The sequence below is a fragment of the Pongo abelii genome, chromosome 23, assembly GCF_028885655.2.
Source record: "Pongo abelii isolate AG06213 chromosome 23, NHGRI_mPonAbe1-v2.0_pri, whole genome shotgun sequence".
Taxonomy (NCBI): domain Eukaryota; kingdom Metazoa; phylum Chordata; class Mammalia; order Primates; family Hominidae; genus Pongo; species Pongo abelii.
The window spans coordinates 26,424,351-26,915,108 of NC_085929.1; the positions used below are offsets into that span (position 1 = coordinate 26,424,351).

Here is a 490,758-nt window from a genome sequence, read left to right on the forward strand (position 1 = left end):
ATTTCAGACCAGAAACCAGAATCCTCCTTTTAATCTACAAAAGGTGTCTCCATGATTTCTTCAAGTATTTCTTCTCTGTTTCATTTTCCTGTCCTTCTGGGATCACAATTATCTGGATGTTTGCACTTCTTTTCCTCTATTGCTCCTAGTTTTGCTTTTATATTCTTTATGTCTATTCAAAAGTGACCAGCTGTCCTGGTTTGCCCGGGTCTCTCCTGGTTTTAGCACTGACAGTCCCATGTCTTCAAAACCCCGCAGTCTCAGGCAGACTGGGACAGTTTGTCACCCTGGTTTCCAACGTGTTTACTCAACATCTTCTTCAAATGCACTCATTTGTTCCTTGCTCTATCCATTTTCCCCATAGCAGTGTTTTTTTTTTTTTTTTGATTCAGCTATTCTGTATGGGTATTTCTGCTTAATTCTCTTATTTTCTCATTTTATTTTAAAGCACCCTTTACCCCTGTTAATATGCTTATTTAGGCTAATTTTAAGTTCTGTGTTCCTATTTTCTAATGTATTTGCTTCTGGTGGCATCTTTAATCCTGTATGCTCTTTTGCATTTGAAATGGCTGAGCTTATTTCCCTCTACAGCAGGCTCTTATATAGGGCAAAGAAATGGATAAAGACCAGACACCAAACCCTGTCATCTCCAACTGGCTGAGGGGATATAGAGTGGATGAGCCCTTGGGTGGAAGGCACCAGAAAAAACAGTCATTGCCCACCCTACTAAACACTCAGGACTAGTCTTCAACTTCTGCCTCTTAGGAGAAGCAGTCTTAGGGGAGACTATCAGACTGTAACTGCTCAGTTCTGTGCTTTAGAGGTAAAAGGATGAGAAAGCAACTCCCTTGAGACCATTCTCCACTTTTTCTCAGCTCAGCACAAGCCAGGGCTTAAACTGCATCCCTGGTTTTATACCTGAATACACCTGATTCAGAACACTGAGTTCTGGGGGCACTTTTTGTGCCAAGGCAGTGAAACTCCAGCAGTCCCCCCCACCCCCCGCCACCTATTCTGTCCTCCAATAGGCAGCCTCATGACAAGGTTGAACTTTACCTGAGCCCTGTGCGCTCAGGACACAGTGATGGCTAGGAAGTACCCCCATCCTTTTGTTTTCTAGACCACTCCCTGCCCCCCCTCAAAAAATCCTTTTGTGTTTCTGGAAAGAGTTTATCTCAAAGAACTACTCTTCCCCATATGACTTACATAAGACTCATTATCTGCTTTCTCACAACTTCCATGAGTCAAAGATGACTCCTTTGGCAAAGCCAAACAGTCCCTTTTGCCTGAGCCTGCTCACAAGGTTAGACCCAGATGCTCCAACCTCCTGTTCTTTGATTGATTAGCAGATTAGAAGAGTCTATCCCACTGAAACTAACCGCAGAGAACACATTTGACGTTCAGATAACCAAGACGTCCCCTACTTGGAAAACAACACCATCTGCAACTTGTTTACCCCTCGCTATAAAAGTCTAAGGTAGAACCACTGTGCTGAGACACTTTAGCCATTGGATCTGGGGTGCTCTCTCTACTGCAATAACCTGAATAATATCTTCTCCTTAATTGTCTAATGTATTGTGTCTTTGACACTAGTCTACTTCCTGCTCCAAGCCAAAACTTCCATGCCACACATCCTAGTTCCAAACAGCCCCCCTCACTCCACAGACATGTTTTTCTCCGTTTTCCTTTTCTAATCCTGCCAGAGTTGATTTTGGAGGCTAGAATTTTGATTGGTATCATTGAAAAAAAATCTCATCATAAGACTTGCTATGCCTATCACTTTGAATAAATCCCTTCAGCTTAGAAAAGAACAATCATCATTAAAAATAAATGTAACACCTCTCTCCCACACTCTCTCAAGAAGAAAAAGTTCCAAGAGAAAAATCACTTATGTTAGAAGAGAACACTGATTAAACACATTCTGATTTTTGCCTCCTCCACAGTTTTCTTATAAAGCTGTTATGAAGCTTGTGTTATGATTGGCAGGTAGAGAGACAATACACCAGGCACACAAATATGACAGGTATTAACAAGTCGTGTAAAGGAAAATGAAGAAGAAGGGGAAGAGATGGTATCTGCAGCCAGGTTAGGACTGAATCTAGCCGGGCACGGTGGCTCACGCCTGTAACCTCAGCACTTTGGGAGACCGAGGCAGAAAGATCATGAAGTCGGAAGTTCGAGACCAGCCTGACTAACATGGTGAAACCCCGTCTCTACTAAAAATACAAAAATTAGCCAGGTGTGGTGGCACGCACCTGTAATCCCAGCTACGCAGGAGGCTGAAGCAGGAGAATAACTTGAACCCAGGAGGCGGAGGTTGCAGTGAGCCGAGTTTGTGCCACTACACTCCAGCCTGGGTGACAGAGCGAGACTCCATCTCAAAAAAAAAAAAAAAAAAAAAGACTGAATCTATACATATTAAAATTACAAAATCAATTCAAAAATTGTAAAGATACATCCAATCACAATGTGTTCCTTGTTTTGATCCTGATCTAAATAGACAATTTATGAGATGATTCAAAGTTTGAGCATGGATATTTAATGATACTCAGAAGTATTAAACTTTTTTTTTTTTTTTTTTTGAGAAACGGTCTTGCTCTGTCGGCCAGGCTGGAGTGCAGTGGCATGATCTTGGCTCACTGCAACCTCTGCTTCCTGGGCTCAAGCAATTCTCCTGCCTCAGCCTCCCAAGTAACTAGGGTTACAGGGGTATGCCACCATGCCCGGCTAATTTTTGTATTTTTAGTAGAGACGGGGTTTCACCATGTTGACCAGGCTGGTCTTGAACTCCTGACCTCAGGTAATCCACCTGCCTCAGCCTCCCAAAGTGCTGGGATTACAGGCATGAGCCACTGTGCCCGGCCAGAAGTATTAAAATTTTTTACATGTGATAAGATGAAATATTTGCAAATGGAGCTATATGGAGGAAGGAGGGTGTGGGTGTGGATACAAAGGAATCAGCAAAGAATAATTATTCAAGCTGAATTATGAGTACATGGGATCTGTTGTAATATTTTTTTCCTACTTTTGTGTCTCCATTAAAAGAGGCTTTAAAAAAGAATGCCTTAAAGAAATAAGTTAGAGAATTGAAATTAATGCCAGGAAAGTTTACCAAGTACAGCTTTCTGATTCTATAATATTCACTTTAGCAAAGCTGTAAAATTCTAGTGATCATACGCTTTTAAAAATGTGAAAGATTGGCTGGGCGTGGTGGCTCACGCCTGTAATCCCAGCACTTTGGGAGGCCAAGGCGGGCAGATCACCTGAGGTCAGGAGTTCCAGACCAGCCTGGCCAACATGGTGAAACCCCCAACTCTACTAAAAATATAAAAATTATCCGGGTGTGGTGGCACACACCCGTAATCCCAGCTACTCAGGAGGCTGAGGCCAGAGAATCGCTTGAACCTGGGAGGTGAATGTTGCAGTGAGCTAAGATTGTACCACTGCACTCCAACCTGGGCAACAAAGAAAGACTCTGTCTCAAAAAAAAAAAAAAAGTGAAAGATTAAAAGATGCAAAATACTAATAATCATAATGAATAGGATATATTGAGATCTTACTATGTGCCAGGCATTAGGGTAGGGCTAGCTGTGAAATATCTTACTAACTCCTCTTAACGACTTCATGATCAAGAGACTCCTGTTCCCATTTTATAAATGAGGAAATTAAGGGTCAAATAGGCTGGGCATGGTGGTTCATGCCTGTAATCCTAGCACTTTGGGAGGCCGAGGCAGGCGGATCACGAGGTCAGGAGTTCGAGACCAGCCTGACCAACATGGTGAAACCCCGTCTCTACTAAAAATACAAAAATTAGCCGGGCGTGGTGGTGTGTATCTGTAATCTCAGCTACTTGGGAGGCTGAGGCGGGAGCATTGCTTGAACCCGGGAGGCGGAGGTTGTGGTGAGCTGAGATCGTGCCATTGCACTCCAGCCTGGGCAATAAGAGCGAAACTCCGTCTCAGAAAAAAAAAAAGGGTCAAATAAATTAGGTAACTTACTCAAATAACTTCGTTGGGAGTAAAGTTTCAATCCCAAGCAGCTTGACCCCATGAAAAAAACCCACTCATAACCACTGTGTTTCTGTCTTGTCCATGTGAAATCACAGTGGTTTAGATGCTGCTGCCAATACCTGAAGTAAGATGACAGAAAGGTTCTCTCAGGAAGCAAAATTGTATCTCCCATTCCCTCTCCTTTTCTGTAGTGCAGCATGTGGGATATACATCCTCAAAACTGTTGCTGAATGAGGCTAAATTAGCAATAACAGCTACAAGCCAGATTTTTATCCAGATACCTCTGAGATCCTCTCTAAGGGGACTCCCGAAAAAGCCACAACCAACCACTTAAAGTAGGGCATTTCTTCATGCCACATCATGTATAAAACTGAGATGTCACTTTACCTGGTATTCTATGGAAAGCTGGCCTCATTACCATATGAAGTAGCTGTAATTTGCTAATTCCATGTTGTCTATATTTTAAGACATATTTATTAACCTAATGCATACATTACAACTACATGATCAGGAAGGATAATTTGAATGACAGCTCCTTAACATGACTTACAAGGCCATAGAAGATTTGGCCTGCTTTCCTCTATATCCAGACTTCTCTCCATTCCTTCATTAATAAGTCAGTTCAAACAGGGCTGACTTCAGTTCTCCAAGCCTGCCATGCTCCAGCTCATCTCAGGGCCTTCTCACACATTCCACTTGCCTGCAATGTTTATCCTCTCTTCTTGGGGCTCATTCCTCCTTAGCTCCACTGTTTCATTTTGATGGCTCTTCCCCTGGAAATCCTTTTGTGAACCTAAAGGCCCTAAACTATGGTGACAATCTACCTTACAATGTTATTTTGCCCTTTGTAACACAATGTGAACCAACTTATTTATCCTCTCCTAAAATAAAAGAGTTTTCAGTCTGTGATGAATCTTTCTGCTTTGGCCTAGCTGGTTTGCCAAGAGGGTGCCGTATGCCACTAGGACAAAGATAAAGCAAAGTAGAAAAGAGTTTGCATCAACACACATAATGTTAAAAGCACATGTGTCAACTGAGCACTTGGCACAAGGCTCTGTGCTCTGTGGTGTATGTATTTTGTAACAATAACTCTAAAACAGATACAATTTCTTTCTGCATTTTAGATGTAAAAATAGGAGGTTTACAAAACTTGAGTAACTTACCAAAATCACACATAGCCAGGATTTTAGCACAGATCTGTGTGACTTTATTTTTAGAGAGGGAGTCTTGCTCTGTTGCTCAGGCTGGAGTGCAGTGGTGCGATCTCGGCTCACTGCAACCTCCGCCTCCCAGGTTCAAGAGATTCTCCTGCCTCAGCCCCTCGAGTAGCTGGGATTACAGGTGCACGCCACCACACCAGACTAATTTTTGTATTTTTTGTAGAGACGGGGTTTCACCTTGTTGGCCAGGCTAGTCTCTAACTCCTGACCTCAGGTGATCCACCCGCCTCAGCCTCCCAAAGTGCTGGGGTTACAGGCATGAGCCACCGAGCCTATGACTTTAGATCGCAGCTTGTGTTGCCATATAACTCCTAAGCTGTAAGAAAACCCCCAGAGGAATGGCTGAGGCTGGGCGCAGTGATTCACGCCTGTAATCCTAGCACTCTGGGAGGCCGAGGCGGGTGGATGGCTTGAGCTCAGGAGTTCGAGGCCAACCTGGGCAACATGGTGAAACCTCATCTCTACAAGAAATACAAAGATTATCCAGGCATGGTGTCTCGCGCCTGTAATCCCAGCTACTTGGGGGGCTGAGGTGGGAGAATTGCTTGAACCCAGGAGGCAGAGGTTGCAGTGAGCCAAGATTGTGCCACTGTACTCCAGCCTGAGCAACAGGGTAAGACCCTGTCCCAAAAAAATAAAAAAGAGGAATGGCTGAGACCAAGGCCACGGTGGAGATACCCACTCCCATAGATCCTTTAGGGCTTTCCTTAATTCTTTCCTTTAATTAAGACTCCGGTTAGTGAAGAGCTTTATACAAATTCTCTGCGTCCAGTCCTAGGAGGAGGAAGGGGCACATCTCACCCTGCCACAAGTCCATCATGTCTCTCACTGGCTCTCCCAGCTTCCTGGGCCTTTCAGGGCCAACCTAGCCTAGCCTGCAGAAATGGTTTATGAATACCCAGTACAGGGCTCCATGCCTGGGCCCTGAAGGGCCTCGCCACATTCAATCTCTTTTTTTTTTTTTTTTGAGACGGAGTCTCGCTCCGTTGCCCTGGCTGGAGTGCAGCCCAGGCTGGAGTGCAGTGGCGCGATCTCGGCTCAATGCAAGCTCCGCCTCCCGGGTTCACGCCATTCTCCTGCCTCAGCCTCCCGAGTAGCTGGGGCTACAGGCGCCCGCCACCACGCCCGGCTAATTTTTTACTATTTTTAGTAGAGACGGGGTTTCACCGTTTTAGCCAGGATGGTCTCGATCTCCTGACCTCGTGATCCACCCACCTCGGCCTCCCAAAGTGCTGGGATTACAGGCGTGAGCCACCGCGCCCGGCCACCACATCTAATCTCTGGAAACTAAGCTCGCAGCCCGCAAAGCCCGGCCAGGAACGAACTTCCGGTTCAGCCGGATACGCTGGGCCACGGCATGCAACAGCGGCCAGCCATTTTGGGCTCATCCAAGCGAGCTCCCGGAGGGCACCTCTGTGACCCTGGGTTCCCAGCTGTGACTTGGAAGAGGATCCCACCGGCTCTGAAGTGAGGCTGTCCACGGAGGCTCCGAGAACTCCCTTGCTGATGTAATGTTCATTTAATTGTTTTAGGGCCCTTCTATCCTTCCCTGGAATACTAGGTCAGTTCAAACGATCACCCCCACGGGGGCGCTCCCTTACCGTTGTGTTAGAACATGGTTTCTCCCTTGGAAGGGTTATTATCCTTAACGGTAACCTGTTGCCTCCTTAAAATATCTTTGGGGTTAACATCACGAGATAGGGTTACTTTATTGATTTGTAACAGAAAGAGAATCTCTGAGGCCAGAGGGTTGCAGGAAGATTGCCGAGTTAGAGAATAGGAGTAGGCATCCTGAGGACTTAGTAACAGGAGGAAAGACTCTCTTCTGAACGCCCCCTGAAGGTAGATTCTGTTACTGCCCTCAGTTTATGGATGAGGAAGCTGAAGCTTAGCTTAAGTAAAATGTCCACTGTCATGCAGCCAGTAAGTGTAGAGCCAAAACTCCAATACCAAACTGTTCATCACTAAAGCCTCATCTATTTAACCAGAACCAAACTGCAGAATATAAAACATCCAGGCTGGGCGCAGTGGCTCGCACCTGTAATCCCAGCACTTTGGGAGGCCGAGGTAGGTGGATCACCTGAGGTCAGAAGTTCAAGACCAGCCTGGTCAAGATGGTGAAACCCTGTCTCTACTAAAAATACAAAAAAAAAAAAAAATTAGCCTGGCGTGGTAGCAGGCGCTTGTAATCCCTGCTACTGGGGAGGCTGAGGCAGGAGAATCGCTTGAACCCAGGAGGTGGAGGTTGCAGTGAGCCGAGATCACACCACTGCACTCCAGCCTGGGCAACAAGAGCAAGACTCCATCTAAAAAAATAAACAAATAATAAATAAAAACATCCAGGGCTGATCTGCTTCCCTTCGTAAGGAGTTATGTTTTACATTTTAAAGATATGACTGTAATATACTTTATTGGCTTGTTAATTTAAAATAGGGAATATTGGCCGGGTGCAGTATCTCACCCCCATAATCCCAGCACTTCGAGGGGCTGAAGCAGGTGGATCACCTGAGCCCAGAAGTTCGAGACCAGCCTGGGCAACCCCGTCTCTACCAAAAAAAATAAAAAATTAGGCGTGGCCTGTAGTCATAGCTACTTGGAAGGCTGAGATAGGAGGATCACCTGAGCCCGGGAGGTCCAGGCTGCAGTGAGCCAGGATCACGCCTCTGCACTCCAGACTGGGTGACAGAGCGAGACCCTGTCTCAAAAAAAAAAAAACGGTTCTCACTAGATGGAACTTTTTTCTGAGACGGAGTTTCACTCTTGTCGCCCAGTCTGGGGTGCAGTGGCATGATCTCAGCTCTCTGTAACCTCCACCTCCCGGGTTCAAGAAGTTCTCCTACCTCAGCCTCCTGCGTAGCTGGGATTACAGGTGTGCATCACCACACCCGGCTAATTTTTGTATTTTTAGTAGAGACGGGGTTTCACCACGTTGGTCAGGCTGGTCTCGAACTCCTGACCTGGTGATCCGCCTGCCTTGGCCTCCCAAAGTTCTGGGATTACAGGCGTGAGCCACTTCTTTTAGTTCTTCAGTAAGACCCAACTCTGTCTTGCTCCCGGGTATCCATGCCTGCTCTTTTGTCTGCTTCAAAAATTTGTTCCCCCTCCCCTTCAGGCTTATTCCCACACATCCTTTAGGGCTCACCTTTTGTACTGCTTCCACTGCAAAGCATTCCTGGACTTCCCAAGTCTGAATTAGATGCTCCTTCCACTCCATATGTTCTAAACTGCTTTGTCATTAAGGTAAATTTATTACAGTATAGAGATTTTTTTTTTTCTTTTGACACTGTATGGAGCTATTTTCATTCAAGGGCATTTTCCTTTAGCTGGAAAAACTATTAAAATTTTGCTATTTCATTTTTTAATTAATGAGTAATTACTGAGTAATGAGGCAGCAGAGAGCTCTCTATCCTACACCTAACAAGATGCTAATATGTGATAAAAGGATAAGGAAATGAATGAGTTGCACATCCTGTTCCACAGCTGACCCTCCTATAGCTCATGCTTTCTTTTAATGAATGATTAATGTGGAACCAAAAGTCAAATCAAGTTACTCTATAACTCAGCTTAAGCCTAACAAATTGAGATTTAAGAGGGGATTCCTGAGAGCACAAACTGACTCTCAGAAACAGGTAAAGAAAATCCAATCATAAGAGAACTGTTACCTGTTGAGGAAAATTAGTTTGCATTGACTTCCATATAACTTAGATTTACAACCTCCAGATTACATTCACTTATTCAGTAAACATGTATTGAGTTCCTAGTATGTTTCAGGCTCTGTTCTAGAAGCTGGGGATATGGCAGTGAACAAACATTCAAGAGCCTGGACACTCTAGTGGAAGGAAACAGGCAATCAAGAAGAAAATAAGCTAAGTTCAGATAGTGACGAATGCTGCAGAAAATAAAGCAGATTCAGGGAAGAAGTGCTCTGGTTAGGGAAATGATTTCCAGTGAGCAATGTGGGAGCAATAATGAGTTCTCAAAGCCAGGGCAATAAGGGGATGTAATATCCCACCCTAAGGAAAGGCTTATCTCTATGTATACATACATAATTGACAATATGGTTTAAAGATTAGACTTTTGGTTATTTTGATTCATTTTAATAATCTCTAAGAGCCCAAATAATTATTTGTATACTGACTAAATTTAATTTTTGGACTGCAAATGCTAAGAGCCATTCTTCAGAATGTAGTAGCCATTCCAAAGTATTGCCACTCGTGGACTCACAACTAGAACATTGTTCAGCAACTAGGATGGTCCCATTTCCTCAGTTACTGTCTTACCACATCAACCTGACTTACAGTTTCACCAACTGGTGAGTTATAAATTTTCAACCGTGAGTGTTTCTATTTTCTTGCCTTAATCCTTTATTGACTTACGGAACCATAGATTAGAAGGCATTCCCACTTTCATCTGTGCCCCATACAATATTGAAATACACAGATTGAACAAAATGGTTGGGAAACCTCTACATGGGACCCCAGGCTATGCACAAGTAAATATTAATAATTTAAGAATAATGCTATCATTTAATGACTACTAACTATATGGCAGGCACTGGATGCACATTTAATCTTTATTTTTATTTTTTTGTGGAGACAGGGTTTTGATATGTTGCGCAGGCTGGTCTCAAACCCCTGGCCCCAAGCCATCTATCTCCCTGCCTTGGCTTCCCAGAGCACTGAGAGTATAGGCATCAGCCACTGTGCAGAGCCTCACATTTAGTCTTTAGAACTGCCCTTTGAGTTGAGCACTTTGCACAGGGGAGAGACCAGTGTGTAGTGTTAAGAAATTAGCTCCTTTTGGGAGGCTGAGGCGGGCGGATCACTTGAGATCAGGAATTCGAAACCAGCCTGGCCAACATGGTGAAACCCCGTCTCTACTAAAAATACAAAAAATTAGCTGGGCGTGGTGGCGCACACCTGTAATCCTAGCTACTTGGGAGGCTGAGGCAGGAGAACTGCTTGAACCCAGGAGGCGGAGGTTGCAGTGAGCCGAGATTGGGCCACTGCACTCCAGCCTGGGTGACAGAGCAAGACTCCATTTCAGAAAAAAAAAAAAAAAAGAACTTAGAACAGTTCTTTCCTGCGAACTCAAGCAAAGTGTTCCTCAGTGGTAAAATGGGATTAAGGTACTACGGACATTTTAAATTTTGTGTTGTGTGATGATTAAATAAAGTAGTGGTTGTAAACTGATATTAAACACTTGTTTAATGTTAACTGTTAAGAGTTACTATTGTAATTTTAAAATGTACAGTCCTGGGTAGTGATTCAATGGTCATTTAATTCCATTTTCTTTTTATTTTCCCACGTTTGTATCATTTAATCTGGCTGGAAGGTTTCAGACTTGAAGTAGGCCTACTTAGACTTTACCACAAAAGGAGTCTCAAGTACACTTCCCATAGTCTCCCTCCCCCAGCCCCTAGAGAAATATAAACAAGCCAGTTAAAAGGAATACCTGAGCACTAATAAGAATGTTTACAGCACTTTTTGAAGAGGAGAGTGAAAAATAGCCCCAATAACATCTTGCTGTTTTTACTTTACGACTTACTTGTGGCATGTAAATCTGTTGTTGTTGTTTTGTTGTTGTTGTTGTTGTTACAGGGTCTCACTCCAGTTACCCAGGCTGGAGTGCAGTGGCGCAATCTCGGCTTACTGCAGCCTTTACCTCCCAGGCTCGGGTGATTCTCCCACCTCAGCCTCCCAAGTAGCTGGGACTACAGGTGCATGCCACTATGCCCGGCTAATTTTTTGTATTTTTAGTAGAGATGGAGTTTCTCCACGTTGCCCAGGCTAGACTCAAACTCCTGGGCTCAGGCAATACACCTGCCTCGGCCTCCCAAAGTGCTGGGATTACAGGTATGAGCCACTGCACCCAGCTGTATATCTTAATATAATCAAGCACACTGCACAGTGAACCTGTTTATGCTTTAAAAAAAAATTAAGGCCGGGCGCGGCAGCTCACGTCTGTAATCCTAGCACTTTGGGATGCCGAGGCGGGCAGATCACAAGGTCAAGAGATTGAGACCATCCTGGCCAACATGGTGAAACCCCGTCTCTACTAAAAAAAATACAAAAATTAGCTGGGTGTGGTGGCGCACACCTGTAGTTCCAGCTACTCAGGAGGCTGAGGCAGGAGAATTGCTTGAACCCGGGAGGGGAGGTTGCAGTGAGCCGAGGTCGCGCCACTGCACTCCAGCCTGGAGACAGAGCGAGACTCCATCTCAAAAAACAAAAAAAATTAATAGCCTGTCCAAATTATCTCATTCTACTTGAAATACATTTATTACCATTTAACATAATTACTGATATTCCCTCATATTGTATGTATTATGGTTCATTTAATAATCCCCTTACAGTTATTTTCAATTTCACTAAACTATAAATAAACTAGAAATGAATTGTTTTGTTAAGACATCCTTTTCCAAATTTCAGATTATCGAGGATAGTAATATAATTAAGAATCTTTACTTTTTAAATAAAATATGTAATAATAATCTTTACAATTTTTTTTTTGAGACAGAGTCTCGCTCTGCCACCCAGGCTGGAGTGCAGTGGCACAATCTCGGCTCACTGCAACCTCTGCCTCCCGGGTTCATGCCATTCTCCTGCCTCAGCCTCCCGAGTAGCTGGGACTACAGGCGCCCGCCACCACACCCAGCTAATTTTTTGTATTTTTAGTAGAGACGGCGTTTCACCGCGTTAGCCAGGATGGTCTGGATCTCCTGACCTCGTGATCTGCCCGCCTCGGCCTCCCAAAGAGCTGGGATTACAGGCATGAGCCACCGCGCCTGGCCAAGGTGTTTCTTTTTTCCCTCTTTTGTCCTATTAACTTGGTAAATTTTATTATATATGGTGACTTGATTTGCTCGTATTGGACTCTCTTTGCATTACTAATATTTCTCATTTACTCATACTCCATTATTATTTTCATGTGCTGCTGGATGCTGTTAAAAGATAAATTTAGGCACAATAAAATTTGAATGACTTTATTTTAGCATTCATTGATTCATGAATCAGGCAGCACCAGACCACAAGTAGTTCAGTGCTCCACTGTGGTTGGGTAGGAAAGGGGGCAACAGAGGAAATTTGACAAAGTATTCACAGAAACAATACGAAGAAAACATATTTGATTGGTTAAAGTGGGAAGTCCCTAGTTAGAGGTTATTTGGCAGTTTCTGATTGGTTAAGCTTAAATTTCATTTTACTTTTTACATCGAATTGGGTTTTGGTTTGGCTTAGGTAGGAACTCAAGGTGCTGGAGACATCTTGGCCTCATGACTTCCCAATTAACTGTCTTAACAGTACCATTGCATTGATATTTGTAAGTGAGATTGGTCAGTAGTTTAATTTTTAGAGACATCATTTTCAATTTATGTTTTAGAATTTGGTAATGAAATAGCCCTGTAAATTTTAGTCTGTCTCATGGAACTCAAACTTGGATCTAGTATGGCTTGGGATGAATGAGCTGGCTGAATGATGGATTCTATCCTATCCTAGGTGGATAGGATAGTTTTCCACTGAAGTGGATCACAACCCTTCCAGGTTGTCTCTTGTCTTTCATTATTTTGAGCTACTTTAGAAGACTGGTGATAGCACTGCAACATAATTCTTGTCTCTAGACATGTACATTTTGTCCTATTCAATTGGCTTCTCTCCCTACTGGAAGCCAATTTTACCTCCATTTGCATATTCATTTCAATATTCTGGATCTTATTTTGGATTCTCCCTAGAACTGATTTTAACACCTTCTCAGTTTCCTCACTAACCAGTTAAATAACATCTTTAACATGTGTATATTTATTGATTTTGCCCAGGCTCTGGAGTGGAATGGTGCACTCTGGAGTGGAGTGGTACAATCTTGGCTCACTCTGTTGCCCAGGCTGGAGTGGAGTGGTACAATCTTGGCCCACTGCAACCTTCACCTCCCAGGCTCAAGTGATCCTCACACCTCAGCCTCCCAAGTAGCTGGAGCTATAGACACGTGCCACCAGGCCCGGCTAATTTTTGTATTTTTTATAGAGACGGGGTTTTGCCGTGTTTCCCAGGCTGGTCTCAAACTCTTGACCTCACATGATCCACTCACCTCAGCTTCCCAAAGTGCTGAGATTATAGCTGTGAGCCACTACACCCGGCCCCCTCAGGAAGAAATTTAGAACAAAGAATGGTGGTCAAAGTTCAGTCCTCAACTCTCTTATCAAAGGTCCATGAGCCAACAGTTGCATTTGGTGAGGGTCCAGGCTTCTGAAAGACAACTCAGAGATATATGTTAAGATGTTATTTTTAGTTTTTATAGGAAAATTGAACATCTTTGGATCTAATTTCCTTGGCAATTATTTTAGGCTACTATTATCTTTTTTTAAAATAAGACCCTGCAAAACATGATACCTTTTTGTTTATCAAGTTACTTATTTATTTTTATGTATTTGTTTTTTGAGAGGGAGTTTTGCTCTGTCACCCAGGCTGGAGAGCAGTGGTGCAATCTTGGCTCACTGCAACCTCCACCTCCTGGGTTCCAGCGATTGTCATGCCTCAGCCTCCCGAGTAGCTGGGACTACAGGCATGCACCACTTAGTAGAGACGGGATTTCACCATGTTGGCCAGGCTGGTCTTGAACTCCTGGCCTCAAGTGATCTGCCTGCCTCAGCCTCCCAAAGTGCTAGGATTATAGGCATGAGCAACCACATCCAGCCCTGAGTTACTTATTTATTTTTTAGGACTAGCTAGATATCTAGAATTTCCCTTGGAGGAACTCAAGAGTTTTAAATTTTTTTATGTTTGGGAGCTTCCAGGCCCTAAGAGGGGGTCCCTGTCTTGTGTCATTTCTCCCCCACCCAAGCTCCTGGAAACCTCCATTCTTACTGTCTTTATAAATTTGACTATTGTAGACATCTGATATAACTGTGCTGGGAGGGAAAGCTTTTCCTCTGCCATCTCAGGTCCAGTAGTGTGTGGGAGCTGCAAATGAGCAAATTAACAGATTAACAGTGGGAAAAAAGTAACCAAACAATAGACAGATTAACAGGAGAAAAGACAAGATTTCTTTACGTGTGTGGGGGAGCATTTAAATGAGAAGCTCCCTGAAGAACTAGAGATAGAGATTTATACACCAACTTTGTAGGGGAAAGGATGAAGGGAGAAAGGGTTTCCATGGGAAAGATAAACGGCCTTTTAGGAGAATAAATGGAAGGTATGACACTTGGTGATAATGTTTGCTTACACAGTTTCTCATCCCATTGCAAGTGGCCCTGTCTGGGAGTGAAGCTCTCCTAAAGAGAGGATTTATGACAACTTCATTCTTAGAAGGCTCTGCCTGTAGCCAGATAAGGGAAGCTCTGAAATGGCTTCTTTCTGCATCTGCTGTATCTCAAAATGTCTTCAGTTTAAAATAATCTTCAATCTGGAAATACAAGTGGGGTCATACAGTATTTGTCCTTTGTGACTGGCTTATTTCACTCAGCCTAATGTTCTCAAGGTCCATATGTGTTGTAGCGTGTGTCAGAATTTTCCTCCTTTTTAAGGCTGATTAATATCCCATTGTATTTATATATCATGTTTTGTTTATCCATTCATCTGCTGATGGACATTTGTGTTGCTTCCACCTTTTGGCTGTTATGAATAATGCTGCTGTGAACATGGGTGTACAAATATATCTTCAAGACCTTGCTTTTAGTCTTTTTGGGTATATTCCTAGAATTGAAATTGCTGGATCTAATTTTAGTTTTTTGGGGAACCACCTTACTGTTTTCCCAGCAGTTCGACCATTTTACATTCCCAGCATTGTACAAGGGTTGCAATGTTGCTATATCTTCACCAACACATTTTTTTCTATTTTGTTTTTTTGATAGTAGCCATCCTAATGGATATGAAGTAATAGCTCATTGTATTTTTGATTTGTGTCTCTCTAATTAGTAATATTGAATGCCTTTTTATATGTTTATTGGCCAAAAAATTATCTTCTCACTGTAACACTGTACTCCACCTTTTAGCACTATTCATTCACCAACCAAGGAGTCCCACTCATTGTTCATTATGGATGTGTCAGAGATTGAAATCTCAGAAAAATCAGTATGGGTCTTACCTTCATAGGTATCAGTTTTATTGGCAGGAGTTTTTTTTTCTTTCCTAGGTGGTGCATCTTACAAATCTCTCTCTCTCATAGCCATTTGACATTTGGCAAGAGAAGACAGAGCCAGGGAACCATCCTGGAGGGTTTTTTGCTGCCGGGTTTAGGGCAGAGCTCTAAGGGTAGGGAACAGAGGGTAGACAGGGTCTCCTGCTGCCAAGGCCTTGACTTTGTTAGACAGCTTTCTTCAGTTAGGTAAGCTACAATGGAATCCTCTCCCAGAAAGCTCCTCTTTTTGCCTAAGCTACCTATGGTCAGGCTCTGTGGATAATGAAAATCAGATCCTTCAATAATTCTATGAGCTCTTGGAAGAGCTTGCTCTATGTGTTTTCATGGATTGATTTCTGTTCTCAGGTCAACATAATATTGTTTTATGTAAACATATGGTAATATTAGTGTTAATGTTAAGTAGTGAGATCGGAACACATGATTAAATATAGAGTTTATTTGCGCACAAAGCTTGAGTATAGCCACCCAGGAAACACTAACTCCAGATGAACAGGGTCAGCATTCCAAAGCAGTGAAGTTAAGGCTTCACTTATGTAGGCAGAGACAGAGAAATTTTAGCAGGATTACAGAGTTTTCCATACAAAACCAGTGCATTCATTACAGTGATTTGGTTGGTTATATAATGCTATATTCCAAGAAAGATTACTTTGTTACTCCATGAGAAGAGGTAGTGATCTGAAGGGGTCTTATATCCGGTGCCGTTAGGTCTTCCTAATTTTCTATAGTACAAGAATAAGGAAGAAAGTTGATCTATAATCAGAGAAGTAGAAGTTGCAGCTGCATATTACATGACTCAGGCCACATAGCCACATTTCTCTCAAGGCTCAGAATAATTTCAAGTACCAGTAACTTTAAGTTTGAATTTTTTTTTTTCTTTGAGTCAGGGTCTCACTGTCTCGCCCAGACCGGAATGCAATGGCCGGATCTCGGCTCACTGCAACCTCTGCCTCCCGGGTTCAAGTGATTCTCCTGTCTCAGCCTCTCGAGTAGCTGGGATTACAGGCATGCACCACCACGCCTGGCTAATTTTTTCTTTTTTGTATATTTAGTAGAGACGGGGTTTCACCGTGTTGGCCAGACTGGTCTCAAACTCCTGATCTCAGGTGATCCAGCCGCCTCAGCCTCCCAAAGTGCTGGATTACAGGCGTGAGCCACCATGCCCAGCCAGTTTAAATTAATTTCACATTAGTATCTCTCCAATAGTCTTCTCTTAGTTTTGTTTTTGTTATTTCTTCTAGATTAAAGTCATAATTATACATTATTTAAAATGTCCTAATTATAACAATATTTATATATTTTCAATATTTGCTCTCCTCGTCCATTTACATGTCTTTCAATTTATTAATTTTACTCCGTTACATTAATTTTTTAATTCTTAATACTGTTTTCACATTTATTGTCATCCCTAGATGACAGAAAAAAAGTGAGTGAATGGTTTATTTCATATGTCTACATTACTTCTGCCATTATACATTTACAGCTCAGTTCTTGCTGGAAATACTGGGCACTCTTGTGCAGTCACATCAGCAGAAGTACTCCTATTAATTATATTAACTGTTTCCTATTTTATCCTTTTTAGCTTTCAATTGTTAAAAGATAATTTTCAGAAAAGTAGAATTGTGACTTTTTACAGATATAAAAATGAACATGTATTAAAGAATTTATTTTACTCATATAATATGAAGTACCAGGCAGATGTTAAAGAAGAGTTAAGACAGCACATATTTATATGACATGAAGGGATGTTGAGATGAATTTCAGATGGAGACAAAATTTTCCACAGGTAGAAGTTAGGAGAAAATCATTACCAGACCAGACAGAATTTATATGTCTATCAGTTACCTACAACTTATAAAGTTAAAAAATAGCTTAAAGATAATGAACAGGACTCAAATCTGATAACCCAGACGGGTACATTACAGAGGATCCATTGCTTTCCATTGTAGAGGAGAAAAAAATCATAGCTTTTCCTCACCCATCTCAAGGGTCTTTGCTGATACCCCTACTTTAAAAAGGCAGATTAACAAGAGGACACCATAACAAATGTATCAAAGTTTTGCGTGATACAGGAACCTTCAGAAACGAAGACTCAAAGACCCAGGGAGAACTGTAGTTCTTAATTTAAAATTTTTTTTAGAGACTGGGGTCTTACTGTATTGCCCAGACTGGCCTTGAATTCCTGGGCTCAAGCAGTCCTCCTGCCTCAGCCTCCCAAGTACCTGGGATTACAGGTGCATGCCACTGCACCTGACTATCTGTATACATCTATGCTTAGGTTTGATGAAAGATGAACAGTCATGTACAGGTATGATTGGACAAAAATCCTGTGGTCTAATGGTAATAAGCTGGGGAGAACTTAGCAAGGCCTGTTCGTTCAGATTCTTCTTGGCCGCTCTGTGTAGCATTTCTTTCCTCCTGGTATAGGACGGGACACCTGTCACATGGGGTAGAGGTCTCACTGCCTACTTTCAGGAAAGGAAGGTCAGAGAATTCCTTTATGACTAGCTCTCACACAGAAAGGCAGGGAAAAGTCAGAGAGACACCTTCAAAGTTCCGTATTTAGGGGTGACATTCTGAGCCGCAACACCATTTTTTTCCTACACTACGTACATAATCGTTTGCCTCTTTTTATTGCCCTAGACAACCCTATTGTTATGTGTCTTACTGCACTGGCTGCAACTTTCCCAAACAATGTTGATAGTGTGCATGCTTGTTTCTAATTCAGACATCAACAAAAATACCCATGATACAGCTCCTCTCTTTCTCTCTCTGTCTCTTTCTTTCTCTCTCTCTCTCTCACACACACACACACATATTACATATATATACATATGTTTATATATAGAGAAAAAATTTTGATTAGTCGTGGAGAAATAATGATAAGACAAAAGAAGTATGAAAGTATGAGCCAGATGTAATAAAGTGGCGGAACAGCGGGCCTCTGTGTTCAGATCCCTCTTGGCAAGCCTTTGTCTCTGGAAATAAGGATATGCCTTTCCTTCTGGTATAGGGGGGAGCACCTCGCACAGGAGGGTCTTATACCTACTACAGGGGAAGGTCAGAAAATCCTGCCTGCCCATGCCATTTCTCAAATTCCTTCAGCTTAAAATATTCAGTATGCCAAGTTGCTGTATTTTGGGAAGGCACATCCTGAACTCCATCAAAGTCCTGCTAGAAGCAGGTACCAAGATGGAAAAACATCCAAGGATTTTTACTAGGGGAGCCCCCTATGAGGGGCATTGAGGGGTGAGTGGGAAGGCATGGAGACCCCACAGACCTACATCGCTGTGTTTGGTGAAGCAGAACTGGAGGGAAGGTTGGGTAGAAACGTGTGCACTCAGGAAGATTTAGCAAAGCCATCAGGGAGTCCTCAAGCCAAAGGTGGTTGTCAGAGGAGTGGTGTCTCCCAGGAACTAGTCTGTCACATTGTCTCCCAGGAACTGATCTGTCCCCAGTCATTGTTGGTGAGCAGCATGTGGTGGTGTGACTTGGGCCTTAAGGCTGCCAGGGATTCCTAAGGGCAGCGGGTGGGGCCCTTGGTCAGGTGCATTTCCTGAGTTGAAGGTGCAGGGCACACTCTCATGGTGGCCACACCATCTTCATCTTGTTTCTAACTTTAAAAGCAATGTTGGCCGGGCGCGGTGGCTCACGCCTGTAATCCCAACACTTTGGGAGGCCAAGGCGGGCAGATCACGAGGTCAGGAGATCAAGACCATCCTGGCTAACACGGTGAAACCCCGTCTCTACTAAAAATACAAAAAATTAGCCGGGCGTGGTGGCGGGCACCTGTAGTCCCAGCTACTCGGGAGATTGAGGCAGGAGAATGGCGTGAACCCGGGAGGTGGAGCTTGCAGTGAGCCAAGATTGTGCCACTGCACTCCAGCCTAGGCAACAGGCAAGACTCCGTCTCAAACAAAAAAAGTAATGTTTATAAAACACCACTACTAAATATCAGGTTCAGAACCTTCCCTTCTATTTCTTCTTTGATTTTCTCAAATGCATTGACATTAATAATTAATAAACCTAACATTAACCATTCTTGCTCAATCGTACTTGATCACTATTTGTAAGAGATATTTATAGATTTAGTGTGCCAGGCCTTTGATTTGATTTGCTAGTATTTAAGCCTTTGCTAGATAGCTTCCAATGTATGATTGGCCAATAATTGTCCTTTCTTATACCGTCCTTTGTCCTTGCCCAGTTTGTTGCCAAGGCTGTAGTGGCCTCATACAAATAGATTTCATAGCTTGTGAGACTGTGAATGAATGTTTGTTGTCTCTGACTAGCATAGATTCTAGAACTGTGCCATCCAGAAGTGTAGCATCTGGCTACATGAAGCTATTTAGATTGTAATTAATTAGAATTTAATTTAATTTAAAATTCAGTCCTTTAGTCACGCTAGCCACATTTCAAGTACTCAGTAGCCACATGTGGCTTGGGGCTCCCGCATCAGACAGTGCAGGTTTAGAACATCCCCCTCCTTGCACAAAGCCCTGCTCTGTGGTGGACTGTGGAAAGTGATGGAATGGGGCCACACTCCCGCATTTCACTGGGCAGAAAAAAGGAGGAATTTGGGCAGTTGAAAGAATCCATAACTAACCTGAACCTGATGCTCTGTGAGAGCACAGAAAAAAACCCTCCATTCCACATTACCCTAAACTCCATCAGTGGGATTGTGGTAAGCGTCTATTGTGCAAACTTGCTCTTGAAATGCATTTAAAATATATCCTGCTTGTCTGGTGTATGTCAGGAACTATGTTTATCACTCAGACTACAGCAGTAATGAAAGCAGACACAGCCCCATTTTTCATGGAGCTTATAATTTAGCAGAGGGGAGACAGATAATATACGACTGTGTGCATTTATGTGCACGCGCATGTGTGTGTCTGTGTATGTGTATAAGAGAGACAGAAAAGTGGTGATATAAGAAGTGCTGTAAATCAGGTTAGGAAAGATAAAGCTGTAATTAAGGGATGGGAGTGCTATTCTACTTGGGTGGTCAGGGAAGGCCTCTCATGGTGAAATTTTAACAGAAACCTGAATGAAGTAAGGGGGCCAGCCATGAGGATATTTGGGAGAAGACACTTCTAGGCAGAGGGAACAGGAAGTGCAAAGGCCCTGAAGCAGGGCGTTGCTGGTGTTTGAGGAGAGAAATGGAGTCCAGTGTGGGTTGCTGGTGCAGAGTGAATAGTGAGGGGAGTGACAGGAGGTGGGCCCTGAGACGCTCGGATGCTAGACTCTGAGGGCAGCTGCAGGGTGGATTGTATTCACAGTGAAAATGAAGCCACTAGAGTTTTGAGCAAAGGAATGTCATGATCTGACTTTGACCATAGGGCGCACAAGGACAGAAGCAGAGAGACAAGTTAGAAGGCCACTGCAGTAATGGGGACAAGAGATAATGGCTTGGTAAAACTGGAAGTGATGAGACCTGCTCAGAATCTACATACGCTTTGGGAGAATTGATGTGGAGTTTTGGGACAGTGTCCTTAGTTAGGTGTTCATGATCTTAATGGTGAAGGCAGAAGAGGAAAGCGTGGGTCAATTCCAAGCCTCTACAGCCTAGCAAGGAATCGATCTAAACCCCTAAGGTTCTGGATCCCATGTCCCCAGGGCCTTAGGGCTCCAGGGTCTCAGGCTTACAAGACCTGAATTGTGGGGTTTTGGTCTTGAATGGAGGGAGAAGCCAGCATTTGGTTCTGTGACAGATGCGAAAGGCCTGCATCTCCCACATTGGCCTGGGAGCGATGCTGAGCCATTAGTCTTCTGAGGATTTCTACCTTCTTCTGCTCCAGGTCCATGGAGGTGAACTACCCAGCACCCCTCAGGCTCTTGGAACTTGCAGCCCACAGCCTGCTGAGCAATGAGGCTTCAGTTCTACTGGTGTTGGAACAGCTCACAGTGAACCTTTTCCCGCCACTACTCACTGCTGCATTTGCCAAGGGGCACAGAAAGGCTCTGAAAGCCTTGGTGCAGGCCTGGCCCTTCCCCTTTCTCCGTCTGGGCTCTCTGATAGTGCAGTGGCCCAACCAAGACAGCCTGCAAGCTGTGGTGAATGGGCTGGAGGCCTTTTCTGCCCACAGGGCTTGTCCCAGGTAAGGGGGATGCTGGGAGCAAGACCTCAGTTCAGAGCCGGAGGGAGGGTGAGCTGAGATCCAGGGTTGGGGAGCGTTAAATTGGCTAGAGGGACAAGTGGGGAAACTATATGTTTCTGAGTTAAGTGGTTGATGGTACAGCTACAAGGCTTTAAGGAGAGGGCTTTTTACCTTCTAGGGGTGGTGGTACAAGCTGTATGAGGAATAGGGGCTGGCAAGGAGCCTGAGTGAGGGAGGAAAAGCCTATTGGAGAGGAGAGGCGAGGCGGACTGGTGCTGGGGCCTGGGGAGCAGCCCAGGGCTGCTGCCACTCATCTTACCTGGGCTCCCCAGCATCTCATCACACCCCTTTCCCCGCAGGAAGTCAGAACTGAGGATGCTGGATTTCACCCTGGACTCTGAGCAAGTTCACAGTAAAGGGGCTTCTGAAGCCTTGGCCAAGTTCCCATTTTGGTTACCATCAGCAGTCAAGGCAGAGATGCCCCAGGCCACGGCCAGGCCCAAGCCAGCAGAGAACACGAAAAAAGGACCAAAGCAGCCATGGGAAGCAGTGGAAATACACATTGATCTTTTCCTGCGAGGCCCCTTCAAGTTAGATAAGTTCCTCTCCAGCCTCCTGACGAAAGTGGAACAGAGCCACGGGGCTCTGCATCTCTGCTGTAGGAAGTTGCACATTGAGGAGATGCCCTTCCACAGTCTGCTGGGGATCCTGAAGACACTCAAGCTGGATTTCATCCAGGAGCTGGAGGTGTTTGACTGGTTTGACTGGTTCTGGGCATTGTCAGATCCAAACCTATCTGCCACACAGCTGGGAAGGATCTTCAACCTGCGCAGCCTCAAGCTCATCTACTACAACTGGGCCTTCTCCTCGTGGGGTGAGCGGCCCTCCAGCTACTTCCTCTCCCAGCTCACCAGGCTGGGCCACCTCCAGAAGCTGCACCTGTCTTACTCCTACCTCTCAGGCAACCTACATTACGTGCTCAGGTGAATGGGTGGGCAGGGGCGTCCGAACAGTCCTCTGAATACTCCCAAGTGAGGTCAGGACAGGGGAAGAAGACAGGAAATGGGGCTCATTCTTAGATGCTCATGGAATTGTGGGCACAGCCTGGGAACCCAGGGTTCAGATGCAGCTGATGGCTGGGATCTGCTTTGGAAACATATTTGATGGGGAAAGATGCATGTTGCTATAAAAAATAAAATCCACTTTGGGAGGCTTAAGTGGGAAGCTTGCTTGAGGCCAAATTGGAAACCACCCTGGGCAACGAAGGGAGACCCCATTTCTACAAATAAATATACAAAAATTAAGGCCAAGCACGGTGGCTCATGCCTGTAATCCCAGCACTTTGGGAGGCAGAGGCAGGCGGATCACTTGAGGTTAAGAGTTTGAGACCAGCCTGGCCAACATGGCGAAACCCCATCTCTACTAAAAATACAAAAATTAGCCGGACATGGTGGCATGTGCCTGTAATCCTAGCTGCTCGGGAGGCTAAGGCAGGAGAATCTCTTGAAACCAAAAGGTGGAGGTTATAGTGAGCCAAGATTGTACCACTGCACTCCAGCTTGGGCAATGGAGCAAGACTCCATCTCAAAAACAAAACAAAACAAAAACAAAAATTAGCTGGTCATAGTGCATCTTTAGTCCCAGCTACTCAGGAGGCCGAGGCAGGAGGATTGCCTGAGCCCAGGAGTTTGAGGCTGTAGTGAGCCATGATTGCACCATTGCACTCCAGCATGGGCAACAGAGTGAGACCCTGTCTCAAAAAAAAATTACAACAAATTTAGTTTAAAGATCTAATTGGCTTTTTTTTTTCTCTTTAGAGACAGGGCGTCATTTTGTCACCCAGGCTAGAGTGCAGTGGCACAATTACGTCTCACTGCAGTCTCAAACTCCTGTGCTCAAGCTACCCTCCCACCTCAGCCTCCTAAGCGGCTAAGACTACAGATGTGCACCACTACACCTTGCGAATTTTTTAAAAACTTTTTTGGAGAGACAAGGTCTTGCTTTGCTGCCCAGGCTGGTCTTGAGCTCCTGGCCTCAAGCCATCCTCCCACCTCAGCCTCCCAAAGCACTAAGATTACAGGCATGAGCCACCATGCCTGGTCTTCTAATTGGCTTAGGTTTGTGATTCACAAACTGGGGCAGCCTCCCATTCTATAAAATAGAATAAGAGCTCTGTTGAGCTGAGCAGAAGAGACTGGCTTTATAAGCATAAAAGTGATGAAAAAAGCCAAAACAAAAAGCAGATTGGTCAGTTGGCAGTTACTTTCCTTATGGGGTTAAAACAGAGGGCACTTCCTTATCATCCTGGGCCCCTTCTGACTGGTTGGTGTGAATCTCCTGTTTTTTGGAAAACTGACCAGTTTCAAAGTTCAGTTTGATTACCTGGCACTTAGCACAAGTGACTGCATTCTGGTTTGCTCTGGTCTTTTGAGGTCTAGTGCAGGAGCTTAGTCCAAAACAGTGGCCTTCCATGAATTTAATTTTTTAATTTTTTTTTTTTTTTTTTGAGACAGAATCTCTGTCACCCAGGCTGGAGTGCAGTGGCATGATCTCGGCTCACTGCAGTCTCTGCCTCCCAGGTTCAAGTGATTCTCCTGCCTCAGCCTCCCAAGTAGCTAGGATTACAGGCATGGGCCACCATACCTGGCTAATTTTTGCATTTTTAGTAGAGACGGGGTTTCACCATGTTGGCCAGACTGGTCTTGAACTCCAGACCTCAGGTGATCCACCCACCGCGGCTTCCCAAAGTGCTGGGATTACAGGTGTGAGCCATTGCGCCTGTCCTAATAATATGTTTATTTACTCAACAAACATTTTCAGGCACTGCTGAATGTTATACTGGTCCCCAAGAAAAGATCCTGAGACAGCACACGTTAGGCCTCTTCTTCTGAGCCCATACTGCCCCAGACAGGTGGGTACAGAGCCCTGAAGGACCAGTATCCACTCTGTGCACGTCTCCTAGAAATTTCAAGATAGGGCATTCAGGACCCCCAGCCCTGGCTTAAATGGAAGCCTGAGCAGCAGCTTCCCCAAACCCAAACCTGAGGAATAATGGGCTCAGCCTGTGGTTACTTCTTATCACATAAGCTCTTTCAAGTGGCTCCTCTCAGCGGTCATATTGGGTATGGATAATGTGCGTCTCCCTTTCACCAAAGAGAAACTTAGAGTTGGAGGAGTTCGTGGAGGACCTGGTAGGTCTATTGAGAGAGAGCCAGGCCTTGGGACACCAAAGGACATGCTCCTGACCCTGCTGGTAAATGGCTTCCCTGATGAGGGGGTGGCCATAGGACTAGCCTCCTCCATGGACAAATAGGTGTTCCAGGCGGGGGACCTGGGCCCTCCCCTCACAGAGCCACCCTTCTCTCCTCAGCTCTCTGTGGGTCCCACTGCATTCCCTGGAGATCTGCTACTGCAGGCTTCTAGACACTGACATCACCTACTTGTCCCAGAGCCCTCATACCACCTGCCTGAAGAAGCTGGATCTGAGTGGCAACAACCTGTCCTACATGATCCCTAGGCCCTTGGGGACCCTGCTGAGAGAGGTCTCAGGGACACTGCAGCACCTAGACCTGAACCACTGCCGGCTGAAGGATGCTCACCTCAGTGCCCTCCTGCCCTCCCTGTGCTGCTGCTCCCACCTCAGTTCCCTGAGCCTCTCCGACAACCCCATCTCCAGTGCCTGCCTCCTGAGCCTGCTGGAGCACACGATGGGGCTGATGGAGCTGAAGCAGGTACTCTATCCCATCCCAGTTGACTGCTGCATGTACCTGCATGGCCTCTCCTGGGGTCCTGTGAACAAGGACAAGCTGTGCCAGTTGCAGGCTGAGATACAGAAGCAGCTGCAGGCCATGCAGCGGGCTGACATGCAGTGGAGCCCCCCGCTGCCCTTGCTTATGCAGCTGGTGCAGTTTGAATGAAGAGCAGGAGCCAGGCTCAGGGAACAGAAGTCAGAGAGGGCAGGTGGAATCACAGCTGAGGCCACATGTTGTTTGCAAGGAACATAAAATAAACTTCCATGGGAACTGTCTGGAGCTTTCTTCATTCCCCTTGCTCCCCTTCCCCAGTCCAAAGCCTGGCCTGTTTCACCTATTCGTTCGATCAGCACACGTTATCCAGGTGGCTCTACCGCCAGGTCACCAGAGACCCCAGAGGTCCAGCCCTCCCCGGCAAACACTCCCTCTTCTGGCCACTCACTCAGTTTCTCTTTGTCTTATGCTTCTGGATAGAATGAAGTGGGTCCTTAGCTGACTTCCCCACCTTTGGACATGAGCTGTGCACTGGAGATCTGAACAGCTCTGGGGGCTGTTTGGAGACTGGAAGGAGGCACATGCCTGGCACCAAACCCAGAGCATGCGGCCATCAGTCAGCTGATCACCATCGAGCATGTGCTTGGGCCAGGCACTGCTGTCCTCAGACCGGGCATACATGGAGAGCGTGGGTCACAACCATTTAGGAAGTCCCTACAACAGGGCAAAGTCAGAAGAATCAGGAGTGACTGCCAAAACAGGTCAGGGAAGGCACCTCAGAGAGGAGACCTTTGAGTCCAGTCCTGAATCTGTGGCAGAGATCTGGAGTCAGGCACCCTGGGAGGGGCCCGGCAGCAACAGCAGCTGAGAGCTGGGCCTGTCTGGCAGGAGAGGACAGGTCAGAGGTTCACAGGCCCAGGCCCCTAGCACCATGTGGGTGGAATACAGTCAAGGCTGATGTAGATGTAAACAGAAGGCAGACGCAGGGGAACTTATGAGTGACCAAGATATGTACAGGGGCTGCATAGAAAGGCCTGGACCAAACTGACACACAGGGCCAGAGAAAGCCAGAGTATTACTGCTGGGTGGGAGAGGTTTACAGAGCAGCCTTCAGTCCATTCTGCTAGCCCACTTGTCAGTTTCTGTTTGTTTGCCTGTCCTTGCTGAAGCTCTGTTGTAGGCATCCTGATTCCACCCCATGTAAACCCTGGAACCAGAGATAGGTAAGAAAGCCTCACTTAGTGGAAGGGTCCTCAGTGCCTTGCTTGCTGAGTGCTTCTTCCATCCAGGCGAGGGAGCTTGCCTGCTCTCATGAGCCATCTCGCAGCAGCCTCAGCGCCTCCCGAACTACCTTGACTCCAGGTCGTGATAGTGCCCAGCAGATTCCTCATAGGATTCCTACAGAACAGCACAGTCCTTGTGCACCCACCTTCCTCTGTGTATCGGTCATGCTCAGAGGCCAGCCCAGAGGCCATACAGTCATCTCCAGCAGCCTGGCCTGCGAGTGGAGCATGGTGATTTTTCACATTGTCCATTTAGGTAACAAGTACTTGCTAAGTGCCTCCCAGGTGACAGGTACTTTTGCAAGGGCAGAGGATGCAGCAGAAATAACTCCAAGTCCCTGCTCTAGTGGAGCGTGGGCTCCATGCAGATAAGCAAGCTGGCAGGTAAATGACACGTTTTCAGGTTGGGAAAGGGCGAAACAAAGGGAGTGGGGCCCGCTGCTGAGGGGTAGAAAGGGAACTGTTTGCAATAAAGTACACACAAGGTCTGTGTTAGAGCAGAGACTAGAATGGAGGCAAAACCTCCAGGCAGAGGAACAGAAAAGCACAAGTAGAGGAAGATCGAGATAACAGAGAAATGCACTGGGGGCTCGATGTACTGTGCCGTTCCTTGCTGTGCTGAAAAAATCAGATGCCTCCCCAAACCCTGACTGGCTAATAGCCTCTGATCCACACAATGTGCCTCTCTCCGATGCAGCCATGCAGGCATGTAACTGTGGCCGTTCCACATGTCACTATCAGAGCATAAGATCAGATTGCATGAATGAAATCCCATCGCTTCCTGTAGGTACCTTCTGGTGACACGTCTTTCCAGCAGTGTCAGGGCACAGGTGCTGCCATGACCTCAGACTCGCTTTCCTCCTTACCCTGCCCACTCACTTTCTCCTTGCCTGAATCAGTATTGCTCTTTAGTCAGATATGGGAGGATGCTTGCTCCCGGAAGTATCTGTACCAAATTTCCCCAAGATCGTAAGACCTTCCTCCTGCTGCACCCACTTGAGAGCTTGCTTGAAGGTTTCTTGCAATCCAGGCCAAGGGTCAAAACTCAGCCTCTGGGTCAGGGTTAGCAGAGCTGACTGTGATTTGCATCCACTATTTTGTGCCTCAGTTTCTTCATCTATGAATTTAAGAATTTTGAATCACGAAGTTAATCATAGTCTTTACCTCACACCATTACATGTGTGTTGAATAACTTACTTATTTAGAAGGGTTACATGCTGAGAACGGTGCCTGGCATCTAGTAAAACCTCTTGGAAAAGAAGGGACTCTTCCAAGTTCCCATAGCAAAGTAGAGTGGTCAGAGGAACCGGGCTGGGAGGCTTGGTGGGAGCGTTCAGGGAACTGATCCATGGAAAATCTTCAGGAGAGTGGTGGTCATGTGGGTCTTTTTCAGTAAGTCCTTCCCCATCTTGGTGTTGAGTGGACAGTCCTCTCCAGGGGATCCCTAGGAAGAAGCAGTAGGTGCACAGTGCACCAGCAAGCCCCACGCAGGCCTCAGTCAAGAGAGGAAATCCAGGAAAGAGGAGAGGGAGAGTGGAAAAAGAAGGGAGGGAGGGAGAAAGCCAAACATTTCAGTAGGATTAGAGGAAAATAATGGGTTGTCCGCTGTTGCCCTGTAGAAGCAGGACTGTGGTGGGTAGGGATCTCTGGGCCAGGGCCAGATCAACTGATTTCCGAGATATTCCCTGCTTCCAAAGCATCCTCCTGCCTTGGCCTGCACCACACCCACTTCCACACACAAAGGCAGCATGTGCCAGCTCCCCAGAAACAACCAAGGAAGCAGGTGGCACCAGCACCCCCAGAAACCACTCACACCATCACTATAGAGACACTATGCACCCTGCAGCATTAGGGGTGTTGCTCGTACTATTTGGCAAAGTCAGCTTGGAGCATAGAGAAAGTTATTTAAGTAATGGATACGTGTTTAGGTCTTTCAGTCAGCCCCTGACTCTTGGTCATTGCAAACATGAAACCAACATGATTATCAAAGTAGTGGTGGCCAGCCCTTGATTGTTGACTGTCATATGCTGTGCTGTGTGTTTTATATACATTTTCTGAGATAATTATCACAGATCACTAGAAAGTAAGGCCCAAGACAGCAGACGTTTTTTTCTGTTTCATTCACCATTGTATCCACAATGCCTGGCAATTAGTAGGTACCCAAAAAATACCGGATGAGTGTGAGAATAAAGGAAGATATGAGTGGACAGATGTTTTCCAGCATGGTTATTGTGGCGAGCTCTCAGAGATGTTCCTTCTCTCATTTCCATTTATCTCATGGGCCTATCTTGGGCTCTTGTGGCTTTGTACTAGCTGGTAACATTTTTATCTCCCCATTCTCTCCTCATCCTCCTTGACTTTTTTTTTTTTTTTTTTTTTTTAAGGCAAGGTCTCACTCTGTCATCCACGCTGGAGTGCAGTGGTGCAATCATACTTCACTGCAGCCTCAACATCCTGGGAACAAGCCATCCTCTCGCTTCAGCCTCCTGAGTAGCATGTGCCACCATGCCCAGCTAATTTTTTTTTTTTAGACAGGGTCTCACTATGTTAGGCTGATCTCAAACTCCTGACCTCAAGTGATCCCCTCACCTTGGCCTCCGAAATGCTGGGATTCCAGGCATGAGCCATCATGCCTGGCCCAATATTCTTGTTTGTTTATTCTTCCACATGAAAGGCACATTCATTTAGTCATATCCCAAAATTACCACTACAAGTATTTCTTCTTAAAATAAGAAAATATTATAAAGAATTGAAATCAACACCATTCATCATTCCAACAGTAATCTGACTTGCCTTTTATTTCACTGGGCAAAATAAAATTTATTATGGATATCGGCTTCATGTTTGTCACTATGATATCCTTCGATATTTTAGGAGAGGCAGGGAGGTAGCTTCTCTTGTGTAAAGAATTCGCTTTTGCCACCATTTATTTACGTAGGTTTTTTGCTGGTGTTCACAGAACATACTGGCACCTTCTGGTTGTTCTTCAGTTGTTTCTTTTGTGAAGAAAGGAGTATAAAGACATGGTGATGTCTGGCGTGGTGGCTCACGCCTGTAATCCCAGCACTTTGGGAAGCCAAGGTGCGCAGATCACGAGGTCAGGAGTTCAAGACTAACCTGGCCAACGTGGTGAAACCCCATGTCTACTAAAAATTTAAAAAATTAACTGGGCGTGGTGGCGCACGCCTGTAGTCCCAGCTACTCAGGAGGCTGAGGCAGGAGAATTGCTTGAACCCAGCAGGCAGAGGTTGCAGTGAGCTGAGATTGCGCCATTGCATTCCAGCCTGGGCAACAGAGCAAGACTCCGTCTCAAAGAAAAAAAAAAGACATGTTGAGTTCAGGTCATAGGAGAGGCTGCCAAGAGCTCTTTCTCCACATACCCTGCAAATGACTTGGGCTTCTGTGACTTTTTAAGCTCCACCCACATCTGGGGACAGCAGAGTGACAGAAGTCCCCCTCCCAGACAGGGGAGAAGGATGGCCTCAGCACACAGCCAGTCAGTTTCCTGTTCCTCAGTGCAGGTTTCATTGCCCTTTTATTCAAACTTCAAAAAGTAATCTTGGCCAGGCGTGGTGGCTCACGCCTGTAATCCCAGCGCTTTGGGAGGCCAAGGCAGGTGGATCACAAGGTCAAGAAATCAAGACCATCCTGGCGAACATGGTGAAACCCGTCTCTACTAAAAATACAAAAAAAAAAAAAAATTAGCTGGGCTTGGTGGTGTGCGTCTGTAGTCCCAGCTACTCGGGAGGCTGAGGCAGGAGGATCGCTTGAACCTGGGGGGTGGAGGTTGCAGTGAACCAAGATCATGTCACTGCACTCCAGCCTGGCGACAGAGCAAGACTCCTCTCAAAAAAAAAAAAAAGCAAAGTAATCTTTAAGGCTGTGCACGGTAGCTCATGCCTATAAATCCCAGCACTTTGAGCAACAGAGTAAGACCCTGTCAAAAAAAAAAAAAAAAAAAGTGGCTTCCGGAACTAGGTCGCTCTGCCACTTCCATCATTGTGTCCTGCTGCTTCTTTTTTTTTTTTTTGAGATGGAGTTTTGCTTTTGTTGCCCAGGCTGGAATGCAATGGCACGATCTCAGCTCACCACAACCTCCGCCTCCCGGGTTCAAGCGATTCTCCTGCCTCAGCCTCCCGAGTAGCTGGGACTACAGATGTGCGCCACCATGCCCGGCTAATTTTTTGTAGTTTTGGTAGAGACAGGGTTTCTCCATGTTGGTCAGGCTGGTCTCAAACTTCCGACCTCAGGTGATCTGCCCGCCTCAGCCTCCCAAAGTGCTGGGATTACAGGTGTGAGCCACCGTGCCTGGCCTGTGTGTCCTGCTTCTTTATGTGTAAAATAAGGATCATAATAATATCTAATTACTAGTGTTGTAATGAGGATTAAATGTGTCAGTAACAGAACAGTGCCTAAAACAGAGTAAGTAAGCACTGCGTGATGTTAACTACTAACAGTATTATCAAAATCATAGACCAGCCTATGCCGAACCAGAGAGAAGAGAGGCCCAGGAGCCTCAGTTATCTCATCCACCATAACCAGGCACCTGCCCAGTAAGTGAAAAGGGTGAGGAAGAGGAGAAAAGTCAAGACCATGGTGGAAACACCCCAGGGCTCTGCTTCCTGAAGTCCCACGGTGGGGTCTGGGCGCCCGAGTTTCTCTTATGGCCTCTCCACACTCCTTAGGGGAGGCCTCTGCATGCAAGTCTACTGCTGCTCTTTAGGGGAATCAGTTTCTCCCCAGCCATGGGGAAAGAAGAACGGCCCCTCTCGCTGAGTCGATCCTAGGCCACCACCTCCCTGGTCAGAGTGGAGCTGGGGTTGGGGGGGAGTCCCAATAGGGAGACACCTCCAAGTCGAAGGGTTCCTCTGAATCTGGGTCATTTGTCAACCTAAGGGTCCGTGAGAAAGCCTGACCCAGAGCTCTGGCAGAGGGTCGGCTGCGGGGCTCTCCGGGAAGAAAGCACAAGGCAACTGTAGTTTCTCTGCTCTGACCGAGAACACTTCCCGACACCCTGGCCTTCAGAGCTGACCACTCAGCACCTCCTGCTGGCCCAGGCCTCAGGTCCGTCAATGAACCCTGGAACTGGATTGATAGAATGAGCTGAGGGCCTCTGGGTTTCTCTTTCAGCCAACTGGTAGCACCCAACAGAGCCAATCTTAGCCCTGGCTGGTATGTGGAGAACACACTGCAGGGCGGCAAGGTGGAGACCTAGAGGGAGAGGAGGAGCTCGGATCAGGGTGGTGGCAGGGAGGCAGGGAGACTTGAGGGGATCTCCGATATACAGTCTTCGATTTAGGACAATTTCCACCTACAGGATTTTTCAACTACAAAACCAATATGCATTCTGCACACTTCTTGACTCATGATGAGGCTACATCCGGGTAAGCCCATGGTAAGTTGAAAATACCGTAAGTCAAAAACACACTTTCGAGTCACAATATTTTCAACTTAAGATGGGTTTATGTGGATGTAGTTCCATCTGAAGTTGAGGAGCATCTGTATTGTAAAGACAGCAATGGCAGGATTTGTGGGTGGTCCAGGATGCTCCCAGGCTCTGCCCCTGAGCAACCAGGAAGATGGAGTTGCCATTTTGGAGACGGAGAACCTACCAAGGTCTGGGTTTGGAATCAGGAGTTTTGCTTTGATAGTGAAGTCTCACCGTGACTCACAATTTGTGACATTTCCAAACCTTAATTTGCCTATAGAACTTTTCTTTTTCCAGAGCCTCTATCCAGGCTACTTATTATTTATCAAAATAAATTAAATAAATAAATAACTTAATTTTAGAATTCATCTTCCAGATATACTTTACACAGGTCATTCCAATAAAGGCAGGTTGGGGCCCGGGACGATGGCTCACCCCTGTAATCCTAGCACTTTGGGAGGCCGAGGCAGGAGGATCACTTGAGGCCAGGAGTTTGAGACCAATCTGGGCAACATAGTGAGACCCTCCCCCTAGACCCCATCTCTACCAAAAAAAAAAAAAATTAATTGGCTGGGCTTGGTGGCTGGCACCTGTGGTCCCAGCTACTGGGGAGGCTGAGGTGAGAGCATCGCCTGACCCCAGGAGGTCGAGGCTGCAGCGAGCTGCGATCTCGCTACTGCTCTCCAGCCTGGATGACAGAGTGAAACCCTGTCTTAAAAAAAAAAAAAAAAAAAAAAAAAAAGCAGGTTGGGAAAATCTACAAAGAACAAGGGCAATGTGTGTACGTTATTTAAAATAAGATCATAAAACTTATTTTAAACCTTCCATACTCCTAATGCTCTAACAAATAAATTAGTTGGCCAAGCGCAAAGGGTCACATCTGTAATCCCAGCATTTTGGGAGGCCGAGGGAGGCGGACTACCTAAGGTCAGGAGTTCAAGACTAGCCTGACTAACATGGTGAAACCCCGTCTCTACTAAAAATATAAAAATCTCTGGGAGGCCAAGGCGGGCGGATCACGAGGTCAGGAGATCGAGACCATCCTGGCTGACACGGTGAAGCCCCGTCTCTACTAAAAAAATACAAAAAATTAGCTGGTCGTGGTGGCACACACCTATAGTCCCAGCTACTTGGGAGACTGAGGCGAGATCATCACTTGAACCGGGGAGGTGGAGGTTGCAGTGAGCCGAGATTGCACCACTGCACTTCAGCCTGGGCAACAGAGCGAGACTCTGCCTAAAAAAAAAAAAAAAAAAAAATATATATATATATATATATGTATATATACACACACACATATATATACATATACATATAAATTAGCAGGGCATGGTGCCGCACGCCTGTAATCCCAGCTATTTAGGAGGCGGAGGCAGGCGAATTGCTTGAACCTGGGAGGCGGAGGTTTCAGTGAGCCGAGATCACACCTCTGCACTCCAACCTGGGCGACAAGAGTACAACTCTGTCTCAAAATAAATAAATAAATAAATAACTTAATTTTAGAATTCATCTTCCAGATATATTTTACACAGATCATTCATTCATTCCACAGATTTTTTTTACAGCCTCGAAAGAAGCCTGCTATACACACATCGGTACGTTTTTATTATTTTAATTATTAACAGCATAGATGTTTTCATGCCAGTTTTCATAATCATTGTAATGATAATTGTCATGATTGTCTCTCCGTGGCGGGGAAGAATCTGGGTGCAGGGCTTGGGGATCCCTGCGGTCCGCGGCATGCAAGTGCCACTCCCTGGGGTGCTCCCGGAATCCGCGAGCCACGGAACCTAAGAACGCTGACCCGCCGGAGCCGGAGGGCAGACGCTGGCACACCGGACGCTGGGACGCCAGAAGCGGCTGGACCCGGAAATAGGGGTTGCCGGTGGCCGCCCCGGGAACAAGGACCGGAGCTGGATCCGCGGTGCGGCTGCGGGTGAGCGGCGGGCTGCGGGACCCTCGCCGGGCGGCTCAGAAAGGCGGGAAGCGCAGGCATTTTTCTGACTTGTTTCCTGAACGTTTGCCGGCGGAGGACCCGCGAGCTCGGGAGAGGGCCCGGGCCGGGCTCTGCGTTCTTGTTGCCTCTTCCCTGGCGGGGGTGATCCTCTCCCGCGGGGCTTGCTGTGGGGGTTCAGGGAGGTAGAGATGGGCCTGCCCTGTGCCTGCAGGGAGCAGGTGCTGTGGTTAATACTTTTCTTCTTCGAATCCTCCCACAGCTCTTTAAGGTGAGGTCTGCTGTCCCAGTCTCACAGATAGGGAAACTGAGGCTCAGGGAAGCTGTTCAGCCGCCGGGACCCAGATCGGTGCGGTACACACCCAGGCAGCTTCCACTCGCGGCCCCCTAGGCCCTGGCTGGGTTTTGAGGGCACCCAGGTTCTCTGACTTGTTATCTGTAAATGAAGTAGGGTACTTTTGTGAACAAATTAGCTGGAATCCAGGGGCAATAATTTCTCGCAGAAGTGAAAGGTAAGATGTTCCTGGTCTTGCCTTTTTATCTTCTCACCTTTCGAAACAGGACCTGAGAGGCCAGCCTAACTTGGGTTTGATGGCTAGCCAGTCCTGGGATTCCTTTGCCAAGGTCACCTGACACTAGTATGAATTGTTCTGAACCTCCATTTACTCACAGTTTTAAAAAATTACAACACCTGCCTTATGGGGTTGTTGGCGAGATTGAATAGTGTTCATAGCTATGGTGTGCCTACTACAAAGGAGGAGCTTAAGAAATGGTTGTTTGTTTCCCTCTTTTCCTGATTCTGGAAGCATTTGGTAAAGTTACTGAGGTGGTAAATCCTAGGAATTTTAATGCTATTCAGACCACTGCTAGGCCTACTCCCAAGCCACATCTGCTTGTTTCTTTTTTTGTTTGTTTTGTTGCAGACAGAGTCTCACTCTGTCACCCAGGCTGGAGTGCAGTGGCGCGATCTCGACTCACTGCAACCTCCGCCCCCTGGGTTCAAGTGATTCTCCTGCCTCAGCCTCCTGAGTAGCTGGGATTGCAGGCACGCGCCCCCACGCCCAGCTAATTTTTGTATTTTTAGTAGAGACCAGGCTTCACCATGTTGGCCAGGCTGGTCTTGAACTGCTGACCTCAGGTGATCCACCTGCCTCAGCCTCCCAAAGTATTTGCTCACTGTCTATTTACCATGAGAATGCACAAAGCAAAACCCGTGTTCTCCTGCTGCTTACTTATTTTCTAGGAGCTGTAAGAGAAGAGCTGAATAAGTAGATGGAGGCTCTACCAAGTGTAGTGGTGAGTGCTACAAGGAAGCAAAGCTGGGCTGCTGTTCCATCAGAGTGCTCACAGAGGCAGGACAGGATCAGGCTTGGGGCATGGGTTCTAGAACAACCAAGTCCAGCCACTGGAACTCTGGTCTCTCTGACCCCACAGTCCCAGTCTAGGCCAATAAAATGGCAGCACCCATTAGCATCCCTGCCTAGGATGCTAGCAGGACTGCCTGGTCCCTGGTGTGTCCTCATTATGTCATACATAATTGCTGACTACTCTGTGGCATAGACATGAGAAAATCTGAGGAAACATTTTAGGACAAAACTTCCTACTTTGGAAGAGATGGGAAACTCTGACCCTCACAGAACAATCCCCCTCTGCTGTGAGTTTTCCCTTTTGGCCTCTGGCTTCCCAGGGTGAGAGAAGGGGAGTCCCTAGATCTCTTTTAAACCTCACTTCTGGGCCTCTGATTTTGCTAGAATCAAAACTTCCCCAGAACGGAGAGCGGAGGCCGGTCACAATCACCTTGGTTGTTCATTCATTCACTCAGCAGGCATTTAGTGCATGCTGGGTGCCAGAAATATGGCAATGAACCTGACAATTGTGGGAGAGACAGACTGCTGACGCCAGATGCAGTCTTCAGGAGGGGAGGGGCAGGGGTCAGAGCAAGTAGACTAAGGGGGAAAAGTGGCCTAGGCCGAAGCCTGCCGGCACACGGGGAGGAAAGGTAGGTGCGCAGCAGAGCCTTGGGAGATGCAGCTGGAGCTGTCATGGGCCAGAGAGCTCATCTGCAGACAGTGCCATCATCCCACAGGGCCTCGGCTCTTTCACTGTGGGATGGTTGTATATTTAAGGGAAACATCCACTTACTTATTTTGAGGAAAAAAGCAAATTGTCATTTTATTTGGGGCAGCTTTCTGGTCAAGATTACTGATTTCACTGTGGTCCTGTGATCTCTTAAGTGGGAAACAAGGTTGACAGTCCAAGGCCGACCTTGGACCTCTTCCCCCGCACAGCATGATGAGTGGCAGAAGCCCCTTTAGTGAAGGGGTTCCTTTGGCAACCTTTCTGAACAATGCCCCTTACAACCCTCCTTTATTTTTCTGGTTTTATTGTAAAGTCTCTTGTCTTAGTTCTTGTCCCTCAGTCACCTGTGTCCAGGTGCTAAATGTAAAAGGTACAAAAGGGAATGTGGTGAGGAGGCCCCCCCAGCCGTGACCTCCAGGCCCTAACACCCACTCCAGGTGACTGCTTGGACTGTTTGTTTTGCGTTCTATCCAGACATATCGCCTCTTCATAATCAAGTGCACACGTGTGCACACATATGTGTGATCACAGATGGCAGCACTCTCTACACACCGTTACGTGCCCAGCTTTCTTAGCATGATTTATTTCAGTGAGCTGATCCATGTTAGTATGTACCAATCAGATGCTTTCCTTTCTAATGCTGCCAGGTGCTCTACTGTAGAGAATGCCATGCTTTTTTTTTTTTTTTTTTTTTTTTTTTTTTTGAGGTGGAGTCTCACTCTGTCGCCCAGGCTGGAGTGCAGTGGTGCAATCTCAGCTCACTGCAAGCTCTGCCTCCCGGGTTCACACCATTCTCCTGCCTCAGCCTCCCGAGTAGCTGGGACTATAGGCGCCCGCCACCACGCCCGGCTAATTTTTTGTATTTTTAGTAGAGACGGGGTTTCACTGTGTTAGTCAGGATGGTCTTGATCTCCTGACCTAGTGATCTGCCCACCTCGGCCTCCCAAAGTGCTGAGATTACAGGCGTGAGCCACCACGCCCGGCCAGAGAATGCCATGCTTTTATTTAACCACCTCCCTGTTGACAGACACCAGCTTGTTTCTCATCTTTTCTCATGATTGATAATGCTGCAGAGAACTCCCCAGTGATGTGGTTCATCACAGGCACCACCATGCCCAGCCTGAGGCCACTCCAGCGCTGCCCTGTCCTGCCTCCTGGGGACTCAGAGTCCACATGGACAGTCTTGCCAGGGCCCGCCACTGACTTCTGTGAGTCTCCGCAGGTGACTTCACTCTCTACCTGTCTCATAGCCCTTGCCCTCCCTGGGTCAGCATGCCACCACCCAGGCCCCTCCGTAATTCCTGTTTGAGCCTCCCACCCCCTGGGAGTTGCTTCTTTGACTCTCACTTCCTGCTCTAGTGCCTCGCTTCCTGGACCCCACAGAACACACCCTCTGTGGACCCTCCCCAACCCTCACCTCCCTCTTCACCCAATTCAGAGTCAGGTTCTGTCCTTGTAATCTCTCCCCTCGAACCCTCACCCACTTCCTCTCCCTCCTGCTCTCCTGGACTCTCCCATCTAACTAAATCCAGTGCTTCCTCTGCTGTGGGCCTGCCCGCAGCATCACCACCTGTCCTCCCTCAGTGGGCAGCCATACCATGCTTCCTCCACCAAGACAAGTGCAGCCTTGTGGCATCTCTGCACCGCCTGGATGTTGACTGGCTGCCTCTCTTGCCCCTCACCCTCCCAAGGCCATCACTGCAGCAGTTCCTTCCCCTCCGGCACACAGCTTCTCTTTTCCTTCTCGCTGGAGCAGTCCCATCAGCAGAGAACATGCTGGCACAGCCACCATCCTAAAACAAGAGGGGACAGCGCACCAGCCTTCTCCTATCTCCCAGGTTTTGTTGAGCTCAACCCATGCAGCTTTCACCTGTCACTCACCAGATGGCCCTATCAGGGTTACCCAGGGCTCTGTTTGCCAGACCCTATGGTCAGGTCTCAGCTGCCATCTCGCCTGGCCTGTCAGTGTCCCCCACATGGTGATGACTGCCCTGAAGTGCTCTTTCCTGTGGCTTTGAGGACCTTACCCCTCCTGACTCACCCTGCTAGCTCCTCATCTCCCGACCCCCAGCCTGGGCTCCTTCCACATTGCTGCCACCTCCTCCAGGCCACCCAGGCTGTCCAATGGGCAGGTCACATTTAACACACCTGAAGTCCCACTTCAGACTGCCAGTCCCTTCCTGTCATGCCTAAGCCAAAGCCATGGGTTGTTCCTTTTGCTTTTTTGTAAAGACAAGGTCTCATTGTGTTAATCAGGCTCTTCCCAAACTCCTGGCCTCAAGTGGTCCTCTTGCCTTGGCCTCCCAAAGCACTAGGATTATAGGTGTGAGCCCATGCCCAGCCCCTGCCTCAGGTCATTCTTGACTCACCTTCCCCTCCCCCTCCCATGTGCCACCATCCCAGGTCTGCCCGGACTCTGACTTCCCTCGCATCCTCCACCACTGCTACCCAGGGCCCATTCATCCTCTTCTATGTGGCAGCCAGAGAGGTCCCTTTAACACTTGAAGTCAGATTATCCCACACCTATGCAAACTCTCCGCTGCCTCCCAGCACCCCTAGAGCAGACCCACATTCTACACCCCTGCTCCCTCCCTCAGCCCCATGAGCCCCCCTGCCCAGCCATATCCTCCCCAAGGACCTCACCTTCCCTGCTCCTTCTGCCTGGACTCTTCTCCCAGGTGTCACCCAGCCCTGCCCTGTCCCTCCCCTGCTCCCATACTACAGCATGAGTTCTGGGAGGGCAGGACCTGGTGTTGCTTTGTGCTGTATTCCCTGCCTCCTGGACTAGGCCAAGCATGCAGTAGGTGCTCAATAAATAACTGGACTATTAAGTTCATTCCAAGGAGTGGAATTGCTGGGATGTGCACTCGGACTTTGAGAGGGATCCCTGAATTGCTGCACATAGAGGTTGTTCCCGTTTAACTTCCCCACGCCCCCGTCTGCTGTGTGTGCGACAACTTTAAGTCTCTCCCTAGGTGATAAGCACAAGTTCATTGTAGTTCTGAGTTTCTTCCGTGAGTGTTGTTGGACATGATGTGACACCACAAAGGTACTTACGTGGTTGTTTTTCTTTTTTTTGTTGTTTTTTTGTTTTTTTGAGATGGAGTCTCGCTCTGTTATACAGGCTGGAGTGCAATAGCATGATCTCAGCTCACTGCAACCTCCGCTTCCTGAGGTCAAGCGATTCTCATGCCTCAGCCTCCCAAGTAGCTGTGATTATAGGCACCCACCACCACACCCAGCTAATTTTTGTATTTTTATTAGAGACAGGGTTTTGCCATGTTGGCCAGGCTGGTCTTGAACTCCTGACCTCAAGTGATCCGCCCGCCTCGGCCTCCCAAAGTGCTGGGATTGCAGGCGTGAGCCACCGCGCCCATCTAGGTGGTAGTTTTTCTTTATGCTGAGATTATTTTATTTTGCTTTTACTTTTTTTGAGACAGGGTCTTGCTGTCACCTAGGCTGGAGTGAAGTGGCTGTTCTATCCACAGGTGCAGTCATGGCACACAACAGCCTTGAACTCCTGGCCTCAAGCAAGCGATCTCTTGCCTCAGCCTCCTGAGTGGCTGACACTATAGGCATGTGCTACCACACCCGGCTTGTGAGATTTATTTTAAACGCACACGTTTTTCCTAATATTTTTCTGGTTTCATTGTTTCTCCTCAAACCTTTGCTAGATCTGGAATCGGTTTTAGTGGGAGTTAGGAAGCAGGAGGTTTTATTTTTTTTCACAGCAGGTTTCCTAGTTGTCTCAATACAAGTCTTTTTTTTCTTTTTTTAATACAGTTCTATGTTTATAAACATCAGTGCTACATTTATAATGATTGAAAAAACAAAAGGGGTTCATGTGGTTTTCTTTTACTTGGCTAGCAGGTGTTGAATGTCATGTGTCAGGCACAGAAAGCTGTTGCAAAGACCAACAGTGATTCAGACACAAAGCCCATCGTGTCCTATTTTGGGGGTAAGGTAGTCGCTGATGATGGCATGATGTGAGTGGGTTGGAATGGAGACCTAGCCCAAGAGCTGTGGGCACAGGAGGGCTGACTTATCCTGCCGGTGGTGTTGGGAGACTTGAGCTGGGCCTGTGGGCCATCCAGCTGCATCCTCCAGGCCTGGCGGAGCTTTCTCTCAGTCAGGGGAGCGCAGGCACAGAGGCTTCAAGTGCGTGTTTGCTTAGATGATGATATTTGATTTAATTTGGCCAGAGCATGGCCTGCAAAGCAAAAGGTGGAGTGGAATAGGTGGGAGATAGATGTGACAGAGCCCTGATGTCTGCTTGGGGCTGGACTGACTAGCCAGAGGGTCTCAGGTCCATCATGGATCAGAAGGACCTGGGAAGCCCAGCCTGGGCATCTGCATTTGGTAAAGTGTCCCGGGGCATCCAAGTGCTTAGCTGAGGGGGAGGTGCTGCTCTTGGCCACGATGGTTCCTCTCTCCAGGTGAGTCCACCTGTAGGTGGAAGAGCCAGTCCAGAGAGGAGGGCCAGGCATCCACCTGGCCTGACCCATCACCCCAGATCCCCAGGCCCCAGCATCTTCCTAGCATGGATTTAGGAATAAAATTAACCTGAGATCACTGGGGCCACTTCACCTTCCCCCAAATGGAGCCACATTCCCAGGATCATCTCAGCCACTTCAGCTGACCTGGTAGTTTTTTTTTGTTTGTTTGTTTTTATCTCAGATGTCTTCAAGTTTCCCTAATTCCCTAATTTTTCTTCTTCTTGCCTCAGGTTGGTCTTGCTTTTTCTTTGTTAAAGTGAGTTTCCTTGTAGTGGTATAGTTTCTGTTGACAGCATTGCTATCCTGAGTGTCTTTTCTTGTCTTTAGGAGTCAGCATTGGTAATAGTGCTGTGCTGCGGAAGAGTGGAGTCTAAACTTTTTCATTGCCAGTGCCCCGAAACTGGAGTGTGAAGGACCGAGACAAGATGAAGACTGTGCTCATGGTTGCCGAAAAGCCGTCCTTGGCACAGTCAATTGCCAAAATCCTCTCTAGAGGTAAGAGAGGCCAGCCCTGCTTTGGTCTGTAAGCACGGTCGTTTATGTGTTACAGGACATTTTTTCCTAATGTGATTCCACCCTGGCTGGGGTAGATTTGGTTCGGGTCGGCAGGTGGTAATGAAGCATCTCAGTATGTCACGGTGGGGTGCATTTGATTCCACTCCTGGCAATGTGCCAAAGCTGGGGTTCCCAGAAGGCACAAGGCACAGCTTACAATGAAGTAGAAGGACAGTCATTATCCATATGCTGGGCCTGGTGGGGCTGTTAGGTACAAGTAGCAGAAACCAGCCCTGGAAGGAAGGAGACACAGCCAGGACCACACCCCAGTCAAGGTCTGATGAGGCTATGCCCCAGGCATTGTCACCCCTGGATACTCCCACTGTCCTAGAGGTCCCACTGTCCTGGGGACCTCACGTCACTCCAGATTAGCCAATGGACTGAGCTATGGCCACAGGCACTACTGAGACACCAGGGAGCTGGAGAAGGAATGTCTGCCACTCACCCCCAACCCTGGCCACTGGGGTGGTTGGTAGGGTGCTGTTTCCCCCATCTTTGAATTCCCTCCAAATAGGAAGAGTTTTAGACGCTGGGTACCCAGAAATGACAGGCACCTACCTGGCCTCCCCTTGGTCCAGCAGTTGAGAGGGAAGGAGACCCTCATTCAGCTGAGAAGGCATGGTCCGCAGGGGACAGGGGGCCCCAAAAGTGGTGCCCGATGCCCAGAAGCTGAGAAAGTACAGCTGAGTATGGTCAGTGGAGAGGGTGAGAATTCGATAATTAGAAGGTCCCGGTAACCTAGAGTAGATCTGGAATCTGTTTTAGTAAACGATGAATAACGTTTCAATGAAGTGAGGCAAAAATGGAATTGAAGAGTGAAAACATAAATACAGAGAAAGAGCCCACCCCTGCCTGCTCTTGGCTCCCGGCAGCCTGGGACTCTGCATCGAGAGTGTTCTGTGCTAGGTTGTTGGCAGATGCTGTTTTCCCTGAGCGCCGTCCCATCTTTCAGTGCCCAACTACCCGCAGCAGTCTGTGGAATGTCATCACTCACCACTCTGGGGAAGGAGGACTCTGGCCCTCTGGGAGGTGGCATCCGGGCCGGGGTCTCCACAGGGTCTTCAGCTCAGCTGAAGCAGCCAGTCACTTTGTGCTTCCTCATCCCTAGGGAGCCTGTCCTCACACAAAGGGCTGAACGGGGCCTGCTCAGTCCACGAGTACACTGGGACCTTTGCTGGCCAGCCAGTGCGCTTCAAGATGACGTCTGTCTGTGGTCACGTGATGACCCTGGATTTCCTGGGTAAGCCCCTCTACCCTCCATCCTACTGAAGGGAGTTCTGCATGGCACTGGCCAGGGTCCAGTTGAAGCCAGGAGATGCCTCTAGGCAGGGAAGTTTGTCCCAACTCCGTGAGTCATAAGGCCAGCAGATCATGAAGTGGTGATGAGAGGGTCCCTGGTGTGGTGCCCAGAGCCCAGGCTCTGGAACTCAGCCCTGGGTCCCCATCATAGCGGCACCCCCTAGTCACTGCATTCCCTGTGTGCCTTCCTATGTAGACAAAGTGGCAGCACCTATCTTAGGAAGGGCTTGACCTGTGCAGGCATTTAAGAGAAGGCTGCTGCTGTTGCCAAGTTGACCGTTGTCTGTCGGTCATTTGGTGGCTGTCATTGTCATTCCTATATTGTTACTGTTATCAATTACCTTGGAAGCACCGGTATTAGTGACCTGCTGGGTGTAGGTGTGGGGCCATGTGGTTGGCAAGAGTCTGATCCAGGCTTTTCCCCCTGCTCTGCCAGCTCACTGGCTGGAGATGTGGGCAATGATGGCCTCTGAGTTTACACTTCTCATAGTGAAATGGGTCTCACAGCAATGCCATCTGCTTCCCAAGGCTAAGGATTCAGTGTGACAGTGAGGGCAAAGCACTCAGCACAGGGCCTGGCACACAGCAAAGCTTCAGCCCTTGTTCTTGCTGCTCATTGATGACAGCGATGACAATGATGGTGACTGAGTTGTGTGGCTGAGCATTTGGACCCCAAGTTTTATCTCCAACTGGCAGGTGGGGAGCCAGGATGTGAATTTGGCTCTGTCTGACCCCATTCTCCCAGGATGCAAGAAATGGGGCCTGGGGAGGATCGCTTGAGCCCAGGAGTTCAAGACTAGTCTGGACAACATAGTGAGTCCCCTGTCTCTACAAAAAAAAAAAAAAAATTCTTTTTAAATCAGCCAGCATGGTGGTGCGCACCTGTGGTCTTGGGAGGCTGAGGTAGGAAGATGGATTGAGGCTGGGAGGTCGAGACTGCAGTTAGCCATGATCGTATCACTGTATTTCATCCTGGGTGATAAGAGCGAGACCCCTGTCTCAGAAAAAAAAGAAATGGGGCCTAAAAGAAAGCCAGACAGCTGAGCATGCAAGAACCGGGTCTCTGTAGATGAGTAGGTGAATGTGCTGGGCATGAGGCTCAAAAAGATGGATCCTTTAACGGGAATGACTGCGCACATGTGTGCCCCCACAGAGTGCTGGGTGGAAAGACAAAGTTCCAGAAACTCAGGTTGGAAGTGTCAGTGAAGGCACCATTGTGGGGTCCAGTGCTCAGGCAAAGAGAGCCAGCCCAGGAATGGTGTTCCCAGCCACAGGGAAAGTCCCAGAAGTGATGCCAGAGCGGCAGCCCCCCGAGAGCTTGTTTGGCTCCTGTGGTTGGCCGGGGTGTGGTGGGTCCGCTCAGCAGCCGAGCAGAAAGGAGGCTGGATGGGAGGGGGTTACCAAAGGCCTGAACCCACATCCTGGCTCTGCCTCTGATCATCAGGATGACCCTGGGCAAGTTGTTCTCCAAGCTTTCCCCTCCTCATTTGTGGGATGAGACCAACATCCTCCTGGGGTTATGATGGTCTCGGAGGTTGAGCCCCTGTGAACTGTGAGGTGTGACTCAATGTCACTGTGACTGGTTTGTAGGAAAATACAACAAATGGGACAAAGTGGACCCTGCAGAACTGTTCAGCCAAGCTCCCACGGAGAAGAAAGAAGCTAACCCCAAGCTGAACATGGTGAAGTTCCTGCAGGTGCGTGGGGCTGGCCTGGGCATGAGCACACCAGGGCTCCCCACCCTCCACAGCTGCCATGTCCTTGCCCACCCTTGCTTGAGTCCTAATCCCCCTTGGACAGGGGGGCCTTTGCTAGCTCTTTCTGTGAGTGCCCCCTGCTGGCCCAGGAGGCACTGCAGGCACCCCCCAACACACAAGGCAGTTGCCATTGCCAACCCTCAGTCCTGGAGAGCAGGCCTTCTGCTTTTAAAATAGCTTTTTTGGTCGGGGGTTTTTTCTCCTTAATTTTAAAACAAATGCATACAGATTATGGAAAATTAGAAAGTGCAGATAAGTAGAAAGACAAACAAATTATTCATAATCATATTACCCAAGACAACTGCTGTTATCATTTAGGGTTATTTCATTGTAACCCTTTTTCTGGGCAGTTTTGGGGTTTAAGATCATGTTGCATTTATACTTTTTTTTTTTGGTCCAAAAAACATCAATTATAAACTCAATTCTTTTCTGTTGGCTGAGCCAGCCTCAACACAGCCAGCTCCTTACCTAGCCCAGGTACCAGTCCTCCTAACTGAGGTTCAGGGCCTGGGACCAAGCCCTGTCCTGGATGGGAGCACTGGGGGCGGGTGGCACAGACCGGGTCTGCAGCAGGTGCGTGTGAACCTGTGCTGTGTGGCAGGTGGAGGGAAGAGGCTGCGACTACATCGTGCTGTGGCTGGACTGCGACAAGGAGGGGGAGAACATCTGCTTTGAGGTGAGTATGAGGCTCACTTTGGTCCTCACTTTTGGCCTTTCTGACGCCAGCCCCAAACTGACACCAGCAGTCACATCATTCCTGGGGCCAAAGGAGGGAGTAAACTGTACTGGTTTAAAAACACCTCTTCCCTCCCTTTATTTTGAAACTCCATAGATACTTTTAACTGCATAGGCTCTATTAAAGGTGGTCAGTTGTTCCTCCGCTTGCTGAGGCCTCACGGTATGAGTGAACATAGGAGGGGCCAAATTGTCTGGGTGGATGCAGGTTTCAGAATGGGACTGTCTTGGGGCAGCTTGGTGTTCAGCATCTTGTGCCCAGCGTGACTTCTCAGGGACCTTGGGTTGATGCCGGTTGATTCCCGACCTCAGCACTGAGTTCCTTTTGCAGGCCTCACTCTGCTCATCTCCTGCCCCACCCAGGATGCCTCCTGCCTCCAGCCAACCCTGGGAGCCCTGCAGAGAAGCAGATGGCAGCTCCCTGTGCACACCCCATGCCCCATGCTTGCCCCAGCCATGGTGCCCTCACAGTGGCCATGACTGCTAGTCTCACTTGGTGCCCTACAGACTGTTGTTCCCTATGGGTCATCCCTGTGCTCCTGTACCCCTAGCTCTCAACTGTGGCTCAAGAGCTGGTCAGTGAGACAGAGAGCTCAGGCACCTGGCGTTGCAGTACAGCACCCTCAGCAAATGCGATCACACTCTGTCTCTTCCCAGATACCCTCTCCTCCCCTGCAGGGTAGCTCCTCCCTGGGGACCTTTGCATCTGGGAGTGGAGAATGGGGGCAGCTCATGGGGCTTTCTCCCTTCAGAAATGAAGCCACTTATTCCCAGTAAGGAAGCTGCGTGGCCAGGCTCCGGCGGCGACCCTAGTCCCACTGCACGGCCTTCCTAGTGAGTCTCGGCTCCAGGACCCCTGCTGTGCTTTAGCCCGAGCTGCCCCCACCACAAGCTGGGACCACCCGTGGCCTTCCTGCTCTTGCCCATTTCCTTTCCCCTTCATTCTTTTTTCCTTCCCTGTCTTTTCTTCAGCCTCTTAAAATTTCCACCCACCCCTCCAAACCCTCCCTCCTAGAAGGCAGGGAATCGGGTCACATGGGATGGGTTTGGGGACTAAGAGGTCCCTCATGTACTTGGCAGTAGCATTTCCTGATTTGGTGGGGATGAAAGCAGAGGATTAGAAGAGAGAGGGCGGGAGTAAGAAGGGAGTGTTCGAATATGTTTCTAGATGGGAGTAAAGGAAGCCATGTGATGGGGTGTTGTGGAGTGCCCAGGGCTTCTGGAAAGCCAGGGGGATAGAGGAGGGTCTGGCAGGGGCAGGAGAGGGGGCTGAGCACACGTGTTCTTTCCTGGAAGGAGCCAGACTTCACAGTGGGGTGGGGAGCTGTGGCAGCAATCTGGGAGGTGGGTCATAGCTGGCCACTCCCCACCCCCAGGTTCTTGATGCTGTTCTGCCTGTCATGAACAAGGCCCATGGTGGCGAGAAGACCGTATTCCGGGCCAGGTTTAGCTCCATCACGGACACAGACATCTGTAATGCCATGGCCTGCCTGGGCGAGCCTGACCACAACGAGGCGCTCTCAGTGGATGCTCGCCAGGAGCTGGACCTGCGAATCGGCTGTGCGTTCACCAGGTGCTGGCCACACCCGTGGAGTCCTAGGCACACCCTCACTCTCCCTCAGCCAGAGACCTGCCTCTACTGGTCCCCCTCAGGGGCCCCTAGGCCTCCTCGAGCCAGGATGAGCAACAGGGGATTTCACCAACCCTGAAGAAGGCCGGGCACGGTGGCTCACACCTGTAATCCCTGCACTTTGGGAGACCAGGATGGGAGGATTGCTTGAGGTTGGCAGTTTGAGACCAGCCTGGGCAGCATAACGAGACCCCATCTCTACAAAAAAAAAAAATTATTTTTTGAGACAGAATCTTGTTCTGCTGCCTAGGCTGGAATGCAGTGGTACAATCTCAGCTCACTGCAACCTCTGCCTCCCAGGCTCAAGAGATCCTCCTACCTGAGCCTTCCACTACAGGTGCTACAGGTGTGCACCACTATGCCTGGCTAATTTTTGTGCATTTTGTAGAGACAGGGTTTTACTGTATTGCCCAGGCTGGTCTCAAACTCCTGAGCTCAAGCAATCCGCCCACCTCAGCCTCCCAAAGTGCTGGGATTACACATGTGAGCCACTGCGCCCAGGCTAAACAAAAATTTATTTATTTTTTTGTTTGTTTTTTGAGACAGTCTCACTCTGTCATCCAGGCTGGAGTGCAGTGGTACAATCTCAGCTCACTGCGACTTCTGCCTCCTGGGTTCAAGTGATTCTCATGCCTCAGCCTCCCAACTAGCTGGGATTACAGGCTCCTGCCACCACTCCTGGCTAATTTTTATACTTTTAGTAGAGACGGGGTTTCACCATGTTGGCCAGGCTGGTCTCGAACTCCTGACATCAGGTGATCCACCCGCCTCAGCCTCCCAAAATGCTGGGATTACAGGTATGAACCACTGTGCCTGTCCAAACATTTTGTTTTAATTAGCTGGGTGTGGTGGTGTGAGCCTGTAGTCCCAGTTACTTGGGAGGCTGAGGTGGAAGGATCACTTGAGCCCAGGAGTTCAAGGCTGCAGTGATCTGTGAATCCCCATTAATGCACTCCTGCTGGGCAACACAGCAAGACCCTGTCTCTACAAAAACAAAAAAGACCTAAAGAAAATTGTTTATTTAGCTGACAGAGATCACATATGCCCTGCTTGATAAAGTGTGTTTGTCCGTGCTCTGGGGGTCCTGAGGAGAGTGTGCAGTAGATGGAATAGAATAGAAGGCTCCCTGGCCTGAGACAGTAGAAACCTCTGTCTACTCTCTCACTGGCTCTGTCACCCATGTACACACATGAATCCTCCCTAAGGCTATGCCCACTCTGCTCCCACTGGCTTCTAAGCAGGGACACCACCTGGTGCCACCTCCTTCATGCACCACCCCTGGCCTTGGGCTGGACTCACATGGGTGGCCATAATACTGTCTTGAGTGAATCAGTGACCAAAATATCTTTCCACTCCCTCCAGGTTTCAGACTAAATATTTCCAGGGGAAATACGGTGATTTAGACAGCTCTCTCATCTCCTTTGGGCCGTGTCAGACTCCAACCCTGGGATTCTGCGTGGAGAGACATGATAAAATCCAGTCCTTCAAACCAGAGACGTACTGGGTGCTGCAGGCCAAGGTTCCTTGCCTTTCTCTATTCATGCTGGGGCTTTCTGGGTTTGGGGCATGGATTCTGAGAGTCTTCCATCATCATCAGCCAGCAGGCCCCAGGCTGAGGGCAGAAGTGTGGACGGCTGCACCTGGAAGTGGTCTGTGGTGCCTAGGGCTGAGGGACCCCAGCCTTCATGGGGGCAGTGGGAAGAGACTGGGCCTGTATATGCTGAATATGGATAAGTGGGAATGAGTTCAGCTCTGGCAGTGCAGGGTGAGGTCACCCCACAGGAATCAGTGGCTGCAGTGGTCAGGTCCAAGCACTGGACTGAGACCATTGGCTTTCAAACTTTTTGAAATTCCTAGAACCCTTTCTTCAAATAAAAGCCTCCACAGAAGCTCACTGTAAGACTTAATACAGCTAGGCACAGTCACTGATGTCTGTAATCCCAGCAGTCTGGGAGGCTAAGGCAAAAGGATTGCTTGAGGCCAGGAGTCCAAGGCTACAGTGAGCTACGATTGTGCCACTGCACTCCAGCCTAGCAACACAGTGAGACCCTGTCTTGGAGCTGCTCTGGCTGACACGGGGCTTGGGACCCCGGTGGTGGCCATACCTACCACTGGCCAGGCACTGGGGATAGGCAGGGGTGGTGTGAGAAGTAGGGGCTCAGGTGCTTCTTAAGGACACATCAGCCTCAGCTTTGGGCCACCTTCCTGAGACTGGCTGCCTGGTTTTGGGGCACGGGGTAGAGAGGGCCAGATGTCAGCTTGCGTATCTGCCCACCTGAACAGGTACAGCTGAGAGCCATTAGAGCCAGGGTTATTGTGCTCCCAGACAAGGACCAGCTTCATCTGTCCTGGTTCTTCCTGGCATTGGGCTCACCTGGAGACTTTTTCTTGTGTGTTCACCCTTTATTCTTTTTCCTGCAGGTTAACACTGACAAAGACAGATCTCTCCTTTTGGACTGGGACCGAGTAAGAGTGTTTGACCGGGAGATCGCACAGATGTTTTTAAACATGACAAAGCTGGAGAAGGAAGCCCAGGTGTGCCTGCTCCACCCACACCTATCACAGTTGCCTTGGGTGAGGGTGGCCCTTGGATGCCTCCCGCTGGAGGAACAGCCTGTGATCCTAGGCCATGTCTTTCTCCCCCTTTCTGAAACACAGACATCTTTTTTGGAAAGCTGAATGGTTACTCCCCCATATACTCCTAAGATATTTCTGCCCAATGCAGTAGCCACAGTGTACCGCATGCCCACTCCATACCAGGCACTGTCCACACCTGTGACCTTGTTGGACCTCTTCCACTCTCCCCTTTCCACGTGACCCGCTAGGCATTACCTCTGTGTGGCAGGACTCCATTTCACACGGAGATTCAAGCTAACAACTATAGAGGGACGTTGGTGCACATTCATGAACTTGCCCAAGGTCATAGCTAGCAGGGGAGAGGCTTGGGATTCCAATTTCAATCAGCTTGCGTGCTTTTATGGGATTATGTTTCTTACTCAGGGCTTCTATGAATTGATAGGACATGCTGCTTGGCTGTTAGGAAAAGGGTGAGGTGACCTGGCTGCATGGGCTGGGGACACATCTGTGGCTATTGAAGTAAACATGCTACAGGCGTGACACCTACCAGATCCATCGAGACACAGCCTGGCCTCCTTAGCTGCCTTCTCCTTGTCCTTCCCTGGCCTTCCTTGAGTGCCCTGTTGCCCGCCATGCCATTGTCTCAGGCATCTGAAACTTCTAAAGCTGCTCCAGGCTGTCGGCATTGATTACATTCCTGCAGAGACACTGTTGCCACCTCCAGGCCTCACGCTGGGGAGCCCAGCTTCACATAACAACTGGCCTCTGTGTTAGCACCCACATCTGTCTGTCTGGAATGCAGAAGGCACTGCCCTGACCAGCCTACGTGGGATTGGCAAGGGCAAGGGCCCGGGGTTGAGTTGTTTGGATTGTTTTTGCCATAGGCAAAACAAAGAGTTGTCTCTTCCAACAGGTGTTCAGCAGAGGTAGAGAGTGGTAGGACCCCAACCCAGCACAGCTCACAGATGCATTCCACTAACCTGTATGGTGTTTACACAAATTCCAGAATAGTTACCAGCACTTAAAAATTATGAGATTTCATACTAAAATTCTGCCTTCCAGCTTCTCTTGAAAAATCAGAAGAGGTAGCAATACTAGCAGGTGCAGGCAGCAGCCCTCCCCACAACAAGGAGTGGTACTTCCCCTGGGACGGGCCCCACTTGCCATCCCTGTAGCTTGGCTGATGCTGGCTTCTGTAGGATTTCCATCTGCAGCCCTTCTGACTCCTCCTCAATCTTCCAGGTTTTCTCTTTCCCTAGAAAATTCTCCAGAAAAGAATATTCAATCACTTGAGGTCAGGAGTTTGAGACCAGCCTCGACAACACAGGGAGACCCTGTCTCTAAAAAAAATAATTTAAAAAGTAGACGGGCATGGTGGCACGTGCCTGTAATCCTAGCACTTTGAGAAGCTGAGGCGAGAGGATTACTTGAGGCCAGGAGTTCATTTAAGACTAGCCTGGCCAACATAGCAAGACTCTGTCTGTACAAGAAATTGAAAAAAAAAAATTGGTCAGACATGATGGTGTGTGCCTGTGGTTTCAGCTACACAGGAGGCTGAGGCAAGAGGATCACTTGACCCAAGAGTTCAAGGCTACAGTAAGCTCTGATGGTGTCACTGCACTCCAGCCTGGGCGACAGAGCAGGACCCTGTCTCTTAAAAAAAAAAAATTTGGTTTTTTGTTTGTTTGTTTGTGTTGAGATGGAGTCTTGCTCTGTCACCCAGGCTGGATTACAATGGCGTGGTCTCAGCTCACTGCAACCTTCACCTCCCAGGTTCAAGCAATTCTGCCTCAGCCTCACAAGTAGCTTGGATTACAGGCACATTCCACCATGCCCAGCTAATGTTTGTATTTTTAGTAGAGACAGGGTTTCACCATCTTGGTCAGGCTGGTCTCGAACTCCTGACCTCAGGTGATCCACCTGCCTCAGCGTCCCAAAGTACTGGGATTACAGGCGTGAGCCACCGTGCCCAGCCAAAAAAAATTTTTTTTAAAAGAATTTTCATTCTTTTTCCTTTCCTGGTCCTGAATAAATATTCAATCAAGTCTTTAGACTGTTGGGAAGAATGAATTAGAGAAACAGGGAGACCAGATGAACGAAACCAGACCCTTCGTCCACACATCTTGATTCTCTCTATGGTAGTGCCTTCCTCCTTCCCCAAATCATTGACTGTCCTGTCTTCCAGGTGGAGGCCACAAGCAGGAAAGAAAAGGCCAAGCAGAGACCCCTGGCCCTGAACACCGTGGAGATGCTGCGTGTGGCCAGCTCTTCTCTGGGTATATAGGGACATTTCTCTCAAGTCGCCAGAAGGCTTCCTGAAGCAGGGTCGTGGAGGCAGGTTCAGCCTGGAGCAGCGAGCGCCCAGGGTTGCAGGATGGTGCCCGAGGCTTCAAGGGGATCTGAGCCTCAGGAGGATATCACTAATCCTTAGGTTGTAAAGATGGTAAAGTTGGTCACCACCTGAGGGGACATCCTGAGGTTAGAGTCCCTGAGCAGCTATCCCTGGTGAGGGGAGAGGCCCCAGCCAGATGTCACCTTCAGGGAACCAGTGTGAACGTCACCCCTCAGCCTCGTCTCCTCAGCCTTTTCTCCTTAGTAGCAAGGAGGGGGTTGGGCTGGAAAGCTGGTGGTCTCTGGCAGCTGTCAGCCCCTAGGCATTGGTGCCCCCCACCCCCGCAGGGAACTATGGGCAGTGTCCTCTCAGTGGACACTGAGTGGTGGCTCCAGCGTCCTCAGAGGGCACCAAGGCTGGGAGTGGTTGCTAGCTAAGCGCCAGCCTCTGCTGGTCAGGGAGTAGCAGGACGAGCCCCCCTCGGTGGCCCCAAAGTGCTGTGAGGACAGAAACACCCAAGGGCTCAAAATGGTGCTGCATGCTAACTCTGTCGTCAGCCAACCCCGAGGCGTGGTTATGGCTCCATGGACAATGCGTGGGGAGTGGTGCTCTGAAGGCCATGTCTCATCCCCATGGCCATGAGCCCCATGAGGATGCACCGTGGGGTAGAGTGAGTGGCATTTCCCATCAGGCCCATCCTTGGTGTAGGATTCAGCCTTACAGGTGCAGGATTCAGCCTCATACAAGACTGTGTGGCACAGGTGCCCACCCGGCCAGCAGCTCTGCACTCCAGCTGTTCCTGCTCAGAGCCACCCTCACCCTCCAGGAGGGGCCAGCCACAATGGGGGAGCCTGAGTGCATAGGCCAGGGCAGGCAGCTGGCCGTCCCCACGTACCTGGCCCTCTGAGAACCTCCTGTCTCTCGCAGGCATGGGGCCGCAGCACGCCATGCAGACGGCTGAGCGGCTCTACACGCAAGGCTACATCAGCTACCCACGGACAGAGACCACCCACTACCCTGAGAACTTTGACCTGAAGGGCTCTCTGCGGCAGCAGGCCAACCACCCCTACTGGGCCGACACGGTGAGTGGAGCCGGGCCGGCCTCGGCATGTGTGTGTGTCACTGAGGCCTTAGGACCAGGTCTGGTACGTCAGCCAAACCCAGGCAGGCAGCCGAGCCCAGCCACAGACTCTGCTCTGTCTTCTCTCCCTCAGGTGAAGCAGTTGTTAGCAGAAGGTATCAACCGCCCGCGGAAAGGCCATGACGCCGGCGACCATCCCCCCATCACCCCCATGAAGTCTGCCACAGAGGCCGAATTAGGTACCGCTCTCACCCCATACCCGGCATGCTTCCAGGGAGGGAAGGGCAAGCTGCGACAGTGAAGGTTGCAGGCCCTGTTGGCAATGCGGGGGCTCCTTCAGCCTCTGCCTGCCCTGGCTGTGGGGATGGGGAGCCACCTGGAAGATGAGCTCCATTGCTATGGGACCGGGACAGGAGTGAAGAGGTAGCAGCAGGTGCTGTTGCAGGCAGGCAAGGGGGCAGACGCCACAGGGGACATGAATGAAACCAAGGTAGAGAGTGGCGGCGTGGGGGAGGGGGCGGCACACCTCCTACCTCCCAGCTGGCCTAAGGTGGTACCAGTGGTCCGAGTGCCAGGAGAAGGCAAATGAGGAAGGGAGAGCAGTGCAGGTAGAGACAGGAGCCACTTGTGGACAGTCTGAGTTTGAAGCAATGGTGTCATGTCACCAGACAGTGGAAGGACAGGCCAATGCCTGAAGAGCAGTCCCGCCAGAAGCAGAGACAGGAGGTTGTGCAGGATGGTGGGAGCTGCAGCCAGAAAGGAACCACTGAGGCATGGAGGCTTGTGTTCCCTTCCTCCGCATTTGCTTTTTTTTTTTTTTCTTTTTTTGAGACAGAGTCTTGTTCCATCACCCAGGCTGGAGTGCAGTGGCCCGATCTTGGCTCACTGCAACCTCTGCCTCCCAGGTTCAAGCAGTTCACCCTGCCTCAGCCCCCCGAGTAGCTGGGATTACAGGCTCCCACCACCACACCCAGCTAATTTCTTTGTATTTTTAGTAGAGACGGGGTTTTACCATGTTGGCCAGGCTGGTCTCAAACTCCTGACCTCAAGTGATCCATCCATCTTAGCCTCCCAGAGTGCTGGGATTACAGGCATAAGCCACCACACCCAGCCTTCCTGCGCATTTTCTTTCCTCCTTCCCCAGGATTTGCAGCGTGTCCTGCATAGCGGCTCTGTAAGCAGGACCTTGCTGCTCGAGCGAGAGTACTGGGGGCTCCTCACAGCCAGAGCCCCCAGCTGGCTCCCAACTGACTAGCCCTGGCCTGTTGCAGGGGGTGACGCGTGGCGGCTCTATGAGTACATCACCAGACACTTCATCGCCACGGTCAGCCACGACTGCAAGTACCTGCAGAGCACCATCTCCTTCAGAATCGGGCCCGAGCTCTTCACCTGCTCCGGGAAGACCGTCCTCTCACCAGGTCACGCCGCGGGCCCAGCCTTCCTCCTCTGTGCCTTCATGGGCAGACAAACATTCTACATCGTGTCTGGGGATGGGAGGCCCAGGGTCTGAGGCCCCGGCCACCCAGGCTGGGGACCCTGAGTGGTGGCGCATATCTCTCCAGGCTTCACAGAGATCATGCCCTGGCAGAGCGTGCCGCTGGAGGAGAGCCTGCCCACTTGCCAGCGGGGCGACACCTTCCCTGTGGGTGAGGTTAAGATGCTGGAGAAGCAGACGAACCCGCCCGACTACCTGACGGAGGCCGAGCTCATCACGCTCATGGAGAAGCATGGCATCGGTGGGTGTGCCTGCCCAGGTCCCAGAGCCAGCTCCGTCTCCAGTACTCAGGCTTCAAGTCTACTCACAAAGCTGCCCTGCCAGCTCTGTGTGCCCAGCCCAGCACCCCTCCACGGGCTGGCATCTGGAAACTGGTAACCCAGTGTGTGGCCAGCCAGGCAGGGCCACAGCGGGCATCCCCTCCCGAGGCCTCCATTCAGGACCTGGCCTTCCCTGTGAAGGCCCAGATGCGCCCTCGTGCACTGTGGGGTGTTCACACACCAACTAACGCCCACAAGGCTGAAGATTGGCCCAGATGCCAAGTGACTCATAGAAATCATATTGGCAGTCCCCTGAGTCCACACAGCCAGCCTGGTCTGTCCTGAAATCAGGTGACAGGGAAATGAGATCTCACAGGAGCTGCTTCCCTGGGAGAGAACAGAAATGCCTGTCCCAGGGACAGGGCTCCCCAGAGGGTGACCAGGAAGTTTCCACACAAAAACGGGCAGCCCAGGGGAGTTTATCAAAGCAAAAGTGTAGTCACCAGTGCACACTCCTCACAGGAGTGGTGGCCTCACAAGTCCCCAGGCCTGGAGCTGTGAGTGATGTCTCACATGTTGGGGGCCAGCCTCACTGCCGGAGCCTTCTCCCCAGGTGGTGCTCGTGCCGCTGGGCACTGCCTGTTCCCTGGGGCACTACCCCTGGCTGACAGGCTCTGGAGGCCTGTGGGATGTCACAGCCACTGTGTCCAGGCTCTGCTCCAGCAGTGGTCATATAGGTGGACTCTCAGGGAGTGTCTCTCCCCAGGCTGGGGTCCTGGTGACCATGGCGACCTTGGCAGGAGAGCAGAGCTCGGGGCTTGCTCCTCTCAGGGGTGCAGGGCACCTGCCAGGGTCCTGAAATAGCCCACAGCCCACTGTGGAGTGTGGGCTCTGTTCCCCCTTGTCCTCTGCCCTCTCGCATTGATGGGACATTGGCTCCTGGCAGCCCTGTGCTAGCTGGTGAGCCAGACCCAATCACCAATACAAGTTTGTGACAGTGAAGAGGGCTCTGGTGTTACCTTCTGAACAGGAGAGTGGTCAGGGTGGCCCTGTGACTGAGCCCCCAGGAGTGTGTAAATAGGGCCTGACCAGAGCCTCCGCAGAAGAGCCCACACCACGCGTCATGGCACCCGGCAGACTTGGGGTGGTAGTGGCACACACCACCCACAGCCTGCCACACCGGGTGCAGAGCTGGCCTCGTGCCAAGAGCCATGGGCCCTCGGCAGGCTCCTTAGCCCCCAGAGGCCAGTTTCTTCTCATGTGAGATTCTCTCCAAGCTACTTTGGGAAGGTGTGTGTCACCTGCCCATGCTGGTGAGCATGCAGGGAGCCCGAGCCTCCTTTCTGCCCCTCTGACTGGCACCCGCCATAGTCAGAACGCCTCAGCCTCCGCTGCGCCCCTCTGCCAGGAAAGCTCCTCTGGGTGGGAGAGTGGAATCCTGGGGACTGGGAGCCTGCCCTGGGGATCGTGACGGGCCTTGCAGAGAGGGAGGAGGTGGGAGACAGGAAGTGGACAGAACTGTCCAGGTTTAGGGGAGGGCAGCTCTGCAGTGAGCTTGTAAGCACCTCTGTGTTCTGGTGGAGTGGGGCTCTGGCTCCAGGAGCAGGTGGGTGCCACAGGACCCAGGCAGGAGAAGCCACAGAAGTCACATTTCCCAGGCGCAGAATAAGCACTGTGACCTTGGAGAGTTCCTTAACCTCTGAGCCTGTCGTCTCTGCCGTAAAGCAGGAGTAGGCACCCCGTACAGGGAGGGCTGCCCTTGTGTTCTCAAGGCAGAACATGAAATGCATGCAGTTGGTGCCCAGCACAGTGCAGGGGGAGCTTAGGGCACAGCCCTCCCTCCTGTGGCCAGGAGCAGTGAGAGGGCCTGAGCACCAGGGGCCTCGTGACAGGTGATATAGCACGTAGTTCAGTGGGGCATGTCCAAGGCAGGCCAGGAACCCTGGGGCCTTGTACCTTGCAGGCACGGATGCCAGCATCCCTGTGCATATCAACAACATCTGCCAGCGCAACTATGTCACTGTGGAGAGCGGGCGCCGGCTCAAGCCCACCAACCTCGGCATCGTCCTGGTGCATGGCTACTATAAGATTGGTGAGTTCCTCAGTCCTGCCCCCAGGGTCCACCAAGGCTCCCTGGCTTCTCCCTGGATGTTGGCTCTGCTGCCCGCTCCAGACAGGCCCCTGCCCTGCAGTGATCCCCCAGTCCCACACACACTCCCCCAACTCCCACTGAAGGGGTGCTGCCCCAGGACCCCCAGAACCTGCCCAGAGCAGGAGCTCGGTGTGTTTGAAGGCTGAACAGATGTGTGAGGAACCAAAAGGGGAGGCGAAGATGCCTCAGCCCTGTTCCCTGGAGGTTCCCCAGGGGCCAAGGGGAGAGGGAGGAGCACAAAACTGGCCCAAGGGCGGCCTGGAGCTCATCTGTGATGTGTTTCTAGCCACAGGACATCCCTGGCCACTCTGCCTGACATTTCCAGGTGGGAAATCAGGAAAGGTCTGGGGTCATAAGAGCCAGCCTGGTACCATCTGAGGCTGTGGACTGGTGGGTAGGGCAGAGGCCAGGAGGACGGGCCAGAGCGGGAGGGGTGAACAGGGCAGTATCCCTGCCTGGGAAGGGGTGGCATGGCCCTGGGTGAGAGTGCTCAGGGCAACGTCTGCCCCCTGCCCACTTGCAGATGCAGAGCTGGTGCTCCCCACCATCCGCAGTGCAGTGGAGAAGCAGCTGAACCTGATCGCCCAGGGCAAGGCCGACTACCGCCAGGTCCTGGGCCACACCCTGGACGTGTTCAAGAGGAAGTTCCACTACTTTGTCGACTCCATTGCTGGTAGAGTCTGCCTCTGGCCTGCCCCTCACCAGAGGGGTGTCTCTCTGTCAGCGAGGCCAGTACCTGGGGACCCAGGTCCCCACGTGGGACCAGCTCCCAGATCTGGGCTCCAGACCTCCGTAGGCCAGGGCAGTGACACTTCCTGGCTGGGTTGAAAGAGCAGGTGCATTAACACCACACACGGCCAGGAACATGTGTCTCTGATGCACAGGGCTGCTGCCCTGCCGTGCTGCCAGGGACAGTAGAAACCACCACCTATAGGGACCCTTTCACCCTCAGACCCTTGACCACATGTTGCGGAGCCTTTTGCTGGGGACTGGGAGGGAGATGACTCCTGCACTCTGCTTGCCCGCAGGCATGGATGAGTTGATGGAGGTGTCTTTCTCGCCCCTGGCGGCCACAGGCAAGCCCCTCTCACGCTGTGGGAAGTGCCACCGCTTCATGAAGTACATCCAGGTAGGTGCAGGGAACACTAACTCAGGCAAGCTGCCTCACTCCTGTAGGCCTCAGCTTTATCGTTGATCAGCAGGAATCATGTTCTTTGTCCTGGTTGTCACTGAAGAATGACTGAGCATAAAGAAGCCTTGCCAAAAAATACCCAGTGTCCCCATGTCCCCTAGAACACACAGCCGTTAGGCCACACAAACACACATGGTGCATTTTTCCCTAACACCATGCCACTTGCCATCATGGGCATTAATGTACGCACAGAGATTTTAGAACTGCCTTTCTGCACGCGTGGGGCAAGAGCCAGAGACTCATGCTCCTTGCCTGGCAGTGTGTCATGGGTTCTGCATGACAGATTACATATTCTGTATTATGAGAGGAGTGGGGGTGGGTGCCAAGTCGGTGGCCCCAGTGACCCTCACGCCCCCTGCCTGGCATTGCCTCAGGCCAAGCCAAGCCGCCTGCACTGCTCCCACTGCGATGAGACCTACACGCTCCCCCAGAACGGCACCATCAAGCTCTACAAGGAGCTCCGCTGCCCTCTGGATGACTTCGAGCTGGTCCTGTGGTCATCAGGCTCTCGGGGCAAGAGCTACCCTCTGTGCCCCTACTGCTACAACCACCCACCCTTCCGAGACATGAAGAAAGGTGAGTGCAGCTGCTCCCTCCTGTCCACAGGTAGCTGCAGTCTCTGTTCAGTGCCAACCCCTGCCTTGCACCAGGCTGGACTCTGAGGGGACCCCTCACCCTGCCCTTTCCTGTACTCATTGGCACTGAGACGAGAGACCCTGGATGTAGCTGGGGCACTGCTTAGGCCTCAGCCAGTGGTGCCACTCTCTCTCTGTGTCAGAATTGAGCAGGCAACCCTAGTCCACCCTCAGGACCTGGGCACAGGTGTGCAATGCTCCCTCCGGAGCTCAGTGAGCTAGAGGATGCAGCAGTCAGGGGACCCACCCATTGAGCAGGCACCCCCAGTCAGCATCCACCACTGTCCTCCATCCTCATCCTCGTCCTCATTACTGGAGGAGGGAGCGCATGTCCAGGCAGGCAGGACAGAGCACCCAGCCAGACCAGGAACCAGCGGGAGTGAGGCGTCTGCTCACATTCACTGTGTGCTCTGCAGAAAGCCCTCTCAGGCCTCAGTCTGCACCCAGGCTGCCGGGGTAGTGAGACCCCATCCCTGCCCTCCTGCTGCCTCCAGAGTAGCTGACAGGGTGCTCCCGTGTGGCCCAGTGACATGAGGGTCATGTGGCATTACCAGTAACAAGCTGTGGCAGCAAAGCAAAGAGGGGATGGAGTCGGCTGAAACGCACTGGGATGGCGCCAGCGAGGGGCCTTGAAAGTTGAGGAGGTTTCAGGTAAGCAGAAAACAGGAGTAATGGCAGCCAGGAGCCGAAGCATGAGCAAGGCTGTCCCCAAGAGCAAGGCCAAGAAGAGTTCCTTCTGCTGGGACGAGGGATCCAGGAGCTTGAGGCATTGGGAGCAGGCAGCAGAGGGCAGGTGGGCACAGTGGGCGTGCCTTTACAGGGCTCCCCTCTCCCGCCAGGCATGGGCTGCAACGAGTGTACACACCCCTCCTGCCAGCACTCGCTGAGCATGCTGGGCATCGGCCAGTGCGTGGAATGTGAGAGCGGGGTGCTGGTGCTGGACCCCACCTCGGGCCCCAAGTGGAAGGTGGCCTGCAACAAGTGCAACGTGGTAGCGCACTGCTTCGAGAACGCCCACCGCGTGCGGGTGTCCGCCGACACCTGCAGTGTCTGTGAGGCCGCCTTGCTTGATGTAGACTTCAACAAGGCCAAGTCCCCACTCCCGGGCGATGAGACGCAGCACATGGGCTGCGTCTTTTGTGACCCCGTCTTCCAGGAGCTGGTGGAGCTGAAGCATGCGGCCTCCTGCCACCCCATGCACCGCGGTGGACCAGGGAGAAGGCAGGGTCGAGGACGGGGCCGGGCCAGGAGGCCCCCTGGGAAGCCCAACCCCAGACGGCCCAAGGACAAGATGTCAGCCCTGGCCGCCTACTTCGTATGATGGCCCTGTCCTCCCTTACCCAGGCTGCAGTGCCATGCAGACACCTCATGGCACTTCAAACTATTAAAATGCATTTTATCTTATCCAGAGCTGGGGCCCCTTTGCTGGTGCAGCGATGTCAGAGCATTACCGTGTCCCTGGGCACCTGTGGGGCCCTCTTTCCCTCTCCAAAACTCAATACGTCTCCCTTCAGCCTGCACACATGTGCCCAGAATGCTCCCTGCTATCCCTACACCCTGGCAGTACGAGCAGGGATGCCCCAACCCTGAAGCCCTGGGGAGTAGACCCAGTTTGTACTCACACCCCATCTCAATCCGTGCTGCTGATGGTAGCTGTGTGCACAAGCAGTGGCCCTGATGCCTTAAGGAAGGCGGCCTTGACAGCTGTGGCTCTGGCAGGAGAGGCGTCTAGTGGAGCAGGTGGGGCTGGGAGACCCCCTCCCTGGATCTGGCTCATGAATCCCCTTGGTCTTCGCTGCAGCTCCCTGCTTGGGGCCACCCTTTTGACCCCACACATCTCCGTCCCCTGCTCCCTGCTCCCATCTCTGAGAAGCCCTGTACATGGTGCCTGTGTGCGTCTGGCAGTTTCCTGGGGCCTGCTGCAATTCCTATTCTCACAACAAGCCCTTATTGTCTTAGAGGCAGCTGGGTGCCCCATGGAACCCATTCACATGCCAAGTTTAGAAAATGCCCTGTGGTGCCAGCTGCTGGTGGCAGCCACCCTCTGACCTCAGTGCCTTCTTGTGCTCCCCTCCCCAGCCACCCGAGGAGAGACACCTGTGCAGGATCCACTGTGTGTTGGAAACTCTCTCCACACTCCGCCCGTGCCTCATTGAGTGGTGACATGAGCTCAGCAAAACAGCTTTCCAGACTGTTCAGTGGGACCTTTTTTTGAGGGGCAGGTTAGGAATGTTTCGGACTCAGACCCGCCGCCCCACCCAACTCAGTAGTAGATTCCCAGGCCACACTAGGACGTATATGAGAGCTCCTGTAAGGAAACCCGGAGCCCACCCAGCATACCCCACCTGGACCCCCTTCCTGGAGGCCCTCACAGGTTAACACGGGGGTTCCCTGGAACACAGTTTGGAGAGCTGAATGAAAATACACAGAGACATGGGGAACCACATAGAGGGTCCTGGGATGTCTCAGAAGTACAGGCTTCAGGAAGGAGGGGGTGCTCTCAGAGCTTCTGCCCCCTCCCACCCACTCTGGTCCCATTCTGGGACCCTATCAAGGCCACACCTGTTAGGTCCCCAGTGCAGGGCTGTGACTCTGCTCTTCCACCCACAGGGCCCAGTGGACCTGGAGCCTTCTCCACAGAAGGTTTCAAGACCTCCAGGACCCTTAGGTTATAGGGCTAATTCAGGCTTGGAGGAAACGAGACGGTTCCTAGGTCTTAAACCCAGACCACCCAGTCCTTCCTTACTATGCTTCTGCACTGCGATTTCAGCCACAGGCAGGGCTAATCACAAAGTGTTCCTTTATTTTCCTCTGCAATTGTCCCTTGTGCATGACCCTCCTTCAAGGCCCTTGGCTTCTGCACTCCGAGTCCATTCACCTTCTCCCATCCAACAGCATCCAACCCCGCTGCTACTGCTGCCAACCTGGCCTTGGGAGCAATGAGGACAAGCAAGGGACAAGACCCCCTTTAGGCCAGAACTGCCTTCAGATCAGCCACGCTCCATGGGACCGTACCTGTGCCCTGGAGGCTGGAGAGGTCAGTGGCTGCAGACTGGCTCAAGGAGCCCCTGGCCCTGCCCACCTAGCCAGGGGTGCAGCCTTGCCAGAGAAGCAGAGAAGCATCTGTGGCTGGGTGGGTGATATTGAAAGATTCCTTTCACCAGCGTGGAAGCCAGGAACTGAGGCGTGATGGAATGCGGACAGTGAGGCAGTGACGGCGCCACAAAGCAGGAGTCATCTCCAGGCACGTCCTTGGCCTGGAGCCCACAGGGACAAGCTCCAGGTGGTGCCTCACTTTGCCGTCCTCTCTAAGCCGCAGACCTTGAATGGAATCAGTGCTCAAGAGTCTAACTGGGCCCTCTCTGAGGATGCCTGCAGGAATATCAGCTTTTACCACACCATACTGCACTTTACAGTGTGGGAGGGCCTGCCCCACACACCACCTCACCTGTACTGCGGTTCTCAAACTTCACCCTACAGCCATTCTGTTGTAGGTGATCTCAGGGGCAGTTTGAGAAACAGTGGCTCAGGATTTCACAACAGCCCTCTGAGATAGGTTGGTTGCTATTGTCCCCATTTTTTCTCATCAAGAAACTGAGGCTCAGGTGAGCTAAGGAATGTGCCCAGGGCCACGGTTTATAAGAAGTAGCCTCAAGCCTTGCTCATGGTTACTGCCCTGACAGGGATCTAGGAAGGAGTGAGCAGGAGAATGGGATGAGGCAGGAGCCTCCGCCCCAGCCCTGCTTTCTCTGCCCAGACACCTCCTGCCTTGCAGACCCAACCCCACCCCAGATGGTTTCCTTTCCAATCACCCAGCTGCTAGTTCTCCAGGTTCCTGGTCTCACTCCAGGTTCCTCCTGTTAGAAAAGCATCCCAGAGACATTGATTCCTGGCAAGGACACAGGCCTGCGGACCTGAAGGCCAGGTGGGCAGAGCCACATAAGATCTGGTGCCCCATCCTCCATTTAAAAAATTATACTTTCCAACTGCATTGGTATAAAGATGAATATATTCATATCATATATTAAAACATTTTCTTTGACATACAGGTTTCTTTCTTCTGCCTTTAAAATAAAATATTTTGGCCAGGTGTGATGGTTCACACCTATAATCCCAGCATTTGGGGAGGCTGAGGCAGGAGGATCACTTGAGCCCAAGAGTTCAAGACCAGCCTGGGCAACATAGTGAGACCCTGTCTCTACAAATTTTTTTAATCAGCTGGGCGTGGTGGTGCTTGCCTGTGTTCCCAGACACTAGGAAGGCTGAGGCAGGAGGGGAGGGTCACTTGAGCCCAGGAGTTTGAGGCTGCAGTGAGCTGTGATCATGCCACTGCACTCCAGTGTGGGCACCAGAGAAGGAGCTTGTCTCTAAAAAGAGAGAAAAAGAATATTTTCATGAGCCTCTGTGCTGGCAGAAAAATGGCCCTTCAGAGATGTTCATGTCCTATACCTGTGCCTGTGTTAGATTACATGGCAGACCCGGCATAGTGGCTCACGCCTGTAATCCCAGCACTTTGGGAGGCCGAGGCAGGCAGATCATTTGAGGTCAGGAGTTTGAGACCAGCCTGACCAACATGGTGAAACCCCGTCTCTACTAAAAATACAAAAAAAAATTAGCCGGGCGTGGTGGTGTGTGTCTGCAGTCCCAGCTACTCGGGAGGCTGAGGCAGGAGAATCGCTTGAACCAGGGAGGCAGAGGTTGCAGTGAGTCGAGGTCGTGCCACTGAAGTACAGCCTGGGTGACAGGGTGAGACTCCGTGTCAAAAAAAAAAAAAAAAAATGACGGGGCAAAGGGGAATTAAGGTTGCTAATCAAGTGATTTAGAGAGATGATCCTGGATTATCTGGGTGGGCCCAGTGGCATCAGGAGGGTCTTTAGAAGTAGCAGAAGGAAGCAGAGGAGGGAACCAGAGGTGGCAGTGTGAGAAAGCCTCAACTGGCCATTGCTGGCTTCGAGGCTGGAGGAAGGGACCACGAGCCAAGGTATATGGGGACCCTTAGGAGCTGGAAAAGGCAGGGGAACAGTTTCTCCCCTAGAATCCTCAGAAAGGAACGCATTCTGGCGATCCCTGGATCTTCGCCCACTGAGACTAAGTGGACTTCTGACCTCCAGAACGGAAAGATAACAAAAGCCTCAACGTTTGTGGAAACAACTCATAATGAGCCCGGGACTGTGCCTCCTTCCCCGACGGATGAGCCTGCCTGGGCAGTCTGGGTTTGCATCCCTGCTCTGTCACGTACCAGCTGTTAACGGCACAAGTTGCTTAATTTCTGGGCGCTGTGACCTAGGGATTGCTTTCCCCATCCAGCCGCCCACCCAAAGCTGCAGAAGAGAAGCAAGAGGCTGGTGACTGGGGCGGCTCCGGAGCCCAGGTGGAGCCGCAGTTCGCCTACCACTGAAGGGCTGCAGTCACGGTCCGCGTAGCCGCCAGGGGGCAGCAGAGGTCCGGCCCCGCCAGCCTGGAGGCCCGACTGCGCCTGCGCGGCGCCCGCGGCGGCCAGGGACGGGAAGTGGGCGGGGCCGACCGGCAGCAGCTTGCGGGACGCGGAGCCGCGAGGAGACAGCTGAGGCCCGCGGAGATCTGGGGTGAGGAGGCCGGGGGGGACGGGATTAGAGGGCTGACGGGGCTGGGACGAGAGTCAGGCGCGCGCCCGAGGCGCACAGGGGTGAAATGGGACCGAGGAACCGGAGGGGTGGAACCAGAGGGCTGGGGAGGCAAGGAGGCCGAGACGAGGCTCACATGGGTGCACCCAAAGGGTGCGGGGGTGCAGTGCGGGGGGCCGAGGAGCAAGAGGGGCCGCTGCAGACCTGAGGAACCCGAGGCTGGGAGTTGGGGGGCTGGGGAGCCAAGGGGGCAGAACTAGGGGGCCGGCGGGGGTGTGGCCGAGCCGAGGGCCTGGTAGGGACCGAGGGCTATGAGGCAGAATGGGGTACTGAGGGGGACGCGCCCCATTTTTCGAGATTTGGCCTCTCCCCACCCCCCCAGGAGCCTCTGGGCCGGCACGTTGCCCCATATCCCCCCAGTCAGTGCACCTTCAGGGGCCCAGTCTGCCTGATGGCCCCCGGCTCAGCGGCCTTCCTAGCGTCTGTGAAGCGAGCGTCAGCTGCACAAGTGCTCGGGCTGCAGCTGCTTCAGCCACAGGTCTGTGAGCCAGAGCCTCAGGCGCTGAGGCCGGGCACACTGCCGCCGGGTTCGGTCAGGCAAGCCCCTGAACCTGTCTGTGCAACAGGAAGAACTGGCTCCGGCGCAGGGATTTCAGCACAGGGCTTGACACACAGTGAGGCCCACTGCATGGTGGCGGCCTCCTTCGAAGCCTTCCACCCTGCGAGACCGAGTCACACATGTCGTGGTGGCATTCCCTGGGACAAGTTCCTTGGGCCCAGCTGAGCTCTCACCACGGGGGATAGAAAGTGGGGCCGGCCAGCACTCTGAGGCCATCTCCAGTCTCTTCTGTTGTCAAATTTCGCTCTTTTCCTCCTACACGCAAGGTGGAAGTACCACAGGCACGGGCATCCAGAGACCTTGATTGAGTTCGCTTTGCCCTTTCCACCTGTGTGAGACCTTAAATGGGTGCTTGCCCTCCTAGAACCTATTTCTTCATCTGCAGTGTAGCCTGACAGTATGTACTTCTCAGCGTAGTTGTGAGAGGTAAACAAAACGAATGCATTTCTGAAAGCCATGAACCTCTACACAAGTTCATTTGTGGAATTCCTTTAAGATACTGCCTGAAGGCCGGGCGCGGTGGCTCATACCTGTAATCCCAGCACTTTGGGAGGCCGAGGTAGGCATATCACCTAAGGTCAAGAGTTCCAGACCAGCATGGCAAAACCCCGTCTCTACTAAAAATACAAAAATTAGCCGCGCATGGTGGCAGGTGCCTGTAATCCTAGCTACTCAGGAGGCTGAGGCAGGAGAGTTGCTCGAACCTGGGAGGTGAAGGTTGCAGTGAGCTGAGATCCCACTATTGCACTCCAGCCTGGGCAACAAGAGCGAAACTCCCTCTCAGAAAAAAAAAAAAAAAGGATACCACCTGAAGCCAACCGAGTCTTTTAAGACCTGGCGCTGCTGCCCACTGCACCCTTCAGAGTGGTGTAGCTTCCTCAGCCCACACCACCCGCCAGTCACTCTTCCGTCTGCCATCACACTTACCACCTGCTGTACACAAAGGGCCATTGTGGGCTCCCTGACTACAGGGAGCTTACAGTCTATCAAGAAAGTCAGGCCTGTAGAAAGAAGTGGTCGTTGCACAGCAGTGTGACTGTGCTTAATGCCATGGAACTGTACACTTAGAAATGGTTAAAAGGATACATAGTGTGTATATTTTACAACAAAAAAAAATTTATATATGTAGGAAAAAAATCTAGGATTTACATCTAACTATTATCAGTAGTTATGAATAAAGAAATAAGAATCTCCTTTGGTAGAAAAAAAAGGTTGGCCAGGCATGGTGTCTCATACCTGTAATCACAGCACTTTGGGAGGCTGAGGCGGGCAGATCACCTGAGGTCAGGAGTTCGAGACCAGCCTGGCCAACATGGTGAAACCCCATCTCTACTAAAAATACAAAAAAATTAGCCAGGCGTGGTTGTGGGTGCCTGTAATCCCAGCTACTAGGGAGGCTTAGGCAGGAGAATCACTTGAACCTGAGAGGCGGAGGTTGCAGTGAGCCGAGATTGCGCCACTGCACTCCAGCCTGGGTGACAGAGCAAGACTCTGTCTCAAAAAACAACAACAACAAAAAAAAGTTAACATGAATGATGCTTTTGTTACACTATAGTGGTGCAGTTTCCTTTTCTAAGGATTGCTGGGTTTTTTTCATTACCCTGATTCTGCAGTTAAGCAAGACTCAACAAGTATTTTTTCTATGTCCCCTAAAAAAGTGCGGTTGTTAAACCCTGCATTCATTAAGCTTAGGAGTCAAAACTAATGCACTAGAGGAAAATAAATATTTTAAATTTTTAAAAAAGAAAACTTTTTACAAGTCAGATGTGAGCAAAAGTTCATAGAGACATGAAAGACAGCATGCTGGATCCAAAGATGGGGGGATTTCAGCAAAGCCTGGAAGGATCCGCGAGATCTCGGGAGGCAAAATGGAAGGAGGACACCACAAAACAAGGAGGAGAGGGGCTGCCCTAGGGTGGGGGGTACACAGAAATGGAAGGAGGAGCCATGAGAGAGCCAAAGCCCAGAGTTAGTGGCCAATGAGGGACATGTCAGGGATAGAAGGAGTCAGAATGACTTCCCAGGTGTCATCACAGTTAGGGCCCAGGTTCACCAGCATGAACCCCACCCTGGGACTTTGGGCAAGTTCCTTAGCTCTTCTGCTACAGCCTGCCGTGTGAAGTGGCGATAACCACAAGAGGTTGTTGGGAGGCTAAAAGCCATCCCAGGAAGAGTGCTCAGAGCAGGGGCGGATGGCAGCTGGCAGCACCGTCAGCCACACCCCTGCAGCTGCCCCCCCCCGATGAGTTCGCTTTGCCATTTCCCACCTATGTGGGACCTTAAATAGGTTCTAAGAGGGTGAGCACCCATTTGGTGTGCAGAGGGGCCGTGATCCAGGAGGAACCAGCTGCCAGTCACATTTGGCCAGACTGGTCCAGGCAGGCGGTGCTGGGATGCAGGAGTCCAATGTCCCTCCCATGCCCACCCCAGGTTCTTGGTGATTTGCACAGGCTCATGCACACGTCCCTCTTATTCGGGGTTTTTCACTGGTGTGCCCTGCTCAGGAAAGCCCAGCACCAGGCTCCGCCGCCTCTGGTGCTCTCCCAGCCCTGCCTCCTCCCTGCGGCTTGCCGCTGGCCTCCATGCCATTCCTGATGCTGTCTCCTCCAGTTGATCCCTCAAAGAACCACAGCACTGTCCCCTGCCCCTGCAGGTACTCCCAGGGCTGCCTCTGGTTTCCCTTGGTGAGGAATTTCTCCTTCCTGCCGGGTGTACCATGGTGTACGTCAGATTCAGGAGCTTATTGGGAAAAGGAAGGAAATGATTCCTGTCACTTTTGACTTCTGGGCTCCAGGGAGGGAAAGCTGTGTCCTGGTTTCTCTCCTCACCCCTTGCCTTAGGTTGTTGATGCAGAAACAAGGGTGCTTGGTCCCCAGCAAGTAAGATGGCCCTGGGCACCCTGCCTTTCTAACAAGGGCAGGCAGTTGGCACAGGCCCTGAGAGTAAGCCAGCCTGTCCCCTCTACAGATGCAGACAGAGCTTCGCACACAGACATCACAGCCCCCAGACCTCACTTAGTACACTTGACACAGACACCATTGAAGCCTGTGCAGGTAGTGGGCACAAGACACAGAGCAGGCAGGTGGCCACAGTGAATCAGGGTCTGCAGTGCAGACAGGAGGAGCCACCCTCCCTGAGGGAACAGGCCGATTGTAGGGAGGGGCTCCCGGCACAGGAGAAAGTACCCCAAGGTCAGGAGGCACCTGCATCCCAAAATGTCCAGCAGACGTCACCAGCAAGTGGGGTGGAAGTGAAGAGTCTTGAATTCTGCCCTTGACAGTGGGGCTTTACACTGTGGGCAGGGGTTTCTCCAGGGGGGCCCTCTGTGTGCTCTAGGGGGGAGCATGCTATCCTCTCACTTGGATCCTAATCATAAATTCACATGAGCACATTTTGTGGTGAGACGGTAGAGCCTTCAGATCACTTGGAATTGCAAGGGAGTGGGCGGAGGCCCCAGGCACTGGCAGTTGCTGGGGGCAGCTCTGCATTGTTCACATTCTCCCAGAAGCTCCAGGGGGCCAGGGCAGTCCCAGGCAGAAGAGGGGCCCTTGGCCGCTTTCACTGCTTGAGGGCAGCCAAGCTTGCTGGGAAATTCACACCATCTTCGAATGCCTTACAGCTCTGCTGGGGCATGGCTGGCAGGCCCTGCCGCCTCCTCATTGACCTACTAGGGCTCCCAGCCTCTGCTCATTTCTCCAGCTCACAGTCTTTCCTTTGTGGTTTGAATGTCAGTGTCCCTCCTGCTCTCAGAGTGATTTTTCCTTATTTGTTTTATGTTCTTTTTTTTTCTTTTTTGGTAGAGATGGGGGGTGGGGGGTGGCAGTCTCACTGCCCAGGCTGGTCTTGAACTCCCGGCCTCAAGCACTCCTCCTGTCTCACCCTCCCAAAGCCCTGAGATATAGACCTGAGCCACAGCGCCTTGCCAGTTGTTTTATGTTCTTTATCCTTTTACCTGCTTGCCTTCTGTAACCTGGGCTGCATTAAATTTACTCCTACTTGTGAGTAAATGTGAACCATAGCAATGAATTTAGTCTATCCCCAGAACCTTCAGTAGCAAGCACCCCTATTCCTACATTATTTGTACGTGTCTACTTAAAATAAATTACCTTTCGATTCTGCCTCTAAAAGAAGAGAAGGGTTTTGTGTTTTGTTAATTTACCACCCTTCACCCCTTGCATTCCAAATCCCTCATTGATCAGACATTTAACTTGGTGCTGGGACCTTTCCCTCTGCCCACCCCATTCTCTTTTGTGTTTTTTTATCTTTAGGCTTCCAGAAGGCTTGTTCCAAGTTAGCAGTTCCTAATAAGGACAGCCCTTTTGTGGGCTGTGAGCTCCCTGCATCTCTTACTTCCCACTCTCTTCATCCTGCACCTCAGGCCCCTGCCGCAGCCACCCTTTTAGCAAAGTTTGTAGGCAGAGTCTGTGGCTATTCTAAGACTGATGATTCTAGAAGATTCTCCTTGGCTTCTTCATTCAGTTTTCAGAACCTGGAAGTCCTCATGAAGGTGATGGGCTGTGAAACTGTTCCCCAAATTCTCCACCCTAGAACTTGGGGTGTTCCTCAGAGTGTCATGTCCGTTTGTCACCATAGAAGAACGCAGTTTTTCTCCCCGGCTTAGTAACTGCGTAGGATTTCTTTTTTATTTTTTTCTGGATCCAATCTCATCCACTACTGCGTAGGACTCGCTGAAGAAAGTTTCCCAGCCTGAGTGTTAGACAAAGCCCAAGGTGGAGTCCCCTCTGTGGGAGGGTTTGGAGGGGTCAGGCACCGGAGAGGAAGGGGGCAGGAGAGAGAAGGGTCCATGCTGAGCGGGTGCTGGCAGGGAAGCCCAGGTGTGGGGCCTGGAGGTGAATCCCCGGGGCGATGCAAAGAACATGGAAAGGGGGGCACTGGAGAGCTGTTTGGGCATAGGCAAGGCAGGCAGGCTGGGGAGGCGACTGTGGAGATTCTGAGTTAGGAGAGAAGAGGAGCCAGAGCCACCCTGAGAGGAGGCTGTGAGGCACCATGTGCCTCTTTCCAGTGAGAGAGAAGCAGGTGAGGGAGTGAAGGCACAGGCTTTGCGATCCCTCTTCGGCCCTGTCTTCCTTCCTGACACCTCAGGCGAGGGACTAACCCTCTCCAAACCTTGGGATTCTCATCTGTGAAATGGGGGCTTGTCCTGGCTCCTGGGGTTTTAGGGGCAACTCCCAGGGCTGGTCAGCTCTGGGCATTCCTAAGGACTTAGGGAGGAAGAGCCCACATGCCCCACAGTGGGGTCAGCACCTGGAACTGTCCACAGTGCCCCTCTTCCAGCCAGGGCTTAGCAGGCCTGAGCTGTTCTAGGCTCACAATTCCCTCCTCCTATTAGAGAGCATTGAATAGGCTCAATGATGTCCCAGGGCACCTCCTGTCTGTCCCAGATTAACCCTCCGCTTCTCTCCTGGCCACCCCTTGGGTGGCCCCGGCAGCCTCTGGGGATCCCTTCCTGCTCCCACTCTGGCCTATCTCCAAAACAGCCCTGGGCCAGCCTCCTGCATCTTGGCCCTTCTCTTTCTTCCCCTGAACACCACTAGAGCCCCAACAGGTGTCCCTCCTGCTATCTGGTCACCACGTCCAGGCTCACAGACCTGGTGACTTCACTCCCTCACCTCAGAGCCCTCCTGGCTGCTCGGGACCCATGATCAGGTTGAACCCCCTCACCTGCCTCAGTGCCTGGCCTCAGCATCCCTGTCCTGCTTTTCTCTGGCCACGCTGGCCACCCTCTGCCAGGAACAGTCTTCCTCCTCTGTCACTTCTTGACGATGTCCACCCAGCTGCTGCTCCTGGCACCATCTCCTGAGACTGGGTCTCTGGATGCCCACAAGTCCCCACCTGGACTCATTTCAGGACAGTGGCCAGGGTTGTCCCTCCACTTACTAGTGGCCCTGAACCGTGAGGCCATGCATCTGCCACATGGTGCTAGGTGGGCACCTGCATTGCTGGTGCCGTGGCCCCCCTGATTCTGCTGACTCTGACATTTCTCCCCAGGGTGAAGCCTGGAGACCCTCTTGCCCTGGCCCAGCAGCAGGCCCCCGGGATGCTCTGGGCATGTCCTCTGGAGCCCCACAGAAGAGCAGCCAAATGGCCAGTGGAGCTGAGGAGACCCCAGGCTTCCTGGACATGCTCCTGCAAGACTTCCCAGCCCCGCTGAACCCAGAGGACCCTCTGCCATGGAAGGCCCCGGGGACGGTGCTCAGCCAGGAGGAGGTGGAGGGCGAGCTGGCTGAGCTGGCCATGGGCTTTCTGGGCAGCAGGTAGGCCTGTGCACCCCCAAAGGGGATGGGGAGTAAGGGCAGGGCACCAGGGCCGACCAGGGATGTGGCTGCTGCTCCCCCACACGTCCAGCCCCACACAGGGATCTGCAGCCCCAGATCCCTATGCAACACCATGTGGAACTCCCCTGGCTGCTGTGGCAAAGCACCACACGCTGGGCACTCAACACAGCCGAAGCTCATTCTTTCACAGGGCCGGAGGCCAGGGTCCAAGATCAAGGTGGTGGCTGTGCCATGCTCTCTCAAAGGCTGCAGGGAAGAGTCTGCTCCAGGCCTTTCTGTTAGTGCCTGGCCTTGACTTCCTGGAGGTCCTTGGCTTGTGGACTCATTCCTCCTAGCTGGCCTTGTTGCACGCAGCATCTCCCTGTGTGTGTCTGTGCCTTCACACCTCCCCACCCTGCCTGCTGTGTGTCTGTGGCTCCTTCTCTTGTAAGGACATGGGCATTTTGGACCAGGGGCTGCCCTCCTACAGTGTGACCTCATCTTTATTTATTTTTCTTTTCGTGGAGAATGGGGTCTCGCTATGTTGCCCAGGCTGGTCTCGAATTTCTGGGCTCCATGGATCCTCACGTTTTTGCCTCCCTAAATGCCAGGATTACAGGCATGAGCCACTCCAGCCAATGTGACCTCATATGAACATAACTAATTAGATTTGCAAAGACTTTAACTCCAAATAAGATCATATTCTGAGCCACAGGGGGCTGGGACTTCAACATACCTTTTAGGGAACACAATTTAATGCATAGCAGCTGATAAGCAGTACGTCCTGTTTCCGATCCGTGTGATGGATGAGGAGGCAGAGGTGGGTAGATGAAGAGGCTGGCCTGAGGCCTTACAGTCAAGGAGGGGCAGGGCCACATGGCACCCCGGCCACCACGATCTGAGAGGTAGCTGGCACTGTCCCCCTTCCACAGATGAGGAAGCTGAGGCACAGAGAGGTAGCACAATTAGCTTAGCAGATTTTGGGGAAATCTGGTGGGTGTCCACCAGCAGACAGTGTGTAGCTGTCTCCTAGGCTGACCTCAGAGGTCCCTTCCTTGGAAGACCCTTGCCCTCCCCTTCATTTATTCATTCATTCTGGAAGTATTTGTCCCATGAAAGATGGTGAAGGACAAGGTCTCTTCTCGAACCCTCTCTGCTCAGACAGGGTCTTGGAGTCAGGCTATCTGGCACAGGGGACACCTCATGGAGGTGAGCGGGCTGGTGGGCCACGTGCTGTTTCTGTGAACCTAGTCCCTGGCTGAGGGGATGTGCCCATGGTCCCCAGTGCCAGCATCACCCAAATCCAGCATCACCCAAATCACCTGAAATATCACCTGAAGCCATGACAGGCCCGCAGCCATAGCTCCCTCTGACAGAGCCTCCATCCTCGGTGGCTGCCTCAGTATCCCCCAAGTGTGCACTTCCTTTGCCCCTTGCAGCAAATCAACTCTGTTCTTGACACCCACCAAGGGCCTATTTTCCTTGACCCCAGGCCCCAGCAGAGTCAGTGACTTGTGCTCTCCCTGGGCGGCATGGGCACAGACGTTGCTAAGTGTCAGCCCCATGCAAGGGCCATGCCACCCAGCATCCCCCGCAGCTGCCTAGAACTCAGGAGGAAATGCCCAGTGACCACGCTCCATGAGGTCGTGGCATGCGCAAAGGGTGTTATTGGCTTGTTTTGAGGAAATATTCTAGAGATGTGGCACAAAGTGAATCAGGCCCCAGTGGTGGAGCAGAGTGGGCCCAGCAGGGGTGCCGCGCACGGGAGATGAGGGAAGGCCTCACGTTCTGCCTTCTTGAGAGGAGCAGGTGGCACTCTGCAGGGAGCAGGGGAGTCCAGACCAGGGAGTTCTGCAGCCACTGGGTCTTCGTGGAGGTGGCATGGGGCCATCGCTGCCTTGAGGCAAAAAGCCAGGCCCAGGACAGAAGGGTTGGTGCACTTTGGCCCAAGCATGAGGTGACCGGGCAAAGCCAAGCGGTGCCAGCCCCAAGCTGGGGATCAGATGGAAAAGCCATCCCGGGGAACGACAGAGCCCAGGGGTTTGCTGGGCCTGCGTGGGGCACAAGTGCCGAAGACGGACAGGCCACAGCACCGGGGTGACGACATCAGCCTTCAGTTCCTGGGCAGGGGGAGAAGGGCACAGAGCAGGGCCCCAGGGAAGGATCCAAGGTGGGAGGGCCTGGAGGGCTGAGGAGTGAGTAGGCAGTGCAGGTGACCTGCCCAGGAGGGCCCCGAACCAAAGCTGGGGTCAGTGCTGGCAGCACAGGGGAGGGCAGTGGGTTTTGGTTTTGATGCGAGAGCAGCCAGACTTGTTGAGCGGCTGCTGTGTGAGCCACCTAGTGATGGGTGCGAGCAGGAGGGGCGCAGAGCTCCCGAGCCTCCTCAGCCCCCAGGAATCCACCTTACATGGTGAACTAAAATGGAGTACTTGAAGGTGTTATATGTTCCAGCCATCTTATTGGATTTATTTTGTAAGTTAGTTTTGTTCTTTTCTAGCATCTTCTTTCACACGCAGGTGTAGATGTGCATAGGTGTAGTTAGCACTTGGGGTCTGAGCCTCACACGTTGTCTACACTAAGCCCAGCTGTCTACACACACACACTCACATGTGCCCATACACAGTCACGAGTTCCACCTCCGAGCTCTGCTTCCCGTGTCCCAGCCTGAGGAGGGGCTCTTGGGCATGAAGGGCTTTGAGCATCTTGGTCCCTGAGCTCTTTCACAGACCGTAAAAGGCATCCTTCTGGAGGCCATCCAGGAGTCAGAACATCCGGTCCACAGGGGGCTATTTACGCCTTGTCTCCCCTCTTGTTTGTAGCCTCCTGTCACATATTTGAGTCCCTGAGCAGTGCATACCGTACACTAATGATTTGAGTGTGGTTTTAGTCTCTGCCACTAGACTATAAACCCCTTGTAACAGCCCCTGCCCCAAGGTCGGTGAGACGTGTTTCTCAGGCGCCTGGGCCTTGCACATACCTTGGCTTGTCCCTGGAGCATCTTCTTGCCTTGTGTAGGAGCCTGCTCTGCAGGGACCAGAATCAGGGTGGATCTGCATGGTGCAGTGACTCAGGGCTGAGGGCCTCTAGGGCGTGTCCCAGGCCAGACCCTGGGATGAGGCGTGAGCTGTGTCCAGGAAGAGGACGATGGTGGCCCTTGGCCAGGCATTGTCTGGGTCCCCACAGCCGGAAACTGCCGCCCTGCCCCAGCAGCAGTGGCGGGTGGGCAGGAAGCTGAGGCCTGGCCTCACCGGGACCAAGGGAAACAGGCGTCCTTCCTCCCTGCTGTGCAAAAGGAAAACCCAGCAGTTGGCAGGAAACCCCCAAATGGCAGAGGAACTAATTTCTCATGTCTTGGCTGGTTGTTTTTCAAAGGCAGTTCCAGAGGCTTCTCCCATGAGTCACCCTTTCATTTTAAAAATCAGGAATCCACTGAGCATGGTGGCTCATGCCTGTAATCCCAGCTACTCGGGAGGCTGAGGCAGGAGAATCACTTGAACCCGAGAGGTGGAGGTTGTGGTGAGCTGAGATCACGCCATTGCACTCCAGCCTGGGCAACTAGAGCAAAACTCCGTCTCAGGAAAAAAAAAAAAAAAATCTAGAATCCATCCCAGTAGATTCCTCAGACCATCAGTAGATACCTTGGGTGCCCAGCCCCCATGGAACAAGACCTGTCAGCCTGTGCTATTGGAAGGTCCTCGCCTTCCAGTTAAAGCCGGGAGTGTTGGCCCAGTGCAGAATCACCTCGCCACCCCAGGCATGCTCCCCGACCCCCACTCTCAGGGACAGGCACACGGGTGAATGTGTGTCGCCCAGCTTCCAGGGCCCCTGCTGGGTGAGAAGGCAGATTCCAGAGGTCAAAATGCATGTTAGAGGCCGTAGGGCCACTGAGGGAGCGACCCCTTCTGCCCAGAAGAGCCAGGGATGGCTCAGAATTTTAGACACTCCTCCCCACTGCCTTCCTTCTCAGCCACAGATGGCTTCAGTGTTTCTTTCCCTAATCTGCCCCATGGCTCTCTTCTGCCCTGCCTACCTGCTAAAAGACGCTAACCCTCCTGTCGGTTTGCTTTCAGCCTGCTGCAACCTCCCTTTCTACCCACTACGCCTCCTCGACTGCTCAGCTCTGTTCTGTGACGTTGAAAGCAGTGACCCAGTCTCACTTCTTAAAACGTTTCCTTCGTGGCACCCAGAAGGCCACCCCTGGAGTCATCCCCACTTTGCTAGCCATGCTCTGGCCCTGTGGGACTCAGCCCCCTATCCTCATTCATTCCGCAGCTCCATCTCCTGCCCAGACCATGTTCTTGCAGGCCCTCAGGCCTCTTGACCTCCATGGAACACAAGTCGCTGTGGAAACAGAGCCCATTGCCCATCCCCTGCCTGACCCTGTTTTATCCCCATCAGGGTAATTAACTGTACCATGAGCCTTCTAGTTGCTCAGAAGTGGCTTCTAGAAACTTCAACACTGTCCTGGCCCCTCCATTTATACTGCCCGACTCTGTCCGCTCCTGTTTGTCACCATGGCCCTGCCCAGCCCAGGTCTTGGACTCTGTCCTCTAGACAGTTGTCCCCTCCTTGCCAGCCCACCCTCCACACCAGGGTCAGAGAGGCCTAAAAGCCCCATCTGATCATGCCATGTCTCTCTTCAGACAGACTAAAGGCGGCCAGGTGCGGTGGCTCACACCATTATCCCAGGGCTTTGGGAGGCTGAGATGGGAGGATCACTTGAGGGCAGGAGTTCAAGACCAGCCTGGACAACATAGCGAAACCCCACCTGTACAAAAAATTTACAAATTAGCTGGACATGGTGATGTCTGTAGCCCTAACTACTGCCTGTAGCCCTAACTACTCTGGAGTCTGAGGTGAGAGGATCTCTTGAGCCCAGGGGTTTGAGGCTGCAGCAAGCCATGATTGCACAGCTGCACTCCAGCCTGGGAGACAGAGCAAGACCCTGTCTCTAAAAATAAATAAATAAAACACAGACCAATGGCAGTGCTTCCCTGTTAGCATAAAGTTTGGCCTGCCCTGTTCCCACCGCCCCTCACCCTGGCAGCTCCTATGGCCCCATCCTCCCAGGGACCTCGTGGACCACGCACAGCCACTTCCTCTACTGAGTGTGCCCATGGGTCCCACACCCCAGGATCAGCTTCCTGGAGCTGCTGTACAAATGACCACAGACCCAGCAGCTTAAACAACGGAAGTGTGCCTCATGGTGCTGGAGGCTGTCATCTGAGATCAGGATGTTGACAGAACTGGCTCCTTCTGGTGGTTTGTGGGCAACCCTTGGCATTCCCTGGCTTGTAGGCTCATCCCCCAGGTCTCTGCCTCATGTTCCCATGGCATTCTCCCTGTGTGTGTGTCTGTGTCCAAATTCCTCCCCTAACGTTTTTGGGTTTTTTTTGTTTTTTTTTTTTTTTGAGACAGCATCTCGCTCTGTCACCCAGGCTGGAGTGCAGTGGCACAATCTTGGCTTACTGCAACCTCCACCTCCCAGGTTCAAGCAATTCTTCTGCCTCAGCCTCCTGAGTAGCTGGAACTACAGGCATGCACCACCACACCCGGCTAATTTTTGTATTTTTAGTAGAGATGAGGTTTTACCATGTTGGCCAGGCTGGTCTCAAACTCCTGACTTCGTGATCTACCCGCCTCGGCCTCCCAAAGTACTGGGATTACAGATGTGAGCCACCGCACCCGGCCCAAATTCCCCCTTTTTTATAGAGACATCAGTCATTGGAGTAGGGCCCCAGCCTGCTCCAGCATGACATCATCTTAACTAATTCCATCTGCAATGACTCCGTTTCCAAATGAGCTCCATTCTGAGGTACTGGGGGTTAGGGCCTCAGTGTATGAATTTGGGGGGACACAATTCAATCCAGAACACTCCCCACCCCCCACGGTCCCCAGCTGGCATGGGTGATTCCTCTGCCTTCCTGTGGCCAGGAGCCGTCATCAGCATGGATGTCAGGCAGTTTACTTGCCCATCAACAGCCCCCTCCCCACTAGCCCCAGGCCCAAGTATTATGGCCCAGCTCCCCACCAGATGGTTGTGCGTCTGCCTCTGCTGTCGTGTGACCTTCCTGTCCCAGCTCCCTGAGGACAGGGGCCGCCCTGCTGGCCGTGACCCCTCAGCATGTGGGCTGACGGTTGGGGAAGGGGTGCTAGGTGTGGTCTCCTGCTGGGGGCTGCCCCTCATTTCCCCCTCCTCATCCCTAGGAAGGCCCCGCCACCACTTGCCGCTGCTCTGGCCCACGAAGCAGTTTCACAGCTACTACAGACAGACCTTTCCGAATTCAGGAAGTTGCCCAGGGAGGAGGAAGAAGAGGAGGAGGAGGAGGATGACGAGGAGGAAAAGGCCCCTGTGACCTGTGAGTTCTGTTTCTTCTGAGGTGGCCCCAGGGCTGCTTAGCAGGCAACAAAGGGTGAGGACATTGTGGGAAGCCCATTGATTGGGGTCCCTAAGGATGCTGGGGCCCTCGCTCACAACAGCAGCAGAATCAAGGAGCAGAGAAGGCTTGGGGCCCCAGCGAGGTGGAGGGTGGCGGTCACAGCCCTCCACAGGTCACACGGTTCCCAGTCAGCCCACGAGGCAGGGGTGGGTGGTGCAGACACCCTCCTGTGTCCTGTCTGACTGAAGTTCCAGAACAGCCCAGGAAATTAAAGATGCTTATCCCGTTTCACAGAGGATCTCACAGGTGATCGATCTCTGGTCATGCAGCCAGGTTCAAGTGCCCTCAGTGTTGTAACTCAGCTAACATGCGCCCAGGCAGGCGAAGTCAGGGTCAGCCAGGTGGCATGCCAGCAGGTCTCGGGGCAGCAGCGTGGTCCCCTCAATGCTCAGGCCCCCTGCCTCAGCTGCCCCAAGTCAGGATTCTGTTGGGTGGAGACGCTCTACAGTGTCCATGAGCCCCATGGTTAGATGCTGGTGGAAGCTTGTCTGTCAGCCTGCTCCTAGGACAGCCATAAGCATGGTGTGGCCAGGGGAACCCAGAAATGGAGAGGGCTGCAGAGCCATTTCACAGAGGATATAATCATTAAAAAGCAGGGCTTTTATTTCATGTGACTTTCTTTCATTCTCCTAGTAATTTCATTTTATTATATTTCGCCAAAGTGTTGGTTGATGTTGGACCAGAAATACAGGGAGTAAGAATCGCAGGCTGCGGCAGGGGTGCCACAAGGGGGTAGCAACGTCCCACCCAGCTGAAAACTTGTCCCTGGACAGGCCAGCAGGCAGCAGAGTCGCAGTGGATTTTCCCTTCCTTGCCATTTCCTGTCTGCCATTTCCTTTCCCTTCCTTTACCATTTCCTTTCCTTTCCCTGTTGTTCTAAATTCGGCATTACTAGTGCATGTGTGCATCCGGGGAAAAGGAACAAGGTGGGAGAAGAGCGAGAAAGCGAATACCCGAGGCCTCCAGCATCAGTGGGTGCCCGCGCTCTCCTCCTCGCTCTCGTCCCCTGCCCTCCGCCCTGGCTCCCTGCCCGCATTCCCTGGGAGCGCAGCCTTGCCTTAGCCTGGGAGACAGCTGTCCACAGTGACAGGCGGCCATTGTTCTCGGCCGAGCCAGCAGGCTTCCGGCCGGTGGCAGCTGCTGCGCCTCCGCTCTGCGGCCCCACCAAGGGGGCGCCACCACCGCCCAGCCCCGCCCCGCCTGATGGGTCTCTGTCCGTCCACGCGGGAGACAGCGCCACCTGCCGGTGAGAAGGAGCGTCGCCGCGCCGGCACCAGCCCAGTCCTACGCCCGGGCTCCTGCAGGCCTGGGAAGGAAGGAGGGCGCAGCCAGAAGGAAGTCTCGCCTGCCCTTGCTTCCCTGTCTGTCACAGCGCCTCGCATGCAGGCCTGCCTAGCGGCCTTGATCATGCTCTCCCTGTCACGGACGTAGAATGTAGTCAAGTTTTTGGACTCCAAGCCATTCTTACAAAATTGCGTCAGAGTGGGGATTGTATTATAAGAATTGCCACTGAAGAGCAGCGGGTGGCTGAAACCTCTGTGTGGCTGCCAGTCAGCCCCTCCCCGGTGACTGGATCAGCGAAGAATCCAGAAGTGATTCCCGAGGTTGCGGGGCTTCAGCCCTTGGCATGGGGAGTCTGTGGGCCGGGCAGCACTGCCTCAGCCGCTGGCCTTTCCTGAGCAGAGTCTAGGCTAAGCGGCTGTTGGAAATAGCGGTAGCACCCGGGGCGAGACCGTGAGCCACAGCGGCAGCCGGAGTCTCCCCTCAGCCCAAGCTCAGGCCTGGTAAGCACCAGGAGCCCACAGTTTCCAGAGGGAGTGAGGAAGAGTCCATGGCATTTAGGGGCAGTTTTCTGGGCACAGTGGCCCTCAGACGAGAGGAAAAGGAGGCAGCACTACAAAGACTGGCAGGACGAGGGGGGTTTCCTGCTGGTTTGCAGGGGATCCACCGGCCAAACTTGTGTGGAGCTGCCTTCCCTGAGCTGGGCCTGCCCGAATGAGTTCTCAGGCCCCTCCTTCACCCCACAGCCTTGCCAGTCCCCAGTTCTTGCCAAATGCTTGAATAGGCCCCTGTGTTGGCTATGGCAGCAGCAGCTGGCTCTGGATGCCCCCAACCCTGCCTTGATGCATGGATTCCCAAGGACCTGTCTTTCTGTGACCTCCTGCGTGCATAAGCGCTCATGTTCATGGTTCTTTCTCGGTGGCCCCCTCTGGCCTCAGCCCTTCTCCTTTTCTTCCATAGCCTCCGCCTTTAGGCAGGAGCTCTTTCCTTCTCTCAGTTCCCCATGTCCTTTGGGTGTGGCCTGTGACGCTCAACTCCTGCCCTCGGCTGACTGGCCCTGATTCACCATGCTTGCCACATGCACCTGGGCTGGCAGGAGTTCCAGGAGAGTTTGTGCATTGAGGTGACATGAGTCCCTGAAGCCAGAGCCCCCATGGTTTCCTTTGGGCCTGTTACTGGTTGATCTTTTCTTGAGAAGCCAAGCTTAGGTAGGATTTGGGCATTTTTTCTTTTCAAATGAGTATTGTGGCTTATATTATTTGTTGCTACATAACAAATTGCCCCAAATGTAGTGGCTTAAAACAACAGACATTTATTCTCCCAGTTTCTGTGGGTCTGGAATCTGGGAGCAGCTTAGCTGGTTCTGGTCCAGGGTCTCTCACTGGGTTGTGGTCACATGTTTGCTGGCTGGGCTGGAGGGCCTGCTTTCGAGGTGGTTTCAACACTCGACCACTGACAGGAGGCCCTGGTCCCGTCCCATGTGGGCTCTCCATGGTGCTGCTTGAGCATCCTCACAGCTCAGATTGAGCGATGAGAGGGAGGGAGGAAGAGAGTGAAAACACACAAGGCGGGAGGTGCAGGGCCTCTTTGTTTCGTAGCACCTGAAGCACACACAGTCACTGCCACTCTCTTCATCAGAAGCAGCCAAGTCCCACACTCAGCGGTGGGAAGTGAGCTCCACCTCACGAAAGGGGAAGTCAAAGAATTTGTGGACATGCTTTAAAGCCACTGTCACGCGAGACGAACACTTGTAATGAAAAATTGGGGCAGTATTAAGAAAGTGTACTTCAGGAAAAAGCTGTCCATGGAACTGCCACGTGCAGGTCCACTCTGACACCTTGGTTGTGTGCTGTTCCTGCCTTTTTTTTTTCTGGCCCTGGTGGTTTTTCATGGACTTGTAGTTAAACTGCATATGTAATTTTCCTTCATTTTTCACTTAGTATCATGACATTTTACGTGCTTATAAACTCTATAAAAATCCATTTTTTAGTTTTCTGTTTTAAGAGACCAGGTCTCCCTCTGTCACCCAGACTGGAATGCAGTGGTGTAATCGGAGATCGCCGTAACCTCGACCTCCTTGGCTCAAGGGATCCTCCTGCTCCAGCCTCCCAAATAGCTGGGATTACATATACCACCACATGCAGATAATTTTTTTTGGTTTGGTGTTGTTTGTTTGCGACTGAGTTTCGCTCTGTTGTCCAGGCTGGAGTGTAGTGGCGCAATCTTGGCTCACTGCAACCTCTGCCTCCCGGATTCAAGCGATTTTCCTGCCTCAGCCTCCCAAGTAGCTGGGACTACATGTGCATCCCAACATGCCCAGCTAATTTTTGTATTTTTAGTAGAGACGGGATTTCACTTTGTTGGTCAGGGTGGTCTTGAACGCCGACCTCAAGTGATCTGCCTGCCTTTACCTCCCAAAGTGCTGGGACTACAGGCATGAGCCATGGCGCCCAGCCTGTTTTTAAGAGACAGGGTCTCTTTATGTTATCCAGGCTGGTCTTGAACTCCTGACCTCAAGCAGTCCTCCCACCTCAGCCTCTCAAAGTGCTGGGATTACAGGCATGAGCCACTATGCCTGGGCTAGTTTTTTTAATTAAACTTTTTGTTTTGAGATAATCATAGCTGCACATGCAGTTGTAATAAATAATACAAAGAGATTCCATGTACACTTTACCCAGTTTCCTCCAATGGTAACATTTTGCAAAACTATAATAAAATATCACCATCAGGATCCTAACATGGTCAAAATACAGAGCAGTTCCATCACCAGGATCCCTCCTGTCACCCTTTTAAGGCCACCCTTACACCCCCATCCCTACGGACCCCATCCCTAACCACTGGCAACTACTAATCTTCTCGGCTTCTACCATTTTATTATTTCAAGAACACATATAAATGGAAGCATATGATGTGTAACTTTAGGGGACTGGTTTAATTCTCTGGAGATTAGCCCAGGTTGTTTGATGCATCAGGAGTTCATTCTTTGCCATTCTTGAGTGGTATTCAAAGGTATGGGTCGACCATGGTTTGTTTAACCATTTCCACATTGAAGGACATCTAGGCTGACTCCAGATTTTGGCTGTTCCAGATAAAGCTGCTATGAACATTTGTGTTCATGTGTTCAAGCTTTTATGTGAACAGTCTTCATTGTTCTGGGATAAGTCCGCAGGAGTGCCACGGTGGGGTCGTATGGGAGTTGCATATTTCGTTATGAAAATCATATTTAATAGCAGCTTAATTCTTCATCAAGAGACTAGATCTTTTTTTTTTTTTTTTTTTTTTTTTTTTTTTTTTTTTTTTTTTTGAGACAGAGTCTTGCTCTGTCGCCCAGGCTGGAGCACAATGGCACGATCTCGGCTCACTGCAACCTCCGCCTCCCGGGTTCAAGCAATTCTCCTGCCTCAGCCTCCCGAGTAGCTGGGATTACAGGCACCCGCCACCATGCCCGGCTAATTTGTGTATTTTTAGTAGAGACGGGGTTTCACCATGTTGGCTAGGCTGGTCTCGAACTCCTGACCTTGGGTGATCCCCCCACCTCGGCCTCCCAAAGTGCTGGGATTACAGGTGTGAGCCACCACGCCTGGCCAAGACTAGATCATAATTTAAGTATTATTCCTTTGTCATTGGATATATAGTATTTCTAATTAATGGGCAATTATAAGTGATTCTGTACTTTGTCTTTAAAATTATTTTTGTGTTTCTGATTATTTCTTTAGGATGGGTTCCCATGAGTAGAGTTGCTCCATGGTGGGATGGGAGACTTCAAGGGGCAAGTTGCCAAACTAGACATTTCTAATTCTGGTAACAGGCTGCCATGTGTGCGTTATTGAGTTGATGTGCTCACAATGCCCTGGGCGGTGATGGGGGCTTTGCAGGCCCACGTGGGAGCTGTCAGGGAGCCAGCGAGGCCTCAGCTGGCTTGGTTGGCACTTCCCTGACAATCCTTCCATTGTGCCCATCAGTGCTGGATGCCCAAAGCCTGGCACGGAGTTTCTTTAACCGCCTTTGGGAAGTTGCCGGCCAGTGGCAGAAGCAGGTGCCATTGGCTGCCCGGGCCTCACAGCGGCAGTGGCTGGTCTCCATCCACGCTATCCGGAACACTCGCCGCAAGATGGAGGACCGGCACGTGTCCCTCCCTTCCTTCAACCAGCTCTTCGGCTTGTCTGTGAGTGCTCCCATCCAGACCCTGGGGACAGCTTCGGAGGACCAGGGCGAGGGTGGGGGCCCCCCAGGTACCAAGAAGAGCTGCCCGCCAAGGCTGAGACAGGAGAGACACCCGTCAGCCCCTGTACTTGCCCAGCAAGAGACTAAGAAGGGCAACAGTGTGAGTCTGTTATGAGGGAGGCCTGGATGCCACGTTCCCCTGACTCCTGCACCAGGAGCCACCTGGGGCAGCCCCTCATTTTATGCTTGTAGCAACTCATAACAGATGGTGAAACCAAGGCTGCCGCCAGCTGTCCTTTTCCAAACCTCCCAGCTCATACGCACATAAGCCGGGCGAAGGCCATACTGATTCTCCCAGACTCTACCCCATCAGTGCCTGGCTCCACGCCCCCTGGGAGCACCCTGGGTCCCGCGGGTCTGTGACTCTCACCTCATCCCCACCAGGACCCTGTGGACCGTGCCTACTTTGCTGTGTTTGATGGTCACGGAGGTGTGGATGCTGCGAGGTACGCCGCTGTCCACGTGCACACCAACGCTGCCCGCCAGCCAGAGCTGCTCACAGACCCTGCAGGAGCCCTCAGAGAAGCTTTCCGGCGCACCGACCAGATGTTTCTCAGGAAAGCCAAGCGAGAGGTGAGGACTGGCCGCTGGGCCTCGGGTGCAGTTTGGAGGCCAGTGAGAGTCCCGGCCTCTGCAGTGGGAAAAATGCCAAAGGGGCTGGTGGTGCTGGAAGGTCCTCACTAAACACTGCCGGTGGTCCTGCCATTTTTTCTAAAGGGGCTTGGTTTTCACTTGAACGGAAGCAGCACAAAGCCTGCCCTGACCCAGCATGGTGGGCCTCTCAGCCACACAGACCTGCCTGGCACAGAGGGTCTGCTGGCCTCGGGGAAGGCAGCTGTGGTCAAGCGTTCCTGGGATTTTGTTTTAATGAGATATGGCAAGGCGACAGACACAGACCAGGACCTTAACAAAGAGTCTACTACTCACAGTTCCTGAGAGGAGGGGCCACACCTCACAGGGCCATGCATGGGAAGCACTGAGGTAGTCGGGGCGCAGAGAGAAGAGAGGGAAGCTGGGCCAGAGCCTTCTCTGCATCCTCCCCAGGTGTTTGCTGTCTCGAGGAATCAGCTGGCCTGGGAAGGGGCAGCCCCTCCAGGACCAGCAAGGCCACAAGATGTCAAAGCATCATAAAAGGGGGAATATGTAAAACCTGATTAATCTACTGCCTGCCTCCCCTTCCTCCTCTAGGCAGGGTCTCAGCAGGCTACCGATGTCCTCTGGGAACACTCCTTCGGGAGTTATAGCCACGTGCAGGGATGAGGCATTTGTTTCTGAAAGAAGAAAGAATACAAATGCGTCAGGCCCCTCCTCTGTGAACTTAGCCACTCTGAACCTCACCAGCAGAATTTCACTAGGTCCTTCTTGTAGCCCTCTGAGGTGAATACGAATATTGTACCCATTGTAGACATTGCGAAACTGAGGCTCAGATTGCTTAAAAGACCTGCCCCAGTGAGAAGACACCAGGGGAAAGGTGCACTTTTGTCACATGCTCTGAGTACAGACCTTCATGGAAATTAGCAGAGCCGGGCTTTGTATCTCAATAGAAAACCGTGCAATCTCTGTAGCTGCAAGGACCCCAGTGAAAAGCAGGCAAGCCTCCACTCCTGGCCTCTCACCTCAGCCCCAGGAAGTGACAAAGGCCTCTGAGCTCAAGGCTGCCTCAGAGTAGAAAACGGATTCTCTGAAGCAGGCATAACCGCTTTATTGAGGCTGGGCACAGTGGCTCACACCTGTAATCCCAGCACTTTGGGAGGCAGAGGCCGGCGGATCACTTCAATTTAGGAATTCGAGACCAGCCTGGCCACCATGGTGAAACCTCGTCTCTACTAAAAATACAAAAATTGGCCAGGTGCGGTGGCTCATGCCTGTAATCCCAGCACTTTGGGAGGCTGAGGTAGGCAGATCACTTGAGGTCAGGAGTTTGAGACCAGCCTGGCCAACGTGGTGAAACCCTGCCTCTACTAAAAATTAAAAAAAAAATTAGCCAGGTATGGTGGCACGCGCCTATAGTCCCAGCTACTTGGGAGGCTGAGGCATGAGAATCACTTGAGCCCAGGAGATGGAGGTTGCAGTGAGCTGAGACTGTGCCACTGCACTCCAGCCTGGGTGACAGAGCAAGATTTTGCCTCTAAATAAATAAATAAATAGCCAGGCGCAGTGACTAACGCCTGTAATCCTAGCACTTTGGGAGGCCAAGGCAGGCAGATTGCCTGAGCTCAGGAGTTCAAGACCAGCCTGGGAAGGAAACATGGCAAAACCCCGTCTCTACTAAAAACACAAAAAATTAGCTGGGCGTGGTGCTGTACGCCTGTAATCTCAGCTACTTGGGAGGCTGAGGCAGGAGAATCGCTTGAATCCAGGAGGCGGAGGTTGCAGTGAGCCGAGATTGCGCCATTGCACTCCAGCCTGGGTGACAGAGCAAGATTCTGTCTCAAAATAAATAAATAAATAAATAAATAAACATCTTTATTGAGATACAATTGACACGTAGTAAGTGGTGCATATTTGAAGTCCACAATTTGGCAAGTTTTGGCTTATAGCATATACACCTGTGGATTCCTCACCACAGTAACGGGAGTATTCATCACCCCCGGAAGCTTCATCCTGCCCCGTGTCATCCTCTGCCCTTCCCTACCTCCTCTCAACTCTCATGGGCCCTCTCTCCCTGCAGCGGCTGCAGAGTGGCACCACAGGTGTGTGTGCGCTCATTGCAGGAGCGACCCTGCACGTCGCCTGGCTCGGGGACTCCCAGGTCATTTTGGTACAGCAGGGACAGGTGGTGAAGCTGATGGAGCCACACAGACCAGAACGGCAGGTAAGGGGATCCCTGCGCCCAGGCCCAGGATATTCCTGGCCTCCATCATGCTGGGCCCACAGGGGAACCCCACCCAGCCTGGGAACTTCAGGAAGTATTAATCCTGGCACCTTTCAAGAGGGAGGGCTCCCCACCTGATTTGAGTGGCCAGGGGGTCCCACATGAGCCCTTCCTGAGAGCCCAGAGCCCAGAGCTCCAGGGGAGAGCAGAGCCCTCTGCACTGACAGGCATCCCAGTGCAGTCAGCGCAGCCCAGTGCAGACCAGAGCCTATGATATACACGGACAAGGAGGCCACAGGCTGTGGGTGAGGAGGTGATGCTGCCCCGGGGCTGGAGGGAACCTGGCTTGGGGCTGTACTGAGTAGAGGCTGCCTGGGACCCTGGCACTCAGGTCATCACCTGGATATGAGGATGACAGTCCCACTCAGACCTCTTCTCACAAAACTGTCTCATCCATGTGTCTCCTGAGGTTGGATTGCGAGCATTCAGATATCATGGAATGACTGTTTATCCCTCAAACCCCACTTTTCCCACATGCTGTTCTCCACCAGCTATGTTTGATTAACCACGCACATGGTGGATAATTCTACATCAGCACATAGGAGCACCCATCCTTTCTTGGGGCTGCGGACATTGCGTTCATCATGCAGTCCCCTGTGGGTGAGCATGAAGATCTTTTCAGTCTTTTGGTGCTAAAAACAATGCATCTGTACCTACTTTGTGCAGCATTAATTGCTCAGAGTCAAGTGTACCTATATCTGTAGGACACATCCCCAGAAGTGGGATGGCTAGGTTGGAACTGATGCACGTACAGTCTGGGTAGATTTGCCAAGCTGCCCACCTCAGGCCATGCCAGCCTGGGCTGGCACTACATGCCCAAGAAGGTCCATTTCCCCACAGTCCCACCAGCCTGCAGGATTCTTCCTGTCAGGTAAGAAGGCTGTCTTGGGGCAATTGTTAAGTTTGCTTTTCTGTTACAGAGTGAGTTTGAGCATCTTTTCAAAAGCTGAAGATCATTTACACAACCTTTCCTGCAAACACTGTTTTTTTCCTTTGCCTGTTTTTCTTATCAGTTTATAGATTCCTTGTATATGTGAAGGAGGTTGGCTCCTTGTCTGTGACGATTTGCAAATATTTTTCCATGCATCTTTTCTTTTATTTTTGTTTATGGGCTTTTGCCACATGGAAGCTTTGTGTTTTTCTGTAGTTGAGTAGTCTTCCTTTTTGTGGCTTCTGGGTTTGGAAAACACATAGAGACCACCAGGACTTGATGATTATAACAGTCAGGGGCAGCTATATTCCTTGGCCTTTCACTGTGGCTCACGGCCTGGGATGGGCCCCCGTACGTCCTCTCCCCGTTGTACAGAGGAGAAAACTGAGGCTCAGTCACTTGCCCAGAGCACACCGCCAAAGTCACAGATAGTCTCTGCCACTCCCCTGCCTCCACCACCGTGGGGGAATTTGGCACCTGCTCCCTAGTGGGCTCTCCTCCCCAGGATATGCAGTCAGATGAAATGTGGCCAAGTCAGGATTCGTGCTGGGCCCACTCCCACCTGCTGCCTGCACACCTGCAGGCTCAGCATTCAGCACCCCCTTAAAGCCCAGTGGGGACTCTGTTCAAACACTGCCTGAGCCCTGCAGTATGGTGTCATGGCAGAGGATGGACAGATGGCCTTGCCTGGTCCCGGCTCCACCGCTTCCAAGTCCATCACACAGGGGTCCCTGGAGGTTTGGGCTAAGGATTGGGTGTCCCAGTGCATGTGGAGTGCAGAGATCAGAGCTTGCACAAGAGAAGCACACACAGGTGTCTGTGTTCTTGGCTGCAGCCCGCACGGGCCAAGGAGTTCAGATCCAGTGCCCCCCACCTCCCCTTCCCTGCCGCCATGCTCTGTAGGCTTGGCCCCTCTTGCTGTGATCCTAATCACAGCCTTCCACCCTAAAGAATTAATCACAGATCCAGGCCAAGGTTCTCACACAAAAACAAGCATCATGTCGGTTACAAGAGCAAGAAACTGGCCTCAACCTGGCGAGCTTCAACGGGGGTCCAGCAGTGGCCCAGAGCAGCTTCGAGGAGTACGTGGGGAGTGCGTGGTGCTCTGCCTTGTTCTGCGGCTGTCTGAACAGTCTCCTGCCTCTGCACTCAGTTCACCCTCCAAACACTGAGTGCCCACTCTGCACAGGATACTTTGTTGAGGCAGTGAGATAACACAGGACCCACTTCCTGCCTCTAAGTCTAATGGGGGAGCAGGAGGAAGGCAAGGACCTGGGCAGGATGTGGCAGAGAGATGAAGGGAGCCGCATCTCAGGCAGGTGCAATTCCTGCAGGCCAGGAGAGAGACCAGGAGGAAAGGGCAGGTTATGCCAGAATAAGGGCCAGGGGTGGAGGTGTGCTCCAAGTGATCCTCCCACCTCTCAAGCCTCGGGAGGCAGGAGGATGGCTTGAGCCCTAGAGGTCGAGGCTGCAGTGAGCTATGTTCATGACACTGCACTCGAGCCTTGGCGACAGAGTGAGACCCGGTCTTCAAAAAACAAAAGCCCCAGAATCAGTGGGTAGAAGACTCGGGGTAGGGGAGAGGACCACCCACCTGCTGCTCCTTCAGCTGGAAAAGCTGGACTGCTCCAGGCTGGGAGGAACTCTGTAAGGACTCACTAGAAGCTTCTGAAGTGATCAGGCTACTGGAGGACAAGTTGAGGGCTGGGTCACAAAAGTGAGTCCAGGAGGGCAGTGAGAGTCACTCAAAGTCACAGGTCACGCTGGCACGCCTGGCAGGCAGCCTGGGAGAGATAGGAGTCCCGGCTCTGCAGGTGGAGACGTCGCAGAGGGCCTTGGACATCCAGGAGGATGGCGGTGCCATAGGCAACACTGCTGCGGCCTGGCCAGGTGGAGCTCTGCGCTCCTAGGAGGCAGGAAATGGCTGTTCACAGGAGCCCACAGGCCACCGGCTCCAGCTTTGACCTGGGAAGCTGTTTCAGGCAGGTGGAGAGGATGAGGTTTGAGGAGCAGAGGGAAGAGCTGCTGAGGGTGGGTGCTGGGCAGTCGGGAGGCGAAGGCAGGAGATGGCTTGAGCCCTAGAGGTCAAGGCTGCAGTGAGCTATGTTCATGACACTGCACTCCAGCCTTGGCAACAGAGCAAGACCCTGTCTCCAAAAAAAAAAAAAAAAAAACAGAATCAGTGAGTAGGAGACTCAGGGGGAAGGGGACAAGACCCGTTAGCCTGGGGATATGTTAGTCCCGGACCAGACTGAGCCTGGCTAGTGTGTGACGGAGGTGGGAGCCACTGGAGAGGAGGAGGACCCAGGTTCCCGGCCAGGGTTAGAGGGGCAAGCCGGCGCAGCCTGTCCAGCACAGGGGTGTGGAATGGTAGGAGAGGGGATCACAGGCTGCCGGGGAGCAGTGCGGCCCCTGTGCCCTCCTGCCCTTTGGCTCTACCCTGTCCCACAGCCATCCCTGGTGGTGGGGAGGGGCGTCAGGCAGGAAGGTTCTAAGCTCAGCCTGCATGGCCCCCTGTGGGGAAGAGCCACCTCCAGAGGGCATGGGAAGCAGATTGCCGTTCATCCTCCATCACCTGCCCACATGCCTGCCTCTAGGACATTGAGGGGCTGGAGTGGGCTGGGGTGTGTGGGATACAGAAGCAGAGACAGGCTCCTCATTCTCCCTGGAGCCTCCCACGCTCACAGCCCCTCCCCAGGGAACGCCTCTGAGGCACAGGGGAGGAGGCGCTGCTTCCTCTGCCGCTCCTCGCCGTCTGCAGGCGCCTTCACGCGTGTGTGTGGGCACATGTGTGTGTGAACATTCGTGCGTACTCTGTGTTAATCCACCTGCCTCTCCCCGTGCCCCTTCTCCTGGCCTCTTCTTGGCTGTCTCCTGCTCTTCCCTCCTTCCTGGTCCTCCTTGCCTTTTCCTTGCCCTGCTCAGACCCCAGAGGTGGCAGCTTAGACCCAGAGACAGCCTTGAGCTCCCTGTTCCTGCCCCTTCATGGCTTGATTCTCCAGCTCAGCTGGGACAGGAGCACCCAGCCTACCAGGCACTGGTCCAGTTGCCACACAGGCTCATGGCTGCAGTGCCCAGGAAGGCCAGGACTCCTGCAAATCCATGTCATTCCCACCATGATGCCCTCTGCAGGGGAGCCACATAAGGAGGCCTGGTCCTTGGTACAGGCGTCTGGAGAAGGCTCCCTCCCCCAGGCCTCCCGCAGTGCATGTCCGTCTGCTCCGGGGAGGGAATTGGCTGATACCCCAATCTGTCTAGGAGACGCTATCACCTGGGGCATCAGAGTTCTCATGCCCAGCTGGTGCTGTGCCTGGGGACTAGAAGGGCTGGTGCTGTGTGGGGTCAGGAGGTTTACCTGATAAACCGGTAAGGGATGCCCTCTTTCCCCAGTAGACTTGGGAGGTGCCTCACTCCCAAGGTGCCTCCGTCACTCTGTCAGGGGTGCTGCTGTGCAGCCTTCAGGCAGCAGGCTGTCATCGGGGCAGCCTCTCCTTTGGGCAGAGGCTCTTAGGACCAAAGAGGTTTCTAGAGGACTTGTGGCTGAACCAAGCCTCTGTCCTGTCCCTGGAGGAACCCAGGCCTGGGGTGTTGTGGTCCCCAGGTGAGTGGAGACTGTGCCTGGGCTGAGCTTGGGTAGAGGAGGACAAGAGCTAGGCCAGGCACGGTGGCTCACACCTGTAATCCCAGCACTTTGGGAAGCCGAGGAGGGTGGATCATGAGGTCAGGAGATCGAGACCAGTCTGGCCAACTTGGAGAAACCCCGTCTCCACTAAAAACACAAAAAAATTAGCCGGGCATGGTGGCACGCCCCTGCAGTCCCAGCTACTCAGGAGGCTGAGGCGGGAGAATCACTTGAACCCAGGAGGCAGAGGTTGCAGTGAGCCAAGATCGTGCCACTTCACTCCAGCCAGGTGATAGAGTGAGACTCCGTCTCAAAAAAAAAAAAAAGAACTGGACAGGCACAGGCTGCTGTCAGGGCCTCGCTCAGGCTTCCCTGCTGTGTGACCACTCATGTCACGTGCTCCATCTTGGCCCAGCAGCTTTCAGGGCAGAGATGGTGTCCCGAGCTACAGACAGGGAAGCAGAGGGATCTGCTGTCTGTGTCGGGCTCGTAAGCCTCGTGAGTGCCTCCCTGACCCAGAATGCTACCCAGGGGCGCAGGCACCGCTAGGCGGCCTCAGGTGGTCCGTTCATTTTACCATTCCTGCAACTAAAGGACTTGTGGGTTGTGTATAATTTCTCACTGTTTTTGATGAGCCTCGTTTGGGTGCATCTCTGAGCCTCCTGGCTTTGTTCCAGTGCTGCGGCTTTGAACGCTGCTGTCTTAGAAGCAGCTGTGCCTCTGCTCAGGTGGCAGCAGGGGGCTCCACGCCCCATCCCCCCGGCCCTGCCCCCAACTCTGGCTGTGTTTCTGCAGGATGAGAAGGCGCGCATTGAAGCATTGGGTGGCTTTGTGTCTCACATGGACTGCTGGAGAGTCAACGGGACCCTGGCCGTCTCCAGAGCCATCGGTGAGAGCCAAAGAGGCCGACCCAAGTGGGAGACGGTCTCTCGGAAGCCCAGGCCTCTGGAGTGTGGCCCGTGGCTCACCAGGGGTTCAGGGAGGCAGTGCGATGGGCCGAGGGGGATTTGTCGTGCACTGGGGTGATACCCTCGTAGTGTGAAGGGAACAGGGCAGATTCAGAGACTGCAGCACCAGTGTCTGAGTGTAAGTTACACTGTATGTTATTATCTCACCTAAAACAGCTCCTACAAATCTCATAGAAACCTGTGGCTCGCTACCCTGTGGGCTGGAAGTAGAGCTTCCAATATTCCGGAAATGAGGTTTATCCTCCTCCTGCATTCATGCTGACAATCCTTTTTTCTCTTTTGGGAAAAAAGTGGGTTCACTGGGTGCGGTGGCTCACGCCTGTAATCCCAGCACTTTGGGAGGCCGAGGTGGGTGGATCACCTGAGGTCGGGAGTTCAAGACCAGCCTGGCCGGTATGATGAAACCCCGTCTCTACTAAAAAAAAAATACAAAAAATTAGCCAGGCATGGTAGCGAGCCCCTGTAATCCCAGCTATTCAGAAGGCTGAGGCAGGAGAATCGCTTGAACCCAGAAGGCGGAGGTTGCAGTGAGCTGAGATTGCGCCACTCCACTCCAGCCTGGATAACAAGGAAACTAAAAAATAATAATAATAATAAATAAAAATTTTAAAAAGTAATGGGTCTGGCTGGGCATGCTGGCTCACGCCTGTAATCCCAGCACTTTGGGAGGCCAAGGTGGGCGGATCACCTGAGATCGGGAGTTCGAGACCAGCCTGGCCAACATGGTGAAACTCCTTCTCTACAAAAAATACAAAGTTAGCCGGGTGTGGTGGCACGCGCCCGTAATCTCAGTTACTTGGGAGGCTGAGGGAGGAGAAGCGCTTGAACCCGGAGGCAGAGGTTACAGTGAGCAGAGATCGTGCCACTGCACTCCAGCCTGGGCAACAGAGCCAGACTATGTCTCAAAAAAAAAAAAAAAAAGTATCTGGGCGCGGTGGCTCACGCCTGTAATCCCAGCACTTTGGGAGGCCGAGGCGGGTGGATCACCTGAGGTCAGGAGTTCGAGACCAGCCTGACCAACATGGTGAGACCCCATCTCTACTAAAAATACAAAAAAAATTAGCTGAGCTTGGTGGCGCCTGCCTGTAATCGTAGCTACTTGGGAGGCTGAGGCAGGAGAATCACTTGAACCTGGGAGGCGGAGGTTGCAGTGAGCCGAGATTGCACCATTGCACTCCAGCCTGGGTGACAAGAGTGAAACTCCATCTCAAAAAAAAAAAAAAAAAAAAAAAGTGGGTCCAACCTGCATCTCCTTGTCTCAGCATGCGGCCAGTGCCGGGTGTCAGGCTGTGGGCCCCGTGACCACACCTGCCCCTTCCTGGTACTTAGAAAACTCTCTCTCCCCAGCCGATTGCCAGGGATGTGGCACCTACCCCTCTGAAACATTCTGTCATTTTTGGCAGATGTGGTACCTTCTTGACAGCCCCTCCTCAGGCTGTGTCTTTCCTTCTGTCTCTGGACACTCCAGGAAGTGAGGCCAGGATGGGACAGCTAGGGCAGAGAAAGAGGGAGCTCGGCCGAGGGCGGTGGCTCACACCTGTAATCCCAGCACTTTGGGAGGCTGAGGTGGGCAGATCACAAGGTCAGGAGATCGAGACCATCCTGGCCAACATGGTGAAACCCCATCTCTACTAAAATAAAAAAAAAAAATTAGCTGGGCATGGTGGCGCAAGCCTGTAATCCCAGCTACTCGGGAGGCTGAGGCAGGAGAATCGCTTGAACCCGGGAGGCAGAGGTTGCAGTGAGCTGAGATCGTGCCACTGCACTCCAGCCTGGGCGACAGAGCAAGACTCCGTCTCAAAAAAAAAAGAAAAAAAGGGGGAGCTCACAGGCCAAGGTCAGAGGTTTCCATTCCCAGGCAAGTGGGAAGTACTGGGCAGTTTGCATGAGGGAGCAACAGACCCCAGACCCCATGAGAGCAGGTCGGTCTCTGTCCCTGCAGGATGTGAGGTCTAGGCCTGGGTAGGTGGGGAGGAAGCTGTGGACACCGTGGTCCTCTGACCCAGGCTCTTCTCCGCCTGTCCAGGGGATGTCTTCCAGAAGCCCTACGTGTCTGGGGAGGCCGATGCAGCTTCCCGGGCACTGACAGGCTCCGAGGACTACCTGCTGCTTGCCTGCGATGGCTTCTTTGACGTCGTACCCCACCAGGAAGTTGTTGGCCTCGTCCAGAGCCACCTGACCAGGCAGCAGGGCAGCGGGCTCCATGTCGCCGAGGAGCTGGTGGCTGCAGCCCGGGAGCGGGGCTCCCATGACAACATCACGGTCATGGTGGTCTTCCTCAGGGACCCCTAAGAGCTGCTGGAGGGCGGGAACCAGGGAGAAGAGGACCCCCAGGCAGAAGGGAGGAGGCAGGACTTGCCCTCCAGCCTTCCAGAACCTAAGACCCAGGATCCACCAAGAAGCTAGGTGGTTTCCAGGCCCCTGCCCTCCCCTTCCTCCCGTCCTTGTCCTTCTCTCCCTCAGAAGCCTCAGGACCCAACAGGTGGCAGGCAGTGGACAGGGTGCCCGCCCCACAGTGCTTTCCCTAGCACCCCAGAGCCACTCGGGATGCCCCCCGCAGCCTGTCCTGGTGGCTGTGGAACTGCACTGGGTGGCGGGCAGATGGTGGAAGGCAGCCTAGGAGACCTCACCAAAGAGAAGATGGACTGGCTCTTGCTCCCAGCTCCCATCGGGCCCAGAGTGGGACCAGAGGTCATAGGTGCCCAACGGCAGCCAAACCAAAGACACCGGTGTGCATGGGGCAGCACGGTCATGCATGTGGGACCCTGGGGCGGACCCCGGAGCCAAACTCTTGAAGCACTCCCTGGGTCAGGCCCAGCAGCGGGGTGGCCAGCCCCAGTTTCCCATTGCTCCTCTCTGCAGCCTGGGCCGGGTGGGTTCATATTTACAGATATGCCCAGCCAGTCCTGGTCGGCCACACCGGTGTCCCAAAGAGGAGAGCGCAGCAGAGCCAGGGGTCTGTTCTGTAGCAGCCACCCCCCTGCCCCCACTCCAGGGCAGCCGTGATGTGCTTGGGCCCACCAGGGCCTTCCGGGCTGCTCTCTTCCCTGAGCCCAGAACCAGCGACGCACACGTGTCTTTTGTTGGTGTGTTTGTTTTTTTTTTTTTTCCAGGGAGGTCTAATTCAGAAGCAGTATTCCAGGTTTTCTCTTTGTTTTATCAGTGCCAAGATGACCTGTTGTGTCATATAATTTAAGCAGAGCTTAGCATTTATTTTATTCTTTAGAAAACTTAAGTATTTACTTTTTTAAAGCTATTTTTCAAGGAACCTTTTTTTGCAGTATTATTGAATTTGTTTTCTAAATCAGGATTGAAACAGGAACTTTTCCAGGTGGTGTTAATAAGCCATTCAAGTGCCTTACACAGCTTTGAAGAAACTAGGACTGCAGTGGGCTTGGATAGGCCCATTGAGGTTTTTAGAAAAGCAGGATTTGTTTTGTTAGGGAGGCATGATTTTGGTGAGATCTTTCTGGAAGAGTTTTCCGCCTCTTTGTGATGCTGAGCACCCCCAAGGTTCCCCCCTCCCCCCGCTGCCCAGGTGACTGGCAGGAGCTGCGACTGCCATGTAGTGGTGCCTGGGCCTGACAGCGGGGCTCTGGGCATCCCGGGTGACCTTGGCCCATCTGCCCGAATTCCCACCCCCTTGGGACTGGCTGGATCCCAGGCAGAGGGACCTTGCTGCTGTGTGATTGGAACATTCCCCAATATCTTGTGAATTTGTCATCAAATTGGTCTCACTGGGAAAGATGCTTAATTAAGAGGCTTAGGCAAGCACAGAGGTAGCCTGTGGGTCTGTGTCTCAGTCTGGAGGCAGCGGGGATGCTGCTGGGAGTCCATGGCACAGGCCACAGCCCCTCACCTTGCTGCGGTGGCTGGCAGCACGCCTGCCTTGCTCTGCCCCATGCCCTGAACAGGCATGAGAGCTCCACATCCCCTAGTGTACCCTGAGAGGGGGCTCACAAGCGACTGATTCTGGGTGCCTCAGGATGCTCACTGAGGGCGTGCAAAGTTGAAAGTGGCAAGGCTGGGGGAGGGTGTTGGGTAGAGGGAAGAGGGCAGGGGGCTAGGGGAGGACTCAGATGCCGTCTGCAGGGCCAAGCCGCAGGAAGGGCTGAGCTGGAGGTGGGCAGGGCTGCTCCAGGCAGGTCAGAGCAGGGCAGGGGGAGGAGAGGAGAAAGGGAGGAAGCTGGGCTGTGTGGTCCCCATGAAGGCATTCAGAGTCCACCTGCAGACAGCGGGACCCCTGGGAAGGTCTGCACAGCTGTGCCCCAAGCACCTTGGCCTCCTCTCAGCTCGCCAAGGAGGCACGCTAGAGCCGCCTTCCCAGTGGGAGCCCTCTGTCCCACAGGGAGCGGGGAGCCAGCTTTGCTGGGGCCTTACCTGCACGCTCAGCCTTACCCCTCATTCTCACAGCACAGATGAGGTTGAGACCATGCAGTCTATGCATTGCTTAAGGTCTCTTATTTACAAAAAAAAAAAACCTTAAACATAATCACTGTCATTCAGACATTCAGAAAATGGTTGGCCACCAACAATGACCAAGTATTGCTTGGCTTAACTTGAAGGCCTGCTGTCTCCTTCTGGGGGTCAACAACCAGAGCCCCGGTGCCCTCTCAGCATAGGCCCGGTCAGACACAGGGACGCAGCTCCACCCTCACCACTAGCCCACCCTGCCGGTGGGCATAACCTTGACGAAGGGAGAGAATGATTGGCATCTGCTTTTCTCTTTTCTTTGCTAATAACTCTGTTCCTGGCTGCTGAAAGTGGAGTTTCACCCTGTGGAGGTTTGGCTCATATCACCTGGTGGTCTGATTCATACCCTAGCCTGAGGCTCCACCGGAAGATCTCGAAGCTTCAGTGTATGGGAAACCCTTTCCCCAGGCTTGTCCCAGCACTGCCGCTCCCCACCCCTGAGCCAGGACCCCAGAGGATGGCCATGCCCCATGCCTGGCAGAGCTCTGGTGCCAGCACTGGGAGCTGCTCTGCCCTTGCCTTGGGGCCGAGGGAGCCCTCATCCACCCCTGCACAGCAGCTGGGCACAGAGGAGCACTCTTCCATCTTGACCAGGACTGCACCGAGAAGCACCAGGTGTCTTCAGCCTCCAGCCTCCGGGGCGACCTTCTCTTCCAGCCACAGTCCCATGAGAGCCCCTAGCCAGGGACACTGGTCTGTAAATTGTAATCCTTTCTCCAGCCCAGCTCTCCACTTGTTCCTTGTGTGAGCTAAGCAGGCAGTGCACCTCTGAGTGTCCCTTTTGTAAGGCCCCAGGGTTGCACTGAGTCTGCAGAGGCCGCGACCTCCTGGAACACTGTGGGTGCAGGTGAGCCAGCATGTCCTGGGGAGATGCTGCCAGCACACAGGGGCCCTCCCGCCACCAGCAGGGTGGGGTGGTTAAGTCTTATTAGTGTCTATTCTTAAAATTAAGTGGGCTGGAGAAGAATGGAGCTCCAGATGCCAGCACCGTATATGGAATACAAAAGCTGGGGAAGCAGGGCCTGCCTTACAGGTGTGGCTGACTCAGCCCAGGCCTGCTGGGGTGGAGGGTGGTCCCTCAGAATCCCAGAGGCAGCCCCAGCCTCAGAACCCAGGATAGGAAATGGGTGTGTTTAGTGGGGAAAGGGACAGGGTGCAGATGGCAGGGCCAGCATGCAGCCCCCTCCCTCTCCCCTCCTCTCCCGTGGTGAGCCCAGTGTGGGCACTGGGCCACCTCAGCCGTGTTCCCAGGGCTGGGAGGACAGCTCCGGCCCTTCTTAGGCCTAGCCTCGTCCCAAGCTAAGTGTAAGCCAGTTGGGCTGTGTTAAAGGAAGCAGTGTTTTTGGTTCGATTCTGCCTCTGTAGCTCAAAGGGGGCAGCCCCCAGAGTCCTGTGCGTTCTGCCAAGGCCCCATAGCTTTGCCAAATGCACGGAGCTCTGCCATTCCAGTGCGGTGCAGGCCTTGCCAAGGGTTTATCTGCGTTCATCTCGGTGGGCTTCTCCTGCCTGGGAGTTGTGTTCCTGTGCAAGGGGGAGCCTTGCTCCAGGACAGGATGACTGTCTTCCCTGTTCTTAGGGACAAGTCCCAAGATGCCAGAAAGGCAGTCTCCCAAGGACCCACCGTGCAGAAGTGTCAATAAACCATGAGTTCTGAACTCTGTCGCCCGAGTCCTGCCTTCTTCCTGACTTCTGAGCATCTTGTCCCCTTTGATGTCCAGATGTGTTTGGAAGCTGCTTTAATATTGGGGACCATCTGCAAATCTTGCAAAGCGAGCAGACAAATTCTGGAGAGAGCCCTGGTGGCCTGCACCCCCCTGATCTAGCCAGTAACCTGATTTTCCTCCCTGAGGGGCTCTGAGCCCACCCCCACCAGCAGCAGGAAGGTGACAGGAAAGGGATTAAGCCCCTGGGACCTCACGTGACATTGGGGAGCCACAGGAGCATTGAGGACCCCTCATTTTATCCAGGAGCCTGATGTGCCCTAGGCGGTTCCGTCCTGAGGATGGAGGCCCTCTGACATGACGCTCTTGAGGCCCTTTATACCCTCCTGGCACCTCCTGAGGCGAGGTGCGGTGGCGCACACCTGTAATCCCAGCACTTTGGGAGGCTGAGGTGGGAGGATCTCTTGCGCTCAGGAGTTTGAGACCAGCCTGGGCAACATAGGGAGACCCCCATCTCTACAGATAATCAAAAAATTAGCCCCAGTGTGATGGCACAAGCCTGTAGTCCCAGCTACTTAGGAGGCTGAGGCAGGAGGATCGCTTAAGTTTGAGGAGCCTGAGGCTGCAGTGAGCTAGGATTGCGCCACTGCACTCCATCCTGGGTGACAGAGCGAGACCCTGTGTCAAAAAAAGAACAAAACACTGAGCCTTTCTTCTGCCCCCTGCTCCCGCCACCCCGCTCCACCATCCTCGAAGCCTGCATTGCACTTTTCCCACGTGGGAGCCCGGCTGCCGCCCAGAAGCGAGTCCACTGCAGGTTCACTGCTGGTGCTCCCAGATGGGCAGGGTTACGGGGGTTTTTTCCTCCCCCCTTTAGGTTTTCTTCTAAATCCTAATTTTTTTAGTACAGTGAACATGCTTTAAAAATGCTTTTATGTAATCTGTCATGGGAATTTTAAGAAAAAGATAAAAATGCCTTAACAGAAGACCTGGAGAGATCCACCAGCACAGGGGCAGGCCGTGTTAAGCCCTGGGGTCCTGGTAGAGAACTAGGAATGGCGGTGGTGGCTGCACTAGGTGGGGGAGCGAGGCTGAGGGGGTGGTGGGCAAGCCTCACTGTTGCTGGTGGAAGGGACTGGCCCCTGATGGCTGCTTGGACAGATATCAGGAACTCACCTCAGAACCACCACACCTGATGGACTTCAGGGATCCCCCCAAAAGGCCCGCCCACCTACCTCCCTTTGCTCTAGACCTGTGGCCCCCAACCACAACCTCCAGTCCAGACCTCTGTAGCCTCACCCACCCAAGGACGGCCGGCAGCAAAATGCAGGGCCTTGGCCTGAGCACTGTTGCTGGTCGCTTAGCAGGCTGGAGGGCTGGTTCCCCCGAAGCCCCAGGATAGCACGCACGGGCCCAGTCCCATGTGGCTGTGGCTCCTAGCACACATGAAACTGCTCTTGGAGACGGCTTCAGAGCCTTCTCAGTGCCCTCAGGGGGTCAGTATTGACGCAGCCAGTTGTGGGATTCTGTCGACCAGTCCTTCAGCGCATGTTGGCCAAGTGTTTTCCACGCTGCTGCAGGTGCTGGGACAAGGGATGAGCCAGCTACCAATTCACCACCTGAGACAAAGAGGATTCGGCTTATCACACAGGGGTCAAGTGCCCCTAGGCCGCAAAGCTGCTAAGGGGTCCAAGCCTTGGAAAGTCGCCCTTCTCAGAGTCCCCAATTCTTCACTGCCTTTTGATCTTTGGTTCCTTTCTCAATCAAGAGAAAGCAAGGCAGCAGGGGCCGGGAGACTCGCCCTTGTGCTCCTGGCTGAGCTAAGGCTTCAAGGGCACACAAACATCAGAAATGCCTCCCCGCAGACACTGCCCAGCCACGGCCAAAAGCGCTGCCCTGAACTTCTCTGTAGAATGTGGGGGAGGCCCTCGTGCTTGTGGGCGCATGGGAGCAGCTGGCCCAGGGCTGCCTGAACCCAATGCCTTCCCCATTCCCGCTTTGCCTGCAGGCCTCCTCTCTCCTGTCAGTAGCCTTGTCTGTGCATTTTCTCCTGGTCCTTCCCAAGCCATCTGGGAGAGCTCTCAGTCCCCTCCCCCGACTCCCGGCAGTGCCTGCTGCCCAGGGCTGCAGCCTCCAATTCCAGGACCAGCGCCAGAAAGGCAGCTTTTTTTCTTTTTTTCTTTTTTTTTTTTTTTTGAGAGAAGTCTCGTTCTGTCTCCAGGCTGTAGTGCAGTGGTGCAATCTTGGCTCACTACAACCTCCACCTCCCGGGTTCAAGCGATTACCCTGCCTTAGCCTCCCGAGTAGCTGGGACTACGGGTGCACACCACCACGCCCAGCTAATTTTTGTGTAGAGATAGGGTTTCACCATGTTGGCCAGGATGGTCTTGATTTCTTGACCTTGTGATCCACCCGCCTCAGCCTCCCAAAGTACTGGGATTACAGGCGTGAGCAACCGCACCCGGCCAAAAGACAGCTTTATCTGTATCCACTGTGTCACAGAGGGGGCATCCTTAGGGAAGCAGGGGAACTAGCTCCGGATGCAAGAGCTGGGACCAGGCCCTGGGCCGCCCACCACATGTACTCAACCATCCGTGTCCTCCTCCCCTTACCCCTGCTCCTCTGAAGCTCCCAGCAGGATTTCCTTCCTATCTGCTGTCTTGACTGTTCTCTGGTGAACTGGCTTATGTGTCTGAAACTCGTCTTCACAGCCAGATAGTGGCTCAGTGCTCTCCGTCTGCCCCTCACTTTCACAGAGCTTGGATCCCGGAGAGCACCCTCTCTCAGGACCGCTGGGTGGGGGTGGGGGAGGCCCAAGGGACTGAGGGTGCACAGGCAGGCAGACGGGCTGGAGCTGCCTGGCACCTACAGGGGGTTCACCCATGGGAGCAGGCCACAGTGTGGCAAGTGTGGGGGGAGGGGGGTGGAGGTGAAAGGGGTGTGAGCCAACCCCTCAGTCAGGAGGGGGACAAACCTGGAGCTAAGTCCAGCACAGACAGCTGAGGCCACAGAGTCTGCCTGGGGAAGGGGTGGGGAGCTGGGGGGTTAGGACTGGGCCTCACACCCACCAAGTGGGGGCTTCAGCTGGTGGAAGGGAGCCCAAAACCAAGGTCCCCCAGGCAAGAGGTGACGTGAGGCAGAGCCAGGGAAACAGAGGCAAGCATCCTGGCTGGGAGGGCTGATGACTGGCCTGCCCCAGATTTCCCTCAGAAGGTCCCCGGATCCCAGCTGCCTTCTGGTCCTGCAGATCCCTCCTGTTCTCACCTGGTCTTGAGAACAGGTGGCTGGTTTTGAGTGGAGCCAGGCTCTGAACCAGTTGAGGACAGGACCTCAGCTGGGGGGCTCCATACACAAAGCTGTCTTGGATCTGCTTCCTGGGACTTGGACATCGGCATTCTGGACATCTGGGCCTCCCACAGCCAAGAAGTGGGCACAAGCCCTCGAGAGCCAGCCCTGAGGATTTGTCCTACCCCCATAAAGGTTCCTGGCCAGGTGTGTTAGCTCCAGGAGCAGCACAGGGAGCCGTGGTGGTGCCAAAGCCCCATCACAGGCAGGCCTCTCCTTGGACCACTGTCCTAGGCAGTCACTCTGGCCATAGTCGGGGGACCTCTTCCTCACTCACTGCCCAGCCCCAGGAGGCTCAAAGCCCCGCCTTTGGGGCCCACTCCGTCCCTGTCATCTCAATGCCTGATCCCAACAATGTAGCAGACTTTTCCGAACAGCTTATCATGGTCTGTTTTCTTTCAGTAAGTGAAAGATTTTCACGCTAAGAAAAGTTTGTAGGCAGACATTTAGAAAAAAATAGTGGAAGTTTCTTACACAGTATGTGTCTATACGGACACAGATATCCAGCCCTGACAATCCTATATGAACAGTTCATCAGGTGCTGTTTTATTTCAGTAAATGGAAAACAAAAATCTTTTTTTTTTTTGAGACAGAGTCTCGCTCTGTCACCCAGGCTGGAGTGCAGTGGCGCGGTTGCAGAGCTCACTGCAGCCTCTGCCTCCCAGGTTCAAGTGATTCTGTCGTCTCAGCCTCCCGAGTAGCTGGGACTACAGGCGTGGACCACCATGCCTGGCTAATTTTTTGTATTTTAGTAGAGATGGGGTTTCACCATGTTGCTTAAGCTGGTCTCAAACTCCCTAGCTCAGGCAATCCACCCACCTCGGCCTCCCAAAGTGCTGGGATTACAGGCGTGAGTCACCACGCCTGGCTTTCTTCCATTTTTAAAACACAAAGTCTTTGACATCAACACCTTGAGAACTGATGTCACAGATCAGCTCCAAAGCCTAACAGTGAAACAGACCCACCAGCCAACATCAAAACAACTTTGCCCATAATAAGAAGATCCTTCTAGACTTTGCCCTCGGCCGCCCCCACCACTCGCCCTCTAACCAGTATCCTAAATGTTAGAATCATCCTCATAGATTTACCACTATGTCTATATCCCTACACACTGCTCTATAGTTTTCCTTGTCTTTTAACTTTCTGAAAATGACATTTTACTATCTGCTTTCTTATACTTCATGTTTGTGTCACTTAGCATATGTTTCTTGAATTTATCCATGCTGTGTGGGTTTCTGGCTCTTTGCAGAAACAGAGCTGCCATAAACATTCTTGTTGGGTCTCCTGGTTTCCATGCACAGGAGTTTCTCTAGGGTATACACCAAGAAGTGAAAATGCTGGGCAGAGCAGGCTATGTAATTTGTAAATTAAAATTAAATTAATTGCATTAAAATTAAATTAATTAAATTTTACATTTTTATTCTAATTTTTCCTTTTTGTTTTGTTGGGTTTTTTGTTTGTTTGTTTTTTCGAGATGGTGTCTCACTCTGTCTCCCAGGCTGGAGTGCAATGGCACGTTCTCAGTTTACTGCAACCTCTGCCTCCTGGATTCAAGAGATCCTCTTGCCTCAGCTTCCCAAGTAGCTGGGATTACAGGCGCCTGCCACCATGCCCCACTAATTTTTGTGTTTTTAGTAGAGATGGCATTTTACCACGTTGGCCAGGCTGGTCTCAAACTCCTGACCTCAAGTGATCCATCTGCCTCAGCCTCCCAAAGTGCTGGGATTATAGGCACGAGCCACTGCACCTCTTCTTTTGTTTGTTTTTTGTTTTACAAGTGGGATCTCACTCTCTCACCCAGGTTGGAGTCCAATTGGCTCACTGGAGCCTCAACCTCCTGGGTTCAATCTGTCCTCCCACCTAAACTGCCCAAGTAACTGGGACTACAGGTGCACACCACTATGCATGGCTAATTTTTTTACTTTTTTGTAGAGATGAAGTTTCACCATGTTACCCAAGGTAGTCTTGAACTCCTGGCCTCAAGTGATCCACCTACCTCAGCCTCCCAAAGTGTTGGGATTACAGGCATGAGAGCCACTGCACCTGGCCTAAACATTTTTTAAATTTATTTATTTATTTATTTTGAGACATAGTCTCACTCTCTCACCCAGGCTAGAGTGCAATGGTGCCATCTCAGCTACGTCTCCCAGGTTCAAGCGATTCTCCTGCCTCAGCCTCCCGAGTAGCTGGGATTACAGGCGCCCGCCACCACACCCTCATAATTTTTGTATTTTTAGTAGAGACGGGGTTTCACTATGTTGGCCAGGCTGGTCTTAAACTCCTGACCTCAAGTGATTACAAGAAGATGACAGGAAGATCTTGGCCTTCCAAAGTGCTGGGATTACAGGCGTGAGCCGCCACACCTGGCCTTTTTAAAATTTTTTATATTTTTATTATTTTTAAATAGAGACGGGGTTTCGCCCTGTTGTCTAGACTGGTCTTAAATCCCCGGACTCAAGTAAACCACCTGCCTTAGCCTGACTTTTTTTCTTTTTTTGAGACGGAGTCTTGCTCTGTCACCCAGGCTGCAGTGCAGTGGCGCCATCCTGGCTCACTGCAACCCCTGCCTCCCGGGTTCACGCCATTCTCCTGCCTCAGCCTCCCGAGTAGCTAGGATTACAGGCACATGCCACCAGGCCCGGCTAATTTTTTGTATTTTTAGTAGAAACAGGGTTTCACCGTGTTAGCCAGGATGGTCTTGATCTCCTGACCTCGTGATCCGCCCGCTTCAGCCTCCCGAAGTGCTGGGATTACAGGTGTGAGCCACCGTGCCCAGCCCTGACTTTTATTTTTTAAGACCAGAGGACAGAGTTGTCTCTAGGTCTGTTCTTGCCCCTAAAAAACCACATGGGTAGGGGTGGGTCACCCTCCTCCTGGGGCCTCATTTTTCTAATGTGAACAATACAGATATGCTGTTTTCTTTCTTTCTCTGTCTCTTTCTCTCTCTCTTTCCTTCTTCGTCTTTTTTTGAGACAGAGTCTCAAACTTAATCTTAAATTATCTGTCACCCAGGCTGGAGTGCAGCGGTTCGATCATGGTTCACTGCAGCCTCGACCTTCTGGGCTTAGGTGATCCTCCCACCTCAACCTCCCAGGTAGCTAAGAGTACAGGCGCACACCACCACACCCAGCTAAATTTTTGTATTTTTTTTTAATAGATACAGGGTTTTGCCATGTTGCCCAGGCTGGTCTCGAATTCCTGGTGAAATCGCCTTTACAAAATTATGACTGAGACAGTGAGATAGATCTAACTTAACCGATTCCACCTTGCTTCTAACCTCCAAGCTGTCCTTGATCATTCCTGGGTGTAGGCTGAACTAACTTTGGGAGAAACTTAGTTTATGGTTTATAATTTAAACAAAGATGGTAAGGACAGTAATAGCCCTTTCCCAAAGCAGACCTCCTTCTTGCCTGGGGACTAGATTGCCTTTGTAGGACTCACATTAGCCACAGACTAGAAATTATGGTTTAGGAGTCATGTAGCTGGAGGTTACAAGATTCTGACTCTCCCTAAACTGCTCCTAAAATCAGTGCTTGAGATATTTTGCAGACCGTGCATTTGATGAATCAGCTAGTACCACCCAGATCAATAAACTGGCTCATTTGATCTTGGGGCCCCCACCCAGGAACTGACTCAGCGCAAGAAGACAGCTTCAACTCCCTATGATTTCATCTCTGACCAATCAGCACTCCGGGCTCACTGGCTTCCCCCCACCCACCAAGTTATCCTTAAAAACTCTGCTCCCTGAATACTCAGGGAGGCTGATTTGAGTTATAATAAAACTCCAGTCTCCTGCACAGCCAGCCCTGCATGAATTACCCTTTCTCTATTGCAATTCCCCTGTCTTGATGAATCGGCTCTGTCTAGGCAGTGGGCAAGATGAACCCCTTGGACGGTTACCCAAGGCGATCCTCCTGCCTTAGCCTTGTTTTTTTAATTTCTTTATGTACCTGTTTACCATTGGATTATAACCTCTTCAGGTCAGGGGCAATGTTCTCATCATCTTTGGTATCTTTAGCACAGGGCCGGGTCCCAGAGATGATGTCTACACGACTCTGTTGTGTCTATTGAATGAAGGATGTAATTCACCAAGTTGATCTGTCAGTATCGACAAAGGCAGGATGGGGAGGAAGCTCCCGTGTGGAAGGCAGGGCAGGCAGAGGGGCAGAAAGGAAAGACCTGGCTCAAAGCTCAGCTCTGCCAACTTCGGCAACCTTGGGCAAGGAACCTTCCCCTCATCTGCAGGTAGGGATGCCGACATCGAATACATGCAGACGTGGTGGCTGTTCTTTCCACTTGTTGATGAGAAGAGTTGAACTCTGCAAAATATTTGAAGAGATTTATTGTGAGCCAAATATGAGTGACCTTGGCCCATGACACAGCCCTCAGGAGGTTCTGAGAACATGCGCCCAAGGTGGTCAGGGCGCAGCTTGGTTTTATACATTTTAGAAAGGCATGAGACATCAATCAAATACATTTAGGAAATACATTGGTTTGGTCCAGAAAGGTGGGACAACTCAAAGGTGGGGGGGCACTTCCAGGCAATAGGCAAATTAAAAAAATTTCTGGTTGACAATTGGTTGAGTTTGTCTAAAAACCTGGGATTCATAGAAAGGGAATGTTCAGGTTAAGATAAAGATTGTGGAGACCAAAGTTCTTTTGAAGACTTATAGTTGCTGCCCTTAGAGACAATAAATGACAAATATTTCCCATTCAGATCTTAGTTAATCTCTTTATTTTTTTTTTATTTTTATTTTTTGAGACGAAGTCTCGCTGTTGTCCCCCAGGCTAGAGTGCAGTGGCATGATCTCGGCTCACTGCAACGTCTGCCTCCCCTGTTCAAGCGATTCTCCTGCCTCAGCCTCCCGAGTAGCTGGGATTACAGATGTGTACCACCACGCCCAGCTAATTTTTTTGTATTTTAAGTAGAGACGGGGTTTCACCATGTTGGCCAGGCTGGTCTCAAACTCCTGACCTCAGGTGATCCACCCGCCTCAGCCTCCCAAAGTGCTGGGATTACAGGTGTGAGCCACCACGCCGGACGAAGATTCTTTACAGAGACAAATTTTCTACCACAAAGAACAGCTTTGCAGGGCCATTTCAAAATATGGCAAAGAAACATGTTTTGGGGTAAAATATTTTTATTTTCTTCCTTGTCTCATAATCCTATGCCAGAGTCAGGCTGGAAATAAGTCATGATACAATAGGGTTAAATAAAACCCCTCTGATGAGAATTTATGGTTTGTAGGGCTTGGCTCCCCAGACCCCTTAGATAGGAATTTGGGCAAGATAAAAAATCAGAGTTTAGTCCTCACATTTAGCCTCTGAAGTTCTCAGGTGCATTGCACAGGCCCAACCTTGGGGGGTCACACCTCTCTCTGAGCCCCAGGTCTTTTCTCTGTCAACAAGTCAGGGTGACCCCCAACAAATCCCCACCAATGGGCCGCAGAGCTGCCTGGTGGGAGGGCCACAGGAAGAAAAGGTAAATCCCACCAAGCTAGATCTCTGGCTGAGATGGTCCACATATTCTTCCCTACTTTTTTTCTTTTTTTTAACTAAGATACAATTTACATGACATCGTATTTCAAGGTTGAGCATCTGAGACCTGTGTGTGATAACCTCAGGGGCACGAACATGACAAATGATTAGAAATTGCAATGTTCCTTCCCTTTTCCCTAACTCACCAATGCCCTAACACAGGCATTGCTGAGATACTTGATACTTCAACTGTACTGCTGAGTGACCCTCATAAAGCAAGAGCCGGGGGTTGCCAGCCCCATTGACGTTCGGTGGGCGAGGACCACATCTCCAGCTGCCTCCTGGACAATGTCCCTTGAAAATCACATGGGTAAGGCCAGGTGTGGTGGCTCACCACCCATAATCTCAGCACTTTGGGAGGCCAAGGCAGGAGGATCACGTGAGCCCAGGAGGCTGAGGCTGCAGTAAACTATGATTACAAGACCGTGACTCAAAACAAAACAAAAAGCATTATATAAGTATTTGAGGGCCGGTTGTGGAGGCTCATGCCTGTAATCCCAGGTGGCGATTATATAATCGCAGGTGGATCATCTGAGGTGAGGAGTTTGAGACCAGCCTGGCCAACATGGTGAAACCCCGTCTCTACCAACAAATACAAAAATTAGCTGGACGTGGTGGCGTACGCCTGTAGTCCCAGCCGCTGGGGAGGCTGAGGTGGGAGAAATACTTGAACCTGTGAAGCGGAGGTTGCAGTGAGCCAAAATCGCACCACTGCATTTCAGCCTGGGCAACAGAGCGAGGCCCTGTCTCAATAAATAAATAAATAAAGTAAGTAAGCATTTGTGCATATTCTTTTTTTTTCTTTTTTTTTTTTTTTTTGAGACAGGATCTCTCTCTGTTTCCCAGGCTGGAGTGCAGTGACCCACTCAGCTCAGTGCAGCCTCCAAATCCTAGGCACAAGCAATAGGGGCATTCTTGGGCGCATAGGGAAGAAGTCTGGTTGGCTCTTAGAGGTGGCATGGAGAGGGTGGCTGAGGGCGTTCATGCTGTGCTTTATGTGCCTTACTTTATGTGCTTTATGTGCATTACTGAATTTGTAAAAATGAGCATGAAATGTTTTTGTAGTTAAAAAAAAATTGTAAAGTAGAAAGAAAAGAAACCTTCTTGGAAACCAGATGGAGACAATGAGCTGAGGAACAGGCTGAGAGCTACTTGCCACAGAGAAGCCAGGCGAGCAGCAGTCAGGGCAGAATAAGTGGGGACAGAGTGGAGGGCTGGGTTGCTAAGTGTTTAAGACCCTCCTCGCCTAGCACAGTGGCTCAAACCTGTAATCCCAGCACTTTGGAAGGCCGAGGTGGGCGGATCACCTGCGGTCAGGAGTTCAAGACCAGCCTGGCCAACATGGCAAAACCCTGTCTCTACTAAAAAATACAAAAATTAGTGGCCAGGCGCGGTGGCTCACGCCTGTAATCCTAGCACCTTGGGAGGCCGAGGCGGGCAGATCACGAGGTCAGGAGATCGAGACTATCCTGGCTAACATGGTGAAACCCCGTCTCTACTAAAAATACAAAAAATTAGCCGGGCGCTGTGGCGGGCGCCTATAGTCCCAGCTACTCGGGAGGCTGAGGCGGGAGAATGGTGTGAACCTGGGAGGTGGAGCTTGCAGTGAGCCGAGATGGCGCCACTGCACACCAGCCTGGGGGACAGAGCGAGACTCTATCTCAAAAAAAAAAAAAAAAAAAATTAACCTGGCATGGTGGCAGCCACCTGTAATCCCAGCTACTAGGGAGGTTGAGGCAGGGAGATTGCTTGAACCCAGGAGGCAGAGGTTGCAGTGAGCCGAGATTGCACCACTGCACTCCAGCCTGGGAGAGACAGCAAGACACTATCTCAAAAAAAAAAAAAGACCCTCTTCCTCCACATTTCTCTCCTCTCTTCCTCCCCCTTCCCTTTCCTTGGAGATGGCAACATGGCTGGAAGCCGAGGAGGCAGCTGGTGTGGATAAAAAATCAAGCAAATATATTGAAGATAATGGGAGCCAGGTTTCTCACTGCTGGAGATGAGAATTACATATATGGAAAGAGGAAAGGCTGAAAAGAGTCCTGAGACATTGGAGATGTCAGTGTGGGCTCTTCATACGTGTGTATATAAAGATGTGGGAGCCAGCCTGCAGGGGCTCCCATTGGCCAAGTCTGGGACAATTGGAGCATCCAAATAAAAATGACCAGATGGCCAGGTGCAGTGGCTCACACCTGTGCTCCTAGTATTTTGGGAGGCCAAGACAGGAGGATCGCTTGAGCCAGGAGTTCAAGACCAGCCTGGACAACATAGGGAGATCCTGTCTCTACAAGAAATACTTTTTAAAAAATTAGACGGGTGTGGTGGCAAGTGCTTGTAGTCCCAGTTACTCAGGAGGCTGAGGCACAAAAATCACCTGAGCCCAGGAGATAGAGGTTGCAATAGAGCAAGACTCTGTCTCAAAAAACAAAAAAAAAGAGAGAGAGAGAGACTACAAACTACTGCATAATATAGGCATCCATGAGTCTGTGCTGATTGAAGAGAAGGGAAGGCTCTTCCTTACAGGACAATGCCAACCCATGAATGGAGAGGGGTGATGAAAATAGAGAAAGCACCACTTGGTAAGTATCATTCTGATAGGCTGATTCAAGCAGGAGGATTACAGACCTAGGGAGGCTAAGGCTGGTGGGTGGAGAGTGGATGAGGTACAGAATATTGCAAAATATGGCCGGGCGCAGTGGCTCAGGCCTGTAATCTCAGCACTTTGGGAGGCCGAGGTGGGCGAATCACTTGAGGTTAGGAGTTCGAGATCAGTCTGGCCAACATGGTAAAACCCCGTCTCTACTAAAAACACAAAAATTAGCCAGGTGTGGTGGTAGTTGCCTGTAATCCCAGCTACTTGGTAGGCTGAGGCAGGAGAATCGCTTGAACCCGGAAGGCGGAGGTTGCAGTGAGCCAAGATCGCGCCACCGCACTCCAGCCTGGGTGACAAGAGCGAGACTCTGTCTCAAAAAAAAAAGGAAAAAAAAAAATCTCCCAGCCGGGCGCGGTGGCTCACGCCTGTATTCCCAGCACTTTGGGAGGCTGAGATGGGTTGATCACGAGGGCAGGAGATGGAGACCATCCTGGCCAACATGGTGAAACCCCATCTCTACTAAAAATACAAAAATTAGCTGGGCATGGTGGTGCATGCCTGTAATCCCAGCTACTTGGGAGGCTGAGGCAGGAGAATCGCTTGAACCAGGGAGTCGGAGATTGTGGTGAGCTGAGATTGCGCCACTGTACTCCAGCCTGGCAACAGAGTGAGACTCCGTCTCAAAAAAAAAAAAAAAAATCTCCCACCACACACAGGTCTCCTGCCACACCCCCATCAGGAGGAGAGTCTAGTTTCCCTCACTTTGAATCTGAGCAGATGGCAAGGACTTGGCCATAACCAATACAACATGGCGGGAGTGACACTGTGTGACTTCAAGGCCAGGTCAGAAGACCCTGCAGCTTTGGCCTTTGTCTCTTGGAGCTCTTCTCTCTCGACAGGTTCCCTCTCAGAACCCTGCCACCATGCTGTGCAAATCCCAAGCCACAAGGAGAGGCCACATGATGGTGGCTCCAGCAAATAATCCCTGCTGAGCCTTTCCTTCCACCACCCACCCAGGAGCCATCAGGGAAATGGACGCCCCATCCACCAGCCATGGGAGCCACTTCTGGCAGTTGAAGTCACTTCAGTGGAGGGCCAGGCATCATGGAGCAGAGAGAAGCTGGACCTGCTGTGTCCTGCCTGAAGTCCTAGCCCATAGAGCTCACAGGCACAATAAAATGGTTTTGGTAATGTTGCTAAATTTGGGAGTACTTTATTAGGCAAAAATAGGCAACTGGAGTATTGGTATAGTCTCCAATATCTCTCCACAAAATACTTATCCAATGCAAAGGAGATAAGGAGAGCTGCATGGTGGAGAGACCTGGTGGACACCAACATCGCTGTGTAACCAAGGTCACCATGATGCCCAAGTCATCGTCGTGTGCCTCCTGACACGAATCACTGGGGAAACATGGCATTGTTTCTGCAGGATTACAACCAACAACGTGGGGCCGGGGCGAGTCATGAGGATACACTGAACAGACCCAGACTGAGACAGGGCCGACTAATCCAGGAGATTTTTACAGGCACACAAAAAATGTTTTAGTTGTTTTTGGTTTTGGATTTTTTTTTTTTTTTTTTTTTTTTTGAGATGGAGTCTCGCTCTGTCACCCAGGCTGGAGTGCAGTGGCGCGATCTCAGCTCACTGCAATCTCCGCCTCTGGGGTTCAAGTGATTCTCCTACCTCAGCCTCCCAAGTAGCTGGGATTACAGGCACCCGCCACCGTGCCCAGCTAATTTTTGTATTTTTAGTAGAGATGGGGTTTCACCATATTGGCCAGGCTGGTTTCAAACTCCTAACCTCAAGTGATCCGCCCACCTCGGCCTCCCAGAGTGCTGGGATTACAGGCGTAAGCCACTGCGCCCGGCTGCTTTGGTTTTAATTTATTTTGAAATCAGAAAAAAAAGCGTAACAATAATCAATCCAACTTGATTATATTTATCTTCATACCAATGCAATATGAAACGTATTGAAATTTTCTCTTTTTCGTTTGTGTGTGTGTGTGTGTGTGTGTGTGTGTGTGTGTGTGTGAAAGAAGGGACTGAAAAGTGCAAAAATGCTTACAGCCTACAGCCATAATGCATCCCCGGGTTGGGGACATCCTGCAGAATAAAATATGCCAGGAAAGGTGGAGTCAGCACACTTCCCTGTGTCTCTCCCATTGAATGCAGCTAGAAAACCTGGACAGCTGCAAGGGCATCCTGCTAAGAACTTGAAATGGCAAATGATATGGGCACAGTGAGGAAGAATACTGAATTCTAAGTGCTACTGACCTGGTAGTGAGTTCCCCCTGACTTTTTCCTTCAGTCCAGACTTAGTGCAGCCTGGAACCTGAAGTATGTATCGCTGTGGACCGAGAGAGCTTCAGGAGAAGCCTAGCTCTGGCTAGAGGGGTGAGGAAGGAGCCTCCTAACATTCGGAGCAAATAGGGAAATGGCCCATTTGTCTTTTTTCCTTTTTCCCCCCAGTATTTCTTGTACCATCCTGTAGGCAACTTTGTGTTGGTGGCAGCCACAGTGATAGCAGTGGCACTGCGGGAGTTCGGGAGCCTAAACTTCTGAAAGAAGGAAATCTCATCTTTGATCAGAAGAGATGTGATTCCCAATAGGACGGGGCTTTTTTCTCTGTCCTCCATTGCTTTGCTTCCAGTATGGATCTAGTCATGGGGAGTATGTGGCGAAATTGAGGAAATAAAGCCACACCTTTCTGGACAGAGGACTGGAAGAGGGAACCCCAACAAACTGGAAAGGACTAGGAGGATTGAAAGTTGTTTATGAATTCCTAGACTCACCCCAAAGATGTGTATGTATGGACCTGACTCTAAACCAGGCTGGGCACAGAGGCTCACTCCTGTAATCACAGCACTTTCGGAGGCCGAAATGAGCAGATTGCTTGAGCTCAGGAGTTCAAGACCAGCCTGGGCAACATGGTGAAACCCCATCTCTACAAAAAATAAAAAACTTAGCTGAGCATGATGCACGTGCCTGTAGTTCCAGCTACTCGGGAGGTGAAGGTGGGAGGATCGCTTGAGCCCGGGAGGCGGAGGTTGCAGTGATCTGAGATTGCGCCACTGCACTCCAGCCTGGGTGACAGAGTGAGACACCGTCTCAAATAAACAGCATACCATAGGCTTTGAGAACTGAAGTATGGGACTGACCCCTGGGTGGTGCCCCAGGGGATAGAGCTGAATAGCACAACAAAGGCTTTGAAAACACAACTGATATTGAAACCATAACCCACAGAGAAGTGGTCAAATCTTGCAGCGTGAAACCAACCCAGTCAATTGCCTGCTTAAACAAAAATTTCCACATTCTCATAGGATTTAAACATAACCCAGAATCCCATGATATAATATTTTAAGTGTCCAGGATAAAATCTGCTATAGACTGTTTGTGTCCCCTCAAAATTCATATGTTAGGCCGGGCACAGTGGCTCACGCCTGTAATCCCAGCACTTCGGGAGGCCGAGGCGGGCGGATCACAAAGTCAGGAGATCGAGACCATCCTGGCAAACACGGTGAAACCTTGTCTCTATTAAAATACAAAAAATTAGCCAGGTGTGGTGGCGGGCGCCTGTAGTCCCAGCTACTTGGGAGGCTGAGGCAGGAGAATGGCGTGAACCCAGGAGGCGGAGCTTGCAGTGAGCTGAGATTGCACCACTGCACTCCAGCCTGGGTGACAGAGCAAGACTCTGTCTCAAAAAAAAAAAAAAAAAAAAAAAAAATTTATAGGTTGAAACCTAATCTACAACGTGAGGGTATGGAGGTGGAGCCTTTGGGAAGTGATTAGATCATGAAGATGGATCCCTCATGAATGGGATTAGTGCCCTTATAAAAGACACCCTGGCCGGGCACAGTGGTTCATGCCTGTAATCCCTGCACTTTGGGAGGCTGAGGTGGGCAGATCACCTGAGGTCAGGAGTTTGAGACCAGCCTAGCCAACATAGTGTAACCCTGAATCTACTAAAAATACAAAAAATTAGCTGGGCATGGTGGCATGCACCTATAGTCCCAGCTACTCGGGAGGCTGAGGCAGGAGAATTGCTTGAACCCGGGAGGCGGAGGTTGCAGTGAGCCGAGATTTTACCACTGCTCTCCAGCCTGGGTGACACAGCAAGACTCTGTCTCAATAAATAAATAAATAAATATAAAAAAGACACCCCAGAGAACTACCTCACAATTCCTGCTGTGTGAGGACACAGCAAGAAGACGGCCATCTACAAACCAGGAAACAGGCATGCATCAGACACTAAAGCTTCCAGCACCTTCATCTTGGACTTACAACCTCCAAACTGTGAGAAATAACTTTCTATTGTTTATAAGCCACCCAGCCTATGATATTTTTGTTACAGCAGCCCAAACAGAACAAGACATAATCCAATACATGTGTAACAATGAGAATGTATTCCTTTTTTTTGGAGACGGAGTTTCGCTCTTGTTGCCCAGGCTGGAGTGCAGTGGTGCAATATTGGCTCACCGCAACCTCTGCCTCCCGGGTTCAAGTGAATCTCCTGCCTTAGCCTCCCGAGTAGCTGAGATTACAGGCATGCGCCACCAAGACTGGCTAATTTTGTATTTTTTAGTAGAGACGGGGTTTCACCATGTTGTCCAGGCTGGTCTCAAACTCCTGACCTCTGGTGATCCACCCACCTCGGCCTCCCAAAGTGCTGGGATTACAGGCGTGAGCCACCGTGCCCGGCGGAGAACATATTCTTTAGTTTACAAAAGGCCAGGAAAATCTCAGCTTGCCTGGGAAAAGAAAATCCACAGACATCAGTGCTGACGTGACATAGACAATGGAATTATCTGACAAAGGCTTTAAAGTGGCTGCTATTTTTTTAAATGCTCCAATAAGTAAGGGCAAACATTACTGAAACAACTGGAAAGATGTTTCAGCAAAGAAATAGAAGATATAATGAAGAACTAAGTGAAAACTAGAACTGAAAAAATACAATAACTGAAAAAAAGAACCTCACTGAATGATCTCAGTAATAGAATGGAGATGATAGGGAAAGAGCCAGTGAACTTCAAGATAGACAAAAAGAAATTGTACAATCAGAACAACAGAGAGAAAAATAAACTGAAAAAAATAAGCAGTGTCAGGGACATGGTCAAAGCTGAAAAGTCTAGTATTTGTGTTACCTAAATTACAGAAGGAGAAGAGAAAGCATGTAGTGCAGAAAAAAGAATTTAAAAAATACTGGTTGAAAACTTCCTGAATTTTGCCAGGCACGGTGGCTCACACCTGTAATTCCAGCACTTTGGGAGGCCGAGGCCAACAGATCACCTGAGGTCGGGAGTTTGCGACGAGCCTGGCCAACAAAGTGAAACCCAGTCTCTACTAACAATACAAAAATTAGCCAGGCAGGGTGGCACGCACCTGTAATCCCAGCTACTCAGAAGGCTGAGGTAGGAGAATCACTTGAATCCGGGAGGCAGAGGTTGCAGTGAGTGGAGGTTGCACCACTGCACTCCAGACAGCAAGACTTCATCTCAAAAAAAAAAAAAAAAAAAAAAAACTTCCTGAATTTGGTAAAAGATATAAGCCTAGAAATTAAAAAAGCTCAGTGAACCAAAAATAGAATAATTTCAAATAAACTTATGACCAGACACATAATAATCAAACTTGAAAACTAAAGACAAAGAAATCTTGAAAACAGCAATAAAAAAAATAATGAATTACTTAAATGACAACAGTTCAAGTGACAGCAGATTTCTTATCAGAAGTGCAACAATAGTTACTAAATGCTGAAAGAAAGAAAAAATTATTAACCCAGAATTCTATATGCAGTGAAAATACCCTTAAAGGAATGAAAGTGAAATTAAGAATTTTTGCAACCAGGCACGGTGGCTCACTCCTGTAATCCCAGCACTTTGGGAGGCCGAGGGGGGCGGATCTCCTGAGGCTGGGAGTCCAAGACCAGCCTGACCAACATGGAAAAACCCCGTCTCTACTAAAAATACAAAATTATTTGGCCGTGGTGGCACATGCCTGTAATCCCAGCTACTCGGGAGGCTGAGGCAGAAGAATCACTTGAACCCTGGAGGTGGAGGTTGCAGTGAGCCAAGATCGTGCCATTGCACTTCAGCCTGGGCAACAAGAGTGAAACTTCATCTCAAAAAAAAAAAAAAAAGGAATATTTGAGGCTGAGCGTGGTGACTAACACCTGTAATCCCAGCACTTTGGGAGGCTGAGGCGGGTGGATCACCTGAGGATAGTTCAAGACCAGCTTGGCCAACATGTTAAAACCCTGTCTCTACTAAAAATACAAATATCAGCCAGGCGTGGTGGTGGGTGCCTGTAATCCCAGCTACTCGGGAGGCTGAGGCAGGAGAATCGCTTAAAACCTGGGAGGCGGAGGTAGCAGTGAGCTGAGACCGTGCCACTCCACTCCAGCCTGGGCAACAGAGTAAGACTTCGTAAAAAAAAAAAAAAAAAAAAAAAAAAAAGCCTTAATAAATATGAATAGAAATTATACAAAGTATGTTTCCTGATCATGATAAAATTAGTCTTGATATCAATAAGAGAAACAGAACAAAAAACCTTCCAAACTATTAGAAATTAAACAATATATCACCTAGACTGGAGTGCAGTGGTGTGATCCCGGCTCACTGCAGCCTCAACTTCCCAGGCTCAAGTGATCCTCTCACTTCAGCCTCCCAGGTAGCTGGTACTACAGGTGTGCACCACCATGCCCAGCTTATACTTATTATTAAATAATCCATGAGTAGTCAAAGAGGGAGTCTCAAACAAAATAAATATATCAAACTCAATTAAAAAGTACAGTATATCAAAATGTATGGGAGCTAAAGAGTGCTAAAAAAATTATAGCACTAAATCTTACATTAGAAAAAAAGGAAAAGTCTCAAATCAATAATCTAACTTCCTACTTCAAGAAATGACAAAAGAAGAGCAAAATAAGCCGAAAGCAAGCAGGATGTATGAAATAAAAATAAATCCAAAAATCAATGAAACTGAAAACAGAAAAACAATAAAGAAAAATAAATGAAACCAGAAACTGGTTCTTTGAGGAAATCAATGAATGGTACCTCCAATGAGATGAACCAAAAAAAAAAAAAAAAAAGAAGACACAAAATTACCAATTTCCAATATGAGGAATGAAAGAGAAGATATCACAAACCTTAAAGATATTAAAAGGATAATAAGGGAATACCACAAACAACTCTACACACACAAATAATTCAACAAGTTAAATTAAATGGTTCGATTCCCCAAGGCCCACAAAGTACCAAACTCACCCAAGATGAAATAGATAATCTGAGTAGTTCTAGAGCTATTAAAGAAATTAAATTAACAGTTTAAACCTTCCTGAAAAAGAAATCTCCAGGCCCCAATGGTTTCACTGGAGAATTCTATCAAACTAGGAACTGTTTTTTCTTTAAATGTTTGATAGAGGCCGGTTGCGGTGGCTCACGTCTGTAATCCTAGCACTTTGGGAGGCCAAGGCGGGCAGATCACCTGAGGTCAGGAGTTCAAGACCAGCCTGGCCAACATGGTGAAACCCCGTCTCTACTAAAACACAAAAATTAGCCAGGCGTGGTGGCACATGCCTGTAATCCCAGCTACTCCAGAGGCTGAGGCAGGAGAATCGCTTGAATCTAAGAGACGGAGGTTGCAGTGAGCCAAGATCGCGCCACTGCACTCCAGCCTCCAGCCAGGGTGACAGAGTGAGACTCAGTCTCAAAAAAGAAAAAAAAAAAACAAGGAAAAAATAGCTCCAATTCTATACAATCACTTTCAGAAAACAAATAGGCAGGAACACTCCACAACTCATTTAATGAGACCAGCATTACTCTAATGCCAAATCCAGTCAAAAACAGTACAAGAAAACTACAAACCTATATCCCTCATGAATATAGATACAAAACCCCCCAGCAAAATATTACAAAATCAAATCCAGCAATATGTAAAAAGAATAATATACTATTACTAAGTGGAGTTTATCCTAGGTATGCAAGGTTTGTTTATTATTCAAAAATTAATGTAATTTACCATATTAAAAGCCTAAAGAAAAAAATACACGTGATCATATCCATTGATACAGAAAAAAAATTTGACAAAGTTCAACATCCATTCATGAGAAAAACCTCTCCACAAGCTATGGACAGAAGGGAACTTTCTCAACATTAAAATTAATAGTGAAAGACAAAATACTTTCCCCCTAAGTTTGAGAACAAGCAAGGGATATACACTCTTATGGGTCCTATTCAACATTGTAAGGCAGGGTGCGGTGGCTCACACCTATATTCAGGTGCTTTGAGAGACTGAGGCAGGAGGACTGCTTGAGCCCAGGAGTTTGAAACCAGCCTGGGCAACATAGCAAGACCCTGTCTCTACAAAAAATTTAAAAAATATTAGCTGGACGTGGTGGTGCACTCCTATAGTCCCAGCTATTCTGAGAGGCTGAGGTTGAGGATTGCTTGAGCCCAGGAGTTTGAGGCTGCAGTGAGCTATAATCAGGCCACTGCACTCCAACCTGGACAACAGAGCAAGACCCTGTCTCTAAAAACAAACAAACAAACATTGTAATGGAAGTCCTAGTTAGTGCAATAAGGCAAGAAAAAGAAATAAAGAAATACAGATTGGACAGGAAGAAATAAATTTCTCTCTATTTGCAGATGACATGATTGCTAAAAACCCCAAAACTCTGTGAGCTAGCTAGGTGCCATGGCATGTGAGGTGGAGCCAGGAGGATCACTTGAGCCCAGGAGATCAACACTGCAGTGCACTATGATTGTGCCTGTGAATTTTAGAGCTGGGATTTCCCTGTTGCACAGGCTAGAGTAACATAGGGAGACCCCATCTCTAAAAAACAAACAAAAAAACTAACCAATGAGTTTACCAAGGTTGCAGAATACAAGGCTGATGTAGGAAAATTCAGTGTTTCTATACACTGAAAATTGGAAACAAAAGATGTTTTAAATACCATTTACAATAACTCCAAAACACATGAAACATATCATATAAATCTAACAAAATATGAACAGGCCTGGCCAACATGGTGAAACCCCGTGTCTACAAAAAATACAAAAAATAGCCAGGCATGGTGGCATGTGCCTGTAGTCCCAGGTACTTGGGAGGCTGAATCAGGAGAATCCCTTGAACCTGGGAGGCAGAGATTGCAGTCAGCTGAGATTGCGCCACTGCACTCCAGCCTGGGCAACAGAGCAAGACTCTGTCTCAAAAAAAAAAAAGAAAGAAACCCTGTCTCTATAAAAATTACAAAAATTAGCCCTGGATGGTGGTTCGAGGCTGTAGTCCCAGCCACTTAAAGGGCTGAGGTGGGAGGATCACTTGAGCCCGGGAGGTCGAGGCTGCAGTGAGCCGAGATCGCACCACTGCACCCCAGCCTGGGCTGTAGAGTTAGACACTGTCTCAAAAAAAAAAAAAAAAAAAAAAAAAAAAAAAAAAAAAAAAAAAACCTACAAAATCTTGGTGAAATAAATTAATAAATTAAAGAAGACCTAAATAGATGGATAGACATATTGTTTTCATGGATTGGAATACTCAAATATGTCAATTATCCCCAGACTGACCTACAACTGTAACACAATTCCAATTAGAATCCCAGCAGAATTTTTTGAAGATAGAGACCAGCTGGTTGTCAATTTTTTAAATTAATTAATTTACTTATTTTGAGACAGAGTATCTCTCTGTCGCCCAGGCTAGAGTGCAGTGGTATGATCATGGCTCACTGCAATTCTCCCATCTCAGCCTCCCAAGGAGCTGGGGCTACAGGCACGCACCACCACTCCTGGCTAATTTTTTTGTATTTTGTATTTCGTTGCCCAGGCTGGTCTCGAATTCCTGAGCTCAAGCAATCAGCCCACCTCGGCCTCCCAAAGTGCTGGGATTACAGGCGTGAGCCACTGCTCCTGGCCTGTGACTGGCTTATTTCACTTACCATAATATTATAACAATTTGGCCGGGTGCGGTGGCTCACGCCTGTAATTCCAGCATTTTGGGAGGCCGAGGCAGGCGGATCACAAACTCAGGAGATCGAGACCATCCTGGCTAACACGGTGAAACCCCATCTCTACTAAAAATACGAAAAATTAGCTGGGTGTGGTAGCGGGCGCCTGTGGTCCCAGCTACTCGGAGGCTGAGGCAGGAGAATGGCATGAACCCAGGAGGTGGAGCTTGCAGTGAGCCGAGATCAAGCCACTGCACTCCAGCCTGGGGGACAGTGCAAGACTCCGTCTCAAAAAAAGAATTATAACAATTCATTCCTTTTCTAGATGAATAATATTCCGCTGTATCTGTACGCACATTTTGTTTATCCATTCATCTGTTGATCAGCATTTGGGTTGTTTGCATCTTTTGGCTATTATGAATACTGTGCTATGAACATTGAGTCCCGTTTATCAAATATTTGGGGTATACAAATAGGAGTGAAATTGCTGAGCCATATGGTAATTCTACGTTTAACTTTTTAAGGAACCATTAAACTGTTTTCCACAGTGGCTGCATAATTTTGTATTCCCACCCGCAATGTATCAGGGTTCCAATATATCTCCACATAATTTTGTGTGTTTATTTGCCATTCATATGTCTTCTTTGGAGAAATACCTACTCAAGTCTTTTGTCCATTTTTTTGCTTGTTTTTTGTTTTTGATACAGAATCTCACTCTGTTGCCCAGGCTGGAGTGCAGTAGCATGATCTCGGCTTACTGCAATCTCTGCCTACCCGGTTCAAGCGATTCTCATGCCTCAGCCTCCTGAGTAGCTGGGACTACAGGTGCGCACCACCATGCTGGGAAAATTTTTTGTCCATTTTTAAATTGGGTTGTTTGTTTTGTTGTCGTTCAGTTGTAGGAATTCTCTCTATATATTCTGGACATTAACCCCTTTTCAGATATATGATTCGCAAACATTTTCTCCCATTCTGTGGGTTGCCTTTTTACTATCTTAATAGTATCCTTTGATACACAAAGGATTCTAATTTTGCTCAAGTCCGATCTATTTATTTATTTTGTTGCTTATGCTTTTGTTGTGTCATGAAGCCTCTCTTCTATGCTTTCTCCTAAAAGTTTTATAGTTCTAACTCTTATATTCAGGTTTTTAATTCATTTTGAGCTAATATTTGTACATGCTATGAGGTAGGGGTCCAATCTCATTCTTTTGATTATGGCTATCCAGTTTTCCCAGTGACATTTGTTATAGAGACTGTCCTTTCCACTGAATGGTCTTGTCAAAATCATTTGATCATATATGACAGAGTTTATTTCTAGGCTCTCTATTCAATTCCATTTGTCTATGTCTGCCTTCATGCCACTACCCATGGTTTTGATTACTGTTGTTTTGCAGTAAGTTTTTGTTTGTTTGTTTGTTTTCTGAGATGGAGTTTTGCTCTGTTGCCAGGCTGGAGTGCAGTGGTGCGATCTCGGCTCACTGCAATCTCCGCCTCCCAGGTTGAAGTGATTCTCCTGCCTCAGCCTCCTGAGTAGCTGGGATTACAGGTGCAGGCCACCACACCGAGCTAATTTTTGTATTTTTAGTAGAGATGGTCTCCATCTCCTGACTTCGCGATCCACCCGCCTTGGTCTCCCAAAGTGTAGGGATTACAGGCGTGGGCCCCTACGCCTGGTCTTTTTTTTTCTTCTTTGAGATGGAGTTTCGCTCTTGTTGCCCAGGCTGGAGTGCAATGGCGCAATCTCAGCTCACTGCAACCCCCGCCTCCTGGGTTCAAGTGATTCACCTGCTTCAGGATCCCAAGTAGCTGGGATTACAGGCATGCGCCACCACGCCCAGCTAATTTTTTTGTACTTTTAGTTAGAGATGGGGTTTCTCCATGTTAGTCAAGGCTGGGATTACAGGTGTTAGCCACCGTGCCCGGACTTACAGTAAGTTTTAAAATCAGGGCCAGTGCAGTGGCTCAAGCCTGATTACAGGCTCAGTACTTCGGGAAGCTGAGGTGGGAGGCTCACTTGAGGCCAGGAGTTCAAGACTAGCCTGGGAAACATAGCAAAACCCCATATAGAAAAAGTTTCTAAGGCCAGGCGCGGTGGCTCATGCCTGTAATCCCAAAACTTTGGGAGGCCGAGCGGGTGGATTACCTGAGGTCAGAAGTTTGAGACTAGGCTGACCAACATGGAGAAACCTCATCTACTAAAAATACAAAATTAGTCGGGCGTGGTGGCACATGCCTGTAATCCCAGCTACTCGGGAGGCTGAGGCAGGAGAATCACGTGAACCCGAGAGGCAGAGGTTGCAGTGGGCTGAGATTGTGCCATTGCACTCCAGCCTGGGCAACAAGAGCGAAACTCCATCTCAAAGTCTTGTTCTGTCACCCAGGCTGGTATGCAGTGGTGGGATCACAGCTCCCTGCAACCTCTGCCTCCCAGGGTCAAGCAATCCTCCCACCTCAGCCCCCTGTGTAGCTGGGACTATAGGCATGGGCCACTACACCTGGCTAATTTTTTTTTTTTTTTTGGAGATGAGGTTTCACCATGTTGCCCAGACTAGTCTCAAACTCCTGGGCTCAAGCAGTCTGCCCACCTTGGCCTCCCAAAGTGCTGGCATTACACCATGCCTGGCCTGCATTTACCTTTTAAATCATATGAGAAAAAGAGAGAGGTTACAAACCAAACCAAAAGTACAGTAATATTAGCATTTATTTATTTATTTATTTATTTAGAGACGGAGTCTCGCTCTGTCACCCAGCCTGGAGTGCAGTGGTGCGATCTCAGCTCACTACAAACTCTGCCTCCCGGGTTCACGCCATTCTCCTGCCTCAGCCTCCTGAGTAGCTGGGACTACAGGCACCTGCCACCACGCCTGGCTACTTTTTTTGTATTTTTAGTAGAGACAGGGTTTCACCACATTAGCCAGGATGGTCTCGATCTCCTGACCTCGTGATCCACCTCGGCCTCCCAAAGTGCTAGGGTTACAGACATGAGCCACCGTGCCCGGCCAATATTGGCATTTGTATTTGCATATGAAATTAACTTTACTAGTGTCCTTTTTTTCTTATGTCTTCAAGTAACTATTTAGCATCTTTTTATTTATATTTATGTATTTATTTATTTGGAGACAGAGTCTCACTCTGTCCCCCAGGTTGGAGTGCAGTGGTGTGATTTCGGCTCACTGCAACCTCCAGCCCCCAGGTTCAAGTGATTCTCCTGCCTTAGCCTCCCAAGTAGCTGGGACTACAGGCATGCACTACCACGCCTGGCTACTTTTCGTATTTTTAGTAGAGATGGGGTTTCACCATATTGGCCAGGCTGGTCTCGAACTCCTGACCTCAGATCATCCACCCACCTCGGCCTCCCAAAGTGCTGGGATTAAAGGTGTGAGCCACTGCACCTGGCCATCTTTTTATTTATTTTTATTTCTTTTCTTTTTTTCTTTTTTTTTTTTTTTTTTGAGACAGAGTCTCGCTGTCACCCAGGCTGGAGTGCAGTGGCACGATCTTGGCTCACTACAAGCTCCACCTCGCAGGTTCACGCCATTGTCCTGCTTCAGCCTCTCAAGTAGCTGGGACTACAGGCGCCCGCCACCATGCCCGGCTAATTTTTTGTATTTTTTTTAGTAGAGATGGGGTTTCACCGTGTTGGCCAGGATGGTCTCAATCTCTTGACCTCGTGGTCCACCTGCCTCAGCCTCCCAAAGTGTTGGGATTACAGGCGTGAGCCACCATGCCCAGCAGTTATTTTTTATTATTTATTTATTTTTTTTTTGAGATGGAGTCTAGCTCTGTCTCCCAGGTTGTAGTGCAGTGGTACAATCTTGGCTCACTGCAACCTCCACCTCCGGGGTTCAAGCGATTCTCTTGCCTCAGCCTCCTGAGTAGTTGGGATTATTACAGGCACATGCCACCACACCTGGCTAATTTTTGTATTTTTTTTAGTAGAGACAGGGTTTTGCCATGTTGGCCAGGCTGGTCTTGAACTTCTAACCTCAAGTGATCCACCTGCCTCAGCCTCCCAAAGTGCTGAGATTACAGGTGTGAGCCACCACGCCAGGCCTAGCATCTTTTTATTTTAGCACAAAGAACTACCATTAGCATTTCTTGTAGGGCAGGTCTACTGGTAATAAATTCCCTCAACTTCTGTTTATCTTGAAATATCTTAACTTCTCCCTCATTCCTTAAAAATAATTGTGCTGGGGCCAGGCGCAGTGGCTCACTCCTATAATTCCAGCACTTTGGGAGGCTGAGGTGGGCAGATCGCGAGGTCAGGAGATCAAGACCATCCTGGCTAACACGGTGAAACCCTGTCTCTACCAAAAATACAAAAAATTAGCCGGGCCTGGTGGCGGGCGCCTATAGTCCCAGCTACTTGGGAGGCTGAGGCAGGAGAATGGAGGAAACCCAGGAGGCGGAGCTTGCAGTGAGCTGATTGTGCCACTGCACTCCACCCTGGATGACAGAGCGAGACTCCATCTCAAAAAATAATAATAATAATAATTCTGCTGGAAATCGAATTCTTGGTTGACATTTTTTTTTCAGGACTTTATGCCATTCCCTGCCTTCTGGCCTCCATGCCTTTAACAAGAAATCAGCTGTTCATTTTATTGAGGATCACTTGTACATGATGAGTTGCTTCTCTCTTGCTGCTTTCAAAATTCTCTCTTTGGCCTTCAGTTTCCACAATTTGAACATAATGTTTCAGTGTGGATTTCTCTTGAGATAGCCTGCTTGAAAATCTTTGTGCTTCTTGGGTGCGTGTATCTTCATGTCTGTCATCAGATTATGGAAGTTTTTAGCCATTATTTCCCCAAAATATTTTCTCTGCCCCTTTTTCTCTGTCTCTTCTCCTCCTGGGATGCTTATAAAGCATATGTTTACCCACTTAATGATGTCCCACAGTTCCCTAGGCCTATTTAGTCTTTTTAATTCTTTTTTCTTCTTTCTGTTCCTCTGATTAGATAATTTCAAATGTCTTCACATTCACCATTTCTTTCTTCTGCCTGCTCAAATCTGCTGTTAAATCTCTCCAGTGAGTTTTTCACTTCAGTTTTTACACTTTTCATTTCACAATTTCTTTTTGGTTACTTTTGCTGATTTCTATCTCTTTATTGATATTCTCATTTTGTTCAGACAACAGGTTTTTTTACTTTGGTTCTTTTCCATGTCTTCCTTTAGCTCACTGAACGTACTAAAGACAGTTGGTTTAATGTATTTCACTAATAATTTTGATGTCTAGGCTTTCTCAGGGATGGTTTCCATCAAATTATTTTTTTCCTTTCAATGGGCCATACTTTCATGTTTCTTTGTATATTCTGTAGTTCTTGGTTTTTTTTGTTTTTTTTTTTGAGAAGAAGTCTCGCTCTGTTGCCCAGGCTAGAGTGTAGTGGTGCGATCTCCGCTCACTGCAAGCTCCACCCCCCGGGTTCATGCCATTCTCCTGCCTCAGCCTCCCAAGTAGCTGGGACTACAGGCGCCCGCCACCACGCCTGGCTAATTTTTTTGTATTTTTAGTAGAGATGGGGTTTCACAGTGTTAGCCAGAATGGTCTCGATCTCCTGACCTCGTGATCCGCCCGTCTTGGCCTCCCAAAGTGCTGGATTACAGGCATGGCCACCGCACTGGGCCTATTCTGTACTTTTTTTTACTGTGAACTGGACATTCTGAGCCTTATGTTGTGGTAGTTCTGCAGTCTTAATTCTCTCACTCCTCAGGAATTGCTGGGTTTTGCTTGTTGATGGCTGGAACCATCCTTTTGTGACTTTTCTAAGCTATTTTTGTAAAGCAAGTATTCCTTGTGTGTTTTCACTGAAATTTTTCTTCCATTGTCTCTCGGGTCAGCCAGTGACCTGATGAGAGATTTCTTTAAATGTCTGGCTCTCAAGAGGGAAAAAGTACCTAGGTCCTGTTTCTTTAAATCCCCTCATGTTTGGTAAGTTGCTTCAGCCTGTGGATATAGAAACAATGGCCAACTTCTGTGCTGGCCTCTCAGCAATCAAAAACAACAATCAATAATCAGAACCCACAACTCTGACTTTTGGAAGACAAGGTCCTTATTGCTCACCCCAGGTCCAGCAAGCTGCACCAGGAATGGGGAACTGCAGTCCCCACAGCCACCTGTCATGGGGATGGGGGATAAGAGATGGCAGCCCCTGCTATGTGAAAAAGTAAAATCAAAATTTACCCGCCTCTGCCAGGCGCGGTGGCTCAGGCCTCTAATCCCAGCACTTTGGGAGGCCAAGGCAGGTGGATCACGAGGTCAAGAGATCGAGACCATCCTGGCCAACATGGTGAAACCCGTCTCTATTAAAAATATAAAAATTAGCCGGGCGTAGTGGTGCACGCCTGTAGTCTCAGCCACTTGGGAGGCTGAGGCAGAAGAATTGCTTGAACCCAGGAGGTGGAGGTTGCAGTGAGGCAAGATTGCACCACTGCACTCCAGGCTGGCAACAGAGTGAAACTCTGTCTCAAAAAAAAAAAAAAAAAATTTACCCACCTCGCCGACGCAGTGGCTAACCCCTATAATCTCACCACTTTGGGAGGCTCAGGCAGGCAGATCACTTGAAGCCAAGAGTTCAAGACCAACTTGGCCAATGTGGCGAAAAACCCAGTCTCTACTAAAACTACAACAATTAGCCAGGCATGGTGACTAAGACAGGCCAGGCATGGTGGCTCACGCCTGTAATCCCAGCACTTTGGGAGGCTGAGGCGGGCAGATCACATGAGGTCAGGAGTTCGAGACCAGCCTGACCAACATGGTGAAACCTGTCTCTACTAAAAATACAAAAAATTAGCCAGGCATAGTGGTGGGTGCCTGTAATCCCAGCTACTTGGGATTGCTGAGGCAGGATAATTGCTTGAACCCCGGAGGCAGAGGTTGCAGTGAGCAGAGATCGCGCCATTGCACTCCAGCCTGGGTCACAGAGTAAGACTCTGTCTCAAAAAAAAAAAAAAAAAAAAATTACCCGCCTGTTCATCAAACTTTCTCCTGGTTGATGCAAGTATTCTACTACATCACAGAATTCCAAAATATAGGTAGGTGGAAGAGTAATTGCAGTAATGGCAAAAACCGCAATTACTTTTGCACCAACCTAACAGTTACTTCAGGCAGTTTCTGCCCCTCCAATTATTGTTTCCATGGTCAGAAAGATTCCCATAGATCCCTACTCTACCATGTTCCCTGATGTCGTCTTCTGTCCATTGATTTCTTTTACAAAGCTGCAAAGGCAATTCAATCGACTAATCTTTTCAACATATGGTATTAGAACAATTGGACCTCCATAGGCAGAAAAATGATCCTCAATCTAAAGCCTCACATCTTATGCAAAAATTAACTCAAAATGGATCAGAGACCTATATGTAAAATGTAAAACTGTAAAACCTTCATAATAAGACGTAGACTGGGCATGGTGGCACATGCCTGTAATCCTAGAACTCTGGGAGGCCAAGATTGGAGGATTGCTTGAGTCCAGGAGTTTAAGAACAATCTGGGGAACATAGTGAGACTTCATTTCCACAAAATATACAAAAATTAGCCAGGCATGGTGGTGTACACCTGTAGTCCCAGCTATTCAACAGACTGAGGGGGGAGGATTCCCTTGAACCCAAGAGGTCAAGGCTACAGTGAGCCATGATTGTGCCACTGCACTCCAGCCTGGGTGATGGAGTGAGACCTTGTCTCAAAAAAAAAAAAAAAGAAAGAAAGAAAACATAGGAGATACCACTGCACACACCTACTAGAATAGCTAAAATAAAAAATATTGACAATGCCATAAGTGGGGAATATAAAATATACCATCACTCTGAAAAACAGTTTGGCAAGTTTTTTGTTTTGTTTTGTTGTTTTGAGACGGAGTTTCGCTCGTCATCCAAGCTGGAGTGCAATCGCACGATCTTGGCTAACTGCAACCTCCACCTCCCAGGTTCAAGTGATTCTCCTGCCTCAGCCTCTTGGGGTTACAAGCAACTGCCACCATGCCCAGTTAATTTCTGTATTTTTAGTAGACACGGGACTTCACCACGTTGGCCAGGCTGGTCTCCAACTCCTGACCTCATGATCCACCTGCCTCAGCCTCCCAAAGTGCTGGGATTACAGGCCTGAGCCACCGCGCCTGGCCAAGTTTTTGTTTTGTTTTGTTTTGAGACGGAGTCTCGCTTTGTCACCCAGGCTAGAGTGCAGTGGCGTGATTTTGGCTCACTGCAAGCTCCGCCTCCCAGGTTCACGCCATTCTTCTGCCTCAGCCTCCCAAGTAGCTGGGACTACAGACGCCCACCATCACACCCAGCTAACTTTTTTGTATTTTTAGTAGAGATGGGGTTTCACTGTGTTAGCCAGGATGGTCTCGATCTCCTGACCTCGTGATCCGCCCGCCTCAGCCTCCCAAAGTGCTGGGATTAAAGGCGTGAGCCACCGCGCCCGGCCTTTTTTTTTTTTTCAATAAAGTTACCATATCATCCAGCAATCCCACTCCTGAGTGTTTACTCTAGAGAAATGAAACTTATGATCATATAAAAACCTATACATAAATGTTTAGAGCAGCTCTATTCATAACCGCCCCAAACTGGAAAACAACCAATGTCCTTCCATTGCTGAATGGATACACAAATTGTGTGGCCGACCGCGGTGGTCCATGCCTGTAATCCCAGCACTTTGGGAGGCCAAGGCAGGCAGACCACGAGGTCAGGAGATCAAGACCATCCTGGCCAACATGGTGAAACCCCGTCTCTACTAAAAAATACAAAAATTAGCTGGATGTGGTGGCACACACCTGTAGTCCCAGCTACTCGGGAGGCTGAGGCAAAGGAACTGCTTGAACCTGGGAGGTGGAGGTTGCAGAGCCGAGATTGTGCCACTGCACTCCAGCCTGGGTGACAGAGTGAGACTCTGTCTCAAAAAAAGAAAAAAGAAAGAAAAAAAAGAAAAAAGAAAAAAAAAGAAACAAGAAAAGGAGTAGTGCTCTTAAAGAGGAGACACAAGAGAGATCAGCTGTCTCTTGACCATGTGAGTATATGTGAAAGGGCAGCTGTCTGCAAGCCAGGAGGTGGGCTCTTAAGAGATACCAGATCATCCAGTGCCTTGATCTTGTACTTCTCAGCCTCTAGAACCATGAAAAATCAATGCTTGCTGTCTCAGCCACCAGCGTATAGTATTTTGTGACAGCAGCCCAAACTAAGACACTTTATAATTCCATATATGTATATTACATTCTTGAAAATACAAAACTATAGTGATAGCAAACAGACCAATGGGTTGGTTGCTAGGGTTTCAGGGTAGGGGAGAATATGACTATAAAGGGACAACACAAGGGAGTTTTTTGGGTGGGGGATGGTGATGAAGTCTTCTATAGCTTTATTGTAGGGATAGTTACTAACTCTATACATGTGTTAAGACTCAGAACTTAATCCCAGCACTTTGGGAGGCCAAGGCAAGGCAGATGGATCGCTTGATCCCAGGAGTTTGAGGTCAGCCTGGGCAACATGGTGAAATCTGGTCTCTGCAAAAAAAATAGAAAAATTAGCTGGACATGGTGTTACATGCCTGTAGTCCTAGTTACTAGGGAGGCTGAGGTGGGAGAATCCCTTGAGCCTAGGAGGTCAAGGATGAAGTGAGCCGTGATCACACCACTGCACTCCAGCCTGGGCAACAGAGTGAGACTCTGCCTCAAAAAAAACACAAACCAAAAACCAAAAGACTAATAGAACTACTACTGTGTACATTTAAAAGTCAGTTTTACTGTAAGTTAATTAATTTTTTTAAATTAAAAACAGTTCTCGGCTGGGCACGGTGGCTCACGCCTGTAATCCCAATACTTGGGAGGCTGAGGCAGGCGGATCACCTGAGGTCAGGAGTTCGAGAACAGCCTGGCCAACATGGTGAAACGCTGACTCTACTAAAAGTACAAAAATTAGCCAGACATGGTGGCAGGTGCCTGTAATCCCAGCTACTCGGGAGGCTGAGGCAGGATAATTGCTTGAACCCGGGAGGCACAGGTTGCAGTGAGCCGAGATCATGCCATTGCACTCCAGCCCGGGTGACAGTGCAAGACTCCATCTCAAAAAAAAAAAAAAAAAAAAAAAAAACTAGAAAATACTGTAAGTAGAAATGGTGATTAGATAGGGTGGGCATGCAACCTAGCATGCCAGTGAAGCATGAGGGGAAGACTGCTGCTGCTGGGGGGCTTCTTACTCCTGAGAAGGCTCCCAGAGGGACAGTCCCTTTCTGCCTTTGAATAGTGTGGTACCATGTGTTGTCTGGATCCACTACAGCCACCTCCCTACTTGCTTGAGGATAATGCCAACACAGGGAGGAGGGCAGTGCCTCAAAAAGAGCAGAGAAGAGGAGTCAGAGCCCTATCTGTGTTAGATGAGAAAGCATGTGCCTTTACTGTTTGTGCCAATTGAGTTTGGCCAGAACCAAAGTTGTGTCCTAGTTGAGCACCTAGGACAGAATATTGAAGGAGGTGCTCACTCTCGGATGCTGATGCTACACTTGCCAACCCTGAGAGTGACCATCTCCTTAAATGTACACCCCAGGTGCCTCACTCAGCTCACCCTGGTCCTGTCCATGTTTGACTTAGGGCTTTTTGGACTTACAGCTGAAAGATTCTAACTGGTAAGGGGAGGACACACTAGAATTTAAGGAATGGGCAGATAAGAGGAACCCAGAAAAGGAGATAAAAGGCAGCTGCTCTTATTTGGGCCAAAGCAATGTTATATAATATCAATGCCAGGGGCCACCCCAGCCTAATATTAGAGGAATTGTCTTCCAAGTTTGTAGCAGTAGTTGTATTATTTTCTTGATTTTCCAGAGTGTTACTGCATCTCTCTTTTTTTTTTCTCTCTCTCTCTCTCCCTCCCTCCCTCCCTCCCTCTCTCTCTCTCTCGAGACGGAGTCTCGCTCTGTTGCCCAGGCTGGAGTGCAGTGGCACCATCTCGGCTCACTGCCTCCTGGGTTCATGCCATTCTCCTGCCTCAGCCTCCCGAGTAGCTGGGACTACAGGCGCCCGCCACCATGCCCGGCTAATGTTTCTGTATTTTCAGTAGAGACAAGGTTTCACTGTGTTAGCCAGGATGGTCTTGATCTCCTGACCTCGTGATCCGCCCACGTTGGCCTCCCAAAGTGCTGTGGTTACTGGCGTGAGCCACCATGCCCGGCCTCTCTCTTTTCTTTTCTTTTCTCTTCTCCTCTTTGCTTTTCTCTCTTTCTTCTTCTTTTTTTTAAGTCTTGCTCTGTTGCCCAGGCTGGAGTGCAGTGGCATGATCTCAGCTCACTGCAACCTCTGCCTCCCAGGTTCAGGCGATTCTCCCTGCCTCAGCCTCCCAAGTAGCTGGGATTACAGGTGCCTGCCACCACGCCCAGCTAATTTTTTGTATTTTTAGTAGGGACAGGGTTTCGCCATGTTGGTCAGGCTGGTCTCGAACTCCTGACCTCAGGTGATCTGCCTGCCTCTGCCTCCCAAAGTGCTGGGATTACAGATGTGAACCACTGCGCCTAGCCTTTTTTTTTTTCTTTTCTTTTCTTTTTATGAGACAGGGTCTCGGCTGGGAACAGTGACTCACACCTATAATCCCAGCACTTTGGGAGACCAAGGCAGGATTGCTTGAGCCTAGGAGTTTGAGACCAGCCTGGGCAACATAGCAAGACCTTGTCTCTACAAACAATAAAAAAATGAGCTGGGCATGGTGGCACACACCTGTAGTCCCAGCTACTTGGGAGACTGAGGTAGGAGGATGGCTTGAGCCCAGGAGGTTGAGGCTGCAGTGAGCCTCAATCATAGCTCACTGTAACTTGGAACTCCCAGGCTCCAGGGATCCTCCACCCTCAGCCTCCCGAGCAGCTGGGACTATAGGCATGCACCACCACACTCAGCTAATTTTTTTTTTAATTTTTTCTTTTTTTTTCTTTTTGAGATGGTGTCTCTCTCTGTTGCCAGGCTGGAGTGCAGTGGCATGATCTCGGCTCACTGCAACCTCCGCCTCCTGGCTTCAAGCAATTCTCCTGCCTCAGCCTCCCGAATAGCGGGACTACAGGCGCACGCCACTATGCCCAGCTAATTTTTGTATTTAGAGTAGAGACGGGGTTTCGCCATGTTGGCCAGGATGGTCTCGATCTCTTGACCTCGTGATCTGCCCACCACAGCCTCCCAAAGTGCTGAGATTCCAGGCGTGAGTCACCGTGCCCGGCCTATTTTTTGAATTTTTTTAGAGACAGGGTCTCACTATGTTGTCCAGGCTGGTCTCAAACTCCTGGCCTCAGGCAATCTTCCCACCTCTGCTTCCTAAAGTGCTGAGATTGCAGGTGTTAGCCATCATGCTCCTGGCCTGTTACTGTATTATTTCCTTTCTAGTTGAAACCTTTTTTTTTTTTTTGAGACAGAGTCTTACTCGCCCAAGATGGAGTGCAACGGCCCAATTTCGGCTCACTGCAACCTTCAGCTCCTGGGCTCAAGTGATTCTCCTGCCTCAGCCTTCCAAGTAGCTGGGATTACAGGCACCTGCCACCATGCCTGGCTAATTTGGGTTTCACCATGTTGGCCAGGCTGGTCTTGAACTGCTGACCTCAAGTGATCCACCTGCCTCAGCCTCCCAAAGTGCTGGGATTATACGTGTTAGCCACTGCACCTGGCTAAAAAGGTTCCCAACTGAAACCTTTTTTTTTTTTTTTTAAATGGAGTCTCACTCTTGTCGCCCAGGCTGGAGTGCAATGATGCGATTTCGGCTCACTGCAACCTCTGCCTCCCAGGTTCAAGTGATTCTCTGCGCTCAGCCTCCCCCAAGTAGCTGGGATTACAGGCATGCACCACCACGCCCAGCTAATTTTTGTATTTTTAGTAGAGACAGGGTTTCACCATGTTGGTCAGGCTGGTCTCGAACTCCTGACTTCAGTTAATCCGCCCTCCTCGGCCTCCCAAAGTGCTGGAATTACAGGTGTAAGCCACCGCGTCCGGCCATCTGACTGAAATCTTAGTCAGTAGAATGTCTGCTAATGTTCTAATAAAGCACTTAGTAGGATGTTTGTTACTTTTAAACTTCGTATGATTGTTCATTTGTTAAACCGTGCTGTGATCAGAGGATTTGACCTCAACAATTTTTGCTTATTTGGATTTATTAAAAATTTTTGTGGGCCGGGTGTGGTAGCTCATGCCTATAATCCCAGCACTTTGGGAGGCCGAGGTGGGCAGATCACCTGAGGGCTGAAGTTGAAGATCAGCCTGGCAAACATGGTGAAACCCAGTCTCTACTAAAAATACAAAACTTAGCTAGGCGTGGCAGCGGGAGCCTGTGATCACAGCTACTTGGGAGGCTGAGGCAGGAGAATTGCTTGAACCAGGGAGATGGAGGTTGCAGTGAGCTGAGACCGTGCCACTGCACTCCAGCCTGGGCAACAGAGTGAAACTACATCTCAAAAAAAAAAAAAAAAAAAAAATCAAATTTTGTGGTCCAGTAAAGGATAAGTTGTTGTAAATGTTCCAGAGATACTGGGAGTGGTGGTGATGTATTTTTTGTAGGTGGAGGACACAGCATAAGTTTTTATACCTTACTAATTCTGCTGTTTAGCTCATCTTTATTTTTGTTTATATGTCACAGTCTGATAATGGTATATCATATTTTACTATAATTATAGTTCACTGCAGCCTCAAACTCCTGAGCTCAAGCCAGCCTTCCACGTCAGTCTCCCAAGTAGATAGGACTGCAGATGCATGCCACCACACGTGGCTAATTTTTAAAACTTTTTTGTTTTAGAGAGGGGCTTCGCTATATTTCCCAGGATGATCTGTAACTCCTGGCCTCAAGAAATCCTCCTGCTTTGGCCTCCCAAAGCACTGGGATTACAGGTGTGAGCCTCTGAGCCCAGCCTATAACTGTGTTTCTATTAGTTGTGTTCCTATAGACTTTTTTTTTTTTTAAGAGACAAGATCTTGCTATGTTGCCCAGGCTGGAATGCAGTGCGTATTCACAAGCATGATCATATGGCACTACAGCTTCAAACTTCCAGTCTTAATAGTCTTAAGTGATCCTCCAGCCTCTGTCGCCTGAGTAGCTGGGACGATAGGTATGTGCCACCACACCCGGCTCTGCTTCTTGTTTTGTGTTGTTATGTTATTTGGTGCCTTTAGTTTCACAATGCCTTTTTTTTTTTTTGGAGACAGGATTTTGCTCTGTTGGCCAGGCTCGAGTGCAGTGATGTGATCATAGCTTACTGCAGCCTCTAACTCCTGAGCTTAAGGGATTCTCCTGCCTCAGCCTCCTGGGTAGCTGGAACTACAAGTGTGTACCACCACACTTAGTTAATTTAATTTTTTAATTTTTATTTTTGCAGAGGCAGAGTCTTGCTATGTTGACCTGGCTGGTCTTTAACTCCTGGCCTCAAGTAATCCTCCCACCTCAGCCTCTCAAAGCACTGGGATTACAGGTGTGAGCCACCATGTCCAGTAACAAAGCCTTTTTATATTATATATGTTATTAATATATATACTACTATATAATGTGTATATATATGCATATACATACTATATATATATACACACATAAATAGGCATATCTTTTTAAACAACAGTATATATTCAGTTTGCTTTTTGATGTGATCTGAAGTTTTAATATTTTAAATAGTAATTTTAGAAGTTTACATTTTTACTTGTTTACATTTGGCTTGTTATACGTAATCTAACCTTTGCTCATCTAATTTTCTAATTTTCTGGTGTTTTGATATTCTTGTTTATAATTTCTTGCCATTTCTTTTTTTAATTTACAAATGTGAGGAAAGTATCTAGTATACTTCCTAAGACTCTTGATTTTTGCTGTATGAATTACGTTGTTCCTTTCATCTCATGTAATGAATTATAAGGTATACATAAGGCTTTTTACACTGAAAAATTACATGAACTTATATATTTTTTTAAATAACTTTTATCCTCATGTTACATAAAACAAAGACATAGTCTCTGGCTTTTTTACCCTCTTTCTTCTCCCCTGGTTTCCACTGCATAATCTCAGGTTTAAAACCCTATTTTTAAAGATCTTCGTTCTCAACTTTTTATTTTGCATTTTGTTTGTTACCATAGCAACAATTATTTCAACTTATCAGTATCAGTCTCTACTGAGTGGTGTTTTTATTCCGTTATCTCTCTATCTTTAGCTAGTTTCAAGGCTCATTGCCAGTTCTTTTCTCTCATTTCATCATTCATGAGTTTCTGATTCATGTCTCACAATTTATTGCACAGTTCTGAGCAGTTTCTGCAGAAAAATGAGTTAATTGGGTAACGCATTAGTCAGAACTCTTATGGTTTTAAGTGACAGAAACCTAAAGTTCAGGCTTAGCTATATACAGCCTCAAACTGCAGCACGAAGAAATTGTCTTCATCTCTGTCTTCCTCTCGGAGGGTGTTTCTTGCATCATGGCATGTCTGGCCACAGACTCACATTCACTTCCCACCACCCCAGCAAAAAGGGAACACCTTTTTCCTAATAGTTTCTGCAAAAGTCTGAGCTGAATATCATTGGCTTGAATCAGGTCACATGCCCATCCTTTGAACCAATGTCTGTGATTCTAATTAGGGAGTCCTGGGTCACATGGTTCTCTGGAACTCGGGGATGAGGCCAGCCCTTCAAACTACATGAGTGCAGAAGGGACAGGTCACCAAATAAAAACTGGGTTGGCCGGGCATGGTGGCTCATGCCTGTAATCCCAGCACTTTGGGAGGCCGAGGTGGGGAGCTCAACTGAGGTCAGAAGTTTGAGACCAGCCTGGCCAACGTGGTGAAACCCCATCTCTACTAAAAATACAAAAATTAGCTGGGCATGGTGGTGAGTGCCTGTAATCCCACCTACTCTGGAGGCTGAGGCTGGAGAATCACTTGAACCCAGGAGGCAGAGGTTGCAGTGAGCCAAGATTGTGCCATTGCACTCCAGCGTGGATGACAAGAGCAAGACTCCATCCAAACTAGGTTGCTGCTACCAGAAGGAGGAGTCAATGCTGGGTAGATGTCCACTGTTTTCTAAGATTCTGCAGATCTGTGAATTATTGCCACCGTATTGAGTCAGTAAGAAAGACATTCAGGTAGTTGGCCTTATGCTTAGATGGTAGCTTAGTTATTGTCTTACCATGTTCCAGAGGCTAGTTCTCCACTGTGTTTCCAGAAACTTGTTGTTGTCAGTGGAGCTAGATGATTGTTCCCTCTGGGCCTGGCTCATGCTAACCTGACTCAGTAGAGACCGATGAGACTAAACCCCATCTTAGAATGAACAGTCATTGCCATAGGACCCAAATGGGGTTGTCCTCTGGTCAGGGAACTTTCCCCATCAGAAAACCACAAGTGAACCCAAACTCGAATCATAAGGTTGCTTAGTGCCCATGGAACTAGGCAAGAGGTGCTCTCTGGAGAAAATTAACAGTCAGATGCATCATCCCATAACAGTGTGGTAGTTTTAAATGTCCACCAATGCTGGAATAGTGGAGAGACATGTTACAGGGAGGGAGACTGATACATGCTAAAACCAAAAGACACGAGAGTACTGAGGGTAGATTAGCATGGCTGGTGTGTGGAAAGCAAGGGTCAGGGAGAGAAGAGGAGATTAGGGTGGAAAGGTAGCCAGCAAAGCTCTCACTCTGAGTGTGATGGAGAGCCACTTAGAAGGAGAGGGACAGGCTGGATGCAGTGGCTCACGCCTGTAATCCTAGTACTTTGGGAGGCCGAGGCAGTGGATTGCCTGAGCTCAGGAGTGCGAGACAAGCCTGGGCAACACTTGTCTCTACTAAAATACAAAAAATTAGCTGAGCGTGGCGGCATGCGCCTGAAGTCCCAACTACTTGGGAGGTTGAGGCAGGAGAATTGCTTGAACCTGGGAGGCAGAGGTTGCAGTGAGCCAAGATTGTGCCCCTGCACTCTAGCCTGGGCAACAGAACACAACTCCATCTCAAAAACAAAAAAAAAAAAAAGAAGGGGAGGGACAGCCAGTTGTGGTGGCTTATGCCTGTAAGCCTAGAACTTTGGGAGGCCAGAATGGGAGGATCATTTGAGGCCAGGAGTTTGAAACCAACCTGGGTAACACAGTGAGATCTTGTCTCTACAAAAAAAATTAAAAATTAGCCAGGCATGGTGGTACGTGCCTGTAGTCCTCGCTACTTGGGAGGCTACGGCAGCAGGATGGCTTCAGCCCAGGAGTTCAAGGCTGCAGTGAGCTATGATTATACCACTGCCCTCCAGCCTGGACAACAGAGCAAAACCCTGTCTCCTAAAACATTAAAAAAAAGAAGAAGAAGGAGAAGAGGAGGAGGGACAGTCAGATTTGTTGTGGAAAGACTGATTTGGGTTTAGGAGAAAGAAATGGCCGGGTGCGGTGGCTCATGCCTGTAATCCCAGCACTTTGGGAGGCCGAGGCGGGCGGATCACGAGGTCAGGAGATCGAGACCATCCTGGCTAACACGGTGAAACCCCGTCTCTACTAAAAATACAAAAAATTAGCTGGGCGTGGTGGCAGGCGCCTGTAGTCCCAGCTACTTGGGAGGCTGAGGCAGGAGAATGGCATGAACCCGGGAGGCAGAGCTTGCAGTGAGCCGAGATCACGCCACTGCACTCTAGCTTGGGCGACAGAGCAAGACTCCATCTCAAAAAAAAAAAAAAAAAAGAGAAACAATTGGACCGGGGCACACTGAAAGCAGAAAACTTAATTAAGGATATTGTGGTAGCCTTGGTTAGAGAGTTGACATAACACATGAACCAGTAGAGTGGCACCGGGGATGAAGTGGTGACATTTAAAACAGTGCTTCTCAGCTGGGCATGGTGGCTCATGCCTGTAATCCCAGCACTTTGGAAGGCCGAAGTGGGCAGATCACCTCAGGTCAGGAGTGCAAGAGCAGCCTGGCCAACATGGCAAAACCCTGTCTCTACCAAAAATAACAAAAAATTAGCCGGGTGTGGTGGTGGGCACCTGTAATCCTAGCTACTCAGGAGGCTCAGGCAGGAGAATTGCTTGAACCAGGGAAGCAAAGGTTGTAGTGAGTTGAGATTGTGCCACTGCACTCCAGCTTGGGCGACAGAGCAGAACTTCGTCTCAAAAAAAAAGTAAAATAAATAAAAACAGTGCTTCTCAAAGTTTAACATGCATATCAATCACCTGGGTATCTTATTAAAATCCTGATTTTATTCAGGTTGGGTCTGAGATGCTGCATTTCTAACAAACTTGTGAATAATGCTGATGCTGCTGGTCTGGATACCACTTTTATTGTTTTTTGAGACATACTTTTTTTTGATGTCTGTCGATGTCTTGCTCTGTCACCAAGGCTGGAATGCAGTGGTGTAATCACGGTTCATTGCAATCTCGACCTCCCAGGTAAGTTGATCCTCCCATCTCAGCCTCCTGAGTAGCTGGGACCATGGGTGAGTGCCACTACACCTGGCTAGTTTTTTGTTTGTTTTTTTGAGATGAAGTTTTGCTCTGTTGCCTAGGCTGGAGTGCAGTGGCACGATCTAGGCTCATTGCAACCTCCACTCCTCCTGGGTTCAATCAATTCTTGTGCCTCAGCCTCCTAAGTAGCTGGGATTACAGGTGTCTGCCATCATGCCTGGCTAATTTTTGTATTTGTATTTTTTTTTTTTTTTTTTTTGAGGAGTCTCGCTCTATCACCCAGGCTGGAGTTCAGTGGCGGCACTATCTCGGCTCACTGCAAGCTCTGCCTCCCAGGTTCACGCCATTCTCCTGCCTCAGCCTCCCTAGTAGCTGGGACTACAGGTGCCCGCCACCACGCCCAGCTAATTTTTTGTATTTTTAGCAGAGACAGGGTTTCACCGTGTTAGCCAGGATGGTCTTGATCTCCTGACCTCGTGATCCGCCCGTCTTGGTCTCCCGAAGTGCTGGGATTACAGGTGTATTTGTATTTTTTTTTTTTTGAGACGGAGTTTCACTCTTGTCACCCAGGCTGGGGTGCAATGGCGTGATCTTGGCTCACCAAAACCTCCGCCTCTCAGGTTGAAGCGATTGTCCTGCCTCAGCCTCCTGAGTAGCTGGAATTACAGGTGCCCACCACCACACCCAGCTAATTTTTGTATTTTTAGTACAGGCAGGGTTTCAACCTGTTGGCCAGGCTGGTCTCGAACTCCTGACCTCAAGCGATCCACCCCACCTCGGCCTCCCAAAGTGCTGGGATTATAGATGTGAGCCACCACACCCGGCCACACCTGGCTAGTTGTAAAATTTTATGTAGAGATGGGGTCTCCCTATGTTGCCCAGTCTCAAACTCCTGAGCTCAAACAATCCTCCTGCCTCAGCCTCCCAAAGTGCTGGGATTACACACATGAGCTACCACACCTGGCCTGGAGATCACACTTTAGGTAGCAAAGATTTCTGAACTATTAAAGAAACAGAATTTATAGTTCATAATTGATTGGATGGGGTGCAGGGTAAGGCTTGAGGTAAAATGCATTGTTAAAGATTATAGTGAAATCTCCAACTTAAGTGTCTGGGTGAAGGTGATGCTATCCACAGATACAAGATAAACAACAGGTTTAGGTAAGGTAGATAACAGATAACATTTAGTGGGTACATAACATAATATGTGTCAGGCTCTTCACGTATATGTTGTCTTATGTACTCTGTCCAACAGACTTATGTGAGGTAGGCATTATTGTGATCCCATTTTAAGTCTGAGGAAAATGAGAACAAGGTCACACAGCTGGTAAGCAGAGCAGCCAAGATTCAAACAGTTTCAGCACAGAACTCATGCAGTTAACCAATGGCAGTTTAAATTTGTGGCACTGAAACACCTGTGGGATGTCACATGGAGCCGTCCTGTGTGCAGGTGGACATGCTGACCTGGAATTGAGGAGAGATCTGAGCAATAAAGATCTGGGAGATGCGGGGCATGGTGGCTCACACCTGTATTCTTAGCACTTTGGGAGGCCGAGGCGGGCAGATCACGAGGTCAGGAGTTTGAGACCAGCCTGGCCAATATGGTGAAACCCCGCCTCTACTAAAAATACAAAAAAAAAGTTAGCTGGGCGTGGTGGTGCATGCCTGTAATCCCAGCTACTCGGGAGGCTGAGGCAGAAGAATTGCTTGAACCTGGGAGGTAGAGGTTGCAGTGAGCTGAGATCGCGCCACCGCACTGCAGCCTGGGCAACAGAGTGAGATTCTGTCTCAAAAAAAAAAAAAAAAAGATCTGGGAGGAAGGAGGTGCATACCAATAGTCCCAGTTACTTGGGAGGCTGAAGTAGGAGAATTGTTTGAGGCCAGGAGTTCAAAACCAGCCTGGGCAACAAGTGAGACCCCGTCTCTCTCTTATTTTTTTTTTTTTTGAGATGGAGTCTCACTCTGTTACTCAGGCTGGAGTGCAGTGGTGCGATCTCTGCTCACTGCAACCTCCACCTCCCGAGTTCAAGAGACTTTCCCGCCTCAGCCTCCCAAGTAGCTGGGATTACAGGTATGAGCCACCATGCCCAACTAATTTTTCTGTATTTTTAGTAGAGACAGGGTTTCGTCATGTTGGCCAGGCTGATCTCAAACTCCTGACCTTAGGTGATCCGCCCACCTCGGCTTCCCAAAGTGCTGAATTACGGGCGTGGGCCACCGCGCCCAGCCCCCATCTCCTTATATATAATTTTCCAAAAAGAAAAAAAAAAAGATCTGGGAGGAATTAAGACACTGGAGTGAATGAAATCATCTATGAAGGATCAAAATCTACCCCTTCAAAGTGTTGTCAATCTTGTTCTATTTTCCTTTGTCTTTTAAGTGTTGCAGAGGAGAAATCTGAAGAAAGCCAGTTTTTAGCTTTTTTTTGAGATGGAGTCTCATTCTTGTCACCATCTACGATTCTATGAAGGGTCAAAACCTACCCCTTCAAAGTGTTGTCAATCTTGTTCTATTTTCCTTTGGCTTTTAAGTGTTGCAGCGGAAAAATCTGAATAAAGCCAGTTTTTAGCTTTTTTTTTTTTTTTTTAAATGGAGTCTCGTTCTTGTCACCCAGACTGGAGTGCAATGGTGCAATCTCAGCTCACTGCAACCTGTGCCTCCCGGGTTCAAGCGATTCCCTGCCTTAGCCTCCCAAGTAGCTAGGACTACAGGTGCCAGCCAACATACTCGGCTAATTTTTCTATTTTCAGTAGAAACAGGGTTTTACCATGTTGGCCAGGCTGGTCTCGAACTCCTGACCTCAGGTGATCCACCCGCCTCAGCCTCCCAAAGTGCTGGGATTACAGGTGTGAGCCACCTCGCCCAGCCATCTTTTTTTCCCCCCGGAGATGGAGTGTCACTCTGTTGCCCAGACTGGAGTGCAGTGGCACGATCTCGGCTCACTGCAACCTCCACCTCCTGGATTCAAGCAATTCTCCTGCCTCAGCCTCCCAAGAAGCTGGAATTACAGGCACACACCACCACACCCAGCTAATTTTTGTATTTTTAGAAGAGACGGGGTTTCGCCATGTTGGCCAGGCTGGTCTAGAACTCCTGACCTCATGATCCGCCTGCCTTGGCCTCCCAAAGTGCTGGGATTACAGGCACGAGCCACCATGCCTGTTGGCCAGCTTTTTTATAAATAACATTTTTTCCCTAATTGGGTCTATTAGTGTTTGTTGTTTATCCCTGAAATTTAATGATTTTCCCAGATGTGGTGTTGTTGGTTTCTTATTAATTTTTCTCAATCTCAGTGAACCCACTCTATTTCCCACCTCCACCTCAGACCTTTTTGCAACCTAAGGAAACTTTTCTCCAATTGTAATTTTGATTATTCACTCTAACCAATTTGCTCTGTCTTCCTGTGGGGATGGCTAGAGTTAGAATCCCTAGATGCTATCCATCCCCATTATCTTCTCTTACAGGATTCCATCACTTTGTTCTATATTCTTGAAAATTTTCTCATGTTTCTCTTCTATATTGCTGATGTATTCTTCTGCATCAAGTCTCTTCCTTTTTTTTTTTTTGAGACGGAGTCTCACTCTGTGGCCCAGGCTGGAGTGCAGTGGCGTGATCTCGGCTCACTGTAACCTCTGCCTCCCGAGTTCAAGCAATTCTCCTGCCTCAGCCTCCCGAGTAGCTGGGACTACAGGCACACCGGCAGGCCCAGCTAATTTTTTGGATCTTAGTAGACACGGGGTTTCACCATGTTGCCCAGGCTGGTCCCCAGTTCCTGAGCTCGGGCAATCTGCCCTCCTCGGCCTCCCAAAGTGCTGGGATTACAGGCGTGAGCCACCGCGCCCGGCCGGTTATTGTGGTTTTAATTTCATGGTACTCCATTTATCTTGGCCTGTTTTTTAAAAAAAAATGCAATGTCCTCTTTTGAGAATAAGAATTAGGTATTTTCTAAAATTGGGTCCTGCTTCATGGGCTAAATATATTTTGAAGGAGTAAATTTTGGCTGCAGCAGTTTATTCCTTTTCTCATGTGTCACATCCTTTTTCCCCCCACAGGATTTTTTGTTTGTTTGTTTCTCTGTTTTAGAGACAGGGTATTGCTGTGTTGCCCAGGTTAGTCTTGAATTCTTGGGCCCAAGTTGGGATTACAGGCGTGAGCCACCACACCAGCTTCCACCAGAGAGTTAAACAAACAAACAAAAAACTTTGTCTATTCTCCTTTGAGATTGACTAATTAATCTTTGTTGATGTCTAGAAGTCAAAAGTTGATGGTTTTAAACTTGGAAGTGTTGAACAAAGAGGATATAGGGTCTGTCGCTCTTCCTTCTCCCTCCAAAGATGGCAGGGGAAATGGTTCACAAGCAGTGCCTGGGTCATTGTCCGTCTCGTTGTCTTAGCTTTCCTTGGTATCCACCTGCTTCAGGACTCTAATTTTTATTTTTTCAACCTCTGTTGTTTGTGACTGTTTCTCAGCCTAGTGTGTCTCTTTTTCTCTAAATCTCGATGTTTTGGTTTTAGTGACTCCATCTTTGCATTTCTATTTCAGTACCTGCTCTGTCAGCATTTCTGCCTATCTGTACCAATCTGGGTCTGTCTCTGAACGCAAATGTATCTCTCGTGTTTCGACCCACCACCCCTTAATCCCTTACTCTCTGCTTTGTATTTCTTTTTTTTTTTTTTTTGGAAACGGAGTCTTGCTCTGTTGCCCAGGCTGGAGTGCAGTGGCGTGGCTCACTGCAACCTCCTCCTCCCCAGTTCAAGCGATTCTCCTGCCTCAGCCTCCCGTGTAGCTGGGATTACAGGTGCCCGCCACCACGCCTAGCTAATTTTTGTATTATTATTATTTTTTTTTGAGACGGAGTCTTGCTCTGTCACCCAGGCTGGAGTGCAGTGGGGCGATCTCGGCTCACTGCAACCCCCGCCTCCCGGGTTCAAGCAGTCCTCCTGCCTCAGCCTCCCAAGTAGCTGGGATGACAGGAGCCCGCCACTGCGCCCGGCTAATTTTTGTATTTTTAGTAGAGACAGGGTTTCACCATGTTGGCCAGGCTGGTCTTGAACTCCTGACCTCGTGATCCGCCCGCCTCGGCCTCCCAAAGTGCTGGGATTACAGGCGTGAGCCACCTCGCCCGGACTTAATTTTTGTATTTTTAGTAAAGACCTGGTCTCAAACTCCTGACCTCAGGTGATCCGCCCGCCTCGGCCTCCCAAAGTGCTGGGATGATAGGCGTGAGACACCGCGCCCTTCCTTCTGCTTTGTACTTCTTCATCGTACTTATCACAACTTGAGTATTACACGTATTTGTCTGTCCCCTCTCTCTAAAAAGTAACTTCTATGAGGTTGGATCCCCAGGAACATGGAGTGTGCTCAAGAAACATCTAAACTAACCTGATTCGCGTATCTTCTCAGTGTCTCCTTTTAGTCTCGACAATGTGTTTCACACTTTCTCAGTATGCAAATATCTTTCTCGGTCTGGGTCATGCCTTTCGGTTTCTGCCCCAGTGCCAAGGCCTCTAAATTTATCAGCGTGTGGACCACAGATTCGCAGAGGCCTGAGCTGTGGCGCTGCCGGGCTATGGCGCGTTGTCGGGCCTCAAGCACAGCCCGGGGTCCCTCGCTGGCTCTGTCCGGACCCTGCTCGGGCGCTCGCCCGGGCCCCAGCCATCTCTCACTTCAGCCCATGGGTTCTCCCCCACGTCTGTCTCCCTGGGTGTCTCAAGAGACGCGACCCGCGCCGACGCCCCCGCGAATGCACGTGACCGCGCCTGGTGGCGCCCCCTCAGTAAAAGCCGCCGCAGTGCCCCTCCCGAAACCCGCCGCTTCCTCCGGCCCGCGCGGCCCCGCCCCCAGCCGCGAGGAACCAATCCGCATGCACGCTGCTTGCCCCCGCCCCGGCACCCTCCTCGGCGCGCGCCCCTCCCTCCGCCCGCCCGCCAGCCCGCCGGCCCGCCCGTCAGTCTGGCAGGCAGGCAGGCAATCGGTCCGAGTGGCTGTTGGCTCTTCAGCTCTCCCGCTCGGCGTCTTCCTTCCTCCTCCCGGTCAGCGTCGGGCGGCTGCACCGGCGGCGGCGCAGTCCCTGCGGGAGGGGCGACAAGAGCTGAGCGGCGGCCGCCGAGCGTCGAGCTCAGCGCGGCGGAGGCGGCGGCGGCCCGGCAGCCAACATGGCGGCGGCGGCGGCGGCGGCGGCGGCGGGCGCGGGCCCGGAGATGGTCCGCGGGCAGGTGTTCGACGTGGGGCCGCGCTACACCAACCTCTCGTACATCGGCGAAGGCGCCTACGGCATGGTGTGGTGAGTGTCCGCGACCGGCCACGCCCGCCCCCGCCCCCGCCCCCACCGCCCGGGGCCGCAGCGGACGCAGCCTCGGCCTCGCCCGCGCCTCGGCCTCAGGCGCCGCGGCGACCTCGAACCCGGACTTCACCGCGGTCCGCGCGCCAGGACTCGGGCGCGGCCCCGGGCAGGTTGAGGTTTAGGTGGTGTTGCTCTCGCGCTTCCCGGGCCGGCGATCGCTCGGGAAGAAGCGCAGGGAGTAGTGCGGGGGGCGTAGGCCGGGACTAGTGGACCCTTGGCCCCGGGCGCAGCGCGGCCTTTAAAGTCTGGACCATCGGGAAGGCAACGGAAGCGTCCCCACCCCTCAATTTGCTAGTATCATGGCCTTCTTTTGGACTTTCGATTGTAAAACCGGGAATTCCATCAGATGCTTGTCGGTGTTGGCGGCAGTAGCTGCTGAGGTCCTGAAAGCGGTTCGCCTCCGCGTGTGTGCAGAACACCGAAATAATCGTTTTTCTCTCCTTGCCTCTGTTTGCAGCTAACGGCTTTCATTAAATGTCCTCAGCGGTGCTAATGGTGGTCTCCGCGCAGGCTTTCTAAAATGGATTACTGACGCCAGTGTTGGTGGAATATTTCCGTCTTGAAGTTTTTACTTTTAAGTGGATTTTAATATCGTACTGCTGGCGTTTCAGGAAGGATAAACTAACATTACTCTCTTGATTTATTAAAGATCCGTTTAGAGTTGGGCCTAATTTGACTTTTTTTTTTTGGCCCCCAAGTGAGCTCTTTTACCAGCATAAATGCTCCCAGATGTTTTAGCCCAATTGCTATGGACTCCTGTTAATGATTTAGTGGTCATTATGTATGCAGCCTTAATGGAGTTCTTGCGGAATCACATGTAGGCTCCCTCATCTTGAATCAGGTCCCTTTGAAAAGTGAAATGATAGTGATGGTTTTTTTTTGTTTTGTTTTGTTTTGTTTTGTTTTGTTTTGTTTTTTTCTTGACGGTGTCTCGCTCTGTCTCCAGGCTGAAGTGCAGTGGCGCGACCTTGGTTCACTTCAACCTCCGCCTCCTGGGTTCAAGCGATTCTCCTTCCTCAGCCTCCCCAGTAGCTGGGACTACAGGCGCGCGCCACCACGCCCGGCTCATTTTTGTATTTTTTAGTAGAGACAGGGTTTCACCATGTTGGCCAGGATGGTCTCGATCTATTGACCTCGTGATTCGCCCATCTCGGCCTCCCAAAGTGCTGGGATTACAGGCGTGAGCCACCGCGCCCGGCTGACAGTATTGTTTTTATTAGAGCAAACTAGTGGTAGCATTTTGTGCTGGTGAAGACTTGTGGAGATAGATTTCCTTAAATCTGAATCTGTGAATGTGTCTTTTGTGTTGACTGAAGAAAGTAAACTAATAATTTATTGAGCCCTTCGTGGCAGGTACTGTGCTACATATATTATTTCATTTTATTTGAACAGCCACATTGAGGGAGGAAAAGATGGTGTTATTCCTTTTTTCAGGTGAGAAAGTATTTCGAGGTGAAGCCAATTCTTGAGGTCATAGAACTAGAGCTATTAAGATTGTAGACTGAGATTCTACTAGACACACAGCTCTTTTCAGCTGTTTTTAGGAAAACACTCTGCGTTCCTTAGTGTAATTAATACTTGCAGAGTTTTCTGTGTCTTACTGTTATAAAGTAAATATAAGTCTGTTTTGGAAATGCATTCAAATTGCAATCATCATAATTTTAGAAATGCCATAGAAGGCATGTTTTACCAAGTATTGTAGCTAGATAGAAAGATTAGTTAAAATTCTTTTTAAAGGGACTTTAATTGAATCTTTAATGTTTTCACTTTCTTTAGGAGCAAAATGCTGAATACAACTGTGAAAATTAGTATGAACTCACAGGCTTAGGAGCCAAGACAGAATTTAAATTAGGTCGAGCCTAAAAGAAATAAGGCCCTAAAAAGTAATGGAGAGAAAGTATTGCCAGTAGCATCATTTCTCCACCACACATCTCATTGCTGTTGCACTCACTGGGAAGTGTGCCAGTGAACATGTCTCATTATGAGAGGCTCAGAATTTCCCGTCACATCCTTGGCCCTTTTAACAAGATTAGCTTATCTAAAATGTGGACTGAAAAAAGTGTTTTATGTTTAGGACATGTCAATTGAAAAGCTACCCCCATCTGATAAGATTTCTCCTGTCTGATAAGGTTTTTACTAGTCTGAAGTTGTTTAGATGTGGGAACTACTTCTGTCACTGCTGTAGGCTTGTTTGACCTTCTGACTCTCCATTTGAAATGCTAAGTCCTCTTTTTGTGATTTTCCTTTCCTAAGTGAAATACAAATATAATTGGAATTTGAATCCAAGATCCAGATTATAGCCTTTTATCAGGTTGATGACATATCCTGCTATTAGCCTTCTCCATTGCACATTATTAGCATTTAATAAATATTGGCTAACGGTGCTGGGTTTATGGAGGGCTTGTTGAAATATTCACTAATACTTGAATGGTGATCTTTAAAAAATGCTTCCAGAAGGATTTATGGATTGCTAGCCATTTTTTAGATTTACCCCCCTCTGTTTCCTTATCAGTTCATTAGGAATTGTGACTATTTTGTTTAGAGTCCTTTCCTAATGATTATGTAGAGGATGTAAAGATGAAGAGTGGGGTTTGAGTTGGGCCTTTAAGAGTGGGTGTGATTTTGATATGCAGATAATAGGAGCAAGTGACAGCTTGAGCTGTGGAATCTAATCTTGGAAATGTACTTAGGTGGCAAACTGTAGAGGACTCCAAAGGCAAAACTAAGTGACTGTATATTTGTTCAGTGGAGGAAGCATCTTTTTATTTATTTATTTATATATATATTTTTTTGAGATGGAGTCTCACTCTTGTTGCCTAGGCTGTAGTGCAGTGGCATGATCTCGGCTCACTGCAACCTCTGCCTCCTAGGTTCAAGCGATTCTCCTGCCTCAGCCTCCTGAGTAGCTGGGACTACAGGCGCGTGCCACCATGCTCAGCTAATTTTTTTTGTATTTTTATAGAGACGGGATTTTGCCATGTTGGCCAAGATGGTCTCAAACTCCTGACCTCAGGTGGTCCCCCTGACCTCAACCTCCCAAAGTGCTGTGATTACAGTCTTGAGTCACCGTGCCTGGCCTTTTTTTGAAAGAGGCAGTCATACATGGTCAATTTTGAAATTTTTTGGGAAGACAAATCAACACTAGTGGGAATGAAGGAAGAAGAACTGGAGTGGAGGAATAAATTAGGAAAGCCTAACCACCTAGAGGTGCAGTAATACAGTGGCAGTGGAAGGTAGCAGATGGAGGTGAGGAGTTTTGTATTGACAGAAATAGTAACAGGGACCCTTGTGGGAAGAGTGGTAAAAAGACTTTTAATCATGGCAAGTCTGGGTGGAATCAAAGGATTATGAGACCTTAAAGGGTAAGAGACCAAGAGAGGTGGGATTTGGATTTGGAGGGATTTCTGAGGTAGAACAAGGCTTGCTGGTTGATTGGCCATGGGCGGTTGTTCATTCTGAGGCTTCTAGGTTGGGAGCCTGGGAGATGGTGGTGCCATTATTGAATTAAAGGAATACTGTTAGGCAGAGCAGATTTGTCAGGGGGAAATAGTTCTGGTTTGAACTTGTTTGTAATGCCTGTAGGCCATTCAGGCTATATCCAGAAGCCATCTTAAAATTTGTAAGAGGGGAGCAGGAGCTGGAGATGAAAATTTGTGTAAATGGTAGTTAAAATCTTGAGTGGATGAGCACAGATTCTTATTTGGGTCATTGATTAGGTGAAATTGCAATCATGGCCAGGTGCAGTGGCTCACGCCTGTAATCCCAGCACTTTGGGAGGCCGAGGCGGGCGGATCACGAGGTTAGGAGATCGAGACCATCCTGGCTAACATGGTGAAACCCTATCTCTACTAAAAATACAAAAAAAAAAAAAAAAGTAGCCGGGTGTGGCGGTGTGCGCCTGTAGTCCCAGCTGCTGGGGAGGCTGAGGCAGTAGAATGGCGTGAACCCGGGAGGCGAAGCTTGCAGTGAGCCAAGATCGCGCCACTGTACTCCAGCCTGGGTGACAGAGCAAGACTGGGTCTCAAAAAAAGAAAAAAAAAAGAAATTGCAATCATGTTTTCTATATTTATCTTTTTGGTTAAAAAATACATAGCATTTGATAGATTTTCAAAGGAGTCCATTATCCCGGAAACATTAAGAACCACTGAAGTAGAACAGAGGACCAACCAGGTAACTCTGGCAAAGAAGAGGAAACTGATGACTGGTCAGATGTTTAAGAGAACAGTGTAGATGGGGAGGAAGGAGAGGAGGAGAGATTGAAACACTCTTAGTATGCTTGGTCATCTTAGACTAAGATAGCAAGTGTCTATTTTGGATAAATTGAGTTTGAAATGCTGTTTCTGAATGCAACAAGAGAGCTCATGGGGTCATCTTCATAGAGATATTAATTGAAGCCTTAAGAGTGGATAAGACATCTGAGAACTGAGAACTAAGCCAAAGGAATGCCTGCCTTTACTGTGTCAATAAAGGTCAAGTTATGGAAGAGGACAGAGGAAATGTGGCCAGAGAGACTAAAGAACTGGGAGTGCACATTATCAAAGGAGCCAAGGGAGATGGTACTCCGTAAGGGATTGGTATCGAGTACTATAGAAGGGAAACAGAATGCAGCTGACAAGCCATTATATTTGTTGACTTTCAGCTCTTTTTTTTTTTTGAAACAGAGTCTCGTTCTGTCCCCCAGGCTGGAGTGCAGTTGCACAATCTCGGCTCACTGCAACCTCCGCCTCCTGAGTTCAAGTGATTCTCTTGCCTCAGCCTCCCGAGTAGCTGGGATTACAGGTGTGTGCCACCATACCCGGCTAATTTTTGTATTTTTATTTTATTTATTTATTTATTTATTTATTTATTTTTAGTAGAGACAGGGTATTGCCATGTTGGCCAGGCTGGTCTCAAACCCCTGACCTCAGGTGATCCCCCCGCCTCAGCCTCCCAAAGTGCTGGGATTACAGTGTGAGCCACTGTGCCTGGCCTTTTTTTTTTTTTAAAGCGGGGATGTTCAACTTGGGAAAGCTGAATGAATAAAAGAAAAAAGAGGGGTATGGTTTCAACTAAAATTTCATCGTGATCACATTCCTGATGGTACAATGTCCTGTCTTGTTAAGGTTATTGTGATTATAGCAGACTAGTAGAACTACCACTTTTTCAGCACTCTTGTTTTGTATTTTACGTACATTAATGCTAAGCCATATAACTGTACAGCAAAGTGGTAACTTCTGTTTGTTTTTTACCTCACAAGTGAAGAAACTTGAGGCACACAGAGGTTAGTTAACTTGCCCAATGACACACAGTTAGGAACTGATGAAGCAACCCCAGTTTGTCTGGTTCCTAAATAGTGCTCCACCAAAGATCAGAGTTGAGAAAATAGATTATTTCAGTAACAAGAAATATCTGTTGTCTGCTTTTGCTTGTATCACTTTTTAGCCTTTAAAACCTTTCATGTAGAGTTATTTACTCAGAAAATGTTTATTGAACTCTTCATCCAAATAATGGGATGGAATTGGGGAATAATACAGAGAAGATACCAGTGTTATCCAGGAGTTTGTGAAGTGCTGAGAGAAAGAGAAGAGCTGAGTGACTTGGAGCTGTCTTTCTATGGCTTCCCAGAGTTCTGAGCTAGGTGTTGATGTGTGAGTAGGAGTTTGCCTTGAGAAGTGCCTTCTAGGCAAAGCAAAGTGTGCATGTAATTTGGCACAGAGCATGAACACAGTGCATCAGGACAGGAAAACCACAAATTACTCGGGATGGCTGGAGTATAGGGTGCCTTAGTCAGAAGGTGGGAGTTGAGACAGCTGGGGGTAGGCAGGACCAAATCCTGAAGGGCATTATTGGTAAGGACTTTGGATTTGATCTTGTAGGTGACAGAGTCATTAAAGAATGGCCCTCTTTCTGTCTGCCAGTTCCACCCCCACTTTGTCTCTTACGCTTTCTGCCCATTGTGCCTACTTTCTTTCTTTCTTTTTTTTTTGAGACGGAATTTTGCTTGGAGGCTCACTGCAACCTCGCCTCCTGGGTTCAAGCAATTCTGCCTCAGCCACCTGAGTGGCTGGGATTACAGGTGTGTGCTGCATGCCTGGCTAATTTTTGTATTTTTAGTAGAGACAGGATTTCGCCATGTCGGCCAGGCTGGTCTCAAACTTCTGACCTCAGGTGATCCACCCGCCTCGGCCTCCCAAAGTGCTGGGATTACAGGTGTGAGCCATTGCACCTGGCCGCATTGTGCCTACTTTATCTCGTGGTACTCAGTGGGGGTGATTTTATCTCCCTGCTACAGAGGCATTTGGAAATGTATGGGGGGCAGCTTTTTGTTGTGTTGTCACGTTGATTAGGGGGTGTTATTGGCCGTCAGTAGGCATGTCAAGGGCAGATATGCTAAATGGTCTGGATTGCACGGTACACTCCCTCCACTGGAGAATCATCCTACCAAGATGCCCATAGTACAGCACCCCAGCCCGCCCCAAGAAACAGCAGGCTCTATTTAAGTCCCGCTTTTCTCTAAAGATCATCTCTATGAACTTTGCCCTATTGCTTCCTGTTAATGCGCTCTCTTCATGAATCTCTGCTGGGTGTTTGTACCACCTGTTTGAAAGGCAGGAACGGCAATAACATATCATATATAAAAACTCTAGACCTGGAGACAGAGATCTTGACTGAGATTCTTAATTTTGCTTGCTCATTGTTTACTTAACTTTTAATCAAGAAGTCTCTTGTACACTTTTGGAGCTCAAAGATGCAAGGAGAGCAGCTTACATGAGTAACAGAAGAATCTAGTGTTTCTGAGCAGAGTTTAGAGTAAAAGGATAACTCAAAACAAAATTAATTTTTATATTAATAGCATCCCTAATGATGTATTCCTGGTAGTTAGCTATAACCATTACACCATTCCCATAATTTGATTTGTATAAATTCAAGTTGACTTTTCTCAAAAACTGTATGTAATTTATTCCTCACCTTGCTCACAATTTATATACCTATTAATTGAAAAACACCTGATTCCCCAACAAACATCCAGAGCTCCTTGCCTCCAGCCTACTCCACCCACCCTCTTACCTAATCCTGAGATGCTGTTTTGCTCCCCTTTAGATTTGCTTTTTTTCTTTCACTTCTTGAGGCTCCCACACTGAAAGGTGCCTAGGAGCTCATCCAGTAGCTGCGCTGCCTCTGCTCCCTCTAGGAAAGGCCACCTACCTGAGCTTTGAAATGGCCCACACCGTACCAGAAGGAAGAAGAGAGATTCCAGGAGGATTCAGACGTTACCCAGACTTTTTGGAAACTGAGCAGAACCACAGGAGGAGAAAGCTATAGGCAGCTGAACAAAATTTATGTGTTTCTATTTCCCCTGCTATAAAATGGAAGGATTGGGCTCTGTCTGTGGTTTTCAAATCTCCTCCTCTCTTAGGGGCTTCAGGCCTCACCCCAAATAGGGAAACTTCACATACAGCATTCTCTCCCCAATCCCTGTTTTTTCTGTTCTTTGCTCTTCTCTTATCTACCTCCTTCCCCTCCCCTTTCCCTTTTTCCTCTGCCCTTAGTCTTTTTTCTTTTTCTTAATTTCCTTTTAGTCATTATCATCTTCAGTTCACATAGGTAGTAACTATTAGGGTTAGCAGGGTAAGATTCCATTTGGAAAAAGGATTTGATTGCTTTGAAAATGATGTTGGGCAACTCACAGGATAGATGCTCTCCAAGGTCCCTCCCAGATTCTCAGACTCAAGGCAGGCCCTGGGGTTTGAACCTATGGCCAGTAGGAGCTGGATAGCAGGTGTCTGCATGGGATATGCCATGATCAACTGACTAATGTTAGTTGCAAGCCTGCCTTGCTGGTTTAAGCTTCATTCTCATTCTTTTTTTTTTTTTTTTTTGAGACAGAGTCTCACTCTGTCACCCAGGCTGGAGTACAGTGGCGCAATCTTGGCTCACTGCAACCTCTGCCCCCAGGTTCAAGCAGTTCTCCTGCCTCAGCCTCCTGAGTAGCTGGGATTACAGGCGCCTGCCACTGTGCCCGGCTATTTTTTTTTTTTTTTTTTTGTAGTTTTTAGTAGAGATGGGCTTTCACCGTGTTGCCCAGGCTGGTCTTGAACTCCTGACCTCGTGATCCATTTGCCTTGGCCTCCCAAAATGCTGGGATTACAGGTGTGAGCCACCACACCTGACCGTCATCCTTGTCTTTGAGGTATTATATTTTGCACTTTACACATAAGAGAACTGGGTGTCAGGTAACTCGTTCAGGGTTCACAGCCAGTAAGTATATTGCAGAACTGAGATGTAAATTGAGATTTATGTAGACCCCAAATCCTGTGACCTTTTTTCTTTTAACTACTATAGGCTTTTCTCTGTTATACCGAGTTACCTAGAAACGTTCTTCCTACAGCCTGGATTCCTGAATGGATTAGCCCTAAAGTATAAAATGATTATGCCATTGCAGACAGACCTGAAGAAGAGGCTAGAAAGGATTAGAGTTAAAATAACTTTGTTTTTTGTTTTTGTTTTTTCTTTATCTCCAAAGGCTCTGTCATTAAGCAACTTAATTTTTATCAGGAAGCAGTGTTGATTTCTTCCCATTCCTTCTAGTTACCTCTACCAGTTTCTTGATTTTCATTCATTTAATATTATTAAACACGTACCAGATTATGTGCTAGGCAGTAGGAACAAAGTAGTGAACAAAAGTTGTTCTTACTCTTTGGTGTTTACAGTCCAACAGGGCAGTAATAACATTTACTGAGTGTGGTGAGGTGTGGAGTGCCACTGGATGATATAAGATATTCTGAGTAGTCATAAAGGGTTTCCGGGAGGAAGTGGTGTTTAAGCTGGGACCTGAAGGAAGACTTAGAGCTAGCTGGGTAAAAGGTAGGGTAGAGTGCTGAAATGTTTTAGGCACTACCTTGTAGAGACTGCATTATAGAAAATGAAAAGTTTATGATTAAGATCTGGGGGCCTTTGTCATATTACTGCAAGGATAGAAAGTGCAGTTAAAGCTTTAGGAAAATAGACCAACGTAGCTCCCTCCCTCTTTACAGTTACAAAAGCTTCTTGTGCCCTACATCTCTCAGCAGCTGGGGTTTTTTTCCCCTCTTTTCTCTTTTGTCACTTCCCCATGCACTCAGCAGAGGAGAGCTGACCCTAGCTCCCTGAAGGTGTGTGTCTTCAGGTTTTTTGATGACCAGAGGCTGACAACACTCTGAATCCAATTCCAAGTGAAACAGAATGTGTAAAAAACACTGTTAGGGAGATCATTCTGCACAGAACAGCTAACTCCACCTGTCGTTTCCAGCCTGGGAGAGTGTCTGCCTCTGGTCTAGTCAGCTGAGGCCCAAGGTGGGGTCATTTATTAAATAAAACCGCATATCTCGGAAGGTCTGAAGGGCAAGGTGGGAATTGTCAAAAGGGGTCTCTCATTGATTTCTGACTTGTTAGGTTAAAGTTCTTGGTACTGTTTTCCCTGCCATTCTCCAGGGAGTGTGTATCACTCTCCAGTTTTTACAGACGAGGAAAATGAAACAAAAGTTGGATAACTTGCCAGTCACAAGTAAGGGGTCAAAGGATTGTCATGAGTATTAAATAAAACAGTATAGTTGAAGTCCTGAGCACTTGGTACCTAGTTAATGCTCTGTTATTCCTTTGAAGTAAACAGGGTTGACAAGATGTGAATCCCCCTTTGCCTCAGTCTCTATGTAAAGCAGCATGTGCAGAAGTACAAATATTCGGCTTGGTGGTCAGATGACTTTACAATGGTATGGAAGTGTGATACACATTCAGTAGAAACCTTACTTCCGAGTACCCACGCAACTGTTCTGTTTTTCATTTTCAGTATAGTATTTCATATATCATATGAGTTATTCAACACTTTTATTATAAAATGGGCTTTGCGTTAGATGATTTTGCCCAACTGTAGGCTAATGTAAGTGTTCTGAACATGTTTAAGGTAGGCTAAGCTAAGCTGTGATGTTTGGTAGGTTAGGTGTATTAAATGTATTTTCAGCTAGGCTGGGCGCAGGACTCATGCGTATAATCCCAGGACTTTGGGAGACCGAGGTGTGAGGATTCCTTGAGCTTAGGAGTTTGAGACCAATCTAGGCAACATAGTGAGGCCTTGTCTGTACTAAAGGTACTAAAAATTTAAAAAAAAAAAAAAATTAGCCAGGTGTGGTGGTATGTGCCTATAGTCCCAGCTACTTGGGAGCCTGAGGCTGAGGATCACTTGAACCTGAGTGGTCAAGGCTACAGTGAGCTGTCGTCGTGTCACCGCATTCCCGCCTGGCAACAGAGCAAGAAACTTTCCAAAAAAAAAAAAAAAAGCATTTCACTTTATGAGGTTTTCCATTTATGATGGGTTTATTGGGATGTAAGTCCATAGTAAGTCAAGGAACATCTTTATGTAGTTAGAATAGGGACAGTCAGGTGTTCCGTGCATAATCCAAATCTTCAGGAGGCAACATCAGGGTAACCCAAGTTTAGGAATATTCTGCAAAATAACTGGTCTGTAAACCTCAAAATTAAGTCAAGATCATGGAACCAAGAAAACACTGAGGAATTGTTCCACACTAAAGAAGTGTACAGAAACATGGCAACTCCGTGTGGTTCATGATTCTGAATCGGCATGATTGGCAAAACTAGAATGAGGTCTGAAGATTAGATTGTAGTCGTGTATCTGTGTTAATGATTTTATTTTTATCTTCTTTTTTTTTTTAACTCTTCTTTTTTTTGGTATTTTCTTTTTTATTTTGATTTGTCCTTCCTTTTTTTGTTGTTTTTTGTTTTTTGTTTTTTGTTACAAACCCTTGTGTCGATAGCTGACTGCTCTGCTGTATACAAAACCCTGACCCAGAAACAGGTTGTCTGTGAATGGTTTAGCACAGGTCCCCCGTGAATGTGCATTGTGTGTCGGGCGAAAGTGTGGCCGCCTTTCTACTGTGCCAGGTTTTCCAGCATGAGAGGCTTTCCATAGCTGGTCCTCAGATATGTGATGTGAATGAAGGGGGACCAGCTATCCAAGGCCAACTGAGGCTCCACAGTTGGCTGCCCTATCATTTTGCCTGGGCGGGATTCTGACTTAGAGGCCTTTGGTCATAATCTGACAGATGAGCGTTGATGATTTTGATGGTAGCATTTTGTTTGTATGGGAGAATGGTCTTGTTTTGTTTGTAGGAAATAGTCACTAAAGTATTGGGGGATAATGAGAGAAATACTGGCAAACTTACTCTCACATGCTTCTGAGACTAAAAGTTTGATAAGCTAGATGTAGAACTTTTTCTATGGTTTGAGATATAGTTCCTTTTCCCTAAAGAGTTGTTGGTGAGTCCCTTTCAGAAACGTACTTGAGTGAGGATGTGTTGAAATTTGTGGGAAGCTGTGAAAGGCAGCTTTTAGCCTACCGAAAGAGGACTGGCCTGGAAGGCAAGAGACCTGAGTCTTGGTCCCTGCTTCTGATGACATGTCACATGGGCATGTGCTCGTCACTCTGCTTCTGCAAGTTTTTGTTTTTCTCATCTGTGGAGTTAAGGGATTGGGATGGTCTCTAGGGTCTCGTACAGCTCTAATGTTGTCACCGCCCTCAGGAACATTACATGAAATTAGCATATATACAGTATATTAAGAAGATTCATGTGTGGATTGTTTCCCAGTTACTAGAGCTGTCTTTAATGTAACTTACCTCAGAAATCTCTGGATAATCATTATTGAGATATAATGAAATAGGAAAAAACTTGAGGTTAAAAACTAGTAAATTGATTTACTTCAACATTAAAAGCCCACAGTTAAACCCTTGAGGAAAATGACTTTTTATTTTTTATTTTTTGCTCTGCAAGTAAGGTTGGAACTTCGTAATACTGTATGACAGTAGTCGTTTACCTCACGAATTAGATTATTCATGTGTGTTTGACTGAAGAAAGTTTTTACCTAGTGACTGGAATGAATGTTAATGCTGCTATTTTGGCATTGGAAAAAAAAAGATGTAATGAAAAATGTCAAGTTTGAGAGATAGAGAAATACTTAAATAGAACTGATTTGAAAGCAATTCTGAAAAAGAAAGAACTTCGTACAATCTTTCTATGAAAGAAAGACTTTACTGCACAGCTAAAGAAAATAAAGCAACAACAATACATTGCCCCAATTAATGTTTGAATTCACTGAACACAAGGCAGGCTAGCAAAGTAGAGAGTAATATCTTTGCCTAACCTTGGCCACAAGGATTTATTTTGTCAGTAACCAAGTTCAGTGTACTGCTATTTAGCTTTTTCACTACAGATGTGAAAATGTTTCTTTTTGGGGTTTGTTTGAAATTTTCTTTCCCTTTTCAATTTAGCAGTGTTGAACCTATCCTCAAATTACATTTTTCCCAGTAAATCAACTTTGTTTCTGTTCCATGGTTGAAGCAAATACTTTATAAAGAAAAAAATCAGTGTGGACCTTTCACAAGTTAATTATTACTGCAGGGCTATATAGGCATATAAAAATATTAGATGTTATGTTTTAGACCAGTGAAAAAACAGTTGGTAGTAATGCTAGATTAAGACTTGCCAGAATGTTCATCCCCTTAGTGAGCCATTCTGCTTATGATAACATTTTGTAATGTTTTCAGGCATTCTTTTGGGACAGCCCTGATCACTTATCATTCAAGGGGATGATAAAAGTCACAGTCTTTAGACGTGTTGTAAATTCTTTCTCTCTTTCGTTCAAAGGGAGCTAGAAAGAAAAGACATTTGTGATTCTCTGTCTACTTGAACACAACTGCTAGAAAGAGCTATTTGATTATTGCCAACAAGGCAGTGTGAGAGTTTATAGTAACATTAGGAGTGTTTCCAGTTATCCCAGCAGGGCAGGATTCAGCATTCAAGAACTGGTAAATTTTGGCCGGACGCAGTGGCTCACACCTGTAATCCCAGCACTTTTGGGAGTCCAAGGCAGGCGGATCACCTGAGGTCAGGAGTTCGAGACCAGCCTGACCAACATGGAGAAACCCCGTCTCTACTAAAAATACAAAATTAGCTGGGTGTGGTGGCACATGCCTGTAATCCCAGCTACTTGAGAGGCTGAAGCAGGAGAATTGCTTGAACCTGGGAGGCGGAGCTTGTGGTGAGACGAGATTGCGCGCCATTGCACTCCAGCCTGAGCAATAAGAGTGAAACTCTATCACAAAAAAAAAAAAAAGATCTGGTAAATGTTTGTCTGGCATCATAGAATTTAATGCTTACCTCTAAAAATGTAAATTGGAAAATATTTTAGCCTTATGTGGTGTGTGATGTTAGCAGGGAAGTCTCTAATGTTTTCACGTGAAGTTAGATGCTGGCTTTGGACTGAGGTGTATTTTGTTTACTTAAGGCAGTATCCATCACTTCCTATTTTAGTTTTTTGTTTCTTTTTGTTTATTTGTTTGTTGAGATGGAGTTTTGCTCTGTCTCTCAGGCTGGAGTGCACTGGTGCCATCTCAGCTCACTGCTACCTCCACCTCCTGGTTTCAAGCAATTCTTCTGCCTCAGCCTCCCAAGTAGCTGGGGCTACAAGTGCACATTGCCACCCCCAGGTAATTTTTTGTATTTTAGTAGAGACAGGGTTTCACCCTGTTGCCCATGCTGGTCACGAACTCCTGAGCTCAGGCAGTCCACCTGCCTCGGCCTCCCAAAGTGCTGGGATTACAAGCGTGAGCCACCGCACCCAGCTGTCAAATGTCTTTACTGCCTCCGTGAAGATTATATGATATTGTCACATTTAACATTGTTAATGTGAAGATAATGTCAATAGATTTCCTTATATGGAACCTCTCTCATACCTGGGATAAACTGTGCTTGTTTATTTGTATTCCTTTTTATAATGTGCCATTGGATTCTGTTTGCTAATATTCAGAGATTTTGTGTTGATATGCATAAGTAGTATTCATCTGTAGTATCTTTAGTGCAGTCTTTGTCAGGTTGGGGTTACCATTACACTTGCTTCATAAAATGAGTGTGAAAGTTTTCTTTCCTTTTCTGTGTTCTGAAATAGCATTAGGACTACTTTGTCTTTTTTTTTTTTTTTTTTTTTTTTTTGACACAGAGTCTTACTCTGTCACCCAGGCTGGAATGCAGTGGCATGATCTCGGTTGACTGCAACCTCCTCCTCCCAGGTTCAAGTGATTCTCCTGCCTCAGCCTCCCAAGTAGTTGGGACTACAGGTGCACACCACCACGTGTAACTAATTTTTATATTTTTAGTAGAGATGCAGTTTCACTATGTTGGCCAGACTGGTCTCAAACTCCTGACCTCAGGTGATCTACCCACCTCGGCCTCCCAAAGTGCTGGGATTACAGGCGCCAGCCACCCCTTATCTTAAAAATGGTAGAATTTTCCTTTGAAACTATTTGCCTGGTATTTTTTTGGTTTTCCTTAGACTGGTTTCTGCCACCACTCTTATTCCCCTCCAGTTGTTCTCTGCAACCACCACCGTGACTGCCATTTCCTTGAGCACTTATTATCCATTAAGCACCTTTACATGTGGTAATTAATGACTATTATGTGTTTTGATACAAAGTCTCACTGTCGCCCAGGCTGGACTGCAGTGGCACTGTCACTTGAATCCAACCTCCACCTCCCGGGTTCAAGCAGTTCTCCAGCCTCAGCCTCCCAAGTAGCTGGGATTACAGGCATGTGCCACCACACCTGGCTAATTTTTGTATTTTTAGTAGAGACAGGGTTTCACCACCTTGGCCAGGGTGGTCTCTAAGTCCTGAGCCCCGCCTGTTATGTGTTTTTGTCTTTTGTTTTCTTTAAGACAGGGTGTCAGTCTGTCACTCAGGCTTGAGTGCAGTGGCATGATCACGGCTCGATGTGTTTATTCTTGTTTTTCTGTTTTTTTTTTTTTTTTTTGAGATGAAGTTTCACTCTTGTTGCCCAGGCTGGAGTGCAGTGGTGCGATCTTGACTCACTGCAACCTCCACCTTCCAGATTCAAGCGGTTCTCCTGCCTCAGCCTCCCAAGTAGCTGGAATTACAGGCATGTGCCACTACGCCCAGCTAGTTTTGTATTTTTAGTAGAGATGGGGTTTCTCCATGTTGGTCAGGCTGGTCTCAAACTCCCGACCTCAGGTGATCCGCCCGCCTCAGCCTCCCAAAGTGCTGGGATTACAGGCTTGAGTCACCGCACCCGGGCTGGACTATTATCTTTCTATTAAACAATACAGTACTTAGTATTTCCAGGTTTTGAATTTCATATAAGTGAAATCATACTGTGTGTATTCTTCAACTAGCTTTTTTCATTCATCATTATGTTTTTGAGTATAGTATAGTTACTTGTTTTCACTGCTTTATATACCATTGTATAAATATACCACAATTTATCCATTCTAGTATTAATAACTGTTGTTATTACAGTGTTCCTGCAAGTAACCTTGTACATTTCTCCTGATACACAGGAGTTTCACAGATCTTTAGACAGATCCCCAGTAGTGGAATTGCTGGATGGTAGGGCATATGTACATTCACTGGGTATTCCACATTATTTTCCCAGTAAAGTTTTGTGTTATTATTCTTGCACATCATGTGTTTAATTGATTCCTTGATACTTTATGTTTGTTGTTGCTATTCTAAGTGATATCTTTTTTTTTTTTTTGAGACAGAGTCTCGCCCTGTGGCCCAGGCTGGAGTGCAGTGGCAATCTCAGCTCACTACAAGCTCCGCCTCCTGGGTTCACGCCATTCTCCTGCCTCAGCCTCCCTAGTAGCTGGGATTACAGGTGCCCACCACCACGCCCGGCTATTTTCTAAGTGATATTTGTAGATGGTTTATAGAAATGCATTTGACTTTTGTAAACTGATGAATTACTGGAATAAAAAGATTGTCCAACAAACTCTTATTCCAGTAATCCCTCTTTAAGTTTTTTTTAGGACAAACATATCATCTGAAAATCACCCTATTTTGTTTCTTTTCATGACTTAGATATATTTTATCTTGTCTTAACTGTGCTGGCCGGACTCTCCATTACAAAGTTGAAGAGCAGTGGTGATACAGGGGGCATCCCTGTCTTGTTCTGATGTTAAAAGGAAAGCTTTTATTGAGTGATAGGGGCTGCTGGTTTTTCATAAGGCTTACTTCCCGCCCACCCCCTCCCCGGAAACAGGGTCTTGCTGTGTTGCTCAGACTGGTCTCAAACTCCTGGGCTCAAGTGATCATCCCACCTCAGCCTCCTGAATAGCTGGGATCACAGGCACGTGCCACAGCACCTGGCTTCATAAAGCTTTCTTTGTCAAGATTTTTTAAACTTAAAGAAAAAAAGAATCCTGAATGATTGAATTTCTACAGATGCTTTTTAATTGCATATATAGAAATTTTCTTTTTTTTTTTTTTTTTAAGTTTCATGTTACCCTAATAGATTTTCTAATATTGAACCAATTTTGCATTCCTGGGATTAAACCCAACTTGGTCATGATGTATTATTATTATATATTGCTGGATTTGGCTTGCTAATAAATAATAGGGTTTTTCTCATGTGGTTTGGTATGAAAATTAGACTACCCTTACAAAGTGAATTAGGAAGTGTTTCTTTTCCTATTCTTCTGTTTTTATTTCTGTAAAATTAGAATGATTCCTTCAAAGTTTGGTAGAACTTGCCTGTACAACTCTGGACCTGGGTGGTTTTTTGGTTTTGGTATGTGTTTGGTTTTTTGTTGAAAACATGTTAAGCTGATTCAAAATTATTTTTAAAATGGTTATACTACTGTTCCTACTTTGAATTTCTTCTTGGTAATTATATTTTTCTTGGCATTTATTCTTCTCACTTATTTCTACATTTACTAGAGTATTGTATTTTCTTACCTCTTTTAATCTTATTTTGAAATATCCATTTAAACATACGTAAGATACAAGTACTGTTTGTGGCTGGGCACGGTGGCTCATGCCTGTAATCCTAGCACTTTGGAAGGCCAAGGCGGGCAGATCACTTGAGGTCAGGAGTTCAAGACCAGCCTGGCCAACATGGCAAAATCCTGTCTCTACTAAAAATACAAAAATTAGCTGGGCATGGTGGCGCCTGCCTGTAATCTTAGCTACTCCAGAGGCTGAGGCATGAGAATCACGTCACCCCAGGAGGCAGAGGCTGCAGTGAGCTGAGATCGCGCCACTGTGCTCTAGCCTGGGCGACAGAGCAAGACTCTGTCTCAAAAAAAAAAAAAAAAAGTACTGTTTACAGAATAAGTTAAATACTTGTCATCACTGTGCAAATTGCAAAATGGAACATTGCTAGTACCTTAGAAACACCTTCTCAAATCTCCTTTAAGAGTTGAGTACGTTCCTTAATTTTGTGATAATTGTTCTTTTCAGACTTGTTATTCTTTACTTTTATTGATGTATAATGTACATAAAGAAAAGTGGCCAGATGTGGTGGCTCATGCCTGTAATCCCAACACTTTAGGAGGCCAAGGTGAGAGGATCACTTGAGCTCAGGAGTTCAAGACCAGCCTGGGCTGATTATAGATGTGAGCCACATTGTCCTGCTGGGTATATATTTAGTAGCAGAATGACTGTGTCAGTCTGTGCATAGATTCCACTTTAGTAGATGTGCCAAACAGTTTTCCAAAGTGGTAAAATATTTCCATTAGCAGTGTATTAGAGTTCAGACCAGTGTATATTCTCAACAACACTTGGTATCATTTTTAGCCTCTCTAGTGGGTATGAAGTGGTATGCATTGTGGATTTTGTTTGCATTTCTCTGATATTTTAGCTCTTTTTTGGTGGTTACCTCTTTTTTGTATGTTTATGAGACATTCGGCTATCTCGTGAAGTATTTAAGGGTTATTTTGCAAATTTTTCTGTGGAGATTTTTGTTTCATTAAATTATAGGAGTTCTTTGTAGATTTTGACGAGTCTTTTTTTAGATTCATGTGCTGCAGATATTTTCTCCTTTCCGAGAGTTACCTTTTTTTTTTTTTTTTTTTTGAGACAGTCGCAATTTGTCACCCAGGCTGGAGGGCAATGGTGCGATCTCGGCTCACTGCAACCTCTGCTTCCTAGGTTCAAGTGATTCTCCTGCCTCAGCCTCCCAAGTAGCTGGGATTACAGGCACGCCCCGCCACGCCCAGCTAATTTTTGTATTTTTAGAGACGGGATTTCACCATGTTGGGTAGGCTGGTCTCGAACTCCTGACCTCAGCCTCGGCCTCCCAAAGTGCTGGGATTACAGGCGTGAGCCACTGCCCCCGGCCGAATTACAACTATTTTAAAGACCATCTTTAGTAACTAGTAACTGGGTCACTGTGGATATGTTTTTGTTGTCCCTTTTTTCTGGTTTCTGTTTCCTGTACACTTGGTAACGTTCAAGTGAATGCTGGATGCTGTGTATGAAAATTGTTGATGCTGTAGTTGACAATTTTCTCCAGAGAGAGCTCTCCCTACTCACTGATAGGCAGATACAGTGGTGACAGATAACCGTAATTCAGTCAGAGAATGAGCTGATTTGAGAGTTGGTTGCAGTTTTTATATGGCTTTGTCTACCTCTGATTTTTGCTCCCCTTTACTCCTAGAAGTGTAGCCGTCCATGGATTCTGAGAACCTGAGGTGTTTATGTTTACTAAGGCTCTTAAACCCCTTATTGATCTTAAGTTACTATTTTTGTCTCCTTAGCACTGTGAGACTGCAAGAAATTTATCTTCCTCTTTTCAGTAGCTTTTTGCTTAAAGCCTTGCCTGCAGTTTTTAGGTGTGCTGAATCTGGCAGGGTCTTTCTGAACTTCTAGGTTTCTAAATTACTGGAAACAAGTCAAGAGCATTTTCTTTATATTATTCTTAAACTTATCTTCCTGGCCAGACTTACATTATTTTAGTGATTGTATCCTCTGTAACCTAGAATTTTGCAACTGACTTACAGACTTTCTTCATGTCGTCCAGTGGTTCTCAAACATGGAGATACTGTAGAAACTAGAACATTGGAAGAGAAGTCAGACAGATAACTTATGTTTTTCCTGTATGCCCTCAGAGTCATTTGTATCCACAAATTGCCCATTTCAGGTGATGGTGAATTTTCTCTAGTGCTATTCCTTTTAGATTTGGAATTTCCAAAGGTGAGAGAAAATCAGATTTCCAGGCATGAGTAGATGTCTAGGAAATCGTTTATAGGGATTAATTCAGTGAATGCTTAATGGCCATCACAACATGAAGAACAGATACTGTATTAATGGGGCGGGGGAATGCAAGATTAGTAAGATGTGGTCCTGGTCTGTAGAGTTCTTACATCAGCCCCCTGCATCTGATCAGCAGTGGTCTCTGTAGATACTCTGTGTTCGTCATACATTTAGAGCTGTAGTTGGATGCTCTTCTGCTCTGCTGGGCTTCTCGAAAGCCTGGGTTTCTCTTTCAGGCCCCCCTTCATTGCTGTGGCTTCTTTGATTAGTTTCAGAAGGGCCTCAGATGCCACGGTAGCCCTGAAGTCTACCAGTTCCAGATGAACATGAAATAAGGAAAAAGAAAATGGAGGTGTGTTTGGCGGGGGTGGGGGGACTCTATTTGTGTGGAAGGTGACGGCCTTGCACGTTTGCTTACATATACTAGAGTTAGAACTGTGCTTGGGTAGGTACTTTGAGATCATTGGAATAAAGATAGCATGTGAAAACAGAATAATTATGAAAACGTCTTCTTTTATACAGCACTTTGTACTTTTTAAATTGCTTTCACCGCTGTCACGTCAAACCTCTTCACACTTCTGTAGGATAGATAAAGCACAATTATTTCTCTGTTATGCAGGTGAGGAAACAGACCTAGGCAGGGATATAGTGACCTGCCCACAGGTCTAACAGCATTTGAGTGATAATTAGAACTAAAGTGGAGGAATGTTTATTTGAGAAGTTTAGCAGTGAGTCAAAATCTTCTTAGGAGCTGTAGGTTTTTGTACCAATGGAGAGATCTCTTTTTCTGTTGGATATGATTGACAATGTTAGAAGAGATATTCACTGGAGGAAGGCCCCGGAGAAGGAATGAGGAACAGACCTGTGGCCTGTATTGTGCCTCCATTGTCTCTGGTGTAGTTGTGCATATTGTGAGATTACAGATGGGAAAGAAAGAGGAGATCTTGACCCAGAGCTCAAGAGAAGAAAGTAAGGGTGCTGTAGGAACAGATGTCACAGTAAAAGCATGCCAATCTAAGTGTGCTCAAGGGATTTTATGCCAGGTGGCCTTAGGTTCTGGTAAGAGATAAGGTGGGGCATCTGCCAAGAGTGCATGAGGGATCAGGGGCTGTTGTGTGCTTAAAATTAACTAAGGATGAATAAAAAGACTGGCGCCTTTCATTGAGAGTGGGGACTTTGTTCTCTGCTGTATCCCCAGCACCTAGTATACACATTTCACATAAGGTACTCAGTAAATATTTGTTGAATCAGGCAGATTCCTGCCTAGGTCTGTTTCCCCATCTGCATAACACAGAAATAAGGCTGGCTAACCCTGTGCCATCCCCGTAATAGTCTTCATCTTCTCTTCACTTTTCCATTCATTTCTCTATATTAGTTGAATACATGAAGACAGGAATAAGTTCCTCATTGAAGTTACAAGCCTTTTTAAGAACAGCAAGGTAACATATCTCATTTATCAAAATAGTAACTGCATTTGAAAATTCAGCTCTGGCACTAATGGCTGGGTGACTTGGAGCATGTCCTGTAACTTCTCAGAGTCTCATTTTACTCTGGTCAAACAAGGATCATGTCTTTTGAGTGTTGAAATGACTATATTAACTAAATCACTATGTAATCCTAAGAGCAATCTTTATGCATCCCAGGATGGGGTAGAGAATAAAGTATTGGAGTGAATGACTGTGGGATATAGGCTAGACACCTATGTACATAGATAACTTCATGGAGCCTTTTTAAAAAATTATGGCAATATACACATAACAAAATTTACCATCTTGGCTGGGTGCCCACACCTGTAATCCCAGCACTTTGGGAGGCCGAGGCGGGCGGATCACCTGAGGTCAGGAGTTCAAGACCAGCCTGACCAACGTGGAGAAACCCTGTCTCTACTGAAAATACAAAATTAGCCGGGCGTGGTGGTGCATGCCTGTAATCCCAGCTACTCAGGAGGCTGAGCCAGGAGAATCGCTTGAACCTGGCTGGCAGAGGTTGCGGCGAGCTGAGATCACACCATTGCACTCCAACCTGGGCAACAAGAGCGAAACTTCGTCTCAAAAAAAAAAAAAAAAAAATTTACTATCTTAACTATTTGTAGGTGTACTGTTCAGTAGCGTTAAGTAGATTCACATTGTGCAACCAATTTCCAGAGCTCTTTTTTTTTTTTTTTTTTTTTTTTTTTGAGACGGAGTCTTGCTCTGTTTCCCAGGCTGGAGTGCCATGGTGCGATCTCACCCTCCCAGGTTCACGCCATTCTCCTGCCTCAGCCTCCCGAGTAGCGGGAACTACAGGCTCCCTCCACCACGCCTGGCTAATTTTTTGTGTTGTTAGTAGAGACGGGATTTCACCCTGTTAGCCAGGATGGTCTCCATCTGCTGACCTCGTGATCCACCCGCCTTGGCCTCCCAAAGTGCTGGGATTACAGGCGTGAGCCACCGCGCCTGGCCTCCAGAGCTGTTTACATCATTCAAAGCTGAAACTCTATAGCAATTAAATAACTCTCCATTTTCCTTTCTCCCAAGCCCCTGGCAGCCACCACTCTAGTTTCTGTCTCTATGAAATCTGATTGCTCTAGGTACCTCATGTAAATGGAATCATACAGTGTTTGTCTTTTTATGATTGGCTTATTTTACTTACTATAATGGCCTTAAGGCTCATCCATGTTGTAGCATGTGTCACAATTTCCTTTTTAAGGTGGAACAATACTCCATTGTAAATATACACACCACTTATCTGTTGATGAACACTTGGGTTGCTTTTGCCTCTTGTGAATAAGGCTGCTGTGAATATAAGTGTACAACTATCTCTTTGGGACCCTGCTTTCGATTCTTTTGGGTAGGAACCCAGAAGGGCACTACTGGATCATATGGTAATTCTGTGTTTAATTTTGAAGAACCACAAACTCCTGAGTTAAAGTGATCCTCACACCTCAGCCTCCCATACTGTTTCCAAAGTAGCTGCACCTTTTCACATTCCCACCAACAGGACAAAAGGGTTCCAGTTTCTCCACAACCTTGCCAACACACTGCCCAGGAGGCAGAGGTTGCAGTGAGCCGAGATCGCGCCACTGCACTCCAGCCTGGGTGACAGAGTGAGACTCCATCTCAGAAAAAAAAAAGAAAAAAAAAAAAAGACCTGATTTGGCCATGGGGGTTCTGCCCTCATGAATGGATTTAGGTCATTATCACAGAGTGGGTTGTTATAAAAGTGAGTTGGGCCCTCTCTGTCTCTTATGCTCCTGCCTTTGCTTGCCCTTCTGCCATGGGATGATACAGCAAGAAGGCCTCTGCCAGATGCAGGCCTCTTGACCTTGGACTTCCCAGCTTACGGAACTATAAGAAATACATTTCTTTTCCTATAAATTACCCAGTCTGTGGTATTCTGTTACGGCAACACAAAACAGACTAAGACAGAAGGGATTTTAATGGGATGGTTGGAAACTGAATGTGGACTACCTAGAGTGGATACCACCTTGTTGATTGTAGCAAAGCCATGTTAAAAGGTAAGCCTGTTGCTACAATGTAAGGGTAGGTAATATTTTATTTACATACTGTATCATAAGTATCAACATTATAAAGGGGGTAAGTACACTGGAGCTTAATGTTAAGTGTTCCTGTCTTCTATAACCATTTGATCACTGTCTATTCCTAATAAATCTCACCTGTTCTTTAAAAATATCCTAGTAATTCTTTGGGTTTTGAATCTTTACTCTCCAATATAAGTATGTGTACATCTAAATTTTAAAAATATACATGCAGGCATTCTGACTAGATCTCCAAGGCTTGGCCCACCTGTTAAATGACATAACTCAAGTAAATTACCAGACATATCAGAAGTACAAACTTGATGGGCTTGGTTGAGATATAGTGATCCTCAGAGTGCTGTCTGGTGACCCCTGCACTCTCCCGTCTGACAAGAGAGCTCAGCCTTACCCTTCTCTGAAGAAGTGAGTTCTCTTTACCTGTTCTGCCTCTGATGTCTTCTCATCTCCAAATATGGTCTGTACCCCTCACACCACAAATAAAAGTGTTCTTACTTCAGCAAAACTATAGGGAGGGGCTCGTCACCACTGAAATTGGTTCTAATGGTTGAAACTCATTCCTCATTCAGGATCCTTCCACAGGTCCACAGTGCTTTATTTGCAGCTCAGGGTTTCAGACCTTTCTGGGTATCTTTTGTAAGCTCATTTGGGGCAAAACCTGACCTGGACTGCCCCGAGGCTATTCATAGTCTGTATTTTTCACATCTAGTGTGATTATTTGTATGTTTGCTGCGGAAATATCAGTGCTGGATTCCTGGGTACGCACCAGACCTCGCCAGGGATGTATGCACATATGTATGCACTGTATTACCTTTCTAAAATCTGAAAAACACTGAATTCTGAAACAGCTTTGTTCCAAGGGCTAATGAATCTGTGCTTCTCCTGAACTTGCTACAATTTGTAATCCCCAAATAATATAGTTTGATAATCATCTCAGTTTTTTTTTCTTTAGAGAAAATTTGGAAAATACAGAAAGGCACATTTATGCAAAAAGCATTCACCTGTAATGCTGCTATCCAGGGATATCTGCTGTTAACATCCTGGCACATTTTTTTCCTAGTAAAATTGGGATTACATTTTATATACATCATATCATTTGGTATTCTGAATCTTTGATCCAACACAGTAGTATAAGCATTTTCCAGACCACTAATCAGTCTTTGAAAACAGTAAACATTTTATTTTATTTTTTTGAGACAGGGTCTTACTCTGTCACCCAGGCTGGAGTACAGTGGCGCGATCTTGGCTCACTGCAACCTCTGCCTCACAGGTTCAAGTGATTCTCCCACCTCAGCCTCCTTAGTAGCTGGGACTACAGACGTGTGCCACAGCCAGCTAATTTTTGTAATTTTTATAGACAAGGTTTCACCATGTTGCCCAGGCTGCTCTCATACTCCTGGACTCAAGCGATCCACCCACCTCGGTCTCCCAAAGTGCTAGGATTATAGGCATGAGGCACCACACCTTAAAACCGGCTGGGCGCGGTGGCTCACGCCTGTAATTCTAGCACTTTGGGAGACCGAGGCGGGTGGATCATGAGGTCAAGAGATTGAGACCATCCTGGCCAACATGGTGAAACCCCATCTCTACTAAAAATACAAAAAATTAGCTGGGCGTGGCGGCACATGCCTGTAGTCCCAGCTACTCAGGAGGCTGAGGAAGGAGAATCGCTTGAACTTGGGAGGCGGAGGTTGCGGTGAGCTGAGATCGCACCACTGCACTCCAGCCTGGGCAACAGAGCAAGACTCCATCTCAAAAAAAAAAAAAAAAAATTAAAACCATATCATTATTCGTGCATTTTTTTGCTTGTTAGCAATATATTTAAATACTAAAAAGGGCTTAACTTTTTTAAAATAAATTTTTTATTTTATTTAAAAATTTTATTTTAGAGACAGGGTCTTACTCTGTCGCCCAGGCTGGAGTATAGTGGCATAATTATAGCTCACTGCAGCCTCAAGCTCCTATGCTCAAGTGATCTTCTTGCCTCAGTCTCCCAAGTAGCAGGGATTACAGGCACAATCCACCATGCCCAGCTTTGTTTAATGTTCTTCTCATGATTAAAGTGGGGTTGTGGGTTTGGGGGGGAGGAAGACCACAAAGATAGTGCCATTCTCATCACATCACATCAAGGGCATATAGTATCAACAGAACACTCTTGTTGTTGACCTTGATCACCTGGCAAAAGTGGTGTTTGCCAGGTGTCTCACTGTTTTCTCCTTTTTGCATAATGTACTCAATGGAAGCAAGTCATTAAGTGTACCCCACACTGAAGGAGTAGGGAGTTATCTTCCACCTCCTTGATGGTGTAGTATCAACATAAATTATTTGGTATTCCTTTATTTGGGAGATTGTCTCTTCTCCCCATTTGTATATATCACTATGGACTTGTGAATATTAATTTTACATTTTGGGTTACAATCCCGGTGGCACTTCGATTTTGGTGCTTATGTTTTTCCAGCTTTGGGCATTGGGAGCTCTTTCAGCTTCTGTGTCCTTTTGACATACCTTAATTATTTACATGTAAAAAAAATTTTAGCACCTTACTTCCTGGCACTACAATATGTTCCAAGTTCATCTAGTATATTTCTTGCCCCAGGGACTTAACTTCAAAAGAACCAAGGCTTTATTGAGATGTAATTTATGGCCGGGCGCGGTGGCTCACGCCTGTAATCCTAGCACTTTGGGAGGCCAAGGCAGGCGGATCACAAGGTCAGGAGTTCAAGACCAGTCTGGCCAACATAGTGAAACCCTGTCTCTACTAAAAATACAAAAAAAAAATTAGCCGGGCATGGTGGTGTGTGCCTGTAATCCCAGCTACTCGGGAGGCTGAGGCAGGAGAATTGCGTGAACCCAGGAGGCAGAGGCTGCAGTGAGCCAAGATCGCACCACTGCACTCCAGTCTGGGTGACAGAACGAGACTCCATCTCAAAAAAAAAAAAAAAAAAATATATATATATATATATATATATAAAATTTACAAACATTTCATCCGTTTAAAGTGTACAATTCAGCGTGTTTTTTTGTTTTGTTTTGTTTTTTCTTGAGATGGAGTCTCGCTCTGTCGCCAGGCTGGAGTGCAGTGGCGTGATCTTGGCTCACCGCAACCTCAGCCTCCTGGGTTCAAGCAATTCTCCTGCCTCAGCCTCCTGAGTAGCTGGGATTACAGACGCCTGCCACCACACCCGGCTAATTCTTGTGTTTTTAGTAGAGACAGGGTCTCACCATGTTGGCCAGGATGGTCTCAATCTCGACCTCGTGATCTGCCCGCCTCGGCCTCCCAAGGTAGCTTTTCAAAATATATACACAGATATGTTTAATAACCATCAAAGTCAATTTTTAGAATAATCACCTCAACAAAAAACCCTTGACTGGATACAGTGGCTCACACCTGTAATTTCAGCACTTTGGTAGGTATAGGCAGGAGTATCACTTGAGCCTAGGAGTTTGAGACCAGCCTGGGTAAAATAGTGAAACCCTGTTTCTGCAAAAAATTTAAAAGTTAGCCAGGAATTGTGGCATGGCCCTGAGGTTCCAGCTACTTGGGAGGCGGAGGCAGGAGAATTGCTTGAGCCTAAGGCTATAGTAACCTGTGACCACGCGACTGCACTCTATCCTGGGCAACAAAGCGAGACCCTGTGTCAAAAAAGAAAGAAACCAATCCTGTACCCTTTAGCTATTTACTCTCTCTCTCTCCCCTTCTTTTTCAGTGTAAAGTAACTACCAATCTTAATTTCTATCTGTATAGATTTGCCTACCTGGACATTTTGTATAAATGGCATCACACGTGTGGCTTCTTTCACTTAGCATAATGTTTCAAGGTTCATCCATGTTGTAGCATTTATCAGTACTTCATTCCATTTTTATGGCTGAATAATATTCCATTGTGTGGATACACCACCTTTTGCTTGTCTATCAGTTGATGGAGCTTTGGTTTGTTTCCACCTTTTGATTATTATGAATAATGCTGCTACGAACATTTGTGTACAAGTTTCTATGTGGTCATGGTTTTCATTTGCTAGGTCATATGGTAATTCTGTGTTTAACCATTTAAACATAAATTGAAGTATTGATCTTTTAATTATGTTTTGTTAGAGACAGGGTCTCACTCTGTCATCCAGGCTGCAGTGCAGTGGTGTGATCACGGCTCGTTGCAGCCTTGAACTCCTGGGCTCAATCAGTCCTCCTGCGTTAGCCTCCCAAGTAGCTGGGATCACAGGCATGCGCCACCATATCTGGCTAATTTTTAATTTTTTGTAGAGACAGGGACTCGCCGTGTTGCCCACACTGGTCTCAAACTCCTGGGCTCAAGCAGTCCTCCCACCTCGGCCTCTCAAAGTGCTAGGATTACAGGCACGAGCCACCATGCCTGGCCTATTATTAAGTTTGTTTGTTTGTTTGTTTTGTTTTTGTTTTTGAGACACAGTCTCACTCTGTTGCCCAGGCTGGAGTGCAGTGGTGCGATCTCAGCTCACCGCAACCTCTGCTTCCCAGGTTCAAGCGATTATCCTATTACAGGCACCCACCACCACGCCCAGCTAATTTTTGTATTTTTAGTAGAGATGGGATTTCACCACATTGGCCAGGCTGGTCTCAAACTCCTGACTTCAGGTGATCCTTCCACTTCGGCCTCACAAAGTGCTGAGATTACAGGCGTGAGCCACCACACCCGGCTCCTATGATTGAGTTTTAAAAGTTCTTTATACATTCTAGATACAGATTCCTTATCAAATACATGATATGCAAATATTTTTCTTCCGTTCTGTGAGTTGTCTTTTCATTTTCTTTCTAGTGTCCTTTGAAGCACAAAGTTGATAAATTTTGGTCAAGTCCAATTTATCTATTTTTTCTTTTGTTGTTTATGCTTTTCATGTCATATATGTAAGAATCCATTGCCAGATTTTCAGGGTTTACCCTGAAGATTTATCCCTGTGTTTCTTCGTAGAGTTTTATTGTTCTAGCTCTTACATTTAAGTGTTTGAGCCATTGTATATTGTGAAGTGTAAGGATCCAGCTTTATTCATTTGCACATGGCTGTCTAGTTGTACCAGCATCATTTGTTGAAGGAAAAGGATAGCCTTTTCCTTTCCTCACTGAGTGATGTTGGCACCCTTGTCAAAAATCAGTTGACCATAGATGGGTTTATTTCTAGATTTTCATTTCTGTCCCATCAATCTATATCTTTTTTCTTTGTGCCATCACCACCCTTTTGATTATTTACCTTGCAGTAAGTTTTGGAACTTGAGATGATATGGGCTTAACTTTTAAATGACTTCCCAAGTAACTAAGGGCTTATACAGGATTTGCTTTTTTAGTTTAGTTATTATTTTTATTTAAAATCATATTCTAAGTTTTCTGAAGTTACACTAGCATTTTAAAAAATTAATTATTTTATTTTTTTGAGACCGAGTCTTGCTCTGTCACCCGGGCTGGAGTGCAGTGGTGTGATCTCAGCTCACTGCAACCTCCGCCTCCCGGGTTCAAGCAATTCTGTCTCCGCCTCCCAAGTAGCTGGAATTACAGGCATGAACCACCATGGCCTGGCTAATTTTTGTATTTTTAGTAGAGACGGGGTTTCACTATGTTGGCCAGGCTGGTCTTGAACTCCTCACCTCAGGTGATCCACCCGCCTCAGCCTCCCAAAGTGCTGGGATTACAGGTGTGAGCCACCACTCCCGGCCGTACTAGCTAATTTTATAGTGAAAGATTTTATTTTAATGCTGTATTTTTTTTTTTACCAGCATCTCTCCAATCTTCCGTGAAAGATTTTTAAAATCAACAAAAACAAGCCTTCTGCTGTACAACACTTACTGAAAACATCACTTTCGTTACTCTATCCAGTACTTTTAAATTGATACATAGTCCTAAATTTAATTTCCTGGGCACTGCCCCAGAGTCTGCAAGACAAGTCCCATTTGTTCTCTCCCCTTCATAGTCAGGCTCTCTCGGGAATGGTTCGTGCTGCTCGCTCTGCTTTCTGTGCCCACCTCTTCTGCCCACGACAGCCAGACTTTAGCCCCCTACCCCCACTCTTGCACTCTGAACTGATGGTATGCACACTCTATGTACAGTCTTTCTTGATTTTGATCTTTCTGGACTGGTTGCTTTTTCCTGAAGGTCTTCCTCACCAAAGATTCTTTTCCCCTTTTTTTGCCATTCTCCCTGGAAAATCAAAAGATTTTGATTTTTTCTGGAGCACTTGATGTTATAAGCCATTTCCTTTTTAAAAAGTTACATCTACTACTTTGCTGAGACACCTCTGGTTTTCCCAAGTCTTTGACTCTTTGTTCTTAGTTCTTGGGCCCTTTGTGTTCCATACACTCTCTCTGGATGATCTCATCCAAATTCCTAGGGGCTGATCACTCTTCTGTCCTAAAAATAAAACAAAGCCAAAACTTCTGCTTCCCTTTGAAGCACTACCTCCTTCTTTCCTCCAGGGCCCTGCCCACTGTTTTACTTTCTCCCTCCCACTTCAGGCTAAAGCTCCCTTTGCTCTGCCAAACCTGTTCTCAGCAAGGATTGTTTTGTTTTTTTAAACCTACTTAATGATTATCCCATACTATTGTGTCCTATTTTTTCCTTTTTCTATGTATCTGACTCCAACATGTAACATCAACATAACGTTAAATTTTATTAAAAACAGGTTGTTTATATAACTGTTCCCCTCATTTGTTGGGCATTTATATTGCTTCATTTTTTCAGTTTTTAAAAATTTTTAAATTTTTTATTTTATTTTCAAGAGACAGGGTCTCACTATGTTGCCCAGGCTGGTCTTGAACTCCTGGACTCAAGCAATCCTCCCACCTTGGCCTCCCAGAGTGCTGGGACTACAGGCGTGAGCTACCACACCTGGCCCTCATTTTAGTTTTAATTTATTTTTGACTTTTTAGAGACAGCCTCACTTTGTTGCCCAGGCTAGAGTGCAATGGCATGATCATGGCTCACTGCAGCCTCAACCTCCTGGGCTCAGGTGATTCTACCACCTCAGCCTCCCAAGTGGCTGGGACCACAGGCGCACACCATCACCCCAGATAATTTTTTTTTTTTTTTTTTTGAGACGGAGTCTCGCTGTGTTGTCCAGGCAGGAATGCAGTCGCGTGATCTCGGTGCACTGCAACCTCTGCCTCCTGGGTTCAAGCGATTCTCCTGCCTCAGCCTCCTGAGTAGCTGGGATTACAGACGGGTGCCACCACACCCGGCTACAGATAATTTTTTTGTATTTTTTGTAGAGACTGGGTTTCTCCATATTGCCCAGGGCTGATCTCGAACTTCTAGGCTCAAGGGATCCACAGCCTCAGCTTCCCAAAGTGCTGGGATTACAGGCATGAGCCACCACGTCCACCCCTACAGTTTTTTTTCTCCCCACAGATGTATACTTTTAAGTTCTGTTTTTGTGTTTGTTTGTTTGTTTGTTTGTTAGAGTCTCACTCTGTCACCCAGGCTGGAGTATGGTGGCACAGTCTCGGCTTACTGCAATCTCCGCCTCCCGGGTTCAAGTGATTATCCTGCCTCAGCCTCCCAGGTAGCTGGGACTGTAGGCATGTACCACCACACCTGGCTAATTTTTGTATTTTTAGTAGAGACTGGGTTTTTCTGTGTTGGCCAGGCTGGTCTCGAACTCCTGACCTCAAGTGATCTGCCTGCCTCAGCCTCCCAAAGTGCTGGGATTACAGGTGCAAATTGCCACACCCGGCCTGTATACTTTTAAATTCTTTAGTGTAGGGCCTCTGTCTTGAGTGCTTATCAGCTTTTCGCTGGTAAAGTAGGTTGGCCAGGATAAAAAGTATCATCAAGATGCCATTTCTCTCTTCTTCCCCATCCCAACTCCCAGAGCTGATCTGTCTCCCTGCTCCAGGCTTTCATGCCCTGTTTTAGTTACTGTGAGCTTTCCAGAGTGAAGGGATCTCTCTTTTAAGTGTTAGCTCCTGAAATAATGATCTGAGAAAAGGGATTTTTATTTGAAGGGACCATGCTTTTTTTTTTTTTTGGACACAGTTTAGCTACCAGAGAAAAGGAAAACTTCACCTTTGAAAAGTATATAATTTAGTTGTTTTCAGTACATATTCACAAAGTTTTGGAACCACCATCACTGTCTAATCCCAGAACATTTTATTACCTCAAAAAGCAACCCCATTCCCATTAGCAGTCACTCTCCATTTCTTTCCTCCCCCAGCGTGTAGCAACCAGCCTCTGTCTCCTTTAACAATGTAGAACCAGCCCTACTTGACTCTGAGTATGCAGGTATTCTTTTGCACTCTTGTTTGCTTACATTTCTGCATGCATTTTACTATTTTGTATCAGGATTTATTTATTTATGTATTACTGTTTGGCATTGATTTCATAACATCAATTTCGAGAGTAATCATTGTTGATTTTTATTTTTTTGGCTGGGTTCGGGTATGTGTCTTCTCATTCTCTTCCTACATTCTAGATCTTTCTTTTTACTTCTTCCTGCTATTTATTTCTTTAGTTAGTCTTAGAGACAGGGTCTCTGTTGCACAGGCTAGACTGCAGTGATCACAGCTGGGTGATCCTGGGTCCCTTCCTCCCTCAGTTCAGCCTCCCGAGTAGCTGGGACTACAGGCAGGAGCCATCATGCCAGCTAATTTTTAAAATGTTTCATGTTGATGGAGACTGCTTTCTGTGTTGCCCAGGCTGGTCTGAAACTTGTAGGGGCAAGCCATCCACCTGCCTCAACTTCCCCAAATGCTGGGATTACAGGTGCAAGCCATCATGCCTGACTTCTTGTGGATTTTTGATTCTGTGAAGCCGTCTCCTTTTCTCTTGAGCCTTGATGGTTTGTGCTTAACACTCTCAGCTCCTTCCTGGGCTGCCCTTTAAAATTTGCTTGCTGTGTTCCTTGCAGTTGAGTCTTATCTTTGTTCTTTGTTTATAATGTGTTTATTTTCTTGGGTTTTGAAGGCAGCATTCTGTACCATTTCTAGCTTAGCTCTTCCCAGAGTTCTGTTGTGTAGGATTTTCTGGGCACATTCTTGTATAATGGAAAGAACATAGAATTTAGAAGAATGAATAAGGGTTAATCCTAGCTCTGTTTTTGGGTGACTGGTGAAGTCACTTCGACTCTATGGTAGGACTTTTAACTATTTTAAAGTCCTATGTAGTTATCATGTTCTAAAAGTTAGCATGCATATATATAGAGAGAGAGAGAGAGTGTGTTTTTTGTTTTTTTGAGACAGAGTCTCGCTCTGTCGCCCAGGCTGGAGTGCAGTAGCATGATCTTGGCTCACTGCAGCCTCTGCCTCCCTGGTTCAAGTGATTCTCCTGCCTCAGCCTCCCAAGTAACTGGGATTAAAGGCATGCGGCACCATGACTGGCTAATTTTGTATTTTTAGTAGAGGTGGGGTTTCACCATGTTGGTCAGGCGGGTCTCAAACTCCTGACCTCAGGTGATCCACCCGCCTCGGCCTCCCAAAGTGCTGGGATTACAGGTGTGAGCCACCGCACCCAGCTTCATAATTTTTATGTCTAATGAAATATAAGGAAAACTGGCCAGGCCTGGTGGCTCACGCCTGTAATCCCAGCATTTTGGGAGGCCAAAGCAGGTGGATCACCTGAGGACAGGGGTTCGAGACCAGCCTGACCAACGTGGTGAAACTCTGTCTCTACTGAAAAATATAAAAATTAGCTGAGTGTGGTGGCGGGCACCTGTAATCCCAGCTACTCAGGAGGCTGAGGTGGGAAAATCACTTGAACCCGGGAGGCAGAGGTTGCAATGAGCCAAGATTGCACCACTGCACTCCAGCCAAGGCGAGATTCTGTCTCAAAAAAAGGAAAAGAAATATAAGGAAAACTAATGCAGAGTTTACAGTTATCAACAAAAAGAATAAGAATGATAATGATTATTAAATTTAATTAAGGGCCAGGTGCGGTGGCTCACACCTATAATCCCAGCACTTTGGGTGGCCAAGGCAAGCAGATCACTTGAGGCAAGGAGTTTGAGACCAGCCTGCCCAACATGGTGAAACCCTGTCTCTACTAAAAATATGAAAAAATTGCGGGGTGCCTGTAATCCCAGCTACTTCGGTGGCTGAGACAGGAGAATCGCTTGAACCTGGGAGGCGGAGGTTGCAGTGACCCGAGATTGTGCCACTGCATTCCAGCCTGGGTGACAGAGCGAGACTCCATCTCAAAAAAAAAAAGGTAATTATTTAAAATTATATTAAAATAATGAAAAAAATGAGATTGGAGATGAAAGTGATAAAAATCTAGATGGCAGTGACACTGTTTGTATTGGATTTATGAAACAAGTTCATGTACCTATTCATCCAAGTAACCTTATATGTGAGATAAGTATTCTTTACATTTTACAGAGGAAGATACTGAGGTTCAGTGAGGTTAAGATAATTGCCTGAGGTTACAAGCACAGAGCTGTGATACAATACAATACAAGAACTTGAATTCAGGTTTCAGGACTTCCAAGACCAAGGCTTTGTATCTTGACCGAAAATAAAAGTTGAATAGTTTTAAGGTTATTTCTTCAAATATACTCTATCACTTAAGTAGGTTTTCGGGAGTGAGCGAAGACAGCACAAGTTTGAACATTCGTCCTGGAGATCATCTGTTACTCTGAATGTATCGTGGGTTAGTGTTGTGGGCATGGCTGCTATCTGGGGGCAGGTTGAAAAGCTGCTACATTGCCACTGTCATCCTACGGAATACTAGTCAAGCAGAATTATGAGTTCTTGTGAAATTACTCGAATTTTTTATTTCTCAAGTTACAGTGGAAATCTTATTTCTGAAATTTTTCTTTTCTTCCCATATTGTCTCCTCATTTGCACTCTTAAGCAGTAAATACATCTGTTCCAAACACAAGCAAAGACCTAGACAGAGAAATAACTGCCAGAGTCAGTGGCAATGTTGCAGCTTTTCAACCTGCCCCCAGATAACAGCCACGCCCACAACACTAACCCACTGCATATTCAGAGTAACAGATGATCTGCAGGACGACTGCTGAAACTCCTGCTGCCTTCACTCACTCCAGAAAACCTGCTGAAGACCTGAGGAATGGAGGACTAGATTGAAGAATTGGGAAGTCACTGAGAACCAAGGCAGTGCCTCTGTCATTCTCTGTGGAGCAGCAGGCCTTGTTTCTGCAGTCCAGATCTGTCTACTACTTGGCTCCTCTCTCTCTGCAGAATGAAGTCTGGGTGCATGTGGCCCATCCCAGCATTCCCAGTTACGCAACCGGATACTCTTCTGCCAGCCAGCCTGGCCCCTTGGAGTCTCTGTGCTCCAGCTCCAGGCATGTCCAAGAAGAGGAGCTAGTTGGCCCAGCTCTGCCTTAGAATGGATTCTTGTCTGGGCTGGGTAGTACCTCATCAGCTGTGGCCAGGAGCAATACTCTCAACAGCACAGACAAAAGGGGACAGATCCCTATTGGGTAAAGGTGATGTGGGCTGGGGTAAGTACCCTGAAAGGTGTCTGTCACAGAAAACTGCCTGGGAGAACTTTGTCAAGTTCCAGGCTCCACTCCCCAGGGGTTTTGTTCAGTCAATAGGTATAAAATAGAAACTAAGTGTCCACGTGTTTAAAAAGCTCCCTGGATGAGTCTGATGCCTCCTCAGATTTAGAAATCACTTTACTCTAATACGTGTAAATAAATTAATATGTATTTGTGTTTACATGAGGAAATAATGGAAAGATAAGCAACTAATAAAAATGGTAATGGGTAGAGATTGATGAGGCTGGCGAGGATGAGGGAGCAAGATCTTTAACACACACACACACACACACATTTTAACCAACTTAAAAATTTAAAGAAACACTTCAGCTTAACAATTAGAAATCAGATTCAAAACAATGATTTTAAAATTGAAGATACTGAGGTCCAGAAGGTGCACTGTATCTGGGACCAGGTTTCTCATCTGTGAAGTAATTCCAGTTTTTGGTATCAGTCACTTAAATGTAATTTATTTTTCCTCATCACCATAATCCCATAGAAGTTCATACTGGTAGGCAGGAGAAGAAGGGAATAGATCCCAAAGGGAATTGGAAGAATTTGGGTTCTATTGCTTTGTCTTTGTTCTGTAGAGAAGGTACTTCCACAGTAGACCCAAAACCATGAGATATGGACCCAGGACAAAGTGAGCTGAGAAGAAAAGGGTTGGTGCAGTGACTCTCCATCTTAATTGAACTTTAGAATCACCTGGGGTCCTTTAAAAAATAAAATCCCAATTCATACACACATATACACACAGTCTAGGACAGTTATTCTTAGGGGTTTTTTTTGTTGTTTCGAGACAGGGTCTTCCTCAAACTCCTGGGCTAAAGCAGTGCCTTAGCTCCCATATAGCTGGGATTACAGGTGTGAGCCACTGCATTTGGCTCGTCTGATTTTTTGTTTTTGTTTGTTTGTTTGTTTGCTTGAGATGGAGTTTTGCCCTTGTTGCCCATGCTGGAGTGCAGTGGCGTGATCTTGGCTCACTGCAACCTCCGTCTCCCAGGTTCAAGCGATTCTCCTGCCTCAGCCTCCCAAATAACTGGGATTACAGGCGCTCACCATCGTGCCCGGCTAGTTTTTTGTATTTTTAATAGAGATGGGGTTTCATCATGTTGGCCAGGCTGGTCTCCTGACCTCAGGTGATCCATCCGCCTCAGCCTCCCAAAGCGCTGGGATTACAGATGTGAGCCACTGAGCCTGGCCTTGTCTGATTTTTTTCATGATTAGAATGAGATTATGCATTTTTAAGTGTGCTGTGCTCTTCTCAGCACAACATATCTGAGAATTCATGATGTTGCTGTGTCTTAGATGTTAATCACTTGGTTAAGGTGGTATCTGCCTGTTTATCCTTTTACGACTATTATCATAGACATCTTAGGGGATGTACTCTGAGACTGTGATCAATTTTACTCACTGATTTTAGCATCCATCCATGGGTCTTGTCTGAAACTATTATTATTGTGGTTTTTGCCTAATTCTGATTTTTTTCCCCAATTTCCTTCATTCCTTCTGTATTAATTGGAGTGCATCTGTAAGGAAGAGCTATCCTCCCTCTCATTTATTCACTTATTTATATAGGTGTGGATGCATGGATATATGTTTTATTCTTTGGATTTAGTCTAATACTGTGATTTATTTTGTTGCTCAGATTGTTACAATTTCAACTTTAGTAGTTTGCTCTTTCAGGTTGGCCTCTAGGCCCTTTCAATATGCTTTTTGTATTTTTTTTTTTTTTTTTGAAATGGAGTTTCACTCTTGTTGCCCAGGCTGGAGTGCAATGGTACAGTCTTGGCTCACTGCAACCTCTGCCTCCCGGGTTCAAGCGATTCTTCTACCTCAGCCTCCTGAGTAGCTAGGATTACAGGTGCCCGCCACCGCACCCGGCTAATTTTTTTATTTAGTAAAGGAATTTATTTAGTAAAAGAGGAGTTTCACCATGTTGGCCAGGCTGGTCTCAAACTCCTGACCTCAAATGATCCACCCACCTCGGCCTTCCAAAGTGGGATTACAGCCTGGCTGTCAATATGCTTTTAAGTGTGCTCATTGCTACTGGATATCACTGCTTCTAAGTCTTCTCAGCAGACAGAACTAGGAAAATAGGCTTATGTATACTCAGCTACATATTACACATGTATCTATGTTAATTTCTGTGTATGTCTGTGTATATGTTAGAAATTATGAATTCATACTGATATCTCATTCTAATCCAACACTGTGTGGTTTATTTTAGCTTTCCCCCTTATTTGTAATTATTTTGCCAACCTGGCTGTCATTATCCTTCATTTTTTTAAACTTACTTTTTCAGTCAGTACCACTGTCTACATGAATTAGTGTCAGAATTGCTAACCCACATCTTTGTGAGAAATGAATTTACTTACTAGGTAGCAGGGTTTGTGTTACAGTTCTTTATGGCTTTAGCTTTACAATATCCAGTCAAAATAGGTTTTCAAAGTTTTTTCCTCATGCCCTTCAGTGTGGTTATGTTATTCCTTTGTAATGCAGTTAGATTCACTTGTTACTGTTTGTATCCTGGGTTCTTTAATTTTTTTTAGTATGTGCTACATTACTCTGGTTTTGAGTCATCTATACACAAAGATATACTCAGAGAAGTATCACTCCTTCCTTATCCCTACCATCCATTCCCATTTCCTTTTATCCCTTTCCCACCTATCCTCTGTAGGTAGCTGATCTCTTTAGTTTCTAGTTTATCCTTCCTATATTTCTTTTGTACAAATAAGCAGATATATGTATATGTTCTTATTGCCCATTACTTATATGAAGGATAGCATAGTCTAAATCTTTTACTTTGCCTTTTTCACTTAACAGTATATCTTGGAATTCATTTTGTGTCAGTTCTTAGACATCTTAGAATGATTTTCATTCATTTTTACTGCTGCATAGTACTCCATGTGGATATACCATAGTGTCTTCAGTCTCCTCCAATGTGTGGGCATTTAGATTGTTTCCAGTATTTTGCAGTTACAAATAGTGCTACTGTGGATAACCTTGTACATATGTTTTTTCATATCATTGGAGGTGTACCTTCAGAGTAGATTCTTTAAAGTAGGATTGCTGGGTTAAAAGATGTACACATATATAATTTTGTTAGGTATTGCCCAATTCCCCTCCAGAAGAGTTGTACAGTTTGCATTCCCACCAACCATATATGAAAACTACCTGCATATATTTTAAAACACATACAGATGAATGATTATCAGTTTTGTTTAGGATCTTCCTTTCTTTCTGCAATTCCTCTTCTATCATGACAGGTTGCAAAAGAAACTAACTGCAACTTTTTCATGAAAAGAAGTAAAATTAGTTTTCCAGAGCTGACTGAAGATTTTCTTACTGGCATTTTAAAGTTATAATTATGTATTACATTTTTCCACTTTACCTAGTTTAGCATCTGTTATGTAACATCTCACCACCTGCTTAGTTGTGCAGGCAGTTCTTTTCAGTTTAGATAATAATACTGGATACTGCAAGTTTAAACATTTTCCCCATCTTAGAGAGTCATTTTCCACATTTCTGAGACATGTGTTTGATATTTCCAAAAGTGAGGCAGTTCAGAAAATATTTGCATTTCTTCACTCTTATATTTCAGTGACGGAGGTGGTCATCTGAGCTTCTTTTACTTTGACTTGACTCGTTGGGGGTACAGCTTACAAAAGCATGCCAGGATCACCATGACAAAGTAGATCATCCTCTTTTCTAGACCATGGCTCCCTATCCTGCCCTCTCTCCTTGAGGACCCCTGGCTTGAGACCCTCACCTTTATGTTTTCCCGGTGTGCTGGTCCTCTCTGGCCTCGCTCTGGATTCTGTCTGCTGACCTCCTCACTCTGACCAGATTCTCAGTTCTCCTGATCTCTCCACTCCCACTCTATAGGAACCCTACTGTTTATTTTGTCTGATTTTGCTCAGACTGCTGATACATGCTGGAGAAAATCACTTAATTGTCATGATTGGCAGCACTAAACATCTCTGGATTCTTTCTGCTGAGTCTTCATTGTCTTCTTTTAACTTGTCCCCATTCGGGTCCCTTTCTCACCTTCCCTGTGCCTGGTTTGCTTTCACATCTTCTGCCTTCCAGCCTGCTCTCCCATACTCCCGCACCTCATTTACAGCACATACTCACCTTATTTCAGGAGAGACAGGTTTTGACTTATCCTGAGGAAATAGATCTAAATAGCCAGAACCTTCCAAATGGATAGGCTACTTTGGGAAGCAGTACATTTTCTGTATCATGATCATTATGATTATTTTTCTTGTCCTTACTGCCTGCCTTCTTCAGCTTCTTTTCAGTTGACCTGTCTGAATCTGTCTCAATGATGAACCTGAACTTGGTTGATCACCACAAGCGCCTGTGGCCAAGGCCTATTGGCCTATATAAAGTGTCATTGTTCAGAACATGGGTTTTGGGGGTCAGCACACCTGGATTTGAATCTCAGTTCTGTTAACTACTAGGTATGTAATCATGGACAAGTTAATTGACCCTCCACTCTGCCTCAGTTTCTTCATCTATAAAGTAGGGGTTATGTTTCATAGGGTTGTGGTGAAGATAATATATAAGGATTTTTCTTAAGTTCTTAGCACGGTGCTAGTGACTATGATCATTATGGTTAAATGCGGTCCTTCCTTATTTTCTCACTCTACCTCAGGGGTCACTTAATGCTCTTGGTTTGTGTTGATACTACTTCTAGCTGTTGTCATAACTCACTGCCAGCCAGCCTCACCCAGACCATTGTAAAGTTCTTTTCCAGTGAAAGTGGGAGGAAATAATTGAGAAAGGAAATGTAGGGAAATGATCAAGAAGTGGGTACTCCATCTATTTCATCAGGGTCTCCCTTTCTTTCTCATGGCAAGTTCAGAACACTTCTAAGCAGTAACTGCTTTGCATTAGAGAGTATCTGTTACCAAGTCTCACTTTGGGCTACCCTAGCATACTTTAAGTAAAACAAAGCTGTTTGGTTATGGATTTTTAAGATGATGGATAGTCGCAATACTAAATCCTGATAGTATATCTTAGATCAAGTAAAATAGACTTATTTTTCCTATTCATGAAGAGAGAAATGTTTTTCATACTTTAATAATTTGGGTACTACAGTTCACCAAAAATTTGTGGAACCTTTTCTGAATATAAGTCACTACAAGTCTTCATCTATGTCAGTGTCTGCGCATGCACCTGTATAACTGAGTGTGTCTGTTCATCCATATTTTTTGTTTTGTGCTGCTTATGTTTGGATGTAGCCTGAATATGAAATAATGGAATCTTCTTTTTGTAACTTGGCCAACATTATCAAAGCATATATGTAGGGCATAGCTGAGTTAGGACTAAAACTCAGACCTCCTGATTTGAAGCCCAGTGTTCTTTTCTGATGTTACTTCCTTTTTAGGGTATCACATGATAAATGTAATGAATAATAATAAGTAAAATAATTTTTTTTTTTTTTGAGACGGAGTCTTGCTCTGTCGCCCAGGCTGGAGTTCAGTAGCATGATCTCAGCTCACTGCAACCTCCACCTCCCGGGTTCGTGCCATTCTCCTGCCTCAGCCTCCCAAATAGCTGGGACCACAGGCGCCTGCCACCACGCTCGGCTGATTTTTTGTATTTTTAGTAGAGACGGGGCTTCACCGTGTCAGCCAGGATGGTCTTGATCTCCTGACCTCGTGATCCGCCCGCCTTGGCCTCCTAAAGTGCTGGGATTACAGGCATGAGCCACCGCGCCCGGCCAAGTAAAATAATTTTTAAAAGACCATACAACTTTTTTTTGAAGGCCTACTATCTTTTAGGCTGCATCTGCTTTTTCTATAATCTTCACAATCCCCGGGCTTTCCTCATTTTCTAGCCAAGCAAGTGGTTACTCAGAGATATTAAGTAATTCAGCCAGTGTCTCTCAGCTAGTGAGGGATAGGACCAGAATTGAAACCTTTTCTGGGTCTTTTAGCCTGTTTTATTACCGAAGAAATTGACAAATGCATATGTAACCAACAAAACTTGTTCAAGCTCTGGGCTTTCCAGAGCACCTTTTCTAGAGAAGTTGCATACTTGTTAATGACTAGATTTTAAGCCATGGTACCTATAGTACATTGGAACATTGGCTCCTAAAATAATAAAAAATTATGAATAAATGCTAAGCATTTGCTATTACTGGTTTTATTGCTAAAATAACCTTAGACTAGCTTTTAATTGTCACTTAATGATTTGCAGCATCTGAAAAAAAAAACAAAAAAAAAAACCTTTGCACTGTTTTTCTTGGTTAGTGAATTGTCAGAGAACCAAGCTAAAGTAAGGAATACATTTTCTTTTAAAGCAATCATTAGTATTATCTACCCATTTATTTTTGGAACATTAGTTTGGCCCAGTCTAACTTACTTAGCATCTGAAGACAAGATAATTTTTATCTGTGAAACAAAGTGCTGTAGTTTCGTGTTCAGATAATTAAAGTTCACCAAAATGGGTGGCTTAGAGAACAGCTTAATAGCTTTCCCTAAAAATAACCCATTCACAGTTGATAGGTAGCATTTTAGTTGCTACAGTATATGGTGCTTGTGCATGATAATAACGTTTGTCTAGATAAGGTGGATATATTATCCACAAATATTGAGCCTCTGCTATGAGACATGACTATAATGACAGGGGATGGAGAGGATGGGAAGAAAACCTAAAAATATTAGAAATTTGATGTCAAAGCCTTTGAAATGATTGTGGAAGGCTGGGCATTTCTTCTAATGATACTGTCATTACTCAAAACCTGTTTGGAGCATTTCCCTTGGAATTTCCTTGAATATGAGCTTATGAACCATGAAAGAGAATCAACCCCTTAATTTTGTAGCACAGCTAAATTTTTAAAAAATCACCTTTTGAGATATAATTTATATGCAATAAAATGTATCTTTTTATGTGTACTGTTCAGTGAAATCTTGACAAATGTATGTAGTTGTGTAACTGCCACCACAATAAAGATACAGAATATTTACATCACTTCAAAAAGCTTTCTTGGGCACCTTTGCAGTCAGTTTGTGCCTCAGGCAAGCACGGCTTTCTTTCCTTTTGTTTTTGAGACAGAGTCCAGCTCTGTCACCCAGGCTGGAGTGCAATGGCGCAATCTCGGCTCATTGCAACCTCCTGTCTCTCAGGTTCAACCGATTCTCCTGCCTCAGCCTCCTGACTAGCTGGGATTACAGGTGCGCACCACCACGCCCAGCTAATTTTTGTATTTTTAGTAGAGATGGGGTTTCACCATGTTGGCCAAGCTGGTCTCGAACTCCTGACCTCGTCATCCGCCCACCTCAGCCTCCCAAAGTCATAGGATTACAGGTGTGAGCCAGTGCACCCAGCCACGGCTTCCTATCACTATAGATTAGCTTCAGCTTTTCTAGAATCTCATATAAATGGGATTTAAAAGTTTGTTCTCTTTGTGTTTGGCTTCTTTCATTTAGTATAGTGTTTTTCAGATTTTTCCTTGTTGCATGGATTAGTAGTAATTCCTTTTATTGCTGAGTACTGTCCTGTTGTATGGATGTACCACAGTTTGTTTACCCTTTCCTTGTTAATTAACATTTGGGTCGTACCCAGTTCGGGGCTGTTAGGAATAAAGCTTCTACAGACATCTGTATATGAGAGTTTCAACTTTGCTGCATCCTCACCAACACTTGGTATTGGTCAGTTATTTTAGCTATTCTAGTGGGTATTTGGTTTTAATTTACATTTCCTTTATGACTCATCAGTCATATTTTCATATTTGTTGTCACAAAGGAAGTGTTTATACTTTTGCCTATTTGTAATATTGCGTTGTTTGTAGTCTTGTTTTGAAGTTTTAAGAGTTCTTTATGTATTCCAAATACAAGTCCTACATATTGCAAATTTTTTCTCCTATTTGCACAATTCATTTTTGACCCTGATGATCTTATCTGGCCTGCTCTGCTCACCATCTCATTCATGAATCCCACTCAGCAGCCTTTCCCTTTCAGTCTTGGCTGTCTCTTTCCATTTCCACTGTCACTGCTCTTACGCATTCCAAGGACTTTACTACTCCCTTCAGAGATGTAGTGGGTGTTTTTTGTTTTTTTTTTTTTTAATTATTATTTTACTGACTTGAGAGTGCTACTGGCTTGGTAGTGCACTTGGGTCTGGGTTGCTAGATGTCCTGCAGTGGGTGGTATGATTTCACACTGAACACTGAACTGACCTGCTTAACATGCCAATTACATCCTTGTTGCTTAGTCCACGCCACTGTCAGTCACCTCTTGCTGGTATTATGGCAGTGCTTGGAATGGTTTCCTTTTTTTTTTTTTTTTTTTTTTAACTTTTTCCCTTTTTATTTTTATTTTCTTCTTTTGAAATAGAGACAGGATCTCACTATGTTGCCCAACCTGATCTCGAACTTCTGGGTTCAAGCAGTCCACCTGCCTTGGCCTCCCAAAGCGCTGGGATTACAGGCATGAGCCACCGCCCCCAGCCACTATTTCCTTTTTACAGTTCAGTTTTTCTTATTTGGAAAGATCATTTACAAAATATAAGTTGGATACTTTTATTCCCCAGCTTAAAGTGAAAGGACACTTAAAAGATAAATCCTTAGCATAACTGCTGGGTCACTGCCCATTTCTTCTGCCTCATCGTGAGCCATGCTCTCTCTGTTTGGTACACTCCAGCCACAGTGGCCTTCTTAGGGCTTCTGGTCTACTTCTGGTCTACTTCTTCTGGTCTACCCTCTCCCTGCTTGTAAAATACTTGCTGCCTTTGCCACCCGGCAACCTGGCTAATTCCGGCTCATCCTTCAGTTCTCTGTTTAAATGCCTTCCCTAATTTCTTTAGAGAAGAAGAGCTTTCTGTAAGCTTCTAATTTAAACTAAGTTTTCTAGTTATCCTTAATAACATTAATTATATAACTTGCATTTTCCTTAGCAATTATCATAATTTATAATATAGTCATGTTTATGACAAATATGTTTATTAATACCTATGTCTCTCTCTCTTATTTTTTTTTTTTGTGATGGAGTCTCCCTCTGTCACCCAGGCTGGAGTGCAGTGGCGCGATCTCAGCTCACTGCAACCTCTGCCTCCCAGGTTCAAGCAATTCTCCTGTCTCAGCCTCCCAAGTAGCTGGGACTACAGATGCACGGCACCACACCCATCTAATTTTTGTATTTTCAGTAGAGACAGAGTTTCACCATATTGATCAGGCAGGTCTCGAACTCCTGACCTCAGGTGATCCACTCGCCGCAGCCTCCCAAAGTGCTGGGATTACAGGCATGAGCCACCCCGCCCAGCCTCTATGTCTCTCTGTCTCCTCTCATATAGTTTATGAGGGCAGAGAGCTTTATATTTTTACTGCTTTATCCACAGTGCTTAACATAATGTAGATGATTATTTGATAAATAAAATTGACTTTAATATTCAAATGTTTTTAAAGTTATTTGATGCACATCCTTTAAGATCCCAAACTGACGTTTTTTTCTCTTGAATACAAACTTCTAGTTTCCGGTCTCTGCCATTTCTACTGAATCTATAAATTGCCCTTATAATAAGAGTTCTCATTTTTTTTTTTTAATGCCGTGAATCCTTTAGGCAGTTGGTGAAACTTGTGGCTCCTTTTCAGATTAATATTTTAAATGAATAAAATAAAATGTGAGATTACAAAGGGAATCAGTTATGCTGAAATACCACTTTTGAAAAATTAAGAAGTCTTTATATATGCTTCTTTACTAATGCCGTAAATATTAGCAAGATCAGGCAGCAGGTCTAACAAGCACTGTAATTTCAGAGTGTTGATGGGTATAGATATTTCAGGAATTATAACTGGTCTCCCTGTGTCTAGTTTTAGCCTCTCTAAGTCAGTTTTTTTTTTCCTTTTGAAACAGAGTTTTGCTCTGTTGCCCAGGCTGGAGTGCAGTGGCATGATCTCGGTTCACTGCACCCTCCACCTCCTGGGTTCAAGCAATTCTCCTGCCTCAGCCTCCCAGGTAGCTAGAATTACAGGAGCCTGCCACTACGCCTGGCTAATTTTTGTATTTTTGGTAGAGACAGGGTTTTACCATGTTGGTCAGGCTGGTCTTAAACTCCTGACTCCAGGGGATCCACCCGCCTCAGCCTCCCAAAGTGCTGGGATTACAGGCGTGAGCCACCACGCCTGGCCTTCAGTCAGTTCTATACCTGTGTTTCTGATTCCCCTCCCCTCCCCTGCCCTCCCTCCCCTCCCTTCCCCTGCCCTCCCTCCCCTCCCCTGCCTTCCCTGAGACAGAGTCTCACTCTGTCACCCAGGCTGAAGTGCAATGGCATGTTCTTGGTTCACTGCAACCACCGCCTCCTGGGTTCAAGTGATGCTCCTGCCTCAGCCTCCCAAGTAGCTGGGATTACAGGCACGCACAACCATGCCTAATTTTTGTGTTTTTAGTAGATACAGGATTTCACCATGTTGGCCAGGCTGGTCTTGAACTCCTGACCTCAGGTGGTCCACCCGCCTCAGCCTCCCAAAGTGCTGGGATTACGGGCATGAGCCACCACATCCAGACTCTTCATCTTCTATTATCCAAGTAAAGTACAGATTTCTCAGCTTCCTAGTAACATCACCTTTTGTTCTTCCCCTGGACAGGTGTAAACTCCAGCCATATTGAACTATCCAGCACCTGGTACCCAGCCTTCCGTGCTTCAGCTCCTGTAGCTCCTTCTTCCTTAAGTGCTTTTTCGTGTGCTGCCTATTAAAATCCTACCTCCTTTTCAAGGCACCATTAAATACCACCTTCTTAGAGAGGTCCGCAGATGCTAACATAGAGCAGAGCCTGACAGATAATAAACACTCAATAAATTGTAGGTATTATTAAGTGAGAATTGTTGATAACTTCTTTTCAATACCATCATTACCTGGTTCTCAGTAAATAAACTGTAAATGTTTTGAGTAATATACATCTATAAACTAAGACAAAGCAGTATTATCAATAAGTGTAAGCAAGTTTAAAGTGAATGCGTAAATGATTAATATGTAGAATTTAGTTTTAATCTCAGTTTGATTGTATATCAGTTTTAATCAGAGCATAGTGAGAAAATGATTTCCTGGGCAGACATGGACATTTCTTATTCTTCATACTTAATCACAAACCCCACCAATCTATAATAAGATTGATTTCAAGTACTATCAGTCTTTTTTTGTGAAACAGAATCCTCAAGCTCCTAAGAATTCTGTTTTTTAATACCTTTAATGTACTTAAATTGCTACTGAGTATATGTCTGCCTCATATAAAATACACCAAAAACGGAAGTCTTCACATAGGAAGAAACGAGACTTACTGCATTAACCATATTAACATTTGTTGCTTTTCACACAGTAGTAAATATGGTGTTGAAAGGAGGAGATGGGCGGGCGCAGTGGCTCATGCCTGTAATCCCAGCACTTTGGGAGGCTGAGGCGGGCGAATCACAAGGTCAGGAGTTCAAGACCAGCCTGACCAACATGGTGAAACCCCGTCTCTACTAAAAATACAAAAATTAACCGGGCATGGTGGCACGCGCCTGCTACTCAGTAGGCTGAGGCAGGAGAATCGCTTGAACCTGGGAGGCGGAGGTTGCAGTGAGCCAAGATCGCGCCACTGTACTCCAGCCTGGGCAAGAGAGCGAGACTCTGTCTCCAAAAAAAAAAAAAAAAAAAAAAAAATGTGGTAGCCATATTGGAAGTGGTATAGCTGTGGGGATCAGGTTGGTTCATTGCTTTCTGACCTTCTGTGGGCATTGGAGAACAATAGTAATGCCGAGTGCCCTATTTACAGGGTTAGGGCCATGGACAGACCTAAGTATTTCTACAAGAAAGCAAGTACCTTCAGGATGTGGGGGTGGGGGGGTTATGAGAAATGATAGAACAAGTAAACATCAATGAAAGGAACTGTACCTTACCACAAAAGGGAAGCTTTCAAATGAATAAAGTATTAAGAATAAAGAATAGGCTGGGCACAGTGGCTCATGCTTGTAATCCCAGCACTTTGGGAGGCCGAGGTGGGTGGATCACATGAGGTCTGGAGTTTGAGACCAGCCTGGCCAACATGGTGAAACTCTGTCTCTACTTAAAAAAAAAAAAAAAATTAGCTGGGCTTGGTGGCTTGTGCCTGTAGGTTGTCCCAGCTACTTGGGAGGCTGAGGCAGGAGAATCACTTGAACCTGGGAGGGGGAGATTGCAGTGAGCCGAGATCGCGCCAGTGCACTCCAGCCTGGATGACAGAGCAAGATTCTGTCTTTAAAAAAAAAAAAAGAAAAAAGAAAAGAAAAAGACATTTGAAATATCCTTGGGTCAATTGAGCCTGGGGCCCATTGGTATTTCATGTATCTTGGGGCTAGGACAGGTGGAAGCTGAGTTGTCAAGACCAAAGTACTTCTGGCTAACAGCTTGTTCCTTATGGCATTTGTGGCCACCTGTAGGATTTTTGTTAGCATATCTTCATTGAGAGGCGTCAGATAAGGATACTGTTTTTTCCCGCCCTGCAAATTGGGTTACAACTGCAGTAAAGAAGACATGAGCTATTTAGAACATACAGTTGTGTCCTTGAGGAATTTCATCTAATTGGATGGAGACTGCTTGAACAGGACTGTGCTGGGACATGTGAGGTTTGTGAAATAAGCACCCATTTCTTGTGAGCCTGCTCTTTGCCCATTTATCCAGAGCTGTGGCTCTCCCTCATTCTGAGTTGGCTGCAAGGGCTCCTTGCCTCCAGGTGACCCAGTGCACCATCCTCCCCATTCCATTCTTTCAACAAACTGCTACCTGAGGAAAAGTTATAAAAATATAAATGTTGGCATGCTTAAAGTCTGTGCTTAGCATCCTTTGGTGGCTTCCCAGGATAAAATTACGAAAATATAAATATGGCCTGGCTCTTGCTCACCCTCCAGCTTCCCCTGTCATATCCCTGTGTGTCCCCCTCTCTGCAGGCACTCTGTCGCCCCAGGTTTCCACAGGCCTCTGCACCACTGCCCCACGTCTCCTCTGCTTGGAATTTACTCTCCCTTCTCTTCCCCCTGGTTAGCCATTGGAGCCTTCTCTTTCACTCTACCCGGTCCTGCAGCCTTCAGCCTCCCCTCCCCCCGCCCCCAACCATGGCTTTCATAACATCCTGTGCCTCTCAGTTTTTCACCTGGATTTAAGTTTTTTTCCTTATCCTTGCCTTATGATCACTCTTTAAAAAGTAGTCAGCTGTACTCTTTCTGCTCCTCTTCCCATCCTCTCCATTTCCTTACTTGAACCAAAGTTACCACACATCGTCTGGTTGCATGCAGATTCAGTGAATGCTTTCCAGTTCTTACCTTTCTCAATCTCTTCTGTTTGAAACGCCTTCCTTCTTTGTCTTGGGAAACACCACCCTTTTCTGGTTCTGCTACATGGTTAAGCAGAACTACATGGCCTTTGGAGTTGGACAACAAAGGTTCGTTTTTTTTTGAGATGAGTCTCGCTCTTTCACCCAGGCTGGAGTGCAGTGGCACAATTTCGGCTCACTGCAAGCTCCGCCTCCTGGGTTCACCCCATTCTCCTTCCTCAGCCTCCCAAGTAGCGGGGACTACAGGCGCCCGCCACCATGGCCGGCTAATTTTTTTTGTATTTTTAGTAGAGACACGGTTTCACCGTGTTAGCCAGGATGGTCTCGATCTCCTGACCTCATGATCCGCCTGCCTCGGCCTCCCAGAGTGCTGGGATTACAGGCGTGAGCCACGGCGCCTGGCCTAAAGGTTCTTACTCCATTATCATTTCTTTCCACTTTCTTTAACTGATTCGTCATCCTCATGCTGCTCCTGAGTTCTGTCCTCTGACTTCTTTTCTTGAAATTCTCTCTCTGCAGGAGTGCTAACCACTGTGGCTTCTGTTAAGAATTCCCAACTTGATCTCTCTCCTGATGCTGCTGGAAGGATGGAACCGTCATCTCCTCCATCTGAATCACCGACAGGCATTCTTAGATTTTTAAATCAGGATGCTGAAAACTATCTTTGTCCCTCACCTCCACCTTCTTTTTGTACCTCCCAGACCCAGGCCCACCTCTCACGTTTACAAGGCCTAGGTCAAGAATACAAATGGAGCCCTATATACCATTTAAAAAAAAAAAAAAATCAACCTAAGAAACATTAAGCAGACTTTGCTCTCTCCTCCTGCCATGACAGATATGCCTTCTTTTCCTTTTTTTTTTTTTTTTTTTTTTTTTTTGAGATAGGGTCTCACTTTGTCACCCAGGCTGGAGTGCAGTGGCACAATCATGGCTCACTGCAGCCTCAACCTCCCTGGCTCAAGTGATCCTCCTGCCTAGTCCCCCAAATAGCTGGGACTACAGGCGAGTGCCACCATGCCCAGCTAATTTTTGTATTTTTTGTAGAGACAGGGTTTCATCATGTTGTCCACACTGATCTCAAACACCTGGATTCAAGTGATCTGCCCTCCTCACCCTCCCAAAGTGCTGGGATTACAAGCGTGCATCACCATGCCCACCAGGCCTAATATACCTTCTTAATGACCTGGAAGGTTGGGTTCAAATAGAAAATACTCAGGCTCCTTAGAGTTCTATGTCAGTAGTTCTGGCAGAGCAGACCTTCAGCATAGTGCTCTTCCCTTCTCAGCCACAGCACTGTCCACGTGTTGTGAGTTTGAGCACGTGTGTGGCCTCCTGCCTGCACAGTGTAGGCGCAATACACGTCAGTGAGCAGCTGCCCCTTTGACCACCACCTCAAGTGCACCTGCTGGGTACGGACCTACGCTTTTCCAGAAGCAGGGAATTCTCGGGCACCTGAGGAGCATGTTCCTCTGACCCCAAAAACTTTCTCTCATGGGCATGGGCATGTCTGGGTGAGGGTTAGTGGCCAGTGACCACAGATGTCTCGGTCACTTACCTCGCGACCTGCTTCCTCTTTCTTTTCTTTGCGGTCTTGCTTTTCTGTCAGAAGCCTACTCATCCTTCAGGATATGGCTTTTGTGGGCCTCATCTTCTTTTAATCCTTCCCTTAGTATTTGAAATTAACCCAGCTCCTCCTTGCGTTTCAGAAGTGCTTTAATGTGATAAAAGGCAAAGTATGTTCTCTGTTCCTGTCTCCTTCTCTTACAAAATTGCAAGTTTCTTAAGAGCAGGATCATTGTTTGTTTTTGCCACCAGTCCTAACATGAAGCCTCACAAATGGGAAGTTCTTGACAAGCGTGGCTTGAATTCACCAAAACTCTTTTCATTTCGTGTTGTTGTGGTAACCCTATCAAAACAGGAAATAAAGCTAGTTTAGCATGACTTGTTCATAATTGACTCATGCTGGTTCCCTTTCCTTCCCTAAGCGATCACAAAACATCTGTTAAATAATCTACTTCAGAATTTCATGGATTTCTACGTTTATTGATCAGTACACTTCTAGAATCTGTTTCCCACTTGCCCCAGCACTGGAATGGATCATGTGGCCAAAGAACCCTGGTTCTTTTTTTTTTTTTTAACTGCTTTACTAAGAAGTAATTGATATACAAAATACTGCACACATTTAAAGCATAAAGTTGGATAAGTTTTAATACATTATACAGCTATGAAACCATCAACACAATTAGGATAAGGAACATACTCATTGCCTCCAAAAGTTACCTCGTTTCCATTTGCAATCTTCTTCCTCCCATTCCCAGACAACCCTGGAGGTAAATCCAAAGTAAACCCAGGATTACTTTGTATTTTCTATAAATGGAAATACGTTTCTTTTGGTCTGGCTTCACTCACCATAATTACTTGAGATTCATCTGTGTTGCGTATATCAATAGTTCATTTCCTGTTATTATCAAATAGGAATCTCATTTCCTTTTATTATCAAATAGCAGGAATCTATCTGTTTTGAGACTTGAGATGGATGTGCTCACTTCAGACCTTAATGTCCTCCCATTCTCCATAATTTATGGGTCTTAGGATAGAATTCATCTGTGACTTGAGGTTGTGTTCTTTTAAGATGACTAGACATTCACAATATCTTGGGTTCCTCAAGGGAAGAGTATTATTATTATTATTATTATTTTTTTTTTTTTTTTTTTTTTTTTTGAGATGGAGTCTAGCTCTGTCGCCCAGGCTGGAGAACAGTGGTGCAGTCTCGGCTCACTGCAGCCTCCGCCTCCCGGGTTCAAGTGATTCTCCTGCCTCAGCCTCCCAAGTAGCTGGAATTACAGGCGCATGCCACCATGCCCGGCTAATTTTTTTTTTTATCTTTAGTAGAGACGGGGTTTCACCATGTTGGCCAGGCTAGTCTCAAACTCCTGACCTCATGATCTGCCTGCCTGGGCCTCCCAAAGTGCTGGGAGTACAGATGTGAAAACCACCCCCGGCCCAGAGTATTATTTATAATTTTTGCATCCTAATGTTAGAATAGTTCTTGATATATAGAAGGTACTAACCCAAAGCTGGATAAAAGTTTCCCCCTTTATTGGCCAGGTGTGGTGGTTCACGCCTATAATCCTAGCACTTTGGGAGGCCAAGGCAAGAGGATCACTTGAGTTCAGGAGTGAACTCAGTATTCAAGATCAGCCTGGGCAACATTGTAGAACCCTGTCTTTACAAAAAAACTTCTTTTAATTAGCCAGGCATGGTGGTGCTCACCTGTGGTCTCCACTATGCTATTCGGGAGGTTGGGGCTGCAATCAGCCATAATTGTGCCAGTACACTCTAGCATGGGTGACAGAGTAGCCCATCTCAAAAGAAATGAAGAAAAAGGCCAGGTGCAGTGGCTCACGCCTGTAATCCCAGCACTTTGGGAGGCCGAGGCTGAGGATCATGAGGTCAGGAGATCGAGACCATCCTGGCCAACATGGTGAAACCCTATCTCTACTAAAATACAAAAAATTAGCTGTGCGTGGTGACAGGCGCCGGTAGTCCCAGCTACTCAGGAGGCTGAGGCAAGAGAATCACTTGAACCCAGGAGGCGGAGGTTGCAGTGAGCCGAGATTGCACCACTGCACTCCAGCCTGGGCAACACAGCGAGACTCCATCAAAAAAAAAAAAATTAATATTTAATTTTTTCCCCTCTTTAACATGTTTCTTTCCCCCTTAAAAAAATTTTTTTTAAGCTAGGTGCCATGGCATGTGCGTGTAGTCCCAACTACTCTGAAGCCTGAGGAAGTGACCTCGGGAGTTCAGGACCGGCCTGGGCAGCATAGTGAGACTTCATCTCTCTCTCTCTTTCTCTCTGTCTCTCTCGTCTCTCTCTCTCTAGCTTTTTTTCCCCGAGACGGAGTCTTGCGCTGTCACCCAGAGCTGGAGTACAATGGCGCGATCTCGGCTCACTCAACCTTTGCTTCCCGGATTCAAGCAATTCTCCTGCCTCAACCTCCTGAGTCGCTGGGATTACAGGCGTGTGCCACCACACCCTATTAATTTTTGTATTTTTAGTAGAGACGGTGTTTCACCATGTTAGCCAGGCTGGTCTCGATCTGCTGACCTCGTGATCCACCCACCTCGGCTTCCCAAAGTGCTGGGATTACAGGCGTGAGCCACCGTGCCCAGCCGAGACTTTATCTCTTTGCAAAGAAAAATTGTTTTGGTTAATTATATGTTTTGGTAAAAAAACATACAATTTGCCATCTTAATCATTTTTAAGTACACAGTTCAGTAAAGTATATTCACATTGTTGCACAACAGATCTAGAACTTTTTCATCTTGGAAAATTGAAAACCTGTACTCTTGAACACATCTCCCCATTTCTCCCTCTCCTCAGCCATTTGTAACCACCATTCTCCTTTCTGATTCTATGGGTTTGTTAATATTCGATACCTCATATAAGTGAAATTATACAGTATTTGTTTTTTGTGACTTATTTCTGTTGATATAATGTCCTCAAGCTTCATCCATGTTATAGCATGTGATAGAATGACCTTTTTGGTTTTTCCCCCTCCTTTATTGGGGCATAATTGACAAATAAAAGTTGTATATATTTACTGTGTTAAATGTGATGTTTTGATATATGTATACCTTGCGAAATGATCCCCACAGTAAAGCAAATTAAGATACCCATCACCTCACATAGTTAACGTTTGTGTGTGGTGGGGGCAAGAACATTTAAGTTGTTTTTTTTTTTTCTTCTTTGGAGACAGAGTTTCACTCTTGTTGTCCAGGCCATCTTGGCTCACTGCAGCCTCCGCCTCTTGGGTTCAAGTGATTCTCCTGACTCAGCCTCCCAAGTAGCCGGGATTACAGGCACCTGCCACCACGCCTGGCTAACTTTGGTATTTTTAGTAGAGACAGGGTTTCACCATGTTGGCCAGGCTGGTGTCAAACTCCTGACCTCAGGTGATCCGCCTGTCTTGGCCTCCCAAAGTGCTGGGATTACAGACGTGAGCCACCGCACGTGGCTGATAATAGCCATTCTAATAGCTGTGAGGTGATACCTCATTGTGGTTTTGATTGGCATTTTTCTGATTAGTGATGTTGAGCCTTTTTTCATATACCTGTTGGCCATTTGTATGTCTTATTTTGAGAAATGTCTATTCAGGTTCTTTGCCCCCCCTCCCTACCACCTGCACCTGCTTTTTTTCCATTTTTGAGACAGGGTCTCTCTATGTTGCCCAGGCTGGTCTTGAACTCTTGGTCTCAAGCAATCTTCCTACCTCAGCCTCCTGAATAGCTAGGACTACAAGCAGCTGCCACTGCGCCTGGCCTTTGCCCATTTTTAAATATTTTGTTTCCTGCTGTTGAATTGTTTGAATTTCTTATATATTTAAATATTAGCCCCTTATCAGATATGTGGTTTGTAAATATTTTCTCTCATTCGTTAGGTTGTCTCTTCACTCTGTTGATTGCTGCTTGTGCTGTGCAGAAGCTTTTTAGTTTGATGCAATTCCATTTGTCTATTTTTGCTTTTGTTGCCTGTGCTTTGGGGGTCACAACCAAAAAATAATTGCCCAGACCAATGTCAAGAAGCTTTCCCCCTGTATTTTTTTCTAGTAGTTTTTGTTTGCTTTTTTTTTTTTTTTTTTGAGACGGAGTCTCTCTCTGTCACCCAGGCTGGAGTGCAGTGGCATGATCTCAGCTCACTGCAAGCTCTGCCTCCCAGGTTCATGCCATTCTCCTGCCTCAGCCTCCCGAGTAGCTGGGACTACAGGCGCCTGCCACCACGCCTGGCTAATTTTTTTTTTTTTTTTTTTTTTTTTTTTTGTATTTTTAGTAGAGACAGGGTTTCACCGTGTTAGCCAGGATGGTCTCGATCTCCTGACCTCGTGATCCACCCGCCTTGGCCTCCCAAAGTGCTGGGATTACAGGGTGAGCCACCACGCCCAGCCTTTTGTAGTAGTTTTATGATTTCAGGTTTTACAATTTTTGTCTTTAATCTGTCTTGATTTGATTTTTGTATAGGGTGTGAAATAAGTATCCATTTTATTCTTTTGCAAGTAGATATCCAATTTTCCCAGCACCATTTATTGAAGAGACTATCCTTTATGTTTGGACTCTTTATTCTGTTCCATTTGTCTATTTGTCTGTTTTTATGCCAGTACCATGCCGATTCCCTGCCCCCCACCCAGCTTTATTAAGGTATAATTGACAAATACAAATTAGTATATGAAACTGAGGTGGAAGTGCTGGAAAAATAATTAGTGTATATTCATGATGTACAACATGATGTTTTGATACATGTGTATATTGTGAAATGATTAAATCAAGGTAATTAACATATCTGTTATCTCACATACTTTTTGTGGTGAGAATGTTTAAGATCTAATCTTTTAGTAATTTGCAAGTATATAGTACATTATTATTAACTGTAGTCCCCATGCTGTAGGATAGAGCTCTAGAACTTACTCATCCTGGTTAACTGAAACTTTATACTCTAACAAATTATCTGCACATTTCACCCTGTCCCTGCAGTGTCATGCTGTTTTGGTTACTATAGCTTTGTAGTGTATTTTGAAATCAGGTGATGTGAAGCCACCACTTTGTTCTTGCTCAAGATTGCTTTGGCTGTATGGGATCTTTTGTAGTTCCATATATGAATTTAAAGATTACATTTTCTGTTTCTGTGAAAAATGTCATTGGAACTTTGATAGGGATTACACTGACTCTGCAGACTACACTGAGTAGTGTAGACATTTTAAGAATATTAATTCAGGCCAGGCACAATGGCTCATGGCTGTAATCCCAGCACTTTGGGAGGCTGAGGTGGGAGGATCACTTACGACCAGGAGTTCAAGACCAGCCTGGATAACATAGTGAGACCCCATCTCTACCAAAAAGTTTTTAAATTAAAAACAATTGGCCGGGTGTGGTGGCTCACACCTGTAATCCCAGCACTTTGAGAGGCCAGGGCGTGCAGATCACGAGGTCAGGAGATCGAGACCATCCTGGCTAACACGGTGAAACCCCATCTCTACCAAAAATACAAAAAAAAAAGGAAATTAGCCGGGTGTGGTGGTGGGCGCCTGTAGTCCCAGCTACTCGGGAAGCTGAGGCGGGAGAATGGCGAGAACCCAGGAGGCAGAGCTTGCAGTGAGCCAAGATGCGATACTGCACTCCAGCCTGGGCGACAGAGCAAGACTCTGTCTCAAAAAAATAAATAAATAAATAAATAAATAAAAACAATTAGGCATAGTGTTTGGATACTGAATTGAATTTTTTTGTGTGTGTGTGTTTTTTTTTAAGACTGAATAATATTCCACTCTATGTATATGCTACATTTTCTTTATCCATTCATCCATAGTGGACATTTTGGTTGCTTCCACATCTTGGGTATTGTGCATAATGCTGCAGTAAACATGAACCTGCCAATAGCTCTTAGAGATTCTGCTTTGAATTGTTTTGGATATATGCTCAGAAGTGGGATTGCTGGACCATATGGGAATTCTGTTTTTAATTTTTTGAGGAATTTCCAAGTGGTTACACCATTTTACACACTCAACAATAGAGTATGAAGGTTCGAATTTATCCACATCACACGGTTTTCTGTTTGTTTGTCTGTTTGTTTTTAAATAGTGGCAGTCCTGGCTGGTCGTGGTGGGTGGCTCATGCCTGTAATTCCAGCACTTTGGGAGGCCAAGGCAGGCGGGTCACGAGGTCAGGAGATCCTGTAATTCCAGCTACTCAGGAGGCTGAGGCAGGAGAATCGCACAAACCCAGGAGGCAGAGAGGTTGCAGTAAGCCGTGATTGAGCCACTGCAGCCCAGCCTGGCGACATAGCGAGACTCTGTCTCAAAAAAAAAAAAAAAAGGCGTAACGTTGAATACACGTTTCAAAAGAAGACATAAGGAAAGATGGTCATCATCATAAATCATTAGAGAAATGCAAATCAAAACCACAATGAGCTATCACCACACACCCATTAGGACTGCCCCCCCCCCCCCGTTTTGTTTTGTTTTTTTTTTTTTGAGACTGAGTCTCACTCTGTCACCAGGCTGGAGTGCAGTGGCGCGATCTTGGCTCACTGCAGCCTCCACCGCCTGGGTTCCAGCCATTCTTCTGCCTCAGCCTCCCAAGTAGCTGGGACTATGGGCGCGCACCACCCCACCCAGCTAATTTTTGTATTTTTAGTAGAGATGGGGTTTCACCATTTTGGCCAGGATGGTCTCAATCTCCTGACCTCATGATCCTCCTGCCTTGGCCTCCCAAAGTGCTGGGATTACAGACATGAGCCACTGCGCCCGGCCTTCTTTTTTAATGTTCCTTTTTAATGAACCATTTTTGGATTCCTGTGGTAAGAGACACATTTATAGTAAAAACCTGTAGTGTGGTGGTAGTTAGGGACAAAAGGGGTTGAGCAAAACAAGATACAGTTGGTAATGTCAAAGTGATTTTAAAGCATAAACTCTTTATAGACACCTGAAAGTTCATGGTATGCCTTATTTACCCAAGTATCAACAATAAAATATATAAAACAAAACCGAGAAATCCAAGGAGAAACTAGCAAGTATGGAGTTGTTATGGAAGAGGGTAACCCTCTTTGTCATCAGTTCTATGAAAGATAGATTGCATAAACCAAAAAGGCAGCAGAATGGTTAAGCGGAATAGACAAGAACAGACCAAACTCCTTTTTTTCAAGTGGGACCAGATGAGGATGATCTCATGTTTTCTTACTTAAAAGGAGGCAGTTGGCCAGGCGTGGTGGCTCACCCTGTAATCCCAGCCCTTTGGGAGGCCAAGGCGGGCCTATCACGAGGTCAGGAGATTCGAGACCATCCTGGCTAACACGGTGAAACCCCATCTCTACTAAAAATACAAAAAATTAGCCAGGCATGGTGGCGGGGCCTGTAGTCCCAGCTACTCGGGAGACTGAGGCAGGAGAATGGCCTGAACCCAGGAGGGGGAGTTTTCAGTGAGCCAAGATCGCACCACTGCACTCCAGCCTGGGCAACAGAGTGAGACTGCTTCCCCAAAAAAATTTTAAAAAGGCCGGGGGGGAGGGCAGTTATTTCGTCACTGAGTGTTGATATAGTAGAGGGGCACACTGACCATAAGCTCCTCTCTCCAAAAATTTTGTTGGATTATAATTTTGCAGAACAAATTATGACCATATTTGACTTATAACACTAGAAATTTATAATATTAACGCTAGAAAATTGTAATGTTGAGTTTAAACCAGTATTTTGTAACTAATCCGTGCTGTTGTTGAACTCTTGTTCTATGATTTGAATGACCAAAATAGAATTTTTATTTCTAAAAATATTCCCAATATTGAATAAGCTTGCTTATTATATATGCTTTTTAATACTATGTTAAATTACTACTATTATATATGCTGTTGCCTAACTGAGAATCACTGGCTTAGGGCCTCATGTACCAAACCAAAGCAAAATAAGATTTGAGTAGTGGTTATTTTACTTAAGAAAATATACTTCATTTCAAAGCATTTGGGGCCACCTGTGTACTGTATGTTAATGGTGTTGTAGGATAATTGGATCCTAGTAAGACAAAGTTCCACTCCAGAGCGTTATCTTGTCATAGAATCAGACAAATGTATCAATAATTCTCAGGATTAGTAGACTGATAAATATTATAGAAGCATAAACTTTATTTAATTTAGAGACGGAGTCTCACTCCGTCGCCCAGGCTGGAGTGCAGTGGTACAGTCTTGGCTCACTGCCACCTCCATCTCCCAGGTTCGGGTGATTCTTGTGCCTCAGCCTCCCAAGTAGGTGTGATTGCAGGCACTTGCCACCATGCCTGGCTAATTTTTTTGTATTTTTAGTAGAGGCAGGGTTTCACCGTGTTGTCCAGGCTGGTCTCAAAACTCCTGTCCTCAAGTGATCAGCCGCCCCAGCTTCCCAAAGTGCTGGGATTGCAGGCGTGAGCCACTGCACCCGGCCCTAGAAGCATAAACTTTAGAATAAAGTTATTTTACTGTTTTCTATTCTAGCACTTACCCCAAGGAAACAAGAAATGTTGTCTTATTGCCTGTCAGTGTTATTTGATTGCTTTGGTCAGTGGGCCAGATGTTGACATTTATTAATATGAAAATTTCTTATACACAAGATTGTAATAGAATGTTTATCATAAAGATAGTAGTAATACTCAAGACTCAAATTCATAAAATTGAAGGTATAATTTTTATTATTGCTTTTGCTTAGAATTCTGGTTTATCAGACATTAAGGACAACTAGGAAAGAACTGGGCCCCATGTTATTGCCACAAATGTGTTTTTCGAAAAATACTTTTCTAGGTTTTGTTATAAAACTACCCAAACATCTTGATTCAGTTTCTTGGGGGAAGAAATGGTCATGTCGTTTTGCAAGTGAAAGAAACAAAGTTAATAGAAGTAATCAAGGTGTTCTCTTGGGTCCATTTTTGTTAGGGATAAAGATGTACGGTTGTAGGTTATTTGAATGTTTCTTCTGTGTCAGAGGAATTTGATACAACAGTAAGAAGGTGTTTTGGAGACAGAAGTGATTACTCTCACTAGAATGCAATTGCTGTTTAAGACAATGGGAGAATGCTTGTTTGTGTGTTTCTGGGTTTATAAAGGCAAGACAGTCACCCAGTTAACAGGGCTAGGTTCTCTGTTAGTTTTGAGAGTCACTGTGTGTTCTCTCGTGTCAGTTGCATCCATCGTCCCTAGCTTGAGGCCTTTTTGTGGATAATATACATGCTGCCTTCACGGGTATGAAACAGGTGTTTACATAGAGTGTTAAAAATATAATACTTTACCAACTTGCCTTCTTCAAATATTCTGAGGGCTGTTTTTAATGCCATCTGTCTCTCTCTTTTTTAAGCTCTGCTTATGATAATGTCAACAAAGTTCGAGTAGCTATCAAGAAAATCAGCCCCTTTGAGCACCAGACCTACTGCCAGAGAACCCTGAGGGAGATAAAAATCTTACTGCGCTTCAGACATGAGAACATCATTGGAATCAATGACATTATTCGAGCACCAACCATCGAGCAAATGAAAGATGTGTATCCTTTTTAGGCAACTGGCCAATTCCACTGCTTGGTAACCTTGTTGAGTAAATAGAACTTGAAATTTCCTGAACTTAAAGGAAAAGTGCATTAAACATGCTAAAGGGAAAATTGTAATCTGTTTGCCATTTACTCCCTAAGTCATGGAAAATCTTGGTTAACTCCGTTTGCAGGCATGTTTTTTCTGTCCAAGGGATGGTTTGTTGTGATGATGAAAAGGTAAAGGGAAGATCAGTAGTAGACCAAGAAAGAGGGTGCCCTGGCTATCTACCTGGTGAAATCAGAACTGTCCTTATCTTAGAGTCAGGTTACCACTTTAGGTCTCAGTTTCCCCACCTTTAAAATGAAGGAACTGGTTGTCATGATCTTTAAGGTCAACTGAGCTCTGAAATTATGTGATTAGCTCTGACCAACATTTAGAAATCTGGACTGAACAGATCTAGAGGATGCTGCCTGGGTAAAGGCTCCATTTGAAAGATAGAGAGGTTAAGTATACTGAAGAGGATCTGCCAGAGGGAGAGGGTTATACAGCACTCCTACCAGTTTACCCAATTTGTATTCCGCCCCTCCAGGGTGCGGGAGCTTGCTGTTTCTAGGCAGCCCTTTCCATTTTTAAACAACTCTGTTAATAAGTTGTAGTGATATTTGAAGTGAAATGCCTCCTGCCACTACCACCTGTTGGTCCTGCTTTACTTCTTGCCATGAAAATAAGCCTCTGTCAGATGACAGATTTTTAAATCATATTTCCCTTGAATCCCATGCTGCGCCTCCTATAGCATAAATCTGTAAGAAACAGAGAATAGTGTTTACACAGAAGTGAGTAAAAGAAATGCAGAAATACTGCTAATGAAGTAATACTATGATGAAGTTAAAGGCTAAATGCTTTAATAATTTAATTTCTGTAAGAAAGAAAGTAGCCATAGCTAAAGTTTTAGGTAGTTAAATACGTGACCAGGCAAGAAAGCATGAGGAGCAAAACTAGCACAAACCCCTTCTTAGAACGACTTGCCCATAGTCTTATTTATTTAGGATCTTAACAGTAATGGAAGAGTCAAGAAAATAGACTTAGGGTTGGATTTACTAGCAAGAGTATGTTTCTAGACCTGTATTTCTGGAAGTTTTATGTTTGGCTTTTGAGGAGCTTGGGAGAGGAGGGGAGCGGCAACAAGTAAAAAGAATAGTGACATTACAGGTTACTGGACCAAACAGAGGAGGGAGTATGTGCTACTTACAGGCTACCAGTGTTTCCAGCAAACCTTGGAGGGGGTTAGTTAATGGTGGAAAATTTAGAGAGCAAACAGGTTTGAGACTTCAAGATTGACCAGAATTTCCCTAACAGCCTGTTTCAGATCTCAGTCTAGGCCCATAGCTGCATCAGTCAGATGTAATGCCTGCCATCTCACAGGACCTAAAAGGAGTTAACGACTTCAGATTCCTTCCATGAAGGATACCAAGTTTTCCTCAGTTTCTTTCCTTTAAGGCCCCCGTGGTGTAATGATGGACTGTTTGGGAAGAGAGTCAAGAGAGGATGCGTTTTTGTTTTCAATGCTTTGCTAAATGTGACCAGCTAAATGGTGTTTTACCTTAACCTGTGCAAACAGATATATAGTACAGGACCTCATGGAAACAGATCTTTACAAGCTCTTGAAGACACAACACCTCAGCAACGACCATATCTGCTATTTTCTTTACCAGATCCTCAGAGGGTTAAAATATATCCATTCAGCTAATGTTCTGCACCGTGACCTCAAGCCTTCCAACCTGCTGCTCAATACCACCTGTGATCTCAAGGTCAGCCAGGTTATTTACTATTAAGGTGATAAATATTGAAAAACCCTTTCACTGAAGCATAGTTATATTTGTCATTATTCATATTTTAAATTACACCAGAAATACCCAAAAACATTTTTATGGCAAAAATGCTAGTAAAGTGTGGTAGTCCTCTTCTTCTTCCTTATCCCATTGCTCCTTTCTCCCCAGAGATACCTTTTTTTTTTTTTCCTTAAGGACAGAGTCTTAGTATGTTGCCCAGGCTGGTCTGGAACTCCTGGGCTCAAGCAGTCCTCCTTTCTTGGCCTCCCAAAGTGCTGGGATATTAACGTATGTGGGCCACAGCACCAAGCCGAGATAACTAACTACTATAACAAATTGGTGGCCGGTTGCAGTGGCTCACGCCTGTTATCCTAGCACCTTGGGAGGCCAAGGTGGGCGTATCACCTGAGGTCAGGAGTTCAAGACCAGCCTGGCCAACATGGCGAAACCCCATCTCTACTAAAAATACAAAAATCAGCCGGGCGTGGTGGCACGCGCCTGTAATCCCAGCTACATGGGAGCTGAGGTAGGAGAACCGCTTGAACCTGGGAGGCAGAGGTTGCAGTGAGCCAAGATCACACCACTGCATGCCAGCCTGGGTGACAGAGCAAAACTCTGTCCCCAAAAAACAAATTGGTGTATTTTCTCCCAAAGTATTTTCTATGCTCTTGCATACATGTGTACTTTTATACTTTATATAGATAAACAGGATCATGTACATTATGTGTCAGTTTTTTGTTCGTTTGTTTTTTGAGACGGAGTCTCGCTCTGTCGCCCAGGCTGGAGTGCAGTGGCATGGTCTCAGCTCACTGCAAGCTCTGCCTCCCGGGTTCCCGCCATTCTCCTGCCTCAGCCTCCTGAGTAGCTGGGACTACAGGCGCCCGCCACCACGCCCGGCTAATTTTTTTTTTTTTTTTTTTTTTTTGTATTTTTGGTAGAGATGGGGTTTCACCGTGTTAGCCAGGATGGTCTCGATCTCCTGACCTCGTGATCCGCCCACCTTGGCCTCCCAAAGTGCTGGTATTACAGGTGTGAGCCACCGCGCCTGGCCTTATGTGTTAGTTTTAAGATCATCTGTTTTGTTGGTGACATTTTTCTTCAATAAATTTTATTCCAAAGATAGCAGCAGAAAACTTAACCTCACTGACTTTAATACCTAGTAAGGCATTCCAACTAAATAAGAAAACCCCAAATTCTTTACAGTCCTCAGAGTTCTGAAAATATGCAGCATTTACATATTTCTGTTTTAATGGGTGTCACAGGTAAACGAGGGAAATTTATGGATATCTTAGATGTGACAGAGCGATGTCGATTCAGTCTAAAAAAATGCACAGGAATTCAAGAAGACGTAAATAAATGGGAAGACATCCTATGTCCGTGGATCATAAGACTTAATACTGTTAAGATGGCAGTATTCTCCAAATTGATTTGCAGATTTAGTGCAATCCCTATCAAAGCCCCAGTTGTTTTTTCAGTTGTTTTTTGATAGAAATTGACAGGCTGATCCTAAAATTCATATGGAAATTCATATGGAGAACTGATACACTTCCTGATTTCAAAACTTACTGCAAAATACAGTAATCAAGACAGTGTGCTACTGGCATAAGAATAGACATATAGGTCAGTGGAATAGAAGTGAGAGTCAGTAAATAAACCCATGTATCTCTGGTCAACTGATTTTTGGCAAGGATGCCAGGGCCATTCACTGGGGAAAGAACAGTCTTTTCAGCAAATGAATCTGGGACAACGGAATAGCCAAAGATGAAAAAATTAACTCAAAATGGCTGGGTGCAGTGGTTCGCGCCTGTAATCCCAGCACTTTGGGAGGCCAAGGCCTGTGGATTGCCTGAGCTCCGGAGCAAGACCAGCCTGGGCAACATGGCAAAACCCCATCTCTACCAAAAATACGAAAAAATTAATCTGGGCGTGGTGGCATGTGCCTGTGGTCCCAGCTACTCAGGAGGCTGAGTGGGAGGACTGCTTGAGCCTGGGAGGTGGAAGTTGCAGTGAGCAGAGATTGCGCCACTGCACCCCATCTGGGGTGACAGAGCGAGACCTTGTCTCAAAAGGGAAAAAAAAATTCAAAATGGATTGAAGAACTCAATTAAAAGCTAAAACTTTAATACTCTTAAAAAACATAGAAGTAAATCTTTGCAATCTTATGTTAGGCAAAGCCTCTTAGACATGACACCAAAAGCACAAGCAACAAAAGAAAAAAAGTAAGTGGATTCCATCAAGATTAGAAACTTGTGCTGCAAAGCAAACCATCAAAAAAGTGAAAAGGCAAGCCACAGAATGAGAGAAGGTATTTGCAAATCATACATCTGATAAGGGACTTACAACTAGAATATATGAAGAACTCTTATAACTCAATAATGAAAAGATAAATAGCCTAGTTTAAAAAATGGACAAAGGATCTGAATAGACATTTCTCTAAAGAAGATATACAGATGGCAATAAGCACATGGAATGGTAGATGCTTGACATCATTAGTCAGTAGAAAAATGCAAATCAAAATTACATTGAAACAACTTCATGCTAACTAGGATGGCTGTAATTAAAAAGTCAGATAATAAGTGTTGGTGAGGATTCCACTCCTTAGTGAAAATGAAAACATGCATCTACACAAAAACTTGAACACAAATCTTCATAGTGGTATCGTTCACTATAGCCAGTAAGTAGAAACAATCCAAATATCCAGCTGATGATGAATAAATAGAATGTGGTGGATCCACACAGTAGAAGAGAAAGGAGTGCAGTACTGATAATGCTACAACATGGATGAATCTTGCAAACATGTCTGTGAAGGAAGGCAGCCACAAAAGACACATATTGTATGATTCTGTTTACATGAAATGTCTAGAATAGGCAAATCCATAGAGGCAAAAATTAGATTAGTGGATTACTGATTGCCTAGGGCTAGAGGAGTTGGGAGAATAATGAAGGAAGGAATACTAACTCACTGGAATTTCTTTTTGAGGTTATAAAAATATTTTCAAATTGGATGGTGGTAATGGTTAATTCCACCATTATAATACTAAAACCATTGAATTATACACTTTAAGTGAGCAAATTGTATGGTGTGTGAATTATAGGTTAATAAAGCTACTTAAGTACGTATAGATGTATAGCAATAATCATTTATTGGATTTCCGTTCAACAGACACTCCTATGAGAAGCCCTGTGAGATACAGCAGACAAGAGAGATGAGGGTCTGCCCTTGAAATCTGAAAACCGATAGATCAGAAATCTGGTAGACAGTAGGTGATTATAATGAGATGTTCTGTAACTGAGATGGAGAAAAAGATGGTGTACAAATGCAAAGGAGAGAGGTGGGCTAGCTCTGGCTGGGGCTGGGAGGCAGCAGGAAGAAGGTGGTATCTGTGCCGGCCCTCGAGGATGGGTAGCTTTTCTTGTGGGAGGCCAGCGGCTGTATTGGACATAGGATATCGTAGGCACGTAGGCAGAGAGTACAGAAATAAAATAAGAAGGGAGGGACTACTACCGAAAACACTGAGTCTTCCTCCCTGTGGCTGCAACATTGGATGAGTAATAGGGAGTCATCGACACTAAGCTAGAAAGGTTGGTTGCAAGTAGATCATGGGGAACCTTCTAGAACTGTGTGTAAAAAGCAGTGTGTTTTGTCACAGTGGGTGAACACGGTGGCCAATGTCCAGTGAGATGTTGTAGAGGACAGCTTCCTTCATCAGATATTGTGTGGATTGGACTCTGTCACCTCTTAGGATCCTTCTGATACAGGTTTATGTCCTTTCCACATGGGATGGAACCAGCTCCTTTCCCTGGATCAGTGCAACCAAGAGTCAGGTGGGCACAAAACGAATAAAGCTATGTTTAGGATGGTTGTACTACTTCTTTGGCACTTAATGATTTTCTTGAAAATTTGCAGTGAATATTTTTATGTCTCCTCGTGTTTTTTTTTTTCTTTTGGTTATCATCACAGCCCTGTTATGGCAGATTGCTTTTGTTTTTGGAGAGACATTCTCAATCAATATTTTAAGCATATAACATTTCTGGGAAGAATTGGCTCTTATTTTTGCTTGAAAGCGTTCATCCTTAAGAATAAAACAAATAGAACCAGACTACTTTCTCTGTTGTCTCTTCCCAGTTTGTGGACTTGTCTTTAAGGCCATTCTGTTCACCTACTCTCACTCACACACACGAGTTGTTGGCCGTGGCATAATTTAGGCGTCGTCTTGAAAACCCAAGTTAACACAAAGAATCAGAAGCATAACAGTATTTTTTTGATATTTAAAGTGGTACAATTGACTAATATTTTATTTTATTTACTTTTTCGAGACAGAGTCTTGCTCTGTTGCCCAGGCTGGAGTGCAGTGGCGTGATCTCAGCTCACTGCAGTCTTCACCTCCTGGGTTCAAGCAATTCTCCTGCCGAAGCTTCCTGAGTAGCTGGGTGGTGGGTGCCCACCACCATGCCTGGCTAATTTTTGTATTTTCAGTAGATAACGGGGTTTCACCATATTGGCCAGGCTGGTCTTGAACTTCTGATCTCGTGATCTGCCCGCCTTGACCTCCCAAAGTGCTGGGACTCTACAGGCGTTTGCCACTGTACCCGGCCTTTACTAATATTTTAAAAGTATACAGCAGTCAGGTGCCATGGCTCACGCCTGTAATCCCAACACATTGAGTGGCTGAGGCAGGTGGATCACCTGAGGTCAGGAGTTCAAGTCCAGTCTGGCCACCTTGGTGAAACCCTGTCTCTACTGAAAATACAAACAAATTAGCTGGGTGTGGTGGCGCACGCCTGTAATCCCAGCTACTTGGGAGGCTAAGGCACGAGAATCGCTGGGAGCCAGAAGTTGCAGTAAGCCAAGATGGCACCACTGCACTCCATCTCAGAAAAAAAAAAAAAAAAGTATACAGCAATGTGTGTGCATCATTCTCATGGGTATAAATGTGAGAAGAGAGAATCTCATTCAAAGATGAGTATGGTATGTCACTGATTTGTTACAGTGAGCGTGTCGAAGCAGGGCAAGAGGCAGGGGCAGTTGAGTGTGCATATGACAGTTGAGAACACCACATGAGGAGAGGACTTGTGTTTGCTGGAGCTCTGGGATCACTGCACATTTATCACATCCTCAGTGCCTTGTGGTGACCGTGATGCCCATTCCCACAGGTTCCTTGGCCTAGGAAGTTTGTAACTTGCAGCGTCACTGACCTCCTGTTATTTAGGTCCTTTCGAATTTTCAAGAGGATTTCTTCAACCTTCATCCAATGGCTTCTATGTTACAAAGTGTTTTTTACTCTTGAACCCTTACAAAATATCTTGTACCCTTATCGATATCAGCTATTATCAGTGTCTTAGACCTTTAACTTTTGGCTCTGGTATCAGTCAAGGCCGACAGAAATAAGCTTACTTTTTGATTTCCGTAAACATGCTTTGCACTTATTTTCTGAAGCTTAAGACCCAGCAGACGTTGACATCTTAGGACCCTTCTGGGATCCTCTCTTGTAGACTTTATTCTTCAGGACCACGGGAACTCACCAGGGTTACAGACCCTATTTGGAGGCTCTGCTAGCACATTTCTAGTGTAACTACCAGGGAACGTGAGCTATACTAGTCTGTGCCCTTGTTTACTAGACTGATCCCACAGAAATCCCAGTAGGAGTCATAAGATGCTGGGATCACAACATGTGAAAATTCTGGCTATGCCTATGAAAGACTCTGATAGATACAAATGAAACACGTCTTTGGGGCGTCCTTTGTTTTTGAAAATCTGAATTTACACAGCCCAAAAGGTATATTTTCTTGTACCATATTTTCCTTTGTATGGAATTATACTGAGTACTACTGCTTTTTTATTTTGTAGCCTTGGCATTGTATTGATTAGTGTCAAGTAAATTTGGTTAGTCTTTGATATTATAGTGCTGACAGATCTTAAAAAAAAAATCATGGCCGGGCATGGTGGCTCACGCCTGTAATCCCAACACTTTGGGAGGCTGAGGTGGTTGAATCACCTAAGGTGAGGAGTTCGAGACCAGCCTGGCCAACATGGTGAAACTCCATCTCTACTAAAAATAGAAAATAAGCCACTCCATGGTATTGGAGGGCCAGATGATGAAAGGCCAGTAGATGCTTGAGACCGGAGAAAATGAGAAACTATGTATTTTTAAAAAATAAAATATTCTTTAGTATATGAAACTTTAAAAAAAAAAAAAAAGCTTTGGGAGTAGGTTTGACTACCTGGAAGAAGGAAGTGGGAAGAATCTTTGGAAATACTTATATTTATAGACTAAGTAGAAGACTAGCAGAAAGTAGAGTCTGAGAAATAGAAGGCCAGTGCAGATCTTCACAGCAGTCCTGAGAGCTCCAGCAGGACAGGCTGAGAAAAGGGTACTGGTTGGTTTTGGTGACTTTACCCAGAACAGTTTTTGTCAGTTCACCTAATTGAGATTGCTTTGTGCTAAGCAGATAATGAAAGGTAGGGATGCTTCTTAAAGTGTGCTCTGTAAAGACTTCTTCAGCCTGCGTCCTGGTCTCTAACATGTTGATTGCTTTTCAGGTTGTTGGGAAAATTAAATCATGATTTTCTAGAATGCCCAGAAAGTATCTGCCACTTAGTAGCATTATTATTGCTATTGCCTTTTTTATTTTTGTGATGTTTTGATATGAAAGGTTAGAATTTCTAAGAAGTTATCCTGTTTTTTTTCTCTCTTAGATCTGTGACTTTGGCCTGGCCCGTGTTGCAGATCCAGACCATGATCACACAGGGTTCCTGACAGAATATGTGGCCACACGTTGGTACAGGGCTCCAGAAATTATGTTGAATTCCAAGGTAAGGACTAAGTTTGCATAAAAAGAAATCCAGTAAGTAAGAGAACTTTCTGAATGCATTGCAGTAAGCCGTAAGTCTCCCTCTGTGTTGAGAGTTGGCCTATCTGGCCAGAGCCAAGGTACTGTCTTTTTTGAGACAGGTTGTTACTCTGTCACCCAGGCTGGAGTGCAGTGGCACCATCACGGCTTACAGTCTCAACCTCCTGGGCTCAAGTGACCCCCCTCACCTCAATCTCCAGAGTTACTGGGACTACAGAGTGCACCGCTACACCTGGCTAATTTTTTTTTTTTTTTTTTTTTTTCGAGATGGAGTCTCCGTCTGTCGCCCAGGCCGGAGTGCAGTAGCACAGTCTCGGCTCACTGCAAGCTCTGCCTCCTGGGTTCACGCCATTCTCCTGCCTCGGCCTCCCAAGTAGATGGGACTACAGGCTCCCGCCACCACGCCCGGCTAATTTTTTGTATTTTTTAGTAGAGATGGGGTTTCACCGTGTTAGCCAGGATGGTCTCTTTCTCCTGACCTCATGATCCACCCACCTCAGCCTCCCAAAGTGCTGGGATTACAGGCGTGAGCCACTGTGCCCGGCCACATCTGGCTAATTTTTAAATTTTTTTTGTAAAAGTAGAGCGTCTTCCTATATTACATGTTGCCCAGGCTGGTCTTGAACTCCTGAGCTCAAGGGATCCGCCCACCTCAGCGCCCCCCCCCCTCCCGCCCCCCGCAAAGTGCTGGGGTTACAGGGATGAGCCACCACACCTGGCCCCAAGGTGCTGTCTAAATTTTGTTCGGCATTGAACTTCTGGGCCCTAGGGCTCAGCCTCTCTGCCTCAGCTGGTATAGTGCTGACGGTTGTAGAGTAGGAGGGAGTGTGCCTCTCCAGTCACTGTTAGCATAAGTGGTCTGTGTTTCACTCCTTGGACAGCTGTCCTGAAGTCCTGCCTATCGCTGTCACTGTTAGGTGCAGGCTGGGTTTGTTGTAGAGGTTATTCAGTAATGTGTATTTCTGTGAACATGGGCCAGGGCTATTCTATAAAGGTCAAATTTATCTGATCATGAAGAATGTCTCTTTGGCAGAATTATATTGTAATTTGTTGTACTTGAAGAAAACATAAATGTGGACAGAGTAGGAACTGCCGTGGATTCTTTTGAAATTACATGATTTCCTGCTTCCAAATGAAGTGCTTTCCTCTGCATCTGTGAGTGGCTATAGAGAGTGCATCCAGGTCTCATCCACACTCTACTAGCAAGGTCTGTGTCTTGGTCATAAGAAATGGTTGAATAAGTTTACAAAAGCCCAGAAAAGTGAAGTCTGACATTTTTTCTTGGGTTTATGAGCCAGGAGGCAAAAATTGAGGGCTGCTATGGAGATTGAGATTCAGTATTTTTCTGTTATTTGCAAATAATATATGAATAAGGTGTGAAAATTGAGTAGTTAAGTAGGCCTGACATACTACCTGTATCTAGTATCTCAGGATTATAAGATTCTTAAACACAGTTCCCTCTGCTGTCATGTAAAGATACTTGAAGAAAAGCAATAAAAATAGACATTGGATCTTGTATCTAGGGCCCAGGAACCAGAAATAGTCCTGAGAGGCTTAGTGAAAATGAAAGAACAGGTCTAATTAGCTTATAGGCTTCTTTTTCTTCCTCCATCCTTTATTACTAGTACAGATAAGCTATTAGATTTTTTCATAAGGAAATGGAATTTGTTTAAAGCATTTAGTTTTTCTTGATATTCTACATTTGTTCAGTTTAGTTATAAAAGTAAAATCTCATTAACATAAATTCCATTATAGAGAAGGATTTGGTGTAACAGATGTTTCAGAGAAGAAAATGCCATGTTGATTCTCTGTAATTCTATATCACAAATAATCCCACACAACAGGTTCTTTCTCTGACTGGCCACGTGACAGCCATTCTAAACAAGGAGCACTGGCATGCCAGTGTTCAGTGCCAGTTGTAAAGGGAGCTGTTGGTGTGCCTTTGTCCTGGTGTGGCTTCTTGGTCTTGCAGTCTCCGTTCTGACTTAGATGTCCCCACTGTCTCCACTTCTCGATTACCCTCCAGGGAGAAGTAGCCAGAGAGGGTGTTCTTCAAGATGACCAGCTTTTCCTTCTACTTGCAGGGTCACCAAAGTGAAAATTGAGTGTTCATTTTTTTCTTATTTGCAATACCTGTAGCCTGAGAATGTTACTTCTATCAATTGTCTTCATTTTGTTTATTTTTATTAATGTAGAAAATTATCAAACCCATAGAAAAATTGAGAGTAGAGTGAACACCCATATGCCCCTGTCCTTGGTTCTCCAGCTATTAACATCTTGTCATATTTCTTATCCCTCCTTCCCTCTCTTACTCTTTGCTTTCTCTCTCTCTTTCTTCTTCTGTCTCTTCTCTTTTGTTAGACCATGTGACACTTCACCAACATAAAACACTTCACTCCTAGACCCTTTGGTACATACTAATGCTCCTTACAAGGAAGGTGTTCTTCCCACAGCTAGAGTACCCTTACCCTTTCATAAAATGATCAGCATTAATTCCATGACATCCCATCCTCCCAAAAAAGTCTAAGTAACTCTGTTTTCAACACATGATTTAATTGTTTCTTGCATTATTCTTAGTCTAGAACAGTCTTGCCCTTCCTCTCTTCTTCAAGACATTCAGTGCTTTGCAATGTACAGATCAGTTTCTCAGAGTGGTTCACATTGTGGATTCTTCCAGTGAGTTCTTCCTGATGAGATGTAGCTTGCACGTTTCTGACACGACCACTACAGATTCCTGAAGACGGTGCAGAAGTAGCTGGGACTACAGGCGCCCGCCACCAGGCCCGGCTAATTTTTTTGTATTTTTAGTAGAGACAGGGTTTTACCATGTTACCCAGGATGGCCATCCTTGTTTCCCAGCAGCCTTCCCCCAGTGGTTCAGCACTTACTTCTGTCAGTTATCATACTGGGGGTTATAAAATGGTAATTTTCTAAATTTATTCTTCCTTTTACTTGTATTAGCTAGAATTCTTCTATGAAGATTTTTCCCAATTACCCTTTCTCTTCCTCTGTATCCTACCTTTGTTTTTAAGACACTATTACAGACCCAGGATTTTTTTTACGTGTTCTCCATTTTAATTTTCTTTCTTTTTTTTTTTTTTAAACTCATATTGTCCCAGTTTTGAGACGCTAGAGCACTCTGTGTACATATTTGTAACGTTTTATAGAATTTCAGCTTTCAGAAAACTTGCTCTGTTTTAGCTTGTTTAGGAAAGAAAAAAAAATTTTTAAAAAGAAAAGTTGCCGGGTGCGGTGGCTCACACTTGTAATCCCAGCACTTTGGGAGGCTGCGGTGGGTGGATTACTCGCCAGGAGTTCGATACCAGCCTAGCCAACTTGGTGAAACCCCATCTCTACTAAAAATACAAAAAATTAGCCAGGCATGATGGTGGACACCTGTAATCTCAGCTACTCAGGAGGCTGAGGCATGAGAATCATTTGAACCCGGGAGGCAGAGGTTGCAGTGAGGTGAGATCACACCACTATACTCCAGCCTGGGCGGCAGAGTGAGACTCTGTCTAAAAACATAAAAGTTGCAAGAAAAGTATAAGGTAGCCATTCTCAAACCTTCTCGTCTCAGGATACCTTTACATTTCTTTCTTTCATTGGTTCGTTCTTTCTTTTGTTCTTTCTGGTTTTTTTTGAGACCGAGTCTCACTCTGTCACCCAGGCTGGAGTGCAGTGGTATGATCTCGGCTCACTGCAACCTCTGCTTCCCAGGTTCAAGCGATTCTCATGCCTCAGCCTCCCAAGTAGCTGGGATTACAGACGCATGCCACCAAGCCCAGCTAATTTTTGTATTTTTAGTAGAGACGGGGTTTCACCATGTTGGTCAGGCTGGTCTCAAACTGCTGACCTCAAGTGATCCACCCCCCTCAGCCTCCCAAAGTGCTGGGATTACAGGTGTGAGCCACTGCGCCCAGCCTCTTTTTTTTTTTTTGAGACAGTCTTGTGCTGTTGCCCGGATGGAGTGCAACGGTGCCATCTCGGCTCACTGCAACCTCGGCCTCCCAGGTTCAAGCAGTTCTCCCTGCCTTAGCCTCCCAAGTAGCTGGGATTACAGGCACCCGCCACCACGCCTGCCTAATTTTTGTATTTTTAATAGAGACGGGGTTTCACCACATTGGCTGGTCTTGAACTCCTGACCTCAGATGATCCACCCACCTCAGCCTCCCAAAGTGCTGGGATTATAGGCATAAGCCACCGCGCCTGGCTTTTTTTTTTTTTTTTGAGACGGGATTTCTCTCTGTCACCCAGGCTGGTAGCTACCCCCTCCTCAAGCGATCCTCCAGCCTCGCCTCCCGTGTAGCTGGGACTACAAGCGTGTACCACCATGCCTGGCTAATTTTTGTATGTTTTTGTAGGGACAGGGTTTTGCCATGTTGGCCAGGCTGGTCTCAGACTCCTGGGCTCAACTGATCCACCCACCTCGGCCTCCCAAATTGCTGGGATTGCAGGCATGAGCCACTGTGCCCAGCCAAGATCCCTTTACATTTGTTAAAAATTATCAAGGACCAGCTGGGCATGGTGGCTCACACTTGTAATCCTAGCACTTTGGGAGGCCGAGGCGGGTGGATCAGTTGAGCCCAGGAGTTCAAGACCAGCCTGGCCAACATGGAGAAACCCTGTCTCTACTAAAAATACAAAAAATGCACTGGGCATGGTGGCACACGCCTGTAATCCCAGCTACTTGGAGGCTGAGGCAGGAGAATCTCTTGAACCCGGGAGGTGGAGGTTGCAGTGAGCCGAGATTGTGCCACAGTACTCCAGCCTGGGTGAGAGAGTGAGACTCTGTCTAAAAAAAAAAGTCAAGGACCCACACACATTTTTTTATTTATATAGGTTATATCTATTGTTATTTACAATATGAAACTTTTTTTTTTTTTTTTTTTTTTTGTAGAGAGGTCTGGCTCTTGTCCCCCAGGCTTGAGTGCAATGGCTCAATCTTGGCTCACTGAGACCTCCGCCTCCCGGGTTCAAATGATTCTCCAGCCTCGCCTCCCGTGTAGCTGGGACTACAGGCGTGTACCACCATGCCCAGCTAATTTTTGTATTTTTTAGTAGAGATGGGGTTTCACCATGTTGGCCAGGCTGGTCTTTAACTTCTGACTTCAGGTGATCCACCTGCCTCGGCTTCCCAAAGTGCTGGGATTACAGGCATGAGCCACCACGCCCAGCCTACAATATGAAACTTTAAAATGTATTAATTGATTTTTAAATAGTAAACCCACTACATGTTAAGATAAATTATATGTTTTTCTTAAGAATAAGTTTATTTTCTACAATAAAAACATTTTAGTGAGGCCAGGCATGATGGCTCTCACCTATAATCCCAACACTTTGGGAGGCCAATGCAGGAGGATCACCAGGAGTTTGGAACCAGCCCTGGTGACATAGTGAGACTCTGTACAAAAAAGAAATTTATTTATTTATTTTTTTTGAGACAGAGTCTTGCTCTGTCATCCAAGCTGGAGTGCAGTGCTGTGATCTCAGCTCACTGCAAGGTCCGCCTCCCAGGTTCACGCCATTCTCCTGCCTCAGCCTCCCGAGTAGCTGGGACTACAGGCGTCCGCCACCACGCCTGGCTAATTTTTTTGTATTTTTAGTAGAGACAGGGTTTTAACCATGTTAGCCAGGATGGGTTCGATCTCCTGACCTTGTGGTCCGCCTGCCTTGGCCTTCCAAAGTGCTGGGATTACAGGCGTGAGCCTCCGCGCCCTGCCATCTGTACAAAAAATTTTAAAATCAACTGGGCGTGGTGGTGTGCACCTATAGTTCCAGCCACTCAAGAGGCTGAGATGGGAGGATTTCTTGAGCCCAGGAAATTGAGGCTGCGGTGTACCGTGATCACGCCACTGCACTCCAGCCTGGGCAACAGGGTGAAACCCTGTCTTTAAAAAAAGCAAAACAAAAAAACAACCTTTTAGTGAGAAGAGTGGCATTGTTTTCATTTTTGCAAGTCTCTTTAATGTCTGGCTTAATAGAAGACAGTTGGATTCTCATCTGGTTCTGCATTCAGTCTGTCAAATATGTTGTTTTGGTTTAAGTTCATGAGGAAAACTCTTCACACAGGTATGTAGCTGGAAAAAGGAGGGAAATTTTAGTAGTCTTTTCAGCCACTTGTGGCTGCTCTTTGATACTACCCCCAATTTGAACAAGTGGTGGTTTCTTAAGGGTTAATTGCAGTGTGGAATCTGAAATTATATCAGTGAACTCTTGATACTATTTTGTTAAAATCCATTAGTCTACCTTGCACTCATACTCATGCGTGATTTTTTAACGTATTTGGAAAATACTGGTTCACTGAGTTACACAGATACTCCAAGTGTCACATTTCATGTACAAAACATCACTCATCATACTGCATCTGGAAAAATCTTTTCACTCGTGACTGAAAAGGATGAAAATGTCATAGTAGTATAATAAATGTACTGTGACCGCTCAGATCCTCTAGAGGGAACCCATAGGAGTCTCTGGAACACTCTTGTAGAACCGCCAAATAGAACTAAATACCCTTTACCCCAGATTCAGGCTCATCGATTTTTTATCTTTTGCCCCATTTGCTTTATGATTCTTTGTGTGCATGTGTGTGGGCACTCCCACGCACTCTGAGTCATTTGAGAGTAAATTGTAGATACACCCTTTTCCCTTGTTTCAGTATGTCTTTACTTCAAACCATGGTCCTGTTGTTCCCTGGGGACATGTGGCAAGGTTGTCACAATGAGGGGTAGGGGGTGCTCCCTGCATCAAGAGGCCAGAGATGCTGCTAAAAATCCTACGATGTACAGAACAGCCCTCCCAACAGAAACTTCCTCAGCCCAAAACGTTAGTCATACCGAGGTTGAAAAACCCTGCCTTAAGAGTATTCTCTAACATGACCACAGTACAGTTTTCAAAATCAGGAAACTTAATACTGATTCAGTATCTAACGCACAGTTTATATTCACATTTAGATATTATCCCAATAACCTTTGAACTATACCCCACCCAAACCACCCCCCGACCTGGGCACAGGTTCACATGTTGTACGGTCATGGGTTTTGTTTGTTTGTTTGTTTGCTTGTTTGCTTGCTTGTTTGTTTTAAGACCAGGTTCTCAGGCCAGGCATAGTGGCTAACACCTGTAATCCCAGCACTTTGGGAGGCCGAGGCGGGTGAATCACATGAGGTCAGGAGTTCGAGATCAGCGTGGCCAACATGGCGAAACCCTGTCTCTGCTAAAAATACAAAAAATTTAGCTGGACATAGTGGCAGGCGCCTGTGATCCCAGCTACTCAGGAGGCTGAGGCAGAAGAATCGCTTGAACCCAGGAGGCAGAGGTTGCATGAGCTGAGATTGTGCCATTGCACTCCAGCCTGGGTGACAAAGCAAGATTCTGTCTCAAAAAAAAAAGAGAACGGGTTCTCATTCTGTCACCCAGGCTGGGGTACCGTGGCACTATCTCGGCTCACTGCAACCTCCGCCTCCTGGGCTCAAGGCCATCCTCCCACCTCAGCCTCCCAAGTATCTGAGACTATAGGCACGTGCTACTGCTCCTGGCTAATTTACTTATTTTTGTACTTTTCATAGAGACAGGTTGTTGTGTTTCTTTAGTCTCCTTTAAGAGTGCAGATGAGATATTTTGTAGAATGCCCCTCAGTTTTGTGTCATGCATTTTTAACATGAATACCAGAAAAGCACTTTGTTGTATTAGAAGGCACATCTGGAGCCAGGTATGGTGCCTCATGCCATAATCCCAGCTCTTTGGGAGGCTGAGGCAGGAGGATCATTTGAGCCCAGGAGTTTGAAACCAGCCTGGGCGGATAGTGGGACCCCTTCTCTATAAAAAGTTTAAAAATCAACCAGGTGTGATGGTGTATGCCTGTGGCCCCAGCTACTCAGGAGGCTGAGGTGAGAGGATCACCTGAGACAAGGAAGTTGAATTTGCAGTGAGGCATGATTACACCATTGTACTTCAGCCTGAGTGACAGAGTGATGACACCATCTCTTAATTTTAAAAGAGTCAGCTTATATTCCTTGGAGAAACATCTTTTTTGCACCATTGTTATGATTCAGACAGAATCCTTCCATGAATTTTTTTTTTTTTAATTTTTAGAGACAGGGTCTCAACTCTGTCACCCAGGCTGGAATCCATTGGCTCAGTCATAGCTCACTGCAGCCTCCAATCCCTGGGCTTAAGTGATCCTCCCACCCCAGCCTCCCGAGGTAGCTGGGACTGCAGGTGTGAGCCACTATGTGTGGCAAAATAATAATAATAATAATAATAAAATAATTAGATAATACCCAGTGTTGTTGAGGACGTGAGGAAATGCATTTTCTTTCACATGCTGCTATTAGGAGTGTAACAATGCAACTGCAGTCATAGTTCACTGCAGCCTCAAACTCCTGGCCTCAAGCAGTGCTCCCACCTCAGCCTCCCAAAGTATTCTCCCACGACTTCTAACAGGATTCCTTTAAAAGAAAACATATTCCTGAAAAATGAATAGGAAAAGAAGATGAGAATTCTTTTATTTATTTTATTTATGTTATGTTATGTTATGTTACATTATGTCATGTTACGTTATGTTATGTTATTTTTGGAGATGGAGTCTCCCTGTGTTGCCCAGGCTGGAGTGCAGTGGTGCAATCTCGGCTCACTGCAGCCTCTGCCTCCTGGGTTCAAGCAATTCTCCTGCCTCTGCCTCCCGAGAAGCTGGAACTATGGGTGCCCACCACCACGCCCGGCTAATTTTTGTAGTTTTAGTAGAGACGGGGTTTCATTATGTTGGCCAGGCTGGTCTTGAACTCCTGACATCAGGTGATTCGCCCGTCTCGGCCTCCCAAAGTGGTGGGATTACAGATGTGAGCCACCGTGCCCAGCCGAGAATATTTTAGAAGAGATTGTAAAATATGATGAAGCTAGCACACACTCCCCCAAACCCAGAAAAGGTTTTTAGACCTTTTTTCTTTTTCCAGCTCCAATTTATGACAATTCTAAATGTGTCTCTCAAATTGTTTCAAAAAAGGACGGATGTATACCTTGGAAATTCTAATTTAATAAGTTAATCAACTTTGTGGGTTCGTTGTTGTTTTGAGACAGAGTCTCGCTCTGTCACCCAGGCTGGAGTGCAGTGGCGCGATCTTGGCTCACTGCAACCTCTGCCTCCTGGGTTCAAGCAATTCTCCTGCCTTAGCCTCCCACGTAGCTGGGATTACGGGCACTCACTACCATGCCCGGCTAATTTTTTTGTATTTTTAGTAGAAATGGGGTTTCACCATGTTGGCCAGGCTAGTCTCAAACTCCTGGCCTCAAGTGATCCGCCCGCCTCGGCCTCCCAAAGTGCTGAGATTACAGGCATTAGCCACCGTGCCCAGCCCAAGTTAATCAACTATGAAGAGAAAAATAAAATCACATAATCTTGGTGGTTCAGCCTCTCATAAGAAAGCCAAATTTTTTTTTGCTTTTCCATGCTGTTTACTTGTATTTCTGAATTGTAGAGTCAAAGGAGAAGTTCAGAGTCCCATCAGCAATGCACCTGTCATACAGGAAGATCTCATCGTGTCCTGTAACACCAGATACCATTTTCAGTCTTTTCTCTCTTTCTCCTGCAGGGCTACACCAAGTCCATTGATATTTGGTCTGTAGGCTGCATTCTGGCAGAAATGCTTTCTAACAGGCCCATCTTTCCAGGGAAGCATTATCTTGACCAGCTGAACCACATTCTGGGTAAGGTTCCCGAGCCCTTCAGGAACTAGATTTACTCAAGTTTGTACAGCTTACATCAAAGTCACTTCATTAAATTAAGAGTTCTAATATACTCTTTAACTTGTGGTAGGTGTGAATTTTTAACCTTCTCTGACTTAAAATGTTAAGGACTTTTGTGTAAAAACATATGAAAGGTAAACATCAGGAGTGGTGATAAGCAACGGCTCATATCAATTATCAGGGTTCATTCCGACTCAGAGTTGATGGTGTGTAGTCATTTACCTTGGTCTTGATAACTAATAACTAATTTTTTTTATCTGATAGGTATTCTTGGATCCCCATCACAAGAAGACCTGAACTGTATAATAAATTTAAAAGCTAGGAACTATTTGCTTTCTCTTCCACACAAAAATAAGGTGCCATGGAACAGGCTGTTCCCAAATGCTGACTCCAAAGGTAAATGTTATTTCGTTGATTAGTTTTTTCTTAGGCTTAGCTTCGCGTTTATTTGTTAAATTGTTAGGTCACTAGCCTGAAAAGTGAGCCTATGGCTATTGGATAATGCTTTGTTTAGTGCTCACTCTGAATGGTTGTCTTCCCTTTTTTTTTTTTTTTGGAAACAGTGGCAATGCAGTAAGGGAGCCTGGTAATGACGGTCTAGTTCTCCACCTTTTGGTTTCTTTGCTAATTTTAACTTGTATTAAGGTCACTTTTGTTTTGTTTTGTTTTGTTTTTGTTTTTGTTTGAGACAGAGTCTCACTCTGTCGTCCAGGCTGGAGTGTAGTGGCCCGATCTCGGCTCACTGCAACCTCCTCCTCCCGGGTTCAAGCGATTCTTCTGCCTCAGCTTCCCAAGTAACTGGGACTACAGACGCATACCACCACGCCTGGCTCATTTTTGTATTTTTAGTAGCGACAGGGTTTCACCATGCTGGCCAGGCTAGTCTCGAACTCCTGACCTTTTGATCTGCCCGCCTCAGCCTCCCAAAACTGGGATTACAGGCGTGAGCCACAGCGTCAGCCTAAGGTCACATTTTTAGGTCTCAGGAAGTCTAGGACCCTGCAAACAAATTACACCTTTTCATCTTGTCACTTGATAATTTTTAAAATCAGGTTTATTGAAGAATAATTTACACAGAATAAAATTCACACTTTTTAGTTGTGTGGGCCTCTGAGTTTTAACAAACGTAAACTGTCATGTAACAGCCACCGCAATGGAGATGTGGAATATTCCCATCATCCCCAAAAGTTGCCTTGTGCCGTTTGTAGTCGGTCATCCCTCTGCAACCCCAGTCTCTGGCAATCATTGATCTGATTTCTATCCCTATAGTTTTGCCTTTTCCGGCATGTCATGTTAATGGAATCATGGAGTATGTAGCCTTTTTATGTCTAGATTCTCCCATTCAGCATAATGCATTTGAGATTCATAAAAATCCATGTCATTGCTTGTGTCAGTCTCTTCAGCAAATGGTGCTGGAACAATTAGACACCCACATGCAAAATTTACAAAACTCAAAATGGAACATAAACCTAAATATAAGGCCTACAGTTATTAACCTTCAAGAAGAAAACGGGAGAGAATCTTCATGACCTTATGTTAGGCAAAGATTTTTTAGAGTACCCATAAAAGAAAAAAGTGATACATTTGATATTTTATCCTTTTTTTTTTTAGGTTAGTTTCGTTTAATAATTGTATTATCCTTTATTCCCATTTAACGTGTACCTGTTAAATATATTAGGCAGCTAGTTTTTAAAACTTCATGCTGTTATAAAACCATGATAGGCAGAATAATGACCCCCCACCCACCCCCATGGCTGTATTCTAATTTCTAGAGCCTATAACTGTGTTAGGTTACCTGGCAAACGAATTACGGTTGCAGATACAATCAAGATTGTTTACCAGCTGACCTTTTTTTTTTTTTAAACTGCTCCTTACAGAGCAGGGCTAATCCACGGGCAGTGTGGTATGCCCAGAATAGGCCCATCAGCTGACTTTAAAGATAGGAAGGTTGTCCTGGATTGTCTATCTAGCTAGGTGGATTATCTAGGTGGGCCCATTTATAAAAACAGGGTTCCTTAAAAGTTGAGGAGGGAATCTGAATAGGGTGCTTGTCCTTCCATATCTTTATCTACATACATGTGCATATTTTCTCTATAATTTATTTTTTAAAAATAATTATAAAGGTTAACTTTTTTAAAAATTCAGAAATTGTAGAAATATTTAAGAAGGTAAAATTCTTTTATAATTATTCCCTAAATGTCATTGTTAATAGAATTGTGTCTTGAATATCTTTTCCATGTCAGTGCATAGATCTAGCTTATCGTTAATGATTTTATAGCATTTTTATCCAGTCTTCTGTTAGAAATTTAGCTATTTCTAACTTCCTATTTTATCTGTATATGTTTATCTATACATGCATATGAATATATGTGTATATGTATATTTAACAACTGTCTACTTAAATGTTGAATTGGTTTTATGTATTGACCTAAGTGAAGGTTGAGAAATACTTGGTTGTTTAGAAATGAATTTCTTTTGAAAATGGGAGAAATTTTCTTTTAATCTTTCATATAAAGGTAGAAGAATTTCATCATTGTAGACAGTTAAGAAGTATGGGAGGAATGGTAAGGGAGTAAGATACTGATCACCAGGATCCCACAGTAACCTTTCACTATTTTTGCACTAATGTGTGCAAGCTTCTGTGTAGTTGTAATTATATAATGTATTTTGGTTTTGGGGTGTTTTTTTTGTTTGTTTGTTTGTTTGTTTGTTTGTTTGTTGAGACAGAGTCTCGCTCTGTCGCCCAGGCTGGATGGAGTACAGTGGCGTGATCTTGGCTCACTGCAAGCTCCGCCTCCCAGGTTCACACTATTCTCCTGCCTCAGCCTCCCAAGTAGCTGGGACTACAGGCGCTCGCCACCACCCCCGGCTAATTTTTTGTATTTTTAGTAGAGACAGGGTTTCACCGTGATAGCCAGGATGGTCTCGATCTCCTGACCTTGTGATCTGCCCACCTCGGCCTCCCAAAGTGTTGGGATTACAGGCGTGAGCCACCGCGCCCGACCGGTTTTGGGGGGTTTTTGGGGGTTGGGTTTGTTTTTTTTGTTTTGTTTTGTTTTTTTTGGAGACGGGTTTGGCTCTATCACCCAGGCTGGAGCACAGTGGTACAATCTCGGCTCACTGTGGCCTCCACCTCCCAGGCTCAAGCCATCCTCCCACCTCAGCCACCTGAGTAGCTGAGGCTACAGCTAGGTAGTCCCACCTCAGCCATCTGAGTAGCTGGGACAACCTGTGCCACCATGCCCAGCTAATTTTTGTATTCTTTGTAGAGACAGGATTTCGCCATGTTGCCCAGGATCGTCCCGAAATCTTGAGCTCAAGCTATCTGCTCACCCTGGGCTTCTGAAGAGTTAGGATTACAGGTGTGAGCAACCACACCCGGCCTGTAATGTATTTTGATGGTAGGATATTTTAGCTAGAATGTCACATGCATAATAACATGTTACTGATTAGATTGGCTTGTATATTATACCTCTTAAGCATGTTACCTAAATGTTACTAAATGTTATTTCCTGAGTCACTTTTTTAAAGAGGTGCCTAAGCAACAAGCTGCATCATTAGGCCTGGTAATGTGGCTCATGCTTGTGATCCTAGCCCATTGGGAGGTCAACACAGGAGGATCGCTTGAGGCCAGGAATTTGAGACCTGCCTGGACAACATAGTAAGACCCCATCTCTACAAGATTAAAAACTTAAAATTCAGCCGAGTGTAGTAGTACCTGCCTGTAGTCTGAACTACCTGGGGAACTGAGGAGGGAGGATTGCATGAGCCCAAGGAGGTCAAAGCTGCTGTTAGCCGTGATTGCATCATTGCACTCCACGCTGACGGTGACACTCTTATCTCTTAAAAAAAAAAAAAAAAACTATAATAAATAGGCCTACTCCCAGACGTTCCTCTCCTGTTTGTTTCCTTACTCTTGTCTGTAGTTAATCATGATTTGCATCAAACTGTTTCTGATTCTTTTTTTATGCTTATTTTCATTTTCTTTTTTTTTTTCTTTCTTTCTTTTTCTTCTGAGACGGCGTCTCACTCTGGCACCCAGGCTAGAGTGCAGTGGTGTGATCTTGGCTCACTGCAACCTCTGCCTCCCAGGTTCAAGCAATTTTCTGCCTCAGCCTCCCGAGTAGCTGGGATTACAGGCGCCCGCCACCACGCCTGGCTAATTTTTGTATTTTTAGTAGAGGCGGGGTTTCACCATCTTGGCCAGGCTGGTCTTGAACTCCTGACCTCATGATCCACCTGCCTCAGCCTGAGCCACCGTGCCTAGCTGCTTATTTTCATTTTCTTTTTTCTCCCCTCCCCTCTCCTCCTTTCTTTCTTCCTTTCTTTCTTTCAGGTTTCGCTTCTATTGCCCAGCAGGCTGGAGTGCAATGGCGCGATCTTGGCTCACTGCAACCTCTGCCTCCCGAGTTCAAGTGATTCTCCTGCCTCAGCCTCCCAAGTAGCTGGGATTACAGGCATGCGCCACCACACCCAGCTAATTTTGTATTTTTAATAGAGATGGGGTTTTACCATGTTGGTCAGGCTGGTCTCAAACTCCTGATCTCAGGTGATCCACCTGCCTCAGCCTCTCAAAGTGCTGGGATTACAGGCGTGAGCCACAGTGCCCAGCCTTCATTTTGTTTTTTGTTTTTATTTTACTTTTTTTTGAGACAGAATTTCACTCTTGTTGCCCAGGCTGGAGTGCAATGGTGCAATCATGTCTCACTGCAACCTCCACCTCCCAGGTTCAAGCGATTCTCCTGCCTCAACCTCCCAAGTAGCTGGGATTATAGGCACATGCCACCATGCCTGGCTAATTTTTTGTATTTTTAGTAGGGATGGGGTTTCGTCACATTGGCCAGGCCGTTCTCAATCTCCTGATCTCAGGTGATCTGCCTCGGCCTCCCAAAGTGTTGGGATTAACAGGCGTGAGCCACCGCACCTGGCCTTACTTTTTTTCTTTTGAGATGGGGTCTTACTCTGTTGCCCAGGCTGGAGTACAATGGCGTGATCACGGCTCACTTCAGCCTCGACCTCCCTGGGCTCAAGTGATCTGCCCACCTCAGCCTCCTGAGTAGCTGGGACCACAGGCGCGTGTCACCACGCCCAGCTAATTTTTTGTATTTTTCATAGAGACAGCATTGCGTCACGTTGCCAGACTGGTCTTGAATTCCTGGGCTCAAGCAATCTACCCTCCTTGGCCTCCCAAAGTATTGGGATTACAGGCCGAGCATAGTGGCTCACTCCTATAATCCCAGCACTTTTGGAGGCCGAGGCAGGCGGATCAGGAGGTCAGGAGATCGAGACCATGGTGAAACCCCATCTCTACTAAAAATACAAAATAATTAGATGGGCGTGGTGGTGGGCGCCTGTAGTCCCAGCTACTCGGGAGGCTGAGGCAGGAGAATGGCATGAACCCGGGAGGCGGAGCTTGCAGTGAGCCGAGATGGTGCCACTGCACTCCAGCCTGGGCGACAGAGCGAGACTCCATCTCTAAATAAATAAATACATAAATAAATAAATAAAAATTTTAAAAAATTAGCTGGGTGTGGTGGCGAGTGCCTGTAATCCCAGCTACACAGGAGGCTGAAGCAGGAGAATCGCTGGAACCCAGGAGGTGGAGGTTGCAGTGAGGCAAGATTGCACCATTGCACTCCAGCCTGGGCAACAGAGCAAGATATGGAAAGATGTTAGACCTACAAATGCCAGTGGTATGAACATTCACACAATCCTGTGACGCAGGTACTATCAACAATCATCCAAAAAAGAAAACTAACTGGGTGCAGTGGCGCATGCCTATAATCCGAGCACTTTGGGAGGCCGAGGCAGGAGGACTGCTTGAGCCTAGGAGTTCAAGACCAGCCTGGGTACCATAGTGAGAACCCATCTCTACAAAAAATACAAAAATTGGCCAGATGTGGTGGTGCATGCCTATAGTCCCAGCTACTTAGGAGGCTGAAGTGGGAGGACTGCTTGAGCCCGGGAGTTTGAGGTTGCAGTGAGCTATGATCATGCCACTGCACTCCAGCCTGGGTGACAGAGCAGGACTCCATCTCAAAACGAAACCAAACAAAAACACAATCTAAAAGTAGAGACGGGGTTTCACCATGTTAGCCAGGATGGTCTTGATCTCCTGACCTCGTGATCTGCCCGCCTCGGCCTCCCAAAGTGCTAGGATTACAGGCGTGAGCCACTGCGCCCGGCCTAATTTTTTTTTTATTTTTAGTAGAGACAGGGTTTCATCATGTTGGTCAGGCTGGTCACGAACTCCTGACCTCAGTTGATCCACCCGCCTTGGCCTCCCAAAGTGCTGGGATCACAGGTGTGAGCCACTGCGCCCGGCCTCTAGTTGTTAAAAGAGTGACTACGTAGTGTTCCCTTGTAGGGATGACCCATAAGTGTCCTTCAGCCAGACTCACATTGTACATTAAAGTTTACATCAGTTACCTATTGCTGCATTAAAAAAACACTCCAAAACTCAGGCTTGAAATAACAGCCATGCATTTGTTCCTGAGTCCATTGGGCTGGCACAGCTGGGTAGTTCTGCTGAGCCCGCCTGGGTTCAGCCGTGCACTGCAGTCATCTGCTGGCTCCCTCCACCACCCCTCAATTGTGGTGGTTTAACATCTTAACAGTTGGTCCTTCCTGCAGTTGCCTCTTTATCCTAAAGTAGACTAGACTCAGTGGCTTCTCATGATGGCAGAAATATTCCAAAAGAGCAAGAGCCTATGCTGCAAGGTCTCTTGGGACCAAATCTCAGAACAGCACTTCAACAGTTCTACCATGTTTTTTTGTTGTTGTTTTGAGACAAGGTCTCACTCTGCCACTCAGGCTGGAGTGCGGTGGCACAGTCTCAGCTCACTGCAACCTCCGCCGCCTGGGCTCAAGCAATCCTCCACCTCAGTCTCTTGAGTAGGTGAGACCGCAAGTACGTGCCACCATGCGTGGCTAATTTTTTGTTTTGTTTTGTTTTGAGACAGCGTCTTGCTCTGTCTCCCAGGCTGGAGTGCAGTGTCACGATCTTGGCTCACTGCAACCTCTGCCTCCCAGGTTCAACCGATTCTCCCACCTCAGCCTCCTGAATAGCTGGGATTACAGGTGCGTGCCACCACACCTGGCTAATTTTTGCTTTTTATGTATGTATGTATTTATTTATTTTCGAGACGGAGTCTTACTCTGTCACACAGGCTGGAGTGCAATGGCGCGATCTCGGCTCACTGCAACCTCCGCTTCCCAGGTTCAAGCAATTCTCCTGCTTCAGCCTCCCGAGTAGCTGGGATTACAGGCACACATCACCATGCCCAGCTAATTTTTGTATTCTTAATAGAGACGGGGTTTCACCATGTTGGCCAGGCTGGTCTCAAACTCTTGACCTCGTGATCTGCCCACCTTGGCCTCCCAAAGTGCTGGGATTACAGGGTGAGCCACCGTGCCCAGCACTATTACTTTTCTTTTCTTTTTTTTTTTTTTCTTTTTTTTTTTTTTTTTTGAGAGGGAGTCTCACTCTGTCGCCCAGGCTGGAGTGCGGTGGCGCAGTCTCGGCTCACTGCAGCCTCTGCCTCCCAGGTTCAAGTAATTCTCCTGCCTCAGCCTCCCTAGTAGCTGGGGCTACAGGCGCGCACCGCCACACCTGGCTAATTTTTTGTATTTTTAGCCAGGATGTTGGCCAGGAAGGTCTTGATCCCCTGACCTCGGGATCCACCTGCCTTGGCCTCCCAAAGTGCTGGGATTACAGGCATGAGCCACCACATCTAGCCAGTTGTTTTTATATTTTTAAGAAAACATACATAAATTTATTCATTCAGTGAATAGAGTATCTGTTCTGTGCCATCAAGGCTTCTAAGGCCCTGGACATACATAGTACCAGCAATAAGAGGGATTAAGAACCTGTTTGGAGATGGGAAGTCTGAGGACTCATTAAAAAAAAGAGAGAGAGAGCTTTCTTACAGAACTGATAGTCTAGATTTGTCAGGAAATGAATGGAAGACCTCAGGGAACTCAAGAGATTAAAAAACTTACAAGCTAGAATTTTTAATGAGAGTTCACAGAAAAGGAAGTTGAAACAGCTCTTAAATATATAAAAGGTACTCATGTTTAGTCATTATACAAGATACAAACATTGAAAAGTCAGTAATTCTTTTTGTTTTTTCTTTTTAACACCCTCCTCAACAGAGTAGCAAACATCAAAGTTTGACACCCTACTGTGTGGTCAAGGCTGTGGGGAAAAGGGTGTTTTCAGAGAGAGCTGGTGGAGTGTAAATTGGTTGAGTCTCTGTAGAGGACAGTCTGGCAATTCTGTCAAATGTCTTTTGTTCCAGCAATTCTGGGTATTGAACTTTTAGGTCTGCCAACCAAATGGGGGAGTGGCATTTAATTTGTTTTTCTGTAATTAAGAGTGAGATTGAAATTTTTTCATGTTTGTTGGAAATTTTTGATTGCTGTATCCCTTAAACCAGCAGTATTGTAGATTTTTCTTTAAAGGAGTCTTAGCTTACGATTCTCTCAAATGACTTCAGTGAGGGGGAAGAAATTATTATTCAGCAGATAGTACTGGGCTAGTTGAATAGCTATTTGGAGAAAAATCAATTTAAATCATTATACATCAAAATGAATTCTAAAAGAATTGATACTTATTTAAAATTTATATCATGAGAAACTAACAATAGAGTATTCAGTATTTTTCTGATCTCTGCATGGAGAAAGACTCCCTATGTTTTAAAACAAACATCAAGGAAAGAGAGACATATAAAAGTTTAAAAGCTAAATAAAATTAAATTAGGTGTGGACAATAGGTCTAAAATGTTCTAAATTGAGTAACACTTGACCTTCTCCTAACTGTTCTGTAGAAGGCAGCAAAGTACAGCGGTTATACCCGGTGCTCTGGAGTCAGCCTCCTGAGTTCAAACTAGGGTTCTGCTACTTGGATTTTTGACTTTGGACAAGTTATTTAAGCTGTTGCATGATTTCCTCAACCCAAAATTGAGACAATTTGTAGTTCCCACCTCATAGGATAATTAAAAGAGTTAAGGAATTATTGTTAACTTTAGATTCATTATTAATATTATTAGTATCTAAAGAGCAGAGACAAATCTAAGACCACAGTGTATAAATAAATGAGCAAAGGACAAGAACACACAGTCTACAGGAAATACTGAGATGAGGAAAACTATAGGAGGAGCAGTTTGGGTGACAGCTGTTGAGAATTTGGTTTAGTCTATGTTTAATTTAAGGCACCTGTTAGGCATTAGAAACAACCTAAGTGCCAAATGTTAATCAAATGGCTGAGTAAATTATGAGACATCTACTTAAAGGAATATTTTAAGGCCGCTAAAAGTGATTTTTTTACAAAGTTTTGATAGTGGGGGAAAATGCTAATGAGCAATATTTACTAAGGGAAAATAAAACAGCATTTGTCATACATAATGTGATTTCAGCCTTCTACAAGAAAATGCATAGAAAAGAATTCAACAACATATGTGAAAAGATAAGCAGTGGTTACCATTGAATGATGGTGCTTGGGGAGCAAGGGAATGTGTGTGAGTCATTCACACAGACCAGAAGGCCAGGTTTGGTGGGTCAGCCGTCTGAGATCTTTTCAGTTCCACATAACAAGAACTTACTGGCCCGAGAAAGAGCTTTATTGGCTCTGATAACTGAAAAGTTCAGTCACATGTGGATTGATGGGCACAGACACTGTGTCTAGAATCTGGACTTCTTTATCATCCAGCTTTGCCTTCCTCTGGGCTGTCTGTCAGTCAGCCTCTCTTTTCATGATGACAGTAAGACACTTGACCTGATCACTGCAGCCAAGACTTAGGCTGACTCTCATCACCTCTTTGTGCTCAGCTTGGATGCCATGCCTATCCCTGAGCAGTCACTGTGGCCAAGGGGACTCAGGTGAATATGGCCCAGTGAGTGTCACCATTCCCACAGCACAGCCCAGGAGCATGGGCAAGCCTGAGCGCTCCCCTATAGCAAACACAGTTGGATGGATTAGAGGGCCAGTGGATGCTGGTGGGCACAACCAGCAGGTGATCCCGAGAGTGAAGGAAGATAAGGAATCCAATTTTCTCCCCCCACCCCCTCCTTTTTTTTTTTTTTTTTCCGGAAGAGACAGGGTTCTCCCTCTGTTGCCCAGGCTGGAAGGCTAGAGTACAGTGGCACAATCACAGCTCACTGCAGCCTCGAACTCCTGGGCTCGGGCAAGCACCATGCCTGGCTAATTTAAATAAATTTTGTAGAGATGGGGTCTCGCTATGTTCCCCAGTCCTGTCTTAAACTCCTGGGCTCAAGGGATCCTCCTGCCACTGCCACACCAAGACCCCCCCCCCTTTTTTTTTTTTTGAGATGGAATCTCGCTCTGTCGCCCAGGCTGCAGTGCAGTGGTGAGATCTCGGCTCACTACAAGCTCCACCTCCCAGGTTCACGCCATTCTCCTGCCTCAGCCTCTGGAGTAGCTGGGACTACAGGCGCCCACCACTATGCCCAGCTAATTTTTTGTATTTTTTAGTAGAGATGGGGTTTCACCGTGTTAGCCAGGATGGTCTCGATCTCCTGACCTCGTGATCCACCTGCTTCAGCCTCCCAAAGTGCTGGGATTACAGGCGTGAGCCACCGCTCCTGGACCCCACTTTTTTTTTTTAATTAAAAAATGCAATTTCTATAAGAAGTCTGTCTCTATTTCTCAGATAACGTAATGTTTGAAAAGCTTGCAGACTTTGTTATTACCCATATATTTGTTATTACCCATACATACATTGATTGTAAATGGAATCATAGGCTGTATATTATTTTATTACCTACACAGGCTTGGATTTATTGACCTACAGCTTGGTCACCCTCAGTTCAAGATAGCTTTGGGAGGTATTTAACCTGTGGTCTTTCAAATCTTGGAAGAGATTGAAAAGATAGAAGAATGAGATTGTGGCCGGGTGCGGTCGCTCATGCCTGTAATCCCAGCATTTTGGGAGGCCTAGGTGGGTAGATCACTTGAGCCCAGGAGTTCGACACCAGCCTGAGCAACATGACGAAACCCCATCTCTGCCAGAAATACAAAAATAAACCTGATGTGGTGACACACACCTGTAATCCCAGCTACTCGGGAGGCTGAAGTAGGAGGATTGCTTGAACCTGGGAGGCAGAGATTTCAGTGATCCGAGATCAGGCCACTGGATTCCATCCTGGGCAACAAAGTGAGACCCTGTCTCAAAAAAAAATAGAAGAAGAAGAAGAAGAAGAGTGAGATTGTGAGAAGTTGGAGAACACAAACCTTCAGCCAGTGATGGAATAGGGACAAAGAAAAGAAACTAGCTCCATGTGATATCACAGAAGCAGAAGATGGCATTTTGAGAAAGCAGGCATGCACAGCGGTGGCCATGCAGCAGAGAGGTCTAGCAAGATACAGATTGGAAAATGTGGGTTGATTTTCCAATGAGGGGCTTGTTGGTGACCATGCAAGAGGAGTTGAAACAGTGAATGGAAGTGGGAAGTTTGAAATTGAAAGTGGAGACAGAAACGACTGGTCCACGTGAGGGGAAGGGGTTGTGGACCAGGCCACAAGTTGGGGAGAACTGACTTTGAGTAGAGAGAGGATATCTTTCTTGGCAGTGTCAGTAAGGATGTGTGTGAATCTGGCTAGGAGGGAATTCCGGGAAGATCACTCTTGGGCTCCTCAGTTTTCTCTGTAGCACCCTCAAGAAGATATGCTGAGAGTAATGAGGGTCAGTTAGCAAGAAGGTCATGATTCAAGCCGTGCAAGTTGGGTGAAATCTGAGAGTAGAGGAGGGGACTGATCAAGGCTTTCCAGAAGCTGTTGAGGGCCTTGATGAGATTGAAAATCTTGAGTTTTTGTAGCACAGTAGTTACTGATAGTGTGCTCCTTAAACACCTGAGATCCCCGGGATCCTTTCAGGGTGTCCACAAGGTTAAAGCTGTTTTAATAATCCTCTTAAGGAGTTACCCACACTGCTCTCTATGTTGCCATCAGCACTTGTGGCACAGGAGCAATGGTGAGCAGAGTCCCCAGCACCATAGCCAGGTCAAGGCGTGGAACTAGAGAGATTACTGAGCTCTGCACTGCCACACCCCCACTGCTCAAAACCAGTGCCAGTAAAAAGTACTCACCATATTAAATCCATCCTTAATACGTGTCATCACAATGTCTGTGTGACAAACACATATAGCATTTCTGCTGCATACTGAATGCAGTGGTTTTCTCAGGGAAAAGCACTTATGTAACTATTTGAGCTGTGAGCAGAATTAACTGGTTTTCAAATCGTCCCTCAGTTTTTATGAGTATAAAGAGTTTCTGAGATCAGAAAGTTTGAGAAGCACTGTCGCACTGGCACACTTTGCACAGTTCAGTCTTTTCTCTGGCCCTGCACAGAAACATGAGTTGAGGATGGAAGTGACAGGTTGCAGCATTGATTCAGGGTCAGAGTTTCAAGAGGCAGGCAAGATGGACACGAAGAGGCACTGTGGAGAGCCAGTCGACTGCTTTCCCCAGGTCCAGGACAGGGCAAGAAGGAAAAAAGGATGATGGATTAGAAGAAAGGGTTGGAATCAGGTGGTTATATACTATTTGAGATTAAAGAGAAGGGCCAGGCTGGCCAGGTGCGGTGGCTCACACTTGTAATCCCAGCACTTTGGGAGGCCAAGGCAGGTGGATCACGAGGTCAGGAGTTTGAGAACACCCTGGCCAACATGGTGAAACCCTGTCTCTACTAAAAATACAAAAAATTAGCCTGGCGTGGTGGCAGGCACCTGTAATCCCAGCTACTCAGGAGGCTGAGGCAGGAGAATCGCTTGAACCCAGGAGGTGGAGGTTGCAGTGAGCCAAGACGGCGCCACTGCACTCCAGCCTGAGCAACAGAGCGTGACTCCGTTTCAAAAAAAAAAAAGGCAAGGGCCAGGCACAGTGGCTCACGCCTGTAATCTCAGCACTTTGGGAGGCTTAGGCAGGAGGATAACTTGAGCCCAGGAGTTCAAGACCAGCCTGGGTAACATAGTGACTCCCCATCTCTACAGAAAAATTAATTTTAAAAAATTAGCTGAGTGTGGTAACATGTGCCTGCAGTACCAGCTGCTCGAGAGGCTGAGGCAGGAGGATTGCTTGAGCCCAGGAGTTCAAGGCTGCAGTAAGCTATGATCATGCCACTGCACTCCAGCCTGGGCCATAGAACAAAATCCAAACTCTGTTTTAAAAAACACAGAAAGAGAAAATGTGGCATTCTGGAAGGCACTAGGGAAAGTCAGGATTTGTGGTCAGGTGTAATACTAGCCTCAAAGGGACTTCCAGTCTTTTAGGGGAAATAAAACCTGTATCCAAGTAAGCATCCACACAGGCAGCCATGATTCACACCATCTGAGTGTTACCAATGAATGCCCATGTGGCGTGGGAGGAGGGAGTCCGGACACTCTTGACTGTGGGATCCGCACCTGCTAGCTGCTTCCCAGTTCTCTCCTTTTCTCCTTCTGTAGCTATGAATAATGTAGAAATAGCACTTGCAGTAAAAGAAGGCTGGAGATCTAGCTACTTTTCAAGTAGCAAATCTTTTTTTAAAAAAGCTGTCTTCCTTTGAAATTTATGCCTGGAGGTTTAAGGGCCTAGAATTTATTTAACTTGAAGGAACTAACGGATCTGTTTTAGAAATGCTTAAGATGCAAAACATCCAGTTGGCTTGGAGTGCCTCTCTACTTAATACTAACAAGTTTGAGTAGGACCCTCCTGCCCCCAGTGGTTTAGAAGTAATACTGTTAGAATCTCATTGTGGTCCAGGCCTCCTGGACTTTTCTTAGCACAGACAGTATCTAACTAGGTGAAAAGCCAAATGACTTAATCTAGTTTCAAGAAAGTCCTTGAGAAAATGTCTGTGAGTTCTATGTGGGGAGGGCTGTTCGGGAGCAGGAAGCAAAGTGGGATTTATTACCTGTATTATAGACCACAGGAATCTTTTTTTTTTTTTTTCTTTTTTTTGAGACAGAGTCTCGCTCTGTCGCCCAGGCTGGAGTGCAGTGGCGCGATCTCGGCTCACTACAAGCTCCGCCTCTTGGGTTCACGCCATTCTCCTGCCTCAGCCTCCCAAGTAGCCAGGACTACAGGCGTCCACCACCATGCCCGGCTAATTTTTTTTTGCATTTTTGGTAGAGACGGGGTTTCACCGTGTTAGCCAGGATGGTCTCGATCTCCTGACCTCATGATCCACCTGCCTCGGCCTCCCAAAATGCTGGGATTACAGGCGTGAGCCCCCGCGCCCAGCCAACCACAGGAATCTTAAGATTCGGCAAGGGTTATGTGTCTTGTACACATATCTACAAGTGTTCCTTGGAAGTAGGATTTGAACCAGAGATGCCTGGGTTCTTTGTCCTGACCCTTGAGAGGGCCACTTCCTAAACCTAGCCAGTTTGTGTGCCCACAGACCCAGGGTCACAGCTGCAGGCATGACCACATCTTCTACTGCGCAGACACTCCTTCAGTCACAGCAAAACCTGTCTGGATTCTCTACTCTGAAAAGTTATCTAGGCTATAAAACAAAATATCATTATTCCATAATTTCCTAAAGTGCACTTGTATGTATTGAAAAGATTATAGATAGAAACATACATAACTTTTAAATGTTTTCTATGCGGAATTTCTCATTATGTCCAGCATGTGGTTTACCATGTTTATCGTCTCCTGTTGTCTTAAGGTCAGGGGTTGCAACAAGGTAGGTCAAAATTGGGGGCCGGGGCTAAGCACAGATACACACCCACAGCCCTTCAATGACCTCAGGCGGCAAGATGCCTCCCACCTCCCCCCAACACCCAAGCAATCCCTTCGGAAGGTCTACTGACTGTTCTTAAGGGTTAGGAAATATTTTCTTAGTAAATAGTGAAAACTAACTTCTTGAAAGTAGTGGCTAGAAGTGATTCCTTAAACTGATCATGAGTATTAAATTGTGCCAAATTTTACGTGATTGTTTATCATTCTAGGAATGGTGAGAAGGGACATACAATTAAATTTTTAAATGTTTTAAGAAGAAATAATGATATTTTATCATTCTACTTTGAGGGCTTAATAGTATGTGCTAATTTGCAGATGGATGAAGTTGACCTTTGCCTACAAATAACCTAATAAGAAATGATCATTGCCGGCCAGGCGCGATGGCTCAAGCCTGTAATCCCAGCACTTTGGGAGGCTGAGGCGGGCAGATCACGAGGTCAGGAGATCGAGACCATCCTGGCTAACACGGTGAAACCCCATCTCTACTAAAAATACAAAAAATTAGCTGGGTGTGGTGGCGGGCGCCTGTAGTCCCAGCTACTCACTCCGGAGGCTCAGGCAGGAGAATGGCGTGAACCTGGGAGGCGGAGTTTGCAGTGAGCTGAGATTGCACCACTGCACTCCAGCCTGAGCGACAGAGCGAGACTCCGTCTCAAAAAAAAAAAAAAGAAAGAAATGATCATTGTCAGAAAAGACACTTCATTAAGTAGTGCCAGTGTTTTTGTTTTCTTTTTTGTTTGCGGTCTGCAGTTGTCAGATGGTCGGTCCCTATGTTCACAGTCTCAGGAGGCTTGGAGATAGAGTCAGCACCCTTTGTGCTGGCTGCTCTCTCCGTCGTCATGCTTAGCTCAGTTGTTTTGTGGGTAAGTTTACTTAAACAGGAAATTGAAGTATTTCTGTGATTACTCCTTCTGCTCTCACTACTGCAAAACCTTTCTCTTTATAGCTCTGGACTTACTGGACAAAATGTTGACATTCAACCCACACAAGAGGATTGAAGTAGAACAGGCTCTGGCCCACCCATATCTGGAGCAGTATTACGACCCGAGTGACGAGGTAAGAGCTCATGTTCCTGGCTGCTGCTTCAGGGACATAGATCAGCCCAGCAGTGGACCAACCATATCTTGCTTAGATTTTCCTGAGATGTACCTGTTGCCATACCCAGTTCTTCCAATAAGCCCACCTTTGCCTTGAGGACGAGTGCTGTGGGGCACAGCTTGAAACCTCCTCCCCCTGTAACTCTCTGTCTATCTCAGAAGACTTCCTCCAGGCCACCTGCAACAGGTAGGGGCGGGGGAAACACATGTATAAAGGGGACAGCTGCACCAGTGTGGAGCACAGAGGGCATGGGTCTGAGACTGGAGGCCATTTTCATGGTGTGACAGGAAGAGGCACCTGAAGCGAAGTGCTGGCCCTGAGGATGGCCGGGGTGGAGAGGAGGTGGGTGGCCTGCTGACAGGGACAGCACACAGAGTGAGGAGGGAAGTCAACTTGGACAGTTTCCACTGTGGCTTGGCGACTCCATGTCGGATGTGCTATTCCCTAGAGACAAGGACACGAGAGCCTGTTGTAAGAAGTGACAAGGCCAGAGTGGATGTGGCAGCTCTTCAGAGCAGGCGGGGGCATTCAAGTAGAAGATGCTGCATGTCATGTTCTCCCCAAGACAGTCCTAGTGCCTTGGCTCTCTGGTTCCTCTGGGGTTCAGTTTTAACTTTATTCTCTGGAGGATAACAAAGAAAAATGCAATATGAACCAAAAGTTTGGATTGTTCTAGTTGAGGCTCATATGCACAGAGAATAGTCTTTACCCTCCTATTTTTGAAAGAATCAGCTTTCCCTTCCACATCCATCTCCCTACCTCCAGCAACAAGTGAGGCAGCTTGTGAAATACCTACAACGTAGCCAGTAACACAGAATAGGTGAGAATATGGGTTTGGGGCTCTTACAAGCTTAGTGAGCTGGAGATTTCCCAAGCTTCTGAGTCCAAATGAGCTGGCTGGGGTGGTGGGTGATACGTGTAGGACACCTTCTGTGATCCCAGATGCATAGCCCTCCTTTGGGCTGAGCTATTTATTCTTCTGGACATGAGTCCTTCTCCCCTTTCAGATGGCCAAAGCTTAGTGCAGAGTTTGGGGTCTGTGCTTCCTCCCCCTAAAGGCGTCATGTGAGGATTACATGGGTGAGAAGTGAGATTCTAGGCATTCACTGATTGACAGCTGGTATTATCATCAGCTTAGTTGTATAACATTGCATTAGTTCACAGGCATTTAAAAATCAAAATGTGGCCAGGCATGGTGGCTCACACCTGTAGTCCCAGCTATTCAGAAGGCTGAGGTGGGAAGATCTCTTGAGCCCAGGAGATCGAGGTTTCAGTGAGCTGTGATCACACCACTGCACTCCAGCTTGGGTGACAGAGCAAAACTCTTTCTCTAAAAAATAATAATCATTGTTTGTCACTGAGTGTGTATGGGGTTCTTTGATCTAAATAGACAGTTAATATTTTACTTAAATAGCTTTCTGGAGTATGGTTAAAAATTAAAATGGGGGCTGGGCGCAGTGGCTCACGCCTGTAATCCCAGCACTTTGGGAGGCCGAGGCAGGAGGATCACTTGAGGTCAGGAGTTTGAGCCCAGCCTGGCCAACATGGGGAAACCCCGTCTCTACTAAAAATACAAAAATAGCTGGGCGTGGTAGTGCATGTTTGTAATCCCAACTACTCTGGAGGCTGAGGCATAAGAATCGCTTGAACCCGGGAGGCGGAGGTTGCAGTGAGCCAAGATCATGCCACTGCACACCAGCCTGGGCAATAGAATGAGACTCAGTCTCAAAAAAAAAATGAGGCCAGGTATGGTGGCTCACACTTGTAATCACAGCACTTTGGGAGGCCAAGGTGGGTGGATCACCTGAGGTTAGGCGTTCGAGACCAGCCTGGCCAACATGGTGAAACCCTGTCTCTACTAAAAATACAAAAATTAGCCAAGTGTGGTGGCAGGCGCCTATAATCCCAGCTACTCTGGAGGCTAAGGCAGGAGAATCGCCTGAACCCAGGAGGCAGAGGTTGCAGTGAGCTGGGATCGTACCACTGCACTCCAGCCTGGGCAACAAAGCGAGGTTTTGTATCAAAAAAAAAAAAAAAAAAAAAAAAAAAGAATACTTGTAAGAAAATACAAGAGAGATTTTTTTCATACTACAAAGATGTAGCTCTATAATCTTGTTACAGTTACTAACATTTTGGAGTATTTCCTTCTCAGTCTTATATTTCTGTATCTAAATTTTAAAAATAAAATAGTTTTCATTCTCTTGATACAACATAGGCATTTTCCTATTAATCTTCCTTGCAGCTTAATTTTTTTTTCTTTTTTGAGATGGAGTCTTGCTCTGTCACCAGGCCAGGCTGGAGTACAGTGGTGTGATCTCGGCTCACTGCAACCTCCACCTCCCAGGTTCAAGCAATTCTCCCGCCTCAGCCTCCCGAGTAGCTGGGACTACAGGCACGTGCCACCACACCCAGCTAATTTTTGTATTTTTAGTAGAGACGGAGTTTCACTATGTTGGCCAGGATGGTCTCGATCTCTTGACCTCATGATCCACCTGCCTCGGTCTCCCGAAGTGCTGGGATTACAGGTGTGAGCCACCGTGCCTGGCCAGTTGTTTTTTTTTTTTTTTTCTTTGAGACGAATCTTGCTCTGTCGCCTCGGCCAGAGTGCAGTGGCACAATCTCAGCTCACTGCAACCTCCGCCTCCCGGATTCAAGCAATTCTGCTTCCTCAGCCTCCCGAGTAGCTGGGACGACAGGGGCCCTGCCACCATGCCTAGCTAATTTTTGTGTATTTTTAGTAGAAATGGGAGTTTCACTATGTTGGTCAGGCTGGTCTCATGATCCTCCCACCTTGGCCTCCCAAAGTGCTGGGATTACAGGTGTGAGCCACTGCGCCTGGCCTTGCAGCTTAATTTTTAACAGCTCTAAGATGTTTTTTCATATAAAGATACCATGATTTATTTAATGAAATGCAGGTATTTTAGTATTATGGGTGTTGATTTGATAAACGTACCACCACCCCCACAGCAGCACATTTCTCTTATTTTGACATTCACTGCCTTAAAACATTTAAAAATTATTCTGGGATTTGTGGTAAGTTCAGAAAAACACTTTAAACAGATTCAGTTGCTCCCAGTCTAAGTGTTTATGAGACCTTCAGGAGTGTGGGCACAACTCTTAGTCTCCCTCTGTCACCCAGACTGGAGTGCAGTGGCACGATCCCAGCTCACTGCAACCTCTGCCTCCTGGGTTCAAGTGATTCTCCTGCCTCAGCCTCCTGAGTAGCTGAAATTACAGGCGTGCACCACCGCACTTGGCTAATTTTTTGTAATTTTGGTAGAGATGGGGTTTTACCATGTTGGGCCAGGCTGGTCTCGAACTCCTGACCTCGAGTGATCCACCCGCCTCAGCCTCCCAAAGTGCTGGGATTACAGGTGTGAGCCACTGCACCCAGCCTAAGCCACTGCGCCCGGCCAGCAACTCTTAAGTTTTTGTGAGACATCAGTCCTGTTGTAAATTCAGAATCTGAGCAGTGGTCATTTTATGAATCAGTAAATTACTGCCTTACCCATAACAACTTCGACTGTTAAATGTTTTGTTTTCTCTTAAAGCCCATCGCCGAAGCACCATTCAAGTTCGACATGGAATTGGATGACTTGCCTAAGGAAAAGCTCAAAGAACTAATTTTTGAAGAGACTGCTAGATTCCAGCCAGGATACAGATCTTAAATTTGTCAGGTACCTGGAGTTTAATACAGTGAACTCTAGCAAGGGAGGCACTGCCTTTTGTTTCTAGAATATTATGTTCCTCAAGGTCCATTATTTTGTATTCTTTTCCAAGCTCCTTATTGAAAGGTATTTTTTTTAATTTAGAATTAAAAATTATTTAGAAAGTTACATATATTCTTTTAGGAATCTCTCTCTTGTTTATTAGAAACTCCAAGTACCTCCTTTACTCTCAAGGGTAGTGAATGTGATTATTTGGAAACAACTTTTTCATATTCTAGATTGTTCATCTTTGGGTTCTCATCCATTCCTTGCTGCCTGTCCAGAGCAGTTTCACAGTTTACATGAGCATCTCTCTGGAAAGGGTTCTCCTCAGAACTCCCTCCCATGGAAAGCAGAGCCACCAGTTAAATAAATTTAGTGTTAGAGTCCTCTGTGCCTGCCCCTTCAGAAACTCCTAGCTGGGACCTGGTTCTACAGTTGATGTTACATGCAAGGGGCCCAGACCCTGTTACTGGTTCAGACTAGCAGTGTAGGCTGGAGAGCTGGAGAAACTTCATCCCGGAGATGGAGGCTGGGCTGGCCAGTCAGGGGGATTTACATGGGCCTGCACAGAAGCTACATGTGCTTAGGTCATAAGGGGAGGTGAACAATGTGACAATATTGGTAGATTTTAAAAATTGAGCAGGCCCAACACAATGGCTCATGCCTATAATCCCAGCACTTTGAGAGGCTGAGAGGAGAGGATCGCTTGAATCTCAGAGTTCAAGGCTGCAATGAGCTATGATTGTATCACTGCACTCCATCCTGGGTGAACCCTGTCTCAAAAAAAAAAAAAGTATACAGGAAAAGAATGCAAATCTTGATTTTAGAGAGTATGTGACAAGAGGAGAGAGAACTGGACTTGTGTTTAGAACTCTGTAGAAAGGAGCAGTGAATAAAGAATTGTGGGCCGGGCGCGGTGGCTCACGCCTGTAATCCCAGCACTTTGGGAGGCCGAGGCGGGTGGATCACAAGGTCAGGAGATCGAGACCACAGTGAAACCCCGTTTCTACTAAAAATACAAAAAATTAGCTGGGCATGGTGGCGGGCGCCTGTAGTCCCAGCTACTCGGGAGGCTGAGGCAGGAGAATGGCGTGAACCCGGGAGGCGGAGCTTGCAGTGAGCCGAGATTGCGCCACTGCACTCCAGCCTGGGCGACAGAGCAAGACTCCGTCTCAGGGAAAAAAAAAAAAGAATTGTGAGCCAAGGTAGAAGCAGTTGCTGGGGAGATGCTTTGGACAAAACCTTGTTGCAGTTACAGGCATCCATTCCCCATCACTAAGAACAAAGAACCAAGTAGACATGAGCTGAGGACTGACATGACCAGCTCAGCCTCCAAGCAGATAGCCCTGAAAGCCAGGCAGGGCAACAGAGCGGGAAATTGGTAGGGAGTAGACACTAGTAGTTTGGGGGCCAGAAAATGGTGTTTTCAAAAGTCTGACATCAAAGCAGGAGGGATTGAAATGAGGGAATACTGGGTAGGAGATCAGCTAAGAACAAATGCCTGGTCTTCCATACCAAAGGGGCCGTAGCCTTGGACTAGAAATGAAGTGGTGAGAAGCGGCAAATTCAAGAGGAGGAGGAAAGGCAAAGTCTGAAAGACTCCAAGTTTTCTAAACCTACCAACTTGAGGGAGGCAGGGCTGCTGGCACTGTTAAGCCCTCACTTAGCCTGCTGTTAGTTAACACCAGACGCACCCCAAAAGACGATCTCTCAAACCCAAGGGAAATGTGGAGTCACGCGAACAGGACGTGCAGTGGACTGCTAGCCATAAGCCCTGCGGAGTGACTGAGAAAGAAGCCTGTTACCAGCAGGGGGCTGAGCTGGTTCATGTCTTCTGTTGCCCCGTACACATGTGGCTCTCTAGTGGAGGAGGTGTTAGCCACAGTGATTTGCACAATCACTCACTGACAGAAAGCTGGGCCCCAGGATCCAACCATTTTCACACCTGCAGTCCCCACAGAACTTCCTTCCTGGCTCCTCTGTGAGGTGCTCACAGTGGAGCAATTGTCTCTTGTTTCTCAAGAGTCCGTCCCTCTCCCTCTGTGAGGCTCCAGGACACACTCCCAGTGTCTGTACAAGGTCAGGTTAACTAGACTTTGGTCAGCCCACTGCCTTTCCTCTACAGCAGCAGAGTGGGGTAGTCATAACAGACCTGGATGGCCTGTGAGGCCTGAGAGGTTCACTCTCTTGCCCTTTACAGAACCTAGAAGATTGAGCTGAGCAACTTCTGTTGCTTTTCTTCCTTCACAATTCCTTTCACAGTCATTTTCCCTCAGCCAGGTGGTGGCCTGTGAGCATCTCATCTTCTCTGTCGCCTCAGGTCAGGCGGCAGTGCTGCCTGCGTAGTCTGAGTTAGACACTAAGAGCAAGCGGAGCAAGCAGGACCTAAACACAGCCTCAGAGGGGCCCACGTGGTAGGGGAGAAAGACACACACACACAACTGTGCACATTTTCAGTATAAAAGAACTTCTGGGGTTGACGTGATAATTCGTTTTTCATCATTTAATCAGCATTGAGCATTTCCCTTTGCCAGTTAGGAAAGGAACAAAGATGAATAAAACCCAGGTTTTGCTTTCCAGCAGCCTCATAGCAGGAAATGTAAACAACAGGGAGTATACAGAGTCCCAGAGGTGGACACAGGCATGGTGGGCCCCAGAGAGTAAGGCAGACATTAAAGCCTTGCAGAGTGTGTCCGACTCGCGGCAGTTGTGCTGCAGCTGAAACCTGACAGTTGGGTTCTTTGCTGGTTGGGGAGGGGCACAGCTGTGTGGAACCTGGAAGGCGGACATGCCAGACAGCTGGGCAAGAGGGGGCTGCAGAGAAAGAGGCCAGCCCAGGCTGTGGCCCTTGCTTCCCCAGGAGGCCAGCTCTCCCTCACAGGTAGCTGCCTGACCTGAAGCAGTGGCTCAGGTGACTCTGGCGGCAGTAAGGATGCAGGAGGACCTCTGAGAGCAGGGACTTGGGGGACGACTTGGCCAGGCCACTGAAGAGACAGGCAGCACCGCAGGCACAAGGATGGCAAGACAGAGGCAGGGTTGCTCCTGGGGCCACAGGACGCAATTGCTGGCAGAACGCCTCCTGAAGCCAGCATTGCAAGGCAGGGGACCAGTATCCCTGTCAGGTCCACCACCACTCTGAGAGTCCCAGCGTGGCAAGGACAGTCACCTCTGTGTGTTGTTCATTTGCTCCAGACACAGAAGACACACAGATGATCCCTGTGTGCTTATAGCATGATTTTTTTTCCCAACATTCTTTTAGTGACAGTTTTCAACTATTCTGAAAAGGTGAAGGAATTTAAAGTAGACACCCATATTCCCACCACCTAGATTATACAGTTAACATTAACATCTTACTTGTTTTCTCACAGATCTGTCCATCTGTTCCTCTATCCACCCATCAATCCATCTCATTTTATCCATTCATTGCAAAGGAAGTTGCCAACATCTAGACTGACTTACAATTTAATCATCTAGAATATCACATGAATCCAGGGGAAGCTGGGGCTGGGTTGGCTGATTAAACTATGGGATAGGTTCTTTCATAAACATTTCATTTTGGTGATCACAACAGAATTTTGGGAAGTCAGCATGCATCCATGTTTATAATTGAGGAAACTGAAGACAGGAGCCTTTGAGCACTTTGCTCAAAATTGTACATCAAGTGGCAAAACTAGGCAGAGAATCTGGGTATTTTGGTCCCAGAATGCCATTTTCTTGAAATGTTTGCCAGCATGAAACGGTGGCAGGCTGCACACTGCCTGTGATTAGCCTTGCTCCTTGGGAAAGTTCTCAGGACTCATTCACAATACTAAGGAGCATTGTCTCTGAGTTCCCAGCCCACACACCGGAGATCAGGAGCTCTGAATTGGAGAGCTCAGGAGGTAAAGGTGTAATAAAACATGGGAACACTGGGAGGGCACGGTTGACCATTTGGCTGCAGCAGGAAAGGCCTAGAAACATACACCCCAGGACCACAGAGCACAGCTGTGGGGCCCCTCTGGTAGAGGAAGCAATCAAGTGATGTTTGTAGTGGTGGGCGAAAGTTCTTAAAGGGTCAAATTATATTCATTATATTTTGCTTAAGGGGGTCAATTTTAGAAATGTTTCCATGGGCAAGTTTAAAAGCTGAACATGCCTACTACCTGTGACAAGCTTCATTCCTGCCCAGCCCATGTCCTCAGTCTCCTACCCTGTGAGGCGGGTGAAGGTAAAGGTTAGTGCTCAACTTCCTTCTTCATCTGCCTGATTGTGAATTTTCTCAGGTGGATTGATCACTAGGGGCATGAACCGCATTTCCCTTTGGTTTATTGAAGATGAAAGTATTTTAGGGCAGCTTTAACTTCCTGCCAACCCATAGGTTTGGCTGCAGTTCACTTCTCCCTCTTAGCCCATCTCCAAGTCCACAGTTTGGCTATAGTTAGCCCATTCTTCTTGCCCCAACTCCTGAGTGGCAGATGAAAACCACAGCTCTGAAAGTGCTCTGTGAAATAGTAAGTGATACTCTGCTAGGTTTTCATGCTGGAAAACATTTCACACCAATGAGAATCTCCAAAGGGAAAAGTCTGTTTTGTTTGCATTTTGAGACACTTGGTTGCCCCACTGGCCTTCTCCACCAGGCTTCTTCATCCGAACCACGGAATGCAGAACATGATTTGAGTGGCAGTTTTCACTTTTAAGGATGGGGCAGGCTGGGTACAGTGGCTCATGCCTGTAATCCCAGCACTTTGGGAGGCCTAGGTGAGTGGATCATTTGAGGTCAGGAGTTTGAAACCAGCCTGGCCAATATGATGAAACCCTGCCTCTACTAAAAATACAAAAATGAGCTGGGTGTAGGTAGCGGGTGCCTGTAGTCCCAGCTACTCGGGAGGCTGCAGCAGGAGAATTGCTTGAACCTCGGAGGCGGAGGTTGCAGTGAGCTGAGATTGCACCACTGCACTCCAGCCTGGGCAACAGAGTGAGACTCTGTCTCAAAAAAAAAAAAAAAAAAAAAGGGGATGGGACAAAGTGATCAATAGCTGGGAGTGAAGTTCACTCATTACTTACAGTGGAGGCCAGGAGGCAGTGGCTCTGCAGGTGTGGCTGCTCTGTGCTCACCCCTACCAATCTGTTCTAGCAAGCCCTCCAGGGGCTTTCCAGGCTAGCATCTGAGAACCACTAGCCTGTAAACAGTTGGAGTAGATTTGGTTTGGAATAGAATTTCTCCAAGTAAAAGTAGGGACATTGGAAAAACAGGGAAAGCGCCGCTGCTCATGCTTTCCTGGTGTGATGCTCCAGGTGGGCCCCGGCCAGGCATAGAGAGTGAGGGAAATGCTGCCTTTCAGGGTGCTGGTTCAGAGGCCTCGTGGGAACATAGCTGTCAGGTCACCTCTGACCTGCGTGATCAGCACCTCTCCTGCCCGTGGGAACCAGTCACAGCTCCTTGCCTTTCCAAAACCCCAGCCCATTATCCTCACTCACACTTACCACCAGGACTGTTTTGCCCTCAATCAAAGAAAATGTGAGCATTATTAACAATGCACTGTCCCCTGCCTGTGCAGTTAACTCTGTCCTAGCTGGTCATTTAGAGAGAGAGACTTGCTAAGAATAGGAGGTGGCAGAAGACCCTTTTGCATAAAGATGTATTATTTTACAAAGGCCCTTAAACTCTTAATTTTGACCATGGAGTAGTGTTGGATATCTTAGTATATGTGCTGCTGAAGCAAGCACTAGTGTTGGATATCTTACGGTAAATAAAGGGCATTTTAGGAACACTGCATTCAGCGTAGGCTGAGGGAGGTGGCGTCTTTCCTATGAGTGTTGTGGAAACCACCTCAGAACTGTCTGAGAGGAGGTGCCTGTGGAGTGAGGGCTGACCCTGGCCCCTTCAGAACTGCCATGTGTTATCCTTGCCCAAGTGTGTCCAAAGAAATGGCCATTTTGCAGGAGTCTTTTTTCCCTTTTCTATTTTCATAATGCTATTGCTGCTGCTGCTGTTTTAATGGGGTTCACTGTTGTCACTTTTGTGTTTTGTGATGCTGATGACGATGCTGTTTTCACGTGGCTCACTCTTAACTCAGTGGTCTGTTTGTGTTTCTATAGGACAAGGGCTCAGAGGACTGGACGTGCTCAGACATCGGTGTTCTTCTTCCCAGTTCTTGACCCCTGGTCCTGTCTCCAGCCCGTCTTGGCTTATCCACTTTGACTCCTTTGAGCCGTTTGGAGGGGCGGTTTCTGGTAGTTGTGGCTTTTATGCTTTCAAAGAATTTCTTCAGTCCAGAGAATTCCTCCTGGCAGCCCTGTGTGTGTCACCCATTGGTGACCTGCGGCAGTACGTACTTCAGTGCACCTACTGCTTACTGTTGCTTTAGTCACTAATCGCTTTCTGGTTTGAAAGATGCAGTGGTTCCTCCCTCTCCTGAATCCTTTTCTACATGATGCCCTGCTGACCATGCAGCCGCACCAGAGAGAGATTCTTCCCCAATTGGCTCTAGTCACTGGCATCTCACTTTATGATAGGGAAGGCTACTACCTAGGGCACTTTAAGTCAGTGACAGCCCCTTATTTGCACTTCACCTTTTGACCATAACTGTTTCCCCAGAGCAGGAGCTTGTGGAAATACCTTGGCTGATGTTGCAGTCTGCAGCAAGTGCTTCCGTCTCCAGAATCCTTGGGGAGCACTTGTCCACGTCTTTTCTCATATCATGGTAGTCACTAACATATATAAGGTATGTGCTATTGGCCCAGCTTTTAGAAAATGCAGTCATTTTTCTAAATAAAAAGGAAGTACTGCACCCAGCAGTGTCACTCTGTAGACTTACTGTGGTCACTTGTACCACATAGAGGTGTAACACTTGCCAAGAAGCATTATGTGCAGTACTTAATGTTTGTAAGACTTAACAAAAAAAGATTTAAAGTGGCAGCTTCACTTGACATTTGGTGAGAGAAGTACAAAGGTTGCAGTGCTGAGCTGTGGGCGGTTTCTGGGGATGTCCCAGGGTGGAACTCCACATGCTGGTGCATATACGCCCTTGAGCTACTTCAAATGTGCGTGTTTCAGTAACCACGTTCCATGCCTGAGGATTTACCAGAGAGGAACACTGCGTCTTTAAATGAGAAAGTATACAATTATTTTTCCTTCTACAGCATGTCAGCATCTCAAGTTCATTTTTCAACCTACAATATAACAATTTGTAATAAAGCCTCCAGGAGCTCATGACATGAAGCACTGTTCTGTCCTCAAGTACTCAAATATTTCTGATACTTCTGAGTCAGACCGTCAGAAAAAGCTAGCACTAACTCGTGTTTGGAGCTCTATCCATATTTTACTGATCTCTTTAAGTATTTGTTCCTGCCACTGTGTACTGTGGAGTTGACTCGGTGTTCTGTCCCAGTGCGGTGCCTCCTCTTGACTTCCCCACTGCTCTCTGTGGTGAGAAATTTGCCTTGTTCAATAATTACTGTACCCTCGCATGACTGTTACAGCTTTCTGTGCAGAGATGACTGTCCAAGTGCCACATGCCTACGATTGAAATGAAAACTCTATTGTTACCTCTGAGTTGTGTTCCACGGAAAATGCTATCCAGCAGATCATTTAGGAAAAATAATTCTATTTTTAGCTTTTCATTTCTCAGCTGTCCTTTTTTCTTGTTTGATTTTTGACAGCAATGGAGAATGGGTTATATAAAGACTGCCTGCTAATATGAACAGAAATGCATTTGTAATTCATGAAAATAAATGTACATCTTCTATCTTCACATTCATGTTAAGATTCAGTGTTGCTTTCCTCTGGATCAGCGTGTCTGAATGGACAGTCAGGTTCAGGTTGTGCTGAACACAGAAATGCTCACAGGCCTCACTTTGCCGCCCAGGCATTGGCCCAGTACTTGGATTTACATAAGATGAGTTAGAAAGGTACTTCTGTAGGGTCCTTTTTACCTCTGCTCAGCAGAGAATCGATTCTGTCATGTTCCTTTATTCGCAATCTTAGGTCTGAAATATTCTGTTAAACCCTAACAAAGAAGCCCCAACATCTCAGGTTGGACTCCCTGGTTCTCTCTAAAGAGGGCCTGCCCTTGTGCCCCAGAGCTGCTGCTGGGCACAGCCAAGAGTTGGGAAGGGCCGCCCCGCAGTACGCAGTCCTCACCACCCAGCCCAGGGTGCTCACGCTCACCACTCCTGTGGCTGAGGAAGGATAGCTGGCTCATCCTCGGAAAACAGACCCACATCTCTATTCTTGCCCTGAAATACGCGCTTTTCACTTGTGTGCTCAGAGCTGCCATCGGAAGGTCCACACAGCATTGACAGGACACAGAAATTTGACTGTTACCGGATAACACTGATAAGTCAGTTTTCATTTTTAAAAAAGCATTGACGGTTTTATTACTCTTGTTTCTTTCTAAATGGAAAGTTACTATTAAGAGGTTAATTTGCAGTCCTCTTCTAAATAGAAAACCATAGCCTTGGCTACTAACATCTGGAGACTGAGCTCCTTCCCATTCCCCTTCCTGGTACTGTGGAGTCAGATTGGCATGAAACCACTAACTTCATCTAGAATCATTGTAGCCATAAGTTGTGTGCTTTTTATTAATCATGCCAAACATAATGTAACTGGGCAGAGAATGGTCCTAACCAAGGTACCTATGAAAAGCGCTAGCTATCATATGTAGTAGATGCATCATTTTGGCTCTTCTTACATTTGTAAAAATGTACAGATCAGGTCATCTTAATTCATATTAGTGACACTGAACAGCACCTCCACTATTAGTATGTTCAAATAAGCTTTCAGACTAACAGCTTTTTTGGTGTCTAAAATGTAAGCAAAAAATTCTTGTTGAAACATTCCAGTCCTTTCATTTAGTATAAAAGAAATACTGAACAGCCAGTGGGATGGAATTGAAAGAACTAATCATGAGGACTCTGTCCTGACACAGGTCCTCAAAGCTAGCAGAGATACGCAGACATTGTGGCATCTGGGTAGAAGAATACTGTATTCTGTGTGCAGTGCACAGTGTGTGGTGTGTGCACACTCATTCCTTCTGCTCTTGGGCACAGGCAGTGGGTGTAGAGGTAACCGGTAGCTTTGAGAAGCTACATGTGGCTCACCAGTGGTTTTCTCTAAGGAATCACAAAGGTAAACTACCCACACCGCATGCCACGTAATATTTCAGCCATTCAGAAGAGACTGTTTTCTCTTTATTTGCTTATATGTTAATATGGTTTTTAAATTGGTAACTTTTATATAGTATGGTAACAGTATGTTAATACACACATACATATGCACACATGCTTTGGGTCCTTCCATAATACTTTTATATTTGTAAATCAATGTTTTGGAGCAATCCCAAGTTTAAGGGAAATATTTTTGTAAATGTAATGGTTTTGAAAATCTGAGCAATCCTTTTGCTTATACATTTTTAAAGCATTTGTGCTTTAAAATTGTTACGCTGGTGTTTGAAACATGATACTCTTGTAGTGCAGATGAGAAGCTATAACAGTGAATATGTTCTCTTACGTCATCCACCTTGACATGATGGGTCAGAAACAAATGGAAACCCAGAGCAAGTCCTCCAGAGTTGCACCAGGTTTACCTAAAGCTTGTTGCCTTTTTTTGTGCTGTTTATCCGTGTAGAGCACTCAAGAAAGTTCTGAAACTGCTTTGTATCTGCTTTGTACTGTTGGTGCCTTCTTGGTATTGTACCCCAAAATTCTGCATAGATTATTTAGTATAATGGTAAGTTAAAAAATGTTAAAGGAAGATTTTATTAAGAATCCGAATGTTTATTCATTATATTGTTACAATTTAACATTAACATTTATTTGTGGTATTTGTGATTTGGTTAATCTGTATAAAAATTGTAAGTAGAAAGGTTTATATTTCATCTTAATTCTTTTGATGTTGTAAACGTACTTTTTAAAAGATGGATTATTTGAATGTTTATGGCACCTGACTTGTAAAAAAAAAAAAACTACAAAAAAATCCTTAGAATCATTAAATTGTGTCCCTGTATTACCAAAATAACACAGCACCGTGTATGTATAGTTTAATTGCAGTTTCATCTGTGAAAGTGTGAAATTGTCCAGTCCTTCATTATGTTCCCCAGATGTCTTCCAGTTTTGCTCTGCATGTGGTAACTTGTGTTAGGGCTGTGAGCTGTTCCTCGAGTTGAATGGGGATGTCAGTGCTCCTAGGGTTCTCCGGGTGGTTCTTCAGACCTTCAGCTATGGGGAGAGGTAGGCGGTGCCCACGCCTATCTCCTCATCCTCCTGAACTTCTGCAACCCCACTGCTGGGCAGACATCCTGGGCAACCCCTTTTTTCAGAGCAAGAAGTCGTAAAGATAGGGGTTCTTGGACATTTGGTTCTTATCAGTATTGGGCATTATGTAATTACTTATTTACACAACAAAGATACTGGAAAATGTTTTGGATGTGGTGTTGTGGAAAGAGCACAGGCCTTGGACCCATCCAGCTGGGTTCAGAACTACCCCCTGCTTATAACTGCAGCTGGCTGTGGGCCAGTCATTCTACGTCTCTGCTTTCTCCCTCTGCTTCACACTGTCAGCTGTAAAGTGGAAGCAATATTACTTGCCTTGTATATGGTAAAGATTATAAAAATACATTTCAACTGTTTAGCATAGTACTTCAAAGCAAGCACTCAGTAAATAGCAAGTCTTTTTAAATGCTGCTTTATTTCATTAAATTTTGTTGTAAGGTGTCACTAAAATGCCTGCAAACAGATGTAACTGCTAATCTGAGAGGAAACCCTCTTACTAATCAGAGAAGAAACCCTTCTGTCAGAAACCTTCAGGGAAATGAGCTGATTGCACCTAAACTGGGAGTTTGCAATGGGGTATTTGAAGCACCGTGGGAGTATTCCACTGGCCCTCTCCCTGAGAGACTTAACAGTCTTCCCTGTTGTCCAGATTCTGTAGAAGGCAATCAGAATAATCATCTTCCTTGTTCAGCAGAGGAGCCTGGTCCCATTTTCCCCACTTTGTGATGGGCTTCTCCTCTCAGCGGTAACTCAGCAGTTCCAGATGGCAGTTTGGACTAGCATCTAGGCTGGCCAGTTCGCTGTATTTACTTAGAACCAACACGTTCAGAACTGGCCTGGACCATCTGAGGGGAACAGGAAACACCCCTAGGCTGTGGAAGCAAGTGCAGACCCCCACCCCTGGTCCTGAAGCCAAGGGGGCAGGGTTTGGGAGTGGCCAAAGAGGAGCAGTGCAGGGATGGGTTTTCCTATGGACAGGCTTAGCATCCCTGACTCTAGGAAGAAGGAGCAGTGAGGTGGAGAAACAGTGGAGGGGATGGTGGCACCGGGCCCCATGGGGCCAAGATGGACACAGGGCTCGTTCTCTTGAGTCTGGTGCCAAGGACAGCTGAAGATGACATCATTTTCAGGTGGAGAGGAGAGAATGGAGGGAGGTCATGCCCTGTGACGTGTCTTTTGCAGGGGAAGGTGGGAGACAAGGTCTCTGCTGACGATGAGGCAGAGCCGCCGTGAAAGTTGTAATAGGAGGACTGCCCGCCGCTGGAAGGGCCTGCAGTGACGCTAGGACACCCTCTGCCTGCATGTCATGTTAGCTGGGCTGGGCGAAGTAGAAGACCAAGGGGAAGAGGTGCAGTGGGGAGACCATGTGGGATGCAACCACAGAGCCGGTGGAGGGGCTGTGGCATGGGGGTGGAGACTGCGTGGCCGGGCATCTGCTGTGGCTGAGCATGTGGTGTGGGCAGTGGTCCTAGACCCCGCCATGTCTGGACAATGATACAGAGCGCCTCAGCATCGCCAGTCTAGACTGTGTCTGTGGAGAGCAGAAAGTTGTCTAGGGCTGCCTGGGGAACTGTGAGGCCAGCTATATCACCCTCGCTGATGGTGACATTACGGTGGTGGCAGGAGCAAGGAGGGAGGGAAGAAGGACCCCATCCAGCTTTAGTCACAAAATACCCAATGGAAGATGCCAGTGCCAATTCTGTGGGTTTCCTTGGGACTTCACACTGGCTTTCTTATCTGCTCCAGATCCATTCAGTAGTCACTGAGTTCCTGCCAGATACTTTGTAGCACCAGAGGCCAGGAGCGGGGTCTGCAGCAGGACAGTCCCCATTTTCAGGAAATGCCTGGAGCTGCCGGTCCCTGAGAGAAAGGAAAACACCTTTCAGCCATACGCAGGCCAAGAAGGCCAATGTCCAGTAGCTTTGTGATTTTTTTAATATATATTTTTATTTATTTATTTTTGAGACAGAGTCTTGCTCTGTCGCTCGGGCTGGAGTGCAGTGGCGTGATCTCTGCTCACTGCAACCTCCGCCTCCTGGGATCAAGCAGTTCTCCTGCCTCAGCCTCCCAAGTAGCTGGGATTACAGGCACGAGCCACCACACCCAGCTAATTTTTGTATTTTTAGTAGAGACGGTTTCACCATGTCGGCCAGGCTGGTCTCAAACTCCTGACCTCAGATGATTCAGCCTCCCAAAGTGCTGGGATTACAGGTGTGAGCCACCGTACCCGGCTTGTGATATTTCTGTGGGGTTCCACAAATGTGTGTGTGTGTAAAAGCTGATGATTACAGCAAGAATGTGAACAGTAGCAGTTTTCCATTTGAAAGCAAGTTTTGTCTTTATCGGTATCAGAAGGACCCTCTGGGCCATTGTCACTCCCTGTACTCAGAGCCACCCTAGTACTACGGGCACACACAGAAAACAGCAGCCTGCCTACTTTCAAAGGAAAGGCATCTTTAATCACCAATGCCTGGAAAAATTATTGTTTCCTTCCTTCCATCTTGTTTCCTAACTACTTCTTACCAAAGTTTAGAGTCTTGAGTTTTTCGTATATGTCCCACATCCACACATTGGCCCTACGGATGCTCTCCCTTGAATCGACTGGAAGCATGACACCGGTTCCATGCTCTGGAACTGTCACCTGTGATGTGCTTGGCTATGTCCCAGCACAGGAATCCCAGCAGTTTCAGCTCGATGCAGAACCACCATGCTCCAGACACAGGCTTGGGAAAGACATCAAAATTAAAATACTAGGTAAGAGAAGCACCTGATTAAGTAGAAGCTGGAGAGGAATCCTTGAGTTTCGTGGCCAGAAGGAGCCACTGCCCCTTTTGTTTAGTAAGACCAGACAGTAACAGAAGCCAGTTGTCAGCTATGAAAGTGGTGGGTGAAGCAGGGGAGGCTCCTCTATGGTGGGACCCTGGACAAGGGTAGCCGAATGTGTGAAGAAGGGGTGCAAGGGGTGTGCAGTGCCCTAGGACACTAGGGCAAAGCTTTCAAACCTGGAACAAGGCACTGGAGGAACATCTGCTGCCAGTCAGCAGTGCGGGCCCTCGAGTTAGCAGTCCATGTGCAGAGGGGCCAGTTCTGAGACCAGTTTGGAGAGTCAGGCAGTGACCCAGTGGCCATGTCGTCATTCCTTCAGCCTGCCTCTTCTTTAATCCCAGAGAATGCTCTTTCTTCATACTTCCTTTAAAATACTAAATTGTTCCCATGGGGAGCTGGCTAGGCTTTACAGGCTAGGAAATGTAGGTTTTCTGAGATGGAACCAACTACACGAGGAAGAGGAAGGCACTAAGACTACAGGATGAGACCCATGACAGGGCTGAGCATTTGGAAGCCAACCCTGGTTGGTTTTCAAGAATTGCTTTGTGGCTGGGTGCAGTGGTTCACACCTGTAATTGCAGCACTTTGGGAGGCTGAGGCAGGTGAATTGCTTGAACCCAGGAGTTCAAGACCAGCCTGGGCAACATATGGGACCCCCCAGCTCTGCAAAAAAATTAAAAATTAGCCAGGCGTGGTGTCATGAGCCTGTGGTCTCAGCTCCTCAGGAGTCTGAGGCTGGAGGATCGCTTGAACCTGGGAGGTCAAGGCTCCAGGGAACCAATGATAATGCCACTGCACTGCAACCTGGGCGACAATTTGTTTTCTAAATTGCTTTTGAAAGTCTACTGCATTACACATTCCAAAAAGCAGTGGTTTTCAAATACTTTTATCACCGGTATCCTTTTATGAAATGAAATCAGTAGAACTTTCCCTGCTCTGAATAAGCAAGGGTGGGAACCTGTCTACCTCCCACAGATAGCATAATGTGCCTGCCATAGAGGAGCCAAAAAAAGGTGATGGGAACTGAGAGAGGAGAGCAAATGTCACAAAAGACTGAGCAATTGAGAAAACAAAACAAGACCACAGATGACTGTTAACGCCTCCACAGTGGACCAAGAAAGGACAGAGAGCTGGCAGCATGGGCATCACCATCAGGTCAGCAGCAGGAAGGCCTCGCTAGGGAATTGAGTACAGTCATCTAACTAGTTTAAAAGTACAGGAAGGATGATTAAGGCTACTGGAGAGGTCATACAAATAGGGGAGGGGCAGGCAATGGCTGATAAGACATGAATTTGCAGTCAGCAAAACAAACGAGACTGCCCTCCCAACACTGATAGCAGGGAGGCCAGGCATTCGTTTAACCATTTAATATAAAGAAGTTAAAATTACAAATGCGGTAAGTGCCTAAAGAAGAATAAGTGCAGGAATGAGAGCAGCATGGACAACCACAGTTTTAGAATAAGCACTGTCACTGCTAGATTGGAAACAAAAATCCATAAATTTGGCCGGGCGTGGTGGCGGACGCCTATAGTCCCAGCTACTTGGAGGCTGAGGCGTGAGAATCGCTTGAACCCGGGAGGCGGAGGTTGCAGTGAGCCGAGATGGCGCCACTGCACTCCAGCCTGGGCGTCAGAGTGAGAACTCTCTCTCAAAAAAAAATAAATAAAATAATTCCATAAATCTGCAATGTCTCTGTTAAGAAAGAAAGGCTGGGCCAATGCAGATTTCAAACGGGAGAAAGTCATACTGTCAGTGAAGGCCGCCTGTGGCCGGAAGGCGCCAGGGGATTAGCACCCTGGACTCAGTGTTGCTGGGAAACCGGGCCCCAAGGCTGGGAGCACAGTGTTTAAAGGGCATCTACCAAAGAAGGGAGCACAGGGCAAGGAGGAGCTGCAGGGGGGCTTGGCTGCCAAAGTGAATTCTGAGAAGAGAGCTATTGCTGCCTGCAATATGCGGGCTGCACAGAACACAAGTGGAATCAGCAGGCAGGAGAGGCAGCTAACGACGCAGCCCCTTATTTCTGTTTTCTCCCAAGCGATGAAAGCGGAAAAGAGGGTGAGCAGGTGGCCCGCACATGTGCCTCCAGTGCTGCGGCCCCTCCGGGGACCATCAGCCAGGCCCTGGGCAGGGAGCCAGCCACAGTGTGACCGGCTCTTCTCTGAAGGGAAGAGAGCCTTGGATAGACTGAAGTGAAGACAGTTCTGCAAGGACAAGGCAGACCGACGGCATTGGTTTTTTTTTCAGATAAGGAGAATTAGACTCCCAAGTAGACGCCAGAGTCACTGTTTGGTTGGTGGGTGATAGTGGGGTCACAGTGGCTGCCTGTCCTCCCCCAGGGTGAGTGTGACTGTGCTAACCTGGGTGGGGCAGCATGCACACCCCTCTGGCAGCCCTTTGTTGCTCGCTGATGACGAGTTTGGACGATCCCGCCAAAAAGCTTGCTGAGATGTAGTCCCCAGTGTTGGAGGTGGGGCCTGGTGGGAGGTGCTACCCTTGTGAGATGCGGTTGTGTAAAAGCCTGTGGCACCTCCCCTCACTCACGCTCTCATCTGTGCTCTGGCCATGTGCCAGCGCCTGCTCCCACTTCCCCTTCTGCCAGGAGTAAAAGCCCCCTGAGGCTTCCCAGAAGCCAAGCAGATGCTAGTGCCATGCTTCCTGTGCAGCCTGCAGAACTGTGAGCCAATTAAACCTCTTTTCTCTATAAATTACCCAGTCTCAGGTATTCTTTTATACCAACACAAGAACAGCCTAACACTCACATACCCGACATTGACACGAAACCAACTCAGGGTTAAGTGTATACACAAGCTCCCCTGTTCTAAGAACGTGCTATTATTGGCAGGGCGCAGTGGCTCACACCTGTAATCCCATCACTTTGGGAGGCCGAGGCAGGCAGATCACAAGGTCAGGAGTTTGAGACCAGCCTGGCCAATATGGTGAAACCCCACTTCTACTAAAAATACAAAAATTAGCCGGGCATGGTGGCTTGTGCCTGTGGTCCCAGCTGCTCGGGAGGCTGAGGCAGGAGAATTGCTTGAACCCAGGAGGTGGAGGTTGCGGTGAGCTGAGGTTGCGCCACTGCACTCCAGCCTGGGTGACAGAGCGAGACTCCATCTCAAAAAAAAAACAAAAACGTGCTGTCATCAAAATAGGCACCACCTGAGATCAGAGAACACAGAGTTTCCCCTGGCAAAAGGAGCTCCAAAGGCAAGACAGACACCCCCAGCCACCCAGGCTGGCCACATCTGGGCACTGGAGGAAGTGTCCCGGCAGCAAGGGCTCTGGTGACTGCTCTGTGAGGATTCCTCGTGGCTGAGACATTGGCCTGGCCCCACCTTGGCACAATCTAGTGGGAGCATCCACTGGATGCTCCCGTGAGCTGCGCAGCCCAAGGTTGAGGTCAGAGATAGCAAGGCCACCTGGGTGATAGTGTGGTCTGCTGCATGCCACGCCCCTCCCCTCTTTGTCTTTGCTTTGTGCTTTCTTTTCCTTGGAGGTGGCAGGTGTACATTTCTGGCTCTGAGCCCATGTCGGACCCCCGAAGGAGCCCCCACTGTCCTGATCCCCTGCACGGCACCCCACCACAAGCAGCAGGCACATGCGGTAGGAATCAGGTAACGCAGTTCCCCCAGGAAGCCCCTTCCATGGAAGACCACTCTCTGCTGCTGCTGCAGCCTGCTGGCCCTGTGCCCTTTCAGGATCAGCCCTTCCACCCCAGCCTAGGGCCCTGGCCAGGCCTCCACTGCCAGCCCCAAGGCTTAATGCACAGCATGTGCCTGCCAGATCTGACTCCAGAGGATGGAGGAAAGGCCCGAGACCACACAGCCCCGGGCCACAGCAGAGAGCAGCACTCTCCTGGTGTGCAGGAGAATTTCTAAGGTGCAGCACCCTCTTGACAGGTACACCAGGAGGTTTAATACTTTGTATTACCTTGGTAACCAGAGAAGAGGAATCATTAAAACTCAAAAATAGTGCTGTGTGCTGTGCAGTGGCTTACACCTGTAATCCCTGCGCTTCGACAGGCCAAGGTAAGAGGATCTCTTGAAACTAGGTGTTCAAAGCCAGCCTGGACAACACAGGTTGTATTTACCTCTACAAAAAATAATTTTTAAAAAAATTCGCCAGGCATAGTGGCACATGCCTGTGGTCCCAGCTACTGGAGAGGTTGAGGCAGGAGGATCACTTGAACCCAGTAGTTCAAGGCTGCAGTGAGCTATGATCGCACCACTGCACTCCTCCTGGGCAACAGAGCAAGACCCACTCTCTTCAAAAGAAAAAATGCCGTGTCAGCCAGCGGTGGGGAGGCTACATGCAGGTGCCGAGAACTCCAGGACGTTTCTATCCACAGAAATCTTTCATTTTACCTCCTGCCATTGATGCTTTCATCTGTTCACTCTGCACAAGAAGTAGACCTTGCACTGCATTTATGAATGTTTCGCTCTCCAGGACTCTAATGTTAAATCTTGAAGGTCATAATTAACATTCCATTGTCAAGATCGTCTCAGATCACTGGAAGCCCATACTTCTCCTTGGCCATGGTTATCAAACTCCTCTTAGACAAGTCCTGACCCCTGTGAGGCCCCCGAAGCCTCTCTCTTCAGCAAACCTGGTCATTCCTCCCCTCTTGCTCATCTCTCTATTTTTAAAGTAGATTTTACTCTTTTAGTACCGCTTTTTACAGAGTAATTAAGCAGATAGTACATGGAGTCCCACACACCCACCCCTGCACCATCAGCACACCTATCCCCCGCCAACCCTTGACAACCACGGGGCTTTTTACTGTTGCTGTGGTTTTGCCTTTCCAAAATGTCATGTAGTTAGAACAGAATGTGTCATTTTCAGACATCTTTCAGCCATACGCAGTCAATATTCCTCCATGTCTCTTTGTGGCTACATAGCTCATTTCTTCTTATCACTGAATAATATTCCATTGTATGGATACACCACTGATTGTGTCTCCATTCGGCTATCAAAGAACGTCTCACTTGCTTCCAAGTTTTGGCAATTATAGATAAAGCTGCTGTAAACATCCATGTGCAGGTTTTTGTGTGGACTTAAGTTTTCAACTCATTCGACATGACTCTACCAGGCCCAGATGTTTTAAAGAAATATCAGCCAGGCACCGGGGCTCACGCCTGTAATCCCAGCACTTTGGGAGGCCCAGAGGGGCAGATCACAAGATGGTGAAACCCCGTCTCTACTAAAAATACAAAAATTAGCCAGGCGTGGTGGCGGGCACCTGCCATCCCAGCTACTCAGGAGGCTGAGGCAGTAGAATCGCTTGAACCCAGGAGGCAGAGGTTGCAGTGAACTGAGATGGCACCACTGCACTCCAGCCTGGGTGACAGAGTGAGACTCCGTCTCAAAAAAAAAAAAAAAAAAAAAAAAAATCAATTCTCTACAATCCCTTCCAGAAAATAGAAACAGCGGAATCACTCATAACTCATTCTATGATTGCCAGCATTACCTTAATCCCACAACCAGATAAAGATGTTATATAGGCTGGGCGCAGTGACTCACGCCTGTAATCCCAGCACTTTGGGAGGCCGGGGCAGGTGGATCACTTGAGGTCAGGAGTTCAAGACCAGCCTGGCCAACATGGTGAAACCCCGTTTCTACTAAAAAGTACCAAAAAATTAGCTGGGCGTGGTGGCACGTGACTGTAATCCCAGCTACTTGGGAGGCTGAGACAGGACAATCTGTTGGACCCGGGAGGTGGAGGTTGCAGTGAGCCAAGATCACGCCATTGCACTCCAGCCTGGGTGACAGAGCAAGAGACTCTGTCTCAAAAACTAAATAAATAAGGAAACTATGGAGCAATATCTTTTCATGATCATAGATGCAAAAATGCTTGGTAAAATACGAGCAAATAGAACCCAACAATGTATAAAAAGAAGTATACGTCTTGATCAGGTGGGATTGATTCCTGGTATGCAAATCTGGCTCAACAATCAAAAATAAGGCCAATTTTACAGGCTCACACCTGTAATCCCAGCATGTTAGGGCCGAGGCAGGCGGATCACTTGAACCCAGGAGTTTAAGACCAGTCTGGTCAATGTGGCAAAACCCCATCTCTACAAAAAAATATACAAACAGCCGGGCATGGTGGCGAGTGCCTGTGGTCCCAGCTCCTCGGGAGGCTGAGGTGGGAGCAACACCTAGGCCCAGGAAGTCAAAGCTGCAGTGAGCGGTGACGGCAAAACTCCACTTCTGCCTGGGAGACAGAGTGAAATCCTGCCTAAAAAAAAAATCAGGGCCGGGCACAGTGGTGAGTGCCTGTAATCCCAGCACTTTGGGAAGCCAAGGCTGGTGGATCACCTGAGGTCAGGAGTTCAAGACCAGCCTGGCCAACATGGCAAAACCTCGTCTCTACTAAAAATACAAAAATTAGCTGGGCATGGTGGCACGCGCCTGTAATCCCAGCTACTCGGGAGGCTGAGGCAAGAGAATCACTTGAACCCAGGAGGTGGAGGTTGCAGTGAGCCAAGATGGCGCCATTGCACTCCAGTCTCAGTGACAAAGCAAGACTCTGCCTCAAAAAAAAAAAAAAAAATCAACTATGATCATCACATCAACAGGCAAAAAAAGAAAAATCATATATGATCAGATAGATTCAGAAAGAAGCCAGGCATGGTGGCTTGCAACTGTGCTCCCTGCTACTCAGAAGGCTGAGACAGGAGGATCACCTAAGCCCGGGAACTTCAGACCAGACTCAGCAACAAAATCTGACATCCATTCATGGTAAAAACTCCCAGCAAATCATAATAGAGAGGAACTTTCTTAGCTTGATAAAGAACATCTACAAAACACCCACAGCTAACATACTTAATGGTGAAAAACAAGAAGTTCACCCTCTACAATTGGGTGTCCCCTCCCACCACTCCGATTATACATAGTATTGAAAGAGAAAAACCACCATCCTAGTGTATTGTGTCCAGTGAAACTGTTTTTCATAATGGAGATAAAATAGCTGGGCATAGTGGTTAATGCCTGTAATCCCAGCACTTTGGGAGGCCAAGGCAGGAGGATTTCTTGAGGCCAGCAGTTTGAGACCAGCCTGGGCAACAAAGTGAGACCCTGCCTCTACAAAAAAAAAAGAAAAAGGAAAAAAAATTCTCAGCTTGGTTCCACAAGCCTGTAGTCCCATCTACTTAGGAGGCTGAGGCAGGAGGATCACTTAAATCTAAGAGTTCAAGATTGCAGTGAGCTATGATGGCACCACTGTACTCCAGCTTGAGTGACAGAGGAAGAGCCTGTCTCAAAAACAAAACAAGGCCGGGTGTGGTGGCTCACACTTGTAATCCCAGCACTTTGGGAGGCCGAGGCGGATGGATCACCTGAGGTCAGGAGTTCAAGACCATCCTGGACAACATGGTGAGACCCCGTCTCTACTAAAAATACAAAAATTAGCTGGGTGTGGTGGTGGGCACCTGTAATCCCAGCTTCTTGAGAGACTGAGGCAGGAGAATCGCTAGAACCCAGAGGCAGAGGTTGCAGTCAGCCAAGATCATGCCATTGCGCTCTAGCCTGGGAGACAAAGCGAGATTTTGTCTCAAAAACAAAACAAAATGCCAGGCACAGTGGTTCACTCCTATAATCCCAGCATTTTGGGAGGCCAAGATGGGAGGATTGCTTGAGTCTAGGAGTTCAAAGTTGCAGTGAGCTAGGCTCGTACCACTGCACTCCACCCTAAGCCACAGAGCAAGCCCCTGCCTCTAAAATATAAGTACTTTATTAGACAAGCAAAAACAGAGGGAATTTGTTGCCAGTAGCACTGCTTTATAAGAAATGTTAAAATAAGATCTTCACCAGCCTGGGCAACATTGTGAAACCCCATCTCTACAAAAAATACAAAAATTGTCTGGGCATGGTGGCTCACGCCTGTAGTCATAGCTACTTTGGGGGCTGAGGCGGGAGGATCACTTGAGCCCTGGAGGCGGAGGTTGTAGTGAGCCGTGATTACACCACTGCACTCCAGCCTGGGTAATAGAGTGAGGCCCTGTTTCAAAAAAAAAGTTCTTGAGAGGGAAGGAGAATGATATAAGTTGGAAGCGCAGATCTACATAAACATTTTAAATCCCTGCTCCTCTCTTAAGGCTTCCATTTCTCTGCTTACATCACCCATCTGTTCTTGCTTGTCCCACTTTTTCCATTAGAGCCCTTAGCATACTAATCCTAGGTATTTTAAATTCTCAGTCTGATCATTCCAAAGTCTCTGACATCTGAGTCTGGCTCTGTCGCTTGCTTTGTCTCTTCAGACTGTGTTTTTTTCTTATCTTTTAGCATGCCTTACAATTTTTTGTTGAAAGATATGATCTTTTGGGTAATAACACTGAGGTGGATAGGCCTTTAGTGTGCAGTTTTTCTGTTTTTCTGGCTAAGAATGAGGCTGTGTTTTGCTGTAGGTGTCAGAGACTAAAATGTTCTTCAGTGTCTTTGTTTCTGTTTCCCCTGTTGTCTTTGTTTTTTCCCTGGAGACTTTTTCTTAAGTGGAGCCTGAGCCTTCGGTTCTTTCAGCAGTGACCCTCTGTATTTTGTAGGAGCCTTGCAGTTGGGGTGGCAAGGTGTGGATGGAGGGGAAGCGCTCTGGAATCCCATGATTAGCTCTCAGTCTTTTAGTGAGCCTGTGTCCCTGGGCTGTGACCTTCACAGGTGCATCTCAGCCTTTTTTGCCCTCTTGGGTAAGTCACAAGGGCCAGCAAGAACCGGAGGGTGTATCCCTTCCTCCGTGTTGGGTAAGGCTCTGGGAGGTCTTCTCTCCTGCCGGCTGATCTTTGTTGTTGAGAACACTCTAGGAACAATTCAAAATGGTTGCTTTTCCCTTCTCCCTGGTCAAACACAAGGGATTTTCCTCCATTCTTCACTATGAGAACCTGGTGGGGCCCCTTGGAGGTAAAACCAACAAAAGTGTGGGAGTCCCCCTTAGACTGGATCCCCATGAGGTTGTTGGAGACAGAGTCTCCATCGCGGTGCAGTGGCACAATCTCGGCTCACTGCAACCTCCGCCTCCCGGGCTCAAGCAATTCTCCTGCCTCAGCCTCCCAAGTAACTAGGATTACAGGCACCTGCCACCACACCTGGCTAATTTTTGTATTTTCAGTAGAAACGGGGTTTCATCATGTTGGCCTGGCTGGTCTCGAACTCCTGACCTGAAGTGATCCACCCACCTCAGCTTCCCAAAGTGCTGGGATTACTGGCGTAAGCCACAGCGCCTGGCCCCCGCAATGAGTTTTGTTTTTGTTTTTGTTTGAGACAGAATCTTGCTCTGTCGCCCAGGCTGGAGTGCAGTGGTGCTATCTCGGCTCACTGCAAGCTCCACCTCCCGGGTTCACGCCATTCTCCTGCCTCAGCCTCCGGAGTGGCTGGGACTACACATGCCTGCCACCATGCCCAGCTAATTTTTTTGTATTTTTAGTAGAGACGGGATTTCACCATGTTAGCCAGGATGGTCTCGATCTCCTGACCTCGTGATCCACCAGCCTCGGCCTCCCAAAGTGCTGGGATTACAGGCGTGAGCCACCGCGCCCAATCCCAATGAGTTTTTAACTCTCAAACTCATACAAAATCCGGCCGTTCATCTAAGTTGCCACTTAAGGGATCCTTTAAGTCTTCCTGCCAGCTCCTGGCCCTGGTGGTGTCTGCTTCCAGCAAACTGTGATTTCTGGCCTTTGCCTGTCTCTCTGGCTTTTGGGGTGGTGACTTGTCCTGTGGCCTCAGTTCTCTGATGGATCTAAGAAAACCATTGACTTTTCACTTTATTCAGTTATGTTCTTGTTGTAAGGGCAGGAGCGAGGACTTGACATGTTGGAACTGAAACTGGAAGTCACCCCCATTCCCATACCTGTTACCCAATGCGTTTCCTAACAGATGAATCCAGAAGGTCAGGGTATTCGCTCACCAGGTGTGGTTGGAGAAACTGTTAATCCAGTGTCTTGGACAAACCAGAGGACTAGAGGAATATCTCGTATCTGATTTCACATATGCCAACAATGACCACAGTACAGAGGGCCGGGGGGCTGGGGACATATCTGTTGTGAGTGGCCAATAAGAAAAGTCCATTCCAAAACATGTAAAGAATCACGAAACTACAGACACCTTGCCTCCTCCCCAACTGATGGTCAGTGAAAGAAAACTGTCTGCTTACATGAGGAAAGCATCCACTGTTAGTAAACAGGGAAACGCAAATTAAAGATGAAGTGCCATTTTGTGTATACCTTACTTTGGTTTTCAGCAAAAGAGAACTTATAAAAGCCAAATGTCCAGCACTTTGGGAGGCCAAGGCAGGAGGATCACTTGAGATCAGGAGTTCGAGACCAGCCTGGGCAACATGGCAAGCCCCATTCTACCAAAAAAAAAAAAATTTGTTTTAAATTAGCCAGGCATGGTGGCACACACCTATAGTCCTAGCTACTTGGGAAGCTGAGGCGGGAGGATCGCATGACCCAGGATGTCAATGCTGCAGTGAGCCATGATCGAGCCACTGCACTTCAGGCTGGGTGACAGAGTGACACCCCATCTCTAAAAGTAAAAAATAATAATAAAATAAAAATAACAGCCAAATGCCATAAAAGTATAAAGAAATCCGTCCCCTTTAGCGTTGTTAACAGCACCGTAGAGGAATACAGTGGGATCTGGAAGATGCAACTGGAGCTAACAAGATGAGTTTGGCTCCGTCATTCCATTCCTGAGATTTTTTTTCTCTTGACAAAAATTCAAGAGAAAACAGCCACACATACAAAGATGTTTATACCGCCATTATTTATAATAGCAAAAATAAGGTGAGTAGCCTTCAGTGCCCAACATGCCAGCATGAGGGAGTGGTCCAGCAGACTTAGCAAGTAAATGTGGCAGTCACCGAGTGTCTCCACATTACCACCCATGCTTCCATCCTCCCTGCGCCATGCAAATGCTAGTCACATGTGTGAATGAGGTAGCCTGTCCACTCCTCTGAAGTTTCGTCACCCCGTGTCTTGCCCCACTTGCCAGGAAGTTCCTGGGAAGCACAGTGTATGGCCTGCTCACTCTGGCCTGCCTGGCACCTACCTCAGCCCCGGTACCAAGAAAGGCTCCAAAGGACAGCTGACACTTAAAATGTCGGCCACAGACCAGCACCGTTGTCATCACATGGTCATAAATGCAGACTCTCTGTGGGGAGGGGGACGTGAGGAGTTGTTATTTAATAGTTACAGTTTCCATTTTGCCACATGGAAAGTGTTCTGGAGATTGGATGCGCACAGTGTGAACACATTTAACGCTGCTGAACTGTACACTTAAAAAAGGCTTAACATGGGGCCGGGTGCAGTGGCTCACGCCTATAATCCCAGCACTTTGGGAGGCCAAGGCAGGACGATTGCTTGAGCCCAGGAGTTTGAGACCAGCCTGGGCAACATAGGGAGACCCCATTTCTACAAAAATAAAAATAGAAAATTAGCTGGGCATAGTGGCACAGACCTGTAGTCCCAGCTACCTGGGTGGCTGAGATGGGAGGATTGCTTGAGCCTGGGAGGTCGAGGCTGCAGTGAGCAGTGATTGCACCTCTGCACTCTGGCCACAGAATGGAACTTCATCCCTTAAAAAAAAAAAGTCTAAGATGGTAAATTTTATGCTATGTGTATTTTACCACAATTTAAAATAATGGGCTGGATACAGTGGCTCACACCTGTAGTCCCAGCACTTTGGGCAGGTGGATCGCTTGAGTCCAGGAGTTTGAGAAAAGCCTGGCCAACATGGCAAAACTCCATCTCTACAAAAAATGCAAAATAGCCAGGTGTGGTGGTGCACACCTGTGGTCCCAGCTACTCAGGAGGCTGAGGCAGGAGGATCACTTGAGCCTGGGAGGCGAAGGTTGCAGTGAGCGGTGATTGTGCCACTGCACTCCAGCCTGGGCAACAGAGTGAAACCCTGTCTCAAAAATAAATAAATAATACAATACAATACAATACAATGCAGAATCTTTTTTTTTTTTTTTTTGAGACAGAGCCAAGATTGCACCACCCAGGCTGGCATGCAGTGGCGCAATCTCCACTCACTGCAACCTTTGCCTCCCAGGTTCAAGCAATCCTCATGTCTCAACCTCCTGAGTAGCTGAGACCACAGGTATGTGGCACCATGCCTGGCTAATTTTTTTGTATTTTGGTAGAGACAGGGCTTCGTCATACTGGCCAGGCTGGTCTCGAACTCCTGACCTCAAGTGATCTGCCCACCTCAGCCTCCCAAAGTGCTGGGATTACAGGCGTGAGCCACCGTGCCCGGCCTAAAATGCAGAATCTCAGGCCAAACCCCAGACTTAGCAACCACCCCAATTTTAGCAACCATATTTTAACAAAATCCCCAGGTGATTCACTTAAGTTTTGAGAAGGCCTGCACATTAGGTGCATAGCTACTCTGTTTTTTGTTTGTTTGTTTGTTTGCTTTTTGAGATGGAGTCTGGCTTTGTTGCCCAGGCTGGAGTGCAATGGCACAATCTCAGCTCACTGCAACCTCTGCCTCCTGGGTTCAAGGGACTCACCTGCCTCAGCCTCCTGAGTAGCTGGGATTACAGGTGCGCACCACCAAGCCCAGCTAATTTTTGTATTTTTAGTAGAGATGGGGTTTCACCATGTTGGCCAGGCTGGTCTTGAACTCCTGACCTCGTGATCTGCTCACCTCAGCCTCCCAAAGTGCTGGGATTACAGGTGTGAGCCACTGCGCCTGGCCGCTCGCTACTCTTAAAATATTGTTTAGGTTCCCATCATGAGTCAACTCTTTCTAATGAACACATACGTTTTGTTTTTCTCCCTCACTGTGGGAGGCTGGTCCTTATCTTCTCTTGGACTCCTTCGTTCGCACGAAAAATGGAGAAATCAAGTGGCAGCTGGCAGACTCCAAGGACAGCACGATGCCATGGCAACCGCTTCCATCAATAACTTAATTTCATCTCTGCTCTTACATCTTTCTCTCCTCAGTTCTAAAGCTGGAAAATTTTTAATTTGGAAAGAACATAAGATGGCTTGTGGTTGCTATGCCAACAGCACCTGCCTGCTTCCTAATGGGCTTTCCTATCATAAAGGAAAGTCTTAGCAAGTCACAGAACTTTAGACTCCAGGGGCTCTGGAGGGGACTCCGCACAGCACGGCCTCTCACTTGGCCAAGGAGAACACTGGCGCCCGGGAGGTTAAGTTCCCTGTCTGTCCACAGCAGTTCTACTAGCCCGCGCTGAAGTTACACCAAGGCAGGCAGCTTAATTTTGGCCAACCCGAAGGATTTAGGCAGGATTTGGGTGGAAGGCAGGCTGGGCAACCCTTGAGGAGAGTTGCTGTAAGTATCTTTCTACCCCCAAAATCCAGTATATTAGTCAGCTTGGGCTGCAGTAACAAAGTACCACAGACTGGGCGGCTTGAACAGCCGGAATTTATTTTCTCATAGTCCTGGAGGCTGGAAGTGCAAGGTGAAGGCGTCAGAAGGGTTTGTTTCTTCTGCGGCCACTCTCCCTGGCTTGTTGATGGCGTCTTCTCCCTGTGTGCTCACGTGGTCATCCCTCTGTGCGTGTCTGTGTCCTAATCTCTCTCTCTCTTTTTTTTTTTTTTTTAAGATGGAGTCTCACTCTGTCATCCAGGCTGGAGTGCAGTGGCGCGCTCTTGGTTCACTGCAGCCTCTGCCTCCTGGGTTCAAGCAATCCTCCTGCCTCAGCCTCCTGAGTCGCTGGAACTACAGATGCAAGCCACCACGCCCAGCTAATTTTTGTATTTTTAGTAGAGACAGGGTTTCACCATGTTGGCCAGAACAGTCTCAATCTCCTGACCTTGTGATCCACCCACCTCAGCCTCCCAAAGTGCTGGGATTACAGGCATGAGCCACCGCTTCCAGCCAATCTCTCTCTCTTTTTTTTAAGAGACAGGTCTTGCTCTGTTGCCCAGGCTGGAATGCAGTGGCACAATCATAGATCACTACAGCCTCGAACTCCTGGACTGAAGCCATCTTTCCAACTTAGCCTCCCAAGTAGCTGGGACTACAGGCATGTGCTACCACAATCAGCTAATTAAAAAAAAAAAAAAAAAAAAAGCCAGGCATAGTGGCTCACACCTGTAATCCTAGTGCTTTGGGAGGCTGAGGTGGGAGGATCACTTGAGCCCAGGAGTTCAAGACCAGCTTGGGCAACATAGAAACTTTTTTTTTTTTTTGAGACAGAGCCTCCCTCTGTTGCCCAGGCTGGAGTGCAATGGCACTATCTGGGCTCACTGCAACCTCTGCCTCCCAGGTTCAAGCAATTCTCGTGCCTCAGCCCCCTAGGTAGCTGGGATTACAGATGTGCACCACCACACCCGGCTAATTTTTGTATTTTTAATAGAGAGAGGGTTTCACCATGTTGGTCAGGTTGGTCTCAAACTCTCTACCTCAGGTGATCCGCCCACCTTGGCCTCCCAAAGTGCTGGGATTACAGGTGTGGGGCATGGTGGTGCCTGCCTGTAGTCCCAGCTACTTGGTAGGGTGAGGTGGGAGGATCGCTTGAGCCCAGAAGGCTGAAGCTGCAGTGAGCCATGATCGCGCCACTGCACACCAGCCTGAGCAACAGAGCAAGACCCTGTGTCCAAAAAAAATAATTTGTTTTAGAGATGGGGGTCTCCTGACTGGGCCTCTCAAAGAGCTGGGATTATAGGTATAAACCACCATGTCTTGCCTAATCTCTCTCTCTTTTTTTTATCTGGAGTCTCGCTCTGTTGCCCAGGCTGGAGTGCAGTGGCACAATCTCGGCTCACTGCAACCTCCGCCTCCTGGGTTCAAGCGATTCTCCTGCCTCAGCCTCCCAAGTAGCTGGGATTATAGGTGCCCACCACTACACCCGGCTAATTTTTGTATTTTTAGTAGAGACAGGGTTTCACCATGTTAGTCAGGCTGGTCTCGAACTCCTGATCTCAGGTGATCCGCCAGCCTCAGCCTCTCAAAGTGCTGGAATTACAGGCGTGAGCCACCACGCCCAGCCACCTAATCTCTTTTTATAAGGACACTAGTCATATTGGTTAAGGTCCACCCTCATGACCTTAATGTTTTCTTTAAATACTCTCTCTCCAAATGCAGTCACATGTGAGAGACACAGTCAGCCTGTAACACCCAGTCAGACGGGATCCCCTGAGGAGGCTTCAGCCTCCACTGTGTCTCAGCCCTCAGGTGGGTCTGGCTCTACCTCATCAGTCAACACATGCTATCATTCTGTGCAGGGCTGCAGAGCCTGTGATGGGCACCGACCCGGCAGCAATTTCATAGGCTCCATATTCCTATCCATGCCTGGAATAGGTAGCCTGGTCTGTTCACCCATGTTGGGCTTCAAGTGGATAACCACACAGCCTGCTGGCTGGTGGCTGTTTTTCGATACCGAGGAGCACTATGGGGCAACCCCCTGGTACAAATCTATTTTCTCAGCTCTGGACTCTCACTGAGCCACTGCTGCTATCCCTCAGTCCTGCCTCTTCCCAAGAAATCCTGCCCTGGAAGGAGCTGGGCACCTGGAGGAAGGCTGGCATTTCCTAAGCATGGACCGTGCCTGGCGTCTTGGGTCTTAGTTAATCCTCAGCCATCCTGCCCTGTGGCTCTCAGTGACGCTCTCAGCACCAGCGATCAGCCAAGAACACACCAAGGCCTCTGCCCAACCCCTGCTCGCATCCTGGGGAAGGGAGGAGAGACAACAATACCCAAGCGAAGGGGAAATATACAGACCAGTGCAAGGAGAAGAGAGCGCGGAGGGTGCAGTCCTGAGTGTGCAGAGAGAAGGCCCCTGGGACCAGGATGCTGACAGAAGAGGAGCCTTGCAGGGAAGGGAACAGCAAGGGCGTGGGAGCGTCCTGAGAGCAGTCCACGGGGGGACGACAGAGCAAAGGGTTTCTCCTTGCCCAGGGAGAGGGATGGCCTGCGCACCTGCTTCTGGGAGCTGATCACCAAGCCCTGGAGGTGTCTTGCCAGAGGGAAGTGGCGCTCCGGGTCACACCGAGAGGCTGGGGTCTGAGCTCCTCCTCCTGGGCCATTACCCATGCCTATTGATGGAGACCCAGTACAAACTCTGGGCCCAGCGCAGTGGCTCACACCTGTAATCCCAGCACTTTGGGAGGTCGAGGTGGCAGGATCACTTGAGGTCAGGAGTTTGAGACCAGCCTCGGCGACATGGTGAAACCCCTGTTTCTACTTAAAAAAAAAAAAAAAAAAAAAAATACAAAATTAAGGGGGCGTGGTGGTGGGCACCTGTAACTCCAGCTACTTGGGAGGCCGAGGCAGGAGAATTGTTTGAACCCAGGAGGTGGAGGTTGCAGTGAGCCGAGAGCACACCATTGCATTCTAGCCTGGGCAACAGAGCAACTCTGTCTCAACAAAAACAAAACAAAAAACTTTGTACTTTGTAGTTGGCTAAACTCTTGCAGGGGCAGTAATAGGAAATGGAGGAGGAGAGAGAGGAAGGAGCCAAATCGCTTCAGCCAATTAATGAACTCTAGCTTTTACCTGGGGCTTTTCAGGAGGTATACACCTGGCTTTTGTTCTAAAAGAATCAATCAGTGAAGAATAGAGTTAAGGAGGCAAAGTTTGTAATTTGGAGGCCACTTGAGCAATAACAATCTAGACAAGAGATGAGAGTGGCTCAGGCCCTGGGTGCTGGTGACAGGAGTGGGAGCCTGGGGACTTGCTGAGGGGTTGGACCTGGGATGTGAGGGAAAGAGAGGGGTCCAGGAGGACTCTGAGGATTTGGCCTGTGCCTGAAAAATGGCCATGCCCTTAATTGAGCTGGTGGAGACAGAGGCTTGGTTTGGTTTGTGTTGAGTTTAAAGTGTAGACCTCCAAGTGAGACTGCGAGTGGGCAGCTGTAGGTGAGAGCCTGGGGGTCAGGGGAGGGTTTGTGCTGAGGAACACACTTTTTTTTTTGAGACAGGGCCTTGTTCTATTGCCCAGGCTGGAGTGCTCACTGCAGCCTCAACTTCCCAGGTTTAAGCGATCCTCCCTCCTGAGCCCCCCAAGTACCTGGGACTACAGGCGTGTGGCCACCACACCTGGCTAATTTTTGTATATATATATATATAGAGAGAGAGAGAGAGAGAGAGAGAGAGAGAGAGAGAGGTTTTACCACATTGCCTAGTCTGGTCTTGAGCTCCTGGGCTCAAGTGATCCACCTGCCTCGGCCTCCGAAAGTACTGGGATTATAGGCAAGAGCCATTGTGGTTGGTGAGGATCACATTTGATCAGTAGCAGGCTCCACGTGGTCTTCCACTGCCAATGAGCTTGGTGGAGATCACCCGTCAGGCCAGTGGAGGGAAGGGAGGAGACCTAAGGGCTGAACTTTTGGGGCCTCCAACATCAGGAGGGTGAGGGCAGGTGGGGAAACGGAGGCCGGTGAGGAAGAGAGTGGAGCCCCCAGAATCTAAGTGAAGAAAGTGTTTTTAAAAAGCACCCCACTGTAGGAAATGCTAGTAGGACCATCCAGTAAGGTATAGGCTGAGCCCAGATGTGATGACGTGATGTTTCGCGACATGATGTTGGAGCGGTTGGGATGGAACCCTGAGATTGGGAGGTGGGCATGGCAGGCGCCCAGACCAGGCCCTTCTGCGTCATCTTGCCCTGAAGAGTTGCAGAGCAGGTGGGCATAGCCAAATAGAGTACGTGGAGCCGAAAGCACGGCTCCTACCCTGATGGGGCAGCCCAGTAAGCCGTGGGGGTCAGGACTAAGGGCGAGCCACGTGTTCATGGCAGCAGGCAGGGAAGATGTTTAGGATGTTTAGCAGTGGGGGCGGGGAGGAGTCCTCTCCCATCTCTATGTTCTCTGTAAAGTTGGACACAGAGTTAGCAGAGGGGAGGAGGCGTGAGATCATCTTCCAGGATGGTAGAACCTGCACAGACCCAGAAGTGGAGCAGGCGGAGGGTTTTCAGGAGGACTAGGCTTCCCTAGAAACTGGTGTCCCCAAAGTAAGCAGCCAGCTGCAGTGGTGCATTTCCCAGTTGGGGGAGGGGGCTGAATTTCTCCAGGACAGGCAAGGGTGGGGTGTGGGAAAGGGGTCAGGGAGGAAGTGCGCATGGGGCAGGGCAGCCCCCAGTGGGAGGGCATGCTGAGGCATGGAGCTGGGACGCTAAAGGGAGGGAGCCCTGGAGCTTGAAGGTGGTATTCCTGAGTGGGCTATGGGAAAGTGGATTATAAATGGTGCAACCACGAGGCAGGCGGGGGTGGCAGGCTGCAGGCCTGGCTGATGGTGCTGCCCGAGGCCACCCAGAAGGTCGTGCCTGGGATTTTGTTAATAAAAACAGAGGAGGATAGAAATGTTAGGGCATTGCCCAAAATAAATAAGAGTATGTATTAAATCATGAAACTTTTTGTTCATACAGATGTGTACTAGATCACAATGTAGACTTTCTTTTACTACTTTTGTTGTGGTAAAATATACATAACATAAAATTCACCATTTTAACTTTTTTTTTTTTTTTTTTGAGACAGAGTCTCGCTGTGTTGCCCAGGCTGGAGTGCAGCGGCTCCATCTCGGCTCACTGCAACCTCCACCTCTTGGGTTCAAGCGATTCTCTTGCCTCAGCCTCCTGAGTAGCTGGGACTACAGGCACGCACCACCACGCCCAGCTAAATTTTTTTGCATTTTTTGTTTTAGCAGAGACGGGGTTTTCACCATGTTGGCCAGACTTGTCCTGAACTCCTGACCTCAGGTGATCTGCCCACTTCGGCCTCTCAAAGTGCTGGGATTACAGGCATAGCCACCACTCCCGGCCCATTTTAACAATTTTAAGGGTGCAATTCAGTGGCATTCACACTGTTGTACAGCCATTCCCACTACCAATTCCAAATTTGTTTATCACCCCAAACAGAAACGTTGTACAGATAAAATGAAATGGGTCATGTGGTCACGTGGTCATAGTTAATAACACTTGACGCCACCAAGTCCGCAGAAAGATGCTCAACACCACTAATCACGAGGGAAGTGTAAACCAAACCCATCACGAGCCCCAATCTCACATGCACCAGGCTGGCCATTGTCAAAAAACAGAAGATAACAGTTGGTGAAGATGTGCAGAAACTGGAAGCCTTGTACACTGTTGGAGAGAATGTGAAATGGTGCAGCCACGTTGGGAAACAGTATGTAATTGCCTTAAAAAATTCAACATAGAACTACCATATGATCCAGCAACTTCACTTCTGGGTATATACCCAAAATAATTGAAACCAGGAGTTCCAAGGGATGTTTGTACCATCAAATTCATAGTGGCATTATTTACAATAGCTAAAGTATGGAAGCAGCAAGCCGGGTGTCCACTGACAGATGCATGGAGAAACAAAATGTGGTATCTACATACAATAGAATATTATTCAGCCTAAAAAAGGAAGGAAACTGTGACAGTGCTACACCATCGGTGAACCTTGCAGGCATTATGCTAAGTGAAATGAGTCACAAAAGTCACAGTAAGACACGAAAAGACAAATACTAGATGATTTAACTTATGTGAGGTACTTAGAGTAGTCAAGCTCATAGGGACAGAAAGTAGAATGGGGGTGGTGCGCGGCATGGAGTAGAAGGAAAACGGGAGTCATTGTTTAATGAGTTCAGAGCTTTACTTAGGCAAGATGAGTTCCGGAGAGGGATGATGATGATGGTTGCACATTATGAATGTATTTAATACCAGTGAACTGTACACAGTTAAATGGGGCCGGGCGCGTGGGCTCACGCCTGTAATCCCAGCACTTTGGGAGGCCGAGGCAGGCGGATCACTTGAGGTCAGGAATTCGAGACCAGCCTGGCTAATATGGTGAAACCCCGTCTCTACTAAAAATACAAAAATTAGCCGGGCGTAGCGGCGGGCAACTGTAGTCTCAGCTACTCAGGAGGCTGAGGCAGGAGAATCGCTTGAGCCCGGGAGGAGGAGGTTGCAGTGAGCCAAGATCGCACCACTGCTCTCCAGCCTGGGCGACAGAGCGAGACTCCCGTCTCAAGAAAAAAAAAAGAGGTAACATCCAGCCACAATCTAAGTTATGAGTCAGGTGTACATTTAGCGACTTGAAGAGATCTTTACATACACAGTGGGTTGCAGAAAACAAGAGAACACGTCCAGAGGACCCTGATAACAATGTTATATACATTGTGACCTCAATAGAGGTTTTGTTGTTTTCTTGTTTTTTTTTTTTCTTTTTTGTTCAAGAGGAAGGGTCTCGCTCTGTCACCCAGTCTGGAGTACAGTAGCGCGATCACGGCTCACTGAAGCCTCGACCTCCTGGGCTCAAGTGATCCTCCCACCTCAGCCTCCCAGGTAGCTGGGACTACAGGCGTGCACCACCATGCCTAATTTCTTTTTTTTTTTTTTTGGTACAGACAGGGTCTCACTATGTTGCCCAGGCTGGTCTTGAACTCCTGGGCTCAAATGATCCTCCTGCCTCGGCCTCCCAAAGTACTGGAATTACAGGCGTGAGCCACCACACCCAGCCTTCAAATATATATATATATATATTTTTTTTTTCAAATAATACATATCAATTTTCGAATAATATATATTTTTTTAAAGAAGGGATACGGAACCAAGAAAACAGTGACATTAGAGGCGTGGGGGTGGCGCAGGCTGCCGGGGCGTCGGGAGCACTACCCAGAGGAAGGGGCTTTCTCTAAGGTCTGACGCGGCAGTCCTGGAGCAGAGCGAGGCGCCAGACGGAGACTCGGGGGGGGCGGTCCTCCGTGGCGAGGGGGTCCTAGGGGGTTAGGTCCTTGGGTTCAGAGAGGGTGGTGGGGACGGGACAGCACGGACGACCGCACTCTGGGGACCCGGCCGCGGAGGGGTCCGGCCAAGGCGGGCCCTGGTCAGGCGCACACGAGCTCGCCTCGGCCTCCATGTCCGCCCCCTCAACGCGGCCGACCGCGCGGACGGGCGGTACGTGCACGGCGCTGGCCGAGGAGGCTGCGCGCAAGCTCGCCTCAGCCTCTGGAACTGCGGGCTCTGCACGCCCTCGGCCCATCCCCGCGAGCTGGAGGAGCGGGTGACCAGTGGGCTTCCCAGTGCGCGCGTCCACCACCACCGGCTCCGCCGGCCGAGAGTCCCTGCCCAGCCAGCCTGCGCCCGCGCGCTGCGCTCCTCGCGGAACCCGCCCCCGCTCTCGCCCCGCCCCGCGCGGCCCCGCCCCCGCATCCCTCGGCCCTTACAGGCTGGCTCCGAGGCCGCGCCCGGCGGGTCAGCCAATGGGAGTGCGGCGCGCCCCGCGGCACGTGCGCCCCTGCCCGTCCCGGCCGGGTGCGAGCCGGCGGAGCTCCTTGGCCCGGAGCGCGCGGGGCGGGGGCGCGCGGGGCAGGCGGGACGCGGGGCGGAACGGAGGCAGGATGGGGGCGGGGCGCTGGCGACATGGCGCGCTGATTGGCCGGCGCCGCGCTCCGAGGCCGTTACCGGCGTCTGGGCCGGGCCACGGCTCCAAAACAAAGGGCAGGCGGCCCGCGGGGCGGCGGCGGGAGGATGCCTCGCGCCCTGCCTAGGCGCTAACGGCCTCAGCGCGTCCCGGGCCGCTCCGGGAACGCCTGAGAGCCGAGCCCGCGCTGACCGGGGCCCGGGCCGGATGGGCGCTGCGGGCCGGGGCGCGGACCGCGGAGCGGCCGTGAGTACGGGCGGGCCTGGCTGCAGCTGCGCGGGCGGTTACTTTGTGGCCACCCGAGGATACTGTGGCTGCGGGCGGGCCCGGGAAGCACCTGTTGGGCGTCCGGGCGGGCGGGGGCGCGAGCAGGGCGGGCCTGTGACTTTTTTGTTCCGTTTTGGATTTTGATTTGTTGATATTGGGCTCACTCCGTTTTGGCACAGACAACAACGCCTAATCTTTGATTCCCCCGCCGTTTCTTCTCTCCACCTCCCCCGCTGCCCCTCTTCTCCCGCCCCACCGTGAAAAGATAGGGAAAATGGACAAGATCCCTGATTTTTGGTTTTTCCTTCCTTAAAAAATACAGCCTCAGCTGGGCAAGGAAATGAGGGGAAAAGAGGTCTCCTAGGAATGTTTATCAGAAAGGCGAAAAGGTTTTCAAGTTGCCACATAAAGATCATGACTAAAATGGAGCGTCCTCGGTATTTACCACTTGTGGCATAGGTTTCATTAACAGAGATCGCAAAAGCCTGAGCTTCAGAGATCTAAACAGGGTCCGCCTCCCCCATGCTTGGCTCTGATTGACATCTTTGATGTCCAAATTATGTGCTGAATTCTAAGGATGGGAAAAAGGCTGAGATTCTATTTTAGGCAGATAATGAACATGGAAGACATAAATTTCCCCGCCCCACGCTTTTTCTGTTCCGTTGCATTTCTTCTTCCTCTATCTAAAACATACCCACCTTAACCTGATGTTTCCTTTGCTAAGAATGTTATTCTTCCCACCCACCAGCCCCTGACACTCCTAATTCCCTACTCAGGTCCCAAGACTAGGTTTACCACCACTAGGGAGCCTTTCCAGGCACCTCACCTGAGCAAGCTATAGATGTGACAAATGTTTGCTGAGCCCCTGCCAGCTGCCAGGAGCTGTGCTTAATCCTGATGTCATTGAGTCTTACAATCATGCACTGGTCCCCCTCAGGGCTCTTGGGAGGCAATGGTAGTGGCATGTTTGAGGAACAAGAGGATCCCCAGGACCTTCATGGTCCCTCCTCTTGGGCCCTACAGGGTAGAGTGTCATCTACTTGTGCGAACCCCTATGGGTTGGGCCCATATTGAGCACTTATATAATAACTGAGCGCTCTTAATTACCAATCTGAGCAATAGTCTTCTTTTAAAATAACTTCTTATTTTGGAAAAACTTTAAATTTACATAAAGGTTGCAAAGATAGTACAGACAAACCCAATATATCCTACACCCAGTGCTCCCTATCCTTACCATCCTGCACTGCTGTGGTACACTTGCCAATATGAAAAACACCTGGGTGCATTCTTGTCACTAAACTGTGGGTATTAAGCCGTTTCACTTTTGAATCACTGTAATTTATAAAGCCATTTCTCCGTTTGTTTCTTTGTTTGAGACACGGTCTCACTCTTGCTCAGGATGGAGTGCAGTGGCACAAACACGGCTTACTGCAACCTCCCATGTAACTAGGGCTACAGGTGCACACCACCATGACTGGTTAACTTTTCATTTTTTTTGTAGAGACAGGGGTCTCACTTAATGTTTCCCAGGCTGGTCTTGAACTCCTAGGCTCTAGTGATCCACCTGCCTCAGCCTCCTGAAGTGTTGGGATTACAGGCCTGAGCTGCTATACCTCACCATAAAGCTATTTTCTTTAGGTTGAGAGCAGTGTTCCTCTAACATCTGTTCTTGATTCTTGCCTGTCTTCACTAAGTTCCACCAGCACCTGTGTCGAGGGCAGGGATGCAGTAAAAAGGAAAGAGGCTACCCTATAGGTTTTTTCTTTTTTCTTTCTTTTTTTGTTGGTTTGTTTATTTCAACAAACAAATTGGTTTTCTGAGACAAGGTCTCATTCTGTCACCCAGGCTGGAGTATAATGGCACTGTCTCCACTCACTGCAGCCTCAACCTCCTAGGTTCAAGCCATCCACCCGCCTTCTGAGTAGCTGGAACCACAGGCACACACCACCATACCCAGCTAATTTTTTGATTTTTCCGTAGAGACAAGATCTCACTCTGTTGCTGGTCTCAAACTCCTGAGCTGAAGCGATCCTCCCCACTTGCCTCCCAAAGTGCTGAGATTACAGGTGTGAGCCACCACCCCCAGTTAGTTTTGTTTTGTTACTTTATTTATTTATTTTTTGAGACAGAGTCTCGCTCTGTCTCACCCAGTCTGGAGTGCAGTGGCATGATCTCAGCTCACTGCAGCCTCCACCTCCAGGGTTCAAACGATTCTCCTGTCTCAGCCTCCTGAGTAGCTGGGATTACAGGCATGTGCCACCACACCCAGCTAATTTTGTATTTTTAGTAGAGACAGGGTTTCACCATGTTGCCCAGGCTGGTCTCAAACTCCTGACCTGAGATGATCTGCCCCCCCTCAGCCTCCCAAAGTGGTGGGATTACAGGTGTAAGCCACCGTGCCCAGTCTTGTTTTGTTATATTAGAGAGACAGAGTCTTGCTCTGTCACTCAAGCCTGGGGTACAGTGGCACAATCATAGCTCACTGCAGCCTCAACCTCTTGGGCTCAAGCAATCCTACAGCCTCAGCCTTTTGAGTAGCTGGGACTGTGGGTGTGCACCACCATGCCCAGCTAAATAAAAAAAAATTTTTTTTTGGTAGTTAAGAGGTTTGGGGTTCTCACTATGTTGCCCAGGTTGGTCTCAAATTCCTGGCCTCAAGTGATCCTCCAGTCTCAGCCTCCCGATGTGCTGGGATTTACAGGTGTGAGCCCACCCTACCCTGCGGTTTGTTTGTTTGTTTGTTTTTGTTGTTGTTGTTATTTTTGAGACAAGTCTCACTCCGTCGCCAGGCTGGAGTGCAGTGGCGTGATCTCGGCTCAGTGCAGCCTCCGCCTCCTGGGTTCAAGCGATTCTCCTGTCTCAGCCTCCTGAGTAGCTGGGACTACAGGCGCCCACCACAACACGCAGCTAATTTTTGTATTTTTAATAGAGATGGGGTTTCACCAGGTTGGCCAGAATGGCCTCAATCTCTTGACCTCAAGTGATCCGCCCGCCTCGGCCTCCCAAAGTGCTGGGATTACAGGCGTGAGCCACCGCACCTGGCCAACCCTGTAGTTTTAACGTATTTGTCTCCATGGAAGACTAATAAACAAAATTGTTTTGAATATGAAGAAGCAATAGAAGCCCCCCTGCTTTCAAACCGTTCTGTGATGCTCTTCATTAGAGTTAAATGAAGTTGCATAAATGTTTTTAAGTAGTTAGATCTAATAATCAGTGAAACCTCTAGGGAGTGGGAATTTTGAGAAGAGATTTGAGCGGAGGTTGAAGAAAGTTCTCAATAGCCAAGACATAGAGGGCTAAGGGTTTTTGGAGCAAGCAGTGCGAGATAGATTCAGGAAAGTCGAGTATGAAATCGATTCCGCCAGCAAATGCCAGGACATTACACCTGCTGTACAGATGCTGAGTAATACAAACCTGTTGGCGGGTGAGAGTAAAATGGAAATCCTGGAGCCAGCCACTGTTGCCCACACCCCAGGAAGGGGTTAGGAGCTGTTATTCACCCCATTGCTCAGCAGGCCCTCTGGCACCTGTAGGGCCTTGGGCCGGGGCCAGGATTCCTGGTGGGGCTTGTGAGGTGCTTGCTGAACCCCTGCCGTACTGTAACAGTGACACATGCTCCTGCCGTGAGGCCCTGGTCAGACACCTAAACTGTGCCCAAGGATCATCCCCCTTAACATCTCATGTGACTCTGACTGCCCTGAAAATTGCATGTTACCCCACTTTACAAAGAAGGTAGCAGAACTTGGCTTCAGGTCCCAGAGCCAACAAACACGTGGCACATTTTGCATGAAACCCTGGGAAGCTTCTCAAAGCAAGTCAAACCCTCTTTCACCTTTGTCGTGGGGGTGATGACATCCCTGTTGCCAAACCTCACCTACTCCCTCCCTCCTGGTGCCACCTGCCTTCTCAGCAGCATTGGCATACACCCCCGCCACCCAAACGCTTCCGCCTTACCTTTTCTGGTTCCTCTGTGTATCTGTTTTTTTGTTTTTTTTTTTTCCTTCTCTTGCCCCAAGACAGGGCCTTTAATGTCTGATGAGACTTTATTTAGCATGAGGGTAAATAAAGTAGTTTTTAAGATTCTCAACCTCTTTTCTTCTATCTCAATCCAGTCTTCTGGGTCTGATACCCACTCTTTCAACCTAACAAGCCTAGTGTTGCACATAGTTCCTACACCTCCCCTTTTCTTTCTTTTTTTTTTTTTTTTTTTTTTTTGTTGGTACAGGGTCTCACTCTAGTGTCATCCAGGCTGGAGTGCAGTGGCGATCACCTCAGCCTCCCGAGTAGCTGGGACTACAGGCACATGCCACCACACCTGGTTAATTTTTAAATTTTTTTGTAGAGACGGGTTTTCGCCATTTTGCCCAGGCTGGTCTCGAACTCCTGACCTCAGATGATCCTCCCATCTTGGCCTCTTAAAGTGCTGGGATTACAGGCATGAGTCACCATGCACAGCCCCCTCTTCTTGTTGTTAGCAAGAAAGCACCTCTACTAGGATGTGTCCCAGGGCCTTGGTTGTGGGAAACTTTGTTACTAATGGTAGGAAAAAAAAAAAGAATGTAGTACAGGTTCTTTGAAAAGAAGTGCTCAGTACAAACACATTATCAGTAGTCTCAGGAGAGGTGGTAGAGGTGGTACTTGAGCACAGGTGGGAGGAAAGATGGAGGAGAGAGCTGAGGCACCTGGGGCCACTGGGCAATGGAGGAGCCAGGCCCCTTGGGTTCCCCAGAGAGCAGGGGCTGGTGGAGAGTCTACAGAGGACCATGGAGCTTTGTCTCAGGGCAGCCATATAGGTGGTTTGATGCTGTCAGTGAGTCCCGTTGTGCACCTAGGCTGCAGTTCCTGAAATGTGGAGGGGAGCTTTTCCTCCTATAATTCAAGTAGGGAGGAAGTGGATGTGTGTGGATGGAAGCTGGAATTGCCAAAGGCAAATTGTACCCATGCTGTTGCCCTTTGTTGTAAATTTTTCCAGACCTTTCCACACCTGTGATTTCATGTACTATGTGTGAGTTTGAATAGTCAGTGTGGGCCAGACGCCGTAGCTCACGCCTGTAATCCCAACACTTTGGGAGGCCAAGGCGGGTGGATCACTTGAGGTCAGGGGTTCAAGGCCAGCCTGGCCAACATGGTGAAACCCCATCTCTACTAAAAATACAAACTTAACCAGGCACGGTGGCAGGTGCCTGTAGTCCCAGCTATTTGGGAGGCTGAGGCACAAGAATTGTTTGAATCCGGGAGGCAGAAGCTGCAGTGAGCCAAGATCGTGCCACTGCAGTCCAGCCTGGGAAACAGAGCGAGACTCCAGAAGCCCTGTGATGGAAATGTCTCTGATGCGTGTTTATCAGTGCATTTGGCCAGTCTCTTTTGGTTAAACTTTGTTGTTGTTGTTGCTTTTGTTGAGGAGGAGTCTCGCCCTGTTGCCCAGGCTGGAGTGCAGTAGCGCAATCTCGGCTCACTGCAACCTCTGCCTCCCGGATTCAAGCAGTTCTCCCACCTCAGCCTTACCCTAGTAGCTGGGATTATAGGCGCCCACCACCACACCCAGCTAATTTTTGTATTTTTAGTAGAGACGAGGTTTCACCATGTTGGTTGGCCAGGCTGGTCTCGAACTCCAGACCTCAGGTGATCTGCCCATCTTGGCCTCCTAAAGTGCTGGGATTACAGGTGTGAGCCACCATGCCTAGCCTCTATTGGTTAAACTTGAGGTGGTTTCTAATCTTTTGTTATTACAGGCAGTATTATTATAGGATGATATTTTGTTATTTCAGGTAATAACTGCTTTTATCCAGTTATTTTGCACATGTGCATCAGTCAAAGGTGAACTCCCCAGATGAACCCCCATCCAGGGCTGTGCTCCTAGGAATGTTGTGGGTGTTGCCAAATGGCTGGATCACAGAGCACCTTCACCAGTGTTGTTATCAACTTTTTTAATTTTTAAATTTAATTTATTATTTGTAGAGACTGTCTCACTCTGTCACCCAGCCTGGAGTGCAGTGGTGTGATCATGGCTCACAGCAGCCTTGACCTCCTGGCCTCAGGTGATCCTCCCATCTCAGCCTTCCAAGTAGCTGGGACTACAGATGTACACCTGGCTCATTTTTTTTTTTTTTTAGAGATGGGGGTCTTGCTGTGTTGGCCAGGCTGATCTTGAACTCCTGGCCTCAAGTAATCTTCCCGCCTTGGCCTCCCAAAACAATGGGATTACAGGCATGGGCCACCCCTGACCTTATCGACTTTTTTTTTGAGATAAGATGGTACTCTATCACCAATGCTGGAGTGCAGTGGTGTGATCTCAGCTCACTGCAACCTCTGCTTCCTGGGCCTAAGCAATTCTCCTGCCTTAGCCTTCCAAGTAGCTGGCACCACAACTCATGCACCACCATGCCCGGCTAATTTTTTTTTTTTTTCCTTCAGGATGGAGTTTTGCTCTTGTTGCCCAGGCTGGAGTACAATGGCGCAATCTCAGCTCACTGCAATCTCTGCCTCCCAGGTTCAAGCAATTCTCCTGCCTCAGCCTCCCAAGTAGCTGGCATTACAGGCACACACCACCATGCCCGGCTAATTTTTGTTATTTTTAGTAGAGATGGGGTTTCACCATGTTGGCCAGGCTAGTCTAGAACTCCTGACTTCAGGTGATCCACCCTTCTCGGCCTCCCAAAGTGCTGGGATTACAGGTGTGAGCCACTGTGGCTGGGCTTTTGTATTTTTTTTGTAGAGACGGAGTTTCACCATGTTGCCCAAGCTGGTCTCAAACTCCTGGACTCAAGCGATGCACCCACCTTGGGTTCCCAAAGTGCTGGGATTAGAGGTGTGAGCCACCATGCCTGGCCTAACTTTTAAAAAAGCCATTGCCAACCTGCTAACTGTTAGACAGTATGAGTGTGCCTTCAGAGTTGAACGTCTACTTGGATGTTCCACCTTGGACACCGTGGTCCAAGGTGGGGAGACTCTGGCTTTGAATCCAGCTTCACAGGTCACTGGCTGTGCAACCTTGGGTGCTCGGGTAACCTTTTTGGACTTCGGTTTCGCCATGTGCATCGTGGGGCTAATAAGGACACGCATCTCTTAGGACTGCTGTTAACCGCGCGATTCTTGTACAGTGAGCAGCTTAGGACAGGGCTGGTGTTGGCTTGCCAAGTCTCTGGGAGCTGTTGCACGTCCTTTTTCAGGAGCTGGTGGTTTTATCCGTCGTCCATTCCCTCCATGATGGCAGTGGCCTTTTCATCCTTCTAATCCCAAGGACAGTGCCTTGCCAGTGAGGGGTGGGAGAGGCAAAGCCAAAAGCAGGGAGGCCTCCTCCGTGGAGAGGAGGGGAAGGAAGGGGTGGCCGAGTGGAAGCGGAAGTGGAGAAGCTGTGGGGATGGCCGGCTGTGCAGGTGACACCACCACTTCTCACCCCTCCTCCCTCTGCTCCCTCTCCTCCCTCAGGAGGTGGACCATGATATCCCAGTTCCCTTTATGAATCCTGGCTGAACATGGCAGGGCCCCATGAGCACTGTTCCTTCCCTGGTCTCGCTGGCACTCTGTTGATCCGGCATGCTAGCCCCTTCATCGCCACGCCCAGCAGACACCCCAGTTCTTCTCCAGCTTTGCAGCCTCTGACCCTGATGCACTGGCTTCTATATCTGCCTGAGGCCTCCTTTCCATCTCGGGACACCGTGGAGGGCTCCGCGGGGAAGTAATGGGGATGGGACCCGCACTCACCTGCCAGGTAGCGGCAGTGCCGGGGGGTAGGTGGAGCAGCCTGGGGATTGAGGGGAACAGGCTGTCCTCTACACAGGTGCCCCGGGGATGGGGCGAGGACCCGGTGGGGTGGTTGAAAAAGAGAAGGGGGCACCCCAGTCTGCACTCCATCCCATGAAGTGTCAGAAGCTGCTCGGTTTTGTTTGCTTCCTCAGTGTGTTTGTCTTTAGAAGTGTGCTACCGGCACCATATGGACATGGGCCTGATTCACATTCTCTTAAAATAATTTTACAGGCTTATTTTAGGAGAGAAATTTCTGGATTCCAGAAAATTGTTTTTGCTCTAAAAACATACCCCACATTAATGTCTATTTGGGGGGATGGATGGCAGCTGCCCTCCAAACTTGGGGACACACAGTGTCCGAGAGTGGAGATGATTTTCCTGGTGAATTGCCCAGCATTTTCCTTTCAGTTACTTACTTCAGGGTGGTTCCTTATTTGCCAATAGATCTTGTGAAAGCCCATTTACATTGGTTGTTTCCAGACTTGGCCATGGTTTCCCCAGTGCAACAGTGGATCTGTCATTTAAAGCCAAGTTAAAATTTAACATGACATGCCTCTCAGTGACCACAAATCCAGCCCTGGCCACTACTGCCAGGACCCCTTTGAGGGCTAATGACAAGGGTTGCCATCAGGACTGAGACCACATGAAGCGCACGGGAGGCATCTGTGCAGTGACCAGACTGAAGGCAGGAGACAGGGATGGGGACTTGGGGGACAGTTGGGGCCCAGGGCAGCAGGCTCTTCAGGTAAGGTTGCCTTGGGGGCGGGGCTGTATAATGAAGGTCTCCAAATAAGGCCCATGCGAAGTGTGCTTGGGAAACAGCAAGCCTGTTTTGGTTGGAAACAAGGCGGTGCCCTCAGTGTTTACTCTGCAGTGTTTACTCTGCAGAGCCCTAGGCACTCTGGTCCAGAAGAGTTAGTAGCATCCTCTGCATCCCACTGGGGATGTGTGACACTCAGAGAAACCACCAGGCGGAGGCGAGAGCTGAGATCTGAGCTTGTCGCTGCATCTCTCTGCCTCACAGCTGGGAGGCTCAGCCAGTGGCACTTGCTATGGGGACAGCCCAGGTGCAGGAAGGGGCCAGCAAGGGAGGGCAGCAGGCTGGGCTACAGCCGCCAGGGGTGGTGTCTCCACTGAGAGTTACAGGCTTTGAGCAAATAGCGAACAGTTACAGCATGGTGGACCCTGGGGTAACACAAGACCCTGATGGGGATGCACCGCTTCCTCCTGCCTGGAACACTGATGGTCAGAGGGTCCCCTCCCTCCTGGGGACTGGACTGTCCTCTGCTGATGCTCCTCCCTCTCAGGCCAGGTGGGACCGTGTAGCGGAGAGCACCTGTGCTCTGGATTGAGCACCCGCCTGTGGGACCGTGGTGGCCACTAGCGGGCAGGGATGCTTCTTTCTCAGGATGTTGTGAGAATTCAACGGCCTGAGAATTTGCAGACCCTAAGGTGCAGGTGCATGATGTAAAGGGGCAAACGCCTATCTTTGGCAACATTCTTGGCATTCTGGGGGTCTCAGACCCGAGGACCTTGCGCCTGAATAGATGAGATTCCTTCCTGGAATCTTCTGGGACCAGCTTGGGCCACAGCAGGCTGCAGCTGGTCCTTCCTGGACAGCGTTGGCAGGGCCCTGGCTTGTGCACTGCTCTTTGGGGACCATGGTCTTAGACCCTGGGGACATGTGGGTCTGGGTGAGGTGAATCTGCAGCTACCCCCACCCCATGGCCCCTGCCCGCAGAGGCTCCTTGGTGCCCATGGGTCCATGTTTTTAACAAGCTTACCAATGTTTAGTGGCCACTTCTCATATCAAGTACTGATGTTTCTTTTTTTGGACAGGGTCTCGGTCTGTTGCCCAGGCTGGAGTGCAGGGGCACCATCACAGCTCACCGTAGCCTCGACCTCCCCGGCTTAAGCAATCCTCCAGTTTCAGGCTCTGGAGTAGGTGGGACCACAGGCATGTGCCACCATGCCTGGCTATTTTTTTTTTCTTTAGTAGAGACAGGGTCTCACTATCTTGCCTGGGCTGGTCTCGAACTCCTGGGCTCAAGTGATTCTCCTGCCCTGGCCTCCAAAAGTGCTGGAATGACAGGCGTGAGCTGCTGCACCCGGCTGCGGTAGTGATGTTTCAACCCCCATTTACTTTTGCTGTCTTCATGTGAGGATTCCCCTGATACGTATTCATTCCCCAGATATTTAAGTGCCTTTCAGGGGCCAGGACACTAGTCAGTGATTTTTTTTCTACCATCTGAGTTTAATAAAACCACTCAAGTGACTTTAAAATTTTATCATTTTAGGCTGGGCACAGTGGCTCACGCCTGTAATCCCAGCACTTTGGGAGGCCGAGGCGGGTGGATAATGAGGTCAGGAGATCGAGACCAGCCCAGGCAAGATAGTGAGACCCTGTCTCTACCAAAGAATACAAAAAATACAAAAAATTAGCTGGGTGTGGTGGCGGGTGCCTGTAGTCCCAGCTACTTGGGAGGCTGAGACAGGAGAATGGGATGAACCCGGGAGATGGAGCTTGCATTGAGCCGAGATTGCGCCACTGCACTCCAGCCTGGGCGACAGAGTGAGACTGTCTCAAAAAAAAAAAAAAAAATTACCATTTTAGGGCCAGGCATGGTGGCTCATGCCTGTAATCCCAACACTTTGTGAGGCTGAGGCAGGTGGGTCACTTGAGGTCAGGAGGTCGAGACCAGCCTGGACAACATGGTGAAACCCCATCTCTACTAAAAAAATGTTAAATTAGCTGGGCATGATGGCACATGCCTGTAATCCCAGCTACTTGGGAGGCTGAGGCAGGAGAATCACTTGAACCCGGGAGGCGGAGGTTGCAGTGAGCTGAGATTGCGCCATTGCACTCGAGCCTGGGCAGAAAGAGCGAAAGTCTGTTTCAAAAAAAGAGAAAGTAAAATAAAATTTTATTTTTTTAGGCTGGTGCAAGGGTTCACGCCTCTAATCCCAGCACTTGGGGAGGCCAAGGTGGGTGGATGGCCTGAGCCAGGAGTTTGAGACCGGAGTTTGAGACCAGTCTGGGCAACATAGTGAAACCTTGTCTCTACAAAAAATACAGAAATGAACCAAGTGTGGTGGCACACACCTGTCATCCCAGCTACTTGGGAGGCTGAGGTACAAGAATCACTTGAACCCAGAAGGCAGAGGTTGCAGTGAGCTGAGATCATGCCACTGCACTCCAGCCTGGGCAACAGAGTGAGACCCTGTCTCAAAACAAAAACAAAAAAGAAAAAATTTTTTTAAATGAACTATTTCTTTTTTTTTTTTTTTCTCCCCCAGGATGAGGTCTTGCTTTGTTACCCACGCTGGAGTGCAGTGGTGCGATCATGGCTCACAGCAACCTCCATCTCCCGAGTTCAAGCGATTCTCCTGCCTCTGCCTGCTGAGTAGCTGGGATTACAGGCGCCCGCCACCACGCCTGGATAATTTTAGTATTTTTAGTAGAGATGGGGTTTCACCATGTTGCCCAGGCCGGTCTCAAACTCCTGCCCTCATGATTTGCCTGCCTTGGCCTCCCAAAGTGCTGGGATTATAGGTGTGAGCCACCACGCCCAGCCTTAATGAACTATTTCATAATTACAAAATACTAGATTATTTAAGCAGAGTGTGATGAGGTTTGAAGGAGGTACATGGCGCCTGTGCCTGTGGAATATTCCTGAGGTCAAGAGGAACTGCCGCTGTGCTGTCCCTGGAGTGGGCCTGGGGCTCTGGGGTGGGAGACTCACTTTTCACTCAGTGGAAGATCCTTTTGCCATCTCAGGACATACATGGTACTTACAGATAAGAAATGAAGATTAATAAAATAGACATGTGTATACCCAACAGCAGTTTAAAAAATAAAATCCCAGGCCGGGAGCAGTGGCTCACACCTGTAATCCCAGCACTTTGGGAGGCCAAGGCGGTTGGATCACCTGAGGTCAGGAGTTGGAGACCAGCCTGGCCAACATGGTGAAACCCGTCTCTACTAAAAATACAAAAAATCAGCTGGGCGTGATGACGCGCGCCTATAGACCCAGCTACTCAGGAGGCTTAGGCAGGAGAATCGCTTGAACCTGGGAGGCAGAGGTTGCAGTGAGCCCAGATTGTGCCACTGCACACCAGCCTGGGGAACAGAATGAGACTCCGTCTCAAAAAAAATTAAAATAAAATAAAATTCCAGCCAGGCACAGTGACTCACACCTGTAATCCTAGCACTTTGGGAGGCTGAGGTGGGTGGATCACCTGAGGTCAGGAGTTTGAGACCAGCCTGGCTAACATGGTGAAACCCTGTCTCTCCTAAAAATGCAAAAATTAGCAGAATGTAGTGGCCTGTACCTGTAATCCCAGCTACTCGGGAGGCTGAGGTAGGAGAATGGCTTGAACCCAGGAGACGGAGACTGCAGTGAACCGAGATCACGCCACTGCACTCCAGCCTGGACGACAGAGCAAGAATCTGTTTCAAAAAATATTAACTAAAATCCCCTACCAGGCGCAGTGTGCACTTCTGTAGTCCCAGCTACTTGGGAGGCTGAGGCAGGAGAATCGCTTGAACCCAGGAGGCAGAGGCTGCAGTGAGCCGAGATCATGCCACTGCACTCCAGCCTGGATGACAGAGTGAGACTCTGTCTCAGAAAAACAATTAATTAAATAAAATCCCCTGCCAGGCACAGCACTCACTGCTGTAGTCCCAGCAACTTGGGAGGCTGAGGTGGGGAGATCGCTTGAACCCAGGAATTCTGGGCTGTAGTGCGCTATGCGGTTCAGTTGTCCACACTAAGTTAGGCATCAATATGGTGACCTCCCAGGAGCAGGGGACCACCAGGTTGCCTAAAGAGGGGTGAACAGGCCTAAGTTGAAAACAGAGCAGGTCAAAACTCCCATGCTGATTAGTAGTGGCATCATGCCTGTAAATAGCCACTGCACTCCAGCCTGGGCAGCATATTTTAAAAAAAAATTAATTAAAAAAAAAATAATCCCCCTAGAAGTCGTTGTCACCCCCTCCTGCCCAGGGTCCTCACTTCCTGTGCTCTGTTACTCCCAACACAGGTGTCCTTTGTGGAAGGACAAGTGATGTGCACCAGTGTTGGCCCCAGGGGTTACTGACTGTGGGGTGAGGGCTGTGCATTTTCTCCCAAAAGATGATCTGCAGTTAGGCATTCGTGGCATTTAGAAATTCAAAATAAACAAAACCCTTGGCAAATGGCCACTTTTTTTTTTTTTTTCTCCCCGAGACGGAGTCTCACTCTGTTGCCTAGGCTGGAGTGCAGTGGTACGATGTCGGCTCACTGCAACCTCCGTCTCCCAGGTTCGAGCGATTCTCCTGGCTCAGTCCCCTCAAGTAGCTGGGATTACAGGCATGCGCCACCATGCCTGGCTATTTTTTTGTATTTTTAGTAGAGACGGGTGTTTTTTGGTTTTTGGGTTTTTTTGAGAACGCGTCTCATTCTGTTGCCCAGGCTGGAGTGCAGTGGCGTGATCTCGGCTCACTGCAACCTCCATCTCCCAGGGTTCAAGCATTTCTTCTGCCTCAGCCTCCCAAGTAGCTGGGACTACAGGCATGCGCCACCACGTCTGGCTAATTTTTTATTCTTAGTAGAGATGGGATTTCACCATATTGGCCAGGCTGGTCTCGAACTCCTGACCTTGTGATCTGCCTGCCTCAGCCTCCCAAAGTGCTGGGATTACAGGCATGAGCCACCGCACTGGCCAAGTGGCCACTTTTTGAAGTGCTTTCCCTGTATGTGTGTACCACATTCTCTTTATGGACTACTATTCAGCCTTAAAAAAAGACAAAGGAATTCTGTAGTAGGCGACAACATGGATGTACCTTGAAGGCATTATGTGCTCAGTGAAATAAGCCAGGTATGGACAAACACTGCATGATTCCAGTTATATGAGGTATCTAGAGAAGTCAAATTCATGGAATCAAACATTAGGATGGTAGCTGCCAGGGGCTTGGCGGAGGAGGAAATGGGAATTTATTAATCCACAGGCATAAAGTTTCAGATAAGGAAGATGAACGAGCCCTAGAGATCTGCTGTCCATTGTACCGAGAGTCTACAATGTTCTGTCCACTTAAAATGTGTTCAGGACAAACAGCAATTAAAAAAAAAAAATGTTGGGCCGGGCACAGTGGCTCAGGCCTGTAATCCCAGCCTTTTGGAAGGCCCAAGCAGGTGGATCACTTGAGGTCAGGAGTTGGAGACCAGCCTAGCCAACATGGTGAAACCTCTTCTCTACTAAAAATATAAAAATTAGCCAGTCATGGTGATGTGCACCTGTAATCCAAACTACTCAGGAGGCTGAGGCAGGAGAATCGCTTGAACCCAGGAGGTGGAGGTTGCAGTGAGCCAAGATCACGCCACTGTACTCCAGCCTGAGTGACAGAACGAGACTCCGTCTCAAAAAAAAAAAAAAAAAAAAAATGCTGGGCGCGGTGGTTCACGCCTGTAATCTCAGCACTTTGAGAGGCTGCGGCCGGCAGATCACGAGGTCAGGAGATCGAGACCATCCTGGCTAACATGGTGAAACCTTGTCTGTACTAAAAATACAAAAAAAAAAAATTAGCCGGGCGTGGTGGCACACACCTGTAATCCCAGCTACTCAGGAGGCTGAGGCTTGAACCCAGGAGGCAGAGGTTGCAGTGAGCTGAGATTGTGCCACTGCACTCCAGCCTGGGCGACAGTGTGAGACTCCTTCCCCCCCGCCAAAAAAAAAAAAAAAAATGTTGGCCAGGCACAGTGGCTCACACCTGTAATTCCAGCACTTTGAGAGGCTGAGGCAGACAGATCACTTGAGGCCAGGAGTTTGAGACCAGCCTGGCCAACATGGTAAAACACCATCTCTACTAAAAATACAAAAAAATTAGCTGGGTGTGGTGGTGTGCACCTGTAGTCCCAGCTACTCTGGTGGCTGAGGCAGGAGAATTGCTTGAACCCGGAAGGCAGGGTTTGCAGTGAGCTGAGATCACATGACTGCACTCCAGTCTGGGTGACAGAGCAAGACTCTCAAAAAAAAAAAAACAAAATCGGCCAGGTGTGGTGGCTCATGCCTATAATCCCAGCACTTTGGGAAGCCGTGGTGGGTGAGAGGTCAAGGCGGGTGGATCACATGAGGTCAGGAGTTTGAGACCAGCCTGGCCAACCTGGTGAAACCCCATCTCTACTAAAAATACAAAATTAGCTGGGCATGGTGGTGCATGCCTGTAGGCCCAGCTACTCAGGAGGCTGAGGCAGGAAAATTGCTTGAACCCAGGAGGTGGAGGCTGCAGTGAGTCAAAATCATGCCATTGCACTCCAGCCTGGGTGACAGAGTGAGACTGTCTCAAAAAATCACAGTCAGGTGTGGTGGCTGATGCCTATAATCCCAGCACTTTGGGAGGCTGGGGTGGTTAGATCACTTGAACCCAGGCGTTTGAGACCAGCTTGGGCAAAAAAGTGAGACCCCATCTCTACAAGAAAAAAATTAGCCAGGCGTGGTGGCATGGGCCTGTAGTTTCAGCTACTTGGGAAGCTGAGCTGGGAGGATTGCTTGAGCCCAGGAGGTCAAGGCTGCACTGAGCTGTGACCATGCCACTGCACTCCAGCCTCGGCAACAGACTGAGACCTTGTCTCACACACAAAAAAGTGATACTGCTTTTTTTTTTTTTTTTTTTTTGATACAGAGTTTCGCTCTGTAACCCAGGCTAGAGTGCATTGGTGCTATGTCAGTTCACCGCAACCTCTGCCTCCCAGGTTCAAGTGATTCTCCTGCCTCAGCCTCCCTAGTAGCTGGGATTATAGGCACCCACCACCACGCATGGCTAATTTTTTTTTTTTTTTTTTTTTTTTGAGATGGAGTCTCGCTTTGTTACCCAGGATGAGTGCAGTGGCACGATCTCGGCTCACTGCAACCTCCGCCCCCGAGGTTCAAGCGATTCTCCCACCTCAGTCTCCCGAGTAGCTGGGATTACAGACGTGCTGTAATTTTTGTATTTTTAGTAGAGACGGGTTTCACCATCTTGGCCAGGCTGGTCTTGAACTCCTGACCTCATGATCTACCCGCCTCGGCCTGCCAAAGTGCTGGGATTACAGGTGTGAGCCACCGCGTCCGGCCACCTGGCTAATTTTTGTGTTTTCAATAGAGACGGGGTTTCACCATGTTGTCCAGACTGGTCTCGAGCTCCTGACCTCAAGTGATCCTCCTGTCTCACCCTCCCAAAGTGTTGGGATTACAGGCGTTAAGTCACCACCCCCGGCTGATACTACTTATTTTAAAATGATGAACAAAGGGAAGGGCGGTTTCTGTAGCGTTCTACTCGAGTCACTTGGAGCAGGGATTCTGAATGCTAGAGACCTGAATACCCAGTTTGCAAATAAGTTTCCTGTCTCAGCTGCTTCACTTCATATTCGTAGTATCTTTGTTAAAGGGAAGTCCAGGGAAAGAAGAGAGAAATGAAAGTTTATTAATTTAAGTCTCATTTTAGTAAAAAGAGAGAAACTTAGGTGAAAATATCACAGAGATTGAACATGAGTTCAGTAAGAAGTGAAGTCAGAACGCTTCCTTCCATGAACTGGTGGAACATGCGTGGATTTGAATAAGCTACTGACAAGTTGTCACATGACGTCCTTGTGCACCGTGTGGGACATGTGGACAGGAGAGCAGAGGTGGACGTGGTGCTGGGCTCCTGGACGGTGGTGACTGAGCTGATACCTGTCCCCATGACCTCCCCAGGGCATGTCAGCCAGTTTCATGGAAGACATGCCAGATGGAAGAGGTGGCAGGGTTCAGATTCATGAAGGGCCCAGTAGTTCAGGGCAATAGATAAGATCTAATAAAATGTACTGTGTTAACGCTAAATGTGAGGTCTTCTCCTTGATTCTAAGAAACCCAAGGGAAAATTTCAGGATTGGCACAAGATGACTTAATAGCAGCTAGTAAGAAAAAGAGTTTAAGGTTTGGGGAAATCACCCATCAGGAATATCCAATATAGGCAGACTTTTTCAGAAATTCTTTAACATAATATTGGAGAAAGAAATGGACTTCATTTAGAAGACTGTGTGTGTGTGTGTGTGTGTGTGTGTGTGTGTATTTACATGTGTATACCTTTGTACAGAAATTTCCTCCACAAAATTCCTGCTAGATGGTCATCTCTGTTGATAAATGTGATGAACTGTTGATTTTGTTTATGAAATGGGATCCAGCTTGGTTTCTCTTCTCCTGCAGATGCGCAATGGCCCAGCAGTATTCCCCCGGGAACTGTTCTCCAGGCACTGCAGAGCCCCTCTGTGCTGTCTGTATCCACCTGTGGTCTGTTTCCAGGCTCTCTTTCATGTCACATTGACCTGTTTTGTATCTTGTGCCAGTCTTTTTTCTTTTATTCATTTATTTATTTATTTATTATTTTATTTATTTATTTTTTTTGATGGAGTCTCACTCTGTCGCCCAGGCTGGAGTGCAGTGGCACGATCTCAGCTCACTGCAAGCTCCACCTCCTGAGTTCACGCCATTCTCCTGCCTCAGCCTCCCAAGTAGCTGGGACTACAGGCGCCCACCACCACTCCCCACTCATTTTTTTTGTATTTTTAGTAGAGATGGGGTTTCATTGTGTTAGCCAGGATGGTCTCCATCTCCTGACCTCATGATCCACCCGCCTCGGCCTCCCAAAGTGCTAGGATTACAGGCGTGAGCCACTGCACCCAGACTCAGACTCTTTTTTTTTTTTTTTTTTTTTTTTGAGACAGAGTCTCACTCATTCATTACCTAGGCTAAGTCCAGTGGCACAATCTCTGCTCATTGCAGCCTCGACCCCTTGGGCTCAATCAATCCTCCCACCTCAGCCTCCCTAGTAGCTGGGACCACAGACACGTGACACCACACTTGGCTAATTGAAAAACACTTTTTTTGCGTAGAGACAGGGTCTCACTGTTGCCCAGGCTGGTCTCAAACTCCTGGGCTCAAGCAATCCTCCTGCCTTGGCCTCCCAAAGTGCCAGGATGACAGGTGTGAGCCACTATGTCCAGCCTTTGCCCCACTTCTTGAAAGACATTTTCACTGAATGTAAAATCTGAGATATCAGTTATTATCTTTCAGAATCATAACAGTCCCTTTCTCTGCTGCCTTTTGGGCTCTGTTGTTTTACCTGGGAGCTTGTTCTGTTGAACAGGTCATTTTTCCTTCCTCTGGACACTTTTAAGACTTTTTTCCCCTTTATCTTTGGTGTTCTGCAGTTTCATTATTTCTCTAGCTGTGGCTTTATTTTTATTTATCCTGCTTTAGGACTGTTGGGCTTTTTAAGTCTGTGGATTAGTAGCTTTCCTTAATTCTGGAGAATCCACAATCATCAATTATTCACAAAGCGCCTCTACCCCATTTTCTTCTTGCCTCAACCTTCTGAAATCCAAATAAAGTCATCTCTCCCTGCTTCAGGTCTCTTAGTTTAAGACTCATATTTCCACCTTTCTTTCTCACTCTTTTCCTCTTTTTTTTTTTTTTTTTTTTTTTTTTTTGAGATGGAGTATTGCTCTGTCACCCAAGGCTGGAGTGCAGTGGCGCAATCTCAGCTCACTGCAACCTCTGCCTCCCGGGTTCAAGCAACCCTCCTGCCTCAGCCTCCCGAGTAGCTGGGACTACAGGCAGACACCACCACGCCCGGCTAATTTTTGTATTTTTAGTAGAGACGGGGTTTCACCACGTTGGCCAGGCTGGTCTTGAACTCCTGACCTCGTGATCCGCCCCCCTCAGCCTCCCAAAGTGCTGGGATTACAGGCGTGAGCCAACGCGCCCGGCCTCTCACTCTTCTTTATTCAGCATAATTTATTCTGATGTATCTTCAGTGTATGTATTCTCTTTTTATTCTCTTATTCCTGTTAAACCCATTGGGCTGAATGCTGTTTATTTCTAGAATTTCTACACCTGTTTTTCTGCAAGGTCATTTTTTTTTTCCTCGTTTGCTATTCGTTACATATAGTTTCAAGCTTATCGGTTCCCTCTGTGAGTACAGTTAAGTGGAGGAGCCTCATGGTCTGCCTCAGGTCTTTCAGATGTTGAGTCTCTGGATCTGGTCCTGCTGCTGGCCTTTTCTGTCCTTGCGCATGGTGCATTGTTTCCATGAATGTGTGGTTACTTTTGACTGCATTACTCATTGTCCTGGAAAAATGACTTTGTGGGAATTTTTCAGATCTAGGATAAAGATGCTTCCTCCAAACTAGGTTTACGCTTCCTTCTGCCAGGTACCTCAGGGCGCTGTCAGCCTAAAGCCATTTTAAACTAAATCCATCAACTGTGAGCTTTTGGAATCTTCTCACTGGTGTGAATTTGGGCCATAAGTCCTGTGAGGGCTGTCCTATGATCGCTGCTCTGTGGGGTGGGGACCAGCCTTAGACTTCTCATCGGAAGCCTGGGGTGGCTTAGACTTCTCATCGGAAGCCCGGGTGGCTTAGACTTCTCATCAGAAGCCCAGGGTGGCTGGATGGGGGCAGATGTTTTCAGGGCAAGAGCGGCTTGGCTCGCCTCTCTGGTTTCTGCTTTCCCCAGATGGTGCCTGGCGGCTCCTCACTGTCTTGTCAGCCCCTGGATGCCTTTAAGAAAACATCCTTTTATTTTGTCAGCATTTTTGGTACTTCTCAGTGGGAGGGCTGGTCCAAGTATTTGGCTTATCATAGTTTTACAAAAAGCTGGTTTCTATGAAATCCTAAATCACCTGTTTTTTAAAAATGTACCTTTTAGTCCAGGCGCGGTGGCTCACTCCTATAATCCCAGCACTTTGGGAAGCCGGGGCAGGCAGATCACTTGAGGCCAGGAATTTGAGACCAGCCTGGACAACATGGTGAAACCCCGTCTCTACTAAAAATACAAAAATTAGTTGGGTATAGGGCCAGGCGCAGTGGCTCACGCCTGTAATCCCAGCACTTTGGGAGGCCAAGGCAGGTGGATCACCTCAGGTTGGGAGTTCGAGACCAGCCTGACCAACATGGAGAAACCCCGTCTCTACTAAAAATACAAAATTAGCTGGGCGTGGTGGCGCATGCCTGTAATCCCAACTGCTCGTGAGGCTGAGACAGGAGAATCACTTGAACCCGGGAGGTGGAGGTTGTGGTGAGCCAAGATCGTGCCATTGCACTCCAGCCTGGACAACAAGAGCGAAACTCTGTCTCAAAAAAAAAAAAAAAAGAAAGAAAAGAAAAAGAAAAATTAGTCAGGCATGGTGGCGCGTGCCAGTAGTCCCAGCTACTCAGGAGGCTGAGGCAGGAGAATCACTTGAACCCGGGAAGCGGAGGTTGCAGTGAGTGGAGATGGCACCAGTGCACGCCACCACGCCCAGCTAATTTTTGTATTTTTAATAGAGACGGGGTTTTTACCATGTTAGCCAGGATGGTCTCGAACTCCTGACCTCGTGATCCACCCTCCTCAGCCTCCCAAAGTGCTGGGATTACAGACGTGAGCCACCACACCCAGCTTTAATAGTTTTTTTGTCTAGTTACACTTTTTCTTTTAGAGAACTTGAAACCCATTAATGCACATGTACATGTATAATCCACACATGTATGTATGTGTGTGTGTATATATGGCGTATCCATTTTATCCATTTATCCACATACTATACATATATGCATTATACTGTAGTTTCCTGAAGTTTACGTCACAGGCACAGTCATGTCCACATTCCAGTAATGCTTATAATTCCACGCCATATGGCTTAATGTATGCTTTAGTTTTCAGAATATATCACTTACTCCTACAAATCAATAAGAAAAGGACCGGCAGCTAATAGAACATGTGACAAAGATTTGAAAAGGAGGAACCGTAAAAGGTGCCCATCTGTGCGGTCAGGTTGAAGCAAATTAAAGCCACAGTGAGATGTTGCTGCCTATACCTGCCAGGCAGCAGAAGTGTTAAAATTTGACCATATCGAGCTGACAGGATAAAGATCAGCAGGGTCTCATGTTCGCTGCTGGCAGGATGACCTTGTCACCAGCACTTGGGAGGTGCTGCTGCGTGCACGGGCATCTGCTCCTGGGATTGTTCCAATGAAACACCTGCCTGTGCGGCTCAGGAGAGGTGACAGCGACAGCAGCACCATTTAGTAGCCAGCCTGGGAGCCGATACACATCCACACCCCGTCAGTGGCTGCATGTGGTGTATCTGACGGGACGCCAGGTGAAGGGGGCCCAGCTGCACATGGGGACAGAGGCAGACTTGGCTGCACGTCAGCAGAGAAGTCTCACAGCATCGTCGGTGTCAAGTTCAAAACACGGAACACGCAGCAGTGTGGCTCAGGGCCACACACGGGGCACAGCCATCAGGACAAGCAAAGACCAAGAAAGCACCAAGTCCAAGTTAGGCAGCGTCTCAGGCCGGGGCACCGAGGAAGGGCACAGCAGCGCCTTGGTGACCGGGTCCCAGTTCCATCCTGGGTGGTGGCCACAGGCTGTTTGTGTCTTATCTTCCATTCACACAATTACAAACGCTGCGTTCTGCCCATGCACATCTTCAGTCCCAGATGTGAGAAGGTGACCCTCTAATGCAGGCGTGCCTGCACAGGTGGGGGGCAGACGCCGTCCTGGGTGTCATCCCACGGAAGGGCACAGGACAGGCTGCTGCCGGAGCAGAGGTCACATGGGGTGGGGGGCGGTGGGGGGGTGCGTCTCAGGAGGAGCAGGTGCGAGGACACTGCTAGCGCTTGGCTCTTCCCAGCCCCATGCTCTCGAATTTGGGGAAACCCTTGCTCTTCTGTTTGGCCTGAAAGAAAATCCAGTGTGCCTGACTCTCTGCAGGCCCCTTGTCACGGGCCAGGCTGGGGTGGTGCCATCAGGAAAACTTGGCACACGTCCCTGGTGCAGATGATGGCAGCATCAGTCATGGACTTAACTTCTTTTGTTAATGAGACCTCAGAAATGTAAAAACGATACACTCTTCTTTAAAATAATTGTGGTCAGTACACATAACTCTTACCATCTTAACCATTTCTAAGTGTACAGTTCAGTGACATTAAATATATTCACATTTTTGTACAGCCATCACCACCCTCCAACCTCCAGAACTCTTCATGTTGCAAAACTGAAACACCGCACCCATGAAGCAGGGACTCCGCTGCCCCTGGCAGCTCTTTCTGTCTCTGACTCCCACTACTCTAAGTACCTCATACAATATTTGTCCTCTGTGACTGGCTTACTTCACTGAGTATAGTGTCCTCAGGGTTCCTCTATGCTGTAGCTGTGACAGGAGTCTTTTTTAACGGCTGGATAACATTCCACTGTGTGCAGACGCCACATTTTGATCATGAGAATGCCTGTTTGTGGAGAGACACTCTGTTGCTTCCCCCTCGTGGCTGTTGTGGATAATGCTGCTGTGAGCATGGGTGTGCAGACATGGCTTTGAGACCCTGTTTTCAGTTCTCGTGGATTTATACCCAGCAGTGGAATTGCTGGAGCCCATGGTAATTCTATATTTCATTTTTTGAGGAATTACCATACTGTTTCCCATAGTGCCTCCAGCATTTTACATTTTTACCCTCAATGCACGAGGTTCCAATTCCTCCACATCCTCACCAACGCTTATTTTCCGTGTGTGTGCGTTGATAGTAGCCGTCCTAGAGAGTGTGTGGTGGTGTCTCAACGTGGTCCTTGTCTGCCTCCCTCAGGATCAGTGACATGGAGCACCTTTTCACGTGCTTGTGGGCCATTTGTATATCTTCTTCGGAGAAATGTTTATATAAGTCCTTTGTCCATTTTTAATCAGATTGGGGTTGTTTTGTTGAATTGTAGGAGTTTCTTAAATATATATATATATTTTTTTTCTTGAGATGGAGTCTCGCTCTGTCACCCAGGCTGGAGTGCAGTGGCACAATCTTGGCTCACTACAAGCTCCGCCTCCCGGGTTCACGCCATTCTCCTGCCTCAGCCTCCTGAGTAGCTGGGACTACAGGCACCTGCCACCACGCCCGACTACTTTTTTTTTTGTATTTTTAGTAGAGATGGGGTTTCACCGTGTTAGCCAGTATGATCTCGATCTCCTGACCTCCTGATACGCCCGCCTCGGCCTCCCAAAGTGCTGGGATTACAGGCGTGAGCCACTGCGCCCGGCCGAGTTTCTTAAATATATTCTAATAACTGTATAGAATATAGATATATAGGTCCTTTGTCCATTTTTTAATCAGATTGTTTCTTTTTGCCGAGTTTTTTTTAACATATTCTAATAACTAGAATATATAGAGAATATAGATACATAGGTCCTTTATCCATTTTCTTTTTTTTTTTTTTTGAGATGTAGTCTAACTCTGTCGCCCGGGCTGGAGCGCAGTGATATGATCTCGGCTCACTGCAACCTCTGCCTCCTGGGTTCAAGCAATTCTCCTGCCTCAACCTCCCGAGTAGCTGGAACTATAGGCACCCGCCACCACGCCCAGCTAATTTTTTGTATTTTTAGTAGAGACAGGGGTTTCACCATGTTGACCAGGGTGGTCTCGATCTCCTGACCTCGTGATCCACCCTCCTCGGCCTCTCAAAATGGTGGGATTACAGGCGTGAGCCACCACACCTGGCCCACGCCCAGCCCTTTATCCATTTTTTAACCAGTTTGTTTGTTTGTTTTGCTGAGTTTTTTTTTTTGACATATTCCAATAACTAGGATATATAGAGAATATGTATAGAGAGAATATAGAATATATGTATTCTAGATATTAACACCTTATCAGGTATACGATTTAAAAATATTTTACCTCATTCTCTGGGTTGCCTCTGTTGATAGTATCCTTTGAAGCACAAAAGTTTTTATTTATTTAGAGACAGGGTTTCACTCTGTTGCTCAGGCTGGAGTGCAGTTGGACGATCTCAGCTCACTTGAGCCTCAACTTCCCAGGCTCAAGCCATCCTCCCACCTCAGCCATCCCAAGTAGCTGGGACCACGGGCACAGGGACCACACCCAGCTAATTTTGTGTATTTTTAGTTGAAATGAGGTATTGCTTTGTTGCCCAGGCTGGGTTTGAGTTCCTGGGCTCAAGTGGTCCACCCACCTCAGCCTCCCAAAGTGCTGGACCACAGGCGTGAGCACTGCACCGAGCCAAAAGTTTTCAATTTTTACGAAGTCTAATGTGTCTATTTTTCTTTTGCTGCCCATGCTTTTGGTATCGTATCCAAGAGATGATTGCCACATCCAATGTCATGAAGCTTTCCCCCTGTGTTTCTTCTAAGAGTTTTATAGTCTTAGCTCTCATGTTTAGGTCTTTTATTTTGAGTTAATTTGTATACAGTGTTAGGTAAGAGTCCAACTTTATATTTTTGCAGGTGGATATCCAGTTGTTGTGACACCATTTGTTGAAAGACTGTCCTTTCCCCATTGAATGGTCTTGACACCCTGTTGAAGATCATGTGACCATACATAAGGGTTTATTTCAGGACTGGAATTTCTTAAAGATTAAATAATACTGGATCCATCACTCACATTCCTCAATGTCCTGGTACTCTGCGTGGTGAATTCCCGGATTCGGGGTGGGGTGCATCCAGCTCTGCCACCGGGCCCACTCACCAGGAGTCTTGGTTCCGCCTCTCCTTTCATGTTTCCCAAAGCCAAACCTGGTATAAGAAGAATTTGAATCAATGTTTTTCTCAAATTATTTGCATGTAAAAGGAGTTCACTTTTTCACTTCCAACTAAATGTAAAGTGGTTAAGCAGTGGCATGGGGTCAGTGTTCATTTTGTCTACAATTGATACTAAAGAGTTGGCTCTTGGTCAGGCGCAGTGGTGCTTGTAATCCCAGCACTTTGGGAGGCCAGGCGTGGTGGCGTGTTCCTGTAATACCAGCTACTTGGAGGCTGAGGCAGGAGAATCACTTGAACCCAGGAGGAGGAGGTTGCAGTGAGCTGAGATCGCGCCACTGCGCTCCAGCCTGGGCAATAGAGCGAGACTCCGTCTCAAAAAAAAGAAAAAGAAAAAATCTTTAACTTCTAGTCCTGCCGCCCCTCCCCCCCAGCGTGTTGCTTCACAACACATGAATCCCATGTGTACCTGCTTCACACGCGTGTTCTCTCTGTAACCCACCACTTTGTCTGATTGGTTGCCAGGTTACGTTTTTCTCTCATCCCAGCTGTGTGGACAGTGCCACACGCCCTCCTGGACAACAACGGCTCTTGCGTGCATTTTCCAGTGTTTCTTTTGTCAGAGAGGCCAGCAGAGCCACGGTTCTTCCAGAACCAGCCCTGAGCTGAGTGAGGAGTGCCCAGGAGAGATGGTGAAAATGACAAAGTCCAAAACTTTCCAAGCGTATCTGCCGAACTGTCACCGAACGTACAGCTGCATCCACTGCAGAGCACACCTGGCCAATCATGACGAGCTCATCTCCAAGGCAAGTGGCTTATGCCAAAAAATTGATGGCACAATGATTATTTGTCATTGCTGGCACCTACGTAGTGGAAGAATATTTAAGCATCACATGACTTCCTGAGTCTGCTGTGTCCTGAACGTCTAGAGCCTTCTAGGCAGCATTGGTGAGCGTTTTCTGCATGGTTAAGTGTGGCTATGCCACGATCTCAGATGTGATCCTGGCATGGTGGGTGGTTTTCCAGGCTGGGACTCCCAGGGATTACGTGGGGCAAGGTGAATCACTTGTTACTCACAGCAGAAAGCCAGAGAGGACTGAATGAGCAAAAGAAGTCTAGAAAAATCTGTGGAAATAGTTTAATAATAAGGGTATTAAGAAATTTTAAAAACTCAGCATGGTTAAGAAGGAAAGGGGTTGCTCAGGAAAATGCCCCAGAGGGTGTGGCTGCATTTGCAGGGTGTGTAGGAGCCCTGGGTGAAGCTCTGGCTGGTCTCCGTGCACAGGACCCATGAGCAGCCTTGAAGATGTAAACAAGATCCCCTGGCCCCTCCTTACTGTGCTGAGCTGCTCATTAGCAGTGGGTGGCGTTTATCATCAACCAGTTGTGAACATTTAAACAGGCCAAACATCATGGAGGAGCTGATGCTCACTCAGGGAATGACAGTGTTCTCCACCCATCCTCAGGTCATGACCTCCCCCAGCCTCAGGTCATGACCTCCCCACATCCTCACAGGTCATGACCTCCCCCATGCTCAATTCATGACTTGCACCCATCCTCACAGATCATGACCTCCACTCATCCTTACAGGTCATGACCTCCCCCCATCCTCACAGGCCGTGACCTCTCCCTATCCTCAGGTCATGACATCTCCCCATCTTCACAGGTCACGACCACTTTGGGAACAAAGTTTGTCAAGAAGTTGTGCCTTTCAGGAATCTTTTCTTCTTTTTTTAAATAGGTATTTTATTTACTTTTATTTTTTCTTGTAGAGACAGGGTTTTACCATGTTGCCAAGGCTGGTCTTGTACTCCTGGCCTCAAGTGATCCTCCTGTCTTGGCCTCCCAAAGTGCTGGGATTATAGGTGTGAGTCACCACGCCCAGCCAGGAATCTCTTAGGTTTCCTGTTTAACTCAGTGAGAAGAACATTTACCTGCTTGCATTTTCACTAGGTAATAGTGAGAGGCTCCTCTTTTCTGTTCATCATCTGAGATAGAAACTGTTGAACGAGGCAGAGTTTCTGCTCTCTCATTGCCTCTGGGGCTCCTGTGTGCACTGGGAAGTGTGAGGTGAGAAGTGGAAGGAGCCAGGCACCCCATTTCCTCGGTGTTTTCTGAGGTAGGCTTAGTGTGTAAAATGACATGAGGTGACAAGAGGCGGAGCTTCTTTGGGCCCCTGGGTAGGGGCAGTGACGCTTGTGGCCTTGTGGAGCCCCATGACACCTGTGTGTTGGCCATGACCTAAGCAGGTGACCTGAGCACTGAGAGGTGGTCAGTGTCCAGCCCCGTGCATGGTTTTGTTTCGGGAAGCATGCCAGGTGTGTTCCTTGCTACATGGTCAAAAGGAATTTGAGATGCTTCTGTTGAAGAGCCTGGAAGTCATCAATGAGCTGTTTTAAAAATTGTATCAGCTAGGCGTGGTGGCTCACCCCTGTAATCCCAGCACTTTGAGAGACCGAGGTGGGCGGATCACCTGAGGTCAGGAGTTCGAGACCAGACCAGCCTGACCCACATGGAGAAACCCCGTCTCTCCTTAAAAAAAAAAATACAAAATTAGCCGGGTGTGGTGGCACATGCCTGTAATCCCAGCTACTTGAGAGGCTAAGGCAGGAGAATCGTTTGAACCTGGGAGGCGGAGGTTGCAGTGAGCCGAGATCGCGCCATTGCACTCCAGCCTGGGCAACAAGAGTGAACTCTATCTGGAAAAAAAAAAAAAAAATTGTATCAAGAATAGAAGCCTGGCTGGGCATGGTGGCTTACACCTGTAATCCCAGAACTTTGGAAGGCTGAGGTGGGTGGATCACTTGAGGTCAGGAGTTCAAGACCAGCATGGCCAACATGGTAAAACACTGTCTCTATTAAAAGTACAAAAAAATTAGCTGGGCATGGTGGCACACACCCGTAATCCCAGCTATTTGGGAGACTGAGACATGAGAATTGCTTGAACGTGGGAGGCAGAGGTTGCAGTGAGCTGAGATCACACCACTGCACTCCAGCCTGGGTGACAGAGTAAGACTCTGTCTCAAAAAAAAAAAAAAAAAAAAAAAGGCAGAAGCCTGCTCAGAAGTCATTCGGTGCCAAATGAGCATTTCAGGATGAAAAAAAGTGCCGAGAACTAAGCTCTCTGAGCGCACAGGCCACCACGAAGGATCAGACCTCGTGCCTCTGTGGGTGATGGGCCGGGCGAGGTGGCAAGATGACGACTAGAGTGAGCTCTTCTCCCTTCCGTGGTGATTCTGATGAGGATTTATTGAGACCATCGAGAACACCTGCCACGCAGAACAGAATCCAGTACCTGCGAGGCGAGAGGCACCGTCTCCACAGCCTCTAAGTTTGTATTTGTCGCTAACAAGGGATCCCCTGGCTTGAGGGAGCCTGTTGCTGCTGTAGGCGGCTCTGGTTACTAGAAGCCTCCATCTAGTTAGCAAACTCTGATCTGTGGTCCAGATCTGCCACACCACCTGTTTATGCAAAGTTTTAATAGATCACAGCTGTGCTCATCTGTTTACAGAGTAATTAGAACAGGGACCATATGTCCTCCAAAGCCTAAACTACTTATCTCCTGGCCCTAATTTACAGAAGGAGTTTGCTGGCCCTAACTCTGATAAGACAGCTCTGAATCTGAATCACAGAGCTGCTCTTGTCTCTGAGCCAAACCCTATTTAAAAATAAAGACTTTCAGAGTAGGTGAGAATTAGGAAATTCAGTCCAGCAAATTGAAGACTGATGAGGATGTGGGAAAAGTCTTTAAGATGATTATTAGTTAAACTGAACATAGAATAATATTCCTAATCCTAGAACGCCACTTAAGGGAATACTCATTTTTAAGCCTGAATGCTGAGGAAAAAGAGCCTCCCCAGATCTCAACAGCTCAAAACACAGGTTTAGTTCATGCTCAGGTGAGAAGTCTACCAGGGACAACTGGGGGCTCTGGTTTTTTGTTGTTGTTGTTGTTGTTTGAGATGGAGCCTTGCTTTGTTACCCAGGCTGGAGTGCAATGGTGCCATCTCCACTCACTGCAACCTCTGTCTCCCGGGTTCAAGCAAGTCTCCTGCCTCAGCCTCCTGAGTAGCTGGGATTACAGGCGTGCGCCACCACACCCGGCTAATTTTTTGTATTTTTAGTAGGGATGGGGTTTCACCATGTTGTCCAGGCTGGTCTGGAACTCCTGGCCTCAAGTGATCCTCTCACTTCGGCCTCCCAAAGTGCTGGGATTATAGGCATGAGGCAATGTGCCAGGCCCTTTTAATTTTTTTAAAATTATATACTATTGCTCATAATCACACTAAAATAATGTGTATGTATAAACAAAGAAACTTGCTTCTTCCTCCTGCCTTGTCCAGCTCCATTCCTTGGAGATGTCCCTGTTAGTAGTTTGGCATCTGTTGTCTTTGTTTTAATAGAAACACATTTTTCACTTTAAAGGGCTCAAGTGACACTCACTTTACAGCTAACGTTTCCTCACTTAATATTTTAGGACTTTTATGACTATTTTTCTTTTTCTTTTTTTTTTTTTTAGACAGGGCTTCTCCTGTCACCCAGGCTGGAGTGCAGTGGCGTAATTTCAGCTCACTGCAACCTCCACCTCCCATGCCCAGGCGATTCTCCTGCCTCAGCCTCCGAAGTAGCTGGGACTACAGGCTCACAGCCACCATGCCCTGCTAATTTTTGTACTTTTCGTAGGGACAGGGTTTTGCCGTGTTGCCTAGGCTGGTCTTGAACTCCTGACCTCAGGTGATCCACCCACCATGGCCTCTCAAAGTGCTGGGATTACAGCCATGGTGCCTAGCCTATGACTGTTTTTCCATATCTGCTCCTACCTTCCCATCCCCTGCATGAGGCCCATATGTGGATGCAGTTGCTTACTCACTTATGGATGAGTACCTGACTTCCAGGTTAAATTTTTTTTTTTTTTTTTTTTTTTTTTTTTTTGTGAGATGGAGCCTCGCTCGGTAGCCCAGTCTGGAGTGCGGTGGCGCGATCTCAGCTCACTGCAACCTCTGCCTCCCAGGTCCCCATTCAAGTAATTCTCCTGCCTCAGCCTCCCGAGTAGCTGGGATTACAGGCACGCGCCACCATGCCCAGCTAATTTTTGTATTTTTAGTAGGGACGGGGTTTCACCATGTTGGCCAGGCTGGTCTTGAACTCCTGAACTTGTGATCTGCCTGCCTCAGCCTTGCAAAGTGCTGGGATTACAGGCGTGAACCACCGTGCCCAGCCTTTCTTGAAATTTTTTTTGAGGCAGAGTTTCACTCTTGTCGCCCAAGCTGGAGTGCAATGGCGTGATCTTGGCTCACTGCAACCTCCCCCTCCCAGGTTCAAGCAATTCTCCTGCCTCAGCTTCCTGAGTAGCTGGGAATACAGGCACCCTCCACCATGCCCAGCTAATTTTTGTATTTTTATTAGAGTCGGGGTTTCTCCATGTTGGCCAGGCTGGTCTTGAAATCCTGACCTCAGGTGATCCACACACCTCGGCCCCCCAAAGTGCTGGGATTACATGCGTGAGCCACCGCGCCTAGCCTATTTATATTTTTTAGAGGCAGGTTCTTGCTCTGTCCCCCAGGCTGGAGTGCAGTGGTGTAATCATGGCTCTTGAACTCCTGAGCTCAAGCAATCCTCCTGCCTCAGCCCGTTTTTGTTGTTGTTGTTGTTGTTGTTGTTTGTTTTCCTAATTATGAACACTGTAACCTGTGACCATTTCTGTCACATTTCCTTATATACTCAAGCTGGTTTGTTGTTTACAGTAAATTCTTAGAAGTGGGACTGCTGGGTCCTATAGTGTGTGCCTTTTTCACTTCGATACTGTCAAATCGTGTTTCAGTCACATTCCTTATAGCCTTTTGCCTTTGTTAGGCCAAAAACCCCAAAAAAAGGGCTGGGCACGGTGGTTCACACCTGCCAATATAAAACCATCTTTGTTTCATACAGAAATGTCGCTTTCCTGTTGTTTTCTTTCCATTGAAATTTAGATATGAAAATCTGACAGTGTACACCATGTATGACATACGCGGTTTCCTTTGTGGGAGTGGTATTGAGTGAGCATCTCTTACCAGCTCACCTAAGACATTTTTAAATGACAGCCTCCATTATAAACTGTAATGTAAGCTAGGCGCGGTGGCTCACGCCTGCAATCCCATCATTTGGGGAGGCTGAAGCGGGCAGATCACTTCAGTCCAGGAGTTCGAGACCAGCCTGACCAACATGGCGAAACCCTATCTCTAAAATACCCTATCTCTAAAAATACAAAAATTAGCTGGGCCTAGTGGCATGTGCCTGTAGTCCTAGCTACTGGAGAGGCTGAGGCAGGAGAATTGCTTGAACCCTGGAGGCAGAGGCTGCAGTGAGTCGAGATGGTACCACTGCACTCCAGCCTGAGTGACAAAGTGAGACTCTATCTCAAAACCCCAACTCCCCCCAAAATTTTTGATTTGGTTTGCATTTCTTTGATAATGTTTGAGGTTGATTGAGACTTGAGGCTGGCACTGGAGCAGGCGTTCCCACCTGTCCCGTGAGAGCAAAGGTCGTGGGGAGTGACTGAGTGCATGAGGGGGTGCAGATGCCCTATTCTGGCTCTTTCACGCTCAGCCATCTTAGCATACATGAATATACCATGAGCTGTTTCTCAGCTCGTTTTATTTTCCTGGTGAGATAGATGTCACTGGAATGGCCTTTCTCCAAGTGAGAGGCCATCTTGTGCTGTGACTTTTTTTTTTTTTTTTGAGACGGAGTTTCACTCTTGTTGCCCAGGCTGGAGTGCAGTGGCGCCATCTTGGCTCACTGTAGCCTCCACCTCCCGGGTTCAAGTGATTCTCCTGTCTTAGCCTCCCAAGTAGCTGGGATTACAGGCACGTGCCACCACGCCCAGCTAACTTTTGTATTTTTAGTAGAGACAGAGTTTCACCATGTTGGCCAGGCTGGTCTCAAACGCCTGACCTCAGGTGATCCGCCCGCCTCAGCCTCCCAAAGTGCTGGGATTACAGGTGTGAGCTGCCGTACTCAGCCATGCTGTGACTTTTAAAACATTTCAGTGGGAAAGTATGGACACCTCCCCCTACCCCCTAATATCTGACAGTGTGAGCACATCTGAACTGCTGCAGAAGAGGCGGGGAGGAGAGCATTTTGAGGATCTGTGGGTTTTCGGGTAGAGAAAATCATTCGCCTTCCCCTCTCAGAACTCCTCTAATCAGGTAGAGTTGTCCAGACATATGAAGCTCACCATTTAAAAACTGATTTTGCCATGATTCCCAATAATAGTCACTTGCAGAATGTTGACGCAGCAGAATCAGCCACTTCCTGACCGTCTACACTGAAAAACAGCTTGCAGCTCCGTTAAGTGGCTGTTATTATTAGAACTGGAGTTCTGGAGGGGGGACACCGGTGTCTGCTCCCGGTGACCCGTCGCGGCGGCAGAACTTTGGCCGCGGGGCTGGACTCCCCTGGCTCTGGGCAGCACCGCTTCGTTCCAGAAAGCACTCGCAGCCAATCTCACGGGACCTTCTTCTTTCAGTCCTTTCAGGGGAGCCAGGGACGCGCCTACCTCTTCAATTCCGTGTGAGTACCCTGGTTCAGCCCGGGGGGCGGCGCGGGCCCCGGGAGGGCCTGGATGGCGCCTACACAGCACCCTGTGTAGAATCACCTGGGTCTTTAGGGGTCCTGAAAGAACCCACCATCCCCCGCCTGGGAGTTTCTGAAATACGCTAAGGATCTTGCCCCCTAGCCTGTCCCATCACTGATCTTTCCCATTGATGGTGGGGGCGGGCAGGGCTGGGGGAGAGGCACTGCGCTGCTCTCTGGGAGGTTCCGTGTTTTGGGGGAACTCTTAGGAGGACGGGGCGGGGCCTGCTGAGGGGGCAGGGCCTGGTCAGGGGCGGGCCGGGCCTGCAGCGCGGTGGCCCCTCTGTCCCCGCAGGGTGAACGTGGGCTGCGGCCCTGCAGAGGAGAGGGTCCTTCTCACCGGGCTGCACGCGGTCGCCGACATCTACTGCGAGAACTGCAAGACCACGCTCGGGTGGAAATACGTGAGTGCCGCTGGTTTCTAAGGGATGCTCATGCCGCAAGGGGATGTGGCCCTGCAGTGTGGCCCATGGTACCAGTCACAGCACTTTCAGAAACCCCAGCTCCTCAGCCGAGGTGGGAAGTCCAGGCTCCAGTGAGCCATGATCTCACCACTGCACTCCAGCCTGGGTGACAGTGAGACCCCAACCCAAAACAAAAAACAAAAACACCACGTTTTCAAGCCCCGTTTCTTCCTAAGCCAGGCTCTCTGCACCCTGCGCACCCTCGGCCCGGTGAGCAGAGCCTGGCGTGGGAGGAGGCCGAGGGGGCTGCAGGGGGCTGTGGGAGGCTGGGCCCACCCTCAGGGACAAGTCTGGAAGACCTCAGTGCCAGATCTGCTGGAGTCAGAGACAGAGAGCTGCCCCATGAGCTCTTTACCCCAAATCCCTCTTTCTCAGGGACCTTGAATTGAAGGTTGCAGTCCCCACCTCCTCTCCAGCCTTCACCTCTAGCTCCCTTCTCTCTCCACCACATGGCTGATCTGGCCTCCAAAGCCAACAAATCTGGCCTCCTCAGGCCCTGCACCTTCCTGCCCTGCTTTCCTCCTCCACACTGCCCTGAAGTCTCTCTTCCAGGCTCTACACTCTCCGGCTGACCTTCGTGGCCGAGTCCTCCCCTCCCCCAGGCCACCTCGAATTCCATGGTTTTGGCCCCCTGGTCATCTGCCATCTGGGGGATGCTCCCATGCCTTCCCCGGTGGTTGTTGTTGTTTTTGTTTTGTTTTTTGAGATGGTCTCAAACTCGTGACCTCAAGTGATCCACCCACCTCAGCCTCCCAAAGTGCTGGGATTACAGGCGTGAGCCACCGCGCCCGGCCTGCCTTCCTTTTTTGAAGGAGGCTTTCCCATTCTGGCTCTGGTGTTCTTCAGGTCCAGGCCACCTGCTCTGCCTCTTTCCTGGATTCCTGATCATCTCTGGTCTCCCAGATTCCTCATGAGCTTTGGAAGGCCACAGTTCACACCATGGACACGGGCTCCACAAGATTAGCACGCATCCCTAGCCCTTTCCCCAGTCAGTCAGCCCCATACCCATCTGTGGGCCCCACTTCCAGAAACCTGTGCCTTCCCTGAATGGCACACTGTGTTCCCCTCTACGGCTGCACCCGCTGCTTCCTGCTGACACATTCCTTCCTGTGTCTGCCACACCTGGGGCTGCCGCTTGGGTAGGCAGGACCCATCTTGGGTCATCTGTGTCCCTAGCACCGGGCCACACACTCAGCAAAACAAAATGATGAGGATGTGTCTGTGGGAGAGATGTTAACTCCTCCCCATGAAGGGCCTTCTCCAAATATCCTGTTTTTTGTTGTTGTTGTTGTTGTTTGAGACAGGGTCTTGGTCGATCACAGCTCATTGCAGCTTTGACTTTGGCTGAAGCAGTCCTCCCACCTCAACCTCCCAAGTAGCTGGGACGACAGGCACACCACACACACCCAGCTAAGTTTTTGATTTTTTGTAGAAGAAAATCACTGTGTTGCGTAGGCTTGTCTTGAACTCCTGGACTCAAGTCATCCTCCTGCCTTGGCCTCCCAAAGTGCTGGGATGACAGGTGTGCACCACTGCGCCCAGCCTCCAGATGTCTTTGACCTGTTCCGTTGCTCTCCTTGTATTTGCCTTCACTCTAGTTATGCACCGAATTCCTGGAGTATAGTCTTTTGCATCTCTTCAAGCCTCTTAAATTGTCCCACATGTAGTAAATGTTCAGTAAACAGATCTGCATTCACACTGTCCTACAAGTAATCCCGGCACTTTGGGAGCCTGAGGTGGAAGGATCACTTGAGTCCTGGAGTTAAGGCTGCAGTGAGCTATGACCAGACCATTGCATTCCAGCCTGGGTGACAGAGTGAGACCCTGTCTCAAAACAAACAAATGAAAAACCTTTTAGTGTATGTGCTGCCGAAGCGAGCACATGAAAAACCTTTAACAACAAATGCAAAGTAAACCTACACTGCCTCAATGGACTCACCTGGAACAGACCCTCCCAGCGCTGGGCTGTGCACAGCTCAGGGAACATCTGGGTATAGTTCATAGTATAGACTTGGGGGTTTTTTTGGCCAAAAGAGTGATGAAATTGAAAAGTGAAACCTTCTGTCCTGAAACCTTTGTCTCTTCTTTTTCAAGGAGCATGCCTTTGAGAGCAGTCAGAAATATAAGGAAGGAAAATTCATCATTGAGCTTGCTCACATGATCAAAGACAATGGCTGGGAGTAAAGTGCGAACTTTCCCTTCTTCGAATGCTGTTTTGTGAAAAGAAACTGTGAATGTAATGGAAACGTAGGAGCATCTGGTGACAGCCTTTCTTGCCCTCTGACCTCAAAGGCTAGCTGCACATAGCTCTTGACACTCTCGGCCATCTCTGTGGGTAAGGTGTCCCTCGGATCTTTCCTCTTCGTGTACACGGTTGTTTCTGAGAATTTTCAGTGAGCTTTTTCTAACTTCTCAAGTTCTACAGAAAGAATTAACCAACTGATGACTTACCCGCCTAGTTAATACCTTCCTTTCACCTTTGTCTTCGATATAGTTGGGCTCTGCTTTTTTAAGGTTCAGTTGAAAACCAAACTGAGGCCGGGCGTGGTGGCTCACGCCTGTAATCCCAGCACTTTGGGAGGCCGAGGTGGGTGGATCACCTGAGGTCAGGAGTTCTAGACCAGCCTGGCCAACATGGTGAAACCCCATCTCTACTAAAAATACAAAAATTAGCCCAGCATGGTGGCGGGCGCCTGTAATCTTAGCTACTCAGGAGGCTAAGGCAGGAGAATCACTTGAACCTGGGAGGCGGAGGTTGCAGTGAGCTAAGATCATGCCATCGCACTCCAGCCTGGGGGACAAAAGGGAGACTTCGTCTCAAAAAAAAAAAAAAAAAAATTAGCTGGGTATGGTGGTGCATGCCTTTAATCCCAGCTACTTGGGAGGCTGAGGCACGAGAATCACTTGAACCCAGGAGGCGGAGGTTGCAGTGAGCCGAGATCGCGCCACTGCACTCCAGCCTGGCGATAGAGCGAGACTCTGTCTCAATTAAAAAAAAAAAAAAACAGAGAACCAGACTGAGTCTCTGAAGACCATAGGGACAAGGGTCTCTTTAGATAGCAAGTCTCACAGTTCCCTTTTTTAGAGAAAAGGTATTGTAGCCCACCCTCCACCCCGCTGTTTTTCTTAAATTTGCAGAACTTCAAATTGGCTATTCCTCTTGCAAATGAACCGTTAAAGTACAGTGTTCATTTAAGAATCTTCCAGAGGTAGTCAACAGACTTATACACTAAGGGCATTTTTGGTTTTTAGCTTGTTCAAAAACAGAGGCCAGCACAGATGACATTTTAGATACACTCTAAATTGAGAATGGTATCTAGTGGAACATGTTATTTAAGCCAGTAGATTCCTTATCTAGAAAGCAGGTGAGCTAGCCCTTAGAGAAGGCTGTCCCAGGGGCCTGCAGAGGCGCCCTTACTGAGGTGACAGCCTCACAGGGTCTGGTACCAGGGGTTGTGCCCTTAGCAGTGACAGCAGCTTAGGTGTCAGGCAGTTGCTGAGTGGCTGGTCCATGTCTATAGAGTAACACACTGGACCGAGTAAAAGTCGGATTTCATTTTCTACCCTGGATGTACTTGAAGAAAAAGAATTATTTTTGCATATGAAAGAGGCCAGAACCCACAGGAAAAACTTCAAAACTTGACATTTGCCAGAATGTTTAAAATGTGTTCAGAAAAGGTTAAAGCGACAAGACAAGTTTAGCCTTTGTGCCTGAAGACGCCTGGCCTGCTAGACACATTGCCCGTCCCTGCGTGGTGCTGTCCCATGTCACTTGAACTGATAGAGGGGCCCGTGCAATCTCCTAAGGCCTGTGTTTCTGCCATATATTTTATTATAAATTACAATCCACCCATCCACCTGCCCTCCACCAGGAGTGGGCACCCCATAAGGGTTTAGGCCACTTTGCAGAGGATGGAGGTCAAAAACCACTCCTAGATAAGTTTGGTTTTCAACATTTAGTAACTTGTCTCAGGGCAGAGGGCAGGCAGGGGGGCCGAGGGGCAGCAGATAGGAGAGCACTGAGCCCGGATAGTTCTCAGCCTGGCAAGTGGCTCTGAAGCTGCCTTCAGACAAGGCTAGTCTAGGGGCAAGAGTGCGAGCTGGCAGACAATAAGAACATGGCTACCTGTCCAGCTTCACACCTCCCCCGACTTCAGCCCTTCCTAAACCCAGACCTGTGGTCCAGGCAGGCACTGGGCTGTGCCCACTCGAGCTCACTGCCCACACACAGCATGCCTTTGGGTGCCATCTCTTTGCCCAAGCCTCGAAGCCTTGGAATGTGGGAAATGCCACTGCCCTGGTGGGCATGGCACTGAGATGCATCAACTCAGCAGGAGTGACAGAGGCAGAAGTTCCTTTAAAGCACATCTTCCACTTACGAAAGGAAGGAAATCTTTGTACTGTCTCGTAAGCCTCCACATCCGGCTATGGCCCTGCAAGCTGCTTTATCCCTGCGCTAGTCTCCCCGGAGGGTTTAGGCTGGCCCAACACATCCTGTCCTCCTGAGCTCACGTGCAGCCACCCAGAGTGCAGGGGTCACTGCATGCTGCAGGGCTCTTGCTGCCATGGTCTCAAGCCTGAAGAGGCTCCGCCCACAAGCTGGCCCATGAAGTTAGCAACGCCTGTGGCTTCAGTCAATTGTCTGAGACTGTGAAGAGGCTGAAAGACACCTTCCCAGCTGGAAGAAGGAGTTCACTGAAAACTTATCTTAAACTGACCCTTCCCTTTGAGTCTTCATTCCTCTCCCATGTGGGAGCCCAGCCTCCGATGCCCCGGGGACTAGGGGAAACAGTTGGGGGTTCGTGCCGTCCCCAGCCTGCCATGGGTGTGAGGACAGCCAGGTCCTGAGTGACTCAAGATGCTTCACTTACATGGAAGAATCTTTTAAAACTCTTGCGAGTGGTTTTTGTATATACTAAAGTTCTATTTAGAGCTTTTCTGTTTTGGGCAAGTTCGCTGCTCCTTCTATTTGGGCACTTTGGTTTTTGTACTGTCTTTTGTGACGGCATTGATTGAACATTTTTTACTAGTAGTCTTATGACTTCTTTTGTATTTTTTTTTTGTAATAATTTATACCAACAAAACACTTTTATCACTTTTTTTTTGTTGGGCTTCTGCAAAATACAAGCTCATTTTTAAACCAAATGAACAGACCATGAGCTGGCTTCGGGGGAAGTGCTATTCACAAGACCTATATCCACCACCCTCTCAAATTCCTAAACAATATCATCTGGGACTTCTATTTAAGTTATTTAAAATAAATCTTCCTTGAGAGCCTTGGGAGGTGATGTCAGGGTTATAAATGGCACAGTGCATTTGCTGTAGGAATGTGGTTTGGCATTGTTTTATACACACAGTATTTTTATACCTTAATGCTTATTCTTGATGGCATCTGTCAGATATTAGAATTGGAAATAAGAATCTTCCCAAAGTCCTTTAATTTACCTGATGTCCTCATCAGGTCGTTAAAAATTCAAGTGGTTTTAATAGCTAAAAAACTACAAATTAAGCTCTAAAACAAACTACAGAAATGTAAACCTTCACTTGCCAAAGGTCCGTGGTGGCCTGTCCCCTGCCCCGGGGGCAGATGGCCCTGAAGCCCTTCCCTCACTGTGCAGGCCACCGGGTGAGGCTGGACGGTCACCCACGGTGGCTTCACTGCAAGGAGCAGGACTGCCGAGCTCAAGCACGGGGCCTTCAGCTTCCCCTGTCCTCTGGCCACGCCGCTAGCCCTTGGTCCTTATCTGTGTGAGGTTTACAAATAAAGCTTCTGATGTCAAATGTTTGTTTAAATTGTGCCCTCAGTGGACAACGCTGTGTCCTGATGCAGAAAGCTGAGCCCAGGCTCTCTGTGGCGCCGCTGAGGGCAGACGGCTGTCTTGGGGTCTTCGAGCTCTGGCGCCAAGGGCGGCCTGGTCCTACTTCTCTGCCCCCACCACTGGGGGGATTTGAATGTGGCCAGAGAATACAGTCAGGGCCAACCAGGGTGTCAGGGTGGGCACAGGGTCCTCGCCAAACCTGCTTCTCCCTCCCTGGTCAGGCCTTCATCCCCACCACCCGCACCTGTACCCTGGATGCTGGCTCAGAGGCCTACAGGTGTGTGGACACCTGGGCAGTCACTGTGTCCTACTGTGCCCCTCCTGTGCAGGCCCAGCTTGGTGTCTGAGCCTCTTAGAAGCGAGTTACTGCCAGGGCTGCACCAGGCCTTGCCGAGGACCGTGCCTGGCTGGAGGCACGGAGGGCGTCAAAAGTCACTCTAGAGCCCAGGGGCCTCACCAATGGTCACAGACAGGGATGACAGGCTGCAGAGGCGGAGCCAGCCATGGCGCAGTTCTTGTTCTTAGCATGATGAAGGGCCAGAGGTTGGTGTGCAGCAGGGTGACAAGGGGCAGACATGCCTCTAGCGGTCATCATCAGGCAGCCTGTGGCAGTGGACGGGGTGGGGCAGGGATGCAGATGAGGCACCACACAGCATCCAGGGAGACAAAGGGCTCGGGCCTGCAGCTTCAGCATCAGTGATGAGAAAAGGAAGGGCAGAGGTAAAGCCTGCAAGTTGCTGACAGGTTCAAGATTTGGGGCAACAAAAATGAGAAAACCAAGAACAAGGCCTAAGTTAGGGCTTAGTGTGAAGAACTAGAAGTGGGGGTGGCCTTCAGGCAACAGGGAGCCCGAGAGGCAAGTGTCAGGCAAGGAAGGTCCATGACATGAGAACACTGACCCCTGGCCCGGGCTGAAGACAGAAGAAAAAGCCAGCCAAGGGCACATTTAACAGAAAAATGGGGGTTGAGGGAGGGGTCTTTAAGGTCTTTAAGGGCTGCTCATGCAGCCGGCCCAAGGCCATCAGAGTCAGTGACAGGAGGAGCAGAGTCTTGGAGCCCAATGGCCGGGCCTGAGAGCAGCAAGGCCACCTCAGCAGGAGGGTGGGGAGAGGGACGTCCGCTTGTTCTCACAGCTGGAGACACTGACTTCAACCAGGTGTGGGTCCCCTCAAGATCCCGACGGGGGCAGAGAGAAGCCAGGCAGGCTTGAGATGAAGCCCAGGTGGTTCGCGGCCAGAGCAGGCGAGTGGGGCCCCAAGACCCCAGGCAGGGCACGGCAGGAAAGTCAATGCTGCCGTCCAGCACCAGCCTTCAGAAGCCCCTGAAGTTTTGTCAAAACAGACCGAGAAGCCCACCCTGCAGAGGCTCAGGCTCAGTAGGTCTGGGGTCTGAAAACTTGTCCCAGGTGATGGCGTTGGTCAGGGGACCACATCGGTTGTATAAATAGGCTGTCCCTGAGAAGATGACAGAAGAAGGGGTAAGAAAACCAGACATATACAGCTGGACGTGGTGGTGCACGCCTGTAGTCCCAGCTACTTGTGAGGCTGAGGCAGGAGGATTGCTTGAGCCCAGGAGGTCGAGGCTGCAGTGAGCCATGATCACACCACTGCACTGGAGCCTGGGCAACAGAGCAAGACCCTGTCTTAAAGAGGAAACCAGAATCTGGAGACACAGTCCTTCCTCACTAACCTGGCCTGCCTACTAGAGGAGAGGCCTAAGGCACCAGCCTGGGTGTAGGGCAGGCCTTGTGCTTGAAGGTCCCAGCAGTGGGCTCTGGCTGGGCCAGGTCCTGGAAACAGGGCCAAGGCCCTTGGCAACAGGTTAAGGGATGGGAAGGCTGTGGGCTCCCAGGGGCCAGGAAAGGGGATGCAGGCAGCAGGTAAGCGATTTATTGGATGGCAGCAGAGAGCAGGCTAGAAAGGCTGGAAATGGAGATGTGGACATGGGCCCCCAGCCCTGCAACCCCACCAAGGTCCACAGCGGCCAACCTGCTGCTACCAGGAGCTGAAGTCCCCAAAACCCCGACTGGGCTTCTTCTTGGACATGGGGACAGTGGCACTGGTTGAGGGCTCTTCCTCTGCCGCTCGCTTCCTGGGAAGAGAAGAAGCCGCTGGGAGCCCACACCCTCCCTCGGCCCCTCCTGACTTGTCTGTGTCTCCATACGGCCCTCCTAGTGTAGGCCCAACCCCTCCCACCTGCTGCTCCCACGTTCCCCTGAATTTGATCTCTTCCACCCACAGAGGCCCCGGCCAGGCCTTCAGAGGCAGTCCCTCGGCTGCAGAGGCCACACAGCACAAGCCCACACCCAGGACCAGTGCCCCTCTGGGTCTGACCCTCAGACCTCAGTCAGCCCTAGGAAACACCATGGAAAACAGGGAGGCCAGCCCCGCCGCACTCACGTGGCTGCTGGGTTGATGTACTTGCCCACACCCTGGCGGAAGGTCTGGGGGCCCTGGCTCCCTGCCTGGGGCTGGCTGCTCTTCACTTTGGTCTCCGGGGCCACCTCGAGCTGTGTCTTCCGCTCCTGGGCGATCTGTGGCACAACAGGGCGGTGGCTAACCAGCAGCACCTCGGGCAGGACAGATGCTAGGCTTGGGGTGGAAAAGTGCACTGGCCCAGACCCTCCTAGGTGGTGGCATCGTGTCCCCTCACCTGGGCATCGGCCTCCTCATAGGGGTCCACGAACACCGTAGTGGCATCGATGCGGATCTCCTCCTAGCAGCAAAGGGGGCTCAGTGCGCGGCAGGTCCTCCCCCCGCCTGCCTGGCCCCCAGCCGCCACGCCCCACCTCCCTGGGCACAGACCTTAGGGCGGTCAGTTTTGGGGTCACTCTCCACATTCTCCATGGCTGTCAGTACGTCAAAGCCCCCAACAACCCTGCAGCAGGGAGACAGAGGCGGGTCTGCATGTGCTCAAGGAGGGCACCCCCACAGCTGAGCCCCCAAGGCATGTGGGAAGAGGGGCTGAGAGCCCCGAAGCTGGCCTGGTGGTCCTCGGGCAGCAGCCAGGAAGGCGATGAGAGGGAGTGGCAAGGGCGGGGTCGGCTGACCACGGCCCTGGGCATATCCAGCTGGGTTTTCTTCTGTTTTTTTTTATTCCCCCCACCCACAGGAAAAATAGGAGTCACAAAACGTGGCTTGTGCTCTCCCTGCTGGTTTGGTAAATAGAGTTCCACTTGGCCAGAACCACATCACCTGTGTCCACCCTGTTTCGTGCTGCTTCCACACAGCTTGGTGGGCGTCAGAGACCACGCAGCCCACAATGCTGGAAAGACCCCTGGACTAGAGGGTGAAGGGAGCTGGGCATGGCCAGGCTTGCGAGTGGCACGCCATTGGGTCTGAGACAGGGCAGCGGCCAGGCCACGCAGGGGCGAGTTTCCTCCTCTCCTGAGCCCAGTGGGTCTAGAGAGCCAGACTTCCCTGGCACATGGAGCACCCTCCATCGCAGCTCTGCATAGCCTCAACCCCCAGCAGTGACGGCAGCATGGTACATGACTCAGGTCCACGAAAAAGGCAGTGAGGAGGCCTCAGGTGGGGAAGGAACCCACCTAGCCCACTGATCCCCCAGGCTTCACACAGCCGCTTCCCTTACCGTCCAAAGATGGTGTGCTTCTTATCCAGGTAGGCACAGGAGCGAAACGTGATGAAGCTGGGGAGGAGGGTTGGATGGTTAGGGAGAGCATGGCACCTTCTGCACCTGGCCTGCCTAAGTGCACACCAGGAGCTGCCCACCCTCTACAGCCGGCTCTGGGAACCTGCAGCTTCCACGGACGCATGTGTGCACGTGGCTCCCTGCTGCTGCCCACCAGGGCAGGTCATTAGCCCCCAAGGCTGCCCAGGGGACCCTGGACCTCTAGCTGTCCCCAGGTCTTCCTGCTGCCCCGGCTGCTGCCCACTGCCTGTCAGGTGGTCCCTGTGCCCAGAACCAGGTTGGCCATACAGCTCTGTGGGAGGTGGCTGGGACGAGGGGACACCTGGAAAACCAGAGCCAGCCCCGTGCCATCAAGGGACCTGTCGAAGGACTGAGGAGAAAGGAGGCAACAAAGCCAGAACAGGAATCAAGGGATTAAGAAACGTGGGTAACATAAATAAATAAACATGGACCAAGAAAATGCTCAGGTGGTCCAAGCACAGTGGCTGACGCCTGTAATCCCAGCACTTTGGGAGGCCAAGGTGGGCGGATCACAAGGTCAGGAGATCGAGACCATGCTGGCTAACATGGTGAAACCCCATCTCTACTAAAAATACAAAAAATTAGCCGGGCATGTGGCAGGTGCCTGTAGTCCCAGCTACTGGGGAGGCTAAGGCAGGAGAATGGCATGAACCTGGGAGGTGGAGCTTGCAGTGAGCCGAGATCGCGCCACTGCACTCCAGCCTAGGGGACAGAACGAGACTCTGTCTCAAAGAAAAAAAAAAAAAGACTGTCAGGATGAAAGAGAACACGACAGACCCCAGCTGTGAGCCTTCAAAAAGCCCTCAGGGCAGAGCCAGAGAGGCTGAAAAGAAAACGATGGAAGACACCGGGTGGGTCCCAGCGCCAGCGGCACGCACTCCCCAGGGTGGTGCAGGCAGGCACAGCCCGCAGCTCGCCTGGTGAGACACAGGACTTAACCTCCACTGCATCGAACATGCACCCCCCAGCCACGCAGGGACATGCTCCTGAGCACACCAAGTCTGACCACACCCAAGGCCACCAGACAAGTGTCCACAGATGTGACATCTGCAACGGTGCAGACCTGAGCTCTGACCTGCAAGCGGTTCTCTCTCTCGCTGATTTCTAACACAGTGAAGGAAACTAGAAGCAGAATTAAACTCAGATAAGAGAAAAGTAAAAGAACCATCTCGAGGCAAGCTCCTCCTAGAAAATCTTTTTTTTCTTTTTGAGACGGAGTCTCGCTCTGTCACCCAGGCTGGATGGAATGCAGTGGCGGGATCTCGGCTCAATGCAAGCTCTGCCTCCTGGGTTCACGCCATTCTCCTGCCTCAGCCTCCCGAGTAGCTGGGACTACAGGTGCCTGCCACCACGCCCAGCTAATTTTCTGTATTTTTAGTAGAGATGGGGTTTCACCGTGTTAGCCAGGATGGTCCCGATCTCCTGACCTCCTGATCCGCCTGCCTCAGCCTCCCAAAGTGCTGGGATTACAGGCGTGAGCCACCACGCCCAGCCTCCTCCTGGAAAATCTTTAATTACAAGAATCACAAAAGGGAAAACAAAGCTGTAACAAATTAAAGTCTAATGATCTTTGAATACAGTAAAATAGGAAAACCTTTGGCAACAGTTGTCCAAGAAAGCACAAACTACTACTAGAAATAAGAAGAGAAGGCCGAGCGTGGTGGCTCACGCCTGTAATCTCAGCACTTTAGGAGGCTGAGGCGGGTGGATCACCTGAGGTCAGGAGTTGGAGACTAGGCTGACCAACATGGTGAAACCCTGTCTCTACTAAAAGTACAAAAAATTAGCCTGGCGTGGTGGTGGGCGTCTGTAATCCCAGGAGAACCGCTTGAACTCGGGAGGTAGAGGTTGCAGTGAGCCGAGATCCCGCCATTGCACTCCAGCCTGGGCGACAAGAGTGAAACTCCATCTCAAAAAAAAAAAAAGAAGAGAAGGTGGCAACTGATCTGTCGGCAGTTTCACAGGCTGGTTAAGCCAAAGAGAAATAAAAAATAATAAAATGATTCCCTGCCCTGGCCCCTGCCAAACAACAAAAACCACGCACCCAACCTACTTGAAAATAACGAACAGTCCTAGGCAATCCTTGGCTGAGAAGAAATTGAAAGGGAAGCTATCAACAACCAGCAAGCAGTGAAGAGGGAACGTGCACCCTCAAAATGACAGACGCGGCTATCAGAAGCAGACATGGATTAAAGTGAAGAAGGAGGAAAAGCACCATGAAGAAGCAAAGACAGAAACTGAAAACAATTACACAGGAAGTGAAAACAGACAAACCCTTCAAAGACCACTAAAGGGACTGAGGAATGGAAAGTGTGATTAGGAATGAAAAAAAAAAAAAAGCTCAGCACAGCGAGGCCAAGAGAATACCAGCCTTCATGGAAACAAGTGCCCGTTAACCCTGAAATGAAAGCCCCAAGGAAGTGGCACGAATGGCTGCCAGCTGCCTTTGCCCAGCTGTTAACCACAGCTAACTCCAGTGTGATTTTTTTTTTTTTTCCAGACAGGGTCTCACTGCTGCCCAGGATAGAGTGCAGTGGCGCGATCCTAGCTCACTGCAGCTTTGACTTCCCAGGCTCAGATGATCCCCCCACCTCACCCTCCCAAGTAGCTGGGACTACAGGCGCACGCCACCATGCCCCGCTAATTTTTTTATTTTTTGTAGAGATCGGGTTTTGCCATGTTGCCCAGGCTGGTCTCGAATTCCTGGGCTCAGGCAATCCACCTACCTCAGCCTCCCAAAGTGCTGGGATTACAGGTGTGAGCCACCGCGCCCGACCACCCCTGTGATTTTAACCATTCCAGGCCACAAAGCCACAGCCAGCCCTGCTCGTAACATGCAGGGGCCACACCTGTCACAGCAAAACGTGCTGGAGCCAGTCCACACAACCACGACCACGTGTGACAAGACAGTGAGCTGGCGGAAGGCCACAGCGAAGCCACAACAGGCCAGGGTTCACCCCAGAATGCCATGGAGACACCCGTCCACTCTGGCCTTGTAGTGGCCACATCCACAATTCCCGGGAGGACCAGAAAAAGCACAGAATCATCATAATAGATGCTAAGAAAGAAACCTCTAGAAAGTCAGCCACCCTCCTAAAAAACAGCCCAACGACAAATGTTCTGAGAAGGCAAAACAGTGATTTCTGTGGAGCACAGCAAGACGCCCACTTCCTCCCCCCCCATCAGGCCCACGGTGACGTGACGGTGACGTGACTGATGTGCACACCAAGGAAGCAGAGAGCAGGCCAGCTTTTGGTGATAAGCATGACTATCTAGAAAACCCAAAAAACTCTTAAAAACTTTTGAATTGTAAGAGAATTTGTTAAAGTGGCTAGATATAAAATGAACGGTAGTTTTTCTCTACATGAGCAATGATCCCCAAAAGTTGGAAAAAAAAGTCCATTTACAAAAGTATCATGAACTATACAAAATCCTCAAGAGGTTGCTTTATCCCGGAAGTCACAGGACCCACGTGAAGAAAACGACTGAAAGACTGAAACGTAAAATCAGGCCACTGACTGGGGATGGAAAGGGCATCTCTGTTCTTCCACAATACAGGTATCCGGCCCCTGTGAGCATGGCCCTGCTGGCCCCCCATCCCCTGCCTCCTGCCACCAGCCTGCACACTGCTCCCCACATGCACCAGGGCCAGACTTCCTGTTTCTCTCCAGGCACCTCTCCCTGTCCAACCTGTGCCCTGCACAACCCCTCCCACACGCTGCTCTAGCACACTGACCTCCCCCAGCGCTGCCTGGCCACAGGCACCCACATGAATGCCTGGTCCCTATCAAGAGGCCCTTATGGACCTCCAGTAACTCATGACTTCTGGTCTCTCGAGGACACATCGGGTGTGGGCAGCTCTCCCTGCTGACTCACTCTGGGGACCCCCTTTTGAACGCAGGTGCACGTGCTTGGCCTAGGTGTGCTGTACACTGTCTGGGTTTGATTCAGAACCAGCACACCCTTCAGGGAGGGCCAAGAGGAAGAACCCGCAGGGAGTGCCAGCTCACCTCCCAAGCCACCCCAGCCAGCCCAGCTGACTCACAATTGAGACTTGTTGCTGTTGGGCCCCGAGTTGGCCATGCTGAGGATGCCGCGGCCCGTGTGCGAGAGGTTGGGCCGGAACTCATCTTTGAAGGGCTTCCCCCAGTATGACTCCCCACCTGGAAGAGAAAGGCCCACAGGAGCAGGAAAGCCTGGGCCCCAGCCGAGGCAGAACCAGAAAACTCATAGTCCCGAGGGGCATCAGGGCCTTGCTGAGCCCAGCCTGGGGCAGGGGCACTTGATAGGGTGGCCCCCAGCCCCACATCACCAACTCCTGGGTCCCTTGGAGCCCCCACGCCTCCAAACAGGCAGGCTGCTGCCCACTCACCCCAGCCCCGCCTGGGGCCTGCCCCAGGACAGGGATTAAAAAGTCAAGGCCACCATCATCATCACTCAAGCTATGGGAATACGGAGGTGGGGGGACCTGGACCCAAGCAGCTGCCAGGCTGAGGGGCTTGGAGAGGCTGCAGGAGGGAGGGCTGGCCTCGGTCTGAGGCGGACCCCAGGAGCCCAGGGAAGAGACCACACACTCCTGCCTCCTCTACCACGCAGGCCTCACAGCCACCTGGAAATGAGAAAACTGAGGGCCAGGCCTGAGGGGGCACAGCACTGATGGCTGCCAGTCGTTTCACCCTGGTCTAGCAGATTCCATGTCTGAGCTGTGCACAGCCCCTGCCCAGCTACCCCCTCATGCCCCATGGAGCAGCCAAGGTGCCAGAGAGGGACCCAGCACCAGTACCTACCCGTGCCTGTGCCTGTGGGGTCGCCCCCTTGGATCTGTGAAAACAAAAGCCAGTGAGCAAGTCACACCCTGAGACCCGAGGCCCACCACCTGCCTGACTGAAGGAGACCCCTCCTGCCAGATGGCTCCACACAGGGGCTGGGCTCTTGGTGATAATGAGGGGCCCTCCCAGCCACCTCCCTGTGAACCCAGTTCTGGATGGGCTGGGGCCTCGAGGGTCAGCCTGTGGGTTCCCCAACAGAGGATCACCGACTGGACTCATCCTGGCCACCGTGGGATGGGCCAGGGCCCTGGGACGGGGCAGGGACAAGCCCACCCAGCCCCCGATGTCCCACCAAGCTCATCTGTGCAGCCAGTGACTTGCGTCACTCACCACAAAGTTCCGGATGGATCTGTGGAAGATGGTGCCATCGTAATAATGCTTCTTGCAAAGCCTGATGAAGTTTTCGCAGGTTTTTGGTGTCTGCAACATAGCCCCAATACTTGTATGAGGCAGAGAGCTGCCAAAGGCAGCTCACCACAGCCACAGGCTTTTTCTTTTCTTTTTTTTTTTTTTTGAGGTGGAGTCTTGCTGTTGCCCAGGCTGGAATGCTATGGCACGATCTTGGCTTACTGCAACCTCCGCCTCCTAGGTTCAAGACATTCTCCTGCCTCAGCCTCCCGAGTAGCCAGGACTACAGGCATGCACCACCACGCCTGGCTAATTTTTGTAGTTTTAGTAGAGACAGGGTTTCCCCATGTTGGCCAGGCTGGTCTTTAACACGTAGCAGAGTCAGCTGCCCGGCCACACTGGGCAAGGATGGACCCACAACACCAAGCAACAGGACCCATGCAGCCACACGGCCCAGAGTACAGTGCATGGGAGAAGTGTGGGCAGAGCAGCAGGTGCGGCCTGGCCCCTTCTCTGAGACACTGGCACCTGTGCACAGGCCATGCTGCCAACACGGCCCCCTAGGAAGGACACAGGGCACTGCTGCAGGTCCCGCCTAGTGACAGGCTGAATTTCCTACAACAAGCACATACCAGTGGCAGCCCTATATTTAAGACATGGCTGTTAAATGACCCAGAGATGACCTTGGGGCATGGGGAGGGGCTGGCCTCCACACCCACCAGGTCGCAGTGCAGCTCCAGGTTGAGGTCGCCCTTGTTGGTGTGCAGCCGCACGTAGCCCTTCTTCTTCACAAACTGGTAGCGCAGCACATCCTCGTCGATGGCAGCTACAAGCCGAGGTCCCAGCTCAGCCCCTGCCCTCACCCTGGGGCAGCCCCACCATGCCAGGCAGCACTGGCCTCAGACACACAGGCGGGGACTAGGCTCCAGCTCTGGGGAGAGCAGGGGAGCTGGAGGCCGAGGGTCTGCTTAGGCCACGTACAGGCTCACCCCAGCCTCATGGGGCTGGCAGGGGTTCAGCAGCTAAGAGGGGGAGGACTAGGGACTCAGGTGACAGTGGGAGCCCCTGACAGACCAAGAAAGTGGGAGTCAGGGAGCACACCCACCCCCTGCCACTTTTGGGTCACATGGCAGGTGGCTACAGAGGCAAAGGTGGCTACCTGCTTCATGTGTGGTCTCCGGGACCATCGCGGTGGAGGTGAAGGAAGCGCTGACCTTCCCTGTGGAATAGTGGGCCTGCCAAGGAAACCAGGGTGGCACCTCAGCAGTGCCATGGGAGGCAGGTGGGTGGGGACGTGTCGCTTGCCTAGAAGCCAACCACACGCCACCCCTGCCCCCCAGGCCCTGCTTGGTGCCTCTCCTCCAGGAGGGCCTCCCCAACCAGCAGGAGGAAGAAGCCAAGGCTAGGCCGAGCCAGGGGCCCCTGGCCTCAACTGGGTCCCGACTCATGATATCAGGTGAAACCCTGGAGATAAAATACCACACAGGACTGGCCACCTCAGGGTTAGGAGTGTATGGCTGACTTCTCATTTATTTTTATTTTAATTTTTTTATGAGACAAGGTCTTGCTCTGTACCCAGGCTGGAGTGCAGTGGTGTGTGATCCTGGTGCACTGCAGCCTCCGACTCCTGGGCTCAAGTGACCCTCCGACCTCAGCCTCCTGAGTAGCTGGGACGACAGGCGCATGCCACCACGCCTGGCTGATTTTTTGTAGTGATAAGGTCTCACTATGTTGTCCAACCTAGTCTTGAACTCCTGGCCTCAAGCAATCCTCCTGCCTCAGCCTCCCAAAATGCTGGGATTACAGGTGTGAGCCACCATGCCTGGCCTCATTTCTTTTTAAAAGTTTCAAACTTTCTACACTAAACACATTACATATTTAATCAGGGGTCGGGGAAAAGCCCCAATAAATGTTATTTTTTATCATAGAGGAAGAAAACGGGGTTTCTCCCATCAGAAGAAAATACAAGCCAGGCACAGTGGCTCACACCTGTAATTCCAGCACTTTTGGAGGCCAAGGCAGGAGGATCTCACTTGAAGCCAGGAATTCAAGACCAGCTTAGACAACATAGCAAGATCCTGTTTCCAAAAAAAAAAAAAAAAAAGGTAATATATCAAAGTGCTAAGGGCAGTGTGTTAGAGGGGGTGACACACTGGACAACAAGCTTTCTTTTTCAAATTTTCCAGAATTTGAATAATTCTTTAAGAAGGAGAACTTCAGAGCTACCTGCCCATGTCTCTACACTCCCCCTAGCTCCAGATCCCCACGCTCTGCCTGAATAGGAGCAAGAAGCAAACACGACAGCCCCAGACAGGCAGCACCGTGCAGTCCCAGGCATGCCGTCCACCTCAGCACCGCAGCAGACCGTGAAACACCCCAACTCTCCCTGGCATGGCTTTGGGCCCCAGTGCACATCGGGCCCTGCCCTCCCAGCCACCACAGAACCACATGTGCCCACTCAACGTGCCTGCCCTGGCTACTGAGCTCAGGCTGGGACCACAGCACAAGGCAGACCTTCTGTGGCAGAGATCTCCCCTACATGCCCCCACATACCCCTTGGTTCTTCAACGACCAGTGTGGACGTCAACCCCTCCCCTTCTGCCTTCTCAGATTCTATGTGCCTCAGGGCAGCCCCAGGGCTGTGCACTCAGAGCCATCAGGGGCACCACAGCTCTGGGGGATCCTGGCTGCCTCCCTGCCGTGTACCCCAGGCCCCCATGAGCCCCTTTCCCAGGACCACTCCAAGAGGCCATGAGATGGGCAGGGAGACGGGGCTTGGGCTTGGCCGAGTGCCCTCCGCCACTCACAGCGTTCAGCTTGTCCACTTTCTTCTTCTCCGGGGCCTTCATGGTGGCTGCCAGAATCTCATCCCCTTTGAATTCCTTGTAGAGCTCCTGCAGGGTCTCTCGGGTCTCAGCATTTGTATTTTTCAGATAATAAGACGGGTCCTGTTTGGCCTTCTCTTCATCTACAAAACAGTAGCATGGCCCTGAGCTGCCGAACCCCCCAGTAGCCTCCCCACACACATGTGCTGGGGACACAGATCTAGAATAGGCCAGGGTCGTCCAGCCATGGCGCAGGCACCGTGCCACTGCCAGCCACAGAATGCCACAGTGCCCCGCTACAGGCCTGAAGGGCTCCCCAGGCAGTTCACAAGGGTCTCAGGATGGACTTCAGGTTGATTTATATATTTTATATTTATCTGTATATTCTAATCTTTTTAGAGTATGCGCTTTGCTTTTTTTTTGGAGATGGAGTCTCGCTCTGTCGTCCAGGCTGGAGTACAGTGGCGTGATCTGAGCTCACTGCAAGCTCTACCTCCTGGGTTCACACCATTCTCCTGCCTCAGCCTCCTGAGTAGCTGGGACTACAGGTGCCCGCCACCACGCCCAGCTAATTTTTTTGTATTTTTAGTAAAGACGGGGTTTCACCATGTTACCCAGGATGGTCTCAATCTTGTAACCTCGTGATCCACCTGTCTCGGCCTCCCAGAGTGCTGGGATTACAGGCATGAGCCACCACGCCCGGCCTTTTTTTTGAGACAGGGTCTAGCTCTGTCGCCCCAGCTAGAAAGCAGTTGCAAGATCTCAGCTCACTGTAGCCTCCACCTCTTGGGCTCAATCGATTCTCCTGCCTCAGCCCCCCAAGTAGCTGGGGCTACAGGCGCGCCAACTACATCCAGCTAATTTTTCTATTTTTTTGTAGAGACGGGGTGTCCCCATGTTGCCCAGGCTGGTCTTGAACTCTTGAGCTCAAGCGATCCGCCTGCCTTGGCCTCCCAAAGTGCTGGGATTGCAGGCATAAGCCACCACACCCAGTTGCTTTGCTTCTGTAATTTTAAAGGTTATTTTTATTTAAAATAATAGAAGTGTTTGGGGGTCTTTCCAGATGTGAAATCACCCATTCTTGCCGACTCAGGAGGGTGCCTGCTGCCTACTGGGCCTTGGACAGCTGCCCACTCTGTGGCAACGGGCTGGCATCCCTGTGCAGAGAGTACAGACATGGCCCAGCCCCAACCCTGACCTCAGGCTCTCCTGACTCAAATTTCCCCCAGTTCACGTTCTCAGCCTCCCTAAAACCTGTTCATACAATGCTCACGAAGTGCCCAGGCCACTGCTCTGCAGCGCAAGGCCGAGTGACCTCTGAACATGAGTCCTGCTGGCTCCTCCAAGGCTGCAGGACAGCCATCAGAGGCCAGGAAAACAGGAGGACCCCGTCACCCCACCACCTGCCCACTGACAGCACCGGCCAGTCTGCAGGGAGCAGGGGAACCTGAGCAGGTGTCCTGGCAGGGCAGCAAGTCTATCCTGCCCGTTGTTTCTGAGGCTGCAGTTGGCTCGGATTCTCTCAACACTGGTTCAGAAAATGCAGGGCCTGTCTGGGCTGGGACCCCCTGACCTCCAGGAAAGGGGGGCTTTACCCAGGGAGCACTGTCCCAGTTTCACCCAAAAGCCCCCTCACCTAGCCCAGCCCCTAGGTGTACATACCTGGGTCTATTATTTTCATGTTATTCTTCACATGATAGAAGTTAGAGACATTGAACTTGTCCAAATTGGTGGGGTCCTGTGGCAAAAAGAGAATGCCCGGCAGAGTGAACCCAGCCTGCGGCCAAATGGCAGCCACTGCAGCAAAGGACAGCCAGCTGTCAGAGGTACGGAAGAGGCCAGGGCTACACTGAGGTTGGAGGAGTCGAGCAGGGCATGACGGAGGAGGTGGTCTGCCCCAGGCAGGGCAGCAAACAGGGGCAGGGACAGGGACACAGCCTCGTTAGCTGCTGGCTGAGCTGTGACCTTCCTCCAGGCACATGGCTAACGAGCATTCGTCGCTGTTAGGGAGCTATCGGACCGGAACATGGGCAGCCGTGGGCCAACCTCTGGTTAGAATGGGACAAGCCACAAAGGTGATTGACTCAGCAGGCCACGCTCCAGCCAGCACCTGCTTTTCTAAGTCAGTGTTTTTCATTAATTCACTTGGGGTTCTCTGACACCTGCAGGGAGGGAGCCCTGTGCCAGGTACAGGGTCTTTGCAGAGCTCATGCCAGCTCTTGCCCTCGAGGCGCCGAAGCAGAGCCAGGCCTGCAGAGTGGCCATTCAGATGCCTCAGGTGGCTTTGAGGACAGATATGAGGGGCCCTGACATGCGGGTAGGGGATCGGGGAGGAGATGTAAGAGCTAGACTGAGGAGGCAGCCCTGTAGAGGCCTGGGCTGGCTACAGGTGCTGAAGGCAGCTGGGGCAGGCAGGCAGGAGACACTCACCTGGAGGGTGATGATGTCCTGCCGGGAGAAGGGCTCGTCAGTCAGCAGGTCCCGGAAGTTCTTGGCCTTGATATTTAGCTGTTCCACTGCCTATAGCCAGGAGGAAGTGGTTTTACAATGCCTGCCCCAAGCCTTGGCACAAGGGACTGCAAGCAGGGAGGCCTGGAGCTGGCCCTGACCATGGCACGATTTGAGAGGCGTGAGGAATGAGAGAGACAGCAGTGTACACCCCACTGGCTGAAAGCAGTGGCTCCCACAAAGGCGGAGCTGGCTGGGCCTCAGACGATGAGCCAGTTCACTCTGGCAGCAACCTTCCTGCAGGAAGCTCTTGTCTGCACACTGATCAGCAAAAAGACTCAGCGAGTCACCCACCCACTTGCTGCAGGCCTCGCCAAGCTCCTCCCATGCACAGGTATGCTGCCAGGCCCCCGTGGGCAGGGGCTGTGCACACAAGATGCCTGCACCCCTGGGGTGCGGTCTAGCAGAGCCCTCACTCCACTAACGAGGACTGACCATGCCAATTTGTGCAGGCTTCTGGCAAGAAGTGGCCCCCAAGGCCCCTGGAGCAGCGCTGGCCACCTACACCCCACAAACGTCCAGGTGCAGGATTGAAAATGGCGCAAAGGTCGGCTTTCCTGCCATGTGGGGCCTGCCCCGCCTCACCCCTGAGAGGAGGACCCATGTGTGAACATGGCTGCCTCCTCTCTCCCTATACCCACTCCCTGCCAGAACTCCTCCAGGGGACAGCTCCCTCCCGGGGGCAAGTGGCTCCATCCAGATCTGGGGCGAGCACTCCCCTCACAGCCCTAGAGGCCTGTCCTCAGAACATGGGTGCCTTCCCAGCACCTGGGCTTTGCTGAAGACACAGGAGGATCTCTTGGGGTTTAAGGGTCCCTGCTGGGCAGCCAGGACTGCCTGGATTCCGAAGGATGCACCTCCCCCAACCCTTTTTTTGACCTGCCTGAAAATGGGGAGGCTGCACTGCCAGAGCTTTGCTAGATGACCATGCCTGTGGCTGTGACTGTAAACCCCATAAGGACAGGCCATACCCGTAGCACACAGCCCAGCCAGTGTATACTAGGAACACACAGTAGAGATCTCCCCAGCGCTGCCTCCAGGCCCTGGTGCGAGGACACACCTCATAGGCGTAGACGTTGCCGGTTGTCCTCACAGCCACGATGTGGGTGTTGTTGGTGAACACAGTAAACAGCACTGGGCAGTGGTACTTCCCTAGAGAGAAGGCACACACAGGGAGGCCAGTCACCTCTGCGGGCTGTGAACTTCCCAATGAGGACCGCAGCGGGCCAGGGCAGGACAGAACTCGGCCAAAGTCAGCAATGGGAGGAGGTGGAACCCCATGTCAGCTGCCAAAGCAGGGAACCATGGGGACAGCTGCTCACCCCCTCAAGCCCTTCCACACCGTTAGGAAACTCCTATTCATCCTGCAAGACCCAATCCCTGCATCGTCTTCCTCAGATCCTCCAGCCCACCCCTGGGTGATCACCATGCTAGCCTCCTCCTCCTACTGAAGTTGGCCCTCGGCAGGAAACAACCCATGCTCCAGCCCTGACAGCTCTACCTCCTCTCGCCCACATCCCCCGCCAGCCCCCTGGTCAGCTCTTCCTTCAGAACCACCCATCCCCTTGCCTGCCTACTGTCTTTTTTTTGTTTTGCTCTTTTTTTTTTTTTTTTTTTTTTGAGTTGGAGTTTCGCTCTGTCACCCAGGCTGGAGTGCAGTGGCGCAATCTCGGCTCACTGCAAGCTCCGCCTCCCTGGTTCACGCCATTCTCCTGCCTCAGCCTCCCGAGTAGCTGGGACTACAGGCACCTGCCACCACGCCCAGCTAACTTTTCCGTATTTTTAGTAGAGATGGGGTTTCACCATGTTAGCCAGGATGGTTTCGATCTCCTGACCTCATGATCTGCCCACCTCGGCCTCCCAAAGTGCTGGGATTACAGGTGTTAGCCACTGCACCCGGCCTTGTTTTGCTCTGTTTTGAGAGGGAGTCTTGCTCTGTCACCCAGGCTGAGGTGCAGTAGTGCAATCTTGGCTCACTGCAACCTCCATATCCTGGGTTCCAGCGATTCTGCTGCCTCAGCCTCCCGGGTAGCTGAGACTACAGGCATGCGTGCGTCACCATGTACGACTAATTTTTGTATTTTTAGTAGAGACAGTGTTTCACCACGTTGGCCAGACGGGTCTCGAACTCCTGACCTCAAGTCATCCGCCTGCCTCAGCCTTTCAAAGTGCTGGCATTACAGGCATGAGCCACTGCACCTGGCTTTGGTTACTGTCTCTCTGCCTGTAAGTCCCCACCCAGTGGCCAGAGGCCCTGTCAAAGAAGTGCCCACTTGTGGGGATAAAAAAGTAAGTGCAGTAGGGGGACTCAGAGACATCAACCACATGTATTTGTGGGAACTTTTTCTTTTTTTTTTTTTTTGAGACAGAGTCTTGCCCTGTCGCCCAGGTTGGAGTGCAGTGGCATGATCTCCTCGGCTCACTGCAAGCTCCGCCTCCCGGGTTCACGCCATTCTCCTGACTCAGCCTCCCGAGTAGCTGGGACTGCAGGCACCCGCCACCATGCCCGGCTAATTTTTTGTATTTTTTTTAGTAGAGACGGGGTTTCACCTTGTTAGCCAGGATGGTCTCGATCTCCTGACCTCGTGATCCGCCCGCCTCGGCCTCCCAAAGTGCTGGAATTACAGGCGTGAGCCACCGCACCTGGCCTTGTGGGGACTTTTTCTTTAAAAAAATCTTGATTTGAGGCCAAGTTAGAGCCTCAAGTTAGTTAGAGCCTCAAGTTAGAGGTGGCTCACACCTCCAGTCCCAGTGCTTTGGGAGGCCAAGGTGGGAGGATTGCTTGAGGTCAGGAGTTTGAGACAAGCCTGGGCGATAGGCTGAGACCCTGTTTTTTTGTTTTTTGTTTTTCGAGACAGGGTCTAGATCTTTCACCCAGGCTGGAGTGCAGTGGCGCAATCGCAGCTCACTGCAGTCTCAACTTCCCAAGCTCCAATAATCCTCCCATCTCAGCCTCCGAAGTAGCGGGACTACAGGTGCGCTCAACCACACTGGCTAATTTTTAGGTTTCGTTTTGTAGAGACAAGGTCTCATTATGTTGCCCAGGCTGGTCTTGAACTCCTGGGCTCAAGCCATCCTCCCACCTTGGTCTCCCAAAGTGCTGAGATTGCAGGCATAAACCATGGTGCCAGCTGGTTTTTTTGGTGTGGGGATGCTGAGGCGGGATGATCACTTGAGCCCAGGACTTCAAGACCAGCCTGGGTGACATAGGGAAACCTCATCTCTACAAAAATAAAAATTAAAAAAGTAGCTGGGGCTGGGCGCGGTGGCTCACGCCTGTAATCCCAGCACTTTCAGAGGCAGAGGCGGGTGGATCACCTGAGGTCGGGAGTTTGAGACCAGCCTGACCAACATGGAGAAACCCCGTCTCTACTAAAAATACAAAATTAGCCAGGTGTGATGGCACATCCCTGTAATCCCAGCTACTCGGGAGGCTGAGGCAGGAGAATCGCTTGAACCCAAGAGGCGGAGGTTGCAGTGAGCCGAGATCACGCCATTGCACTCCAGCCTGGGCAACAAGACCGAAACTCCGTCTCAAAAAAACAAAAAAATTGGCTGGGCATGGTAGTACATGCCTGTGGTCCCATCTGCTTGGGAGACTGAGGTGGAAGGAGCACCTGCTCCTGGGAGGTCGAAGCAACAGTGGGCTCTGATCATGCCACTACACTCCAGCCTGGGCAACAGGGCAAGACCATGTCTCAAAAACAAACAAACAAAAATCCTTCGGATGTGAAAACTATTTTTTAAATTGGGGCTTCAGCATCATGCAAGGGGGTACTGGTGGGAGCAAAGACAGAACTGCACAGATGGGAGACGGGGCTGGAGTTGGTGATGGGCACAGGGGAGGCGCATCACACCTCCTCTCTCCACTTTCACGCACAGGGAATTCCAATTAACAAAGAAACAGGCGGGCACAGTGGCTCACGCCTGTAATCCCAGCACTTTGGGAGGCTGAGGCAGGTGGATCACTTGAGCCCAGGAGTTCGAGACCAGCCTGGCCAACATGGTGAAACCCTGTCTCCACAAAAAACACAAAAATTAGCTGGGTGCAGTGGTAGTGCCTGTAGTCCCAGCTACTTGGGAGGCTGAGGTGGGAGGATTTCTTGAGCCCAGGAGGGAGAGGTTGCAGTGAGCTGAGACTGTGCCACTGCATTCCAGCCTGGGTGACAGAGACCCCGTTTCAAAAGAAAAAAGGAAACAAAACAAAAGAAGCTGACTGCCAGGTCAAAGTTTAAAAAAAAAAAAAAAAGGCCGGACCTCATTCCTCCCTCAGTGGCTCCCATCTTGGAGCAGAAGCCCAAGTCCTCCTGTGGCTCCCAGGCCCCACAGGACTGCTCTGCACCCCATCCCCACCCCTGACCTGTGTCACCACATCCCCTGCTTCCACCGCCAGCACACGCTGTTCCAGCCACGTTGGACTCCCAGCTGGGAACAGACACCCTTGAGTGTGTGCCCACCTCAGGGTCTTTGCACTGGCTGTGCCATCGGCCTGGCCCTGCACTCCCCTGAGGCCCACACGGCTCTCCCTCCCTGCAGCGGGTCAGGGCAGCCCTCTCCCCTCCCCCTGCTGTGCTCTCCACACACAAGCAGCCTCTGGCACACCCTGCTGAGCTGCTCTCTGGTGTTCTCCCCTACCAGAATGCACGCTCCTCTCATTCAGGAGAGACGCAGCCTGTTGTGCTCTCTGCACGTGGCAGGCACTCAACAAATACTTGCTGAATGAGAGACACACACACACACTGCTGATCACAGAAGGGGAGGCAGCCCACCCTCAGCCACCAGGGTGGAGCGCCATGTCCTCCACCGATGTCAATGACATGCTGGGGTTCACCCATTCATTCACCTGCAAATGCTGCACCGACTGGGGACCGGGCTCTGGGCTCAGATAAGCGGGGCAAAAGGGCCTTGGCCTCAGGTGCTACAGCATCTCCCTGGAATGCATGCACCAGTGAGCAAGGACAACCCCTAAACCATGGCATCTCCATGGGCAAAAGACCTGGGCTAGAACCTAGCACAAGATCACCACCTGGGCAGGGGTGGGCTGCACAACTCATTCAGGCCTCTGGCCACAAGAACAGCGGGAGGTGTGTAACAGGCATGAAGCAGGAGCCGCAGCACTGAGCTGGGCTCTATGAGCCGTGGCAAAGAAAAGCCTAGCCCAAGAGCTACTGGACAAATCCCTCCAGACCACCCACATTCCCTACCTAGCCGCTGCCCTGGTTCTGAGCATGAGCAACTTCTGCCTCCAACAACAAACAGACCACAGCCTCAGCCAGAAGGGGCCCATGCCCTGCAGATCCAACTGTGCCCACTAGCAGCTTACAATGGCCCGATCGCCTTTGCGGGAAGTTCCCAACACCACAAGTTCTGCCCCCACCCTCCCCCAGCTTAAAACTACCCAGACCTTTGAGAAGAAATCCTGTGACACCTTTTTTTTTGAGACAGTCTCGCTCTGTTGCCAGGCTGAAGTGCAGTGGCACCATCTTGACTCACTGCAACCTCTGCCTCCTGGGTTCAAGAGATTCTCCTGCCTCAGCCTCCCGAGTAGCTGGGACTACAGGTGCCTGCCACCACTCCCGGCTAATTTTTGTATTTTTAGTAGAAACAGGGTTTTACCATGTTGGCCAGGATGGTCTCGATCTCTTGACCTCGTGAACCATCTGCCTCGGCCTCCCAAACTGCTGGGTTTACAGGCGTGAGCCACTGCACCCGGCCCTGTGACACTTTTTGTGGAATTAAAAGCAGGTGTCTAGCTTGGTCAGAAAGCAATGACTGATTCCGTATGAAAACTGGTGAGAGCTGGGTCTGCAGGCCAAGCCCAGAGTTGGCTGTGATAGTTCCACTCACCCTCACTGTTCTTGGAAAAGTTCAGCTTAATCAGGGACCTCCCGTCCAGCTTCTGGAAGAAGCACAGTTAATAATTAATGATAATGAATAAGTAACTGATGCACAGAGATGCTGGCGTCAGACAGAGACAGGCAGGAAAAGTCTCTGACTAGCCAACCCTATGCAGCTCTGGACAAAAGGGAAGGCCCCAAGACCCTGCAAGGACCTCATGGGGGCTGCAGGATGGCGTCGGGCGGTTGTGTTTATGTGGCACCCCCACCACACTCTGAGAAGAGCCGTCACGGGTGACCCAGAGCAGGAGGACCAGGCCACAGGGTGGTGGTGTGTGTTATACTTCTGTAGGGTTTGGACGTCTTTATGGTGAGCACAGATTACTTCTAAAATTAAAAAGTGAACATATTTCTTCAGCTAGAGTGGTGGGACACACAGACAGAGTCCCTCTCTGTCACCAGGCTGGAGTACAGCGGCACCATCTCAGCTCACTGCAACCTCCCACTCCCTGGTTCAAGTGATTCTCCTGCCTCAGCCTCCCGAGTAGCTAGGACTACCGACACACACCACCACACCAGGCTAATCTCCTGACCTCATGATCTGCCCACCTCAGCCTCCCAAAGTGCTCTGTCATATGAATATTTAAGAAAAACAAAACATTAAAAGTGGGGAGAAAGTAAGAAATACACCCCAATGCTAAGAATGGTTGTGTTGGGAAGATTGGACTCTATTTTCTGTTTCTGGATGTTTTTTTCTTTCTTCTTATTTCCCCCACTCCAGGTGGCAGGTAACGTTTCCAGTTTCTGTGGTGTGTCTGCAGTGCAGCTCTTCCGCAGCAAACTTTCCCATAAAACAAAGTCTGGACAACCGGAGGTGGGAACTGCTGGGGGTGGGGCTGTGGGGAGACCCTGGAAGGGAGGCAGAGCTATGTGCTGCTGGGGAGCACCTCACTCAAGGCCATAACCCAGCAGCTGCTACCACCTGGTGTGGGCTGGGCCCAGCTATGCCTGCCCAGGCCCAGGGGAGACGCAGGGGGAGCCTCCTGGGGCTGGGCCCTAAGCTGGCAGCAGGTCCTTAAGCTGCCCTCCCTGCCCTCCGTGGGCCCTGCCTGCTGCTGGCCAATCCAACTGACCACATCTGCTCCTCCAACCACCTTCGTTCCTTCCTTTGTCATTCAACTACCCCCACCTCCCTACATCACTACAGGTGTGGAGGAGACCACCAGAGGGCCAGCAGGGTCCCTATTCAGACACAGGACCTAAGCAGAGAGACTCCCCCACACAACAGGCTCCTCCTGAGCCCCCAAAAGTCACATGGGCGAGCCAGCCCTTGACCCAGGAACTCTCCTCAGAGGTTTGGCTAGCAAGGCTCTGCTGACACCCATAGGTCTGGCCAAGCAAGCACACAGCAAGGTCCCTTCCAGAGCAGGCCAAGGGAGAGGTGCAGGCACAGGATAAAGACGTGTGGGGCGCTCCTGCAGACTCACCCCAACATGATGCCTGGAACAAAGAAATGGCCGCACCTCCCTCATGTAAGCCCTAACAGCGTGGCTAACTGCCAGAACATACTTTGTGGGTATGAGGGCCAGCACAATCGACAAGTTTGGGAACCCCAAAGAGTACCTGTGAAGCAAAACACCCAAAGTAGCAAAATGCACCCCAGCTGCAACCAAATGACAGAATCCACTGGGACAGCAGGGGCCATGAGGGCAGCTGTGGACAGGAAAACCCCACCTACCCCTACCTCGCCACCAGGTTGCTCCCTGAGGCAGACACCCAGCCACACAGGGAACAGGCAGGCAGTAGGGACCTCTGCTGAGAACAGCAACAGAGAATGACTTCCCAGACTGGGGCACGGACCTTGGGGGAAGCCCCTGGGATCCAATGTGGCTCCCAGCAGCAGACATCACAGAAACACAGTCTTCAAGTGACAAAGACCAAGGAAGAAGAGTGCCCTCCCTAAGGAGGCGAGGCCACAAGCCCCCGACCCAAGCATCTGAAAGAGAAAAGCCACGCGCTTTAGTAGCTGGTCCAAGAACACTCAAAACCAGCCACCTGGCCAAGTTCCCCTTGTATTGGAGAGCAGGGAAGCCTTGGAGGAGCACCAACTCCATCTAGAAAGAGTCCCCAGAACCCTGCAGCCCCCAGAACGTCACAAGGGCCAGAAGAGCTGAGACAGATGGGCTGCCAGCTTCTCCTGCTGGCCTGGTAGGGAGGGTCATATTGTCCAGGGAGCTCCCTCCCAGCAGCTCCAGCACAAGGAGCCCGCTCGAGTCCTGACCCTCCGTCTCGCACAGTTTGAGCTCTTGCCCCAGGCCACAGGAAAGAGGTGCAGGAATACATGCAAGTAACTCCAACAGGAAGGGCAAGGTCACTAGTAAAATACACTAAATCTCCCTCGGAACCAGGCTGCATAATGTCCCCACAAAACTGATGCTCACTGGGAACCTGTGAATGTGGCCTGATTTGGATATAATCAAGGGTTTATATAGGGTCTTTGCAGATAGAATCAAGTTAAGATGAGGTCATACTGGATCACAGCTATGGCCCAAGAAAAGACATGCACGTATATACATGTGCACAGGCAGGAAGCATTTCCGGAAAAGAACAGGTGTGGGGAGAGGAGAAGACTGTCCCTCCTCACTGGGCCCCATGAACGGTTCTCTCCCATGTTCCTGTGTTCATGAAAACCACCAGAACAAAAGGAGAAGTGAGAGGATAGCATTCACTAGCATCACTGAAACTCCTGCATAGCCACCTACCTCTCCATTGCTGGGGTTGGTCCCGTACTTCTTAAGCCATGGAACAATGTTCCTGAAAGGAAGAGAGAACAGAAAGTATCACCAGGGTGCTTAGGCACCACATGGTAACAACACTGTGGTCTTGCAGGGCTGCTTCCAGGTTAGAGGCCTGTGAAGGGGTCTTGCTTCACTTTAGGAGAGAAGAGCTCCTCATCTTGTCTCAGGAAGTTGGGGGATATTTGTGGATACATAGGTTTCAAAATATGTTCAGGGTTATTACTGCAGTTACGTATAAACAACAAAAAATACAAGTGAAAACGAGTAAGTAAATAGTTTGGGTTTTTTTCCTTTGAGACAAGGTTTCGCCTTGTCACTCAGGCTGGAGTGCAGTGTTTCAATCATGGCTCACTGCAGCCTCCAACCCCTGGGGCTCAAGCGATCCTCCCACCTCAGCCTTCCAAGTAGCTGGGACTACAGGTGCACACCACCATGGCTGGCTAATTTTTGTACTTTTTTGTAGACACAGGTTCTCACCATGTTGCCTAGGCTGGTCTCAAACTCCTGGGTTCAAGAGATCCTCCTGCCTCAGCCTCCCAAAGTGCTAGGACTACGGACATAAGCCACCACTCCCTGTCATAAATGTTGATACATCTGTACAATTAAATACTAAGCTAGCACCAAAAACTATAGTTTCAAGCCAGACATAGTGGTGTGTGCCTGAAATCTCAGCTACTCACGAGGCTGAGGTGGAAGGATTGCTTCAGCGCAGGAGTTCAAGACCAGCCTGGGCAACACAGTGAGACCCTGTCTCAAATAAAAAAAGGAAAAGAAAAAAGAAAAATTATACTTTCAGAGAATTCTGAATCACACGGGGAAAAAAGCTCTCATCACAACCAAGTGAATAAATAGATCCACACGGTGTTACCTGTCAACACTTCACAGTGTTCACGGTGTTATCTCAATCATGTTACTACAATTAAGTTCAGAAAAAATTAGCATATTTACAGTGGTTATCTTGGATAGTGGGACTGTGGTAAAATTTTCTTTTCCTAAAATAAAGCTAAAATTTCCTAAAAATTCATTTTCAGGCCAGGTGCAGTGGCTTATGCCTGTAATCCCAGCACTTTGGGAGGCCAAGGCAGGAGGGGCACTTGAGGCCTGGAAGTCAAGACCAGACTGGGCAACATAGCAAGAGCCCACCTCTACTAAAAAAAATTTTTTTTGTTTTGAGATGGAGTCTCCCTCTGTCGCCGAGGCTAGAGTTCAGTGGTGCAATCTCGGCTCACTGCAAGCTCCGTCTCTCGGGTTCACGCCATTCTCTTGCCTCAGCCTCTCGAGTAGCTGGGACTACAGGTGCACACCACCACGCCCGGCTAATTTTTTTGTATTTTTTTAGTAGAGACGGAGTTTCACCATGTTAGCCAGGATGGTCTCGATCTCCTGACCTCGTGATCTGCCCGCCTCAGCCTTCCAAAGTGCGGGGATTACAGGCGTGAGCCACCACCTCTACTAAAAATTTTAAAAATTAGGCTGGGAGCGGTGGCTCACACCTGTAATCCCAGCACTTTGGGAGGCCAAGGTGGGTGGATAACAAGGTCAGGAGATGAAGACCATCCTGGCGAACGTGGTGAAACCCCGTTTCTACTAAAAATACAAAAATTATCCAGGCGTGGTGGCGCACACCTGTAGTCCCAGCTACTCAGGAGGCTGAGGCAGGAGAATCATTTGAACCCAGGAGGTGGAGGTTGCAGTGAGCCAAGACCATGCCATTGCACTCCAGCCTGGCCTGGGTGACAGAGTAAGACTGTCTTACAAAAAAAAAAAAAAAAAAAAAAAAAAAAAGAGCCTGAAACATGAAAAAAATTACAGAAGCATATGCTGGAGTGCAAATTTGGGCATAATGCTTCCAAATACTGCACGCAAAAGGTACACGCCATAATTACGGCTCTGCTTTCATAAAGTAAAAATATGCAGTTCATTACCATTCTAAAACAGGTCACTGTGTCCAATTAGAACACTAGGACCCCCACTTGGAGGGGTGTGGGGTGGTCTACCCCATTCCAGGCAGTGACAGCAGCACCTGACAACTAGAGCTGCCTGCCTAGGGGTCACGGCAGCACTGCTGCCATGTCCCCAAGGCCCTAGCTGTTACTTCTGTGTGTCCAAGAGCCCTACCCAAGGGTACCAAGGGTCCCCTTCCTTAATAGGTATTGAGAATCTCACATTTGTTAGATCAAAATTCAAGGAAAAACTCACAGCAAGTCAAAGACGACGCCATCAGGAGTGCAGACTGGGTAGACAAAGGGCTGCAGAGAGAGACTGAAAAAGGACAGAGTCATTCCTTGTGAGTTGCCATGCACCCTGGTCAGGATGTCGGCTGGCTGAGCCTGGCATGGTGACCTCCTGAAATGCTGTCCCAGGGAGCCCTCTCTGGGCAGCCTGATCACCTCCCTCTCTCACCAACCTTCTCCTCCAACTACAATAGTGGTTGTGCCACCCCTGGTGAAGGGACCAGAGCAGGATCCAACACCAAGGCAAGCTCCTAACATCATGACGAGGACTCTACATCTTCTCCCAACATGAACTGAAGGGCCACATCTTCAAGGCACACTTTTACGCATAACCCCACATCCACAAGGGACAGATTCACTATCAGACAGGATCAGAGAACAATTACAAGGGAAAGGTAAACTCGAAAAACTCTTACCTACAGTGGTCAAAAGGTAAACGACGAAAATTTGTTTGTGGGAGATCTGTTTAAAAATGAAATAAAAAACAGAAATCTTACTCTGTAAAGTATTTCATCTATGTGCTCCTGCTAGCAATTCAGTTACTGCTTATGAAAAAGTTCATGCAAATTTTTAAGTACAGCAATTGCTGTGGATTAAAAACCTTTTAACAGATAAACCAAAACACTTGGGGTACATCAAAAAAGAACCTACAGGGAAAAGTGCATACTTTTTTACTCCCATTAAAATTATGACAGTGCTCTTGTTATTGTAGTCTTGATAGTTTTGACAGCCGAAAATATTATCATTCTTTTTATTCCTTATAAACTTGATAGACAAAAAACATTTAAATGTACATGTAATTTTGTATTTTATTTACTTACTTATTTTTTACTTAGCTCCCAGCATCGGGGAATATTTTAAATTACATTTTACAAAAATCACCACTAAGATGAAGCATGTTCTTCTTTCTTGAATATATTTCTCTTTCGTGAACTGTGTCCTCAGACCATTTGTCTACCATAGTTTCCATGTTCTTGTTGTCTATTTTTACAGCTCACTGTATCCTGAAGACACTGTTCCTTAATACCACTCCCCCAACAGGGAACAGAAAGACGGCATGCCTTACCTGGCTTCTTGCCACCATAAAAGTGAGTGTATTCAGCACAGGTAATGTACCTGAAGAAGAGAGGAAGTAATACTACCACCACCACCTTTATAAAGAGGACAAAGTCTTTGGAAGTGAGTAATCTTTGCTTACTCAGCAAATGCTTACTCAGCAAATGCTTACTAAATACTTACTATGGGCCAGGCATGGTGGCTAACGCCTGTAATCCCAACACTTTGGGAGCCCGAGGCAGGCGAATCACTAGAGGTCAGGAGTTTGAGACAAGCCTCCCCAACATGGTGAAACCACGTCTCTACTAAAAATACAAAAATTAGCTGGGCGTGGTGGTGGGTGCCTGTAATCCCAGCTACTCGGGAGGCTGAAGCAGAGAATTGCTTGACCCCGGGAGGCAGAGGTTGCAGTGAGCCGAGATCACACCACTGTACTCCAGCCTGGGCAACAGAGTGAGACTCTGTCTCAAAAAACCAAACAAACAAAAAAAAAACACCTACTATATGTCAGCCACACAGTGATAAACACAACAGACATGGAGACCAGGCACAGTGGCTCCCACCTATAATCCCAACAGTTTGGGAGGTCAAGGCAGGAAGATTGCTCGAGTCCCCGAGTTGGAGAACAGCTGGGGCAACAAAGCGAGAATCTGTCTCTACAAGAAAATTTAAAACTTAGCCAGGTGTGACAGCTCGCACCTGTTGTCCCAGCTACTCCAAAGACTAAGGCAGGAAGGCAAGTTGAGGCTGCAGTGAGCTGTGACAGCGCCACTACACTCCAGCCTGGGGGACAGGGGGAGACTCTGTCTCAAAAACAAACAAAACAAAAAACAAACAAAAAAAACGGCCGGGCAAGGTGGCTCACGCCTGTAATCCCAGCACTTTGGGAGGCCAAGGGGGGCGGATCACAAGGTCAGGAGATGGAGACCATTCTGGCTAACACGGTGAAACCCATCTCTACTAAAAAAAAAAAAAAAAAAAAATACAGGGCTGGGCACGGGCACGGTGGCTCACGCTTGTAATCCCAGCACTTTGGGAGGCCGAGGCGGGCGGATCACGAGGTCAGGAGATCGAGACCATCCTGGCTAACACGGTGAAACCCCGCCTCTACTAAAAATACAAAAAATTAGCCGGGCGTGGTGGCGGGCGCCTGTAGTCCCAGCTACTCGGGAGGCTGAGGCAGGAGAATGGCGTGAACCCGGGAGGCGGCGCTTGCAGTGAGCGGAGACCACGCCACAGCACTCCAGCCTGGGAAACAGAACGAGACTCCGTTTCGAAAAAAAAAAATTAGCCGGGCATGGTGGCGGGCGCCTGTGGTTCCAGCTACTCGGGAGGCTGAGGCAGGAGAATGGCGTGAACCCGGGAGGTGGAGCTTGCAGTGAGCCAAGATCGTACCATTGCACTCCAGCCTGGGCAACAGAGTGAGACTCCATCTCAAAAAAAAAAAAAGTTATCTTATTGCCACAAACAGTCTGTTTTGTCAATCTTATGATTTCTATTTATTTATTTTTATTTTTATTTTTTTTTTGAGACGGAGTCTCGCTCTGTTGCCCAGGCTGGAGTGCAGTGGCGCAATCTTGGCTCACTGCAAGCTCCGCCTCCCGGGTTCACGCCATTCTCCTGCCTCAGCCTCCCGAGTAGCTGGGACCACAGGCGCCCGCCACCACACCCAGCTGATTTTTTTGTGTATTTTTAGTAGAGACGGGGTTTCACCGTGTTAGCCAGTATGGTCTCGATCTCCTGACCTCGTGATCCACTCGCCTCAGCCTCCCAAAGTGCTGGGATTACAGGTGTGAGCCACCGCGCCTGGCCCCTTATAATCCCTATTTCAACATTAACGCTGGTCAGTTGTTGTGTCTAAGCCACAAAAGGGAGGGGGATATAACAAGGTACAGCTGATCTCTATCTCATCATGGCCAGGAATTCAGTTTTAAGGTTTTCCTGGGGTTCTCTTGGCCACAACCGTGTCTGCTTAGCCAGTGGGGGGACTTAGGGTTTTATTTTTAGTTTACAGGGAGGAGCAGGCTCAAGAGCTGAAAATCGAGAGCTCTGTTTAAGGCATATTAAATTTGAGATGTCTGGCCCGGCGCCGTGGCTCACGTCTGTAATCCCAGCACTTTGGGAGGCAGAGGCGGGTCGATCACTCGAGGTCAGGAGTTCGAGACCAGCCTGACCAACATTGTGAAAACCTGTCTCTACTAAAAACACAAAAATTAGCTGGGCATGGTGGCAGGCACCTATAATCCCAGCTACTGGGGAGGCTGAGGTGGGAGAATTGCTTGAATCTGGGAAGTAGAGGTTGCAATGAGCCAAGACCGCACCATTGCACTCTAGCCTGGACAACAGAGCAAGACTCCATCTCAAAAAAAAAAAAAAATTTTTTTTGAGATGTCTATCAGTCCTCCAGGGGAGATATCAAGTAAGCCACTAACTACACAAGACTGGGGAAAGCAGCTTATAGATGACTGGGAAATTATATCACCCACAGAGAAGGTTTATGGAAAAGAAACCTATGAGATCTGAGAGAAGAGAGGAGGGTCCAGAAAGGAGACAGGGAAAAGAGAGGTCGCTGAAGTCAATGGAAAACAAAGAGCACGTGAAATCCCAGATACCAAAGGAGGGCTTCAGAAGGAGGGAGTGGTCAACGGTGTGACATACTGTTGAGAAGCCCAACAAAATGAGGACTGAGGCTGCCCGGGCGCGGTGGCTCATGCCTGTAATCCCAGGACTTTGGGAGGCCAAGGTAGGCGGATCACCTGAGGTCAGGAGTTCGAGACCAGCCTGACCAACATGGAGAAACCCCTTCTCTACTAAAAATACAAAATTAGCCGGGTGTGGTGGCATATGCCTGTAATCCCAGCTACTCGGGAGGCTGAGGCAGGAAAATCGCTTGAACCTGGGAAGCGGAGGTTTTAGTGAGCCAAGATCGCACCATTGCACTCTAGCTTGGGCAACAAGAGCGAAACTCCATCTCAAAAAAAAAAAAAAAAAAAAAAAACGAGGACTGAGGATTGAATACTAGATTTAGCAACAAGAAGTCTCTAGGAACCTGAAAAGAGAGGCCGCTGAAGTCGATGGAAAACAAAGAGCAGGTGAAATCCCAGATACCAAAGGAGGGCTTCAGAAGGTGGGAGTGGTCAACGGTGTGACATACTGTTGAGAAGCCCAACAGTTCTGGGGCAGTTCTGGGGTCGAAATTCTGACTTGAGTGGTTTCAAGAGACTCAGAAAACAGCATGAAGCCACTAGTCTCTCACTTGTTAAGAGAAAGAAACAACATGGCGGCAGCGGGAGGGGAACGTGGGACGTGGGGCACGGGGCACGGGTGGATTTTTTAATTTTATTTATTATTTTTGAGACAGCGTCTCGCTCTGTCGCCCAGGCTGGAGTGCAGTGACACGATCTCGGCTCACTGCAACCTCCGCCTCCCGGGTTCAAACGATTCTCCTGCCTCAGCCTCCGAAACAGCTAGGATTACAGGCGCCGTCACCACGCCCAGCTAATTTTTGTATTTTTAGTAGAGACGGGGTTTCACCATATTAGCCAGGCTGGTCTTGAACTTCTGACCTCAGGTGATCCGCCCGCCTCGGCCTCCCAAAGTGCTGTGATTACAGGTGAGCCACTGCGCCCGGCCTGGTTTGCTTTAAATTAGAAGGCTCTGCAGCACGTGTGCAGGCTGATAGGCATGAACCAGAACACATCGAGACGTGAAGTACGGAAGAGATAGAGACTACTCATTCAGAGGCAAAGCGAGCAGACGGGGGACGGTCCGGGCAGAACCAGAGTAAAGGAAGACCGGGCTGCGCTCGAGCCCGCAGCTGACGTCATCTGAGCCGCGGCCCCGGGAGAGCGCGACGGCCCGAGGGTCATTACCTGACTGGAGAGAGGGTGGCAGCTTCCGGGAGGAAGTGACCTTTGGGTTGGGCTCTGGGGACTAGCTGAGAGGGAAGGCGAGCGGCGCGCAGTGCGGAACAGGCGGTTCACTAAGGCAGAGCGGAGCGCCGCTCCCGACTGCGGCTCAACTTACATTTTGTCCTTCTGGTGCTGTCGCTTCCCCATGGCGGCGCGGCGGCGGCGACTAGAAAGCACGAAAAAACAACGGCTGACAACTCAGACCATGGAGCCGCAGCCGAGCTCCGTGACCACTTCCGGGTTCCGCAGCGCGTCCCGGAAACGGGCGCCTGGCGTGCTGGGAATTGTGGTTCGCTAGCGCCAGGTGCGCATGCTCGGAAGGATCGCCTACCCAGTATGCGGTCCTAGCTAGGTGTGCCATCTCCCGCTGGCGCCTTTTCGGGGCCAAGCTCCCTCAGCCTCGAAGCCCTAACTTCTCGAGGGGTCTGTCTGGACCGCCTCGTCTACCCCCCCCAGCCACGGCTCAGGGCCATTCCCATACTGGGTTCTCAGGTCTTATTTATTTTCGAGACAGGGTCTCGCTCTGTCGCCCAGGTTGGAGTGCAGTGGCACAATCACAGCTCACTACTGCCTTGACCTCCCAGGCTCAAGCGATTCTCCCACCTCAGCCTCCCGAGTAGCTACGGGCATGCACCACCACACCCGGCTAATTTGTTAATTTTTTGTAGAGACAGGCTCTTACAATGTTGCCCAGGCTGGTCTTGAGCTCTTGAGCTCAAGCAGTCCTCCCGCCTTGGCCTCCCAAAGTGCTGGGATTACAGGCCTGAGGCTTTGCGCCCGGCCAGCGCCCAGGTCTTTTTCAACGTCCTCCTAGAGCTTCAAGTCTCATGAGCCTCCACCCCATCACTTCCCGCCTCAGTGGCAGACGCCTTCAAAGCCATGTACCACTCTCGTTCTACTCGCTCACTTCTCATTCTCTCTGCATATTCGGTCCCCACCGCCTCCAGGCCCCTCGGAGGCCCAGCAGCAGGTGGCCATCAAGCCTAGAGGTCCAAAGCCCTACCTGATCCCTTCCGTCTCTTCTGCCAGACCCTTCCCTTGGGTCAGATCAGTACCTTGGGCCCCTAGCTACACTCAGGCCCAGGGTAATCTTGCCTAGGCTCCTAATTTTAAACGCCATTTGTATCCCATGACTCCCAGTACTAAGTCACCAGCACTCCAGGTTCCTGATCTCCACTTGGGTAACCACTGATCTGAAATTTAACATGTCTGGATGGGCGTGGTGGCTCACGCCTGTAATCCCAGCACTTTTGTGTGTGTGTGTGTGTGTTTAGTAGAGATGGGGTTTCACCATGTTAGCCAGGATGGTCTCGATCTGCTGACGACCTGATCTGCCTGCCTCGGCCTCCCAAAGTGCTGGGATTACAGTCGTGAGCCACCATGCCTGGCCAATCCCAGCACTTTGAGAGGCTGAGGCAGGCAGATCACTTGAGGTCAGGAGTTCAAGACTAGCCTGGCCAACATGGCAAAACCCCATCTCTACTAAAAATACAAAAAATTAGCCTGGTGTGGTGGCACACACCTGTAATTCCAGCTACTTGGGAGGCTGAGACAGTAGCTTGAACTGGGGAGGCAGAGGTTGCCGTGAGCCAAGATTAGGCCACTGCATCCCAGCCTGGGTGACGGAGTGACTCTGCCTTAAAAAATTAAATTAAATTAACGTGTCTGGTCAAAGTAGAATTTTCTTTTTTTTTTTTTTTTTGACATGGAATTTTGCTCTTGTTGCCCAGGCTGGAGTGCAACGGTGTGATCTCGGCTCACTGCAACCTCCACCTCCCAGGTTCAAGCGATTCTCCTGCCTCAGTCTCCCAAGTAGCTGGGATTATTACAGGCATGCGCCACCACGCCTGGCTAATTTTGTATTTTTAGTAGAGAAGGGGTTTCTCCATGTTGGTCAGGCTGGTCTCAAACTCCTGACCTCAGGTGATCCTCCTGCCTCAGCCCTCCCAAAGTCCTGGGATTACATGCATGAGCCACCGCGCCCCGCCATAAAGCAGAATTTTCAATCCTCCCTCTTCTGCCAGTCCCCACTCTGCTGAGCAGTACCACCATCCACCCAGTCACCAAAAGCCAGCTATCTTTGCCTAATTTCATGTCTGGCTTCTTATTCTCTAGGTTTTAACATAAGTGTCACCTCCCCAGAGAGACCTTCCCTAACCACTCACTTCCATGTATCTCCCATGGAGTCTGTCACAATTCCTCACAATTTGTAATCCTGTGTAATTCAGTCTGTGTCCCGGTTTAATGAGCACCCTCCCCGACACACCCACTGCCTCCATGACACACACACAGTGGGATGTAGCTCCTTAAGGGCTGGAATCTTAGGCCCAGCATGGTGGCAGCACCTGTGATTCCAGCTACTAGGGAGGCTGTAGTGGGAGGATCACTTGAGCCCAGGAGTTTGAGGCTGCAGTGAACTATGATCAAGCCACTGCACTCTAGCCTGGGCAACAGAGTGAGATCCTGTCTCTTTAAAAAGGGGCCAGGGTGTGGGGAGGGGACAGTCGGTGCGGTGGCTCACGCCTGTAATCCCAGTACTTTGGGAGGCCGAGAGGGGCGGATCACCTGAGGTCAGGAGTTCGAGACCAGCCTGGCCAACATGGTGAAGCCCTGTCTCTATTAAAAATACAAAAATTAGCTGGGCATGGTGGCGTGTGCCTGTGATCCCAGCTCCTCAGGAGGCTGAGGCATGGTGATCGCTTGAACCTGGGAGGCAGAGGTTGCAGTGAGCCAAGATCACGCCGCTGCACTCCAGCCTGGGCAACAGAGCACAACTCTGTCTCTAAATAAGTAAGCAAACAAATAAATACAAACCAATTAAAAATAACCCATTTGTGGTGATGCACTATGATGACTCAGTCAGAAAGCAAAATGTACCAAGAACCTAAAAATTGACCCCATTGGAGAAATACTTCAATAAGCAAGAACAGTTGAGTAAATGATGTTCCACCCGTTTGATGGAGTATTTTGCATCTATTGTTATTGGTGAACTTAAAGATTTATTATTATTATTATTACTTTTTTTTTTTTTTTGAGATGGAGTCTCGCACTGTTGCCCAGGCTGGAGTACAGTAGCGTGATCTCGGCTCACTGCAAGCTCCACCTCCCGGGTTCAGGCAATTCTCCTGCCTCAGCCTCCTAAGTAGCTGGGACTATAGGCGCCTGCCTCCACACCCTGGGCTCAAGAGATTCTCCCACTCACGCCTCCCAAGTAGCTGGGACCACAGGTGTGCACCAACATGCCTGGCTAATTGGAACACCCGAGCTCAAATGATCCCCCACCTCACTCCTCCCAAATTGCTGGGATTACAGTAGTGCACCACCATGCCCGGCCAGAATTCTGAATTGTCTTTTTATAAAACAGTGTGAGTTCCTTACATAAAAGGTCCTCTGAATTCTTTTTTTTTTTTTTTTGAGACAGAGTCTCACTTTGTCGCCAGGCTGGAGTTCAGTGGCACGATCTTGGCTCACTGCAACCTCTGCCTCCCGGGTTTAAGCGATTCTTCTGCCTCAGCCTCCCAAGTAGCTGGGACTGCAGGCATGAGCCACCACGCCCAGCTAATTTTTGTATTTTTAGTAGAGGCAGGGTTTCACCATGTTGGTCAGGACGGTCTCGATCTCTTGACCTCGTGATCCGCCCGCCTCAGCCTCCTAAAGTGCTGGGATTATAGGTATGAGCCACTGTGCCCGGCCAAGGCCTTTGAATTCTTATTCATTGCTGGATGCAAAATGAATTTTGGAAGTCATTTTGGAAGACAGTTTGGCTATCGTACCCTATGATTCAGCAAGCATGCTCCTTGGTATTTACCCAAATGAGTTGAAAAGTTATGTACACTCTAAAACCTCCACACAGATGTTTATACTGCTTTATTCATAATTGCCAAAACTTGGAAGCAACCAGGATATCCTTCATTGGGTGAATGATAAAATGTGGAATATCCAGGCAATGGAATATTATTCAATGCCAAAAAAGATGAGCGGCCAGGTATGGTGGCCTAACTGCCTGCACCTCTTGACTCCCCACTTAGCCTGTGTGACTCATTCAGGTCTGGCCTCCACCTCCAGGCAGTCCTCCATCCCCCAGGCTGGGTTAAGACCTCCTTCGTTCCCAGCGCCCCCGACCCCATCTCCTGTACCCCTAACCAAGCTCAAGGTGGGCACAAGAGATGGTCCCAATGTATCTGCTGAGTGAATGAAAGCCACGTCATTCTTATGGCTCTTCTATAAGGTACTTTTCTTCAAGTGAGGCCAACAAACTTGTCCTGAGATTTCCTTTCTATCCTCCAGGTGAAGAATTTGGACATTTCAAGATCTGAAGTGAAATTAAACTGGAATGGCCTGTCACGAAACCCAAGGAGGTAGAAGGGGTTTACTCTGGGCTTGAGGGAAATGAAAAAGGAGCATCTTGGGGAGTGTCCCATGTGCCAGGCTAGGTCACCATTTCTTCTCAGTCTGTTAGTGAATCCTCACAACCATCCTGAGTGCTTATTCTCATTTTACAGGGGAGGGGTCTGGGCTCAGAGGTCGGCTCTGTGTGGGCAGCGCCTGTGCCCATACTGTAGAACTGCACATGAGGTGTGGAGGGGCCTGGGGCTGACGTCCCCTCTCTGCCCTGTCTTGCAGCCACATGGTTGATCTGACTCCCTTGATTCTCAACCCTGGAGGCTTCCATTTCTCATATGTGGCTGGAAACAGCGTGCCCAAGCTCCATTGCCCTGGCTCCCCCTGGTAAGCATGCCTCCTCAACTCTCTGGGGCCAGACACCATCCTGGCTCTAACCCAGTGCACTGCAGGCACAGGGTAGCATGGGGAGCCATGCCCACAGGGAGAGGCAGGAGTGGGGCTGGAGATGTGGGAGGAGCCCCCTGGTTTTCTACCTGTCCTTTGGGAGCCCCAGGATCCTGTCTGGTCTACACTATGCCTAGGGTCTTTGGTCCCTTCCCTCCACTGCCCTGCAAGTCGGTCAGTGGGAGCCTCCCCCACTCCAGGCAGTCCTGGGTGCCCCCTGCTCAGAACAATCTCAGGGGCTCTCCTGGGCCTGTAGCCGTGGATCTCAGCCCTCTGCTTTTAAGCAGCAGACCCCTCTTTGCAGACAGGGTCTTGATGGATAAAGCAGATAGACGGGGTTTGCTCTGGTTAAGGCGTTGGGTGGGGATTGAAGGCACCCAGGGGCTCTACCTACTTGGCTGTAGGCAAGCAAGGCAGCCCCAGGTGCCAAGGGCTGATGGGGTCACCACGGAGGCCATGGTGTTGGTAGTGGCAGAGGTGGCAGCAGGGTTGGTGGCAGGCATGGGGGGTCAACCGGTCCCATAAGAGGTTGGGTTCTGGTTTCTTCTGTCTTGGCTTCCTTCTCGTCTTCTTGGTGTCTGCAGCAAAAGGTGCCAGTGAGTGCCTATGTTGCAGCCAGAGCAGGGTAGAGTGGGAGCCAAATACAGTGGTGTGGTGTCTTCACGCAGTCCCTCCAACAAGAAAGGGACGGGGGCCCCAAAGAGCACCATGAACAATACCTAGAGCCACTGCTGACAGGGGCCAACATGCCCCATCTCACCAACCTCACCTTGGGGGGGCTACAGGTGCTGTTGGTCCAACAATCAGTGGAGGGCTCACTCTCAGCACCCCAGAAAGTGGGACCCTCAGGTAAGCTGGGCCTCCCCATGTGACACAGAAGTGAGTAGCCCCACACTAGTGTAGGCACCCACGAACACATACTGAAGGAACTGAGCCTGAATCCAATCGAGCTTTAGAGCAACTGTCCAAGAAATACAGGCAGAGGAGGAAGCAACCCACCAGCAGACCGTAACAGACGCAAACCCGGGAAGTGGGACTTGCCAGAGGACGACACCAGACAGGCTATCCCTCCTCAAAGGGGACTTCAACGGAAGTGGCCAAGGACCCAGGGCCATCCCAGTGTACGTTTGCTGCCCCTGTGTGGACACATATATGGCCGCCTTTCATTTCATTCTCACGAGTGTCCCAATTTAGACACTAATTATACAATCACCCTAGTTAAAAGGAACCTAAGAGGCCTAACAGCCAAACATAATGAATATGTGAGTCTCACTGGGTCCTGAGGGTCCTGAGGTGACAGACCAAGTCTAGAAAGACTTTTGTGGCCCATCTAGGAGAGGTGACTATGACCAGCTGATGTCAGAGACCTGTTGTCAATTATGTAAAGTGTAACAATGACATTGTGATTATGTCAGCAAATGTTTGTTTTTGTAGTTGTCACTTTATAGAGACAGGGTCTCACTCTGTATCGCCCAGGCTGGAGCACACTGGTGTGATCATAGCTCACCATAACTTCAAACTCCTGGGCTCAAGCTATCCTCCTGCCTCAGCCTCCCAAGTAGCCAGGACTACAGGCATGTGCCACCACACTTGGCTATTTTTAAAATTTTTTCATAGAGATGGGGTCTTGCTAGTTGCCCAGGCTGGTCTCCAACTCCTAGGCTCAAGAGATTCTCTTAACCTCAGCTTCCCAAAGTGCTGGGATTACAGGCATGAGCTACTGTGCCCAGCCAAATGCCTTTTTTTTTTTTTTTTGAGATGGAGTTTCTCTTGTCGCCCAGGTTGGAGTGCAGTAGTGCGATCTTGGCTCACTGCAACCTCTACCTCCCAGGTTCAAGCGATTCTTCTGCCTCAGCCTCCCGAAGTAGCTGGGATTACAGGCAAGCCAAGCTAATTTTTCTTCATTTTTAGTTGAGACGGGGTTTCACCATGTTGGCCAGGCTGGTCTTGAACTCCTGACCTCAGGTGATCCACCTGCCTCGGCCTCCCAAAATGCTGGGATTACAGGTGTGAACCACCATGCTCTGCCTTTTTTTTTATTATTATTATTTTTTAATTAAGATGCATTCTAAAGTAGTCAGAGGTACAATGATATCTGAGATTCCCCTTCAAATACTTCAGAAAAAGGCCTAGGGTTACGGAGAGTGAAACACATTTGGCAAGATGGGGACAGTTGCTGAGGCTGACGACAGGTTCTTGGGGGTGTTCGCTGTCATCTCTAGTTTTGTACATGTTTACTCTAATAAAAAGTGCCTTTTTTTTTTTAAGTGCCAAACACAGGGCCAGAGACAAGCCACAGGGCCACACCAAGGACATGGTTGGTTGGTGCCAGGACTCTCTCAACTTTTTTTTTTGAGACGGAGTCTCACTCTGTTGCCCAGGCTGGAGTGCAGTGGCGCTATCTCAGCTCACTGCAACCTCCGCCTCCTGGGTTCAAGCAATTCTCCTGCCTCAGCCTCCTAAGTAGCTGGGATTACAGGCACGCACCACCATGCCTGGCTAATTTTTATATTTTTAGTAGAGACGGCGGTTTCACCATGTTGGTCAGGCTGGTCTCGAACCCCTAATCTTGTGATCCGCCCGCCTCGGCCTTGTACCGAACTGCTGGGATTACAGGCATGAGCCACCGCACCCGGCCTTTTTTTTTCTATTGAGTCAGGTTTGCTGGGTTGCTTGAGCCAGCCCTACCTACAGGCCTTCATCCACCACTCCAAAACACACCAAGGTGAGCAATGAGGGCTCTCTCTCTCGGAAAGGTGGCCCAACTTGCTCAGGATCACGCAGCCAGGAAGGAAGTAGCAGAGCTGAAGTCAGTCTCCTAACTAAAGAATCTAGCTAGGGGCAGCGCCTCTCCTCCCAGGTCCAGACTGCCCAGGCCCCTTCCTGCTCTGGATAAAACCTGACCCAAGGAGGGCAAATCCAACCGGAAGAGTGGAGGTGGTCACCTAGCCCTCGGCCTGGCTGCACTGGGCTCAGACCCCTCCCAGGGCCCAGCACGGGGAGAGGTTGATCCTTGCCCCGGGAGTAGAGGTGCACGCGGTGGATGCTCTGCTTCAGCTGCTCCACCCGCTCGTGCACCTCCAGGGCGCCCATGCTGTTGCAATGGTTCAGCTTCCCCCTGCACAACACAGAAGAACTTCGCCTGCAACAAGAGTAGGAGAGGCAGGGCAGGGGGAGGTCCGGGCCATGAGACGCCTGCCCGCTCCACTCCCCAGGCTGTGCAGCCTGGGTTTTCTGATAGATCCTACTCTGCAGTCCCAGCTAGGCCGACGGCTACCTCGCCACCCCACCCCCATCCCCGGCCCCCAAAGCTCCAACCGTCGGAGCTCTTTCCTAGGGGACGGCGGACCCGGGTAGTGACAGTTCCCGCCCAGCCGGTCCCACGCCCCGCGGCCGCACCCAGAGAAAAGAGAGCCCGCGCTCTCCGCCAGCACCACCCTCTCCGCCAGCGACGGGTTGCGGACGAGGTGGCGCAGCGCGCGCCCAATGTAGGTGTCCGCCTGCCTCTCCAAGTCTTTCTCGGAGATCTGCTGGCAGAAGGTCTCGCTCTGCGGGACCTCGCTGTCGAACTCGTCTAGGATCTCCATGAGCGAGCGCTGCTGGAGAGCCCGGGCGGCCTGGAAGCGGAGCAGGCGTCTGGGCGGGGCTCCCGAGGGTCTCGGCGCGCCGACCGCCACTCGCCCCGAGGCCAGAGCGTGGGGTCACCAAGGGAGGCGGGGCCCGTCATGCGAGACTGCCGGGACTCACCCTCTCTCCCCGCGGCCGCGGCGCAGGTGCGGACTCTCTAGCCTACCGCAGCCGCCCCGCCCCGGGCCGCCCCAGCCAATCCGCGTGGAAGCCGGGGGCAGGGCCAATCTCCGGGCGCCTGCCGCAGGCGACAATGCCCGTTGCTCTGGGCACGCGCGCTCACGACCTCGAGGGGGCGAACGCGGCTGCGCGGGTCCTGGCACAGTTCCGCAGGGGCCATCGAGCCTTTGACCCCGCCCGGGCTCTTGGCTGCGCCGAGGACGTGGTTGGTCAGCAACTTCTTTAAGGCCCCCACCTCTCGGCAAGCCTCCAGTCCCCTCCGACGGGCGCCCCTCCTCGCTGTCTGTAGCCTCCCGGGCCTCATCCAGGCAACGCCCCGAGAACTTCCCTCCGCCCCTAACCCCTCTAGTTCGGACTTTTCACCCTCCTCCCTCTCCTTCACTCTCCAGCGGCCTCCCCAGATTCTGCGCTCTCCTCCCCTTTACAGCCACTTGTTTGCTCTGTACTCGCTGCATCTCCGGCCCCTGCTCAGGGTCCTGTTCCTCCTGCTCCACCTCACTGTCCTTTTCCTCTTGCCCTTCGAATGCGTTTCTGAAGGTCCTGGCTTCACCGTCTCATCTGGGACGATCTTACACACTTCTTGGTCCTGATTAGAACCCATAACTGACTGAAAAACACACCCACTGTGTCTCACCCTTCAGCTCCAGACCCACATCCAAATGACCACTGGGGACGATTCTTGGGCATCTCATGCTGAACATGTCCACATTCACGCACAGCTTGTTCTCCCTGAAAGCTACTTTTCTTACCCTCTCCCCTCCTACTTGGTCAGCCACTGACCCCAGCCACTAACAAGGGGGTGCACCCTGGACTGCGTCCTCCCTTGTCCCCTCCTTGTCCTCCATCAGCCCTGAGATCCATAGTGTGCCTGAGACGTTTAATCAGATTTTTCATCTCTTACTGCTAAACCACCAGCCCTCAGCTATTCCAACATAGGAAGTGGCATTTATTTCCTCCTGCCTGGGGACAACCAAAGAAGAATGAGGTCTGTCCTGATCATCTTGTCTAGGAATGCAGGCAGAGAGACTCGCTCAGGTACACCTGGGCTCAAATCTCTATTCTGCTTCCTGCCCTGGTGTGACTTACAAAATGAAACTTTAAAATCTATAGTATGTGCCTTTTTTTCTTTCTTTCTCTTTTTCTTTCTTTCTTTCTTTCTTTCTTTTTTCTTTCTCTCTCTCTCTTTCTTGTCGGAGTCTCACTTTGTCGCCAGGCTGGAGTGCAATAGCACGATCTCAGCTCGCTGCAACCTCCGCCTCCCGGGTTCAAAAGATTCTCCTGCGTCAGCCTCCGGACTAGCTGGGACTACAGGCATACACCATCATACCCAGCTAATTTTTGTATTTTTAGTAGAGGCGGGGTTTCTCCATATTAGCCAGGCTGGTCTTGAACTCCAGACCTCAGGTGATTCCCCCCCGCCTCAGCCTCCCAAAGTGCTGGGATTACAGGCGTGAGCCACCATGCCTGGCCAGTATGTGCCTTTTTTCATACAGGACAAGCATCCCCTTGAGGGTCGAGCAGATCCCTAATCACCCACCCATCATGTTGTTCTAGTAACCCATGCTTCACACTTTATACCTGTATTTGTATTTTTAAAAAGTGTAGGCCAGGCATGGTGGCTTACGGCTCCTAGCACTTTGGGAGGCCGAGGCGGGTGGATCACCTGAGGTCAGGAATTCGAGACCAGCCTAGCAAACATGGCAAAACCCCGTGTCTACTAAAAATACAAAAATTAGCCGGGCGTGGTAGCACATTCCTGTAATCCCAGCCACCTGGAAGGCTGAGGCAGGAGAATCGCTTGAACCCAGGAGGCAGAGGTTGCGGTGAGGCGAGATCGCACCATTGCACTCCAGCCTGGGCAACAAGAGCGAAACTCCATCTCAAAAAAAAACAAAACAAAACAAACAAACCAATTATTACTAAAAAAAAAAGGGGGGGGGTGGTATTGGGCCCCTCCTCTTTGTCAGACACTGCCAAGAGATTTTTTTTTTTTTTTTTTTTTTTGAGACGGAGTTTCCCTCTTGTTGCCTAGGCTGGAGTGCAATGGTGCAATCTCAGCTCACCGCAACCTCTCCCTCCTGGATTCAAGTGATTCTCCTGCCTCAGCCTCCCGAGTAGCTGGGATTATAGGCATGCGCCACCACACCTGGCTAATTTTGTATATTTATTTTTTTATATTTTCAAGAGGGAGTCTTGTCCTGTCGTCCAGGTTGGAGTGTAGTGGCGCAATCTTGGGTCACTGCAACCTCTAACTTCCGGGTTCAAGCAATTCTCTGCCTCAGCCTCCCTAGTAGCTGGGATTACAGGTGCCCACCAACACACCCGGCTATTTTTTTTTTTTTTTTTTTTTTTTTGTATTTTTAGTAGAGACAGGGTTTCATCATCTTGGCCAGGCTGGTCTTGAACTCCTGACCTCGGACGCACCTGTCTCGGCCTCCCAAAGTGATGGGATTACAGGTGTGAGCCACTGCGCCCAGCCTAATTTTGTATATTTAGTAGAGATGGGGTTTCTCCATGTTGGTCAGGCTGGTCTCAAACTCCCGAACTTAGATGATCCACCTGCCTCGGCCTCCCAAAGTGCTGGGATTACAGGCATGAGCCACTGCGCCTGGCCAGAGATTTTTAAAGTGACAGTTGTCTCTGTCCTCAGGGGCTCCCAGTCTAATGGACACTTCTGCCACAGGGAGAAAATTTTGATTTAGGCCAGGTGCGGTGGCTCATGCCTGTAATCCCAGCACTTTGGGAAGCCCAGAAGGGCAGATCATGAGGTCAGGAGTTCGAGACTAGCCTGGCCAACATAGTGAAACCCTGTTTCTACTAAAAATACAAAAATTAGCTGGGTGTGGTGGCACGCACCTGTAGTCCCAGCTACTCGGGAGGCTGAGGCAGAAGAATCGCTTGAATCTGGGAGGCAGACGTTGCAGTGAGCCAAGATCGTGCCACTGAACTCCAGCCTGGGCGACAGAGCAAGACTCCGTCTAAAAAAAAAAATTTGATTTAACAACCTGTGCTGGAGGAATATTCAATGCTGTGAAGCCCAGAGAAGGCTTCCACTGGGAGGGAGCCCATGAGCAGAGCCCTGAGTTCAGTCTCCCCCCAGCAAGAGCAGGAGACAGCTGCATGGGGGTCTCCAGCCAGTGGGTACAGAATCTATATAGGACTGAGGGGTGGCCACCTCCAGCCATGGCCCCTGGTGCCTAGAGGAAGGGAGGATGGATCTAAGTCAGATGACCCTGGGATCAAGGAACCCCAAGGGATCAGGACTAGGAAGCCAAGGAGCATGTGTCATTGCCCCTATTCTTCCCACGGGTGCCAGGGCTTCTCTCCCCAGGGTAGGGGTAAAGCAGTTTCCCAATGTGCCCAGCTAGGGGTAAGGGGAACTCCCAAAAGCCCATCTGGAAACCTAGTCCTCCTCTAAAGAAGATTTGAATGACTGTGACTGGGCACATAGAAACCTTTTGCACTGTGTCAGGTCTTGATGGTAGAGGTGGTCATCCAAGCATGCCTGGGGTCAGGCTCCTTGAAGTTCAGCTCCAACCCAGTATTCCAGCTGGGATGGTTGGCATGCTAGACACCTCAGTCCCTCCTGCAGGTTCAGGGCACACCTCTCTGTAAGAGAACAAACTGGCATGGTTGGTAGACATCATTTGCAGGCTTTGTATCCCAAGTCCACCCATCCATCTCACATAGTACCACTCCAGCTGAGTCCAGATACAACTGATGTCCTGGGGTGAAGGCTGCCTCCTGAAAGGCCTGCCTTACCCCCTTACCCAACTGCCACCCAGAAGAACATTCTCTCCAGAGCCTGGCCCTGTTCAAGCTTCCGCAAGGACTGGGTCCAAGCCAGGCCCAGAATGATCTTCCATGCAAAAGACTGGGCCTGTATTTCCCCTAAGACCCTGACCAGGCCTGGAGTTTCAGTCTTACCCCAGGGACCCAATGTGGAAAGACCTTCAAACAAGAGCTTTTCAGAACCTGGGGAGGTCTTCTCCTGCACCTGTCCAGCCATGACAGGAGGGAGAGTTTAGGGATGATTCTCCAGCTCTGCACCCACCTGATCCTCTGATGGAGGGTCCAGTCCAGCTTCACATCTGTGCCTAATCAGTGGAAACACTTACCCTCTGGGCACCTCAACTTTCTCAACTGGAAAGTGGAGTGAGGCAGCAAGCTCCCTTCCCCCTCCAAGGGTAGCAGGCCGGACCTGACCGATGCCCTTTCATCATTGCACTGCTTCCCAGCGGCCCATAGTAGTGCAACAGGGAAAGAGTGTCGGGCAGGCCTGCCAGTGCCTCCCCCAGGGTGGTCTGTAGGGATCTGAGACCTGGAATGCAGGCTGGCTGGGGCGGGGCCTCTGCCGGGGGGAAGGGTGCCCTCTGACCCCAGAGGCCCAGGCCTGGCTAGAATCTCAAGTTTCCATGGAGAAGGGAGCGAATTGGGCAGGGGGGAGGGGAGGGCCTGCAAGCCCAAGGGGCCCTGCCTGGGGAGTGGGAGGTGAGGATTGTAGGGAGGGAGATCCCCAAGGCTGGTCCCAGATGCTTTGACAATATCATTGCACTGCTTCTCAGAGCACAGTAGTGCAACCTCGTCAGAGCACCTGCGGCCAGCAGGGGGGACCCCACCACCCCCAATACACGCAGGGCGGGAAGCTCAACCATGGATGGGTGGGTGGGGCAGAGCCCCCTTCCAGTCCATCCGGGCAGGGAAGGAGACCCCAGCAGGGTGCGTCCTTGGGGTCTTCAGAACCCAGGACAGGCAGGCCTTTCCCAGAAAGCTCCGGATTGAGGTGGAGGAGAAACCCCAGACTAGGGGGTAGTTCCAATCCCGGAGCAGGAGCTGACGGGCCACGCAGGGGAGCGGGCGCACACACAAAGACGGACCCGCGCTCAGCCGCAGTCGAAAGCCGGCTAGCGCCCGGAGCGGAGCAGGTACAGCCCGACGACCCTGCGCCCTGACATGGCCCGGGGCTCCAGGAGAAAAAGGGCGGCCCCACCCCGGGACGACGCACCCCTTCTAGATGACGACCCCATCCCTGGCCCCTTGCCCTGCACTAGATAGACTCTGGGTTCTTTTCTAACATATTCTTCTGCCTGGAGGCCCAGAGCGGAGCAGAGGATGGGGGGGTCCCCGCCCTTCTGGAGTTCCCTGCTCCAAAGAGGGCGCCCGGGATCCCGGCCGCGCCCCTCCGCCTGACCCGCCGGGTAGGGCAGCCCAGCCCAGCCCAGCCCAGCCCAGCCCAGCCCAGCCCAGGATCCCCTCCTCAGACCCAGCTACTCACGCAGACATCCCTTCCGCCCAGGGCCGGGTCAGGACGCGGAGGGTTAGATGGAGGAGGATCCCGGCCATCGTCTGCCCCCGGGCCCCCATCCAGACGACCCTGCACCTCGTGGCGGCCCCTTGCCTGCCGGCTCCATCTTTAACCCGCTGACAGTCGGAGGGGCCGGGCCCCCGACTCCTTAGCATAGCGCTGCGGTCATTGGCCGGCGCTGGCGCGGGGATTCGCCTCCTGCATGCCTATTGGCTGAGACGAGAGAGATTTCAAAATAGCCTCCGGGTTCCGATTGGCCCGGCGCCGGCCGAGTCTCCGGCTCCGTGGTTTTAACAATGAGTTCTACAAACACTTTTTCCCCATTCATAACTTATCAAAAGGAACTTTGCCCGCCTTTTCTCAGCTCCAATCTCTGCGGGTTTTCTAGCGACACCGACAAGAGCGCTTGGAAGCCCGGTGAGGGGCGCCAGGCGCGAGCCCACAGTGGGGGAGGCCGAGACCCTGTGGAAATTCCTGAACCCCCCCGCCAAGCCTGCTGTGAACGCGGCCGCGGGCTGCTTTGTTATGCATGCTGAGGTTGCTCTCTGCGCCTCCTGGATGGGATATTCGGACGTGGTGGGCTTCCGAACTGGGGTAGCCCCCCTCCCAACTCAACCACCCCGGATCGCCCGGCAGGACGCGAGTGAGGCTTTCCTGAAAACCCTCGGGTATGGCTGGGCTATGGAGACCCGGTCCCGGGCCCCGTGGTCTTTTGGATCTGTGGGAGATATGTGGAACGGAAGTGTAAGCTTTGGTTTCTTCGTGATTGTGATCCACTTTGCAGAGAAGCATTCACTAAGCGCCTACCCTTCGCTGATGACTAGGAAGTATATTGGTCACCGGGCTCTTGAACGGCTCCTAGGGGGAAGGGAGCAGCTGTGCTTAGACAACTGTGCCCCTGCAACCCCTCCTGCTTTATTATCAGTCCAATGGCTGAGAGCAAATGTTTTTGAGGCAGGCAGAGGTGGTTTTGAATCTTTATGAACCCGTTGCCTTCTTGCAAAATTGAGATGGCAATCAAACCTGCCCCATAGGGCTGGCTGTTGCCAGCAGCAAATGAGATGCTGTGTAAATTGTTGGCCCAGCACCTGGCATTTAGTAAGTGTTCACTGAAAGTGAGTTCTGCTGCCACTACAGTTTTTATTTTTGGTCTTGTCCTGCATTCTGCCTGGAACAATCTTATCTGCTCCCACAGCTTGGGCTTTGGTTGCCCAGGGATTCCCACTTGTGCACTGTTGGGTTCCTCTTAGTCAACACTCCTCACCTCACTGCTTACCCATGTGTGGTAATGGGGGTGGGGGAATAGACAGAGAGGGAGGAGTGGGCTTTGACAGCCCATAGGAGCTGGGGCTGGACCAGAGGAGTGCCCCCTTGGATTTGCAGGGTGATATGGTTTGGCTTTGTGTCCCCAGCCTAATCTCACCTAGAATTGTAATCCCCAAGTGTCAAGGGAGGGACCTGGCAGGAGGTGATTGGATCATGGGGGCACTTTCCCCCATGCTGTTCTCGTGACAGTGAAGGAGTTCTCACAAGATCTGATAGTTTTAAAAGTGGCAGTTTCCCAGCCTGGCCAACATGGTGAAACCCTGTCTCTACTAAAAATACAAAAATTAGCCAGGTGTGGTGGTGTACGCCTGTAGTCCCAGCTACTCAGGAGACTGAGGCAGGAGAATCACTTGAACCTGGGAGGTGGAGGTTGCAGTAAGCCGATATCACACCACTGCACTCCAGCCTGGGCGACAAAGCGAGACTCCATCTCAAAAATAAATAAAAGTGGCAGTTTCCCCTGAGCACTCTCTCTCTCTCCTGTCACTGTGTAAGACATGGCTTGCTTCCCCTGTGCCTTCCACCAGGACTATAAGTTTCCTGAGGCCTCTCCAGCCATGTAGAACTGTGAGTCAATTAAATCTCTTGTTTATAAGTTACCCAGTCTCAAGTAGTATCATTTTTTTTTTTCTAACTGAGACAGAGTTTCGCTCTCATCACCTAGGCTGGAGTGCAATGGCACCATCTTGGCTCACTGCAACCTCTGCCTCCCAGGTTTCAAGCAATTCTCCTGCCTCAGCCTCCTAAGCAGCTGGGATTACAGGTGCCCACCACTATTCCCAGCTAATTTTTGTTTTTGTTTTGTGAGGGAGTTTCACTCCTGTCACCCAGGCTGGAATGCAATGGTGCGATCTCAGCTCACTGCGACTTCCGCCTCCCAGGTTCAAGTGATTCTCCTGCCTCACTCTCCAGAGTAGCTGGGATTACAGGAGCCCGCCACCAAGCCCAGCTAATTTTTTGTATTTTTAGTAGAGACGGGGTTTTACCATGTTGGGCAGGCTGGTCTCAAATGCCTGACCTCAGGTGATCCACCCGCCTCGGCCTCCCAAAGTGGTGGGATTACAGGCGTGAGTCACCGTGCCCGGCCACTCCCAGCGAATTTTTGTATTTTTAGTAGAGACAAGGTTTCACCATGTTGGCCAGGCTGGTCTCGAACTCCTGCCCTCAGGTGATCCGCCTGCCTCTGCCTCCCAAAGGGATGAGCCACCGTGCCCAGCCTCAGGTAATATCTTTATAGCAGTGTGAGAAAGTATGAATACATAAGATGTAGTCTACCCTGTCGGTGCCCCACCCATATCCCCTTGGCACTTACCTCTACAGAAAGGATGCTCATGGCCAGCACCTGAGGCTCAGCCTGGGGGCCTTATTCTGGCTTCAGAAGTCCCTTACCCAGTGTACAAGGCCAGTGCAAAGTGCTACAGAGTGGCTCACCCCACCCACTCAGCAGACCCAGCCTGTGAGGTAAACTACTTTGGGAGGTAAGTACCTCACTTCCTTGCCCCTTGGGTGGAATAGCTTTTATTTATTTATTTATTTATTTATTTATTTATTGAGACAGACTCTCACTCTGTCGCCCAGGCTGGAGTGCCTCAGCCACCCAAGTAGCTGGGATTACGGGCATGCATCACCACGCCCAGTTAATTTTTGTATTTTTTGTTAGTAGAGCTGGGGTTTCGCCTTCTTGGCCAGACTGGTCTCCAACTCCTAGCTTCAAGTGATCCGCCCACCTTGGTCTCCCAATGTACTGGGATTACATGTGAGAGCCACTGCACCCAGCTGGGTGGGATAACTTTGATGCACATTCTGCACTGGGTCCCAGAGATCCCCAGTGGGATTGAGCTCCAGTTGCCCACAGGGGTAACTTGCTCAATAATGCACCTTTCACTGGCTTCTTTCCCTTCCCCTCTCACAGCCCCATTCCTCCGTGCCAGCATTTTCTGGAATCACCTCCCAACAATATACTTCATTCAAATCCTCTCAGGTCAGATGAGTAATGGGAGAGGTGGATAGACTTGTAGATGATCCTCAAGAAGTTTAACGATGAAGCCGGGTGCAGTGGCTCAGGCTGTAATTCCAGCACTTTCAGAAGCCAAGGCGGGGGCCAGGCACAGTGGCTCATGCCTGCAATCCCAGCATTTTGGGAGGCCGAGGCAGGCACATCACCTGAGGTCAGGAGTTCGAGACCAGCCTGGCCAACATGGCGAAAGCCCATCTCTACAATACAAAAATTAGCCAGATGTGGTGGCACATGCCTGTAATCCCAGCTATTCGGGAGGCTAGGCAGGAGAATTACTTGAACCTGGGAGGTGGAGGTTGCATTGAGCCATGGCACTGCCTGGGCGACAGAGTGAGACTCCATCTCAAAAAAACAGGAAACCAAAGTGGGAGGATCACTCGAGCCCAGGAGTTTGAGACCAGCCTGGGCAATATAGCAAAACCCTATCTCTACATAAAATTTAACAATTAGCCAGGTGTGGTATGGCATGCCTGTGGTCCCAGCTACTCAGGAGGCTGAGATGGGACAACCTCTTAAGCCCAGGAGGTAGAGGCTGCAGTGAGCTGTGATTGCGCCACTATACTCCAGCCTGGGTGACAGACCAAGATCCTATCTCCCCAAAAAAATAAAAAAGAAAAAGCCAGGTGCTGTGGCTTACGCCTACAATCCCAACACTTTGGGAGGCTGAGATGGGAGAATTGCTTAAGCCCAGGAGTCCAAATTCACAATTGGCTAGAGCTTTTCTCCCACCCCCTCACCCCACCCTGAGGCTTTTTTTTTTTTTTCCTGAGATGGGATCTCGCTCTGTTGCCCAGGCTGGAGTGCAGTGGCACGATCTTGGCTCACTGCAAGCTCCACCTTCCAGGTTCACGCCATTCTCCTACCTCAGCCTCCCGAGTAGCTGGGACTACAGGCGCCGCCACCACGTCCAGCTAATATTTTTGTATTTTTAATAGAGATGGAGTTTCACCATGTTAGCCAGGATGGTCTCAATCTCCTGACCTCGTGATTCACCTGCCTCGGCCTCCCAAAGTGTTGGGATTACAGGCGTAAGCCACCGTGCCCGGCCTTTTTTTTTTTTTTCTGAGATGGAGTCTCGCTCTGTCGCCCAGGCTGGAGTGAGTGCAGTGGAGCGATCTCAGCTCACTGCAACCTCTGCCTCCCGGGTTCATGCCATTTTCCTGCCTCAGCCTCCCAAGTAGCTGGGACTACAGGCGCCTGCCACCACGCCTGGCTAATTTTTGTATTTTTAGTAGGGATGGGGTTTCACCGTGTTAGCCAGGATGGTCTCGATCTCCTGACCTTGTGATCTGCCTGCCTCAGCCTCCCAAAGTGCTAGGATTACAGGCGTGAGCCACCACACCTGGCCTTTTTTTTTTTTTTTTTTTTAAAGAGACAGAGTCTGTTGCCCAGCTGGAATGCAGTAGCACCATCAGAGCTCACTGCAGTCTCCAACTCTTGGGCTCAAGCAATCCTTCCACTTCAGCTTCCCAAAGCACTGAGATTACAGGCATGTGCCACCATGTCCAGCTGCTCCATCCTTTAATAAGGTCAACTGAGGCCAGGCGTGGTGGTGCAAGCCTGTAATCCCAGCACTTTGGCAGGCTGAGGTGAGCAGATCACTTGAGTCCAGGAGTTCGAGACAAGTGTGAGCAACATGGCAAAACCCTGTCTCTAGAAAAAATACAATTAGCTGGCTGTGGTGGTGCATGCCTGTAGTCCCAGCTACTCCAGAGGCTGAGGTGGGAAGATCATTTAAACCTGTGAGGTGGAGGTTGCAGTGAACCGAGATTGCACCAGTTCACTCCAGCCTGGGCAACAGAGGCATTGACAACAACAACAACAACAAAAAAACACGAAAGGTCAATTGATTTCTCCAATGCAAGGTGCTCTGTCCACACTACTCCCAGCCTCTTCCAGCCAGTTGCCACCCCTAGCCTCTCCTTGGGCTCTTTTGTTCTGCTTCAGGGAAGCAAACCATTATACTCAGTAGCTCCCATGGCCGACCCACAGCAGCCCAGCTGAGTTATCAAGTCCAGGAAGCCTGTAATCTCTGCCATAACCGCTAGAGGCCACCAACACACCAGCAAAGCTAACAGTTATCTTCCTTTATTAGGGCTCTCCTATTTCGTCTGTTCCTGCCTTAAAGGTACCATAGTCTGGCCTGCTCAAATTGTGCCTACTCTTCCAGGCAGCCTTCTCAGATCTCTGCAGGTAGCAGTTTTATGTGGCTTTCTTCCCTTGCAATATCTTCTGCAGTTCTGTTATCTCACTGAGACTTTCAAAGGTCGTGGTGGGGGCCTGAGATGCCATGTGCCTAGGCTGGCTAGGGTGGGTGGGGTGCCATTTGCACCGAGTGAGGGAAACTGTGATGCTACTTTCCAGCAGATGGGCAGCATCCTCACCTGTCCCTTGGTCAAATACAGGTGTCAAGACTGCCACAACTGACAGGAGAGTGAGCTCCTCACATCTAGGGATGAGGGAGCTGGAGAGCTTGTGCCCCATCCCAGCTGACAGGGAATGGGGCTCCCATCCATCCTGCTCTGAGGTCTGGCCTTGGCCCTTAACAAGAAGGTTTATAAAGCTAAGGGGCTGGGGACCTGGGGTCACTTGCCATCAGACCGCCTCAGGGTGGAGAGGGGGATGCCCAGGGCAGCACTGGAGTACATGGAAGACCACTGAAAAGGTTAAGATTGCACAGTGGCAGCTGGGCGCGGTGGCACATGCCTGTAATCCCAGTACGTTGGGAGGCCAAGGCAGGCAGATCACGAGGTCAGGAGATCGAGACCATCCTGGCTAACACGGTGAAACCCCGTCTCTACTAAAAATACAAAAAAATTAGCTAGGCGTGGTGGCAGATGCCTGTAGTCCCAGCTACTTGGGAGGCTGAGGCAGGAGAATGGTGTGAACCTGGGAGGCAGAGCTTGCAGTGAGCCGAGATAGCGCCACTGCACTCCAGCCTGGGTGACAGAGCGAGACTTCGTCTCAAAAAAAAAAAAAAGACTGCACAGTGGCACCCGCCTGTAATCCCAGCCACTGACTTGAGAGACTGAGGCAGGAGAAGGCTTGAGCCATGCAGTTCGAGACCAGCCAGGACAAAATAGTAAGACCCTGTCTCAAAATAAAAGTAATACAGCTGTAATCCCAGCACTTTATGGGGGCAGAGGTGGAAGGATCATTTGAGCTCAGGAATTTGAGACCCACCAGGGCAACACAGTGAGACCTTGTCTCTACTAAAACAATTTTAAAAATTAGCCAGAGGGGGCAGACACAGTGGCTCATGCCTATAATCCCAGCACTTTGGGAGGGCGAGGTGGGCAGATCACCTGAGGTTGGGAGCTGGAGACCAGCCTGGCCAACATGATGAAACCCCGTCCCTACTAAAAATGCAAACATTAGCTGGGCGTGGTGGCGTGTGTCTGTAATCCCAGCTACTCAGGAGGCTGAGGCAGGAGAATGGCTTGAACCTGGGAGGCGGAGTCTGCAGTGAGCGGAGATTGTGCCACTGCATTCCAGCCTGGCGACAGAGCAAGATGTCATCTCAAACAAACAAAAAAAATTAGCCAGGCATGGTGGCACATGCCTGTAGACCCAGCTACTTGGAAGGCTGAGGTGGGAAAATCACTTGAGCCCAGGATGCAGTGAGCTATGATCACTGACACTGTACACCAGCCTGGATGACAGAGCAAGATCCTGCCTCATCAGAAATAATAATTAGCTGGGCATGGTGGTGTGTGCCTGTAGTCCCAGCTACTCAGGAGGCTGAGCCCAGGAGTTCAAGTTTACAGTGAGCCATGATCATGCCACTGCACTCCAGACTGGGCAATGGAGTGAGACCATCTCTAAAAAAGCAAAACTGGCCTGGCGCGGTGGCTCATGCCTGTAATCCCAACACTTTGGGAGGCTGAGGCAGGTGAATCACGAGGTCAGGAGATTGAGACCATCCTGGCTAACATGGTGAAACTCCATCTCTACTAAAAATACAAAAAAAATTAGCCGGGCGCAGTGGCGGGTGCCTGTAGTCCCAGCTACTTGGGAGGCTGAGGCAGGAGAATGGTGTGAACCCGGGAGGCGGAGCTTGCAGTGAACCGAGATAGCGCCACTGCACTCCAGCCTGGGCGACAGAGCAAGACTCCACCTCAAAAAAAAAAAAAAGAAAAAAGAAAAGCAAAACCCAGGCCAGCCGTGGTGGCTCACACCTGTAATCCCAGCACTTTGGGAGGCTGAGGTAGGCAGATCACCTGAGGTCAGGAGTTCGAGAGCAGCCTGGCCAACATGGTGAAACCCCCATCTCTACTTAAAAAAATATATATATAAATTAACCGGGTGTGGTGGCAGATGCCTGTAATCCCAGCTACTCGGGAGGCTGAGGCAGGAGAATCACTTGAACCCGGGAGATGGAGGTGGCAGTGAGCTGAGATTGCACCATTGCACTCCAGCCTGGGGGACAAGAGCGAGAGTTCGTCTCAAAAAAAAAAAAAAAAAAAAAAGCAAACCTCCCCCCCTCCCCCTCCCAAAAAAAATAATAATAAAGTATTTGGACAGATTCAGCAGTCAGGCTGGGCTGGAGACAGGTTTTGCACTGAGGAAGAAATAATCAACTAGGCCTGGGCTGGCACCTCCTGGTCATCCTCAGGCTCACAGTGAAACACAATCATAGACCAACATTCTTTAATCACAAAGGCACTTGAGGACCCCTACAAACCCAAAGTCTCCGCCAAGAGTGGCCCTGCAGATGCCCCACCTGCCACCCTCCAACCACCCATCCATCCACACACTCAGAGTTCGTCGTGACCTGCAGAGGGCTCCACACTAGGCTTGATGAAGATGCCTTCCATGGCCTTCCACGTATTGTGCGTGTTGGCACTGGGCATGCCATGGACCTCATGCTGCCCACGGATCGGGCTTCCATACTGCTCACCCGTGACTGACAGGAACACAGAGGTGCCCACGTGCTGGAAGCGCACAGCAGCCTCACGCTCCCAGTGCTGTCCAGAGCAGCGCACTGTCCATAGGTCCAGGTCGTCACCCTCGCCGTCTTCCCCAAAGGCACTCACCTCCTATAGGTGCAGAGGATGAGAAGACAGTGGTCACACAGAAGGCGGCATTCGCACCTAGTACACTGAGCCTAGGGTTCTTCCTTCCCCTTTCCGGAGCCTCAGCTCCCACAGCCGCAAAAGGTGACACCATGACCCGCCCCTGCAACCTCTAGCACTTCCTCCCCAGCATGGGCTCTTCAGACACATGCACACACCATTGCATCTGTCTGTGCAGAGACCACTGGTCCCCACGGAGCTAAGGCCTCCTCCTCCATATTTTCCCAGTCCTAACCCCTCTGACCTACCTTCAGCCTAAAATTCAGCCCCTCAGGCTAACAGTCAAGCTGTCTATCTATCTCAAACATTTTCTTCCACCAGCTCCCCAAGGGCACCCACTGTTCCATTCCAATCCCCTGAATTCCAATGACCTCCATGCATTGGCACAATCTCTTCTGCTGGACTGGGAAGTCTCTCTTTCCCCTTTGTGGCTTGGAGGACTCCTAATCATCCTTTCAGATCTAGCCTGAGTTCCTCCTCCCCTGTGGAGTTTCCTATTCCCCACCCTCAAGGCTGTGTAGATTCCCCTCCTGGGTCCCACTTGCCACCAGAGGAAGAGCTATCCAGGCGTATCTCTCCGGATCTCTCTCCCGTCGTTCTCCCTGCCGGGCCGGGAGCACCTGGGGGCAGGATCCTGGCGGAGTTACTCTGTGTCCCCCGAGGGGGCGCTCAGTAACCATCTCTGAAGTGAAATTTCCATTTCACGAAGAAGCTGAGGCTCGGATTGGAACCCAGGGCTCTGTCTCTGGCCCCTCACACAGGCCAGGAGTCTCTCTGGGGGCTCCGGGAGGGGCTCACCTGGTTGTTGGACAGCGGCGACGGGAAGTGGTGCGTGTGCAGGTTCTTGCCCGTAAGCACATGCGTGAGCCGCACCGCCTGCCCGCAGCGCACCGGGGACCCGCGCGGGCACCCGCCCTCCGAGCCGCCGCGGATCCGCCAGTAGCTATTGGCGTCGTCCGACGCCTCTACGCCGGTCACCGATTGCTGGCCGCTGCCTGAGGAGTGACACCCCACACACCCAGGGTCTCCGTCAATCGCGGAACCCCGGACCCTCGCCCTGGGACCATAACATGTCCCGGGGACCCCAAGGGCTCACCCCCAGCCCCCGCCTGACACCCCCTCTGTCTTTGGGCTCGCAGTTCCCCGACGACCGTCCCCGCCCTCAATATCCTCGACACCCTCAAAGCCTTGGCCCCTCGATCCCCCAACGACTCAAGAGCCCCCGCCGCCCGGCTTCCAGACGGCCCACAGACCCCCGTGACCACCCTGTCTCCACACTCCCAACCCCGAGCCCCCGTTCCCCGCGCTCTCCCAGTCGCTGGCCCCACGCACCAGATCCGTATTTGATGTCGTGCGAGTGCAGCCGCACGCGGTGGTGCGTATTGAGCAGCTTCAGCACCGACCCGCAGGTCACGAGCCCCGCACCGGTCTTGGCGGCACCACCGCCCGGCACTAACAGCGCCAGCAGCAGCCCCAACAGCACCGGCCGGGCAGCCCCGCCGCGGCCCGCGCTCCACATCGCCCCGGCCCGGCTCCTGCCCCTCGGGCCCTGGGGCCGCTTCCGTTCCCGCCGCGGCCCAATCCGGTTCTGACAGCGCCCGCTCGCGGCAGCCAATAGTCGGCCCGCGCGGCACTCCGCTTGCACTGCCACTGGGTCAGCGCGGGGAGGGCCCGCCCCCGGCCCGCCCCCGGCTCTCGAGAGCCGTAGCTGGGCGGGGACTGGAGACACGAGGAGGGTTTTGATTGGTCCACGCTTCCGAGGACTTACCAATGAGTGCCCAGGGAAGGGTGGCTGAGTCTCCGAGCGGCGGAGAGTGAGCGTGAGCAGTTGGTGAAGACGCGGATCCCCGCAGCCGCTGAGTCCCTGGACACCGGCTCAGGATCCTTAGGACCCTGCAGGCACGTTTTCACGACGCCCCTTGATCCTGGACTCCTGGGCACTGAGTAATGAGTCTCTCCCCTCAGAACCTGGACCCGCAGCTGCAGGGTCTTGAGGTTGTTGGATCGCTAGATTTTATGGTCACAAAGTAGATCCCAGAGTCACTGAATCGTCTGGTCCTTCAGTCCCTGGACCCCTGGATTAATGAAGCCCTCAGTCATTCGGCCCTAGGCCGTCTCTGATACTGGGTCACCACAGTCCCTAGACCCTGGGGTTTCTGAATTCCCCTGGCCGCTTATACATTTGACTCCTTTCGTGGCTAAATCTCGTGGTCACTGGGTCATCGGGCAGGAGAGGGCAGCAGGGAGCTGTGGCGTTGAGAATAATGGCAGCTTCTCACCAGAAAGTCCCAAAACTGTCTTAGGAAATCAGAGTCCAAGGAGACCAAGGGGCTGTGGGAACCAAGGCTGGGCGACTGTGTCCCAGGTCTCCTGGCCATGAGTAGGTCTCCTTCTTGCCGCCTTCTCAGAGTGTTGTCAGCTCAACCTTCAAGGGAGGAAAACTTACACCACTATTTATTTATTCATTCATGGGACATTGTTACAGCAGCTTCACTCCAGATCCTGTGGGGTCACAGAGGAAATAGCTCTGGGCTCAAGAGTCTGACTAGGGTGTGGTTGAAGCACAGGCAAAGCAGAGAGAAAAGTTCATATTTAATTAAATCATCCAGAATTTAGCGTTCAGAAAATCCAGAGTAAAGCCATTTTCATTACAGCAACATGTTATTTTGGGGGTTTCCTGTTTAATATTGTTTTTATTTTGAGTTACATGTAGTATAAGACACCTTGATCTTTTCAGCATTTAGGTGTCCAAACAGTTAAAGGTCAGTCTGCCCTGGATTTGGTAGTCCCTGCACTTGAGGGGTCTCCAGTCTAGGGTGGAAGAGCTGAAGTACTATCTGAGAGGCGATGGATATATACTCTTGGACATGTCAGCCATCATCTCAAAATCAGCACATCCAAAGCAGAATTCCTGGTCTCCGCCCTCAAACTACCCCTCCCCCAGGCTTATGAGTCTCAGTAAATGGCACCTCCATTCAGCAGATGCTCAGGCCCAAAACTTGGGATTCTTCTTTCATTCGTCTCTTTACCTTGCTCCTCACATCTCATTCAACAATTTTTTTTTTTCTTTAAGACGGAGTTTTGCTCTTGTTACCCAGGCTGGAGTGCAATGGCGTGATCTCGGCTCACTGCAACCTCCACCTCCTGAGTTCAAGTGATTCTCCTGCCTCAGCCTCCTGAGTATCTGGGATTACAAGGCATGCATCATCACGTCCGGCTACTTTTTTTTGTATATTTAGTAGAGACAGGGTTTTGCCATGTTGACCAGGCTGGTCTCAAACTTCTGACCTCAGGTGATCCACCTGCCTCAGCCTCCCAAAGTGCTGGGATTACAGGCATGAGCCACCGCACCCAGCCTTTTTTTTTTTTTTAAACTTTTGAGTCTCCACGTGTGCATCATTTAAGAAGTCTTTTTTTTTTTTTTTGAGGCAGAGTCTTACTCTATCGCCCAGGCTGGAGTGCGGTGGCACGATCTCGGCTCACTGCTGCAACCTCTGCCTCCCGGGTTCAGGCAATTCTCCTGCGTCAGCCCCCTGAGTAGCTGGGATTACAGGCATGTACCACCACACCCAGCTAATTTTTGTATTTTTAGTAGAGACAGGTTTTCACCATGTTGGCCTGGCTAATTTGTGTACTTTTAGTTGAGACGGGGTTTCACCATGTTGGCCTGGCTGGTCTTGAACTCCTGACCTCAGGTGATCTACCCGCCTTGGCCTTCCAAAGTGTTAAGATTACAGGTATAGGCCGGGCCCGGTGGCTCACACCTGTAATCCCAGCACTTTGGGAGGCCAAGGCAGGCGGATCACCTGAGGTCAGGAGTTCAAGACCAGCCAGGCCAACATGGTGAAACCCCGTCTCTACTAAAAATGCAAAAATTAGCCAGACATGGTCTCATGTGCCTGTAATCCCAGCTGCTCGGAAGGCGGAGGTGGGAGAATCGCTTGAACCCAGGAGGCAGAGGTTGCAGTGAGCCAAGATCGCACCACTGTCCTCCATCCTGGGCAATAAAGTAAGACTTCTTCTCAAAAGAAAAGTGGTAAAAGCATAGATCAAAAGATCATGCCAGTTCCCTGCTAGAACCTGCCAGCCATTTCCCAGTTGCATTTAGGACCATAGGAGGCTGAGAACACAGCAGGCAATCTTCCTGACAAGCAAGATAGGATTCTAAGTAGGCTGAGATACCAGACCCAGAGTGGGGGAAGCCAACGTAGCACTCCCTTGACTCTCACGGGCAGCCTCGTCGCCTCTCTTTGCTGTTCCCTTCTCCGGCCTCCTGCTGCAGACCACCTTCCCCTGCTCACCCTATGGGCAGCTCCTCAGGGCTGATTATGGCATCTCCAGTGCCCTCCACCTACCAACCATAATTTGTCTTAAGATTCAGGTTCTCAAGAGATAATCTGATTGGCTCAACAAGGGCTGCTCAAGGTACAACCGGCTGTGGAGAGGAGGAAGGGTGGTAGCTAGTCTCCAAATATGACCACTAACAATTCCTCCCATTCCCATAAGCCAAAGAAAAGACATGGAGTCCATTTCCCCTTTCCTTGATCTGAGTAGGTAGCGCAACTTGTTTTTTGTTTGTTTTGTTTTGTTTTGTTTTTTTTGAGACGGAGTCTCGCTCTGTCGCCCAGGCTGGAGTACAGTGGCGCGATCTCGGCTCACTGCAAGCTCCGCCTCCCGGATTCACACCATTCTCCTGCCTCAGCCTCCCGAGTAGCTGGGACTACAGGCGCCCGCCACCGAGCCCGGCTAATTTTTTGTATTTTTAGTAGAGACGGGGTTTCACCTTGGTCTCGATCTCCTGACCTTGTGATCCGCCCGCCTCGGCCTCCCAAAGTGCTGGGATTACAGGCGTGAGCCACCGCGCCCCACTACGCAACTTGTTTTGACTAATCGAATGCCGAAGAAGTGCTGTTTGGGGACTTCTGAGCACCAGCCATAAGAACGCTGGCAGGTCTGGCTTTATCCTTCTAGGAAGCTAGACAATGCACCTTGCTGTAATGAAGTGCCAGATTACTGCGTGGTAAGAGGCCACATAGAGAAGGACCCTGGAATGCTCCAGCCTCAGTTCAATGAGCAGCTGAAAGCAGTCACATGAGCAACTCCAATGTACACCACTACTCCACTGAGCCTGTTAAACTCCAGTGTTGGGCGGGGCACGGTGGCTCATGCCGTTAATCCCAGTGCTTTGGCAGGCCAAGGTGGGCGGATCGCTTGAGCCCAGGAGTTCGAGACCAGCCTGGCCAATACAGTGAAACCCCGTCTCTATTAAAAATCCAAAATTGGCCAGGCGCAGTGGCTCACACCTGTAATCCCAGCACTTTGGGAGGCCGAGGCAGATGGATCACGAGGTCAGGAGATCAAGACCACCCTGGCTAACACGGTGAAACCTCGTCTCTACTAAAAATACAAAAAAATTAGCCAGGCGTGGTGGCGGGTGCCTGTAGTCCCAGCTACTCAGGAGGCTGAGGCAGGAGAATGGCATGAACCCAGGAGGCGGAGCTTGCAGTGAGCAGAGATCACGCCACTGCACTCCAGCCTGGGTGACAGGGCAAGACACCGTCTCCAAAAAAAAAAAAAAAAAAAATTTAGCCCGGCAGGTGGCGCACGCCTGTAGTCCCAGCTACTCAAGAGGCTGAGGCAGGAGAACCCCTTGAACCCGGGAGGTAGAGGTTGTGGTGAGCCGGGATTGCCCCAAGGCACTCCAGCCTGGGCAACAGAGTGAGACTCCATCTCAAAAAATAAAAATAAAAATAAAAGCCGGGTGTGGTAGTTCATGCGTGTAATCCCAGCACTATGGGAGGCTGAAGCGGGCAGATCAACTGAGGTCAGGAGTTCGAGACCAGCCTGTCCAACATAGTGAAACGCCATCTCTACTAAAAATACAAAAAAAATTAGTGGCCAGGCATGGTGGTTCATGCCTGTAATCCCTGCACTTTGGGATACAGAGGTTGGCGGATCACTTGAGGTCAGGAATTCAAGACCACCCTGGCTAACATGGTGAAACCCCATCTCTACTAAAAATACAAAAATTAACTGGGCATGGTGGTGGGTGCCTGTAGTCCCAGCAACTCAGGAGGCTGAGGAGGCAGAATTGTCTGAAGCCAGGAAGTGGAGGTTGCAGCGAGCTGAGATCACGCCACTGCACTTCAGCCTGGGAGACAGAGCAAGACTTTTTTTTTTTTCTTTTTTTTTTTTTAGACACAGTCTCACTCTGTCACCCAGGCTAGAGTGCAGTGATGCAATCTTGGCTCACTGCAACCTCTGCTTCCCCGGGTTAAAGCAATTCTCCTGCTTCAACCTCCCAAGTAGCTGGGATTACAGGCACCTGCCACCACACCTGGCTAATTTTTGTATTTAGTAGAGACAGGGTTTCACCATATTGGCCAGGCTGGTCTCCAACTCTTGGCCTCAAGTGATCTGCCCACACCAGCCTCTCAAAGTGTTGGGATTACAGGCATGAGCCCAGCCAAGACTTCATCTTAAATACAAATAAACAAATAAGTAAATAAATAAAATGGCGGCTAAAATCTCAGGACAGCAAACCTGTGTCCCAGCAACACAGGCTTTATTTCTATTTCTTTCACTGGCTCCCTTGAGAGTCTCAGCACAGTTCCTTGTGGGCATTCAGCCTGTGGTGACTCCTGCTCATGGCAGGGGCTGGTGTGATGGGTAGCAACTCTGACAGAGCAGAGAATCGAGTGGCTAGTGGGGACTTCATGGTGGGTCACCGTGGCCCACATCCACAGAGTGGCTGACCGAGGCCTCCTCTCCAGGCTCTGGGAGGCTCTGGACTCCATCCTCATCCTTGTCCTCATCCTGGTCCTCATCCTTGAACTCATCCTCATCTTCATCTTCAACCTCGGCTTTATCACGGCCCTCATTGTCCATGTCCTTGGACTTGGGGGGACTGGAACCCATGCTGGTGCGGGCAGACACTGAGAGCTTGGGCTCCAAAGGGCTGAGCTGCAGGCTGGCTGGCAAGTTGGTGTAGAGGGAGCGGCAGGGCTCTGTGGCCTGGTCCTGGGCAGTGTGGGTGGCCGGTTCCTGCTGCACAGAGGGTATCTCTGTGCTGCGGTGGGAGGTGCTGAGCCGGGAGGCCTGCCGGGCCATTTTGGCCTCCTCCAGTTTACGCAGCAGGCAGCTCCGGTGGGTCTCCGAGGACAGGTGGATGCGGGAGCCTTTCACCTTCTTTAAGCCCAGGGAAAGGTCCCTGAGCACGTGGGTGACGGGGAAGGAGAAGAAGCCCAGCTGCTTACTGAGGTCCTTTTCGAACTCGTACTTGCGGATGACCAAGGAGGCTGCCTGCTGGGTCAGGAAGTCGGCGAGCTCCTCATAAAGGCGGTTGGAGAAGTGAGACATGCTGGACTTCGACGAGATGGAGGGCAGCGGCTTCTTCTTCATGAACCTGCTGCTGCTGCGGGGGCTCTGCATAGCAGCCGGGGAGGGAAAGGGACACATGTCACACCTGCCAGCCCCATCCCTCTGTGACACCCCTTCCAGCCACTGTGCCCTCCTCAGAGCCCTGCCAGCCCTGCCCATCACAAACATGAATGGGTACACTTAGTGTGACAAACACACTTGCCACACGAAGGGTACAGCCTTACCACATCTGCTATGCTGTCGCACTCAACTGCCTACTCTCATGCTCACCTCACCATCACACCTCCTACAACTTGTTAGGCCTGGGGCAGGGGCAGGGACCTGTCACAGGGTAAGGCTAATCTGAGCCTTGACAACTGGGTTTGGGCAGCCTCCTGCCCAGGCCTGTGCCCAGAGAGACACCTGCAGGGGCCTTGATGGCTGAGGAAAGGGTCGAGGGACCATGCTGGAGACCCACCAGTGTGAGGCCACCTACGTCTTGTAGACATTCTCCCTGGGCAACTTCCCCTCGGCAAAGTCCAGAGACTGGAGAGTCCTGCTCGAGGCAGCTGGATTCAAGGGAGCTAGACCTAGGAGGCAAGGCCCCAGCCAGGCTAGGGCTGCTGTCCACAAGGGACGGGACCTTCCACCCCCATGTAGGAGCGTCTCTAGATTCACATACAAACATTAGAAAAAATACCCAGCATAAAAAATAGCCTTTATTTATCTGTGACAACACCTGGTAGTAGCTAGGCCAGGATTCATGGGCCGCCATCAGCATGACCCCTGCCCAGAAGGTTTCCACAGTGCAGAGCAAGAGACCTTGACCTTGAGCACCTGTCAGTGACAGTGGCTGCTAGGAGTGGTGGGTCAAGGAGCCCTTCTCCTGCAAACTCATGCCCGGTCCTACTTTCGAGGAGGTCACCTCTGGACACAGTGAGGCGGGAGATGAAGAGGCAACTGGGGAGAGCTCACAGAGAAGGTAGCAGGAAGAGCGGGGGGACGGGGAGGGGGAGGCAAGTGGAGGTGTGACAGGGCCCCTGAGGTGGCCCTGGCTGCAGTCCACCTCCACCACAATCCCGGGCGCGGGCAGGGTGAGGTACAGGCCCTGCCAGGGCTGGGCCTTCTGGCTGGAGCTCAGGGAAACAGGTGTGTTTTGTAATTTGGGATCTGAGTCAGGTGCCTCCTCTCTGGAGTGGAGTGAGGGGCTGGGGACATTGGGCTTCTCCGTGGGTGTCACCTTGAGTTTGAATCTGGTGGCCACCTGGGCACTAGACATGGAGGGGGAGCCTCCTCTGTCCTTGCGTTTTCTCTGAAGCATCTTGGGGCTGGAGACTGTGGGGCGGGGGGAAGCTTGGGGCTGCCCGCCATTGGTGGGTGTAGCCGGCTCAGAGCCCAGAGGCGGCAGATTGCCATCAACCTGCAGCTCTGAGGTGGGCTCCAAGCTGGTGGGGAACAGAGGACGGCCGTTGCGGCAGCGGGCGCCACGGAGCTTATCCACAGCCTGGCTGACCACGCTTTGCAGGGCGGGGAAGAGGCGGTGGTCAGCCAGAAAGTTCAGCGTGCGATGGGGCTCACGGAGCGGACAGTAGCCAGGCAGGTCGAGGGACTCCAGCTGGCTCAGTAATGACTTGATCTCCTTATTGAACTCTCGCTTGCGGAAAATTGGCTCCTGTTCTCCAGGCCTGGGCTCTGATGCTTCAGGCACGCCAGAGCTTGAGCCCAGCAGCCCTGAGAACCAGGACAAGGGCTGCTCCTGGGTCCACTGAAAGCTGGTCTGACTACCCAGCGAATCCCACAGCAAGGAGTCCCTCTGGGAGCAGGACTGACTGAGGCCTTTCTGCAGAAAGAGGGTGACTCTGTGAAGTGTTCAGGAGCAGCCAAGCCAGGGCTGACCCTGGCCCTGGGCTCTCCGTGGGAGTCCACCCCACCCAGCCATGGCCCCGGCTCTCACCCCTTTCCTCTCCAGCTGTAGCAGCCGCTTGAGGTTCTTCTCCAGCAGGAGTTTGTCCCTCACAGGTGGCAATGAGCCTAAGCCTTGGGCACCTAGGTCACTGTCCCGGCTGTGGGAGCCCAGATAGCCGGCCATGAGGCTGCTATGGCAGTTGGACATGGAGCTGGAGCTGGATGGGTAGTTGTTGGGGTGTCCAGTGCAGAGGGTCGGCTGTACACGGTGCCGGTGTACGGTGCTGAGGCTGGGCCGGGCATGTGCCCGCCGTCCACCACTTGGCACCTCCACTGGGTCCTGCACCTCCACAAGCGGCACCCCAGCCTCCGTCTTCATGGCAGCCATGCGCTCAGTCGCCTTCTCCACCACTGTCTCCAGGCTGTCCAGGACCTGGCTCTCAGTTAGGAAATCCAGAAAGTGGCCAAAGGGCTGAGGGTGCCTCTTGTTTCGGCGTTGGCCCTGGAGCGCTGAGCTGCCACATGTGGATGGTAGGTGTGGCACACGGCCCGGCTTGCAGGCTGGCCCCATTTCTGGGACCAGTGGCTTCTTGGGCAGCTGCACCTGAGCAGACAGGTATGTCACAGGGGGCAGGGGTGCCCTACAGGTGAAGGGTTCCCTGGGGTGACACTAGGACCTGGGTGGGAGTGAGTAGTGGAAGGAGCTGCATTTTGGAGTCTGGAAGCCCTGGGTTTGGACCCTGGCTCTGCCACCTACAGCCTGATGACAGTGTGCAAGATGGCCCCTCTTGAGGTCCAATGTCCTCATCTGCAAAGTGGAGGTCTATTCAGGGTCGCCCGGAAGCTTTCCTAACACCTACATTTCACACACACAAGTCCTGGCTAAGGAGTCTGCAAGCCTGCTTCTGCCCTGACACGTGGCAGGATGAGCAGTCATGAACCTCTCGGAGTCTCCCTCCACCTCCTCATCTGTCCATGCAGCAGGCCATCCCTGTCTCCATGGCAGGACTGCAAACAACATCTGAGGTCTTGAGTGCAGACAACACCTGAGGTCTTGAGCCCTGTGCTACCCGGGCCTGTTTCTCCAACTTGAGCCATAGGCACCTAGTCAACTCCATGCTCCCACTGTAGGGTCCCAGTCCACCCAAGCAACTTCTGGGTCGCTGGAAGTCAGGAGGAAACAAGGAATGAAATTGAGTGTGACAGGGGCAAGCAGTGGGTGTCATAGGAGAAGTCAAGGCAATAAAGACTTCACTAAGAGGCCCAGAGAAGTCCATAGACAATGAGAAATGGGGGCTGTGGTCTTGGGTGCCAGGGTTGGTGGGGAACATGTTGTGGCCTCAAGGGTCGGGGCCCTGCTGGGCACACTTACCCGTGCACTGCACATGGAGTGGCTGGCCTCGTCGTCGGCCAGGTAACCCGAGTGGTGGCGGCACCTGGCCATGTGGTCACCTGGCAGGTGACCGGGCCTGCTGCCCACCTCTCTCTTCAGCTGCACATTCCTCTCTGCGTGGGGTGGGGAGACAACCTGAGGGTCTCCAATAGGTCCATGCATCTGTGGCCCTGGAGTCTGCGGGTCCCTCGCTCCCCGCACCCCGCCTCCTTCATGCATCCAGCCCTTCCTCTGCTCCACGGCCCCCATGCGTCTGCAGGCAGGCAGTTTCCAGAGTCATCGGGGTGGAATCGCTGAAGACAATCCTGTCTCCGATCATCTTTGGATCTGCGTGTGCTCGACCCTCCCTCCTCCCAAACCCTGGGCAACCTGGCTTTCGCCCCAGCCCAGAATCAACAGACTCACCAGAAACACCGCCTTGCTCCGCACAGGCCAGTACAGTCTGCGCCCTCACTGGAGCGGCTGCACAGTGCGAGGAAGTCGGCTGGCGGCCTCCACTTGCTTATTTGCATACCACATCCTCATTGGTTCTTACCGAGGAGCTCGTCCACTTCCCTCTCCGACACAATGGTTGGGGGCGGGGCCCACATTGGCCCCACCTCCAATCCTCTGGGCTCTGCCCTCCCACACTCGCCTCGCCTGGGAGCCGCAGGCTGAGGATGCTGGTGCCCACGCTCCCCGCTGCCGGGAGGACCCCCCACCCACCACCGAAGCTGGGGCTAGGCTCTTTGATCTGCTCCTGCCCCGAGGGGAGCCTAAAAGCCAAAGCCACGTCTTCCACCGGTGGCACAAGCACCTTCCTCGTGTCCTCCTTTGTCGCTGCGCAGCCCTGGGCCTCCTGCTCCTGTTCGTTTCCAGGGGCCTCCGCCCCTCCCGCGGTGTGCACAGCCCCAGGTTCTGCCTTGAGACCTCTCCCCTCTGCAGTGGAAAGAGTGCTGGCTCTAAGTCACAGACCTGGCTTCAGTTCCTGGCTCTGCTCTTTCCTGCCAATGTGACTCAACCTCTCTTAGCATTAGTCCCACACTGTAAATGGGCTTGAGCGTTCTTCGAATATGGGAGTATAGGATTCAATAAAATCTCCCTACAACACACCCAGTACCCCAGTGGAGCCTTGTGTATTCTTTAATTAATTAATTTATTTATTTGGAGACGGAGTCTCCCTCAGTCGCCCAGGCTGGAGTGCAGTGGCGCGATCTCGGCTCACTGCAAGCTCCGCCTCCCGTGTTCACGCCATTCTCCTGCCTCAGCCTCCCGAGTAGCTGGGATTACAGGCGCCCGCCACCACGCCCGGCTAATTTTTTTGTAGTTTTAGTAGAGACAAGGTTTCACCGTGTTAGCCAGGATGGTCTCGATTTCCTGACCTTGTGATCCGCCTGCCCTTGGCCTCCCAAAGTGCTGGGATTACAGGCCTGAGCCACCTCGCCCGGCGGAGCCTTGTATATTCTTACCTCCTCTCCCTCCCTCCTTTTCCCCTTTGCTCAGTAATACCCCTCCATGGTGCCACTTCTTCCAAAAAGCTTTTACTGTGAATTCTGCCGCGTCCTACGCAATTCACAGTAAACCCCATTCCAGACTCTACCATACCATGTTGCTACTTATTTTTCTATCAGATGGTGCTTCTTTGGGGCCAGAACTGAGGCAAGTCACCCTTAATCTCTAATACTTTCAGTGTCTGGCACCAAGTAGGTGCTCAATAAATGTCAGTCTCCTCCTTCCCATCTGCAGACCCTCGGGACCTCTGACCTTTCCAAGATCAGCTTCCAGTGGAGAATGGTGGTTGGTTGAGGTCTGACAATTCACCGGTCACTATAAACACAACAGTCCTTATGCCAAGAGCATGGTTGAAGGACTCTATGAGGCTTTCAATCCTCACATGCCTCACGAAATATTGTTCCTCTCAAGTTCTGCTCTGTCCTCTCAGCTCTGGCTACCCACTAGGTCAGGGACAGAGAGGACGTAGCAGGCCTGGGTGCTGGCCCCGAGCTGTGAGGTTCAGTCTTAGCTCCACTACTCCTGGCAGGACCACACTTTCGCTCTCTGAACCCCAGTTTCTTCATCTGTGAAACAGGAATGACATTACCAATTTCACAGCCGGAACACAAACACCACACTTTCCATGGGAAAAATCAAGACTGCCACATTGCAGTGGAAACTGTGGCTGCCAACCAATGACTATTTATACAGTCATGGGTAAGGAAAGCTTTTCTGGACCAAAGAGAAAACAGTGAAGTTATGAATGTAAAAGCTGTAGCCTGGCAGAGAGCTCAAGATGGAAACAGGAGATAATGTTTTCTCAAATGAAGCCTTAGTGTATATGCTTTCTTTCATTTTCTTAGTGTCTAGAGCGCAAGAAAAAAAAAATCAACAAATCAAGAAAATGCCTGCTTTTAGAAAAATCTGCAAAAGATCAATAGGCAATTTGAAAAAGAATAAAAATAGCTAATAATATGAAAATTTTCGTTCGCACTGCTATCTAAGAAACTACTAGAATGTGATAACATTGATGTAATCATCTTTATGTTCTCAAAACAACACACAAAAAAGTTGGGTTGGGAAGAAAGCGAGTTGGGTGTGTTTATTTGCTTAGAGAAAACACTGGAAGGATACAACCCAGAAAGTTTACAATGGCAATCTCTGGGAAGGGCAGGAGAGTCTTTTTTTTGTTTGGTTGTTTGTTTTTTGAGACGCAGTCTCGCTCTATCGCCCAGGCTAGAGTGCAGTGGTGCGATCTCGGCTCACCACAACCTTCGCCTCCCGGGTTCAAGCCATGCTCCTGCCTCAGCCTCCCGAGTAGCTGGGATTACAGGCGCGTGCCACCACTCCCGGCTAATTTTTGTATTTTTAGTAGAGACGGGGTTTCCCCATGTTGGCCAGGCTGGTCCTGAACTCCTGACCTCGTGATCCACCCGCCTCGGCCTCCCAAAGTGTTGGGATTACAGGCGTGAGCCACTGCGCCCAGCTTCCTTTTGGTATTTTACATATTAAATATCACTTTTGCAGTCAAGGAAAGTTCCGCGTTGCAACGAATCCATCACTGGTCTGGTTAGCGCGGGAGCCGTTGCCGGGTCCTTGCAGGGGCACGCCGGATCGCTAGGTGGCGAGAACAAAGGCGAAGTGCAGCCGCACCTGGGAGTGTGCGTCGGGGCGGGGCCTGTGCAGCGTCCGGGGGCGGGGCCTGTGCTGTCCGGCCCACTCCCCCGGGAGCGCGAGCGGTGGACCCAGGCGGCCATGTCCCGCCCTCGCATGCGCCTGGTGGTCACCGCGGACGACTTTGGTTACTGCCCGCGACGCGATGAGGGTATCGTGGAGGCCTTTCTGGCCGGGGCCGTGACCAGCGTGTCCCTGCTGGTCAACGGTGCGGCCACGGAGAGCGCGGCGGAGTTGGCCCGCAGGTGAGGGGAAGGCCCCTAGCAGGGCGGCGATCGGCTTGGGGCGCGCGGCTCCGCGGCCGCTAGTGCTCCAGCTCGCGCTCCGCCCTCAGGCACAGCATCCCCACGGGCCTCCACGCCAACCTGTCCGAGGGCCGCCCCGTGGGTCCGGCCCGCCGTGGCGCCTCGTCGCTGCTCGGCCCGGAAGGCTTCTTCCTTGGCAAGATGGGATTCCGGGAGGCAGTGGCGGCCGGAGACGTGGATTTGCCTCAGGTGCGGAGCCGCAGCTACAGGAGGATGCTCGCGAGGACCCCCAGAGCTCCGCCCGGAGGGTACTGTGAGGGCGTTAGGAGCTGGCGGTGGATGACTTCCTCATTCAAACACTGGAGCCGCCACACGGAAGCACGAGGAGGGTATCTTCGGCAGCTACTCTCGGTCGCTCAAGGTGTCTCTCGCTCGCCCTCTAGGTGCGGGAGGAGCTCGAGGCCCAACTAAGCTGCTTCCGGGAGCTGCTGGGCAGGGCCCCCACGCACGTGGACGGGCACCAGCACGTGCACGTGCTCCCAGGTGCGTGGTTAGTGATCCCAGTTTGGAGGGCGTTACTCCCAGGCGGGGCTGGGGGAGTAGGGGAAGTTCGATGCCCCCAGGTGAAGGGACGTGCTCCTCCCTGACCCGCTCCGCCCGCAGGCGTGTGCCAGGTGTTCGCCGAGGCGCTGCAGGCCTATGGGGTGCGCTTTACGCGACTGCCGCTGGAGCGCGGTGTGGGTGGCTGCACTTGGCTGGAGGCCCCCGCGCGCGCCTTCGCCTGCGCCGTGGAGCGCGACGCCCGGGCCGCCGTGGGCCCCTTCTCCCGCCACGGCCTGCGGTGAGGCTCCCTGCCCCGTCTCCTACCATAGCTGCCTCAGTCCCTCCGCACTGGCTGTTCACCTGGCTAGCTGTGTCCGTTTCTCAACCCGATAGCGAGTCTGGCGTCGACCGCTGCCGCCACCCCAGTTACCCCCTCCCACCCCGCCGTCCCTTCCCTAGCCTACCTAGCCTTGGCCATGGCCCGGCCTGGTCCCACCGCTGATGTCCCGCCCCCCGCAGGTGGACAGACGCCTTCGTGGGCCTGAGCACTTGCGGCCGGCACATGTCCGCTCACCGCGTGTCCGGGGCCCTGGCGCGGGTCCTGGAAGGTACCCTAGCGGGCCACACCCTGACAGCCGAGCTGATGGCGCACCCCGGCTACCCCAGTGTGCCTCCCACCGGCGGCTGCGGTGAAGGCCCCGACGCTTTCTCTTGCTCTTGGGAGCGGCTGCATGAGCTGCGCGTCCTCACCGCGCCCACGCTGCGGGCCCAGCTTGCCCAGGATGGCGTGCAGCTTTGCGCCCTCGACGACCTAGACTCCAAGAGGCCAGGGGAGGAGGTCCCCTGTGAGGCCACTCTGGAAGCCTTCCTGGAACCCTCCCTACTCTGACCCCCTACAGACAACCAAGCACTAATCCCCTTAGTACCAAGAAAGGGGAGCCAGGATTTAGTCCCGGCCCAGCCCACAGCCGGGCCCTGGAGCACGATCTGTTGACTTCCCTGGGTAGGACACTGCCACCTCTGGGCCCAGGTCCTCATGGCTCCAAATGGCATCTAGAGTTTGAGCAGCCTTCTTGGCTGTAGGCAGGCCCAGCCTGTGGCAGCGGGCTAGGGCCCGCAGAGCATTTGGTGCCCCTCCATGTTGCAGTGCAAACATCTTCACCACTGGGGCAGTGGGGAGAGATGGCTATATTAATAAAATAACGTGTGTCTTTCAAACTTGGGTGGTTTATCAGCTGTGCCCAGGAGACCCTCACAGAAACAAGCACGGACAAAGAGCAGCTCCCTCTTGGCTCAAACCACTCCAGGAAATGACCCATTCTCCGTTCTGGTTTTGTTCATGCTGCGGTTTTCTTTATTCCTTTTTAGGGTAGGAGTGGGAGATTGTCCTCACCAGGCTGCTTTTGAAGAGGCATAATACTATAATCTCAGTATTGATTTAAGAAGTCACCTGTAGGCTGAGTGTGGTGGCTCACACCTGTAATCCCAGCACTTTGGGAGGCCGAGGCGGGCGGATCACCTGAGGTCGGGAGTGTGAGACCAGTCTGACCAACATGGAGAAACCCCATCTCTACTAAAAATACAAAATTAGCTGGGCATTGGTGGTGCATGTCTGTAATCCCAGCTACTGGAGAGGCTGAGGCAGGAGAATCGCTTGAACCCGGGAGGTGGAGGTTGTGATGAGCCGAGATCGCGCCCCTGCACTCCAGCCTGGGTAACAAGAGCGAAATTCTGTCTTAAAAAAAAAGAAGTCATCTGTTTAGATGTAAGCCATTCTAGGGGATAGGCGTGAGGAGATCCTGCAACCCTGTGAGAATACATTTAAATTTTTCTAGGAGGAGCAGTCTTCCCAGGAAATGGGATACCATGGTTCCTAACTTCTGGCAATGTAGGGATGCCCTGTGGACTGGGGCCCCATGTGGCTTAGGTGAAAGCTCCTGAGGTGCAGGAGCAGATGGGGAAGGCAGTGGGAGTCCTCTGGAGCACAGAGTCCTTCTGCACCACTCCGCAGGCTGGAAAGGCAGATGGAATACCATGTGGTCCTTGTCTCATTTCATGAAATAGCATCTATGAGGCAGGCACCGATGTCCCCATTTTACAGGGGTAGAGGCAGGAGTGGCAGAGCAGGGCTTTGAAACTACTCATTCATTTATTTAACGTGCACTGGGCCCTAGCCTGGGCCAAACATGGAATCAGGGGCCAAGAGAGCTCTCACCCAGCCTAGGCAGCTTAGAGAGACATGTGGCTTTCTGAAGGGTGAGTGTGGGATGTCGCTCCTCCTTCCTGCTTCTACTCACCCATGCCCCATCCCCTTGACTGTGGCTTCAGTCCCTTTTTCTGGCTCCACACTCGTCTTCCATCTTGACCTTCACTAGACTTGGACTCTTCCATCTGCAGCACTTTTCCTGCTTTCTTGCACCCATGCTTGGGAGCTGGATTCACTGTACAGTTGCTCCTCCTGCTGCCTAGCCTCCACCTCCTCGCCTCAGCCTGCTGAGATCTGGCCACACTCCTGCAGGCTGCTGGCTAAGGCTGGGAGAGGGGTGGCCTGAAGTTAGCCGGGGGTACAGACACAGCTCCCTTGAGGGGCTTCTGTTATGGAAGTGTTCTGAGAGGAGGAGGCAGCTGGTTGTGCAGCTTTAGGCTCAGGAAAGGTGTGGGTGGGCAGGAGAGACCTGGGGGTCTGCACAGATGCTAGATGAGTGGCTACTGTCACCCAGGGAGGGAAGGAGGGATGAGCAGAGTCGACAGCAGCCCTGGGGACCATGAGACTTTTTTTTTTCTTTTTAAAGACAGGATCTCATCCTGTCACCCAGGCTGGAGTACAGTGGCACAATCACGTCTCTGCAGTTCTCCACCTCCCCAGGCTCAGGTGATCATCCCACCTTGGCCTCCTGAGGAGCTGGGAACACAGGCATGCCTGGTTCATTTTTGTATTTTTTGTAGAGATGGGGTTTTGGCATGTTGCCCATGCTGGTCTCAAACTGCTGGGCTCAAGAGATCTGGTTGCCTTGGCCTTTCCTAAAGTGTTGGAATTACAGGCGTCAGCCACAGCACCCGGCTGACCATGAGCATTTGAGTGAAGTGAAGCCAGGCACAGTGGCTCACGCCTATCATCCCAGCACTTTGGGAGGCTGAAGTGGGAGGATCGCTTGAGCTCTGGAGTTCGAGACCAGCCTAGACAACACACTAAGACCTCATTTCTGTTATTTAAAAAAGAAAAAATAATGGCTGGGCATAGTGGCTCACGCCTGTAATCCCAGCACTTTGGGAGGCTGAGTCGGGAGGAAGGCTTGAGGCTAGCAGATTGAGACCAGACTGTGTAACATGCCAAAACCCTGTCTCTATAAAAAATACAAAAATTAGCCAGGTGTAGTGACACGAGCCTATAGTTCCATCTACTCAGGAGGCAGAGATAGGAGGATCGACTGAGCCTGGGAGGTAGAGGCTGCAGGGAGCAGTGATCGTGCCACTGCACTCTAGCCTGGGTGACAGAGTGAGCCCGACTCAAAAAAAAAAAAAAAAAAACTGAAGTGAGGGGGCATAGACTGGTAGGATAATCAGGCCCACCTGATTATAATGAGGCCCACCTCACGAGGAGGTGAAAGTGATAAGGACCTGCTAGGGTGGTGACTGGTGGCCCACAGGGGTTGTGGGGGCACCAACAGTGTCTTAGCCAAGTGGTTCGCTGTTATCCACCCACTCAGCATTCGTGTCTGGAGGGTCCACTCTGTGCTAGGCCAGGGCTGGAGCTGAAATGGCCTGGTCTGCAAGGAGCTCCCAGTCTGGTACATACAGGGACAGTCATCCAGTGTCATCCAGTGACACACAGAGGAAGATGTAGGAGAAACCCGCGGCAACATGTGGAGCCACAGGGAGGTTTCCGAACCTGGCCAGCACCGGGTGGGGAATGCTCTCTGGAAGTGACTTCCTTCCCAAGGCCTCAGTTATGGCCTCTGCACGGTGGTCCTTTCCACTCTGATCCTCTGAGGCCTCCAGGGTTCCCTAGGAGCCCTCTGTGAACAAGAACACATTCCAATAATCTGGGAAATGGCCACTTACCAGGCATGGACCGGGCTAGGCACTGCACTGCACTGGGAGCAATGGTACCCTCAGCTCCCCTCTGTTCTGGGTTGGTGCCCTTCCCCCATGCCATACCTGGGAAGCAGAGAGAGAAGGAAGAGCCAGGCAGGACAGGGTGGGAAATGCTGAGAGCAGCTCTGGCTTCTTTCAGGGCTGGGTTAGATGGCACCAAATGAAAGGAGAAGCAGCAAGGGGCAGCAGGTGACGGAAGTCAGGCTGCAGCGGCTACAGGAGTGATGAAATGGATGCTTATTTCATGCTGAACAATTAATAGTGAACACGGCCAAAAATGGTGGCTGATGGCTGTAGGGAAGAGGAAGTTGACAGAGGGGCTTAAAGGTCTCTGGCTTTGGGGAAGGTGGTAACTGGCTGTTTCTGGGCTCAGAGGGACCCTGTGGGAGGAAATGTGCCAAGTGGTGGAATGCAACAGGCTCTGCAGTCAGAATGTGAACAAAAACAGGCCAGGGGTCTTGGTTGTCTTTAAAAGCAGGGATAAGGATGCCACAGGGCTCTCCTGAGACTCAGAGGGTAAAGTGCTAGGTATGTTAAAGGCTAGTAAAATGACACCCCAGGAAGCTTCCTTCCCCAAGACCTGCAGATCTAGCTGAACAGTGCAGGCCTAGTCTCAGCTGGTGTCAAATTCCAGGCAGGGAAGGCCTGGCCAAAAAAGTCCTGGGCCTGGCTGAGCCCTTGCTGAGTCAGCACCACTGCCGCAGCACCCTGGCAGCGGGCTGTACTGGGGACTCAAGAGTGTTTCTGGCTGGCACCATTCATGGACATGGCCCAGCTCCACCCTCAGGCACACCCTTATCAATTCTGTGACCTCTTGGGACCCCAGGTTTGCCTCTTCTAAACATGGACTATAACACTCCCAGGAGGCTCCAGGATGACCCACGCATGTAAGTGATGCACCCACACTTTAGTCCCTGTCCCCTCAACGAGATGCCCAAGAGCGCCCTCCGCAGGCCCCAACTGTCTGGAGTCTCCGGCTTTCTTGTTGATTATACCTCATCTCCTTCCCTCTAGGGAGGCAGGAACACCTCTATGTACCTCTTTTGGAGAGGCTGGGAATGGGGAGAGAGATCAGAAGCCCCAGACCTGGGCCCCAGCCAGCCCTCCCATCTCCAAGAGCATAGGCCCCTGGCACTGCCTGCTCCCAGGAAGGAAGAAACCCACACGACTAACCAGTGTCTGAGAGCATTTTTATTAAGGGCAGCAGAACGGGATCGCAGCATCTTAGAAAGCCTATTCTCTGCCGTGGTGGGGAGTAGGGAGCAGAGGGAAGGACCCGGCACACTTCAAGAAACCAGGCGGGTGTGAATTCCTGAGTGAGCTTGCGGCAGCGGGGGGTGGCTGCTCCACAGCTCGCCCCTCCTCCAGAGGACCCAGCTTTTTGGTTTTGGAGCAGCCAGGGCTGTTCGCCAGCTTGCTCAGAGCCTACCCTGAAGGCACGGCTGGCAGGAGCAAGCCGCCCAGGCCCGAAGGAGAGACACCCACTGGCTCGAAAGCCAGGCCTCTGCTGACGGGGCCAACCCTGTGGTGCCAGTGCCAGGGCTGAGAGTCCCTGAGGGGCTGCCAGCACACAGGTATCCTCCCATGGTGAGCAGAGTGCAGTGAGGGGGTGACAGGCAGGCAGAGCTACGTTGGCAGAAATACGAAGCAATGGGACAGTTTCCAAGAATGGCAACATTTCTGGATCCAGAGAAGCAACAAGAACAAATGGTGGCTTGTTTGGATAGCTTCTGACAGAATTTGGCATTTTATTACAAACTGGAGTGTGAATGAAATAAAATCCATCATCACTTTTCTGCTAATGAAGACAGATGTGGAAACACCAGCCTGGTGCCCTTGCCATCCCGGGCACAAGAGAGTCTCTAGAAACCTGCCCTTGGCGTACCTAGGACAAAAGAAGCTGAGTTCATGTACACGCCGCAGGGGCCACGCGCCTGAACAATGTTAGGCTGCCGAACCTGCCCATCACTCCTCACTTCTGCACAGACCAGACCAAGCTGTCTTACACGCCTGTAGGCCCCGGAAAGATCTCAAGTTATAGAATTAAAATTAAAACAAAAAGCAAAGTTTAAGTCATCTTCTCCACAGGATCTAGTCCCCCTCCAAGAGCCAAGAAGGGAAGCCGCCAGTGGCAGAAGCAGGGTTGGTGACACACGGCATTTAGATCGTCGGCTTCCTTGGGGTGTCAGAGCGACATGGATTCTCTACTAGTGCGGGGACAATCCCATTTGCCTTGAAAAGACATTAATATTCAAATCTTTACAAGTTTATCTGATGATAAATTCTAAGGTCAATTTTTATTTCTACAAAAAAAGGCAGTCAAAACAATATAAAACACATTGAAAGGATATTACTGAGTGAGCTTCAAGTGGAGCTTGACTCTGCAAAGGCTGTGAGTCCAAAGGGAGAGGAAGTCCGTCTTGTTCCCGGGCTGGGCTGGCTGCTCTGGAGGAAGGGGTCAGCAGGGGCCCAGGCGACCCCAGACTGGTGCTTTAAATAGCCGAGTCCTGCTAATTCCAATCCTACAAAGGGTCAAAGTGTGCCGAGGGAGAGCTGTGGCAGGGCCGCTGCACGGAGGAAGTGGAGAGCAAGCTCCGTGGCACATTCGGATGAAGCTCGGTGACAGATGAGCTGGGAATTTCAAACGGACATTCTGGCTGTAGCTTTGTCTGCAAGGACCAGCAGATCTTCTACAATGGCTGCAGGGAGAAGTGCCAACCTGGGACCTCAGGAGCCTTTCTGGCGAGATTCATCACACACAGTGTGCACAGCATCCTCCTGACTAGCAGGCCCCCCATTTCGGGGCCACCATAGACCTGTGATTATAGGGTTTCTCTGTGCAGGCCAGGCCAGAGGTCAGTTACACACACTGACATCAGGGCTTGCCCAATTAACTGATGTTACTGTGGTAACATCAGCTGGAGTTTCACATAAGAACTGAGGAGAAGGACTGGAGGAGGGGTGTGGCTGTTTGTTTTTAAATTTTTTAAAAGGATGTTATAAACTGGAGTCAGGATAATTTAAACCAACTCCCACACTGGGCAACAGTCCCACACGTGCTAAGAAAAGCCACCAGGACCGCCAGGGCAGTCTCTTCTCCTTTGTGGAGGCGAGCCCGGGGTCTGGGGAAGTAAGTAAGTGAAAAATAAACTTGGTGCCAGAAAGTGGGAGTGGCAAGGGTAGGGAAGAAAGGGAACCACAACCTTTTTTTTTTCCTTTTTTTAAAACCTTATGGGTTAAATGTAACTTGAAGATTTTGGATAAAATTGGACAAGAAAAGAAACACCATTCTTTTGAAGTAGATTGAAGCAGTGATTTTTAAAACAAAGAGAGCAGAACTAGAACATCTTAAATTTTTAATCCTTTCTTTACAGGTTACCTAGACCACTTTTGATTAAGAAAACTGTAGAAAGTTAGTAACTGCCACAAGCGAACGCCAGGCGGTGGCACGTGTCAATTTCCACAGAGTCCTGCTTTGCGGGGTGTCTGAATGCACTGCACGGGGTCTCTGCTCACACTTGCTGGAACCAATCGTGGCAGATTTTAGTCCACAGGTCGCTTTTCCCCATATTTCTTTGTAAACTCTTCAGCATTCTTACAGAATTTTTTACGGTCCTTAGAGTATTCTTCAGCTAGGTCAGCCCGAAGTGGGTGCTCGGGCTGGGGGTCATTCACCAGTGCTATGAGGGACTGGATTACTGCCAAGAGAAGGACAAGGCATGGGGGGTTAACACAGTCTCAGAAATGGCACAGGCAAGAGGCAGCTAATCCTGGGAACAAAACTCTGGCTTTACCACTGGTTTACAGCTAATGTGCTTTTAAGCCAAAGCTGCCTCCTATTTATCCAAAATTCTGACTGCCAGAAAACTCATCTTTCCTCTGTGATTAGGAGACATTGATGGACAACAAATAGCTAACACTACGGTGGATAATTGTTCACAGTGATGTGCTTCCGCCTCCAGGAAGCCTTCCTGACCTGACACCTGGGGAGGTCTTAGCCCTCAGTCACTCCCAGCCCTTTTTTCTTGGCGGGGGGTTGGGGAGGAGGGACAGGGTCTCACTCTGTCACCTAGGCTGCAGTGCAGTGGCACCATCTTGGCTCACTACAGCCTCAACCTCCTGGGTTGACTTCAAGCAATCCTCCAGCCTCAGTCCCCCGAGTAGCCAGGACTACAGTCGTGCACCACCATGCCTGGCTAATCCAGTCCTCTTGTGTGCTCTGGAGATAGGAGGCCTAGTATTGAACTGCTCACTCTCACACATGCACACAGGGTCACTTTCTTCAGGGCAGGACCAGGTAGAACTTCCCTGCATCAGCCCAGCACCCAGCACCCAGCACCATGCTCGGCTCAGGGAAGTTTCGGTTAAGGTGACTGAGGGGGCATTAGAGAGAAGGGTATGTGACGGCGCTGCGCTTGTCAATGCGCAATGACCCAACTCTGGAAGACCCTTAGGAGTTTCTGAACCCTCTAGAAAGGGTCACTGGGGTCAGCCAATGGGAAGCTGACAACCGCCATCGCATCACATTGTCAAGACCACAGGCAGATGTCACGCTGATGGCTCTGATGGGTGCCACAGTACTCCCCCTAGGTGCCGTAGCCCAGATGTGCCCCAGGGTGGAAGGATAGTGGGGAATCAGAAGCAGCTGCTACCCACACCTCCTCACATACTTTGCCACAGTTGCCCCCTGACCCTGTCAGGACCAGCACCCTCAGAATGTTCCTTCCCTCTTCTCCGAACTGCTGATGCCACAAATTCCTTTTTATTTTCTTTAGACAGAGTCTTGCTGTCACTCAGGCTGGAGTGCAGTGGCTCAATCATACTTTACTGCATGGTACCCTCAAACTCCTGGGTGTAAGTGATCCTCCTGCCTCAGCTTCCTGAGTAGCTGAGACTACAAGCACATGCCATCACGTCCAGCTAATTTTTTTTTTTAACCCAGGCTAGAGTACAGTGGTGCAATCACAACTCACTGCAGTCTGACCTCCTGGGCTCAAACAATCCTCCCACCTTGGCCTTGAGAGTAGTTGGGATTACAGGTGTTAGCCACCGCTCCTGGCCTAGTTTTTTGTAGAGATGGGGTCTCACTATGTTGCCCAGGCTGGTCTCAAACTCCTGGGCTTGAGTGATCCTCCCGCCTCATCCTCCCAAAAGTGCTAGGATGACAGGCATGAAGCCACTGCACCTGGTCAATTCCTTTATTGAGGGCTCATATTGTTCATTCAGCATTACAAGAAATGGATTAAAATGCAGATGCTAGCCAGGCAGATCACCTGAGGTCAGGAGCTCAAGACCAGCCTGGGCAACATGGTGAAACCCTGTCTCTACTAAAAATACAAAAATTAGCCAGGCATGGTGGCCCATGCCTATAGTCCCAGCTACTCAGGAGGCTGAGGCAGGAGAATCGCTTGAACCCGGGAGACGGCAGTTGCAGTGAGCCGAGATCGTGCCACTGCACTCTAGCTTGGGCGACAGAGCGAGACTCTGTCTCAAAAGTAAATAAATAAAACAAAATGCTGATGCTGGCTGAGTCATATGCAAAGGCATAATCATTCAACAGCACACACTAAGTGAGGGCCACAGCACAAAGTACTCCTGGCCTGGTGTCCAAAACCCACCTGCCTAACCTCTGCTTCTTACTGTGCCTGGTGAGAATGGGAAAGAGAGGGCTCCTGTGACCACAGCGGGTAGAGGTGAAGCAGTGGGGCAGAGGCGAAGAGGGTATTGCGCATGCAACGCTGACAGGTTCCACGTTTGTTGGGGCTGGGGGGTGGTTGGGCAAGGAGGGTGGACTGTGAACAGCAAGCAGGGGCAAGGGGCCTGGAAAGCTCTCTGCAGGCCAGGGTGGCCTCTAATTCAGTCTCCAAGCCTCCTCAGGGGTAGATGGTATCACCTCCCTGTACAAGCCACCTGTACCTCTAGAGGCAGCAGGCCCTGGAGGTATATTTTTATTTAATAAACATTTATTTATTTATTTAATAAACGAAGCCCACCCTTGGCTGACTGGCCACAGTGTATTTCAGTGCACACCACCCTCAGTGTGAGACTGCTCCCTTTTTCCTGGCTGTTCTTGACTTCAGGGATGGAAATTGAGCCACAGTTGCCTAAGAGCACAAATAGGTGGCTCCCCTTCCTTTCCCATGATTAGAAATGGCCCTGTAACAGGAGAATTACCACCGCATTAGCATTTTAGAAACCTCGCTGGGCTAAGGACAGGCTGAGTACTTCGTTAGGGGCACACTCAGGAGTTTTCACCTCACTGTCTGATATGAATACTTAGGCTCTCTACTTCTCACTATCATCACCTTGGTAACTAATGCAGAGGTTGGTGGCTCACACCTATATTCCCAGCACTTTGGGAGGCCAAGGAGGAAGGATCACTTGAGGCCAGGAGTCTGAGACCAGCCTGGGCAACATAGCAAGACCTGGCCTCTACAAAAAATAAAAAATAAAATTAGCCAGTCGTGGTGGTACTTGCCTGTAGTCCCAGCTCCTTGGGAGGCTGAGGTGGGATGATTGCTTGGGCCCACAATATTGAGGCTGTAGTGAGCTGTGATTGTGCCACTATACTCAGCCTGGGCGACACAGTGAGACCCTATCGCAAAAAAAAAAATAATAAATTTTTTTTTTTTTTTTTGAGATGGAGTCTCACTCTGTCGCCCAGGCTGAGTATAGTGGCACAATCACAGCTCACAATCTCGGCTCACTGCAAGCTCCGCCTCCCAGGTTCACGCCATTCTCCTGCCTCAGCCTCCCGGGTAGTGGAATTACAGGCACCTGCCACCATGCCCGGCTAATTTTCTGTAATTTTTTAGTAGAGACGGGGTTTCACCGTGTTAGCCAGGATGGTCTCCATCTCCTGACCTCGTGATCCACCCGCCTCGGCCTCCCAAAGTGCTGGGATTACAGGCATGAGCCACTGCACCTGGCAAAATAAAAATTTAAAGACCTATTTCTCAAAAGATGCCATTTGTCTATTTCGTTATTTTTTATAGTTTCACTTTCACTAATTTGATCAAGTCTGAATTTTTTTTTTTTTAATTGAGATGGAGTCTCACTCTGTCGTCCAGGCTGGAGTGCAGTGGCACAATCTCAGCTCACTGAAACCTCCACCTCCTGGGTTCAAGCGATTCTCCTGCCTCAACCTCCCGAGTAGCTGGGACTACAGGCATCTGCCACCATGCCTGGCTAATTCTTTGTAATTTTAGTAAAGATGAGGTTTCACCATGTTACCCAGGATGGTCTTGATCTCCTGACCTCATGATCCACCCACCTCATCCTCCCAAAGTGCTGGGAATACAGGCATGAGCCACCATGCCCGGCCTCAAGTCTGAGTATTTTTAAATTTACTTAGTAGTTCTGATAAGTATTTCATTCTTTTGGTGTTCCCTTGGGTGCATTTCTGGCTCCTTAGCTAAACTATAATAAACTTCAGCTGAGCTGAACTTGTTTTGCTAGTAAGAACACTTGACAGATTGTCTGCTTTACAAACTACAACTGTGGCCCTCTATCAACATTTTTCATATATAGGACAGCATATTAAATCGTATTTTAGAAACCATCCAGCCCTGGGTTCTTGGTCTCTTCTGTGACCCAAATGCTCCTCAGAAGTATTTTTTTTTCTGCAAAATGTAGGGGCTTAAAAACATACAACAGGCCAGGCGCAGCAGCTCACACTTGTAATCTTAGCACTTTGGGAAGCTGAAGTGGGCAGACTGTCTGAGCTCACGAGTTCAAGACCAGCCTGGGCAATACGATGAAACCTTGTCTCTACTAAAATACAAAAAACTAGCCAGGCGTGGTGGCATGCGCCTGTAGTCCCAGCTACACGGGAGGTGAGGGAGGAGAAATGCTTGAATCCAGGAGGCGGAGGTTGCAATGAGCCAAGATTATGCCACTGTACTCCAGCCTGGGTGACAAAGTAAGACTCTGTCCCCCCAACAAAAAACAAAAAACAAAAAACCCACACAACAAATTAGCCAATTTTACCTTTTACTCTCACTATATTCTCATCAGAGAATAAAGCCTATATTTCCTTCCTTTTGTTCTTTTTCTTTTCTTTTCTTTTTAAGACGGAGTTTCGCTCTGTTGCCCAGGCTGGAGTGCAGTGGCAGCAGTTGGGACTACAGGTGCCCGCGACCACGCCCGGCTAATTTTTTGTGTTTTTAGTAGAGACGGGGTTTCACCGTGTTAGCCAGGATGGTGTCGATCTCCTGACCTCGTGATCTGCCCGCCTCGGCCTCCCAAAGTGCTGGGATTACAGACATGAGCCACCGCGCCTGGCCCTTTTGTACTTAATCACAGTTTCTCTGCAATAGCGGAGGTAAGCAATATTTGTGATTTCCCCTCCTTTTCATAAAAATCCAGGGAGCTTCATTGTCAAAGAATAAAATGTCAATGTACCTTCAACCCAAGAAGATAAGCAATGTTGTAGCCTTCCATGGAATGTGCTAAAAAAAAAAAAAAAAAAAGGTGTGTTTTTTTTTTTTTTTTTTTTTTTTTGCCTCCCAAGTAGCTGGGATTACAGGTGTCTGTCAGCATGCCCGGCTAATTTTTTTTTTTTTTTTGGAGATGGAGTCTTGCTCTCGCTCTGTCACCCAGGCTGGAGTGTAGCAGCGTGATCTCAGCTCACTGCAACCTCTGCCTCTTGGGTTCAAGTGATTCTCCTGCCTCAGCCTTCTGAGTAGCTGGGACTACAGGCGCACGCCATCGTGCCCAGCTAATTTTTTTTGTATTTTTAGTAGGGACGGGGTTTCACCACGTTGGCCAGGATGGTCTGGATCTCTTGACCTTGTGATCCGCCCACCTCGGCCTCCCAAAGTGCTGGGATTACAGGCGTGACCCACCACGCCCAGCCTGGAACATTTTCATCCCCCAAAAAGAAAACCCACTCTCAGTAGTCACTTCCTATTCTCCTCCTCCTAGACCCTGACAATCACTAATCTACTCTGTCTCAATGGATCCACCCTAGTCTGAGCATCCCATATACAGCTGAATTTTATCTGTAGTGCTTATGTTCTATAAACTTGCCATGAACATTGAATTAATGATACTGAATCATTGCTCCTAAGGGAAACAGAGGTTTAGGTTCAAACAAGCCTCTGCTCACATTTTTGCCAGCTGATTAATATATAACTTTGTTTTATGTGTGTTTAAAGACACCTTATTTAATAGGTAATATTGACTCAGCAGCACTATAACTCATGCCCAAATAAAGCTTATCTCACACATGTATTTTCTCCAAAAGGCATATCATGACCTTCTGTGCTCAGGAATACTAGACAGCACTTCAGCACCACATTTGGGGCCAAAGCAAAATCACCAACAAAAAGCACAAAATCCAAGAAGTGTGGCATTAGACAGCTCACTTGCTTCAGCTGAGAGCTGAAACAAGAAGGCAGGGCATCGCACTGTTCAACCACACAACCTCAGCTGGAACACGTGCATGGGGTACTTCAAATTTTTTGCTGTTCTGCACATGCACACATCTGTGATAGACCACAAGTGCCGAGAGTATTGATTTTGGGACTACAAAAAACTTTAGTGAGTAGGCAAATTTGCAAACACAGACTCTATGAACAATGAGGCTCAACTACAAATGGAATCATACGATATGTGGCCTTCCGTGGATGGTTCTTTCATTTAGCATATTTTCAAGGTTTATGTACCATAAGACAGTACTTCATTGCTTTTTATGACTAAATAATATTTAATTGTAGAGATACACCACTTTTTTGTTGTTTGTTTTGTTTTGTTTTGAGACGGAGTTTGGCTCTTGTTGCCCAGGCTGGAGTGCAATGGCGCAATCTTGGCTCACTGCAACCTCTGCCTCCCAGGTTCAAGTGATTCTCCTGCTTCAGCCTCCCAAGTAGCTGGGATTACAGGCGCCCGCCACCACGCCCAACTAACTTTTTGTATTTTTAGTACAGATAGGGTTTCACCATGTTGCCCAGTCTGGTCTTGAACTCCGGACCTCAGGTGATCTGCCCACCTCAGCCTCCCAAAGTGCTGGGATTACAGGCGTGAGCCACCATGCCCGGCTCACATTTTGTTTATTCACTCACCAACTGATGGACATTTGGGCTCTTTCCACTTCTTATCCATTGTGAATAATGGTGCTATGAACATCTGTGTACAAGTTTTTATTGGGCATATGTTTTCATTTCTCTTGGGTAGATATAGCTAAGAGTGGAATTGCTGGGTCATATGAGCATCTTTTCATATTACTATTTCTTCCATTATGCTTACTTTTCTGTACTTGTGGATGGCTAAAGTGAGCTAGAGGTTGTGAATTGAGGAGGTCAAAGAACTTCAAGGCTGGATCTGGGAGAAGCCATAATTGGGAATGTTGAAGTTTCTAAGGACAAAGGCAGGAGACAAAAATCATGAGCAGGTGCTCTGGGGACAAAGGAAGAGCGCTGGAAGATTACAGCAGGAGGGTGGCACAAGTGGCTTTCTCCCTTTCTTTCTTTCCTTTCTTTCTTTCTTTTGGTACAGACGGGGTTTTACCATGTTCCTCAGGCTGGTCTCAAACTCCTTGGCTCAAGCAATCTGCCTGCCCCAGCCTCCCAAAACGCTGGGATTACAGGCGTGAGCCACTGCGCCTGGCCTCAAGTGGCACTTTCACTTCCCATATTTAAGAAACAAATGAAGGAATGGTGAGGCATTTAAAAAGGCAGGCTTTGCAGGACAGTGGCAGCTGAACAGCAGTCAGGAAACAGCACCAGAAAAACAGGGACACCCAACATATGAAGAATCAGGCAGGTGAGAGAAGGAATGGCATGTTCAGAAGAGCTGCCATTTGGGAAAAGCAGGCCCAAGTGGGCCTGAAGAGGCAGCAAGGGGACTCAGCATCCTTGCCTGCCTGTCCCACCTCTGCCATCCTATCTCCCATCCTGCGTACTCCTCCCATCAAGAGCTGAAGTCTATTTTCCCTCTCATTAAATCTGGACTTGCCTGACCAAAAGAATCCACAGAAGTGACACTGTACAAGTTCTATGCCTTCACCTGGAACCCTGAGACCACCATGCTATGAAGGGGTCCAATCTAGCCTTGTGGAAAATAAGAGAACACAAAGAGAACCGAAGTGCCTTAGCTAATACCATTTCTGCACATGTGTACTATGCCTACCAGCACTTCCCAGCCAAGCTGAGTTCCCACCTCAATACAGCTGCATGAGTGACCCCAGGAACAAACAGTCAGCTGTAGAACCATGTAGCTGAGCCCAGCCAACCTCCAGAGTAAAAACTAATAAACTGGTGTTACTTTAAGCCACAAAGTTTTGATAGGGGTTATAATGCAGTAATAGATAACAAACATGGGAATGTGGCCATCAAGTGCCAGGAACAACATTCTTGATGTATGTGAGGATGGGGATCAAGGCCATGCCACAAACAATCTACATAATAATGTTCTAGGAAAGAATCCTCAACTGTCCCAAATCACAAAACAGCAATTCCGGTTCTGTCCATCATGGCACACAGAATAGCTCCTGTACCAAAATTTTTACCTTAAAAATCCCAAGTCAACAGTACTTTTTACAAAAAAAAAATTAAAAGCTGCCCCTAAGTTATTTGGCTCTTGGGGGTGGGGGGGAGGCAGCCACAGTCTGAAAAAGCAGAGCATTTTGGCAGTGCACCTGGATAGGAAGGTAAAAAGTGAATAATCCTGCCACAGCCTTCTTTGCAGCAGCCCCATGAGAGGTGGCAAAGCACGTGCATCCATCTCCTGAGAGCCTCCCTGGCCCTAGCCCCACCCTCTCAGTCTACAGGTAAGGGAGGAGTCCCAGAACTCTTTGTGGCCAGAACCTGAGGTGCAGGGCTTTCCTGGGCAACCTGGTCTGGAACGACTGCCACTCCCCAGGCACGATGGGTTAACAGACATGACTTGGCAAGGACTCCAGGAATTATTGAACGCTCTTGATCAAATGCAGCTATAGGCTTTCGACAGTGCTAGGAATCTGTATAGAAAAAAACCAGGCTCGCCGGGCATGGTGGCTCATGCCTGTAATCCTAGCACTTTGGGAGGCTGAGGTGGGTGGATCATCTAAGGTCAGGAGTTCGAGACCAGCCTGGTCAACGTGGTGAAACCCCGTCTCTACTACAAATACAAAAATTAGCCGAGTGTGGTGGCTGTAATCCCAGCTACTCGGAAGGCTGAGGCAGGAGAACTGCTTGAACCCGGGAGGCGGAGGTTGCAGTGATCTGGGATGGCATCATTGCACTCCAGCCTGGGTGAGTCCGTCTCAAAAAAAAAAAAAGAAAAGAAAAAATCGGCCGGGTGCGGTGGCTTAGGCCTGTAATCCCAGCACTTTGGGAGGCCAAGGCGGGCTGATCACGAGGTCAGGAGATCGAGGCCTCCTGGCTAACACGGTGAAACGCCGTCTCTACTAAAAATAAAAAAAAAATTAGCCGGGCGTCGTGGCGGGTGCCTGTAGTCCCAGCTACTCGGGAGGCTGAGGCAGGAGAATGGCGCGAACTCGGGAGGCGGAGGTTGCAGTGAGCAGAGATCGCGCCACCGCACTCCAGCCTGGTGACAGAGCGAGACTCCGTTTCCAAAAAAAAAAAGAAAAAACCAGGCCATGGGCACTGAGGAGAAGTGTGTCAAGCTTTTATAAACATCAGCTTGTACACAAACAAGGACCAAGCCCACTAGAGACTGTTCTGCCCTGACTGAATGTTTAGCACCCACTCCTTTCTTCTACTCAGTGTGGGAGTCTAATGGGCACCTTTCATGGTGATTATTTCCAACAAGTGAGGCTTGATTTTTCTTGTGAAAGGCTTTGAACTCCACCTTCCAGGGCTTTTCTCAATCACTGAAACAAGGGACCTCCTCAATCCCTGTGCAGGTCAAAAGTTCAGCTGAGTTATTCCCACAGGGACTGGTGGGACCTCAGCCATACTTTGCGTGCACCTGGTAAGGTAGGAGTTCTCTGGACTCTGTCTGATCTGGCATCAGGAAGGACCCATGAGCCCCTACCCCAGAGCATCACTCCCCAAAGAAACCCTCCACTTGCAGCCTCTCAAGTGCTAGCTTCATCCACTCTAATCTAAACAGACTTTATACTGGTTTAGGTACTTAAAAGGAAGCCACCAAAATATGAGATTAGGACTTCAAAAGAAAGTCTGGAATTAAATGAAAACCAGACACAGTCCATAACAAACTAGTCACTTCTAGGGGACAAAAGGGAGGACAACCACAATACTGACTCAAATATTCTTCCCAGAAGAATGAGCATGTTTATGTTCACACAGCCACACACGGACATGTGCACCACGCACAGCCACATCCAACTCCAGGGAATCCCAGGCCCACTAAAGTCAACCACGTGCCTTCATCTAGGAATACTGCCCTTACATCTGCCTCTGTCCCTCCCGTCACATCACCCGAGCCACTAGGCTCTAGCTCATGCCCTTCCTATAGCCTGGAAGGCCCTCTTCAACCTCCTTTCCTCCTTCAAGTCTGAGTTCAGGCACTAACTACTGCATGAGTTCAGGCACTAACTACTGCATGAGGCCACCTTAAATCCCACTCTCCCTTCCCCTTGTAGGCAACCCCATAGTCCTTCATCCCTTCCAGGGACCAGTGCCTGCACCCCTCTGCACCAGCAGCAAGCCACTGGGCTTGTCTGTCCATGTGTGTTCCCACTGTGGATGGCAGCCCAGGGCTGAGCACTGGGAAGGCCTCCTCAATCCCTGTACAGGTCAAAAGTTCAGCTGAGATGAGCCATTCCCACAAGGTCTGACAGGACCTCAGCTACATTTTGCGTGTACCTGAAAGATTCTCTGGACTCTGTCTGATCTGGTATCAGAAGCCCCCACCCCAGAGCAGCACTCCCAAAGACCCCCTCCGAGGAAGACACAGGCACATGTCTTACCTTGGTCGGTTTTGGTGGCTGGCTTCCAGTTTTCAGCACTAATTACTGGCAGACAGACCTGCCCCTTTTCGTCGATGTTCGGGTGATAGATCTTTGTTTTAAATGTGATCTTCGGTGGTTTGAATGGGTACTCTGCTGGAAAGTTGATTTCGATTCTGAAGGCCCCCTTATCATATGGAGGGTTGTCCTGGAAGGAAAGAGAGATCAAAATGAACACACCATGGTTCATAAACCTATGGCCAAGATAGGAATGTTTCAATTGTTTATCTGAAAAATCAATTTATTTCAAGGGATTCAAGTATCAACTGAAGCCCTGCCACCTTCAGGACAACCCAGCCACCCATTAGTATTTCTAGAGCAAGATATCTGCTAAACTGAGAAAGGGCTTGAGATTGATGTCCTGGTCTCTTCATACTTTTTTAAAAAATAGACTTTACTTTTTAGAACACCTTTAGGTATACGGCAAAACTGAGAGGAAAGGACAGAGAATTCCTAAATACCCCCTGCCCCTAAACACACACAGCTTTTCCCACTATCAGCATTCCTCACCAGAGGAGCAAATTTGTTACCATCAATGAACCTTTTACCTTAACACATCATTACCACTCAACTTCCCTAGTTTACGTTAGGGCTCACACTTGGTGTTGCACATTCTATAGGTTTTGTGTGGTTATCAGACATGATAGCTGAAATCATGCAATATGTAGCTGCTATGTCTGAATGTATCTCCCCAAAAATCTTATGTTGAAACCTAATCACCAATGTGATGGTATTAGGAGTTGGGGCCACTGGGAAGTGATTAGGTCATGATGGGATTCGTGTCCTTATCAAAGAGGCCCCTGAGAACTGCCTTGCCCTTTCCATCATATAAAGACACAGTGAAAAGGCACCATCTATAAACCATGAAGCACGCCCTCAGTTGCCACTGAATCTGCTGGCACCTTGATCTTCAGACTTCCCAGCCTCAATAAGTGAGAAATAAATTTGTTGTTAGAAGCTATTTGTTCTTTTTATTTTTTTTTCAGAGTCTGTTGCCCAGGCTAGAGTGCAATGGCACGATCTTGGCTCACCGCAACCTCTGCCTCCTGGGTTCAAGCAATTCTCCTGCCTCAGCCTCCCAAGTAGCTGGGATTACAGGCACCCGCCTCAATGCCCAGCTAATTTTTGTATCTTTAGTAGAGATGCGGTTTCACCATGTTGGCCAGGCTGGTCTTGAACTCCTGACCTCAAGTGATCCGCCTGCCTCAGCCTCCCAAAATGCAGGGTTTATAAGCGTGAGCCACTGTGCCCAGCCGTTACTTGTTTTTCCCTGCTTCATACTTATTTATTTTTGACAGGGTCTTGCTCTGTTGCCCACTGGATAGTAGCACGATCTTGGCTCATTGCAACCTTGACTTCACAGGCTCAAGCAATCCTCCCACCTCAGCCTCCCAAGTAGCTGAGACTACAGATAGGCACCACCACCCCCAGCTAATTTTTTTGTATTTTTGTAGAGACCAGGTTTTACTATGTTGTCCAGGCTGGTCTCAAACTCCTGGGCTCAAGAGATCTGCCTGTCTCAGCCTCCCAAAGTGCTAGGATTACAGGTGTGAGCCACTGCACCCAGCCTCATTTCTTCTTAGTGTTGAATGTCATTTGTCTAGATATACCACAATTTATCCATTAACCCACTGAAGGACATCTTGCTTTCAAACCTTAGCAATTAATGAATAAGGCTGTTATAAGCATCTGTGTGGATACAAGTTTTCAATTCATTTGGCTAAATACCAAGGAATGTAATTGCTGTATCCAATGGTAAGACGTATGTTTAGTTTTGTAAGAAACTGCCGGCCGGGCGCGGTGGCTCACGCCTGTAATCCCAGCACTTTGGGAGGCCGAGGCGGGCGGATCACGAGGTCAGGAGATCGAGACCATCCTGGCTAACACAGTGAAACCCCGTCCCCACTAAAAAAAAAAAAAATTAGCTGGACGTGGTGGTGGGCACCTGTAGTCCCAGCTACTTGGGAGGCTGAGGCAGGAGAATGGCATGAACCCGGGAAGCGGAGCTTGCAGTGAGCCGAGACTGTGCCACTGCAGTCCGGCCTGGACGAAAGAGCGAGACTGAGTCTCAAAAAAAAAAAAAACTGCCAAACTGGGCCAGGAGCAGTGACTCATGTCTGTAATCTGAGCACTCTGGGAGGCCAGGGAGGGAAGATCACTTGAGGCTGGGAGTTCAAGACCAGTTTGTGAGACATAACAAGACCCCATCTCTACCAAAAAAAAAAAAAAAAAAATTAAATATATTAGCCTGGGCCAGGCTCAGTGGCTCACACCTATAATCCCAGCACTTTGGGAGGCTAAGCTGGGTAGATCACTTGAGGTCAGGAGTTCAAGACCAGCCTGGCCAATGTGGTAAAACCCTGTCTCTACTAAAAATACAAAAAAATTAGCAGAGCGTAGTGGTGCACACCTGTAGTCCAGCTACTTGGGAGGCTGAGGTAGGAGAATCACTTAAACCCGGGAGGCAGAGATTGCAGTGAACTGAGGTTGTGCCACTACACTCCAGCCTGGGGGACAGAGCAAGATTCCGTCTCAAAAAATAATAACAAAATAAATATATTGGCCTGGCATGGTGGCGTGTGCCTGTAGTCTCAGCTACTTGAGAGCCTAAGAAGGGTGGACTTCTTAGGCCCAGGAGTTTGAGAATGCAGTAAGCTGTGATCACGCTTCTGCACTCCATTTTGGGCAAGAGAGAGACTCAATTTCTTTGTTAAAAAGATTTTATGAATAAATAAATGAAAGAAACTGTCTAACTTGTCTTCCAAAGTGGCTGCACTATTTTGCATTCCCACCAGGAAACAGCGAGAGTTCCTGTTGCTCTACGTCCTCAGCAGCATTTGGCAGTGTTCTGGATTTTGGTCATTCTAAGAGGTGCACGGTGTTATTTATTGTTGTTTTCTTATTATAGAGTTTTAAGTGTTCTTTCTCCTTTAGACAGTCCTTTATCATATTATGTTTTTGCAAATATCTCTTGATCTTCTCTGAAGATACAAGTAGATTTGTACCAGAGGTAAGTTACAACCCAACCAGAATACACCGTGAGTACTAGAAGTCCAAATAACGGCCTTGATGCCAAGTCCTGGCCAGCTCAATCTTCCCAGGGTAGAAGCAGTAGTCAGCTCAATGGCTGGACCCTGGGCACCTGAGCTGGTCACTCAACAGGTGATCACCAGGCAGGGCCAGCACCATGCCCTAGCCCCTTGCCCCTAGAACCCAAAAACCACCTTTGGGGCCTGGACACTCTGATGGCCCCAGGAGCCTGAGAGATGACCCAGCAAGAGCCTTTTGGCCTCTCCCCAACCCTACCTATCTCCAGAGCTGGGGAAGCCCTTCCCATTGTACTCCCTTTTCCCTCACCCAGGTCTGCCATGGCACACCCAACCCAAAGAAAGCCAAGCTTCACAGAGAGCCCAAGAACAATCTTTTTTTTTTTTTTTTTTTTAAGACGGAGTCTCGCTCTGTCACCCAGGCTGGAATGCAGTGGCGTGATCTCAGCTCACTGCAACCTCTGCCTCCCTGGTTCATGCAATTCTCCCGCCTCAGCCTCCTAAGTAGCTGGGATTACAGGTACCCGCTATCCTGCCCAACTAATTTTTTTTTTTTTTTTTGTATTTTTAGTAGAGATGGGGTTTCACCATGTTGGCCAGCCTGGTCTTGAACTCCTGACCTCAGGTGAACCGCCGGCCTCGGCCTCCCAAAGTGTTGGGATTACAGGAGTGAACTACTGCACCTGGCCCCAGGAACAATCTTGACAGCCCTACACCCCAGCCCCATATCTTCAAACCGTGGCCTAAGTACGCACTCCAGTAAACAGAGCTCCTCTGCTGGGGAGCAAAGCTGGCATGCACCAGTTCTCCACATTCTCCTACATCCAAGCCCTGCCCTGGGAGGGGAGGCATGGAGCAAGGGCCTTAAAGGATGGATAAGATGACATAAGGCTGAGGAGCGGAAGAGGCCTCCCAGGCAGAGAGGACTAAAGCCTAGATGGCAGGGACTTGGAAGGAATAGCATAGAGCAAGACAGGAGGCTGCGGGGAGGCAGTGTGGCCCCAGGGCTACTGAAGCCACGCATCCAGGTCTGAATCACCACCGAGCAGCTGAAACCACTGTCAGCATATTCATCTGTGGGGAGTCACCCAGGCTGGAGTGCAGAGGGCAATCACGGTTCACTGCAGCCTTGACTTCCCGGGCTCTAGCAATCCTCCGACCTCAGCCTCCCAAGTAGCTGGGACTACAGGCATATGCCACCACACTCAGCTAATTTTTTATTTCTTATAGTGATGGCATCTCACTATGTTGTCCAGGCTGGCCTCAAACTCCTGAGTTCAAGTGATCCTCCCACCTCAGCCTCCCAAAGTGCTGGAGTGCTGGGATTATAGGAGTGATGCACCATACCCAGCCAGCTTTTAGTTTTCAAGAGGAGAATTAAATGGTGGTGGTGGGGGGGAAGTAAGTAAACATAATTGTCATTTACACTGCTTGAGCCATGTAAAAATACCTTTCTCTCACTGGGTGTGGTGGCACACTGGGAGGCTGAGCCAGGACAATCACTTGAACCTGGGAGGCAGAGGTTGCAGTGAGCCAAGATTGTGCCACTGCACTCCAGCCTGGGCAACAGAGTAAGACCCTGACACACACACACACACACACACACACAAAAAAAAAACACACACACACCAACACACACACACACACACGCTTTCCTGCATGACTTTTGGTTGGTGAAATCTGCTAAAGGTCTTCACTGATTGTCCAGGACTGACCAACCTCCCCTGTTCCCCACTGTGGGCCAGGTCCTGTCCGAGGAGCTGGGGTCAAGCATGAACGAGGCCGTCTGGCCCCAAGTTAGCAGGTCTAGCCTCAGACTCTGCCTCTTCCTAGCTTAAAGAGTCTGAGAATGTTCCTGTACATCTGTAAAATGGGAGTAGCAACAGCCTGTACCCAGAGTTCATGATGAGAGATAAGGACTATAAAGTCCTACATGCCTGACACATGGGCAAAGCTCAAGAGAAGCAGATTTGGCTGGGTGCAGTGGCTCATGCCTGTAATCCCAACACTTTGGGAGGCTAAGGCAGGAGGATCACAAGAGCCCAGGAGGTTGAGGCTGCAGTGAGCCATGATCGCACCTCTACACTCTAGCCTGGGTGACAGAATGAGACCCTGTCTCAAAAAAGCCAAAACAGACTGGGTGCAGTGGCTCATGCCTGTAATCCCAGCACTTTGGGAGGCTGAAGTGTGCAGATCACTTGAGGCCAGGAGTTTTGAGACAAGTCTGGCCAACATGTGAAACACCATTTCTACTAAAAATACAAAAATTAGCCAGGCGTGGTGGCACATGCCTGTAATCCCAGCTACTTGGGAGGCTGAGGCAGGAGAATCACCTGAACCTGGGAGGCAGAGGTGGTGAGCTGAGATCGTGCCATTGCACTCCAGCCTGGGCAACAAAAATGAAAATCCATCTCAAAAAAAAAAAAAAAAGAAAAAGAAAAAGAAAAAGAAACCCCATCTATACTAAAAAAAGGCCGAGGCAGGCAGATCACGAGATCAGGAGATTGAGACCATCCTGCCTAACATGGTGAAACCCTGTCTCTACTAAAAATACAAAAAAATTAGCTGGGCATGGTGGCACGCACCTGTAATCACATCTATTCAGGAGGCTGAGGCATGAGAACTGGTTGAACCCAGGAGGCACTGGCTGCAGTGAGCCAAGACCACACCGCTGCAGTGAGCCAAGACTATACCACTGCACTCCTGCCTAGGCGACAGAGCAAGGCATTGTCTCAAAAAAACAAAATAAAACAAAAACAAATCCTTTTGTAGAGACAGGATCTCACTTTGTTGCTAAAAATTTTTTTAAATTAGCTGTGCGTGCTGCTGGTGCACACCTGTAGTCCTAGCCACTCAGGAGGCTGAGGTAGGAGGACTGTTTGAGGCTATAGTTTTAAGTTGTTAGTTGTTAAGGCTGTAGTGAGCCATGATCACACCACTGCCTTCCAGCCTGGACAAGACAGTGAGATCCTGCCTCTTTTTTCTTCCAAAAAGAGGAAGAAAAAAAAGCAGCAGTTCTGTTGCTACATGAGGCAGGCCAGGCCTCTCACCACCCAGGGAACTTGGCCAAACTCATCTGAACTTCTCTGGGCCTCTTTCCTAGTCTGGGGATGTGTGGATGGTCAAAGGAGTGGCTCAGGTATGCACAAGTCACACAAACTATGTGCCTGTCCCAGAGATTTTTGGTGAAAGAGGCGTGCAAAAATTAAAACATAAGATATACCTTCCGGGTAAAGGCCTACAGCTCTACAAGTGAATTTTAACATTAGAGCCAAACTTGCCCTTTGGGAAGGCCGCTCAGAAATAACAAGGGATGTTAATGAAAAAACATGGTTTTGTTGTAAAAATATATATATATTATACAACATTGCAGAAAATTTGCCTCCAACTTAAGCTGCAACATTTCAATGTCAAATAAACCAAAGTTTTAGCATTATCTATTTATTTAGAGATAGAGTCTCACGCTTGCCCAGGCTGGAGTGCAATGGTGGGATCTCGGCTCACTGCAACCTCCGCCTCCCAGGTTCAAACGATTGTCCTGTCTCAGCCTCCAAAGTAGCTGGGATTACAGGCGCAGGCTGCCACGTCCATCTAATTTTTTGTATTTTAGTAGAGACGGGGTTTCACCGTGTTGCCCAGGCTGGTCTTGAACTCCTGAGCTCAGAAAATCCACCCATGTCAGCCTCCCAAGGTGCTAGGATTACAGGCGTGAGCCACCACGCCAGGCTGATTTCAGCATTATCTTCACATGAACATGACTAGTGTTTTTCTGTTATGCCTGCCTTTATTTGACTGTCTTGTGCTCCCTAAGCTCATACTGCTGTATTGAGAAAATCATTTGAGATGTAAATTAATTCCTTATGATAATTTTACACACTCTAAACTAGTTCACAAACTTAAACTCCAGCACTTTGGAAGGCCGAGGTGGGAGGATCGCTTGAGCCCAGGAGTTTGAGGCTGCAGTGAGTTATGATTACACCACTGCATTCCAGCCTAGGCAAGAGTGAGACCCTGTCTCAAAAAAAAAAAACATCAAAAAACACCTTTTCAATCCATGTCTAAATTCTAGGACAGACTTTTTATCCACTTGTCTTTTTTTTTTTTTTGAGACGGAGTCTGGCTCTGTCGCCCAGGCTGGAGTGCAGTGGCACGATCTCGGCACACTGCAAGCTCCGCCTCTCATGCCATTCTCCTGCCTCAGCCTTCCGAGTAGCTGGGACTACAGGTGCCCACCACCACGCCCGGCTAATTTTTTGTGTTTTTAGTAGAGACGGGGTTTCACCATGTTAACCAGGATGGTTTCGATCTCCTGACCTCATGATCCTCCCGCCTCAGCCTCCCAAAGTGCTGGGATTACAGGTGTGAGCCACCGCGACCAGCCTACTTGTCTTTTTTTTTTTTTTCTTTTAAGACGGAGTCTCACTCTGTCACCCAGGCTGGAGTGCAGTGGCACAATCTCGGTTCACTGCAGCCTCTACCTCCTGAGTTCAAGCGATTCTCCTGCCTCACCCTCCCACGTAGCTGGGACTACAGGCATGCACCACAACTCTCAGCTAATTTTTTTGTATTTTTACTAGAGACAAGGTTTCACCATGTTGGCCAGGCTGGTCTCGAACTCCTGACCTCAGGTGATTTGCCTGCCTCGGCCTCCCAAAGTGCTGGGATTACAGGTGTGAGCCACCGCGCCCGGCCCACTTGCTATTTATAAAGAAAGAAAGATAACGGTTTTAAAGTGGATTTTCTTTTATATATAGTATGGCTAACATTTTCCTGTATTTGCTTCTAGTCATTATATGCATGCATGTAAATAAGAGTTGATCATTTCAACCTGAGAAAGCCAATTTAAAAAAATTTGACCAAAGTTTCTCAAGTACTTAGATGCCAGGTGCTTTTCCGTGCCATCTCCAGCCCATATTCCGCCCCTCCTGGTCCCCTAACAACAGCCCTGGGAAGCCAGTGCTGCCATCACTTGCATTGGGAAATGGAGCAAGTGAAGTACGATTGAGTGACTGGCCTGAGACCTCCCCTAAACTCAGCCTTCCTGTCCCAGAACACAACCCTCTGCATCTGCAGGTATCCATCTGGGCCCATCCTCATCACCTTTGTGGGACGCGGGGACGAGGTGAACTAGCCTTTTTCTCGAGTATTCCACCGACATCCAATAAATTGGCAGGACACCTTTTTAGGTTGCAAGTAGGGTAAAAATCTCAGATCCTTCACAGCTCTTGATATCAACCTCCCATGGCACAAAGCCATTTTGTGGCAGCTAAGACTAAGAGGAAGCTCTTTGCCATATAGCACCGAACTATCTGGGGTCTTTCACCCACTTGTCCTAGCTCTAACCCTGTGGTCAAATCTAATCTTCCTTTCCCATGGCAACCTTTCAAGAATCCTAAAACCCCATTCCACTTTATGTTTTCCCTTCCCAAGTAAAGACCCAGAGTCCTTCATCCCACAGAAATCACAGTTTCATGTCACTGCTGTGAAGCAGTGAAGACCACCATACAGCTCTCTGGCAGCCAGAGGAAGTCAAGGTGTCTTCTGGTTGTCTGACTGCTTCGGACTGCTGCTACATGGCACGTCCTTGTGATGTGTTCCTAGCTGGCTGTAGGACACCACAGACAGGACTCATGGCTGACCTGAAGAGCTGGATCCTAGCTTGGATCTAACTAGCATGCTGCTCCTTCTTCATGCCAGGCTTCAGATGGACTGAAGGGTCCTGTGCACTGTTGTCACTTCTGTCTAGCTTGGTAGCGACTCCACAGCAGCGTCCTTTCCCTGTGGCTAACCTTTTTCACCCAGTGAACTAACAAAGCCGAAGCTTTCCCTGCCACAGGGATGTCTACTGAGACCAGCCCTGTGGGCTGCCTATCCCTACACAGTCCAGTCCCCTGTTAAGAGAGAACAAGGGGATGCGGCCTGCCCTGCTCGGAGTGCCCCAGGCTGGTTTGTCTTTTTTTTTTTTTTTTTTTTTGAGATGGAGTCTCACTCTGTCGCTGAGGCTGGAGTTCAGTGGTGCAATCTCGGCTCACTGCAAGCTCCACCTCCCAGGTTCACACCATTCTCCTGCCTCAACCTCCCGAGTAGCTGGAACTACAGGTGCCCGCCACCATGCCCGGCTAATTTTTTTGTATTTTTAGTAGAGACAGGGTTTCACCATGTTAGCCAGGATGGTCTCGATCTCCCAACCTCGTGACCCGCCTGCCTCGGCCTCCCAAAGTGCTGGGATTACAGGCGTGAGCCACCGTGCCCGGCCCTGCCCCAGGCTGGTTTCTATGCTCTCAAGCCTTCGTGATCCACTCTGGAACCTTGTCAAGAGCTGAGTTAGGCCAGGCACAGTGGCTCATACCTATAATCCCAGCACTTTGGGATGCTGAGGTGAGTGGATCACTTGAAGTCAGGAGTTCGAGACCAGCCTGACCAACATGGTGAAATCCCATCTCTACTAAAAATACAAAAAAATTAGCCAGGCGTAGTGGTACACGCCTGTAATCCCAGCTACTTAGGAGGCTGAGGCAGGAGAATCGCTTGAACCCGGAAGACAGAGGTTGCAGTGAGCTGAGATCACACCACTGCACTCCAGCCTGGGGGACGAGAGAGACTCTGTCTCAAAAACAAAAAAACAAAAAAACCCAAAAGAGTTAAGTTTAGGAGGTTAAGTTCTTGTGACTTCTGAACATGGAATATGTCCTTACTCCATGTTTGAAAGTCACAAGAACTTTGTAAATTGCCTTTAAGGATTGATTGATTGATTGATTTTTCTTTGAAAGAGTCTCGCTCTGTCACCCAGGCTGGAGTGCAACGACGCGATCTTGGCTCACTGCAACCTCCACCTCCTGGGTTCAAGCAATTCTCCTGCCTCTGCCTCCCAAGTAGCTGGGATTACAGGCACCTGCCACCACACCCAGCTAATTTTTTGTATTTTTAGTAGAGATAGGGTTTCATCATGTTGGCCAGGCTGGTCGCAAACTCCTGGCCTCAGGTGATCCACCCTCCTCGGCCCCACAAAGTGCTGGGATTACAGGTGTGAGCCACCACGCCCCTCCTTGCCTTTAAGTATTTATTGTCTCTTCTGAAAACAGGCTTTTTGGTTATTTGAATCACAAAATCTGCCACATGAGATTCATCTTGTTCTAATATTGGTTCCTGAAGATGACTTCTTTGTACTGTTTTCAACAATTTGGTTTTGGGGATTTTTCATAATACAGTTCTTTGGCAACAAATATTTCTTTTTTTTTTTTTTGAGACGGAGTCTCACTCTGTCGCCCAGGCTGGAGAGCAGTGGTGCGATCTCGGCTCACTGCGGCCTCCGCCTCCCGGGTTCAAGTAATTCTCCTGCCTCAGCCTCTCTAGTATCTGGGATTACAGGTGCCTGCCACCACGCCCGGCTAATTTTTATATTTTTAGTAGAGATAGGGTTTTGCCATGTTGGCCAGGCTGGTCTTGAACTCCCGACCTCAAGTGATCCGCCTCCCCTGGCCTCCCAAAGTGCTGGGATTACAGGCACAAGCCACTGCACCCGGCCGGCAACAAATATTTCAACACCAAAGAGTTCAATCGTATTCCCTTTGGAAGTAAATATTAGTAGGAATAAGTTTTTTGTTTTGTTTTGTTTTGTTTTGAGATGGAGTTTTGCTCTTGTTGCCCAGGCTAGAGCACAATGGCACGATCTCGGCTCACCACAACCTCCACCTCCCCGGTTCAAGTGATTCTCCTGGCTGAGCCTCCCAAATTGCTGGGATTACAGGCGCCCACCACCAGGCCCGGCTAATTTTTTGTATTTTTAGTAGAGACGGGGTTTTGCCACGTTGGCCAGGCTGGTCTCAAACTCCTGACCTCAGGTGATCCACTTGCCTCGGCCTCCCAAAGTGCTGGGATTACTGGCATGAGGCACCGCGCCCAGCCAGGAATAAGTATTTTAGAACTGGTTTTCCAATCTTTCATGACTTCATAATGTTCATAAACTACCTTCTGAATTGTATCTACAATTAAAATCACAATCTCCATTAACCGAATTTGACAAAGACCATTCCTTCCTTTGAGCTCAAATAGCCATGAGTACTTCTCATACATAATTCACTTTTCTCCCAAGAATGGAAAAAATACAGCACTCACACCAAAAATAGAAGTGAAAAAAACAAAACAAACAAAAAACCCCACCAGACATCCCATTCCCCAGGATGCTGTCAGGCCTCTGCTGCACAGCCTGAGAATGTTCTCTGTGCATACATGGTGCTCTCAAAGGCCTTAATTTCTGTACATCTATGCAAACTACACGTATGTCCTCACACTGCCTATATTTTTTCATAGTTTCTGCTCACATTGCCTTCCACTATGCAGTCCAGATGTTGTCACCCTCCCACCCACCGCTGCCCCACTTCTGTTTGGTCTTAAGTGCCTTGCAGGTGGAGCCACACTCAGTGCTTAAGAGACCATGGATTCCAGGAGGGTGGCTTCTCTGCGGCCTCTGTCCATAGAACCTTGTGTCTGGTTGTGATAGGAGCTCAACAGCCCCATCAACGTAGGGGGATACTCTTTCTCCCCAAAACAACTCCAGTGTGCCCTCAGAAAACAGGGCTGCCCTCATTGGTCTCAACCATTACAGCTACAGGAGATGGAAGTAGGGGAGGGAGAAGGCAGAGTAGCACAATTAGCAGGAAGCAGAAAAGAACTGACAATTACAGGCAAGCGCTGAGCCCAGGGAGGCAGGATGCAGCTCCCATCAAAGGCGAGAGGGGCAGTGCAGAAAGGAGGAATAAGGCATCTGGTGGGCGTGGATTTTAGGAGCAACTGCTGTGCAAATAAGCTTGCAGAAAGAAGGTGAGAGGTCTAACTACAAATGTAACTGCAAAAAGGTGAAAGAGGTCAGGAGTTCAAGACCAGCCTGGCCAACATGGCGAAACCCCGTTTCTACTAAAAATACAAAAAAATTAGCCGGGCGTGGTGGTGCATGCCTGTAGCCCCAGCTGCCAGGGAGGCTGAGGCACAAGATTGCTTGAACCCAGGAGGTAGAGGCTGTAGTGAGCCGAGATCACACCACTGCACTTCAGCCTGGGAGACAGAGTGACTGTCTCAAAAAAAAAAAAAAAAAAAAAAGGAACTAGGCGGGTGGGGGCATGGTGGCTCATGCTTGTAATTCCAGCACTTTGGGAGGCTGAGGCAGGAGGATCGCTTGAGTCCAGGAGTTTGAGACCAGCCTGGGCAACATAGGGAGAACCCATTTATTATTATTATTATTTTAATAAAATAGAGATGGCGTCCCGCTATATTGCCCAAGCTGGTTTTGAACTCCTAGGCTCAAGCAATCCTTCCACCCCAGCCTCCCAACGCGCTGGGAATATAGGTGTGAGCCACTGCACCAAGCCCCCATCTCTATTTATTTAAAAAAAAAAAAAAAAAAAAGGAAAGGGAAAGGGAGAAGAAAAGGGAACTAGAAATCAATAACAGAACTAGAAAACTCACAATTATGGAGAAATTAAACGTACTCTCTAACAAGCAATGGGTCAAAGAAGAAATCACAAGGGAAATTAGAAAATATCCTCAGAAACAAAAATGACATACCAAAACTTAAGTTATGCAGCAAAAGTAGTGCTCAAAGGGAATCTACAGCTTTAAATACCTACATTGAAAAACCAAGTCTGAAATCAATAATCTAACTGGATACTTTAAGGAACAAAGAAAGGAACAACACAAGAAAGAAGTAAATAGTAAGCACAGAGGAGATAAATGAAAGTAAAACACACACAAACACACACACACACATTAATGAAACCTTCCTTGAATAGATCAACAAAACTGAAAAAGCTTTAGCTAGACTGATAAAAGGAAAAAGAGAAAAGACTCATTAAAATAAGAAATGAGGCTGGGCATGGTGGCTCATGCCTGTAATCCCAGCAATTTGGGAGGCTGAGGCAGGCGGATCACTTGAGTCTAGGAGTTCAAGACCAGCCTGTGCAATATGGCAAAACCCCATCTCTACAAAAAAAACCAAAATACAAAAATTAGCTGGGTGTGGTGGCTCATGCCTTCAGTACCAGCTACTCTGGAGGCTGAGGTGGGAGGATCGCTTGAGCATGGGAGGTTGAGGCTGTGGTGAGCCATGATCATGCCACTGTACTCCAGCCTGGGCAACAGAACGAGACCCTGTCTCAAAAAAAAAAAAAAAAAAAAAAAAATCTATATATAAATGGATCAAACATCCAAATTTAAGAGCTAAAACTATAAAACTCTTAGAAGAAAACTCAGGAAAATTTGCATGACCTTGGATTTGGCAACAGTGTCTTAAAAATCAAACCAAAGTATAGGCAACAAAATTAAAAATAGATAAATTGGACTTCTTTATTAAAAATTTAAGGCCAGGTGTGATGGCTCACATCTGTAAATCCCAGAGCCTTCAGAGGCCAAGCCAGGAGGACCACTTGAGCCCAGGAGTTCAAGACTAGCCTGGGCAACACAGCAAGACTCCATCTCTACAGAAAAAAAAATTAAAATTAGCTGGGTGTCGCAGCATGGCAGCATGTGCCTATAGTGCCAGCTACTTGGGAAGACTGCTTGAGCCCAGGAGTCTGGGGCTGCAGAGAGCCATTACTGAGCCACTGCAGTCCAGCCTGGATGACAGAGCAAGACCCCTTCTCTAAAAATAAAAATTAAATTAAAAATTTTTAAACTTTAGTGCATCAGGCCAGGCACAGTGGCTCACGCCTATAATCCCAGCACTTTCGGAGGCTGAGGCGGATGGATCACTTGAGGTCAGGAGTTCGAGACCAGCCTGGCCAACATGGTAAAATCCTGTCTCTACCAAAAAATACAAAAATTAGCCAGGTGTGGTGGTGCACACCTATAGTCCCAGCTGCTCGGGAGGCTGAGGTGGGAGAATCACTTGAACCTGGGAGGCAGAGGTTGCAGTGACATGAGATCGTGCTTCTGCATTCTGGCCTGGGCAACAGAGCGAGACCCTGTCTCAAAAAAAGACCAAAAAACAAAAAACACGCCACGCAAAAACATGTTTACATCCTTAGTATGAAGAAAATAGAAATCAAAACCACACTGAGACAGCACTACATACCAACTAGAATGGCTGTAACATAAAAAGAAAAAAAAGTAAAATAACAAATGTTAGCAAGGATGTGGACGAACTGGAACCTTTGTAGTGGAAATTTAAGACGTTACAGGATGGGCGCAATGGCTTATGCCTATAATCCCAGCACTTTGAGAGGCTGAGGTGGGCGGATCACCTGAGGTCGGGAGTTCAAGACCAGCCTGACCAACATGGAGAAACCCAGTCTCTACTAAAAGTACAAAAATTAGCCAAAATTGCTTGAACCCGGGAGATGGAGGTTGCAGAGAGCCAAGATCGCATCATTGCACTCCCCAGCCTGGGCAACAGAGCAAGGCTCTGTCTCAAAAACAAGAACAAAAATTAGCTGGGCATGGTGGTGCACACCTGCAATCCCAGCTACTCGGGAGGCTGATGTATAAGAATCACTTGAACCCAGGAGGCTGAGGTTGCAGTGAACCAAAATCACACCACTGCACTCCAGCCTGGGTGACAGAGTAAGACTGTCTCAAAAAATAAAATAAAATGGAATAAAATAAAAAGAAATTGGCTGGGTGTGGTGGCACACACCTGTAGTCCTGGCTACTCAGGAGGATCGCTTGAGCCCAGAAATTCAAGGCTGCAATGGGCCATGATCACACCACTGCACCCTAGCCTGGGTGACAGCACAAAACCCTGCCTCAAAAAACCAAAACATTATTATGAAGTTATGAAATGGTTTATTAAAAACTCCATGAAGGCCAGGCGTGGTGGCTCACACTTGTAATCCCAGCACTTTGGGAGACCGAGGTGGGTGGATCACAAGGTCAAGAGACTGAGACCATCCTGGCCAACATGGTGAAACCCCGTCTTTACTAAAAATACAAAAATTAGCGGGGTGTGGTGGCACGCACCTGTAGTCCCAGCTACTTGGGAGGCTGAGGCAGGAGAATCGCTTGAACCCGGGAGGCGGAGGTTGCAGTGAGCTGAGATCGTGCCACTGCATAGCGACAGAGTGAGACTCCAACTCAATTAAAAAGAAAAAAAAGAAACTGCATGAAAAAAGGCTGAGAGGAAGTATGCTGAAGGTTAAGATTGAACACATTCACTGGGCTAGAAGCTTCAAAAAGGTTCACCACCACACCTCTAGTTTCTAAAGGGCAGTACCCAAAATGTAACTGAATTTCTTGATGATGTGATTATGGGTAATATTTTCTTCCTTAGACATTACCTTAGCATCTTAGATGAAAAAAATTACAGAAAAACAAATGTTTAAAGGGAATAGACCTGAGTTGCGTTGGCAACAATGAAGTCTCTAGGAAGTACCTCCCCGGCCTTCCCTCCCACCTGCCCTCCTCTGTGCACTACGACCAGCGCAATCGCTAGATGGCTACCCAAGGACAGCACCCTCCACTAAGGACCAGGGCTGGGCTGCCACGCCTTCATCGGCATGGCTCTACTTTCACCGCAACTGGGCAGACCTCAGGTGAGTTTGTATATAGTAAATTCCCATGCTGGCCCAGCCCGTCCAATGCAGGAAGACCTAAGGCCCAGGCTGGGGTACAAGTGTGGACCCTGGGGATGTCAGATGTCAAGAATGCCTTAACTGCTCTGAAGAAGGAAGAAGACTTCATTGAAACATTCCTCATACAAACCCAGGGGCCCTGGAAGAAAGCAAGGGAGAGGACCGAGAAGAAGTGGTATACACAGGGACAAGAGCAGCCCTGGCTGTTGCTTACTGTCTCCAAGGCGAAACTTTGGCCTGGATAGCTCCCCAGAGCCTCAGCCCAAGCACACTGGGATTCTACCAGCCAGCCTCCACCTTTGCCCTAGTAAGATCTTAGCCCACTGCTCCATAGCCCCTGCCAGCGTGAAACCAGAGGGAGGCCTTTGCATGAGTTAGGGCAGAGCATGCCCAGCAGCAATCTACCCTTGGAGCCAGCTAGCAGGCTCTCAGGCCACTAAATTCTCAGGGCCAGACTGCCCAAGCCTTACCACTTAAAACCATTCCATTCATTTTTATCATTTTCCAAAGAGCCACAGATTAACTGTTCATTTCTTTGCTCAGTAAACTACACAATCTCAATTAGAAAAGGGACAAGAGGTCAGATGGTCCCGGCCATCTTCATGTTCCTAGAGTAGGCAAGGGCTGCACTCACAGGCCAACCCCTCCCATGCAGAGGTGTCTCTAACACCATCAAGCCTAAAGAAATCTAAAGGACTCATCTTCAAAATCAGACTGGAAGCTCCCAGATTTAAACATTCTGAGTATACTAAATCATTACAAAGCATATCTTTCCTTAGTTATCCAAATGATTATGGAAATAAACTACAAATCCAATAACTGCTGATCAAATTCAGGGACTTAAAAAAAAAAAAAAAAGCATGACTTTATAACCAGCATCAAGAAGAAAGCATCTATGAGGGAGCATGCTCCATGCTCACCTTATAACCAGCATCAAGAAGAAAGCATCTACAGGAGGAAGCATGCTCCATGCTCACCTTATAACCAGCATCAGGAAGAAAGCATCTACAGGAAGAAAACATCTACAGGAGGAAGCATCTACAGGAGGAAGCATGCTCCATGCTCATGACCTTATAACCAGCATCAGGAAGAAGCATCTACAGGAGGACGTATGCTCCATGCTCTGCTTTGGCAAAGCAGCCAATCCATCCATGAGAACAAATTATATACAGGACAGGGGCAGGCACAGGGCAAGGGCCAGAGGCTCAGATGTGCAAAGTGGGAAAGAAAAGGAAGAGAGAAGGTGAGTGGATGAGGAAGAACAGGAAAGGAGGGCACTCACGCAGGATAAGGGTGTGAGCTGGGATAGCTGAAGGCTATACAACGACCAAGGGAGGCCGCCTGGTGGACAGATGGTGCAGCTTCCGGGGAGAAGGCAGGAATGGAGACAGGTGTGGGAATCCTTCATGTCCGGCATAATCATCTATGATGCTGAAAGTAGTAGGGTCCCCAGAGACAAAACAGAACAGGAGAACAGCAGGAGACCAACAAGAGTCATGTTTAAGAGTGAGGAGGAAGGAGTGGCAGAACAGGAGCGAGTGGCAGGCTGGTCACAGGACTGGGGGCTGGAACGTTGCCCGTGCTCCAAAAGCTCAGGAGGCAAGCAAGGGCCATGATGCCAGCACTGCCGAGCTAGAGGTGTGACAAAAGCGGGGGCAGCCTGTGGGCTGGGTATGACGTGGTTTTAGGAGAGTGAGAGGAAGGGGGATTGCAAACTGGAGTTAATTGTAAGACAAGTCTCTTGAAGGGGAGGGGATCAAAGGATGCAGAAAAGAGTAGGCACTAAGAGGGTGCTAAGGTCCAGGGAAAGCCATTGTTAGGAGGGGCTTGAGCCCATCAGAAGGCAGAAGTCTGTCAGATGGGGAAGCCGGGCTGTGGGGGCAGACACTGGAGGCATAAGCCCCAGAAAAGACATGGGGTGAGGGGAACATGTGGACAATTAGGAAAAGGGACTTGAGACAAATGGAAGGCACAGGTTGGAGGGGACCAGGAATAAAGCCTGAAATACAGGTATCCAAAGGGTTAGAGACATGAATGCAAAACCAAGAGAGAAAGCAAAATATCTAGAGGGGAATGCTTGTCCCCTCCTGAGGAGCTCAGAGAAGAAGGTCCTGCTGATCCATCAGGCCAGGAGCAGGGAAGTCAGGAAAGAGCAGGAGCACAGACACACTCCTTTTCTCTGTGTCTACAGATCTGCAAAGCTCAGGACCCCCTGAATTTGACAAAACCAGTGCCAAGATGTGACTCTACTCAGGACCCAAGGCTACACTCCCTACCTTATCACCCTAGAGCGACAGCCACTTCTGTGCAGCTGCTGGCTGCCTAGACTAAGAGCCTACTAAGGAGCAGAAAAACAAGCCCAACAGCACACACATCACCTTAAAGAATAATCTGGTAGGAAGTGGAAGTGTTCAATACTCACAGGAACAATAAGCCCTTGCCAAGTCAATAAATTAGCTTCATCAACCTGGATGTTACGGAAGTTTTTCATCCCACATTTGCGGATTTCTTCAAGCTCCTGTTGATTGACAAAGCATAAAGGGGTGTCAAATAGGGGAAAGCACCACATATTAAGATCCCTCCTGATGCCCTCAAATTAAACCAAGTGCCAACAACGCCAATGACAAAATTGGAGAGCGAGGACTAAATTGTGCTTGGAGTGGTTAAGGAGGCATGGAGCTGCCATGGCGGTCCCCTCTGCAAGGTCGTTGCCTCTACCCATGCCCCAGACCAAGACAAGCCCCCACCTCAGTGAACCCCCCTGAATAGGACAGGGGGAACCATGCTTCTGCGGAGGTACCGTCTCCTCTTTGGGTTGGTCACCATGGCTGTTTAAATCCCTCAGCACCCTGCATAGGGCAGACACGTGGCAGGAGCTATACTGAGGTGCTGTACACCTGATACCTTCCAATCAAGATTCATTAAGCACTGATTATGCATCAGATGCTGAGAAACTAAAGATGAATAAAACTGGGGACTGGGAACAAACCAGACACAAACGCATATCCAGTTTTCTACCCAGTGCTATAAGTGTGATTTCAGAAGGACTCCACCTCAACATGGGCACACAGCAAAGAGAACCATCCAGTCTGGGACTGGGGTGGGAGTGGGGGGGTGGGGACGGGAAACCTTCACTGGGCCTGTTTCCTCAGCTGCAAAACAGACCCAGACTGCAGAAAAGGAAAGGGAAGCCATGTTGTGGGCAACAGGACCCCTTGCAAATATGTGGGGTTATTGTTATATAAACAGTCAATGCAGCAAGTGCCATTTCACCCAGAAAGCACAACTTTACGACTTCAGGGTCCTGCCTGAGATGTCTTCAGAACTGTCTGTCACCTGTTTTTCAACTGTGCACCAGCCTGACATTTTCCATTGCCTCCAACACCTCAGTGAATGCCTGGCAGGCGCTATAACCCAAACCACCCAGCAATGTCCTCCCGCCAGAACACCAGCCTCGCCAACATTCCTCCACTCTGACACATGAAGTGCCACTCTACCCACCTCAGCCCGGCCTCCCATCCAGTGGCACAAAAGCCGCCTCCACACCTGTCAGGCACCTTCTCTTCTGCAGCCCGAGCACCATCCAGCTGAGCCCTGCCTCCTTTGCCAGGCTGCTTCCTCTGGCCCAGCTCCAGCACCCTCCAGAACCTCCTTATATGGTACTTCAACTCACAGTGGCTTGGGGGCTCCCTATCAGCCCCCACATCAAGCCCAAAAGATCCTTGCACCTCATACTTCCATCACACAGTGGTAGTTTAAAAGGCACCCTGAGGCTACACAGGCAGGGAAGGAAACAATTTGCAGGAAGGGGGAACTGGACGGAGCCCAGGTTACTGGTTCTGAGTAGGAAGATGTGCTGGGCGCCCGGCCCAGAGCAGCAGAGAGGGAGAGTGCAGTGAATGAACACACGGAAGAGGTGGAACACACTGGTGCTTCATAGCAGGCAACAGGCACAAGTTTCCCCCCATAGGGTGCTCCTGCCTGTCACCCTCATCTGCCCACCACAATCACCTGGACTTGGGCCCGGGCCCAGCCCCAGAAATTCTGGTCCAGCAAATGTGGGTGGAGCCTGAACATAGGGATTTCTCACAGGCTATACCTGTGGTGAGAGAAGAGGCACTGCTGGGAGCGATGACGGATCCATTTCTCCCTGAGGAGGCGTTAGTGGCATGGGCTGCAACCTCCTGCAGTGAGGAATGGGGTGGCCTGGCCCCTCTCCACCTGCATGAGGCCCCTCTTTCCCTGCATAAGGAGGTATGGAACCTGAGGGACCACTCCAACCTGCCAACTGCCACCTGGTCTTCCTGCTCACAGGACGCATAAGAAATGCTCCCCTGGGGATTATGAAGCCTGGGCAGACTCAGAAAGGGGAAGATATCTCACACCCACACTGCCACCTCCTTCCACTCTCCAAATAGAATGTAAGCTCAACGAGGGCAGGGATCAGGAAGCCCCGGTCCTGCCAGGGCCTGGCTCACAGTGGTGCTCAAACATGTGCTTAATGACCAGGCTGGTGGGTGGATGGGAAGCTGGGGCTTTGGGAGGAAAAAAGAATCTGGGGTGGGAAGGATTTTCTATAAATACAGTTCCAATGCTGTGTTTGGCTTTTTTGACCTTGGCTCAAGATACTAGAGTAAGATTCTTGGCTAAGGACAGGATATACCATGCATGTCCCTTAAGGCTGGAGTCCTAGCAAACAAAATGTTTTAAACCAAATACAGATAGGAAAAAAACATGCCAGACAGAACTTTGAAACTAGACAACTAAAAAAAGAAGAAACAACAGTGAAGATATCTAACATTTATGGGAGAAAACAAATTTTAAAATCATCTGTAAATATACTTTATGGTTTCAGAAATCCACACTCCAACAGTATAAAGCATGGGTGATGGCTGGGTGCGTTGGCTCATGCCTGTAATCCCAACACTTTGGGAGGCCAAGGTGGGTGGATCACCTGAGGTCAGGAGTTCGAGACAAGCCTGGCCAACATGGCGAAACCCCATCTCCACTAAAAACACAAAAATTAGCCGGGTGTGGTGGTGGGTGCTTGTAATCCTAGTTACTCGGGAGGCTGAGGCAGGAGAATCGCTCAACCCCGGGAGGCAGAGGTTGCAGTGAACTAAGATCGCACCACTGCACTCCAGCTTGGGCGACGAGAGAAAAACTCAGTCTCAAAAAAATAAAAAAATAAAGTAGGGATGATAAACACAAGGTAAATTTCACAAGAATTACAAAAATATGGCAAGATGGAACTCAACTGTAACATAAGAGTGAAAAACTGTATCTTGCTCAAGAAAAAGGAGAGGAAGCAGTCAGTGAGGAGCACTAAGGGCAGGGGGTGCAGAAAGGACACTTACTGGTGCTTTGGTATCAAGGAGATCCAGGGAAGCCACAGACAAAGATAAAAGTAATACTGCCATGGGAGTGAGCCACACACCTGGCCAGAAAGAAGAATGGGCAACCCTGAGGATGCTAATGACAGCAGGGTTGGGAAGCTCAGAGAATCCAAAGTAGGGTTATCAGATAAACTCCCAACTTACCTTGCCGTCAAGTTAAGCTCTCCAAAGCCAGAAGAGGCAACCTCCTTTACATAATTCTAACCAACAAGGAAGAACTGATTATAAGGCAGAAGTGAGAGAAACAGGCAAACAAACAAACAGGCCCTGACATCTTCAGAGAATGATGAGCATCCCATAGTAGAAAGTTTCTCAACAGGGTGTTGCTGGCATCCAGATACAACTCTGCACTTGAGCCTCCCAAGCTCTTACCCTGAGACAGATGCCAGGCACTGTGATCAACCCACCCCAATTTCCCAACGTCCTCTACAGCTTCCACTGAGAACCACAGGCACTATGAGTGGCCAGGATGCTAAAAGACCTGCATTGCACAAGACGGTCCTGTGGACAGAAACTATTTAGCCCAAAATGCCAATCATGCCTGGCGCAGTGGCTCACGCCTGTAATCCCAGCACTTCGGGAGGCCGAGGCGGGCAGATCACAAGGTCAGGAGATCAAGACCATCCTGGCTAACACGGTGAAACCCCGTCTCTACTAAAAATACAAAAAAAATTAGCTGGGCGTGGTGGCGGGCGCCTGTAGTCCAAGCTACTCGAGAGGCTGAGGCAGGAGAAAGGCGTGAACCCAGGAGGCAGAGCTTGCAGTCAGCCGAGATTGCGCCACTGCACTCCAGCCTGGGTGACAGAGCAAGATTCCGTCTCAAAAAAAAAAAAAAAAAAAAAATTCCAATCATGCCTCCACTGAGGAAAACAACTTCAAGAAGATAAATTCAGGCCAGGCACAGTGGTTCACACCTGTAATCCCAGCATTTTGGGAGGCCAAGGCGGGCAGACTGCTTGAGCCCAGGAATTCAAGATCAGCCTGGCCAACATGGCAAAACACTGTCTATACTAAAAAAAATACAGCCCGGGTGCAGTGGCTCACGCCTGTAATCCCAACACTTTAGGAGGCCAAGGCAGGTAGATCACGAGGTCAGGAGTTCAAGACCAGCCTGGCCAAGATGGTGAAACCCCATCTCTAATAAAAATACAAAAAATTAACTGGGTGTGGTGGCAGGCACCTATAATCCCAGCTACTCGGGAGGCTGAGGCAGAGAACTGCTTGAACCCAGGAGGCGGAAGTTGTAGTGAGCCAAGATTGCGCCATTGCACTACAGCCTGAGTGACAGAGCAAGACTCTGTCTCAAAAATAAATAAATAAAAATAAAAAATAAAAAAAAGTAGCCAGGCATGGTGGTGCACGCCTGTGGTCCCAGCTACTTAGGAGGCTGAGAGGTGAAGTGGAAGAATCACCTGAGCCCTGGCAGTCAAGGCTGCGCAGTGAGTCAAGATTACAACCACTGCACTCCAGCCAGGGCAACTGGAGTGAGACCCTATCTCAAAAAAAAAAAAAAAAAAAAAAAAGAAAGAAGAAGTAAAATTGGAATCATTCAGAGATCAGTTCCATCTGAATATCTGAGACTCAAAAGGCCAGATGACTCAAAACCTCAAGATGGTTGTAAACCCTCAAGCAAAACTGTGCCCCGATAACTGAGAATGGTCCTGACAGTGAAGAAATAGGGAAGGAATTGAAGGAAACCAATGTAAATTCCAAGAAGTGGAATTCAAAAGGATGTTACAAATGACAGAAGAAAGGACCTGATAAAAACCGCAAGAGCAGCCCAGCTCTAGAACAGAGTTAGGAAGACCAAAGCCAAGAATGACAGACGCTTACAAATAACACTCCCACAAAGGTTTGTTTCAGTTCTGCTCAGAGCAAGAAGCAACCCAAGTCAGCTGCTCAGGGCTGATGGTGCAGTGCTGACAAATGGAGAAAGAGTTCAAGGGAAAGCACCAGGCAGCTCACACGTTCCTTCTCTTGATGGGGACAGCAGGCTTCCCAACCAGGGCAGGTGGTGCAGGAGAAAGAGAGCAATGCTTCTCAGAATGAGGTCCACTTCGGAGTCCAAATAGACTTCAGTGTATAGAGGGGAACTGAAAGATCTCAGTGGTGCCACCCAGCTCCTGAAAATGGAAAACACCCATGCCCCAAACTCAAGCCCAGAGAGCTTGATGCCCACTCCAGGGCAAAGTATGGAGCATGGCAGAGAGGGATGGTTACTTAACAGCTTTGCAAGCACTAACAGGAGAGATGGGCCCTAGGCCCCAGCAGAAGGCCATGGACTCAAGTCCTGAGAGGAGATGGGAGAACAGGAGACTGCTGTGTATAGCCAGCGCTCAGTCACACAGCTCAGATGTACACACCTGCGTCTTGGCAAAGCAGTTAACAAAGTTCCTCTTTTGCTTGTTTTTGGGGTCTACAATGAGGCCTAGAAAACTGTTCAAAATCTCCCCAGGTAACCCTCACATAAGGCCAGGTTTCAGAATCCCTCAGGAGCCACTAATCAAGAAATCTAGGCCAGGTGCGGTGGCTCACGCCTGTAATCCCAGCACTTTGGGAGGCCGAGGCAGGTGGATCACGAGGTCAGGAGATCGAGACCACATGGTGAAACCCCGTCTCTACTAAAAATACAAAAATTAGCTGGACATGGTGGCGGGTGCCTATAGTCCCGGCTACTCGGGAGGCTGAGGCAGGAGAATAGCTTGAACCAGGGAGGCGGAGCTTGCAGTGAGCCGAGATCGCGCCACTGCACTCCAGCCTGGTGACAGAGCAAGACTTAGTCTTAAAAAAAAAAAAAAGGAATCTATGCCAGCGCCAGGCGTGGTGGTTCATGCCTGTAATCCCAGCATTTTGGGAGGCCAAAGCAGGTGGATCACTTGAGCCCAGGAGTTTGAGACCAGCCTGGCTGACATGGTGAAACCCCGTCTCTACTAAAAATACAAAAATTAGCCGGGCCGAGGGGTGCATGCCTGTAGTTCCAGCTACTCGGGAGGCTGAGGCATGAGAATTGCTTGAACCAGTGAGACAGAGGTTGCCATGAGCCAAGATCACACCACTGTACTCCAACTCCAGCCTGGGCGACAGAGCGAGACCCTATCTTAAAAAAAAAAAAAAAAAAAAAAGGCTGGGCGCAGTGGCTCACGCCTGTAATCCCAACACTTCAACACTTTGGGAGGCTGAGGCGGGTGGATCACTTGAGGACAGGAGTTTGAGAGCAGCCTGGCCAACATGGTAAAACCCTGTCTCTACTAAAAATACAAAAATTATCCGGGCATGGTGGTAGACTCCTGTATTCCCAGCTACTTGGGAGGGTGAGGCTGGAGAATCACTGGAACCCGGGAGGTGGAGGTTGTGGTGAGCTGCGATCACGCCACTGCACTTGAGCCTGGGTGACAGAGCAAGACTCCGTCTCAAAAAAAAAAAAAAGGCTGGGTGCAGTAGCTCAAGCCTGTAATCCCAGCACTTTGGGAGTCCGAGGTGGGTGGATCACTTGAGGTCAGGAGTTTGAGAACCAGCCTGGCCAACAAGATGAAACCTCGTCTCTACTAAAAATACAAAAATTAGCTGGGCGTGGCGGCATGCACCTATAGTCTCAGTTACTCAGGAGGCTGAGGCAGGAGAATTGCTTGAACCCGGGAAGTGGAGGTTGCAGTGAGCTGAGATCACGCCACTGCACTCCAGCCTGGGTGCAGACTCCCAGAGTGAGACTCCGTCTCAAAAAAATAAAATAAATAAAATAAATCTAGGCCAGGAGCCAGGGGCGGTGGCTCACACCTGTAATCCCAACACTGGGTGGTCAAGGCAGGAGGATCACTTAAGCTCAGGAACTCAAGACCAGCCTGGGCAATATAGCAAGACCCTATCTCTACAAAAATTAAAAAATTAAAAAATTAGCCAGGTGTGCTGATGTATGCCTGTGGTCCCAGCTACTCAGGAGGCTGACTTGGGATGACCAGTTGAGTCCAAAAGGTTGAGGCTGCAGTGAGCTATGATGGCGCCACTACACTCCAGCCTGGTCAACAGAGCGAGACCCTGTCTCAAAAAAGAAAAACAAGAAAAGAAATCCAACAGCACTAGACGACCCTTCCCCCTGCAAAATATGTAGGAATCCTTCCATCCAATATTTCCAGCTAAAACTCTTTGATGCAACCCAGTAATTCCAACTAAAGCTCTTTGGTGCAACCCAAATGAGCAGTGTGCAGAATCCTACCAAGTCAGCCTGGTGATTTCCCCCCTCTATGTCTTTCCCCAGGATGTCTCCTGGAAGGATGTCCCTAACTGTCCTGCCTATCACCAGCCCCACATCCCCAACATGCTCATCATTGAAAGCCTCTCTCAAATGCCTGTTCCTCTAAGGAGCTCCCCAAGCCCTGGCTAAAAGTGATGCTCCTTTCTCTCAACAGCCACTGCAATGTTTCTGTACAAAATGGATAAACAGAGGCTGGATCAAGAAGAGCTGAGGAGAATCGAATGGCTTTAGAACTGGTGGCCTGAAGTCACCCTGGTGGGAAGTGGGCTGAGAGATGTAGTTAGGTACCACATATCAGGGAAGGAATGAATACAGGCTTAAAGACCAAACTTCTAAGGGTCCTTGATAGCAAAACAACACCCCAAGTCACAAAATGAAATATTTTAGAGATCCAGTAAAGACCTGGACTTGGTTCCAAACACTTAATTTTTCACCAAGCACAAGGCATGAACCTTAGCAGCAGTGTGAAAAACTGACTGGTTTAGCTGACCAATCGTTTGTGCCGTGTTTAGGGTCCAGGCCACCCTGAACTATTCAGAGCCAAATGCTGTGTCCAGTTCTGGACACCATACTTTAGAAGACCACATCAAATAAGCGCTGCTCAGGACAAGAACAGCAAGGACCATGTCCTACCAGGAACAATCAAAAGGTCCAGAAACCTACGGCCTAAAGAGATGTGAAGATGACACACATCTGTCTTCAAACGTTAAAAAGTTCACCTGCTGGCTGGACGAAGCGGCTTATGCCAGTAATTCCACATTTTGTTGTTTTTTGTTTGTTTGTTTTGAGACAGAGTCTCGCTCTCCAGGCTGGAGTGTGGAGGCGTGATCTCAGCTCACTCCAACCTCCACCTCCCAGGCTCAAGTGCTTCTTATGCCTCAGCCTCCTGAGTAGCTGAGACTACAGGCACGCACCACCACGCCCAGCTCATTTTTGTATTTTTAGTAGAGATGGGGTTTTGCCATGTTGGCCAGGCTGGTCTCCAACTCCTAACCTCAAGGGATCCACCCGCCTCGGCCTCCCAAAGTGCTCCTGTAATCCCATGGGATGCCGAAGCAGGAAAATCACTTGAGGCCAGGAGTTGGAGACCAGCCTGGGCAACAGAGTAAGACCTCATCTCTACAAAAAAATCAAAAAATGAAGCAGAAGGACTGCCTGAGCCCAGGAGGCTCAGGCTGCAGTGAGCCATGATCATGCCACTGCACTTTAGTCTGGGTGACAGAGTAAGACCTTGTCTCAAAAAAATAAAAATCAAATAAAACTTAAAATTTAAAATTTAGGCCGGGGCCGGGTGCGGTGGCTCATGCCTGTAATTCCAGCACTTTGGGAGGCCAAGGCAGGCAGATCACAAGGTCTAGAGTTCAACACCAGCCTGGCCAATATGGTGAAACCCCATCTCTACTAAAAATACAAAACTTAGCCAGGCGTGGTGGTGACACCTGTAGTCCCAGCTACTCAGGAGGCTGAGGCAGAAGAATCGCTTGAACCCGGGAGGTGGAGGTTGCAGTGAGCTGAGATCACGCCACTGCACTCCAGTCTGGGTGACAGAGCGAGACTGTCTCAAAAAAAAAAAAAAAAAAAAATTTAGGCCAGGCACGGTGGCTCATGCCTGTAATCCCAGCACTTTGGGAGGCCGAGGCAGATGGATCACCTGAGGTTGGGAGTTCGAGACCAGCCTGACCTACATGGAGAAACCCCGTCTCTACTAAAAATACAAAATTAGCCCAGCATGGTGGCGTGTGCCTGTAATCCTAGCTACTCAGGAGGCTGAGGCAGGAGAATCGCTTGAACCCAGGAGGCAGGAGGTTGCAGTGAGCCAAGATCACGCCACTGAACTCCAGCCTGGGCAACGAGTAAAACTCCACCTCAAAAGAAAAAAAAAATTTAAATTTAAAAAGTTCACCTGCAAAGGATTCAACCTTCTATATGAGTAAAGAAGAAAGAATTGGGGCCAGTAAGCGTTCACTATCCCAGGCAGCTTTTGACTCAGTGCCAAACTCTTTAATGCCACCTCCACGTGGTCTACGCCCCCTTGACTTGGGGCAGCAGTCGTCATGTCATTATAGATACTCAAATGGGTGGGGCAGACAGGGCTGCCAGCGGCCAGGGCTGTCAGAAAGAAGCCATCTGCACTGGGCAGGACTGTACTATACACCCTCTTGAGTCTCCTCTGAAGTCAGTGCCAGGAGCAGGTGAACAGACGTGCAGAAGAATAACCAGTGGGGCCAGTCAGGGATGCTTCAGATGTCACAGCAGTACTATGGGCAGCAAGTCTCGATGCAAGCACACTGGTACAATGTAAACAAGCATATTCCATACCACTGTATCATTTTATATCTGTTAAATGGCAAAAGGCCTGTAGTATCCCTAAAGAAAAGTAAAGCTTAAGGCCACTTTTATTGGCTGTTGAGGGTGGGTTAAAAGAACTGAGAAACGCTGCTCTAGGAACCTTTAGGTCACAGTGAGGAAAGTCTAGCAGACACCAGTGGAGGGAACAGCTTTGTGGAAGACAGGCTCTGAGATGGGCCTTGAAAGACGGGGGAAGACAGAACTGCTAGAGAACAGGTGTCCATGTGTGGGAAATGTGTATGCAGAGACAGAGAGGGCAGAAATCAGCGGGGGCGTTAGGGAAGCAGAAAGGAAGCCACTTTAGCTGCAGTGTTTACCAACTCAGGGCAGTCATCATCAGGGCCAGAACTTTCAGCCAGGGTGCATGGCCAAGCCCCTGGGGGCTGTTTAATACTCCTATGCAGAGAGGCAGGGGAAGGGGTTAGAGGGGTACAGAGGAGAAGGAAGGAGAGCTGACTGTGCCTAGGCGCCATCTAGGACCTGCTTATTGCATCAGCCTCCAGTATAAGATGGGTACCTTTGTGAGGGGAGTGCTCCCAGATGACTGTGATGTGCAACCCCTGCTCTGCTTAAGAATTACCACATTGAGGGCCGGGCACGGTGGCTCACGCCTGTAATCCCAGCACTTTGGGAGGCTGAGGCAGGTGGAACCTGAGGTCAGGAGTTCAACAGCAGCCTGGCCAACATGGTGAAACCTCGTCTCTACTAAAAATACATAAATTCACTGGGCGTGGTGGCGAGCGCCTATAATCCCAGCTACTCGGGTGGCTGAGGCAGGAGAACTGCTTGAACCCGGGAGGCAGAGGTTGCAGTGAGCCGAGATCGCGCCATCGCACTCCAGGCTGGGCAACAATAGTGAAACTCCGTCTCAAAAAACAAAAAACTACAAAAATTAGCCAGGAGTCGTGGTGCATGCCTGTAATCCCAGCTACTTGGGAGGCTGAGGTAGGAGAATAGCCTGAACCTGGGAGGCAGAGGTTGCAGTGGACGGAGATCGCACCACTGCACTCCAGCCTGGGTGACACAGCGAGACTCCATAGCAAAAAAAAAAAAAAAAAAAAACCAAAAAAAAACACCACATTCATACCACCCAGTCTCTTGGCAAGGAAAAAACTGGAGCCTTGATGAATGCAGTGTCATTTCTACAGCTAGAAACAAGCTCCTAAAGGGAATAAAACCTCCCACTGAGCTAAGCACATGGAAAAAAATCCCTCTGACTACAAATCTATAAGCACCAAAACCCAGACATTGTTCTGAACCTTTTTTTTTTTTTTTTTTGAGATGAAGTCTCACTCCGTCACCCAGACTGGAGTGCAGTAGTGCGATCTTGGCTTGCTGCAACCTCCGCCTCCCAGGTTTAAGAGATTCTCCTGCCTCAGCCTCCTAAGTAGCTGGGACTACAGGCAGGTGCCACCATGCCTGGCTAATTTTTTTTGCTTTTTTTTTTTTTAGTAGACATGGGGTTTTGCCATGTTGGCCAGGATGGTCTGGAACTCCTGACCTCAGGTGATAAACCTGCCTCAGCCTCCCAAAGTGCTGGGATTATAGGCATGAGCTACTGGGCACAGCTTGCTCTGAATTTTTTTTTTTCTTTTTTTTTTTGAGACAGTTTCACTATTGTTGCCCAGGCTGGAGTGCAGTGTTATGATCTCAGCTAACCACAACCTCCGCCTCCCAGGTTCAAGTGATTCTCCTGCCTCAGACTCCCGAGTAGCTGGGATTACAGGCACCCGCCACCATGCCCGGCTAATTTTGTATTTTCAGTAGAGTCGAGGGTTTCTTCATGTTGGTCAGGCTGGTCTCGAACTCCCGACCTCAGGTGATCTGCCCATCTAGGCCTCCTAAAGTGCTGGGATTACAAGCGTGAGCCACCGCGCCCAGCCTGAATTTTTTTTTCCTTTAAGTGAACACCAGCCAGCACAGTGGCTCACACCTATAATCCCAGCATTTTGGGAAGTCAAGGTAGGAGGATCGTTTGAGGCCAGGAGTTCAAGACCAGTCTAGGCAACATAGCAAGATCCCATCTCTACAAATAATAAGAATAACAAAATGGCCAGGCATGGTTGCTCACACATATAATCCCAGCACTTTGGGAAGCCAAGGTGGGTGGACTGCTTGAGCCCAGGGGTTTCAGACTAGCCTGGACAACATGGCAAAACCCCATCTCTACCAAAAAATGCAAAAATTAGCTGTGTATGGTAGTGTTCACCCATAGTCTTCAGCTACTTGGGGGGCTGAGGTGGGAGAATTGTTTGAACCTGGGAGGCGGAGGTTGCAATAAGCCAAGATTGCACCACTGCACTCCAGCCTGGGCAACAGGGTGAGACTCCATCTCAAAAAAAAATAAAATAAAATAATTAGCCGGGCATGGTGGCACACACCTGTAGTCCCAGCTACCCAAGAGGCTGAGGCAGGATGATCCTTTGAGCCCAGGAATTCAAGGTTATAATGAGTTATGATCATGCCACTGCACTCCAGCCTGGGCAACAGAGCAAGACCTTGTCTCTTAAAGAAAAGAGGCCAGGCATGGTGGCTCATGTCTGTAATCCCAGCACTTTGGGAGGCTGAGGCCGGCAGATCATATGAGGTCAGGAGTTCGAGGCCAGCCTGGCCAACATGGTGAAACCTCGTCTCTACTAAAAATACAAAAATTAGGTCGAGTACGATGGCTCACACCCGTAATCCCTCATTTTGGGAGGCTGAGGTTGGGGGATCACAAGGTCAGGAGTTTGAGACCAGCCTGAACAACATGGTAAAACCCTGTCTCTACTAAAAATACAAAAAACTTAGCCAGGCATGATGGCGTGTGCCTGTAGTCCCAACTACTCGGGAGGCTAAGGCAGGAGAACTGCTTGAACTCAGGAGGCAGAGGTTGCAGTAAGCCGAGATCGCGCCACTGCACTCCAGCCTGGGCAACAGAGTGAGAGTCCATCTCAAAGAAAATAAAAAAGAGAAAGAAAAGAAAAGTAATTCTAACAAGAACAGAAAACAGAGAGATGCTGGGAAAGGGGTAGCCATGGCTTGAGAGGAAGTGGTCAATTATGAGGCCATTCTGCACTGTTTACAATTCACAGTCCTGAGATGGGCAAGTGGGGCATATTAGCCCCATTTCACAGATGGTAAGGCCAAGGCTCAGAGATGTCCAAGTCAAAGAACTTGTATAGAGCACGCCCAGGACTAGAACCTGCACTGAAATTGCTCTTTTTTGACTATCTCAGCCACCCAAAGCAGTGAGTTAATGCTCCCATTAGAAACGGACAGAGCAGGTGTTCCTGTTTACTCTGTGGGATCCCAGGAGTGCTTAGCTTGCTCTGGAATAGTATTGACCAATATTTACATCAACAAAAACACGAACATATTCAGTATTTTCCCTAGTCCTGCACAGCTAGTCATTATGTGCCTGTGTTGTGCAAGGAATATTTCTAGGCTCCTACTGCTCAGGCAAAACAAAACCTGGCAGATGGAGCTGGACATCTGAGGAAAGTTACATAAACCTGCCTTAAATCTACCAAATTCCAGTATAACTGGTCTATCAAAGTAAATAATTGTAACAGAAATGCAAACTTTCCAAGCTTGCATAAGGCAACCGTTAGCAATGACACTAAAATCATGACTTTTTTTTCCCCCCTGAGACAGGGCCTTGCTTTGTTGCCCAGGCTGGAGTGTAGTGGCATGATCACGGCTCACTGCAGTCTCAACCTCCAGAGCTCAAGCGATCCTCCCACCTCAGCCTTCTGAGAAGCTGCAACTACAGGCATGTGCCAATGTGCCCAGTTAATCATTTTATTTTTTGTAGAGACAGGGTCTCACTGTTGGGCAGACTGGTCTCAAATTTCTAGGCTCAAGTGATCCTCCTGCCTCAGCCTTCCTAAGTGCTGGGATTATAGGCATGAGCCACTGTGCCTGGCCACTGAATCATGACTTAAATGTAATTCAATATACTGAAAATCTAAACATAAGCCTCATGGCCTTCTAATGCAATTCTCTCATTTCAACTAACATTTAGCTAAGGGGGCAGGACCCATGCCAAGACATCATCCCTTCCATAGGTCAGCAGTATGGTAGCTATCTTACATTTAGTTATCATCATAACTAATTACACCTGGGCTAGGCATGGTGGCTCACGCCTGTAATCCCAGCACTCTGGGAGGCCAAGGCAGGTGGATCACCTGAGGTCAGAAGTTCGAGACCATCCTGGCCAACATGGTGAAACCCCGTCTCTACTAAACCCCGTCTCTACTAAAAATACAAAATTTCACATGGTGAAACCCCATCTCTACTAAAAATACAAAAATTAGCCAGGCATGGTGGCGGGCACCTGTAGTCCCAGCTACTTGGGAGGCTGAGGCAGGAGAATTGAGTGAACCTGGGAGGCAGACGTTGCAGTGAGCCGAGATCACACCATTGCACTCCAGCCTGGGTGACAAAAGTGAAACTCCATCTCAAAAAATAAATAAATAAATAATACACTTAGCTATGATCATAACTTTATGAAGTCATCTCATCATCCGCTGGACAAATCAGGGCACTGAGACTCAAAGGCACAACACTAAGGAGTCAAAGGCAGAAATCTACATCTGAACTCTTACTCTATCACAGCACACTGCTTCTCAGAGGTTACAGCACACTCCTTCTCGGGCGGTCATTCTAAGAGGACATGACAAAGAAAACACTCAACAGAGGCTTAGAGGAACGCACTGCCCACAACCTCCACAGTAAGCATGGGGGAAGCATGGCCAAAGCTCCAACTCAGCAGGCCTTGACCCCAGCTTCTGGCTGCCGGGCCTCATTCCTGGAAGGTGTTTCCGTGTCCATCTGTACATGGGTGTGCCTGGCATTCCTGACCTCCATTACAAACTCCAGAGTCCAGCACCCCTCTACCAGACTGACAGCTCCTTGAGGGCTGGGACACCGACCTCTTCAAGTCTGTCCACAACAGACTCAACCACACAAAGCCTGACACAGGACAAATGGGCACGACGGGAACTGCCTGTGTAAAACTCGTGGAGAATCCTTCAGGAAGCTTAGGTTTTCTTATGCTGACTGTTCTTTTTTTTTTTTCTTTTGAGACAGAGTCTTGCTCTGTCGCCCAGGCTGGAGTGCAGTGGCGCAATCCCGGCTCACTATAAGCTCCGCCTCCCGGCTTCACGCCATTCTCCTGCCTCAGCCTCCTGAGTAGCTGGGACTACAGGTGCCCGCCACCATGCCCAGCTAATTTTTTTTGTATTTTTAGTAGAAACAGGGTTTCACTGTGTTAGCCAGGATGGTCTCGATCTCTTGACCTCGTGATCCTCCCGCCTCAGCCTCCCAAAGTGCTGGGATTACAGGCCTGAGCCACCGTGCCCGGCCGCTGACTGTTCTTAATGAGAGGCATGCTGGTGTGAAACACTTTTTTTTACAAGCCATCTCAGATGGGTTCAGAGGCTATTCAACCTCTGAGTTACACCCTCTCCCTCACCGTGAGTCAGGTGGGTCCCCTCTCAGAAAGATGGAGCACCACATGAGCCCTGACATTAGCCCATGAGCCCTTTGACATTAGCACCTGCTTTGGTTGCAGATGTGCCTGCTGGGCTAAGGGCTGTCAAAAGAGAATGTTCCCCGCTCTGCCTACCTATGCTAGGAAAGTGGGGACAAAATCTGACAAGAAAATGAAATACAGAAAACTATAATCAACACAGCCCTGGAAGTGTTAACAACCAAAACAAACAAAACCCAAACAGCCACCGAATTCTGAAATGAACCCTCTTCCTCTCCATCTTGTCCCTTCCTCAAGACCAAAAGCAACCATCTAAAAAGCAAGAGCAAGGCCCAGAGAGCAGGGGACCTTGACACTGGGCCTGGCTCCACCACTGACTTCAGCCTCCTCATCTGTAAACAGAGGCCACTGGTGTCTGCTTTCCAAGATCCCTCACACAGCTCTGGAATTCTAGAGTATGTGTGCAGCAAGGGTCAGAAGGAGAAACTACACAGCCACCAGAAGCAACTTTCTTAACTTTCTGCTTCAAGGTTGAAAGAGAAGACAAGGGCTGGGCGCGGCAGCTCACGCCTGTAATCCCAGCTATTTGGGAAGCTGAGGCAGGCGGATCACCTGAGGTTAGGAGTTCACGACCAGCCTGGCCAACATGGCGAAACCCCATCTCTACTAAAAAATACAAAAATTAGGCCAGGCACGGTGGCTCACGCCTGTAATACCAGCACTTCAGGAGGCCAAGGTGGGTGGATCATGAAGTCAGGAGATCGAGACCATCCTGGCTAACATGGTGAAACCCCGTTTCTACTAAAAATACAAAAGATTAGCTGGGTGTAGTGGCGAGCGCCTGTAGTCCCAGCTACTCGAGAGGGTGAAGCAGAAGAATGGCGTGAACCCAGGAGGCGGAGCTTGCAGTGAGCCAAGATTGCGCCACTGCACTCCAGCCTGGGCAGCACAGCGAGACTCCATCTCAAAAAAAAAAAAAATTAGCCAGGCATGGTGGCACATGCCTGTAATTACAGCTACTCAGGAGACTGAGGCAGGGAGAATTGCTCGAACCCAGAGGTGAAGGTTGCAGTGAGCCAAGATAGTGCCACTGCACTCCAGCTTGGGCGACAGCGAGACTGCGTCTCAAAAAAAAAAAAAAAAAATGGAAAGAGAAGACAAGAAGCAAGAATATTACATCTGAGACCTCAACTTCTCAATCAAGAGTTGCTTTTGGCCAGGCGCAGTGGCTCACATCTGTAATGCCAGAATTTTGGGAGGCCAAGGTGGGCGGATCACAAGGTCAGGAGTTTGAGACCAGCCTAACCAACATGGTGAAACCCCATCTCTACTAAAAATACAAAAATTGGGGGCCGGGCGCAGTGGCTCACGCCTGTAATCCCAGCACTTTGGGAGACCGAGGAGGGAGGATCATAAAGTCAGGAGATCGAGACCATCCTGACTAACATGGTGAAACCCTGTCTCTACTAAAAATACAAAAAAATTAGCCAGGCGTGGTGGCGGGCACCTGTAGTCCTGGCTACTCGGGAGGCTGAGACAGGAGAACGGCGTGAACCTGGGAGGCGGAGCATACAGTGAGCCGAGATCACACCACTGCACTCCAGCATGGGCGCCAGAGCAAGATTCCGTCTCAAAAAAAAAAAAAAATACAAAAACGCAAAAATTAGCCAGGCGTGGTGGCGTGCGCCTGTAATCCCAGCTATTCAGGAGGCTGAGGCAGAAGAATTGCTTGAACCCGGGAGGCGGAGGTTGCAGTGAACCAAGATCACACCACTGTACTTCAGCCTGGGTGAAAGAGCGAGACTCTGCCTCAAAAAAAAAAAAAAAGTTGCTTTCAAACCTCCACCCCTGCCCCAGTTCAGCACCTATGGGAGCCTTCCATAGCACCTATGCTCATCTTTGGACACGGTGACTGTCACACTACACTGGATGTTTACAATATGCAAGGTAAATTTCTGAGATATTAGGAAGACAAATTTTTGAGTTCAAGAGCTATTCAATTTTAAGCTGGGCACAGTGGCTCATGCCTGTAATCCTTTGGGAGGCTAAGGTGGGTGGATCGCCTGAGGGCAGGAGTTCGAGATCAGCGAAACCCCGTCTCTATTAAAAATACAAAATCAGCCGGGTATGGTGGCACATGCCTGTAGTTCCAGCTACTCGGGACGCTGAGGCAGGAGGAATGGCTTGAACATGGGAGGCAGAGGTTGCAGTGAGCTGAGATGGCGCCACTGCACTCCAGCCTGGGTGATAGAGTGAGACTCCGTCTCCAAAAAAAAAAAAAAAAAAAAGCTATTCAACTTTGTTGGGAAAAGTAAACTTTTCTCTTTTTTTGAGAGTCTCACTCTATCACCCAGGCTGGAGAGCAGTGGCGCCATCTCAGCTCACTGCAACCTCTGCCTTCTGGATTCAAGTGATTCTCCTGCCTCAGCCTCCAGAGTAGCTGCCGGGATTACAGGCATGCACCACCACACTCGGCTGATTTTTGTTTTTGTTTTTTTTTTTTTTAAGTAGAGATGGGGTTTCGCCATGTTTCCCATGGCTGGTCTCCTCAAGTGATCCACCCGCCTTGACCTCTCAGAGTGCTGGGATTCGGGCGTGAGCCATCACGCCCAGCCAAGTAAACATTTTTCTTTTTTCTTTTCATTTTTTTTTTTTTTTTTGGGATGGAGTCTTACCCTGTTGCCCAGGCCAGAGTGCAGTGGCATGATCTTGGCTCACTGCAACCTCTGCCTCCCGGGTTCAAGCGATTCTCCTGCCTCAGCCTCCCACGTAGCTGGGATTACAGGCACGTGCCACCACACCCAGCTAATTTTTCTGTGATTCTAGTAGAGATGGGGTTTCACCATGTTGACCAGGCTGGTCTCGAACTCCTGACCTCAAGTGATCCACCTGCCTCAGCCTCCCAAAGTGCTGGGATTACAGGTGTGAGCCACTGTGCCAGGCCAACATTTTTTGAGACAGAGTCTCACTCTGTCGCCCAGGCTGGAGTGCAGTGGCACGATCTCAGCTCACTGCAACCTCTGCCTCTCAGGTTCAAGCAATTCTTGTGCCTCCCCCTCCCTAGTAGCTGGGATTACAGGCACGCACCACCAGGCCTGGTTAATTTTTGTATTTTTGGTAGAGATGGGGTTTCACCATGTTGGCCAGGATGGTCTCAATCTCCTGACCTCATGATCCGCCCGCCTTGGCCTCCCAAAGTGCTAGGATTACAGGTGTGAGCCACCACGCCTGGCCCCCAGCCAACATTTTTAAACAAACATTCACACAGCTGTCTCAGTAACTCTTTCTCCAACCTACAGAATAAGAGAGTACCACAGGTAAGAGAATGGGCTCTCAGTGATGAGGGTATGTCCAGGCAGGCTGGCCACAACCTGGCCCAAAAACACCTTTGCAGTACCATCTCCTATCACTCCTCCAAATCCTCCCCTCCTGTCAGGCTGGTCATCTCCCTGCCCTGGAACATGTCTTGGTTATTCCCAATAATAATATCTACAAGTAGCCCACACTTAACTATATGCCAGGCACTCTTCTAAGCAGTTGGTATATATTAACTCATTTAACCTTCACACACAGACGAAGTAACTAAGGCACAGAGAAGTAAAGTAACTTGCCCAGGGTCACTCAGCTAAGACATGGCAGGCCCAGGATTGAAACTCCAGAACCTGAGCTTTTAACTGCTATGCTGTAGTCTTCCTCTAAACAGCTTTGCTCTGAGCAAAAGCCCCTTCCTCCCTTTCTTATATGGGTGGGGGGCTTGGGGAGGTTAGGCTTATTTATGTCCCCCAAGAACAGACATGATGAAGCTCGCCACAGGAGATACATGCAAAGCCCTTCCCGAGTGAGTGGCATGCCACTTCCCCTGGATAGCTGTAGCATCCAGGAGATATGTAGATCTGGCCCCTCAACCTAAAGGCTATGGCGTCTCTGCCACCTGTCCTTAAATCCATCAGCACTGCCCTCAGTGACCCCCCCTATAGAGAGGTAGCTCACCCTCCAAGGCTGGCCTGGCAGAGGGAGGTCTCCTAGCTCTGGAGGAACCAGGTGCGCTAGACATGCCAATCTGGGGCAAAATCAAGCCAATGCCTCAACACTTCTGGAAAGCATCTCAGGGGCTAGCCTAACAAAAACCCAAAGTGGGACAGCACAAGGTCAGATGCAAGCAGCACTGGGGAGTAGGCAGATGGTCTCTGGGGCTCCTCAAGGCATTTCCCATAGGCACTGCCCACAGCCCTCCTGAGGGATGAGAGAGACTCAACCTCACTGGCCACCCGGTCCCTCTTCTTCGACTGCTGAAACCCTACTCGTGCTTAAAGGGCCAGGCCAAGTTCGACCTCCTCCTCAGTGTCAGAGGGGGTCTTTCCCTCTCCTGCAAGCCATTAGTCAGGTGGCAGACATCTAGCACAGAGTGGCCAGCCCAGGATTTATTTGTTCCAGGTACATGCCATTTTTCTCCTCTGTTGAGCTCAAGGGCAGAGGAATTGCCCCTTGAGCTGAGTCTCAAAGGTCAAAAAGTTACCCTGGTACAAAGAAGAGACAGGGATGCCAATCACGAGATCCAGAGTGTGCAAAGCATGCTGTTTTTAGGGGACTCAACGGGCAAGTGGGGCGAGACAAGGCTGGTGAGACAAGACCTTGAAGGAAAAAGCTAAGGAATGTGCACTTGTATTCCAGAGTCCCAGCCTCATCCTCACCCTACTAAATTCTGCTCCAATCTCTGAGAGCAGGGCCTGGTCATGTGCATTTCTCTACTGCACAACACACCACACACTACTCTGATGCACTGCTGGTTAGGAATAGTGTGGGACAGAGAGTGCGCTGACCAGTAAGGAGTTTAGACGAACCATTAAGGAACTCGATGCAGGTGTCTACCACAAACAGGGATGGCCTGAACTGAGGCAGTGGGAGTGGCAGTGGCATTGGGAGTGGGAGTGGGAGGGGGGATGGAGAGAAGACAGGCAGAGAACAGAGACTGAAGGCATAGTTCAGCAGAATCCACCAGGTGACCAGACAAGGAAGGAAGAGCCGAGAAGGGCTCCGCTGGCATTTTTTCCTTGAGCAACTGAGTAAACAAGTGAACCATGAACTAAGGTGGGACAGCAGGAGATGCATGGGGCCAGAGGGAGAGAGTCACAGGAGGAGCTAAGACTTAGATGCCTACAGATCTATGCGCCGTTCCCAAGAAAACTCGGGAAGTGGTTGGAGTCTGGCTCAGGAGGAACGTCTCTGTGGCTCTCTAATGAGCACAGTGTGTGCAGTGTGAAGTGTGTGCAGTGTGAAGCTGCAAAGAAATGTGGCTCTCACATTTACTGCTGTAGCAAAGAATATAGAAATATCTCAAACGTAACAAACGTTCCAATAAAATGAGAATACTTTCAAGTGTCCTCTTACAATAAAATGTTAAAGCAACAGTCTCCTAATTTAGAGTTTTAACAAGATCAGAAAAGGCCCCAGTACCCTGAGACAAGAGTTTTTGTCTCAGGGTTTCCTTTTTTTTTTTGAGACGGAGTCTCGCACTGGAATGCAATGGCACAATCTCGGCTCACTGCAACCTCTGCCTCCCGGGTTCAAGCAATTCTCCTGCCTCAGCCTCCCAAGTAGCTGGGATTACAGGCACCCACCACCACGCCCGGCTAATTTTTTGTATTTTTAGTAGAGACGGGGTTTCACTATGTTGGCCTGGCTGGCCTCGAACTCCTGATCTCATGATCCGCCTGCCTCGGCCTCCCAAAGTGCTGGGATTACAGGTGTAAGCCACCGCGCCTAGCCTGCCTCAGAGTTTTCTAGTAAATACCTTAAAAGGTCCCAAATGTTGCAATAATTGAGTATACTCCTTCCCATCACCTGTCCCAAACATTTACAAAGAATACCATTAAGGGAGGCAGAAACAGTCCCAACTTACTGGAATGCATGAATTTAGAAAAAAAGATGCAACGTTTTTCTCAATTCACAAAGCCTCAGTGGATTCAGGACATTTATACTGGCATAACATCACATATACAACTCCCCTCACCTCCTGAAACATGTGACATACTTATTGCTCTATCTCCTTAATCACCCAACCTCAGAATCTAAACCTACACTCAAAAGCAAACTACCTCACTGCTTAATACAACGAAACCCAAGGAATGAACTTTTAGAGGTTCCTCCTACTATGACTATGGACCGGGAGAAAATATAACAATATGAAGTTCTGAGTGAACATTTTTAAATAGCATTATGCTGGGCGCAGTGGCTCACACCTGTAAACCCAGCACTTTGGGAGGCCTCGGCGGGCAGATCACCTGAGGTTAGGAGTTCGAGACCAGTGTGGCAAACATGGTGAAACCTCCTCTCTACACAAAATTAGCAGGGAGTGGTGGTGCACACCTATAGTACCAGCTACTTGGGAGGCTGAGGCAGGAGAATCGCTTGAACCTGGGAGGCAGAGGTTGTAGTGCACAGAGATCGTGCCATCGCATTCCAGCCTGGGCAACAAGAGCGAAACTCCTTAACTCAACAGTTATGTCATGATAAGTAACAAGACATTACACACACACCCCTCTAAATCCACAGATTTCCCCTCTGAGAAAAGCCCTTCTGGGAAGCTACTCAACAGGAGGGCCCTTAGGGGAAATGTGTGCAGTGTGAAGCTGCAAAGAAATGATCAGATGGCAATCAGTTGCCTAAGCCACACATAAAGGTTTCACTTTTGGCTTTTGTAGCAATTTCCCCATCCTGATTGAAGCAATGGTTACAATCTGGTTGTGGCCAACAATGCTAAATTAGCTGCTTGCAAATTAAAATGTACTTAATGTTTTATTAACACTGTAATCCCTAAAAAGGTTTCTAAAAGAGGTTAATCCTCCTGGCAAGTGCTTTTGAAATAAAAGACTATCATACTCACTTTGCCTAAAATAACTTCTCAGTGTAGTATATGCAAATCACTCTACTTTTAATAATGTGTTTTACACTATCTGCAGACAGTCCATTGTTACAAAGAAATCTTTGCTGCGGAATGTCCTAGAAAACATTTTTAACAGAAATCTAAAGTTCTTTTAAGATGTAATTAATTTGATCATTCAACATTTGCTAGATTGCTATGCCTAAGGCACTGTTCCATGCACTAAGCCCCAATTTTTCACCAACGAAAATCACTTTATTTCCACCCTATGTACCGAAAAGACTCTGTTTATCAACTTGTATCACTAATTTTTCTTCCTTTAAAAAAAAAAAAAACCAGTCTTAAACATTGATTCTCACAGCCAATGATCAGCATTACATAACTGGTGTTCCCCTAGTGAACTGAAAGCCTTTCCATCCTCAACTTAAGAAACAACACACCGCTCCATGCAGCCTTTGAGTAAGAAAGACAGCCTGACAAGAGGCATGGAATTTGGGTCCTGGAGCCAGGAAGAGTCAGCGTCTTCTCTCTCCCCACCATGTTCTACAATTCTACCTTAGGTAACTCCCTTAACCTATTTAACCTCACAATGTCCTCATTTATAAAAAATACAAATGACAATACACTAACTTTCAGTGTTGAAAAGATAACTTACGTAAATAACCTAATATTTAATAAATAGTTAATGTTACAATTTTTTCCCAAGGTCTGTTTTTTTTTTAGAAACAGAGTAATAATTTTAAAACCATAATAAGTCCCCTCTTAGACCACTGAGAGCCTGGAGATTCCAAACTGGGTCAACTGGGATAGGCTAGGGGGCTACCAGGATGAATTAGGTCAAGATCCCTGCCTTTCGGGATCTCAGAACCCAGTATAGGAAAGACAAGTCTGTAACACAAAGAGATTGTGACAAGTGCTCAAAGAGAAATATAAAGAAAGCGCTGTGGTCACACAAAGGAGGAAACAACTCACTCTGAAGGGGGATGTGGGAGCAGGGGCTCACAGAGTAGTTGGCACTGGAGTTGAACCTGGGACTTCTCTGGAAGGGAGAAGTGAGGAGAAGGCAGCTTTTCTTGGGTAGAGCAAACAACACGTGCAAAGGGACACCAGACAGCAAGTAAGAGCAGGAGACTTTGCTTTGGAGAAAGAACCAAGTTCGATCACAACTCACTCTCCCTAGCTAGGTAACCCTGAGCAAGCCAAAGAATCTTTTCTCATCGATAAAATGGAAATCACAATGTCTACTTCACAGGAAGGATTAAACATGGTCATGCATATAAAGCACGAAGTAAAAGCTGGAAAAATAGTAGCTACTGTGATTAGGTGCAAGAATTGTGGGAAACCAAAGGGCAGGAGATGAGGCTCAACAGATTGCTTTCAGCCAGTCTAAGAAAGGTCCTGCATGCCAAGTAAGAGGTTAGGATTAACTGCTGAGGACAATAAGACCATAGAGGTTTTTAACAGGAGTGAAAGAATTGAGTTATCTGCTTTAAAAGAACTCTGGTGTCCGTCAGGGGTAGTCTGGGGAGGAGAGCACTTGGGAGGGCACCTGAGAGATGAGGATACAGATTCAGAGTAATTTCAGTAACATTAGAAAGCAAGGCATGCACTCCAGAAATCTTTTTTTTTTTTTTTTTTTTGAGATGGAGTCTCACTCTGTCGCCCTGGCTGGAGTGCAGTGGTGCAAACTTGGCTCACTGCAACCTCCACCTCCCGGGTTCAAGCGACTCTTCCACCTCAGCCTCCCGGGTAGCTGAGATTACAGGCGAATGCAACCACGCCCAGCTAATTTTTATATTTTTAGTAGAGACAGGGTTTCACCATGTTGGCCAGGCTGGTCTTGAACTCCTGACCTCAAGTGATGCGCCCGCCTCGGTCTCCCAGGAGTGCTGGGATTACAGGCGTGAGCCATCGCGCCCGGCCTGCACTCCCGAAATCTTTCTAAGTTTAAATCCACAAGGGTTAATGGACGACTGCACCTGGGAGTAGGGTAGGAAAGAAAACCATTAACCGACCCCTTATCTGGTGAATGGTGGTGTGACTAGCTTAAGAGATGAGGAGAGGTCTGAAGTCCTCTGACTGTTCTTTTGTGCCCACTTCCACTCCAGTTTTATAAAGTTAATGTCCTCTCTAGCCCTTAGGGAACAAAAGAAAGAAAACGTTCCCAGGGAGGGAGGGAAGGCTCAGAGACTGTGGCTCCAAGTTCAATGCCTAGCTCTACCAAGCACTGCTCTGCCCAGAACGAACCCCAGCTCTTTATCTCCCCTCAGGAAACCGGCTCCCGGGCCTTTTTTAAATTTCCGGCCCGTTGCAGGCCGGCAGCACTACCCAGCCGCCGACTCACAGATGCTAGCGGGGTGGGCTACGGAGGACCTTGGCAAATCCACTGGCAAAAGAACTAAGCCAATTTAGCATGTGTTCCTCACCAAAAGGTGCCAATTAGCGAGAAAGCACCCTGCTGCATTCAAGATCCAAAGTACCAAGTTATTATTATAAACTTTGGCCCGTTTTGATTCGAACGACTGAAATCAACCGTTCTCCCCGCCAAGAAATGGCACTTCGCTTTATCAGGGAAGGGAGATCGGGATGACTGCGTGGAGGAGAGGGAAGCAGAACCGCGCCGCGATCGGGGCCGACCTCAGGCCTTCCTGGAGTTGGAACTTACCCGCTGTGTGACTCTGCAGTCACAAGGCGACAGTTTGCTAGGACCCAGCGCAATTCCAAACGACCCACCAACAAACTGACCTAACTTTGGCCGCCTGGCCTCCTCCTCTCTTTCCTAACCCGAACCTCCCAGACTCCCGAGCTGTGGCCGGGCCAAGCGGAGCTGCAAGCCCAGCGCACTGCGGCCCAGGGTGGGGCGGTTCCGCGGCGCGGGCTCCGGGCAGGGGCTCCGGCGCTCGGGCCTTCCCCGAAGGCGCCCGGTTTGGAGCCTCCCAACCGGGCTCTCACATTAACGACGCCCTCGGATCGGACCGCGGCCTCCGCGACAGGGGGACGCGGCCAAGCTCCGGGCGGAGAGTGGCGTGAACGCCCCGGGCCGGGCTGAGGGGCCGACAGCGGCTCCCAGCGCGGCCTTGCGCTCCCGCCCAGGCTGCGGCCTAGGCCAGCCCCGTTAGCGCCTTGAGCCTGCGCGCGGCCCAGGGAACCGACGAGGCCATGTAGGGCAGGAAGCCAGACGGCAGCGCCCTGAGAAGCCGCCGCCTGCCTCGGGGATCCGGAGCCTGGGACGCCGCCCCACGCCCGGCCGCTGCCAGAGAATGGCTTTTACCTTCATCAGCCTCCTGCTGGCCGCCATCTTGGATTTGGTGCTGCTCCTTCCCCAGAATGCATTGCGGCCGGCCGGGCGGCTGGAGCCCCCGCACTTCCTGGAGCGGGGGAGGGGCCGCGGGGCGGGGCACAGGAGCAGAGCGGAGCACCTACTGTGTGCTTCCCACCGTGCTGGGGGGGCGCGTGGAGGAATACGAGTGAACCGCACAGACTGGGCCGCCGCAGCGTTTACGGATCATCCAATCAGATGGCAGTTACAACCAGTGCCTGGCACATAGTAGGAGCATAATAAATATTGATTGCATAAAATAGTTGGCCGGGCGCGGGGGCTCACGCCTGTAATCCCAGCACTTTGGGAAACCGAGGCGGGTGGATCACGAGGTCAGGAGTTCGAGACCAGCCTGGCCAACGTGGTGAAACCTGGTCTCTACTAAAAATACAAAAAATTAGCCAGGCGTGATGGCGGGCGCCTGTAATCTCTGCTACTCAGGAGGCTGAGGCAGGAGAATCGCTTGAACCCGGGAGGCAGAGGTTGCAGTGAGCCAAGATCTTGCCACTACGCTCCAGCCTGGGTGACAGAGGAAGACTCCGTCTTGGGGGAAAAAAAAAAAGTTGAATAACCAAGGTTATTTCAGGCACTACAGGCACTGCCAAGCTCTGTGAAGAAAACTCGGTGATAGGAAAGTGACAGTGGGGACATACTTTGAGAGGTCAAGGAAGCCAAATAGAGGAAATGGCCCTATTAAGTGCCAGACCTCTCTCTAGTGCTTTATTTTCTTTAATCCTTGGAACCATCCTCTGGGATACATTAGCATTAACATCCTCATTTCACAATAAACAGAAGCATAGAAGAAGCCAGTGACTTGCCCAAGGTCACACGGTCAGCTAGGAGCAGAGTCAGGCTCCTGTCACAGGTGGGCTGCTGGCTCCAAAGCCAATGCTGGGACCTGGAAAATGGGAAGGAACAGCTGGGAGGACTGGAGGAGAACGTTTCGAGCAGAGGAAGCAGCACTGGCAAAGACCATGAGGCTGTCTCAGTGTCCAGAATGGAGTAAAAGGATTATAGGGTGGGAGGGAGGCAGGGGACAGACCATGGAGGGTCTTGTAGAAAGGGGAAGAGTTGGTTTCTATTCCATGTTCTGTGAGAGGTCTTTGATAGATATGAGTATCGACCCCATGGTCAGATGATTTTTTTTTTTTTTGAGACAGAGTCTTGATCTGTCACCCACGCTGAAGTACAGTGGCACAATAACAGCTCACTGCTGCCTCGACCTCCTAGGCTCAAGGGATCCTCCTGCTTCGCCTCCCAATTAACTGGGACTACAGGCACATTCCACCACACCCTGCTAAGTTTTTTTTTATTTTTTGTAGAAATGAAGTCTCACTGTCTTGCCCAGGCTGGTCTCAAACTCCTAGCAGTCCTCCCGCCTCAACCTCCCAAAGTGGTGGGATTACAGGCATGAGCGACCACACCTGGGCTGAGATGCGTGTTTTAAAGAGTAATTTGGGGTTCAGCGCAGTGGCTAATGCCTGTAATCCCAGCACTTTGGGAGGCTGAGACGGGTGGATCACTTGAGGTCAGGAGTTTGAGGCCAGCCTGACCAACATGCTGAAACTCTGTCTCTACTAAAAATACAAAAATTAGCCAGGTGTGGTGGCAGGCGACTGTAATCCCAGCTACTCAGGAGGCTGAGGCAGGAGAATCGCTTGAACCTGGGAGGCAGAGGTTGCAGTGAGCCAATACCGCGCCACTGCACTCCAGCCTGGGCAGCAGAGTAAGACTCCGTCTTAAAAAAAAAAAAAGAGTACTCTGATTGGAAAATGGGGAATGGAGGTGAGTAAGAGGATAAGAAGGGGAGCAGGGGCCACTTGGAAACCGGTTGCAATCATTCAGGCAAAGAGGTGACAGTGGTTTGGACCTCAGGTAGCAATGCAGAGAGAAGAACATAGCTTCAGAATATACTCAGACCTTCTTAAGGAGTTTTTCTCTCTCTTTTTTTTTTTTTTTTTTTTGAGACACAGTTTAACTCTGTCACCCAGGGTGGAGTGCAATGGCATGATCTCAGCTCACTGTAACCTCCGCCTCCCGGGTTCAAGTGATTCTCCTGCCTCAGCCTCCTGAGTAGCATAGATTATAGGCACCTGCCACCATGCCCAGCTAATTTTTGTATTTTTAGTAGAGACAGGGTTTTAGCATTTTTGGCCAGGATGGTCTCGAACTCCTGACCTCAAGTGATCCACCCACCTTGGCCTCCCGAAGTGCTGGGATTATGGGTGTGAGTCACTGGGGCTGGACATTTTTCTCCATTTCTAAGAACAGTGGGTTTCTCCTGAAAGGCGAGAAGGAAAGGGAACTGGAAATAATATATCCTGGGGCCGGGCGCAGTGGCTCACGCCTGTAATCCCAGCACTTTGGGAGGCCGAGGTGGGTGGATCATGAGGTCAGGAGATCGAGACCATCCTGGCTAACACGGTGAAAGCCCGTCTCTACTAAAAATACAAAATATGAGCCGGGCGTGGTGGCGGGCGCCTGTAGTCCCAGCTACTCGGGAGGCTGAGGCAGGAGAATGGCGTGAACCCGGGAGGTGGAGCTTGCAGTGAGCCGAGATCGCGCCACTGCACTCCAGCCTGGGTAACACAGCGAGACTCCGTCTCAAAAAATATATATATAGATATACATATCCTGGAATGAGGCTGGCCTCACACTCATCTTGGGAGCCCAGGCTTCACACAGTAAAGGAGGGAGAAACTAGATGACAAGTCTCATGTGGTCAGCGATTCTGCCTGCCTTTTACCTCCCCCAAGGCCAGTACACTGGGTGTTCAATACACATTCAGTGTATGTATGAGGGACCCCATCAGCTCTCTAAGGTCATGGTGGGACTTAGAAGCCTGGGACTGACTCAGGTCTACTGTGAGCACAGGACCTGCCCTGACTGGGCCCAGGACAAAGAAAAAACATAGCTTTATTGGGAACTGCTTTCCTCTGTGGAGAATTACAGAGGAAAAGGACCCTTACGCTGAGAAATTCCAAGCCAGTTGAGGAAGCATGATTCATATCTTTGACCGGATGTGTTAAGCTGAGAATACAGAGTGGGATCATCAGAGGCTCAATGTCAAGGACTAGCCTTTGCCATGGCATCTTCTTGCATCCTTACCACTGCCTACAAGATGACTCCCTTGCACTTTGCAGGTGGGGAGTCAAGCCACTGAGCTACAAAGTGCTTTTACTAAACAAGCACTCAGGAAATGTACCCAGTCCCAGTGGAAGGGCTGCCTGGCCTTTGGGGCCCCTTTCCTGCTCTAAACCTTCATTGCTCCCTCTAGCAGGCCTGGCTTCTAGTCATACCCGATCCCGTCCACTCAGCCAAACCTTGTTCATACAGACCTATCCTTTCTGTGCCATCTCCCCAAGCCTCCCATCAGAAGTAACCTTGTGGTGACTCAGGCCTGTAATCCTAGCACTTGGGGAGGCCAAGGCAGGAGGATTGCTTGAGCCCAAGAGTTTGAGACCATCCTGGGCAACATAGGGAGACCCCGTCTCTACAAAAAATAAAAAAAGAATTAGCCAGGTGTGATGGCCAAGTAATTCTAGCTACTTGGGAGGCTGAAGTGAGAGGATCACTTGAGCCCGGGAGATTGACGCTACAGTGAGCCGTGATCGTGCCACTGCACTCAAGCCTGTGTGAAAGAGTGAGACCATGTCTCAAAAAAAAAAAAAAAGAAAGAAAGAAAGAAAAGAAAAAAAGAAGTAGACTTTTTTGTCTGGGCACAGTCTCACACCTATAATCCCAGCACTTTAGGAGGCTGAGCCGGGAGAATTACTTGAGGCCCGGAGTTCAAGACCGGCCTGGGCAACATAGTAAGACCACCATATCTACAAAAATAAATAGGCCAGGTACGGTGGCTCACACCTGTAATCCCAGCACTTTGGGAAGCTGAGGCAGGCGGATCACGAGGTCAGTAGTTCGAGACCAGCCTGGCCAACATAGTGAAATGCTGTCTCTACTAAAAATACAAAAATTAGCTGGGTGTGGTGGCGGGCGCCTATAGTCCCAGCTACTTAGGAGGCTGAGGTGGGAGAATCGCTCAAACCTGGGAGGTGGAGGTTGCAGTGAGCCGAGATCACGCCATTGCACTCCAACCTGGGTGACAGAGTGAGAGTCCATCTCAAAATTTTAAAAAAAGTAATAATTTTTTCTTTTTTTGAGACGGAGTCTCGCGCTTCGCCCAGGCTGGAGTGCTGTGGCGCGATCTCGGCTCACTGCAACCTCCGCCTCCCGGGTTCACGCCATTCTCCTGCCTCAGCCTCCTGAGTGGCTGGAACTACAGGAGCCCGCCACCACGCCCAGCTAATTTTTTTTTTTTTTTTTTTTTTGGTATTTTTAGTAGAGATGGGGTTTCACTGTGTTAGGCAGGATGATCTCGATCTCCTGACCTCGTGATCTGCCCGCCTTGGCCTCCCAAAGTGCTAGGATTATAGGCGTGAGCCACCACGCCCGGCCAGTAATAAATTTTTTTTTTTTTTTTTTTTTGAGACGGAGTCTTGCCCTGTCGCCCAGGCTGGAGTGCAGTGGCGCAATCTCAGCTCACTGCAACCTCCGCCTCCTGGGTTCAAGCGATTTTCCTGCCCCAGCCTCCCGAGTAGCTGGGATTACATGTGCGCGCCTCTATGCCCAGCTAATTTTTGCATTTTTAGTAGAGACGGGGTTTCACCATGTTGGTCAGGCTGGTCTCGAACTTCTGACCTACTGATCCGCCCGCTTCGGCCTCCCAAAGTGCTGGGATTACAGGCGTGAGCTGCTGCGCCTGGCATAAATTTTTTTGAAAAGAAGTGGCTTCTTCCTCCTCCTGGACTACCAGGCCCTTCTGCTCACATTGACCACTCCAGTCAGCATGGAGTCTTGGGCACTCACCTATTAGGCCTTGGGCCCAGGTCCAGAAAAAGAGATACACAGTGCCGGGCGCGGTGGCTCACGCCTGGAATCCCAGCACCTTGGGAGGCCGAGGCGGATGGATCAAGAGGTCAGGAGATCGAGACCACGGGGAAAGCCCATCTCTACTAAAAATACAAAAAAAAAAAGGCCAGGCATGGTGGCTCACACCTGTAATCCTAGCACTTTGGGAGGCCGAGGCAGGCAGATCACGAGGTCAGGAGATCGAGACCATCCTGGCTAACACGGTGAAACCCCGTCTCTACTAAAAACACAAAAAATTAGCTGGGTGTGGTGGCGGGTGCTTGTGGTCCCAGCTACTCAGGAGGCTGAGGCAGGAGAATGGCGTGAACCCAGGAGGCGGAGTTTGCAGTGAGTGGAGATTGTGCCACTGCACTCCAGCCTGGGCGACAGAGCGAGACTCCGTCTCAAAAAAAAAGAAAAAATTAGCCGGGCGCGGTGGCGGGCCCCTGTAGTACCAGCTACTCAAGAAACTGAGGCAGGAGAATGGCGTGAACCCGGGAGGTGGAGCTTGCAGTGAGCCGAGATCGCGCCACTGCACTCCAGCCTGGGCGACAGAGCGAGACTCCGTCTCAAAAAAAAAAAAAAAAAAAGAGGTACACAGGCACCACCTGCCCCCAAGGAGCTCACAGCATCTTGAGGAGGTACCAAGGAAAACACCAGAGAGTGTTGAGGGTTTGATGAGGTGTGGGGGCTCAGAGGAGGGGCCTCGCAGAAGCTGGGTGAGGAACCAGGGATGGAAGGAGTTCCCCATTAAGCAAGAGGACAAGGAAAAGAAAGTGCCTCTGCTGGGGCAGGAAATGGGCACTGGACACTTATACCCTTCATTGGCAGCATAAAGCAGTGCTAAGATGTTCTATTTGATAGGAGAGAAAACTGTGGCCCTGGGAGAAGTGGCCCATCATTGGGCTAAGAAGCTGGGTACCAGGAATTGGACCTCATCTAGAGCATGCAGGTGAGGCTTTGCCTCAACCTCCCTCTGACTACCTGAAGCCTCATCTCCCACATCCCTCGCTTCCCACAATCAGTGGTGTGCCACATCACACCCCCCACTGTGCCCGTGCTGTTCCCTCTGCCTGTGGTGCCTTTGCCATTCCCTCCCCCTACACTCCCCATGTCCATCATGGCAGGGACTCAATTTATCATGCTCCCTTAGGTAAGCTGACAGTAAGATGCATGCTGGACCCCTTTGAATTTTTTTTTTTTTTTTTTTTTTTTGGGATAGGGTCTGGCTCTGTCACCCAGGCTGGAGTATAGTGGTGTGATCATGGCTCAGTGCAGCCTCAACCTCCTGTACTCAAGTTATCCTCCCACTTCAGACTCTCAACTAGCTAGAACTACAGGTGCACACCTCCATGCCTGGTTAATTTTTGGAAAAAAAAATTTTGTAGAGACAGGTTGTCTCTGTATTATCCAGGCTGGTCTGTAACTCATGGACTGAAGAGATTCTGCCACCTCAGCATCCCAAAGTACTGGGATTACAGGTGTTAGCCACCACACCTAGCCTGGACCCTTTTGAGTGCAAAGGCAGCACCCAGCATCTCTGTGACTCCCCCAACAGCCCTCTGGGTCAGAACTGCTATCAACCCCATTTACAGTGGAAAAAACTGAGGCTCAAGCTGTTCCTCAGCTTCTCAGTCATCTGGCTGGTCAGAGGCTCAAGCCCAAGTCTGTTCTTGCACTGTGAGGACCAGACCAAGTCCTGACGGGGCTTAGATAACCTAAAGGACTCCCTCTTTCTTTCCTTTCTCCCTCCCACCTTCCTTCCTTTCTGTCCTCCTTCTTCTCTCTTTTCCTTCCTTCTTTCCACCTTCCTTCTACTCCATTCTCTGTGCTTAGTGAATGAAGAAATTAACACATTACTTGACGCTTGTCATCCCCTGGCTAGATTGGATGCTCAACAAACATTTGATGAAGGACTGTCCTCTGACCTAGAGCTATGGCCAAATGACAGAACAAATGGTCATTGCTACTCGTGCCTTTGGGAAGTGGGCAAAGCCTCAAGTTTCAGGCTGCAGAGTAAGGAGGGTGATTGAAATAGATCCAGGCTGGGAGCGGTGGCTCATGCCTGTAATCTCAGCACTTTGGGAGGCTGAGGTGGGCAGATCACCTGAGGTCAGGAGTTTGAGACCAGCCTGGCCAACGTGGTGAAACCTCGTCTCTGCTAAAAATACAAAAATTAGCCAGGCATGGTGGCACGCGCCTGTAATCCCAGCTACTTGGGTGGCTGAGGCAGAAGAATCGCTTGAATCCAGGAGACAGAGTTTACAGTGAGCCAAGATCGCGCCACTGCACTCCAGCCTGGATGACAGAACGAGACTCCATCTCAAAAAAAAAAAGAAAAATAGATCTAAAGGGAAGAGAAACGGAGATGCTAGAAGACAGAAGATACGTCTGTCCTGGCAGCAGTGTGGAGCTGGGAAACAGAGACGCTGACAGCAGCAATGGGGATCTCAGGAAGCAGTGCCTGCTTGTCCAAAGGCTCGGGGATTACAGTAACACTCAGGCTGCCAGAGCCAGTGGGCAAGACCCTGCGAGCACCAGTTCAGAGCCCAGACTCAGGTCACACAGACCTGCACATAATTCCCTGTGTGACCCTGGACAGTTTCCTTCTCTGGAGAGGATAGTGCCAGGCTCCCTGGCTATGGGGAGGATTCAGGGATGAGGCTTATAAAGTGCAGATGGGAAGGGGCTGACCACTTGCTGCAGAGGCACATGAGCTGGGGAGCTGGGCCAGGGCCACCAGGGCAGGAAGCCAGCCCAGCAGGCCAGGGGGCCCCAGCCAGAGAGCTAGAAGCTGGCACAATGCTGCCCTCCTGGCCCAGGAAGATGTGGACCAGCCGGGCAGGCTGCAGGGCCCAGGAAGAGCAGCACGGTCCCTCTCCAGGTATCCAGCCCCATCCAGTGCTGGGGGATGGAAGGAACTCCACTGGAACTCAGCGGGTTAGAGTCCGGCCAGATGACCCTCCCTCCCTGAGCTCCAGTCCTCCCTGCACCCTCAAAGGAGGGTCATAATAGGACAGGAAAATATCAGTGCAAGAAGGGATGTGCGTGCCCTGAGGGTGGTGGGCATGGGTGAGGGCTGGTACAGACAGCCAGACTGCAGGAGGCTGGGGGTTTGCAACTCCAGTTCCCACTGCCTGAAATCGCCTCTCAGTTCTTCTGGCAGCCCTCACTCCCTCTCCTTCAGCTCTCAGCTCTTGTGTTTCCTCCTTGCCTCATCCAGGAAGCCTGCTCTGATGCGGCTCTTCTCCCCATGAGCACCATATTCCTCACCCAGAGCACTCACCCAAGCGCCAATGTTACTACATTCCATTGTTATTTGTATTTAACCTTTGCATTCTCCCCCAAACTGAGCCCTGAGGAACCCAGTTTGAAAACCATTCATGTAATCCATCACTTTCATTTATTGTTTGTTTGTTTATTTATTTTGACACAGAGTCTTGCTCTGTCACCCAGGCTGAAGTGCAGTGGCACAACCTCAGCTCACTGTAACCTCCACTTCCCAGTTAAAGCAATTCTCCTGCCTCAGCCTCCCGAGTAGCTGGCATTACAGGCACCTGCCACCATGCCCTGCTAATTTTTGTGTTTTTTAGTAGAGATGGGGTTTCACCATGTTAGCCAGGCTGGTCTCAATCTCCTGATCTCAAGCGATCCACCCACCTTGGCCTCCCAAAGTGCTGAGATTACAGGCGTGGGCCACCATGTCCAGCTTCACTTTTATTTAATAGGTGAGAAAGCTGGACCGGGAGAGGGCAGGAGCTTGGTGAGCCCATGCTGGGACACCTGCCTCCCAGTCTGCAGCTCATTCTCATAGATCATGGACTGTCAATTCCCTGAGGACAGCAGCCACATCTGGCCTGTCTGCCTCTGTCTTCTTCAGTCCTGTATTTACTGAGCACCTATCATGTGCCAGGCACTGTTCTAGGCATGGAGGAGACAGCAAAGAACAGACAGAAAACACATAGAAACAAAAATAAAAAATATGCAGCTGGGTGTGGTGGCTCATGCCTGTAATCCCAGCACTCTGGGAGGCTGAGGTGGGAGGATCACTCGAGATTAAGAGTTTGAGACCAGCCCAGGCAACATAGGGAGACCCTGTCTCTACAAAAAAAAAAAAAAAAAAAAAAAAAAATTAAGTGTTGTTTTTTTTTTTTTTTTTTTTTTGAGACAGAGTCTCACTCTGTCACCAGGCTGGAGTGCAGTGGTGCTATCTTGACTCACTACAAGCTCCACCTCCCGGGTTCACACCATTCTCCTGCCTCAGTCTCCCAAGTAGCTGGGACTCAGGCGCCCGCCACCACACCCGGCTATTTTTTGTATTTTTAGTGGAGACGGGTTTTCACCGTGTTAGCCAGGATTATCTCGATCTCCTGACCCCGTGATCCACCCGCCTCAGCCTCCCAAAGTGTTGGGATTACAGATGTGAGCCACTGCGCCCGGCCAAAAATTAAGTTTTTAATAAATAAAAATAAAGGATATGCAATTATAAGCTGGGGGAGCTACTGTAGCAATGGGGGATGGGAAGCTTAAACCCTCCTGCAGTCTCTCAGGATGGAGCCCATTCCCCTCCTCAAGGCCAGGCAGGCTCTACAAAGCCTGGGGCTTTGGTAGACAAACAGAAATGGAGCCAGGCCATGCCGTCAGGAGAAGGATGTGAATCAGGTTGCCCAGAAACCCAGACTCCATGGCCCAAAAGTCATAGACTAGGGTTGTAGAGAGAGGGAAAGTGGAATACAGAGCTGGCAATGTGGAGCCAACTGAGATGTAAGGGGGACATATCACCTTCTCTCTGGGTCAGGGAGGTCATTACGTACTGGGATGGCGTATGTGTGTGTCGTGTGTGTGTGAGCACACAATGGGCAAGAGGTCCTCTAACCCAGGGGTTCTCAAACTTGTTTCAAGGAGCATAACCCTTTATTAAACCAAAACCCTTCTTCGAATCTGATAAATGACACTTAAGAGTAGATCTGCCGGCCGGGCGCAGTGGCTCACACCTGTAATCCCAGCACTTTGGAAGGCCGAAGAGGGTGGATCACGAGGTCAGGAGATCGAGAACATCTTGGCTGGCACGGTGAAACCCCATCTCTACTAAAAATACAAAAAATTAGCTGGGCTCGGTGGCGGGCGCCTGTAGTCCCAGCTACTCGGGAGGCTGAGGCAGGAGAATGGCATGAACCCGTGAGGCGGAGGTTGCAGTGAGCCAAGATAGCGCCACTGCACTCCAGCCTGGTGACAGAGTGAGACCCTGTCTCAAAAAAAAAAGAGTAGATCTGCCCATTGAAGCAAGTAGGGGCAGTGTCTCTCCCCATCCGCTTCCTGCATATCTCCTCCCAACAGGCCTATGGTATTTCTGTTTTATTTATTATTATTGTTTTTATTTTGGGGGTTGGTTTTTTTGTTTTTTTGGTTGTTTGAAACAGGGTCTGGCTCTTTTGTCCAGGTGGAAGTGGAGTGGCACAATCTCAGTCCACTGTAATCTCTGCCTCCCAGGCTCAAGGTATCCTTCCATCTCAGCCTCCCAAATAGCTGGAACTACAGGCGTGCACCGCCATGCCCGGCTAAATTTTGTATTTTTTTAATAGAGATTCAGCCTTGCCATGTTGCCTAGGTTGGTCTTGGACTCCTAGCTCAAGTGATCTGCCCGTCTCAGCCTCCCATAGTGGTGGGATTACAGGCATGAGCCATCACATCCGGCCTGTTGTTAATTTTTTTTTCTTTTTTCTTTTTTGACTCAGACTCTCGCTCTGTTGCCCAGGCTGGAGTGCAATGGCGTGATCTCAGCTCACTGCAACCTCCACCTCCCGGGTTCAAGCAATTCTCCTGCCTCAGCCTCCCGAGTAGCTGGGATTACAGGCACCTGCCACCATGCCCAGCTAATTTTTTTATTTTTAGTAGAGACAGTGTTTCACCATATTGGCCAGGCTGGTCTCAAACTCCTGACCTCGCGATCCGCCCACCTCGGCCTCCTTACTGGGATTACAGGCATGAGCCACTGAGCCCAGCCTGTTAATTTTTTTATTGGCCGGGTGTGGTGGCTCATGCCTGTAATCTCAGTACTCTGGGAGGCTGAGGCAGGTGGATTGCTCGAGGTCAGGAGTTTAAGACCAGCCTGGGCAACATGGTAAGACCCTATCTCTACAAAAAAAAAAAAAACGAAAAAAAAAAAGAAAGAAAGAAAAGAAAAATTAGCCGCGCATGGTGGTGCTAGCCTGTAGTCACAGCTACTCGGGAGGCTGAAGTGAGAGGATTGCTTGAGTCTGGGAGGCGAACGTTGCAGTATGCCAAGATCACGCCACTGCACTCCAGCCTGGATGACAGAGCAAGACCCTGCCTCCAAAAAATAAATAATAAAACCATTTTAAAATTTATTTTATTTTACTTTTTTTTTAGAGGTGGAGTCTCTCTCTGTAGCCCAGGCTGGAGTGCAGTGGCATGATCATTGCTCACTGCAGCTTTGAATTCTTGGGCTCAAACTATTCTCCCACTTCAGCCTCCCAAGTAGCTGGGGCTACAGGCACACGCCACTATGCCTGGCTTTTTTTTTTTTGTTTTAGAAACAGAGTGTCACCGTGTCTCCTTGGCAGGAGTGCGGTGACTCACTCATGGCTCACTTCAGTCTTGACGTCCCAGGCTCAAGCAATCTTCCCACCTCAGCCTCCCAAGTATCTAGGACTACAGGCATGCAACACCATGCCCAGTTAATTTTTGTGTTTTTTGTAGAGGTGTGTGTCATGTTGCCCAGGCTGGTCTCAAACTTCAGAGCTCAAGTAATCCACCCATCCCCGCCTCCCAAAGTGCTGGGAATACAGGCTTAAGACACCATTCTGGGCCACAATTTTTTTATTTCTTTTTGAGATGGAGTCTCATTCTGTTGCCCAGGCTGGAGTGCAATGGCACGATCTCAGCCCATTGTAACCTCCACCTCCTGCGTTCAAGTGATTCTCCTGCCTCAGCCTCTCAAGTAGCTGGGATTACAGGCGCGTGCCACCATGCCTGGCTAAGTTTTGTATTTTTAATAGAGACAGGGTTTCACCATGTTGGCCAAGCTGGTCTTGAACTCCTGATCTCAAGTGATCCACCCGCCTTGGCCTCCTAAAGTGCTGGGATTACAGGCATGAGTCACGGCACCCAGCCTACAAAAAAAAAATTTTTTTTTTTTGAGATGGAGTCTTGCACTGTCACCCAGGCTAGAGTGCAATGGCATGATTTCGGCTCACTGCAACCTCTGCCTTGCGGGTTCAAGCGATTCTTCTGCCTCAGCCTCCCGAGAAGCTGAGATTACAGGCACTCGCCACCACGCCCAGCTAATTTTTTGTATTTTTAGTAGAGATGGGGTTTCACTATGTTGGTCAGGCTGGTCTTGAACTCCCCAAAGTGCTGGGATTACAGGCGTGAGCCACTGCGCCCGGCCAGCACAGAAGTTTTGACCTGCTCCTTTTCATTTTCCTTTTTCTTTCTTTCTTTTTTTTTTTTTTTTTTTTTTTTTGAGATGGAATCTCACTCTGTCGCCCAGGCTGGAGTGCAGTGGTGCAATCTCAGCTTGCTGCAACCTCCACCTCCCAGATTCAAGCAATTCTCCTGCCTCAGCCTGCCGAGTAGCTGGGATTAGGCGTGCGTGCGCCACAATGCCTAGCTAATTTTTGCATTTTTAGTAGAGATGGGTTTTCACCGTGTTGGCCAGGCGGGTCTCGAACTCCTGACCTCAGGTGACCTGCCCGCCTTGGCCTCCCAAAGTGCTGGGATTACAGGTGTGAGCCACCAAGCCCGGCCAACGTGCTCCTTTTCTAACCTGGGACAGTTCACCTCTCCTTAGACAAGCTGGTGGTTTCCTGCTCCCAGGAAGTCACCAATTTATGCCAAATTTAGTGCAGACATCCCATCAGTATAGTACATTACAATCCAGAAGTCCTGGATCCAAGCACGCCTCCTGCCTCAGCCTCCCAAGTAGCTGGGAGTATAGGCGTGTGCCCAGCAGTTCTACATTTCCAAGGAACCCTGGAGTCCTAAAGAACCCAGTTTGAAACCACTACTTTCAGGCTGGGCATGGTGGCTCATGCCTGTAATCCTAGCACTTTGGGAGGCTGAGGCCTGTGGATCACTTGAGGTCAGGAGTTCAAGACCAGCCTGGCCAACATGGCGAAACCTTGTCTCTACTAAAACTATGAAAATCAGCTAGGCATGGTGGCAGGTATTTGTAATCCCAGCTATTTGAGAGGCTGAAGCAGGAGAATTACGTGAACCCAGGAGATGAAGGTTGCAGTGAGCTGAGATCATGCCACTGCACTCCAGCCTGGGTGACAGAGTGAGACTCCATCTCAAAGAAAAAAAAAAAGAAACCATCTCTTTCATTTAATAAGTGAGAAAGTTGAACCTGGAGAAGGCAGCAGCATGGTGAGCTCATGCTGGGACTCCTGCCTCTCAGTCTGCAACTCATTCTCATATGTCTTGGGCACCAATGATGTATGTGCTAAGTCACATGCAGGGATGCAATAGGGACAAGGGAAAACATGGCTTCTGCTCTCCCTAAGATCAGAGTTGATGGGGGTGACAGGCAGGTCACTGGACAATCACTGCACAACATGATGAGAACAGGGATGGCAGAAACCCAGTCCTGGGGAAGCCTGGCTTTGCTCATCCACTCAACCAACATTCCCGAACGCTTTTGACATACTTTGGGGCAGCTGCCGGATGGTAACTGTGGGGTTCCCAGAGACCCATCCACCCCAGTGTCCTTTTTCTTGATGACAGCCTACTCTCTTTTTTTTACTTTTATTTTTATTTTTTTTTTGAGATGGATTCTCGCTCTGTCGCCCAGGCTGGAGTGCAGTGGCGAGATCTCGGCCCACTGTAAGCTCCACCTCCCGAGTTCATGCCATTCTCCTGCCTCAGCCTCCCAAGTAAGTGAGACTACAGGTGGCCGCCACCACGCCTGGCTAACGGCTAATTTTCTGTATTTTTAGTAGAGACGGGGTTTCACCATGTTAGCCAGGATGGTCTCTATCTCCTGACCTCATGATCCGCCTGCCTTGGCCTCCCAAAGTGCTGGGATTACAGGAGTGAGCCACTGCACCCGGCCTTTTTTTTTTTTTTTTTGTGACAGTCTTGCTCTGTTGCCCAGGCTGGAGTGCAGTGGTGCCATCACAGCTCATTGTGACTTTGACCTCACCTTGTCGGCTAAAGCAATCATTTCATCTCAGCTGGAACTACAGACTGGGTCTCACTCACTCTGTTGCCCAGGCTAGTCTCAAACTCCCGGGCTCAAGTGACCCTCCCGTCTCAGCCTCCTGGGTAGCTGGCACTACAGGCATGCACTAGCATGCCCAGCTAAAATATTTTTTTGTAGAGACAGGGTCTCCCTGTGATGCTTAGGCAGGTCTTGAGCTCCTGGGCTCAAGTGATCATCCCACCCTGGTCACCCAAAGGGCTGGGATTACAGGTCTGTGCCACCATGCCCAGCCCAATCTGCCCTCCTGACCTGACAGTTGAGGCCCTAATGGAGACTGCAGCAGGGCATCCAGGCTATGGAGCCCCACCCACCAGCTCTGCCTCAGTTGCCCATGTGCCCTGGCAAGCCAGTGGCTCCCACTGAGCCTCAGGTTCTCTTCCATAAAACAGGGCTGTGATGAAGATTCTCTGAAGATAGTCCTCCCTGTGGCTACCATGTCCAGGAGCCCAGCACCAGTTCAAGGCTAAGGCCATCCCTGTATCTCACCTCCCCTCCCTCTGACACACACACCACATCTGCCTCACCTCTCATAAAGAACATCTGGGCTGGCCACGGTGGCTCACACCTGTAATCCCAGCATTTTGGGAGGCCAAAGCGGGCGGATCACAAGGTCAGGAGATCGAAACCATCCTGGCCAACATGATGAAACCCTGTCTCTATTAAAAATACAAAAATTAGCTGGGCGTGGTGGCGCATGCCTGTAATCCCAGCTACTTGGGAGGCTGAGGCAGGAGAATCACTTGAATGAGGGAGTCGGAGGTTGCAGTGAGCCGAAATCGTGCCACTTCATGCCAGCCTGGTGACAGATAAAAATAAAAAAAATAAAGGGCCATGCGTGGTGGCTCACATCTGTAATCCCAGCACTTTGGGAGGGCGAGGCAGGCGGATCACAAGGTCAGGAGATTGAGACCATCCTGGTTAACACGGTGAAACCCCATCTCTACTGAAAATACAAAAAAATTAGCCAGGCGTAGTGGCGGGCGCCTGTAGTCCCAGCTACTCAAGAGGCTGAGGCAGGAGAATGGCGTGAACTCGGGAGGCAGAGCTTGCAGTGAGCGGATCGCACCACTGCACTCCAGCCTGGGCAACAGAGCGAGACTCCCATCTCTCAAAAAAAAAAAAAAAAAAAAGAACATCTGGAGCCATAATTCCCGTTGTTCTTGTTACTTGACACTGCCTAAAGGCATGTTCTGTGGGTTCCGGGGAAACTGATTTGAAAAACTTGAGTGTTGTAAAGGAGCGGAGCCAGAGGGCCATAAGCTGAGTGAACACAGCAGTTGTGAGAGATCCCAGGTGCTTCCTGGGGACAGGGAGACACGACAGACAGACCAAGAAGCAAAGGGGCCTCTGATGTGACTTCAATATCAAGGTCTTGTCGGGCACAGTGGCTCATGCCTGTAATTGCAGCATTTTAAGACGCCGAGGCGGGTGGATCACTTGAGATCAGAAGTTCAAGACCATCCTGGCCAACATGCTGAAACCCTGTCTCTACTAAAAAGTACAAAAAATTAGCTGGACATGGTGGCTGGAGCCTGTAATCCCAGCTACTTGGGAGGCTGAGGCAGGAGAATCTCTTGAACCTGGAAGGCAGAGGTTGCAATGAGCCAAGATTGCGCCACTGCACTCCAGCCTGGCGACAGAGTGAGGCTCCATCTCAAAAAAAAAAAAAAAAAAAAAAAAATCAATGTCTCAATGCAGACGGCCAGGTATCAGGTGTCCATCCATGTCTCCCAAAAGCCACTTGGCACCAGGAGCAGACAGGAAAGGCAAAGAGGAGCCAGACTGAAGCAGAGCTTCTTAGCTCCCAAGCCACACGGGTGGCCACAAGTCAGAGAGGCTGTGTGTGTGTGCGTGCGTGTGTGTGTGTGTGTGTGTGTGTATGTGTATTTCTTCAGTTCAGTGTGTGTGTATGTATGTTTCTTCTGCAGCTCAGTGTGTGTGTGTGTATTACTTCAGCTCAGTGTGTGTGTGTGTATTCCTTCAGCTCAGTGTGTGTGTGTGTATGTATGTTTCTTCTGCAGCTCAGTGTGTGTGTGTGTGTGTGTGTGTATTCCTTCAGCTCAGTGTGTGTGTGTGTGTATTCCTTCAGCTCAGTGTGTGTGTGTGTGTATGTATGTTTCTTCTGCAGCTCTGTGTGTGTGTGTGTGTTTCTTCTGCAGCTCAGGATGCCTCCAACATTTCTGCTGAAGCCTCACCCTCACTCCTGGCCCATCCTGAGGCCTCTACCTAAGATGCCAATGAGTAGCCCAGACACTGGGGCTCCAGCGTTTGTCACCAGGTGGTACCTGGATGTGGGAGGTAGACAGGTCAGATGGCCAGTTTGGGCAGTGCCCCTCATGCCTATCTGGCCCTGGGTCCCTATGCCACCTTGCTGGGGAGGGTCTTTTCGCTTACACCTCCTCTGAGCCGACTCTGCGCAGTAACACAAATGTGTATCAGGCACATGCTTTCCCCAAAAGGTGGATGACCAGTTGGGTGATCAGGGCTGTTAGGGGGCTGAAGGGTCCTGGGGAGTCCAGGTCTAGCCAAGTTGAGGCATATCCTGCTGCATTTTCCAGCCACCTGGCCCAAATACACCACCTGAACCCACCACCAGGTATTCCCACACCCCATGGGTGGCCTTGACACGCACACCCTGCGCTTTTCTCCAAGTCCAGGAGCAGCCCAGTCTTCCCTCAGGGCACCGCGGCCTGCTTGGGACTGCACAGTGCCTGGGAGGGTGCCTGGGGAGGGTCACAAGGGACATGGTGCTAGAAGCAGGAAAAGTGTAGGGACCGGAAAAGCCCCCATGCATCCTGGAAGGGACATGGGCCAGTTTGAGCAGGGGCGTGAGAGTCCAGCCCTGGCCTTGGCAGGTGGAGAGGTGCGTGGGCCAGACATCCGCGGCAGGAGGCGGGGGAACATGCCAAGAGGCGGAAGGGGCACGCGGAGACCCCCAGGGGGCGCCGGAAGGGGCGCGCCGGGCGGTTGGCCGCTGCGGGGGCGGCGGCCGTTGGCGAGCTGAGGCCTGCCAGGCGAAGTCTGGAGACTAGCCGGGCCGCGGCCGCAATGGCCAAGGACTCGCCCAGCCCCTTAGGCGCGTCGCCCAAGAAGCCAGGCTGCTCCAGCCCGGCGGCGGCAATGCTGGAGAACCAGAGGCGGGAGCTGGAGAAGCTACGGGCAGAGCTGGAGGCGGAGCGGGCAGGCTGGCGGGCTGAACGGCGGCGCTTCGCTGCCCAGGAGCGCCAGCTGCGTGAGGAGGCCGAGCGGGAGCGGCGGCAGCTGGCTGACCATCTGCGCTCCAAGTGGGAGGCACAGCTCGGCCGGGAGTTGCGGCAGCTGCAAGAGGAGATGCAGCGGGAACGCGAGGCCGAGATCCGGCAGCTGCTGCGCTGGAAGGAGGCCGAGCAGCGGCAGCTGCAGCAGCTGCTGCACCGGGAGCGCGATGGCGTGATGCGCCAAGCCCGGGAGCTGCAGCGCCAGCTGGCCGAGGAGCTGGTGAACCGCGGCCACTGTAGCCGCCCGGGGGCGTCCGAGGTCTCCGCGGCGCAGTGCCGCTGTCGCCTGCAGGAAGTGTTGGCGCAGCTTCGCTGGCAGACTGACGGCGAGCAGGCGGCGCGCATCCGCTATCTGCAGGCGGCGCTGGAGGTGGAGCGCCAGCTCTTCCTCAAGTACATCCTGGCGCACTTCCGCGGGCACCCGGTTTCATCGGGATCACCGGACCCCCAAGCTGTGCATTCCTTGGAAGAACTGCTGCCCCAGACCTCCAGCGGCTCTTGCCACGCCCCCAAACCCGCCTGTCAACTCGGATCTCTAGACAGCCTGAGTGCTGAAGTCGGTGTGCGCTCCGGCTCGCTAGACCTGGTGTCCTCTGCGTGCTCCAGCTCCCTAGACAGTCTGCTCTCCACGCACGCCAGCTCCCTTGATTGCTTCGCACCTGCGCGTTCCCGCTCGCTTGACAGCACCCGGAGCCTCCCCAAGGCCTCCAAATCCGAGGAGCGGCCCTCCTCACCAGACACCTCCACCCCTGGCTCCCGGAGGCTCCCGCCGCCACCATCGCCACTCCCGCCGCCACCATCGCCACTCCCGCCGCCACCACCACCATCAGTCCACAGGAAACTCAGCAACCCGCGGGGAGGAGAAGGCTCTGAGAGCCGGCCCTGCGAAGTCCTTACTCCCTCACCCCCGGGCCTGGGCCACCAAGAGCTGATAAAGCTGAACTGGCTGCTGGCCAAGGCGTTGTGGGTGCTGGCGCGCCGCTGTTCTACCCTGCAAGAGGAGAACAAGCAGCTGCGGCGTGCAGGCTGCCCCTACCAGGCAGACGAGAAGGTGAAGCGGCTCAAGGTAAAGCGCGCGGAGCTGACGGGGCTCGCGCGGCGCCTAGCTGACCGCGCCCGCAAGCTGCAGGAGACCAGTCTCTGGGCCGTGAGCGCACCTGTGCCCAGCGAGAGTTGCGCCGGCCTGGAGCTATGCCAAGTCTTTGCCCGCCAGCGCGTTCGGGACCTGTCGGAACAGGCGAGCGCGCTGCTGGCCAAGGACAAGCAGATCGAAGAGCTGCGGCAGGAGTGCCACCTCCTGCAGGCGCGTCTCGCCTCGGGTCCCTGCAGCGACCTGCATACTGGAAGGGGCGGCCCCTGCACCCAGTGGCTCAACGTCAGAGACTTAGACCGCCTGCAGCGCGAGTCCCAGAGGGAAGTGCTGCGCCTGCAGAGGCAGTTGACGCTTCAGCAGGGAAACGGTGGCGCCCGGCCCGAGGCGGGCGGCCAGAGCGCAACCTGCGAGGAGGTGCGACGGCAGATGCTGGCGCTGGAGCGCGAGCTGGACCAGCGGCGGCGCGAGTGCCAGGAGCTGGGCGCGCAGGCGGCGGCGGCGCGGCGACGAGGCGAGGAGGCCGAGACACAGCTGCAGGCGGCGCTTCTCAAAAACGCCTGGCTGACGGAGGAGAATGGGCGGCTGCAGGCCAAGACCGACTGGGTGAGGAAGGTGGAGGCTGAGAATAGCGAAGTGCGCGGCCACCTGGGCCGCGTGTGTCAAGAGCGCGATGCCGCCGGCTTGATCGCCGAACAGCTGCTGCAGCAGGCGGCGTGCGGGCAGGACAGGCAGCAGCAGCTGCAACGCGACCCGCAGAAGGCCCTGTGTGACCTCCATGCTTCCCGGAAGGAGATACAGGCGCTCCAGTGTCGGCCTGGTCACCCTCCCGAAGAGCCCTGGGAGACCAGTCAAATGCCGGAGTCCCAAGTTAAAGGTAGCAGAAGGCCCAAGTTCCAGGCACGGCCTGAAGACTACGCAGTGTCACAGCCCAACAGAGACATACAGGAGAAAAGAGAAGCCTCCCTCGAGGAGAGCCCAGTTGCCCTTGGGGAGCCAGCCAGTGTCCCCCAAGTTTCAGAGACAGTCCCTGCCAGCCAACCTCTGTCCAGGAAAACCAGCTCCCGGTCAAACTCCTCCTCTGAGGGGTCGATGTGGGCCACCGTGCCATCCTGCCCTACTCTGGACACGGACACAGCCAGTGAGGTGGATGAGCTGGAGCCTGACAGCGTGTCCCTGGCCCTGGAAATGGGGGGCTCGGCGGCTCCTGCTGCTCCCAAGCTCAAGATCTTCATGGCTCAGTATAACTACAACCCATTTGAGGGGCCCAATGATCACCCTGAGGGTGAGCTGCCCCTCACAGCTGGGGACTACATATATATCTTTGGGGACATGGATGAGGATGGCTTCTATGAGGGGGAGCTTGAGGATGGCCGGCGGGGGCTGGTGCCCTCCAACTTCGTGGAGCAGATTCCAGACAGCTACATCCCAGGCTGCCTGCCTGCCAAATCCCCTGACCTTGGCCCCAATCAACTCCCAGCTGGGCAGGACGAAGCTCTGGAGGAAGACAGCTTATTACCTGGGGAAGCCCAGGGAGTGGTGGACAGAGGGCTGTGCCAGATGGTCAGGGTGGGCTCCAGGACAGAAGTAGCAACAGAGATCCTGGATACCAAGATGGAAGCCTGCCAGCTGGGCTTGCTGCAGAGCATGGGGAAGCAGGGCCTCTCCAGACCCCTTCTGGGGTCCAAAGGGGTGCTCCGTATGGCTCCCATGCAGCTGCACCTGCAGAATGTCACAGCCACATCGGCCAAGATCACCTGGGTCTACAGCAGCCACTGCCACCCTCATGTGGTATATCTTGATGACCGAGAGCATGCCCTGACCCCAGCAGGCGTGAGCTGCTACACCTTCCAGGGCCTGTGCCCCGGCACGCACTACCGGGCGTGGGTGGAGGTGCGGCTGCCATGGGACTTGCTGCAGGTGTATTGGGGAACTATGTCCTCCACCATCACCTTTGACACACTCTTGGCAGGACCTCCCCACCCGCCGCTGGATGTGCTGGTGGAGCACCATGCCTCGCCAGGTGTCCTGGTGGTCAGCTGGCTCCCTGTGACCATTGACTCAGCTGGGTCCTCCAATGGAGTCCAGGTCACCGGTTATGCTGTGTATGCAGATGGGCTTAAGGTTTGTGAGGTCGCCGATGCCACTGCTGGGAGCACCCTATTGGAATTCTCCCAGCTACAGGTGCCCCTCACGTGGCAGAAGGTCTCAGTGAGAACCATGTCACTCTGTGGTGAGTCCCTGGATTCAGTGCCGGCTCAGATCCCCGAGGACTGCTTCATGTGTCACCGATGGCCAGAGACTCCACCTTTTAGCTACACTTGTGGCGACCCATCCACCTACAGAGTCACCTTCCCCGTCTGCCCCCAGAAGCTGGCACTGGCTCCTCTGAGTGCCAAGGCCAGCCCCCACAACCCTGGAAGCTGCGGGGAGCCCCAGGCCAAGTTCCTAGAAGCATTCTTTGAAGAACCCCCAAGGAGGCAATCCCCAGTGTCCAACCTGGGCTCAGAAGGAGAATGTCTGAGTTCAGGGGCTGGCAGCCAAGCCCAGGAGCTTGCAGAGGGCTGGGAGGGCTGTAGAAAGGACCTGCTCTTTCAGAAGAGTCCCCAGAACCACAGGCCACCTTTGGTCAGTGACCAGCCTGGGGAGAAGGAAAATTGCTACGGGCACATGGGCACCAGCAAAAGCCCTGCTGCAGGATTCATCTGTCTACATACCGAGTGTGGGCCCAGGAAGGAACCGTGTCAGGAAAAGGCTGCCCTTGAGAGGGTACTTTGGCAAAAGCAAGATGCCCAAGGGTTCACACCTCCCCAGCTGGGCGCCAGCCAACAGTATGCATCTGACTTCCATAACATTTTGGAGGAGAAGCAGGAGGCACTGTGCTTGGATCTGTGGGGCACAGAGAGGCGAGAGGAGAGGAGGGAGCCCAAGCCCCACAGCAGTCAAGGACAAGCTCTGGGGGTCAAGAGAGAGTGCCAGCTCCATGAGCCCAGCTCAGCACTGTGTCCAGCTCCATCCGCCAAAGTCATCAAGACGCCCAGGGGTGGCCCCCAACAGCTGGGGACGGGTGCCAACACTCCAGCAAGGGTCTTTGTGGCCCTCTCTGATTACAACCCCCTGGTGATGTCTGCCAACCCCAAGGCTGCAGAGGAGGAGCTGGTCTTCCAGAAAAGGCAGTTGCTAAGAGTGTGGGGCTCTCAGGACACCCACGACTTCTACCTCAGCAAGTGCAACAGGCAAGTGGGCAATATCCCTGGGCACCTAGTGGCTGAGATGGAGGTGGGCACAGAGCAGACTGATAGGAGGCGGCATTTGCCGGCCCAAGGGCACCTGCCTTCTGTGGCCCACCTTGAAGATTTTCAGGGGCTCACCATCCCCCAGGGTTCCTCCCTAGTGCTCCAAGGGAACTCTGAGAGACTCCCACTGTGGACTCCAAAGATCATGATAGCAGCTCTGGACTACGATCCTGGGGATGGGCAAATGGGGGGCCATGCGAAGGGCAGGCTGGCGCTGAGGGCAGGGGACGTGGTCATGGTTTATGGGCCTAGGGATGACCAAGGATTCTATTATGGAGAGTTGGGCGGCCACAGGGGCCTGGTTCCTGCCCACCTGCTGGATCACATGTCCCTCCATGGACACTGAGCAAGCATTCTTGCCCAGGTAGTGGCCTCTGGCTGCTCACACCCTGCCAGAGGAGAAACAAGCTTTCAGACCCTCACACCAGCACCCCTCCTCACCACCATAAGTAGCATGTGCTCCAACTGCCACTGTGTTAAACTGATGGTAGTCCTTAAACTGATGGTAGTCCTTAAGCGTCCCCTAGGCTCTGTAAGTAGCAGGACTTAAGCCTGAGTTATTTGCGAAAGCAAACACAACAAGCCAACCCCTGAGAGTTTGAGAGGCCATTTCAAAGTTGCTGATAACTATGGCAGGTATATGGAGAAGCGCCTTTTTCTGTGGCCAATGTGTGTTTTCTCTAGGAGGTTAAGATTATCTATCCATTGCCTTGTACGAAAGTCTCAAGAAAAGTCTACATCTTAAAAAGAAAAAAGCAATCTGAATGTTATTTTTGGGATGTGAGGGTGATCTGGCTGCGACATGTGTCACCCCATTGATCACCAGGGTTGATTCGGCTGATCTGGCTGACTAGGCGGGTATCCCTTCCTCCCTCACCACTCCAAGTATGTCCCTCCAGAAGCTGTGCGCTCAGTGGAAGAGGATGACCATCCCCAATAGAGGACGATCGGTCTTCAGTCAAGAGTATAAGAGTAGCTGTGCTCCCCTGCTAGAACCTCCAAATGAGCTCTCAGAATGTTATTTTTATGTCTTATGTCCAACCCCTCATTAAAATGTTCATAGAAAAAACATATTTTAGAAGTTGAAGCACAACCAAGGAAACATGAGCCTGGCTTTCCTCCCTCTCACTTCTGTGCATTGGGTCCGCAAGGGCTACAGAAATGTTTTCCTGGCCAGGGAAGGGAGGGTGCACCCTTCTGCTTTTTTTTTCCTGGCTGCAGTCTATTCCCAGAACACATTCCATCACATGGTTCCCAGAACTCAGATTGTGCAGTGGCCACGTCATCATTGGCTGGGGCTCACAGTCACAGCAGCAGAGGCCTCCCTAAACCTCCCTCTCCTCTAGCCCCACCCGCTGTCCCCTGCCTGCTCCTCATGCCCCCATGCTGGGTCCCCTGGCCTCACTTCCGTTGCCATGTTTTCATAATCCTCTCAGGCTCTGGGCAGCAGCGCTGCCCACGGTAGGACCAGATCATATAAGGAAAATACTGCAGGCTCATCTTGGGGCTGCACTGGGGACCTGAGAACACCTTATCCCACTATACCTGCTGCACCTCATCTGACACCAGCTTCTCTGCTTTGCCCAAGGTCCCTAGGCCCTGAATACTTACTTTTTAAGGTCAGCCTAGCTCAGGATGTGCTAGTTTGGCTGCAGAGGGTCCTACTAAGAGCCAGGACTGAGGAGCAAGGCCCAAAAAACTCCTCTGGGCCACATCTTCCCTGAGGGCATCCCCGCAGGGAGGCCGTGTGCTGCTGAGCCCTTTGCTAAGTGGGTAGTCAGTGTCTCCCAGATGACGATCTTGCTTCATTCAGATAGCTTTCGTAGCTCACCGCTTGTCTGAGTCACTTCCTGTGAGGGATCACCTTGGGATGGCATTTCTTTTCCTTTTTTTTTTTCTTTGGTGACAGAGTCTCACACTGTCACCCAGGCTGAGGTGCAATGGCACAATCTTGGCTCACCACAACCTCTGTCTCCCAGGTTCACACGATTATCCGGCCTTAGCCTCCCGAGTAGCTGGGATTACAGGTGCACAGCATTACACCTGGCTAATTTTTTGCATTTTTTAGTAGAGACGGGGTTTCACTATGTTGGCCAGACTAGTCTCAAACTCCTGACCTCGTGATCCGCCCGCCTCAGCCTCCCAAAGTGCTGGGATTACAGGCATGAGCCACCACGTCCGGCCTTCTTTTCTTCTTTTCTGTTTTTTTTTTTTTCTTTTTGAGTTGGAGTCTTGCTCTGTTGCCCAGGCTGGAGTGCAGTGGTGCGATCTTAGTTCACTGCAAGCTCTGCCTCCCGGGTTCACGCCATTCTCCTGCCTCAGCCTCCTGAGTAGCTGGGACTACAGGCGCCCGCCACCACGCCTGGCTAATTTTTTGTATTTTTAGTAGAGACGGGGTTTCACTGTGTTAGCCAGGATGGTCTCGATCTCCTGACCTCATTATCTGCCCACTTCAGCCTCCCAAAGTGCTGGGATTACAGGCGTGAGCCACTGCGCCCGGCCCTTTCCTTTTTTTGAGACAGAGTCTTGGTCTGTTGCCCAGGCTGGAGGGCAGTGGCACAATCACAGCTCACTGCAGTCTTGAGCTTCAGGGCTCAAATTATTCTCTCACCTCAGCCTCCCAAGTAGCTGGGACTACAGATGTGCACCACCACACCTAGCTAATTTGGTGTGTGCATAGAAGCAGGGGTCTCACTGTGTTGCCCAGGCTGGTCTCAAACTCCTGGGCTCAAGCAATTCGCCTGCCTCAACCTCCCAAAGTGTTGGGATTACAGGCCTGAGCCACCACACCTGATGCCTGGCTAATTTTTAAATTTTTTGGTAGAGATAGGGTCCCACTATGTTGCCCAGGTTGGTCTGGAACTCCTGCGCTCAAGTGATTCTCCTGCTTTGGCCTCCCGAAGTGCTGGGATTACAGGCCCTGAGCCACTGCACACAGAGGGTATTTCTTTATTTGCCCCATTTTGCAGAAGAGCTTCCTGAGGCTCAGAGGGGCCCCCTCATCTAAGCTCACATCATGGCTCAAAGTCACCTCCTCCATAGACTTCCCAGGCTGCCCCTCTGGGAGGGCGGGAATGAGGGGTGGTCTTTATCCTTCTCTCCTTCTCTTTGATACCCTTTTGTTTCCCCATGTCCAACAACACTGTCAGAGGAAAGACACTTCCAGAATACCCAGGTAAAAAAAAAAAAAAAAAGAGACAATAAGGAAAGGACACTGCCTTCTCCGGTGTCATCAGAAATGACCGAAAGCACCCTGGTGCAGAAGGACCAGAGCCACCAACTGGTTCCATGGCAAGTTCATGAACTGAGGCCACTGGGTTCTACCACGCTGTCCCTGGGGCTAAAGGTGGGGACAGGGAAGGTGCAGGCCTGAGGTCTATCTCAACCTAACACACTTACTGCTGCCTTATCCTCAAAGAACACAGGAGATGGCCGAGTGCGGTGGCTCATGCCTGTAATCCCAGCACTTTGAGAGGCCAAGGCGGGCAGATCACCTGAGGTAAGGAGTTTGAGACCAGCCTGGGCAACATGTTGAAACCCCATCTCTACTAAAAACACAAAAATTAGCCAGACATGGTGGTGCATTCCTGTAGTCCCAGCTACTCGGAAGGCTGACGCAGGAGAATCACTTGAACCCGGGAAGCAGAAGTTGCAGTGAGCCAAGATAGCTCCACAGCACTCCAGCCTGAGCAACATAGTGAGACCCCATCTCTTTAAAAATAAATAAATAGGGCCAGGTGCCGTGGCTTACGCCTATAATCCCAGCACTTTGGGAGGCCAAGGTGGGTGGATCACGAGGTCAAGAGATCGAGACCATCCTGGCTAACATGGTGAAACCCCATCTCTCCTAAAAATACAAAAAAATTAGCCAGGCGTGGTGGTGGGCGCCTGTAGTCCCAGATACTCGGGAGACTGAGGCAGGAGAATGGCATGAACCCGGGAGGCGGAGCTTGCAGTGAGCCGAGATTGCGCCACTGCACTCCAGCCTGGGTGAGAGAGCAAGACTCCATCTCAAAAAAAATAAAATAAATAAATAAATAGGCCTGGTGCCATGGCTCACACCTGTAATCCCAGCACTTTGGAAGGCCGAGGCAGGCGGATCACAAGGTCAAGAGTTCAAGACGAGCCTGACCAATACAGTGAAACACTGTCTCTACTAAAAACACAAAAAAATTAGCTGGACGTGGTGGCACACAGCTGTAGCCCCAGCTACTCGGGAGGCTAGGCAGAAGAATCACTTGAACCCGGGAGGCAGAGGTTGCAGTGAGCCAAGATAGCGCCACTACACCCCAGCCTGGGTGACAGAGCAAGACTCCATCTAAAAATTAAATAAATAAATAAATAACATTAAAAATAAACTTTTTTTTTTTTTAAATTTAAGTTTAAAAAAGTAGGCCGGGTGTGGTGGCTCACGCCTGTAATCCCAGAACTTTGGGAGGCCGAGGTGGATGGATCACGAGGTCAGGAGTTCAAGACCAGCCTGACCAACATGGTGAAACCCCATCCCTACTAAAAATACAAAAATTAGCTGGGTGTGGTGGCGGGTGCCTGTAATCCCAGCTACTCGGGAGGCTGAGACAGAGAATTGCTTGAACCCTGGAGGTGGAGGTTCAAGGGTTGCAGTGAGCCAAGAATGCGCCACTGCACTCCAGCCTGGTGACAGAGCAAGACTCCGTCTCAAAAAAAATAAAAATAAAAAATAACTGGGCGTGGTGGCCCGCGCCTATAGTCCCAGCTACTTGGGAGGCTGAGACAGGAGAAACGCTTGAACCCGGGAGGTGGAGCTTGCAGTGAGCCGAGATCGCACCACTGCACTCCAGCCTGGGCGACAGAGCGAGACTCCGTCTCAAAAAAAAAAGAAAGCAAGGAGGGAGGGAGGGAGGGAGGGAAGGAAGGAAGGAAGATTAAATGTCAACGGCTCATACTTGTAATCTCAGCACTTTGGGAGGCGAGGCAAGTGGATCGCTTGAGCACAGGAATTCAAGACCAGCCTGGGCAACATGTCGAAACCCCGTATCTACTAAAAATACAAAAATTGGCCTGGTATGGTGGTTCACACCTATGGTCCCAACTACTCGAGAAGCTGAGGTGGGAGAATCGCTTGAGCCTGGGAAGCAGTGGTTTCAGTGAGCCAAGATCGAGCTACTGCACTCCAGCCTGGGTGACAGAGTGAGACCCTGTCTCAAAAGAAAAATAAAATAAATGACAATGTAAAGGCAAATTTTGTCTATAACAATATCATAATAGGATTGAATTATTACAGTGCAGTTGTTATAATTAAGTTTACAATAGAATATTCTTGGCTGAAACCCAGACAAACTAAAATCACCAACTGCTTACAAACCATAAAGATCAGTATTAGGAGTTGTTAGCTTATTAGTGAAAACCCAAATAGGTAAGGCTTTTTTTTTAGCAGTGAGTCTCTGCTCAGTGAAGACCTGGGCACCCTCATTTTGAGTCTTGGTATTTCTTTCCATTTGAAAGGGTGGAGTGGATGAGTGGATCCCCAATGTTTTCAGTTCCTCCACCTGGTCCCCATTCTGTCATGGTGTGATGATAGCTCACTGCAGCCTCAACCTCCAGGGCTCAAACCATCCTTTCCACTCAGCCTCCTGAGTATCTGGAGGCATGCACCACCACATCCAGCTAATTAATGTGTGTGTGCAGAGATGAGGAGTTCTCGCTATGTTGCCTAGCTTGGCTCCAACTCCTGGCCTGAAGCCATCCTCCTGCCTCTGCCTCCCATGGAATAGTCGATTTTTTTTGTTGTTTTTTTGAGATGGAGTCTCACTCTGTCACTCAGGCTGCAGTGCAGTGATTCGATCTTGGCTCACTGCAGCCTTCCGGGTTCAAGCGATTCTCCTGCCTCAGCCTCCTGAGTAGCTGGGCCTGCAGGTGCATGCCACCATGCCCAGCTAATTTTTTTTTTTTTTTTTTTTTGAGACAGATTCTCACTCTGTCACCCAGGCTGGAGTACAGTAGTGTGATCTCGGCTCATTGCAACCTCCGCCTTCTGGTGCAAGTGATTCTCATGTCTCAGCCTCCCAAGTAGCTGGGATTACAGGCATGCACCACCACACCCAGCTAATTTTTTGTATTTTAGTAGAGACGGTGTTTCACTATGTTGGCCAGACTGGTCTCGAACTCCTGACCTCAGATGATCTACCCACCTTGCTCCCAAACTGCTGGGATTACAGGTGGGAGCCACTGCACCCGGCCTATGGAAGTTTTCAATGCCTGTCTAGCTAGGGATCATTGAACATGTTGTATGTGGGGTAGACTGCAGCTGCAGGATCCGTACCAGGGTGTTGGTGAAGATGCAATGGGGTTGCCCCAGCGTCCTTGAGAAAGACTACCACCTTGTGGCCGGGCGCGGTGGCTCACACCTGTAATCCCAGCACTTTGGGAGGCCGAGGCAGGTGGATCACGAGGTCAGGAGTCCGAGACCAGCCTGGCCAAGATGGTAAAACCCCGTCTCTTCCAAAAATACAAAAAAAATTATCTGGGCATGGTGGCTTGCGCCTGTAATCCCAGCTACTCAGGAGGCTGAGGCAGAGAATTGCTTGAACCCGGGAGGCAGAGGTTGCAATGAGTCGAGATCACGCCACTGCACTCCAGCCTGGGAGACAGAGTGAGACTCCATCTCAGAAAAAAAAAAAAAAGCAAAAACCTACCACCTTGTACTTCGTTCAACAGAGTGTCCAGTTGCTCCACAGAGCCTGGACTCCACAGGCTGCCACCACCCGTGCCACACTCACAGCAAAGCAGAGTCCCCACTGCTCAGCCCAGGGACCTGCTCAATCCTGCTCGCTCACCGGAGCCCTTGATGGCCTGGGACCTCGGCTGGCAAGTCCTTGGCTTCCTTCCCTTAGCATAATGTCCTTGAGCTTCATCCATTTTGTAGCATGTGTCAGAATTTCCTTCCTTTCATGAATAATTGTTTAAGGCCAGGGTGGTGGCACAAGCCTGTAGTTCCAGCACTTTGGAAGGCCAAGGTGGACAGATCACTTGAGCCAAGGAGTTGGAGACCAGCCTGGGTAACATGGCGAAACCTCATCTCTATTATTATTTTTTTATTTTTATTTTATTTTATTTTATTATTATTTTTTGAGATGGAGTTTCGCTCTGTTGCCCAGGCTGGAGTGCAATGGCGCGATCTTGGCTCACTGCAAGCTTCACCTCCCGGGTTCACGCCATTGTCCTGCCTCAGCCTCCCAAGTAGCTGGGACTACAGGCGCCTGCCACCACGCCTGGCTAATTTTTTGTATTTTTAGTAGAGACAGGGTTTCACCATGTTAGCCAGGATGGTCTTGATTGCCTGACCTTGTGATCCACCCGCCTCGGCCTCCCAAAGTGCTGGGATTACAGACATGAGCCACCGTGCCCGACCCATTATTATTATTTTGAGACAGAGTCTTGCTCTGTCACCCAAGCTGGAGTGCAGTAACACCATCTTGGCTCACTGCAACCTCCGCCTCCCAGGTTCAAGTGATTCTCCTGCCTCAGCCTCCCAAGTAGCCAGGATTATTGGCCGCCCACCACAACGCCTGGCTAATTTTTTTGTATTTTTAGTACAAACAGGGTTTCACCATGTTGGCCAGGATGCTCTCTAACTCCTGACCTCAGGTGATCTGCCTGCCTTGGCCTCCCAAAGTGTTGGGATTACAGGCGTGAGCCACTGTACCTGGCCTTCATCTCTATTTTTATTTTATTTTATTTTATTTTTCGAGACAGGGTCTTGCTCTGTCTTCTAGGCTGGAGTGCAGTGGCGCAATCTTGGCTCACTGCAGTCTCCACCTCCCGGGTTCAAGCGATTCTCTTGCCTCAGCCTCTCGAGTAGCTGGGACTAGAGGCATGTGTCACCATGCCCAGCTAAGGTTTGTATTTTTAGTAGAGGCAGGGTTTCACCATGTTGCCAAGACTGGTCTCGAACTCCTGACCTCAAGTGATCTGCCCACCTTGGCCTCCCAACGTGCTGAGATTACAGGTGTGAGCCACCACACCTGGCCTCATCTCTATTATTTCAAAAAACATATTTTTTGGCTGAGTGCAGCAGCTCACACCTATAGTCCCAGCAGTTTGGGAGGCCAAGGCAGGTGGATCACAAGGTCAGGAGTTCGAGACCAGCCTGGCCAATATGGTGAAACCCCGTCTCTACTAAAAATACAAAAATTAGCCGGGCGTGGTGGCACGTGCCTGTAGTCCCAGCTATTTGGGAGGCTGAGGCAGAAGAATCACTTGAACCCAGGAGGCGGAGGTTGCAGTGAGCCGAGATCATGCCACTGCACTCCAGCCTGGGTGACAGAGCGAGACTCCATCTCAAAAAAAACCCATAGTTTTTAATTGTTTAAAATTATTATTAATATTTATTTATTTTATTTATTTATATTCTTTTTGATGGAGTCTTGCATTGTCACCCGGAATGGAGTGCAGTGGCGTAATCTCCCCTCACTGCAACCTCTGCCTCATGGGTTCAAGTGATTCTCCTGCCTCAGCCTCCCAAGTAGCTGGGATTACAGGTGCCCCCCACCACGCCCAGCTAATTTCTTTCTATTTTTAGTAGCAACGAGGTTTCACTATGTTGGCCAGGCTGGTCTTGAACTCCTGACATCATGATCCGCCCGCCTCGGCCTCTCAAAGTGCTGGGATTACAGGCATGAGCCACTGAGCCTGGCCTATTTTTTTCCTTTTTTTTTATTTTCATATTTTTTCTTTTTCTTCTTGTTACTTTTTAAAAATTTTATTTATTTATTTATTTATTTATTTATTTATTTATTTATTTTCTGAGACAGAGCTTCAATCTGTCGCCCAGGCTGGAGTACAGTGGGGTGATCTCGGCTCACTGCAACCTCCGCCTCCCAGGTTCAAGCCATTCTCCTGCCTCAGCCTCTCGAGTAGCTGGGATTACAGGTGCCCGCCACCATGCTCAGCTAATTTTTTGTGTTTTTAGTGGAGATGGGATTTCACCATGTTGGCCAGGTTGGTCTCGAACTTCTGACCTCAAGTGATCCACCCACCTTGGCCTCCCAAATTGCTAGGATTACAGGCGTGAGCCACTGCACCCGGTCTATTTCTTTTTTATTTTTATTTTTATTTTTTCGAGACGGAGTTTCACTCTTGTTGCCTGGGCTGGAGTGCAATGGCACAATCTCAGCTCACTGCAACCTCACCCTCCGGGTTCAAGCGATTCTCCTGCCTCAGCCTCCCGAGTAGTTGGGATTACAGGCACGCATCACCACACCCAGCTAATTTTGTATTTTTAGTAGCGATGGGGTTTCTCCATGTTGGCCAGACTGGTATCTAACTCCCGACCTCAGGTGATCCGCCCGCCTTGGCCTCCCAAAGTGCTGGGATTACAGGCATGAGCCATTGCACCAGGTCTTTATCTAGGTTTTTCTATTGTCTGTGTTTCGTCATCCAACCATCCCCTACCAGAGTGTGCCTGGCCAATTTTCTTCCCTTCTTCCACCCCACCTTTTTTTTTTTTTTTTTTTTTGAGACAGTGTCTCACTCCGTCACCCGGGCTGGAGTGCAGTGGCATGATCTTGGTCACTGCAACCTCCACCTCCTAGGTTCAAGCAATTCTCATGCCTTGGCCTCCAGAGTAGCTGGGATTATAGGCATGTGCCACCACACCTGGCTAACTTTTGTATTTTTAGTAGAGAGGGGGTTTCCCCATGCTGTCTATGCTGGTTTCAAACCCCTGGCTTCAAGTGATTCGCCTGCCTCAGTCTCCCAAAGTGCTGGGATTATAGGTGTGAGCCACCACACCTGGCCTCCTTCCTTTTTAAGGCTGAATAATAGTCCATTGTGTGTATGTAATGCATTTTGTTTATCCATTCATCTGTCAATGGACACTTCGTTTGTTTCTACCTTTTAGCTATTGTGAATAACACTGCTGCTCTCCTTTACACTTTTCAAAGTACTAGATCCCTGATGAGCCCACAGCCTAGAAATGGAGTCTGAGCACAGTAAGCCACAAGACAGCTGCTTCTGCCGAGAGGACAGCCTGGGACCTTTCTGGTCAGGGGCAACAGACTTGGAGGTTGGCAGGCTGCTCTCTGACTGAGAAGTGGGGACAAGTATGGTTCCCACACACTAGGGAAGCAATGACAGACTAGCAAGGGAATAGAAACTTTAATTCATGCACTCTCAGGCCAGCCATGGTGGTGCAGACCTGTAATCCCAGCACTTTGGAAGGCCAAAGTGAGCCACTGTGCCCTGTTGTGTTTTGTTTTTTGAGACAGAATCTTGCTGTCACCCAGGCTGGAATGCAGTAGCACGATCATAGCCTCAACTTTCTGAGCTCAAGTGATCCTTTCACCTCAGCCTCCTGAGTAACTGGGACTACAGGTGCATGTCACCACGCCTAGCTAATTTTTTTTTTTTGGAAACATAGTCTTGCTCTGTCAGACAGGCTGGAGTGCAGTAGCACGATCTAGGCTCACTGCAACCTCTGTCTCCCAGGCTCAAGCAATTCTCCTGCTTCAGCCTCCCGAGTAGCTGGGGTTACAGGCATGCGCCACCACGCCCAGCTAATTTTTGTATTTTTAGTAGAGAGGAGGTTTCACCATGTTGGTCAGGGTGGTCTAAAACTCCTGACCTCAGGTAATCTGCCCACCTTGGCCTCCCAAAGTGTTAGGATTACAGGCGTGAGCCACCATGCCTGGCAATTTTTTTGTAGAGATGGAATTTTGCCATGTTGCCCAAGCTGGTCTCAAATTCCTGGGCTCAAGCAATCCACCTACCTCGGCCTCCCTACAGGCATGAGCCACTGAGCCTAGCCCCCAGCTAATTTTTACATTTTTTGTAAAGACAGGGTCTTGCTATGTTGTCCAGGCTGATCTCAAACACCTGGCCTCAAGAGATCCTCCTGCTTGGCCTTTCAAAGCACTCGGATTATTGGTGTGAGCCACCACTTCCCACCTAGCCTGTTCCATCACTTTTTACTTAATTTCACAACTTTCCCTGACCATTGCCTCAAATCAGCTTTTTTTTCTGACAGCTGCATTGTAGTCTTTGTCAGTTATGAAGGGGCACCCCCAGTCTTCACTCCAGCCCCCACCTGTTTTATTTTCCTCCATAACTCTCATCACCCCCCAGCATGTTACCTAGGTTTTTATCTTTTTTTTTTTAAATTAAGACAAGGTCTCGGCCAGGCGCAGTGGCTCAAGCCTGTAATCCTAGCACTTTGGGAGGCCGAGGCGGGTGGATCACGAAAGTCAGCAGATCGAGACCATCCTGGCTAACACAGTGAAACGCCGTCTCTACTAAAAATACAAAAAAATTAGCCAGGTGTGGTAGCGGGCGCCTGTAGTCCCAGCTACTCCGGAGGCTGAGGCAGGAGAATGGCGTGAACCCGGGAGGCGGAGCTTGCAGTGAGCCGATCGCACCACTGCACTTCAGCCTGGGCGAGACAGCGAGACTCCGTCTCAAAAAAAAAAAAAAAAAAAAAAAAAAAAAAAAAGACAAGGTCTCACTCTGTCACCCAGGCTAGAGTATGGAATACAGTGGAGCAACCACAGCTCACTGCTCACTGCAGCCTTGACTTCCTGGGCTGTTGATCCTCCCACCTAAACCTCCCAAGTAGCTGGGACTGTAGGCATGAGCCACCATGCCTGGCTAATTTTTGTATTTTCCGTAGAGACAGGGTTTCGTGCAAGCCGCTGCACCTGATCGTGTGTTTCGGGCAACTCTGGGAGCAGTGGCACATGAAAGAAGAAAGGGACTGGGGACAGGTGCCAACCCATCAGCTGGTGTGGACCTCCGCCCCCTGGGAGGGTTACAAGTCCCGGGAGGAGGACCTCATGCCTCCGCCAGGGGGCAGCCTAGGTGCACTTAAGGGTCATTCTCCAGGGACTGCACACCTGACAGAGCTGCCTGGGCCACACCTGCCTGCCCAGTGTAAGGGGGAATAGGAAATACTGTATCTTTTTGACCGAGCAGGCCTGGAATCCACACCCCACCCGACCAGCCCTATTCTCTCCCTCCCTTCTCCCCAGAGCACCCTAGGCAGCCCACCCCCCACATACTGAGAGGGGCTGTCCTTCCAGGGGAGCAGGGACCAGTGTCAGGCCCGGTCATTCTGACACCCACCCACAGAAAGATCTCCTTCTTCACCCCTCTGGCAGCCCTGCTCCCCTAAATCCTCAACTTCAGAGGCCATGGGCAGTTTTAAAGAAGCATAAGGGGCCCGGCGCCGCGGCTCACGCCTGTAATCCCAACAGTTTGGGAGGCCAAGGCGGGCGGATCACAAGGTCAAGAGATCGAGACCATCCTGGCTAACACGGTGAAACCCCGTCTCTACTAAAAATACAAAAAAATTAGCCCGGCATGGTGGCAGGCACCTGTAGTCCCAGCTACCCGGGAAGCTGAGGCAGGAGATTGGCGTGAACCCAGGAGGCAGAGCTTGCAGTGAGCTGAGATTGCGCCACTGCACTCCAGCCTGGGAAACAGAGTGAGACTCTGTCTCAAAAAAAAAAAAAAAAAAAAGAAGCATAAGGCTAGAGAGGCAGGGCCACAGAGCCACTGGAGACTCCAGAACCCAGTCACTGGATCCAAATGCCAGCCTGCTCACAGACAGCTGCTAGGCCTCTCTGAGCCTCATTTTCCCAGACTGTGGCAGAACTGGTTTTGTTTTGAGCAGGTCAGGTGTGCAGAACGCTTGGCCTGGTGTCAGGACCCAGAGAAAGACCCAGACAGCTGATGAGAAGGGGGGCGTCGTGGCTTATGCCTGCAATCCCAGCTATGGGGGAGGCAGAGGCAGGAGGATCACTTGCAACCAGGAGTTCAAGAAAAGCCTAGGCAACATGGTGAGACTCTGTCTCTACAAAAAAAATTTAAAATAGGCCAGGCACGGTGGCTCATGCCTGTAATCCCAGCACTTTGGGAGGCCGAGGCAGGTGGATCACGAAGTCAGGAGATTGAGACCATCCTGGCCAACATGGTGAAACCCCATCTCCACTAAAAATACAAAAAATTAGCAGGGCGTGGTGGCACGCACCTATACTCCCAGCTACTCAGGAGGCTGAGGCAGGAGAATTGCTTGAACCCGGGAAGCAGAGGTTGCAGTGAGCTGAGATCGCACCACTGCACTCCAGCCTGGGCGACAGAGCGAGACTCTGTCTCAAAGAAAAAAAAGAAAGCTGATGAGGGCACAGGTCGGTCAGGGGTGGGGGCAAGGGAGCACAGTTCTAAGCCCCAGCTTGGCTCCCCGTGCAGAGCCCTGAGAATCTGGAGACTTTCAGCAGAAGGGAAGGCCGCACAGGTCTAGCAAATTGGCAGGCTGCTGGGGGGTAGGGGTAGGCTGGGAAAGAGGTGGATGCCTGGCTGTGGCCTGCACCAGGCCCCTTCCCTGACTGACTGCACGACCTGGAGGCCCAAAACCTGTCCAGTCCAGACCTGCCCAGGAGGGGAACAAGGGGGGATGGGCAGCCCAGCCGGCCCGAAGGCAGAGGAGCCTAACGAGTGGGCGAAGGGGCGGTGTCCAGAGAGTTCTGGTGCAAGGGTCACTAAGCCTGTCCAGGCCCCATCCACCCCTGCCCAGGTGCCTCTGGCCCATCTGTCCCCTCCACCTCTAGCTGACCTGCCCCCTCTCGCTCATTGCGGCTGTGGATTTTGAAAGCATGAGGCTAACTGATCAATTTCAGAGTCATTGTAAAAAATCTGGAGAAGATTTCACAAGAACACGATAGGAAAGATATGACTTTTTAAAAGCTCAGAGATATCTCTGCAGCCTATTTTAAGCTCATTCCACCTTCTGGTCACACCCTACTCTCCCTGTCTCACTACTGGGGTGGTTGAATTTGGAGGCTGGGTGGGGTGTGCAGGAGGTCAGGTGTTCCATCTGAGGTGGAACAAGATGGGCCAACTCTAATCTTGTGAAACCAAGCATATTGCCAGGTGGAGCCGGCTCCAGGAACCTAGGCACAGAAGGTTCCACACACGGTGGCACTGCTGACACCGCAGCCGGCCGCACAGGTCCTGCCAGCCTCCAGGCTCAGCCCCACCTGTCCCTGTCTTAGGTGCTGGGTGGGGTCCATAATGGGTTGTTCCCCCAGGCTGGAATGCTCTGTTTGGAAGATCTCCTAAACATCCCCCGCCCACAGGGCCCATCCACCCTCCCCATAAAGCCCTAGCCCTCACTATCTATATCTGATAACCACAGGCTTTTGTGCCATCTTTTTGCCCTTTCATGGGGTTCCTAGAAGCCCCAGTAAATCCTCCTGTCACTGACGGCCTGGCTGGTTGTACCTACCTTGGTGGAATTCCAGGACCTGAGCCTCAGTCTTAGGGTTGCCACGGTGCACAGCCTCTTGGTCAGGGTGCTTTGGGTCGAAGGTGCCCTCCCGAGGGCAAGGTACCTTCCTGCCCAGCCTGAGAATGGAGTGGGGGCTGAATCCGAACCCTGGCCCACTCACTTCTCAGTTGAGAGACCTCAGGCAGTTCCTTTGTTTTTTGACTTTCAGCCTCAATTTCCTCTTCCCTAAAATTGGCCTTCCAGCTGCCCTGTGCCTACAGCCAGCTCACTCCCAGGTATCCTTTGAAAGCACCCTCCACCACCTCTTGCAGGCAGCCTTCCCCATTCTCACCTCCCTTACAGGATTTAGCTACCCCTCCCACGTGCTCGGACAGCCCTTAGGCATAATCCCAAAATGCACCCAGGAATTACTCATTCATCCTGCCACCTCTCCCTTCAGACTGTCTTACTCCACCCTGCACCCTGAATGCAGGTACGTGGACGTGGCGTGGACCAGGCAACGGGATTTGTGGACCAACCCATTTCCAACTTAGGAAAGGCACCAACCGGCTCGTGAATGAGAAGCACTAGACTGAGGCTCTCAGCAGCCATACTTCCCCTGGAAAACTGACCTTTCCTGAGCTCACATATTGCTCAGCACAGCATACCCAGCTAGTTTAATTATTTCCCCCTTTTACATAGGGAATAACTCAGATTTGGAGAGGGGTGTGGTCATTTGTTACCGTCATTAGCAGGTTGGGGGCAGAGCTGGGGGCCTGAAACCAGGTGTGTCCCTTTGACCAATGCCCTTATCTGTAGGATTCCTTCCCCCACCCTGGGGCAGGGCCTGGGTCTAGGGAGGAGGCCAGAGGGAGAGATAGGAATTCAAATTGGTGGTGCTGGTGGTGGGGGAGGGTGAGGCCCTGGGAGTGGCCAGCACTCAGGGCTTGGGCAACAGGGTGCTCTGCAGAGTCACTGGGTGGGGGGAATAGCAGGGGCAGGCACAGACCTGCTGAGTCAGAGACGCCGCAGGGACTCCAGGGGGAGGCGTTTGGCAGATGGCTGTGGGCTGGGGCCTGGCAAAAGCACCCCAGGATGGTGGGTCAAGGAGTAGAATTGGGTGCTGAGGCCCCAACCAGGACCAGGGGATGTAAGAAGGAGGACGCCGTGGAGAGGGCAGGGGGCAACATTTTCCAGAAGGAGGGAGTGGTCAGTCTCCACAAGGTCAGGCGAGATAAGCGCTGCTGCACCCAGCCTCCCTCGTGACTGTGAGCAGAGGCTGTTGCCCCAGCTCAGGGGCTTCCTAGCATCTTGGCCATGAGGGATATGTGTAGCCTCCCCCATCCCCTGCCATCTGAGGCCCTGCTGGGCCCTGGTGATGGAGGAAGGCTCCCCAAAGAAAACTAGGAAGATAGAATTTGGAAATTCTATGCCATTAGGCCTTGGTCCACTTCCACCCTCTTATTATTGTTATTATTATTATTAGTTTTTTTTTTGAGATGGAGTTTTGCTCTTGTTGCCCAGGCTGGAGTGCAATGGTGTGATCTCAGCTCACTGCAACCTCTGCCTCCCAGGTTCAAGAGATTCTCCCACCTCAGCTTCCCAAGTAGCTGGGATTACAGGCGCCTGACACCACGCCCGACTAATTTTTGTACTTCTGTAGAGACAGGGTTTCACCATGTTGGCCAGGCTGGTCTTGAACTCCTGACCTCGAGTGATCTGCCTGCCTCGGCCTCCTAAAGTGCTGGGATTACAGGCGTGAGCCACCACACCAGGCCCTCTTTTTATTTTAGACACAGGGTCTCACTCTGTTGCCCAGGCTGGAGTACAGTGGTGCTATCATAGCTTACTTCAGCCTCAACCTCTCCAGGCTCAAGCAATCCTCCCACCTCAGCCTCCCAAGTAGCTGGGACTACAGGTGCCACCACCACGCCTGGCTAATTTTTTAAAAAGTTTTTTTGTAGAAACAGGGTCTTGCTATGTTGCCTAGGCTGTTCTGGACCTCCTGACTCTGTCTCCCAAAGTGTTGGGATTACAGGTGTGAGTTAATTGCACACAGCCCATCCCTTTCACTACAGAAGCCAGAGCCCCAAAGAGGTTCTTGGTGCCTCAAGAACCCTGTTCCTCAGCCCAGATGGAGGAGGGGATGTGTTTTCTCCACTCCTGCCCCACCTGCAAACTGCTAGAGAGGAATCTCAGCAGGGAAATGAAGCATTGCTTCACCTTGCCTCTACCTTTGGCGCTGGGGTACCCTCTCTGTCCACTTGACCCCCACTCCTCCAACCACCGAGGCTGTGCTGACCTTCTGCCTGCTCCATCCTGTAACTACCTCACATTCACACAACCCAATGAAGCAGATATGGCTCTGAGTTCCATTTCACAGGTACGAAAACTAAGGTCCATAGAAGTCAGTTCTAGGGCATCTGGCCTAGTGGCACAGCCAGGATTTTTTTTTTTTTTTTTTTTTTTTGAGACCAAGTCTCGCTCTGTCACCACACTGGAGTGTAGTGGCACGATCTCGCCTCACTGCAACCTCTGCCTCCCGGGTTCAAGTGATTCTTCTGCCTCAGCCTCCTGAGTAGCTGGGATTACAGGTACGCACCACCGTGCCCGCCTCGGCCTCTGAAAGTGGTAGGATTACAGGTGTGAGCCACTGAGTTCGGCATTTTTTTTTTTTTTTTTAATTTTTCAACTTTTTTTTTGGAGACTGAGTCTCTGTCACCCAGGCTGGAGTGCAATGGTGTGATCTTGGCTCACTGCAACCTCCGCCTCCCAGTTTCAAGTGATTCTCCTGCCTCAGCCTCCCGAGTAGCTGGGATTACAGGCATGTGCCACCACGTCAGGCTAATTTTGTATATATATGTATATTTTTTTTTAGTACAGATGGGGTTTCACCATATTGGTCAGGCTGGTCTCCAACTCCCGAACTCAGGTGATCCGCCCACCTCGGCCTCCTAAAGTGCTGGGATTACAGGCTTGAGCCACCGCGCCCGGCCGGATTTGGTTCCTGGTTCGACTGTCTCCCCACGGGTTTCACCGAGAAACAGGCCTGCTGGCCCTGCTGGCCCTTGTCTCCACCCATCACAGAAGAACAACTGGGTCCCCTCCTTTACCCATCCTGGGGCCATTGTATCCTACACAGACCCCAGAAAACAGACCCCGCCAGTCTAATGGTGGAGACAACTCCGAGATCAAATGGCACATGGCAGACTGATCAGGAGCAGGAGACCCAGGACCTGGGGGAGACAGAGCAGAGAATTCACAAACTACCCCAAGCAGAGGGCAAGCAAAGCTCCCTAAGAAAGTGGAGCCAGGCCACACACGGTGGCTCACGCCTATAACCCCAACACTTTGGGAGGCCGAGGCCGGTGGATCATGAGGTCAAGAGTTCAAGACCAGCTTGGCCAAGATGGTGAAACCGTGTCTCTACTGAAAATACAAAAATTAGGCCGGGCGCGGTGGCTCACGCCTGTAATCCCAGCACTTTCGGAGGCCGAGGCAGGCAGATCACGAGGTCAGGAGATCGAGACCATCCTGGCTAACATGGTGAAACCCCGTCTCTACTAAAAATACAAAAAATTAGCCAGGCGTGGTGGCGGACACTTGTAGTCCCAGCTACTCGGGAGGCTGAGGCAGGAGAATGGCGTGAACCTGGGAGATGGAGCTTGCAGTGAGCCGAGATTGCGCCACTGCACTCCAGCCTGGGTGACAGAGCAAGACTCCGTCTCAAAAAAAAAAAAAAATCAAAAATTAGCTTGGCATGGTGGTGGGTACCTGTAATCCAGCTACTCAGGAGGTTGAAGCAGAGAATCACTCGAACCCGGGAGGCAGAGGTTGCAGTGAGCCGAGATGGTGCCACTGCACTCCAGCCTGGGCGACAGAGCATAACTCTGTCTCAAAAAAAAAAAAAAAAAAGCTGGGCATAGTGGTGCACACCTGTAGTCCCAGCTGCTTGGGAGACTGAGGCAGGAGGATCCCTTGAGCCCATGAGTTTGAGGCTGCAGTGAGTTATGATTGCACCACTGCACTCCAGCCTGGAAGACAGAGTGAGAACCTGTCTCTAAAAAACAGATAAAAATACAAATAAAAAGGAAAGAGCATGGCCAGGTGCCGTGGCTCAAGCCTGTAATCCCAGCACTTTGGGAGGCCGAGGCTGGTGGATCAGGAAGTCAGGAGTTCAAGACCAGTCTGGCCAAGACGGTGAAACCCTGTCTCTGCTAAAAACACAAAAATGAGCTGGGAGTGGTGGTGGGCGCCTGTAATCTCAGCTACTCGGGAGGCTGAGGCAGAGAATTGCTTGAAACCAGGAGGCAAAGGTTGCAATGAGCCAAGATTGCGCCATTGCACTCCAGCCTGGGGGCGACAGAGTGAGAATCTGTCTCAAAAAAAAACAAACAAAAAAAAAGAGGGCCGGGCGTGGTGGCTCAAGCCTGTAATCCCAGCACTCTGGAAGGCTGAGGCGGGCAGATCACGAGGTCAGGAGATCAAGATCATCCTGGCTAACACGGTGAAACCCCGTCTCTACTAAAAATACAAAAAATTAGTCCGGCGTGGTGGCAGGCGCCTGTAGTCCCAGCTACTCGGGAGGCTGAGGTAGGAGAATGACGTGAACCCAGGAGGCGGAGCTGGCAGTGAGCCGAGATTGCGCCACTGCACTCCAGCCTGGGGGACAAAGCAAGGCTCCGAAAAAAAAAGTGGCCGGGTGCGGTGGCTCACGCCTGTAATCCCAGCACTTTGGGAGGCCAAGGGGGGTTGATCCAGAGGTCAAGAGATCGAGACCATCCTGGCCAACCAATATGGTGAAATCCCGTCTCTACTAAAAATACACAAACTAGCTGGGCGTAGTGGTGTACACCTGTAGTCCCAGCTACTCGGGAGGCTGAGACAGGAGAATCACTTGAACCCAGGAGGCGGAGGTTGCTGTGAGCCAAGATGGTGCCACTGCACTCCAGCCTGGGCGACAAAGCAAGACTCTGTCTCAAAAAAAACAACAACAAAAAAGAGCAGCCAGAGAAAACCACACTAGGAGTGACCTTAGAGCAGGCACTGAAGAACAGCATGGCATGGCAGGCAGAGGGCATGGCAAGGGCACAGCCCCTTCCTTGGCTCCTCAGACCAGGGAAGTCAGTTCCCCTCTTATGACCAGACAAAGCAGCCTGCACCTTTTTGCCCAGCCCCAGCACCCTTGTGAGTATTCTGTCATCTTCTCCTTAGTCTGTGGGCTTCTGAGGCCAGGGAACACATCTGTGCTGTTCACTAGCCCAGTGCCCACCTCATCATTGCTGTCAGCATCTGTTGGTTGAATGACAGTTCCATGAGTGGCCTCCCTTGGGCTCAAGGTGCCTGGCTCTGCTAGGGGTGAAGGAGTGGTGACTTGACAGGGAGGTGTGTGGTGAGGAGCAGGGCACCCATCACAGGCCTGGCCTTTGCTATAGGGAATATGCTTGCTGGGGATGCATTCTTCAGATGGTGTTCCTAAGAGGGTGAACTGAGCTCATGTCAGTCTGAGGGGCTGGAGTCTGAGGTTAGCTACAGACCTTGGGCAGGTGACTTAACCTCTCTAACCTTGGTTTTCTAATCTTTAAAATGGGGTAGTACCAACACCCACTCCTAGGTGGTGATGAGAAACAGCAAGTACATGTGAGGAAAGTGCTTTGCCCATGCAGAGTGAAAACTCAATGTTGGGAGCCAAAATTAGCCACCAGAATTTGAGTGGGGCTGTTGCTCTTACATAAGAGAGATTCTACCTCCTGGTTACAGGACCTGTGTATGCTGCCTGCGTGTCATTCCCTGTGACAAAGAATGAATGCATTTATATGGCTTGGAAGCACCAGTAGGATGCATTGTGACAGGAGGGAAGGGGGAATTGGGAGGAAATTCATTCATTTGACTTTCTTTTTTTTCTTTTTTTTAAGACTGGATCTTGCCCTGTCATCATGGCTAGGCTGCAGTGATGCAATCTCAGCTCACTGCAGCCTTGACCTCCTGGGCTCAAGCTATTCTCCCACCTCACCCTCCTGAGTAGCTGGGACTTCAAGCACACACCACCAGGGCCTGGCTTTTTTCTTTTTTGTATTTTTAGAGACAGGGTTTCGCCATGTTGCCCAGGCTGGTCTGTAACTCCAGGGCTCAGCTGACCCACCCACCTCAGCCTTCCAAAGTGCTAGGATTACAGGCATGAGCCACCACCCCTGGCCTCATTCATTTGACTTTCATTTTCATTTTTATTATTATTTTTTTTAGACTCAGGGTCTCACTCAGTCTCCCAGGCTGGAGTGCAGTGGTGTGACCTTGGCTTACTGCAGCGTCAAATTCCTGGGCTCAAATGATCCTTCTGCCTTAGCTTCTGAGTATTTGGGACTATAGGTTCATGCCACCATGCCTGGCTAATTTTTTTTTTTTTTTTGTGAGACCGTGTCTGGCTGTTGCCCAGCTACGGTACAATGGCGCAAGTATAGCTCACTGCAACCTCAAATTCTTGGGCTCAAGCAATCCTCCCACCTCAGCCTCCCAAGTAGCTAGGACTATAGACAAGTGCCACTATGCCTGGCTAATTTTAAAAATTTTTTGTAGAGATGAGATGTCACTATGTTGCCCAGACTGGTATCAAACTCCTGGACTCAAGCAATCATCCCTCCTTGGCTTCCCAGAGTGCTGGGATTATAGGCGCCAGCTACCATGAGTGGTCTCATTTGACTTTTTTTTTGAGACAGAGTCTTGCTTTGTAGCCCCAGGCTGGAGTACAGTGGCATGATCTCACCTCACTGTTACCTCTGTCTCCCGGGTTCAAGCGATTCTCCTGCCTCGGCTTCCCAAATAGCTGGGATTACGGGTGTGTGTCACCACACCCAGCTAATTTTTTTGTATTTTTAGTAGAGATAGGATTTCACATGTCGGCCAGGCTGGTCTCAAACTCCTGACCTCAGGTGATCCTCCTGCCTCAGTCTCCCAAAGTGCTGGGATTACAGGCGCGAACCACTGTGCCTGATTTCATTTGACTGTTTTTTGTTTTTTTGTTTTTTTTTTGAGACAGAGTCTTGCTCTGTCACCCAGGCTGGAGTGCAGTGGCGAGATCTCCGCTCACTGCAAGCTCCACCTCTCACGTTCACTCCATTCTCCTGCCTCAGCCTCCCGAGCAGCTGGGACTACAGGCACCTGCCACCACACCCGGCTAATTTTTTGTATTTTTAGTAGAGATGGGGTTTCACCGTGTTAGCCAGGATGGTCTCAATCTCCTGAGCTTGTGATCCGCCCGCCTTGGCCTCCCAAAGTGCTGGGATTATAGGCTTGAGCCATAGCGCCTGGCCTGACTTTTTTTTTTTTTTTTGAGATGGAGTCTTGCTCTGTTGCCCAGGCTGGAGTGCAATGGCACAATCTTGGCTCACTGCAACCTCTCCCTCCCGGGTTCAAGTGATTCTCCTGCCTCAGCTTCCCAAGTAGCTGGAATTACAGGTGCCTGCCACCACGTCTGGCTAATTTTTGTACTTTTAGTAGAGATGGGGTTTCACCGTGCTGGCCAGGCTGGTCTCGAACTCCCAACCTCAGGTGATCTACCCGCCTCGGCCTCCCAAAGTGCTGGGATTACAGGTGTGAGCCACTGCACCTGGCCCCTCATTTGACTTTTAATTGAGAACCTACTTGGTGCCATGTATAAGCTGGGTACAGGAGTGAACAAGACCAAGCCTTCCTGCCCTCATGCCAACTGCTCAGCAGTATTTCAGGACTGTATCAGGGTGATTAACCTGGGATCACAGGAGACTTCCTACAAGAGATGATGTCTGAACTGAGTTGTTCACCAGGTGCAGGTGGGAGAAGGGAGAAGGGTGGCCTGGGCAGGAGGAGCCCTGGTGTGAATGCCCAGAGATGGCAGGAGAAATCATGGCGTATATAAGGTGTCTTGAGCTTGGGATATGGGAAGGTGAGAAGTGATATTGTATAGGACATACTTATACTAAAGCATTATTGGTTGTTTATATGAAATTCAAATTTGGGCATACTGTTAAATGCTAAATCTAGCTGTCATGGTAAGAAACCGAAATTTACTGGGGATAAATTTGGGGATATTTTGTATATTTGTTTGGGGATATTTTGTATATTTGTTTTCTTTCTGTTTTTATCGAAAACAGATAATGGTAAAATAACAGACCCTTCCTACATGACACAACAATCATAGTCATTGTACCAGGGCTCACCAGAGCCTGAGTTCCGTGCTCTGCCTGCTCAACTTCATGTCATTCAAGCCTCCCAAGGGGGTGGTGCCCTGATTCCCAAATGGATGAGGAAAGCAGATCACAGTGGTTAGATCCTGGACTAGACACATAGAGAATCCAGAGGGAATGAGGACACAAAATGAACCCATTTCTGGCGGGTCTTCCCATCCCTGCTAATCTGTAGTTTTTATATTTCCATATTACCTTCCGCCCAGATCTAGCTTTACTGGGTTGCTGCCAGGGAGAACAAATTTTTGAAATCTGCTATTTTATTTCTATTAATTAATTAATTAATTACTTTAAGACGAGGTCTTACTCTGTTGTCCAGCCTGGGGTGCAGTGGCACAATCTCAACTCACTGCAACCTCTGCCTCCCTAGTTCAAGTGATTCTCCCACCTCAGACTCCCGAGTAGCTGGGATTATGGGTATGTGACACCATGCCTGACTAATATTTTAGTAGAGATGGGGTTTCTTCATGATCATCAAGCTGGTCTCAAATTCCTGGCCTCAAGTGATCCACCTGCCTCGGCCTCCCAAAGTGCTGGGATTAGAGGTGTGAGCCACTGTGCCCAGCCTAAAAATATTTTTTAATAGCACCACACTGTAGGCTGGGTGCGGTGGCTCACACCTGTAATCCCAGCACTTAGGGAGGCCGAGGCGGGTGGATCACTTGAGGTCAGGAGTTCGAGACCAGCCTGGCCAACATGGTGAAACCCCGTCTCTATGAAAAATACAAAAATTAGCCAGGCACGGTGGCAGACACCTGTAATCCCAGCTACTTAGGAGGCTGACGCAGGAGAATTGCTTGAACCCGGGAAGTGGAGGTTGCAGTGAGCAAAGATTGTGCCATTGCACTCTAGCCTGGGTGACAAGAGCAAGACTCCATCTCAAAAAAAAGAAAAAAGAAAAAAGAAAACAAAAAGCACCACACTGTAAATAAACTGAACAGCCATGGTTAACGAAGTATGAATAAATTACAGAAGCTCCATACTCTGGAATATTTGTCACCTCTTAAAGAATGAATTATGATCCTTTCGTAGTTCATAAGCATGATGATTAGGCGTTCACACACGTTCCTGTGTAAGATGTGCCACCTTCAAATCTTTTTTTTTTGAAATGGAGTCTCGCTCCGTCGCCCAGGCTGGAGTGCAGTGGCGCGATTTTGGCTCACTGCAAGCTCCGCCTCCCGGGTTCACACCATTCTCCTGCCTCAGCCTCCCGAGTAGCTGGGACTACAGGCGCCCGCCATCACGCCCAGCTAACTTTTTTTGTATTTTCAGTAGAGACGGGGTTTCACTGTGTTAGCCAGGATGGTCTCAATCTCCTGAACTCGTGATCCTCCCGCCTCGGCCTCCCAAAGTGCTGGGATTACAGGCGTGAGCCACCGCGCCCGGCCGCCATCTTCAAATCTTGTTACGACACAGGCACATTACCCGTCTGACATGAAAAAAAAAAAAGAATGAATTATGGAAATGAACTAGAGAAACGTCTATGATTTCAAAATAGTAGGATCTTTTTTGTAAGGTGTAGATACAACATATTGATGTCAGAGAGGAGAGTGAAACTGTTTTTTTTTTTTTTTTTTTTGAGACGGAGTCTCGCTCCATCGCCCAGGCTGGAGTGCAGTGGCGCGATCTCGGCTTACTGCAAGCTCCGCCTCCCGGGTTCACGCCATTCTCCTGCCTTAGCCTCCCAAGTAGCTGGGACTACAGGTGCCCGCCACCATGCCCGGCTAATTTTTTGTATTTTTTGTAGAGACGGGGTTTCACCATGTTAACCAGGATGGTCTCGATATCCTGACCTCGTGATCCGCCCATCTCGGCCTCCCAAAGTGCTGGGATTACAGGCGTGAGCCACCGCGCCTGGCCGAGTTAAACTGTTAATGTTACTTCAGAAAGGACTGATTAGGGTGGAGGAGGAGGGAGAATTTAACTTTAAAAAATTGCTGGGCATGGGCTGGGCACGGTGGCCCATGCCTGTAATCCCAGCACTTTGGGAGGCCAAGGCGGGCAGATCACGAGGTCAATAGATCGAGACAACCCTGGCCAACATGGTGAAACCCCATCTCTACTAAAACTACAAAAATTAGCTAGGTGTGGCGGTGCTCACTTGTAATCCCAGCTACTTGGGAGGCCGAGGCAGAAGAATCGCTTGAACCCGGGAGCTGGAGGTTGCAACGAGCCGAGATCGTGCCTCTGCACTCCAGCCTGGGTGACAGAGCGAGACTCCATCTGCAAAAAAAACAAAACAACAACAAAAAACATTACCAGGCATGGTGTCTCATGCTTGTAATCCCAGCACTTTGGGAGGCTGAGGTGGGAGAATTGCTTGAGTCTGGGAGTTTGAGATCAGCCTGGGCAGCATAGTGAGACCCTGTCTCTACAGAAAATAAAAAATTAGTCGGGTGTGGTGGTGCATGCCTGTAGTCCCAGCTGGGAGAACCACTTGAACCTAGGAAGTGGAGGCTGCCTAGGAAGTGGCCATAATCATGTCACTGTGCTCCAGCCTGGGCAACAGAGCTAGACTCTGTCTCAAAAATAAATAAAATAAAAATAAAATGTGCTTCAGCATCTCTAGAATTGTTCCGATTAGAAATGTTACTTTCATAAAATAAAAATAACACACACACTAAAGTATACATGTGTAGAAAAAAAATTCCCAACTTCCAGAGAGAACCTCTGTAAATATTTTTTATTTATTTTCTTCAGTTGCTTTTCCATATATCAATATTTTTGCATGCATTTAAAAAATACAATTAAAAAAAATTTTTTTTTTGAGGCAGAGTCTCGCTCTGTCACCCAGGCTGGAGTGCAGTGGCATGATCTTGGCTCACTGCAAGCTCCGCCTCCCAGGTTTTCACACCATTCTCATGCCTCAGCCTCCCGAGTAGCTATGACTACAGGCACCTGCCACCAGGCCCGGCTTATTTTTTTGTATAAAAAATACAATTTTTTTTTAAGACAGGGTCTGCCTCTGTTGACCAGGCTGGAGTGTTCAGTGGTGCGATTTTGGCTCACTGAAACTTCCACCTTCTGGGTTCAAGTGATCCTCCTGCCTCAGTCTCCCAAGTAGCTGGGACTACAGGGGCGTGCTACCATGCCTGGCTAATATTTTTGTGTGTATTTTTAGTACAGATGGGGTTTCACCATGTTGGCCAGGCTGGTATCGAACTCCTGACCTCAAGTGATCCTCCTGTCTCAGTCTTCCAAAGTGCTGGGATTACAGGCGTAAGCCACCGCACCTGGCCTCTTCTTTTTTTAAAAAAAAAATAATTTTTGGCTGGGTGCAGTGGCTCACGCCTGTAATCCCAGCACTTTGGGAGGCCGAGGCGGGTAGATCATGAGGTCAAGGGTTCCAGACCTGCCTTGCCAAGATGGTGAAACCTCTACTAAAAATAAAAAAATTAGCTGAGCGTGGTGGTGGGCGCCTGTAATCCCAGCTACTCAGGAGGCTGAGGCAGAGAATTGCTTGAACCTGGGAGGCAGAGGTTGCAGCGAGCTGAGATGATGCCACTGCACTCCAGCCTGGATGACAGAGTGAGACTCTGTCTCAAAAAAAAATATATATATATATATATATTAAAAAAATTTTTTTTTTTAATTAAAAAATTTACTTTATTATTATTATTTTTGGAGATGTAGTTTCACTCTTGTCACCCAGACTGGAGTGCAATGGCAGGATCTCAGCTCACTGCAACCTCCGCCTCTGGAGTTCAAGCAATTCTCCTGCCTCAGCCTCCCAAGTAGCTGGGATTACAGGCATACGCCACCATGCCCGGCTAATTTTGTATTTTTAGTAGAGACGGGGTTTTACCATGTTGGCCAGGCTGGTCTCAAACTCCTGACCTTGGGTGATCCACCCGCCTCGGCCTCCCAAAGTGCTGGGATTATAGGAGTAAGCCACCGTGCCCATCCTATTAATTTAATTAATTAACTTATTTATTTATTTTCTGAGACCGAGTCTCACTCTGTCGCCCAGGCTGGAGTGCAGTGGTGTGATCTGGGCTCACTGCAACCTCTGCCTCCTGAGTTCAAGCGATTCTCTGCCTCAGCCTCCTGAATAGCTGGGATTACAGGTGCCTGTCGCCATGCCTGGCTAATTTTTGTATTTTTAGTAGAGACGGGGTTTCACCTCTTGGCCAGGCTGGTGTTGAACTCCTGACCTCGTGATCCACCTGCCTGGGCCTCCCAAAGTGCTGGGATTATAGGCGTGAGCCACTGCGCCCGGCCTATTTATTTTTTTTAAAATGGAGTCCCACTCTGTCGCCCAGGCTGGAGTGCAGTGGCACCTCCTCGGCTCACTGCAACCTCTGCCTCCCAGGTTCAAGCAATTCTTGTGCTGTGCCTCAGCCTGCTGAGTGGCTGGGACTACAGGCATGTGACACCATGCCTGGCTAATTTTTTTTTTGAGAGGGAGTTTCGCTTTTGTTGCCCAGGCTGGAGTGCAATGGCGCGATCTCGGCTCACCGCAATCTCCACCTCCCGGGTTCAAGCAATTCTCCTACCTCAGCCTCCCGAGTAGCTGGGATTACAGGCATGCGCAATCACACCCAGCTAACTTTTTGTATTTTTAGTAGGGACGGGGTTTCTCCATACTGGTCAGGCTGGTCTCAAACTCCAGACCTCAGGTAATCCGCCTGCCTCAGCCTCCCAAAGTGTTGGGATTACAGGCACGAGCCACTACTCCTTGCCTTCCTCAAGTCCTGGCCTAATCCAGATTCCATTATGTGGACTATTTAACCCCATTGTGAGAAATTTGTATATGCTTTTTTTCTTTTTTTTTTTTTTGATACGGAGTCTTGCTCTGTTGCCCAGGCTGGAGTGCAGTGGCGCGATCTTGGCTCATGGCAAGCTCCACCTGCCGGGTTCACGCCATTCTCCTGCCTCAGCCTCCCGAGTAGCTGGGACTACAGGCGCCCACCACTGTGCCCGGCTAATTTTTTTTTTTTTTGTATTTTTAGTAGAGTTGGGGGTTTCACCGTGTTAGCCAGGATGGTCTCGATCTCCTGACCTCGTGATCCTCCCGCCTCAGCCTCCCAAACTGCTGGGATTACAGGCGTGAGCCACCTCCTGCATATGCTTTCTTTCATTATTATACATGACACTTAAAAAATATTATCATATATTAGTTATCTTTTTTGCTGTTTTTTGAGACCGAGTCTCCCTCTGTTGCCCAGGCTGGAGTGTCTTGGCATGATCTCAGCTCACTGCAACCTCAGCCTCCCAGATTCAAGCAATTCTCATGTCTCAGCCTCCCGAGTAATTGGGACTACAGACATGCACCGCGATATCCGGCTAATTTTTGTATTTTTAGTAGAGACGAGGTTTCACCATGTTGGCCAGGGTGGTCTCAAAGTCCTGACCTCAGGTGATCTGCCGGCCTTGGCCTCTCAAAGTGTTGGGATTACTGGCATGAGCCGGCCACATTAGTTTTCAAATGCAGATGAAACAAGGGACCGTTGAATGCCTGTTGTCTCAGGTGTGCTCCTAGGCATGGGTTCCAAATTTACAGGTACAAACTTACTTATGGGTAGAGAGACAGATAATAAGTACGTGGTCTGTAAACATGGCTAATTTCCCCAGAACAGAATCCTGGAATACTGGTCTGAGAGGGTATAATTATTTTAAAATATTTTTGGGGCCAGGTGCGTTGGTTTACGCCTGTAATCCCAGCACTTTGGGAGGCAGGAGGATCACTTGATCCCAGGAGTTTGAGGCTACACTCCAGCCTGGGCAACAGAGTGAGACTCCGAGTCTCAAAAAACAAACAAACAAAAAAGAACCCCAAAAAAACAACTTTTGGCTCATACCGCCAAACTCATGTCCAGGAATTTTGAGGTGATTTATGTGCTTCCAAAAGTATATAAGAGTGGTTACCTATCAGACCTTGTGTTTGAAGGTTATCATTTGAAACT

At 49.3% G+C, this 490,758-nt stretch overlaps 11 protein-coding genes, 1 long non-coding RNA gene, 2 other non-coding genes and 1 pseudogene across 27 annotated transcripts; 8 read left to right on the forward strand and 7 right to left on the reverse strand.

Moving 5' to 3' along the window:
• Positions 1-9,401: 9,401 nt before the first annotated feature.
• Positions 9,402-25,480, forward strand: LOC100937641 (PRAME family member 20-like). Its single transcript, XM_024240194.3, is given in 5 exon segments — positions 9,402-9,542; positions 21,154-21,453; positions 21,813-22,436; positions 24,824-25,329; positions 25,332-25,480. Coding segments are annotated over 5 exon segments (1,527 nt in total). The 5' UTR covers positions 9,402-9,480; the 3' UTR covers positions 25,367-25,480.
• An 8,259-nt stretch (positions 25,481-33,739) lies between these two features.
• Positions 33,740-59,543, forward strand: TOP3B (DNA topoisomerase III beta). 7 transcript variants are annotated; one of them, XM_002834627.6, is made up of 18 exons: positions 33,740-33,846; positions 40,767-40,934; positions 42,103-42,234; positions 43,884-43,990; positions 44,652-44,726; positions 46,162-46,358; positions 47,778-47,934; positions 48,837-48,950; positions 51,178-51,268; positions 52,252-52,406; positions 52,539-52,644; positions 53,677-53,823; positions 53,968-54,141; positions 56,124-56,252; positions 56,836-56,985; positions 57,341-57,441; positions 57,879-58,080; positions 58,979-59,543. In XM_002834627.6, exons 2-18 carry the CDS (start codon positions 40,865-40,867, stop codon positions 59,458-59,460), a joined length of 2,589 nt encoding a protein of 862 aa, XP_002834673.1. In that variant the 5' UTR covers positions 33,740-33,846; positions 40,767-40,864; the 3' UTR covers positions 59,461-59,543. The 7 variants fall into 7 exon arrangements, with proteins under 7 accessions (XP_002834673.1, XP_054399054.1, XP_009235101.1 ...); XM_054543078.2 differs by having other exon boundaries at positions 33,804-34,135; XM_024239705.3 differs by lacking the exon at positions 33,740-33,846 and adding an exon at positions 34,148-35,160.
• Positions 59,544-63,571: 4,028 nt separating this feature from the next.
• On the forward strand, positions 63,572-97,110 carry PPM1F (protein phosphatase, Mg2+/Mn2+ dependent 1F). The gene is made up of 8 exons (XM_003780180.5): positions 63,572-63,724; positions 70,371-70,636; positions 76,844-76,995; positions 82,320-82,522; positions 82,966-83,154; positions 85,253-85,396; positions 90,805-90,898; positions 93,004-97,110. Exons 2-8 carry the CDS (start codon positions 70,431-70,433, stop codon positions 93,267-93,269), a joined length of 1,254 nt encoding a protein of 417 aa, XP_003780228.3. The 5' UTR covers positions 63,572-63,724; positions 70,371-70,430; the 3' UTR covers positions 93,270-97,110.
• Positions 97,111-142,782: 45,672 nt separating this feature from the next.
• Positions 142,783-249,567, forward strand: MAPK1 (mitogen-activated protein kinase 1). Its single transcript, XM_024239685.3, has 9 exons — positions 142,783-143,143; positions 201,429-201,611; positions 203,216-203,405; positions 210,124-210,240; positions 219,869-219,983; positions 220,287-220,418; positions 235,712-235,821; positions 239,415-239,540; positions 245,652-249,567. Exons 1-8 carry the CDS (start codon positions 143,016-143,018, stop codon positions 239,529-239,531), a joined length of 1,092 nt encoding a protein of 363 aa, XP_024095453.1. The 5' UTR covers positions 142,783-143,015; the 3' UTR covers positions 239,532-239,540; positions 245,652-249,567.
• A 24,482-nt stretch (positions 249,568-274,049) lies between these two features.
• Positions 274,050-309,034, forward strand: YPEL1 (yippee like 1). 2 transcript variants are annotated; one of them, XM_054543082.2, is made up of 6 exons: positions 274,056-274,227; positions 276,229-276,314; positions 299,032-299,312; positions 306,014-306,057; positions 306,416-306,524; positions 308,679-309,034. In XM_054543082.2, the coding sequence occupies exons 3-6, from the start codon at positions 299,196-299,198 to the stop codon at positions 308,766-308,768; spliced, it is 360 nt and encodes a 119-aa protein (XP_054399057.1). In that variant the 5' UTR covers positions 274,056-274,227; positions 276,229-276,314; positions 299,032-299,195; the 3' UTR covers positions 308,769-309,034. The 2 variants fall into 2 exon arrangements, with proteins under 2 accessions (XP_009232414.1, XP_054399057.1); XM_009234139.4 differs by lacking the exon at positions 276,229-276,314 and having other exon boundaries at positions 274,050-274,227.
• Positions 309,035-312,005: 2,971 nt separating this feature from the next.
• On the reverse strand, positions 312,006-342,687 carry PPIL2 (peptidylprolyl isomerase like 2). Of its 2 annotated transcripts, none has more exons than XM_063722764.1 (21): positions 342,537-342,687; positions 338,521-338,570; positions 337,871-337,916; positions 337,420-337,482; positions 335,185-335,236; positions 332,433-332,484; positions 327,646-327,737; positions 326,508-326,597; positions 325,740-325,815; positions 324,060-324,220; positions 322,412-322,487; positions 321,972-322,078; positions 321,235-321,324; positions 320,863-320,896; positions 320,121-320,238; positions 315,995-316,051; positions 315,208-315,280; positions 315,056-315,118; positions 314,803-314,936; positions 314,392-314,494; positions 312,006-313,006 (listed from the first exon to the last, which is right to left on the reverse strand). In XM_063722764.1, the coding sequence occupies exons 1-20, from the start codon at positions 342,566-342,568 to the stop codon at positions 314,398-314,400; spliced, it is 1,563 nt and encodes a 520-aa protein (XP_063578834.1). In that variant the 5' UTR covers positions 342,569-342,687; the 3' UTR covers positions 312,006-313,006; positions 314,392-314,397. The 2 variants fall into 2 exon arrangements, with proteins under 2 accessions (XP_063578834.1, XP_024095441.1); XM_024239673.3 differs by having other exon boundaries at positions 312,006-313,857.
• A 3,139-nt stretch (positions 342,688-345,826) lies between these two features.
• LOC129052534 (uncharacterized) lies at positions 345,827-356,474 on the reverse strand. Of its 4 annotated transcripts, none has more exons than XR_008517589.2 (3): positions 354,472-356,234; positions 347,604-350,351; positions 345,827-346,759 (listed from the first exon to the last, which is right to left on the reverse strand). It is a non-coding gene; the product is annotated as an uncharacterized LOC129052534 (long non-coding RNA). The 4 variants fall into 4 exon arrangements; XR_008517588.2 differs by having other exon boundaries at positions 345,830-348,345; positions 350,155-350,351; XR_008517587.2 differs by having other exon boundaries at positions 345,830-347,787; positions 348,209-350,351.
• A 7,826-nt stretch (positions 356,475-364,300) lies between these two features.
• On the reverse strand, positions 364,301-366,329 carry SDF2L1 (stromal cell derived factor 2 like 1). Its single transcript, XM_024239675.3, has 3 exons — positions 366,072-366,329; positions 365,538-365,734; positions 364,301-364,703 (listed from the first exon to the last, which is right to left on the reverse strand). Exons 1-3 carry the CDS (start codon positions 366,256-366,258, stop codon positions 364,422-364,424), a joined length of 666 nt encoding a protein of 221 aa, XP_024095443.1. The 5' UTR covers positions 366,259-366,329; the 3' UTR covers positions 364,301-364,421.
• A 4,939-nt stretch (positions 366,330-371,268) lies between these two features.
• Positions 371,269-376,493, reverse strand: CCDC116 (coiled-coil domain containing 116). 2 transcript variants are annotated; one of them, XM_002830883.4, is made up of 5 exons: positions 375,802-376,493; positions 375,376-375,509; positions 374,053-374,607; positions 373,339-373,938; positions 371,269-372,164 (listed from the first exon to the last, which is right to left on the reverse strand). In XM_002830883.4, exons 2-5 carry the CDS (start codon positions 375,445-375,447, stop codon positions 371,454-371,456), a joined length of 1,938 nt encoding a protein of 645 aa, XP_002830929.3. In that variant the 5' UTR covers positions 375,448-375,509; positions 375,802-376,493; the 3' UTR covers positions 371,269-371,453. The 2 variants fall into 2 exon arrangements, with proteins under 2 accessions (XP_002830929.3, XP_054399058.2); XM_054543083.2 differs by having other exon boundaries at positions 375,376-375,649; positions 375,802-375,911.
• Positions 376,494-377,948: 1,455 nt separating this feature from the next.
• YDJC (YdjC chitooligosaccharide deacetylase homolog) lies at positions 377,949-380,549 on the forward strand. Of its 2 annotated transcripts, XM_002830881.5 has the most exons (5): positions 377,949-378,788; positions 378,878-379,037; positions 379,232-379,331; positions 379,452-379,629; positions 379,851-380,549. In XM_002830881.5, the coding sequence occupies exons 1-5, from the start codon at positions 378,625-378,627 to the stop codon at positions 380,218-380,220; spliced, it is 972 nt and encodes a 323-aa protein (XP_002830927.3). In that variant the 5' UTR covers positions 377,949-378,624; the 3' UTR covers positions 380,221-380,549. The 2 variants fall into 2 exon arrangements, with proteins under 2 accessions (XP_002830927.3, XP_054399059.1); XM_054543084.1 differs by lacking the exon at positions 379,452-379,629.
• A 4,609-nt stretch (positions 380,550-385,158) lies between these two features.
• On the reverse strand, positions 385,159-440,629 carry UBE2L3 (ubiquitin conjugating enzyme E2 L3; the record flags this gene model as incomplete). Its single annotated transcript, NM_001134142.1, is given in 4 exon segments — positions 385,159-387,124; positions 397,303-397,489; positions 415,371-415,466; positions 440,570-440,629. Coding segments are annotated over 4 exon segments (465 nt in total). The 3' UTR covers positions 385,159-386,969.
• A 16,676-nt stretch (positions 440,630-457,305) lies between these two features.
• Positions 457,306-463,479, forward strand: LOC100441828 (RIMS-binding protein 3A). Its single transcript, XM_009236830.4, has one exon. It carries the CDS (start codon positions 457,800-457,802, stop codon positions 462,738-462,740), a length of 4,941 nt encoding a protein of 1,646 aa, XP_009235105.4. The 5' UTR covers positions 457,306-457,799; the 3' UTR covers positions 462,741-463,479.
• A 127-nt stretch (positions 463,480-463,606) lies between these two features.
• On the reverse strand, positions 463,607-463,689 carry LOC112130695 (small Cajal body-specific RNA 18). The gene has a single exon (XR_002912927.1). It is a non-coding gene; the product is annotated as a small Cajal body-specific RNA 18 (non-coding RNA).
• An 89-nt stretch (positions 463,690-463,778) lies between these two features.
• Positions 463,779-463,921, reverse strand: LOC112130697 (small Cajal body-specific RNA 17). Its single transcript, XR_002912929.1, has one exon. It is a non-coding gene; the product is annotated as a small Cajal body-specific RNA 17 (non-coding RNA).
• A 21,951-nt stretch (positions 463,922-485,872) lies between these two features.
• Positions 485,873-485,955, forward strand: LOC112130714 (small nucleolar RNA U13; annotated as a pseudogene).
• The last annotated feature ends 4,803 nt before the right edge of the window (positions 485,956-490,758 follow it).

Coding starts and splice junctions, on each gene's coding strand:
- MAPK1 (XM_024239685.3), top strand. CDS start 143,016: ATGGCGGCGGCGGCGGCGGCGGCGGCGGCGGGCGCGGGCCCGGAGATG. Junction 219,984..220,286: donor CCAGCTGAACCACATTCTGG/GTAAGGTTCCCG, acceptor TTTATCTGATAG/GTATTCTTGGATCCCCATCA. Junction 235,822..239,414: donor ATTACGACCCGAGTGACGAG/GTAAGAGCTCAT, acceptor TTTCTCTTAAAG/CCCATCGCCGAAGCACCATT.
- YDJC (XM_002830881.5), top strand. CDS start 378,625: ATGTCCCGCCCTCGCATGCGCCTGGTGGTCACCGCGGACGACTTTGGT. Junction 378,789..378,877: donor GCGGCGGAGTTGGCCCGCAG/GTGAGGGGAAGG, acceptor CTCCGCCCTCAG/GCACAGCATCCCCACGGGCC. Junction 379,038..379,231: donor GAGACGTGGATTTGCCTCAG/GTGCGGAGCCGC, acceptor CTCGCCCTCTAG/GTGCGGGAGGAGCTCGAGGC.
- TOP3B (XM_002834627.6), top strand. CDS start 40,865: ATGAAGACTGTGCTCATGGTTGCCGAAAAGCCGTCCTTGGCACAGTCA. Junction 46,359..47,777: donor ATCGGCTGTGCGTTCACCAG/GTGCTGGCCACA, acceptor CACTCCCTCCAG/GTTTCAGACTAAATATTTCC. Junction 54,142..56,123: donor CATGGAGAAGCATGGCATCG/GTGGGTGTGCCT, acceptor TGTACCTTGCAG/GCACGGATGCCAGCATCCCT.
- YPEL1 (XM_009234139.4), top strand. CDS start 299,196: ATGGTGAAAATGACAAAGTCCAAAACTTTCCAAGCGTATCTGCCGAAC. Junction 299,313..306,013: donor ATGACGAGCTCATCTCCAAG/GCAAGTGGCTTA, acceptor TTCTTCTTTCAG/TCCTTTCAGGGGAGCCAGGG. Junction 306,058..306,415: donor GCCTACCTCTTCAATTCCGT/GTGAGTACCCTG, acceptor CTGTCCCCGCAG/GGTGAACGTGGGCTGCGGCC.
- CCDC116 (XM_054543083.2), bottom strand. CDS start 375,645: ATGGGGGCCGTGGAGCAGAGGAAGGGCTGGATGCATGAAGGAGGCGGG. Junction 373,939..374,052: donor TACAGCTGGAGAGGAAAGGG/GTGAGAGCCGGG, acceptor CTCTTTCTGCAG/AAAGGCCTCAGTCAGTCCTG. Junction 372,165..373,338: donor CCACCAGATTCAAACTCAAG/GTGACACCCACG, acceptor GCTGCTATGCAG/AGCCCCCGCAGCAGCAGCAG.
- LOC100441828 (XM_009236830.4), top strand. CDS start 457,800: ATGGCCAAGGACTCGCCCAGCCCCTTAGGCGCGTCGCCCAAGAAGCCA.
- PPM1F (XM_003780180.5), top strand. CDS start 70,431: ATGTCCTCTGGAGCCCCACAGAAGAGCAGCCAAATGGCCAGTGGAGCT. Junction 83,155..85,252: donor TCAGGAAAGCCAAGCGAGAG/GTGAGGACTGGC, acceptor CTCTCCCTGCAG/CGGCTGCAGAGTGGCACCAC. Junction 90,899..93,003: donor GGCCGTCTCCAGAGCCATCG/GTGAGAGCCAAA, acceptor CCGCCTGTCCAG/GGGATGTCTTCCAGAAGCCC.
- SDF2L1 (XM_024239675.3), bottom strand. CDS start 366,258: ATGTGGAGCGCGGGCCGCGGCGGGGCTGCCCGGCCGGTGCTGTTGGGG. Junction 365,735..366,071: donor CGACATCAAATACGGATCTG/GTGCGTGGGGCC, acceptor GTCACTCCTCAG/GCAGCGGCCAGCAATCGGTG. Junction 364,704..365,537: donor CGCCGCTGTCCAACAACCAG/GTGAGCCCCTCC, acceptor CTGCACCTATAG/GAGGTGAGTGCCTTTGGGGA.
- PPIL2 (XM_063722764.1), bottom strand. CDS start 342,568: ATGGGGAAGCGACAGCACCAGAAGGACAAAAT. Junction 335,237..337,419: donor GGCGTCGTCTTTGACTTGCT/GTGAGTTTTTCC, acceptor TCTTCCTTTCAG/GAACATTGTTCCATGGCTTA. Junction 327,738..332,432: donor CTTTTCCAAGAACAGTGAGG/GTGAGTGGAACT, acceptor CCTTCTCTCTAG/GGAAGTACCACTGCCCAGTG.